The sequence below is a fragment of the Plectropomus leopardus genome, chromosome 9 (assembly GCF_008729295.1).
Source record: "Plectropomus leopardus isolate mb chromosome 9, YSFRI_Pleo_2.0, whole genome shotgun sequence".
Lineage (NCBI taxonomy): Eukaryota > Metazoa > Chordata > Actinopteri > Perciformes > Serranidae > Plectropomus > Plectropomus leopardus.
Window position 1 is genome coordinate 17,426,004 of NC_056471.1, and position 576,716 is coordinate 18,002,719.

Below are 576,716 nucleotides of genomic sequence, written 5' to 3' on the forward strand. Positions count from 1 at the left end.
GTGAGAGGAGAACGAGGGAGGAATGACAAAAGAGGGAGAGGATAAGACGGGGCTGGTAGTGTCTGATTTCCCATTCAATCTTATTTTCAGCCAGAATTATTTTTCATTAGCGCTCATCACAGACTTATGACTCGCAGCCGCTCACACCCTGTCCTTCCCTCTTTTCCACACGCACACAGGCGCATGCGCGCACACACACACACACACACACACTCTTGTCATTCTCTCTCTCCTCTTTTCAAGAGCAGCCAATTTTAATTAACTAGTGAAAAAGTACAAACATCCCATGGGAAAATAAACACAAACAGCCCTTTAGAAAGAGACGTGTCAGTTTCTAGCCTGTGTTGGCACTCAAGAACATCACAGGTGAAAATGGACAAGAGTCAAGTGGCTGCAGTGGTTATGTAGCACCATCACTCTGAGAGAGAGTCGTTGGGAAACCATCTAAATAAGTGAGACAGGAAACACATCAGAGGCCAAGAATCCTGGAACCCCATCACAGCCTTCCACGCTGATAAATGGCACTATATATAAGTGCAATAATCGAGTTGCACAACCCTTGCACCTTATCATTAAAAAACCATCCCATTTTTCTATTTCTGACACTCTTTCTGACACTTTAATGGCAAATACAATGCACTCCAAAGAAACAAAGGTATCAAAAGGAGGAAAAAAAATGTCTCTAAATGATTCTACCTTTTTCATGTGTTTGTGTTTTGGGGAAAAAAGACTAAAGTGGTGCGAGGTAACAAACATAATGGCAAGTAAATTGTCCCTGAAAGCAGTCTTGCCTGTATTTCACCTCACAGACAACAAAACACCGCTTTTACAGAACCGCACTGCACCTCAGTTTCTATATACATCTTCACCTCACAGCATTCAGTGGATCAAATCCATTAGTAAATTTCAAATAAACAAAAAACTTTCAATGTTACTACCTGCAGAGGACAAACACGTGAGTACAGTGGTGGAAAGTACCTAAGTACATTTACTTATTCACTGTATTTAGGTAATTCAAGGTACTTATAATATAGTTGAGTCTGTTTTATACAATTTTTATTTTATACTCTACTACATCTCAGAGATATATACTTTTTACTCCACTAAATGCGTCTGACAGCTCTAGTTACTTTTCAGAATACTTTTTTTTTTTTTACTATTTTCTTATACAGTGAAAACCATGCAGACAACTTGTTCTCATCCCAATTCTTCAAATATGGCCACTTTGTCACTGGACCTACACATCAGGTACCCTCCTGTATCAGTTTGGGAGGTTGAGGGACACAATGTAAAATTACACTTGTTACATGCATTGTGTCTTTTCAAAATACAATTACATTTTTACAGGAAATGTAAACGTTCTGCTCCTCGTATGCAAATAGTCTTTTTCAAAATATTCTCATGCCTGTAAAACACGGTTCCAGGTTTATTTCTTTAGGTTTAGGCAACAAAAGTCAATAGTAGAGTTTATTAAAAGAACATCATTGTTTGGTTTAGAAAAAGTACAGTTGGTAAAAAAAAAAAAAAAATGGTTCTCACAGGAAAGTGATGCTACAAACATCTGATGATCTTATAGAATATGACACATTACTGTAGATTAAACTACCTAATAAAGGAGAAAACTAAGCCAACCTTCAACATCTATGTAAAATGCAACAAATTCACTAATGACACAACAAAAACATTATGTAAAATACTAAAACACTGCCAGGGAATATTTTACTGCAGTGTGTGTACATTTACCTTTTATACTTTACATACTTAAAACTGATAATACTGACACACTTTTATATAAGGTTTTGAATGCAGGACTTTTACTTGTTGTTGAGTATATTAACAGTGCTGTAATTGTAAGTTTACTTTAGTAAAGGATCTGAATACTTCTTCCATCACTCTTTAGGTCAGCATAAATCAGATTTGTTCCAACCACAGAGCTCAAGGTGAATATTGATCGTGAAAAGCACTCAGGCTCTTCTTGGCGTAAGACTCGATCATACATGTTTTCATTGGTAACTGATTATCTGCTTGAGTTTCCTAATGATACAGTGAGCATGTAATGATAAAATCTTTAGTGAATCTTTGTGTGCCAATTACACTTGATCCTTGATTTCTTTTTAATTTAGTCCAGCAAAGAGAAAAAGAATTAAGCCAGTATGTTTTATTCATTATTGTATTTTAATATCTCTTTATATAGCTCACATCATCTATTTAAGCTTAATCAAAATTATAAGTGCATGGCATTCATTGACATTAAAGACATTCTTTTTGATTTGCTTTAATTCAGAGTGTGAGCTTTTTTAACAATTTTTCAAATCAAACATCAAACCATGCTAAATTATACAAATGAAAAGCATACATCAACATGGATAGATATGAAATGCCATTAAAGAAAATGCATTAATAGACTAATGTGAGCAGATTCTAATAAATTAAGACCTATCATTTTAACACATTTTACTGTATTCCACCCTGTTGAATCCACAACCCCATGTGGATACACTGATGCATGCAAACATGACCAGCACACACGGTAACATAGCAACATTGGGAGCAACTGCGACTGCCTGTCTGCTACCCTTTTTATAATCAGCGAGCATATACAGGGATGTACAGTACAGTAGGCCTTGAACTACATCCTGAAGAGACCTTGATATCTGGGGAATTTGTAAGAAATGCGCATATGAACATATTTCCCTGAGAATTTCATTTTCTACAAACATAATATGATGAGGCAAACTTCAAAAGCCAACAGAGCAAAAATGACCCAGCAACAATGGGAAGAACATGCTTTAAATCACATTTCTGATTGGTCGAGAAGTGTTTACCACAGGCAGCTCTAGTTGTGCTGCTGAACCGCAGCCAAAGATAGCTGGCAGCCACAATTACCTTTATCATTTAAGCATGAAGAGTGATCAAATATGGATGGGAAATTGGGTAGGGGTGTATAAACAAAGCAAGAGTGTGCTCATATTGAAAACATGTTTATAGATGGTGAGGCAGCCCGATGAGAGCGAGCGAGAGAGAGTGAGATTAACAAGGGGGGGAAATCACCATGTGCAGTAAAACTGGTGGCCATAGTTACTCTATGTGCTTTATTATGCATGTGGGATTCTCATGAACTTGATAATAGATGAGAAAGCCTGCCAGACCATTAAAACACATGTCTGCACCAAATTAAATATGTTGCCCAAATCTCCATGGGTACCCTGTGAGCCAAACGCACGCTTCCTTTGAGACAGTGCCTCCATAGACAGACATGGATAACCAAAACATGATTAAAACTTCACTCACAAATACATTATTTCATTTTTTTCCAACCCTTTCTCATTAAAAAGACTCAACATTTTCTTCAACATCCAGAAGGAGTAACTGAAAAAACACCAACTATGAAACTGACAACAGTTAGATATTTAGTGTCCTCACTGCTTTGCAAAAGAAAGCACATATAGAGTACATCCACTCCTGACCACAATAATCCTCACCGTGTAACCTAAAGGCAGGACTGAAGCACTTTGGGAAAAAAGGTCATTAATTCACCCGCTACTATAGAATTGGAATAGTTTAACTATTTTGAAATACACATCCACTCTAATTTCACTCTAAAGCAAGGAATCTCTGTATGTATGTTTGCATGTAAACAGTATGTGTGTCCTTTGCATATGTCGAGAACTGTTCATCCAATCTGCTTCACACTTGGCGGGTGTATTCCTGGGGACCGACAGATATGCAGTATTGTATTTGGTGCAATTTAAAAATGCAATACATTTAAAAAAAAAACTTTGAATAAACAAGCAATCAGCAAACTGTGTAGCAGTAGGAGCGGGGCTGAGGTAACTGGATGATGGATGTACTAACATTGCATCCAAACTCTTCTTCAGTTCCCTAAAGTCCACGAGCCTGAGTGGATAGCCCGAGGGAACAGCACCACTCTACCATTGCAACTCAAATTGTGTAAGGGCCCCCATCCACGTATGTTTTTTTCCTTAGTACCAGGTTCTTTTTTTTTTTTTTTTTTTTTAGCTTTTCTGAATGAGCAAAGAGCGTTTGTGGCCACCCAGAGAAAAGGCGCCTTGGCTGATGTCCTTTTTCAGAGCGCTCCGGCGTTTTTGTGCTCCTGCTCTAAGTAGTTCAAGTTGAAAATACCTGGACTTTTCAGAAATATGCCGGTGTTGTCACTGCTGCTCTTTTAGTGAGCAGTGAGTGTTGAAACTGTTTTGGGAACCGGAAGTTATTACACTCAGCAGAAAAGAAATAGTCTAACATGTTAAAAAGTTAACTTTAGGGGTGCTAGTAAGCAGTTTTATTTTATGTTTGGACAGAGCTGGCGAGCTGTTTTCGTGTTTGTGACACAGTTGGCATACTAATATGAGTATCATATATCATATGGATCTTCTCATATCACTCTCTGCAAGAAAGCAAAGAACTATACATAAAGTGTAAAAACACAAGTGTGTGCGTGTAGTTATTTATGTTCATTTGAGAGAGATCTATCAGCTGAGGCTGCAGACAGGCTGCATATTATCCACAGCAATCAGCCCCGAAACTGATGCGCCAAACTTCCTGTAATCCACCTGATTCTAACCTCACCGGTATCATTAACAGCTGTAATGAGCAGCAATGTAAAGAAACATACTGATTTCAGTTTTAGCTGTCTGCAGTACATCAGCATAAGATGCAACAGGAAGCGTTTTCCTGAGATGAATGGGCCTCACCGAACTCTAACAGTGAAACTCAGAGCCCTGGTCTGTCTGATGTAATGTCAGCTGGGTTTAATGTGATTTTAGTATTACTTAGACATGAGACACAAGCAGCAGACACAGTTTAGCAGAGAAGATGAAAGGGCCATCTTGCCTGATTTGAAAGAGACAAAGTGAAATACATCAGAGAGAAGCATCAGCATAACCAATAACACCCCCAGGTCTCTTTTCCTAATCACAGCTCTAATGAAGATTAACATGTAGCCTGTGTGTGTGTGTGTGTGCGTGTGTGTGTGTGTGTGTGTGTGTCACATACTTTTTTGTTTAATGAGTGGGAGTATTTGCAAGTGCTCACTCCTATAAATGATATCTATATACACACAAATATGAATGTGTTTGCATGTGTCAGTGTCTTTGCATGTCATTATCATTTTGTGACATATTTACCTGCACATTCCATCTGCAGTATGTCTCTGTGTGTGTATAATATTTAATAATTTCAGTGTGCATACTGATGTAACTGTTCTGCATTAGAAAGCAGCATTCATCATAAACTACAAGTTGCATTTCCAACTGGTAACATGCCTTAATGAGTTATTACCCCTAAGGGAGAAATATGAAAGCTAAGTACTGGTACGCTATCAACTGATTAAAAAACAAAAACAACAAAATGTCAGCTCAGCTCTGCAGTCAGAGTGCTGTGGCGGCTGCGTGTTGACTGCTCATTAGTGTACACACAAAACCTGCTGTGGCTCTGTGACTCAGTGCGCACACTGAAAATATGTGAAATTTAGAAATTCAAACTCCTGCATATTGAATAAATAATTAGAACTACTGAATGTATTTGTAACCATCTCAGCTACTTTCTCTTTCTCTGTTTAGATATTGCCCCATAACACTCTTTTCAAAACTCACTTGTTTATTTTTGTTCTCTCCCTGTATTTATATTTCCCACAGGTATGCTGGCAGTCGCTGGCAGTGTGCCGCTGAGGTAGTTTGGAGCTTGTGCATAACAGTGAATTGTCTTGATTGCTACCATATAATTGTTATGGGACGGGCGTCTATGGGGGCGTCCTTTTGTACATTTTTTTTTCCTGGCTAAGAAAAGATTGGAAACAACATCAAATTGTTTATACACATACGTAAGTATCAGGGCTTGCGAATAACATATTACTAACAAATCATTCATTAGATCAAATTTTGAGACACTGCATCTGAACCAACCTCGGGCACTGAGAAGGAGCGACTTCACAAGACAGTTTTCACAACTTAGATTAATTTCCATGAAAAAATGTTTCAATTCTTTTGATCGTGGACCCTGCGGACAAAAGGGAACAAAACAAACTGAGAAATGGACAAATTTCACGTTAGGGAGTCACCACTTTTTTTTTCTATCTCTCTTGTTTACCTTGCCGATAAATATTAATTAATTATTCTTGGGTGCTCATGATTTCCGTAAAATGACCTGAACGATTAAACTGAAGAATGTAACTGAGCTAAGATGTGTAGCATGTCTATATTGATAAAAGTTTGAACACTTATATTTTTCTGTGCGTTCTAAGTAGAAAGTAGCTCAAGCAAGTAGCCACTGACGCGATGAGCTTAAACAGGTCCTCTTTTAATGTATAATATATCTGTATTTACATATGTTTTGTGATAGGTTGGTTGTCCTTTTCCTTAAAAAGACAAATATTCAGCTTTAATTTAAATTTGGAATTTATTAATTGGGGAAAAAAAGCCTAATAATGTTTAAAAACACCATACAAAAGCCTCTGATTATTTGCGATTATTTTCACATGGGGGAGCAGCGATTGTGGCTATGGCCCCATCTTGCCACCCCTTGGTGGTGCCACTGCATTCACGAGGTGCAAATGGCAAGAAAAAGGAGATAAACACACAAATGATGGGGAGAGGGAGGACTGCATAGAGTGCACACAGATAATATAAACATGTATTTTCTAACAGGAGTACACTAAACCTACAGGCATACAATAACAATAGGCTCGGCAAGAGAAGAGAAGACAAAGGTGTGATTATGATCATACAAAATGATGTTATATACATGCATGTACATATACTAACAGGAAGAGACAAGTGGATCAATGAGCACAGCAAATTAGATTTCATTGCTTACTGGATGTGGAGAATGGACCTTGATTACACAATACCTAACATCAAATACTGAACCCTTCTGGCTCACTGATGTGTTATATTATATTTACATACTGCAGATGGCTCGTCTTAAATAAGTAACGTAAAAACAGCCTCAAGTGATTGAATTAATAACTCTGTCATTCACTTGCAGGAAAATGGAAGGAACATAGCCGAATGTAAGGAAATGCATCCAAAGTTAATTAACAGGACATTAAGAAACTGAGACATGATATAAACTGCAGGACATAAAGGTTAACAGGTAGTGCGCACTTATTTAGAAACATATCGCAGTCATTAGCATGCATTATAAAAAGTTACCCAGGCTGTGCATACACACATACACACACACACACACACACACACACACAGAGTAAAAACAATTTGCAAGTGCTCATAACCCCCCTGGGGGTTGATATAACAGCTGATTAAACAGCTATCAGATCCTATGAAGACCTACCGGTAAATTATGACAGCCATTATCACAGTCAGGTAGCCAACACCGACACAGACACACACAGACACACACAGACACACACTTGTGCCCTCACTCTGTCCTACTAATATTAGTTTAATAAAGCAAACACAAACATAAACTACAACTACAGTATATTAGTGTCAGCTTTTTAACAAATAGGAAGTAGAAGTAGTACAAATTCACTCTCAAAGATTTGAGGTGATTTATGCTGTTTATTAACCTGCAGAGTGATTTCAAAGCATAGAGCAATAAATACTGTTGACCTTATCATTGCTGCAGCTTTGAAAAACATGTACACTTTTGTACATAATTCCACGCAGCTAAAATACAAAGGCAGTCTCAATACTGTTGATCTCATTCGTAGCTGATCTTGTGTGACACTGAAAAAACTGCATTATCAAAATTAGGGTTAGGTATCTTACAAAATCTTTGAAAACTATTGCAAACATGATGCCTGGGTTTGAATAACGATACCAACATAATACTATTTTTGGAAATTGCATCAAGGAATATGAATTCTTTTTTTTTCTATAAAACCTTATTCTACTCTCAATAAAGAAAGCCAACCTTCTCATAAGCTTAACTACTAGTGCGGCATTTTGAGAAATACATAAATATGCTCTCTTGCCGCGAGTTAGATTACAGCAGTGATACCAGTTTCATGCTTGTTTGGTGGTGTAGCTGCCACTATGTTAATTTAACATTGCATAATTAGCATAAAGACTAGAAGTTGGACTAGAAAGAGAACCTGGCTCTGTGCAAACAATAAGAGGACAAATTATGAATCTGGCTGCACTTTCAATGCCAATAATCAGTTTCCAAAGTTATTCTGTGTTACAGAAACATTTTGATAAGTGCCAAAAAACGTATTGCAGTAATGCAGCCCTGATCAAAGCAGGAATTGGAAACAACTGCTGCAGTCATGATGCAAAACAACAGTAATGATTTAACAGAGGGAGGATGTGTGTAGGTGAGCATGTTATTTGGATGTTCTTATTCTGTGATCCAACAAATAATTATAATCTGAAATAAATCTGCAAAAAATCTTCACTTCTGAGCTACTTTATCTTTCTGACCTATACAGAAACACAAACACCGCTTCAGGACACACTGTACGGCGCATGCATTTGTGGGGATTAATAAGATATTGCAAAGGGGATTGTTACTCTGTTAACAACCTGACAGTGAGAAACAGAAACGTTCTCATCTGTTGTAAGCTGAATCATGGCTGACAAGCCTTCGGCATCAGCAGGACTAAAGCAGTTTGAGGTAAACGCGGTCCCCAAGTGCACACATCTTTAATACACACACACATACAAACACTTTCAATTCGACTTGGCAGCTGCAGTGCAGTTCCACTGTTGTTTTACTTTATTTTTGCTTCCCTTTGTAAAACACAAAGGATTCATTTAATTTGCATCACCAACAGGGATGTTGTGCTCCTCTGTTAACACTCTCACATACACGCAGTTTCACACAAACATGCACAAACTTAACTTTAGCTTACTTGGTACTTTTCTCAGTACCCGGGTATTAACATGCATCCTGGGATATCCAATTTCACATAGACAACACCAAGTCTTTGTGTTTACACCTTGCGTTATGCCTTGACGTGCATCTTAAGTGACCACTCGCGATTAGATCAGATCTCACTTGCCTGTTCTGTATGTAAATAAACATGTACGTACATCATTTCTGTTTGACCAAATGCGTTGCTGCAGCAGGGTTGTTGTGCTGTGTGCACCGTTAATATTTAAAATGGATAAAATCGTATTTCTTGCCGAGCTGTGCACACTCTCCACACTCTCTGCTTATCATGAGACAAGCGCACCCCGTCGACCTCCGAAGCACGAGGAGAATACTGCGGTGGCAGTATGAGCTCCGCTTGGGGACGGTTGGTGAGAGTTCACACACACACAGTGACAAGGCTAACTATTAGCAGCAAACAGCTAATTTCTACATAATGGTTATTAACAAGTCTGGCATTTTGGTGACGGTGTGAGTTTGTAAGGACAGTTAAACAGCTGCCACTGTGGTAACCCCTGCCAACTGGGCAGACGCTGAACCAGGATTGGAAATTAGCACCAGTCACCAGCCAAGTGCAGTTAAAATATGCAAGAGGCTGCTAAATTTGCTTCACGAACAAGCCAAAAAAAAAGTTCTCTGTTGAGTGGCTGGTAGATTTTGGAATCCTCCAGCCACAGAGGCAGGTAGACAAAACAATTCATTTCTAACCCTGACTGTTCGCAGGCCCAGAATCCCTCAGCGCTGCGTCTAACCTGTCACAGCAGCAACAGACAGAAATCAGCTGATTTGCAAGTGCTAATCAATCAACCTCGCCGACTGTCCCCCACAGATTCACCCCCCAACCACACGTTGTCTCCATGGATACAGCCTTGTCTAAGCCTCAGACTCTTTGTTTAAGATTTGTTATACGTGTGCTTTCAATGACTTTCTTCTAGATGGGCTAATGGACTATTGAGGGAACATGTAAAGAACAAAGGTGAACGCAAGGGCACGGGGTCATGACCCCCTAAGGCACATTTGCAATTATGCTGGTGGGATTTTCAGTATGTCCCCCTTTTGTCTCCAAGGTACTTCACAGAAATGCTATTGTTGGCGCTGACAAACTGACAATACAGTCAATTCCTGGAGAATAGTATCCTGCATGTGCTTTATTTGTAGTAACAATGGTTTACTGTATTCTCTCCCACCGTCAGCACTTAATCCCTGATTCATGACTTTGGCTCGAAACTTTTATCTTTTCAGCTCTTGTAGTTTTCTTTTTCTGCATTTCCAGTCATTTGTCTCCCTTCCTGCCGCTCACTCAGGCTTCTAATAACATCATTGCACTGGGAGTAGATAAGTGTGGCTGTTGTGATAAGGAGCTGGGAGAGGGAACGATGCAATCTGTCTCCATCTCCTCCCACTGTCGCAGCAGTTCTGATCTACTATTGGATATGAACGTCAGCTCTATTGATGTGCGGTACAGCATGGCGCGTATCTCTGATCTACAGAGGATGCAGCCTCTCATCTACAGAGGCTGATAATATTCTCTTGCTTATTTCTAATAATGAAAGATGAAATATTTGGTGAAGATGGTCATGGTAGTCAGGAGACCTTCTTTTAAGGGTTTAACAGGTTAAATGTTCCAGGTATGGTTGATCTTTTAATTTAGATTAAATGTATGAACTAATTCATTTTGAGGTTGTTTTATACCCTCAGGGTGCATGAAACCTAATCAAAATACATTTAATGGTTTTCCACTTACGTGTTATTCCTATGGGCATGTTAAGGACACACTGCTTGCATATAAAGGCTGGGATGTGCTGCTCCATACCTAATTAGTTATTGATCTTATAACACTGATATATTCAACCACTTTTCAACTATTGATCCTATCTATCTCCTAAGAAGCACACCGTTTTGTGTGGAACAGCTTACAAGATGCATTTTGCAAGAAAAACGCACAAAATCAAAATCTTCTATGAAAACGCATTCATTCGTATTATTTTCATTTCTGTAGGCTGCACAACTAACCCATATGCTTGATATTAATTGACTTCATTCTGCCATTACAGGATCTGAACTGAATGTTTTCAAAAATTAGAAACTTAATGGTGAAATATTTAACAAAGTTCAAAAACTTATAACAACAACTCACTCTCATTACCAACTTGTCAAATACTGCTGCTGCTTGGTCAGTGATTTCAGCATCGGGCATGAGCACAAAAAGCCACCTTTCAACAAGCCAACTTTCAACTTTTTGCGGCGGTATAACACGCCGCCGGCCCGATGGACAGCACCTGTTGCAGAGCGGTATGATATGAAAGGCTGCAGGTAACAAAGTAATATAAGGAGCTGGAAAGTGCCTATATGGTGGGCTGGTCCGAGAAACTCGCTGTTCGCTTCCAATATGAACGTTGAGCCAAACCATGATGGTTTTTCTTTTTATTCTTTTTTCAAATCTAACCACGTGATTGCGTTGATGCAGTAAATAAATATAAATAAGAGGTGTTTTACCAACACTAAAAGTTTATTTTGAAATATCTGACAGGCAGAAACTGCACATTTCCTGTGAAAATGGAAATGCATTTTGAAGAGACACAATGCATGGAGATGCAGGAGAAAACTGACATGCCCTCCCAAAACGTCAACAACAGACAACAAACAACAGGACGATAACTAGCACAGATGTGAAAGGCGCTGGCCAAGCAGCGATATTTGACCAGTTGGCATGAGAAAGTGTTGGACTTTACAAAAGTGACTGACTATGAAACATAAATACAGCCTACTCTAGATATTATTTAAGTTTCCCTCATCACCCCCACCTTTTAAAAAGCATTGCAACATTTTGGATAAAGACTGAACTTATGAAACACTTGAATAATGTGATATCATGTGAGGCTATGAGCAACATTTGAATATAAACAGAGTTGCTTAAAACTAAATCACCACCAGAAATTATCACATTAAATAAATAAATAAAAAAAAGTTAATAGCCTCTGTTTCCCAATGTCCCTGAAGTTAATGTTCTTCTTTTTGGTGGTGTTTTTTGTTTGTTAGTTTTTCTTTTGTCTTGCCTATTTTCTTTAATTTTTTTCTTTTCCTTTTTAAACTAATTATTTTCAAATGCACAAATGGTAATCTGATATGAAACTGTAATTGTACTATAATTTGAACATCTGTTAATAAAAAATAAATTGTTGCAAAAAAAGTCGTTTTTATTTTCATTTTACAGTTTTAAAAACCGTCTCTCGCTATGTGAAAGTAAATTCAGCTGTGATGTTACAGCAAAAAAAAGAAAGAAAGGAAAAACACTAAACAACGCTTAAGAAAAAGCCCTGTCTGTTATGAATTCATGTAGCCTGCTTATCTTCCAGTTAAAGTTTCTGTGTTTTGGACTCACCATCATCTGACAGTCTGTGACGCCATGTTTGTTTTCCTCGTGAAGATTCCCTCGCGTCCATGTCACGTTTCAGTCGCCACTTCACCTTCACTGCTGCAGAAAAACCAGTGACACCAGCCAGGTTAAACACTGGGCTAGCTAAACACTTCCTGCACAGACCAGCTCCAGCAGACACACTGCAGATGGAAAGCAAACTTGCTTGACTAAAGCAACGTTAGCAAAGCTTCAAACAACCCGAAAACTAAAAAAAAAAAAAAATCTCTTAAAGCAACAGTCACACTTTTAGGGAATACCTGCACAGGTGATTTGATGTGGGCTGATTCGGCCTCTGTTCTGGAGCATGCTGGTGTGTACCACAGACTGAATATAAAGATATACAGATATATAAGATATATTCTTTATATACAGGCTATAGTATATACAGACTGAGCCTACTGGGACTGTTTTGAAGTGATGTTGTATGAGGTGCTCTGCCATGGTCCGTGTGCATGCAGCAGGTGGCAGTCTGCACGCACCCTGTTTGGAGAAGCATGCAGGAGTACCACCAAAGAAGCTAAGCAATGTCCTGCTGTGGAGAGGGCAGTGGCCAGTCAATTGTTTTTAATACCTAAAAAAAAGACCAACTGGTAAATCAGTTTAAGTGTATGCTGGCCTATATTAAGAATATTTTAAACACTTTACCTTGAGGTCACACAGCCATTTCAGAAAGTGAAGTGGAGCCATTATCTATGGCTTGGTCTTTTAAAGGATTAATTCAGATTAATGCCTATTTAACTTATCTTTTATTTAATTTATTTACATAAGACACAAGCTGGATTTCACTGTGACACTGTAGGCTACTGTACAAAATTCATGAATACTTGATAAAATGTGTAAATATATTTGTTTAAACAAGTGCAACTGAACTTAATCATAAAAAAGTAGCGTTAACATTGAACTTATTGTACCCACGTTATTTTTGTTATTTATTTGGTATGGTGTGAATTGGTGTGTTGACTACTGTTGCAAACCAACAGTAGGGACAATAAAGACTTTCTGGTCTTATCTAATGTAACATGTAACAGCATGCTAACTATATAAATATACCCTGCAAATCAGTTTTTGTTGACAACAGCATAGTTTTTGTTGCTACACAAACAAATATCTTTGGTAGGAACTTTTTTTCCTAATTGCTGCTCAGTGACATAATGTTAGTTCTTCATGGTTGTTTTGAAACTTAATTAAGGTGCTGTCAAATTGGTTCAAAGTGGATCGAGGAAACTAGGTGTCAACTTCCTGAGAATAAATAGTGTTAATTATAGATGACTGAGGAAGTGTTGGGGAATTAACTGATTCATGGCACACATGACTTTTAATCTTTGGGTTTAGGGGAAAGAATCAAGTATTTTCAAATCACAAGGCTTAAGTTCAAGTGTAGTCACAACTCACCGGTGTTAAAGTGCAAGTCAAGTTGCAAGTCTTTTTTGATTTTGTCAAGTTGATTCTTAACTCATCAAATTTGCAAATTTGCATCAAATCTCAAGTCTGATTTTAGTCCAAGTCATTTTCCTTGCATCCACACCTCTGCCCTGAACTGTTTAATAAACTACTTGCTCCATTCAAAAGAAATATCTACCATTACAGTCTAGTCCCACAATTCAAAATTACTGAACTTTTTTAAACATCTCATAGAAAATACATGCAGGCTATATATTGTAGCCTATGGTATATGTCTGTGCTATCACCAGTCTCTTTTTTTTTAGACTTGGAGAGTTATAAATCTTAACATGACTTCCCTTTAACAAGGCCTACTCTACAGATTCACGGTTCATTCACTGTGGGGTTTCCATCTTTCACCTTGTCTTGACTGCTGCTTGGAAAGCTTTCTGCTCTCCTGCTTTCCTTCTGGATGACCGGAGGGCACTTCACCACCTGCTCCTATTTCTCCTGATACTGGCCGCCTTATTCATATTTTGTGGTAGTAGTATTATTTTATTTATTGGGGCCTGAAATTGAAGTGTATTGCCAGATCACAGATTTGATCCCCTGTTCCTGAGATGTGCTGGCAGGGGCTGGCAAATCTTGTCACCAATCTGACGACACCTGCTCCAAGGATAATTGCTTTCAAAGAAGTCGATGTCCTGCCACGCTGTTACTCTTCTTTTTACCGCACACACACACACGCACACACACACTCATTGTCTTTATCTCTCTGTCTGGTTGTGGCTCCACTTCAGCCAGGACACACATTTTCTCTCTGAAACTTCATGTATTTTGTTCACAGTTTCTCTCTCTGTCTCACACAGACTTTGCCACCTGCCTTTCACATTTTCTGTTCACCCCAATGTCATTCTTTGATCCCCTCCCGACACATCGTCTAACTCTCAGGCACTCAGACACACTTTAGTCTGTCTCTCTCCCCCTCCCTGCCACCTTCTTTCCACCTTTTAAAACCAGTGACTTACTCTGACACATGCAGACTTTTCTATGTCGCCTTTCCATCTCCAGGGGCTGGTGAAGAATTGTATTCACTGCAGCTTTATGTCCCAGGGATTTTCCATAGCAGACATGTTGACTCATTGCAAAAAAAGCACAGGTGTAACTAATAAAATCAAAGGTTATTTAAGGTTATTGATTACACCTGTGCTTTTCATGCTATGAGCTGTCTGCTGTGCTGGTGCTTTCAATCTCTCTTTTTTTCCTATTTTTTGACTAGTTGTAAGCAATCCTTATCCCAGTTTCGGTTGCATACTACACAAACTAAATAATTGCTGCCATGCTAAAGTGGCAGAAGTGTGGGAGGAGGCTAAAATATAACTCCAGAGGTTAACTTGTTCTATCATCCTCCCCTTTGCATTAGTGCAGAAACAGCCCTCTGCTCCAGTATTACCACCTCCGCTCAGCAGGAATTTTCAGATAACTTCACCTCAGGCAAGAGACTTAAAAACAGACAAAGTCTCTAGGGAAGTCCCCTGCTGATCCCAAAATTTAAGCTCCCTCTGATGCTTCCTTTTATTCCTCTTTGTTCCTGTTATAACCAGCCATTTGCTTTATTTTTTGAAGCATTAATATTAATTTTCACACAAAAGAGCATTTGTTCTCAGTAGCAGACTTGGTCAAAGAATGTATTATTTTGACAGTGTGAGCAGATAATTACATGTTTTTTCATCCCGTAGCTGCCGAGGGAGTTGCTTCCCTCAAAGTATAATCATTTTTATATAAGTTCTCACAAAATATCGTGAAATAATTAGAACCAAAGGGTATAGATCCAAGCCTAAACACAACCTAACATAAAACACTTTAGTTGGCAGGCAAAACAAACAGACTATTATCTTTATACTGGATGATATGAAAGTGCAGTAACCATATCAAGCAAAGTCTATTTAACATGCTTTACCTTGATTAACCCTGTAGTAGTGGACTCGGGTAGCACATACTGACTGTGAAACAACTTGCAGAATTTGTCTGATGCAGCCATTGGATCAATCAATAGTGACTGACTCACAGATCTGCATCCAAAGCCTTTTGCATTACAGAAAATACCTTACATGGGCGACACTCTCATAAAAGACAGAACAGATCAATTTGCCACTGACTTCCAAAACTACATATATGACTGTGCCAAAAATGACATGAGCCTATATTACCTTATGGTCAGAGATTTAAAAACACTCTTCTCTTTATGGAACGGTTGATAAAAGCTTTAAAACTTTGTGGTTAGTTTAAGCCAAAACATTATGGTTTGGTAATTCATTTTACTTCTTTTGTTACAAGCATAACATCATATACGTCACGTCACATACATCACTGGCGTAGTAATGCTACACATACTAGCAAACTATGTTACATTGTTTTTAAAAGAAGTCAATTTTGACTTCAGTCCATGAACACTGGTCTTCGAGTGAAAGTCCTGTGCTTGTTTGACTCGCGTGAACCACTCCCACCAACTCAAAAAGCAGGCCCCCAGGAAGTGTGCTAGGCTTTGAAGACAATTTTCGTAGTGGCAGTGGTGGCCAAACCTTCAGGTGGTGCCATTCATCATAAAAAGACTGTTCCCCATAGACTTATTTTGCAAGAGACATCTGTACATCAGAGGTTACAATTTTTTGAGCATCACAACCCCAAAAAAAATGATTCATGTTACTATCAGATTTGATCCATTTGATCAGATAACATATGGAAAGTCAAGTAAAGCTGCATGATTGAATAATTTTATCCCCACTCAGGTTGGCGGAATGCTAAACAGGAAGTGTCTTGCCTGCTTGTTCTGTGGGCCCAATGATGCAGAAGCTGTGCCGATCATACAGATAATCATAGCAGTTGACCGTATGTGCTACTCAGCAACATTCATAGGATGAACAGGGCCCGGCTTCCAACATCGTGTCCAGTTCTCTTTTTACATCTATGACCTGTAGGGACAACTTCCATCTTTAAACATTTTACTTTATATTCAACAACACCTCTGCTCCTGTAATAATTACTGCAGCTATTAGAGGGTGCCCCCTTACAATAAACGTAAGTATGGGACATAAACAACCTGCTTGCACAACCTGATAACCTGATAACCTGTCAACCTCGAGAGAGAGCTGGATTCTTTATTTGTTTTGGGTGGGAGTCGCCTGTCGAGGACAAAAAGTTTGTTATTTCTCTTGGTGCTGTGAACACATCTTAGTTTTAAGGTTAAAAAATGTTTGATGTGTTTATGGAAATCTTATAGCAATTACTGTCTACCAGAGACTTTATGGTACAAATTTCACTAAATTTAAAAGTTTTTTCTTGTTTTCAGTCTCTGTGTATTTCCTTGCAACCTCTGAGACTATGACTCAGCAAGTGTTTTCTGGTTACGCTGAAGATTGAATCTCTCCTTTGTTCTTTTTTGTTCTGCGTCATCCTTCTTATTATTTGTTTTGGCCGAACATCAGTCTGGGAGATGAGGGCTGTGCACTGATCTACGAAAACAGGGAATGTTGAGTGCACTTTTGAGATACACACTTAACATCAAAGTGGCACACAATCATACTGACTTATGGGAAGATGCAGGAGCGAACCGTCTGACTAGAGTACAAAGCCTTCAGTCTCTCATTACTAATAATGCCAACAGACCGTCAATGCTAAAGTTCCATGCATGTTTGTATGTTCTTACACTGGATGACATTGTGACGGTGCATGCTGATCCTGAAACTCTAGAGTAATTAATGATCCCACTGTGCATCACAGGGACGTAGGAGAGAGGAGAGGAGGAAAGAGGGAGGAGAAAAGGGAGGGGTGCCAGAGAGAAAGCTGTGTTTAATTAGACTCATACAGTGGTCCGGCCGTCCTGCAGGACCTGCATGTCCTCCATAAACTCTTACACCAATTACCATTGTGCTGAGAGCAGAACACACAAATGGACAGAGAGATTATCAATAAAGGGTGCTGAGAAGCAAAAAAGTGTTTGGTAGTCCTTGGATGTCCTTGCGGATAAGTCAGAGCAGATACTGAACTTTTCATTCATGACTCAAATTTTAAATTATTTTTCCTTTATTTCCTGTTCTTGTCACATTTGCAAACTAATAGTGCAAGCCCTAGAAATCGTCTTAATATGATGAAAACCTAAGTGAACAATAGTGAGAATACAAGAATGAAAAGTGAAAAGGAACAGCAGCCTGTGGGACAACAGAGGGAAGGAATATATTCTGCGCTGCACCGGGTTCCAGGTGGGTAGCTGTGAGTTTAGGTCTGTATTGCGCTGATATGAGCCGGGCACAGCTCAGCATCCATCTGGCAGCCAAGCACACACAGATGGAGAGGGGTGTCTCCGAGCCTCAGGGACCATCACTCCTGGATCTGAATGTCCTGGACCTTTTTTTTTTTTTTTTTTTTTAAAAAAATGAGCTACTTTGACCTCAAACCATGACTTCTTCTTCCTCTCTCTCTATTGCCAATCTCTTGCCAGGTTACAATTTCTCTCAGCAGTATTTCTCACTTTCCCAAAAGCAATCTCATTCTCATCTGCAAATACGCAGGTCAGATATCTTTCAGTGCCCTAGTCCTCAATTCTTTTTTTCTGTTTCTCTGGCACAATTTGGCTCTGAATATAAGGTATGTATGGGGCACTTTGCTGTGACTAAACTCAACAGTCTGTTATTGTCGCTCTCTGACACACAGCCCATATGCAGCTCCTTACTCCACAGACAAACTTCTCTAAAATCAGTAACCACGGACACATACCGCAGTCTCGCATACAAACATCAAAACATACACAGACAAAAAAATTACCCACACATACTCTACTTAATTAAATCAAATCTATAATATCTACTCCTCAATTTCATCCTATATCATAACTGCATCGTATCATTGCCTGTACAAATGTATGTATGTATGTATTCTGTATGTTACTGTTGGTGCTTTAGTTTCTTGAGAATATCTTACAACCTCATCTTCTATAAGCCTTATATGCAAAACACACACACACACACACACACACACACACGCACACACACACAGAGCCATTTTCCTCCTCTGTTACAGGAATGGTGTCTTGGTATTATCCCTGGTGTCTTTCCAGGTATTGTTAGGGCTGGTGCATCCATCAGGCTGCACCATCTTATCTTCAACACAATTCTTATTCATTCGTACCATACCTCTGCAACTCCCCGCAACAATTTCCTCCCGTTTTCTCCCTACAGATGAGGCAAAAAAAAGAAGAGTGATAAAGACAAGCGTATAGGGAAGAGGAAAAGGAAGAAAAGCAAATAGGAAGGAGATGGAAGGAAGGAAATGTGGAAGATAATAGTAGATTATGGACATGAAACCAGGTTGGACTCACTTAGCAAGGACGGAAAGATGGATGCGAAGACATAAAGCAGACAAAGACGATAAAAATGGAAATGTAGTGACAACACATGGATGGATGAAAAGGTTAATTGAAAGAGGAGATCAGCAAAGGATGCAAGGCAAAGGGGGGATTTCAAAAACAGTTTGGGGTGGAAAGAAGAAAATGAAGGTGGGGAAAGGAAAGGTTAAATAAATAACAATTTCTTTCTGTCTGTCTTTCCAGCTCAGTACTGACAGACTTGTTGTGAGCTTCTGCAACAGATTGGCATCACAGTCCATCACCAGGGGAGACAGTGGCCACTCTGCGTGACTGATAACACAAACATGCTGTTACCAACACACACACACACACACACACACACCACACACAGAGGCATACAGTTATACACACCCAGAGACTTTTACAGACATGAGGATACACACACACAGATGCATGTGTCAGAAGTTTGCTAGCATTTGCCCTTTGAAAAGAGAAGGAAAAAGGAGAGCGCAGCAGAGAGTGGAGAGCAGCAGGAAGCGAATGAGAATGGAAGGTGACAGAGGGCAGTTACCTTGGCAACCAGGCCTCTGGTGACAACTGCCTAATCAGTGGGCGGACAGTCAGATACCCAGGGTGATTCCCCAGAGATGTATGTTCATTTCCCCCGTGGATCACTGGAACTTTTTTACATTAATGACCAAGATGTGACGTTTCACATAATCCCGTTAAATCCTGACAAAGCCTGCTGCTGTTCTGTGTGTACACTTTGTTTAACAGGAACGAACGTCCAACTTAAGCTATTACCATGGTTGAATGCACTTATTGTAAGTCTCTTTGGATGAAATATCAGCTTAATCAATATGATGTAATGAAACTGGAAATTAGAATAAAAGGGGCACGCAAGACTTTAGATTCTTTGAACATGCTGTGAAAAAACACATTCACAGTAACAAGATGTGTTTGTACTTGATTTACAAACTATACCGAGGAGCTTCACCCAATGAACTCCTCAAAACACAGACATGTCCCTAGAAAAAAAGGTTGGCTTTGTGTGTTTCAGCAAACAATGAACACGTTACATTTGCAAGTTTCATACATATCGTAAAAACACCTGTAAGACTTTGAAATCTGGACTTCAAACTTGTTTTTAATTTTACAAGCATTCACTTGTGATGCACTATTGTGTGTAGCTTTATATTGTGTCTTTTATGTGTGGTGTGCTTTTTTGTGTGATTTTATGTTGCATTGTCTCCCATGACTTTTTTTTGTATCACTTTATATAATGTACTACTGTGTGTTTTGTTTGTCTGGTATGTTTTTATATGATTATGTTATAGTGCTGTGTCTTTCTTTTGACCTGCCAGGGGTCTGCAGATGCAAATTAGTGCTAAGCTATAATTTGGTGTGGTGCATCAAATGGTAACATTTATGTTTTAAACTGTACATGGTCCCTTTGAAATGAATAAATAAATACATACAGAAACGTAGTATATGACCTGACTTTGTCATCAGGAGGTGGAGGGGTTGGTGGATGGCATTTCACCCGCCAAGCTGCAGACCACGGTTCCAGACCAACAAAGCCATGTGTGAATTTGTGGTGTCGTTGTTTCCTGTTGCTTCTCAGGCACCAAAAGTGGGTGTTTTGTGGCAAATGTGGTTGTCTGTAGTGACCCATGGCTGTTTTTCCAGCAGCCTTTAGGCACCAAAAATCAGTCTTTTTTTACAGGGATATCACTGCTTTTCCTGCCAGTGCCCCACAAACCACTTGTTTTAAGCCAAAACATGATCTTTTCCAAACCATAACCAAGTAGCTTTTGTGTCTAATGCTAACCTCAAGTTAACCAGAGCATTGTTGAAATGTATCCACTACAAAGTAATGTGCAAATGTAAGGTATCCTTGGTTTTCAGTAAATGTTCAATATTTTTTCTGCCAAAGTGGGTTGCAGCCAGTACCTCAAAACTTTTAGCGTTTGCCAAAATATTATTTGCTTTGCTTTGTTGTTTGTTTGTTATTAGTATATTAATATTTGTTTTCTCATTAATATGATTTGGACACCCCATGGAAGTCCGTAATATAAAGGGAGAGGAGCCCCTCCCCCCCAAAAAAAATATTAGTTACAATTTGGCTGAACAATTAGATTAGTCAAGTGGCATCCTTAATGTAGTGCAATCCTGTTTACCATTTGTCCTCGTGGTGTAAAACTCCCACAGTTCGAAGGATACAGTCCACTCAGAATCACACTCTCTGTGTATCTGTTGAACACGAGGGTCAATAGCAGCCTGTGTGAAGTGTGCCTGCTCTGAGGAGAAAAACACGTAAGGATTGTGATTAGCCGACTGTGTGGACAAATTAAGAGAAGTGTTAAATACGATATGCTCAAACTCGAGAATGCAGACTCTAAATAAGTCGGGTTTCCCAAAGGTATGACACTAATGAGACTGACTGCCCCCCGAGGCCATCAGCTTTACCACCACTCAGGCCCTTGAGGGATTTTCATTTGATAAATTGAGGTGCTAATCAAAATTGCAGGCTACCAGTCTTCTCTGACAGAGACGAGGTCAGAAGTCACCGCACTGAGTGACAGACAATTTACCAAATAAATATCCACCAGAGGGGTTACTGGGGTCAACACTGCATTACGCAACATCTATCATGGGAAAACATTCAATTTTAAATGTGAGTGTGTAGGGGTGTGTGCATAAAACAAGGGCATATGCCTCTTAAAGAAAAAAGACCTGAGAAGCTGTTTCAACTGTAAAAGAGAAAAGCATACAGTAAGACAAGTAAACATTTATGTTTCTCAAAACAATGCAAAGTCAAAACTTCTCAACACACATCACCCTGCTTGCGATTTCCTCCTTCTACCGACAGATAATATCCTTTCTTTTCAGTCTCCTTCCATCTTCCTCTTTCTCCATTTCCTCTCTTCTGCAGCTGTTGGGTCTCAGACATGCACAGACTGTCATTAGGCCAAGGAGACATCTGATAGCACATGTAGTGCCACGGGGCACACATTCAGACACACAGTACACACACAGCTCATGTGGCACCGCATAACGCTTCCTCCGTGCTCATATACTGTATGGCTATCACCAATTAGGTGGTTGATTTGGGATGTCAGCCTCACTCATCATTCTCTCCCACTGTCTGTCCTGCTGCTACCTGTGAATGTCATGCTTGTTAGTTTCCCTTCTGCAAAGCATGTTGCAGGATGACGTGGATCCTGCTTACTAAAACTTTAATTCCAGCCACTGATGATCCATCTGATCACGCCGGCAGACCTGCTGCCCTCCATGCTCCTGTCTGGTAGAAATCAAATGTCTGCCTGCTGGGTCACAGACCTGCTCCAATTTGTGTGGTCTTACTCATGGATACTGTATATGTCTTAATGGAGCTCTGCACTTTTTTTAACAAGGCATTGAGCCGCTTGTGAATAGCATCATTACTTTACTTCTGAGTGAGAGAGAAAGTTGATTTTCTTGTTGTCCACTCTGTCCCTCTGCAGCGTTTCACAGGAGTTTAGCATTAATGTTAAATGAATTCATTCTGCTCAGCTTGATTTGTCGTAAATGTGAACCAAACAATGGTTCAGCTGCAGTTCCATCATGTACGGTATCATCTTGTATTTGTTCATAAACCAAATTAAGTAGGTATTGGACAAAATACAATCTGGTCAGATGATGGTGCCAGATGAAAACTGAGAAGGATTTAATGGATTTTAATTCATCCTCTTGGTACCATGATTACGTGTGTCAAATTTCACAGCTATTTATTTCATAATTGTGAAGATATTTCTATAAGTGACAACAAAAAATGCATCTCCTCGAGATGCAGGAGGAAAGGTCCAGGGATGACTGAAGTCGGTAAGAAAGCATGTCAGGTCTTCCTGAATATCTGTACTAAATTTTGTCTAAATCCATCTAGTTGATTTAGAAATACTTCAGGTTGGATCAAAGTCTGACTGACCTACTGTCAGTGCCATCCCTCGAGTCATGCTGTTAGCATAGCTGAAAATCTGAATGCCAGCACCTTTAAAGCTCTATGATTACTACTTTAGATAGTGTTGTGTCCCTGAGGTTGCCAGGAAACCAGCGGGAAGACTCCAGGGGTCGTATTCATAAAGCGCCCAAACACAAGAAAGGAAAAGAAATTCTGAGAAAATTCTTTGAATCATGATGCTTTCTAAGAATTTACCCTCACAGCTAAGAACAGATCATAGAAGAGATAGATGTGATTCACAAAGCAGCTTAGCCCTTAAGAGAGCTGCTAACATCGAAAAACTATTTCAAGTAAGCAGGAGGACTTTTAAGAGCCAAAAGAGTTTCTTCAGCAGAGGAGAAAGTTGCAGAAACGCAAAGAGGATAAATATTCTCCACACCCTGAATGACAGTACATTAATGATTAGGTTGTGCAGGGAACCTGTTTGAGAGATGTGCTCATATCTCCCACCAACACAACGGCGATATAATGCCAGAAATAAAGTGATCACAACACTGAGATCTTTGGCAACTGGAAAAATGTAATCGCGCAGCAGGGAAAACTTTGGTCAGTCTCAACTTTCCATCAGCAGTGATCACACCAACAATTAAAGCACATTCATAGTCTCACATTCTGACACAGTGTATTTAAATTCCACTGGCTGTCCGCACCGTGCAGGCTCACAACAGGGCAAATATCATACCTCACAACAAAGACAACCACAAATTCACATTGGGGTAAAAGTTTCTGTTTGTTCCTAACTAAAAGATGCTCTAAGAATTTCCTAGATCAGTCCTAAATTAGGACTTATTGATGGCATTTTTTAGCTGTTAGTTATAAGCTCCCTGAGAGCATTCTCAAAATGTTTGTGAATACTTCTCCGGCAAGTAACTCTGTGGCCAAGAAATAGTCCCCTAACACCACCACTTCCACCATTCATTCTTTTTTGATCTGTTTGTCCAAGGCTAGGCCAAGGGGGCCGTAAGTAGAGCTTGGATTTCTGGAAAATATTACAGACGTCCATCTCACCAGCAATGCTTTGCAGCTTCTCGTGGGGGAACCTGAGACGTTCCCAGGACAGATGAGATATATAATTCCTCCAGCGCGTTCTGGGTGCCCAGGGGGGATCCTGAGTAGATGCCCAAACCACCTCAACTGGCCTGCTTCAATGCAAAGAAGCAGCTGCTCTATTCTGAGGTCCCTCTACATCTCTGAGCTGAACCACTCTATGAAGGAAACCCATAACTTGTAGTAGGAAATATTATGCTCTTTACTCCACACACATATCTAGCCCAGTAGTTGTAGTTATATGTTACTTTCATGCAAAACATACCATTATCTTATGACATATGATCCTCCAAGTCCAGTCAAGACATAGCCTTGCAAATACACCACTAAAACCACAACAGAACCAGAACAACTATTTCCTCCCCCTGTTTCCATTCTTTATGCTGAACTAAGCCAACCGGCTGCCGGCTATCGCTTCGTATTTAGCAAACATACACGAGTACTATGGATCATCTCAGCTAACTGTCAACAAGAAAGTGAATCAGCCTTTTTTTTTTTCAAGGTTGATTCACTTTTATCCATTTTTCATTTCTTTCTTTTAAATGTTGAACTATTCCTTTTAGTTTCAGATGCAAAAAACCCAAACAAAACAGTTCAAGTTTATTTGCTTGGAATGCTCTTCCATTAAACAGCATGTAGTCTGCTACAAATCCTGATTACTCACAAATGAATGGGCTGTCGGGCTGTTTATGGCTGACTTAAGGTGCTGAATCATGATGATTACAATTTGCCGCAATTCTGCAAAACAGGTGGAATTCATGCTGGGATGCACATCAGGACAGAAGACCTTAAAATATGCTGCTGTTGCTGTATATCAGGTTTTCCATTATAATGATTTTTCATGAAAGTAGTGGGTTTCCCTTCTACATATGTCTTGGCTTTTCTGCTAAAGTTGAAAGGATGGTTGCAGGCAAACACATTGAAAAGTGTCCCACAAAGACCACATCACATCCAGAAGTTGGTAATGTTGCATTTTTGTCACGTCTCAATACCCACACAGCATGTGAGCTATACTGGGGTCATGTAGTGAATGTGCCTCCAGCACACATGCTGCACTGTAGTTGGCATCTGTCTCTGTGCGTCATGCAGTTTTGGTAGTTTGCATCGATCTCTTCCTCCTCTCACTTTTGCTGGTGTGAAATTGAAACTTTGCAGGGATCCTTATGAAACAGCTTTGCACCAAATAATTCAATAATTCTGCTTCTTCTCAATAAATTGTCTTACTCTGCATGTAAGGTGTGAGACTGACCTATATTAATGTGACAAAGTGAAAAACTCCTCTCCTAATGCCACAAAAACAAGAGAGATTTAAGTTATAATATTACATGAAGGCAAGTTGCAATTTACTGAGAATACAGTCATACTATTTCAAGAAAAAAAGTTGTAATATTGTAAGAAGAAATTCACAATTTTACAGGAAAAAGCTGTAGTATTCTGTGATTACATCTGTAAATTTACAAGGTTATTCTTATATTACCCTTTTTTTTTTATAATAGTACAATTTATTTCTCATAATACACCTTTATTCTTTTAATATTAAGACCTCTTACTTGTAAAATTATGACTTTATTCATGTTTTGACTAATTTTCTTGTAAAATTACAGATTTTTTCTCATGTTATTTTTTTCCCCTATAATACAACTTTATTGTTGTAATAATTGGACTTTTCTTCTTGTACAAATTTGTACAAACCATCTCCCTGTAAAATTAAAACTTAATTCTCATAGTATTTTGACTTAAAAATAGTATGTTTTTATCCCAAATGTTAAATTCTGACTTAATTATCATGATATTATGACTTTTTATTACAATTTTACTATCATAATATTATGATTTTTTGTCCTAAAAATCTTAGGCTCTTTTGCAAAATAAAGCCCTAATTCTCCTTCATGGTACACCTACAAAAAAAAAGTTATCAGCAGGAAAGCGGGCAGATGTGTATGGTCTTATCAAGTGTGATTACAGTAATTCTGAAATTAAACAGTGCATTGAAATCTGTCATTAGTTCTGCAACTACTGTAAAACCTTTCATCTCTTTCCAGTACATTATCCAATGACACACTCCAGCACTCTGTCATCTGCAATTTTAGGCCACACCTCTAAGTATATTAAACAGTATATGTGCTGGAGTACATCATGCATAAACATATGCCATACTCACGAGCCTGCAGGCACAGATTACATGTGGTGCATCACACTCACATGCATCCTGGTGAACGATCACAGAAAGAGTGAACGTGAGCAGCACGGTCTGCTTTGATGAGCTGTCAGATTAAGGATTACCATGAAGCCCCATCAAAACTCACAGCAGCACTGTTCCACTTTCTGCTCCCCCATCAGCTGTTTCCGAGACCTGTCAGAGAGACGGAGACAGTTTTTCAAGAGTCTTAGAGGGAGGGCACAAAGGGCCAGAGAGAGTGAGGAGAGGGATGAAGTGTTGGCAAAGTAAGAACAAGACAATTATGTGGAGGCAGGGAGAGGAAAGTGAACTGACAGCAGAAGAGGGGAGGGTGGGAGGAAGAGGAGGATGGCTGATAATGGCACGTTATTAGACTTGATATACGGAGCTGTGTAAGATATTCAACAGCTTTCACTCCCAACACATCAGCTTCCTCAATCCAACAACTGTGGAAGAGCTCACTGCTGACACATTTCAACACTGCACTCTACAGGCTGGAGTGTGAACTTCACAAGAAAAAAGGGACTTTGCATAGAAATTGTAAACACCAGATTTTAGGGGATCTTGAGAATTCATTATTTTAAACATTTGAGACATTTTTTTCATTCAGCAAAGCCAAGGTGAAACTGAAAGTAATTAGATGCAGCTCTGGTTACCAGTGTCTACTGTTTCTACTAACTGACACTTTTGTCAACATGTAACATAACTAACTGTTGTGTTATCGAACAGCTTAGAAGTGAAATTTGGAAATTCATTTTTTACAACACTATACCCATCAGACAGCAGTAAATGCTCGGGGCATAAATCACAAGTTTCATCTGAAATACAATACTATAATGTTTTCTTTAGAAAACGACTTACAACTTTGTTTTGATTAAATTCAGGGGCCAGTGACTGATCTAACACGATATCATGTAGCAATTCGTTATTGTCTATTCCTTGGCTGCTTACCATTATTCGCCAAGCGCTGGGCTGCTGGCACTGTTTAAATGTTTAGGGAGGAGGTTTGTCTAGACAGAAATGGTGACACAGATTAGCATGGGAATTTTAAAATAAAGACGTCTTAAATTTGACAATATGTAGTATCAATGTTTTTCCTAGCTTTTCCACGTCCATGTTTTTTAGTCCTTTTTGGTAAATAAGAATCTCTCCAAGACTGTTTAAGACCAACTAGCTAGTTATAAATAAAACAATAGATATGAAGATCAATGATGTGTTCATTTAAATATGGATAAAGCCAGAGGACACAGAGGAAGGCCTCACAAAACTGTTATGTCTTCTACTCCAACAGCTGTTTCTTGTGCACTTTTCCCGCTCTCTTTTATTAATACCAAACACCAAGGACACACTTACTGATTTGACAAATATTCATAGTGTCCCCTAACCCCAACTATCCTTTCCTTGCACAAACACAATCTGAGGACTGCTGGATTAAATTTTAAGACCTTGGCTGAAAAAAGGGGGAGCATAGATCAAAACATTGCTGACCAAAGGCAAACACGGAGCTGAGGGAATGAGAAAACTGTCCTTGTGCATACGTTTAACTTTCGAGGGAGAAAATCCAATATCTCAGCGCTACTTTCAAACATTGAATTTAAGATATTAGACCAAAGTGAGCTCTCCAGAACTTTAAGAACAATGCAGGTTTTGTGTTTTGACATGACAGCACCTGATCCATTAGAGCAGCAAAACTTTTCATTATGAACTAATCCGATTATTTTTACAATTAATCAATTGTTTATTCTATGAAATGTTAAAAAATTGTGAGAAACATTAATTACAAACAGAGCACAGCGTGACATCTTCAGTTTGCTTCTTTTGTTTAACCTCTAAATAGCAAAGACTTTTCATGTACTATCATAAATGACAAAGAAAAGTAGCAAATTCTCACATCTGAGATGCTAACACCAGCAAATGTTTGACATTTTTGCTTGAAAAATGATGGAAACAATAAATGGATTATCAAAAAAGCTGGCAATAAATTTTCTGTTGACTGACTAATCGATTACTTGACTTATCGTTGCAGCTCTATTATCCAGAACTCTCTTCTGGAGTTTAACAAAGAAGAAGTCTGTGACCGGCTGGCTGCCATCTCAGTGAAAAGGATGCTTGCTGGGAGTGGGGATGATCAGAAAGTCCCTGCGGCTGTGACATGATGTTGCAGCTGACACGTCCTTGTGGCTAAATTCACCAGCAGGTGTGAGAAGCCAAAATTCACTGAAGCATGTATTCCCACAGGGACGGTTCACCTCTCTAATGTGAGAAAACACTCAAACTGTCTGCACAGAAAAAAACAACTACTACACCTCTGCTCCCCTCACAAAAGACCAGAACATTATTCATTCAGTCACGTTGATCAGATTATTTTTAAACGTTACTTTGCTGTGTTTTCTCCTGGGGAATCACTACATGCATGCTGGTTGTCTGTGCAATCATCCTTCCTTCTTCTTTTAGGCTTTACATCAATGCTTTACTGCCCCCCAGTGGACAAAGATTAGAACTGTGCCTCTCATTTTGATGCTGCAGCTCACATGAGCCTGCCATCCTCAGATCCACAGCCTCAATGATACAATGTTCGCACTGCCACAATTTCAAACAACAACAAAGACAAATCTTATGAGGAGGCTTCCAATGCTAATCTATAATTTGCTTGAAATTAGCTGCAAATGAGCTGGCTTCCGCTGCGCTGCACATTAGTATCACTGTTTTCACATTACCACCTTTATTACTTTGCCATCGACTGCTCATTATGAAATTCATTATGATTTGTGACAGAGTGGAGCTGTTTAGTCAAATCTGTCATCCTCCAGTCGGGCTGACGCAGAACAGAGCTGCGACAGCACCGAGCAGCTGTGAGCTCAGCTTAGACAGATATTGAAAAGACCACGGTGAGCGCATCTATAATTTACTGACCACTTCACTGCATCCTAAATAAATTAAGGATCTTTTTATGTTCAACTGTGCTTTAATCATATCTCCTGACAGTAACATTGGAGGGAACAAGCCACTGTTTTGTTATATATTGATAGATAGGACTTTTTAAATATACATCCAAACTGTCTCTCTGTCCGTCTCCCTCCATCATTTCGTCAACGTTTGTTCAAGTTTGTGTAGGCTTTTACTTTCAGGTTCTTCTTATAAATAGTAATCCAGCTCAGTTCAAGACAGCACTTTTTTATATACATACCAGGACCGGGTGTCCAAACTCTTTTAAATGGGGACCACGTTACATAATGTAAAAAACAAAACAAAAAAAAAACAAAAACTGGGGGCCAGTTGCTTCTCACATCCTATTGGTTATTTAAGAAAACATACATGCTGATTAGACAAATGTAACTGTTTCATCTTCTACTGAAAAAAGTATTCAACTTTCCGTTGCCCCTGGAAGCAGCAGCCTTCGCTGTTGGCGTTGTTACGCATCTTTCTTCTTTTGTTTGCTTGTTATCGTCTCTTTACAAAAACACACCAGCTCAGCCTGCATAGCTCCTACTTGGTGCATGTAATAGTAATCTTGTTTGATTAACCCATATTTTATGGCAGGACACATATTTTGAAAGACTAGCCATGGGATGTTTAAAATCTGTCCGAGAGACATGATTGGCCCTTGATGGCAGACTTTGACATGTCTTCCCTAGACTGTATAAAAGAAGTAGACGTGACCTTTGGGTCTGAAGAGCGAAGCCAATGCAATAGTGTGTTAAACCTGCATTCTTTCACATGGAAAGCAGAAGGCGACTCAACTGGTTACAAAATAAATCAGTTTACATCTCAGTCTATAAATGAACCTACTTCTCACTAGATTTATGGCCTCAGTAAAGACGCTCAATTGCTCATTTAAGCCCTTTTCAATACTTTCATCTTGTTAAGATGAACATCATTATGGCACCATTTTTGGTAAATAGAAAAACCACTTCGACCTCTCAATCAGGAGAGTATGGGATAGAGGCGGACATACGGATATATACTGATCAATGGATTTGCGCACACACACAAGTAGACTGAAAAACAGCTTTTTCCCAAAAGCTGTGGCATTCCTGAACAGGACGTCTTCTTCTGACAGGACTGAGGTGCTGCCATCATTGGGCACATGCAATATTCACTTCATGTCAGTCCACATCCGTCCCACTGCACCTTCACTGGATATGCTGCTGCTGTTTGTACACTTTTTAGTTGTACTTCCATCTATTTTTAACCTAATTATTTCTTATATTTTTAACTTATATTAATTAGATTGTATCATTGAATATTTATTATTTCTTACATTCATGCTTTATTCTATATGTAAATATGTGTGAGGGTTTTTTAATAGTAACTACAATTTGAGGATGACACATTTGCAGCTGTTATACTAGCATGATGACAGCAGAGTTCTTCAATCTTGCGTGTTATTTAACTTGGGAATCACAGAACAACGTTAAACTTTCTGTTGAACAAATTTAACATTTAACATTTCTATAAAACAGGTGTACTCACTGAAGTTTTGCAGAAGCAAGACGGTTCTCTACATGCAAAAATACACTGCAGACGTATCAACTCATGTCGTCTGTTTTTTATCCTGAAAATACAACATCCTGTGTATGATACAATAAAATAGAGTTCTTAATGGGTGTGCATTTCCATCCTTCTCAATATTTTCCAAATCCTATCAAGCTAAATGTGCTTATTAACTGTGACTTGTCAATGATTGCTGATGAATTCCTCATACGAAAGCCTGCATGATGCTCTGAGGATTCAGGATATTAATATGCTTTTTAGTACAGTCATTAAATGGATATATTGAGGCAGAGGTTGTGCAGGGACACATTACGCACTTTCAGCAGTCATAACACTGGCTGTTGCACCTGCAAGCCTCCAAATGTAACAGCTTCTCTGACCACTTGACCCACAGATCTGAGCTGAACAGAACAGATGCAGTGATGTCGGACACCATAACAAATCTTCAAAATGGAGCAGACGAGACGCAATCTGAGCACACAACTTATACCAATTAATATGATATGTAAGTAATAGCACAGAACAAAAAGACAACTCCAATAAAAGCTTCAAACTAAATCACAAAAATCGGACATGCCTTCAGAGACTGAAAGTAATACTTATACTAATTGCAGGAGTTGTGTGTTGAGTTTTTGACAGGTTTTCCATCTGGAAACCAAACAAGCCACCGAGCAGGATCATTAACTTTGATATGAATATAATGAATATAGCCACAAGCCATTAATGACTCATATCTGAACAAGTTTCCTAAACAAATCTTTGATAGCTTTCTGCGTTTCTTCTACTTCTGTATTTTTAAAACCAATATTTCACACATTTCTCCCTCTACGCACCAGAGATTTTATCGATTATTTTGGTAAATTTACAGTCTTTCCAGGACACTCTTGGTATTTTAGACGGGAATGAATCTGTTGGTTGGTGATGCAATGCAATGCTTCCATTCCCTGTGAGAATATACAGCATATCATTTAATTTAGCCACTAACCCAATCCATCCTTTTTTTTTTGCAGAAGTGATATGGATGTCTGTGGACTGAAATCTCTCTGTGGTCACGGAGCAACGGTTTAATCAGAAGATCCAAACTCCAGACTGAAGTATTGCAGTACAGGACTTTGCACCAGTTTTGCAAAACTAGTCTGCAACTTTAAATTGGGCTGTGGAGAAACCTGGTGGTCAGTGTGGCACCAGATAATAGCAGTATTAATAAAGGAAAAGAAAAGTGTCTCCATTGTTCTTAATCACCATCTGACTGTCTGCACTCCCACGGGGCAGAGCACAGAGGCACCGGGAGGACATAAAACCACCACTGGGCAAATGTGAGATATTCATCCACATCTATGAATCATTAAAACAGCCTAATTTAAAATTATATTTTCTAACATAATGACCTTTTACCAATGTAGGTGATACATTATCTCCCTCATTGACTGCACAGGCTGCTAATTCATATTCATCACATGACACAGCATGTCTGCTCTTTTTACAATTGATCTTAATACCTTCATTAAAATGTCACTAAAGTCAATGAAGAAAGTGAGACTTAAGCTAATTTCCTGCCCACCTCACTCCTCACTGTCTGTCAGGACTCTGAAGGGTTTAGCTGCATGGATTCACCATCATTCAGGATGGAGCTGCAGGATGACTGGACCTGCAGGAGACACAAACAAACTGAGCAAAGGAAAGTAACACAAGTCAAAGGCTGTGCCATTGACATTTGAATTCTACATCAACAACAGGATTCTCCACAGCTTTGTTTTTTTTTTCCTTATCTAAATGTTCAGTTTAAACAAGCCATTTCTGCACAGTCTTGCAGACAAAGATTAGGCTGCACTAATATTATTAGTATTATACTATTTCCAAAAATGTATGTGACATGTAAATGTAACATGTTTGTATCTAATGAAATAACCATCACAGTCCATATTTGTTGGTGTTTCACTTTCCAAATACAGTTTTTCACCGCAGTTAGGAAGTCGTTTGCTCTCTGCAAAGCAACAGCTGAAACTGAAGCTAACCTGTAAACACTGATAATGCAGGCTACAATCTTTGATTAATACAAACACATATGCACGCATGTGCATTAAGCACAATGCATTGACATGTGTGAGCATGCCCACATACACATACCCATGCACGCACACCTCATATTTGAACAGCATAGTCATTGTTAAATGTTTGCGTCTCTGTTTTTATTGTGGTCTCCACTTTTACTGTCTTTGCCAGTATTTCATTGTAAATGCTGTATTGTTTTATTGTATTGTATTATTCCAAACTCAATATCCCTACACTTCCTGTTTTAATTCTAAAAGCCTAAAAGGACAGGGGCTGCAAATCAGCCTTGGCTATAAACTTATATTCATCACATCTACTTGTATTTTATATATAAAGCAGTGTTTTATGCATTTGTCCTTGTCGAATAAACAAGTGAATAAATAAATGTTTAAAGTTGTTGTTTTTTATATATGTATTTTAACAGTTCATTCCTGAACAAATCTCTACAAATGTTCCTTCTTCTATTTTTGCCTCATATGTCAGCAGCACAAGAAACTGTCTGTAGAAGAGCAGGAACTTGCTGTACCACGCCTACAGAGGGACACTGTCATGTTGTAGCACAGCTCCCATGATAACGTGGACCATTAAATAAAGTTGATTTCATTCAAAAAGACTAGATGAATCGCTTTATTCAAAATGAGGATTGCTTTTTTGATTGTTTGTTTGATTTAGAGTTGTAATGTCATAAAATAAGTTACCCCCTCCTTCAGGGATACTCTGCCTATTTTAAATCTGCGTTGGAACTACAGGCTACTTCTGTATTTTTATTTTACCCACCACCCCTGCTGCCACCATGGACATAAAGAGTGTGTATAAGTGGATCAAGAGACAGGCCCACCTCTCTCTCTCAAACAAACCAGGCAGTGCTGATCAAACATAAGTAAGGATTGTTACTGTATTGTCTATCTCTCACCTAAAATGTTTTCAAAAACATGTTTTAGCTTACCATGTAACTGCAATAAGACATTGTTTGTTACCAGCTGGCTGCCATTGTGTCAAACAGATGAGTTCGCAAAAAAAAAAAAAAAAAACAAGTGGGAGCATTCACTGGTTCAATGCAGCACAGTACATTCTGGTAGTGGAAGTTTTTTTTTCCGTAGGTTTTCTACCTCTTGAGCAAAAGCAAATGCTAACAGTTCCTGTATTCTCTGGTCATGTAGCACCAAAGTCAAAAGTATTTAAGTCTTTTTGCTGCATACACAGCCTAGTTTCATGACAAGACTATCATTCCAGCAGTGAAATACTTCTTTTAACATCAAATTCAAGGACTTTTCCTAGACTTTCCAGGCCTACTTCCCTTAAATTCACGGATCCTGTTAACACTGAGATTTCTTATGAAAACTAGCAGGCTTTACAGATGCTCAAAGATGACAATTCAAAAGAGACAGGCTTTAATGTGTGAACATTTCTCAGTTGTGCTGTGAAGGTGTTGGCAGATGGTGCTGGAAACAATGATGCAACTACAGGAGACACATGCAGACAGCAGAATGTAGCCTATTTACTAACGTCAAAGTTAAAAAAAAAAGAAAAGAATTGTATTCTTGCACAGAATATATAAACTAAAGCACTCACAATGACCCATATCCATGTCTATTTTTCAAAAAACCTTTAAAGACTTTGGTGACCCATGGGAACCCTGTCAATAGGGGCTCTGGATGTAAAAAAAAATTGACATTCATTGCAGCTCTACGCAACCCAAAAAATGTTCCACACTGGCCTGAAGGCTTAAGTGTTTCTCCTACTCACAGTCTTTCCTCTGCTGAGGGAGAAAAGTGGAAATCAGTTCACCAGCTGAGGAGTTTGTTTTCCCCCTCTGGCCTACAGGAGCCGATCAGATCCAGGGAGCCATACAGACACTGTCCTAACAGACCTGTCCACCCTGAGTTGTTATTTCATTATTTACACTCCCTCTTACTCAGCGATCAGATTCTTTGGTGAACCAGCGGGCCTGTAGCAACAACAACAGAGTACAAATCACACAGTATTCTATAACTTAGGGAACCACCTCACAGCACAGGTTACAAGCACATGTGCGCATATGTGCATGTTAAGAAAAATTGTGGTTGTTATGGACCAAGTTTAAAGGAACAGTTTTGCTGTCTTTTCAAGAGCACAGAAAGTTACATTTTTGAGTACATTTTACTTGTTGGAGTACTTGTGATTCAGCACACTCTTCACTCTCATTTAAGTCAATTTTGGAAGAATAATCAATATCTCTACTCTGTTACATTTGCATAGCCTACAGTATTTGCAGTAAATTTAGGCAAATTTATCAATTATTAACAGATACAGCCTCTCTACTGGAGATTTTGTGATCACACATAACAGACTCTTACTCTCTACAATGATGTGAGACTTCACCACAAAATGTCAACTCACAGGTGTAACTTGAACCTATTTACTCTTTTTTTAACAGATGAATTCACTCACTCCTCAAGTTGCTTTATCAGTAGAGACCTTTGTGGGCTACTCTTTCGGAGTTGTATGAGTTAATTAGTGAGCTTTAGAAATGCTGGTAGGTGGATTTTATTAATTGTTAATTTCAGACAGGGTCAGGAATACCTGCTTCCCCTTGCTTCCAGTCTTAATATTAATCTAAGCTAACTGGCTTTCGGCTGTAGCATCATATTTCCAATATGCATGAAAGCATAGCATCAATTTTTTCATGACTCTCAGCAAAACCTGAAAAGTCAGTCTATTCCTTTAAGCTTTAAGTCTTTCATTGTTAAAAAAAAAAAAAAAAGCATTGGCCATACTCATGCACAATATAAAATTTGATTTAGATAAAAAAAACACAACTAAATAACTAAACACTTTTGTAAGCTCTGTATGCATACAACAAGTTCAGTATTAGTACAGTAAGCTGCACAGCCTCTTATTATTTTTGAATGTATCAGACTCTTTGGTTTGTTGTATCAGCGCCAAAGCCTTTTGGCAGTGTTTCCTGTTCAAAGTCCTTTGGGAGGACTGGGTAACCTTTGTGTTTTATCAAATGATTATTTTCCCATTAACTTCAGTCAGTCACAACAATGCTGAAAACCGTATAATAAGAAGCTTTTTAATCAAGCATGTCGGCGGGATGGTTTGTGTTTGCTCGTTCTTGTAGAAGCAGAATTGATTGAAAAGCTGTAAGATGGCATTTAGCTTCACTGGAAATCATTTGAATTACCAGGAAAAGGTCACGCCACAAAAATAGTCTTTATTGACAGGTAAAATCAATTATATTAAGGCAACAGCAATGCTGAGACTGGCAGGCAGACTGGCTGAGTGAGTCGGGGCATAATTTGGTTTTGCTTGCAGGTTTATGTGAACTTCTTTGTAAAACAAATGCATAAAGATAACTGAAGGAGACGGGAAATTAAATGAAGGACTTCAGAAATGATTGTCACTGCCTTTGGCTGAATCACTGGGCTTCACGTCGTCTGATTTGGAGCTCTGTTGACACAAACAAAAAGACATAATGTAAACACAAGGCTTACTGGGTAAAAATGATTGAAAACATGTCCACAATATTTGTCTGGAAGATTGTGTTTATGTAAATCAGATATTTTACATTTTCACATTGGTTGGCAAAATCTAGATAAGACTAATGTTGGTGAAAAATGTGCAGTACTAACCCTGGTAAAGGAATACTTCAGAATTTTTTTGAAGTACACTTATTAACTTTATTGCTGAGTGAAACAATTAATACTACTCTCATGTTTTTACTATAAATATAAAACCAGCCAGTAGCTACTTATCTTAGCTTATCACAGACACCTTTAGCATTGTATTTTTTTAAACATTATGTTTATCAGAATTTTTCCTTGTACATATATATGTGTGCATACATGTGCAACAAAAAACAAGGGTGCCTTGTCAGCTAAAGCATATATTGAGCCACGAACGAAGGCAAAACACAAAGAAACAACCTCTCAGACATAAGCTATTGTGTATGCATGAATATTGAAAGTCTGTTAAAGTTAATTCATCATCTTCACAAAACCTTTGCTCAAATTAACTACATTGTGGGGTTTCTATTGCAGATTACTCATTCTTACTCTCACAAAAGCAGTAAATGATCTTGACACCTTTTCAAACATACCCTGTTTCCCTTTTCATATGTACATTATTCTTTCTACAGGAAAATTATTTGTCTAATCCATTATGAAATACTTGGTCTATTAGTCTTTTTCCAAAACACTGTACTCATTTTTTTTGGCATGAAGGAATATTGGAGTATCTTTTGAAATAATCTTTTCTGCTGCTTTTTTAAATTATTTAATGCATTGCCAAAAACAATGAAATAGTGTCCCCTTCATCTCAGTACACTTTATGCATGAATCAGGGTATTACCATTGTATTGATTAAATTTAGCTGGAACTGATAAATGTTCTCATTAGCCATTTATGCTGTAACAATCTAAGTGCTGTATTTCTTTTCACTGTTGGACAGAGAGAGGCTACTTGTTCCCCCTTTTTGCAGCCTTTATGCTCAGCTAATCTTTCTCTGGCTGTAGCTTCATATTTAGCATACATAAATCGGAGTGGTATCAATCTTCGCTTGGCAGTCTCAGCAAGAAAATAGAAATGCGTATTACCCAAAATGTAACCAATCCATACCCAAACTGTAGTTCTTTTTCTTGAATATCAACCTGTTGTTTCTTTATGGTAGTCCATTAAACCTTCTGGTCTCACCTTGGACTTGAAGAGGAGGTTAATGACGCCCTTTGAGCGTCTGTCCGCTGTTCGGTCAGAGGTCAAACAGGCAGACATGCTCTTACTGTCCCTTCTGGCTCTGACGGAGTCCACCTCCTCTGCTCCCCCCACCACGACCAAGGACAGACCTACAGATAAGCAAGTGAGGACTGATAACCAGCTCACAATGAAACCTCCTGCAGCCAGATGATTCAGAGTGACTAACTGTGCTTTCGCAGCTGTTCTGCTGATGAACTGTGTGCTTTGGCAACACTGGTAGTACTGTGTGTGTGTTCAGTGAGGCATTGTGTGTGTGTGTGTGTGTGTTCAGTGAGGCTGGACAGCTTGTAGTCAGAGGTGTTCAACAGAGGCGGTGTATTAACACCACAGTCAGTGTTGGCTTAGCTGGTGTGGTCCAACATGGCAGGACGCCAAACAAACATCAGTGATTTGCAGTCTGATGCACTATTGTAAGGTGCCAGGTTATGTAACTGAAACAATGAAATATGAACCAGATGAAACTGCTGCCCAGTTCTGACCAAAATTACAGCCGACATGACTGATTCACTAATTTGTCACCTCACAGCAGAGTTCTTGTTAGGTCAGACTATTACAGCTACATTGCTCAGCTGCCTATTTGTTTGAACACTACTTTAAAGCTCCTGTTCAGTGTATTTTGGCATTTTTATGATATTTCATAGTTTTCTAAGTCATGTCCTGACAATGTTGTTTAGCCACACTGTACGCCAAATATATATATTTTTTAAATAAATTAGTTTTGCTCAGTGTTAAAAAAAAAGGAAGGATGTTATTAAAACAAAAACATGACGCATGACTATAGTAGAATCTGCAAGTCATACATCATCCTCTATGCTTACACAGGTGTACTGTTTTAAACTTACTAATGTAAGAAAGTAAGTCAGTGTATCTCGTATTTTTATTATTGTAGCATGATAGCTTTAGTTATATCTCTCCATGTAGTTGTGGCCTTCATCTTTGATTCGTGTGTGTGTGTTTATTCACAGTGGCATTTGTAGCCTGTGTTTGAAGTGAATGGCAGCAATCAACACAGTGAAATAAACAAAATCTCACCAGCAGAAAGAGCACAACACACTGACTTGCTCTCGGCCACAGTGCACCACAGGATAGACACACGTTATCAACGTCCACTGGCTGGAATGTGGTTTCGGGATGCGATGAAAGTTTACACTGTCCACCAGCACTGATCTCTAAAAGGTACGGATGCTGGGACGTGCACAACTTTTTGTCAAAAAGTCACTTTAAAGAACAAAAATTAATTAATTAGTGCTAATTGGGGCAGTGTCGGTACTGCAAGCTGAGGGCGGCCAGCATTGACGTACAGTGCATCTCAAAGACATCCCATAACTCTATTTCAAACAAGGGACCTCTGCAACATGTCGTCCTTACAGTGGACTGTGGCCGATGTGTGAGCGCAAGAGAGAGTTTCTGTATTGTGCTAATTGTTGTCTCATTTGTGCCCTGATAAACAATAACTGTTGCTGTTTTCCAAACTACTGCAGCTGCAGTCTCGTTGCTATTGCAATGGATTACAACTACTACAAACCCCCTCTGTCCGTTTAGTAAAAACTCGGAGGGGGTCTTTAAAAAGAGACATATTACTGCCATGACCTGGTGTGTGTTTTTCCCTTTAGTCAGGAGAAAATGCAATGCTTGCTCTCAGGTGATGACTTTTTGTTTTGACTTTGAGGGCCCTTCATTCACAGGCAAAATTCAATTACAGTACACTACGCAGCACAGTGTGCATTTGTGTATGTTTCTTCACCTGTGATGGCAGGCAGGGATCTGGAGTTGGCATTTGTCAGCAACACATTTTCATCATTCGGCTCAGACAAGTTGGTGTCACTGCGGAACTCCTGCTTCTTGGACAGCTAGAGGGAGACAGAGATCAGCCAAACTCAGCAACAACACTTCCACAGATACTTACCTCCATGACTTAAGCATCCCTGAACCTGCTGTCTTTTTATTTCTTCCTTTTCTTTTATTCTCTCTGCTTTTCACCAAATATTCTCCTCTCTCATCTCGTGATCTTCCTTCCACTAAAGCTCATTCTCACCCGTTTGCAGTCGAGCGTATTCGTCCTTTCTCTTTCCTCTGTGATGAAGATCATGCTGCTCCTCTTCTTCTTCTTCTTGCTCTTCCTCAGTTTGACCTCTGCGTCCCCCACCGTCACCACCGCCTCCACTGTACTCGCACTCACGCTGCCACTGGAGCGCGGCAGTGTGGAGTTCCAGGAGGTGGGCGACTCAGGGGGGAAGTCCCTGCGAAGAGGCAGGAAGAGTGTGAGGAATTAGTATTCAGTTAGTATTTTTTAACTTGCACCCTATTTTCACATTTTTGCGTTAAAGTTTCCGGCAATTGTGAAACATGTTGCAGTGTAACCACGTGGGGCAATATTCATCTACTAAAAATGCTTGTTTTTGCCACTGACAGACTCAGATAATAGTTAAAAGGGTCTGAACAAGATGGAAAGGATGGTGACAGATATAGAGATGTTTGTTACAGAGTAAGATCCTTTCTGTGAAGCCAGAAACATCCCAGAAAAAGAAACTGTCTCCAAATCCACCAAACTCAGTTTACATAAACAGTGTTTAATCATTGTAAAACACACTTCATGTAAAGTGGACAGAAAAAAAATAAAACTCACAAAAGCTGTCTTGGTTCGTCTTTGCACTGTTCAAACAACAACCAACTTTGGTTTGGATGAAAGAAACCTTTAATTCTCCTAGTTAGATGTGAAAATATGATGGCTCTATACAAAGTAAAATTATGTTTTATTTATATGGAGCCTGGCCGGTGTGGTATTTTGCTTTAACAAAAAGGATTTTATTTAAAAAAAAAAATAAAATCTATCTCTGCCGTTATCCTCTCCATAATGTTGTCAGACACTTAAAGTAACAACCACAGTCTGTGGTAACAACCATAGCTTATCTTGTGGCAAAAACAAGCACTTTTAGTGGACATACACTGACGGTGCATAAGTGCCGTGAGTGATTATATTGCAGCTGATTTTGGGCTGTTGCAGTCTCACTTAATGCTGGATCATTTAAAAAACTGTTGTTCCCATTAGTCACTTAGACACAAAACAAAGGAAAACAGGGTCGAGGTTGAAAAATACAGCAGTTTCCTTTTAAAGGGGTTAAATGTTAATTTTTCAAATCTGCATTGGTCTGGGGTGAATCATTTATAAAGAGGACATCTTTACAGTCAGAGATGAGATGTATGCGTGACCATATGACATTAATTAGGGCACATGGATGGCCATTTTACTGCAGTTTAGAAAATGAGATGTGCCTTTCTTGCAGTTAATGCAGAGGTTCTCTTTGCACTCTGAGATCATTAGATAAAATTCATATCTCAACACGTATGTGTGTACGCTACCTGTCTGCATGGGCCTTGGTTGGCGTCCCACACTCAGATCCCTGCAACGAGGAGATCGAGATGATGGACTGACGAATGGAGCGCAGCATAGAGCGAGGACGAGTGGACTTCCTCTCATCCAAATCCGGCTGGAAATAAGAGTTCAACAATATTATATCCAGACAGAAAGACAATGCTTCTTGGAAAGTGCTGTTCATAGATTGTGACAGTGAAACGAAGCAGAAGTACATCATTAGAAAATGCAAGAAAAGCAAAAGCAAGCAAAGTTACTCTTAAAAGCAGCACATCACTCCTACTCATCATTAGTTTAATCTCTCCTGAAGGGTAGAGCCAATTTTCAAGTTAATGACCATATTTAGCCCCAGTCGTAACCATGTTCTGGTTGTAGAGAAATTTAAAGGTACAAATCCCATATCAACACTCTACTCAGAGGCGCTTGTGAGTACTTTGATCTTTAAAATCCGCCTGGGTCAGCTCATTTGCAGCTTAATTAGCACAGCAGTAACTGCGTCCAGCCTTACAGAGAGGAACATGTTTTGGATTATACAGAAACACCATGATATAGTAGAAAAACTCTCCCTACTTTTTGTTTCTTCTTTCTTTCCCTTCCTCTTTTTTCCCAGTTCTTACCAACTCTTTCACTCCATACTCCTTCTCCACTTTCTTCTTCAGCTGTTTGAAACACTCCTCCATGCGCTCGTGGAAAGGACGCAGGTCATCCGTCACTCTCTTCCCGTGAAGAGAGATTCCTCCACCCAGTAATGGGATCTATAAATACAAATATTATGGTGTCAACAGAACGTCCGCATAAAAGCAACACAACTTTACGGTGTGTGTACATGATGTATTTAAGAGTGTGTGTTAGTGTGTTCAGTACCTGCCATGCAATGAGGTCTTTGAGGCGCGCCAGTTTATCTCTGTCCTCTGGGTGCTGCAGAGTGTACTCTTCGGTAAAGAATGCCTGATACCGGGGAAACATTAAAAACTCATTTAAAGAATCATGGCGATATGTTTCACCTGCTCAGGCGGTTTGTAAATTAATAACAGAATTTTCTGCCCACACGGGGAGTCTCAAAGCCCACTGAATTCCTCGGGTATTATAACACTGAATGGTGTTTGAGGATGCTAATAATATTTCTAGTTCTGAATACACCATACTCTAATAATATCCCTGCATTTAAAGCATGTTGTAATTTTAATGTAATTCAGCCTCTGAATGTGATACTGATTTTTGGCTGTTGAGCTCAGAAAGTCTCCATATAAAAATATAAAAAAATCAAACAAAAAACAAAAACAAAGCTGAGATGGTGATGTTTGTTACAATTCTACACACACAGTCACAATGAATCAATGCTTGTTTAGTTAAAAATTAAAGCCACTGTGAGAAAAACTAGACAAAATCAATGATAACTTGTGATAGGCATAATAAACAGAATACATTTCTATCTTCACTGTTCCTGTACTGTGTAAAAAATACTGCATATGACCATGGCCATTAACTATGGAAGCTGAGAAAGGCCATGTTTGCATTTTTTTTAATGCTGTTATCTCCAAGTAGTAATTGATTTCAATCGTTGTTAACTATTCTCCAAAAGGACTGGGCTTGAAGGAGAATCAATAACAAAAATGCATCAAATCAAATCAAAAAGAAAACAAACAAACAAAAAAAACAGACCAAAAAGGTGTGGGTAGAAAATAATAATAATTATACACTCCCTTTTTACTCTGCATATTTTCATAGTAACTAATTCACTATAAATAAATAAAGTGGACACACAACAAAAACCATAAAAATTAAAAAAAAATATATTTTTTTTCCTGTGAAACGGATCAATTCATGTGGATTGTCAAGAAAACAAAAGGTTGATCTCTTGAGATCACCGGATAATAACGGAGAATTGGAAAGTGAGTTGTTTGATTTACCTGATCACACCTGACTTTGTCTGAAGTAAAGCCTGCTGTGTTGATTAATGAAGAGCAGCTCCTCCTTCATCTGACATTTTTAATCTAAAATCAGTGTCCACAGTTGTCAGCATCTTAATCATGATCATAACTGCAGCGACCTCTAGCTCACCTGGTAGAGTGTGTTTCCTGTAGCAGCTAAGCCCTCCGTAGTGGCCCAGGTTCAATTTCGGCCCATAGCCCTTTGCTGCATGTAAAACCCTCCTCTCTCTACTACTTTTGTCTATCCACAGCTGTCCTATCAATTTAGGCAAATACACCCCCAAAATAATTTTAGAACAAAATGAAATATGTGTTTCCTCATAATGATGGGTTGATTATCTCATTTTCTCAAGATCATAATAAACTTGTGATCTCAAAATAATAGCATTAAAAAATTTGCATTCCCCGCTGTTCTTGACTTCCATAATTAACTGAACTAGAAAAGTGTATTTGCAAGGGTTTGTAAATTGGGGAGGATTTTTGGGCTGACTCATGACAGTTTACCTTTTCATATTTGGCAAAGCCGCCCATGACGGCTGGGTCCACAATGCCGTTGAGCAGCATGGAGAGGGGGTTGATGGGAAGGGTCCAATCTGCCTGGTATTGGTTAATCATGGTCAGGATCTTCTCATTGGTGGACTCCATGGTCTCTATGGCGTTCTCCAAAGGAGACAAGGTGGTCTGGACAGAGAGGTAGCACAGGGAAGGAGGAAGAAGGAATGAGGGGAAAGGACGGATAAGGTAAGGGAGAAAGGTGGGGTTTCAGGGTGGGATGTGAGAGATGTCAAATAAAAAATTCAGTAAAAAAAATTAAAGAAAAGGAATGTAATCGGTGCCGGTGAGAGGAGAAACACTGGATGCAACAGCTTGCAGCAAACACACAGGTCAAACATGACCACACACGAGTAAAATACCCTGAACAGTCTTACATGTTTCATGTCAGTCGCCTCAAACCAGCGCAGGATCCCAGGCAGCTTGTACACAGTGGTGAAGGTTGTACGTTCAATCCACATGGACTAAAACACAGAAATAGAAAAGGGAACAAAACAAGAGAGTAATTAGATGAGCCACTTTCAATGGCCATTTCTTTTCCTTCTTTTCTTCATCACTACACCATCTGATATCTAATCTCACTCTACAGTAATACCTGACTCTGATGTTGCATCTCAAGTGCTCATCTGACATCTTATCCTATTATTAAACCACACTCTGCTGTTGAAAAAAAATCCTATTATTTTATAAAACAGGAACTCATCTGTGCAGACCGATAACAATGCAGGTACACAATAGCCTCTGAAATACTTCCAAGGTCCTAGTGGTCATAAATCTTTTAATTTAAAAAAATAACTCACAGCAAACTCATTGTTTGGGTCCACAGGTCCTTTCCTCACAGGTCTGGAATAGTGAAAACGCTGCACGTAGTTGGACTTGTAGAAGCTGCACATTATTTTAAAAGAGGGAGACAGAGGTTAAAATAAAAAAAAAAAGGATTATTAGGACATTATCAGAAGTGCCTATTCTTTTGCAGTGCATGCCATTTAAGAATATTTGTTTTCTTTTTATGGAAATCTAAAGGGTTAAACGTGCTGTTCAACTGACTTGATAATCTGGTCAGGGACGGGTTTGTTCTTCAGGCGCGGAGGAATCTCGAGGACTGGCTGCACTGTGAAACACTGGATGTCTGGTTCACATCAATCAGGAATACAAACATCACAGCATGATGGTGTCTCTACTTTACCGCTGATAGCTAAAGAATGTGTCTGACCTCCAGAGGCTGAGTTTTATTATACAGACGTACAGCAGAAGCGATAACAAAAGCAAACAAAAAATTGTAATTTAGATCCAGATCAGAGCTGACTGGATGAATAACTCAAAAAACACATAAATGTCTGGGTGTGTTTTATGGTGCTTCTGGGTAAAAGGTCCCCTGATATTTTCTTTTTGGGAAAAACAGACTTCTTCAGTGACCTAAATACTTGATAATCCCAAAGGTGCTGCATACAAATTAAAGTGTACTTCTATACACACACACACACACACACACACATATATATACACTATTGTGCATTACTTCACTAGATTGTCAGACCATGTATGCCATGTACATTTTCTGCCTTCTGAGTCCATCTCTATATGACTGTGCATATGTGTGTTTTTGTGTGTGTTACTTTAACAGAAGGATACACTGCAGCGGAGAGTTCCTGATGTCGTCTCCTGGCATGGTGGTGATGTTGAGGCGCACAGCGCTGGGGAACTGGCTCATCAGCTGGTTCTGAAAGTCCTCTCTGCGCTCATACTCTTTGCCACGGTGGATGAACACCTTGTTCTGAAGCCACAAAAGATGTACTGGGGTTAATAATGATCAGGCCCTTATTCGATCAATATTTTCTTTTTAATTTGACTTCCTTTGACAGGACAGTCCAAACAGAGCTGGTAAATGCTGTATTTCTCAGAGTGGGCCTGGTTTCCTTTCTCTGCCATGGCCCCTTAAAAACTGAGTCACCGACTTTACCATATTCCTTACCACAGCAGATAAATGCATCTAATGAATATAGGAGCTATAAACAGTAGAATATTTTATTTCTGCACTTTGCTGAAATCCACAGATCCACAGTGTTCCCACAAGGTACTTTATGTCCAATTCTGTTAACAATCTCGCTGGTGTGTATAGAAACTTGTCCACTGCTGCAATTTTAAACAGCTTACTGTAGCATCAGTGCTGATAATGGAGAAAAAAGTTTTTTTGACTCCATTGTTGAAGGGAGGGAGTCAGTCAGACATTTGTGTCCCTTTCACAAAGTGTAAATCTGTGCACTTCTATGAAAAGTGAAAATATCTACGGTAACACTCTCTGACAGCCGTGTCTATCTTGCATTTTAAACGTAATGTGTTACAATATGCTTATAGCAGTGTTTTATTATAGTTAGAAGCACTAATACATAGTCATAATGTTTTATAACAATAATCACATTAAAAAGCATTTTATAAGGTCAAATATGTAGTGATTTCAGTGTATCATAATTTGCAGTCATTATTCATACAGTATAAATCGTTTCCGCTTTCTATAATTTGACTGGATTGAATCATCAAAACACTTAGTCAAGTTGGAGTACTCGGCTTGGGTTATGAGCCATTAAACAAGTATGTTAATTTTACATCAGATTTTCTTTTCACTTTACTTAAAGCAAACTATGACTACTAAGGTTGGATTTTAACCAGCTTGTAATGTATTATATTTATTATATACCTCAGGAATTCCATGACTTCACCTAAAGCTCCCAATGGCCACTTAGTAACTTATAATTACACTGCAAAGTATTCTAAAATGATTATATATATATATTGTATTATTACCATGAGAATTATGATACACTAGAGCCCTTGCAAAAAAGTCTCAGTGAGTTACCAGCATATATAAAATAATATGATAATTTACCTTAGATTGTTGTTATACAGCATTATGAATATTTGAGTTTTTTAAGAATAATTATTAAGTGTTATAAGGAGATTGTAAAGCATTATGAGTATGTTTATAATGCATCATAAACATTCGAATGCATTATAAACATGGGATCATAGAAAGTGTGACCATATTTACACGCTGTTCATTTTTGTTCCCTTCAAACACTGTCAAACACAAACCCTGAGGAACGGAGGGTAGCCCTGTCCGTAGTAGCCCACTGCAAAGTAGTCCGGCTTTGGCCTCAAGATCTTCATAATGTTTTCATAGAACTTGGCCTGTTTCTCCTGCAGAGAGAGTGAGAGAGACAAAGAGAGAGGGGGAGAGTTTCAAATGTGCACTGAGTGCAGCTGTAGCAGTTTTATCAGCTTGTGCCAATGACAAAGCTACCCTCAGCAGAATGCTGGGCCTTTGAGGGTGATAGATGTAGAAAAAATAAAGTGCATGCCATCCAAGGGCAATGTCTATCATTTATATAACCACATAAATTCAGCATTAGCTGAGAGAGCCACTGCTGCAGTCATATAAAGAGAAAGAGATTTTTTTCCATTGTTGGGAGACGTATAATTCTCTGTTGGGAGGGGAAGAGAAGCATTGCGTGAAGGGGACAGAGAGGAGAAGGTGGTGCTGAATTTCGGGCATGGAGGGAATCATTTCTGCCGCGGTGTCAAGGAAAAAGAAGAAAGTAACAGAAAAGTGATTGAGAGGACAAAGTAGGAAGCGTGAGGAGGGGTTTGAAGGTGATGCAGAATCACTCTTTTTTGGGTCATATGGGAATTGTGGAAGTTCAAACCAGAGTTCTTCAGAAAAAAAGATCGATTTAGAAGGATTTGAAGTGTCACGTAAGTATGCATTTTTATACATGGATGAATGATTGTGCTGAGTTGCTGGTAAAATTTAAAAGTGCAGATGACTAATTTAGTGTGGAAACTGCTGATTGGGAACTAAAGGCCTCAGTCACCAACAGATCTTAAGGAGAAATTTCCTCCACTTATACTGTTTTCACAAAGATTCTGACATTCATCAATGTTTTATAGTTTGGGATTTGTTCTTAGGTGAAAACAGAGTCTACGTGCACTCAAGAGCACACCTTGGCACATTCAAGTGCTGACATGTTTGTGCGAAATAATGGAGTACTGTACTTTTTTCAATTCAACAGCTGAATAACATTACAAGGTTTAAATATTTCTGTCAAGTATAATATTTTCTAATAATTGTTTTTCATATTTTACATAAACCATAATGCTCTTTAAAATAAACACTTTAATTCACAAAAATTATGTTAACTGGAACCATGCCATCCAATAGTTAGTGACTGATCACACTATTTAAAAGTTGCTTATTTCTGCACCCTAAATCTATTCACACAATCGCATATCGCATACTGCAGCTACAAAAGTTCACAGACCGTGCCCTGAGGGGGGAACGTATCTTCCAGCACAATGTCGATTTCTTTGCATAGTGATGAAGACATCTCGAGACACTTTACTTATTTGGTTGTCCGCCCTTTTCCAGATACAGCGTTTACCGAACAAGTAATAGCAGCCCATGCATTAGAGCTGAACCCGACTGACTTTTGTCAGTCAAATCATAGTTGGCTGTTCAAAACTTAAATATCTGTTCCTTTTTCCATATAGATTTTGAAGAGAGTTATGTAGTACGTTCGGGGTGACAGTGACATTCGCGTAATATGTTAAAAAAGCTAAGTTAGCCTTTCGTGCTAAATCATGCTAACTATAATAACAACACGCAGAAATGTACATTTTTTGCAGACACTAGATTTAAAATAAAAGCCAATATTAAATAAATAAATGTGAATAATATGAAGTTGCTGTAAGTTGTAAATTCACCACTTCTGAGCAGAAGGCTGAAGATAATGTTATCTTAGAGCCACATTGGGCAAAACCACTCCACCTCTGGGCAGCTGCCTTTGTTTGACTCACTCACCCATGTCTGGGTCTGAAGCTGCCTGTACCCATTGCAGACGTCTTCACCAAGCAAAAGGGACGACTTCAGATAGCATTATGATTTTACCTCAGAGAGCACTGTGAAATCGAGCAGCACTGGATTTGCAGCTACCTCTGGGGACCAGAATATCACTGCAGAACCGGCTCGACGTGAAGAATCTCTATTAATATAGAGTTGTCCGCCGAATAAATCATATCTTTGACTTTCCATGGGCAGCTCTTCTATGCATTGTTTAATTATGTTATTTGATATCATTACAAAATATGACAGCTCATTTGCAGTTCGATTGCGGTACAAGTACCTCCACTTCAGAACTATTTCATTTTTTTTAAACTTATGGTGTCTGGTAATCCACCCTCTTCAAACTGTCATTTGGGCATTTTTGACATAAGTCTCTTCTTTTCAGTTTCATGCAGTCTCTTGTCCTTTTATGGGGATTTGCACAACCTTTACCAATGCTAATTAGGATCAACTAGTGCACGCTTTCATGTTACAAGGACATGGGATTCATCATTGTAAGAGCACAGGTGTGAACAATTATGCAGTTTAAGAACATGCGCCAAATGAATCTGATGTAGACCTTTCCTAGGATTTTTAGAATAAATAAATTAACAAAAAAACCCATAAGATATGGAGATAAGATATTGGTGAATGAGGCCCAATATGTTTTGGTTTGCAGCAAAATGTGTATTTAGTTTTACTGGGTTAAGGCCCAGGACACAACCAAACTCTGATCAAGGGCAATATTTGATTTTACATTACACATGTATTTAAGTTAAAAAGGGTTGACCCAGTAGGTGCATTGAAGTTGGCAATTTTACTGTTGCTGTCAAAAACATGAGTAAATTGCCTTCAAACACCCCCTTTACACCCGAGAACACCCATAACATCTATAAAGGGAATTTAAAAGGAGAATGAAATACAGAAAAAATGGGACATTGTGATCATTGTGCAGAGGAAAGAGCATTAAGGTTCAAGATAGTCATGTATTACCAGTCTCTTGCTGAGTAACTCGTAGTCAAAGATCTCGTTTTCGTACTGATCAGCTAGTTCCTTACACAGAGTGATGGCCTCTTCCCACATCTACACACACACAGACACACACAGAGAGAAAGAAGCGTCCTTCATTACACCATCTGCTAATAAATCGGCAGCAGCTGTCATGGAGGGAATTCATCTTGTGAAAATCTCTGTTTGGAGGTCTCTGGAGAGCAAGGGGAAACGTCTCTTTCACGGCTTCAGAGAACATAAAGCACTCATAGAGAATACAAAATGAATGTGACACCAACATACTGCACAGAGACTATGACTGCATGATTGCATGTGCTGACTAATCCTTAAAAGATACTTAAAGTTTGATACAGGAGAGGAACATTCCCGAAAATAAACGCCTGTGCATTGAATTCTGATTTTAAGGGCTTTAGCTTTTTCCAAAGTAAACACACGTTTGCCTAGTAGTATATTGTTTTGTAAAAGGAATTCATAAAGTTATGGTCAATCAAACCTAACTGCGCTGCTAGAAACTTTCTTCAGAATTAGAAACTCTACTATAACAAATTTTGGAGCATTAATCAGCACTTGTCAAATCATAATATTACTCCATGAAGGCGTAATTAATAGATTACTCTACTTGTAAAATTACCATTTGTTCATCAATTAGTCACCATGTACACTTTATTTTTCCAGAATGCCTTCACAGTGAACGAAGAATTCAAAAAGGCAAACATTCTTTGTAAATTGAAGCAAACCGGGACTGTCTTTAACAACAGCAAAACATTATAATATAAAACAATTCTGCTAACAACATATGGGAAAAGTTCAAATGTATACATGTGTCCAGTCAGTACAGGCCCTGTTTGTACTGACATGTTTTAAATCGTAATGTTTTAGTGAAAATGTTTGGGAAGTCCTGAGCACATAACTGAATAAACGACCTGGATCATCCTACAAGAGTTGTGTGAGAGTTCAACAGATGTTTTGATATAGTTTTGCTTTTTTTTTTTTTTTTTTTAACATTCGCTTGCCTTTTACTTCAGTACATAAACAAGGTTTTTTTTGGATTCTGCGTTCACTAAAATAAATCAAAGTTTTCCTCATGAATTCAAGGTAACAGGCAGTGAATGATGATATACAAACAATCATTTTGCAGGTAAAGTATTCTTTTAAGAAAGGGAAACACACTGTAGTCTAAAACAATGCTGACCTTGCCCTTGTCAAAGTAGTCAATGATGGTGTCGTAGAGCGTTTCTTTGAGCTGCCGCTGGGTTTGGGAGCCATGGGACTCAAACTGGGGGCTGCATGTCTCGTCTAACCACTGCAATGGAGAAAGGATTGAAGACAAGAACAAAGAGAACAGGACAGAAACAAAAAGTGAGATGCAGTATGTGTAATTAATTTACTGCTAAACTACAGAAAAAAATACACACACCAACGAGACCAACTTTGTTTTTTTACTGTCCCATTAATCATGATGTTGAAACAAGAGGGGAGAAGAACTTAAAGCTTACAGTTTCTTTGTTGTAATAAATCAATATTAGTCACGAGCAGAGCATGCACAAAAACAAGAGCACAAAGCTCATTTATTATATAAATGAGACAATAGTTAATCTTCCATTACATAAATTACACAGAAATTCATTTAGTAACCAAACAAAAAGAACACAATGATCTACAAAAACTGTCTTATAGTACTGGATCTGTCCTATCTGCTTAGGACTGTGGGGGAAAAGAGGATTAGAGTGCGTTACAGCCCGCTCTGTCCAATAATGTGAAACGGGCATGACAGCACTGACACTGGAGATGAATGGAGATTATAAAAAATGTTATAGAGTTCAACTGCTTTGATGTAACGATACAAGACAGAGAGGAGGAGAGAGGGAGTGATGCCCCTATTCCTCTGTCCCTCTCTGTGAGCCTCTAAGTGTCCCATAAAAGAGATGAAGAGACAAAAGAGGTCAAACACACTCAGACACATGCGAGTGCTGACGCTCACACAAAATCACACACATACACACGCTCAGGGAATCAATCACCATAGTGATACAACCACAGTGGCCAATGCTATGCCATAAACTAACCTCAGAGCTTAATCATTTGGAGGCCAGCGACGTAGCAACCATTTATCAGCTAATAAAAAACGATCACATTTGTGGCAGACAGACAAAGTGATTAGACATTGGTTCAAAGCAATAAAATGACAAAATATCTCTTTATATATGTGTGTGTGTCCTACCTTGAGGAGGCGAGAATGGAGCAGCAGTGTGTACGCCGCCTCGGTGTAGTTCTCACCCTCCAGATGAAGGTCCCTCAACTTGTAAAGGTACCTGAGCTCACACGTGAACAAACACACACAAAGTCACAGAGGTCAAATTTAATGTAATATGCAACTTACACATCACTCCACTAGATGCCACTGTTGGGCAACTTGAAGCAAATGAAGCAGCATTAATCACAAGTGTGTCATGGTCTCACTAAGTTTTTCTCACATACACACACACATACACACTCAGAGCACACACAAATAGCAAAGACCTCCCTCATACTGTCGTATACACCTGCAACGATTCGTCAGATCAGGTTATATTACAAGACAAAGATAGAGAGTGTTTTAAATAGGTTGGATGACCCACATGAAACAATAAGGTCACGACACAGATCACTACTGAATAGAATATTGCACATAATAATTACAGAATGGCACCACATGCCTACAATATAAATGGACAGAAAACATCCTATAGAAAATTAACATTATACCTGGCTTGACATGCACATTGTATTTATGAAGACAAGCTATACACAGGTAAATACTTGTACAATATCTGATAAAAGTCTTATTGGAGCTTGAAAAAAAAAGAGAAGATGGGATTAGTGAAAAAATAATTGATCGTATAAAAACATAGATAAATAAGGATCAAAAAACATTTTTAAAAAAACAGCTCTCTCCAAGGAACAATTTTATTATTCGATGTTTCTTCTTTGCTGATTTTCATCTTTATTTGCTACTTAACATTTAAATAATTATTATTTTTCTCTAATCCCTGCTCTTCTCTTTCTCCTTAAGGGACAGATTCTAGGAGAAAGTTGTTTTGTTTTCAAGGTGCAACCTGAACATAACAAAACAAGAAAAAAAATATTTTTTAAAATTCTTCATATTTTATTTAAAAGTTTATATTTCAAAACTTACATCAGACAGACGCAGATCAATTGTCCCCTGCTGTTCATGTTTTTCAAAATTTAAGAACTTTGTACAATTTGGGATTAAGTGTGCACATAAGAGCAAAGAAAAATCTGTGAAAATAGAATTGTAAAAATAGAGTAGCAGTCAATGTTTGCTAGAATAAAACAACAATATAGGGTCATTCATATGATACTTTAACAAAATCTGACCGTTAGGGTTTTATGTATTTCACCTATTTGGTCCACAATTCAATGCAATTCACATTTTTCTGAAGATGAAAATACTGTAAAAATGTTCAGCTTATCGTCATTATTACTGTGTACATTAATGTATACATTAAAATTGCATTTTGAAAATGATATTTTCTGTCTATGTATATTTTGGGCCAATGGTGTCATGACGGGATTCTTAATTTAATGAGTGACGTCAGTCTGTACTGTGACCTGATTGGTCCATCATTGGATGGCTCGCTCCGTCTATTTATGATCGTCGCTCCATTTGTCTTGTAAAATAACGATAACAGTCTCTGGGCCAAAACATTGTTCCCCCACTGTTTAGAGGACAGTATGTGGTAGTTCTTTGCTCCTTTGGTCACCTCCTTGGCACCTGGTGACCTACAGCTTTTTGAGCGCTAGACACCCAGAAACATGTGCATAATGTAGAAAGGCCATTAGAAAGAACACACACATGCAAACACACGTAAGCAAACTGAGCAAATTATCTATATAACAGTCTGACGGATGTTTTGTAGACCAATAATGTTTTATAGGCCCAACAAGAAGGAACATGGGAACACTGGGCTGCTAGTGAACCAAGGTACTCATTTACAGCATTTCATCCTTTTCTGTATCTATCTCCCTCTGTCTGGAGAAAACATTTTGCCACATGGCCAGAGGCTGGACTTTCAGGCATTGATGACAAAGCAAGAAAATAGTGGCTTCTTCAGCAGATGCTCTTTAATGAACAATCCTCTGTGCTTGTGCAGTGTGACTGCAGTCTGAGGTCAATAGTTCATTCTGTCTGGCTAAATGTTTAAGGATCTGGATTTCTTTGTTTTGTACCCTCATCTCATCTCTCCGTTCTCTTTACTTTCTTTTGAAGCTACAGTCAGTAACTTTTATAAAAACAACTTTTGTTGCTGAAACTGCCAGTACATTCACAGCAGTATGAGATTTAATGAAAACAAAACATTTCCCTCATCCTCAGAGTGTTTCTAGTGGAATTCGGCTGCAGCTGAATGAAAACAGCCAATCAGAGCAGAGGAGTCTTTAACACAGATGTCAATCATGTCAATTGCTGCTTATGAACTGCGGTCAAACTGTCAAACTAGGCAGCGCTGATCAAATATGAATCAAGAATCTGTTACTACATTGCCTATTTTCTCTTGTAAAATGTTTTCAGAAACATATTATAGTGACTGTTTAGTTGTAAAATCAGAAAGTTTGCTCCAGCTGGTGGGCCGCACTAAGTTTTAGGTGTTTTCAACATGGTGGCAGGGTCAAAAACCTTCTCTCAGCTTTAACCAACTAATTTTCTGGCTGGGGAGTCCGCATGTTCTATTGGCTCGGACAATCCAGTTTCTGTTGACAGTGTGCAGCAGCATTCAATCCTTCTCGTGCTTCCCCCAAGTCAATCTGCACCTTCTTCTGCTTACTGAGCCTGTTTGTTCGACTGAACCTTTACTATTCTCTATTTGTCACTTTCGCTCTTCATTCTGTCTCACCTTCTCTGTCTCCACCCTTCCTTCTGTACTGCCCTCTGTAATTCAGCATCTTTTTACCACGTATTAAAAGTCAAATTTCATAAGAGGGTTTTTGTTTATTCTTCTGTACCTGGGTGTTAGGACGACTATTACACAGGAAAAAGGAAGTTCTAAGTCTTTTAATTTAAGATCGATCTAATGTCGCCCTCTAATTAATTAAGTAAAATAAAGGTTACGTCATCACTGAATGGAAACACTGCCCATTGAGCTTAAATTGTTCGCCAGAAACATACCTGATATACAATCCATAAATGTAGACAACTACATTCTCTAAGTGTGACATAAGCTTTCACTTAATTTCACACTACATCCAGATTTTAAGAGGGTTTTGAATCAAGTATGAAGGGTGTTTCAATTTGTGTAAAAAAAAAAAAAAAAGTCAGTATACATACTAAAAAAGTTTTTGCGTGCTACAATGTATGCACACAGGGAATGGAGGTGGTACTCAGAGCTACAAAATTGCAAAATGGTGTTTATTCAAGTTCCTTTAGTTGAATGTTGGTACACTAACCAAAACAACTGTAAACGATAAAGATCAATGTTTAGTAAATATGGCATTATATGCTGCTGAATATTCAGTAGTCATGTTTGGTTAAGTATAATTTTCAATACAGATGTACGCAATTAAGATGCAAATTTCATGGTCCATAAATCACACACTGGGGCATTACATAATTAGTTTGGGGTTTTATCATCTGTGCATGGCCTGCAGTCATATAGCTCGATCTGCGTAATGTAACATTCTGGCTTATTATATAACACTTGCAGTAAGTGGTGCTTTAATGTGCATTTCCATTAAACTGTATTTGTTTGCTAATGTTATAGCGAGTCTGCCGAATGTTACAGTACTCTCCACAGGACAGACGGAGGCAGCTGATCAGCCACAGAGCTGAGCTCACATTCACATGTACAGATAACTAATTATGTCCATAAGCCATCGCCAGAAATGCACCGTGGGACTTGATAGGATCTGTATTCTTTCGCTCTCTCTTTCTCTCTCTCTCTCCATCATCTCGTCTCCCTCAGTCTCTCCATCTCTCCCTCCCTGGCACCCATCATGTCTCTCTTTCTCCCTTCTCTCCCTCCAGTCAGACCAAGAGCTGATCCTGTGGATTCTGACATTAATTCAGTGGGAGTCATATAATCCCTTGTCAGATTATGGAACCACACATGCTCACACACACACACACACACACACACACACACACACACTCAGACACACATATGCATGCATTTACAAGACACAAATATGCATCACTTGAATGTATTTTATGTCAAATTCAGCCCATAAATACCTGATATACATCCCTTCACGATTGATGTCCTTGTAAAAGTTCTGCAAAATCAAAGAGAGAAGTCGGGTTAGTGCCAGTCAACGTGTGTGCGTCTATGTATGTGTGTGTGTGTGTGTGACGGAGAGATTTTAAAAATCGTTCTGAAGTGCTGCACTGACTGTAAGTTTGCTGTTGTGTGTTTGTCTAAATGATTGTGTGTGTGTGTGTGTGTGTGTGTGTGTGTGTCTGTGTCTGTGTTTGTCTGTGTGTGTGTGTTATGTGGGTTAGGCTGCATGCTTCTGATTGCCTGTGTGTATGTGTAAATGTGTGGGATCGTGTGCATGCGCACTTGTTAGTTAAGCAGCACAAACTCCCAGTTTAATGAAGTTTAATGACATCTACAGAGAACAGAGGAGTGGAACGAACTGATGTAACCCCACCTCCCATCAACAGCACAAGCCAAAAGACACAATCACACACACACACACACACACACACACACACACACACACACACACACACACACACACACACACACAAAACAAGCTCATTACTGTGCAATTCACTGTGAAGCCAAACCATACTGTTTGCATATTTATATCTTTTTGCTTTATTTTTGCAAAGGTCAGATACATCATTGGTTGCATCATTGCAACTCCAATAGCCAATTTCCTGCTGGAGGCCGTTCATCTACATGAAGGTCAGGTGTTTTTATTTGTAGCAGACACCCTCTGCATGTCTTTTGAACATACATCACAATCAATAGTAGAGCTGCAATAAATTACTGTCCATTATCTTCCTCATAAGTGTGAGAAAAAAGCAGAAAAATGACACATGGAAATTCCAAGAAGCGCAAGGTAACCTCTTTAAATGGTATTTTTTATCAAACCAAAAGTTTAAAAAGAAAATCCTTGACAAAGAAAATAATCAAATTCTCACAACTAAACTAGTCCTTCAATTAATAATGACTTTATTGATGTAGGTGTGTGTGTTGACATGTGTGTGTGAGAAGCATGGCACCAGCACATTTTTGGCATTCTTAAATTCTCAACGATTATTCGATTATCAAAATATTGGCCTTTTAATTTCCTGTCGATCAACTAATATTTGATTGACTTATTCCTGCACCTGTACAGCCAAGCATACACTGTAGGATTTGAGCCTGTCTAGAAATATTGTTTAATTCCAACTCCCACTGTAAGAGTTAATCATCTTCAGTGTTAAGCCAAAGCTCAAGTGTGGTCTAAATGTCAAACCACGAAAATAGTGCTCACGCTGTATGTTCAAAATAGATAATCAATAAGTCAGTCTTTCCCCACAGATTGCTCTGGCTATTGACAGCTGTCAATACAGACTTGTTTAAAAGCTCCGGGTCTGTGGCAGGTGGAGAATTGTTTGTTAGCTGAGGTACAGCTCACAATAACAAGACAGACGTCACCAAAAGAGCTTAGAAAACAGGTCAGTCCAACTCTCTCAGTCTTTCTCTCTGTATCTGTTCTCTATCACACACACACACACACACACACACGCACATGTACACGCACACACTCGCACATGTACACGCACACACTCGCACAAGTTCACAGCACCAACAAACTGGGTATCGGCGACACTGTACAATTGATTGATTTTAGTCAACCAAAATGTTTATTTTCTATTTATCTGCCAGTGGGGGGCAGCTGATTGGGCTATGATCAGTCCTCCATCTCCACTTGTACACTGCAAGGCAAATGACACCCGACAAATCTGAAACGCACTCCGACTCTAAAATGAGTCGTGCAGCTCAAGAATCGGATCAGAAATTTGCTCGATATGTACAATGAATGCCCAGCTTTAGCCGCAGTAGAACTACAGTATCACCTCATATGCATCTTTGGTGTCTCTATTTAAGTTTCTGTATATAATATCTTACATGGTGACGGTGATATCTGCAACATACTTTTGTCAGCACCTGAAATTGTCCATGGAAATACAAAGTTACTCTGAAAACATTTAGCTTGAGGTTACCAGAGGTTATTTTAACCTGAGCTCTGTGTGTGTGTATGTTTGTGAGCGTGTACAAGCATATTTGTGTTCCTTTGAAAGTGCATCTGCATGAGGAAGCATAACAAATACCTGTGATAGTGAGCGTATGTGTGTGTAGTTCCTGAGTGAAGTTAGCCTGAGGGGGGGAGCAGGGTTTGGAGAGAACACCGGTGCCTGCTAGCCTGCAGAGGGGATTTTATAGCTTGGAAGAGAATAGCTAATGGGCAGCTGCCACAGGCTACAAGCTAAACACCTCTGCCATGTGCCAACAGCCTCAACTCCTCATGGAGAAATAACACGTTAGAGATACCGGCACAAACACAACCATTCATCATTAACTGATCTCCCTGAATGTTAGCGTCTCAGAAATGTCTTCAAAAATGAAAATTTCTAGGAAAGAATCCAAATAAGAACTGTAGATATGAAGGAAGGAAAATGGATTATGAAGGAGAAATTATTTGATATAATCTGCTGTGGAGACGATGGCACGGTGGGTAGAAGGATCCGTTACTGAACTTGAGTATACCGTGGGGGGGAATCTGATTAGGAGATCACATAAGAGAAAAGACGTGGAGCAGACAGGAGCTGATGCAACCCTCTGCAAAAAACAGTCGGAGACCAGACACAGAGATGAATCTTTTCCTTTAGATCAATCAGCATACAAATCAAATGTGGAAAAAAGGATACAAAGACCTTGACGTGAAAGATGGGACATAAAATCAGTGATGCATAATGATCGCTTCATCAGTGTGGCTCTTTTGGTACGAATGAGATTATTGACTGAGGTCCCTGTGGAACTAATTCGCTTACTAGTCTCTTCTTATGTCAGTCCTTCAATTAATAATGACTTTATTGATGTCGGTGTGTGCGTTGACATGTGTGTGTGAGATCAGCACCTTGGCTGGCAAGTTCAATATTACAGCTACAAAGTACAGTGCATGAAACACGAGGTTAGTGTCAATAAATGCAAATCCACGGTCATGTGTGCAAGATTCACAACATATGGGAGATTTTGAAAGATTCGCAGAGCATCAATGAAACATAAAGAAAACAAAAATATGATGAAATTATTTAGGAGGAAAGCTTCACAGCAATATGGTAAAAATCAAGAACCATACTTCCTATGTGGTCCTGTACATAGATTAGTTACTAAAACTTTGCCATAACTTTTCAAGGACCAATAATAAAAATTATTTTTTGGAAAAGTATGCACTTCGCTGTGTCTGCAGCACTTGCCAGCCTGGTTATGGTACTTTTACACACACACACACACACACACACACACACACACACACACACACACAGTCACAGAGGAGAGTCTCCCTTCCCGTAACAAATGCCGCCACACTACAGCACATATATAATTAATTCTTAAAGGGGAAGGCTCGGTCAGTGTCAGACATGGAAAGTGAGAACTGCAATTTTCCATTTGTATCAAACAGCAAATTAAATTTGTTTGAGTCGATTTGCCTTAACATTCGATGCGGAATCGCAATGTTGAATCAGGGCAGCACAAAATACCAGGCTGCACCGAGTCAACACAGGGTTCCTAAAGCTTGAGGAAGGTGGGATTTTAGTCTTTTTAAGCCTTTTCAGAGCCACTCATATTGAAATTTAAGACCAATTTTATAATAACCACAATTGAAGAAAAAAAAGAATGTGAACTAACACCAATTACTAAAAGTTTGGAAGAATTTTGCCCAAATGATTACCCTGAAACAGCTAACTTAAGTTATCCAGGTTAAGGTTATCCCCAGAGGATTATTGTAATAATCAATTTCATTCCACACAACAAAAATCCATGACTTTATAAATCTTTCCATGATTTTTTACTAATTCCATGACTCTTCCAGGCCTGGAAAATGAGATTTTGAAATTCCATTTCAAAGTTTTCCATGACTGTGGGAACTCTGCCTTTAAGATAGCAAACCTGAACACCTTAGTTTGGAGAAGGAACTTGTAATGCAGATCAAGCACAAAACCATTTTCGTCGAGGCAAAGAGAACCGATGGATTTGAAAGATGTTAGGACTTACCAGAAGGTTGACAGTGCAGCTCATGCGGTTGTTGCGGCTGTCATCGCTCATCACGGTGCGGTAGTCAAGGAGACGAATGAGGAGTCCCTTCACCAAGGCGACAAAGTGCTGCACCTGCAGCCTCAGCGTGGATTTCTCTGCAGCACAGTCCAGTAGGCTGGCAGACGGACAACAGCAAGTTATTCATCAGAGGAATTTGGCCATGATTTTAAGTGTTTGAGTACTGCAAGTTTTGTGAATGTATTTCAGTAAAACCATGAGTCCAAAGTTCCTAAGGGTGAAAAAGACCATAGCAAAGCCAGGCCAATCAAGATGTAAAACATTATTGTATCATGCTATACCATATGTTAGTGCACTATCACTTAAATCATGACTTGTTTGTTTATATACAGTAGGAAAAGGGTGACCAGATAAGAATGGATGAAATTCAGGACAGGGTAGCTTCGGGATAGGGATGGTTTACACACAAATCTGCATAACTTCCACACAATTTTATCTAAATTATATAGATGTTAGTGACAGAGATTTTCCTTTGTCAGTGCAATTTATTTATTTATTTTTATTGTGTATTTATTAAAATTTAAGCTGTTTTTATCAGGACAGTTAAGTCAGGGCAGCTTAATTTCACTGTAATGTTTGCTGCATGTAATAATAAATCCTCCTTGAACCCCTGAATATTTTTATCACGCATACTGCTTTTAGCGGCGACTGCATTCTCCATCATCTGGTTTAAAACAGGTCAAATTATATTAGTAATCTGTTATTTGTGACAACCTAATTAGTGCAATAGATAAGTTAAAACAAATCAATAATATTTTTGTATAACAACAAGCAGGCCATTTAATACCAAAAAGAAGGATTTATAGCCTACATAAGTGATTTGATATTCTCACGGATTCAGAGAGTAAAGCTATTGACCTACTGAGTCATGGAGACTAATTTATAATTTAATGAAAGGGTATCCTCATTTGGATTGAGTCTCCTTTATTCTGGTGACAGCAGTAGCTTGTTGCGTGTATCTCTGCTATGCTATTAATTATTCATGACAATTTGGCAGCGTTCCAAAATACACAATACATTTAATACAGCATTTTTTTAATATAACCTTGCCACCAAGTCAGGTCTCCTCAGTGATTTTGCCTTCAAGGCTCAAGTCAAATTGAGTCTCACAGCACACAGACAGACGATTTAGACTATTGTTTTATCTTGTTGATATTCTATTGCTATAGTGGTTGATTTTCAGAACAAACAGCACAGGATTTAGGATTCTGGACAACTGCTCGTACTTAGGGAATGTACCAAACTTTTCTGGATGTCTGGTCACCGCTCATTTGTCAACCTGTAAAGCAATTAAGAGATATTTTGCTGATTTTTAACCAGGTCTGTGTTTTGCGCAGTGTATGCAGAGGAACAGTGTTTGACTCCCTGCCCTTGCCGTTAGCAACAATCTGCCTGATTACGAAACCAAACACATTCATCTGCACATGCTTCCCACACTGCAGTGACACAGGCCTGGTTAAATATCGGCAGAGTATCCCTTTAATGATTGCTGTAATTGTGGTATATTCTAAAACTCAGGCCTACGTGGTCTCCAGCAGCTGCATGTAGCGCTCGTCTCCTCCTCCACCCTCCACCTCATGGTCCAACTTCAGAATGATCTCATTCTCAAACTACAGAAGGGGAGAAAGAGAGAGCAACAAGGGAGAAAAAGAGGAGAGGATAAAACAACAGAGAGGAAAGATAGAAGAAGAAATCAATTATGCAAGCATAATTAAGGTGTCTCTTTTAATTACATGCAGTGACACAGGGAATCGATAACGTGCACAATATGCATGCGCCAGCGCGTCTGTGTGTGTTTTGTGCATGCAAAAGGGAATTTTTGCTTTTATGTCTACAGATGTTTCGTGTGTGACCAATTCTGCACACCTGCATCTAAAAACACAAAGCACATGTGTGTATGTGTGCGTTTCTACCTTGTGGAAGTTTCCAGAGTGTGCATGCTCGCAGCTGATCATGTCGAAGAAGATAGGGATGGTGGCCCTTCTCAGCTCTTCTTCTGGGATCAAAGTCATCTCCAGGATGGGACCCACCATGCCAGGGATGAAACAGATCTTATGACTGCCTAAAACACACACACACACACACACACACACACACACACACACACACACACACACACACACAGACACACAAACATAATGAAACAGGCTGGTAACACCACATCTGACCCATTTTCGCTTGCTCACCACCTGTTCCAACTTTCGCCCTCAGGAAGTTTCCACGGGTCTCTGTCTACCCACACTTTCGAGTTCAAGCTGCATTTCCCTCTAAAATGTGAACTTCCTGTCTCTAGAATATAACCTTGCATGTCTTTATAACCCTGCAGCTTCCTATGACTGCCAAGAAAACACTGTGGATTTTATTTATAGTGATATGTTATATTGATGCCTGTCTGTGAAATGGTACTGACATCGTGAACCCTTACTGCCATTCTGTGCCGCAAACAAATTACAGACACTTGGTTGTGTTTTACACCCACCTACACCCACAGGTATGTCTTGATATGAGCATAAACACGTATGTTTTCAGACCCAGATGCAGCAAGGCAACTACACTTACATCAGGGTGTTTACAGGTATAAACATGTTAGACTTTTTAATACTTTTTTAATACCGATTTAAATGAAATCTAAGACCAAACTGGCAATGGAAATACATACACAAACAAAAAACATTTACTCTTTGCAAGATCAAGTAAACACGCTGATGTCAGTTCAAAATGAACATAAGGTAAAATGACACTGATGACGGTCTCTGTGCTCTACGCTCTGCACAGAAAAAATAAACTAACTAAAGGTCTGGCCAGCAAGGCGTAAATGCAACACTTTTCACTGGGTGATCTAAATGCATAGAGGGGCCAAAAATAGGGGCACTGCATGCAAACAGATGGTTTGTCAAAGTCTGTTCCTCCCTTGAATAGTGTTTCCCTCCTGTAAAACTGCTGATTCCTGTAGTGCCAACACTTGAAATTCCCAGTGAAGTGAGTAAAAAACATCTAAGACCCTTCCATTATGAATTTAAGACAATTTAATACCTTTTAGGGCCTTTGATCAGTAAATATGTATTTAAGACATTCCTGTGTGGAAGATTTAGGGGGATTTAGTGGCATCTAGTGGTGCAGATTGCAGATTACAACAAGCTGAAACTTCTGGTTAGAATTATTTTAACGTTTATTGTGCAGGAGGTTTTTAGCAGGAGCCAATTTATCTGCAGAGGTCTCTTCCTCTCTGAAACGGACTCAGTGATTAAAACCAGTAAAAACACTGAATAAAGCAGTCTGACTTTGAAAAAAATCTGTTTTTTTCTGATGCTGCTTGTTGTAAAGGGGCTGCTAACTATGGTGGCACAGAGTAAAAAATGAAAACGTGAATGGCCCTTGCTAGAGCCAGAGTTTGGTTTGCCCGTTTAGGGCTTATGTTATGTAGTGCAACATGGCAATGTCTGTAAACAAGGACTTGCTCCCTCTGTAGATATAAACACCTCCTTCTACAGTGACGAAAATACAATAACTCTTATTTTCTGGTAATTATACATTAAAGAAAACATACTTCTAAAATTACATTTCTACCCATTTATTCCCCTAAATCCTACACACTGAACCTTAAAGGACCTGTGGCCATCCTGATATATACACCTGACTGTCTTACCTAGTTTGTACCAGATGTCACGTATAGCAAAGCCAATGAGTCTTCTCATATCTCCGTATCTGAAATTAAGAGAAAAAACACACACAGAAACAGAAAAAGAAATCAGTCTATTAGTTTAGAAACGATGTCTTGATCAATACTGTTATTTTCTCCTTCAGAAACTGAACAGCCCAGTGGGAAAGATAATGCTGCACTAATCTGTGCCAAACATGGACTAAATGGAATGTCTATCTACAGGCATCACACGGTTTTAATAAGCTGTGGGAGTGTAAACAGTAAATGCAGACTCCAAAATAGATCACAGATCACTGAGTGTTTCATTAGAGCAGGGAGTGTAGGTGAGGTAAATAAGGAAATTATACGGCCCGTCTCTCACTTGGCCAGAATCTTGTTCCTCTTGGTTGGGGAGAAATGCTGAAGCTGCAGAGACTCCTGGGTAATAAATGCCACCGCCAAGTGGAAGTAGTTATTCCACAACTAAATGAGAAAGAAGAAAGGGGATGTAGAGAGAGATAATATAGATCCATGTGTAAAGCTGTACAGGAAAAATACACAAGATGCTGTCAATATGAGCCAAAGCCTGTGAGCACACACAAACACATGTACCTGCACTTCAAAGTCGTCGTTATTGAGGAACTTTTGGTTCATCGTGTCTGCGTAGGTATTGATGGCTCTCAGGAACACTCTGATTGACACAAACACACAAACAAAATATACCAATAAAGTAGCATTATGCTATAAAAATAACTTCCTCATGCAGCAGTTTGATTGTTGTTGAATGATTAATAAATAAAAAAATAACATTAAAGAAAAAAAGTCAAGTCTAAGAATAAACAGATGATCTAAAATGTAACTTATTTGTTGTTTATCAAAGAATTTCAGCTCTGACAGCAGCTCTAGCCCGCAGCTTTATACTGCTATTTCAGACAAGACTGTAACATTGCTTCAGATTCAAATCCTCTGTCACGATGATAGAGCATGATAGCAGCTTCACACAGTGTGCAGGTGTATCAGTGAGTTGTGACTTCATGCATTTCTAAAGTTAAGTCTTTCTGCCCCGACACCATCTATCTGTCAATCATCCTTATTCACAGCCAGCTGACTTTCCCTCTCCGTCCCTTCTTCTCCTTAGTGGGACTTCCTCTCTCTACCTGCACACCTCTTCCCTAACCCCAGTCTCCACACACTCCTTATCAACCCGTCTCTTCCTCTGCCTCAATCTCACTTTTACCTATTTGCCTTTTCTCTTCCTCTCACACAGCTGTAGCCTCCCCTCCAGCTCACATCACAAAAAGATACCCCACAGCAGCTCACACACATATTTTGTCACATCAGCCTGTTTCATCATCGCAGCACTGATCCCCAGCTTTGCTATCTCAAACTTATCCCTCTGTGGGTTTGTGTGGATGCAGTGTGGATGTCAACAATCTTTTATAATTCACATACACTGAGCCTCAAAATCCCAATAGCTGGTCGAACTGTGGCAGTTGTGGCCTCCTCAGTTAGAGAAGCAGACATGCAGGGTGCAAACTACAGGGGAGCCAGAGAGAGCTTAGCGCCTTTAAATAAGACATGAGCTGCTGAAATTTTCGGGGTCTCTAAAGCCCCTTTCCAACTGCGCAAAAAAACCCACTAACACCCTCTGACATCTGGCTGTTTTATTTATTGGGAAAGATTACAACTCTCGGGACAAATGACACTGCTGTAGTCATGAGTATTTATTGGCTCCACCTTTGATTGGCTTTAATGGCAGCGACAGAAATGCAACATCCAGGTGGTCGCGTTACTTTAACTTTCCGAATTAGTCTGCATCAAGTTTGACAGACAAAAAAAACAAGTACAAGATGCTAGAAAAGAAATCACAGTGACATTTACACTGGCCTCCACTCCAAGTTTACTAACCTTTTAACCAGCTCTTCTGTGACGTTCAACATAATACACCAATAAATAAAAATAATGATTAAAAAAATCAATAAATAAATAAACACATACACAGAAAGGCATACTCATCTGCTGCAGAGCTGTGTAGACAGCTCTGGGGATGGTATAGGAATTTATTGCCTTTTTTTTTTTTTTTTAGCATTTCAGGTGTTTACAAAACTTGTGTGCACATGCTAATTTTGGTGGAAAAAGGTTATAAAATATTAGCAATATTCTATTTTTGCCACCCATTGCTATTTTTCTGTATTTTCATTTTCATAGATCATGTGTAAAATTTGGCTGTTACTGTATGCTGCTCTTTGATACATGACCCTAAAATTGTCTGCCCGAATTGTACAAAAAGAGAACACTGTGCTCATCTGAATGTGATGGGTAACTTAGATCCCTTGTAGGCAGCTTGTTGTACTTTGCTTTGGATTTCATGCTCATACATAAGTGTGTTTATAGGCTGTTTTGCAATCTGACCTATCTGTGTCTTATTTGTGTTGATAAAGTGTAGAATTTGGTGCATCACTCTGCAGAGTGTGCTGAGTATACTGTGCCAAGCTCTAGATGGCTGTATTATATCTGTTACAGAGATGGTATCTTTGGGATGCTGGCTTTATAGTCCCTCTAAGGACAGGGACTCCAATTAGAGAGCAGGGCATGCAGAGTTCATTCCAAAATACACTTTTGTGATCACTTGAATGCTTGGGTGTGCGTGGTTCTCCATGTAGCCCTTTTTGCACTAAGCACACACTCCAGAGGCATGTGAAGGACAACAGCCAGAACAATAAAAACACTCTAGACACCGTCGAGAGGGCTTTCTATGTTGACAATTGCTTGCACAGCCTTACATCTGCCAAAAACTTGCTTTCTCCTAGAGGTAGCCAACATGGTGTTGATACTCATGTGGAGGTCCTCTCTTTGTGGCATGCAAGCTCATACAAGTCAAAGACCAGCATGAGAAATTAAATGCAAAGCAGAGGATGCTGCAAGATCAAACTGTACTGACCACGCATATTTCTTAAAATTGCCACCTCCCCCATGTTAAAGATGTTAAATGATCTTATACAACGTTTGCATCCAGCTTTCTTTTCTGAGTAGGAATCCTTTGCCAAGCAGGCCATTCAGTCTACACCACTGTCAAACATCTCTGCCCAGAGGAAGTAAATAAAACAGTGCTATCTATACTCATATATATTTTTTTCTCATACCATACTGAATACATATATTATATTACTGTCCCTTCACACTTATTAGTCTCTTTTATAAAAAAAGAACAGAAAATGAGTTGAAAGAGTTAGTTAATTCAATTTTCATGCCATCGGTGCAATCTTGTAATAACTGTGTCCATGGAAACGATGATGAACACAGCCATAAAAGTTTTCGTATGCAGAAAAGTTCTTTTCACTTTAATGATAATGGCCCCACTGTATAACTCATTATTTTTCAGACAAGCCTAATATTTGGTTATTTGTGATGATTTGTGCTAAGTTATAAGGCACTCGGGGCAGGGCTGCTCTATGAAGGATTGTGCATTAAGTTGCACACTTTACTTGCTTTGCACGCCATCAAGCTTGCTCTGGCCTGCACTCTCTCAGACAGTGGTAAACACTATGGCTGTGCTTGCTGCCTGCTCCAAATGCCATTATAAATACTGCTTGTATCATCAATATATTTTTAGAAATTCTGATTTTTATATTACAGAAAACTGATTATGGGCTATAGACTGGAAACATACTTGTTCATAATCTTCCTTTTTTCCCATACTTATCCAGACAAGGAAATTATAAAAATAAAATTTTACAGACTTTTAAAAAAAACAAAACTTTTCCATATTGCATGTAGGAACCCTGGGTATCAGTGTGTCTGTGTGTGCTTGTAGTACCTGTTCTGTACCATGATCATGGCCATCCAGTCAGAGGGGTATACATGTTTCCCAATCAGGTCCTTGAAAAGCAGGAAGGACTCCATCAGAAAGTCCTGCAGTGAAATGGACAAGAGAAGGCGAGTGTGTGTAACGGTTTGACAGCTTGTATTTGTCTGAAAGTTTGTGTTGGTGTGTGTGTTCTTACCACTAGATCAGAGGTTCCGCTGAAGGTTTCTATGTACGTTTCATAGTGTCGATCATCCATCTGACTCAGGATAGCTGTCATGCAGGCGACCACTCTGGACTAAAAGTGTGAGTGTGAGAGAGAAAAGATGCATCATTACTTTTTGGACACTGTGCTGTACTTACTCTGAGTGCTATACGTCTACAGCCAAAGACATTTAAATCTCTTAAGGTAATTTGTTGCTGCATCATGTCTATGACTGCTTGAAGCGAATTTCAAAGAAAACCTCACACCAGTTCTGTCACTTGCTTGAGCCACAATCTAAGATTAAGTCCAAACAGCACCAACATCATCACAAACACAACCTGGAACAAAAGGGCAGGACTGTGAACGAGACCCTGTGATGTTATTTTTAAAAATGCTCTTTGCATCCACAACGCAATATTCAAAAATTACCATAATTACTATAAACAAACATAACTATAGCCAGAAACACTGGCAACCTCTCCAGATTCTAAATTGTATTTATAAATTGTGGCCGTCTGCAACAAGGTAAGATTTCAAATATATTTTTTGCATTGCTATAACACACCACACACACACACACACACACACACACACAAATTAAACTAAACAGAAACAAGTGTAAGAGTTCCTTTCGACAGCAAACAGTGAAAGATGCAAACACTTAAAGGAAAAATCTTTTTGCCAAACTTAATTGCTGAACATTTTTATCTATAAAAATGTGCCACAGGAAAAAACAATCCCTTTTAACGTGTGTTATTTGAGATTGTTTTTGTGAAGGTAGACAGAAGACAACTTTACAGATATAAAACAGAGCAACAGCAAAGATGAGAATTCGTTTTTGAGAAACACTAGGTGTTGCAGTTAGGTCCAACTGCTTACAAGATGACAAGATTAGACTGATTAAAAACCAGAGATTCTCTTAAGTGAATGAAAAAAGGTATGCATGTTAGCCGGTGATAAAGAAGGGTACAATTTGGCTGCTAACAACAGTAACTAGCTGACGTGTAAAAGGAGCATTATAGTCTTTGTAATATTATGCAACTCATCTCACCTCTACGTTATCTTTGTACGTATCAATGTTTTATATGATTGTATGTCTGAGTTGCATTCACAGTTTACATACATGTCTGTGAAAACATGGATGCTTCACACACAACTTTAACCTAGCAGCACAGAAGATCTATACAACCAACCCAGTTTCAACATGGCAACACAAGATTAGTCACCAACTGACCAGAGTAATGACCAGCAAAGTGTTTTTGCAGAACATTATATCACCGTGAAGTTGACAGTTGAACTTCTGAATATATGATGTCATCAGTTCATCATTATATCTTATTACACATTTGGGTAAATTTTTCATAATTTACGAGTTGTGGCCAAAACCATGTTTTGTGAGGTCAGAGTGACCTTTGCCCTGTTCATTCAAGTCCAAGTGGAAAATTCCCTGAAGGTGCTTTATGAGAATTAGACAGACGAGGTCACAGTGACCTTGACCTTTGACCTATGACCACCAAAACCTACTCAGTTCATTGTTTAGTCCAAGTGGACATATTTGAAGAAATTCCCTCAAGGTGTTCATGAGACATTGCTGTCATGAGAACAGATGGACAAGTGTATGTCCATGTGGGACGGATGGACAACCCAAAAACATAATGCCTCCTGCCACGGCTATCACTGGCACAAAGGCATAAAACTCAAAAAATATAAAATCATGTCAAAACAAAACTTGCTCCTGGTTTCACAAAGCCATTTTCATTTTTGTTGGCAAATTTACATACTGATTTACATACTGCAGGTTTTTTTAGTGTCAGTGATTTTAATGAGGTTTAACTCCTCAGAACGAGCACTTAACTCTGAATATGGCCCAAGGTGAGAACACAAAAACACACAGAGAGCCTGGTAATAAGGAGAATAGGATATAGAAGATGAAAGTAAAGAGACAGAAGAGGAGGGAGAAGGAGCAAGCGTCACTGTGAAAATGAGACAGACATGAAAGATGAGGAAAGGAGAAAAAAAAAGTTTTAAACAAGTTTAAAGTTTGTGTGAAAACTACTTATGCTAAGGAAAAAATCCTTGAGCTGGATTAAAGCACAAAATTTATGGAAAATTTAGCTCAAACCTTTCCACAACCAGAAGCTGAGAGGAGGGAGACACAGTGTGTGTGTATGTGGGCAACAAGGGAGAGAAAAAACACAGAAGAAATGGACAAAAACAGACTAGAAGACCACTGACCAGAGGAGAACAGAAATAACCTATGGCATGAATGTGAAATAGTTTGCATACATAACAGAAATATCACAACAAAATACGGTAAAGCTAAATCTGAAAATGTTACCGGAGAACAGATGAATTTAAAATGACAAATGACCTGCAGAAAATAGCATTTCCCTGTTACTTTTGTTACTTTCTGCTTTCATATTTCCATCTGCCATCTTTGTTTTGATCCACTGAACTGCCTGTAAACACGCATGCGTGACCCTTACACCAGTGAGAGCTTACCAAGTGAGCCTGAAAGAGGTCGGGGCACCTCGAGGAGGGCACCAGGAGGAGTCTGACTCATAAAGGGCACAAACTGGGATAGGCAGTTTTTGATTACGCTTCTACTTCTTAGCTCTGTTTGCAGGCTTTGGAATATCTAGGTAATGATGACAGACAGTGGCCAATTACAGGTCATTTTAGAGAGAGTGCGTTCCTATTACAAGTCCAGATGTGTGTGCATGTTAATTCAGATGGTGAAAGCCTGATTTAATGGCCAAAATCCTGCAGAAAAAGTTGCCTACACTGCAAAGCAACTAATAAAAGGAAGACATACTTATCAAAGAGTTTATAAAAGAGTCTGACAATAAATGTAATTAGACACGTGTCAATATCAGGGAAATGTTTCAGAGATGGAGAGAACATTTACCCAGTAGTTTAGACTTATGCTAACTGGAGCTAAAGACTCACAGCAGCAGCTAATTTAAGTTCATGTTTATGTAGCTAGAGCTTCAGATCTCAGTGTGTCATCTCAAAGGGCTTTACAGGTCCACAAGTTTGCAAAGAAAACAGAATGGTTTGGATGGATTCACGTAGAACTGCCATAATTTAACGGCATCAGGATCACAATCATGACAGGGATGGATCTCAGCGACAGGCTACAATGTATTTTCAATGGACGCTAGAGACATAAAGCTACAAACTGACGCCCAACACTTGAGCTGATCTCAACTTTTTTCAGCTCTCTCATGACACAGTGAAGGGTCAAACAATCTAATGGTTTGTTTTTAGCTGTGGCACTGTGTTATTTAGCTTAGTAAGCTGACACTACGCTATCTTTACGTAAATTGCAAAACACATAAAGATGCAGTGGGGAAGAAAAGTAATATTAAAATGGGGTTCAGACATTGTTTATAAGCACAGACATTTTGCTTACCAAAAATTTCGAGTCGGGGTTATTTGTGGCAAGTAGAAGACATAAACAGAATGTGACAATGTAAGTACGTTAACAAATGTTTGTGCAACACTTCAACAGCGACTCAGCGATAATGTAGCAGGGCACGCTGTTGCTTTATTGCTTGTATATGCATATGACCAAGGCAGGGGAGGGCTGCAGGAGGAGGGCTGTATTTTTATATTCTGGCTTCTTCTTCTTTTCTTTTTTTCTTCCCAGAAAAGTGCTTACCCCAGCTGCTGGTCTGGTGTGGACCTGGGTGTCTTGGCTTAGGCCCTACTCACAGTCACTGTCAATTTGTTTTGTCTTACTTCTACATTAACGTTTTCTGATCCATCCCTTCTGCTACACTTAATTGCTGGAATGAAGTTCACAAACCTTTTTTCAGAAACATGGCAGATGTGCAGGTATTTCTGCAGCCAGGGTTTGGGTGAAATTATCCTCCTGAATTGTTGGCACAAAAGGCAAACACGAGACAGCGATGAAAGATGATGGATGGCTAATTGAAGATGAAAGATGAACGGCATCTAATGTGGTGACAGCTTTCATCTTATCAAAATGTGCAGCGTGTGTCTGTGTGTGTTTGTGCTTGACTGAATTCTAATACAAAACTTTTCAGTCGTGCATGCAAACAAAAACAGCATTTTGTCGTGTTTCAGAGCAAATCTAAAGGCAGACACACATACAGATTGACAAAGGAAATGTTTTCAGTTGGACTTAAAACTGTCTATGATGTCTAACTAGGGAAGAGTACTGTGTGTTATTAAATGTTGTGACCACCCCCATCTTGTACTTAACTATGTTCCTGCAGTGACACCAGAGACCCTGTCAGCACACTCTTTCCCTTAATCTCTCTTCCTTTCTTTCCTACTCCTCTTTTCCTCCTAATGTTCCTATCGCACCATTAAAAGTGCCTGGAGATCAATTCAGTGTGACACTAAAGAAAGCATTGCAAGTAACCATTACTAAAATGGGGCAGCAAGGTGTGAAATGTCTACATTAGATTGTGTGCTTTGATTTTAGATTAAAATGAAGTCTTTTTTTTATTTTTTTATCTGAAACTTTATTTGCATGGGACTAGTAATGTTTTACCTGAGGACCTCAGATATAAATCAGCCATTACTGTAATCTGTCAGGTGAGAGCTCCACCACGATTTACCATTTGTTGTGTAGAGTGGAGTTACAGATGACTGTGTTCATCATATTTGGGAAATGATGTCAGAAAATGTATATTAAGTAGAATATAGACTTTGCTTATCCCATGTGAATGTGCTGCATGAAACACAGACATATGGAGGCATTTGTAAGTCCACATGGTCCCCTGTTAATACTAGTCTTTTATGAATTGGGTTTTTGAGTCAATAGAATCAACTCATGTTATTGAAAGTAAAACTCAATATGGAAAAACACTGCTATTAACAGTTTTTTTCTGACATGATAGCAAGTATTTAAATTATGTAATTATACTCTAGTAAATTGGCAGAAGGTGCCAACAGAGAAGAGAAGGTAGCAAAACTAACTTCTCCTTCTCCCTCACACTCTCTCTCTCTCTTCCTTCTTAGTGTGTGATGGCTGATCAGTAATAGGATTAAGAACACACACACACACACACACACACACACACACACACATACACACACACAGGCACACGCAAACACAGTCAAAATAGAACCAGAAAGTACTGAACTGAAGAGTAGTTTTGGTGAGAGTGTGTGTGTGTGTGTGTGTGTGTGTGTGTGTGTGTGTGTGTGTGTGTGTGTGTGTTTGTGTAGGTCACGTGTCGTATTGCCCTACTTCAGCGTAATTGGTCTTCTCTGAGGACTCGTGCTCTCAATCTCCTTCACACCATCAAAAAAATAAATTTTAAAAAACCCAAACAAACACACATGCTGAAAGGGCCAAATATCTGACTATCAACTGTTTGTGTCCTCATACATGAATGTGTTTCATCAACACATTACATGACATGTGCAGACATATGGGAGGTGTATGAACTCTGTGTATATTAATAAAACTACTGACAGTATTTGTGTGACAGTGAGAGGGGGGAGGGAGCTCAGGGCTTGTTTAGGCGAAGGCCTTACGCAACAGTGAAGAGATTACTGACAAAACAGGACACAGATGCCAGCGAGGTCTGGGATTTCTTTCTACCTCCTCCTCATTTATCTATCCATTTTCTCACTCTGGACACTCAACAATAATGAATAAACAGCTGTAATTTTTGAGGTGAATCAAGAAGACAGCTACCTGAAAGTGCACCTGCATTACTAAATTAAGCACTGCTAAAAATCCCGAGACACTTTTGCACTGTTCATTTCACCCCACAGTGCAAAAGTGTTGAACTAAACAACTACTAAACTACCTCACCTGGGCCTTATAGGCTATTAAAGCTAACCCATGAGCTTACTCTGTCGCTCCCCGACATCCATCCTGCATCACCTTCTTTTGCGCCTTCAGCACCTCACAGCACACCTGCCACACACCCATGAATTGCTGATATGGCTGATTTCCACACCCTACTGCTTAATTGCGCTTTAGCCTTAAACATTGATGAATTCAATACTTAAATCTTAATGATAATAAGATTGAGACTGATGTTTGGAAGACTCAACCTATTGGCTGATTCTGGTAGTATTCTTGGCCTGACGCTCTTTTCAATTTGTCAAGAATCTTGGTGTGATTTTTGACAGCTCCTTCAAATTTGAAAAACACATTAGATTGACTGTCAAAATTAGCTTTTTACAAATAAGACTTTTTAGCTAGGCAGAGTCCTAGCTCTCTCCTAAAGATATCAAGAGAATTATTCATGCTTTTATTACCTCTCGGCTTGATTACTGTAATTCTTTGTATGTGGGTGTAGAACAGTTGTCTCTCACTGGATCACAAAGCTGTCCCTCCACTGGCTTTTTGACCATTTTAGGATTGTTTTTCAGATTTTATTTCTTGTTTTTAAGGTTAGGGTTTTCATTAAAACAATTAATACAAGCAGACAAATACGACTGTCACATGTTAGGAATAAGCAAGCAAAAACTCCAGTCAAAATCAAACACAAGAACTAGTCGACTACATTAATGTGTGGGATTGTCTAAAACAATTTCAGTGATTATCTGAATAGCAATCACATTGACAAAGTGCTCTTTTCTCAATCCTTTCAAATGTTCTTAATTCCTTGATAGTTAGAAGCACAGACCATCTCAGGTCGTTTTGAAAATTATCTTTTAAAAAAGGAGGTGGCATATTCTAGAGCTTTTTTGGCTAAGTTCTGTTAGAACATTGGGTGAGCACAGGCCATATTGGTTTTGGTTTTTACACATGCATGTATACAAACAACAAGGCATCAGCCCAGGCAGAGATTTATAGACAAAAAACAACAAATGCAAGAGTTTTTGGACGGATAGAGAAAACCATTTAGGAATAATGAACAGATCACTATTGTCCAAAATGAAAAAAGTTGCGGAAATCAAGTGTTTCCTTGCCTGGAGCAAGAAACAGGATTTATTAATGCAAAAGAAACTTAAGTTAAGTTTCAGTTTGGAAACAAACTGGCAATGCCTTATCCACAAGAACTTTTGCATCTTCATATTTTAGTTAGAGCACTGAAGTCAACAGATGAGATGCTCCTGAATGTTATCATAATACAAAAACAGTGGTGACTGAGCCTTTGTGGCAGCTGCCACTAAAGTCTGAAACAGCTTATCTATTCATATAAAAACTGCTCAGACTAAAGAAACCTTTAAATCTCTGCTGAAGACCCACCACTTTGGTTGAGCTGACCTTTATGGACCTTGTGCCTCATCCTCTGTTGTCCTGCAGTTTATTCTGTTACTATGTTTATTGTTTTCCTCTGTTCTTACTGTTGTTTGCTTCTGCAGTCATATGTTTTGGTATTTTGTGTCTGTTCAGCACTTTGGTTAACTGTGGATGTTTTTAAATGTGCTCTACAAATAAAAATTAACTGGATTTGACATTATAAATTGTTTGTTTTAAACAAATCTCTTGCATCGACTCCCTCCTTGTCACGTTCCCTGAGCCAGCTGGTGACATATATCACATTTTAGCATATTTAAACACTCCAGTACTCCAATACAGCTGCAGCTGCAGCTACAGCTGCAGCTACGGCTTATTTACTTTTTTCTGAAGCTGGATCCATCTGCAGGTATGCAGACAGCATCCTTGGTGAGCAACAAAACCAAAACTGTTGAACTATCACAGCACAGCCATGGACATGGTGACAAAACCATAGAAATGTTTATCTGTGACTTCAACATACTGTAAAGCCCCTTTCCCACAGCACAAAAAAACATTAACACCCTCTAACACCTGGCCGTAATGGGAAAAGTTACAATCAGCATTCACTCCTGAGTCAAATGACTGCAGTAGCCACGGGTTTTGATGGTATTACAACACGTGTGTGGACGCTTTCATTTTAGCCCTTTTGCCAGCGTGACGCAATAACGCCTGCTGCAAAATACTGTGCGTCTCCGCCCAAGCAGCACTCACACAAGTAACCACCACAACATTTTCACTGGCCACCATGCTGCTTTCTGCTGTTTACTAACCTGTTTTCTGGACTGTCTTTAAAAAAAAAAAAAGACACACAAAAAAGGCATACTTCTGCTGCAGAGCTGTGTACACAGCTCTTGTCTACTGGGAATGGAAAAGAGACTACTGTCTACTTATTGCAGGTTTTCTCTTGTTTGAAAAACCTGCATATATGCTCTCATTTTGGTGAGAAAAGGGTAAAACAGTATCAAAAATAGTGAAAAGTCAGAAAGTCAGAATTCATCTGAAGTTTTCCAATTTTTGAAACCATAATACAGTACAAAGTCAGGCTGTGTTGTGTGTGAGTGCTGTGAGAGAAAGATATTTCCCCTTTAAAAACGTACACAGTCTGACTTTATGCCACCAAGTTTGAGTTCCCTGTTTAAAGTTCATTATCCCCACAAGATGCCCGGTGGGATAAACAGTGAAACGTGATTAATGCAATTAAACATAATTAACATATCATTCATTTTCAATTAAGACAGAGCATTAAAGCATTAACTTAGACAACCCCGGATTTAAGAGGAACATAAGAAATTGTTTCTGGCATGTTAGGCACAACTGTCAGTCAACAGTGTGAAACTGTGGCGCAAGTAATCCACCAGAGGCACATTTATGATTTGGGTGTTTTTTGTGGTCACTTATGAAACTTCAGTATCTAAATCACGGAGCCTATATGAGGATTACATACTACATGCATGCATGACTACAGTAAGTCATGCATGCAGCAAAATAGACACCAAACATAAAAACATGAGAAAATGAGTTTCAATTTAAAGCTCAGAGGGACATGATAACCACCATCCTTTCATGTAATTCTACATCAGGTCTATTGATGCCTCTCACAGCACTTCATTTAGGTCCATATCCTGCCTGTGCTCTCTCTTTACCACCCTCTCCTTTCTCTCTTCTCCTCTTCTCTGTCGCTTCTTTTTGTGGTGTGTGTGCCCCCCCCCCCCCAGGTGGCAAGTCATTACGCTGCTCTCAACTGTGATTTTTCATCATTTTTTAAAATAGAACATCTACAAAACACAGGCTCACTGTGAGCCTGCAGCGTTCCTCACTGTACCCTCGCAGACACATGCTCATCCCTGACCCTCTCCCCCTCCCTCTATTATACACACACACACACACACACACACACACACACGTTTTCCCAGACACCTGAGGGCTGAGGTGGGAAGAAGAGGGGGTTGAATGAGAGAGATGGATTGTGCCGAGGTGTAATTAGAGTTGTTGTGTGCGTCAGGGTGATGTGGCAGAGTGTTTGTCTGAGGCAGAGACAGAGAAAGAGGTATTATGGGTGTCTATGTGTGTGCATGGGTGTTTGCATTTCAGTGTGAACATGAACGCCTCTTCACTGCCTCAGAAAACAGATCAATGTGTCCTAAGACTCCTATTTACCAGACAAGTACAAAGAGACACTATCAGTTGATACAAATAAGGAAGATAGCAAAGAGAGAGGGAGAGAGGTCAAGGGGAAGGGAATAACGAGAGGAGAAGAGAAACTTAGTCTACAGCTCACACACTGTACTCCTCCTCCTCCTCCTCCTCTCTCCTGACAATGACATGCTTCTCCTCTCATCCTCCACCCCAAAAATCAAATTAGAGACTTCACAGCTTCAGCACAACTGTCTCATGCTCTGTCAACCATGTATGTTTTTGTGCACACGTTTATTATTTTGGGAGCCCGCATGTGTTGCACTGCACCCTCACTGCTTATATAAAATGCACAAACACATTCACACGGTCACACACAAGTACACATACTTGCATGCACTCACGCACGCACACACACACACACACACCTTTGCTTGCCTCATCAGAGGTCAATTGAAACACAACGCAAGGTGAGTCAACCACTTTGCAGTGGCGCATACATCACCAGTTATTTTCCGGTGGGGGAGGGCTCAGGAGGGACATTTATGTGGACGCTGCATCAAGGGACCACTCAGGGAACACACACACACCTACAACAATTCATTGTCCATACACACACAAACACATTACCGACAGTCATAACTCAAAAGACAGTTACATAAGCCCTAGCGCACAAAAGGAGCAGAGTAGCTTTCCTATATTTGTGAGAACTTTTGCTTCATTACTGTGCATACAGTAAGCTGAAAACATTCCTATTTAGCAGCACTTTTCAGTAGTCTGCCTTGCTGGTCTTAACTTTTATTATTTCCTCTTCAGTCTTACTTCTTTTAATGGTTTCAACTCACATCTTATTTGTTAAAGGTAAGCTGTTTGTGTTTATTGCTATTTTATTTAATCAAATTCTTACTTTTTCAATGGTTTAAATGTCTTATTAATTCTTTCTGGTCAGTTGCTGATCTTAATTTAGGGCTGCAACTAATGATTTCTTTCATTATCGACAAATCTGCTAATTATTTTTCATGTATAAATCCATTATTCACTTAGTTTATAAAATATTAAAAATTATGCCCATCACAATTTCCTGGAGCCCAAAGTGACATCCTCAAATTGCTTTTTCGTGACCAATTAATAGTCCAACCCCAAAGATCCTTTAAGTGGAAAAGAAAAGCAGTCATTTCTCCCCTTTACGAAACTAGAACCTGCCAATGTGACATTTTTTTTGCTTGAAAAGCAACTCAACAATTCTGGATTTAAAAAAAGTTGGCAATTAACTTTCCTTCTAATTTTCTATCTAATGTATTATGTGTCTGTTTTTAACTATTCACTTATGTCTAACGTTTTATCTTTACAATATCTGCACTGTGTTTGTGGCTGCAACTTCTGTGGTAGCTCATGCATTGTGCCTCCAACTGGAATAAAATGTGTTATATAAATAAACTTTTGCTTGGTTGCTTATGTGTTTTTCTCTTATTTTCAGCGAATTTGCCAAACCTACTCTGACTTGTAGCTTAACACTCTTATACTTGCCTGTAAAAGAAGAGAGAAATACTCCTGTGTTCCCTGTTGCATGACGAATGAGGAAATTAATTTGCAAATGCACAACTCCTGCAGTGCACAAAAAAACAAGACACTCATAATTAAGCATAATTAGAACCTGATATCATATGGCGTTTAATCTCACTTCCTATTCAATTAATGTCATTTTTTTGTCCTATCTTGCCTTGAGAAAGAAAGCAACATCATGCTCAGCTGGTATGAAAAGGAGCAGAGAAATAAAGAGAATGAATTAAATAGAAGGAAAGAGAGGGTGGGATGTGGGACAGTCAGAGGATGAGGCGAGGGTGATGAGAAAAGATGAGGGAAGAATGGTGTGAGGAGGCTAAAGTGGGGCAAAGAGGAGGGAGGACAGCGACGAAACAACTCAAAGGGGAGAGCAAGGTGAAGCTACCAGGGGAGGGAAAGCGACAGACCAAAACAGAGAGAGAAAGAAAGAGGCAATAGTGAACGGCATTCAAACGGCAAAGCAAAGATATAAATAAAGTGACTGATAGAAGCAGGAGTGTGTGCTTCTGTGTGTGCGAGTGTGCATGTTTGTTTGTGTCCTGGCTCAATTCCCGGGAGCAGACACTTCTGCGCTGCCAAAGTTTCACTGGGTCTACCTCCATGCCAGGGTCAATGCAAGCACACAGACACAGACACACACACAAACAGACACAAAAAGCAGGGCATGGCATGGGATTAGCCACCGGTAAAGAGACGGAAATGGGGGAATCGACAGAGAGAAAGAGAGAAAGGGTGGAGGAATTAATAACAGCGTGACAGCATTTGATAAACAGGTAAACATAAAAGAGAGAAGATGAGAGTGAGAATAGCAGCAGGTATTGAAAAAATGTGAGAGAGATCAATCAGAGGAACGCAGAAAAGCAGAAAGAGAGAGAGAGAGAGAGTGAGCGAGAGAGGGAGAGAGAGAGGAGGGAGGATCACTGGGCTCCATGAGCCAGTGAGGATCAGCAGCAACAGAATGAGACGGAGAGAGAGATAGAGAGCGGTAAAGAGTCGGAGGAGAGCGCTACTGAGGACTAAAGGACTATCAGAGATGAGAGAGAGACACCGAGATCAAGCATGCGGACCAAAGGGGAGCATAAGAAAAGGTAAGTGACTGAGAAAGCAATGACAGACAATAGTTAGGAAAGATTAGTGTCCACAGAAAGTGTGTGTACCGTGTCTGAGCCTGAAATGTTTCCTTTTTGGTAAAGATGCTCTATTAGGAACCCCTGAGGAATCTCTCAGTCTCGCAGCCTGCAGCGAGTACTTTATTTTCAAAGCAGCTCATTCAAGATTTAAGACACTGGGCAGGATCTGAATGTTGGTACTGGTGATTGTATGGAAGCAAGCGACAGCAAGCCAGCTGGACAGCATCCTTAGGTTTAACCTCTGGACCCCAAAAACAAAACAAAAAAAACACAGTATCTGTTTTTTTGGCCGTCTACACACTTATTTCCTAAAGTGTGTACATCTCTACTTCAGGAAAGCTGTTTAAAGCAACTACGCTTATTTCTGTTTGCAGAAGTAGTGTGATAACAATATCACAGTGTGGATATATGTCTGTGTGAGAGTGTGTGTGGCAGGTGAGTAATCCTATCCATCTGTCACAGTAGGATTTGCTGCATATGATTATGTGTGCGTGCATTTGTGTACAGTATGTGTGTATTTTGTGTGTTTTGCCATGCAGCATTAATTACAACTTTTGCTTTTAACGAGGACTCCAAATGCTTCTGTCAATATGTGCGTGTGTGTGAGTGTGTGTTGCCCGATTGCTATTAAAAGCCTCTGAACCAATCGTCAGAACAGCTAGTGTCGCTTTAATATGGGATTATGTTGCAATAACCCTTCTCTTATACACTAATGCTGCCCCTGTGCATCTGTGTATGTTTTCGTGTGTGTGTGTGTGTGTTTGTGTGTGTGTGAGAGAGAGAGAAAGAGAAAGAGAGAGAGAGAGAGAGGGAGAGAACAAACAAATGTGTGCGGGGATCTACAGTTTTGTGGATGTATGTGATCTGTGCACTTAACTATTATATAACCTCATCAGTCAGTAACATACATGAGTAAAGATGACAGTTTGTGCATTTGCATTTTTGTGTTATCAAACAGTCTTTCATTTGTACAGATACACAAGTCAAAAAATGAGTAATGAAATAACCTTAGTTGCTCTATCATTTGGTATTTAGTTGGATTTTGTATGCTCTCAATCTTCAGGATAAGAAATGTTGAGGAAGGTCACACTCAGGCAAGAAATATAAAAAAACACTGACAATATAAGACCTGCAGTTTAGCTTATTGGGAGCAGGTTTGCTGATAAAATGTCATAATGCTTGAATATATAGAGACCTTGCTGTGGGTTATTTGGCTATTAGTGATGCATCAGAACATTACTGAGTGCATTTATCTGTTTTCATCCCTGGATGAAAGAATGATGCATCGCCAACATATGCTGGCAGGAATTTGATTCATTGGTTCAGAGCTAATCAAATCTCTAAAGATTTCAATGTTGTTTTGAATTTGCTTTATTAATTTCGATTTTGTTGTTTATTTTCTTTTTCAATATTGAGCAGCATTTTTTTTTATTTGTTTTAAGTCAGAGTGAGAGAAACAAACTTGAATTCTTTTGGCAACATTTCAAAACTTTGTGTAAAATTGGATGTCTGGTAATAACCTCATGCAGGCAGAGATAACACTGCATATATTGGAAACATCTGCAGCACAGACAGACATAATTTGAAGGGGTATAATGCAAATGACAGACTAGGGAAACCTAATCAATAGGTTACGACATTATACAGTACTGACTTTAATTACATCCCTTTTCTCCTGGGAGATGCAGACAATGGAGAGAAAGAGAAGTAAAGGTTAAAGAAGACTGACAGCAAGAGGGATTCAAAAGAAATGTGTGTATTTTCATATACATCCTTGTGTGTGTGTGTCACTGCTAACCAGACAAACTGTGAACAGGTGATGAGATGCAGTGAAACAGAAGAGGACTTAAAAGTCAGAGGGGCAGGAAGATGGATGAGGGAGAGGGAGGGAGGGCAGCAGGGGCAACAGGATAGAGAGATAGGAGGAGGAGAGAGAGAGATTGGGGGTTAATGTTGGAGAGATTGGATGGGACGTGAGGACAGGATGAGCGATATGGCAGGGACGAGAAAGATGAGATGATAGAAGAGAGTAATGAGAGAATGGGGACAGGTGAAAATAAGGGATTAAAAAAATGAGGTGACAGGAAGAGAAGGGTAAAAAAAAAGACAGGTATGCAGTTTGAGCAAAAATGCAAAGCAGACTGTATCACACTCTATTAGCCTCGCTGATAAGATGTGTGTGTGTTTGTGTGGTCGTGCATCTGCAGCTCCTCCTCTAACTTAGACACTTTGTTTTCCCTTGCTGGCGTGCAGGATCTAGTTTTCCACTTTATCGTGTTTATCTCTGATTAGCAAATATTTGTTGGCAAGCATCTCATAAATATTCAGCTTTATATCGGTTTCTCTGCTCTGCTGCTCAGCTCACACACATTCCTCTAGCCAAAGCAAGTGAATTAAGCTGGCAGATGGATTTGTCACGCCCTTTGTCTATATTTCACCCCTTTTCTTGTTACAGGTACCTAACTGGTTGTAAATAATCTAACACCATAAAACCAAACAGAATTCATTTTTTTCCCCTCTGAGGGCCCTTTGACTGGAACAGGACATTACACTGAATGATGTCCTATTTTTTTCCCTCGTAAACAAGTAAAAAGAGCTAAAAAGGGTTCGAACTCCCAAGAAAATTCAATGTAATGATGTATTTGCAGACAAGGAGCCTCAAACATGATTAAATAAGTTCTCAGTTAACAAATTCTTGTGTGTTGAAGTACAAATTAATATTAAAGTTGATTTACATTTTGATCTAAAACAGTCAATGATCCTTGATGGGAGACAAATAATAGAGATAAAAGATAAGTTGCGTGTACAATTTAGTATTTCATCAACTGATGTTCATGTATGACAAGCGCAACTGAAAAGTCTCAAACTTTTACAAATGACTTTAAATTAGTAGAAATTTTATCATTATCTGAGAGGAAATGCTGACAAGTTCAGGCTCGTCTGCCTCACGGGTCTCATGAAGAATTAAGCTATTTGCAAAATTCTTTTTTCTGCCATAATCTAATTCACACATCACTGATTAAAACATGCCCACACACACTTGGCACAGTACATTTACTCAGAGGAGTTTGTCCAGAGGCAAGGACTGACAGTACTGGATCACAACCTAAGGCTCTGAGGGTCTCTCGACACATGAGAGCAAAAACCTGATCCTTATGCATGTCTGGAGCAAAGTTAAATTCTAACAGGCATAACAAAGATGGTGGGCCAGATTGGAGCGTAAATCTATCCTGAACACACAGTACACAGCGTGCGGTGGAGCAGTGGCTCCCAAAGTGGGTGCCTTGAGGGTGCTACAAGATTAATCATAACAGCGACTATGTTAACATTGACAACATATTCTGGTTTTTGCCCTTATTCCAAAAATGTTCCTACTTAGCTGTTTACATAGCTGATAAAAATTCTTATAATATCCCAGTTTAAATTCCATGCATACTGCCACTGTAAAGCGGCCCCATGTCATGTGTCCTACGGCTATGCCCTTCAAATAAATTAATTGTAATAATTAATAATACTTGATCTTTTCTACCAGTGGTGGACTTATTCAACCATGCGAGTACAGCCTCCTTATTTCCAACCATCTGTGCCGTGATATTTGTGTATATCCAAAAACCTGTTGCTATCAGTCTTTCATAATGTTTAAAAGTAGGTGTGTTTCACTCTCTGACCAGAAATGTGGGCTTTTCTTTTGAGCACGCATCTCTATGCCAGCCTTGTAAACTGCTGGTGATTTGCTTTCTAGACAACGCACGGAGCTGACTGTAAACAGCCATGTGTCACAAACTGTGGTAAGACCCTCAACTTAGCCAAATATTGTGACTGTGCTATATACATGTACAAACAATGCTATAAAAATGCAACTATTTTTGGCATAACACACATCTTATTCAAAAAATGCTGCTTTTGGATTATTCAAAGGGAATATGCTGTTAAAATGACCAGCATCAAATTACAATCTAAGCTCTGTCATATTTTGAATAATATTGGAATATTAGTGAGCATGTAAAAAGTAGTCATTGTTAGTTTACACTGTGTTTTTAATCATGTTTAAAAACTTTAAAAACAGCTTATGGCTTGATAACGCCATACTTTCCGGCTCAAGGTTTTCAGTTTCTCAGCAGATCAGAAAAATAGAAACCGTCAGGGCAAGCGATGGGAGGATTTGACACAGTGAACAGAGCTCAAAGATATGCTGACACATCTCAGTCCTCCACAGTGCGAGACGACCGAAACCACTAAAATCAGACTGAACAATACTAGACTTGACACACGGGTTCTGGCATTTAAAGTGGAAAATGGATATTCATCATTGTCCAATTCACTGTTTGATATTCACATCCCAACATCTCGTAAGAGTGTGGCATGGCTATTTCATCTCTGGTACACATGAAAACAGAAACAGTCAGTGGAGTCAGACCTGTGGGATGTGTTCTTTTCTCCATCAACAGCAGGCTCAAAAGTCCTCGATAATTAAAATGCCTGCAACACTTTTTTTGTTCATATGTCTTTGTACACCTCAAATATAAGCCATTTTTACTTTTAAAGAAAATAATCACATTTAACATGATCAAAGTTCCGAAACTGAAAAAGAATTCATGTTATATTGAAGGTTGGGTGGCCATGCCACAAAATGTGCTGTGGTTTAAAAAAAAAGTTTGGGAACCACTGCTGTAAAAAAGCCATTTTCTATTTTTCTATTTCTCATAAAATTGATTGTGTGTGTGTGTGTGTGTGATTGCAAGAAACCCGCATTAAGTTCTCATAGTACAAGTTTCTTGTTTCCATTGTTTGCTCAGGCTGCCTTGAAGAGACACTTGAGTCTCCTACTATCAGCGAGACACACACAATACGCCTCAAACAATGCTTCGGTGAAAACCAAACTTGGATTATGCAGGGTCGGCTGAGATACTTGGCTTTTGTGAGATGAACATTAGCCTTTGTGGCCTCTGGCTTTTCAGTTGAAATGCTGATTAAAGTGCACTGTCCCTGAAAAATATGCCTGAATCCAATTAAAATGCACAACAAAACAGAAAACTGCAGGAAGCTGAGCAAGTTTTCTGGTTGTTGTGATGGTCATTACTGGATGCTTCCTTCTGTCTGAGGTTCAGGGACAAAATGTACCATGACACAAAAGGTGAATTATATTATTGAAAATAAAAGAAAATGGATTAAAGGTGCATACAAACTGTGCATCTGCAATGCAGCATGTAAATATTGGGCATCTGCAGACATACAATATTAATTTACAAGCAGTATTTATGACTGATAGTAATACTGACAAAAACTGGCTCTTTTCTCTCTTCTCTGTGCTTATTACACACACACACACACACACACACACACACACACACACACACACACACACATTTTAATTTCACATTACACTCAATCTTCCTTATATCTCTAAAGAGCTGGGGAAGGATTCCCAGTGATTCTGCTGAGTTTCTTTTTTGGTATCATGTTCGTTCAGGTGAAGCAGAGAAGTCGTACCTGTAATGAGCTGTTCAGTCCAACTGACCTGTCTGACAGCCTGTCTGCTGATCACACTGGCAGTCTTTTTCAGCCATCAATCACATTAAAACAAGTCAGAGAGGAGATCTTAATAATCTAACAGCTCACACTCTTACTTAGCAGATTATTACGGCTACCTGTGCCGGCATCTCTCCATATGCCTGTGCAAGCTGTCTTTAAATCAAGTCTGATTTTGCGCTGTGATTCATATTTATGGTAATATAAAATATGTATTTTAATTGTGCAACACTGCAAGAACTCATGCATATTTATTCAGATTGACTTGGAGAGTACCCTTTAAGAGCAGCGCCTTCTCCTGCAGAAATAAATTGTCCAGAATTCTTTGACATCAGCACCCCTGATGGAATAAAATGCACAATATGTCATTTCTGCCGGTAATAGTCTCTCAATCAAATCAAGGACAAAAGATTAATTTTAAAGACTTTGTGAAGTAGCGTGGGATCATGGGAATTGCTGTCATATTAAACAATAAAAATCTATGACATAAGTCAGGCAGAAGTCGTGTTCACAGGACAGAAAAATGTAGGCCCTTTTAAAGTTCAATTCCCTTTATATTTATTCATGTTTATTCATGTTATTTCATTTCATTCAAATTAAATAGCTGTAACTAAATGTTAACTTGCTAACTCAGCCTTAGCATTAGTTGAGTCGACTAAGCTCCTGTAGCTAATATGACAAATTAAAATTTTAAATGGCTCAGTGCTGTTATTCTTGTTCAAAATAATCAGACTAAAATGAGTGTGTTGAACATACGGTCCAGCAGCTAGCACCCTACAGAAACTTGAGCCAATCAGTGCACTTTATGCAGCTCTACAATTAAATAAGATTGTAGCCATTTTGCACAGGAAATTTAAAAAAATCTGGTATATCAGTATGTTACAGTCCATACTCATAAGCTTATCGTATGCAGTATTACTTTTTGTATTGTAGTGAGCTCGATCGATCTTGAAATATATTCTTAAAAAAATTGTTTCTAGTGGATTAGTGTGTTCCACGATGACATACAGTTAAAGAAAAAAAAAGTGCTATGTGGCAGAAAAAAAGGCTGTAGTATTGTTACTGAGTATAATACTTTTACATTGTGTGATTTACATATCACCTGGTGTTTGCTACATTTCCACAGAATTTACATAGATAAACTGGAGGGGGTGAAGCGGATATAACGGCATTGAAAGGCGTCCAAATAACCCATGAATGAACTACAGATTTGTCAGGGTTTGAAAATAATTTAAAACATTTGTGAAGATGCAAGTACTCAACTTTAACAAATACATAATTTAGGTTTATTTATTTTTAGACCATTGAATGCATAAATGTTTCATAGTGTCATTTTTGTGTTAAATTTACCATTACAGTTAGAAAGGCTTGTATAACCAGAGAAAGATATAACATAAAATTCACCAATACTGTATAGAAAAATCAAATGCTTCTTTTGCTGTTTTGAGCCCAGACAGCAGAGGGGAGAAAAAACAACTACACCACCCAAAATGCAGTGTGTGCCCTATCTCAAAGGGCCAATAAAGTTCTGCGATTGTTCTGTGATGGCAGTGAGTGGGCGAGAGATGGAGAGCAAGAAAACCAGTGTGATTACAGAGCAGTAAAGCGAGTCTCAGTCTCTCTAAAACACACACGCGGCCCGTCAATCGGCAGTTGAAAAATGAGGCTCACCTTGAAACGTCAGGGGACTCGATTCGCTGGAGCATTCAGTGCTCTGTTACCACTGCAAAGGCGTGGGTGCGCACTCATTCGCACACACACATGTGCATACACACTCATTCTCGAACAGTCCAAATCCGCCAACTGGTAAATTAAACTCGTTGCATGTATAAACAGATTTCATAAAAAGCTGCACCCTGTCAAGAAACTCCCTGTAGTGTTTAAAGGCTCTGTGTGTTTGTGTATGTGCTGTAACAGATGCTCAAGCACTCTTGCAGTGCTTATTGATTACTGGCAAGCCGTGTGTGCGGCTTTCCAGATCTTCCTCCCTTTTAAAGTCTTTCTCTTCACGAATCTCTTTCTGCCCTGCTTGTTTCTTTATTCTTTAACCAACTCTACCAAACTCTATCAAACCAACTCTATGGAGATTCCAACTTTGGAGAATGGGCCTTTACATCTTTTCCTCACACATACACACTCTCACACATCACTTTCATCTGGTCCGTGATCCTTCTCCTTCATCTGTTCTCTCCCCTTTATCCCTCCACCACCTTTCTGCACCTCCCTTTGCTTCTGTCTCCTCCTGCTCCCCTCTTAAGTCACCTCCCCTTCATCCCCCAGCCAACAAGTCGAGTCGACTCCCCTTCTCCTCCCCGCTTATTTAGCACAGCCAGAGGTGTGATGTGGGCGAGAGAGTAAGATTAAATATCGAGACAGAGAGAGGGGAAAGAGAGAGACACAGACAATCAAAAACAAGATGACAGAGATGGAAAAGGGGGCGGTGAGTGGAAAAGTGCGACAACAAACACAGGTAATGACTAAAGACGCAGCGACGAGAGGAGAGTGGTATCCAATAGGATTTATAGAGAGAGAGAGCAAGAGAGTGGCAGACAGATGAAGACAGACAGGCGTGTAAATCAGAGAAGCTGACTTCTGAGGACATGGTGTCAGTTTCTGCCCGACAGCCTGCAGGTCAGGGGTGAAGAGCAGGAATGGACAAAATGTACTTTTTTCGGCTGCTACCGATAATTTCTGTCCTCTCATGGCCAATACTGACAACATGACAGATTACTTCACATGATGGTATTTAAAATGAGGTGCATAATCTATAGTTCATGCACACCTGAAGCTAAAAAGATATAGTGATAAAAAAATGACCTGAACTGACCAAATCTTACTGTCATCTCTATTGCTAACAAAACAAATACGAACATTTCTGACTCTTCAAATGTTCATTTATATTTTTTAGTAAACTATTTCAAACACTTCCCAAACTGGAATTGAAATAAATGCTTCAGAATATGCCATAGGGTTACATGCCATTGGGTTAGTAACAAGGAATTTAAATTGAAAGCCTGTCACAGAGTGACAGGGCTAAATGTAACACCACACGGCTAGCATTACCTAATGGTTATTAAAGATTAAAGAGTTAACCCCTTAACACCTGGGTCAACTTCAGTTTCCCTGTGCTGAGTTCAGATGACTTTCACTAGCATCAAAACCCCTGAAAACAGTGAGAACTGGTTTGATTTCTTCTGAAAACAAGGGGGGGAAACCAATAATTAGTAACTTGGCAAAAAATATCCCACAAATTGTAAAATCTGTAAAAGGTGGAGGAAATAACCTCTTACGGTTGTTTTTTTTCTTTCTATATGTCTTATTTTCAGGATTTTCCACTTTCAGGAAATGTTCTTGTACATTTTTACTTACTTATTTCTTTGCTCATTTTCAGGCCATTTCTTGTTAAGTTGCTCGTTGCCTTTTTCCCATGTTTTTGAAGGAAATCAAGCCAATTTGCACAGGTTTAAAAGGGTTAACTAACAGAGTCTAGCCTTTAAGGTGTGAGTTTGATGGGACTGTTTAAAGGCGTGGTGCTGGATGTGAGATGCTGCTACTATGTCAGCTCGTGCTAACTAGGCGTTGAACTGACCATTTGCTGGTAGGACAGGGGCCCCAAAGCGCTGTGTCTAACTTATTTAACAGCAGCAGGAAGTTTGCTGACCTGGTGGGGAGTAGGTGGTCAGGACATGACCCCTTAGTCAAATGTGTCCGCACTGATACGCTTGGCTGTTTAGTCAGCGTGCTGTGCTGTTTGTTGGCCGCTCGCAGACCAACTCCAAAGGTGAATATCGCCACCTATTGTATCGGGGTGTGTAGATGCTGCCCTCATAAAGTCAATATATGCCGTATGACTTTGTATCATCTGTGCTATTTATCCGCTATAATTTCACGATTGGAAAAAAACACAATAACAGAAATTTCCGATATATATGTCATGCATCCCTAGAGAAGAGTGAGACGTGAGATGGTAGGCACACACACACATAGATAGGTGCTGACTGCAGAGCGAGAGAGAAACTTTGTTGCAGCAGGTGCTCTGGTGTGGCTGCCGGTGGAAAGACAAACGCTTGGAAATGAGCTGCAGTGAAATTACCTTCAATTGACTTAGTCTGAATCCCAAGGCAAACTGCTTGACAACACATACACACATTCAAATACACACACACTTGTACATATGCACGCACATCTGCAGTCTTCACTCACTCCGTCGCACACAAAACACCGGCTCGCTTTCTCATTCTCGCATTCCCTCTCTCTCTTTCTCTCAGGAAAAATATCATCATCATATGCAATTTCTTTTTGCAAACAACACATCTCAGTCCATTTCTCATCCACCTGGTGGGTGATACCTGATTTGCAAATAGATTTCACATGCAGATGCCCAGACACCCGAAAACACTCACACACAAGCCCAAATGGATGTGTGAACTCTGGGTCAAGACCTTTGTGGTCCGCTCCAGGACCATTTTCCATGGTTACCATGGTAACGGCTCAAAAACAGCCTGGACTGTCAATTATCTGCGACCCACTGCTCGCTCCCAGGCAAAGTAGCAGTCCTTGAACCAAGCCGCTGTCAAGATTTTCATATAAATAGCAGCAACGTGTCATTAAAGTAGAGATCCTTTGATCTATAGTGCCTTACGTAAAGACTTACATTTCGAGGCTGCGCCGCTGTCAGTGAAGCTCTCCAGCACAACTGTTTGCCAGGAACTTTTTCTTGAGCACAAACTGCACAGTTTTGTGTGTGACACGGACTGTTGTCCCAGCTAAACGTGTAGAAAGTTTCCAAAAATGGGGATACAGACCGAAAACATACAAAATCTGAAGTGTTCCCAATTCTATACTGTGGCTCATTGGCAGGCCCACCAGCATAATAAACTGTATTCACTCAGTTTTAATATTTAATGATGTTAAATGAAAACTGAAATTCCAGAGAGACTGACAATATTAATTACACATGCCGTCAGGAGGGGAAAAAGGAATAAAAGGGCTAAAAACGCTCATTTCTATTCTGCTCATGCTGTCAAAACATCACGTGACATCAGGCTTCAAACTGAGTCGATATAGGTCATACAGAGCGAATGTGTGCATGACTCAGATCCTGAATACATATGAACTGTAAGTGCAGCGGTCAGGCTCATCACAGTCAGGATGAGTTAGTACCTGTCCTCTAGCAGAAACATATTTTTAACTGCTACAGGGCAGGTTTCCAAAACCTCTGGAAACCTTGGACATGATTCTGCTTTCACTTTTGAGACAAGCCTCCTAATGAAACTTTTTTTGTCAGTAATCTCATAGGCTCTTAAATTAATAGGTGAACAAGGCCATATTTCTTTTATTCTGAAAAATATTGCACTGTTCCAACCTTGACCCTACAGCAAGGATATGTGCTGTGATGTTGCACCAGATGGCATAAAATAAGCTCTTTCTCTTTTTTTTTTTTGTGTGTGTGTGTGTGTGTGTGTGTGTGTGTGTGTTTGCCAGCTGGTTTAACATCACACACTGACTGGAATGAGAAGACAACACTGTGGATATATAGGAGGAAAAATAAACCAAATATTGATGCAGATTTACGGTTGATTTTAGGATGCTGACTGATGCCTTGCACTCGCCTAATTTCATGCACAAATTATCTCTTGTGACCAGGTCTTTTGCCATTTGCCGAAACAGAAGTCTGTTGGAAAGCAGCAATAAAATATTGTCTGAATATTATTCTCTGGAATCAATAGCAATCTGGCTCCCCGGTCGGGCAGGGGTCTGATTTAAATGTAGGTGGAAAGAAATCGCTGGAATGTCTGACCTGAATCTACAACATGTCTAAAATGTATTGATGTTCGTATTTTTCTGCAGAAACACTTTGAAGTCACACAACAATCGCACAGGATTATAAACCACAGCTGCCAATTACCCTCAAAAACTCGATTTGTGCGGTTAGTTGATTCCATTTGTTTAGATGACTGCTCATTGCTAACCGGATACCAGCCTTTTTTCCTGCTTTTCAATACAATATAAATTGCACTTGTATGTTTAAACAACCTCCATTTACTCTCCCATCTGTCTTCTTTCTTTGATGTATCTGGCCAATATGTGCTGCTGCAATGGCCCAGTTTCCTCCGCAGGATTTATTGCCCCAATTTTTATCAGCTAATCATAGTGTCATAGTGCAACATTAAAGGAGTCTGAGTCAGTTCTCAGTGATTTGCAGTGATTGGGGTCAAATGGTTAATTTTGTGTGACAAGTAAAAGTCCTGCATTGAAAATGTTGCTTACGTTAAAAACTGCCCATATGATCAGGTAAAATGTATTTAAAGTTTTAAAAGTAAAAGTACTCAATGCAGAAAAATACTCACATTTGAGAAGCAGTAAACATTGAAAAGTTTACATGAAAAATTACATAGTCTGTAGATTAACTGATTAATCAGCTAATCATTTCGGCTGTATGACATAAACTCTCCCTTTGTTTTGTGTGCAAAAAATGTTGATTTGTAAAGTAACAAGTAACTACAATCAGATAAATGTAGTGATGTAAACATCCAATGTGGTTTAAAAAAACAAGAAAGAATAATTCTCAGGCTGACCACTGAAAAGTTAGAGATTTGAATTATCAGTCAGAGACCCCTGAACTGACTGAGATACTTCACTTTTGCAAGTGAGCGCACAGTGTATCCTGGTGACGTTTTCGGTCCCCAGATTTAGCTGCAGAGTGAGTGCTCCTTGCTTTTACACTGGTCTCAGGTACAGACAGCAGCAGACCCAAACTCAGGGTGAGTGTGAAAAATGGAGGCACCTCCTCGCAGAAAGAAAGGCTTTGCGCAGTCAGGCTCTGAGATATCATTATTTTCTGCCTTCTGTGTTGAAGTGGTGAATTTACAGCTCACAGCATCATAAAGTGATACAGTTGCTGGCTTTTGTTGTACATCTAGTGTTTATTATTTATGATCCGCCATTAGTTAGCACACATTGAAGGGCTAACTCGGCTTGGCTAACCTGAATGTCCTGCCCCTAAAACTCCAACACTCAATATGACAAAAAGGGAACAGCTATTGTAATATTTTTAATGTACAGCCAAATCTGATTCAACTGACAGAATTCTGAGTCAGGTGGAGCCCTTATTTGTTCCTCTGATAGGTAGTGGAATAGAAGTAAAAAGTGGCATGAAAAGAAACGACCTGAGAAAAGTACAAGTACCTTGCATAAGAATATAAATAAAACAATAAAAAAAAAAAAAACTTTGCTGTCTAACAAACAAACAAAATGTAAACAATATTAACACTTACTTTGGCAAACACACCTTTCAACCTCAATGAAAAACAGACGATAGTGTTGCAAACCTTAACGGTACACTGAATTCGTTAGACAGATTTCCAAACTGCCTTCATGAGAGATGTCGAGGCATGATGCATCATCGGTTTTACATACTGCTGCGGGAGGCAAACATAACCTCATTTGAAATGTGTCACGCTGTGTCATCACGTAATAAAAGACTACAACAACATCTGCAGTCCTAAATTTGTAAGATTTATTGACATAGCTTGTGGGGTTTGTGTGCAACTTGCAGCTCCATAGACATACAGTATAAGCTATTACCGTTAAAATATCCCGTGTTTTTTTCTGTACCCTCAAGAAGAGCTTGATGAGATTTGGTTTTGCCTCCCGCCCACCTGCTGGTCTAATAAGAGGCTGATAGAGTTCTATCGATCTGGTCAGTGTGCGCATTCAGTCGAGGTCGAAGCTTTTATATGGTGCTTTACGTGCCTAATGTCTGTGTCTTCTTGCCAATCTGACCATTTTTTTCCTGTCTCCCTCCTATCTTCGGACGTTTCTCTCATTTATTGCCTCTCTCTTTTTTTCTCTTTCTGCAGAACAAACCCGCGACGCCCAGAGAATCCATCCAACTCATCATCTGCGGGCCATTGGTTAGAGACTGAGAAAAGCACCGACAGTGACGTCCAATCAGAAGTAGCGAAGCTAGTAAGGAGGTCATTAATGGAAGGACATTGAGGGTTTAAAGCCTTATTGGATATTGAATTCCTGTCCCCAGTTTTCACACACTAACTCCCTCACAAACAAAGTAATTAATTTGGGTAAACAAAAGCTGGAAACATTCTCGCTTTTTATTGGATATAATCCTGCTGACGTTGGCTGATGTCACCGCTCACTTTCATCCCGTTCAGCTCCTCAGGGGGCTGAGCCAACCTGAAGAGGAATATGGGCAGGAGGGTGGCTGACCCAACCAATCCGGTGCCTGCGCTGGGGGTTCCCCTGGCAGGGGGGCGATGGGGCCCGCTGTGCAGTGTGGGGGTGCAAACATCTCCCGGACTGCGGACTCTCCCCTCCATCAAACGACACAGCAGCCAACCAACCAACACACATCGGCCACTCGCCATGGCAACAGGCAAAGCAACGACAGCGGAGACAGGGACAGTTATCAGAAGTGACAGCAACAGTCTGCCAGTGTCCAAGGAGACGTCTCAGAACGAGATCAACAGCCTGACACAGGACGACATGGGGTCACAAGGGTCAGGCAGCGGAGTTTACTGCCAGATTAAAACTATACGGACAAACTCAAAGGACACAAGGGAAAAAAGGACAGCTCGGTATACAAACGGCAGTGTGGTGGCCTCTGATGTGGTGGGAGGGGTTTGCATGGAGGCCACAGAAGGTAAGGAGCCAGCGCGAGAGAAGAGGAGGGTGCAGTCTCTGCGAGGGGACGGCCATCGCTCGGTGCTGAAGACAGGGAGTGTTTGTACGACCGTGCACGCTACCCCACCACGGCCCTGCCGAGTCATGGCGACATCCCCACCCAGCCTGTGTGGGACATGTGGGAGGAGACGATCGCAGATTACACCGTGCACAGGCGCATGTCGCAGGAGGGCTGTCAATCAAATAACAGCCAGCCAGACTTTACCTAATCCACCACGGAAACCGTCTGTGGTTCATTCAAGAAAAGAATCTTCTCTGGACTCTCAGTCTCACCCTAAAAACACAGACAACGCAAACACCTCCACACACACATCAGTGAAGACTTCTCAAATCCCACAGCTTTCGCACACTATACCAAAAACTCACAGCTCACATTCCAACCACACGTCACACGCTCAGAACAAAACAAAAGAGTCAAAGCAGCAGACAAGGCCACATTCTGCAGAATTTTCTCATTACAAAGACTCATCCACACAAACAACAGAAACACACATGCACAACACCACAGAAAGAGCCACAGCTAACACACACAAACAACCACACACACCATCTGCAGAGGCAGCAGAGCCACAATTGACTGACAAACACAAGTACGACTTGGCTAAAATCCAGCACAATGATGAACACACATCAGTCCGTACAACTTCCAAACATCCAGCTCCTTCCGTTCACAGTGACACTGTCGACACCCCACCTCCACCACCAAAAGACTCTCCTAAATCCACTTGTATCAAACCAGCCACACCAGTAGCGCAAACCAAAAACACCCAGGAGACCACAACAAACGCTCCCAAACAAACAAGACGGATCAAACTCAAGGACTACGCAAAACAGAAGAGCAGATCATTTGACGACCACACTCTGCCTTGCAAGACGCACATGAAAGCACAATGTAATGGGGCCCCAGGAGGGTTACTGGGTGGACCCGTGGGAAACGCACCACGTGGGCTGGAGAGGCAGCTGCAGAGTGTGGAGGAGAACCTCCAGTCCAATCAGGAGAAGATCAAGGTGCTTCTCAACGTCATTCAAGACCTGGAGAAGAGCAAGGCCCTCAGCGAAGGGTGAGAGAAGGGGGTTAACTGTGGGGGGAAACTGGGAAAGAAGGGGAGATAGAGACGATAGAAGGATATACTGTAAGAAGAGGAAAAGAAATGGAGGCTGTTGTGTAAAATGAGACAAAACAAGAAGGTTAGACACTAAGAAAGAGAGGAAAAAGAGGCTGGGATGAAGAAAAAGATGAGAACATAGATAAGAGATGGAGAAAAAAAGATGGAGAGGTTGAGATACAGCTGTCATTGCAGAGGCAAGTGCTCAATTTTATAGATTTTTTGAAGAGGGGTTGTATAAGGTACTCATCCATGATCAGTCTATTACCTACAGTAGATTGTGATCAGCATGCCCCAAGTTTGGAGAAAAGCTTGAGAACTACTACATAAGCAAGGCAAAATACTCCTGTGGAAGGGGGCAGCAGCAAAACTAATTTTAGCCACCTAAAAAACTCAGACCCCAAAAAATCAGTATCAGTTTAAGTGGACGGTATATGAAGAATATTTTCACCACTTCACCTTGCTGTCTGACAGCCTTTTTCCTTTGGCACTACATTTTCACAATCATATGTATTCATACGCATGGTCTCCAACACAGCCATTTATTTGTGACAACCCACCTGGCACCACATATTTATTGTTGTTTAATATGAATGCTGTTGGAGTTTGGTTATTCATTGCACTACACTCTTGGGGGGAAGAGCGTACTCTGGGCACAGATGGAGCAGCTGAACACCAGGCGGACCAAAAGTAAAACTTAACCCTTCATTGAGCTGGGTCTCTTGCATTCAGTCACCCTGCCGGAGCTGCTCCTCTCGTCCATCGTCCTGATCAGCACCCATCGGACTGACCGTCCATTCATTAACCCCACAAACTGCTGCTGAGAAAAACATAACTCATAAAGAGTACTGCTGCACTCATAGCCTCGGAAAACCTCCAAATTTAGAGAGGGGAAACAATGATACCAGAGTAAAACAAAGGGATACACACACACACACACACACACACAAAAAAAAAAAATCCTGTAAAGACTGACGATTTCTCCGCAGTGTCAGCTAATGCCACACACAGATTCTGATTCTGCGGTAAACACTGCTGGTATAACTATCTTTCCACCTGTTCAGTCTCCCTCTGCAAAAGTTCTTATGTATACTCTGGTTGGTAAAGGTTTGTTGGTTTTTTCTTCTTCACTTTTCATGTATTTGTTGTCTACATTTTAAACCAAAAAAGGTCTGACCTGCGCAGCTGATCTGCAGCACGATACAATCACGATAAAGCAGTGAAAATATTTTGCATACACGTAATCTGATTTCAGTTGTTTAGTTGGGATTTTTTTAGGTGGCTAAAATATATTTTGCTGCTGCCCCCATCAACAGCGGCACATTGCTTTTGTGTCAGTACTCCTGCTGGCCTCTCCAAACTCTGCACTGTTGTTTATACACTGACTATGGATAAGTATCTCATACAACCCCAATTCAAAAAATCCAAACTATCACTGTAAGTAAGAGAGCAAGAGAGTGAAATAGAGTGATAAAGAGAAGAAAGAGAAGAGGAAGAGAGGGTGTCAAGGGAGTGCACAAGACTGAGAGGAGAGTATATTTGAGTTTTTACAGCAATATATACCGACAGGCTTTCAAGTCCGTGTAATAGATTTTAAATGTCAGGCCAGTGGAGAATTGCTGCAGTTTATGTGTGTGTGTGTGTGTGTGTGTGTGTGTGTGTGTTCGAGTGCTGTAGGGATGTACGATACTTGTCAGCTTGCCATCAATGCCAGTAGATCCTCCCTCTGGCCCTTCATCTTATATGTACCTGTCCCCACAGTAACAGTGTCCCTAAGAGACGTTGTGTTCCCCACCAAAGCAAACTAAGTCCTTCTTTCTTTTTCTCTTCAGCTAATTCTTTTATTCTTAAATCCTCCTCTCCCGATCCACATCGTTTGCTTCTCTCCTCCTCATAAATCCAAGTTGGCTTTCCACACTCACTTCATTTTAATCAATCCCCCTCCTTCTTTCTCCGAGGCTCTTTAACCTGCTTCAAGCAATTCAACCCTTTCTCCGCCTTCACCTTTGCACTTCTCTTCCCTCCATTCCTAATTAATGCCTTTTCCTCTCACCTCCACTGTCTTTCTCTCTACGCCTCCAAATCATGCCTGCAACTAACAACTGTGAATCGCTCCATTGCCCTCTCACCATTTTGTGATCTTCCCCTTCTCTCTGCCCCGACAAGCTGTCCATCACTCTCTCCTGCTGTCATGTGTCAGCTGTCACTCTGTTTTGTTTCTCTTTTGCTCCCCTATTCTTTACCTCCTCATCCTCCTCACCCACTTCACCTTTACTGTCAGTAATTCCTCTGCTGTAGTTTATATTATATGTTTTTCTCCCATCCTAACTTTCAACCTCTTTCAACCACTCCTCTCTAATCCCCCATGCCCTCTGGTTCTTCCTCTCCTCCCAAACAACCAATTTCTTACCCTTTTTGCCTCATCTTCTCTAAAATAGTCTTTCTTCCTCCACTGAAACGTCCTCCTCACATGTTTTTACTCTGTTTTTTCCCTCTGCATTACTGCTCAGGGTTAACAGATGTCTCTCGCTTCAGACTAATCCCTATCAGATTACCTTTGAGAAATGCAATTAATGTTTAAGCTGCCCATACGCCTCCTAAACTCAGAGCACGCGCTGTCCTGTCCTGAGTGTGACTGTATGAGTATGTATTCATATGCTTCAGCTTGTATGTGTGTGTGCGTGTTGTGAGGATGCTCACGCTAAGTGTGTGAGGAATAGGGTAAAGAGGCAGTCAGAAGAGAAAGGTTGAGACAAAAAACAGAGAGCAATTGAGAGAGGAAAAAGACATAAAGAGAGAGAGAGAGAAGCGAGAGAACCAGCAAGTGAGAGCGTCCACATGTATCAGATGCTGTGCCAGAAATGAAAGCACTTTAAGTGGGCCGCGGTGATAAAAGTGTCGGCTGTGCTAAGAGGTTGTCGCTGCGCTCAGCTCCTTGTTTTCTTTTCCTCCTGAAGCAAATACTTGTCTTCTCTTGCTGTTGTTTGTCTTTGATAAAGACTGGTCGGGGAGGAAAAATGATGCCAGTCAAACAGTCTCTCTCCATGTAATTAAAATGTCTATTTTATCAACATTAATCAGCTACTCTCTCATCTACACAGTTCAGTAAAGGGGCAGCCAAAATATCTTGGCAAAATAAAGCGTTTTAATTAAATGGCAGTCAGCATGAGCTTGTCAGATCTTTTCATCTGACTTTATTTCCCAACAAGTCCTTTGCTCTGTAGGGTTATTCAACCTTGATAACACTGTTTGCATGTGTAATCATGTTTTTTTTTTGGCAACACACACTTCTATTCAATGCAGCTATTTTTTATAGAATGAAAGAGAGAAACGAGATGATTTTCACTCAACACTGTGCTCATGATATCGGTGTCATGTAATGTCTGGCTCCAAACTGAGCCTACCTACACAGTCACTGCACACAACGCTTGGTGGTTATTTTCACCTGCCTGGAATTCCAAACAGGCAACTCACCAGGAGGATTCAGGTGATGCGCTGAATCCTTCTGGTGGGTACATCGAATGCACTAAACATCACAAGCTATTTTGTGCCCTTTGACAGCCCCCAGAGAATACACCTGATGCTGCTGCACTGCAGCCAAGGCAGCACAAGAAAATGTTCGCATTGTAATTTCCACAAACCACAAATACGTTACAATTACATTTGCATGTTTCATACACATCATACTAACGTGTAAAGTGATTAAACATACAAGCTGACTTTATCATTAGGAGATGCAGGGGATTGTGCATGGCATGGCAAAACGCCTGCAAAGCTGCAGACCACTGTTACAAAAACAAAAAACAACAATGGTTGTCTTTTGGCGACCACCTCTGTGTTTTTCGTTGACACATGGCAATATTTCCCATTGGCCTTTGAGCCACCAAATGAGAGTCTTTTAAGCCAAAAATGTTCTTTTTCTAACCATAACCAAGTGGTTTTAGTGTATAAACCTATCTACATCTTCAAAACAGGGTTGTTGTCTGCTTCAATGCAAACATTTTTTTTCTGGCAACTTGTTTGTGCCTTGATTATACGCAGGAAGAGAGACCAATAAAAACTGTGACACCGGCAGTCAAGAGAATGAGAGTCTTTATGGAAAAGAAAAGAAAAACAAGGCCATTTCTTTCTCTGCTGCTGAATAGTGTACAATGTTAAGTCTACAAAGACTTTAAGTTTCAGTGGGCTGAAATTCATACTATACATTATATTTATATATAATAACTTTAGAAAGGGCAATCATTTTTCAAAGGCATCAAGGATATGATTGAAATATTAACAAGGTATTAATATTAAGTCTGTTCAATCAAAACCCTTCTGCCAGTGTGTGTAAATGTTTTGCATCTGTTGTTTCTGCAGTCGCAGCTCATACAGAACTGGTCAGGACATTAACAACTGCCCCACCTGCCAAAAGACAGCATGCATCATCTACAGGTAACCTGATCAACATAATGAGCTTACTGCATTACATAACCCAACAATGACAACTCATTCTTTCCTGCAGCGGTATAAACAGCCCTGAAACTTCTCTGAGAAAACTGCATGCCTTTTGTAGCCTTGAAAATGTTCCATTTCATGTTGTTTTTCCTCTCAGCTTTTCCACGTTTTATCATATCTTTCTTTTTTTGTTTATTTTTCATTATTCCTTTCTTCCTGGTATCCTGCTGTCTCTGCCCTTTTCTCCCACTCTGATAATTGCACTACTCATACAATATATCCCTATTATATGAGAAATGCAAGACTATGAGTGATCCCCCTCATCAATATTTAAATTAATACATGCTGTATTCTAGAGATTAGACAAGGACGCTCTCTTCAGGAATGATATTTACACATAAAAGAATGTTCTGTGCAAACAAGCAAATTAAATCAGCACCTAAATGATGCGTCTTTCCTGTTCTGTCGTCCCTTGTGTGCGTGACCTAAATAAGTAATTGCATTCTTAGATCCTCTGCAAGTTACAGAGCGGCACCCCCCAATCTGATACCACATATTGTAGTTTAATTCTCCTATCACCTCCACCCCATCCCTCTCTCATTCTCATCCTTTTATTATGTGAATCATCCCATCTTTTTCACCCTATGCCTGCTCAAGCTCTCTTTCTTTCATCTCCAAATTTCAATCAAACTGGTTTCTTCTATACAGCCTCGTACTTAATTCCATCTGTCACATGCCAACGCTGTAATCACCTGTGCCCCGCTCTTAACCAACCTGCAAGACTCAAGAAGTCAAGCTTGAAATGTGGGTTTCCAGTCCACATATACAGTGGCATCATGGAAAACTCAAACACAAACAGAAAAGAACAAATATTTACTTGCTGTAACTAGAATAATGTGGCCTCTTTTTAGTCCAAAACTTTTTTTCTGTGCAGACCAAATCTGTGCTTGAAGCTAATTGTGCTTGTATACAATCATATGTATATAAATCTTCCTTGCTGGCCACAAGGGACAAAGACACATTTTACAGGCCTTTATCTCTCTAGTCCTCCATAACTTACAAAGACATTTGCCTCCCAGCGGCCCCACATCTGCATCCCTCCTGCATTTTCACTTTCTACAACTCTGTTGTAGTCTCTCCTTCTCTTTTCCAACTCGCTCTTTCTTTTCATCCTATTCTCTCCTCCCCTTGATCTTAATTAACACACCAAGAGTCTTAGCTCAGTAAGTAGTAATGAACACCAAGGGGAAAGGACTGCCACATGGTAACGCACTCACCCACCCATATATCCATATGGATGTAAACAGATGTAAATAAAGACACATATCTTCCTCATACTGTACACAGGGTCATATGCCAGCACACACAGATGGAGATAAAAGCCCAACAACTTGCAATATACAACCAGTCACTAAAAGGAATACTTTGCCAAATTTCATTCAGCTTTGTTTCATAACAATGTGGGTAGTGGTACGTGTAAACAGACTGTGGTAAACTTCCCTCCATCTTGCCAGCGCACATATTTGCCAGCAGAAATCCACCGTGTGGCACAATTTTGCTGGTTCTCAGGCTGTTACTTGAACTAGATTGTATCTCCTTGTTTTTCTATGCCCTTTGCCGCCATGAACACAAAGACTATATGAGCTGATAGAGAGCGCGCCTCCCCTCTCTGTCTCAAACACAGACCAAACTCTGATTAAATGGAAAAACAAAGCAGTGGCGATCAAATATAAAGCAAGTTTCTGTTACTGTATTGCCTATTTCCGCCTAAAATGTTTTCAGAAACATTTTTCGTGCACTGTTTAGCTGTAAAACAAGAGTTTGTGAACAGGGATAGGTGTTAAACTCTTTCCTGTATCATGTAAACAGAGTCTAAAAAAACAGAGATAAAATTATAAAACTAAGCAGTGCTGATCAAATACAAACCAAGATTCTTTAACTTTTTTTGCCTGTTTATTGCCTAAAATGTTTTCAGTAATACATTTTAGTGTGCTGTTTTACTGTAATCCAATATCAAGATTACATCACCCAACAGTGGGAGCATTTATTGGTTTAGTGCGGCACAGTAAAAAGAAAAAAAGTTCACAGGAGAGAGAACACCAATATTTTCAATGTACTGCTATTTTTTTCATTTCACAAATAAACCTCTGTAATTTAAGAGTGAACACACAGTGCAAAGAAACATGTCATTAGTGACACAAAAGACCATTTAATAATAGTTAAGACATTACAATAATACAAGGCCCTGAATGTTCAGACGTTTCTGGAGGACTTTTTAAGGGCCCGAGGCTACGCTGATCTCAAGAGTGTGTTGCTAGTTCTCACATCATAATTTTACCTCTTTTCTCTCTCCTCAGTTTCATAATTTTCTTTCCTGCTCCACTTTTCCTTTGTTTTTCCCGCACACATGCAAATATAATCATGTATACACACATGCTAATTAATCCAACAAAAAAGGGAATCCGCTTTTGTTGGATACGTCTGTGCAACACATTTCATATGCATACTTGCATGCACTCATGGGAAGAACAAAGAAACAGACACACTTCTTGAAAATGTTAATGAAATATGTAAATGACTTGGACAGTTTGGCAGAATCTGCTTTGTAATCATTTTTCTTCTCGTATATCAGTATAAGTTTCTTCCAAAAAATTACACACATTATATATGCAGAAAAAAATTCAGTGGCCGATTGTGACAAACAGTAAGAAGCTCCATTTGTTTGATTGGACTTATCAAACCCTCAGAGAGGATTCTGGGTAAAGTGGATGGGTGATAGGGAAAGAGACACATAAGCAGAGGATGAATAACGCGTGGGACTGAAACTTTCATCCTAATGAATTGAAAAAAAAGTGCTGTTGATGTGGGCTGGCAGCCTGAAGATGTTTTGCCATTGTCAGTCCTAATTAATCTGTATGATGAGAGACAAGGGGGAGAGGAACTTTTGACGGCCCCTCTGTATTTCTCTCAAAGCTTTAACAGCTCAAACACAAATACACACACCGACGTTACACCTGAAAGGTATTCAGTGACTTTCATCTACTCAAACATAATGAGCAAGAAATATGACATATAACATGTTACACATCCATACAGCCATAGCCCCGTCCACTGTATAACTAACCATCATCCTCCTTACCAGAGCAGTGTGTAAGATTTAAGGAGATTTAATGGCATCTAGCAGAGAAGACTGAAGATTACAACCAGGTGAACTTTCTCCCGGTTAGAATTCCTTCAGTGTAACCCTGCTTTCTTGTGGGTAGCGCTCTTTTGTCCATCTGGCGTGGACATCCAACTTCTCTGTTATTCAACTCTTGCACATTAAGTCTGTTACACTCTCACCTGTCCCCCACAAACAATAGAAGGTAGGAACTAATGTTACTCTTTCTCTCACTTAAGGCTAAAGGGACATAAAATAGCAACCTAAATTTACATATGAAATTACATAAATAATATATTAGTTTGCGTGCTGTTGCAGAGAAAGGCATTATTACTGTATGTAATAATACAAATTAACAGTGTAAGTCCAAAATAATAATGTGGCATTATTCCTGCTAAAATATTCATCTTTTAACAGTATCCTGTAAAACATAAATATGTACAGTGACTTAACTACCTGAAATAACCCAAAAATGTTATGTGTGCAGTAACTATGGTTACAAAACACAACACTTCTTATTTTCAGGTGATTATGCGCTAAATAATACATATACTTATTACATCTAACATCTGAAAAGGACATTTGCAAGCACCCATAGCACTTATTTGATTCATTTGTAATGCATTTCACTTTGTAAATACAAACCTTTTGTACATTTTAATCAACTTTGTTTTGCAGCTTAGTCTGAAATCTTAATTGTTTTTATCTTTTTCTTTTTATGAATGATTATAGTTGTTTAATAGGGGAGGTTTTTCCATAACCCATCTTTGGCTTCTAGCCTCTTCTGCACAGTGTTTAAACTATTCAGTTTTCTTTTTCCATCTTTTCTATACATATACTGTAAATGTGAAAATAAAACTAATTATACTAATTATTTATATTATCTTGCACACTGGACCTTTAAATAGAAAAGTAAAAGTTTAAAAATATATCTCACAAAGATAAAAGTAACAAGACCACACAGTCACGCACACAGTTGCAAAGACGCTGAAGATGACAGCTTGCAGACCGAATTAAGAGCAGCAGCTTTTCCCACTGTGCCATAATCCCATGAACAATAGTGTGAGAGGTACAGTAGATATGGGCAGAAAAAGGTAGTTAGAGAGGATTGAAAGAGGGGGATATTGAAACCTAGTGAAGTGTGTGGGTAAAGACAGATCTTTAAAAAAGTCTTCCACTCTAAAACAAGATAGACTTTAAATTGAGCGAATGCGGGACAGGTGCACCACTTTATCTTATATATATGTTGTGTGTGTGTGTCTGTGTGTGTGTGAGAGCAATATCTAGCTGTGTGTGTGTGTGTGTAGTAAAAGTACATCTCCTTTATCATTTATTCATGTCAGCCATCTCCCTTCCTCTGTGCCCACCAGAGCTTTTACATCCTCCTCTATTCACTCCCCTCCATCCCTGCGCTCTTTTTCAGGGAGCTGAGACCTTTCTGCCCTCCTCCTCCCCTCATCTCTGATGGCACTCATCCACTCCTCCTTTACCTCCCTCCGTCTTTCTGTTTCCCTCCTTTATGACCTCTCTGCCCCGTTTTATTAAAGCTTGCTCTTCTTTCATTTATCCATCCCTCCATCTCCCAGAGGAGAGTCAGCTCCTCTCCTCTCTCCCTCCATATGTCTCCGTGTGTTCCCTCCCTCGCTCAGCCGTAGGCTTGTTGTGGAAGATGCACGCACTGGGTGTCAGGGGAGCACATATGTGTTTGTACAGTATGTGTGTGTGAGAAGGGGAGTTGTCTCTGCTCTCCTCGCCTCATCATGTGGCTCATTAACTCCAGATGCCGCGCTCTATGCAGCTCCACCCCTATACTCCTGCACATACACAAAAACACCAAAAAAGAGAGAAACTCAAAGTCTACTACACTATGACCCGCAGCAGTGGACACTTCAGAGAGATGTGGAGAAAGAGAGCGTGAGGGAGATGCGGAAGGGAAACGACAGAAGCATAGAAAAAGAAAGCCAAGAGGGTCTGCTTTGAACCCATCAGAAGAGCGGAAAAAAAAGTTCCTCCCTTGCTCCTTCCTTTAACTCCTCCATTTTTGCAAATGCCCCTCTCCTTTCCTTTCCTCTCTTCTCTTTTTCATTCTCCTCCCACTCCTCTCGTCTCACCAGCCTGTGATCTATCGGTGCATGAAGTGCAGAAGAATACCATGGACGTGAAATGAGTGCTGAGTTGAGGCCTGTGTGAAAGTGTGCGTGTGTGCTGAAAGTGCATATACTGTATCCAAGTAAAAAACACAACATGATTTTACATCACCATATAAAACTGCATTATGCGCGAGGACAACCTCTCTTTAAGGTGTTGTCAGCATTTTGCGACACACTTTCCATTTAAATGTCACTGAAAGCTCCTTCCCTCACCTTTCTCTCAATCCCTCTTTCTAATCTCTCTTTCTGCACAGTAGACCTCCACCTGTCGCCACATCACTCTGCTCATCCTCTCCCGCTATCTCGCTACCCCCACATCTAATCTCTTTTGGTGAAAAATGAGCTTTATAAATAAATTTGACTTGATTTGACACAACTCTGACCTCTAAATTGTGCTACCGCTGCTTTCTTTTTCTCCTCTCCAGCGTGGAGCATGATTTCCGACAGCAGGAGGGACGCTTCCAGGGGGTCATGGAGGCCCTGGAGGGAGAATATGATGTGCCTGCGCCCACTCTGACCAAGCCCACGCCAGCTCCTTCCTCCTCCAGCCGCCCCAGCACCAAGGCCCGTGTCAAGAAACTGCGCAAGAAGTGTTTCTGGTGGCTGTAAGCTTTGGAAAAACTACAACCACCTTTGTGGCCATATGGGTGATGAGTGTTTCAGGAGATCACATGCCCAAAAGATTTGGAATCATCTTTCTCATGGTCCTATTGGTTTTTAAGTGTCATTAAAATTAGTGGTGGTGCTTTCCATCCCTGTAAATGGCACTTTTTTCCACAGCAATGCATTCAGCTCTGAAAATATACAGCACGGGGACCATGTAGAGAAGGAGGAAATGCACTAAAAGATAAGAGGACCAAAGGCGCCGCTGAACTTTTCCTCTCTGATATACTTAACAGGAATACATAGAACGACATCACAGTGACCTTCTCTCTGTGGGAACCAGACCTCAGCGGCTAATATCTGATGAACTTTTGACTCAAAGGGAGGATACCGTTTACCCATTATAATTCTGTAACAGAGAAATTTGAAACTTTGTGCGACAATACAGACGTATTGTTCGTCACTTGGCTGGGTGGTAGTCTAGACAGATGGACGGATGTATGAGTGGATTTAAACAAGGATGGATTCACACTGACAGCTGGAAATGAATCTTTTGGCTGAATCGTAGCTATAAGCAGGGGAATCGGAGTGGTTTTGAAAATCCAAGCAATTTCACAGCTAATCGGAATACTGTGTCTTTGGTCGGCTTGACAGCCAATATTTGAATGTAGCAACAACTTAGGAGCTATAAGAGGATGTGAGTGGAAAAGAAGCTGATGAGCTTTCTGGAAACAAAGACGGCTCGCTGGATGGATATCCGGGTTTGGGAGAGCACAGTGGAGTTGTGTTAAGAATACATTAAGAGACAAAGTGATAGGCAGCTGATCACAGACTGACAGGCCATGTCAGATGATTAAAAATTCTGTCATTCTGTCTGACAGAGTGATTGATTCTCTCCTTTATTACCATCCAAAATGAAAGTGTTTTGATGTAAGCTCAATCTTGTTTCAAGGATTTACAGACACGCACACACACACACACACACAGACACACATGCACAAAAAGGCGCACACAAGTAGTCGACTCATTGTAACACAAGCAAGTACTCAAAACACATACATTTGTAAACCACTGCAAATTAGGGGTAGACCAGTTATCACTTCACAGGTAGTTATTGGCCTGTATTCATGTTTCAAAGATGTATCAGTATTTGCAAAGTCTGACTTAATAAGATGAATTCTGTATGAATTACTGTGAAACTAGCTGTGTATGCCTGGAGTTTTTCTTGAGTTCACATTGCACAAATTGTGCAGAGGAATGCTCTGTTGTTGTGCAACATATGGAGTGCCCAACAATATCAGTTTCATCACCCACCAACTGTGACTGCAGTTTCACAGTGAGCACATACAGTAAGTATCTAGTATATTAAAGCGAAAACCCACAACATGTTCAATCTTTTTGAGATTCACCAATAACAAACATCACCTTGCTCACATTAAGTATGGTTATCATTTCCACATCTATAAAATTCTTCAGAGGCACTCAGGCCACACTGACAATGCTAACTTAAACTACAAAAGAGCAACAAAAATCAATGTTCAAAACATACGCAACCCATGTTTTTGAAATGTACAAAAAAAATCTGCATATTTTATCAAGTCAAGGTATCCCATTTAAAAGAAAAACATTAACCAATAAACAAAGTCTTTGTAAACAATTAGTAGATGAACAGAGTATCTCTTAACGAACAAATATTGGCAGACATGTCTTAAAAATTCAAATTGAGTCTATCCCTGTTGCAAACAGACACTCTCACCCTTCATTTGCACACACATAAACACACACCATTTGCACAACGCTTAGTTCACAGCAGCTCAGAGGTTAACCACTAATCTCACAAGGACCCCCTTCAGCTGCTTCTGGCTGACAAGTTGCTGCCAATTAGAACCCTGGACGACACCACACGTACTAATTAACCATAACAGTGTGTGAGCTCCACGATGCCCCTCTCTTCCTGATTTTTCTCTTGTATGTACAATAAAAGTGTGTATTTTAAACAAAACATGCTGGTGTTGAAGTATTTTGTGTGTCAGAGTGAAATTGCAAAGCAGACACGAGTGGATGGGGAGGCTCGGCTTTTTAATGAATCAACCTTAAGGGCAGAGTGAGAAAAAGACATGCAAGAAGATTTTGTGATGCTTGACTCATGGCGAGTCAGACATACAGTATATGGCACTTATTAGGAATGCCATACGCGTAACATCGGCATCAGCAGATATACGAATAGTTGACTGCAGTCTGCCTATCTGCTATTAAGATAACAGTCATTGATGCAATGGTCGTTTTTTTTGTTATGTGGCATTAATTTTGCACAGGATAAAAAGCAGAGCTCAAGACTAAAGGCATCCATTCGTCCTGGGGACAATAGCAGACATTTTTTGGACAAACAGAAATCCTCCCTAGGACACCTTTGTGATGACGCCTTAAGGTCACAATTGACACATCATGGAACCTACCTTATTGTTTCCATGACAACGCTACATTGTGTCAAACAAATGCATGTTGACATCAGCAGGAGGAGAGCTATTTAATGCAATCTGTTAGCAGCCAGTGGCTAACAGAGGTTACACTGATTTTTATTATGACGAATTCCGGCTCTATTCAGTATAAATGAGTAATGAAGGTAAATTACAACATTCTCATGATGTGTTAAATAAAATCTATTTTTTTTTGTGAGAAACTTGAATAAATACAATTTAAATATTTAAATATGTTTTTACAGCGACAGCTATATAAAATAGATATTCAAATAGGAATATTTTTAAAGGTTATTTTGATTCAAACAAAATGTTTTCATGTGAAAGGTTACATTAAATTTGTGCTCAATCAAAGATAGTGTAATGAAGGGCTGAATGACTTTTGAATGAATAAATAAAGATTTCTCTGTTTCCCTGCAACCAAAAGGGGATCTGTCAGCCAAATTCTTGTTTTAAACATCTGTATCAGTCAAGAATTTCAAAATCACACTCTAGCACTCATACAAAACTGTGTGTACTTACAATAAGGGCATGCTCTCGACCCATCGTGATGACCGTCTGGTTGATGATCCTCAGAAGAGAAACCACGATGTCCTGGATATGTTGAAATGTCTTTCCCTGAAATAAAAAAAAGAAAGAGAAGAGAGAAAGTGTTAGAGGATGTCAAAGAGAGATGGAGAGGGAAATTAGACAAAGAAACAGATTCCCTCAGGTGTCAACACACAAAAACAGACTTAGTTGCAGAACAGGATTGAATCTTGTTGAAGTGGCGTCCACTTAGGTATAACTTTGGCGTTGCTCCAAGAAACATCCTAGAACTTTTTTTTCTCTACAAAACTTCTGAGACTCGTCAGCTTTTGTTTGTGCAGCTGTTTTCCCCTCTCATGAACTCTCCTTGCTGCGAAAACAACTACGTTTGCACACAGTCCAAAGCTTCGCTCAGGCTTTGAATGGATGATTGGCAGATCAAATGAAACAAGAAAGAGAATCAAGTTTTACTGAATCTGAAATTTAAAGTCTGCTCACTTTTCAGAAATTGAGTCTCACCAGAAAATTCAGTTAATCATCCTCAGTGTGGACATTTGAACCTCAAAGGCACGTGGATGTGGATTTTTTTTTTTTTTTGGTGCAGACCTGCTTTCCTATTCCTATCTTTCCCCTTGCTTTGAAGCCACTTCTCTGTCATCTTTCTTTTCCTCCATCTGCCCAGAGGCAAACAAGCAGGATTAGATGTATCTAACAGTCTTTGCCCAGTCCAGTCCCAAGGCAAGTTACTGTTTCCTAGTTAAAAAAAATCACAATTATTTATCAACTGCACGGCAAGTGTTGTTAGATATTAAGATTGGCACATGGAGTTTGGTTGGACCTGCTGTCTGGAGCTTTCACACGGAAAGTGATGCATTTTTCATCTACTGAAAGCAAAAGTAAAATACAAACTGTGGATAATATTAACAACTTTTGCAATGTCCAAATCATATAAGCAACAGGCTTTGACAACAAATTCTCTTTAAGATAGAGAACAGTAGGGCTGCCCCTTGAAAGTCAGAGAACCATCAGTCAGACAAAAATGTTGTTGCGCATTTGCGATCCATCACTTGCACCATCAGCTTGTTTATTATATGAAGTGAATGCAACTGTCAAACTGAATATTTAATGGAGCCCATTCAGAATTAAAACCTAAACATTCATCAAATATTTGTATTAAACTGCCGAATTCGATTCAACAGATTCGACTCATCCTGAGTCAGGTACAGTCCTAGAGAACAGTTACAGATTAAAGGGAAACTCCACACATTTTCAAATTTCATAGATGTTATTCCTATGGTCTAAGACAGTCCAAAAATATTCCTAAACATAAACAACTCTCTCCCACATACAAAAACTAGAGTTCTGAAACTTTGTGATATCAAGTATAAGTCTGGGGCTGCTTTTTAGACAATGAATTGGGAAAGATCTACATGACAACGACAGTACCCAGGGAAATTTTCTGAGTATACAGGTACATTTTCTGTTCCGCAACGAAGAACACTACAATAGAATAAAAATAAATAAATAATCCTGTGGGTCCACTCCACTGAGTTCGAGTTGACCGATTCATCTGACATTGTGACATGAAACAGTGGTTTCTTGACTAAAATAAAAAACTATTAATGAGCACCGTGGTGGGACATAATTAGCCAATCAGCGTCACAGGCGGGACTGGAAGCAATGAGGAATAAAAACAAAAATGGCAAGCGCTATGAACAATACAGAGGCTGCTATTAAGGCTGTTTGAAATCAGCATGCCGTCTTGGTACCGCCTGACATTGTAGTTTGTTTCTACTTCATTCTGCTCCACTCTTACAACCCCCACAAAACAGGTGTGTTTGCATGGGTAAGCATCAGTGTACACTTAAAATAACGTCACATTCACACAGTATGTTTGTCTCTGGTGATTAGTTAGATAAAATAAAATCTTCCTCCCCTACAGAAATTAGTTAGAGTGGTCGTATTGTCCGATTGAAGATGGAAACGGAGTGTAACGAGTTGACAATTCAGAAAAAGTTAGCAGTGGCAATACTCAAAATGATGATCCCCACTATTGCTGCTTTACATAGACTGTACATAGAGATGGACAACACGCCCCAACTTACCCCCACTATGCTGAAGTGAGGTTAAAATAACATGGATACGAGCGCTGCCATCTTGCGAGGGTGATATCATTGAGAGCCCGCATTTGTGCAACAGTGATATCCGCGGTGGGAGAGTTCCTGCCAAAACACCCGTCCGACCAATTGTGAGCAGGTCAACTGAATGCGAGTGCATAGATTGGCTGTCACGGCTGTCCATCATGACAGAAAAGACCCCTTTTTTTATAATTTAATAAATTAATAAAACCGAACATATCATGAAAACAAACACTTGAACAAACATCATGGTGAAGTACCTCCAGTGACAGAAAACATCTTTGGGAAAAATGTATTAAGCGGGTACTTTGAGTTTTTAGTTTGGCCTATGTCCATGCACTAACACGGAGGGGCGGGCCTTAAGACCTGTACTGCAGTCAGACACCAGGGGGCGAATGAGATTGAATGACTTCACATTGGGGGAGCTGTCTTGATGTCCATCTTTATATACAGTCTATGGTGCTTTAGGAAACAAAATCTTTTTTGAATGATATGCTCTTACTTTTTTTTTTTTTTAACTAGAACACTAAAATAGTGTAAGCTCAGAAAATGTTATCACTTAACCATAATAATTGTAATATTATGATAACCAAATTGCAGATGTTACTTAATATCACAGCATCAATATTTTTTAGATTTACATCCCTGCTGAACTTGAAGCTTTTTATCAGTCCCGATTCGTATTAATTTAACATTGAATATGCAGGGACCTGATGAGGGAAAAGCCACTGATAAGGCAAAATTACACTGTTTGATGACCTAAAAAGACTGGGAGTTAGGAAAAAGTAGGTTGGACTGATGACAAAAAGTGACTCAAATCCCTGTCACAAAAGTAAGCATGCTCCTTTATGCACCTTTACAGAGGCATGACTCCATGTGGACACAAACAGACACACACACACAATGCTACAGTGAATCTGTCAATGGAAGCTGACTCAGCTTTGCCTGGGGGTAGTAACTCACTAGTGAAGCATCTGCTGCATTCAAATACACCTGAGCAATAATGCTGCGAGGTGCATCTGTGTGTGTGTGTGTGTGCGCGCACAACCTTGTTAGCATAATATGACCCAATTTTGTATGTGTGAGTGTGTGTGTGTGTGTGTGTGTGTGTGTGTGTGTGTGTACTTCAAGCGTGCATGTCCTTGTATGAGCTAATCAGCAAAACATAACGCAAAGAGTAAAGGTCCAAAATTAACAGAAGTAGGAAAAAAAAACTCTCCTCTCTCTTTCTCTGTTTCTCTCTGTGTCTGTGTGACTGTGTGCATGCATGTGTACGGCTCTGTGTGCATGTGTGTGCTGGGCTGATGGCAGAAGATTTGAAGGGCAGGATGAGAATCAGGTAGCAAAGATTAAACCACATTAAATGCACTGACTAAGAGCCACAGGGCACAGAAAAGATGAACGTGTGTCATCTTGCATACAATTTCTGTCTCAGACTACCTTAAACACACGTACACACACCTACACACTCAAACACAGTTAGGTTGAGGCACAGCTGTTGATCCTAAATAAGCTTAAATCTTTTCGCCTCACTGTAGGTATTTTGGTCTCCTGGAAAGAGTTTCTCAGACAGTCTCAACGCAGGCAGACGAGAGTTGAGGCACAATGCTTTCTCTCTCTCTCTCTCCTGCACAACACAAACATGCGGAAAGTCGATATTCTGTTCATTTATTCCGAACGGTAGCCAGTCTGGTTTATCATCTCTACTGGCAACATGATATGAAAAAGAAAAACTGAAAACATTGTTTTGGGGATAGGGGAAAGAAAAAAGGCAAGAGAGCCTTGGCGAGCCATGTCTTTCTGTCTCTTTCTGTTAGCCTCCTCTTTTTATCTCACTCACACACACACACACTCACACACACACACACACACACACACACACACACACACACTAGTTACTTATAAATTCAACACAAACTCTCCCACAGATATGAGCATCTGTCTTCTCTTCCATCTCTGTGTCTCTTTCTGCATTTCTCTCTTCAGTTTAGAGACATCTGTGGCGTGACAAGTTAATCAGGTACCACCCGGTGCGACGAAGAGAGAGATGAAGAGATGGGTGAAAAACAAAAGAGAGGAAAATAAGAGGTGGAGGGCGAAGAGGTGAGACTGTCTGCCATCACCTCCTCTCCCTCTGTTGTTTTTTTTCCATTTGTTTTCACGCTCCCCTGTTGCAATTTCAGACAGTAATCTTCCAGCTCCTTGCATTGGTTTCTTGTAAAGTCCCTTCACCTTATTGTCTATGAAATAAACACTTTAACCTCCGTCTGTTTGGCTGTTAACTCTCTTGTCTTGCTCCTCCATTCACCATTTCTCATCCTCCCTGCATGGCCATGAGCGGTTTTCATTTCTCTGGCCTTTACTGCTCTTGTTCATTTTTCCCTTGACAATTTTTGAACAAATGAAACGTGTGTGCGTGTGTGTGAGAGAGAGGGGGGCTTTTCATTGGTGAACAACTGTGTCTGGGTTTTACAAAAAGAATGTGCAACAAAAAGAACAGAGATGTTGTGGTCAAGGTTCTTCTTACACTATACTATGTGCAGTCCAGCAACACAAATATTATGTAGATACGTGTGTGTGTGTGTGTGTGCGTGTGTGTGTGTGTTTCATTTGACTGCATTTGTGTGTGTACTTGAATCAGGACATTCAGAATTTAATATCAGAGCCAGCGCTCACTCTGAGACTATCTTTATGTTTAGATAGCAAGGTGAAACAAGAGTGTGTGTTCACATAGATTACTTTAATGTAATAAAGTCTGACTCTTTTGCCCTCATGTAATTTTGATATGAAACCTGAAAGAGACTGCATCACTGGCAATGCAGTCTGCACATGATTGTATTTGTACCTGTACATGTCCCTTTAACACCTCAACCGACGCAAATTCATCTCATCATATTCACTCCACTCCATTCATTACTCTTCTCGCTCTCCTCTCGCTGACTCTCCTCTCTTGGCTCATGCTTCATTAGTGATATCCAAAAAAATTATGTTGGAAAATAAAAAGCCACACCTTCACTTCAAAACCTCAGCAGGTTGTCAACAACTTGCAGGAGCAATTAAAAAGTCCTCAGCTGGATACCGGTGATATATCTTGTATATGTGTGTGTGTGTTAAATGTGTTTAGTTCAGGAGCTAACGGGATTTTGTTTCAACAGACTAACACGCCGCAACACGCGTGAAACAAAATCAATTAGAGTCTAATTGGTCAAGGCTTGGTCCATTGCTTGACTGGAGGACTGAAGACGAAACAGCTTAAGGCTATTTATTTTACTCTTTAGGAGACACGTTCCATTGGGGTGGCACAGAGCTCAGGGGTAGTTCAAATTCATCCAATGATGCTGAAAAAGGAAGCATTTTGTAATTCATGGGCTGCAACATTTTTAGTCTTTCTTTTTTCCAATGATAATGTCTGGTAAGAAGGTGTATTGTATTGTTTCAGAGCAAATAATGCTTGACAATTCAGTCAGTCATGTTCCTGCTGATCCTTCTGCTTCTGCGGTAAAGACAGTGTTTATTAACTCTTTATCTGGCGATTTTATTTTTACTAGATCTGTTTATGTTTTCATATATGCAGATTGTGTCTCCATAATGTTCAGACTGATGTTGCTGCTGCTTGCTCATGGCACCTGAGTGCCTGATTGCATGTGTAGGAACTGCATCTGTAGAGCCATACAGTTACTGCGCTAAGCTACAGATGATCGGGATTATTGATTGCATACTGGTCAAACTACATAAAAAACCTAAAGATGAAAGAAGTTGCAGAAATACAACAAATGAGATTACAATGTAGAGAGAAAAACAAATAAGATTTTTCCTCAAATAGAGGCTGTGAAAGGCAATTTGTCATGCTCAAGACAACAAGTCGCAAACTCTGGGCCAACAAATGCAGCCAGCACAGAAAAACTGTAGATTTTCTAATGGCCACTTGATGCTGGCAAAAATTAGCATGTTTACAGTCAAGCACAAAACACGGTTTTGGTCTCTAAAGCTTAATTCCCCTGTCAAGACAACATTTCAGTTATTGTATTTGGGCTCAAAGTTACCCCTAATAAATTGCGGGGCTGCTCTGATTGACAGGCTGTCTGCAAGGCGTCGCCACAGTCTGTGAGTCAGATCCACCCCTCGCTCTTCCACGACTCCACACTCTCATCGAAACACTCACTTCAGGCTTAAAATATCCAAGATTGCAGCAGCCAAATTACCAAACTCAAGGTATTAAACTGGGAGTCCAGAAACCAATGGGTGACGTCACGGTGGCTACGTCTTTATACAGTCTATGACATACATAACAGTATGGACAAATTTGTCAAAAACATTTTTATGTTGCCCCGACACGTAAAGCTAAAGTTTGTAACTTTTTAAAAAAAATACAATTTTGTCATATTTGCTGAAACTTTCACTATGTTCTGGAAGAAGTACATGAGACAGACAGTCTGAAAAAAAACCATGTGTCTCCTCCTCATAGTGTTTTTATGGCATTTACAAGAATCTATCATAGCTGTTGAAAAACAATCAATCAGAGCCGAATAGTCCCTAACACACCTGTCAATCTTGTCTCATGTACCACTATAAGAATGTAGTGACAGTTTTAGCAGATAAGACACAATCTATTTTTATAAAAGTAACCATTTGTAACTTCCATTTAGCCTAACCATGTCGAAATGTTGACAAAGCATTCAGATCTCCATATGTTCTCAGTGCATACTGGATGTATTTGCTGTCTTATTACCTAATATACCCAGAATACAGTTAAATGTCCAGTGTGAGCATTGGCATTATGAGTTCTTTACTCTAAAATGGCTGTTTGTCTCACCACATTATCCCTGCTGAGGACCTCGAGAATGTTGTTCAGTAGCTCCAGACTATTCCTCCTCTCATCATGAGGCCCATCAGCCATACTGGCCAGCGCCCCGCTCAGCTCCCGCAGCATCATGGGCAACAACACATCACGGCACTCTGTGAAGAAACAAAAACACAGTTGGTTAAAGTCTGTCAGAAAAATCAGATAGTGTGAGACGGCGTTTGCTAGAGTGATCTTTTATTTACTTCTTTTAGGCAAGGCCTTAAAAGATGAAAATGCTTCAAGATGTTTAAACACACACATCAGCAGTCACAACATCAAGATGTACTTTAATGTGACTCCTCTTTGAAAAACACTTCAAAACGGAAACCCTGGACCCTTACATCAATTGGTGCGGCACCTGTGGAGACAGCTGCGCCCACACAGCTATGAGTAATGATGCCACAGCATCCTGAAGATATTCAACCCTAACCCCAGACTGCACAATGGAGTGATATCAATCAAGTGCCTATTTACAGTTCCAGGCATGTCTGCTACTCTGTCAGCCACACAGACAACTCATCAATCACCACTGCCTAACATTTGCATCCTCCCATCTCTCTGATTGATCATGATCTTTTGTCAATCCACGTGTTAATTTGGTCACACGTGCAATGCATCATCAGTGATTACATCAGTAAAAGATTATTTCAAAGTCAAGAGCACTTAAGTGGAAAAACAATTTCATTAATGGTAAGATTTCCCATGATTAGACCTACTGTACATGGAGGGATCTATTATTTTTACACTGCTTACACCTGGTGCTTAACCGCTCTATAAACCCTTAATGGATGTTATATGGTCACAGTCTTCTCTGGGGATTTTTCAAACACATTTTAGGAATTACAGGTAATCACTTAAGGACAGAAGTAGTGAAAGTACTGCAGTGTAGAGAGTGAAGTTAAAGGATGACACTTTAGCAATTTCCTAAAGTAGTGAACATAAACTGAAACTTTTTTGAATATCTTCACCTTCTCAAAAGCCACTGCCTATTTAATAGTAAGGTTAAAGAAGTATTTCACTGCTGGAAGGACAATCTCCTGATAAAATAAAGGCCGTCTATGCAGTAGAAAGACACAAATACTTTTGAAATGATCAGAGAAAATAGTGAAAAATATTACATAATGGTACATTTGAATGTGTTACTGAAAACATTTTAGGGGGCAGACATGCAGTGAAGTCACATAATCTCTCTCTCTCTCTCTCTCTCTATATATATATATATACATACACACACACGTTTTTTTAAAGATATTTTTGGGGCTTTTTTCACCTTTAGTTGAGGGAGAGAGAGAGAGAGAGAGGACGACATGCAGCAAAGGGCTGAGGCTGGAATCGAACCCGCGACCACTGCGGTGAGGACTCAGCCTCTTTACGTAGGGCGCCTGCTATCCAATGAGCCGCCAATGCCCCATCTTGGTTTATATTCGATCAGCGCTGCCTAATTTCACAGTTTGATCAGAGTTTGAGAGAGAGAGAGAGAAGGGCTGGTCTCTCTCTCAACCACTTCTATATATATGTAACATATATATATATATATATACATATAAAAATGGTGGAAGTACAATCTGTGGTTTGAGTGACAGCCCTGGAGGCTGTGAAAATCTGAGCAGAGAAATGAGCAGGGAGATCTGAATGCTGGTAAGATGGAGGGAAGTTTAACAGTTACTTTACACCTACCCACTGTGTAATGATACCAATCTGAAATTCAGTAAAGTATTCCTTTAGGAATGATAGCCTGACAATCAGATTAGGCAAAGATACGATGACACAAATGTGCCTCATGCAAATGTCCGAGCGTGTGAGCGGAGAGTGAGTGAGGATGGAGCACAGAGTGGATTTTTCAAAAAGTTAGAGCGTCCTCTTATCTCCAGCTCCATCCTGCTACAATTACACTTCGGCATCGGTTGTACTATGAGTTTGAAGCAGGCCCAAACCAGAAAGGATCTGTTAAATGACCACAGACTATTTTCTGTCAAAAATCGGCTGCTGGAGTTGGTGCTTATAAAGTAACATACTTTTTTTTTTTTTTTTAAACTGAGCAAGATGTGAGTCTTTTGAGTGGAGTGGCTTTGCGCTGGAGAGCAAAGGGAACAAATATGTAACAAATAACTATAACTGATGCAACCTCATCTGCTGTTTGGAGAATTGACTATCTATACATACAAATTTAAAATTTAAGAAATCAAGTGTGAGTCTGTAGTTGCTCTCCTAAGCTCTTAGGAGGGCCACACCTGCTTTTTTTCTGTGATCAATGACTGATTTACTGTCCAACAATATCCTTAATGCATCACAGTCCTTGCTCTTGGCTGCAAACAGACATAATGTTACTTAAAACCTAATGAAAAGTTTCTGAAAGTTTCTTTTCATGCCAAACTAATAAAGCTATCTGCTTAGGACTTTTTCATACTAGATGCAAACCATGAGTATGATTAACCCCTCCCTCCCCACTCCCTGGTCACTAAGCTTTCACATTAGTTATGTTGTCCCTTATTACAGTGCACTTGTGCATCTTCTTCACAATATTTGTTTATTTGGTTATCACTGTAGGGTAGAAAAGAATGCCAAATACAAGGAGTTGACTTCTGCTTTATGCTAAAGTGTTTTGTACAATTGGTTTTCACAAGTGATGCGAACTGTATGGCAGCACACATGAACCTTGAGACCACCTTTTCAAGATGACTACAGTGCAGTGTTCACTCTAATCAGACAAACTGGACTTTATGGTCAAGCGTAGTTGGATCCGGGCCCGGGTTCCTGATGTGAAAGCCTCCTTAGTATAATGACTGATCTTTCCTTTAAGTTGCCTCTCTAAACTTTTTTCTTTATAGAGACACTGACACTAAAATAGAGTTTGAAAACTACACAATGTTTTGTAAACGATAACACAGCCATTCCATGATTTAATGACACTTACATTTTGACTAGGCATGCTCTTACAGAATTCGAATTATTGATTTTCATCCCACTAAAATTCTCATCTGATATTGTTTAGAAGTCAGCAGAGCCTTGGCCAAATTACAAAGACAGTCACAGTCCAAGGCTACAGTGAATTGATTAAAAGAGATGTTGATCCAGAAGCCATAAACATCACATTTATCTCCTCACAAATTAATTTTTTTTTTATATAGGCATGCCTTCAAATACTTTTGACCTTCGCAGATTTAACTCCATAAAAAGCATGTAATGCTAACGTTAACTGGCAGACAGCACAAACAGCTTGATTGTAAAATGGGTCCCACTTACACAGTTTGGCTGAGGTGGCGTTCAAGCATGGAGCTTTACAGGCCAAACCATTCACCTCAACATCTGATGCGAATGTTTCACTGTCAATATGAGCAATGTAGTTACGAAAATGTATTACCATAAAACTTCAATTAATTGCCTTGGCTACAATTTGCTTAAATCACTGAACTCAACAGGCTTATATTTGGGACAGGCATCTGTATTGGACAGGTTTTTCAATCCTTTCACATGAAACTGCGAAAGGTTGGGAAATAGAATCAAATCGCTTATTTAAACCTCTTTTCTGCAACTTTCTTGTTTACTATGCTGGGATTACTATCTTCTTTGGTGCTCATGGTTTAAGTAAAATAAACTGAATGGTTGAATTGTAGAGAACCTTAGCAAGCCAACCATGTGTGTAGCATGTCCATATTGGCAAATGTTTAAAGATTTATATCTGTATGCATGATCTAAGCAGCCAACTAAGGTCCAGCAGGTAGCTAACAACACGGATTTATATATTCAAAGAAATTCTATATAAATGCATTTCATGGCAACCAGACCAGGCCTCTAGACAGATTTTTATTTGTCAAGATGTGTAGCTACACCAGGCTAGTAAAAGGGACTGGACGTGTAATTGGGACTACGCTTATATTTGAGGTTTTACGGTATATAAAAAAAACTGCACACTGATCTTTTTTATTTATTGTACTTGTCTACCTTGATCTCTCCTTTTATCATCTTCCTCCTTCTCTCTGCCCCCCTCCAGCACCTCCTCCTCCACCCCATCCCTCTCTTGTAGCCGCAGGTAGACAGAGCCCATTAAAAGCTCATTTGGACTGATGCTCGTTAGTTCCATTATTAACTGAGCCAAGCCTATACGCCTGCTGAGTGGACCCTCATCACAACAGTCACTCCATCACACAAAACATGCACAGAGGAGAGGGGGGATAAGAGAGACAGAGGGGGAAATGCATGAGTCACTGAATGTCCTCAATGACTCAGAGAAATGGAGGGAGGAGACGGAGGAGGAGACAGAGGAGGAGCTAGGACAGGTGGATGAAATTTGACAGGAGGAGGGGATGTTTAAGTGAAATACTGGGAGAGGGGGTGACAAACAAAAGTCATATCTCAGTGTCATGCAATTTGAATGTGTTAAACATAATTTAAAATGTGAAACTTTAAATAAAATGTACCCTTGTCATAAAAATAAAACATTAAACACAGAGGACTCCTGGTCTGTGGCCTCAAGAGGATGGTGTTTTAGATGCTGCCGGCTTTGTATTTGAGTAGAAACCCTGCTAAATCTGTTTAATCCATCAAACCAGGAACTCATCATCTTTTGTCCTTTCAGATAGAGAAAACAATGGGTTGTGTTTTATAGCAGTATTGTTGTGTGTGCGGGAATTAATCCATCTGCCTTCCGGTGGCTGGATGTACCATTAAACCTGAGGAGAACTCCATTCCCTGCTGAAATGACCCCAAAGCCACCTGCTTCTTTATTTCTATTGATCTAAGACACAAACCCAGCTGGTATTTCGAGGCGCAACATGTTCAGGGGGGAGAATGTGAAATAGAGAGCAGGTGGAGGGGGTTGAAAGTGTATCCTGTTGTGTGATACATTGCATGTTTTTTTGTTTTTACTGTGTCAGGAGCCAGGCATAATCAGAAGATAAACACGATAGTTTCAAGGACTACGCCTACCCTGACCCGATGAAAATGTAAAGTAGGGTGGAATAACACATTTACTGAAGCTCCATGCATATCATTACTGCAAATCAAGTAAAAAAACTAACAATAATACATACAAATATAGGCTAGAAAGGCTTATGGCATTTTTATAAATTGTTTTATATTTAAAGATCCAGTGTGTAGGATTCTGGAAGATATTTTGACAGAAATGTAATATAGTATTCATCATCACCTGAAACTAAATATTGTTGCATTTTCATTACCTTTGCATGAGACCAGAGTCCGACCGATATATACGTCAGCCAATTTTATCAGCCAATATTGGCCCATCACAGATATGTATCTGACTCAGAATTATGTATATGTCGAATCAGATTTGGCTGTTCCATACAAATATTCCACGATCCAGGGTTTTTTTCATACAAAGTTTCAAACTTCGAACAAGGCTCAGCAGGATGTTCAAAGGAACAGCAGCATTCATATTATACAGTAAACAAGCTAACAGCGAGTCAGCAGTGTGCAACAACATTTTTTGCGGACACTAGACATCAAACAAAAACCAGACAGCATACCTTTTTAAGTTGCTGTGATCTGTAAATTCGCCACTTCTTAGCAGAAGATAAGCCATCAGGTTTCGGGTATACTCAGATTTTACATACTGCACAACAGACTTCTGCCATGTCATTGTCTACCCACAGTTCCCCAACCTGCTGGCAACTTTCTACAGAGCGTGCTGACACAAGAACATTGTTTATTTTCACCAATTTGGATTGTGATGGAAAAACAACCAGTCTTATGCTTTTTGAACACTCTCTACCTGAGCTCTCCTGGGAGCTTTTGTATGCAGAGCGAAACACCTTCAGTCCAGTCAGCTGCTGCTTCTTATCCTCAAATTCTGAGAACTTACAGGAAACCATGAGTACCCTAATAGCTTGCTCCTCTCCAGCTTCCTACTTTGACAGATATGTCGGGGTGTGAATTGGCTTTTTTTTATTTTACCTAAGTTCCCTTTCCCTTCAAAAAACCTCTGGAGCTCCTGAAAATGAGCATCAAAAATGGTGGAGTACAGGCCGCCTTGGTAACGCTCCTCCAGACTCTGTGGCTGATAGTCTTCAGTCACCGATGCGGAACAGTGGCTTTAACTTCTTAGGTACTTTTCTGCACCTCACCTGGCCTGGAATAACATCAAGAATGTTAATATCTGCTGCTTCAGCCTGAATGGAAGCTTTCTCACAGACTTCTTTGAACTGCGCTGTGGTCCTCAGGGCTTTCAGTCTTGTAAGAACAGCAGCTACAATGCTGTGCAGCTCCATGGTCTAGGTCATTCTTTAAGGGGGCATTTGAAATGATTGCTATTTCAAGACACACTTGCTCAAGGGAACTGCACTGTGGCTGACCATACACTCTGACCTCTGTGAAGTAATATGTGTGTTTGTACCAGCTAAGGGGCATGCAAAAAATACTAATGAGTAGGTTCTCTTCTTTTAAAAACAAATTACGCCTCCTCGCAGCAGATCACATCAGTGGTCAAATCAAACATGATGGACGCCTCCTGCATTTCTTCTTAGACTTATTTTAAAAACAGATTATGCAAAAGCACATACTGTGAGTGGGGCCACCCGAGGTTCTTTCAATGATTTGATTTCTTGCCTGAGTCAAAATAAACCTTGAGAGTATAATTATTTTGGCTGAGCAGTTTAACTATCTTAAAAAATGTCCTTATGCGAGTTAGAGGAACTTCAATTGTCACTGTGAAAAGCATCTGCTTGCTGACAACATGCAATTAATACCTTGGCAGATCTTTATGGTCCTTGAATACAAAAGTCTTGCAAATGTAATTGCCTTAGAGTCTGCAGCTTCTGGCAACATATCCCCCCTCATGCCTCCTGGTCTTTCCCTCTTGCGTGTGTCTCACTTTTGTCATCTGTTATTTCTTTCTTTGCTTCACCTGGTTGTCTATGATTATGCAATGTCTGTCTCCTACGTCTCAGTCTCTTGCTTGTCACCTTCCATCCTGTTTTTGTCTTTTTGCTGACCCCTCTACATGTCCTTTCACACCTTTCCTCTTGATTCCCATTTCTTGTCTTGCTGCTCTGTCCGTCATAATTCTGCTTTTCCAACTCAGCGTTCAGGTAAAATTCTTCTCACTGCAAACTGTCAATAATGTGTCAGGAATTTGAAACCCATTAACTGATCGAATAAATCACCAGGTTTGTGTTGTCACAAGCTTCTCAGTGAGTAGAACTGTACTCCGTGTGCTTCACAACTGTGCTGACTTGAGCCTCCCAGACAAAACTTCCTTTTGGACTTCATACAAATCCGGCATCCTTCCCTGGGATTGGCACTGTCTAACCCCAGTCATGACCTTAATCCTATAACCTTAAACCATTTTTGCAGAGGTCTGTTTGGTGGAGCTTGCCAGCGGCTGCTTTGTAATGAAGCAGCATAAAAAGAGACTCTGCCTGAGAGGCTCAACTAAGGATGAGGGGAGGGGTGTCAGGGGAGATGAAGAAGTGGAGGAACTGTGCAAAAGGCACAGGAGAAAAAGAAAAAGAGGTCATTGAACTAATGTAACATTCTTTAGTTTGTTGCCTTTTACATACATTTAAAGAGGTTTGCTGAACAACTTCACACTTTAATAAGCGATATATTTTTATGTCTTCTTATATTTTTTTCAATTCTATTGCAATTTTCTTATTTCATTTTATACTATGTTTATATACTTTTGCACTTTTGGTTAATTGCAATGCACAAAATCACCAAGTCAAAGTCTTGTTTGTGCAAACCTAATTGATATGATATATGAAAAAAAACACCAATTTACAATTGGTTCGGTTAAGGATAAACTGCAATTTTAAACCCTGTTGTGACTTAAATAAACACTGGTGAATGCACCAATGGTTGTGCTTTCCTATGCACACCTGTGTTCCTATGTTCCACATGCCTGTGCGACTTAGAGGCATGTTATGTGTTTCATCCTGGGGTGCAACAATGCAGTAAATCCATTCAGCCATGCCGAGGAAAAAAAGCTTCGCTGACAGGCAAATGGAAATCAATGTCTCGGGGCAAACATCGGGATGCATTTTAACTTTTTCTCATCTAGCCTTAGCTGTGTGCAGATATACACACTTGTTCAAAGAAACACAAATACACACAGGTGCTGATGCACAGCCCACACCATTTTCAGACGCCACACCAACAGAGCTTCAAGTACTCATCTATATTCAGTTGGAAATGTCTATTTATTCTAGCTGTAATCTCAGCCTTTGATTGTTAATACCAATGTGTGCCTGTGTGCCCAACTGTGAATCGTCCCTTTTTGTGTCTGATTTGGTGCTTCGCTGCTATTTGAAGTGTAAGAGTTGGAATCTCTTTGGGCCTGTGTCAGCGTGTGGTTATGTGTTTGGGTTACCAAGTTTGTGAGAGCAGACAGCCACCAGCGCTGGCGGGCCACCACACAGAGAGCAGCTTTGATGGCTCAGCAGCTAGCTCATCCCTTCTCAGCTCCATTTTTTCGTATGACAGCCAAACACAATAAACTATAGCACATGATAATGAAATGCAATCGCAGTTTCTAAGAGGCATGTAAATCACAGTTGTCTCACTCTTTCTCTCCATCCTTCCCTCCCCCTGGTTGTCATCCCTTGCTTTTGGGAAGACAGAGTGATAGAAAAGATGATAATGAGGAGGTCTGAAGGCGCAACAACAACTAAATCTTTCGCACTGAGAAGGGGTTGGGATCGAGCCAACTGTCTTCCCTCTTGGTGATGACTAAATGTCTCTCTCAGCAGGTTTTTCATCTCTCCGTGTCACTGTGGGTGTCTTCTCTCATCCACTCTCTCTCCATCCCTCATTTGTCTTCCTCCCTCCTTCCTCACTTTTTTCTCTTGCTCCATCTTTAAACCCCTTTTGAAATTTAAAGCCCTACATTTTATTCCAGTTTAAGTTGTGAGTATCTGTCTACACTTCTTTTTTTTCTTTTTTTTTTTAAAACCACTGGTTCGATATGGTGTGGTGGTAAAATATAGTTGAAGTATGATTTTTAAAGCAAGTTAGCTGTCTCAAAATGGTTTAGTGGGATGATATTTTTTTCATGGAAATGCATAAAATTGTCTTGCCTGCGTGAATGAGTGCTCTCCCCTGAAAGTATGGGGCGATAAGTTACAGATGATTGAGTGCACCAGTGAATGATGCTGATCTGCAATGATGCCTGAAAGTGCATTTTCCACTGTGATTTTCACTATGATGCTGATGAGACCTGGCACTGAGCAAATACTGTCAGCAAAGTAAACACGATACACAGTAACACAGTAAAGGGCGCTGTCTTGAGTATAATTTCCGTAAAGTCACACACACACCCACACACACACACACACACACACACACACACACACACACACACAGAGTAAAAAAGACCAGAACTTACTATAACAACAACAACATAGTCATATAACACCATGTATATGTTGACATTTGCTCATTAGTCCAGACAGAAGCGGGCATGTTTGTCAAGCCGCACAAGGATAACAAGTACTTGATACTGTTGGTAGTGATCAGATAATCCCTTGAGCACTGCTTCTAGATGCCTCTTTTATTTATTTACCCTGCGTGCAAATTCTCTCCCTCTTTCTATCCACCTGTCTTAGTCAGTGTCTGTGAGTCACCCACTAATTGCCACCCCTCATCTCTGCCGTCGTCCCCTGCTCTGTCTTCCATATGACTATTAAATTGATTGACCAATTAGTCTGTTGGTAGCATTAGTTGCTACAGCGTTTTTGATCAGTTTAACCAAGGCAGATCGATGGTGGATGAATGCCTTGCGGTGAACTGTGTCACTGCTTTGACTGATGGGCAGGCTAATTCTCAGTGTCCTCTAATGGGAGAGTAATATATCATGAAACCGCTGGCTCTGGTTAAGCCTATATCTCAATTCAGTTTTTAAATCCTACTTTTTATTTGTTGGGTTGTATAATAGGGTGAGCACAAATAGGAAACCAATGCTGTGCCCGCCAATCTTTATTTTTTACTCTCTTCTTTTATTAGACTATTATTTTTTCTGTAACCTGAGAAACATTACAGAAAGCTTAGCCATGCAGTGGACTCTCAGCTGCTGACAGCAACACACCAAGCTGTTCTGTCAGGTGGCTCCTGTCTCTGCTTATCATTAAACCGCTCTTACATGTGGGCAAGGGATTATTGATTTTATGATAAACTGCGGTAAAATTTCAAACAGTTAATATTAACGTTTCAAGTTTTAATCATTATTAAAGATAAACTATGCATGATTTTCCTCAAAAAAAAAAACAAAAAAAAAAAAAAACAATGTACAGACTTAGTAAGCCAAGTAAGCCATCCGAATCATCACTTGTGACCAATGTGTGTGACTTAGGGTTATAGCGTTATACTGTGAAACAGAATACCATAGTATGAAATACTGACACTAAACATACCGTTTACATTTGCGTAGCTACTGTGTGGAAAAGAAAATTAAACTTGAAGGAGAACATTACTTCCTGTACCCATCTCCTCTGCCTGTCAGACTTTTTACATATCCACCAATGAAAACATGGTCCCAATTTTCAATTATATTAAAGCGTTTGTTCAACCAAAAAATTGCTTTCTTTCCTTTACGGGTGACTGTAAGTGATATCAATAAAAATAATGATAACAATTATCTAATACCCTACACTACAGTATGATGCAGCAAAATTGTGATACTTTGTGAGAGGGTTACTGCACTGTGGAAATCTCCTACTGTTGTAACCCTAGTGTGGCTGTGTTTTTCTTCAGAGACTCTGCCCACTACCTGTACTGTCTTATTTTCTGTGTTCAGGACATTTGTTGGTGTGGACCCCCTCAGTGCTCAGGTGAGGTCAGGGCTTTCTTAAAAGGTCACGACTAGGTTCCAGACCGCAAGAGACACAGCCCAGAAAAAAATGCAAATAACAGCGAGGCAAAACACCACACGAGTGAATCTGGGGATGAACTATGTTTTCACTTTTGTGACAAGTGTGTTTTCAAAGAATAAACGATAATCCCTTATAGATTACCTTTAAAACCATGTTTGAATATTGTGATTTGAAAAACTCTCGGTAAATACTGTCAAGCATCAACAAAAGTTAGCAATAGTCTCCCAAATGGAGGCGCAGTGTGCAACGTGGGTTTATTGTGCACTTGTTTACGGAGTGGCCGTGCAGGTGTGATGCTAATGGTCCCTTGTACTTATCTGAGTATAGTGACACAGACAACAGCATTTCAAAGACTATATTTAATGTCAATGCACATCTGTTGTGGTTTTCATATGTTTACATTAGCTATTTAATCATTTTAATGTTTGTGGAAAAAAGCACAGCTAATTTTATATGTAGTTTCCAATATAAAACTTGCTGAAATTAAATGAGATTGTCTGTCAGTACTTTCTCAGCACATTAAAAATTTAGTTATAATACTGATAACACTGATAATTTTGGTCACTTCAGTATAATCTGGAATGAAATTTTCATATTATTTCATGTATTATTTGTGCCGAATGCATTAATGGATAAGTGTGCTAATATGCCGACTAAGTCCCTCTACTGTCCTTGTCTGTGCTCGGTTTCCATTGAGATCAACCCACAGAAAGAGCATGGATCAGAATATAAACGAGACGGAGGGAGAGTGTGGGACAGAGGCATTTCCCAAAATGATTTAACTCCATTCACTTTGCTCCATTAGTCTCATCCATCCCTCCTTTCTGCCAGTGTTTCATTCTCAATCTCCCAAACTGCAGTCTCTGCAGAGTCTGTATGAATGACAGAAACTACCTCTATCTCTCTCATTAACCCTCTGGAACCATCAACCCACGACTCAACAGTAAGCACAGCTATTTTGGGTCAGCATGAACAACAACAGTCATACAGTCATTTGTGGCAGATGGTGCTTCTACTGTCAAACACCCAAACACACACAGACACAGACACACACACACAAACACACACCACTTCTTGTACCCAATTTACATTTATAATCCTCTGACAGGTAAGGCAGGCAGTCTTTGCTGGGTGTTAGTGAGCATGATCTCAAAGCGGTTACAGTAAGGCGTGACAAGAACCTTAATGTGATGCAACAAGAGCTAATGTAATGTAACACAGCATAAAATAATATATTAGAGCAAGACACAGTGGGAGGTAAGTGAGGAGAACAGAGAAGAGGAGAGGTATGCAGTAAACAAAGATACTTTAGCTCATACGCAGCTTAGTGGAGGAGAACAGAGGGAAGCACTTTGGAGACAGCCTGAGGGGACACAGCATCCCTTATGTTTTTTATGATTCACATATCTGTCTCTTAATATGTCTATATAACTAAGGACACAGCCGCATATGGGCATATGGGTGCTTACTGGACCACCAAGCAACCTGTTACACACTCACACATCCTGCGCGGCAGTAAAGCTGACAGCTTTGAAATTAGAGCTCAGCCAGCTGCTTTGAGAAAGGCTAAGAGAAATACACAACAATAAATGCACGTCCCCTGTGGTGCATGCAAACACTTACCCTGAGGGTAACCCTCGGACACATATAACATATTTTTACTATTAAAAGCACCAGTTTTAAAAGAAGATTTAGTTGAAGATATTAGCACAGAGTAATCTTACTTTGGACCACATAATTCTAGATTCATAGCCAAATCCTTCTCGATTACATGGTAATATCTTTGTCATCCAAAGCTCTCTTACACACCAGATGTAGAAAAACACATTCAGTATCATTATAACTGGGGCCTAAAGTGACCTGTCACTAATGCTGATTGGTAGAGAAAGCAGGAACAACTGAGATCACTCAACACTGATTAAATCCTGACGATAATAACTGTACAGTACATTACTCATCCATATTCATCAAGCACTGACATGCATCTGTTAAGTAATCACAGCGGGGGAAATATAGACATGGGTGTGAACAATGTCAACAATACTGTATAATGTGCTGCAGTAAAGCACAAGCAATTTAAGTAATGGGATTGCTGCTGTTTATAGGGATCAATATGAATGATGAATAAAAAAAAAACTTTTACACTAGAGATAGCACAGGCGGCTTGTCTGAGTTTCTGTTTTATGGGTTATTATTACATCATGCTGCAGAGATACCTAGTGTAACAATTCATCTTACAAGAGTATTACAGTAAAACAAAGGGGGTTTCCTTTAATCTGTTTAATATGTACTACAAGACGAATGACATGACTGCAGTGTTTTCTCCAGCTGTACAGATGGACGGGGGGAAATGGCGGCCTGGCTGAGAAAATACAGAGGGTTAGTGGACTGAATCAGGGACTTTGGCCAGCTTTGGGAAATGAGTGGGCAAACAAAATGACAGACTCAGCCCTCTGTCCCTTTTGCTCTCCCTGATCTCTTGTTCTCTTTTCCCCTCTTTATCAGTGTTGATGCTCTCAATCTGTCACAGTGATTGCCTGACGGCATTATAATTTGCCTAAAATGAGCCATAATGCGACTCGTAAATTTAATTTTGTCTCAAAACCAGATTAACCCATATGACAGGATGCACATGTGTATCTGCGCATCTGTGCCAGCGTGTGTATGTGTGTAGTGTGTGTTTGTGTGTGTATGTATACAGTATGTGCTTGCCAAGAGCCTTAATCCGGGAGCGTATTTTTGAGAACGAGAAAAAAAAAATTCAATCCCTTCAAACACTGCCCATGGATGCAACCAGTCGTGAGAAAGCCAAGCACATGGACAGGCAAAATCAGCAAGTTGGAAACACACACACACACACGCACGCACGCACGCACGCACGCACGCACGCACGCACGTACGCACGCACGCACACACACGTCAAACCAGGATTGGAGAAAAATGAATACATGTGACCATGTGACAGGTCCTCATTACAAAAATAGCAGCTGCTCTCTTGCAAAAAAACACAACGTTGCATACAAGCAAGAACATACTGTACATACATACTAGTAAAAGATTCATAATTTCCTGGCGCTTGTTGATTTTCACCAAAATATATTCAATTTTTTTCAGAAAGGAGCCGATTCGTTTAAACCAATTTTCATCCAGATTATACTGCACACAAAAACCCAAAAATTCTGCTGAAAGGAGATGCTGACCAATGATCCCTTGCAATGAGGACACTTCAGAAAATCTTCCAGTAACAGTATGTGAGGCGAAAACTGTGGAGCAACCGCAAAAATGCTGCTCATTATGCACTTCCAGGTGAGTAAATAAATAAAGAAACAAGGAAGGGTAAAAATGCAGGGTGGTTGCATTGCAGTTTGTACTTTTATAATCCAATTACCACCCAGATGTTTGGGATTATTGGTTTTCTAATCAGTTTTTTTCATATCTGAATTAAAGGGTAATGAATTTTGACATACAGTCGAAAATAAAAATAATGATCCTATGATCATTCATTCTCCCTCTCAGTTAAACATGAGCAAGCAGGTGATCTCATCGCACGCACTTTCACACACACACACACACACACACACCTTCCATCATCTAAACTCTCCTATTGCTGTCAGTGGCTTGACATTTTTCCCTGGAGAGCGAGCGGCAGGCCTGCTCAGACAGACAGTCAGACAGACAGGTAAGGTTATTAAATATGTATTGCAGAGCAGTGATAGGACACCGGGGGCCATTAGCCATTATAAATATATAATCTAACTCTGCTGCATATTTCAGCCTCCTGGACGAATGGCACCCGAGCATACAAGCCCTCTGATTAGCATCCCAATGCTAAAATGCATCTCAATTAGACTGAGTGTCAGCCCTCATTTGGTGAGGCAGGGATCGAGATGGAATGGACCAATACATAAAAGAGCGAATAAATAAATAAGCACGGTGCAAGGGGATGGAGGGAGTGGGTTGGGGGGGATTGGCAGGACTCTTGTCGTGCTCACGGTTAACACGACTCTATTTGAATGCAGCATTAGCGCCAGGTGGCAACCCTCCAGGGCTTTAAAATGAAGCGGAAAAGTGCATTTCCTCAAATGGCCACTTGAAGCTGGCTCCAGAGGCGTGTCAATCCCCATATTAAATGCCCAACTCAACAGCAGAAATAAACTGTTTACCACATGGACGAAAAGAAAAAAATGCTTTGTCTAAGTAGCTAATTCAGACATTTGTGTAAATGTTCGCAGATGAATTTTTGTAAAACTAACCACTGTTACATTTTATTTGGCCCAAAGTTACGCATATTTAAGGGTGGGGAGGCTTAATTGCCGGGCTGTCAGGGAGGCATCACTACAGTATATGATTCGGATCCACCCCTCACTTCTCCACATCTCCACGCTCCTGCCCAAATATGGTCACCTCAAAAAACAGCCAAAATGACGAACTTGAGACTTCACAACAGCAGTCCGCAAACCAAAAGGTGATGTCACACTATGTCCATTGTTTTATACAGTCTATAGTTGGTGAGGCGTAATCAGCGCTAAGTGCTATATGAGCACTGCTAGCATTTGGCCTTTGAGGTCATCCATCTTTCCCATCTTTGTACTTATCCCTACTATGCTACTGCCGCACCCATTCTAATCATCATGTTATTCTTCACTCTTTCCTTCTTCGTCTAAATTCCCTGTTTTTTCTAAAGATTCTTCCCTTTCTATCCTTTCCTCCTATGTTAAGACAAATCTCCTCTGTCTCTCCGCTACCTCTGGCTGACTCCATCTCCATCATTTGTGCATCTGAAGCATTTTACTCCAAAAGGAGACCTCCACCATTTAAAAAATGACAAACGCTCAAAATGACTCTTGGCATAAATTCAAAACACTCCAGGCTATGACTAGAGTTAGAAGTAATTTTCAAATCTTTTGCTTCCAAAATGGTTATAGGACAGTCATCTGTTTCTCACACATTGACTGATAACTCAGAGGACCTATTTTGCCAAAATTGATAGGTCATGTTTTGGCATGATACCCTGCATTCCTTTGCTTGGTTTCTCTTTATCCTGCTCTCTCCTTTCTCCCTGTCGTCCCCATTGCTCCCTCTCCTGTTACTTTCATCGCTTCTTCCCTCTCCCCTTCCTCTCATGGTGACAGAGTGTGACTCTGAGCGTGTTGACAGCTAGCCAGAGGGCCTGAGCCCATCGTAGCGGCCCCTGGGGAATCAATCATCTCAGCCAGGATCAATACTAAAGGACCGTATCCTGGACCGGCCACTGACTTGGCTGGCAGCGACTGACTGATGAGGGAACCCACTGCTACACTGGGCAAAAACAACATTCAAGGCAGTGCACACACACATTTAGCATGCACTACTGCACAAACACTGAAATGCACAAATACACTCCCACCCAGATATAGTGCCATCAGTCACTCTGAAACAAATACATACAAATGTGTTTGCTCCATGTGGGCATGAATGCATTCTCATATACACAATCTGCAATATCCATGATAGGACCTACTCTGTCTAGGACAGCCCAGCATGTATCCTATCTCAATCCCACCCAGAGCAATTTCTGTCTGAAACAAAATTTGGTCAACCACAATCACTCTCAGACTACTTCCAAATCTTCAGTTTATACTGCAGAGGCCTGATTATGGGACACCTTATCGAGTCTGTATTATACAGCAGCACAACATCAGCCAGCTCTATCCATCACCATGTGGTCCTCTGTAGGCAAAACCACCACTTGTCACTACAAGCAAATTAGACAGACATAACAGGGCTGAAAAGAGGTAGGGGGTGGACTCAGATTGGTGTGCAGGATGTGTGATCATTTTTGTGGATTGCACTTTCAAGGGAGCCTATTATCTGTATTTTCTTTATAATATATATGAATATATGTGTGTGTATATTTATATATATATTTTAATTTAATGCAGCCTTGTTAAAGGCTGCATTAATTAATCAATTAAAATTATGTAATTTTGTGTTCTGTTTATGAATATTTATCAAAAATGTTTCCTAAAAGCACTACTAGTCACCTCTACAATATTGTCACAATATCAGTTGAGGTGTTTGGTCAAAAATATGATATTTTAAGATTAGTTTTGGCTTTTTGCCTTTATTTGATATGACAGCTTCAAAACGAAAGGGGCAGAGAGAAGCAAATTACATGCAGCAAAGGACCAAAGGTAGAAATCAAACCTGCGGCTGCTGTGGCAAAGACATACACTACATACACTATAAGTATTGGGCCACTTACACATTATACCTACAGGAGCTTTTATGACATCCCATTCTAAATCCACAGGCATTAATATGGAGTTGGACCCCCCTTTGCAGCTATAACAGCATCCACTCTTCTGGGAAGGCTCTCTACAAGATTTTGGAGTGTGACTGTGGGAATTTTTGCCCATTCACCCTGATTTTTAGACACCTGTGGCAATGGGACTGAATGAAACACCTGAATTCAATGATTAAGAGCTGTGGCCCAATACTTCTGTCCATATAGTGTACATAGGGCACCCGCTCCATCAGGTGAGCTACTGGGTATCCCATATGATATTTGATTATATACATATCACCAGGCGCTATGTAGCCTAAACTGCTACATGTAGCTACATGCTAACATATTGAAAAGATGTAATTTTGGCTGCTAAATTTATTAATTTCTCCCCAACTGCAGACCATTCCGACTGGAACATGGCCGTTTGTGAAGAATTCCACATCAAAATTAATATGTAAAAGCTGACAGCCCTAGTTTAGAAACTTTTACTGGTAATTTTTTATGGTATAAAGTGACCTGGAAACAATGTCCAATCAGCAGACTTGCTTTTTTCTGCAAAGGGACTTAAAGAGACAGGTGCTAAAACAGAGTGTCTCAGACAGAGGAAAAATGTAGGTGTTCCAGCGCAGACAGCATGAGGTAAATAAAGTGTTTTAAATATTAAAACATGTAAACATGTTCAAGTAGACACCCAAATTACAACCTGAAAATTATTGTAATAGGTCCCCTTTAAAGACACAAGACAGACAAAATCATGCGTCTCTGGCAATTATGCTAGATCCAGTGCACATCACTTAAAAATAAAGTGGGCCTGGTGTGAAAAGTGACACACCGATGACAGTGAGACTGCAGAATTCTAAAAACACTTCCTGTCTTATCTGCCTAAAACATTAGGTGATATTACCTCTGCTTCTCCACTGGCAGACGGCAGGCATCATCTGTCACATTAATATGGATAACACTTATCTTTCTCTATATTCACCACCAACACCTACTGAGTCGTGAACGGTGTACTCATTTTCTGCTTGCAATAAGGTTCATGGACGTTCTCAGTCTGGGCGGATAGGGACTGTCAGTACCACAAGGACAAAAGACAACCAACACATACTGCCAATGACTACAAATATGTGTTTAGATCAATTATATTTTGCCTCATGACTGTTTAATCTTGGCAAGTGTGTCTTAAAGTGACCTTTAGAACTAAATTCATTGCTGCCACTTTTGCTGATTGTAATAAGATGGTATCTGACCGGGGTTCATTGCACTGATTGTAATGTCAGTGGAGGTGAACATAGCAGCACTGAAATTGTGTTTCACAGCATCATCATTAAATATCCTTATTGTTTCCTTTATCTCAGTAGAAAATAGCCTCCCAAGGGAAAAGATTGCTCAGAATAGTAGACACAAATATCCATGCTGTCTCTGAATGTAAGCTAAAGGAGCATATAATCTTAAAGTAAGATGATTCTTTATTCTTTAAATCTAACAACCAAAAAATGAATAAGATAGATCAGGCAAATATTCACAGTTTTGATATCAATTTTGTAATATGTCAAATCAAGTCATTTTTCAGGGTGTCAGACACTTATATGTAATGCTTTTTACGACCTTCTGAAGATCATTTTTAAACAAATGCAATTGTGATTTTTGGACAATTTTTTTTTTTCAAATTCAAGTACAGCACGTAAGGTTAGTAGTAAATGTGGAATTCCATGCAGAAGAGCTTGACTCATCTTGACAAAAAGAAATTAAAAAGGGGATAAATTAAACTAAATAAAAAGTTTGCGCCAAGTAAGATTTAATAAATTTAAAAAAAGTTTAATGATTTTTTTATGGCCTACTATTTATCATATTGAATTTAGGGCATTGATCTGCCCACCCCATGTTTCTATATAAATCAATGAGACTTGACTTGAATGTCTATGTATGCTGCAGTTAAGCAAATAAAGCTTAAATGCATGAGCACCAGTATATCCTTTCACCATTTGGTTAATGCTTTTATCTGGAGTGCTTTACTGGATTGCCTTACAGGGAAGGGAACATTACCCTTGCAGTATAAGCGCCGCACTTTTATCCACTGTACTGTATCAAGATAAAACCTTTGAAGCAAAGGACATCCTTGCTGGTCATAAAGTACAGTTGGAACAGCTGCCCGGTCTTGTTGCTGGGCTGGAATTACTCACTGTATAACAGACCTTTTAATGTGATCCCAACCTTTAAGTGAGAAGCAACTAATGCTCTGTAGGATTTCACACAGAATGAGTTGGCAGTTGTTTGGTGCTGTGCACATCCCTGATTAGTTCTTCACACAACTGTTAAGCCCCATATTGGTTAGCAGCTCAGTGCTGAGGCCTGTAACTGGAAACAAGACTAGCTCAAAACCTAGTATATGGCTAAACCATGTATGACAGCTTTAGAGGGCATTTCGTTTGAATAGAGGAATTTAAATTTGAAACAGAAAGTGACAGGCATGTACTCAGTAACAGATTTTTGTTTGGCTTGACTTTTGCTAGTCATGGTCCAGACCAAAATTGAAGTACATACATGTTAAAATAAAACACAGGACAAAAAGGGAACTGTTTTTTTTTGGCGCTGTACCCACTGATCATTTTCCTATGGATGCATGCGCTTGTAATATTTCTCAGCTACGGTTTGGCTCCGCGCTCCGTCACCCGTCCACTCCCAATCGGTTGCAGTTTGAGTGCGGCATGGCACAGCACTGCCAGATCAGCCGGAATGGCGAGACCGAGGACTTCCCAAGGTAATTACAGAATCACATCACGTATCAATACAGAAGGAGTAGAAGTAATAACTCCATTCACTCCGGTAACTGCCAATTTGGTGTTCCACGCTATTTCCCGTCTATGGTTGTCCTTATAAAAAAGATCATTTTGTGGTTTTCCACCTCCATAATTAGCTTCTCCTTGTCCATGTTGTCAGTAGTGACCTCTGAAAACCTCTGACCTGTTGACTCCAGGCCTGGAGCCGCTCATTGTGACGTTCTGTTGATGTAGTGAAGTGAAATACGATCAGACGATCGCTCCCCTCTTAAGCTCTGGTTGGAGAGGTACATTCTTGCTTGACAAGTGGAGGCTGTGCAGCCAACGGCCACTATTGGAGCCAAGTTCTGTCGATAATGACAGCTTATGAAACTTTCCATCAGCAACAATTACCCAAAGGAGAATTCTGTCACCATTTCAATCAGTGTCTTATTTACATCTTTTCCTCATAATGCTGGTGGTGTCCATTCTGACACTGTAACACGTAATTATGAAACTTTTAAATAAATTTAAGGCTTGTGTTATACAGACATAGCTGTTTCTGAAACAAACCTATGAGGTGATCATCTCTTTCCTCCATCCAAAATTGCCATTTCAACTGCGGCTGGCTAGTTAGCTAGCTAGCATGCTAATTTCACCTTGGTTTCATCCTGACATGCCAGTAGTTACAGAAAATAAGCCAAACAAAGTTGTCCCTCATCTGATGATAGATATGTAAATTTTCATGCTGTGACAAGAATCTATGGTTGAAGCATTAAGTTGTTGCCCATGCAGTGGCTGGTTAGTTAGCCATCTTGCTAGTTCCACCATGCTATAATGCCAAACTGGTTGGCGCTGTCAGCACCAATGTATTTTGAAAGAGCAGCAGACAATTAGAAAACACCAAAGCTCATGTCATCACTCATTCTGAACAGTGGTGTAACTCCATCACTCACTCACTCACAGACAGGCCCCTGCATCTATAGGGCTGGCCTTGCCTCTATGGTCCAGCCAAAAAAACAAACACACCTTGTCTCTGGAAGAGTTGGCTGCTGACGATTTCCGTCATGGAGGCAACCTTCTGTTTCTGGAGTTTCTCAGGGGGGATACAGGAGTAAAAGTCATGCAGCAACTCACTGGAAGGAGAAAACAATAGGCGGTGGAATAAATAAACAGCAAGATACAAGCAGAGCAACAGGTTTGTTTTCCTGAGAGTAAGCACAATAAATATTCAGGAATAACTTTCCACGGAATATTACATGTTTTGAATTTTAAAAAAAATCTCCTTGCTGTGATTATTCCCATAATGACATTGATTCAAAGATCAAAACACAGCCACTCCTTCGTACATCGAGCATCTCACCTTTAAGGTCATGAAATATGCAACCACTAAAAGCAGTGTGCAGCATAGACATGAGCAAAGCCGTGTATGCTGCATGAAAACAAATGAGCCGAAGCCTAAACACGCTTTAATGAAGACACAGGTTTGAGTCGTCCTCCGCCCCAAATTCAATTTTAGAATAATTAAACAGGCTGGTTGCGCACCCTGATGCCACTTAGAAAGATTGAATGCTCAGAGCAGGGCAAACCCTTTGTCTCCATGTTTTTTCTGACTCTCGCTTTGTCTCTGTCTCTTTAAATTATGACTCACAGGTTACAGAAGCACTTTCGGTAATGGCATAAAAGAATTAAATGCACCACCTCCGCTCTCCAACACAACAAGAAGGTTTGTATGACTTTTGGTGTGCATAAGCTGTCAGGAGGACACTCCAGGGCACAGAGGTTCAGTGCGGACTGATCAGGCCCACTAATCATCTGAGCTGAATTTAATTAAAACCCAAAATGTCAACCCATTACCCAATGGACATACAAAGGACACTTAGAGCAAACAAAGCACATGCATAGCTGACAACGTCTGTGCTTGTACCAGTCGGTGGATCACACTACAGGTGAGTTTACAAAGAGCAAGAGTGTGACTACACAGAGACAAAGCTTTGATGTCCACCTCTTGCGCAGTGATTGTAATTCACACAGCTTGCCTTTGGAAACTGTGCCCGAGGCAATTCTGATCAGAATGCAATGGGGACCTTACTTTTAAGTTTAGATGGCTCGGGTATATTTGTGAGTGTGAAGAACTGCAGAGGACAGACAGTACGGATAAGTGAATGTGTGTGTGAGAGAGAGAAAGAGGAAATGAATGACACAAAGTGAGACTATGTGAGCAGATTTTTAAACTCTCTGCCTTGTGTCACCTTTCTACCTGTGTATGTGTGTATTTGAATGTGTGTGTCTGTGTCGCGGGTGTTAAAGGTAGCACCTGTGTGACACTGTGTTGACATCAAGCCACTCCAGGGACGGAGCTGGCAGATGTGGATAATCCACAAACCCACAAAAGCACACACAGGTTACAGAAAGGTGAGAAGAGAAATTATGAGGACGAGGGCGTTTGAAATGGAATGTGGCCAGTCAAGAACATCGATTAACATCCTCTTTTGGTAAAGAAACAAGGTCATACCAAGTCATACCAAGACAATGGATCCATGTGAGGTTGCTGCATTGCTAGAGGACGAATAAAGTGCCTAAAATCTCTACTTTGAAAAGGGTGTTCCAGCTGGTGAAGTTTATACACTGGGGTCATTTCCTGGGCTAAACTGTATATTGTAAGCTTGATTCGGGGTCAAAGAGAGGTTAAACAAGCCATTCCCAGTCGTTTTACTCTTCAGGAAGCTGAGGATAAACCTGAGAGAAGAGGTTAAAATAGGTTTTGTTTGATGGTTTCACTGAAATTGTCAATTCACTCAGGGGCGCACGGAGGAGGCACAGACTGCGTTTGAGTGTGTGTCCTTGTGTATATGTCAGTTTGATGGGATTTTTATCACCTGATAAAGAAGGTAAGGATCAACTAAGATGGAATGTGTGGGAGACAGAAGGATGGGGGTCATTGAACAAAGCCAGGAGGAAAACTTCAGCTCAGTTGAAAGCTCCCATATATCCCCTCTGTGTCCCTGAATGAGACCCAAAATAAGGTGCATGTGTGTGTATGTCTGTGTGTTAAAGGAAGGCTTACCTGAGGAGTTTGGCATCAAACACTTTCTCAACATCATGCAGGACTGTTGGCAGGTACTTCAGCGCAGCAACCTGGTGACACACACAAACACCACAAGTAAACACTGTTAAAATCCTGTCTTAAAGGGCGCCCCAGTGGCTCACCTGTTGGAGCAGACCCCCCATGTGTCGGTTCGGTTCCATCCTTGGCCCTTTGCCTCATGTTGTGCCCTCTCTCTCCCCCTTTCACATTATCTCTCCTATCAAATAAAGCGAAAATCCCCCTAAAAATATTTAAAAAAATAATTTTACTGTCTTTTTAAAAATAATTTGTGGGTGTTGGTGAATAGAAGGTAAGTTTCCCGTCACATAGTGTCCAATCACTGTGTGAGAAAATACCTGCTCTATGTTTTGCGGGACGACCTGTGTGTCTGCCTGACTTTTAGTGACTCAATCTGTTTAAATGTCTGTGTTGGTGTCAGTAGTGACAATGTGAGAGACATGAAGCAGCAGAGTGGTGATGTAGTCCGGATCAGAATGAGAGGTAACATTAAAGAAGCTCGAGGAGGAGCAGGAAGTTGAGATCTGCATTGTGTTTCATTAATAGTTCCACTTCCCTTCATTCACTTCCCCTCAGTCCTTACTATTACCTAACAGATTACGTGGCATCTAGGCCAACTGGAGAGCAGAGTTAAATCAGGGGAGCCGTGAAGGATTTAAATGAAACGCACCTGCCCTTGTAACTATCATGATCAACTGCCAGCTGTGAGCTCAATGCTATACTGCTTTTTACCAGTCATCAGAAATACTTGCAGACTCATTTAAAGAGGCAAAGGCATCGTCTGCAGACAACTGCAAAACATATGGAAATGCTTGTTTGTGATCTGTATCATGATGTATCAAGTATTGTTGCAATGGGTTTATGATATGCTGCAAAACAGCAAATGTGTGGAAATAAACTGATCACACGATCTAAACAGTGCAAAAACTCTTAGTGAATATTACCGGGACTTAGCCATATGACATTTTTCAGTAAAATATCAAGCTATCAATGAGACTTCCTTGCAGCTGCTGACTTGTAGGTCTGTAAAGGTCTGTAAAGGTAGACCTACACACACACACACACACACACACACACACACACACACACACACACACAACACACGACCTATAAGATATATTAAAAAAGTAAAACTGAAAGGAAGTCAGATAATTAATTTATTACATTTTTTTTTAAGTATTTAAGTTTTAAGTTCATTACTGCTTTCTAACAGTGCAAGTATTTATTTGCATCAATTCTACTGAAGTGCAATGTATTGTGGGTGATATGCACATCTGGAGTGATCTTCGTTGTTGACTTGCTCCTTCAGCCCTTCAAGAGACGATCTCCCTAAGTTCACTTCAGTTTTTCAGACAAATAAAACGACCTTTGCTAAGGCAGCATGGTATCTCCCGAGGACAAGCTTAAAGGGAAAGTCAACGAGGGCATGTTAAACGAAGAAAAACGCAGCCAGGGTCAGACAGGAAAATGTAAAAAATAAAATAAAAAAAGGAGAAGAGGGGTGAGAATAAAGACAAGAAGAATGAAAAGAGTGCTAGGTGTTGAAGTACTGTGTGCAGGGTGAGCATGCATGATTACCCTGAGAGCAGCAGAGTGGTGGTGTAGTCTGTTCTCATCAGGCTGTTGATGGACTCAAACAGCCTCCTCAGTGACTCCTCAAACTCCGCCTGCTCTTTTCCCCCTCGTACAACCTAGGAGGGCAGAAGGAAAATTAATGGAAATGCAACAGGAAAAACAGAAAAGGGGAGAAAGACAGACGCAGAGCGTGATATGATTGGCAAGGGGGGTGGGGGGAGGAATCGAGGAACGAATTGAAAGATGAGAGAAAACAACAAGGGGGCTGAATAATCAGTAAAGGTGGAGCGAGGAGAGACAAAATGTCAAAACAAGGGTAGCTGACAAGAAGCTTAAATTGTATGTAAATGTTGACAGGAAGAGCCTTATTTATATTTTTCAGTGCAACAAAAATATGGTAAGATTATTGAGAGTTATTTTAAAAAGTAAGATTATTAAGTTAAATACAATAAAACAATGTAGAAATGTGTCAGATGAACATACATTAATGGACAACTCATTAAAGGTTTTGTTCTGTACTTTCTTCCTTCACTCCATCACTAGAGCCAGAAGTACATTAATGACATATTTATATCTTATAAATCATAACCCAAAAGATCATGATGCTTAATGATCTGATGCTCTTACAAAGAGTGACAAAGAGGGCAGCTTAAAACATTGTTACAATAATAAATACAAGCAGACAAATACAACTATCACACATTATAAAGAGCGAGCACAACCTCCAGTTAGAATGCAATACAAAACAATTAAATACATTAATATCTGCAATGATCAAATTCAGCGAACAGCCACATAGACCAAGAGTGCTATTTTCTCAATCTTTTAAAAGTGACTTAAATTTCCCCATAGTGATCAGTAATAAACAGGATAGGTTATGATTAGCCGCCTCACATCCATACTTTCATATAAAACCCTTCCTGATGATGAAATATGGTAATTTGGTATATAATTAGTAACATCTTTCCCTAGAAATCTGCTTATTGTGACTTCACATAACAAACCTACCATTTTTTATCCTCCCTTGACAGATTAGATTTTTAGCTTTTCAGCATTTTCTTATGTATAAAAACAGCCAGTGACTCCACAGGGATGTGAATTATTCTGCTGTAGTTGTATTTCATCATAGTTTAAATTGATTCCAATTTAGTAATGATCGTGTTTTTTAAGTTATCTTCATCCAGCCAGTGCTGGCTTTCTCTATGCTAACTCAGAGGGATCCAGCAACAAGTGAAATTACTCTCTCTCTCTTGTGTTTTTATGGAAATGAAGCATCAACTGAACTGGCTGCAGTTCCCTATTACTTCTTTCAATAATATAGTTGAAAATGCACTGAGCATGAAAGTGTTATAGACTTAAACTCTTAGAGGTACAATGTGCAAGATTTTCCTGTAAAACAATGTATAGACTCATAAAAAAGCAATCCCTCTCAGTCATTAATTTTGACCCACTAATCTCTGTAAAAAGATTCTGCATTTGTATACATAATCTGAAGGTTACGGGAGAAGATTTTGGTGTCAGAAGTATTGTGGTTTCCATTTCGATTTCGAGTATATAGACAATCATGTTTGAATTTCTCTGGTAAAAAGCCCATGTAGAGAGGCCATACACATGGCCAAAATGCAATCTTGGAACACATCAGCTATGTCTGACAATGCACTAGCTTTATATTAGTTTTTCATGATTTATCTGCAATCATATTTAAATATCTGTTCATAGAAATAAGCTGAAAAGTACCGGTGCATGAAAGAGGAAGTCCTGGGTCAGATATCCGCTGGCTAGATCGTATCAGCCCTAATATTGGCCTTCATCCCCAGAGTCTTAATGTCTTCAGACCGAAGGCCGTTATAGGTTTGGAGATTGATGACCCACTAGTGTGTTATCTGCAGAGATCCTGCCGCTTGCCTTTATTTTCTTCTTATTTGCTATGTTCAAGATGTTTCTAAGCATATACCCACCAGCCACAGCACCCAGCTGAGGTTGGGACCTTATAAAAAGGTAGCAACCAGGTGCCAGACCTTAAGCAGCACCAATACAATAAGAAGCTACAAAAATCGCGAACACAGTTAAAAATAAAAAAATGCAAATAAAGCCAATCTGGGCTTAGCTATTACTTTTACTGACACACTGATTACAAAGAGTAGCCGTCAATTTTTGCATAGTATTGACTACCTTTAAGTCAATAATGCACACAAATGAACTACATTTTATTGAAGTGATGTGGCAAACCAACACAGTATTATTATGACAAGATAAAACTAAACATTGATAAGTGCTGTCTGCTGTGATTATAACAATCCTCCCCTGACTTAACAAAAAAAGGGCTATCTTTGTAATGCTATTCATATCACATTCAAACACCCACACATCCCTCTACCATCCCTTCAGTCTAACTTCCTCCAACCCTAGTAAACTTGTCTCATCCATCTCTCCGCCCCTTCTTTCCCTCGTCTCCTCACTATCGCTGTGTGATTCAGCAGAGCTGTACAGCTGTTAATTACAATAGAAGTTATAAGTGCTGGAGGGAAGGATTAGCATGTGGCACACAGCAAATTTAGCATGTGGGGGAGGGATTAGGCGGTAACACACAGAGGTATTATCACTGGGCTCTTTGCAGAGTACAGTTATGATTACAGACGCATTGTCCTGCTTAATCCACCAGACCTGTCTGTGCCTGAATGTGTGCGTGTGTGTGTGTGTGTGTGTGTCTGTGTGTCTGTGTGTCTGTGTGCGCGTGTGTGTGTGTGTGTGTTGAGAGATGATGTTTGGATGTGTCAGGGTCAGTGTTGTCAGGTTTTGCACTCACACATCACGTATACGCTTTACTAAATTAGTAATACTCAGTGCAGTATAGCATGTTACAGCCTGTAGGGAACCACTTTAATGCAACTCAAAAGATGTGTGGGACCATAGGCTGTTGCTAAAACTTCTCGATACACACACACACACACACACACACACACATGCACGCACGCACACACGCGCGCACACACACACACACAGACACAGGCACTCAATAGCCACACATGAGCATAACAACATGAATACTTTAAGCTAGCTCAGCAAACTAATACTGGAGACAGATGGAGAGGAGAGATAGAGAGATGAAGGGCAGTGAATCAACAGGGGGGAGGGAAATGTGTGAGGGACACTGAGGAAGAGTCTGAAGAAGGGAGGGAGGGGGAGGAAAAGTACAGAAGGAGGACGGCTCAATCGCAAGTAGTAGTGGATAAGAGGAGGAAAAGGAAAAAGGGACAACAAGGGAAACATGTCCCTGGAATATGAAATCCCTGTTTCATCAAATCAGTCACAAATGTCACCTTGTTATGATTTATAATGACGGTATCATCCCCCACTGGACCAATAACTGGAAATGTTCAATGCTGCAATAAAGTAGTAGTCAATGAGCCAGACCCCCAAATGTTTGACTGTCGTGCCAGTTTGAAGGGACCGTGTCTCATGGTGATTTTTTTAAAAGGTTTATGTCCCGCATTGCAGCAACAGTAGCTATTTATGTACTGTCACTCCTTTTTTCATCCATCTGTCATTACATTTTTTTTTTTACCATTTTACACAAGGAGCTAATATCAAAGGAGGTAACCTACACAGAATATTATGAAGTAATATATCACTGTAAAGCTTAGAGTTGGATGAAAATATTTTTATATTTTACTTGTTATGCATGTTCTTTAAATTAACTGTGTTATTCTTTAGTTAACATCACTGCACACCACCCAGATCTGGTGGGATACAGACAGACAGCCATGTTAACACGTAAAAACATAGCGTCAATTTTTTAGCTGCAAGCCTCTTTTAGCTTTGTTAACTGTGTTATCACTGTTAGCTCTGTTAGCACCGTAAGCAATGTCAGCTTGGCCAGTGGTGCTAAGACAGTTAACAATGATAACAATAATCATAAATGACTGGCATCTTAAAAAGTAACCTGTTACCCGTTAATGGGTGTCAAGCTATTGAAAGCATCATTTTGAAAATGACATTTCTACTTTGACTATAATTTATCTACCAGTCATGTTTTAATGATGCTGAGGACCACAATTTGACTACTGACCTATAACCCTGCAATATAGCACATTATGAATGCCTCTGCAAATGCTCTTATAACTAATTTCATGATGATCTAACATACCTATGGATAGTTCCATCATAAAGAGTACGAAAGAGCTTTCTATGATATATTAAACCATTTCCAACAATAGCAGAATTTCTTAGCAGAATAGACGTAACTCTCAGAGCAGCTGGTTTCCAAGAGAATGTTAAGATCTTTGCACTGGACCCTGTTATTGGTACAGCTGTGAATGGCTTTCACAGCAAAAACAAAATTATACAAAAACTCAAATCCTGTCCGGATAAATTATTCTCTACCAGGTTGAGCCATTGATTTATATAGTCCCACTTGCACCCTGCTGTCAATATAAACATAATGGCTGTTGTTGCATTTAATGAAGTATAAAGAGATCTGTTGGAGTTTGAAATGCAGGTATTTTGCATTTTGAGCATGGACAAGTGGTGCAGGGACCAACATAGCTGCGATGCATCAATAAAATATAATAAAAATGTCATTGCTCCTCTGAGACTGATGGCTAGGACTTTTATAAATGCCGGCGCAATGACTCACACAGTTACCTTGAGTATTGTTCAATCCTATTTGTGTTGAAGAGTTTATTCATGCAGACAGAATAAACGCTGCAGACCCCTTGGGCCAATCAGTATAACTCTGGTCAGTAAAGTTTGGGATTTCTGTATCCAATGGATGGAATAAATGCTGTACTATGATTACAGCTTTCCATATAATGAATGATTTGTTATTATAAACTATTTCTCATTATTCTAAGACATGGTTTATCATTACCAGATAGTATGTCTTCCTATCACAAGATAACAAAATTAGAAAGCCTAGATATAGTGATAACTAGAAAAGATTACACAATCATAATATAAGATCTCATAAGAGACAAAAGCGATCTCCTAAAATTAAGACCTTATCACATTAATGAGAAAAGATCTTATTAGATAACATTCTTATTTTTTTCTGACAGTATGAATGCAACATGCGCTTATAGGAAAAGCGTGGGAAAGAATTAAAGAGGAGGAATGAAGAAAAAAGAGAAGGTGGGAGGAGGGATGGAGAGTAAGAGGACGAGCAGAGGATAAGACAGCATAGAAATATAGAACATAGCAGGTGCTCCAGGGAGAGAAAAAGAAACAGATACAAGTGATAAACTAGACTACAGGGAAGTAATGTGAACGCTTTGGGGTGTGAAGGACAGGAAGAAGGTGAAGGAAAGAGCGAAATCTGGTACAGCAGCGTGCTTTACATATTTTTGAAGCAAACATTACATGCTCCTAATAGACTTTGCATGAACACGAAGCCGATTTGACAAGCTAATAAATCTTCAGTGCCGCCTGTTTAACTATTAATGACTGCTAGTCTTGATGGTGATGATGATGGAGCCTTACAGATGCACCTACAGCACAAGTGGCTCCCTGGAATATCCAATTCTCTTTTGGCATGGCAAGGCCTTACAGGAGGAGAAATTTCTGAAATCTCTAGATGCAGAGTAAGTTGAAGTCGTTGGCTGGGAGACGACAAATAGAGTTACAGAGAAAGAGAAAGGAAAAGGGAGACTTATCGGTTCTGAGATACCCAGGGGAGTCTGGAGACCGGAGCTCAGTCAGTCCAGGAGCAATGGAGATATAATGTGGTGCAAACACACAAAGACATGCATTTAGAAGTGCGCTTAAATGTATAAGTTTTGTATAAACACATGCCCACACATGCACATAAAAAGCACACACAAAAACACTCTCTCACTCACCCATTTGGGAATCCACACGAATACATCCACACAAATCCGCAAACTAAATAAATAAACACATCCACTACATCGATAAAAAAACAAACCAGTTTCGACAAACAAAGACCTTGATGCCCTCTACAAGATTAAAAAGACAGACCTTCATTGACCAGTGGACTCCAAAAGACAAACACACACACATACACAGACATAGAAAGAGATGCTGCTGCAATTCAGTTATAGAATGGGGGTGTAATGATCCATCATTATAGATGTACAGTATCATGATCGACAATATCAGTGATTCAAAGGTGAAAACAATCAGCAGCAGTCAGATAATGGCAAGCGGCCAAGAGAAAGACGATAAGATAACGCTATTTACTCTGGAATAAATCAGCAGTGTGGAAATAATTTGGATTACTGATAAAATACAAGTCAACAGACAAAGCACATCCTATGTGTAAACAACACCGTTATGAGATAAAATATTCAGGAAACACGACCTGCCTGGCCAGACATCGGGCATCTCACTCAGCTAACCTGCAACATAAGCAGCTCTATTTCAACAATTCCAGGCTAAAAAAAATTGCATGTTTGTTGAAATTCAACCATAACGTTCTGTCAGCAGACTCAGTGAATGGTAATTAAAAGTAGAAATGACACATGTAAATTGTCAAGCTATGAGTAGAGGAAATGCCTGCTGGGCGCTAAGCGAAATTATGCAATTTTTAAGTGCTTAAGATAATAATGGATGACTAGCAAAAATCAATAATTTCGTCTCATAACAATCACTGGCCCCTACACTGAATCCAATCAAAATAGTTTCATGGCAGACTTTGTGATATCGTCCAATACTCTACTGTTGTCATAAGAATCAATATATCATACTGTGATAAAATAGGTGAGATACACCCCCGCGTCTGACAGAGGCACAAAACTTATAACAACTGCTACATAAACCTTCCGTTCTTACGTGAGCGAGCACTCATTTATGCACACAATTTTGATTTATATACTAAACATCCACACACATAGGTACTCAAGTCATCCATAGGGAAAGCACATAATACTTGTCGTGGATCATGGATCTGATCTGTCAGCATCAATTTTTGTGCTGCAGTAATAAATGGTGTTTACACTTATCGTACCACGCAGCTCCCGGCTCAGCACAGAGGGTGTCATAAGTCTCTCCTGCAGGAACTTTTTTCGCCTGGTTTTTCGTTGTCTGCTCATTCAGCAGCCCTAACCCTGCCCTGTCATTAGCTCTCATTTGGACACTGCACTTCATCATCAATGCTTATTAACAACGTTAGTGCTGTAATCAGCAGCCTTTTTCTCATTTAGCTGTCAAAAATGATTACTCCTGCTGTGTCACTGGTCTCTGTGTATGTGTTCAAGAATTTGCATTTTTGTTAGTCAAAAAAGAAATTAGTTGTCATTATCATAATGATCAGTCCACAAACACTCACTGGGAGTAGAGCATGCGCGAGCGGACGATGAACTTGAAGATGTACTCGAGGGCTTTGAGGGTTCGGAGGATGGGCTCACACTGTTCCCCTCGGCTGGACACATCCAGATACCTCTTTAACACTGACATCAGCTTTCTGGAAGAGATGATATGAGACAGACATAAGAGAGAGAGAGAGAAAGATAGAGAGAGAGAGAGAGATAGTGGATAGAAAGGAAGAAAAGGAAACAGAATCAGGACAGACAGAAAAGAGGAAAGAGGAAACAATCAAAAGAGGAAAGAAGAAAAAAATCTAAATCATTCAGTCAGAATTGTCATTCCTTTTCTGACAATCCACAGGTTGGAAAATTAATCACCAACTCCATTTTTCACTTCCATAGAGCAGAAAGACAGAGTGCAACAGAGTGAGAGTGAAAGAGCGAGACAGAGAAGGACTGGCAGCGAGGTGGAGATGGAAAAATGGCAAAATAGTATTTCACACCTCAACAGATGTACCTTTCACACAGCTCACAGACATTTCTATTTGCCCTCAGATGCATGGTGAAAAAATCATCCTCCAACACATGCACACCCCACAGGCGTCTTTAGACACAGATAAATATTCTGGTGTGTCAAAGCAGTTGGAGAGAGGTGTGGGTGGCGCAGAGTTCAGTATGAGTTTATGACCTACCAACATTTCTCTGCCCAATCTCCCACTGCATCAGCGTGATGGCAAGCAATAATAGCATATTTATGACACTTAAACAATACTGTGGGCATAAGGACGACTGAGACTTTTGGCTTTGTGATGGCTCTATCTCCATGAAAGGGCAACAGAGATCACCCACTAACTGGTTTAAAACTATCCAATCCTCTTAAACAATAAAAGTCCCCTTAAAAAATGAACTTTAATCTGGCCTCACTGCCGTCAGGGTGGCCTTGAAAATATTACCAACGTTATTACCATTCAGTCTCCGCTGGTTTTGTTTTGGTGCATGGCTTAAAGGCAAGCACAGGAGGATTTATTCTTTTTTAAGAGCAAGAGATAGGGAGTTTAAAATGTAGTGAGAGGGAGTTAGAGAGTTTTACATAACAGCCTCTGGGCTGACAGGCGTTAAGCTACAGTGACCCTCTTAAAGAGGGTGAACACCAACACACTGGCGGGGGGGTGGGGGGGGGGGGGGGTGGAGTGATGGTAGAGAGACAGATGAGTAGATGTAGTGAGGAACAGACAGGCAGGGAGACAAGCAGTTAACAGAGGAGGAGAGTCGCAGGGATAATTGGGCAAAGACAGCTGAGAGGAGGAGAAGTGGTTGGGGGAAACCAAGAAAAGATTCAAGAGGGAAAGAGAGCAGGAAGAGTCAGAAATTCTTTTAATTTCCTAACTGGAGCTTTGGCAATGCAAACAAATGTTGTCTCCAGCGTCCACTGAATCAATTGAAGTGAATTAGCAGCGAGTAAGAAGCAGACTGAAGTGTTTGGGGTGCATGCCTGAGTGCTTTAGCTGCTGCTCCACAGAGAGGCAGAGTTAAAACTCTAATCCTGTTCATTCAAGTGCTCCAAAGGCCAACACACACACTGACCTCCAGTGGCAGCTGGATACAGTGCACTGCTCAGTCACTTAACATTAGATCTTCAGGTGACATTTTATTTACCACAACAGGATTAACACTTGTATACCTTTGGCATGAAGTATGGCATACCTGACAGGATTATGCATGTGATTCAGAATAGGACAACCCACATTAATGCTGTCTATGAATTTCTGTCGATGTACTTTAAGCTGCTCTGTTCAACTTTCTAGGAACAACAAAACAGTCTGTTTTTTGGCTTCGTGACAGAGCATTATTGACATTATCTAATGGGATTTAAAAGATTTCATAATTCCCAAGAGAGGTGGGAGAACTGCATTATAAAAGAGCATGTAATCCATTTGAAATGCAAATAAGAACATTGCTGATACACTGCTTATGTTTTCACACAAATATGTTGTTTTTTGTATGTTTTTCGACATGAAGAACACTGCACACTCGTAACTGTCATTACATGTCCTTGAGGTCATACCTAAATTATGTACTCAGCTGGCATTTTATGGAGCCAACAGTAAAATTATTTAAACCTTAGATTGCCAGTAGCACTCTGTGAGTTTAATTGATAATAAAGTCTGCTGCGGCAGATTCAAAAAGGAGATGACTTAGCTTCTTTCTTAAGATATTAATTTGGATCTTGCATAAGCATACTGATTTGCGTCTGAACTTTTTGCTTTTTGGAGCATTTATAAATTACTGTTTTATGCTATTCTTATCATTAACTTCTTAACTTTTATTCAAATATGCTCCTTTTCTACAATGTTTGTATTTGCTTCCCTCTCAGTCAGAATGCTCAAAATATAAATTTAAATGTACCTAACCTGTCTCATTCACAATAAAAGATAACTTGGTATATGTTAACTTGTTCCCTATTTCTTCCTGTTTTATGTCTCTTATGGGATCAACATTTTTTAAACTGGTACAGAGAGCACTGCAGATGGCAACTGAGAAACAGGCTGCAATGTAACCGCTTAAGGCATTTATGCATCATCAATATTTGGCCATTAAAAGTGCTTTTTTGTCACTAACAGGCTCAGCTTGTTATTGCGTGTTCGACAACATTATGGAAATAATGCCTACAGAGATAGACATTTTTGGTAAAGGGTAAGACCCTTTTTTTTCTCCAGAAAAAGCCCTAAAATCATTATCGCACCACAAGAATCTATTTAGATAAACAGTAATTTTATTCAATTTCATTCAATCTTGACACAAACAAAATAAAACTCACAAAGCTCTCTTACTTCTATTTTTTTTTACTGTTTCAACAATCCCCAACACTAGATTGGCTGAAAAACACTCTTAATTCACGCAGTTAGATGTGAAAATATGCTGGCTCTATACATGCTAAAATGACTGTTTATGGTGAAACAAAAAGGATCTTAGTCTTTGACAAAAGGTTTATCACTGTAGGGCTCCTTTCCATAATGTTGTCAACACTTTGAATGATAATCCGAGCCCGTGAATATCAAAAACAAGCACTGTAAGTGGATGTAAATTGGCGATGCTCAAACGCCCTGAGTGCTTAAATTACGGCCTGTTACATTGCTGCTGGCACAAGTCACTTAGACACAACAACATGGGAAATTACAGGCCAGGTAAAAAAAAAAAAAAAAATCAAAGGTAGCTTTTATGTGTGATAAGTGGCGTACAAACTTTGTATGTCGTATATTAATTCAAATCAGACGCAACACATACATGGTGATGATAATAGTGCCTTCTGTCATTCAGGATACACACACAAATCTTATCAGAGTGAGATGAAAGGGAGTTGGTTGTGATGCAGAAAGTAACCTACTTGTAGGCCAGTGTAGCGCTGAAATGCTGCTTGATGTAGGCCTCCAGTACTGTGTTGAAGTGCTGGAACTTTCTGTCAGCAATCAGACCTATGATGTATATCTGGCAGACAGAGGAGAAACAGAGAGACAACGAGGTTACATGTTTACACAGCAAGAGGCATTTACTGGGCAGATAAGAAGTTATGTACAATCATCTGATAGACATGTTTATTTGGAGAAAGATGGATGAGCAGACACAAAGATGTCAGAGTCGATACACAAAGAGACAGCCTGTCACGAAATCAGCTGCATCTGTTGACAAGCCGCACACACACAGTTACTCACACAACATTATCTGTGTAAACACACCACACACTCACCAAGGCATCAAACACGAGGATGTCGTAGTCGTCTGTCTGAGAGTGTTCCATCATGATGTTGAACAAGGCATCCAGAGTGTCCTGCAGAAACTACACAAATGCAGACAAAGGAGAGGTCCGGTGAGAGCGCACACATGCCCGTCTGCACACTTATGAAAGGACACATTTGTATTCACACCACTGACCTTGACCACCTCCTCTCCATCAATGATTTTAAGCTTTTCCAGGTTTTCTTTGAGGAGTTCAGGTCGAGTCCTCCACTTGAGCAGCCCCAGCAGGCCCACTGCAGAGGAGAGACACACAGAGCACATTTTCTGTTCAGCTGTCTAAAACCCAGCTGTCTTACTTTAAAGTGGATGCTGATCAAAGCTTAATGGAAATGTATTCTTAGTTGAAGAACGTCATTTTATAAATTGTAATTTTTCACTTTCTGTCCTTGAGCATTTGACAATGCGTGTCTCCCTCTGTGCTGCACAGACTACATATAAACTGTTACACTTTATTTAACTTTCAGTGACTTGGCACTTTTTAATAGAACGCAAAAGAAGATAAGAAGTTGGAGTTGATGAGCTGTTACACTGTACTGAAATGAGAGCTGAGACAATTAGTCAATTTATCGTTTACTCGACACATAATAAATTAGCAACAAAATGTTAATCAGAGGGTCCTGATTATCTCAGTTTTATATCATTGAAAATGTAGTACTTTGGGGTTTTGGATTTATAGTATACAACTTTTCCCATAGAATTAAAATCTGTGTGTTCTGGTAGCTGACGATGGGTTGGGGGAATTTGAAGCTTTGAGTTCATGTGCAAAATTGATTAGCTAATGCCAGTGTGGTTGGAACAGTAAGAGCAGATCAGACTGGTAGATTACAGAGACATAGCCGGTTTGATCTGAAGGAGGTGGGAACAAATGCGACTTCTGTTGTTTTAAAAAACAGAGCCTTCTATTATTTGTGCTCCAAATGAATATATATATATATATATATATATATATATATACACACACACACACACACACACACACATATATATATACATATATTTATTTTTGGTTATTCTCTGAAGAAATGATCAATTTATGGAAATGAAAATATCAATATCAATAGATAAATCAGTAAATCAGTAATTAAAGTTACTGCTGGCTGCAGTCAAAATAAAAACACTATACAAATTCTGTTTTTTTTCTAAATTTATTTCTGATTGATAAGGAAAAACAAAATAGCAATTTGTCAACTGATAATTTGTCATGCAGACAGTTCTCATTCCTCTGCTTAGTGAGACTTTCAGCTGAACATTCAAATCCACAGTTGCTGTCATTAATTCTGCTACAATTTGACATGGGGCAGATTCATATGTCTCTGTAGGGCTGCCCCACTGAAGCTCACTGCTTTTCCTGTCCAATAATTTCTGACTCACCAAGCCAAGCCGCACATCTGGTGGGTGGCCCCAAACAACACTGTGTGCATGCATGCCTGAAACTCTGTGTATGTGTGTGTATGTGTGTCTGTGGTGCAGGTGATTAATACTGCAGGATAATGTTCATTATAGTGATGGACTGGCTTCCTCAGTAACAGCTGTTGCACTGCACCTGTGCCTGATGCACCTTACTGTCTGGAATGTACGTGCACCTATGCACTTCTCTGCCTTTGTGTGAGTTTGTGTGTGTGTGTGTGTCTGTCTGCGTGTGTGTGTGTATATGTATGTGTGTCTGTGTGCCTGCCTGAGTGTGCAGGAGAAAATGACGACACTCTTTACTAATCACATCCATGTACAGTTCCCCCTATCCTGTGCTTACTATCCAATGACCATTACACAGACACACACTGGTTGTTCTAGCACCATTAAACAAATTAATATGCTGCTAACTCACCGTTAATTAGCTGAACGTCTCCTTTACTCTAGCCTCACCTCACCCTTCAGCTAGTCATCCTGACTCAGCTTTTAGCCCTAACCCTAAAATAATACATGGCCTAATGAGGTCGGACAGAGTTGCGGGTTAACTGCATTTCACTACCAATTTGTGGGTTTTCTAAGGAGAATCTGAATTTCCCAACCGATTAGCCCAAAACAAGATGGTATGCACACTGGACCAGTAGTCTTTTAGGACTTAAAGATATAATATAAGAAATTTCAGCATTAAATGTCTAAAAATTATTAGGCCAATGATGTTTTTTTTCGTTGAGTTGTTAACTTAAAGTGACCCAAATGTTTGCAACTATGTTGAAACCTAGCAAAATCTGTAATTTCAATCACCTATGAAAATGCATCAGGGTTGTGGTTGTCTGCCAGAAGCTTACATAAAATAACTTTTTATACAAGCCATATTTTTATACACAATTTTTAGACCTTAGTTTTTTTTATAATATTTCATTTTAATAGAAAAAAGGATTTTCATCATCATACATCTGGATCTTGAGTTATCAGAAAACCAAGATGAGCAAATATTGGCAGGAGCTCAGCTCCAGCCCCTGCTGTGCCAAACAGCATAAGAGAAACACAAATTTTTAATGTGCAACTGCTTAAGTCAGTGTTTTTACTGCTTTAAATAACTGGGAGGAGACCTCTGCTTCTGATGAAAACCTCTTGGATGTCTGGATCTTAAGATATCAAATAAAAAAGGTAAGCACACATTCGCAGGTGCTGAGCTAACAGCTACAACAAGCCAAACAGCCATCGAAGAAATGTGTTTTTACTGGTTTCAATTACCTGGTCACTTTATTTTTTAGAGAGGAAGAGATAATTCATCTTCCTGTAAAAACCTCCTGAGCGATGAACACTGAAGAAATCGTAATCGGGAGAAATTGACTGCAATGACTAAACTGCTCCGCCTTTTGTTTTGTTTTGACTGAGAGACCCGTAGTGGCAGTAAAATCATATATTGTAGATTTTTTTAAAAAAATCTTCCACGGAGTGGATTTGTCCTCTACAAATTTCACTGTCAACAGAAGATTCATTGTCTTGGCCTGTCCTTATTACTCTGCTGAAAGAAGATGTTAATCAATGTTTTTTGACGTGTCAGGTTTAATTTCAAACACCCTGCTCCTCATAATTTTTGCCCTTAACCTTTCTTCAACTTTAGTGTGTATCAGGGTGTGTGTATGCTTCTAAATGAAAATGTTTTACCCTGCCAAGTCTCTGGAGTGGCTGATAATGTCAACACAATGTCACAAAAGGGATATTTGAACATTACAACACCTACCTCACACACACAAAGACACACATACACCTACCATTCTGGGTGAGTTTGGTGGAGCAGACCAGGGTGGAGATGCTGAAGCTGTCTCTGGAGCTGACTGACAGGCCTCCACTCCCTGACACGTTGCTGGAGCTGCGACTCAGTGATGTCCCCTTATGGAGCTCGCCGTGGTGGTGGCGGGTCGAGGGCAACGACAAGTAGCAGTTCACATCTTCCATACGCTTGCTGTCACCCTGAAAAGACAATGCGAGGGAGTCATTTCAAACCCAGTAATGCTGAATCACCAGTAAGGCTACAACTTGTTAATGATGGCACAGCTGTTTGGTGGCTGTCCCAGCAGTATTGAGACGGGAATTATTTTTCCAGTATTTAGTCAAAATGTCTTGATGCAAATACAGAGGTAGAAGACACTTGGGTTTCCTACACTTGCAGTAATTTATCAGGCCAGCCCTGAAGGAATAAACGACAAACAATGATTGAAGTCACCAATTCAACAGCAGCAATCCCCCGTGATAACTATGCCTTATCTACTGCTATCTAACTCAACTTCGGCTTGTAAACTCATATCTTTGGATACACCGGAGCCAGGACAGGGTAGAAAAATAAGAGCACAAACAAAAATACCAACTATTGGTGAGAATTCTCATCACTAGAAGTGCTGAAAAGTTGGAGTGAACACATAAGAAAGAGGGGAAAGAGATATATGTGAAAGAGACAGAATATCTTAGTAAGGATACACCAATAAACTGGCCAAACATCAGTATCTGCTCATATTCGCCTTGTTGACTGTTACTAGCCTATCAGCAAATAAAATGGCATTCAATGATGGCAGTGGCTGATGTTTTAGTGTTGTGTCACATCCTTTTTTTTGCAGAGGCTAAAAAAAAAAATCAGGGCTCAAGACTTTAGTCATCCCAAGGACCATATAAAAAGTCTTTGTGATGAAACGAGATCTTCCCCAGGACACTGTTGAGACAAAAGGACGCAGTGAACTCACTACATGTCAGGGGACGCACACTATGTTTTCCCCATTAATGCTTCATTGTGAACAAGTCAGTGTTAAAATCGGTAGGAGAGGATACGAGTGAAGTAACTTTAGCTGTTTGCATCTGGGGCAGCAGAGTCCTGCTTGGCTAAATAACAGAGCTAACAAAGGTTTCATTAAGTTAAATAAAGACACATTCACGTTCTATTTAGTAAAAATGAGCATTCAGTGAAGGTAAAATATAATGTTATCATAATATGTTGAGTATAATCTTGTAAAACATAGTTTCTGGTCAGAAACGTGAATAAATACAGTTGTGTGACAGAAATTTGTGAATGTTTTGTTCACAACACAAAACAGTAAGAGGGAGCTACTGCTTTAAAAATAAAATATGTTTTCCATGTGAAAGGTTATATCAAATGTTGTTTCATAAATTTGTATGATTGAATTTGTGCTCGTTAAGAGACAGCACAACGAAGGGCTAAATGAACTTTAAACATTTTGATTATTATTTAACAATGAAGATTTCTTTGTTACCTTTCATCACCAAAAAAGTGGTAATAAATGACAACAAAAAAAAACCTATCTGTATCAGCTGTTGGCCAAATAGTTTTTTTCAACAGCACTATCGGCCCAGAATTTCATAATCAATGACAGGTACTGATTTTATCTTTAAATCTGTTTTGTAACATGATAATATATTCCCTACTGTACATTTTTCAATATTTGAATTTAACATCTTCAAGTAATTCAGGCTTTGAACCTCAACTCTGCCCTCTTTAATGCCAAACCAATAAGTAATAATGAGTGAGTGGGTAGAAAAGAAAAAGAGATTGAAGCCATGAGTGGCACAGAGATCGAGAGGAATGCAGGGATAACGAGAGATAATCGAGAAAGAGGGCACATGGGGACCATCCATTTGGTCTTTGAGTAATTCACGAGTAATTAATCTTCATTGCGTTTGGCATTTAATCAATAGGGGGATTCAATCTTAGCTTTCGCTCATTTGGCAGGAAATCTATTTGGGCTTCACTCAACCTGGGCAGCCATAATCTCCTGTCCAGGCTCTCTTTATGTTTAGGTCTGCTTTGATAGCGGCTGCAACTGAACACAGCTGTTAGAGTATATAGCAAATGTCAGACAAACTTTATAGCTGCCCTTTTCTACCATGTTTTAGGCAAATAACCCAGTATGCTTCAGTGACTTGTAAAGTCTGCAATTTCTTTTTCAGTATTATACATTTCCCAAAACTTCTAGAATTACATGGGGAATGGCACTGAGCCTTGATACAGGATATTCCTCCCGATTCTTTCATGTCTTGATGAATGATGTATCAAAATAATTCTATCAACTGGTTGTGTTATGAAAGCTGTGCTTGGTAACATTTGGACAAAGTAATTTTTTGTCACATTTTCTGAAACATTCTTTACATCCACAAAATATTACACAATACAGATAATCCAGGGTTTGTTAGCCATTCATTTATCTGTGGCAGGCCCCCACAGATAGATTTTCTATTTTTGGAGCTGGTCCATTCATTAGGAGCACTACTGGAATATATATATCGCTGCTCTCTTATTTGCTGCTGTAACGAAACAATTTCCCTCATGGGATTAATAAAGTATTTCTATTCTATTTATTTATATATAAAATATGAATTGCACCACACGTTCAGGGTGCAGGGCAAACTGTTGTCACAGATGGAGCAGTGGAACAACAGGAGCAGTTCAAGGGAAAGTTAACCATTAACTGTTCTCAGTCTAAAAGTATATTTTCACTCACTCTGCAGCAGCATCAACTCTAAACCATCGATCTTATAAGCTCTGACTAGATCAATTGATCAATTATCCATGCTGCCATGCCGAACTGCTGCTGATGGATAAAAATAACTCATGGTGAGTTTCGGCTGTGCTGCATTCATGGACCCAGAAAAAAGTCAAAATTTAGAGAGGAGGCACAAAATAATTTCAAACAAAAAAAACAGAGAGTTTGCATTTATAGCATCACGAGGAGGCAGAGGAACATGATTTGTTTTCACATTGTCTGTCTCATGTACTACTGTGTGAGTGTGCTGACAGTCTCAGAAAATATGCTAAAATGTATTTTTAGAAAAGTCACCAACTGCAGCTTTAATCACCAGATGTTGAGTTGGCACTTTAATCTGACTTACAACTGAAAAATGACTGGACATTTATTGTAGTCTATTCATTCCAAAACTGGTTGGTCCGACAAAAGAGATGAGCTGTGATCCTTTTTCTTCATAAAAGGTTAACTGTCATTTATACTCTCAGGGGAGCTTTAGCATCTGTATAGATTTAAATTAGTCAAAGATGACAAAATAGGGGTGACAATAATAAGATGCATGTCCGCTTTTAAATGAATCAGGTTTTTAGTGAGTTGAAATTTGTTTCATTTACTCTTTGATTTGTTTTTCTATGGAGGAGACACTGAACCTGTTGATGAGTTCATCTGTTTTGGATCTGCAAAAGTTCTGTTCGTAGTTCTGACCTTGAAGACAACAAGGTCATGCAGTCCGTCTTGAAGAACTGTCCCGTCGTCCTTCATCAGACGCACAAAGGCCATGGCAAAGTTCTTCTCACTCTTGTCCTTGGCTGGAGACGACGGAGACGGATTTGTAAACAGAAAGAGGGAGGGTCAAGGGAGACACACACAGGGAAATAGAAAGGGAGAGAGACAGGGAGGGAATGCAGGCATGGGAGGAAGAAAGACTACTGATTTGTATAATCAAGTGTGTGTAATGATGCCTCGGGTCATTTTCCAAATTGCTTCCAATCATTCGGTCCCTTCAGCGTCCCATAATGCTCAGGGGATAAGAGTAGTGGAGAGTGCAGATGTATGAAGAGAACAGATAGGCAGAAGAAGAGAGGCTGATACTCACACTCCTGGGAAGAGCGGTGTCTGAACATGAAGCGTAAATGAATTCTGTGCATTTCCTCCAGAGGGACCGCCACCTGGAGGGCATATTATCACAGAATATAAAATCACACATTTTAAAATTTTAGAGGTATACATTCTGGAGCTTAGTTTCTGGAAAGTTATGTTTGTGGAGAGGAATGCAAATGCTATATACACACCAGACACCTTCGAGGAATCTGAAACTATCACTACACTATATGCAACTACCTCTACAACACACAAGGGAAGTACCTGAATCCGAATACATGCTTTGAGAAAGCACAAATATATCGGTGGAAACAAATATTTATTCCACCAAAAGTTGCTTGTTATTATTCGGTGGGGGGGGGCACTTCTTTAAAATGTTGTATTGTCCTAAATTTTTAGCTGTATTTTTATTAATATCATCTCAATGGGTTTTATTTTCCATCTTATGTTGTGCATTCTGTGCATAATATTTTCATGCCTATTTTTATCTTACTTTTACTAGTATTATCAAGTGCGCATTCTATGTATTCTATTCTGATCTGATCTTATTTTTACATGTGGATTTTATTATGTCTTTATGTCTTGTATGTCTTTTCATGTGAAGCACTTGGTGCATGGAATTTCTTTGTTGTAAAGCACAGTGGGGTGCATTTCTTGTATGAAAGGTGCTTTACAAATAAAGTTTATTAATATTATTATCATTATCATTATTATTATTATTATTTCTGTACATCAGTCTTTATGTTTCTTCATATTACTTTGTATCATTGTGGATGACCACTTAAAAATGACCACTTGTTTGCAACATAGGAACTTCAATTTCACCAACTAGTCATATAATTAATAGACATTATTGAAAAGTTATATTCTCTAGTCGCCCGCACAGAGTCAGCACACATTAGGCAACAGGCAAAGGGCTGACAGTTCACGGCTATCACTCTTGAATCGAGGAAGGGTTGTCAGAGTAGCAAGATAAAAACCTGGTTCAAACCCCCATAAATTATACATCATACTGAAGCTTAGACCTTGTAATTTTTAACTGAATGTGTTAATGTCCTCCATTACGATAACCCCTATTAAACATTTCCCTCTATTTCAATCAATATCTATCCATTTACAGTGTCACATGTTGTATGTATCAGCCACAGGTTTGATAGAATTATGACTTAGTGTCCACAGTATTTCATGGTTATTTAAACAGATGGAAAAAAGAGCTGGGAAATAAATCTGGATTTATAAAATAAAAGTCTCCTGAAATTAATAAAAGTATTCCACTGAAAAAAAGTCCTAAAATATTTAATTAACTATACTAAATCATTTATATAATTGTGTTTTTTGTTCTACCCTTAGTAAGAAAGTTACCTATTTAGTTAAATGTTTTTGTCTGTTTTGTTTGTATTGTTGTGATTTATTGTGTTGTTGTGCTGTAGCCTACAGACAAGGTTAGTACCATTCAAAAATGGTGTGTATTGGCTGTGTTTTAGTTATTAAAATACATTTATCCACATGTACAGATACAGAGAGAGATCATTTTGTTGGTTGAACAGATACAGGTAATGATATCTCTGTATTCCTTTAAAACACGCTCACCTTAATTGTCTCCATCCAGCGTGGTTGTTTGATTTGGTAGTAGATGACAGATCTGTACTCACTGACCGCCTTATCCCCTGCTCCCAGACAGATGGAGTTCTGGGAAAGAGACAGAGAGAAAAATGTGTGTCATATTGAGCTGAGGGATTTTATTCTTGTGTGTGTATGTGTGCGTGCATCCTGTATGCCTAAAATGGATTTTCATTCTGGGATAAAGCCACGTCTATATGCCCCTGACTATGAGAGGGTGAACAAGAGCTTGATCAGTTCTGTGCTTGCTCACCAGCCCTGACAACCTCCATCACTTAAACACTGCACAAACATTACACACCTCACATCAAATCCCCATTTTCACAAATCCTACTCAAAAACACGGACGTGTGCCTTCTCGACCTCATCTGCTCACCTGTATGACCTTGCCCTCTTCATCACAGACCCACATGATAACCTCCACGTTCTTCTGTGTCGTCTTGTTGTATTTATCAAAGTCGCCGCCCTGTAAGGTGAGGTAGATGTCATTGCGAACATCTCCGGGCATGATGATCTCGGGGAAGCCCAGCTTACGGGCCACCACGGTGCTTCGGTCCACAAGGTGAGGGTATTCCTTCCGGATCTGAACTATGTCTCCCACCAGAGCCTTCATGGTCACCCACAGACCTGGAGTGAGGAGGGAGTAGAGGAAGAGGGAAAGCTATGTTGTAATGTTTAATTATTAGACATTGTCAAAATTGACAGCAGGATCTCTTCAGTGAGGCTGCTAATTATTTTCCCTTTTTTCTTAAGGGGACCTATTGTTTTCTTTATTTTATGCTTTATATACAATCTCACATTGTCAAATGCTCATATAATCTACTGTTGCTGCAAGCTTGACATCAGCTCATGACAAGTGAGTTCTATTTAGGTTATTAATAGTGTGTTATGTACACACTGTGTCGTGCACTGTGAGGGAAACTCTATTTACTGTTACACTGCCAAACAGCATGCTTGGCATAGCGGGATCTGCAGCGCTCACTACAGATCTGCATACCATAACCGGGGTAATGCCTATTCACTCCAATGAGAACTGCTCCCCTGTGGCACATACAAACAAGTTTCTTTCTTCCTGGGTTACTCCTGGGTGTATGCGGCCCAATGAATATGTGTAGTAGTGTTTCTCCCGCTGGCCACACCCACAAGTGACTGCTCGGCCCATACACTTTGAACTGTGACATCACAAATTTAATTTGCTTGTCTCAGCTACAGAAAAGTTTCACAAATATAAAACCTCCATTAATCAAAAATTATCAGAATATAAAGACTCATAATTGAGCTTGTTTGCAGTTTAAGGTGTCCTGTCAACAGTTTTACAGACATCTCTTTTATAATGATGGTCTGGTGGGTAAGATGTTTTATAGGCCACAGGAATTTTTTTCCTGCAATACTGCACGTAGTTGCTGGGGAAAAAAAGGAAGCAAGACCCATATCCCATTCTCTGATACATCCATGGCTACAGTACATTCAATAAAAGATAAATAAAGAGAGGCAGAGATGTTACATATGCCTAGAATTACCAGGGGACGCAACTATGTGATGTCATGTGTATTGCTCAGGACCCAAGGAGCAGCAGTTCATGTGTGAAGTTGTTTGGATGAGTGGTTCTCGAGAGCTGCAAGCAGCAAGACCAGGGGCCAAGCAATCAGCCTGCTCCAAAAAGGCTCGTTTTAAATGGGGACTGCACTAGTATCAATAAATTTATTTTGCCAAATAGATGCCACTCCAAGCTATTTTAAATGAGATATACAGAGAGGAGTTTTCATTTCTCTCTGCAGGTAAGTAAATTCAAATCAAAGCCAAATGAATGAATAATGAATTTCAGGGCCCCGTACTATTAAAACCAAATTTAAAATATTTTAAGATGTTTTCAGGACCCACAGAAACCCTAAAATATTCAGCCTGAGAGCTTAATCTTAAAGTGAGATCCACTTTGTGTAAAATGTTAGTATTTATCTAGGGAGGCATAACGTTTAAGTGTTCCAAGGTGAAGCAGGGATGTGAAAATGTCTGTTGTTACAGATGAGACTGTAATCAATAACACTATAAAATGCTTGTCTCCTGTGTGTGGAGGAGTTGTAAAACAGGGGGGCGAGGGAGACAAAGAAAGGGTGAAGGTGTTTTCATAATAGGCAGAAATTTGTTCCTAAAGAATATGGGCTCTCAAAGCTTTCAAAGGAATTATGTGAGAAAGCGCAGACAAAAAAAAAAGAAAGAACTTGGAAAAAGGGGTGAGCTATTTTAGGGGAATACAAAGCTGGTGAAATCTAGACTATGTCACAAACCCACATTTTCAAGGCTAACCACATATCTACAGGGAATACTCTGTATTTGTGTGACAGTGTCTGTGTCAGTGTGTGTGTGTGTACTGTGGCAAAAGCATCTCAAAGTGAGAGGAAGGAGAGATTAGAGGTGAGTAATGTTAAGAACAGACATCTGGTGGCCTCAGGTGCTCCTTCCATATCTGTTCTTCCGGGTGCTCCTTTCATATCTAGGTTACGCCCAGGACTATCAGGAGAGAGGAAGGAAGGAAAGATAAAAGACGAGCAGTATGACAGTGCAGTCCAACATGCGAGGTTACTCTATGTGGAACAAGACAGTGTCACCCATCAGGTCTGTCAAAGTCAGCCATAAACATGAGGCAGCAGGCAGCAGGACTGGAGGCTGGCGAGGGAGAAATAAAGGGTAAGTAATATGAAAACATCAGCTCGAGGGCGCATGCCATCCATCAGGATAATGCCCTTCATTCTCACCCACGTAGCAGAGAGAAGAGGAGAGGAGGTGATGAGAAAGGGCCATTTTGTCTGACCACAAATGACTGCAGCATTCACAGTCCAGTGGGAACCTTTTGTGCGTACAGAGCCAATCAATCAATCAATTTATTTATAGTGCAGAATCACCACAAAGGATGATCCTGATATACTTTGCACTTAAAAAGAATATATAAGACACAACATACACCAAGATAACAAAACAATAAAGTATTCAAAGGCAATCAAATGATGTAATAACACTTAAATAACCACACCGAATACATCATGGTTTAAGGGATGTCAAAAAAGTGATGGACCCGACTAAGCACTAAAGTTGGCAATAACGAAGTGAATACAGGTAGGTTATTAGTCTCTATTTAAAGATTTCAACTGAACATTAGGGATGTACCCGACTCAGAATTATGTATTAGCTATGTACATAACATTTTTTTGCCAACACTAAATACCAAGAAAAAGCCAGGGACGGTATCATATTAAGTTGCAGAGGGCTGTAAATTCACCACTTCTAAGCAGAAGGCAGAAGATAACGTTATCTCAGAGCCTGACCAAGCAGAGCCTCTCTTCCTCCGGGCAGCTGTCGGCGTCTCACTCAGATTCACACTGGGTCTGCGTCCACAGCTGGAGAGCAGCGTGAAAGTGAGGAGCAAGACTGAGGACCAAAATGTCCCCAGAGGTACACTGCACAGTAAATTACGAAAAAACAATACAACATGGGTGTCTCTGACTGATGATTTGAATCTTTTGCTTTCAGGCCATTCCAGAGATATGGTGCACGGTAGGCGAATGCTCTGAAGCAAACTTTTTTTTTGTCCTCTGAAAGACTGACTGGCAGACCAGCATGGAGAGATCAAAGAAGACGTGCTGGTGTATATGGTGTATATGGTGTATATGGTGTACATAGTATAGCTAAGAAAGGTAAAGTGGTGCAAAACTATGCAAGGCCTGACAATTTTAAAAGAATTGTAAAATCAGCTCTAGCTTGCACTGGTGGCCATTGAAGAGGAGCCATAATGGGGGTTATATGGTTAATTTTTCAAGTTTTTGCAGGGACACCAACTTTGGCAGAAGAGTCATATGGTTTACAAATTGAGAAACAGAGAGAGAAAGCTGTAAGTGCACAACAGTACCTTGTCCACCGCTGTCTCCTCGCAATGCTGTCACTTTGTTCAGCAAGGAGTGGAGAAAGTCATTCTCAGCAACTACCCTGGAGCCAAAAAAACACACACAAGCACACTTGAAAGCACAGAAAAACTGTTTAATCTTAAAACCGTGCAGGTGCTGAAACCTTCACACACAAAACTGCAATATTGCTTTTTAATTAAAGGGAGGATTCGTGAGTAACCGAGTAGGAGGAAAAGAGGACATACGGGAAGAAGGGGATGAAAAACTGCTTCTCCTCATCACATTCGATCTTCCCTTTGATGAGATCACTGATGTCCATCACTGCCAAGGAAAGGAAAACAAATGCGTCTGTGATGACAAATCAAAGAAACTGCTATAGAAGAATTTATGATGTGGATTCACATCAGTCAGCGGTGACAGCCTCTGTGAAGATTTTGTATATAAATCTCTATCACACACCCTAGTCTAGCAAAACAGGCCCCACTACACAGCCTGATAGCTGTTTTATGAGGTTAGTTGAGGATATAGGCAACTATTTTGAGCCAGTGGGAGAAACAAAAGCCTCAAGGGTAGTAAAAAAGTAGTGGACGGTCATCATCAATATTTTACTTTTGTTTGTGCAAAAGATGACTGTTGTATTGGTCAGCTCCCAGGAGTAAACATGGGTGATAATACCTGCAGCAGCAGCCGCTGCTGACAAATCAGAGAAAATTACTCTGACCTTTAGGGAACAAAAGACTGAAGGACTACTAAAGGCCATTATTGTTGCCTAAACTGGTGACATTTGGCAATGAAATGGGAAATGTATTGCAGCTTTAAGAAAGAGGCTGCTAAAAGCAATACTTTTAAGTCTAATAACTACAAATAATACTTCACACATTGCCTGAACACTTGGATTAGCAATTTAGCAGCACCTTTGACCAGAGAAAGAATTGCGTTGGCTGATCTTAAAGTACCTGCAACCCCAAACGGTCGCCTCAGGCCTTGAGTACACTTCTTGTTGTTTGTCTCTTTCAGGTCCATCCTGCCCACTCTCACTATCTGACAGATCAGATATATCTTCTCTCTGCATAGATCCTTGTTCCCCAGGTCCTGGTAGAGACAAATAGGCAAAAGGAGAACAGAGAGAAAATGAAACAAAAGAAGAATATAGAATGAAGTGGGATTAAGAGAAACAAACATGAAAAGATAGAAGAAAGACAAGTCGCGGAGCAGCAGGTCATGTGGGAAAGAGGGTGAGAGAGAAACAAAAAAACAATGTAATTTTCTAGAGGGGAATAAATCCACTTATTCATATGCAGTGCTGTGTCTGTAATAATAAGAACCAGTGTGGTAGCGCCCTCCTGTGGTCACTTACTGTAAAGACAACCTTCAGGTTGTTGAGCATGTCTATCTCCTTGGGAAATCCTTTGCTGCCCCAGCGTACCAAGTAGTTCTCACTGCACAATACATGGAAAAGAGTTGTTGTTAATGTCCTGCAAAACTATGCAACACAATATTTTAATATAAAGCCACACACAGCATCAAAATTGCAGCTGCAAAAAAAGCTAATCTCACCCCCCTTGACTGAAACATTGCAGATGTTCTCAACTTGAGAATAAAAAATTGTTCTTTGGGGTATGTACATTTCCACCTACAGGAAGTGATGAATCAAACAGATAGAAACACTATCTGTCCAGTCCAGGACTGAGTGCGTGCTTGGTCCAGATAAAACTTAACTGTGTGTCTCCCTCATCTGTTAGCATTTTTTGGGAGACAATCACAGTGCAGCCCGTCGGATGTACATAAGCAATACTATATGCAGTATACTGATGTGGCATTAAATTGTTTCTGTGAAAATTATGTTCAAATGTTTCAATCATGATCAGACACTGGCAGAGGGATTATTAAAAAGATAGTCAACAAGCCTGACACACAGATAAATGACTATGGGTACATCAGGGTCAATCAAAACAGAGAAAAAGTTCCTAAAACATTCCTGTCAAGATGCCCCCCCCATCTGCCATTTTTTCAAGGGCAGTCAGACAGACAGACAGACAAAGTGAGGGGCTGGGTTGAACAAAAAGAAAAAGCCAAGCATTTAACCGATCAACACACATAAAAAGAGCCAATTAAGTGATCAAATCCTATATAGACAAAATAATGATCAGTGATTGATTTTAACTATCAGAAATAAGGAGTAAAAAAAAAAATCATCTCTAGAATCTGCACCCTACTGCGCATTTCAAGATGTTTCTGGTGGAGCATCACGTCTGCCCGCTGAGCCCTGTTAATCAGAAGGAGTGATGAGTGGATTTTAAATCCTTAATTACAAACCAGTTTGCTGTCTCTTTTCTGTGGATCTGATCCCTCGCATCTCCCTTCTCCATATGCCTGCTCACCAAAACAAATGCTCAGCGCTCCTTTAGAGTAGTTAACTTCATGGATGGAATTTGGATTGCGATATTCACAATAATAATGTTCAACTGAAAATGAAGCTGTGATAATGTCGCACCAAGCACAGACACACAGGCTGCATTGTTTGCAGAAAGCATTTAAGGTTTGATTATTTTAAAGCTCTGTCAGACGCTAAACAACCATGCCTGATGTGACATAATCCCCTTCACTCCCTCATACTCCCACTGTCCACTAATAAACACATCGCCTGTTGCCTAAACATGATTGGACAATATGAAAAAAGACACTATCACCCAACCCTAAATTATGACAGAAAAAATAGAGATCAGGGCACATGCCAACAAAGTAATGGATGATCAAACAGTGGTGGATATATATTGAGAAAAACATGATCGATCCTCAATACTCCCACCTGCTGTGCCAGCGAGACTGAGATATACCCAGTATGACAGTGAGTGACAGGACTTATCATCAGCACTGTCAGGCACCACATAGCACTGCCAGTCAATATCTGCTGCCCTATAATTTGTGTTTTCTTTATTCGCATTTTTGACATCCTATTGTTCAAATTTAGTGGGGTTCAACAATGAGGTATATAGACACAAGAAGAGATAAAGGAGAGTCTGTGTGGGCTTGAGTGTGTATGTGTGTGTGCACCCTTATTTTAGACAGCTGAGGGAAAAAAAATCTCACTAAATGGGTAGTAAGAGGCATATGGAGGCTAAACCCACTTTATTCTTATTTTTCCAGTTTTGATGGACGGTGTTTCCTGATTTTATGTTCTAAAATCCTTGACATATTTAATTCAGACTTATACACAAAAACACATTAATATAAGCTATACGGAGACAGCTATTCATGGTCACGCACCTTGTTGTCTATCTCAAAGAAATTCAACGCCGCACCTCTACAGTAAATCAATTGCATGGAGGGGGAGTTCAATCAAATCTGCCAGACTGCCAGACCATTGACATCAGTTCATTATTTGAAGCCTAAACAGACACATTTAAACTTGCATATGAACCTGGTGCTTCAAATCCTCAAATCAATGTAAAAAGAACACATTGATCAGCATATACTAAAACACCTTTTGAAGCTCACTGTATACAGCTAGGGATTAAAGCTCAGGGAGAACAAGTGGCACCTGATGATGGTCTGCTTGATGGGGTCATAGAGGGACATGAAGAGCTCTGAGTCCTCTCCGATGCGACAGACAAAGTTCCTGACGAAGACGTAGAGGCTGTGGGTTGGGGAAGACTGGATCCGTGCCGAGATCCCGCTGTGGTCTGTCTGGATGTTGGACTGCAGGAGAGGACATTAGTTGTGGGAGGTTAACTTGGGACAACGGCTTACCAGGAAAAAGGCCAGCCAAAAGCCCTCATTTCAAAGTCCTGACAAATCTGGTTGGCTTGTAGCACAATTAATAATAGCTGGTTTACTAAATTCTGGGATGTGACAGCTGCAGCGTGCAGATTGTGGGTTTATAAAGGAGAAGAAAATGATGGAATAAGAAATTCATAATAGAGTACATTCTTTTCTAATTAATAAGCAAATTAATAACAGGCCGTATAAAGAGGAAATGCAGTCAAGCCAATTAGGAAGGAAGTGATTTCTTAATAAGGCTTTGCTGGCAGACATAACTGGCAAGCAAAATTTATTGTCTAGACCTTGTCAACATATTTTTTAACCAAATTTAAGAATTTTGGACAAATCATCTTTTTCTTATTCAGGTAAAGCAGATACATGTAAAGTAAGTAGTATATGGTCCCATGCAAAGGTAGGTTTTATATAGGTATATATAGTTATTAGGAGTTAAGTTAATCTACATTTTGACAACAGGTAAATGCAAGTAGAAAATAAAAAAAAGCAGCATTAGATTCAGTGGTGGGTTTCAAGATTTGTAACATCAGAAATGTAGACTTTCAAGCAGTCTGATACATTAAATCAGATAAAAATGTTTGTGGCAATTAGGACCTCAGAAATTCTATTTCAAGACTTTTGAGGCCTCATATGTAAAAAAAAATCAAGACTTTTAAAGACTTTTAAAGAGCCCGCAGACACCCAGTAATACCTTTTAACATAAAAAATGAAATAAAATTACAAACTGTGATTTAACCTATATCTGCTTCACAAGAGCCTTTATATTTCCCACTGACGGGTTTCCTGGGAAATCCCGTCGTACACGTTCTTCTTTTTTCTGTAAACTACTGCACTGCATTATCTCTTTCCTTACCTGTTCCTCTTTGATGCGCTCATTGATCTTGGCTGTGGCCTCCTCATGGGCCCGAAACAGACTGATGACACTAGCCCGTTCTGGGTCCAAGATGTTCCCATTCTCGTCCCGAACCACCTGGTCCAGCTCCAGGATCCTGTCAAAGGAGCATTGTTCAGGTGGGGATTGGGGAGATTGATGGAAGGTGTTAAAATGAGTACATTTTATACAAATAAAGGCAACAAGTGGAGATTGGAATGCATGGAAGGAAGCAGACAGAGGACTAACAGAATGGATCAGAAAGGAAAGAAAATGTTACTGAATATTTTGCAGTTAAAGTATGTAAAACAGTTGGATAAGGGAGAAGAATTAGCTTGTATACAAAGTTCTGCTTTGGACAGTGTGACCATATAAAAGTGTGAGCAAGCGATTTTGTTTTTGAGCAGACATACTTGTTGCCATAGTCAATCTTAGAGGTGACTTTCTGCTTGAGCTCTTTGAATTCATCACTGGGCAGAGTGCCAGACAGGAGCTGGGAACGCCACTCCATCAGCTCCCACATCAGCCTCTGGACCTGCTTCACACGCACCTCTTTATTGGCCTGGACAGGCAGATGTAAGCGGTTACACTCAGATATACACACATTCACACACGCAAAGTGTTTTTCCTCATCTCTCTGCTTTTTTTTTACCACAAAGAGCTGCTTCCATATGCTTCCCCACTCCCTCAATGTGGTGGTCACCTCCTTCACCAAGGGCATCTCTGCAGACATCACTACCTCCTCCCCTCTGTAGTCACACATACACATACAAACATACATACATACATACACAGGAAAACGTAACATTTAAAAAAAAAAAAAAAAACAAAGAAAAACACAACTTTTGGAGTCAGATGTAGACTTTTTTACTCCACTCACCCTCGTTTTTCAATGACAACCTCCTTAAGATGGACAAAACTGGCAGGGAACACTCCCTGGAGAAGAATATATGTGGGGGATATGAATAAGAAAAAATAGTCAGTGCTAGATCTCAACTTACCAATACACAAAACTAGAAAAGAAGATCTCCCAGTTGAATGGCATACCATATGTGTTATGATCACCGTTCTGTTAAAATGAATGATACACAATGTGGTGTGAAAAAAAATATTATTGTGTGTGAGATCTTACCCTCTGGGCTTTGTTCCTAACCAAGTAGCCTCTGTACCATCCTGAAAGGAAAACTGACTGTCACCTTACTGACATCTCAAAAGGACATGGGCAGCGTTTTGGTGTTCACAGTGAAATGGAAGTTTCTAGACTGCATGAGATAAAACTAGGATGCATTCAACCTTTTAAGTGGTAAAATAACTTAACATGGATTCACTATTATGAAGTAGTATTTTGTCATGCAAGTTATATTTAATTATTAATATGCTAACATATTGTGTGAAATAACATCACATAAAATATGAATGACATGCACACAGCCATCTTAATCAACACTAACATAACTTTAACTGAGAAAAAAATGGTTATCAGCACTGTAAGCAGGCCTACTAACGTTTTATCATTTTGACAATATTTCTACTTTTGGTTTGGTAAAATTATGACTTTGTGCAAAAATATTAGCATATCCTAAAAAGATCACTGATGTTGAACATGTTAAAACAGTTATCTAGGAGCAGCATACACCAGAAGTAATAATAATAATCTAATTTTTGTGTTTTGAGGTGTTCTTACCATCACAGACCTCCATGATCTGGACCGCATCTCCTACCTCGAGGGAAAGCTGCTTTTCTCCTTTGCCGACAAAATTCCACTTAACTGAAACAGTTAGACAGTTGTTTAATGGTGACACAAAGAAAAAAACACCCCAAGCAAACAAACAGCAACCGTGCAGAGGAAAAACTGTTATTAATTGTAGCACAAAAGACTTTATGGTTGGCTAGCACTAGTTAGCACGCAGTAAGCTAGCTTGATTGGTGAAGTGCGGAAGTTCTTTGGTAACCTTGGCAACCATCGTTCTTGTCAATTTGCCACCAGTTTAAATGAAGCTAAACCATTATGACCGCTCACAGAGAAAATGAATTACTTTAGTATATCAACGGATTAAAGCCACTAAAGAGCCAAAGATGAACAAAGTTGAAAAAAGTTCAGCTCATGTCGACATATTGTTTGGATCAACTGTCAAACCGTCAGAGCTGCCACAGTAACAAGCATGAGCGTTTCTTTACGCCTACATCTTGTCAACGCCACCTCTCCCTTTTCTCCATCAATGACATGATTCATATTAGGCCTACATGAACAGCTAAATGATTATGTTGGTCAATTATGAGAAAATCCCCTTGAGAGTGCTTTGTTAAAAAATAAACAATCATTTAAGTAAAATGCAAAATGCCAAACACTGGCTGTTTCCAGCTGCTTGTGATAGCGAGGCAGCTTTATAATTGCTCACATTTTTCCACAGGTTTAAGTTAAAGATGTAGGTTTAGACTTTTTATGCAATAAATGGCTAAGCTTTATTTCTGTTAAATTTTGCTTGCAGTGAAAGGCCACTCTAAGTTGTGTAGTTTGGTCACACAGCACAATGCAACAGGTATCCAGGATTCCCACACATTTCATGGACAAAGTTTCAAAACAAAACTTTATCTTAACTTTTCAAGGACCCAAAATATTTTTTCCTTGCCCCACTTACCCAGCATTTTTCAAAAATATAAGACTGACAGTCCAACAGTAATAATTTCTATTTTTATAGTTTCTGGCTATAATAAATGGTGTATATATATATATATATATATATATACATATACACACATACACACACACACACACACACACACACACACACACACACACACATATACATATATATGAATTTTTAAGAGAAAAGCAAAAATTAAAAAAAAAAAAATTGAAAAAGAAAAGAAAAATATCACCAATTGAAAAACAAAACAAAACAAAACAAAAAACATAGCCTCCAAACCCTTTAAAATTGGTGGTAAAATTAAAAAAAAAAAAGTTGTATACCTGTCCCCTAAAACCAAAATTATTTAAAATATTATTTGACGTTCCTAGTGGGCTGACATGAAGAGAGAGACAGAACAAAGGGAGAAAATGAAGAAATTTTTGTGATGATCAAATAAAAAAAAAAAAAATTTCCATGGCGACACATATTAAAGATATGTTACATCATTGGCTAGTTCCATGACTTTTCCAGGTCTGTGAATTCACTGTTATGTCACACTAATGTCATTTAATTTATTACACACAAAGAATCCATGATTTTTCCAAAACTTTTAATGAATTTTCACTAGTTCCGTGACTTTTCCAGGTATGTGAAATTCCATGACTTTTCCAGGTTTCCCAAGACTGTGGGAACCTGGGTATTGCAAGTTTTGAGCGAGCATGCCATTGGTATGCTGACTGCAGGAATGTCCACCAGAGCGGTTACCCATGAGCTGAATGTTCATTTCACTGCCATAACTGATGTCCAATTTTGTTTCCATAAATTTGGCAGGACATCCAACCGGGCAGCAGCTGTGGCAGACAGCCCTGCTGCAGTCAGCATGCTAATGGCATGCTCCTTCAAAACATGTGACATCTGTGACATTGTGTAGTGTGATAAAACTGCACATTTTAGAGTGTGCTTTTAATGTGACCATCCCAAGGTACACCTGTGTAGTTATGATGATCTTTAATGAGTATCTTGATGTGTCACACCTGTCAGGTGGATGGCTTATCCTGGAGATGGAGTAGTGCTCACTAACATGGATTTTGACACATTTAACACAGCCAGTATCTATCCACCTATCCATCTATCTATGTCTGTCTATTTAGTGCACAGAAAGTCTTACATCTTTAACTTAAACCTGTGAAAAATGGTAACAAAAACAAAAAAATGGTGCATTAAATTTTTTGATTAGTAAACTTAGCAACATTTGAAATCAACAAGCAATAAAAAAAAACTGAACACGATCATTTAAGATAAAATAAAATTACATTTTAAAAAATAGATCAACTGAAAAAATAAAAACACAAAATGAAATAAAATATTACAGATATTTTCAAATTTTCATTAACTAAATGAAAATAAACTAGCAGTTTTAATAATCATGAGCAGGCTATAATTGTCAGTTTCAGCCTTAGATTTACTGTATGTGAGTATAAGCAGCAGGGGTAATGGTTGCAGCAGGAATACGAATTGCATCAGCAGCATGGCACAACAAAAGAGTAGGAAGAGCTTTGGCAGCAGCTACTCAGCACTGGGTGTCAGTTTGTTATAGAAAGTGAGCATAGTACTGAAACTGGCGTTAACTGTCTGCAGTAGCAAACAGGCTTGCTTCGCTCCCTCCTATACTTAATGTTTCGGCAGTAAACAGTCAGACAGCTACAAAATGACTGCTGATTAGCATACTTCTTGCAACTGTATGTGGTATACTAATTTTAGACCAATACTTGTGTACAATACTTGTACAGTTCATAGCATGAGGTGGTTTCTACAGTAGCCTATTTAGATGCACAGCTTCAAGGTAAAAAAAATGTCCCTCCTTCTTCCTCCACTTCCTGTGTTGTAGTCTTACTAGTCTTACACAGCACAGGAAGATATTCAGTCTAGATAAAGTAGATAACACTTCATTTGGTAATCTTATTAGTATTTGATTCAAGATGGGTTTTTTTTTTATAAATTCACTGCCTTATTCACCATTTACCTATTAAGCCATAGAACTTAAAATTTTAAATTTTCAACTCACTTTCTACAAAACAAACTTTATGCCTAACTTATTGCAAGTAACTGATAAATCAATGCATCTTCTGCAACAGGCCAGTGAACCTTTGCTATTACATTCTGTAGTAGATGTCCAAAATCTGTATTCCTTCTAAGTCTGTGTCTGTCTCGCATATCTGACGGCAACATATGCTGATCAGCTCGGCCATATTCAGCCCACACACTACAGATAAACTCCAGATTGTACTTAGAAGTTTAAGCATCTAGGATTTGTTCCTGGAGCCGAAATCAGTCATTCCACACCTAACGCTGTCATTTTCAGGAATAATTTATCTTCTTGAGTCTGTATTTTTGCACTGTGTAATGCATAAAGATTGCCTACTGACTGCCTCTCATTTCTCCATCAGCTTAGGGTGGATGGTGATTTATGATTTTAGCACACACACAATCCCCTACACTGCAGCAGTTATAGGTTCTGTTGATTTTAGCATTTAAGTTCTGTGATAGAGTTAAATCTGATGTGTATATCCTGATGTTCTGTGAGGCCGTCTGCACCTGCTCACATCCTGTTTAGTAGGAAGTGATGGGCATCTATTTTTTCTTATTGACAGCTTGGAGAGTTTACAGTCACATCTAAAAACGAGAAACACGACAGCAACATGTAGCAACACAAAGACACACACTGGTGAGCACACACTGACTTACCTACACCATACCGCTCCGTGGTGGTCCTCGTCCAAGGAGCCATCACTGCATGTAATCCTTTACCTACTTTCTATTCTGAGTCTTTCTAAATAATTCCTACCTCTGTGTTTTTTGAGGGTGTCTACTAAATTTTTCACTTCTGTATTTTTTCTTTTTACTTTAAATGAAAGCAACAAGCCCATCCCCCTTTGCCTTTTCTTCCTCTTCTGCCTCTCCTCTCTTCCTGTCTTTAGGCCGTGAAGGGGAAGTGGGTGAGTACAACAAGGTGGAGTCCTGTAGAGCTCACAGGCCTGCGCAGTGTGAACAGGCTCCATTTTGCAAAACTTCAACAACTTAGTTTCCTGTTACAGAGCGGTTAAATAGTAATAATGTATAGAATGCACATTCATTCTCAAATCTGAACAGAATAAACACTCACAGTGTTTAAAGACATTGGACCCTGGATGACTTCAATCGCCAGTCTGCCGGCTCCTGCTGTGTGCCCTCACCTCTTCTCTTTGTGCATCATTTATCAAGCTTTTGAAATTCAAAGTGACGACGCGGCATCACAGGCAATAGCTTGATGTGCGTCCCTGTACAGAGAATCTCACCTCACCATCACTTACTGTCTCCTCCCTTCACAACAAGAAAGACTAAATGTCACCATGATCAGACTTGATGCTTTTATCGCTAATAGAGTGCCACAGGGGCGACGTTTTTCTGTAGGCTGACACGGAATTTAGCCTCACCCTGGTTCCCTCCTCAAAAAGCCTATGGGATTTTTCCGTTGGATTTTGGGTCATTGCAGAAAATAAGCTGTGCAGTGAACAAACCTTTATGATAAGCTTCACATATGAAAACCACTTTCAGAACTTTTGAAGCCAAAATGCAATCCCCGGAGGTAAAAAGCTGCACAATGAGGCTTTAAAGTTGTATTCAGCAGGGCTCAGCCTCTCACTTCACCACTTGTTAGCAACTACCTTATTTAATACACATAAAAGCTTCAGCGTTCATAGTTGGAGTATTTCGTGATGTATTTTATGTCATAGAGCAAAACTTGAAAGTCTCTTATACTTGTGTTCAACACAGACTTTATTCAAGGCATCTAACCAAAAACCCACATTCAAAAAACCTGCTGACTTGGGGACCAGGGAACCAAAGGTGCTGTTATACTGATTTCCTGGTTTTAGGACTCTTTCCTAGGGTACTCCATAATTTTATATTAAATGTATCACTTATTACAAATGCACATATTCTTGCAACTTCACTCTAATTCTGGTTCGGTAAAAGAGAATTGAGTGTCTCTGTGGGCTGGTCAACAGCAAGACAACTAAACTCCTGAATTTCTAATTGGGAGTGTCCCAATATACTGCTATTGACAATAACTGTAATGTTTGAATGATATTGATATCATGCTGATAATACACATATGTATATACAATAAGATGTAATATTGTTTAAATAATCACATTATAATTCACTTCTTTTTTTTTTTGCAGTTCTAGTTTTGTCTTCCTCCCCTCTTACCACCTGGTTCACTATCCATTAAGTGTAATTACTTTGTGCAATTTCTACATTTATGGTTGTAGACTCTATCCATGTCCCTACACTCGTATTTTGAGTATACTTAATTTGCCAGAAAAGAGACAATATACTGACAGATGAATCTGACTGATGGCATTATTATTATTATTATTATTATTATTATTATTATTATTATTATTATTTCAGATTTGTTATGGATATTGCGATAATATCGTTATCCTGACCTCTTCTGGCCACAGTAATCTATCTCTAACTTTATAAAAAGCTTTGTCTCTGAAACATTGAACATTTCTGGAGAGATGATAATGAGAATCTGTCTCACTGTTCTTGCTAAAGCTGTCACACAACAGGTGTGCAGTATTCATATTTTTCACATTTTGTTTTGCATTCAAAAAGAATACTAACTCATATAGCTGATAAACAACATGAAGGACTGCAGCTCTGATCCTGCATGCATCAGTTTGGGAGTACCTCATATCCATGTGTCCTCAGAAAGCAGAAACACACCAGCGGCTCCAACAGCTTCTGGACTCCTGGGTATTTGAAGGAGGCTGGCATCAGCTGAGCGAAGGAATCGGAAGGGGGTGCGCTGGTGGAGAGGATCAGAGAGATAAGGGGAGAGGCATGTTGTTAAGGGCCTTAGGTGGTGAGTAGATTCTTGAATTTTATGCTGTGTTTAACTGGGAGCCTGTGGAGGTCTTGGAGGACTGGGATGACGTGGTCACGTGAGCGGGTTGTGGTAAGCAGGCGGGTGGTAGAGCTCTGTACATTATTAAGTACATTGTCTGTGGTTCCATAGAGGATGCTGTTAAAGCAGTAAAGCGTGAATGTTACAAGTGCATAGATGAGTGTTTCTGCAGCAGGAGGTGACAGTGAGGGTTTGAGAACAGTTACGGATATGAAAGAGGGCTGTTTTGATGATGTTGTTGACATGGAGCAGGAAGGACAGGGTGGGATCAAAGATAACACCGAGATTGCTAACTTGGGCGGAGGGAGTGAGGATGGAGCAATAAATATTGGAAAGCATTGGTGGGTCTGATAAGGGAGTCTGCTATTGTTGCATTTCATTAAAGTTCTGGTAAGTTTTAAGTTATTTTACCTTTAGAGTTCATTTTATATTTGTTTCTCTGAACACAAATATTACTTCATCGAGCATGTTGCTTTGAAATTCTTGCTGCCCGGTTTTATTTAAGAAACTATGACCATTTTTTTTCTCTCCATCATCATTTGCAACAACAGAAAGGGATTTTTTGGCTGAATTTGCTTTGCGGTTTGCCTGTGACTAAAACAAATGACCTGTTTTCTTAGCAATTATGTCATTACTCTGCAGAGCCAAAAGAGGGTGGTAGAGTTCTGAATCATTTTTCACTTTTTTGTCATATTCCCTTGGTATTACCTCAACTTATCTTATCATGATATGCATATTTTAAACTGTTGACCTAGACTGGGAGCTGTGGTTTAATTCTGTAATAAAGATTTATATTACACAGCTAATGGAATCAGAGGTACCACTGCCAACTGCCTTTTTCACACTACCAGTTTAAATACAGGGTCCCTTTTCCTTACTCTGCCTTGCATGGGAACACATGGGGCCCTAAGACGTCACAACCAAGGAACACCCAACTATGGTGTTAATTACAAAAGATATCACTTAAAGGACTGGTGTCACCATCAACCCAGGTGGGTGTGCGACTCAGGTATCAGAAATATCAGATGATATGTTGTTATGGAAACACAGAACTTGTTGGCTGCAGAAAGGTGAGAAACATTAACAAGTATGTGTATAAAAGAGGTGACGCTAGAAATGAGTGACAGAATTTGTGTGTTTTAGAGAGGGAGAGTGAGAGAAAGACAGGCAGGTTCAGGAGAGGAGAAAGAAAGAATGATAAAGAAAGATATCTTATCGCATAGTTTTGTGTAGTGGAACAAAAGTGGAACCTTGTTGCTGTGACACAAGGAGAAATAAAGGTGGAGCTTAAGAGGTGTGTGGAAAAAAAAAGTGAAAAATGTAACAGGCAAAGATGAAGCGATACACAGATGAAAGAATAAAAAGAGACAGTGGGCAGAGGGACAGTCTATAACAGAATGAAAAAGACACAAAAAGAGACAAAGAAAGATTAAATTAAGCAGCAGCTAAGATATGAAGGCCAGAAACAGAGCCAAAGACAGACAGAGAAGAGACCGATAAGGAAAATGGAGACAAAAAACGGACAAAAGTTATGAAAAGAGTTATGAATGTTCAGCACAGAAGATGAATTGACATTGGAAAGGAAGAGAGGCCACACTGGGAGCCAAAGCACATGAAAAATAGATACAAGGACTGAGTAAAAGGCTGCACCAGAAATAGAAAGATTGATTTAGAAATCTTTGTGACCTATTGGGTCATTGACATCACACCAGAGCAACTGGTGCCAGTTCTCATAGAGTTACCCAAAAGCAACCCATCCATGAAGCTCCGAAGAATTACTAAACTGTTTAAAGTTTAGACAGTAGTGGTATTTGTGTCAGCATGAGACACGGAAGGAAAAAAAAAATCTTGAAAGACAAGAAATGATGCATGCATGCATGAAAACCTTCCAGTGTTTTTACCCACTACAAACTGGACTTAATTGCCAGCGATTCCATTAGGGCTGAATGCAACAGGTTGCTTGGATTATTCAGGTAATACAGCCCAGTCTCCAAAGGCAACAGTTTTGCTTTATCGCAGCGGCTGGCACATGCAAGTAAGAAGGCGTGATAAGAGAATGGAGGGGCTATTAAAATAATTTCAAAAGCAAATTACCCCGAAGAGACAGAGGAATAATAGGAGGAGATGCAGAAAGAGTGAAAGAGAAAGAGAGAGAGCGAGCTGTGTGTGATGTGCTCCCTCGCTTTCTCTCTCTCTCTCTCCTCACTTTCCCACACACTTACACACTCATTACGCACACACTTCACGACAGAGACTGTTGTTCTTTCGTCTCTCAGGGAGGAGAGCAGAGTAGCAGGGGCAGTCGTCTCACAAAAGGAAAAGCAGCACTGAGGTGAGTTGATGAATTCCTACTTTATATAATAATATATTTAATATGTAAACAAATGTGAATTTGAATAAGTTATGCGTGTGTGTGTGTGTTCGTAAAAACATAGTCCATCCAGCTGTGTTTGTGGTATAACAGAAAAATTAAGTTTGACTCAATATCTGCTCTGTGTTGTTCACTGGTCTACATTTCAGCAGCCAAACAAGAATATTATGGGACAAGAAATCATGGATAGACTAAATTAACTCAATATTTGTCAAATATTTGATAAATCCTTTATGTAATTAGCAGCACAATGAATTAAAATGTGGTTTAATTCCCTTTTATTACTCATTGATATTAGATTTTGGAGTATTTCTACTTTTTAGAGTTAAAAATGTTAGTATTTTCATGCAAAAACATGAAAAGGAAAAGTCAAAAGTAGAGATATAGATATAGCTTAAGATGCTAGTGTGTGGTTTCTGACATGCGACCTCTGTCTTGAGCAGACTCAGATCATCAGTTCCTGTCCTGAACATTTGTCAGCTGATTTGCTGGGAAACAGTTTCTGTCTTTTTCTATAATTGTGTAGTTAAGATTCTAATTTATAGGTCTGTGGTTTTGGAGAGCTTAACTGCGTTGGTCCTGACCCTGGTGTGAGAATGGGAACTCTGCACAATGACAAATATACAAAGGGGTCATTTAATCAGCCCTGGAATTGAGGAAGTAAGATTATGCTGTGTGCGTGTGTAATTTATCTTATACTCGTTGCTACATGTCATATAGTGTTCTACATTTGAACTTCACCCTTCTAGTTTCGTACACCAAAAGTGTGTTTCCATAGTAACACATCATTAAAGAGAAATATAGAAAGAAAGAATGAGAGTGCAAAGGAGCTGGTGCGTACTATTTTTTGTTCATTTCCTCGTACTTAAGCTTAATGGGTATAAGAGTTGCAGGGTGCCCTGTGGCTCAGTGGATAGAGCGGCGCCCCATGTGCAGAGGCTGTGTCCTCGCCGCAGCAGCAGTGGGTTCAAATCCGGCCTCAGCCCATTGCTGCATGTCTCCCCCTCTCTATCCCCCATCACGCTCACATTGTCCTGTCAATTAAAGGCAATAAAAGCCCCAAAAAAATCATCTTAAAGGGTATAAGAGTTGCAAATGAGCAGATATGAATGGCTAATTATGATAAGACTTCTCTGACTTGCTCACAGTCTGAATAGAATGATAATATTCAACACTCTACTGGACTGAAAATCTGATTAAAATGTAAAAGAGAATTTTATCCTTATTTCAAGTATTAATTCACAAGATTCTTGATTTTGTTATTAATTTATGCATCATATTAGCCATGTCTGAAAAGATAAGAAACTGTTCATTATGATGGTTTTCCTGGTCTGCACTCCTGAGAGATTACTCAAATAATACAACCAGTGCTGTGACATCTTATTCTCTGGCTTGTTGATAAAGTTTGAGTCTCTGTAACTGGCGCTCTTTTTAATATTTTTAGTATTTGTGGTTTTCACGGCTAACTAATGCTCATCACCATTAAGCAGTATGGTCACATATTAACAATCCTGTGTAATGTCTAACTTTTGACTCCATGCCATTATATATCCACCCCTTTGGATAATGAATGAATGAATGAATGAATGAATGAATGAACCTATATTAATATATGGATTTATAAAAAAAACATTTTTTAAACACTCTCTATTTGGATTTGAGTGGATATATTTGCTCAAAAGATACTCTGTCTCATAACTGCAAATTACATTGCTGGTTTTAATAATTGGTCTTAACATGTTCACTGTCACTGAAAATTGGAAGAATAAGCATGCAAGAGTCTGTCCATCCTGATTAAAAGATCTGTTTTTGTTGTCAAATTTTCTCTCTTTAGAACATGCCACAACAAATTATTTTTCTCTTAACTCATTTCTCTGTTGTCTTTTGTTCCGTCTCTCTTGTGTGTGTAACTTACTTGAGTCACAATACCTATTGGAAAGCACAGATTTGATTGGCCTAGTAGCTCTATAAGATGATTTAACACATGCAACTAGTCTGTAATGCACTGGTTTAATTACAAAGGCTCCATCAAAATTTACGAATTCTCAGTTATTTATCAGTTATACATCCGGGTCTGGATGGGATGGTGTCTGTGTCTGAACTTGGGGATGGAGAGGGATAACAGGTCAACAAGGGGGATGCATTTTGGTTATTTTGCTAAAAGGTGGATGGCGTCCCCTCATAATAATTACTGGGTGGCAGGGTGGTGCAAAGGTTAGCACTGTCGCCTGACAGCAAGAGGGCTCCTTGTTGGGTTTTGACCCACCGGCCGGCTGGGGCTGTTCTGTGTACAGCCTGTGTGTTTTGCTAACATTTTTTTGGTTTGTTTGTTTTTCTTGGGTTTTCCTGCCTCATCCAGAAGTCTAAAGATCTTCAGGTCAGGTTAATTGGTAACCTAAAATTGCCCATAGGTGTATGCTCACATTAACCCTAAAAGGATAAGTGGTTAAAGAAATGAATGAATGAATGAATGGATGAATGATCAACTAGTTTTTCCTCTATTGCTTGAGCAAGTTAGAAAGATTTACCTGCTGGAGAAGGACTATGTGACATTTGATATTTACCACAAAAAAAAGTAAAATCTTTTATAAAACTGCACTAAGCTAAATCACTATAATGACAGCTGACTAAAGAATAGCAAAATGTATTGCAGCAAAAATGATGCACATCATTACTTGTAGAACTTAAACTGGAAGGGTTAACCAAAGTGAGCAAGTCAATCTGCAATGTCTGTATGAGCTTAAACAGCCGACAGCAGAGAGAGAGGATGTGGTTAAGTGTCATGATTAGGCCAGGCCACTGTATTTGGTGCTAAGCAGTTAGAGAGTTCCCTGTTTAAATAGCAACTAGGAAGTGCAACTGGATAGCATGACAGGAAATTGGATTCTGAACCTTTGTGTGCATCTGTTTTACAATAGAAATGTCTCAGTGTGTGTCTACTTGAAGCACGTTATACGGAAGCTGCAATGTTTAACAGAGGCGTGGTGAAGAGAAGACTGACTCACAGAGGGCAACCCATTACACCCATGTGACCTCAACTTGTTTGTGTATGTATGTCACCGACAGAGCAATGCATGCTGTTAGTCTTCATGCATATTTTATGCGTCTGCCCCAACCCCCTGTCTGTGTACCTGTCTGCAATCACATCTGTAGCTCTGTGTGTTTCGTTTTCACGCTTCGGCAAGATTCCACAGCTTCCCTCCGCTGATCTCGACACACAACTGTTACCAAGCAACCCACCATCCCAGACCACTTCCCTCTCTCACTGGGTCTTTCTGTCAAGGATAAAAACAAAGACAAACAGGAAGACAGACACACACGCATGGAGACCCAGTCACACACACACATACACACACGGGCGTCAGCAAGATCACAAAAATGCAGGCAGCTATAGATTTCTTTGTAAAAGTAGAGGAAGTCAGTGAGCCAAGTATTTTTGCTCAATTGAATTATATTAGGATAAACAAAGCATTGAGATGTCTGATTGCATTATGTTGCTCTGACCGACCCTGCATGCAGGGACAAAAGTTGCTTTTAACGTCTGCAGGCCTTTTCAGTACGACAGTCCTCGCTAATTGCATGTTTATTGACCTACAAACAGCTACATTTCCTTCCCTTTCTTTAATGTAGAGATCTTTTCAAACTTGATGACATAACTACTGTAAATAGCCCCCTTTGTTTTTCCTGTTGAAATATTTGTTAATGCAGTAGCTGACAAGGAAACTATAAAATATAAAATATTCATAGTTTCCACGGTAGTTGACAGGAAGTAAACAGGGACCAAAATAGCTAAAAACTGGCGTTGCACTAATGCTTGACAACTGACAGGTATTTTGAATAGCTGATATATGTGGAACCAGAGAACTTGTTTGTTTCTGTTGTGGTTAAATTCTGCTACTTTCAAGATAAGGTGGGCATTCTGACGAAAGCCAATTCAAAGTTTTATAGCACTGTCAAATTCAGCCCAGAAAGACGGCTCAGCCTTGCTTCCTATTTTCCCAGTGGCCACTCGCAGTATTGCAGCAAAAAAATTCCCCTGAGACCCAAATTATTTTCCCCATCGACCACTATTACAAAAGAAACGTATGTAAAACTGTTCAGGACAACTGAAACTACAAAGAAGGTCACCTATGAGCCTTTGTATTATGACTTTTGGTTTATGGGGATTTTTATTTGTAAAACTTTCCTTGAGCTATGAAACGTGATTTAAAAAACTGTGACATCATCACAATGTCGGGAGAGAACTCGCAGGCAGGGCCAGCTGGAGAAACACAATTGCGTGTATCTATAGGGCCGCAGCCACATTGTTTGAAGCCTTTACGAAACGCCTCCTACAGACCTTGCCCAGCACCGGTACAAAACAAACCCACTAATGCCACAGATAGTTGAACTCTGCTACAAAGCAGACTACATACAAGGCTAAATGTAGCAATAATCCATTTATCCATTTACGTTTTCCACTATGCATGAAGATGTGATTTACCTTCTGAGTAATGACATGTAATCCGGACCATAATCCTGCGTTTTTACCCAAACCTAACCTTTACCGACTCTTTTAACACTTCATAGTTAGCTAAATGCTAAATTAGGGCTTCCACCGCTAGACCAAGGAGCGAAGGGGACTTATTGTGGACTGATGGTAGAAGAGTCAGGTAGCCGTTACATCCGCAGCTATAATTGCACGGCACATCCTGACGTAATCCCAGAAACTTCTTTGGGCGAATGTCCCAGGAGAGCAACTCCTGGACTGAAAAGGCACCATCTTAGGGTCAAATTTCTGGTTATAATTATAGATCTATGAAACGAACATTGTGATTTGGTCTAAAGTAAATACAAAATAAACAATCTACAGCTCTGCTAAAAAGTTCAGAACAATGCAGAATAAATACCAGCTACTGCCAATTTCACTCACATTTTTTAGTATCTTTTGACCACTCTGCAGTTGGCCAACCACTACCAAAACATCTTGTGAATGATGGTTGCACTATATGTACTTGTGCAGTGACACAGTGCTGACACAAAGCCCTCCACACATTTCAGCAGCATTGCAGAGACAAAGCAAGCGATTTCATTTAGTGAGTCATCTGAAGACACTGCCACATCCCCCTCCAACCATTAGGTGGCGAATAGGCTGACTGATTAAATTTAATAGTCTGAATGAATGAATGCATTGATGAATTAATAAGTTATTTCCTGTATCTGTGACTAGCTTTTAGCAATTGCATAGAAAAAGTCAATTTCACGCCCTGCTGACAGTTCAGAGCTAATCCCGATACTGCAGTGAGAGGGCAGAATTAATCAATTTCCTAAGTCTGTGTAAATATATTCAAACACATCACTTTGCATTTGTGACATGATTACTTTGCTTTATGATTGGGCTGAAGAAGAACAGATATTCCTTATCTGTTTATTTCTACCACAACACATCTGGTCAGTGAAAAAAAGTTTACAAAATGAACACTATTTCGGAGAATTTCACAAATCAGGAAGCAAGGCCCAGCTGAGAGGTAAATAACCTCATTACTCATCTCTGAGCTCAGACCGTGTCTGGTAAAGAGCCACTGTTTCAACTTTTCTGCTTTTCCTTTCATCTCAATACCCAAATTGGACTCTTTTCACCAGACCACTTACTGAGTAATGGAAGGTCTAGATGAGACAGAGAGAAGCCTCTCCAGCTCATTTGCATTGTTCTTGTGCTCGAGGAAACGGGACAAGGAGAGGAGCCTATCTGGGAACTCCTTCATGTAATGTTTCATTTCCGTTATGTCCACACAGATCGGCCTATCCCGAGATGACCCCTTCATGATCAAGCTTTCGTTGTCTCTTGAAAACATGAAACAACATTCTCCCTGCAGACAACCTTTCCTAGCCTTTACATCCTGGGGAAAATACAGCACTCAGTAGTCATTACAATCCATTACAGTCCTCAAAATCCATTACTAAGGCATATGTTTCGGGTTGTGTGTGTTAGTGTGTGAGTGCACGCCTACATGCAAGTGTGTCTGTGATTATATACACAGATGTAGTAACACTCACACTTGTTTTCCATTAGGGACAACTAATGAGAAGTTTGTGAGAGAAAACAGATGGTCAGTAATAAAGTAGCAGACTGTCTAAATGACTGATGCTTTATTTACTATAGGGGGATATCATGCTTCAACATTAAGGCAAATGACTTTGACTGTGACTTTTTCCTGTAACTGTAGACCAGGGATACTCAACTTGCTTTGCCAAGACCTCTGTCAGGGGGTCGACTCCCCTGGCACTTTCTTTTTTTTTTCTTTTTTTTTTTTTTTTAAAGCAAGCTTTATTGCTATAATGCACCCTGGCGCCATATTTACATTGAAAGTAAAAAATGAAAAACTTCCAGTGGGTTATCAGGCACCCCAACTGGTTCTCATCCGAACTTGTTAAATACTGCCATTTTATCATTGGATATGCATATCAAAACATGATGCACTGGGTACCCTTCTGAGCCAGTTTTGGATGTTTGTGTCAACTCACGCTTGTTACTGTTTTCATAGGAAACATGCAGTTTCTAATTGTTACCTTGCATACAGTCTTTTCTCAAAAAAAATTGGTGGTAAAACACTTCATTTGAGGTTAATTTTGTCTGTAGCATGATACACTATGTTTTTGTTAAACTCCACTGACTTATGGTTTCAGTCAGGAAACAAACAGCAGGCTCCCGGGTGAAAATCCAGCATTTGTTTGACATATCCACCGGCCCTTCAACCTGCCCTGTAAAGACTTGCTTGCGGTAGTTGCTGCCAGCATCACAAACTACTGCCACCCAGTGCGTAACATACCACTGTAAAGGTTGCATTTGTGCATCAGTGATGCTGAGATCTATTGACAAAATGGTGGTATTTGACAAGTTGCGTTGTGGTCCACCGCACCAGAAATAGCCGTTGCCCGGTGCATATCATACTACCACAAAAGGTGTCTCCACACATCTGTTTCTGGCACCGGCATTACTGAAAAAGCTGCAGTATTTGACAAGTTGGGAGTGAGAACAGGTTGGGCCTCCTATCATGGGCCAATTTTGGCCCATAGGCCGTAAGTTGAGTATCACTGCTGTAGACCAACAGACAAACAGTGACTTGATAACATAAAAATGCATGTAAGTCATTTGCATCTTACTTGCACTAAATAAGTCTTGCACTTTCTTGCGGTTCTTGATAAGTGAGTAGGCAGGATTGTGTATTAATATAGTTTTTATTAAAACACAAATGTTTATGCAAAAATAAACAGGAAACGAATATGGTTATGCTCTCACACACATGCAATGAAACATGGGAAAAGAAACTAATGCATCTGGCTGAGGGCAGATAACAAGTATGCCTGTGTGAACACACACACACACACACACACACACACACACACACACACACTCTCATATAGACTACAGTATGTACCAGGGTTGACACAAGGACACTGAAAAACTTCTAATGACTGTAACACATGTCCATATGTGGACAGTCCTCCATGTTGGATCCAAGCCAAAACTCATTCCAACTGTGAGCAAGTGTGTGTGTGTGTGTGCGTGTGCAGAAGGAAAAGCATAAAGTGACCGTCACTGTGAGAGACAGATTTTGCTGATGAAAACGGTTGAAACATGTAGCCTCGTTGAGTCAGTCTGTGGTTCTGTCAAATATAAAGGCTGAGATGTCATGTGCAGTTGAGAGCTGCACTTCATATGTTAGTGGCTTTGTTATCAGTGTTTGCTTTGGATGAAGTTCAAAGCAACGAGTCGGTGACAGAAATGTGTCCACAGAGGGAAAAAAATGAAGATTAGGGGAGTTCCAAGATTAGACATGGTGTCGAGGTTTTAGCAGATCCAGGTTTAATTAAAATCTTTTTTTTTCCTGTGTCCTTTTTTTAATTATATAGTTTCATGCTTTCTCGTCTCATCCTCATGTGAAGCCAGCAGCATTCACCTCTCTGCTTCTCTGCCTCTCTGCCTCTCTCCCTCTCTTTGAGGTGATAAGTGAGCAGCTCTGGAGCAAGTCTGGCAAGTGTCCCAATATCCATTACAGTGTTAGAAAATAGACGAGCAAACATTACCCACCACCCACTGACGCAAATGCATATACTACACACACACACACACACACACACACACACACACACATCCTCACTTATCAAGTAGTTATCCTCATTCCACCAAGCACACATTAAAAACTTGTGCCTGCATGCCATTAATGAGTGGGTTTACAAAGGACAAATAAAACTTGACAAGGTCTATGGGAAAAAAAAAAACTTTAAAGGGACAGCTCACCCAAAAATAAAAAATACAATTTTCCATTTACCAATAGCGCCATTGGAGAGTAGACAGACATCTCTACGGCCGATATCTCTGACATTCGGCAACTCACAACAAAACAATCTAAATTGATGAACAGCACTACAAGTAAGAGGAAAAATATGTATTTTTGATTTTGGGGTGAACTGTCCCTTTAATATTTGAGAAAGCGATTGTCAAAAAGTACTTCCTGAGATTTTTTTATTGCACAAACAAGTAGATATTATGTTAACATGCCATTTGATTATGAAAAAAAATCATTATTTATGGTTTTGTGGTTTTTGTGGTAACTGCATCTATTATCATATTATTATCAATTCACTCTAATCATATTTAACAAAGCTTCTCTCATCAGTCAGACTAAAGCTTCCATCAGAGCAGAGCTGTGTTAAAATGTTAATCATATGCAACAATACTGAAACTGAAACTGAAACAAAACCTAACATCGCCCCCGCTGCGACAGATTGCTCAGAGACACTAAGCCATGCAGGCTGTTTACACAGTTACACATCTTGTCTGAAGCCAAACAAACTACTGTCGTGGTTTTATTATGGACAGATTGGAATTCCTATTACCTGACTTCTTAAAGGGCAGATTCATTTTTCCTTGTTCCATTTAGAAAATGACAAACATGCCTTTTTTTAATGGTATAACATTGTGACTGAACTAATTATTACTCTGGCCTTCCAATACTGAATTCTTTACCATAAGACATACATGCAAGGCTTGAGGCTTCAAGTTTAGAATCAGACATCAGCTGTGTAGAAGTGCTGTTTCACAGCTCAGCAGTCACGCAAGACAGAACTAAATGTAGTCCTTGTGAGAACCGATTTTAGTTTCAAACCATTTTTAGTGAGGCAAGGGCGTACGTTTTGTTTCAACACAGGGTGGGGGTGGGGGGGGCACCTGTAAAGTGCTGGGTTTGGAGACTGCCAAATGTCACCTAATTTCTTGCATTCTGGTGAATTTTTATGTACCACTTCATGCGTCAACCACTTATCTGCATCAGTTTATGGTGTAAATGTCTTTAATTCCATCAAATAAAAGTCTTCCGCTACTTTAATTTTTTTATGACAAATGCATGTTCTAAATATTGAGGGGGAAATGTCCCCTCCCCAAAATCTACACCTATGATGTAATTTCCCTTCCCAAGGTCCCCGCAGGTATAGAAAGACAATTTGTGTGTGAGTGTGTGGCTGTGTGTGTGAGTACAATAGCAGCGCCTTTACTGCTGCTACAAATGAAACCACAGTGTCCACTGATTGGCAAAAGTTAGAAAGTCTTGTTTAGTCTCAGGATAAAACTTTCAGATTAATCACACAGTTCACTGGAAACTTATCAGAGAATAAAAACTGTGTTGAAACAGTCTTTAGAGTTTAATTTTTCCAACAAACTGTGAGTCATTCTGACAGAGGGTATTAATTCATTATTTTTTATCAGCTACTAAAAACCTGCCAAAACAGCCAAAGCAGTGCTTTATGTTTTTAGTTTAGTTTTACTTCATTTATATTAATTATACATCCTCATGATAGTTTGTTACTCAATATGTCCAATAAAATTTTCAATACTCATTCGTGTATTTCATCATTTTGTGTACTGCATCGATCTATCGATGAAAAAACAAGGCTCAGATACCCTGTATCCTGGAGATATACTACCGACACAAACACACACACACACACACACACACACACACACACACACAAAAATGTGAATGAGTGACAAGAATGTATCCGTTAGTGTTTTTTAAAATACTCATCCAGTTATGGTTGTTGTACTTGAACAGTTTAATTGCTATAAATTAGGCTAACATAATCAGGGAATGCAGAGATTGTAAAAATAAACTCTAAATAGTCAATAAATTATATATCAAATTACAGTTATAACCAGACCAAAATGACATAACAGCTCTTTGCTGTGTGATCACAGCTTTTCAATATCTAAAAGACCTCAGGAAACACTGTCCATTACTAACTGTGTTTCTTGTGTCTGTCCACTAGATGTCACTACAGCCATAAAAGATGGGGCTGAGGCCAAAGTGAAGCCATGGACCACTACGAGTCAGACACACAAACAGAGAGCTGTTTGCCAGCCAGCACAGACATCTCAGCAGCCGGGCAGAGAGCTACTTTTGTCATTCTTGGGAGCACCATTCACAAGAAAAAACTGTTCAGTCAACTTCTTGCAAGAATTTTTTTGACGAATAATGACATGAGTGTGAATGGGAATGCTGGTGTGGTCGAGTCATGGGAAAGATGAAAGCTATGGTTTAGCCAAGCAAGAACAGCAAACAGTCAAGTAAATTAATAATTCAAACAGAAGAATATTGTGAGATAGAGAGACGCAAAGGGATCACACGTTGCAAAGATCTTAAGTCACATTTGACCATGGAGACCTTGAGATGAGATTGTATGCACCTTAATAAATGGAAGCACTTAAACACTCTGCGTGAACATATTTAATAATATTACATGTGAGCCGAAGGCTCATGATGTGAAAGTCGTCTTTGCAAAAAAGTGTGACCTCCCGTCTAGTTTCAAAGTGAAAGGAAAAAGTAATGTTTCACACAAGGCTCCAGAGATGATGTCATCCGATTGTCTACAGTGAAGTACCAGCGATAATGTTGTCACAAGTGATGCTGGGTGTCGTCCTGTCCCTCATCATCCTTCTGACTGTCGGTGGTAATGTGCTGGTGTGTTTGGCTGTCTGCGCTTCTCGACGCCTCCGCTGCCTCACCAACTGCTTCATCGTGTCGCTGGCTGTTACAGACTTGCTGCTCGGCCTCTTGGTCCTCCCCTTCTCCGCCCTTCTCCAGCTCAACAAAGTGTGGCCGCTCGGCCCGGCCTTCTGCAACTTCTACATCTCCATGGATGTCATGCTGTGCACTGCCTCCATCCTAACGCTCCTGGCCATCAGTGTGGACCGCTACCTGGCAGTGACCATGCCTCTGAGATACGCCTCACTGGTGTTGCCATGGAGAGTTGCCGTGGCCATGGCCAGTGTTTGGACAGTGTCTGTGGCCGTGTCTTTCTTGCCCATCCAAATGGGGTGGAACACTGTTAATGGCACTGTGCAGAACCAGGGGCCTTGGGCTGAAGAGGGGAAATGTCGTTTTGAGCTGAACAGACCCTACGCACTGACTGATTCTCTTCTCACTTTCTACCTGCCTCTGGTAGCCATGTGCTGGACCTACCTCCGAATACTCCGCATTGCACGTACACAAGCCAAACGCATTATCAGTGCCCGGCCTACTTGTGTCACAAGCTACAACTGTAGGAACAATACTTCCAGCAGTTTCACTGTGGTTTCCAGTATTACAGCAGTAGCTCTGCGGGAGCACAAAGCCACAATGACACTGGCCGCAGTGATAGGAGCTTTTGTGGTGTGCTGGCTGCCATATTTTATCCTGTTCACAGTGTTGGGCATCCAGGAGCATCCAGACCCAAGCGAGGTAGAGGAATTCCCCATTGTGTTGTGGCTGGGTTACGCCAATTCAGCCCTTAACCCTATCCTCTATGGAGCCCTCAACAGAGACTTCAGGTCAGCTTACACCCATCTACTGAGATGTCGATGCCCTACCTACAGCGGGTGGAGGAGCCGACAGCCGTCTCCCACAATGACAGCAGGTAAATCTGAAGGAAGCTAAAAGTGACCTTACCCGTCAATAAAAAAAGAAATATATATATATTTTATATATATTATTTAGATCCTCTTCCCTGTGGTGATATTCAGCAGAGAGAGTTGGAGATATTGGCTATTGAGATGTCTGCCTTTTCATGAATATAATAGACCTAGATAACATTTGACTTGTGGTGCCTAAAGTACAAAAAACAACCAAAAAATACATTTGAAAAACTCAACAGCAATGTTTCTTTCCAGAATTCATCACCCAGATACTCAAGATAATCCAGGGACGTTGTTGCAAGCAGTTTTATATAGGAACTACATACTTTCTACTGAACTAAACCCACCGACCATATCTCCACACACAAGGAAGCATGCATCTACTCATGGAGGAAAGATGCGTGCTCATGACAGCACAAGATGTTAACAGTAATGGCGTTCTCCTCAACTGAGCTGTATGTTAGCTTAGCTCAGTGATGGTACATGAGCTATCTGTAGATGCATGTATTCCTCTGTGCGGTGATACATTTGACAGGTGTAATTGGAGCCCATTCTCATCCCCTGGTCCTCAAAAGCCGACACTTTGGCACCTTTCCTTGTGATATCAATGCCAAAGGTACCATTTGGTGTGTATGTATCAATTGTACTTATTTTAGCCCAATACCTAAAACATGATCTTTTTTCTATACCTAACTAAGCTGTTTTGCTGCCAAAACCATCACAACATTAACCACGTTACAATATGTTGCAGCTGTTAATCTCTATCAGATCAGGTGACAAAAGGTTAGTATTTGACAACCTATGCAAACAAAAAAACAGAGAAAATATTTCCCCACATGAAATCACTCACAACAAGGTCCGTGGATTATCTTGAGTAGCTGGGTCATTACTTCTAGAACGAGAAATTGCGGGTGAGTTTTTAAATGTAAATTTTGGCGCTCTTACCACCACAAGCACAAGTGCCATCTAGTTCTATTATACTGGAGAGAAGGCAGATATCTCAACAGCCAACAACTCCAACACGGCAACTTATGACAAAACAAACTAGATTAAGAAATACTACTAGGGGTAAGAGGAAAAACATGTAATTCTTTTTAGATTTAAGGGCATATTGTCACTTAAAAGTGTGCAGGCAAATCTGGGGTTTCAAGCTCTTCAGTTTCAGAATCAGTTTAATTAAGGAGCAGGCGTTTATTTTGACCAACAAAATGCTGCCACCAGTGTGAACTCATCATCTTCCCCAGTTTCTCTGTTTATTCTTCTTTTCCTCCTCCCCCTCTCAGCCAGAGAGCAGCTAACAGAGGTGACACTGCTGTGTGGACACACCCCCGCCACCTGCAGGGCAGGTCTAGCAGAGCAAAACTTTATCCTTCAGGAAATAACCAGCGGGACACCCACAGCAACTATCCAATTTGCAAATGGCACTGCTGCCACTGATGTCAACGGCAACGAAAGGTAAATTATTATACTGCATACTGCATATATCCTTTGCACCATGATCACAAAACGGCATGACCTGATAACATGCAGAGACATTAATATCAGCAATTGAGCTCTTGCATGCAGAACCACAATTTAAGACTCATTAAATTCTAATATTTTAAAAAAAAGTTCAACTTCACATCCAAGAATAATGAGACAAACACTGTGCCATAAAAATTAACCTGTATCACCAACAAAGTACCTTTATCAGTGCTAAACACTGGCTGTGTGTGAGATCCTGCTCTCAGTGTATAATTATGGTTTGTTTATTCTGTCTCTTTCTTACTTTCAAACACAAAATCTAAATCAGTAAGACAAATGTTTCAGATTTCTCTTATCTTTCATTCCTATCTATGAGCACAGGTCATGCTGAGCCTGTGCTGGTGAGGCGGGTGCTGTGTTCACTATACTGCTGCTGCAACCAAGAACCAGAATCCATCAGCCTAAGAAGAAAGAGCAGCGGACAGACAAAAACATGGACAGAGATTTCCAGCCCCTCCACTTGGAAGCCTTCAGTGCCACAGTAGGAGCACCCATAATACACCACATAAGTAGATATACACACTGACAATCCCTCTCGCCCCCACAGACCATGTCAGGCTCAGAACAAATGAACTGTGACACACAGATCCTCGCGGTGTCATCCACAGTGCATAGGGCCATATGGCAGTACGCTTATTAGGCCAAGAAATTTGCTTTCAGCAAAGAGGAGATACATTATCCAGTTTCACATCCTGCTCTCATTTCTTTGTATCGTCTAAGTGGTTTGCTCTTTGACTGCACTGCTTTGTGTGTTTATTAGTTAAAGCTACAAAACAACAAAAGTGTTTTTTCTTATATATTGTAAAGGCTCCCTAGTAATAACGACATTCAATCTTAAGATCAGTAAATGCACTTTAAAGTGGAAACAGACAACTTTTCAACTTTTTTCAACAGTTACTTTTGTTGTTCCACCATCCGCCAATTTTGCCACTGAGGACAGAAACAGTAAAAAATAACTTGCATTGATACTCTTTTGTAACTGGAGACAGCTAACGATGAAAACATAAGTGCTATTCTCCTCCTGGTTTGGTTGAGCATTGGTTGACGCACCTCCTTTGTGCCGTAAATTGAGCCTTTATTTATAGTGAAAGCACAGCTTATAGGGAACTAATGTAAACTCAGATGATGTCATTATTCTACAGCTATTACTTTGTGTAATCAACACTTTCTTCATAATAATGAGTTAAAGCAAAATGTGTATATGTCCTCTTTAAATACGGTAACAATTTGCAACATCAAATAACACTTCACCATGTGAGCCAACATGAACACAGACTCATGTTAATATCATACCAGTATTTGATTTTGGGACCCTCACAGTAATTAAAGTTGGTGGACAATATATTGTCCCAGAGACAATTGCGATAAACTGTATTATTGTTATTTCAAACCAAATATATATTGATAATAAAAAAGCTTAATTGTGCAATTGCAACCTCTCAAAGAGCAATGAACTTTTAATTATTTAACTTTAACTTTTATTCAGACACTGGAATTGTATTTTGTGATAATCTTTTACAATTATTTGTATGAGTACCATTGCAGACATTAAAATTAAATTATTTAAATTTTCTTTATTTACCATTAAATTAAATTACAATTATTTTTCTACTCATTCAACCTTGGTGCTGCTAATTTTCTGGTATCATATTAGCTAGAATTTTGGTGTCACCCTTATGTAAATACACATGCATGTAAACACAACAGACAATATCGTACCATTTATGAACATGACCTCGATCATTTTTTTCTGATCTCAATGAGTTAATAACATAATTATTTTGACACGCCTATTTGATATAGCCAAATACAGTTAAAGAAACAAACTACTGAATTCTAGCCTGCCTTACTTTCAGAGGAAAAATCAGCACTCACTGACAAAGCTAACATTACATCTCACAACTACTGTCATGAACTGGGCAAGGATTTCTCTACAGATAATACCATAATCAGAGGATGATCTCTTCAAAAAAGAAGTCACCGAGGCTTAATTATAACCAGGAGAGTTTATTGTCAATCATCTTCTATTGTGAATTTCTCTATTTTTATGAACTATTTGTTTTAGTCTTTTACTTACTAACAAAACTGACAAAAAAACTATTAAAACTTGTATTTTATTGAGGGGTTGTTTTTGTTTGTTTATATACCATTAATTTAAAAAATCTTAAGAAAAGTATTATTGCAGTAGTTTCTGAGTGCTACAATATTCCCGTATAGTATTTGCACCCAACCTTTAACATCTCTATCATCCATCCAACCAATTAAAGCGTCAATGTGCAGCCATGTATTGTTTGTGATTGTTGATAAAACAAACACACCGAGAGTAGGAGCTGGTCGACACTCACCACAGTGGTTATTATGCGAGTTATTTTTTCCTCTCTGCATATTGTTCATCCAAAGAATCCTTTTGATTTGTGTCTCTCTTCCGCCTGTTAGAAACAACTCTATCCGTAAGTCACCAAACAACAATGAAAGAAAAAGGGAGCTCAGCAGCTCCACACCTCATCAGCAAGAACAAAGTGTACGCAAACAGCTGGCCTCTACCCAGCAAGGACCGAACACATGATGATGCTTCTACGTGGATGGAGCTAAGTCGTCTAATGAAATCACTGCATCCAACCATCACACAGTGCATGTCCCTGATATGCTCTTGACCTAACTATGGATAGTACCGAATCTCTGGAGGACTGAATGAGACCAGCCGATTAACTTGTTGGTCATCACTTTCCTGAACTATATTTTTTATGCTGACTCGAGAGTGCACTCCAGTGGAAACACAAAGTATCACAATTTCAACCCGGACAATGGAATTCGATGATTCACAAAATCAGAGAGCTGAAGGGGGAAAAAAAAGATAAACTGACTTTTATTACACTTATTGCTTCATGGTGAATGTGTTGAAACATGTAGCGTGAAAACTATTGTTCTGTGCCTGTTTTGAAGGATGCAGATCGTGTCTTTACTGTTGCTCATTCAGTGACGTGCAGCTGCCAAATCTATGTGTTGTATCATGGTGTAAAAGTAACTGAAGACTGTTCCTCCAAAGTGGAAAATAACAACCATGTACCAATAAAGAGCAGCTTGAATAAAGAATATAATGTTACAATTTTCTGAGGTAATATATGTGGGCTGTAGTTAAGTATGGATGGGGATTATCATGTGGGATGATGCAGAAAACACAGTACGAGTGGTAATACAAGTACATTGGAAACAATTCATCACAGCTGTCAGCACACATTGCCTCAAACTATTGCCACATTAACATTTAACCTTCTCTGTACTTCAAGCTATTTCCTTTGAGGACTGACACAGAAGTGTTCATAATATCCATCTGCATGTCAGGTCCTAGCTGAAAAAAAGTGATGGAGGGTTTTAGGGCCCATTCAACCACATGGAAACACTTATTTGGTATGTATAACAACTAATCATTCCTTCAGTTCAGCTCTACAAATTTGACTCTAACTATCCCTCCTGTCTGCCAGGAAGTGGTTCCTTTCTCAAGTGAGTAAAGTGTAAAATATGAGGGACAAAATATACAGTTCTCAGTGAGTCAGAGACACTTATGTCAATCACTTAATCATTTATAGTTAACAGTTTTACAGTTAGATTAAGCTGAAAAGGCTCTGCTCTCTGTGGGAGCTTTTAAAGGATCTGAGCAGGCAGAGTATTAGAAAATAAAGATAGATGCAAACATGTATTAACATTAAAGCCTAACAAAAAGATTTATAAACACCCAACCCTAAATCATATAAAGCAAGAGTATTCATGGTGAAGGGAGTAAGTATTAATGGCACGAAGAATCAGTAGGGTGAAAGCAAGAATTTGCAGTTTATAAAAAGGTACACTCATATGAATGTGATTCAATGTTACTAATTCAATTATGTGTTTCCTGTTATAGCGTAATTTCCGGCTTGCTCACCTTTGTTTAACTCTGACAGAGATCAGTAAACACAAACCCAGATGCACCATGTTTGAAAATTCATTACAATACTTCTATTTAAAAAAAAAAAAAAGAGACTAAAGACATCTAAATAAAATACCACCTATGATATGATAAGAATAAAGTCCTAGGAACAGAAATGGGATTTTTTTTTTAACTTAGAAACTGTGCACAGTGCTGGTACAGAAAAAGTCAGTGAACACACAACTCTAGTCACATGGTGATTTTGTTGCTGAAGAGAAAGCCGTAACAGCCACAGGCAGGGGTGTAGAGCTGCCGCGGCGCACCAGAATGACACTTCACCACTTTTTTTTCTGTGTGAGTATACAGAATATTCGCTGTTTGTAGAATCTGGTTGAAATTTCTACACTTTTTTAAAGCTCTTCAAGATCCAATCATCACTAAAGCGTTATGCAACAGAGACAATAAAAACAAAAGGAGTGGTTTAGATCGCCATATCGGTATTTAAGGTGTATCGATTGATTCATAACGTCCACTCATGCAGTGAGTAACATGCAAGAAAATATTTTATATGAAAACAGATCATTTTATCGGTTTTGATCTAACAATTGGCCATGTTAACTAGTGACTCTACCAGTGTGAGTTAATTGTTTACACCAACCTTTTATGTAAGTTACTACGAGCAACCACATACATGTTCTGCTTAAAGTCACCAGTCATCACTCTTTAAACGGAAACACCTTTGAGCAGCCCAGTGGATTCATTTTTTTCCTCAGTCTACAGAGCATGTGAAGTTCAAGCCATGTTAAATTTTTTGAACAGGGGCGCCATCTTGTGAGGATCGCGCTTTGTTACCTGTGCCTGTTAAGCCCGGTACACACTGTGCAATTTTGGGCTGTCCCAGGTGAAAGATGACCAACGTCAAAGAAATGTGGGGATATCTTTGGTTGCAGCTTTAAAACGGTGGTTATATGTCGCACAGTGAGAGAGGCTCCAGGATGGCTGCTGTCACAGTCTTGAGATCAAAGACAGCCTGGGATAAAGCTCTGAAAGTGTCAGAAATTTGGGACGAGTGTGACTGCTGTTATGACCTACGTTTACTATTCAACCCACAACAATGCAGCATGAAATGACACACTGTGTGACATTGCTAAATGCAAGCAGTTGCTAATAGAGACTTATTTCGAGCTCTAGTTTGGAAATTAGCATGCCAAATTGGCCTCTTTTCCCCAGCCAAGACCACATCCTCATTCTCCTCCTCCTCCTCTTCTTCTGACTTTTTACAGACACACATTTATGCAACTATAGCAAAGGGCTCAGTTCACGTTTGTTCACATTTTCTCTCACCACTAGATGGATGACGCATGCCGACAACGTTTTGCTCTTGCGTATTGACATCGATGGACATCATGATGGACGTACATCGCATCCTGCAATTCAGTAGGTGTTGTCATCATACAGTCTGCATACATCAAACTTGATGTCATACCAACGTTTATTAGGTCCATATCGCACAGCGCAGCTGAACTAAACTTAAAAGACTGCTAAAATCTCACAGTCTGTAGGAGGGTTTCAGCAACAGTATTTAGACAAACTAATCATGATAAACAACATAGATCCACATGACTGAGCAGCCCAGGGCTGGATTACAGACCTCACTACCTCGACTCGCATACCTGGACATTGCAAACAATCTTGTTTTTGGACTTTGTGCATAGGCTACACTTTTGTAATAGAGAAAAAGGAGCACATACTCATACAAGAAGGTGCCCCTGTACATTACAATGTGACATACACTCACATTCTCTGTAGTTAGCTACATGTTAAGTCGTAGGCTAAAGATGAAAAGGAAGCTAAACATCCTTTTATTTGATAGTTAAAGCTGACCAACATATGTAAACTCACACCTGTAGGAAAAGTCTTTATATAGCCTTCAATAACAAGAGCCACAACTTAACCAAAAGGCAATACATCCCAGGCCACAGGCTGAGAACAAGCTGATTTTCTTCTCTGCTGTTTCGTTGATTCAACCTTGGGTTGTCAAATGTATAATTAACTGAGACTGTGTTGTTTTACACAAGTGGTATAAAAAAAGTATCGCAGTATAGATATTTCCAAAACTTAATATATACACACATTAAACTATACATTATCACAGAGCCAGACAACAAATTGTAGAGCTGCTCTCCACGCTGTTCACAGTTTACGCTCACTCTGAGCAATGTTTATTTATCACCCTCATCAGAATTTAAACATACTTCGTTTGTCGTGCTGTGTGCAGAGCAATCTCATTTGTACAATACAGACATGCAACTGTGAGGACGCATCTCTCCAGCGTGGCTCAGCAAGGAAGCACAAGGAAGAATTTAACATTAAGAGACTGTAACTTTGAAAGATACCCACTTAACTTTGGCTCCACAAACTGCTGAAGCCTCTTATTAGGCTCGGCTGAACGTTAGACGGCATTTCTGCACAGAACAAGGACTGAATTTAGTTCCCAATCACTTACAGTGTAGCGGCGCTAGAAGGGATTACTTCTTGAGGAGGAATGATTACAGTGAACAACTCTTTCCATGCACGGAGTAGTGCGTATTTTATTATGATAATAACAAACAACATATAATTTAAGTGCCTTTAAAAGAGGCTTTTTAAAAAAAAATCTAACTGTAAATGACAAACAGATGCGGTAAATGTTTCATTTAAGGTTTTCATGGCTGAAAACCAAAGTAGTTACTAACTCAGAGAGTCGGTCTTATCGGTGCTCCGTCCACTCGAACTGAAAGACATTTATTATGCTTTCATCTCCTTGAGTGCCTCCGCTCCTGCATAAACATACACATGTGTCTCTTGGTAATTCTGGTCACTTGCTACCCGTCTCATCTCTTGACCATTGACAGCTCAAACTACATGAAAACCATTCATCATCGCTTCTTTAACATCAGATTAATGTGGGGGGGAACAAAACATATGGACTCTCTTTCCATCTCACACACACACAAATACAGTACACACACCCGACTAGCTCTATAAGCTATCAATCATAGATATTGTCATTATTCAACTGTGTCATCGACAAGCCTCTCTCCTTCTCTCTCTCTCCTCAGTCTCTGTCTTTGTCTCTCTTTCTCCCCTTTTTCCATCCTTCTTTCTTTCTCTGTTACAAACACACACACACACACACACACACACACACTCATAGAAGACAGGGCATCATGAATCATAAATCTTATGAATGCCATCTAAAGAGTGTTCAGCGCTATGAGAAAGAGAGATGATTGATAGATATGAGCGACTGAGGCAAAAGCAAAGAAGATGGCCAGAAGGTTGCAACCGGCAACACCGAGGTCAGAAAACGTATGTCAAGGGTCAAACGTATCGGAGGAGGCACAATATGGCCAAGAAGGGAGGAGAAAAAGTAGAGGGGGGTTGAGGGGGAGTGAGTAAATGGTTGAAGGGGAAGGGAGAGAGGAGGGAGGAGGGAGGTACGGGGGGATGCTGCCACAGTGAGGCTAAAGCCATAACTCATCTTTTATTAAAAATAATGAAAAAAACTTAATGAGTTAATAATATCATGGAGAAAGAGATAGGGAGTGAGACAGAGATGGAGGAAGGGACGGGAGGACGGAGGAAAGGAAGGAAAAGAAAGAAAGGAAATGAGGGGAGGGGAAAACGACGGAGGTATAAAACAGAACAGGGTCAACGCGTGTCTCCTGGTCATTTATTCCAGTTTTCAAAGTTCACACAAGATCCATTACAGCGGCAGGGACGATCATAGCAGTCCCCCTCTTTCTGCCGACCTAAATCCCAAAGCCTGCTTGGTAATTAAAGGCACTTAACAACCAATTAACAGTGATGAGCTAAATTAGCAGGATATTGTCTCCTTTGACTAGGCTACTGCATTATCAGTGTATTGAAACAGCGATGAACAAACCTCAGTGGCCCGTGTTTGCATGTAGGCAAATGACGGATTAATTACTATTAAAACATCAGCATCTTAATGAGCTTGGAAACAATTAGAGAGGTCGTTAGCATGTGGAGAGCGGCTGAGAACAGAGGAAGGGGGGAGCGAGCGCAAAACAAGAGAGAAATCTTCATTGGGAAGCAATACTGATTAAATGGACGTACGGTCGCACTCATCGCCCAATATCCGCGGACCTATTAAATACGTGACATCACCATTTGTCTTTTCCACCATCAAGCTACTTTTCTCCTGCCATTATCTTTCCCCCTTCTTCCCCAGCTTCCCCAACTCTCTGCCTTCGTCTCGCCTCTCATAAAAAGCCTTTTTCTTGCTCTTCCACTCCTTTCTCTACTTTCTGCTTTTTCACTCCCATTTCTTCCTTCCCTCCTTCATGCTTGGGGGGCACAGTCCTGTGAAGGAATTTAATATGCAACTTTTATATGAGAAACCAATCGCATACGTCTGGGTCTATTGGGCTCGCAATCTATCGGCCCGGACGGCTAATGCAATAGAGAGAGCCGGGGCTATTTATCACACAGGGAGCTATCTTTTCCTCTCTCTCTCTCTCTCCCACTCTGCCCTCGCTCTCTCTGTCTTTATTCAAGCCCAGATTCCTGGCTGCCACTAAATCAGGCCAACTATGAGCTATGGCTGCCCAGAGGGCATCTCCTCTTTTATAGGGGGATTTGGATTTTGTATCTACTGGTTCCTCAGTGGTCGTTGAGACTGTGCTAACGGAAGCTATAAACATTCAGCAAACAAAAGGCAACCACTTAAATGTCCCTCCATCCCCACTGTAATGATCATGAACGTGTGGAGATATATAGAGGGATGCATAAACCTGATGAATAAGATATCAATGGCATTTACAGTGATGCTGCAAAGATTTGTTCCTGCGCCTCAGACAGAAACACATGCAAAGACTACACATGAACAGACATGTATGCACATGCTTTACTGTTATAGTAATGTGCTATAGGACCGAGCGATATGGATCAAATATCGCAATATTTTTTAACTAATTGATATTGTGACGATATTGTAGGGTTAAGTATTTGCGCTTTCACAATATATTTAGACAATGAGATTTTTGATACATAATCATCAGTAAGACAGATAAATTACTGAAAGGGCCAATTGGGCATAAGCCCAGGGGCCCAAAGTGCCAGAGGGCCCCTGGCATTACCTGAAAAAAAGTTACTTAAATTAACAAGTGCCGACCAGCCGTACAAAAAGACAATACAACAACAAGAGACACAAAACAACCACAAGGAGACACTAAATAACTACGAAAATTGACAAAAATAGACAAAACTTCTACAAATATACACAATAAAATAACAAGTAAACACAAAAAAAAACCACAAACACAAAACTAATAAAAACTGGCAAAACAGCCACAATGAGACACAAAATGACAACAAAGTGACACAAAAAAAAGGCAAATTACCACAAGGAGACACAAAATGACTTCAAAAGAAAACAATAATTATTTTTAAGAAGTTGCATAACGACTATGAAGAGATGCAAAACCACAGTAAAGTCCGTGTCCTCCTATGTAGAAGAGGTGGTGGAGCCTTTTGCATATCTGTGCCAAGGGGCCCATTGTCTTATAATCCCATGATCAGTAATGTGGATATAATGACTGAGTGGGTAAAGGAGAATAATAGGACAGCTACTGGTAGGTTCTGTTACAGTAATGCAGCCTCTAAAACCAGGAAAACATGTACAATACTGCAATATCCAAAATCAGAGACAATATCTAGTCTCATTTCACGATATTGATATAATATCGATATATATTACCCAACTCTAATGTGCTATAATTCACACAATATTACTAAAACCAGTTACACAGAAGCGGCACAACTTCAAAAGTTTCCTGCTGAAAAACAAAAGCGACAGCGTGCAGGGGATGCTGCCCACCTGCAGCAATTAAAATGCCTCAGAAAACCCAAATTCATTTCAACAAATTAGCCACATTACTGGCCACTGTGTAATCGCTGATGGCAATTAATAAGAAATTAGTCACAATCAGCCCTATATTAACATCTCACCCAGGGGCCGCGGCTGGAAATTAATAACCGGAGATTCATCTCTCTTACTGTCTTTCTGGCTCTCCTTCTCTATCACACACACACATACGTGCACACACACACGCACACACACACACACACACACATACACACCTATGCCCACCTATATTGTTCATGAATCTCCTCTAAGACACTGATTTTGTCTGTGTGGATCGTCTCATATGATCCGCAATCTGCTCATGTCAGCGAGCCAGCTTCCTCTTTACTGGGGTGTGAAAACCCCCTGAAAGACATGTGTGTCTGAGCGTTTGGTGTGTGTGTTTGTGTTTTTTCTCACCAGTGCATGTACAATCAACACATGTGCAACAAACAGTCTGTGGACATATATAGAGAGATATACAATACACTGTATACCTCTGTGTGTCTGTGTATGCATGGGGGTGTGTGTGTGTGTGTGTGTGTGTGTGTGTGTGTGTGTGTGTGAGAGAGAGAGAGAGAGGTGCTACAGAAATGGGGAGGGGGTATCGGAGGAGACTGGGCCCGCCTCTAGGGGTCCTCACACCAATCAGCAAAGCGCACCAAGAATCAATTAACACCAGTGGGAGGGGGCAGAGGGTACGGCACCACACACACTCAGACACACACACGCTGTCCGCACGCACACTGCCCACACACATGGTACTGTCTGAGGAGATATCCATCAGATCACACGTTGTGCCAATGTGTGTGTGTGAATGTGTTTTTGAGCGTGTGTGTCCCTATCCCGGTGTGCCCCGGTCTCTCATGGTGTGAGGTTGGGGAACAGATTGGGGGTCAGCAGGGGGGTCAGGCCAGGGTCACCCCCGTCTGAGCCGTGTGTGTGTGTGTGTGTCTGTCTCTACGTGTGTGTGTGTGTGTGTGTGTGTGTGTGTGTGTGTCTGTGTGTAGCCTGACCACCACGTCCAGGGCTCACTGGCAGGCAGAAGTGAATAAGATGGATGGTGTTGATTCATACTCTGAATTCATTGCTCCCGCTGAATCCATAGAGAATAAATACATCCACAGAAATTATGAAGCAAGGGACCAAAATGAGTATCTCACTTTTCATATTCCTCCCTCACTTTTTCCTCTCTCTTTTGTTTGGGGACAGCTGCTGGCTACATGAAAACCATTCATCATTGCATCTTTACCATAAAATTATTGACAGAGAGGAGGACCAGGAGCTTTATTGGCTACATTTTACAAGGTCAGACAAAAAGAAAAGTCGCCCGTCTGTGAAAAAACATGAAAACTTGAATTAAGGAATAACAAAAGGTAACCGTGTTTTGGGGGGACGGTGTGGACGCCTTGCTGAAAAGGAGAAGAGAGACATTTCCGCTACAACAGACAAAACAAAACAGCCAAATAAAGTGATCAAAGAGCATCTCCCATTTAAACGTTCCACTGCAAAACCCCACCTCTTCCTCTCTCTCTCTACATATTGCCGTCTCCATCTGTTAGCCCGTTGCACTCGTCCGTCCACTAAATCCCCCCCCTTCCTCGTTTCCTCTCCTCCTCTGCTCCTCTCTGGCCTTCCTACCCTCAGGGAGGTAAGGTGATCTCCCTGTGCTGGTGTAAGTGACTGGTATTAGTCTCCTTCTCTGTCTGTCTGTTTGATCCCGGCACTAATGACTCCACAGGGACTGGGGTCTGATAATGGGAAATCAATATAGAGAATAGCGCTCTGGAGTGGCCTCACTTAGCTCTCGCTCTTTCACGCCTCACAGCAAAGTGCCTCTGTGTATTTGTGTGTGTGTGAGGAGGGGCGGACTGTACTGTGTGTGTGTTTGTGTGTGTGTATGCATATGTATAAGGGAAATCCATGTGTGTGTGTGTGTGTGTGAAGCTGAATTTAAATAAAGGCCTTTTTCCTGGTGCATAAGTGTGCAAAATACATAACTTTTTACAGATAAAAAACAATGATTGTCAACTTACTTAATGCAGAAGTCCATTGTTGAGGTTGACAGTCTGAAAAGCATCCAAGGCACTCTGATTTCAAGAAAAAAAAATCCTTTGTTAGTAAATGTATAATGCAATTCGACTGGGGATGTCAGTTTTGGTTAATTTTGCTTTCAATCGTCCAACACCCATTAACTAATCAATTCATCTTATTTTTTAAGAAATAAAGCAAAATGGCATAAAATACATAAGGCCTTTTGTTTTACTCTGGTGCACCGCTGACTCACAGTCTCTTTCGACATGCGTTTTAGTGATCTGGACACAAGTGGAGAGCCAAGACACATCGCTGTTCACACCAGTGCCAGTCATGCGTGACCAGCTGACCTCGATTTCAGATTTTGTTACTGCCCCACGCACAGTCATTAAGTCCACACTTTTGCTAACTGCTCTGCAGCATGCTCGCTAGTCATATTTGTGTTCATGTCAGTTCAGTTGGAGATATCGCCGTTACCAGAATTCATTCAACACTTTCCCCATCGTATTTAGTGCTGTCCACTTGCAATCTGATCACTCAAAATGAATATTAACAGGTGTAAACAAGAACTCAGTGAGCTTTAGCATCACATTTGTTGTAACGCTTTGCTTTATATTTATTTATATTTCCTGTTCCTGACTAGCAGTGTTGACATGTGTAAACATAGCACCCACGGTCCACCTTCCAGTCTCCTGTCAAAAATATTCCCATCATGCGTAGTTTTGACTTAAACAGTCTTCACTGGGGTATAAAATGCAAAGTTGGTCATCCATGTATTACTAAAGGACTTTTACTTACAATCAGATGGCTGTGGATGCTTTTCAGACTGTCCACCTATACCATGGACTTGAAAAGCACCTGATATTTTACATTTTTTATCACCATAACATAGTTTTTTGACCCAGCGCACCTAGCCCGTTCTAACTCCCACATCATCAAAGTCCCTCAAACACACTCCGGACTTTCACACGGGAGCCCGCTGTTTGTTTCCAATGTGAAACCAAGAGTCAACTGAATTATTTTAACAACAACATAGTGTGCTAATATGCTACAGTAGTGACGTAGGTCACATGACAAATGTCATTTGACGTTACATGACGTGAGTAACAACTGTACATATTTTAAGCCAAACCTTGATGGGTTTTTTTCTACAACTCACCATGGGCTTTTGTCCCACTAAACTTAAGGAAACAAACCGAATCATAAAGTGTTTTACCTATGCTGCAAATTTCTTTGAAAAAGAATTTATTTATGTAACAAGTAGAAACTACACATTTCCTGTGAAAACAGACGTGTATTTTGAAAAGGCACAATGCATGTAACAAACACACAGTGCCTGAACATATAAAAGTAACAGTACCTAACTTGTGATATTTTGAGGCATATGTCTACTGATAAAGCACCATTATTTGATGAGGTGGGATCAAAATGCACGGGTGCAGCACTTCCTCATTTTTCTGCATTATTTAACTTTTTATTTTCATCTGTTGTAATTCAAATGGATAACTTGCAGTTTTATTGGCTGAAAGAGACTCATTGGAAGTTACTGGAGAGTTGACATTTTTGGGGTCATCCCGCAGTAATATGCATAGTGGCTGTGTATATCTGAGCGAGTGTGTCTAATCGGTCACACTCCTGCGCCTGGGGCCAGACAGGTGGGGCTGGTGGCATGATGCTGGTGCCCCCCCTTCACCCTGAGGGGCCAGAAGGCCCAGCGAAGCAGGGGGCTGGAGTAGCTCCCTTTGCCAGGCACCAGAGCACTATGGCTGGTGGCAGCTGGTCCTCTGTCCCTCCCTCCCCCTCCTCCCCTGCATGAGCACCCTGCAGGCAGGCAACAGGAGGGGTGAGGAGGTCAAGAGGCAGGAGAGAATTGGTGGAACGACGGCCACATGCGGGATAATCAGCTTTTATGAAGCGGAGAAGACACAGACAGAGAGAGAGACGGGAAACACAGCTCTGACACAATGCAACTGACTACAAGCAGTAATGAATTAACACATTAGCGCCACGACCAGGGGCGTTCAGGAGCACTCAGCTGCTCTTAAACACAAACCCGCACTGGCAAGCTCGCTAACACACACATAAATCAGTCATAAGTCATTAAAGCAATAGCAAACACACGCACTTATTAATTACATCAGTCATTTTGTGGATGGCAGATCCCCCTGAAAGCCATCGAGTGTGATGAGAGACTAAAAATGTCTCCACAAGAACAGCAGTGAAACTTTAACTCAGCACTCAGAATAAAGACAGAGATTAACTCTTAAAAGTGCAGCCGCACACACAAAAACCAGACAATTCTATGGGAATCGTCTCGTCCAAACTCAAACCATGTGTTCCATTATCATCAGCCCCAAATGATCCCCATTAATGCTTTAACTCTTTCTCTCACATCTCAGTCTTAGCCATCCATCCATCCTCTTTTTGCTCTCTGCTCTCCGTCCATCCCTATAATTCACGTCTGTGCGGTTTACTTACTTCCCTTTCTCACTCTCTTCCTCTCCATCCTCCTCTCCCTCCCTCCCCGACTTTTAACCAGCGTGAAGAGGCAGCCATGCATTCAACCATCAGACAGGCTTACATGGTCTACCCTGACACACACACACACACACACACACACACACACACACACACACACACACAGTCAAGGCACATTGTTCCTCAAGTGTAACAAGAATGCAATGTTCACTGAAACAAATATCTACCATATCAGAGCATCTTTATGTGGTTAGATGTGCATCCTGATACTCACTTAAAAAAAACGACTGATTTGTGTACAAGAAAATCACACTGAATGCCCGTCTATTGGTTGCTGTTTGACTCCATGTGAAGAAATAATCCACCGCAAAGTTTGTATAATCAGCTGCTGCAAGATTTAAAAAGCAACATATTTGCTGTCAGACATCATTTAGGGAAATATAACTTATCTTTTGGTCAAATGTGTATCCTGATACTTGCAAAAATAAAGTCTTACATGACTGATTTGTATACAAGAAAATTATACTGAAAGCCCGTCTATTGGTTTGCCGTTTGCCTCCATGCTGAATATATATCAAATAAGCTGCCAAAAAGTTTTCATAATCAGCTGCTACAACATTTAAAAAGCTTCTTTTTTGCTGTCATCCATCATTGAGGGAAATATGACTTATTTTTTGCTCGAATGTGCATCCTGATACTTGCTGAAAAAATGTTTACATGACTGATCTGTATAGACCCAGGGATAGAAGATTATCATAATACTTTAGTCTCAGTGCGAAATCACTTTAAACATGCTGCGATATGCTGTGTATTGCAATAACATATACTGCAAAATATTGCAACCTATTACCTTTTTTTAACTGTATATTATATCCCCAAAGGAAAAATTCATCAACATCTATTTTATCTAACAAGAAAAGTTTTTTTCACTTTATTTGGACTGATAAAGGTTTTGCATAAATTATATACATATATTGCCATATAATCGATGTAGTATCCTTAGTGATTTATATCCCAAAAGGAAAAAATGTCAATATCTGTTTAATCTAACAATACAAAGTTTTGAGGATTAAGTTGTTTTTTTTTTATTTCAATCATTTTTTATTGCAGCAATATTTATCTATTGGACTGAAAAAGCAATTAATTTTACTGTTCCAGTAGGCCATCAAAAAATTACTTGTATTTGCGATATCAATAAGTTATATGAGGGAAAAAAGGCTATTTGTCATCTGTGCATTGATACAGCATTGCCACACAAAATATTGCAACTGTAGTGTTCTGTAGTGATTTTTCTCCCATCTTTAGTGATTTGTACACGAGAAATTCACAATGAAAGCCTGTCTATTGATTGCCATCTGACTCCATGTTGAGAATATATTTAGAAATGCACCACAAAAGTGTTTATAATCAGCTGCTACATCATTTAAAGAGCTACATTTTTGCTGTCATACATCATTTAGGGAAATATAACTTATCTCTCATCCAATAAAGAGAACCTTTTGGGCTTTCATATTTGGTGATTAAGATCCCTTTAATATCTACCAAGCCATATATTTGACATTTACAGTGACATTTACATCAAGGACGTAGGTTTTGTTTCAATATTGGAAGGGGGAACAGTGTTGGGAAGGTTAGTTTTGAAATGTAATAGATTACAGACTACTAGTTACCCTCTTAAAACTGTATTAGGTAATACAATTGTTTTAATGACTTCTTCAAATAATAAAACTTATAGTATTTAGTTACTTTTTAATTACCTTTCTGAGATTTATTTTAAACCGGGTAATAAAGCTGAAAAATATTCAGAAATATGCTATGCCAAAATAAAGGTATTCCTATAGGGCGAAAAGATGAAAGCAACAGAATGCATTTTATATTCTACATATAAACCTTTCACTGAAAAGAATATATTCAGATGTAATAAGCAGGTGTATTTAGCTTAATAACTCAATAACTTAAACTGATTACAATTAAAAAAAAATATTTAAACACATGTAGCTAGTTACATGCACATATGAAAGGGGGAAGGGTTTCCTGCAAGAAAGTTTTAAGCATCAAACACTTATTTTCCTGTATTCTGTTGAGTTTTCTGCACCAATGTGTGCCTTTTCTGTATTAATCTGTAGTGTAATTGTCTAATTTTGTCAAAATGAAAGTCATCTGCCACTTAAACGCTTTTATGGGTGGAGACATGTTCTAAAAATTGAGGGGGCCATGAAGCCTTCACCCCCACCCCACCCCCCCAAATCTACGCCTATGTTTTACATCTGCTTTTTAAGGATCTGGCAGATAAATTGTGTCCACAGTTTCTAGAGCAGAGGTCCAGTGACAGCCCAGCGACGATGACGGCCCTGACAGTCCCTGATGGGGGATCCCATTCCTCTCTTCTCATCCAACAATCCCACTGAGCATGTCAATATGAAACACTATCCCCCCACACTGGGGCCACGCTGGTCTATCCCTCCCATTACAGACAAGACGGGCTCATATTGATAGGATGAGCCTGTAAACTGCTGTGTGAGAAGATGCATGGCGTGGTATGGAGAAAAGTGTAAATTAGACTAAATCAAGTCTCCCCAACAGTAAAACACATTTTCTCTATATTGCACTCAATGTGAGCGTGATTTACTACACGCCTTTTGTTGTATGTGGGCTGAGGGAGAGCGGGCCGTAAAGCTTTGTTTACCCAACTTTAAAAAATCCACAGCCTTGTAAATGTTGTCAGATGGCCCATGCCAGTGTCTTTCAGCTTAATACTACCTATATTAAATAGTTTAAATATTTCATAAGGGCGGTTTTTAGAGCGAGGGAGGGGAAATCGTTAGCTGCGGTAAAGTTTCATTAACTGGTCCCCATTTCGCTGCGAGGCAAACTCATCTCCTCTTATTGTAATAAAACAATCTCTCTCTCTCTCTCTGGGTGCTGCTATCCACTCATCTCCCTCTCTCCACCGCCTCTCTCTTTCTCTTTTACATCATAATAATACACTACATCCCCTTTAAATGCACTATTACTTACCGCTGCCTTTTCATATTGTAACATCACGGGCACTTTAGCGACAATATAAAAGCGTGTCATTCATTATTCAGAAGCAGCCGGCCTCGTCCCCCTTTTAAAAAGTCAGGCGCGCTGCTGAAATTGATAACGGCGAAGAGACGCGCAATAAAAACGCAGCCCCCGGGTACTGAGCTGCAGCCCAGACCCCCGATTATGCAGATCAAGTGGTAATTTCTCAAACAAATCGCACTCTTTCACTCTTTTGTTGTCGTTTCTTTTTGGACTTTTGGAATCAGGGTGTCAGCTTTTATATTGCCTGTGGAAAAAAAACGAGGATTGATGCGCATCTTAATTGCTGGTGTGGGCTGCAGGCTTTCCAGAAACACTATCTAAATATTTTGGCCTAAACGAGATAACCTCAAGGCTGCTGCGCAAAAAGGGGGTTGTGAGTTTTTTTTAAGTGGGCTCTACCTTTTCTGCTGTAATCATGAAGCAATGAAATGATTCGACACTGTCTTCAACATCAGAGCATCAATAAATCCAGAAAAGGCTGGCTGGAGGCGGGCTGGGGCTTCTCCTGGAGGGTTTAGGATAACCGGTGTCACGGTGGTGTCCCGGTAGGTCAGAGCTAATGTGTCATAATCACTCATAATCATTGGATTACACCGGATTACTAACACCCAACATCTGCAACCAGTGGGACCCCGTCTGCTGTTTGCGCAGGCTGCCTTCACTCTGCAGAGGAGTCACCATAAACGCAATAATTATTCATTTACATGAAGCAGTTGTGATATGCGTCGTCCTATAAGTGGTCGTGTAATTGTTATAAATAAATTAAATCAATTTAAATGTGTGTCTTCTACTCACAAACTGCGCCACAATTACTGTCGGGGAATTATTTTTGCAAATGTCATTAAGAGGAACATAAAAATGTCCACAAAGATGACAGCTATAACAGACCAATTCTCCCCCATCAAAAGCCACCGGTGAGCTCACATATGGCAGGGTGAACCAGCCAACACTCAGAGTCTGTCCATATTGCCAAACAAACACCTCGGGCCTTGTCCCATCTCATATTGCTTCATAAGGGTTTATTGTGAAGGGCGAGATGCGGATCTGGTTTTAAATATATATTACACACTACAGCGTCTTTGCATTTTAGTGTGGTTTTGTATAGCATATAACCTCACAAATTACAGTTTAACCAATTTTATCTTACTTTATTTTAAGATTTTCATGCACATTAACTCAGGTGATTTCAGACTCCATTTTAAATTATGGCTTTTGAGATTTTCGCCTTATGATAACTGTCTCAGAAAATATCGCGGTTTAACGGTATCAAGATATTACGGAATTATTTTTATTATTATTATTAATAGTTACATGACCCTAATAGTAATAATAAAAACAACCTTTTTTTATTTGGTTGTACAAAGTTTTATCACTAATTGAAACTTTTAACCATTTTTAATGGCAGCATCTGTAAAAAGTCTCCCTTTTAAAAATAACTATAATAAAGGTGAGACTGTCCATTCAGTAGCATTTTTTTTTCAATATAAGCAAATGAACAAAGTGATAACTGTTCATTTTCATATGAATTGAAACTGGTGCTGCAATCGTAATTGTGATAGTAAAAACACACTATAACTACACATATGAAACGGGGGAGTTGCTGGCTGTGGGTGTGTTCGTGGGGGGGGGGGCGGTCGTCCATCAAAAAAATCGCATCAAACACTCAACTTCCTGCATTCTAGTAAATATTATCGCGCCACTTTGTGCCTTTTCTGCACTCATTAATGGTATAAATGTTTTTAATTTTGTCAAATTAAAAATCCTCCTATGACTAGTTTCCTGTTTTTACTGGAGGACAAATGCACATGTTCTGAATGCTGAGGAGGATGTGTCTCCTGCATCCATCCTGAAATCTACACCTATGATGCTAGCTTCTACTCCACATAAAATTTGCCAAGAATACAAGAAAACTCAAATACAATCTAATTACTTCTGACATTAAAACACACGCCTACAAAACGATGATTAATGAAAATGTTGAGCAGATCCTTTAAAAGCCTTTACAAACCCCCACTGTCACTAAATGAATATGTTGGACATTCGTTTAAGTACTGTAATGTGATATGTGTGTGCCTAAAAAGCCACCTGCCGCATGCGAACCCCGCGCGCATTTGTCTGTTCCTGAGACAAGTTAGTGAAAATGAGATTATCCGGTCACTTTGGGCGCCTGTTACATTGAATCTGAGCGGTTAGCAGCTTCCACAGCCCGGACACTTTATCTGAAGTAGCCCATGGCCTTCCCTTGTCAGGTCATTTAATGTGGCACACTGGCTTCCAGGAACAAATAAGGCCACGTAATGCTTTCCCTTGTTCGATAGGTGCTGGTGATTCACTGACAATCGTCAATTAGGCTGCTGTCCTGTTATTTTAAAGAGAGACTCGATGGGTTTCCTGTGCGTAATTACGCACCGGGAAAATGACAATCCAGGCTTTATCTTTATTATTCTTAATTTATAAAAATGAAAGCTATTGTAATGATTATTGAGTTCGTGTTTTTCAGTGTTTTTTACATTATTTTGTCTATAACTCGAAAGTAAAGCATCATGAATTAACGTGAATGTGACTGCTCTACATTTGGTTATGATCCTTTAAGGCTTTAAATTCGACGCATTTGGGAATGCTATAAAAACACTGAATCATTTTTGGTTTCATCTTAAAAATCTAACATTTAGAAACAGTGAGATTTAATGCAAAGGTGCAGGCGTATGTCAAAGACGGAAAAAAATAACTCTCCAGGTTTGATTATAAGGCGTAGACAACGTCAAGGATTTTAATTAAAAGGAAGAGAAATTCAGATCGAGATTTCTCCCTTTTCGTCTCCTCTTTGTAAAACATCCATGATGAATAGTCTTCAGGTTATGACGCACTTCCTAATAGCTTTCAACCAGCTTTCGTGTAAACGTACTATTCATGTACATTTCACATGTGTCAAACGACACAGATTGAAGAGGAGACACGGGCAGCAAGAGGATAAATGATGCACGCTTTGTTTCTCGCCTGAAAAGTGAGCAGAGGCATCAATTCATCAGACCCTAAGGTGTGTAAGAAAGTTTTTCCATCTGATATTATCTGTAACCAAAACTTATAAAGTACTTCAAAGTGAAAATATGTATGAGGAGGAGCGGAACACTGACAGATGACTGACAAAACACCAGTCGGTTTAAACGATGAAATATCACATATTCATCACCAAAGAGAGCTGATCTTCGGTGATTTCTGGCGCGATGCTTTTTACAGAGGCCATATAAATTTCCATGAAGTTGTCGCTTGCTTCTTACTCTCAATAATAATGACAAAAACGACATCAAACAGTGACTCACTCAGAAGGCATGAATATGCCATATCTTGCCATATATATATAACAAGCTGACGCCCGTGGTTATGGGGAATCTTGTGCCAAATTGTGGGCCTACCCCCATTAACATTCAATCAGTCACTGTGGTGCCAGCCAATGAATGGTGGAGAGGGATGGAGGAGGACGGAGCTGCTAGACTGAGCGTTTTGACGCGCTGAGAGGAGGACAGAGCGTCACATCTCTCCAAACGCCCATCAAACTTTCACCACAGCCTGTAGAGAGGACCCAGTCCTCTGAAAGAGGCCTGTCTGTCAGAGACAACGAGGACACGCTGGATTCTGCTCAGCGATGGAGACACTACTGGCGATTACTTTTGGTTCAGTTTGACCCCGCTGAGATCCTCCTGAAAACATCTTGTTCAGTTCATTCGTCCTTTTAGCGACAAAGCGGCGGGGATGGAGCAAGCACCCAGCGCGCCGAGCCCTCCTCCAAAACCGGCCCATCACGAGCCCATCAGCTTCGGCATCGACCAGATCCTGGGAGCCGGTACGGAGCCAGAGAGCGGGCGCACGGCTGGAAGACAAAGTGGATCCGATTTAAGCAACGGGGACGGTTATTACAGTTTAGGAAGCCCGACCGGGGCCAGCGCGCCCTCATACACCGCGCTGTCCATCTCCCTCTCCGGTATAATACCTCCGGTGGAGGCTTCAGGTTCTTATGGGGAGAGCAGGAGTCTGGGCAGCCGGGGAGTGATCCGAGTCCCGGCACACAGACCCATGACAGCCCCGGGACCCCCGGCCCCCGTCCAGAGCGCTGTCCCCGGGTTTGGGGGACTGTGTTTCCCTTGGATAGGAAACAGATTCGCCAAGGACAGAATATCAGGTAGGCCAGCTGTTACACTAACGGGTTCCCTCATTCATATTTTATTATGTTTGTTGAAACATAAAATAACGTCTGTGCCAAACATTAGTAAAGGCTTCAATACAGCCAACTGAAATATTTTAACTTCAAATATTTAAATGGCTTAAACATGAAAACAACAACAGAACACAAGTTTAAAGTGTTTTTTTAAATAATGGAGTAAACTACATTTGCAGGTTATTATTAATCACATTGTGTCTGTGTTATTTACTTCTTTTTAGGAGTAAAATATTTCATTTAAAAGAAAGAGAAATGTACAATCACACAGCTACTTTTGTCTTTTCAGCTATTTTTTGTTTGTTTTTAAATAACCAAACAGCAACATCAGAGTCTGTCATAATTTACTGTTGTAGTAAAAAAAAAAAAAGAAGAAGAAGAAAAACTAAAAACGTTTTTTATAGGCTAAACTGGAGATAAATAAGAACAAGCCTACTGTCAAATGATTCACTTCCTAAATTATACAGAAAAGTAGTGTAATATAAAATGCATTATAGAACATAATAATTAAAGGTATTATGGGTTTTCTGTATTTAACACAAATAAAAGTAAGGATAAATTAACAGATGCCTTTTTATTAAAGGCCTATAATATAGTAGACTATGTAAAGACAAAATAGGCCAATAGGCCCACAGTCCTCTCTGTAATTAGCAGTGCGGATATTATCTGTTAAAGCTAAAACAACTTTAAAATGAGTATTCATTTATTTCTTTTATAATTGCATTGTTTCAAATTCTCGGCCAGACTCATCTCTCACAATAAATTTCATCTCTCATATTTCACACATGGCTTACACAGTCTAAATAGGGAATTGTTGTCAAACAGGGCAGATATCTGTGATATATGGCCTTGAATTTCCATACAGAGTGGGGAGTGAATTAGTCTGTTTGGTGCTGTAGAAAATCTCCTCATGCACTCACCGGTGTGTCTGTCTGCTCCCCGCCTGCAGCGGCTCTGGTGCCGTTCGCCGTTACGCGGCGGATAGGACACCCGTACCAGAACCGGACACCGCCCAAACGGAAAAAGCCCCGCACTTCCTTCTCCAGAGTTCAGATCTGCGAGCTGGAGAAACGTTTCCACCGGCAGAAATACCTGGCCAGCGCTGAGCGGGCCGCGCTGGCCAAGAGTCTGAAGATGACAGACGCACAGGTCAAAACGTGGTTCCAGAACCGCAGGACCAAGTGGAGGTTGGTATGAAATTTCGTGTTCAAGTCTGAGTACACGCATTTGTTAACGCGTTGCATCACACTTCACCAACCAGAAACTCACAATATCTCCTTTTTTTTCCGCGAAGAGTTGCATTTGTTTCGGGCTTCAAAACTTTCCTCGTCTTGCAGATGACCCCAAGCTCCATTTCCTGTGACATGACCCCGTCGACACGGAACAAAAAGCTACAGGCTACATATATAAAGCAATAAATACTATTTTTTTAATTTGGAAAAAATGCTGTAGTTTTAATAAAATCTTTTCTTTAAAAAAAAATAATCTTATTTTTCTCCTCCTGCAATTAAGTAGTAATATTAAATAATACGATTTTTTTAAATCTCCAAAATGTCGTTTTTAGCAATTAATAGGTTAGTCAATTAATGTGTTTTTTTTAATGATGCCAATAATTCATGCTTTAGACAAACATCCTTGTATCACTCATAGACATGGTTTTATTTTTTATTAAAAAACACTGCTGTTTTAAGGTTTTTTTATTAGTTCTCCAGGAAAATTTGTTATACGGACAGGAAATTCAGCAATCCAAAACTAGACGCCACAACAATACAGATTTAAAAGTGATTAAAACAAAATACATAAAAACAAGTATCATATAATATTAATATAGTATCAAAGTATTAGAGCTCCTATGTTTTATGCATCCAACGGGGATTTCCAGACTTGTAGCGTCTTTCTTGCTGTCCTTAAATTTCACATAACTTCACTCTTTGTTTATATATTCATGTTTTTATTAATGATTAATATATTTGTGTCTCCTGTCTTTTTCCAGGAGACAGACAGCCGAGGAGAGGGAGGCGGAGCGTCAGCAGGCCAATCGCCTCATCCTGCAGCTGCAGCAGTCCGCCCTCCAGAAGTCCCTCAGCGAATCAGCGGTGTCGGATCCACTGTGCGCCCATAACTCCTCCCTGTATGCCCTGCAGAACCTCCAGCCCTGGGCCGAGGAGAGGGAATAGAGACCATGCTGTCACCAACAAGCATCAGCTATTATCCCTGGGGGGATAAATCAATTAAATTAGGCCTACATGAGGACAGTGGGACTTACTTTGATCCATCCAATGGATAAAAAGAAAAAAGTTGGACCAGAAAAACTGAAGAATGGGTCACAGCCAGTTGAGTGGATGGTTGAGAAAATGGATGATGGTGAGTGATGAAAGAAAAACAGAACTTTCTTGGGATAAATCTTGCAACTCTATACTTGGGACTTTTTCAAATCCACAAAAAGGAAACAGAACTTGTCATAAAAATACTTGAGGGAGAAATGCACCCCGAACACTTGAAGCAGGCATTAATTCTCCACAGTGAGACATGATTTAGTGTTTTCTGAACCAACTCCTTACTCTGAAACACACTCTGAAACACTATGAAAGGGACAAACTCCGGCCATGTGAAGGCAAGGCATACAACCCAACAACTATACAACAGACTACTTGCAAAAACAATGTCTGTTTTATCAACATATACAAAAATATTTGTGCAAAAAAATTCAAATTGTTCTGGTGCTTAAATTATCTTCCAATCTCATTTATAAACGTACCCACACCAGCTACACTGCACCACCACGGCCACCTACTCATACACAGGTGTGGTGCACCACCTTAGCCCAAGAAAATGATGCCTAAGATGCTACATTGTGGGGAAGACATTCTTTTTTGTGCAGTAATAAAAGGAAATAGATGTCAGGATTAGAGGGGTGAGAAGGAAATATGGAAGAGGCTGTAAGGAGGGTAATAAAGGGAGTGATGCATGTTCAGTGATGGTGGTGACGTTTTTTTTCATATGCACATTATCATGCTTTATTTGTGTGTCCTTTGGGGCACAAATGTACAACTCCTTTTGTACTTCCATTGTATATGTGTAAATAACAATATAAACTGTTCTCGTGACTCTTTTTGCTCGTACTCTTCATGTTGCACCATAAAAATGATGAAGGTTTTAAAACACAATAATTATAAGCTATAAAAAAAGAAAGAAAAGCTATGGGGCAACAAGGTAAAAAGAAATAGCAGACGTGATTTAATTTTGTTTCTTGAAAAGTTTATTGATAAATATAATGATTTTATACAATATCTCAATACACACGTTATTTCATTCTGACAGTCTGTTTGTCTTCCTGTCTGTCAGTCGATCTGGAAGTATGTTTGGGTACGTTTGAGATGAGCTGCAACACATTTCTGCTTTTTTTTATTACACTATTGGTAGCACAGTGAGTGGGTGTGACAGTAAAGCATTTATTCATCTGTATTTATTCTTTTTTTGTCCTGCCTTTGTCTTGCCCTCAACACGATGGCTCTTGTTCGAAACATGGCTTCCATTCCTTCAGAATCAGTGAAAGGGTCTCTCTTGCCTTCCTTAATTTTCTCTCCACTTCTTCTAGCTCTCCTCTCCCGCCTCTCCTTCACAGTGAAAGGTTGGTCGCTCTGAGTCGACTTTTTTTTAACAGACAGAACTGACGACGACACTCTCCTCTCTGTTCAGCTGGACTGATTAGTGTCCGCAAGATTAATGCTTGTACATGCAAGAAAAATGACACTAATATTCTGGCAAACTTTACATCAGGACACCACACACACACACACACACACACACACACACACACACACACAGAAACACATGCACATCCCCTGTGTCACTCTGCATCTGTGTGCAACTCTTTATTTAACAATAAGCATCAGGTAGAATAATTAGATCCAATTTGACAGAAAGACAGACAGACAGTCAGAATCAGAAACACACAGACAAGACACGGATGATTCCACAGAAGAGGCCACAACAGTTAAATATCTACAGTCGAGTCGTTACGACACTAAAACACTGACTGACACCACTTGAACACACACAGTAGGTGTAAAGAGGACTGTTGCAAACTGTCACCGAATTCAGCTCTGCAAACCTTTACAGTCTGAAAACATGAGGCGGCTCTGTGAGATGCTAAGCCCAGGCATTCCCAAATGTATGCACATGTAGCTGAGTATATTGCCACCGAGTTCTTCACGGCACATATATGTTAAATATGCCGTATGGGCCTCTGTCTTGCATGCTTTACGATATTGCTCACGTTTGTTGTGTTGACATAGAAATTCATGATGAAAACAGCTATTTTTTTATCTCACTGCTGAGCTGCTTTTAGGATTTCCGGTCCTGCTTTGTAATGTTGTGCAATTAACACATTTCAGAAAAGCATCGTGAGTGAATCAGTATTTACACAATGCCATGAAACACACACTGTCCAAGGCGACGACAGCAACAAACGAAAGAGATGGAGACGAGGTAAATGGTTAAACGAGAGGTTTTAAGTCCATTTTCCAAAATAGGGGATGGTTTGTCGCCATGAATTTGTTACAACAAGACAGCTTCCATGAGGTTTTGTGGCAGCCGTCCCACACAAAGCGACAAGACCCATGTTTTGTTTCAGTCACAAGCCATCCATTTCTCTTGCATGTTGATCTCTTCTCCCGTGTTCTTTCTTCTCCTCTTTGTGCTTTCGGTCTTTTGCACCGTCTCCCTGTTCTTTCTTGTCTAGATGACATTTTCAAAGAGCTGTAGAGACCTCATGATGTTTTCATCCTGTAAAAAAGGAAAGATGGAAAATTAAAAAGCTGACTGCGAGGAGAAAGTCATCCAACAATCACCATTTAATTCAGTTTACTGGCCACTAGGGGGCAGTCAAAGCCTATAAAACGCTGGTCAGTGATCTCTCTGCAGACAAACAAACACATCCATGTAAAAGGTTGCAAAGACCATAATTAATAGCCAGTGTAGTGAGACCTGCAGCACAGGAAGACAAAATAATCTGAGGAAACAAGGCACTTTGAAAACAGTGAGTAAAACAGTGTGACTTTTGTTATAAAAAGGCACAATAGCGGTGTGCTCCAATACCCACACTAACATATTTTAGTATGCCCAAAAAAGACGTAGTATGCTTCAATACATGTATGTCAAATGCAGTATGCCAAAAATACCAGGGCATTCTCCTGCATCCAGCCACATTTTGCAGTACACAGGCCAGCATGCTTTTCTGACCCACAATGCTTTGCACCTCAGAAGATGCATCACATCAGTTAAGACAGATAACAGAGGCTGCAATGATGGATAAAAGTGCATTCATGTGTAAGTAAGTATTACATAGTTTTTTTAATTTGTGTGTATAGTATGTTGTGCATCAGACACTTAATTTCAGGCATTCTGGTGAATTTCTGTGCACCACTTTGTGCCTTTCTGTGTCAGTTTATGGTGTAGGAGGCCGGGGAGAAAAATGCACGCCTTCTAAATATTGAAAATGGCGTGTCCCCTGCATCCCCCTGGAATCTACAGCATGAATTTACATAAATTTTGCACTCGTGACTGTGACCGATACATAATCAAGAGGGTCAACGTACAAGGTGAAATGTTATGACTAAGTAGTATGTCCCAATTATATTCATACTCCATGCAACAATACATTTGTTGCACATTTAAGGGCAGCAGTAGTGCTAAATAAAAGCAGAAAGAAAAAGTATGTAGGTCTTTTTCTTTTTCACAGGAGACATTTTGTCACAGTAGAAAAAGCACAGGTGTTACTAATAACATTTACAGCGTCTCTGTTCTATAAATTGAATTCAGCCATCTTTAATTTTTATATTTACACATGCTTTTCTTCTGTGATATGTCAAAATGTTGAATGGATCCTCAGGATTACGCCAGAGAGAAAAGTAAACTTCAAGAAAAAAAAAAAGAGTACCTCTTGACAGGAGAGGATGAATTCATCCAAAGTGACCACACCGTCTCTGTTTTTGTCCATTTTCTGTTGAGCAAAACACACACTGTCAATTCATTTGTCAAAAATTTGTAAGACATCGATCAAAAACACAAATGTTTGCGTAAATAAATCAAGGCCCTACTAAAAAAATGTCACCTACTCTGTAAGATCACTGTCATCATGTCAACTTGATAACTGCTTTCTTACTCAGCGCTCTACTGCAGAAACACCACAGCACTTCTCATTATTACAGATTATCATCTACTAGTCAATGAGTCCAGCACCACGACATTGTTTTCTTTAATTTTTTTGTACTGTACATTTCATTAATTTGCTCTTAAGCCATGATGGATGTCACTGCTCATGCTAAATGCCTGTGTCTTTCCCTTGCTGTTCCTGCTTTCCCAAAATCTAAAGCAAGCGTTTGACTGATGCATCCTTGTTTGGTCAATCATCAATAGTTGTTGTGTTTTTTTTTCCTTCAATAAAGGACTAAGGTGCTGTTACCTGAAAGAAGGCATCCACATGCTGTTTGGGTGCGTCATTTTTCAAAACGGGGTAGGTGTACTTCCCCATCATGTCGTATATCGCTCTGACGATGTCGGTCATCTCCTACGAAATAGGCACAAAAAATATGACACGAAGTACGAAACTAACATAAAAATACAAACACAGCGTGCACATAACGACAAAAGCTTGTTTGCAATTGCGTGGCTATTATGACATGAGAGATTTAGATTGAGGGCAGGAAGTGATACAAATAAATAAAGTGCTGCATATACTGGGCAAACGGGAAATAGAGCAATGTGTCAACACAAAAGGTTAGTTGTCACAACACATTGTAATTGCAATAACATCTCAGGACATGTTTAACGCAACACTTTACTTTAGTTGACGCTGCTCCTTCAGACATAATAAGGGGGTTCTTGATCAAATTTTGGTGTCATTTTAAGTCTCTTTTTTACTTTCCCCTTTAATGTTCTACAATTTTTGGAACTCAAGAGTAGTTTTTTCCTGACTTGATTGATTGGAACAGCCGAAAACAGCACAAGTCGTAGGCATTTATGCAGTGTTGGTCGTCGTGGCCTTCACACGACGACCTCAACACGCTGATGTTTCATATCATATGTAAAAAAGCTACTGGAAAATAATGAGGTTTAGGCATACACACATTCACAAACACACACCTCTTTGTTGATGTATCCGTCTCTGTTGATATCGTAAAGGTTGAAGGTCCACTGCAGCTTCTCAGTGATGGAGCCGCGCAGCAGGATGGACAGAGCTGTTACAAAGTCCTGATGGAGATGAAGAGGACAAAGTGAAATAGTGACAAAGGAGAACTTATTTGGAAATAAATAAACAAGAATATTATAATTTTAACATTAAATTGAGTAAACCTCAAACTTTATGGAGCCGCTATGTGCTGTGTCAAATGCGTTGAACAGGTAGTGTGCGTAGGTGCTGGCATCTGCAGGAAGAAGAAGAAAACGCTTGTTGGTGGTGATTCGTATCATTAGGATTATATTGATACTGATATTGATAGTGATACTGCTTATCGATAACAATAGTTATTGTTACTGTAATTGATACTGTTTTCTTAATTTGAAAAAACAAACATGACTTGAAAAGATGCAGAACAGTTTTAACACTTAATTTAATAATTACTTCTTTTTTTTCAGGTATAACCATTTAAATTGTTTCCTGAGTTTCCTGTAGATATAATGATGAAGAGCAATTTCCACAAATTTCTGGATGTGATGTGCCTTAAAGCTGCTTCATAACCAGAAGCTAAACTTAAACAATATTATAAAATTACCAAAGTACTATAGTCCTCCAGCTTCTCTGAACTTTACAGAAATAGATAACAGATAAAATAACTTTAAAAAATATGTTCATGAAGCAAGATCATAGCAATGCACAACATACTTTATTAATATCTAATAAATACAAGCCACTGTTACAAATAAATGCATAAATTACACATGCAATTTACGCATTTAAGCATATTTACATATATATTACCGTCCTTTTTGGTGCACACTGATATTTTTGTGCTGACCAGTCATGAACCACCACTTTCAATAAATCCCTACGTGTCAGTGCAGTGGCTGGAAACAATACAGATGCAGGTTCAGACTCAAACAGCTCAACACTTAATTTCTCTTTACCTCCATGTGGGAAGAACTGGGAGTATATTTGCTTGAAAGTTTCCTCATTTACAACGCCACTTGGACACTCCTAAAACAGAGAGGCAGAAAAAGAGAGTGAGGAGGAGGAGAAGAGACATGAACTGCAGATATCAACCTGATTGAGGGATGGGTCACATAGAGACTGATTGAGAGTTGATTGAGAAGCAGAAAGTGTTGGAAGAAGAATTAAAGGGTAACACAAAGTTGATGAGAGACTGGTTCTTGATTGAACTTCTTAATGATAGTTTTAAATTTTATCAGTGTGTACTTTATTGTTGTCTAAAATCACCAAAAGTAGACTGCAGTTGCAAATTCTGACTGTCTGTCCAAGGTGTCACTAATGAGTCCAGCTTTTACAAACATCTTTGATTTAGTTGTAAATTGGCAGACAAACATTAAACCGTCTTTCCAGTCCTGGATGACATCTGTGTGTGTGTGTCTGTGTGTGTGCATGCGTGCTTGCGTGCGTGCACGTGCAGGCCGGGGAAAATCAGTCAAAATGGTTGCTTTGATAAGATATCTCAATGTTTTAAAATTTTCATACATCATGGTTTTTTTATGTTCACTAAAAGGAATATCAGTCAAAGTGGTGGTTTATTAATTCTAATTCTGGCTCATTTTATCTTGTAAAAGTGAAAAAGAAAGAGCTATTTCAAACAAGATCCACATAGAATTAACATTAACAGTTAAACAGACAAAAAAAAATGAAGACAACCAAAAATACACAAGTATAGTGGTAGCTAAGCCTCAACCCAATGTATTTGTTCTTGTAATGAAATCTGATTATATTTGGCAATATATTTACATCACAACTTTACAGAATGTTCTATCATCTATTGCTACAGTGAAACAATATGAATATCTATGAGGAGGTTATTTTGGATGAAAGTTAATTTATTCTCTAATAACTTACATTGGAGAGATACACAAAATGACACTGCGGACAGCTCCTGTTGCTGAAATCAAGTTACTTAAATCATTCACAAGAGAAAAATTACATTGAACAAAATCGTATGTCTTGTACTTCAAACTTAAGTGTTCATCAAAGCATCATTTAACCAAAAAATAGATCTAGATTTTGTTTTAGAAGCACCAGTTGCAGTTTTTGTTTTGCAGTGCTTATTGACTGACAGCTGACAGTTTAGAGAGAGCCATGATACCTAATGAATCTATCATCGTGTCTGATCCCTCCATGTCTGTCCAAACTTTTAACCCGTACAGTATAATGGGGTTGTTGTAGATCTAAGATGCATTACTACAAAAGCCACTGAGGGATTCAAGTTGCTTAAAAAATATTGTTTTATTCAAAAATGAATAAATTAATATTCAAATACAATTCAGAATTATTGGGTGAAGTGTTATTTATTCTTTGAACTTAATCTCCAGTTTTTCTTGCTCATTAGAAATTCTTTTTTCTAATTTAGTTTTTATTTTTCACACACATTATTACAAATCTATGAAATAATATGTGAGGATGTGGTAAGAACATGTAATGGCTTAGACACAAACACCACACCCAAAGGACATACAAAAGGTCAAATGTAAACATACAAAATCACCAGTGCATTTGAGAGACTAGTGTCCAAATAAAATAAAACTATGTAAAAATAAAAATATATTTCAATTCCCTTGAAGTGAATGTGTACAGTCACTTACATTCTTGAAGCCCCTGTAAAGCACTTGGAGCTCTCGTTTGCTGAAGTTGGTTTGAGCTTCTAGCTGGTCGAGGCCCTCCGGTCGATGGCACACCATGGTCATCTCCAAGTCATCATCAGCTTTATCTGAAAAAAACAAAGAAATATTCCTCAACATGAACAACATACAACGAAAAAATGAGAAAGCAAAAGAAAGGATGGGTAGTAATATACAAAAGAACCAAGAGGGGATACAGCGTTGCAGTGACGTCAAGTTTGAAATATTTGAAATATCTGTTTCACCAGGAAAGGCAGAAATAATAAGACTCTTATTTTCAAAAGGGAAGGAGGGGAGAGAATGAGAGGTAGAGGTCAGTCTAACAGCTCCATGTTCCTCCTCTCACTGGCCCCGTCATTAACAACTCATTGCTCTCCTCGCCGGAGGGGAGGGGAGAGAGGACAAACCACTGACTCTGAGAAAAATACACACACACACACACACACACACAGAGAGGTTTATAGTGCCTTAAGTTCAACATGACAGTATATCAGCACATTTGTCTACACCTTTGTATGAGCATCTACATACTCCCTGAAGCCATCTACAATGAAATAATTATGTATAATATTATTACTGTGCATAATTTAATAGAAATAGTCATAAAAATTCTGAATATGATGAAGTGGCCATAATGTGCAGCAGTAAAATGCCAGACAAAAAAAAGGGTGATTAAGTAATAAGACGGTGCATTTTATGAACGCCGTTTCAGAATAATGTCTGTCTGATGGTCCGTCACTGACCTGCCCGAACCTGTCCAGCTGTGTTTGCTTGATTGTGGATTATATGAGAAGTTATCATCTTCCCCTGCTTCATTATAGTTTGTTAAAACTCATAAAACAATATGAATGTATTGGACATTTAGACATTAGTGTTTCCATCTACACAGCTGCCTATACAGAATTCCCATTCAAAGTACTGAACAGTGATCAAGACAATTTTCTCTTTACTTTTTGCATTAACATGTAAATTAGGGTCATCAGTAAACTGATTATTACCGTAATATAAGAGGATTTAAACAGACAGTTGTTTGAATAGGAGCTGGTACAGTCATAGTGTCTGCTGCAGATACAATGACTGAGCTAAAGCATTTTTAAGGTCTCCTGTTCTGCTTTAATGAAGTGTCACAGAGTGCAGTGTTCACACTGTCCTTGGCACTCCAGATTTTGAAACATCAACACTCTTGAAATAGAAACATTTTTATCTGTGTGGCAAGGCCATTAGTGCTTTGTAAAGCTTCATTACACCAATACTTCTTCAGCTCTGTTCTCTCAGAGAATCATGGGCAGCAGGTCGGCATTTTTACTGTGCCAGGCCAAGAAGATTTCATCTCACTGCAGAATGAAACCTCAGTCAACAGTCCAGTGTTCCCATTTCAGCAGACTTTTCCTGTAAATAATAATGTGGAGGAACCGCAACTGTGATTTAAGAGCAAAAATGGTTTAAATTTATTACTTGTACATGTTGATATGATTAAATTGCAAAACAACATGCAACTTTTTAAACTGTTACAGCCTCATAAAAAACAATAATATTTTATGTTATCCAGCAAGAGCTTATTACACCATGCCCATTAATTTTCGACATTATGGGTGCATCATGACTTTGTATAACTTCTGCTGAGTTGCTGTGCAGACTCTCTTTATATAGCTCCTTTCCTCTACCATGCACACACACACACACACACACACACACACACACACACACACACACACACACACGTATGCACGCACACTCTCTCACACCCCCTGAAGGCCACTCGTTTCATCACTCAGGCAGTTCAGTGTTTCTCAGTGTCACATTAGGATGGAGGTTCACACTCATGACTCAAGGTGAGATTATTCACATCTAATTCCCACCCAGTGGTGTTCAGGTATAGCCCACTGTATACTGCATAATCACACTAACACACACACAGACTCATACCAAAAAAAGTGTATACACACACATTCTCATAAATGCATTCAAAATACAGATCCTGGTTTGGTTCTCTTACATACTGCACACTGTGGAATAAACATCACAACTACAGTAACCTCACACAGTATATGAGGCATGCATGTATAGAGTTAAAGAATATGCACTCCTCTGATAAACTTTACTGCAACTCGATTGTGCATGTTAACGTCTAGTTGATGGCACCTGCATAGTCACTGTCACACTTCATGCTCAGACAGTCCAGTCTCAAAGTACAATGTATAGTTACACCAATCACTTGAACGTTTTTTGAATGAGCTTTGTGTTTTTTAATAGCATTCGTAGGGCTGCAGTACTAAGCTCCTTTGATTTACACAGCATGTATAATCATGTAGAGCAAATACAGCATATTACAGGTCTGAGGCGAGAGCGCTGCACGTTATTCAGAATTAATTACACAGCTTGGTGGAATACTTGATTCTGATTGATCAATCACGGCATCCAACAGTCTGTTCTTTCTGAATAGTAGACTGCTGCTGTATGCAGTTATGAATTTAATGGTCTTTTTTCTGTGAGGTGGGGTATTGTTGTAAAATCAATATTTTGTGACAAATTAGTGACTTCTTTAGTAATTACCCACGTAATAAGTCGGATCATATACAACATGCAGATCAATATCGCAAAATAAACTCAAACTCAAACTGGATGATGCAGGACCCAGACTGTAGATGTTCCTGACATACTAACTTAAAGACCTTTGCAGCAAATGTGTTATTTTGGTGCCATTTCAATAAAACTGACTTGACCTTTCAGGTTCAGTGAGCATTTGGATTTAATAGAGTTTTCATTCAGTCAAGTTTTCTAGATAGTAAACGACGCGGTCGTCATCACAGCAGGACAAGGACATTTCAGTGTGTACAAAAATAAGACATATGTGCATGTAGTGCTTAATATCACGCCAATTTTGAGCAAATACCATGAAAATGAAATTGTGGCGATAATGATAGGGTAGAACACTGAGTTTTGATGAATAATCATCAGTAAAGTAAACAACAAAGTTGGTTAAGGCAAATAATAACAGCTAGGACAGACTGGTAAAAAAAAGACACCACTTTACTGTATTGCAGCCTATAAAACCAGGAAAAGACAATGCGATACGACAATACACAAAATCTGAGACGATATCTAGTCCCTTATCATTTTATCAATATCCTATCAATATATTGCCAAGCTCTATGTAGATACATTTAAAAAAGCATGTGAAATTATGTAATAAATACAACACTATCAAATGAATATGAAGAATACAAATAGCTGTGTTTCCATACATTAAATCAATATCACTGCAGAAAGTATCTAAACATGTTGACATACAAGATTTGTTAATTAAAAGCTGTGGAAAACATCCCTGCAAGTTGTGATAAGCACACAAGTGATAAAAAATGGTTTGTATTGATATTTTCTTTCCTCTTTTATCTTTGATATCAATTCGTTGTAGCTGTGTTAAGCTCGGTTTTTGCATATTGGATGATATAAAACATTGCTGTAAAAGCAATGTTTACAGAGAATTGCAGCAGAATTATTATCAGTACTAAAAAAAATTAAGAGACAGCCGGCCATAGGAGATTTAGGATATCAAAAGCAGCAGAGAAAAGAAATATAAAAGCCCTCTACAGTAAGCAGGCATTAAAGGCAATAGTTAAGAATTCATTAAAGTGCACGCAGTTAAGAGTGTAAACTGTGTGCAGCTTCTAATATTTACATCTGAGTGATCTAAATCCCACATATCCAACATTCACATATAAATAATACAAATATTTTCTTTAATTATTACTGAAATAACTTGCTCACAGGCAGACTGTGAAAACACAACCTCCTTCACACTTTGCTGGCTGTGTGCGTGTTGGATCACAGTGATAGCAGTGGTAGTACTGACTCACCCTCGACAGTGATGACTCCCAGTAGATGCAGCATTTTGACGGCCCCACAGCACAACAGAATGATGGCTATAGTGTGCAAACTATTCTCACTCTGCTCCTCTTTTTCCATTTTAATTTACTTCTTTCTGTCTCCAACTCAACTTATTACTTACGTTTAAATTCTTGGACTTTTATCATGCAGAAATATACCGCATTAAATTGCAACTAAACTTTTAAACTTGCCACAGCTTTTCTACCAACTCTGACTACAGTTGCAGACTGTTCCTCTTCCTCTCTCTCATTGAACTTTCTATCCATCCTGCCTTCTCCTACTGTGAGATCAGCACTCATTCGCCTCTCTCTATCTCTGTCTTTTTATCCCCCTGTCTCTCCACTCCCTGGGGCATCTCCCTCTCTTTTACTGACCTTCACTCCATCCCACTAACTCTCTCCCTCCCCCTCCTCCGTCCCCCCACAGTCACTGTGTCCTTCACTCTTGGGGAGCGAGGCTCTAACTTGAGGGTCCGACCTGAGAGCACTGTAACAATGATAAACTCACCTTCTGCTGTACGCACGCATGTGTTTGTTTAGTGACTGTGCACGTGTGTGTGTGTGTGTGTGTTTGTGTGGGAGCAGATCAGCACTTGATTAATCAGCCCCATTAAGACACACGGTCCTCCCCAAACAACAGAAGGCTTAATTTACTGCAAAGTGACTTTTCTACCTGAACATGCCTGAGTCCCTTTAAATGACTTACTGTACAAAGTAAACAACACTTTATCTAAATCTGTAATTATGAAGATGCCCAGCGAGACGACACGAGCCATCCCTGTTTCACTGAGATGTTTTATGTGTTTACATCATAAATTCAAAAAAGTTCAAACAGCCGTTTTTAAAAATGGTCCAAAATATAGGCTGTACAGTAAGCCAAAAAATAAATAGCAATTATTTTTGACAGATATTGCAACGAGTCAAGATTTTAGTGGGTAATGGTATTTTTTTGCTGTTAGTTTTCACTAAAAATATAAAAATGATCCTGATGTGATTTTATTCGGGTCTCTCTCAAACAAACATGTTTCCATACATCTGGAATATGATTTAAAGGCCGGGGGATGTCTGCAGCACTATAATATTTCATTTCTAATAGTTTGTTGTGACACATTTTACCTTTATCAAAAATTGCAGCTCCTGGTTTTTGGATATTGCACTTGGTCGTATTAAGATTTTGATTTAAAAAAATGGATTAATTATGCAGCCAGAATTAAAAGTGTAATAAATAAGATGTTAAAACGATAATACTGAATCTAGAGTTTCGTCAAGGGGCATAACCATAGTATTATGGGTAACAGCCAACATAGATGCAGAGGAAAAAAGAAGTGCCCCAAAATAACCTCATTCTGTACAAGGTCCAAGAGGCACAGATGGTAGTTGTCTTTCATTTGTTTCATATTTGTGTTTGGTTGTTGTTTATTACAAAAATATGTTCGAGCTTGAATACCTTGAATAAATGGTTGGGGACTTCTAAACTAGTTTCTCAAATATATTTTAATTGTACTATTATTTCCACTTGCCATTTGTCTCATATTACTTCAGTGTATCTTACCTATTTGAACAATGTTTGGACTGATAGATTAAATGACTTGGGACCATTTAGTAGTTAGGCTAATTTTATTTTAAGGGTCTTTGGGTAGTTTTGGGTTTAAAATCTTACTGTGAAATACATGTGCTTTCTTTCTTTTCCTAAAATCTAGACAACATTTTAGTTAACACATTCTTAAATGTGCTTAGTGTCCCTAGTCTCAACCTTCAGATAGCTTATCAAAGTATCACATTTTACATCTCCATTGTGTCTTATGAATCGTACTTGTATTTTAACTATGTTTTAAGAATAAACTAAACTGAGATCAATGTGCCTTTACGTGGAGAATGTGATGAGTTTTTGGTGATTTTATTACATTTCTGTTGTGCTACATGTTTGGGCTTATTTATTAAGAGACGCTTGAGAGAATTAGTATGAATAAAGATGCATATTTAAAACACTGTATGTCTTTTATCTTCCTGTGGTCGTCACAGTAGCTGCTGCAAAAGAGAGAGAAAGACTAAATACATCTTCAAAAGACATCTTAATGATGCATGGCCGTTATTTAATTGGACCCGTGTAGCTATTATCCTATTTGTATTGTGATATTTCTGATTGAGACGAGTATACATCCTGCTATAACCTGAGAGTACCAGCAGGGGACAGCAGTAACTAACAGAGGACACCAGTGTGCACCAACGCTTCTCACAAGGATGTGTTGTACATGTCATTACATGTGTTACTTCACATTTAGCTGACATGTTCAGTCAAATCATGATAAACGTTTAGAAGATCAGTGCAAAATGTCTTCTTTGTTGAATAAAATGCGCTATGATGTTAAAATATAAAGCATGATGTGATGAAATAAACATGGAGTATTCTCTGAAGCATCTCTGCACTGCGACCAGCTGGCACTCATTCATAGTCTTAATGTGAATGTAAAATAAGGAGCTGTGATTGCCCAACGAGCTGAAGTGTAGCCGCTGACTCGCAGGCTGCAGGGGGCTCGGCTGTACCAAGAGGTTTCCCACAGAGTTGCCGATTGAAGGTTTGCTTTATTTACTGTTCTGGGATTAAAGCAGCAGTGCTGGGTAAAATTAAATTTATTGGCAAGAGTAGCGTTTAATTTAATTTGCTCGACATTTAAAAGATGCTCAGTAGTGTAAAACATCACTTGTTAAGGATGATTAAGTGTATATTGTGTTCATTCACATAATCAGCCCTCAGCTGTCTCTCACTGTGACCAATCAGCAACGTTTCTGTCATGGTGTAACACACAGACACAGTGAAGGAGAAAGCCTCTTGACACAGTTTATCACGCTTACACTTTTCCCCTGTGCTGTAGGATGCTACAACAAATATTAAAGGAAACGTGATGTTACATTTACCTCCGCTATTCGGCTCCATTGATACATTTCTCTGCTTGTCAACAGGATGATGGCAAAACTACTGGCCTGATTTACATAAAACTTGGTGGAAGGGTGTAGCATGGACCAAGTAAGGTACCCATGAACTTTGAGAGTGGATCCTAAACCTGGTGCAGATACACAAATTATTTTTCACTTTGCAATATACTAGAGCCTGACCGATAATGGCCTCTCATAGATATATTGGTGTACATGTTGTCCAGTACATACCAATATATAAGGGTTTTTTAGAGAACAAAAATTAATGCTCTAATTAATTAATGTCCTATATCGCATCTTCTATAACAAGACAAGGCATCTGGCCATGGCAGAGGTCTGCGCTCTCTGAGTGCCCTTCTAGTTCCTGAAAGCACCTTTCAGACATAGCAAAACTGTTTGATGTGGCCTGAGTAGTTACAAACAAAGCCCCTGTCAAAAAAACATGTGAATTTATCACATAATAATAGTGATAAAACTTCATCAATATCATATGTTTCATACAAAAAGATTCACCACAATGTGCAGTCATTACAGTTATTAAATATTCAAATATAGGCCTACACATAAAAAGACAGACGATAGAAATAGTAGCATTCAAGACAAAGCAGAGGTGACACGTGAAAACCACTTCACGTGACTAGTTCACACATTCTGTAGGCAGGTGCCGGTTTCGAAAAAATGACATGAAAAAGGTATAAATCATATGTGAAAATTTAAATTTCACATAACATGTTAAAGACATTTTATCGGTGACAAATTCAAATATACAAAATCTTATGTGATAACATGAATTTCACATGTATTTTCTTTTTAGAATCAAAGTGTGAGTGGCAGTGAGGGATCAGCTGAAAAATAAATGTGATCAGGTCGTTGCTGCTCTGGACAGAGCAGTTTGACTTTCAAACAAAACTGTTAATAACAGTCACTTCAAAGTGAGGCTCCAGCTTAGGGGCCCCCGGACCCACTGGGCCTGAGCCAGTTCAGTAATCCATTCATGGATATTAGGGAGTGGATGATTCGCTCCTGCTGCCAGTCCAAGTGCACATAAAGTGCTCTGTTTTTCTAGTTTTAAATAGTGAATAATTTTACCCTGACTGCAGCGTTAGACACTTCTGTAAGCAAAGGTCTGACTGCAAGGAAACATCTTTAAAAGGGTGACATTAACATTTATAAGTGGCAGTGTATAATTAAGTTCTTGTAGGGTATAATCAACAGTGGTGCAAAGTGCACATTTACTCAAGTACTGTATTCAAGTACAAACTTTAGGTACTTCCATTTTAAGACACTTAACTCTTCTACTCCACTACAATTCAGAGAGAAATACTGTATTTTTCATTCCACTACATTTGTCTATCAGCTTTAGTTAGTTTGCAGGGTTAGATTATCAACACAAAATATGAAAAAACGTATAAATGATGATGGATTATTATGGGTTAGGAGTATTAAAAATATTTGAAATTAGCCAAACATTAACCAGCTGCAATACCAAAACAAGTGTACACATGAATGAAATAAATCTGTACTTTTACTTAAGGACGGGGCTCCTACATATTGGGGCAAGTGGGATTTAATCCCTTTCAGACTTTTTAAATGACATTTGGAAAGAAATTTAAGACCAGTTTTTCAGTAGCCAATACTGAAGGGAGAAAAACATGTATCGACATTAATTACTTAAGATTAGGGGGGATTTTATTTTTCAATTATTTATTGTAACAGAAAACATGACTCTTTGGTGATGTTAATGTAAGAGGCCTTCTGTAAATTAGTTTTTAATGTTACACAATTATTTTGGGCTTTTTCAATGCAATGTCAGAAAAAATACTATTAAAATCCCACCTCTAATGTCTAAGCATTTTTGTGACATTTGAAAGATAGAGACATTTTAATGCAAATGAAGGCCTTATTTTTAGATGAATGAATTCAATGCCTTTCTAAGACTTTTTAAGGATCTGCTGGAACCCTGTAAGTAACATTTTGAACAAGTAAAAGATCTGAGTGCTTCTTTCTCCACTGATTAAAATACCTAAAGCTGTTAACTTCGTAGGTTAGGAAAACCGCTATAAAATCAACCTTCACAGCAGCCTCTAGAGCCTCACTTCAATCTGTTACTCGAGTTAGTCTAAGACATGGAGTTTGACAAAACCCTGAACCCATTTCTTTCAGAGCTTGTTTGGAGTATTAAGCGGTGACCTGAACTGTCAGCAACGAAAAGACTGCCTGTCACTCTCCCCAGCCAGCACCCTGTCACACAAAAATACCTCTTACATCAGCACACACACACACACACACACTTCCCCCAGCCCAGGAACAGGATTTAACTCCTTGCTGTCCTCCAAATACTGCTGGCTCTTATATACAGTGTTAGCTCTCATTTCTCCTCCCTCTCCTACTTTCTTCTGTTGCCCACTGAATCCTCCTTTCTTTCTCCTGCCAAACTCTGGTCTGACTCTGCCACTCTATCTCTGCAACGCTCTCTCTTTCTTTCTCGTACAGAGTTCTGTAATCCTTGCCAGAGAGTGTGTCATTTACATAATCTGAATTAGCCTAATCTGCCGTCCTGGCGGCGATGGAGAGGGCTCGCTCTCACTGGCCTCTTTAACGGGGAAGAGTGCTCTCCAAGAAAGTAGCAGCTCTACTGGCTGTGGGCTTGCTGGTGGTACGCAAGAAGTAACTTAAAAATAGATCTGCGCTGCAACAGTGCAATTTACGCCGTGCAAAATCGGCACAACATAATCATGTTCCTCGGCGTGAATTTAAGCTCCCATTCTGAGACGCATTGTTTTTCACAGTAAAGTCAGTGGACACGGGGGCCAGTCCCTGAGTGGCCTTGCAGTGGTTCACTGAAAGTGCAACGGCTCACTCTGCGCACACAAACACTTGGACGTGTAGCGCGCCAATGCATCCAGCCGCACACTCTCAAACAAGACAAGCATGAGCATATTATTTCAGGGGTTGCAGATAAAATAATAAGCACCCGTGTGCAGAAAATAATATACACTCCTATGCTTGCATGCCCACACAAACACACATCTGTTTGCTTACTAACCCTCAGCCTGTGACTAAAGTGCTGGAGGGTGTTTGCAGTGTTGTGTTTGAATGTAAAGCTACACACACGCACGCACGCACGCAGGCACGCAGGCACGCAGGCACGCACGCACGCACGCACACACACACACACACACACACACACACACACACACACACACAGAGAAATCCACCTGATGTCACTTCTTAAAATGTGAGTATTTCACTGCTGATTATTGTTTGGGAACAGTGAGTCAAATACAGCCCATTTACACATACACACACACACCTAGCAGCATGCCAATATTGATCTTTGAGTAAATACATGTCTAGACTCAAACACTGCACAAATACACAGAGGCACACACACACACACACACACACACACACACTCTGCTGAATGCCAAGAGAGGAAAATGACGAGATGACTTAATAAGCACTCACACCAGCTAATGGGAGCGTGGGTGATGGAGAAAGGGAGCAAATGAGAGAAAGAATGGAGGCATAAAGGAGAGAGCAAAAAAGGTATGGAGATGAGGGTGCCAGGAGCAGATTGTGGTGGCAGCATTTGAGAGGGTGTTGGGGGAAAATTAGAAGTAAAGATAAAGAGAAACAAGCGTGCAGGAGGTGTGGGAGAGAGAAGAGTGGGGGAACAACAGGGAGAGGAGAAAGCAGCAGGGTAAAACAGAAAGATGTGAAAAAACAAATGGAGGAGAAGGTTGCAGGGTGGTGAGGGAGGAAGCAGAAAGCACAAAGAAAGCAAGATAAGAGAGGGAAGCAGAGGAGTGACGGAAAGGAGACAGGGAGAAGATTGAGACAACATAGCTGCAGGGGAGTAAGTGAGGAAGATGGAGATACAGGGGCTGAAGAAAAAGGACTGAAAAATTCACCAGGGAGGGGTAAATAATGCCAGATGAGAATGTCACTGCTGAGATGAGTTGTCAGGGGCCACCACGGCAGATGTGAGGGGAAATAACACAGACAACAGGTGGTAGAAAAGTACAGACAAAGAGAGGCTGTCAGGAAACACTTGACAGAAAATAAAGCAAGTTGAGAGAACAACAAGCAGCCTTGATGAAAACAGACAGAACAGACATGAAAAAATTCAAGAAGGCGCAGGATGCAAACACGGCGAGGTGTTTTTTTCCCTCTTCAGAGCTCAGTGATGAGCCCGCGCTCAGAGGATCAATCATGTAGGAATCTAATCTCGCAATATTACAGCCGTGCACCGTCTTCCCCTCTCAGTGTCACTGTCAGTGTCACGATCCCGGATAACAAGTTATCTGCAGCGCCACAGAATAGGCGGCTGCACACGTACAAGCCCCCGCTGCACTAATCCTGCATACAGCCAACGTGTTCGAGCGGCAGAGGGAGAGAGCACTACAACACAACACCAGAATTACAAACAACCTCCAAATAGCTCCGGCTCCCATTCTTTCATGTGTTTCGCAGGGAAACTGTGGAGGCAAATAGGCTTGTTTTTCATTTGCAGGTCGAGTCACACGTTTCCAGTGAATCTACAATCACCTCATTATTCAAAATAGCAACAAATTTACGCCTTGCCTTTTTAACACCCATGGGGGAAGGTGTTTGTTTGAGCCTGTGGAGTGAGAAAAAAAAAGGAAGGCTTATTCAAAGGATGAAATGAGCCATATGCACTCACTTGGAAAATGTCCTGTATGGTCTAATTTGCACTGAAACACCGATAATAGTCTGCCTCGACAAATAAAGTTGAAATGACTGCACACAAGTAATAGTGGATATTTTCACTCTGGCACTGGTCTCCTGCTCAGCTTGCCCATTCATGGAGCAGCCAGTTCGGATTTGTTAGATTTATAAAAATGAGGTTTACAGGCTTTTATTAGAATGAGTAATGAGGGAGTCCAACATTTCACACAGGCAACAGGTCTCCATTAAAAAAAGATCATCTGCATATTTGCATCTCTCACTTCTCTTTCACATGGCCTTGACTTACTTAGGAATACCCCAATCTCATCAACCCCCCCCACCGCCATCAACCACCCTCCCACCCCAAAACTGACATCTATTGTTGCCATGGCTACCGTGCTTCCAAGGTAACAGCAAGACGAAAAAGCAGTGTGTGAGCAGAGTGACAAATACCTTCGACATGTGTGTGTTTACCAGCGTCCATGCCCACATCTGCGCACACAGACAGACAGACAGAGTGACGCACGCACACGCACACACACACACACACACACACACACACACACAGAGAGAGAGAGTCAAAGAAGCCATCTCTCACTCTCCGTTGTCAGAAAAGGTAAGCTCAGCAACAATCACATGGCTGCACACCGTCACACTCAAACTTTGTTGTAGAATAAAAAGATGCTCCTTTTCCTCTGGGAACACCTGTTGGTCTCTCTCTCTCTCTCTCTCTCTCTCTCTCACACACACACACACACACACACACACACACACACACACACTTCAAACCACATACCCTCTTTCTTTCACTGCATCTTCACTGAAACACCAGCAGTTATTAATCTCTGGTCTGCAGCTTGTGTGCGTGCGCTGTATAATTGTGCTGGAGTGTGTGTGTGTGTGTGTGTCTTTAAGACAGACAAACTGTTAAAAGTTTCCCTCTCCATATTGTGTTCATATATGTGTTTATGCACATGCATGTGTATGTGTGTCTGTGTGTGTGTTCCCTCACCCCTGGATGGCCTCCTCGGTTTGGTCTGCATGGTCAGCGTACCCACCACAGCCCCCATGTTTGCCGTCGTCGTCGTGGAAACAGGCGCGTCTCTATGCTGGAGTCTGTATCTCTTTTTGTCACGTGTCTGGACGGCTCGAACGCACGCACGCACACTTCTTCGCCCTCGTTCCTCTCTCTCATCCTCCTCTCCCTCCCTCCCTCTCTCCTCCTCCTCTATCAATGGCTGCTGTTGGCAGAAACCCCTCTCTATCATCCCTCCTTTCACGCTTTCTCACTCCATCTCGATGGCGCTCCTCCTCTCTCTCTCTCTCCCTTTTTTCCTCCCAACACTCTCCCACTTTCTCTCCCTTCCTCTAATATTCTTGTTTTTCATTAGGGGCTTTAGCCTCAATCCCTCCCTCTATCTCACTCTATCTCCCTCCCACCTACACCCGCAAGCCAAGAGCCAAGCGGAGCATCAGTGATTCAGTTTGAAATCGCCAGGATGTTGATTCACGAAATCATAAATTAATATGAGTGTACCCATTGATTTGTAAATGATAACACTCGGTGAATCACTCGGAGGAGAGAAAAACAACAAACATGCCCTGTTACATTTCACACCTAAACGCATCTGCTTCCTCCTGTGATGTCGGACAAATATGCAAAGAGATACAGCCTGAAATATTGATTTGAGAGGTAAATATGAATTATGGAGTGGAGGGAAAACATGTGCATGTGACAAAAATTATGAAGAGCCCCGTACATCACCTCTGTTTTCCCTCAACATCACGGTTTGTTCATGAAAAGGCCACTTCAATCCATCAACACCTCCGCTCACTCCATCCATCATTCCTGTTCGTCCATCCATAATGCCCCCAACAAACACACACACACGTGAACAGGGGATGGATAAAGGGATGGAGAGAGTGTGTGTGAGTGGTGGCAGATTGGCTTCCAGGGCAGGAAGCAAGTAAAGAAGGAGCGACGGGCAGGAGTGCGGAACAGAGGGAAAAGGCTTAAAGTCAAGGATGTGAGAGGAGAGAGAGATTAAAAGCAGGAAAAGGCAGGGGATGAGAAGAATGAGATATTTAATAGCGTAGAAATAGAGGGATCAAGACAAGTGTCAGATAATACTGCAGGAGTGTGTGCTCCTGCCTGTGAGAGCTGCACACACGCCAGATGAAATCACATTTTAATTAAAGCCCGATCAATACAAACGAGGTATAGGGTCTTACTTGATGAAAGTACAAAGACACAAATTCAAAGACAGTTACAGATGAGTAACAATGCACAACGGGCAAACACAGCACGCACAAAACTCGGGGATGCAGTGGTAGAAGGATTAAAAGTTTCAACATCGCACTTATCTTACTAATCCAATATAGTTGGTTATAAAGTCCTCTACAGTCTACGCCTAAAGTCATGAAAACATAGTTTTCAATCACACGTGTGAACACTGATGTTACAGTTAGTTTTGTGACAGATGTGTGTCCTGATGTTTCAACCATTTTTCCCCTGTTAAAGGTTTTGGGGAGTTATTCCCTGTCCACTGTGAGCGTCCAGGGACAGACGGATGTCATATGTTGTAAAGCCCTCCAAGATTAATTGTGATTTAAGATATTGGACTTTGTAGATCGAACTGAAACTGAATGAATTGAAATGAGTATTTCTACAGCCCTTTGGAGCGTGCCTTGTGATTAGCCTACAACAAACTTTGACTTGACTAATCTGTAAAGCACTTTGGGTTTCCTTCGGTTATTAAATGTGCTATATAAACAAGTTTGTCTTGCTTTGCTTACAATTCTACCCCCTCATGTAAAATTAAAAAAGCATCTCTTAACATAATGTAGTCCAGCACTGCAGTGCCTTAACTATGATCTCGATAATGAATAGATGACTAAATTTACCAAAAATGAAAACAAATACTGAACTTTATAAACTCTCTAAAGGGTTAATGTCAAAACTGTTGTACTGAATTTTAAGCTAATTTTTGTAGTATATGTGTACTTAATAAAGGTGCCAGTGACATAATCATATAACGGGATTCTAATAAACTAATGCATGACTCAGAGAGAAGCAGAGCATCATCACACTGAGCCGCAGTAAACACGACTTTAGTCTCATGGCGGAGACGTTTAGTTGTGCGACTGTGGTGTAATTTGTCTATAGTCTAACATTAGCTTTTTACCTCTGCCGATTACATTTAGGCTTCAAACATCATAAAAGTGGTGTTCATTTGTAAAGATTATCTCACTGAAAAATACTACTGCATCAAAAACATTTGTTTATCAAAAAGCTCATTTTTTCTGCAATAATCTAAAATTCAATGAAAAAAATCTCATTGGCTCTTTGACCTGAGAGCCAGGGTGAAGCTAACTTCCTCGTCAGCCCCAGGGCAGTCTATGACTTTAATGCATCAAGAATTTTCTCAGTTTTGGGATTTTGGGAAAAAAGTTTTCTTTGTGAATTCACCGTAAAACAGGTAAGTAATTGATATACAAATAATAATTTGGAGGTTGTCCTTTGTTGTTGCTGGTTGAGGTAGAACAAATTTAACCCCCCTTATATACTGTTTGGTCGTATTTTACAAACTGATGTTTGCGTGTTTGATTCTAAATGAATAAATGTAATGGAGAGAGCTTTAAAAACTGCATTCAGATAGTAATGTCGACACTCAACAGGAACTTGCTGGATGCATAGATCGAATCATCGCTGGCTGATGGCCCGAGCTTTCACATATAAAAGCCACTAGCCTCAGGATACAACATGTGAAAATGTCACTGCCAACTATGAGCAAAGTGACAGTTTTGCTTCAAGGCTGAAAACATTTCAAATCTTCTTTTTGCCACTGAATGAACATAATGTCTAATAGAGTTGCAGTTGCTCCTGCAGATGATGCATATGTCGATTTTACAGCCAAGTTTTCAGGAGTCGATTTGGAGAATAGACACGCTGTCTTTTTAAATGAAGCCAGCCATCCGTAATAATGCTTCTGCAAATGTGGCAACTGCTTCGAAAATGGGCGACTTTTTGTGTGCTGATAGTGAATAATGAACAAGAAGTGATTGTTAGGAAGCCATATGGGAAGATTTAGCTGGAAAGATTTAGTTTTGGCAAGTGAAAAGAATCTGCTATTTGCTTCCATGAAAATCTGCTCATGGATGCTCAAATACGTGGTGGTTTTTCTTTTTTTTTTTTTTGCACGACAGTGAGAGAGACAGAATGGACAGCAGTGGGGAGTAGCGCTTTCACCCTGCCTACACACACACAAGGAAGCACACATATGTACGCACATACTCTCTGCACATGCACCAACTGTGGGCAGAAAGAATGGCTGATGATAGGATGAGGTCTCTATGGACTCTAGTGGCATCCAAACAGCGTGCAGCACCACGGAGCATGACTATTTCCTGCTACACACTCACAACTCTTCCTCTCAGCCACTCCCTGTATCGTGCCTATAGAAATTTACAGGCTATCAAAGTCATTTCTCCCTATCTTCACTGCACCCTGCTTCATCTTTAGCCTTAAACCATATCTATCCATCTCTCTCCCCCTCTGATCTATAAATTTGTCTCTAGGCATACGGCCCTCGCCAGTACACATTTATCTACCCATCTCTCCCTATAAATCTCTGCAAACGCATCAGCCTAGTGTTCTTGTCGTTTCTAATGCTGTTCGCAGCTTGTTCCGATCTCAAATCTCCATCCCTCTCTATCTCCCTCCGGTCTCTGACAGTCCCGTTTCCACATGCTGACAGAAATGTTTCTCCTTCAAGTAATCATTTCAAAGTCTGTCTGTAGAGCAGAGGAAAAAAAAGCCAGAGGTTGGAGTGTGTGCGAGTGTGTTGATTTCTGTGTTTGTGTGTACAAAGTTGCTGCCGAATTGCCTGGTGTTTCCCTGCAGGCATTTGAGGGAATGGCTGCAGACTGTTTTACAAGGCCCCTGTCACACTTTTGAGGAAAGAGAGGATAAGAGGCAGAAGAGATGGAGAAGAGCTGCAAGAGTAGGAGAAGGTAGGACGGCATGAGGAGCGAGGGAAAGACAAAAGGCAGCAAACGCAGAGATGGAAACATATTTGGCAATGAAAGATAAAGAAGAAGATGGAAGAAACACACCAGGAAAGCTTCCAGCTGGAGATTAGTGTGTGATGCAGAAAGTGAAAGAAAGGGAAAGAGTGGGTAACAAGAGCCAGAAGAGTGGGCGAGTGGCATTGCAAGACAGAAAAGGCAGAGGAGAGAGCAAGTGGGACACGCAAACACTAAATTTCCAGAGAAGGGGATGGGAGAACAAAGAGAATGAGGGAGAAAAACGGGGAAGCAAGCATGAGAGAAAACAACTCTAAAGATCTTTATTAAGATTAAACCTCCGGGTGGAAGCTTCTGAGAGTCAGCTCAGAAAGCTGCACATTCAGACCAACCTCAGTGCTAACCTGCAGGCCTGCAGCATAAAACCTCAGCCTTTTACTCAAACGTTACCCTGTAAGGCTCACACTAACAGCTACAGATTACAAATCTATCATGCAGCTGTGTGACACTGTCTTGTCAGCACACAAGGATTTGGCAATTACTCCTCAGAGGCAGCGTGGCTTTGGACAGAGAAGAACATGTCTATTAGAAGAATCAATACTAATATCTGCTGCTGTCTAAATGATTTCTCTCTCACACACATACATACACACTGGTTTGTATCTTTGTTAGTGTATGCAACCCGTGCTTCATGCTGGCTCCCATCACATTACCAGAAAGAGAATAATTAAAGGATCGTCCGCTATTGATCTGTCATCATCTTGCGGGAGAGGGAAAAGAAAAAAAGAGGGGTGGAGAGGCGGAGTAGGGACGTAGACAAATGGAGAGAGTGAGAAATAGTGATGCAAGAGAGCTAGGATGGACGGGTGAGGAGGGAAATGAGGAGAGAGAGAAAGCAGGGGATAAAGTTTGAATGGGAAATGGTGATTAAAGAGGGAATGGATGGGAGAGGCTGAAGAGACACACAGATCGAATGACTGGGTAAAGGGAATAAAGTCGTCTTCATCTACGACAAGGTTTATGCTCTGCACTTATTTTCATAGCTAACTATATGACATGAGGAACTTTAGCTAAACCGCTACCAACTGCATTTTTTCGTGCTCTCTCTCTGTTATGCCCCAATCAAAAATAGTATCAAATATCAGTATTTTTCAAGGTACTCTACTGAGTTAGAAATCCCAGTACCATGACAACGCTATAATGATATTAAAATGGGATTTTTTCAACTGTGCCCTCTAGAAAAAAACAGCCACGATACAACTACAAGCACAAAGAAAAACTAAAATGCCCACAAAGACTGAATACACGATCGGTAAACCGTCACACATACAGTGAACTTGCAAATGTTGTATTTCTTTGCTGCTTCCTTTTCACACATGCAGAGCTGAATATGATATCTATCATGTGGATGACACAACTGTGAACCATGAGTCACTGACCTGATGCTTATAAGGGCACAGGGACACATCATCATTATTTACAGCAAAACCACAAACACCCCCCCCCCACACACACACACACACACACACACACACACACAGTCGATGACGTCCTTTTTTCAGCCACTGTGGTATTTCCAGTGTCACATTGTTGTTTAACACAAACACACAAACAGCGGCGCAGTGAAGTTTCACAAACACACAAACAGTTTGAATGTCAGCGATGATAAATGACGCCGGTTTCTTATTTTTTTCTTACACATTCACTTGAGTTTTTTATCTCGTGGATAATTGAAGCTGTTCATCTTCGCTCTGTCCTTGCCTCCTTCACACTGCAACAGATTTTTTGTTTTTCAGAGGTCTCAAACTCTCAAACTTAGAGGTGCTTAGCAAATTTGGTCCCCTAAGTAATAGCTTGATAAAATAAAACAATAAAACAATGGAGATTTACATGATGGAAAAGGTAAAAATGTTTCTTTGCACCTAAGCATGGACATGTTTGTACGGCTCTGGGAGAAATGGGTACGATATGTCGATCCTGACTGAACACTCAACTTTTTGTTACCTGATTTTACTGGACTGCTACAAGCATTTTATTCTATTTTACTTTATTTTGGTTCATCTCTACCTCTCTGGGATGTATTTAAAAAAATGTTAGAGAGACAGATGTTAGCTAAGTCAAAGATGAAGGCGAGCCCTTTCAGAGGTCATGGGACTTTTTTTGCTCGCAGCGTTGCTGGGACACTGGAACTGCTGTTTGTTTTTGCTGTTAAATTAATGTGCATTTGTCACAGCCCTCTTGATGTTGTAAAACTACAGATAATAATACTGTCAGTCTGTTTACACTGAAATAAATAAAAACCTTAATTAGAAAAGAAAGAAAATAAAAACTGACTGTGTGACATTAGTGGATTATTTATTTTCTGTTCCTCTGCTGCTCCACTTAAAAGTTAGAAATAGATTTTTTTCATCAGGCATGAAAGAGCTCCTGTAGGGCTTAATTAGTGTAATGAACATGTAGATAGAAATGACTAAGTTGTTGTGTTTACATAACCGCCCCCGTGTTTATATTAAACAGACACTGTACAGGTTGATATGGGGACGTAAGCTAAATAAAATAAAATAAATAGATGAATTTGGACTAAAACAAATGTGAGTCTGAAGAAGTGTTTGGAGTGTTTCTATTTTTGTTGCACTTTGTTTTACTTAACTAGAACTATACAAAGTGCTCAGTGGACAGCATACTCTCAATGTCCAGTAACCTCTGAAAGAAGAAGACTTCGGATTTCACTCTGTTGTCATGCATGTTGTGTAAAACGCTACTTGGGCAACATCCACAGTTTACTCTAGCCGAGTCTCATTTCAACTGTCGCATTAATTTATTTCAAGTGATGTGCGTCACTGCTGTCACAACTGTGTGCACAGGCCGGACCATATAGTCACAGCTAAGTAGCTATCTATATTCATCATCTGCATTTCTCTCATTGGCCCCAGTATTACAAAGGCCTGAAGGCAAGCACAGGGCTGAGCTGTCTACGGAGATAAATTGCATGGAAAATGTTGTTTATCTTTGAAGAAGTGAGCAGAACATTTGCCTGAAAATATTATGCAAATAAAGCATCTTAATTTATACAGTATATTGATTTTTTTTTTTTTTTAATAAAATGCTCCGACGTGGGTTTAATTTGCAACACTGAGAGATCAAACGCTGACAGAGGATCTTAAACGATGGGCAGATTTTTATTTTTTATTTTCAAAATGGAAATAATGCTTCCTGTGAAGATCCAGTATAGATCTGAGTGTAGAGAAATATGAGATATGAGGGTGTAATATCACGATTCAATCATTACACACTACATGCTTCGGGCATGGGATTATCCAGAAACCAGTTTTCACGATGCCATGTGTCTAATAAAGCTCTTTTGCTGTCCTAATTGGCCCTTTTGGTGCACTTCTTTTGATGTGCAGGGATGAGAGAGAGGGGTGGAAACTGTAAAGCCTATTAAAGAAACAGGGCTTCTCTCCTCTCAGCTCCTTGGCCCTGAAGCAGATGGAAACATTGAACCAAACACACTTGCTTTCCACAAGACCCGCATACACTCACACATGCACAAACACACTGATATTTACATATATTGTGTCGGCCCCCAAACTAAAACTCCACATGAAAGCAGTTGGAGTGATCTTAGAGTGGGACAAGGCTATCTGCAAAAACTCAGAACACAAAGAGATGTGAGGGTTCAAGCGAGAGAGACAGTGGAAGAGAGAGAGATAGAAACCCTGAGATAAACAGCAAAGCCAGACGAATAGCCATACATCAAGAAGAGAGCGGCTCCGGGAATAGAGGAGGAAAAAACTTGAAGGGAGGAACACATAAAAGACAAAATGAGGAGGTGAAATGAGGTGAAAGCGAGCAAGACAAAGAGAGAGAGGCTGAAAATTCACTTGACAGAGCGAGAGAGTACGGAAAAATGAAAGTGGAGGCAAAAACAAATGGAGCGAACGGACAGGGAGATGAATGTGTCGGCAAGGTGCAGGTTTTGTAGTTTATAACACACCCACTGGGAAATATTTCACAGGAGCAGAGTAGTTTGTGCACAGTGACAGTGGATATATTCCCATATTTTGTTCCAGGTGACAACAGAAACATATAGATAAATTCTTTAATACCAACCTATGGCCATGAGCTGAAAAGGACACCAGCTAATGTCTCTAGTGGGGGAGCTATGACTTTATGTAGGCCACAGCATCAGTTTAGCTTCTTTTAGTAAGCCACATGAAAAACAAAAACACCTGCTTTAGTTTGTACAGCATCCCTCTTGAATTTATTTCAATCACTTCATCACTATAAAAGGCTCTGAATAGGCTTGTAAATGGACTGTATTTGTTTAGAGCTTTTATACCAAAGCCCTGCGCAGGGTGTCTCTCATTCCCCATGCAGAGCACAAGCTGGGATATGGAGAGAAATTGGTTTCGTGTCTTGCTCAAGGACACATCAAACTGTAGAGGGGAGGCGCTGGGGATCAAACCACCAACCTTGCCATTAACAGCTGACCTGCTCGACCTCCAGCACCACTGGAGGATTAAATCAAAGGTGTACACTGCACACCTGTCAGTCTGGAACAAATGTTCCCTCAGAATGCAGCATCATCTAGTTATGACCCCTCATCACAGCTTTAATACAGCGCTTCAACCCACAAGTGATTTTGCCCTCTTAGAATTTCAATCATTTTTAAAAGGCTGAAGAGCTACAATTATACACTACTTAACAAGAAAAGCAACGATTACAAGGAGTCCTGATAGTCTAGTGATTAATATGCATATAATCCAACAAGTCCTCAACCCACACGACCACAAAGGTTGCTTTTTCCTACCCTCTAATACCACCCAACAACTTGTTCTCATCCCAACTCATCAAATACCGCCACTTTGTCAGTGGACTAACATGTCAAAATATGATGCGGTAGGCACACTTCTGCTTCAGTTTTGGAAATTCAGGAATGGTGTGCCAATCTCTATTTTTTCTTTTCTTTTTTCTTCTCAAAATCTGCTTCTGTTTTCACAGGATGTGTTTCTACATCGCATGCTTACAGTCATTATCAAAAAATATATATATAACGTAGGTAAAAACACTTCATTTTTAAGTTATTTCCTTAAGTTTATGCAACCAAAGTCTGTGGTTAGGTTCAGAAAAAAATATCATGGCTTGCTTAAATAACTACAGTTGTTACTAATGACATATAATGTCATGCAACATACATACATGACATACATCACCAGCACACTACATTAAAAAAAAAAAAAAACACAGACTTTTAGCTTTACATGGGAAATGAATACTTGGCTCCAGGCTGAAAGTCCTGATTTTGTTTGGCCCATCCCACCACCACCACCTTCTCCATCCACTCTATATAGACTTTTAGGCTCTTTATATAACACCATAAAGGCTGCCTGAGTGTGTAGATGTCTGACACCCATGTCCACTGACAAAGCAGTGGTATTTAATGAGTTGGTTTGTTGCCCACTGTGTCAACAACTGCCCCCACTCAGTGTGTATCATACTGCTGTAACAGGTGCTTCTGTGCGTAGCTGTGGTATTTGACGTAAGAGGGCTGGACCCACAGAAACATTTTCTAAATTAGTGCCGAGGATCAAGACAAAAACAACATATATGATTGTTAACAGTGGCAATTTTAAACATATGCTTAACTGAAATGGTCACAGTTTGGTTAGGTTTAGGCATCAATGTATTGGGTTAGGTTGAGGAAAAGATCATTGTTTGGGTGTACAAACTTATGTACGTAACCTAAAATAACTAAAGATGCCCTTATGGTTTCACACGGTACACAGACGGTTGTCTCCTGGGTGAAAGTCCTGTGTTTTAAAGTGTCCATCCAACCTGACCTCATTCTACGAGGACTCTATCGCTCTTTATACAAAATCAGCTGACTTCCCCCTTTGCTCCCGTCATTATTACTGCAGCCACTAGAGGACACAGCCTGTCAATAAGCAGACAAGAGAACGGTCTCATATGATCTCAACTTCCCTGTTGGGATACTTGGTTGCATGACATCACAGTCTGTCTTTCCACGTCTCTTATATCACTTTCTATCCTTTTGATTATTTTATATCGTTCTTTTATATCTATAAAATATTATATGATAAACTGCACACTTTTTGTATCATTTATTAATGTCTGCACTCGTGGGAGGATTCTGTATCCCTTCAAGTCAGGAGTCGTACAGGTTAAGCCCAGGTGAATTCATGTCATGATGAAAGTCTTTTTTATTCTGTCTTGTCACTTAAAAAGTCATCAGATTGATGAGTTTGATGAGAGTCTGTCACGCCTCTGTGCTTCACAAAGTTGACTGTGTCATAGAAAATATTTTTTCATCCTGACAAAGTTCTGTATTCTCAGCAAGTTAACTTTTGGCTCAGCTGGTTGCTGCCTCATGTTGGGTGGTGATCAAGGATGGGCCAACCTTCCATGCAAAATGAATCCTGCCCTGCTTTCATTAGGACACTTTTTATAAACACGGCAGCAGATGGTGAAACACACACACATTCACTGACACTCACACTGCAGCCCCCTGAGGAGCAACCTCGCCTCCTCTCAACTTTTCTCAATTTTTCACTCCCACTTTTACTCATCTATCGGCCTCTTCCTCACACCCTAACAGTAAAAACTTCAAAGTGGCTGCTGTTTAGAGGTTATCCTAACTAGAGTAGAGCTTTTCCCGCGTAAAACTTAGCTAAAAATACATTGCAGCTGCTTCATAAGCATTGTCGCCTTCCCCAAGTAGTAAATGGGTTAGAGGACAACACGTGTTTTCTCTGTGGATCTTTCCATAGGTTTCATATTTTAGGCTCCACCTTGAAAATGTGCCTGGTGTATCTGTTCAGCACGGATCTGAAATATCTGAGCTGTTGCCATGCAATGAAATGAGGCGTAGGTTGGGAATTAAAATAAACAACCCACGCAGGATGCTATATATGCCTGTATTTGACAAAACCATTTATAGGGTCTCTGAAGTGTTTACAGCTATTTCAAATCCCGTGTGGTCTGACTGCTGTGTTTGACAGGTATAACACTGAAAATACAAACAGCTGAGAGGCATTCTCCTTACACAACATTCACATCCCATAATTTACATCACTTACATCGCCTCCGCGGTTTTTGTCACAGCATATTTAACACACAGCCTGCTTGATCTCACAGAGGGTTAGGGATTTTTTTCCCTCCTCTTTTCTGCATGTGACAATGTGGGGACACATGATCTGATTCCTGTTTTCTGTCTGCTTAGTCTGAGGGATGCAGCTATGTGTCTGCTGTTGATAGCCATCAGGTTTGAGGTCAACAGACAGGACAGACCATGGCCAAAGGCTGATGGATTACACCACACTGATTTACTGCGCACAAACACACACACACACATACTGCCGCCACAGCCGCCCCACACAACATACACAAAACGCACGCCTACATTTTAGGAGTGAATTATGTGCATAAATATTTTCATGGACAAAACTGCACACATGTATTTATGTATGTGGGCACACGCACACATTAGCATGCATGCGTCAAGTGTCAGTGCCAGTTTCCTCCTGTCAAACAAGCAAGGCAGACAGGAAGCAGGTTGGTCTGGACGGGGGTAAATACCATCACCTTTTATAGACATTCCCAATGGCACGGCCGCACACACATACACACACACACACACACACACACACACATGTGTTCCTAAATCCACAGGGCACATGGCCTGGAGACTGCATCATAAACCAATAATGAATTACATTTTTTTTGCCAGCTTTACATTGTTGCTCACCGTACATTCAGCTCATTCCCATAATGCACTTCTTGTGCAATATTCATGACTTTGAGAGCAAACATACGCAACTCCATCACTGAAGCTCAAACAACATGACAGGTGCTCCTCTAATATGACAGCCACATGCATGTGAACACACACATGGATATTTTTATCACTTCACGAAAAACAAATTCTTACCTTTGTGGTAGTTCACCTGCTTGGTTTGCATGGAAAAGGTTCCCATCACAAGACCCATGTTGACTTCTGGCTGCAGACAGGTTGTGTGTGCTTGCGTATGTGTCTGGCCGCCTATAATCAAGGTGTGCTAGTGTGTGCGCACAGTACAGTAAGTGTGTGTGTGTGTGTGCTGTAATTAAGTTAGTCCATCAGCCAGCTGTATGTGTAGAAGTACAGATATCACTTCTCATGCTGCCTCACACCCACACTGCTCTGCTGCTTCTGCTCCAGGGTGTGTGCGTGTGTCTGTGTGAGTGAGTGAGTGAGTGAGTGAGAAGAGAGAGAGGATGTGTGTGTGTGAGAGAGAAAGAGAGTGTGTGTGAATGAAATAGAGGGCGCACATGCACTCTGAAGCTACCTTTGTCTACACTGTCACTAAAACTGCCTCTTTTACATCATTTCTGTCTCTCTCTCTCCACCGTGCAGACCCTCCCTCTTCCTCTCTCTGTCTTCCTCTCTCTCACTCAGCGTGTCCCCCGCCACCGGACTGTCATTCCATCAATTCCTCTGTGCCTCTTTATGTATCTGCCTCTCTCTGTCTCTGCTTCTCTCTGCTCCCTCTTCCCCTCCTATTCGTCTCAGTCGCTCTCTTTGTCTGTCTGGCGGGGAAAGAGGGATTGCACACTGTTGCACAGGAAGAGACAGAGACCGAGAGCAGGGTGTGTGAGAGGAGTCGAGGGGGAAGGCAAAACTCAAGGGAGAGCGCGGGAGAGAATGAAAAAGGAATGAGAGTATTGTGGGGAGGAGGAGAAGGAAAGGGGGAGGTGAGGAGAAGGACAAGACAGAGACAAATTAGGGGGATTCACAAACAACCAGTGAGGCAAAGTGAGGGGGTGAGGTGGGAAGGAAGGGGGTGAAAAAGAGAGATAGAGTGGGATGAAGAGTGCAAGAGGTGAGGAGAGATAAGGGAGGGCTAGACTGCTCCATCCCGCTTTGCTATTCAGCAGGCAAACGGTCTGACTGTGGAGAGTGCATTTGCTGCTTTATCTACATGCACAAGTCTGACAGGTGGTGTGTGTCTGCTTGTGTGTGTGTGTGTGTAATTATTCCACTAGCGGGTGGGACACGGACAAAGCCCTGTTCATCTGACACCACTACATTTGCTGAAACACCGCCTCGCATATGTCAGTGCCAGCATCAGCGTGCTGGATCAGACAGTTTTTGCTCTCGAGCCCGCTGATGAATCCATCACACGGATTCACAACAAGGCCACACATCCTCTACAACAATACAAACAGGGGAATGACGCCAACACATTCCCCCTTACACATGAACTCCCCTGTCAGTCATGCTTAACCCCTTGCTGCCCTCCATGTAGCACCCAGCTGTTGAGATTGGCGGGCTGCACTGACGCCAATCGACTGCAGCCCCTATTAAAATTCCTCACGTGGCTTTAGTTAAGAAAACAATTTACAGCTGAGCTATTGGCGTGGCTGAGCTGAGGCCATCAAGGCCAATGATAAAGCCATTAGGCCATGGCATTCATTAAAAGCTCGTGGGTGCAGCAGCTTGCACGCTGACGATCAATGCAGAGTAAAAACAAGAGCGAAGGAGGAGGTGCAGAGTGGATGCGAGGATAAAATTTTAGAAGAGAAGAAAGGCAGGCAGAGGTAGATAGACAAAGAAAGTGAGGAAAAGGGGGCAATGCAGGGTAAAGGTAATGATGAGAGACATTTTTTGGGTATGCAAGTGCTCACCCCACTCTTCCTCTTTCTCCTTTTCTGCAGACAGAAGCAGATCTGGCAGCAGCCTCTAATCAAAATCAAACAATAACAACCACATTTCACACACAACCACACAGGCCCACATGCAAACACCCACAAGTAAGAGTGGCAAAGTATCAACAGAGAGAAACAGGTTTTTAAATACACACCACGGCAGTGACACACAGCAGACACGCTGATTAAATTCTGAAAGCTCGGCTGAACAGACAAGATAAGGGAGCGTGATTTGCTGTCGTGATGATGTTTAACTTCAGTGGAGGGGTTACGTACACATCTAACAGTGGGCAGAGAGCCTTTGGTTGATCAAACATGTTGAAAATCCACTGGATAAGCTGAAAAGGCACTGCAGTGGAAAAACTGGAAAAAGAGGTTTTTTTGATCAGTCATTTTCTAAATTCCAATTTTTCAAATGGCACTGAATGAACGTATCTGAAGAGAATGCAATCAGCAAGTAAATACAATGTAACAGCTTGTAAATGGACCATGTGGTGAGATTGGTTTGTCAACTAGAACAGGCCTCTTAAGTTGCTCAAAATCCAGGAACCCCAAAACCCAGCAGGCACTGAAAGAAAACAAACCTCCTAAAATGCTGAATTGGTCTCAAGGTGACACACTAAAAGACATTAATTCATATTACTTTCATTTTAGGATAAATAGACCTTTTTGGATCTGTACTAAGTCCTTCTTTCAAGGCTGTAGCAAAAAAATGGAGGAAAACTTCCTAAAAGCAAAAAGACATACTGTTTAAACAAGGAGATCGATGCTTGACTTTGGGATCTCGAATTGTATCACACAAGCTTCTTTAGCAAATGGAGAGGATCACATTACAGAACTTTGGACAGTGGTAATAATTTGGATCGGTGCATAGTAAACCCAAGAGAAGGAGACTTGGTGATACACTCGTATTTCCCAATGAAACCTATGAATACAGCCTTTACTTTTTCAATAATGCAGAGGGGTTGGATGACAAGGGTTCTTAATGGAACCCTTAGTCCTACAAAGAACCCTTGAAAAACCCTTTCTTAAAAAAGGGTTCTTCAGCAGCAAATGCTTCTGGGTAGAACCTCAACCCTTCAGGAAAAGCCCCTTTGGAAACCTTATTTCTAAGAGAGTAGCATCACTTGCAGTAACTGTTGTAGTTACTACAACGGGGAAATGGCAAAGACCCTGGGATTGAAAGGGCAAAGACGACATCAGCTGTCTGTGAAGATCGGCCCAAAAGAGGTCACAACATCAATCGCAAAGAGGTCAGTCATCGACCGGGAGTCAGTGGACGGGTGGAGAAAGATCAAGGAGGATAGTCAAAGGCAAAGTCAGAGAGCGTCAGTCAGTGACAGTGTTTATATTCCATGCAACCACCCTGATCTCCAATGCAACTTCCTTCTTTGCTCCCAATTAACAAGAGTCAAAACAGTGCCAACAGTTTGACTGTTTGACCCATAAGTCCAAACAAATGTCATTTAAGGGCATTTTCTGAAACAACTAATGCTGCCAATTTTCTTCAGGTCTTTAGGGCTATCACAATGCCATTTCTTGGAACTTAATCAACAACGAATATTCAAAGCTTCGGCTGATGCAAAAAAAACCACAAAAACATGATGGTTTGGCTTAAAATTCACATTGAAAATGAACAGCTGACTCTGAAAGTCCTGAGTTTGTTTGACCCATCCACCACCCCTCCCACCCTTGCTACATGGATTTTCTCACTCTTTATATTATAGTAATTGCCTGATGCGTATCATACCACAGCAAAGGATGCCTCTGTGCATCCGTGTATGATGCTGACATCCACTGACAAAGCGACAGTACTCAACGAGTTGGTTAGCTGCCCGCGCCCTCTAATGCTGACGCACTCAGTGTGTATCATACCACTACAAAAGATGTTTCTGTGCGTCCTGGTGACAACGAACGAGCTGACCTCCCCTCCCTCATACTCTAAGCAAATTTTTACACTTTTAATACTAGCTCCGTTGCTATGAACATTGTTCTGAACATTGTTTGTTGCCACGAATGAGTTTGTTTATTTTATCTTATATAGTTATATATATAATTATATAGAGGCAATGCAAATTAACATAGTACAACTTCAGCCTGTTACAAACAAGCTGTAGTAACTAATGTTTCACGTATAGAGATTATAGCTATTGCTAGTTTCCAACTCCTGTCCCTATTTAGGATTTTAGTAAAGAAAAAGAAGGAAAAAAGAGAAGATATCAAGGTTACATACAATATCCTGCATACAATAAGGGTAATGGTAAAAAAAATACAAAAAGGTTAATATTTACATCAAAATTACATAGAACTTCAACATACAGTTACAGTAAAAAAGACACAAATATCAATGTTACATAAAGGTACAACACTCAACTAATAGACATTATAAAATAGTTAAAAATGCTCACATCTCTGGTTTTGCTTCAGTCAACCTTCAACACTTTTATTAAAAAATCCATGCCATGTGTCTCAAACAGATGTTACAGGGTGCACTGGGCGTCCATATCTGACACCATGGGCCACTGCCAAACCAGCATTTTTTGGGCCCTGGGAGTGAGACCAGGCTGTGACATTTCATCACATATATCCAAGTCTGCTGTAAATCATCACCAGTATCTAATCATTTTCAGGGAGCCTAATTCATAAGTCTTTGAGATGTCCTGCTGACGAACACAAAGTAAAGACAGACAAAGTAATTGAGGCATTAACGTCTGAGTGCTTTAAAGAAGGAAACCAAAATAGCTTTGCAGACCCGCAGTAACACTGAGTAGCAACAGGTTCATCACATTAGGCCGAGCGCCAAACTCTTCCAAGACATTAAGCCTGACATCGTCTGTGCTGCAACACAGTCCTGTCCAGGGTGCTGTGGATCATTCTGAGTGCCAGCCTACCTCCCTCTCATCATTTATTAACCATTACACAACAGACCTTTTACTAGATTGAGATTGCTGCCAGGATGAATGGATGGAGGGTAAGGACAGAAAAGGATGGGGTTAGACAGTGGGGTTGGGGTAAAGGTAGAAAGCGTTTGACAGCAGACAATGAAGGTGTTGACAAGCAGAGAAAATACAGCGAGCAGGCAGTGAATTATAAATTTGCTGGTAAGTTGCTGCCCGCTCTTATCAGGCGAAGGCTGGATGGAATCTGCTACAGTGATGACCACAGAGAGAGGAGGAGACGAGCGCAGCGAGAGCAGAGGATTGGGAGGGCAGCATGGAGGGAAGGAAAGACAGAAGGTAATGAGACAGGGGAGCAATAAGTGTAGAAAGGGAGGAGAAGAGAGTGAAGTGATGAGAGAGGGTTTGAAAGATGGGAGGAGGTTAGGGAGGGAAAAGGGGAGAAGCGAATTAGAGCAGAGAATTGGGATGACAAAGTTGATGCAGGGGAGATAGGTGAGGACGGAGGGGGTAGATGGAATAAGGGAGCGAGGGAGCAGAAAATGACAGAAACAAGATGGCGGGACGGAGCAGAGTGAGAGAGAGGAAAAGAGTCAGGTAGGCAGAACAGATAGGAGCACCGCACGAGGAGGGAAACTGCACCTGGCCACCAACAGGCTCAGTGTCGTCTGAGTCATCAGAACAAACAGACTGATTTACTGGAGTGAGGAGGAGTGGAGGAGAGGAGCTCAACCACCCTGACAGACACGGGAATGAGGTGTAACGGCGCTGAGATCAGCTGCTCCCACATAGACGACAAACCGCAGGATCCAAGCTGTGCAACAAGGCCTGACTGCAATCAATGTGCAGAGTCAGTTAACACTGCCAAAGTCATTTTGTCTCTGGAATGGCACGGTGCGACAAATGCTGATACATAATCATCACTAAAAGGATCATTGCATCCAAAATATGAAAAATAAATGACCTCTACTCACAGTAAAAAGGAATTCAGGAGTACGTATAACCACCACCTCATTAAATGCGTTGTGGCAGGCTAAAAATTTGAATCTATTGATTTAGATAAACATTTTCATTTGCAAACATATTTTTGATGAGTCGAGTTGAAATAATAATGTTGATAATTGCCTCGTTTCATTTTTGTGGGCAATTTAAACTCAAATTTCAGTTTTCATTGATTTTAAACAAAATTCAAGTTTAGTACCGTAGTGAAACTGGCATAATAATTTGACTTTTCTCTACTCTCAGTTCAGGATTTTGAGTCCCTTCCCCTGGCCACTTAACATTCAGACAGTTAATACTGTGTTAGCGGCCTGCAGGCAAAACAACTAGGACATTAAGACATTTTCTTGCTTAAAAGTGTTGATTTTGGAACAAAGCTACTTCCCCTCACTCAGTGTAGTGTTTGAAGCATGTGAATTCATTAGAAGTTGTCATGACTCTAAAATAGCTGATGCAAACTGTTGCATTAATTTTGTGTCATTTTTTTAAAAGTTCAAATTTGTGCAGATTGTCTTGGTTTCGTTTGAGACGTCTACTTGTAAGATTTCTCCTGCAAAACCGATACAATGTGGATGAATGAAATATGGTGCTAAAATACTGGACAGAAAAAAGGAATCAGGGTCACTATTGGGACAATTACTTCAGTATAAAGGTGAAATGATTAGTTGATTAATTGTCAATTTGAGGCAGATCCACCTATCGCTCGTCCACCAATGCAACCTCTCGTCCAAATATGGTCACTTTCGGCTCCAGAAAACAAACACGGCACAAGCCGAAATGCTGAACTCAAGACTTCAAAGCAGCTGCCCACAAACCAATGGGTGATGTCACGGTATCTACATCCATTATTTATACAGTCAATGGCTGTGTCCAAGGACAGCTTCACCGAGTTTACAGCCAACTACTGGCATGGTTGTAAATTCACGAGTCCTTTGTTGAATGTAAATTTTAAGTAAGCTTAAAAAAAACAAAATGCCTTTCACTTCCACCATAATGGGTTTTTCAGCAACAGATATTGCAAAACTTGGTCAAATGAAACCAAAAGCACAGACAAAATCTGCTTTTTCACACAGTAATTTGACCCTCCAACTGACTGAAAACAAGGTGGCTGGTGACCTTTCTGTACTGGTGCCAAGTCTTAACAGACTGATCAGAGCTAACAATGTTATATAATAAAGAGCAGGGATCTGTTTGAGTCTGTACTGTTTTGAGTTTTCTCTCCATGACAACAGACTATTTCTCATTTCAAGGCCACGGCTGCTATTATTCGGTCCCACAGTGAATCTCTCAGGAAGATGCAGTGCTGTTCACCGCCCACATACTTTATGTCACCTGTCAAGATGTGAAAAACTCCACTTTGCCGTGACCATCTAACCTACTCCCTCTGGTCGATACACAGATGGCACATTTTGCAGAGCTCTTTAAAAACCCGGCCAGCTCGAGGTGAAATTACACAGGACAAAAACCAGTGAGAAACACACTCACACTGAGCTGTTAAACATTCGTTTTTCAGCCTGCTTTAAATATTTACTGTTTTTTTTTGTCATAAATGTTTAACAGACAGCATCACCTTGCCCGTGGGTGCTACTGTACTCGAGCTCTGTCACTACTATTCCTGGATGACACACCAGGGTGTTGGCTTCTTCAAAAGTGCAAATGAAAAACACATTGTGTTTACTGCTGCTTATTTCTTTACCTAAAGTACCCAATTGGTTTCTGTGAACTGAATACAAACACCTCTATTGACTCTCCCCCTCCGTGTCTCTCGTTTCCTTCCTCCTCAGCACATCAGAGTGATGGAAGTGTTAATTGTATGCAGCTTGGGGATTGATTACAGCGTTTCAGGGGAGGAACGGTGTCCCCTCCCCTGAGAGCTTCTTCCATATGAATTATTATGCATTATATTTTATATTAAACATGCACTGTGTCCCCTATGGCACATTAAAAGTGATATGACAGCATTTTGGAGGCGTAGTACACACACTCAAAGGTGCGGAGCACACACACAGGGAAAAGCACACACACTCATATCCACATCAAAGCTTGTGTGCACAAAGATACACACATGTGCTCACTCACGTATGTGCAAAGCGTGCAATCATGTACATACACACACACTCTTCTTCCCTGCTTTGTTCTCATTTACTCATACATCCTACTTTCACTTCTTCTTCGCCTCTCTGAATACAAAAGTGCAGCCAAGTCCCCCCGACTCACAGAGGAGGGACCTGAAGCGAATATCTAATGAAAAAAGGAGCCGCTGAATGTTTCATTAAGCACTTATGACGAACACTTTGGATCTGAGTCTGGTGAACCCTCAGCTTGAAAATCCACCTCAGTGTCCGTCATCATTCATCAACCATCAGAGGAAGAGCTGCTTCATCAGCAAGCACTTTAAGACCCTGAATATTTAATGCTTCATTTGGTTAGGACTCAACATCATTTTTTGTTTCGGATCTGCCCTGACAATATGGGATTACAGGAGAGGGAAAGATATAAGGAGGAGGAATCAGACGCCCTCTGCTGTGCAGCCTGAGAAACTCACAAATGGAAAGAAAAGAAGCATTTAATACTAAAATTTGTTTAAAAAAATGTAAAAACAAAATGACATAATAAATCATTACTGAATAATAAATACTGATGTTCATACCCAGATATTAAGCCACAGTAAAGGAATACTTCAACCCTGGAATGATCATTTGTATATCAATTATTCACAACTTGCGTTAAATTTGCTAAGAGAACTGTGTTTTTCTTGGATGAACCATGCTGAACAAAGAATCCAAAAACTGAGAAAACTTATTGATGAATTGAAGTCATAGGAGACCACGCTTAACAACTGCAAAACTGTTTCAAAACATCCATTTACAAACAAAATCAGATTTGGCTGTTCAATATGAATGTTCAACTATTTGTTCCTTTTTTAGAGTTTGAACAGTTTGAACAGGGTTCAGCAGGACGCTCAGCTGTAATTCAGTTGTAAGCTAATTACGCTAATGATGCATCAGATACGTGCAACGACATTTTTTTCAACACTAGATATCAAACAAAAGCCGGAGATTGTATCGTATTGAATTGCTGTGAGCTTTAAATTCACCACTTCTCAGCAGAAGATAAGATTATCTCAGAGTTTGATGAGGCAAAGACTCTCCTCCTCCGGGCAGCTGCCTCAGCGTGCTCAGCTGTCTGTACCAAAGAGCATCGTCACAGCGAGGAGCACTCACTCTGCAGCTAAATCTGGGGACTAAAATTTCCGCTGAGTGCACACTGACTTACAAATGTGTGTATTCCTGTGATGCGTGATGAAGTGTTTCAAATTGTAAGTTTTAGTGAAAATTCATGTATGTGGGAATAACTGTGCATATGGATGCATGGACATATGGCCCTGTGCACTGGATAAACAAAGAAACTTCATTCACAATAGAGGCACGAAAAAAAAATTCTAAGTTTTTCACAGAAATTCATTATAACACAGGCTGAGTAACTGATATACAAATAATCATTTGGGGGACGTATTTCTTTAAAATATAGGACAGTAGAGTCATATTTTGTTGTAAGTTGTCAATGAATAAAAGCCTGTTTGTTTTTCCCTTCTGGAAACAAGCCCTTCCAGTCGAGCCGCTAAACAGACAGGAAGAGGAAGATTAAGATTGCATGATACTGTCATTCCCAACACAAGAACGCTTTGAAGCCTGAGAGGAGTCAGGACATTGTTTGTTTTTTGTTTTTCCCTCTAGCAAAGATTCCTCAGCAGGGGGATTGTTTTAGATTACCAAAGAACATCTAGGGGCAAAAATGGAAAAGTTTAAGTATATTTCAGTTATTTTCAAGACATTTTTGGCTTCATGGAATAGGAGAAACAAAACTGGATGCAGTTCAGGTTAGGAGTTAAACTAATGTCAGATAGCTGAAGGCTTTCTGGTCTTACCCTGGCTGAAGAAAAAAGGGGATTCATTTGTGTTTTCTGTGTTTTGCTGTGGATTTTCAGCCAAAGACATTTTTCTTTGCTGATAGAAGCTGCCAGGTGCCACCACATTTGCCCAGACCACCTCAGAGCACATTGCTCTGCATCCAGGCAGGTTGGATTTGTACGCCAGTCAGAGGCACCTGAGGGCAGGCTGCATGGATGGGATAAGTGAAATCATGCAGGCTTTTTAAGGCCTGGCCTGGCTTGACAGTATGTTTACAGGGTTTTCAGAGACGACAGGAGGCTGAGAAGGCAGAGCAGAAAGTGACAAACAGTCAGAGATGAACTGAGAAGAACACCAAAGTGACGAAAAGGATTCGGTCTAATCAGCCTGCAGCTAGAGGAAGTGAACAGAGCTAAAAAGACTCAGGAAACTCCAGATTTCTGTGAAATAAAAGCAAAAAAATCCGAGCGTCAACAAGTGCGGTTGTCCTCTGAGATCAATTACTGATATTTTTAGCTTTAACACAAAGTTTGTACGAGAGATTAGCAGGAAACACAGAAATATGGCTCTGGCTACAATGAAGCTCGAAGGATCCCTGTATTATTTTAGTGCCTCAGACTAAGCAGAAAAGCCTTATTTAAATATTTTTAACATGAAAAGTAAAACAAAAATGATGATTTCTCCCACCAAAACAGTACAATAAAAAACAACGTAAAATAGCCTCAAAGTTGTAGTTGGCTTGCCAGGGTCCAGACCTTTGAATCTGCCCACACCACTGACTTAAGAGCTGACTCATTTCCTGACATCATGACATGAAACAGCGGTTTTACGGTTAAAAAAACAAACAAAAAACAACAACAATCAATGAGCACCATGGGGAGACTAATGATTAACCATTCAGCGCCACAGGCGACTAATGCCAATGACTAGCTGTTACAGAGCAGAGCACTGGATCACAAGAGTGATAACAACAACGGCAAGCCCCGTGGACAAAATAAAAAACTGCCATCGAATATCGCCCAACTTTGTAATTCATTTTACTTTGCTACGCTCCACTCTTAAAACCCCATCAAATCACGTCTGTTGGCATAATTGCGATGCATCAGTGAGCCCACTTTAAACTCTGATTTGGCCCTTAACTTGTAACTGTGAGGGGCCAGGAGAGCTGGCATCAGTGTCATCTGTCAGCAAACGGCACAAGCAACAAAATCGCCAGCTGACAAAACAAACAATGTCATCTTACACGGCAAAAGTCATGGCAGCTTTCCCACTTGACATTAATTGCCTGCATCGACAGTAATGTTCACAATTTAAATTTATATAATCCTAAATGACAACATCAGTTCTCTTTTTAACGATCTCCCTTGACCTGTTTGTGTTTGTATCGGCCATACAGTCGTAGTGTTGTAAACGCCGCTCCCGTCGCTGAAATTTAGCAGCACATCCGGCACATCTGCTGGCCATGATAACAGTGAAATGACTCCACAGTGTGCTAATGGTGCAGACCCACAGCAGCTTAAATTTACTTTAGACTCAGGCAGATATTTGGGTTTCTAGTGATTGGTTAGGGAAAATCAAATCTCCCTCCACCACAGAAATCAGTTAGAGCAGGCGCAGTGTCAGTCTGAGATGGAAACGGAGGATGATGATGTGATGAATTGACATTTGTGTTTAATATGAGGTAATCCTCTAAAGGCATTCACAGGAATCCACTGCAGCTGACCAGAAACCAGTCAGAGCCAAGCATATTTTAGTGAACTGCTTAGCTGTAAAATGGGATAGTTTGTGACCCGGCCGCCATGTTGGAAACAGCTGAGCTGAAACGAAGCACCTCCCACCGGCCGAAGCAGTAGTAACTATTTACATGTAGCTAGTTACAGTTATTAATCTACAAAATAAACATAACTGTAATCAGTTACAGTTACTTAGGAAAAATCTGATTAAATTACAGTTACTAATGAAACTGGTGATCACAAAAGGGGTTACATATGAAAAACCATTTTTCAGTAAAATGTTTATATGTTAATAAAACATTCATGCTGTTCCTTAACATCTTCACTGTGCAGGACTACCTTCTTTTGGTATATTTTGGGACAATGCAGGTCAGCAAAGCCTTTGAGACAAATTTGAGAGAGACATTATGCACGTATATGGTTTTTTTTTTTTTTAGGTCTTTTCAGCTTTATGTCCCGTTTAAAACCTTTGTTAGAAAAGGGATCAAAAAGTAATCAAATTTATTGAGTTACATTACTTTGATAAATTAATTAAAATAGTTACTTATTACATTTTTAACAGGGTAACTAGTAATCTCTTACCTATTCAGAAGTAAACTTCCTTACACTGGTGGCGACAGTAGAAAAAGGTACCGCCTGTAGATTTAAATTGAGGCCACAGTTTATTGCACCTAAACTTTTTACAATACACAGGTCCAAAAGTTACATTAGACTTTCAGACCTGTCTCTACCATAACAATGCCATCAAGCAATGTCTTATGTATTTTTATATTCTAAGTTAAATAATTTATAAACATTAAATTTACATAAATGTTACACATTTTCAGTTCCTCATTATAGTAAAATGTCCCATAATTCACCCCTAAAATGAAATACACTGTTTGTTTCATTAGACCTGACGCCTTGCTTTTCCAGCTTGCATAGCTCTTTCAAATCATGTTGACTTCATTTTGTTGTAGATATTTGGATACTTTCGGGCAGTCATTTGTTTTTGACCTCATACATGATTTATACTTTTTTAAAATCTACCGTGTCTCTGAGCTTCAGTGACTTTAATTAACTGTGCACAGTGATACGCATCATGTTTGTACTATGAACTTCAGAAAGTAAACACGATAAGTAAGATCAGGATCAAGAACAAATCCTTGACTTTTTGTGAGCCAATGCTTGATAGTTAATTAAGAAGGCTGATGTGAATTTCTGTCTGTTAACCTGTATTTTCTCAAAGCTGCCAGCAGAGGTCGATGCTGCTCTGAAAGTGACTCCACACGGCGCTTAATCCTGTGAGTGTACCTGTATTTGTACTGCCTTTCAGTACACTTAATACACAAAAACTCTGTATTCTCTGAGTATTTTTCAAGCTGCTCTGGTGAAAAGCTCTTGTTGCTACAGAGAGAAGAGAAGGAAAACTACTTCTTTCCACAGAATTTATTACTGTGGCTCTTAAACTGTCCCAAAACGCTGACTGTTAAAGGTCATCTGAAAAAGAGTCTGTAAAGTAACAGTGAAGGTTAGAAAAGGCAGCAAGGCCTGGCGACTACAGAAAAGTACTGGAACCTGATTTGGCCTTTAAAGTCAGCAGCATCTGACTGAAGAAAAAGATTAGTATGGAGCGTGACGGATAAATGGAAGCCTGAATGGGTGGTTGAACTGATGTCTTAAAATTTATAACTTACAATGAATCATACGCGATTCTGAGAGGAAGGTTCACATTTGATATTTGGGGTGAAACTGTTGTACAAACTAGCAACGGCAGTAGTTTTGCAGAAGTAGTTGTAGCGTTTCAAAGAAAATGTGAGGGAATGATAAAGGGTTAAAGGGGCACTCCACAAATTTTATACAAGAGGATCACTTTACTCATTAAGAACTTTAAAACGTGGGTGTTTAAAGGCTGGTTCAGACAAAAAATTCACAACAAGTCAAGCTGAAACTTGCAACTACTCAAAATGTCAGTCAGTCAGTCTGCAAAGTTATGAAACCTGCCGGTTTACACCAGTGTGATCAACGGCCCTCTGTCCTTACATTGCAACATACATATATAATTTGTAGCTTCTTAAATTATGAATGAGGATAGTGACAGTGAGATACTTTACACAGTTGCATTTCTAGTAGGAACAATCTGAGCCTCAGATGGACCATTTTCATAATAAAAGAGCCACAATAGTTTAAACACTCAGCGCCAAATAAATAGTCACTGAGTATGAGAGGGACACACACAGTGAGCAGCAGCAGAGAATGAAGACAGACAGATGTGTCAGCAGAGGTGGGAATGAAAACAGTATGGACACGGGCTCAGCTGGGACAGAGGGCTAATGTCAGAGAATGCCGCAGCAAGCAGAGATGGCGTCTGCGGACCGTTTGCAACTGACTTGGTCAGTGGCTGGCTGTTGAAGCAGATGATGTGCCTTATATCCTAAAACAAGCCGATGGTGACTGAGTCTGAGGTGACTCCATCAGATAGCTTTGGTCAAGCAGAGATCGCTCACAACACTGTAACTTTTCACTGCAGTGCTCTGAAAAGGGTTAATTTTGACATGGATCTTTGAAATGAGGTCAAGTGGGTCAAGTGTGTAAGATTTAGACACAGAAGTGTCTTTTTCTCAAAAACAAACAGCCTGTGATTAAAGAAAGCACTTTCACGTTACAAATCAGTGTTTCTCCAGCGCTATTTGTCGGAGACAGCCGTTTTCCCAGCTCCTGCTAATGTGTGCTCACCTTTTTTCTGTGATAACTTTACATCAAGAAGGATGTTTTTACGGAGGTATCTTCCTCTTCATAACAAACAGACCTGATGATTTAAACAGGCTAAGACACTGAATAAAGTAGTTTCATGTTTAAAATGTAGTGTTTTTCCCGATGCTCCTCGTCACAGTGGGGCTTCTAACTGCAGTGGCGGCCCGATAAAGAGCCAGCGTTTGGTTTGCTTTTTCTAAGATAACAAAAACACGATTCTTATTTTCAGGTGATTAGATACTAAAGAAAACACACTTTTTATATAATATTCCACTTCTGCCAGTACATCCCCTTTAAACGCTACACATGGATCTTTAAAAAGAGTCCAAAAGATGTTAACACATTGCATCTTGGGAAGTGCAGGATGTAGGAAAAGTCAGAATATGTCGGCCTGCTTCAGTTTTGACCATTTTTAATGGAATGGTCTAAACTCCATGAAACTGCAATACAAAATCAACAGAGTATCTCTTCAAGGGGACTGTGTTCAGGCTGGATTACCCAGAGTCCTTCAGTAAGCTCCTGCACTTTCACCTCACTTTCATAGACACATCATCATAGACACGTCATCTTCATCATCTATCTGGAAAATTGATCCTCAGAACAACTAAATATTCAAACACTAACGCTGTTAGACATCATTAGGCACCATTAGAAAAATACGAAACCAAGAAAAACTGAATTAGATTAAACTCCTGTCCTATGTTCTCCAAATGGCTCCATAACTAACCATTTTATAGCGGTCTGGTTTCTGGTGCAGACAGTATCTGAAAGTCATTGAAAGTGGACCACAGCACTCCATGAAAACTTAGGTAAAAGTGGAATTTCAGAAAAAACAGTTCAATTTTATGCACTCACTATTTGCTATTAAATTACAACAGCAGAACTATGTGGAATTAGTGTTCGGCCCCTCAGTGTTCATCGGTTTGCAGAAAGACAGCACAGGGCAGCTTCTCTTCATGCCCAATTAAAGCACCAATGTCCCAAATTGAAAAGCAATGGGCAGTAAACACAAGCCATAAAACAACAAAATTGGAATGGCCCTTTAAGGAGCTGGAATTTGTTCTTGTGTGTGTGTGTGTGTATGTGTGTGTATGTGTGTGTGTGTGTGTGTGTGTGTGTGTGTGTGTGTGTGTGTGTGTGTGTGTGTGTGTGTGTGTGTGTGTGTAGGCCATTTTCCTTTATGGCCGTTGTCTAATCTGATGTTGCTGCAGATGTAGCTCTCGCTCCCACCGGAGCTCTGAAAAAGAGCAGATGTAGACCTGTGTGTGTGCATGTGTATGTTTCTAGATAAGTGTGTTTGTGTGTGCATGTGTGTGCATGTGTGCGCACGTGTGTGAGTGTGTAGGTGGGTGTGTTGGATATTTTGCAGACCCGGATCTCTTCTTCCTGCAGCTCATTTCCTCATTGTCTGTGTGGGTGTTTTAATGGGGGTGTATTACTTCCATGTGTGTCTTTTACATGTGTGCACGTGTGTTCTTGCATGTGCGTGTGTGTGTGTGTGTGTTTTCAAGTGCTTTTGGACAAGTGTGTACTTCTTAGTGTAGACATATTAGGCTCATCTATACAGCTGTTTCCTTTTTTGACCATCTATGAATTTTTCTTCTAAGGAGTAATTTGTTACGCAACCAAACCTCAGCAGCAGCTCCTTCATGATGCTGTGTTTGTGTGTGTGTGTGTGTGTGTGTGTGTGTGTATGCGCGTGTGTGTGAGACCTTGAGGGCAATTGTACCCACTGTGACTGAATGCTTTAACCATCCTCAAACACGTGCACGAGTGTGTGAGTATGTCTTTGTGCATCTACTGTATGTGTGTGACTGACTTCTAAGATGTTTCTCATCCCTCCAGACAAAATGTCAATAGGCTCAAAGAGCATTATACTGTACTTGTGCATGTGTGTGTTTGTGTTTGTGTACCTCCAGGCTGCTGCTGTGTTGCACACAATTTTCTGGAACTCTGTGCGTATTCCCCTGCACTGCTTCCACAATAAAAGCACTACTCTGATGGTGCATGCACGCACAAAAACACTGAACTCGTACTTAGAGGCACCAAACCACGGATGCACACACACTAAATAACAGCTAATGAATCACAATAGTAAAACCCTCCCCTTCCTCTCAGCATCGTGCATGTACAGCCCCTCTTCCCTGTTGCCACACCGACACGTTTTATTACTCACATTCATCACAAACGCACACACACTCTGCCCTATATCAACTTTATCTCTCTTCTCTATTAGCTGCTTACTCCCTTCTTCTCTGTCTCCTTCGGTCGTCTCTCTGGAGAACATATACTGAACAGAACGAGGTCAACTGCAGACATGAGCGGAGATGGAGGAGAGTAAAGGAAAGAGTTGTATGAGCTGAAGATGAAAGACAAAGTGGATAGGACTTTTACTTCTGCTTTTGTGTGACACTGATGAAAATGTGCGGCGTTGACTGCTCCAGTGTAACTGTTGAGACTCACTTTCACTGCTTGCAACTTACACACATAAACATAAACTTGTACATGTACAAGACAAGAGAGACATAATCAAACACTTACCTTTAATGAGAGTCCCAGTCACCAGTTTGTGCAGGGACACAGCAAACTTGACAAGCCCCTGTTTGCAGCGCTTGGCACACCCCGCCATCCTGACAGCGACCGGCAGGCTGAGCAGGGCCAGAGCAGGACAGGTCCAAATCAGCACTCTCGGGTCGAAGTGGAAATCAATACAACTTGTTCTGGTGAAGTGTATGAATCCAGCAGAGTGAAAGAGGCAGCAGAGAGCACGCTCCTCTCACTTGTGTCGCCTTTCGTCCTGCGGAGCTGGAAGAAGAGAAAAAAAAAAAGAAATGGTGATCTCCCCCTGCTTTCCCTCCCCCACTCCTCCCCCTCCCCCTCCCTCATCCCACCTCTGAATAAGTCCAAATTAGTGACTGCTTGAGAGCGAGGTGAGCGATGAAAAAAGAGTAAGAGAGAGAAGAAGTGTGTTAAAGAAATAAACTCTCAGTTTCCTCGTAAGACAACCACAGCTCGTTAGAGGTGATCTTACAATCCAAGTTTCCGAGAAACTTCCCTCCAATCTGCAGGCAGCCTCTGGGATTGCAGTAATGAAGCAAGCTCCTCTTGGTTTTCTATCTCTTCTTCTTCTTCGTTGTTGTCGCTTCTTCCCTTCTGCTTATCAAATGTATCCCCCCTTTTAAGTGGGGAAGCCGTAATCCATTTTCAGCACCAGTGACAATGGACAGCTCCCCATAACGCTGAGCAAACACACTGAGCTCGATGTGTTTCTCTCTCTCGAGGCACACACACATACACACTCCTCCTTCAACCCCTCCCACAGCCCTTATAACACATACATACTCACCATCAGGTGATAAAATAAGCTGTGTGTCTATTTTTGACTTTATTTCTGCTGGAATACAATACATTCAGGAATGCTTTCTTTTTAATATGGGATAAACATATATAACATATATGTATCTTCTGTTTGTCATTTGCGCTCCCTTATTTATTTAAGTTTCATCTGAAATTTACTGTACCTTTTTCAGGGTAAACAATTAATATCTGACTGCCGACCACCGATTGCTGCATAAATAAAATGACGAATAAAGAAATGTTAAAGTGAAAGTTCTCATTTCAAACATGTATTATAAGATCAAAGGTATTATATAATTCATATAAATAAAATATACAAGTAGAGGTACCCATTAAGGCAGACTGGCATTCAGATCGTTCCATTCAAAATTACACTACTGGATTGATATTATTGTTGCACTAATAGAGTCTGTCTATTCATCAGTAAATACACAGAGCACGTTTTATTTATAGTAACACGTTATTTATATATCATGTAGATTCAAGCTGAGAAAACCAGATGAAAGAGCTTCTGACTGTAGATCATCAAAATAAATAAATGAAATGTTTAAAACTTTAAATTATTCACAATTTCAGTGATTTACATGCATAAATCGTTTAACATGTAAATAGACTGTATTATAGCTTTATTTCTGACATTCTTTTCTGCTGTATTTGTGTAGGCTAGTGAAATTGTACGTTTTACAACCTAGATCTATATGAATATTCTGTGTGATTATAACTGAGGATTTGTACATTTTTAAAAGGAGACAATATTTTATACTTTGGACTAAATTATTTTAGCAATGTAATGGACTCAAAGCTGAGTTCTGATGAAAATGGATACCATGCATGTTGGATAAGGACAGTTTTGATATTTAGTTTTAATATATATTATCTAAAATAATATCAGTTTATTTTGTTTTATAGCTCATTACTAGGGCTGTAACGATTAATGAATAAATTGATGAATCAATTAGTTTTTCACTATTAACTTAATCGCCAACTAGTTTGATCATTAAATCGATTTGAGTTTTTTGTTTTTTGGATTTTTGGTTGTTGTTTTTTAGATGAAAGTCTAAAGTTCCTGATTCCGTCTTCTTAAATGTGAAAATTTTCAAGTTTATTTACTCCTATGCCATTAAAGTGAATATCTTTGAGTTATGGACAAAAAAAAACATTTGAGGAAGTCATCTCGGGCTTTGGGAAACACCGCTGCAAATCTGCGACGTATCCTCAAACAGCAGATTGTGTGATATGCTTTAGCGCACCATCAATGGTGTTACGTAACGTTACGCAGGTTAGATGTATGAAAAGAAACATGGTAAGGACGTACCTTAAAACAACTCTCTCAAAGTTTGCACTGTTTCAATCACCTGTTTCTGGGGAAATTCCGGCGTTTTCCTGACTCGTAAGTGCAGCTCGGGGCCGCTTCCTTCTTCCGTCGGCGCATTGGTCACGTGATTGCAGACTTCCAAAATGCGTGGGTTTTGCGCGCTACGCCTGCATGAGATATATGCGAATTTTGGTGCTTTACTAATTTATGGAAAGCCGCACATTTTTATTTTTTTTTTTACAACTAATCGCTTAATCAATAAAATAATTGTAACATTAGCCGACAATGATAATAATTGTTGGTTGCACCAACTTATCACATATTTTGTGTGAAAACTCCTTATCTGATAGATGTGGCTGTAGAGGATGAATGGGGTACAGCGTTGCACAAAATGGAAATACAGGGTAGGCTACCCCAGAACTGCACAGTACTCAAGTAAATTTACTTACTACTCTGTGCAAATAAAAGTAATTACCACAAGGGGTGTTGTAATGGGAGGAAAAGTATGGCCCCCTGGAAAGATGCTCAGCCTTGCAAAAATTTCTCCCAGTTGCCACTGGCGGTATTACACCGCAAAAATCCCCTGAAACCCAAAAAGCATTTCCCCTATAGGCCACGATTTTAAAAGAGACTTCTGTAAAACTGTTGACAGGACACCATGAACTGCAATCAAGGTTAATTATGAACCTTTCTATTATGAATTTTTGACCCATGGTGATTTTATATTTTCAAAAGTCTCCTGCAGCTGAGAAAAGCATTTTGAATATCTGTGATGTCATCACAATGTAAAGTCTACAAGTCGAGCAGGAATTCATGGGTGCCAGCAGGAGAGAAACATGCATAGTCAGTGGGCCGCATACCGCAAAGGTCAGTGTGAAAGCTAGAGAACCAGGCAAGCAACCCCACTGAGATGAATAAGCACCATCTCTGTTCCTCTGTCTAGGTATTATTAAAGTCTATGGGAAAAGTGGAGCTGATTACCCAGGACCCCAAACAGAGGGGGGCCCTCAAAAAGCCTGAAGTAGTTTGTTTTTGCTTGTAATTTTTGTTAGATAATTAGTGCCACAAATAAATTAAAACTGACTTAGTAAATTGGTTGAAAGACTGCACTTTGTTTAAAGAAACTGGAAGCTTTCTAAGTCTCCTCTCACACCTTAAAGGCTCAAAACAGTTTAGTCCACCTCTGCACTAGGAATCATTGCTAAACACAGCTAAAGCAGTCTGTTCTTATTACAAAGTCATGAGGCTACATATGGCCACTTTGTCAGTGCTTTTGGTGTAAGATCCCAATGCCAAAATCCACCTTTCACATGTGCATGATACGCCACCGGATGGAGTCAGGTGGGAACGCATCCGGATAGAACCGGTCGCGGTGCTAGCATCAGTAGAGAATGCAGCCAGTGCGAGGATGCCTATAGGGTATCAGCAGCATCTTGATTTGTAAATAGCAGACGGAGAAGGATACCATGAGTGGAGGTCCACTGCAAAGTGGCAATATGTGATGACTTGAGATGAGACCATGCTTATGCTGCTGGAGCACCAACTTAAAAGGGAATGTCTTCCCCCAAGAACAGGAAATTGGGGGGAGGGGGTTCCTAAAAAACAAAAGAAAAAAGGAAGGGGAAAGAAAGAAAACTGAGGTTATGTGTCAAAAGGTGCATGACAAAGACATGGATCAAGACAGGAAGGACGTGGGGCCCACAGAATTTGGTACCACACCCCTGATTAATACAATACTACACTAAATGTTAATATATCGCAAAGTCCTCTTGTTCATTGATTCCTTTGACCCCAATCCCAATTCATCAATAAACCTTCAGCCAGGAAGCAGGACTGCCAATGACTTGAGCGAGTTGTATTTGACCAGTCTTGTAATGCACCACATGCTGTTGACCTTTACCTGGCTGCTAATCCATCCTGACTGGGCTTTACACAACACTATCATCATCATCTGAAACCTGCACATAACTCAAGAAAAATGCTGAGACTAAGAGAGAGAAAAGGATGGAAAAGAAAGAGAAGCACAGGAGGGAGAAAAAAGGAGAAAGAGGATACAGAGACATAATCTTATAATGTCCTTCTGGGCTATATTTAGTCTTGCATCCCATATAGCTACTGGACTGAGGGCTAGCACACAAAATACAGGGGAAAAAAAGCAATAACGGTAAAGTTAAGAGGAGGAGAAATGAAGAAATAGATGTAAACAGACACAATGGGGGGGAGAGAGGCAAGCAATGAAACAATAAAAATGCAAATGAAAGGCATAAAAACTGAAGAAATGGAGAGAATTGATGGAGAAGAATGAGCTGTGGGTTCTGCCAAAAGTTATTTGCTATTAAACTGTTTGCAGGGGCCAGGATCAATACTTCTCCTCTGACTCTGAGGGTTCACACTTCAGGAAAGCAGAGGAAGGTGTGATAAAGAAAACAACATGAGAGCAGAGTGTATGAAAGAAAGGACGAGGAGAGAGGTAGAAGGAATAAAAGCAAGTCAAACGGTTGAGCGGAGCAAAAAGAAGGGGGATGATTGTTTTCTGAGGCGCCACCGCTGCTTTAGCTATTAAGCATGAAGAAGATTACTGTGTGGGGGAATTTGCATAAACATGCTCCTCTATTACCGCCCCCATTGTTCATGATTAATGAGATTAGGGTTGCCTTTGCGCACAGATTCAAGGATGTAATAGCGGCTAATTGCTTGTCTCTTCCCAAATTAGAAGTTGCACTGTTTGATGTTTGTTTCAGCTTGGATTTGCTCAAATTGATGAAGCTCTCCACATGGTAGGAGAGAGCGTACCTGATGGGCACTGTGGATGATAAAGATGTGGAGAAAATTCAAAGGGGAGAGAAGACACAAGAGGAGCTGGAGGAGAGATACTGTTTCACGATGCACAACAGCAATAAAGCATTTCAAATTGAGCTGAAAAAAGGAGGCAAAGAAGATGCTAAAAGAGAAAAAAGGCAATAATATAAACTACTTGTGGGTGATGAAATGGTAAAGATCAAAGAAAGTGAGGATTGTATGAGAGAGACAGCTGAAATAGAGAGATTAAGGTGTATAAAGACACAATGCAAATAAAGAAGAAAGGGAAGAAAAAAGAGAACCGAGACTGGCTCAAAGTATGAAGGTGAAAGTAATAGAGGAAGAAGAGTTGAGTGCAGAGAAAGGAGAAGACAGTGGGAGAAAAATGGAGAGGGGGTGGAGACAGGCAGAAAAACGAGCGAGACAAAAAGAGAGGAGATTGCTTTGAACGCTGTAGATCTGTCAGAATTGAATCACAGGCGGCCAGCTGTAAGCTCTGATAGTGCTCTGCCTCTAAATATAACAGGCACTGAGATGGACTGATACGGCCACAACACACACACACACACACACACACACACACACACACACACACACACGTACACACAAAGAGATGGTGAGAACAGACGGGGCACATCTCAACACTGAGGAGAGAGAGAGAGGGATAAAAAAATGGCAAATCTGTACCATACACTCAAAAAAGGTGCTAACTAGAGCCATATTGGGTTCTTAAGCTTGGCTCCATAGAAGAACCTTTTCTGAAGGTTTCAGCTGGAACCCTTTAGAGGTTTCAGAGGTCGGCTTCAGAAGAGCTGTCTGTTACATGTGCGCTATGCAGCAGCAGCCTGTGAAAAACTTTCCTGACTGTTGTGCCTGCAGACAGGCGAAACGAAAATCATCTGTTATCAACCATCATCCGCTGTTTGAAAGTATTTCGGATATGGGAGAAAACAAATCATGGTAAAATGGTAAATGCACTTGCACTTGTACAGCTCTTTTCTACTCATTCGACCACTCAAACACTCACATACATTCATACACTGGTGGCCAGGGCTACCTTACACCTGCTACTCAGTTTTAACCATTCATACACGTTCACACATCAGTGGAACAGCCATTAGGAGCAATCTCGGTTCAGTATCTTGCCCAAGGATACTTTGATGTGTTGACTGTAAGAGCCGGGGATCAAATCGGGTATGAAATTTGGACGATATCAAGTCTTGTCCTCTTATCTTCCGACCCACTCTACTGAGCCAGATATGCAAAGATTGCATGATACTTTGAATGCATGAAGGCCACAAACACTTATTTTAAGTCTTATTTTGACACATTACGCAGCAGGAATGTAGCATAACATGGAAGTGAAGCAGTGCTGTATTTATTTACATGCGACAGTGAAATAAACATTTTGTGCCTAAACAATGAATAATTGTGATCTCAAAATGTATCAAATTGGTCATAATTATCATTACAAAATACCAAGTATTGGGTGCCTGTAAAAAAATTCATGTCTGCAGACCATGTGTTATTGTATGAGGTGAAAATATCAACTATGGCAGAACATAAGTGAAGTGAATTGACTGGGGGATTCCAGATACATCTACATGGATAAATATTTGAATATTTGGGTAAGGATCTTGTGATCTTTCAACAAGAACACTTCCCTCTGAAAAGGCTTATTAATAGAACCCTTAGTCTTCTAAAAAGGCCTTGAAGAACCCTTTCTTATAAATAACCATTTTAGAACCCATTCCTCTTTTTTTAAACAAAAAAGGGGCTCTTTTTGGGGGACAAAAATGGAACCCTGAGTCTATTAAATAACACTCTTAAAAAAGGTTCTTCGGATGGCAAGGGTTCTATGAAACCCACAGTCGTACAAAGAATCCTTGAAGAACCTTTTCTTCAAAAAAGGTTCTTCAGATGACGGTTCATAGTTCATAATGGAAATATTAGTATTTCGAAGAACCCTTTGAGAATCCTCTCTACATAAACCAAACTGGTTCTTATTGGAACTCTTAGTCTTTAATAAAAAGCCTTTAAGAACCCTTTTTTCAAAGAAATGTTATTTTGATGAAAACATTTAGTCTAACCAAAAAGCCTTGAGGAACCCTTCTCCAAGAAAAGGTTCTTTGGGTGACAAGGTTTCTTAATGGAAACATAGGTCTTACAAAATAATCCTTGAACAACCCACTCAATAAAAATTCTTTGGATAGCGAGGGTCCTTAGTCTTACAAAAAAAAAATCCCTTTCTTCAAAAAGGGTCCTTTGGATGGGTTCTGAGGAACTTGTAGTCTTATAAAAAAACAGCCTTGAATTAAGAACCCTCTCTTCAAAGAAATGTACCTTTGATGGAAATGTTTTTTTAATGAAACCCTTGGTTTTACCAAAAAGGTCTTGAAAAACTTTTTCTGAAAAAAAAAGTTCTCTGGATGACAAGGGTTCTTAATGAAACCCTTAGTCTTAGAAAATAAGACTTGAAGAACCCTTTCCTCAAAAAGGTTCTTAGAATGACAAAGATTCTTAATGGAACCATTACTCTTAGAACAGAGCTTTGGTTTCTGTTTTTTGTTGTTGTTGTTGTTGTTTGTTTGTTTTTTGAAGGGTTCTTCATAAGGAAATGGTTCTAGGTATAACTTCAGCCCTTTGGACAGCACCCTTATTTCTTTCAGTGTACAAAAAGAACAAGTATTCCGTAGTTGGAAACTGAACATGTGAAGGCATTTTTAGTGTCATAATGTTTGCATAATATGAAAATATCCATCCAGTATTTACTACACACAGTATTACAACCACAACACTCCTGTGTGACAGCTCAACACATAAAAAAAACCTTCCAGCATCAAGACCCATCTGCTCAGACACAGCAGCAGGAGAAACCCACTTTTAGAGCTCCTCTCTGGGTGTGAGCAGCAAGCGTCGCCCTGGAGGTCTGGAAGTCGATTCCAGACCGGCACCCCACTTGAGCCTTGGACACTTAGGGTGTCAATGATGGAGTGACAACGTCCCCTCTGGGTGAAATTAAAACCGCAACACACCAGCGCTCCCTCCTCTCTCTCTCATCTGCCAACCTTCCTCCAGCAACCTCCCCCCAAGACACCCTGCTGATGACAACACACACTCCTGCAGGAAGGAGATATCCCCTGCAGCTGAGACACACTCTCACACACATATGCAGAGCACACGCTCATATAGAGGAAGCTCCAGAAGTGTCTTTAAATGTCATAACAGAATGCTCTCTCAGGACGCTTGAGCCCAACTGTCATTGACACCCCCATGACAAGTCATGCACGCACACTTCCTTTTAACTACAGCTCCTGTTTTCCTTCATCACACACTACTGTAACTCCCATGTTGGCCTACATGGAAAGAGTCAGAGCTGAACTTGGCTTCATTAACATCCAGCCCGGAAAATTAATTAACATAGAGGTCATTAACTAATGTAAACAAGACCTTAAGCCAGCACACGCATATATGTTACTGCAGCAGCATATATGTTGAAGTGTGTGTTAATATAGAAGGTGAGTGTAATGAGAGTCCTCTGGGTCCAGCTAAGCTGCTTTGAGACTGACTCACTGAACTGCAGTTTTTATTGCAGCTTCTTTATTTGATGCAGAGCAGGACTTCAAAAGACCATCAGTTCATCGAAAACTTATTGAGTCTAAGGAGAAAACATGCAATGCAGAAAAAATGCAACCCATTCTTTTGCAATAATGAAATGTCATTTATGGGTCATTTTGATGTTTACAAATTAAACCTGTTTAGTCTGCAAAACCTGTACTGTACATACACATATTGAGCAATCTTAGTTTACGTAGAGTTTAGACCAGTGGCTCCCAACTTATGGGTCGTGGTCCAAAAGTGGGTCGTGGGTTCATTCTGTGTGGACCACAAGTGACTCATGAATGTGTCAAGTTTGTAAAAAACACACTTTATTTTGAAGTACACACCTACAGTCTTTGTAAATTTAACATGCCAACCTGTTTTTACTTGTACAGTAACAAATTTATTGCCCTATTGTTGATATCATTTGCCTATTAACATGCTGTCTTTGCAGCGTCACTCGTCTTGAAGCAATAATAAGCACTTTTTTGGTTGCAGACCTATTTATTTACTAAGTTTTAAGTGATTGCATTTGATTCTTGCATTCTGTTTTATTTCATTGAGCTCTGAGCCCACATGTTGTTTGCGTTTTGTTAAATAAAACTGAATATGTGGTATCTTCGGAGTAGACCTTGAACAAATGACTAAGGAGAAATCCAGAACCTGTGGCTTGACCAGCTGGAAACCACAGGTTTTAAACTATTGTTGGGTGGAATTTCAACCACAGAATAAAATAGTAATCGAATAATCAACCAGAGCTTTCACCTGTGAGCTGAATGTTCACTGCACTACCATAAGAAGGCTGCAATGTAATTTCTCAGAAATTGGCAAAACATCCAACCAGCCTCACAACTGCAGTGTAACCATCTCAGGACTTCCACATCTTTATCATCACCTGCAAGATCCTTTCAGACCAGCCTCCCAAACAGCTGATGCAACAGCTGCATAACCAAAGAATTTCTGCACAAATCATCAGATCTCAGGAAGCTCATCTGCACACTTATTGTCCTCACCAGGGTCTTGACCTGACACAAACTCGTTGTCCAGACAAACTGCTCCCCTTTGATGGCATCTGACACTATGGAGAAGGGTTCACTTTCCAAATTAATCCTGCATTACAAGGTAAATGGACAACTTGTATAGTGCCTTTCAAGTCTTGCAACCACTCAAAGCACTTTTTAACACTGGTGGACGTGCTACCGTACAAGAAACATCTACTCCTCAACTTAAGCTGAGGAGTAAGTGTAGTAGGTGAGTAGTATTGATGGCATAAGATAGGGACAACGAACACAGCTGCATTTTATTGATGGTATTTGAGTACGAAGAGACATCGCAACAAGATCCTGAGACCCATTGTTACAACAATCATTCGCTGCCATGACCTTATGTTGCAGCATGATATTGCACGGACCGAATTTGCAAAGATCTGTACACAAGCAAAAACATCCACATTCTTTGATGGCCTGCATACTCACCAGACATGACACCCACTAAGCATGTTTGGGATGCTCTGGATCGGCATGTTCAACAGCGTGTTACAATTCCTGCCAACATCAAGCAACTTCACACAGCCACTGAGGAGTCGTCAGTCAACCTTTCACAGGAAATAACCTGATCAACTCTATGTGAAGGAGATATGTCGGACTGTAGGAGACACATGGTGTCACACCAGATACTGAGTCTTTGGGGTTATCTCTGATAGAAAGAACGCCTACTGCAGCACTAGTGGCACGTTATTGCACACCTGTGTGGCAAATCATGCTGTTTAATCAGTATCTTCATTGGCCACACCTGACAGGTGGATTGATTGTCTTAGGAAAGGAAAAATTCTCACTTAAGGACAGTTTTTAACGAATTTGCAACTGAATTTGAGAAAAAAAAACATCTTTTGTGTGCATTAAAAAATGTTCTGGATCTTTGTCTTAAATCTGTGAAAAATAAGAGCAAAAACAAAAGCACTGCCCATTTGGTTCAGTGTATAATGTAAGATCAGATGGAAATGTTCAGGTAAGTTGCAAGTATATCAAATTTGTACTCAAGTACAGTACTTGAGTAACTACTACGTGAAAGAAAAAGATAGCAGGAGTACTATGGGTGTCCCAAAAACCAAAAGTGCTCATGGAAGGGAATGTTTTTTTTCTTAAAAAAAGAGAGGGAAGGTCAAGGCACTCAAGATAGTTTAAAAAATATAAAAGGCCTTCATAAGATAATATTTATTGCCTTTTTTGTCAATTATTAAACTACTTTATTACTTTAGTTAGTTCGCTAGTTATTTTCCATCACTATATGATTAAAGGGTTAAAATGTCGAACTTTTACTACTTTTGGTTTATCTGTGGTATAAGAATTTTTTTTTGCTGTGCGTGTTGTTTATATACAGCATAGTGTTAGTAACTGAGACAGAAAAGAGGAGAAGGGGCAGAATAAAAGGTTAAAAGACTGGGAATGTTTTTATGTTCGCACCTTAACACACACACACACACACATACACACACACTCACACACTCACACACACCCTCATCCACCTGGTATTCTTTCTGCTGAGCATGAAGTTCTCAGAGGAGTTCCCAAAGCTGCTGAGAACAGCAGGTGATTATTAAGCTCCTTTTTTAAGCTGCTGATGCTTCTTCTTCTTGTCTCACTTCAGGTTTTGGTATTGTGCCTGCTTTGTATTGAATGAAAGAGGAGACACTAAGATGTTTTAGGCTACTTGAGTTTGTCTTTGTATGCACATCAGCATCATAAATCACTGCACTAAACCTCCGTTGAAAGCACCTGTCTCTCTCACACACACACACACACACACACACACACACACACACACACACACACACACACACACACACACACACACACAGTATTTTCAACATAGTCATCCAAGAATGGTTGCCATCTAGTGTTCATTAATGGTAAGAGTTTGAGTTGAACAAACAGAAATAAAAGAGGAGTTTCATAGTATCTACACAGCAAGTTTAAACAGACACATTTATTGTCACTGTCATATGGAAACCATGTATCTCCAAAACATCAACTTTTCATGAGCTGAGAAAAATTTTCAGCTTTGGAACAATAATTTCTTTTTCACATATTCGAATTCTTTATTTAGCCTGTAGAGAAACACTTACTTCTAAATCACCAAGTATGGAGATACACGTTTTCCTGGACAGTAACATATCATCAAAGCATCAAAAATCTGGATCAGTTTGAACTAAAACCGTTTATGTTTCCACCTCTGATATCAGTTCACACCCCAGTTATTATCATTAACCATTAAAAAAAACCAACAAAACTAAAAGTGGGTGTAAAAATACTGAAAAAAACTCGACTTGAGAAAAAAAAAAACCTGAAATGATACTGCGTACTTACAAAACTAACTAAAATATACAGATATACTTATACCTATTCTGAACTTCTTAAATGTTGCCCCTGACAAATAGATGGCTTTTTTAAAAAATCATGTTAGAATTTAAAAAAAACCAAACAGCTAAAACATTTTTAACAATAACAATTACACTGAAATGAGCCAACCCACTCTAAAAACTAAGTGAAACTAAACTAAATTAAAAATAAAGAAATAATAAATAAAAGTTAAAAATGTATGAAAAATACAAAAATATATAATAAATGGTCCACACACTCACACAGAAATACTGGAATGAGAGTTAATATTATATAAACATTTATTCTCTGTACAGGCTTAAGGAATCAACAGGAATCAATATTTCCAATTACTGATAAAAAAATACCTTTGCTGCACCATGATCACTCCACACCCGCACATACAACAGGAAGTAGCAAAAGAACATTATACAATATGTGTGTGTTGTGAACAGTGTATAAAACAATATGCGCGTGCAAACGTAACATCTATTAGTTATGAAAAACTCATAGTGTGTCACTCATACAAAAAGAAGTACAGTTTGTGGTACATTGGCATATTTTTTTATAATATTCTCTACAAAAAATATCAGTGATAATCTCTTTTTTTTAATTTTATCTAGATAGCAATAATGACTGTGTGCAAATTTCAGAACCTAAATTACTTCAGTGTTTGAAGTAATCCCGTAGACCTGTGAGGAGACAGATAAAGTCTTTGGAGTGAATCTTTTTTTTTTGGCTTCATGTGTAAAAATCAAGTAAGATGACCCACGGGTACAATGTTGCATCAGCTCATTGTACAGTTTATGTGTTGCTTAAAAAAAAGGCTTTTGATACAGTGAGTGTCCCTCCAGCTGTTCATGTCACAGAGTCCAGAGAGGCAGCAGCATGGATCTGATGAAGCAGTATGACACATGATCTCTCTGTGTTTCACACAGTGTTAAAATGTGCAGCAGACGTCCCTCAAACAGGCAGCTTTGACAGTTTGATTGATCTTGGCTTCATATAGTTTATAGTGAAGTAACACTTTTTATCAGTTTGATTGGCAGCCAATCTGTCCTTTTAGATCAATTTAAGAGGTGAATCCAGCTCTGAAAGTTCCTCCAACAAAGATCAAGTGATTCTTCACCTGCTTTCACGTGCTGATTATCTCTCGGCGCAGAAACGGGAGTCTTATTTTGTTTGACATCAGTTAATCGTTTTGAGGTTTAGCGGCCGTCCACGGGTCACTACGTGTTCATAGGCTGGTAAAGTGAGACAACGTGAGACGAGTTTTTTCTGATAGGTTGACCTGAGCCTGATGGTATCCCAGCAGCGTGACGACGTCTCCCTCGCTGTCTGCCGAGGTGGAGGTTAGGACGGCCCCTCAGAGGGCTGCAGCTATAGATGGCTGTGCACTGAAGGACGGACACACAGGACAAAGAGAAAAATAGATGATCACACAGAACACAGGAGAGGAGAATAAGAGGTGTTGGTATGAAAAAGTAACAATTTACCAACTTTAATGTGAATGTCCAATCAGTGTTGATGGTAAATGTAGTCAATTCAAGCAAAAAAAAAGTCCTCAGTGTGTGCTTTTTTAACCGTGAAAGCGGTGCACACAGCTGCAAAATCTGTTTATATTAGGGTCCCCACACAATTACATGGACAAAATCTCCAAACTTTTCCATGAGTTTTTAAGGACCCATAATGAGGACTTATTTTTGTTTCTTTTCCGGTGTTTTTGTAACCCTTCAAAACCTGAGCAAAGTGGCTTAACTTTTTTCAAAAACATGGGGAGAAGGCAACAAGCAACTTAACAAGAAATAGCCCCAAAATTAGCAAGAAATTAGTAAAAAGTTTTAAGAAAATTACCTGAAAAAAAAGTGTAACATAATTTTAAATACATCATTAAATATTAGGCTAAAGTATAAATGTAGTTTCTGGACATTTCCCTTGTCCTCTTTGTGAAACAAATTGCTCATTATGTATTTCCTGTGTCTTAAAGAAATCAAACAGGAAACCTTGTTTTTCATGACTGTGGAGACCCTGTATATTGCAAACACTAAGTTTCAACAGTAAAAAATGGTAATCCAAAATAGTGCAGAGGATGTTATGGATGAAGATAAATGTAATAGTGTTTTGGCTGACTGGAATATTGAGCTCTATTAATTCGACTATACAGCCAAAGAAAGTCAGCGGAGAGTGACCGAGGCTGTGGCTGCAAGAGGATAACACTGGCGGGGACCCTTCAGAGCCTGAGCTGATAAAAACAAACACTGACTGGTGGTGCCTTCGCTAAAACTGCCCTCTGATGCCAGCAGAAACTGAATCATTCTGCTGCAATTAATTTCAGCATGAGCAGTTTTGTAGGAGGCTGTCGCAGGAGAGCCCCAAGAGAGCCTGTGTTTGCGTCACTATGCATTCCTCATGGAACATCATCCAAAGCCCTTAATAAACGCAGAACGATGGCATAAGTAGACAGTGCTGAACTGACCATCAGCACTGATTGATTATACACATAAAAGTTGGTGAACTATCCCTTTAAGTCCTTCTTAAATATCAATTGCACCCTACTGTGTGTGTACTGATGCATATAAACACAAGGGTGAAAAATGTACACAGCCTACCACTGAAACTTTGGCCACTTGCAGAGAAGGATTCTACTGAGAAAATGCAGCAATCCTTCAGAGAAAATGACAAAAGAATAAAACACTAATAAATTTGATGCAGTGACAATTAAACTTGTATGAACCAGGGGTGTATAATATTTTAATACTTACATGTTGACCTTTGCCACCATTACGTTTGCTGTGGTTAGGACACTGTGAGTCAGTGGTGGTCTGTTCTGATGGAAGTCCTGTACATGGTGTGGACAAAGTTTGAGCTGAGACCATTGGAGCCCAGTGTTTGGACACTAATGTGGACTGGGACACTCAGATCGACATTCTCCAGAATACACTGTACAAGGAAAAACAAAGTATGCAGTGCACAAACTGCTGTTATTTTAAGGAAGTTTCACTTTAGGAGTGATAACAGGGTACGATAATGCAGAGCTTTTAAGAGACTGATACCTTAGTGCATGCTGAGCTCATGACTGATTTGTGGAAGTCCCCATCAACAAACACCTGAGAGGTGACAGGAAATAATAAGTTTACGAACAAACAAATAATAAAGTGTACACTGTGGTTTGATCTGCCTACCCTGTATCCATACACAAATGTGCCATTACTGCAGCCCAGCTCGTCGAGGGGCGGCCTCTCCCAGCCAATCATGAGGCTGCTCTGGCCCACTGTTTTGATGACCTCAACAGAGCAGACCTCGGCTGGAGCGCCTGCAGGTGATCGGACAAAGACAAATCAAACACAGTGCCCTATTTTGCTTTTATAATGCAAACACAGAGTACAATACAGCATAAATGCACTATTAACTATTTATTCATTTGTTAAATGGCAGGTTACTTTTACAGTGTACCTTTCAAATTTAAATTCCACCACAATAAAGTAATTTAACTTACCAACAACTATTTTTTTCATTAGCGATTAATCTGCCCATTATATTCTTGATTATATCCTTTCAAATGTATTCAGTTTATTATCATGTATGGCAGAGAAAGCATCAATTCCTCACATTTAAGAAGCATAAAACCATCAAATATGTGGTTGTTTTGTTGGGAAAAATTACTTAAATGATTATTCGATCATCAAAATAATTTTTCTATTCCACTGTGTTACATGTGTGTATGAACATAATATATGTTCATATCCTTTCTGCTGTGTAACATTCCTGGGCAATATTTTACCACTAAGTGTGTAATTATATATATTATATATATATATATATACTTATTTTACTTATAAAGTACTACACACCACATGCGCTTGAGTTATCTTATCAATCTTGGACATACTGTATCTTTTAAAGTGACAGATGTATATAGTGTATAAACATTTTTTAAATTAAATTTTTATTTTATTAAAATTGTATTTAAAAAGATCTATTTAGCACTTGCTTCTGACTCTCAAACTGCTGTTATGTGTGAATTTCCCCTGTGTGAGATAAATAAAGTCGTATCTATCTGTTGCTGTATTTTGGTAATAAAAAGGGCAACATCAAACTGCTAGGATTTGTGCTGGAATTTCAGCGGCATTATTTCTAATTCAAGAGACAAAAACAGAGCATGGTCCATATTTTAAGTGAATATAATCACACTGACATGCAGAACAAAATTTTCTACAACTGTAAACTGCAAAGTTATGCAACGGTGCTGTAACATGAACTATACTGCACATGTAAAGTTTGAGCAAATGCTTTATTGTATCAATAAAGGCTTCAGATATTGAATATGTGTATTACCTGGTTTGGGTCTTCCTGTCTTGGTCTTTTCTGGAGCCGCAGCAGACTTTCTGGCAGACTTGTTGGATCTCTCAGGAGAGCTATGAGCAGGTCGAGTGCACGATGCGGCAAATTCATGATCTGCAGCGGCAGCACTATCCATTTTAGAGGGTGTGTTGAAATGTTTTGACTCGGGGGCAGTTGATAAGCTCGGGGCAGTAGTGTGTGAGGCAGTGGTGTTTGGATTAGTGTCAGAATATATTAAGACATAAGAGTCGGCGGTAATGGTCCTCTGAGTTGACGGAGTAGAGGCTGTGTGTTTAGCATCCGATATGTCAGGGACAGCAGTGATTTTCTGTACCAGTTCTGGAGATGTTGCTATTTTAGTGCCACTGCTTAAGTTGGATTTGCAAGGTGCCAAAGCAGTAAAAGTAAAGTTAGAAGAGCTAGAAAGAGCAGACATAGTTTTAGATGTGTCTGCTTTAAAGTGACGGTTAGTAAACATGCTGGGGCTGAGCGTAACATTAGCAGATCGAGAAGCCACTGCATTAAAAAGTGTTGTTGGCTTATATGCTGGAGTGTGCTTAGCTCGACTTGCAGCAGCGGTGACTGGGAGAGAGTTGGTTTGTTGTTTATCGGAACTGAGGCTCTGCTGCTGTGTCTGAGAGGCTGGTCTCAGGTCTGCAGGAGCTGAAAATGAGAGACATTTCCTGGGCTGCTGTCCTCTTCCTCTACTCTCTGGAGCCTTAAATGAAGAGAAACACATTTATTGGACATATACTCAGAATATTTGGCTAGTGTGTGTGCATACATCTTTATGTCTGGTGAGACATTTGAGCAGTGTTATTTGCAATGCATCTGTGTAATGCTGCATGAACGCTGCAGCGTACCTGATAGCTGCTCATTAGAGTCTTCTGCAGTTGCTCATGTAGGTTGAGGATCTTCTCAGGACTACTAAGCCTCCTGCTCGGACTGACACATGGGCTGCAGCAGGGAGGAGTCAGACTCAGTGACGATCCAATCGAACTGGTCGCCTCAGAGGACTTTCCTTTCATATCTTGGTAATAAAATCTAAATTTCTCAGGTCCATTGGCAGAGGGAGAGAGCTGTGGTGGGATTGAGAAAAGGCATATTGTAGTGCTTGACAAGAATTTCATCATAAATACAAACAGTTAAATGTGTTTTTCTGAAACTAACGGACTAGGTTCAAAATTTTTCAAATCTGTCTTAAAACAATAACATGGCAGTAACAATAACCAGACAGGCAACTGATCATTGTTTTAAAGCTGGAGTGTTAAACTTTTGTCTTCCCTCTCTTGTAGTGGGATTATTTACATTAACGCTGTTGACGTATGCCTGCAGGTGAGCTCCATCTCCCTCACTCCCAGGAACACTCTATTCAAGTCTTTTTATTTTTTTTGTACTGTAATCCTTCCTCTGAACTCAGTTTCTGTTTCATCTGGAGCATCAACATCGGACATGTTTATTTGACAATTTTTATTGGATTTTCTGTTATAGCTTCCACCATAGTCCTAGCTGCTGCTCTCCCTGTTTTTTTAAAAACAGGGAGACGTTATTTTAAACTGTTAACATATATAGTATCAGATGAGAAACATCAGATTCATGCTCATACAGATAATGCCTACACTTTTTTTTAAAAAGCAGCGCCAAAAAAAAACCAAAACAAAACAGAAAAACAACTATGAAACAAATCTAGCATATGACAAATAATCTTCCCTTCCTGCCTACTTTCACTTAAAAAGTATAACTTCTGGTGTGCCAGTGTGGGAAAGTTCTCACAGACGTCAAACACTAAAACTAAGAAAGACAGAGAGCGGCCCTCGTGGCAATAGGCTCAGTCAGCATTATGTGAACTCGTTTGACATGGGCTTGAATGTCTCAGACTCCCATTCCCACATCCAAGCTTTGAGACACACTTGAAAAATAGTGAACCTTTTCCCTTAATACTAGTATTCTGATTAGAACCACATTCTCTATAAACCCAGTCATAAACGGGATCTTGGCCACTTGGGTCAAAGATGTTTGCTGTACTGAATAAAATAAAAATGTTGGTGTGTTCGTCTTGATTTTTTCGCATATGTTAAGTCATACAGGCATGGCAGCGCAAAAGAAAACAACTCTTGAAGCCGTGAAGTGCTGCCTATCCTGTTTAACTATGACAATTATATCCCATAACTACTGCAGTAATGGTTTAGCGCTGTTAAAATGCTAAATCTACAACCATTAAGCCTAAGGCTGCTTCTGAAATTGCATACTATGCACTGCATACCGAAAATGTGAACTATTGTTGATAAAACTTAATTGTGATTAAACAGTATTTTTCAGGCGCACAGGGCTATAATTACAACGTTACATCCTGAGAGCCTCCTTGCTGGCTGGAGACACATAACCACGGTAACCCATGCCAACCTCAGCTCTCTCATTGTGTATCACGCAGGCATCTTCATCGCCAGATAATGCTTAATTACTGAAAAATTTAAGCAACTAATCTAACAGTCAGAGATGTAGAATCTAGCTTATCTAGCTTATGTGACAATATTAACGTCACCTCGGTTGCTTTCTGCCAAAGACTGTTATGAATGTTGTCGTCACTGCCACATTGCATACTTTAATATTTCTCTGGAATTAGTATGCAAATTATGTACTATTGGTTTCATACGGAAATTTGGGACTTACTAAAAAAATCTCACATTCTGTTTATACTAAATGGCATGTTAATATGGAATTCGTGATGCAGCTTCAGCAATCTGAAGAGAAAAAAGAGCTTTTTTAATGAATAGATGTCTTATCTCACCTGAGCTGTATTGGTGATAAAGCTCTCCTTCAGAGCTGAAACATCAGGTGATGGTGTCGCTTTGACACGGTCAGGCTCTTGCACTGGTGAGGTTGGCACAGGTGAGTTGGCATCTGTCTTTAGTCTTGGTGCAGGTGTGACTTCAATACTGCAGTCTTGAAGATTTCTAGTGGATTCAGTGGTGACTAAAGGTGTGTGTTTTTCACTTTGTAGTTCTTGACATTTTTCTCCAGATTTTGTTGCGAATCCATTTTGCTGATTTCCAGGTGGGGATGTAGTCGAGTGGGTCTGATCAGGTGTGAATACACTGTTGTAGTCTTGAAATTTGGAAATGAATCCTGTTGTGAACCGAGTGGTGTGATCTCGGGTGGTTACATTGCTGCCTGGTGTGAATGCTGCAGCATAGTCCTGCAGAGCAACGTCACTGAGCAGCTGCTCGACCTGCTGTGTCAGTGTGGAGTCCACACAGCCTTGTTTATGCATGGCCTTCTTCATCTGAACCAATAAGCTGTTCCTCTCCTGACACTTTAACACCAGGCAAGACAGCTTGGCCTGTTATTGGACAAAACACGTGTCAGTCAAACAGCTGTTCAGAAGTTTTGCAATATGACAGATCAACTGAAAAGCTCATTTTGCCAGGTTGTTAATAAAAATGTTCAAGGTATACATACAGTAAATCAGTAGTACAATGTGTAATAATAATAATCTGAAGAAATTAAAGAAGAGAAGAAAAAATAAAGATAAAAATGACCTTTCCTCACCTTTAAAGGAGCTATATCCAAATCATTCTGGCTCCTCTTTTTCAGGAGTGCATCATACTACAGTACAAAAAGCACAAACAAACAACTGTTTATATGACACAGATAAAAAATGATCAGCTCATAACATACAACAAAGTGCTTTAATCATCATGGACTGCCAAGCCACAGCTGACTGGTTAACCACCTTAGCTCTGACGTCATCGTAACGTGTCCTGAGTGAGACGAGAACAGCGCTCACATCATCCTTGCTGCCCTGTCCTCGTTTTAGAGCGATGTACTCCGAGTTTAGTTCCTCTAGAGCCACCGTCTGTGGGGTTTTACACACACATTGACACACACACGCAGGAACAGATTTGTAATGAGGACTCTCATTTTTTATGTATGATCAATTTCAGCTAAATATTTAAATGACAAAATGATCAAAAGTCAAACAACTGAAGAACAGCAACACACTTAAGACCCTGAATTTAGTCACAAATGTGTGGTAAAGAACATGTTACAAACTGGTCTGCCAGTACTAGAGTGGACTTCCATGGGTGTAAACATCTGATTATTAAAAAAGCAGGTTGATTTTTGGGAAGAAATTTAGGTTTGGAGACAATGGAGACTTATTTCTCTGCATTTTTTATCAGGAAATAGGAACCACATTTTGTGCTAGATTCAAGACTCAAATAGTTGACATCAATATGTTATAGTTCTGTTAACAGGCTCTTGGATCTAATCAGTATGTTTTATAACAAATGAAAAAAGAAAGCCATTCTTGCCTTAGCTTTGAGCTGTGCTGAAAGGATGTTGTATTGCTCCTCTGTTTGTGCCTTCAGTGACAGAGCATCAGTCTTCTCTCTGACTAGGCCGGACAGTTTGCTCTGCAACTCCTTCACCTGCAGCAGATGCAAATATCGGTTATGTCTAACAGATAAATAAGTATTTTTAGGGGTTTGCACCTGAAGGGAAAGTTAGTGTAAAGCAAAACCAAAAATAACAGAGAGCCTAAACTACAGGACATATTTAGAGCTGAAACTCTGTGTGTATGTTTATGAGGTGTACATGTTGAGTTTTGTTTGCTTAAAGCATTTTTGTATGTATGATTGGGTAAATACCTGGGCTGTGAGGCTCTCATTTTCCCTTCTGGTTTCTTCCATCTGATGGGCTACATCCGTCAGCCTTGTCACCTTGTCAGCTGCTTGTGCCGCCTTTCTCTCCGCCTCCTCCCTCCTGTCTTCTGACTGGGACAATTCACTGTGCAGCCTCTTGTTCTGAAGATACCACAAACACGCACATGAACACATTAAGTTTGTCAAATATCCAACAATGGATTATTATTGTCCTGCAAGTATAAACTACTGAGTTTTCTGTTACCTAGAGCTAGTAAATAGAGTTGGGATCGTTTTTTTCAACAGCTATTATTTGTTAAATTAACAGAATGTCCAAAGCATATTCTGTCTTGAATCACAACAAATCTCCACAAAGGTTATTAGTAATAACAATCATAATTATCAATAGTAATTACTAATAATAGTAAATAACAGCAACAAAAAATATAAAGTTTATAAAGATATTTTTTTGTATTTATTATTTTTATTGTTGTCATTGTTGTTCCTGTTTTCTCCTTTTAATGTATTTTTACCTAGTACTGCAATCTAGTGTTTATTGTCTCAAAGGCACTCAAAATGTTACACTGTTTTTGTCTTTCTTGTTGTTTTTACAGTTTACACTTGTTCTGTTTTATTATTGCCCTGTCAGTCATCTGTGAACCACACTGAACTTCACAGTATGAACATTGCTATGCAAATAAAATTTGATAATAAAGATTAATCTGTGAACTCACATCTTCATGGCTCTTTTCTAGATCATCTCGTGACCTCTTCAGTTCTGCTCCCAAAGCCTCGATCTCCCTCATCAGATCACTTTGCTCCTGTTTTCCATCATTGGATAAGAACACAATAATCAGACATAATATAAATGACACAAGATGAACCATGGCGCTTAATGGATATTAAAGTGACACTAACATAATGCACAAAGGTATTATTTACACTACTCTTAATACCTGTACAGAGTTTCCTGTGTGGTCATGAGTCTGACATCTTTGCATAGCTCCTGTCCCAACAAGAGTTTCAGACTTCTGTGTCGTAATGTCGCAGGTCTGATTCCTCCCCTCTGTTTGTGTTTGGATGGGCAGAGTAGCATCGAGGCTGTTTCTTTCCTGTCTTAGGCCCTGAAGAAATAACTTTATCTGCTTTTCTTCCTGTTTCAAACAAATGATTGAATGCTCAATTCTCTCTTTTTCTTCTCTCAAACTGCTGACTGATATTACTAACTTTTCGCAGGCTTCTTGTGAAGTGTTAGATGATTGTTCCCCGTCTCTCTGTTCTTTCAGACACTTCAGGGAATCAGTTAGTTCGTCTCTCTCCTGTTTCAGATAGAGCACCGCCTGGCTTAACTGCCCACTCTCTGTCTGTAAACTTTGTAGTGACTGCATGATTCGATCTCTCTCTTCTTTCCCACTTGAGAGAGCTGCTAACAGTTTCTCTTTTTCTCTCTGGAGACCAGATAAAGACTCTCTCTCCTCTTTCAGGCCACTCATAGACTTTATAATCTGACCTCGCTCCTCCTTCAGCCCACAGACTGTCCTAGTAAGCTGCTCTCGCTCTTGTTTGAGAGCAGCCAGTGATTGAGAGATAATGTCTTTCTCCTCTTTCAGTCCCCAAACTGTCCGAGTTAACTGCTGTTTCACCTCTGTCTGTGTTTGGACAGACAGAGCTACTTCTCTCTGCTGCTCTCTGAGAGAATTCACACAGCCTGACAGCTCCTCTTCCTCTGTCTTAAGGCTCTGGATGGACAGGCTCAGTTGGCCCACTTGATCAGTCGATGAAGTAACAAGCAGACTGTTCTGCAGCCTGTCCTGTGATGGATCATAGTGATTATCAAGTTGAGAACCAGGTGTTGAAGCAGCTATCAAATCATCTGGTTGTTGACTAGACATCAGCTGTGGTTCTTCTCCTTTCAGCATGCTTTCCACCAAACCATCCACACATTCTTCCAAATTGTTTTGTTGAAAGCTTCCTGATATTGCAGCTGTACATTCACTTTGCAATTGAGATCCAAACAGTTCCTTGTCACCCTGCGATTCTTCCACACGCTGTTCACTGTCCACTAACCTTTGCTGCAGCTCCATGATGGTATTGAGATCATCCTCTGTCTTCTTGGTGAGTTCTGTAATCAAACACTCTTGTTCGTGGTTCTCCTGCTCCAACCTAACTCTATCCGCCTCCAGCTTGGAGACATGCTCCCTCTGCTGTGTCTTCTCCCTCTTGATCTCCTCTTCCCTGAGCTCAACGTGAGCCAGGAGCTCCTGGATGCGGTCCGCCAAGGCTCGGTTCTCTTGATTCAGACCTTGGACAAGATCATCATGAGCGAGAGCGAGAATGGTTTCATCTTCAGCTCCATCGCTAATGGGCATCGTGCCAATCTGAGTGTACAAAAAGGTAGAATTTTATCACTGACCTACTAGAAAGGTTTATTATTCAATCTTGGTAAATCCAGCTGTACTGCAACCCCTGTGACATACCTTTTCTCTTGGAGACACTTGCTCCGCCTCTTTCTCTTTCCTGAGTTGTGTTTTCAGTCGAGCATTTTCTTGAGCCATCACCTGCATTTTCTCCTGTGTGTGCTCCAGGGCGCCCTCCATGCGGTCACGCTGCTCTCGAAGTGCTTCGAGATCCTCCCCCAACCTTAAGCTCCTGTAGGCTTCCCTCAGGGCATCACATTCCTCACTGGGGCTTTCCTCCAGATTCAGGATCCCTCTGCAGCACCAGGTCCCCAGTTTGAACTCATCTAATGTCTCTGTAGTCAAGGAGAGAGACTGGAGGCTGGGGTTGTTTGTGGAGCTGAAGTGGTGAGACATTTTCGTTTCTGATTTAGCAGCTGAGGGATGATCTTGCGTGTTGTTCTGTGCGCTCTCTGCTGTAACCTGGTGGTGAACAGGTGGAACTGCAGATGATTGAGGCTGGCCTGTTCCCTCATCTGACTTTAGAGTTACCTACACGGAGATCACAGTTGTGAATAAATTGTGTAAACATGAAAATTACAAAACACTTAATAATAGAACATAATCCAAAGTAAGTCAGTCAGCTACGCTGAAATATTATTATTTAGATACAACTGTATAAGCAGTTACAAAAGGGAAGGTGGTTATGTAATACTCTAAATCCTCACAACAGAGCTCCCACTCTTCAGGAGCATTCATTCTTTTCAAGCTGTTATGCCTTCTCATGAAATAACAAGAAGGAATTTACAACATTAAGCCAATAATAACACCGGATTGAATATTCATTGATCCCTTAGATATTTTTATCAACTCTATTTGGTCTGTTAAACATGGATAACTGGTAGAAATGGATAATAGAAAACAACTGAATACATTCAAGTAATAATTTATGTACACACACATCCTTTGACCAATTGGCATAAAAACAAACACCTCACACAACCAACCAAGTGGCCAGCCAACCAACAAAGCAAGCTATGGGGGCTAACTAAATGCTAATAATGTGTTTCTAATATCATAACAGAGCATGTGTTTCTCTTAAAGACAGGAAACCCACTGTGCAGTGGGCCGTCTTGCCTGTTATTGACTTGTGCTTTTGAGATATCCTTTTATGTACTCTCACGCTGGTCATTATGCCTTAAAACAGTTTATGCTGCACACCTCTGTGCCTTGTGTTTTATTATAGGAGATAAATATTGTACTGATTACTGTGTGCTGTGTGAAAAAGTTGGCTGGTCCAAGAGAAGAGCTACACACTAGCATTTTTGTTTGTAAATCTCTCCATATACTTATATTCCAGTACTTTGCACCGTGTAAATCAAATGAGGTACTGCACAAATGACATTAAAACTAGGAAAGTGGCATCACATTGGACCCATTCGAGCTTTAATTTTGTGTTGTCTTGTTCGTATTTTCTGCTGTATTCAGTGCTTGATCATATCAGACTACCTGCTTAAATTAAGATTATAGTAACAGTCATGTCTCACTCACCTCTCCAGGACTTCCCACTAAGGTGTGTCCCATGGCAGTGATATATGATAGTGTTTTGGTACCAGAACTCGAGTATGTGGACTCAGGGACTGCGGCTGACTGACTGGGTGTTTGGTTAGCTGGAAGGATCTGCTGGAGTCTGTGGTTCTCCTCTCTCAGATCTTCAACCTCCTCCAACAAGGAGCTTTCAGACAGCTTCAGCTGGTGCACCACTGCTTTCATCTCCTCCACCCTGCAGCCCAGGAAGTGGGTGTTCTCCTGGGCCTCCTGAAGCTGCTCCATCAGCCCCCTCCGCTCTGTCACCCCATCCTCCTCTCTCTCCAGCAGCACCCTGAGATCCTCCTGCAGGCTCAGGATGAAGCCTTGCAGCCTGGCTTCATTTGAGCTCTCTTTTGTGTCTTTGACTCTTCCACCTTGTGTCTCTTTCTCAGCTTCTCGCCCTCCGTCTCTATCAGTTCTCACACTTGGCTGCCATTGCCTCCTCCTCTCTTCCTTTCTCTCCTCCTCTCCTTCACCCTCTCCTCTCATGGGAGGCAGCCTTTCTTGTTCTCCCCAGTGTGTTACTGTCCCGGCAGTAATTCTGATTGCACCAATCGCTGTCGTGCCAGTGGCAGCACTCACAGTCATGTCCAGTAGCTGCTTCTCTAAAGTGTAGATCCGGTTCTGTAGACTGTGCTCTCTGTCCCGGGCCAAGCTGAGCTTGTGTTGGAGTTGGGTTTTAAAGTTCTCAAAGTACTGTGACTGGCGGCTCATCTCATCCTCTTTGGCCTTCAGCTGCCTCTGACAACGTTGCAGTCGATCTCTCCAAGCCCGCTCCCCTCGCTCCTTCTCCTGGGTCTGGGCAGGAGGTAAGAGAGAAGGGTGGACACGGAGAGAAAATATCAATCTAAGAAATACCACTGTGGAGTCTGAAAACCAACTCCTAATAATCCCACTTACTGAAAGCTTTCTTTACAACATGCCTTAACTTTGGTGGCTAAAAGGTCTTCTGCGGTACACTAACGTCCTCTTAGAATATGTATTTGTTTTTTTTTGTGTTAGTAAACTAATTCTAGTCTTTACTGTAGATTTTATCTGTCAAACTTTTGATTTTTTACTGTGCATGACCTAGCAAACCAACTTTATTGTACATTTACATACAGTTTGTACATCCATGTCTATTGTATTTAGAGACTTCGAGCACTCACCATGTTTCTGACCTCCTCTCTAAGCATGTGGAGTCTCTGGTCCAGCCTCTGGGAGTGTTGCATGCTGGGGAGGTGGGAGGCAGAGGCTAGCTGACAGAGCTGCACCAGCAGGCTCCTCTCTGACCTCTCTAACTCTTTGATCCTAATACAACACAAACAAGCTCACATTACATCTTCTCAATTTCACACAAATTTGCACAATGACATAAAGTGTCCCATCCTTAATAATAGTAATTAATGTAATAATTTCTTTCAATCTGATCTAAAAATCTACAAATTTGATTCAGTTTTACCTCCCAGTGCGAGTAAAGAAAAAAAAAATCTTCCAAAGTGAGTAATTCCAGGGGAGATGTTGGCAGTAGCTTCCTTGCATGCAAGTGTGCAGTGCAGTCAGGTCTGTGTGATATGTGATATCACCTTAGCTAAAAGTGAGTATGTAGTGGCAGGTGTGTGTGTGTGTGTGTGTGTGTGTGTGTGTGTGTATGTGTCACTGGATCGCCTCTCCCCCTGTCTCTCACCTGTTCCTCAGGTGGCCGTCAGACTGGAGGGTTGAACCTGCACTCTGCTGCGGGTCAGTTCCCATTAAGTCTGTTACCATGGCAACAGAACTGCTTCCGGTACCCGTAGTTAATGATGAGGTCATGCGATCCTCCATTGGTCAGCCTGTGCCCAGTAGGAGAGTTTTACCTGTGGCACAGGAACTGATGGAGTCAGACTTACTTAACAAAATGCAAACTGTTACAAATCTAAATTTTCTGCAGGGCTTGTTTTTTCTTTTTCTACACCTCCATCATAATCACAAAGACACTGGCAAAGATTAACATAGACATAGAAAAGATACACCTAATAAAGTACAGTCATCTATTATTCACCATCTCAACAGCTTGGTAGCAAGTTGTCGGGCAGAGTGAGGCTTTCTCTCATGTTACCCCGCCTCCCCTCTCCTCCTGCACCCTAAACCACATCTCAGAAATCCTCCAATCCTGCAAACTTAAAGGATAGGTTCACATTTTTTACTTGTGTATCCATTTCATACAGTTTTTCACAGCTGTAATGATTCCCCATTTAGATCAGCTGTTAAGAGAAATGGGAAATGAGAAATTCCTATTGTTTTTAAGAGGTATTTTATTGCTGCAAAGACGGACTTTTAAAAAAGTGGGTCTATCTATTCAATAGAGAGACGTAAACAGTGAAAAAGGGCTGTGGCATTTGCTTTCGCTCAAGAGACATAAAATATACAACTACGAGAACAAAGAAGAGATAGAAAATCTACAACTATCAGTGTGCCGCACAGGACCATTGCTGTTGGGTGTCACGTAATAGGAGTCTCCTGTCCAACTGGCAGCTGGCTGGTGACAAATGATCACATTTTACAGTTAAAAACAGTACACTAAAATCTGTTTTTGGAAACAATTGAGGAAGGCAATGAGATAGGCAGAAATAGGCAGTGCAATATCAGAATCTTGGTTTATATTTGATGGCCGCTGTCAAGTTTTATCAGTTGATCTTAGTTTTTATGCCTTTGTTTAAACAATACAGGAAACAGTATAGCACCCACGCTCTGCTCAAAAACTTACAACAAAACAGTGCACTAAACATCAGTGCCCAGTTTTTAGAATTTAGACATTTACAAAATTGTTTGTTCTGCTGCAAGCTATTTTTTTCATTCAACAAAAAAAGTCTGAAGACAGTCAAGAACTTTTTCTTACATAAAAACTATTTTAAAAAGTGTTTCAAAGCTAAATTTGTCTGCTCAAGGCCTGATACACAAGGCAATTCAAAGTTCATTTTACTGTACACATTTTTAACATTAAAAATGAAATGCAGCATACAATGCAAATGCATAGTAAAATTTTAGAAACCATTTTAAAAGAAATAAAAAAATATAACTGAAGAAGCAAATCCTAGGGCAATGATGCGTTAAGGTGGATTTTACTGCTGAAAAGATGGTCTTTTCAGAAAACCGGGCTGTTGATGCAGTAGATAGAGGCAAATACTTTTGAAGTTGCTAGTGCTACAAGACCAGAGAAAACAGAGAAAAATGGCTGTGGCATTTGCTTTTGCTCAAGAGGTAGAAAACATATGACCAGAATGCACTCTGTCACACCAGAACAATAAAGGAATCTTGATTTGTATTCGATCAGCACCGTCTATTTTATAACTTGATCAGAGTTTGGGTGGCCGGTGGCAAGATGAAGGGAAGTTTGCATTAACACATATCATTCACACTGTTATGATACAAAGCTGGCTGGAAATCAGTGAAGTATCCCTTAAAGCAGACATTAAAAAATGTGAAACTATCCTTTCTCAGCCTAACAAGTCAGCTAGAAAGCAAATTAGGCTAATTCATAACTATATACAGGCAAGGTATTGGTAAATCAATAGATAGCCATTTCAAATTTGTATAATTGGAGAATCATTAATCTTGCAAAATGTGTATTCTAAAAGCGGTAAAAGTAGTAATACATACAGTAATACATGTACAAATGAGTGAATTGTCATAGGTAAACTTAAATGGTAACCTGGTTTTAGCGTTCCACTGATTGTAGTAGTCGTCTCAATGCAGCAACGAGCTTCCACTAAGTTCAGCTTCTGCTCTGTGAACTTTGTTGCGCTCGTTTCCTTAGAAACGCCACAGACGTTGGACTTTGCCAGAATCCTCCAAATCCAGTTGGCACTAAGCTTGTTAACCCCCTCAATCGACACTGTGCTCTCACTCTTCTTCCTCTCCTTCTCCCTCCATCTCTCCTTTTCTATTGTCCGACTGGGCATTCTTACAACTGAGGCTGTGGCTCTTCTCCCTTTAATAAATCCTCTGATTCAGAGTTTTCTCTCAATAAATCCATGTTTGCTTCTCACAGAGGAGTTGTTATGTTCCAGGTCCAAAAACCACTATAGTAAATGTTATTCATAAATAAATCTCAATTTAATCTCATGTATATCTGGTTACTTATAGTTGCACAAATATGTTTGCATTCCAGGTAAGGGTCAAAAGTGCACATTTATCAAAAAGGCCATGGGGTTTTTCGTGAGCGGTCTACATATGCATAAAAAACAATTAGGTTTTGTTTTGTCCTTGCTTGCCTCCACAGCACCTTAACACCTAAGAGAAAGGAAAAATTTATAAATTATTTCCTTATCATTATTGTTGTCACTATCAACACTGAGACTGTATTATATACTGATGTGATGCAGTAAATTAAGGTGCTACCTGATGTGGGTCCATGATCACTTTCATTAAGGCCAAAGAATAAATGCTAAAGAGAAAAACAAAAAGAGGAACAAAAACTAAAGGAACACAAGGAGTTTAATCAACAGGTGAAAAAAAGAGAGAGAAGAAAAAAAGTGTCAAGAAGTTAATAAAATTACACATAGCATCAGTACAGCAGATGTAAAGTCCTACGCATTCTCTCTTGCTAATCTTTGTCTCATCAATGTCACAGTCCACACAACAGAAAGCTGTCTTAGAAAGAAACTAATAAAATGTACCTTTTCCTCTATCTCCTTTATTTGTCTCTTTTGCAAGTCAAGCCTGTCCTCCAGCTCTCTAATTCTCTGCAAGGCAAAAACAGACGTGGTTAGCTCATCATAATATGTTTAAACTAAGACCATTTGGCCAGATCTCATACAGTCTAACAAAGGAAACAGTTGTTAACTCTCTGAAACCTGGATTAACATCACTATTCTTGTGCTGCATCTTTGGACCCTAAGCAAAATTTTTTGATTTCTTTTGAAAACATTGGGAAATAGGCAATAAAAATTTGGTAAGAAATGTCCTGCAAATTGCAAGAAATTAGTAGATTTAGAAAATTATATTTTTTGACAAAAGCTAAGGGAAAACTTTCAAAAAAACTATATTCATAATTATCAGAATTATTTATCGAAAATTATCTTCCAATTATTTTTTTTAACTCTTTTTCCAGATCTTGTCCTTGTTAGTTTTTGTTTTTTTTCCTTTTCCTTTTATCTGTTTTTCAGTCAATTTTCTTGTACTTTTTACTAATTTATTGCTAATTTTGGGGTAATTTCTTCTTCAGTTGCCTATTGCCTTCTTCCTATATTTTTTTAAGAAATAATTTGCTCAGATTTTAAAGGGTTAAACAGTTTATAAGACCGTGATCCAGCTATTCCGGAATATGCTCAAAATACTCTGCCTCTTTCCCATCATGCCTTTTGTCTCCATGGTAGCTCTGTTGGGTAAGAATGAGCTGCCATGGCAACCAAAGAGCAGATCTAAGAGTGAACAGTGGAAATGGCTCTTTGATCAGATCATTCATTGACTGTGGAGCAACATATCAGTGTTCAAAGAAAAATGTTTTATCTAGCTACAGTATCTGTGAGTGTATTAAGGATTTTAAGAAAAAGGAGGATACCAATTCATTGGCAAAGGACAGACATGGAATTATAAAACTAAAACATGAGCTTTTTAATTTAATATCATCTGTTCTAAATGAATCTTGGAAGGGGAAAAAACAAGCTCACGCTAAGTCTTAATTACTAGACCACTGAGTCAGCCAAGAGACTGAAAACGTGTGTTAATTAAAGCCCAACTGTGGGGAAAAGGAAACAGTTTTACTTAATGTTTTGATCTACAGTGTCTATAAACTATTACTAGTTTGTTAGTATATTTCATGAGTAGCAGATTAGAAATGTGATTTAAAGGAATGCTTCACCCACAAAATGACCATTTGTGTGTCAGTTATTCCTGCCTTGTTACTTTGAATTTGTGAGGAAAACTTTTTTTTCTCACTTGATTTGGCAAAATTATTGTATTGATTTATTGATTGATTGGGGACCATGTTTAACCTTAGAAAACTATATCAAAACATCTGTTAATGAACTCAAACACAACCCCTGCAGTATAATCCAAGTCTCATTTATTCAGTCGTATGCTCAGTACTTCCAAAACATATGCATTTTCTCTAAAATGGCTTTTCAGAGAGCATAAATAAGTTTCACTTTCAGTTCAGTTTTAAAAAGTATTTGCTTTTATTGTGAAAATGCATGTGCTTGGGAAGTATTCAGCATACCACTAGATAAATGAGACTTAGATTAAACCACACAAATTGTGTGAGGGTTTGTAAACAAATGTTTTGATAAAGTTTTGCTGTTGTTACACATCCAATACTGTACCCAATTAATCAATAAATCAAAATGTTTACCATTTTCCATTGAGGCATGCAAGCTAAAATAAAGTTTTCCTCAAGAATTAAAAGTAACAGGCTGTATAAAAAAGATGCGACAATATGACGGCTTCCCAAAAGTGAACCCAAAACATCTTGATTGCCCTCTGGTGGTTGGCTGCAGGACAGGTCGTAAAGCCTTCCCACGTTGAGTCAGTGGCGAGGACATGGGCCAAACTAAAAACTCAAAGTACACATCAAATAATTTTTTCCCAAACATGATTTCTTTCATTTCAGGTCGTTCTTATCAAACATATGTTTGTTCAAGTGTTTGTTTTTCTAATACGTTTGGTTTTAATTAGTTATTTGATGCTATAAAAAGGAGATTTGACATCATGATTGACAGCTTTGTGTGGCAATCGGTGTTGCTCGTGATAAATGGCACTGGTCTGACAGGTGTTTGGACAGGAACTCAACACTGCCAAGATCACTACTGTGCAAACTCTGGCTCCAAATGACATCACTGGTGCAAGATGGTGGTGGCTGTAGCTGGTATATTTTGGCTTCATCTTTATATACAGTCTTTGTGCATGACTCATTGATCCACAAAAAGTCATTTTGTGGGTGAAATATTCCTTTAAGTGTTCTGTAGTTAGAGATTAGGAAACTCATGTTAGTATGTTGTAGTACAACTGATCCAAGTGAAGTTTAAGGTGCAGTGGTTTTTGATGTATTCAATGCATCACATATACTGTACGAGCCATGGGTGTAAAACTATGTGAGGGCTGCAGAGTGGAGGGATACTTGAGGAGTGGGGGGGGATATTCAGATCACAATGACATACACACACTCACACACAAAGTCCTTCTGTCTCATCTTTTCACTCTTCCACTTCTACATCTGCACTTACAAAGGGTTACAGGTTGCACACACAGGGATACTGCATCTTTTTCATAGCACCAGAGGTCTGGTGGGGTCAGACGTTTCAGACAGGAACCAGGGGTCAGATTGAGGGAGGGCAGGACTCAGTAACCTGTCTTGATTTGTTTTAAGCCTTACCTGCTGGGCCTGCTGAAGGAGCTCCATGCGCTCCTGTAAGATCTGACTGTCAAACTGCCGGCTCTGCCGGAGAATCTGACGCCGCAGCTTGTCCACGGCTAGCCTCAGCTCCTCCCTCTGCCTGTCTGTCAGCGACTCGGCCACCGCCTGGCATGCCGGCTGCTCCTGCTGCAGAGCGCTATACAGCGTGGCCTCCAGCTCCTCGATCCTCTGCACAGCCAGCCACATACACACACATACAGGTACACACACACATGGACGTGCACATGCGCATGCAGAAACAGACACACAGGCATGCACAAGCACACACGGAGGCACGCACACAAACAGATACAAACAAACACACACACACACACACCACTGTGACCATGGCAGATATGGGGAACACTGTTCCACTTTATATTGTGGGTTATTTAGGCTCGACTTTCACATGGTAACCTCATTTTATCAACAACACAAACCGTGTTTTAATTCACATTCTCGTACAGATATATTTCACGGTTCCCTGACTCATCCTGCAAAGTTACCATGTAAAAACCAAGCTTTCACCAACACAATATGAAGTGGGACCATAAACACAAACCAACACCAAAACTGACCAAATCAAATGGTTAGAATTACATGGAGAGTGACCTAAATGTTAACTTCTGTTTCCTGGGAACAGCCTATTTAAGTCAGTGGAAGGGGAGAACGTTTTAAAATCATACACGCTAACAAAATCTAACATTAAAATCTTATTAAACTCGTTCTGTCTAGATTTTTTCTTTAACTTCACAAGTTGTCCTCTTGAACCAAGTTGCACGGGGTATTCATAAAGGCATTAATCTTCATATCAAAAAAAATAATTAAGAGACAATATATCAGTGTCAATAAACATAAGCCAAATACCCTGGCCAATTAGTGGCTTCCACTTTTAAGAGAATTTAGACTTCAGTGGTAAAAGATGCAGTATCCCAACACAATGCAACAAATTTTACCTTTATGGAGGATGTTGCATTCATGATGTTTAATGGGGTTCCAAATGTTTATGTGTCATGCTGGAATGACAATGTTGCGCCCCTGCATTCCTCATTCACTTTGTCATCACCATTAGTGCTTGTACACAACCTTAGTTAATGTTGTAATTATATTAGTATTGTATAAATGAGTGCATTTTGACTATTTAAGAGGCTTTGGCCAACTATTATATAAAAGGGACAACGTCATACTGTTCCAGGCTCCATACCATGTAGGCCTGGTCCAAGGCCTGTTTCCTGTAGTCCAACTCTTCTTCAAGGAATCCCTTCTGCTTACTGAACAGCTCCTGCAGGAAGATGTGATAATAAATAATACAGGATGTGGTCTCACAACTGAACGGTAGAATACAGTATATACTGTAGAACCAGGAAAAACATGAGTAATGCATTTTACATCTGGATGAACTTCCTGACATTAGAACAGCAGAAAAAAAACAAGCAAATAAATAGTTTGTTTTGTATATTCAGTACTGTGCAAAAGTCTTAGGCCCCCCAAAAAAATTTGTTATTTTAGCAGGGTTATAATGATCAGACATATTTATTTCTCAGTAGTCTCTACACTAAAATACAACCGCAGCATACAGGAAATATGTGTACAGTAATAAAAACATAAATCAGAATAAAAGAAAACTTCAACAGGCTAAAGTTGAAAGTATTTATTGTGACCTCCCTTTCTACTTAACATGTCTCGAGCTCTCTTGCACAGACAAAATGAGATTTACAGTACTAATCTCATGGTGTATTTACACCAGATTGCATTCAAGACATGTCCAAAGCTCAATATTGATCTTTTGAGCTATCTTTTGTTATGGTTGTACAATTCCATGATTCACACTAAATATTGACTTCAGTCTGAAGAAGCCATTTTGTTTAGACTTTTTTGCTGTTTTAATGCATATATATATATATATATAATTACAACTATGCTAAAATAACAAATCTAGGATGGCCTATGAATTTTGCAGCATTGTATAATAACGAAAGATATAGTTGCATTTCACTTAGACAGTCAGTACATTACAATACAGTTTGCTCTTAATGGTAAATAGATTTTTCACCTTGTCATTTTCCAGGTCGATCATCTTCTGTGTAAGAGCGGCCTCTGTGCTATCTATCTGCTTCAACCACTGTACACAAAGGATACAGACGGAAGAGGAAAGGTGATTAATGCTTCCACAGAAGCTAAAGTAATGTTATTATTTCTATCAAATGTTTAACTTTTTCAAAAAATGAATCAATTTTAGTGGCTTTATTGGGAATAAAGTAAGTGTTATGGCGTTGTATGTCCACTATGTGTCAGTAAAAACACATCTGAGAGGCCATTCACTCACCTTTTCACACAATGAGATCACTGTCCCTGCTTGGATCACCGCTACCTGCTCCTCATTTCTGAGATTCTAAAAAAAACACAATAGGAGTTATCAGAAATTATAAGAATACCAGATATTAAAAAATCTTATTTTAATCCAGTGTGCTTTAACTAACCCCATTATCCCCCAGGATATCCAGTTTCTTCATCAGCTCAGGAATGATTACATCCTGCAGGTAAAAGCCACACATATTGACTGTGTGCAAAAGGAAAGTAAATAAAATAGTCTGTGTTTGTGTGCGTTACTACCTTGACTCCCTCCTGGTGGCAGTAGATCTGCAGGGCGCTGCTGCTGTTCTCAGGGAACGCAGACATGTGCAAATTGAGGGCAGGAGATCTGCGCTCCCTCTCCTACAGACAAAACTCACCATGTTAATACTAATATACACACACCTAAAAAAACATCATGACGTCACCAAAACAAACATTTCTACAAGTCTGACAGTCGTGCTACAGTTCATTATGACAGAGAATGCACTGTGAATGACCAAATGAGTGTGAAAAGGGAGTGAATGAGGGATTTACTTACATGACACTGAAAACATGGTCAGGATCTGCCAAAATGAAGGAGGTGCAAACCCATAGATTTAAATGGGAAACCAAACCAAACCAGTGGGGAGTTTGAAAACACATGCTGAAACTCAAAACTGAAATTGTGATCTCGAACAGATACTACTCTGCCTACATTCAGACACACCTGCTGCATAAACAGATGCAATATCAACTGATATGAGTGAAGCTACCTACTGTAATCCTTTAGATCGGCATTTTTCCTCATTTCTGACTTTAATATTAAGGAAAAAAATACTTAGAAAAAAAATGCTTCATGATCCTCATTTATCCATAAAAATAAGCGTTTTTCTTGTGGACAATGTAAAAAAACCCAAAAAAAAACATAAGATCACACCAAAAAATTAGAGACAAAATGAACAAAGATGGGACTAAAAATTGAACTTAAATACATTTTTCATTCCATTCAAATTATATTCATCTTAACACAACATTCTTTCACAAAAAAAATCCAGTTCAGTGGAGGGGGTGTGCACACAGCTGCCATGCAAAACAATGAAAAACACAGATGCATACAGAGGAGGACTCAAGTTTGTATACATGAACAGTCTGTCTGTCCGTCCGTCTGAGTGGTGAGTCATTGTATGTAGGTCTTGCGTCTGGAACTGAGATTGTTGTTGTCACATTCTGGTGACAGTTTAACGTTGGTACAGTCTCTTACTTCCAGTTCAAGCACTCTGAATTCCAGCAGTTCGTTCTGATCGCGAGCGTCCTGGACCTCGGCCTGCAGCCGCGACTCCGCCTGCTGCGATGCACACACCTGCGGACACACATCTTTGTCAAAATGGTTTGACATGGTTTACAATGCATTGTGAATACTGTGAATTGCCAATATTATCGTTTTTTTAGATGTTTTTGAGATAGCTAAGAATCAACACAAATCTCATAATAGCACTGAATCTGTTCAAATTTAATTTGACTTGTATCTATGAATTATAACCAACACATACTGGTTGTGCTTTGCCACACTTGTATCATATAAGAAGGTCATAGATAACCAAAAGGTCACCACTCAGGGTGGGTGTCAAACCTTTTTGGTATCAGCTTAACCAAAGTTAACAGGAAATTATGAATAGCTCAAATTTTTGTTCCTTTTCTTTTTTTTCTTTGATCATTATGCTCCCCATCTTTGACTACTTCTGAATCCACTATTAAAATGTTTGTTTAATTCTGTTATGCTCCTGATTTAACCATGGGCACTCAATTATCTCCCTTGGACTTGCGTCTCTAACTTCTGTTTATATCTTTTAATTTATCTTAAATTGTCCTCTCACATTTTATTTTGAAGTTTTATTTCCGTTTTAATGTTTCATGACTATGTAAAGCACTTTAAATAGCCTATCAGGCAATAATCAGGCAGTTTCTGCTTTAAACCAATTATTTTCTAGTTTCACACTGTATTTTATTATGGGAAAGTTCTTGACTGCTTGTGTTTAGTCTTTTTTTTTTGTTAAATAAAAAAAGGTCTGCAACAGAACAAAAAAAATATTTTTTTTTTTTGAATTATTGGCATTGGTACAAAGAATATGCAATACTACAATATTTTACCAGCAACAGTACTGAAAGACAATACAAACCTCTAGTTGGCATTAACTCTGCAAGGATACAGTACTTTGACACATTATCTTTGTTTCCTATAAAATAATGCAGTAAAATCGAGTCTAGGCTAATGCGATCTACCTTCTCGTGCAGTTCCTGATTGGTCCTGAGCAAGTACTGTTTCTCCTCCACCCACTTTGAATCCTGCCATAACAACCAAACACAACATCAGCAAGAAATGACACTGACAAGAACAGAAAAGGAAGGAAAGCATCCGTGATGACAGGAGATAATGAACAAAGCTGTCAGAGACACAATCAGCCCAGCTAAAACCAATACAGTGAACATGTACTGCGCTTCCAGATGACACATGCAGATGTACCATAGACACAAACAGACAGGAACAGAGTGGCAGTGGCACAAGTTTATTGATCCAGAGAAATAAATATCTCTCCTGAGATAACAAGCCAAGGAGATGCATTCACAGCCATCCAGAGTTCACAGTAACAGAAGAACAGGAGGCGAACTGAGTTGAAAAACAGCAGAGCAGCAAACGAAATAAACAGAGCTGGATCAAGCCACATTAGAACAGCCAACATGCAGTGACAAAGGGAAAACCTCACAACAAATGAAAAAAGGAATAGTCATGATATGAATTTATCATAATCATTTCAGTGTTCCTCCTGATATTAGGTATTAATTAAGGTGCCAATAGTTATTCAATCTACTAGTTTTGACAAAATAGCCGAGGCTTTTTCTGCAACACATGCAAACATTTGGCTTAGTTTTTTAGTTTTGTTCATATCAAATAAACTAAAATCAATGTAAACTGTATTTTCATGTTCAGAAAAGGCAAAACGTTACTGGATTAAGATTTTTTAAACCGATCTATTCACAGCTGACAGGAATCAAAGTGGTTCAAGCCTCTTCTCTGGCTTCGACATCACTGAAAGGCCCAATAAGAAACAGAACCAACAAGGAAGGATAGAGGGTGGGGAAGAGCATGCAGGAAGTGACATCACAGGAGTCTGCGGCAGACCTGGTCAGCAAAGCGCCAGCCCAGGAGCAGAGCAGCCAGAAATACATGCAGGAGGGCCAGTGAGAGCAGGACCACTGAGCTCCTGTCACCATCCCTCGTCTTTGTTACCTGCCCCCTCTCAGCCAGGGCCTTCTCCAGGTCCACTATCTTAGCCTGGCAGCTGCTGAGCTCCGCCTGCATCTGCTCTCGCGTCTGTGGGAAGGAAGATCGGCCATCAGGGACCACTGTGAAAATTAGCTTGACAGTCGAGGAAAACTTAACATGGTATTACTAAAAATTTGCATTTCAATAACTTACTAGATTTGGAAGTTACAGTATATTTACTTCTTATGTCTTAAGTGTGTATGACTTGGGTAAGCTTTTGCAGAGTTGTAAAGAAAAACGTTTTAGACGTGTTGGATCATGGTAAACAGGGCAGAAAGGTGAAAAATGATACAAACCCTGGCCTCCCTCTCAGCATCCAGAGAGCCCCCCGTCTGCTCCTGCAGGAGGGCGTAGGCCCGCTGGAGAGCCTGGTACTCTCTGGTCAGCTGACGGAAGCGAAGCTCTGATTCTTCACGGGTAATACTCTTTATTTAAGAAAAAGAGAAATGAAGGATATACTCAAAAGAGACAAGTTGAATATGCACACAAAGCTATAACTTTCATTATTTTAGTTTATTCTGTATATTATCTTTATAGAATTAACTGTTCTGTCTTGTTTTGTACTGTTAATTATCTCAATATTTTTAGCACATCATGCAGCTGTTAGAACCATATAATAAAGTTTAAGGCTGAGTGTCCATACTGTATTTTTATGAGCGCCATCATCATTTTTCAATTGCTCCCAATGAGAGAAAAGCATTTTTTATCAGAGCGCTATGACTTTTTTAAGTAGGGTTAGGGTTAGGGTTTCTAGTTGGAAATCTCTGAACTTTTCATAGAGGCACTAGTGTCATAACTGGCCCTCTTCAGGCAACCAATTGTATATTAGATAGGGCAGAAGACAGAAAAACCCATTTGTAGGATGTACCTCTTCCAAATCCTCCTCTGGAGTTGCAGGCGTGCGGTCTGTGAGGTCTGTGTTGTAGGAAGTCAGAGAGGAGGTCTCAGAGTCTACAGACTCCTCATCAAATCCAAAATATGTCTCCACAACATGCCTCTGCAGAACGGAAGAGAGGAGAACAGAGGACATACACATTGTTAAATAAAACCCAAAACTTAACATATATCTACATTTTACTGCTCAGAAATCTATAAAAAGTCAGTCTGCATGTTTGTAAAGTCCAACCTTTGTCCAGGTCCTATCACACCTGAATTTAGAGTTAAGAATTTCTATTTTTATTTAATAAAGCGTCTAAATTCACCTTATCTGCTTATGTTTCAGAAAATGCTTCCTTTGTACAGTAATAGTTTATTCACCAGTTTTTTGTCTAAACTAAACTGTCAAAGGCAGGTGCTGTCATTCTGATGTTTATCTCAAGCAAAGTAAATCAGATCATATCCGATTAAATATTTGAGTGTTTGCTTTTTGCCATCAACTTTTCCAAACCCCTCAGAGTCCTTACCATCATGTTTATAAGTCATCTCCTGGCAACCAGAGAAATAGAGGCAGACAAGGGCACAAAGGCAAATGAACGATGAGAAGTAGAGGATAAGGAGGATGTACTCCGTCATGTTGCTAATAGGCCAAAAACACCGAGACAAAACTATAAAGAATTTTCCCAAAATATGTCTATCATATCTTGGACTACACTAGCTGCTTTATACAGACTGCACAGGTTTTCAGTAATGTCCAAAAAGCCCAACTGCTTTCCGCTGAACTCCCACACAAAATGAAAAAAGCAGACAATAACGCTTCTGGTTACAATCAAACTACTCCCACAGCAAAAAATAAAAGGCCAGCTTCTGGTTTTTGTCTCCAAGCTCAAGTGTATAGCTTATGCATTTAAGTCCTAAAAATGACAAATTTTCCAGGTGCGAGTCCGAGAGTCAAGCCGCTGTGCCCAGTCCTGTATCTACCTTGCCAGGGTGATAAACTGGATCCAGCAAGAGAGGTGGGAGAAAATATCTGACGTGCATCTACAAACTCCTCCTCCTAGCAACATCATCAACTCTAATGTCCCCTGATGTATAAGCCCAAACATGCACACATTACAGCAATTATTATGTCTAACACAATCACCTCACCCAATTAAAATTATCATTCATCATCTTTTTCATCATCATCCCTTTTGCCTCTTTATTCACACATAGGCAAGCTCAGATAAAAAGACGCAAACTGTTGTGCACAAAGTAGCTCACAAGTTTTACACTAAATGTATTCATAAAAAACACAAAATAAAATAATACCACAGAACCCCCCTTCAAATAATTTTCCACTAGCTGTTGTGAAAGGTTCATGCGGCAGTTGCGTGTGTGCTCAGCGTGATGCTCCCAGCTGTGAGAATACTGTCATCATTGTCTCCTGAGCCCAATTAAACACAAAACACACACACACACACAGACACACAATTAAAATCAGTACTTAAGGACCAGTCAACCACAGATAAGGTAGTTGCTTAGTTACGCACCAATGGATTTTATAACACGCATGGACACTTACTTTAGACAGTTTGAGAGGTTTCCTCCTGTTCTTTTTGCTCATCACTAATCGGTCACGTTCCTAAAGACAAACACAGTAGATCGAGATCAGAGCCTGACACTGAAGATTTAGACGAGACTCAGCGAGGCTTTACACAGCTCAACCAACTGTGAAATGGTCATCAGATATATTGTTTCATGCAGCAGTGTCAAATTTTGTCCTTTTCTACAAAATTAAAGGTCAACTGAGAACAAAAAAAATGAAAAACTGTACTGATAAACAGTGGTGGACAACTGTACTAAAGTACTTAACTTAAGTACAATTTTTGAGTATCTGTTCTTAAGGTTTTTTTTTGGGGGGGGCATATTACTTACTTTACTTTACATACTTTACTTTTGACTCAACTACATTTCTAAGAAAGCTTCTGCTGAAAGATTCTGCTGAGTCCTGTTGTTGTCAATGTTTGTTTCAATTTCTAGTTTTAAATCTCTTTAGATTAAATAAAACAAAATGATGAGAAAATAATAATAATAATAATATGATTTCACAGAGTCTACGAATTGTGACTTGTTTACTTGCTTTACATGCTTCTACAAGCAAGTCAGCAGTGCATTCAGTGGGCTGTTTGGGCATCATTAGGTTCAGTAAAGGTATTGTGACAATATACAACAATGCGTTGAGATTACAAAAGGAAAAATACTTTGAATACTAAAGTATTTCATATTCTAGTACTTCAATTCAAGTAATAATTTGACTCAACAACTTTCATTTGAGTTGGAGTAATATTTGACTAGGAGTATCTGGTATACTTTGTATACTTTGTCCACCACTGCTGGTGAATTAGAGGCAATGGTGGACAAAAAACAATAAATGGAATAATAAATGAACTAAGCATGTGGAAAAAAGCACTTGTGATGTGATGGGAAGCTAAAGAAAATAGTGTGGGAGGGGAAAGACAGAATTAGAGATTGTGATATATATTCTTTAACCAATAATATATTCCAGCACACACAACCACTGCCCCATCAGAAGAGTATAACTTGTTCTCCTAATCTACAGGGATCCAAATGAGAGAGAGGAGCAGGAATTAGGGGCTGGTGGTGTCAGTGTTATGGCAAAAAAAGTGTTGCGGGAGACAAATTCCTATTGTCTGATCAGATAGACAGACCAACAAAAACATTAAAACCACTTGCACAAACCACTAATGCAACACCATTACAGATCAAATACATGCCCTCATAGCAACGGCACTCCTTACTGGCAGTGGCACTCCCAGAAAAACAATGCCCCACACCTCACACCGAAAACTGCGCAGGAATGGCCCCTACGGCGTGACAAAGAGCTCAAGGCATCAATCTGACGTCTGAATCCCCCAGATACAAATCTGATTGAGCATCCACAGGAGACGCTGGTACCCTTCCATGCAACCTACCGGACTGAAAGCATGTGCCTCCAACGCCCAGGTGCCAGACACCACAGGACACCCCCAGAGGTCTGTGTCCATAACTCAACCAGTCAGAAGCCTCACCGTGGATCAGACTTGGCTCTGATCTGTCAATGTACATCTTGGGAACAGACACCTCCTATGGATGCTCGATCAGATTGGTATGTGGGGGGTTAGGAGGTCAGGTGGACACCTTGAGCTCTTTGTCAAGTTCCTCTGGCCATTCATGAGCAATTTATGTAGTGTGGCATGGTGCACTATCCTGCTTGGGGGGACCCTACCATCAGGGAGTGCTGCTGCCATGATGGGTGTACTTGGTCTGTAATGATGTGTAGGTGGGTGGTGTGTGTCACATAAATGCAAGGACCCAAGGTTTCCTTGCAGGAAATTGCACTTTAAGTAGATATTTGATGTCATTTACTTCACTGTCAGTGGTTTTAATGTTTTGGCTAGTGTATATTGTTATATCACCCAGTCCTACTCCATTTTTGGACAATATTTGATTATTTTGGGGCAAAAGTGTGAGATACCAACGCTCTTTAATATCACTCATGTTGAAAACAGTGATACTTGCACTTCCATTTAAACTTCTTCACAAAATATATGGTTTTAGTAAAATTCTGACCTGCATGAGCTCGTCAATGATACCACGTTGCTCAGAAACCTGCAGTTTGAGGAACTCCACTTCCTGTTCCTCATGGGCATGGCTCAAGTCTGTCAGGGAGCTTGGCCGCTTCAGCTGGGGCTGGATGGATTGCTGCTGTGAGGGGGGGCGAGAGGAGACCGCTTTTTCCTTCTGAGGGAGGGAGAAAGAGAGAGATGTCAAATTGTGGTTGTAAAACAGATTAAATCATGCTCTTCCTCAAATGGCCAGTAGAGGCCCCACTTCCTTTTTGATGAAATTCTCAGTGATGCCCAAAGTGCAATAACACAATCCCTCTTCCTCTTCAGATTAAAACTAAAATATCTGTTTTTTTCTACAAGTAACTGCACTTTAGATTAATGTTTTAACAAGTGAGAGGAGTAGTAGAAAATGATACACAAGTGTGCGTCTTACCATCTCAGCGTTCTCTCGGCTCAGGTTCTTCAGTTTCTCCTCCATGCGTTGCAGCGTTTGCAGGAGGTCATCATTCTTTTTGGACAGCCGCTTGTTCTTCTCAAACATGGGCTTCATCTGGCTCTCGGCCTCTCGCACCCGCTTCAACTGCACAGAGGAAGGAAACAGGGAGGGGAAACAATGTAATCTTAAATCTTCAAGTGACACAGAATTTCCAGTTCGAGAAGAAGGAAGCAAGATCAAGGCTGGAGGGCTTAGACAAGAATATGTTTTAGTACAGGTATGTTTTACAGGTATGTATGTTTATTTGTGTGTGAATATCTGTGAGTGTAATAATATGTGTGTCTGTATTTTCATGTCTGTAATCACAACATGTATGTATTTCTGTGTGTGTTTCTCACTAGTTCATTCCTCTCGTCAGCCAGCAGCGCATTTCTGTCCTCCAGTTTCCTGATGACCGAGTGGAGCTCCGCAATCTTCAGCTGGAACCTCCTCATGTCACGCTCATCCGCCTCCTGTGGAGCCGGGGGGAGAGGAGAGGAGGAAGATACAAACTAAAAAAAGGGAGCACATGCAGGCAGGCAGGCAGGTAATTGAGGTGGACGAGAAAGAGGAGGTGGGATGAAATACCATTTCACTGTGAACCTGTATGTGAAGTATAAGTATACATTATTCACATACTTCTTATGAATGTATGAGCTGTACGTGCAGGTGGGAACTGAGCGCAAATATACAATGTTGTTGTCAATCTCCATATGACTAATGTTTTTCCTTTTTATTAGGGGAAAATGAATTGTGCACTCAAAGTCGGGTGTCCCTGAGTTTCCTTTAAAACTAAAATGGTGCGGTGGATCAGCCTGTCATAAAGACCTTTTGGTTAAGGTTTTAGAGTCCTATAAAAGTTTCATTTGGGGATTGAACACTTTCTCTGTGATACCTAAAGCCAGGGTACCGGCAGCTAATGCCAAGAACCGATCTTAAATCACTGTTCTTACTTGAATGTTTACATTTTGGAGGTTTCTTCACCCTTCAAAAAACACCTACAATGTAATGTTTTGCATTATTTGTATAAAAAGTTACACATCTTATACATGCTGCCTACATCACCAGTAAAAGAAAAACAATCAGTCTTCAAAAATGTAAGTTATTTAAATTATGTGACTATGTGAGCATTATAGCAGCAAACCAGCATTGTGGTGGAACACAAAGGAAAGTTAGTGATTAAAAAATATTTTTTTACTACAAAACATGCCCAGATAATGGCTGAAATGCATGACAGAGGCTTTTGCATCAACATCTATTGCACATGTTGAGAGAATCAAGGTCAGTTAGAGTTATTAGTTTTTTTAATGAATTGTACAAAACAAAAAAATTGCAACTATTTATGCAATTTTCATTTGCTCCAGCAATTTCATTGCAGAAAAAGCCTGAAAACAGCAAAGTGTATCACAATTGATTTGGGATTTGTTTTTTTTTTTAAATGCAGTGAAATCAGGCATTTTAGTCCTCAACATTACCCCAGAAAGCTGCAAAATCCTTAAGAGGCTGCTAGCTGCCAGCTCAACTACCAACCTCCATGAAAATGAGTTGTCTTGTGACAACTCATGGGCGCTGAATTTTACAAAGAGCCCTTTTAATGCCTGAATTCTGGTCTCATGCATGTAGAGCATGTGCACATTTCAAAGTGACGTGATCTTAATGCATTCATGCACACGTACAGACGTATATACCTGGTTGTTGAGCAGGTCTGAGTTGTCCCCCAGCCCAGGCATCACCTCTCTCTTGGGACTGCCGTGGTTGTGTCTCTCAGCCTCTCGTACCTGACCCAGCTGCTCATCCAGAGCTTCCTTCTGAAGCTGAAGCTTTTGAGCAAAGCCGGCCTGCACCCCCAGCTCCCTCTCCAGGGCACACATCACCCGGTCCTTCGCCTTCAACTCATCCATCTATATGCAAGATGGGTAGGAACAACATTATGGTGGGTGGTGAAAAGAGTGAATGAGTCAGACAGACAGATAGAGCATTGAATCCCAGTTACAATCCTTATTATTATCAGTGAAAATGTTCACATTAAATGATATGTAGTGCTGATATTTCTGAGCTCATGTAGCAGAAAATACATCAAATTCAGAAATTAAATTAAGCCAAAATAATGTATCGTTATTGTTTACATCATGTACATTGTTCTTCTGTTATTTTGTTTGTTTTTTAATTATAAGTAAACAATCTTCTCTGTGATGAAACTTTTAACCTCAAGTCCTGCTCTATCTACACCTTCAGTCCAACAAGCTGTTTACACCAATGGCTGAGAACAGAACAAGGGAGCACCAGTGTTTTAACATTTAAAATGCAGTGCTTCAGCTGTGATTAATTTATAAAGTACTGTTCTTGCTCTGCACTCACACAACTTCTTCTGACAAACATTTCCACTTCTGCTTCCCTCCATATTTTGTTCTTTAACACTGGCATTCCCTGCATTGCCTGTTCTCCATAAATAAGCCCAGTTTTACTCTTTAATCATTCAAAACCTCCTTGCTCAAACATTCCTTTACTAACAATAACGTCTGTTGTAGCCCTGCTGTATGTAAAACTGATTAATGAATAACTTCAGCAGGTATACAGACTTTTATTTTGGCAGATAAGCACCACATGGTGAGGTATGCCAAGACAGACAGTCCGGTAATTAGCCTCTAACCTTCAAACAATGTCAGTGAGCTAAACTTCAGAAGCAGGAAAACAGATGTCGCTGTGTGAGGGTATCCTGGTGATATTCAAATGTGGTTGAGACAGTCAAGGACTATAAAAATAGCAGCTGTGGGGTTTGTCAGCTCACCTATCACAGGAATGATAATATAAGGTTTACTGGACACTGTTACATCTGTCCTTTTGTTATTTGTCGATGCACATTTTGTAATTTACTTAAGGTTAGCCTGTTGTGATGGACATAACAGAACACTCTACCCCAGAGGCCCAAAACAAAAGTGATCATATATAGTATCAGATTTACAAGCAGGGTGCAAAGGAAGTCTGCACACTGTAGACTCAAAATAAATCATTTATTTCTCTTTTTCTCTTTTTAAGGCAAGATTTTGATCCTCAGGAATATCTTGTAGATCGAAATTTTGCCTTAAAAAGAGAAAAAGAGAAATAATAGATAATAGAGAATTTATTTTGAGCCTACAGTGTGCAGACTTGTGCGTATTTTTGCCTGTATTTTTGGTGTGTGCACACTTGGTCCCTCCACTTAATTTTGAAGGCCCTGAGAACCATTTTTTGTCAATCAGCTTTTTACTCACAGAGCATTACAGAGAACACTTTCTGACCAAGCTTAAACAGTTTTGGTAATTTCAATCCAGAGAGTGTGTTTTGCAACAACAGTTTTACTACATTTTAGTTTAAATGTGTTGACAGCTGTGGGAGTTTGCTAGGTTTCCTTTCTTTGCCAGATTACTGGCAATAAGATATGATCCCACCACACCCACACGTGGTCTTAATGATGCATATTAGCTCAGTTTTTTAGTGTTAAACATTGAGGGAGTGATTGTTGCTTATTCAGTCATGAATATTTCAAGTTACTAAGACATATTAGCAAGTTTGGGCAAGACAATACTGTAAATACAAACGTGCAAAGGTGTACCAAGGTGAATCAAGGTTAAATAAAGGTCAAATAATCTGTTGTGTTGCATACATAATATTATAGAGTCACCTGCAAGGACACAAACAGTGTCTTCAGACAACATTTGAATTTATTAGCCTTTATCTACAGACTTAGCTAATGGCCATGTCGTTTTAGATAATGTAGTATCTCCAGTGTGTGTGTCTTCCCAGCAGCATGTGGTCTCACCAGTCGACGGATGTCTCTCTCACAGTCCCGTTTGATGCGGTGCACTTCATCCTGGTGCTGCTGGTAGGCCGTGCGGAGATCTGCTGCTTTGGCTTTATCTGCCTGCAGAGCGTTTGCATGTGCCTCCTCAGCCTGCTTCCTGGCATTTTTCTGCTCCTGGATCTAAAAGACCACATACACATGATAATATTAATACACACAGCAACAAAGAGAGTGACAGTCACGCATTCATGAACACATGTACTATCCTAATAGACAGCTGTAATGATAGATGCCCCTTTTGTCTGGAAAGTCTAAGACAAAACAATAGCTTGGCAACAGGCTTTTCCACCCTGCTTCCTGTTTTTCAGCAGTATATTTACAAAGGTTTACACAGTCCCACATAAACAACACTTGACATGGACATGGACACACACACAAACCCACAAACACATGTGCACTCATATAATGGTTTCAAAATGCCACCTTCCAACAAAATACTGTTATGAGGTCGCAGCCTAAATATAAGAGAAACATCCATACAGTCATCATGATTGACAGCTGATGCCAAGTGCTTTCATTATGGTTTAAATAGGGCATTTTGCTGCACTGACAAACAGCAGAATTTTGAGCTCTCTTTTGGGAGATGCAGAGCATACCAGATGTGGTGTGAAAGCTAAATTAGGATAAATGCATGAAGTATTGGTTTTTGTCAGAGTTACTGCATCCATATTTTTCACAATATTTTATGAAAAAATATATTTTTTACAATATTACTGTCACCGCAATACATGCTCCAACCTACCTCCTGCTGTAGCTTTATCCTCTCTCCATCAAAAGCTTTCCTGGCCTCCTCCCGAGCCTCTGCGAGAAGAGCATTTTTGAGTTTGTCAGCGGCTCCATCTCTCAGTGCATTCACAAGCCCCTGGAGCCTCTGCACCTCAGCATCCCGGATCTTGATGGTGCGGGCCAGCTCCACTTCATGCTGTCGCGCCAGGGTCTCACGTGCAGCTGCTATCTCACGTAGCTTTTCTTCGTGGAGTTTGGCGCGCAGGTCAGTGAGTGCCACAGCATGTTTGTGCTGCTCAAGCTCCCGAGCCTGCCGCTGCTCCTGCAGCCGCTCACGGAGCTTACACGCCTGGGAGAGCCACACATTTTGCCATTAGAGTTGCATAAAAATCCGATCAGCCAGTCATTATCATACAAATCACAGACCACCTTCCATTTGCCCCCAGACTGTGTGCAGCACTGTGACGACTTCATTTGCAAGTTTGTGCTTTAAGTCCTGTTAGTCTGAAACAAAATGGATGCACAGCCATCAAGTGGTGATTTATTCCCCAACAGGGAGCAGTAGACACTCAGATGGAGAACAGTTATGGCTCCTGTGCTTGCTTAAATGAAGGCTGAATCAAAAAGAAATTTTCTTGCATGTACCTCCTCATATCACAGAGTGCTCAGATAATTTCAGCATAATAAATTATTCCATTTGATGTATCAGTATAGTTGTCCCACCCTACCTGTCAGTATTACACTTAATGCACTGCTGTTGACATTCTTAAACCCGTTGCTCCAAATGCCATGTTGCAGATGTTTTTTAAGCAAGGGTCATACATTTCGAGTGTAGCCTGCCCCTGTAAGAACTAAATCCTGATACTGTTACTGCCATTCTCCAAGTACAACCATGACGGATGCAGAGAAGGGCAAAGAGAGGCAGTGTGTGTGTGTCAGCGAGAAGATAGAAGGAGAGGTAAACCACCCCGACAGCTTGACCACGTGCAGTGTTAGAAGGGCAAGCTTTACAGCCACTGAATAAATACAATATTGGTTGGCCATGTATTGTCCTAGAAATGATTGAGATAAATATTATTGTCATTTTATGATGTTCAAGTGCAAGTTCAAAAGAGCAAAGAACTCTTAATTTTTAGGAAAATTCAGACATTGGAATATAATATGATAAAGTTTTTAACCTGTTAATATATACAAGAAAGTATATATAGAGTGTCCCAAAATTACTCAGCTTGAGACCTAATACAAAAGTTTGCCAGACTTTCAGGTTTGTTGCCATGAGCTAGCAAACTAACAACTATCAGGCCTGTGCCTTTTCTGCTCCAAAAGTGCAGCTACTGGGAAGTTACACCGTGTCATCTTTGAAGCGTTTTATTTTTCAGACTCACTGACATAGGAAGAGGTTGACAGAATTACTAAAGAATCGCTGCACCGAAGTCTTATGATGCTCGGGAAAACTGTGCTGTTTATTCTGGCATTATGGTGGCTAAAATGTTGGTGACATTCTTATGTAAATAAACACACGTGAAAACAACAGGCAATATCAAGGTCAGCAAAACGATCAAAGTCATTTCCGTATTTCATATGATGAGTTGACAATGTAATTATCATGACAGACCTAGGTGTGCACTGATGAAGATGTGTGCATCATTAACACCTTGTTCATGAGACACTAAAAAAAACATTAATATTTAGTGAAAATCAAACTTGTGGAACTAAGTATAGGTGTAAGCTCATACTGAGTGCAATCACAATTGTTACAGCTCCTACTATACATATTACTTCCTAATAAGTGTACTTGTACTGAATATTAGCTGCATTTTTAAAGTTCGTGACAATTAGCCTGCAAAAATCAGTGAATCATTTATAAATAATTCTCCTCCCTCTCCTCCTATTGCGGTGGTGATTTAAAGGGTACTTTCTGTCACTGTCCTTTTTTTAACCCCCCCCCCTCACCCCCCCGTCACCTTGCCCCGCTCCTGCTGCAGCTCAATCTGGGTGTCCATGAGTTTGCTCCTCAATTCCTCACTGGTGGCCTGCACCTGGTCAGCCATCACCTCCGTTTTCTCTGGCTTCCTTCCCTTCTTAACGGGTGGGGCCGCAAGAGGTGTGGTTGAGGACATAGCACTCTGGCCGCCCTATCAGGACGGACATAGAGTGGCGGTCGTGGCGAAAAGGAGGAGAGAATCAGTCGCTGCTCCTCCTTTGTGCAAGGCCCTGCATCATTGTTGTCAAGTCTACATCATTGCTGGAGGTTGCTGGGAGTTTCTATTGGAGAGACAAACAGAGCGAAAAGGAAAATAAGGTGAGTCAGTGTTAAAAACTGGGTTATGCCAAACTACTCTGCACAATGCACTGGACCCAAGCCACATGACGCACTCCTGCCTGGGGAAAACTGACTATTTTTGGGACTAACATTTACACTCTCCACTGACACCCTCCTCTCTCCAACATATACAAGTGGGCAATTTATCATCATCCTATTCCTCTCCCTAGGCTGTATTTATAAGCACCATAGTGCATGAAAATATGTCTGACCACCATAGTTATGGCCTCTGTCCTGCCACATCTCCTCAACACTTCTCTCTTTAAGTAGACTAATGAATGAATTCTTTACTTTGTTGACTCCTTCGTCCAGAGATCCTATATTCTGTTTCGGACCTGTATACATACTGTGCAGGATAAAGAGATGTCCGGTGGCCCACCCCTGCACAGCAAACTAATCATCACACATTCACACTCCTTCATCACTTTACTGCAAGCTACCTGAACACTGATAGCCTTTGAAAGTACCCTTTGAAAGTGTGATCTAGAAATCTTTGCTTCATTTGTCTACTTTTTCTCTTTCTGCCCTATGCTTTTTATTCACACCTTCTAAAAAGTTAATTTCAAATAGATCTGATTGATTTAATGTTGACTCTTTGGACTAGGTGAATGTAGACGGCAGCTTCCTCAATTGCTGCCATTCGATCCTTTCTCTTTTTCCAGTAGTACAGTGCAATTGTTAGATTTGCCTCTCCCTTTGCTTTTCTAACATATTGAATAAACCGTAAAGAGTGGTCACCAGTCATTTTATAGCCATCAGCAGAAGCAAATCAGAACAATTTGAGAAGCTGAAATAAGTGAATGTTTGGTGTTTTTGCTTGTAAATACAAGAGGGAAAAATATGTATTTTTGATTTGGGATGAACTGTCCTTTTAATATAAAACAAAAAATGCAATGCATCAGCAAAGGTGTTAAAAGAGGTGACATCCAATTGAACCATATAAACAATTCAATTTTAAAATGGTTTCAGTGGATGATTAGTATATTCCTCCTTTTCCCCACTGAAGGCATGTGACAATTGTGTTAGCTGGTGTATTTTTGGCATATTTTGTTATGGATTTGCTGCTACAATGACACACATTCACAGAGCTGAAAGTGGACTCCTCTCATCTCTTCCTGGAATGAATTGTAACCCAGTAACCTTCTAGTTCTTTCTGCTGACTATTAAATAAATAATGCAACGATGAGGGAGCTAAAGCATTAAGACCGTAGGCACCTCCATTTCTTTCTACACTCACATCACCAAACATTGATACAACATACACAGATGGCAGCAATAGTTACCAAGGCAACCCTTGCTCTCAAAAACTCTATTCCTCTCACATCAAAGGATGATGGGAAGGAGAAGTCTCGCAGTGGATTTGAAACAAACACACAGACATAATGCACACACAGATGCATCGTATAGAGGCTGCACTTTTGAAAAAACACACGTACGCACATGATTTTGTTATCTGGTGCAATCTGGGAGCCGAGGTTGACTGAGAGACAGAAATGCATTGACGCTGGAGGGCAGGGAAGCTTTCTTCCACATGGATTTTTACACAGCACGCACAGTCAGACGTTGGGAAACAGTGGTGATGGGAGAGGGGAAGAATAAGAGAGGATGAAGAAGAATTAAGCCTACAAGAGAGAGGCGGAGAAAGGAAAGAGTGAGGGGAAAAAAAACATGCAGAACTCTACCACAGAATCCAACCTCCAACCATCTCCCCCCTCTCCTCTGACATCCCTCCACCCCCACTTGCTGGCATGGTGATGTTAGTGAGCTGAGGCAATCACTGATCTCACTCTCATTCACAGAGACAGAAAGGGGGGGTGGGGGGGGGGTCATTCACACACAGAGAGCACTGACACAAGCACACACTCTCTAAGTCTCAAACAGAACTATAGGGACAGGGACACAGCTGATATCTATTCACACAAAAGCTCCGTACACATATTCACACACTATTTATTTACATTAGGTCTACAGACATGACTCAAAATCGTGTGCACTATAATTTCCTGCCCTCTTTCCAGCCTGCAACTGGTTTATTTAAGCAGGTTTATGCATGCGTGGTCCATTATCAGAGACCAGGTGTACCCATGCTGAAGCAGCTGAGAGGTATGGCGGATGATTTCACTGGTTTTCATCATAGGGGGAGGGAGGCGTGGATGTTCATCATACCAACATCTGGATATAACGCTCTCCCTCAGTGGAAACAGAAAGTTATACTTTAAAGTCAGAGGTGTCCACAGTCTGGCCAGTCATGGGGCCAACTGGTTAATATAGCCAGATCACAATGCATTTTTCTGTTTACCTCACAATGGCAGGACTATCACGCAGTTTGTAGACATGTACCAAGTAGGAACTATGCAGGTGGAACAAATGTGCTTTCATGAACAAACCAAAAACAAACAAACGAACGATAATCTAACAGCAGACATTTCCTGCTAGTTAGCAGACATATCCACAAAAGAATAGGGGTGTAAGAAAATATTGATACACTTCAGTATTTGATTTCATGTTTTGTGATGCAGTGTTTTTTCAAAACTCAATACAGCTTAAATCCTTCACTACTAGATAGTAGTGCTGTAATCTGTCTTCAATCTCATGACTCTGCCATTACAACATAACAACATATTCCTAGGGGCTGTGATAAATACAAACCCTACCGTTCTGATTGCATCAAAATGTAAACATATCAAATTTCATGCATATGGTGGAATTGTCTTTATGACATTTTGCCTTAAAATTATATTTAAAAAATACCACATTATATCACCTTGCCTACAGTATTGCAATATATCTCGATATACTGAATCATTACCTTTGTAGTGGTATTTATTGTATCGACATGATTCTACTTTGCACCTTGTACTGATAGCGTTTTCTTGCATCACGACCGAACTCTTTGTAAATTTTGTATGTATAAATGTGTATATGTGTAACAGAGTATATTACATATTTCACTTGACATAAGTCCAGATTTTCCCATGTGTACAGGCACAAACATAAACTGCATAAATATGCCATCAACCACACAAAGTTCCCGCAAAGCCCCCTGGAGCCACATGTTCCCAAGCTGGCAGCCAGAACCAAACTCTAAGAGTTAATAGGGGAAACTAAAACATTTTATAGGGGCACCAAGAAGCTAACAAGCACCTTTAATGTTCACAGAAGCAAACAAAGCCAGCACAGGTCACAGACCTTAAATTACCTCATCCACTTCAATATATAAACAGTTACCCAGCTTATGTTGCAGTAGAAAGCTTCAATTTTTAAACAAAAACCTTTCAACACATAAAACTGATGGCAAAGATGAAAGAGTGATCATCAAAAATTACTATGACTTGTTAAATAAATCAGAAGTCATATTTGCAAAAAGTGAAAGAAAATTTTAATAAACCAGCAACAAAAAATGCACTTTCAGGGCCTATTTTAAAGCAGTGAATGTAGCACTGAAACAATCACCTTAAACAAACAATAGGGCTAAATCACTCGATGGTGACTGCAATAAGTGATGAAGAAATCCTGCAGCTGCTGAGAGTTTCGCAATTAAGCCTATTGCTGCTTGAGAATGAGCAAAAACAAAATGTGTCCATTAGCAACAACAGTAATACATAAGACTTAAGTTTATAGCAATGTTAAGGCCTTATGCAGGTACCAACAAAGTGTGACAAACATATATAGGTAGTTTCATAACGGTCTCAGGAAATGCCTGTTCTCTCTGTGAAATAACGGGCCTGTACGGTTACAAAAGTACACTGGGTTGTGGGTGTTCCCAGGTTTTGCCTATTAGGTGGAATATTCAAATGTAAGATGTGAAAACATTAGTTTTTCTTTGAATTAGGAAGTTTTGTCACTAACATCAGAAGTGAAGGCAGTAAGGCAGTATTAAAACAGCTGCCAAAAGTAACCGACTTTAACAGCTGGAGACTGTTTTGATGATTTGAAACAAGAAGCCCTTGTAAAAAAACAAAAAAAAGAACATGTCCGCCTACCAGTTGGCATTAAAACCATTAAAGTTTTCTTTCTCTTTGTATGTACACATGGTGTACCTTAGTGGCACAATCAAATGTAAATAGATAAAACCAAAACATTTTCCACTTTGTCTAATGATTCTGGGCCTAGGACTGCCACTAACACTTAGTTTTATTATTGAGTAATCTGTTGGTCAAGGTCCAGATTAATCGATTTATCATCTGCTCTATAAAACATTGGAAAATAGTGAGAATGCTTTTTTTCAGCCAATAGTTCTGAACCCCAAATTATTTAGTTTCAGCTGAAAATCTAAAATAGAAAAAGCAGCAAATCCTCATGTGAAGAAGTTGCAACCATACATTTTTTGGCAATTTTTCTTAAAAACAAAGTGGAAAAAAATTCAGGTTCAGTTAGTTGCTTCTTTTGAGGAAAACCAAGGCTGATTTATAACGCCTCAAAATTTCTATTAAGTCTAACGTAATGATGTCATTTATCTAAAACAAGTTAAAGTGTGCTGGAATAAGTGCTGGCATCCTTGATGGACATCAGACAAATTAAGCCTGCAGAGAGATGTGCAATTGTTTCAAATTACTGACTGCTCAGGGATGTCACTACAGTGATTAACATACAGATTATGATTTCGACTTCACAAAAAGTCATGATGTGTAATGAGACAATTATCCCTAACTGGCTACTTAAACAATTGATTAAAAATGTATTACATGTCTGTGATATTAAATAACTATGTAATAATGCACTGTGTTGTTTAACAGAGGTTATTTCTATATGCATATAAGTGTTACAAATGAAGTACAAATTGTTTAGTTGATAGACATCTCTGTAATAGGCACAAGCTTATTACTACACACTCACAGATGGACCTCCTCGAAGCTAGACAGACCACACACACACGCACTCACATAGTGTCAAACATTAACTAGACTTCAGTGAGACATGCAGCCCCAATAAATTCATAAAGGAGCTGCAAATGGGAGCTCAAACAAAGACACTGCTTCTCCGTTTAAGTTAAAAATCAACAGTGAGGATGCAGACAAACTGAGATATACCTCCGTTTATACTGCACATTTGTTACAAAACCTCATAAACTGACACAACACACATACATTCTCATTGTGGGCATATCAGCATCAGCAGACTGTTGGACAGGGTCTGGCCACGCTCCAGACATCCCTCCACAGTCCACACATACACACAAGCACACACAGACACTCAACAGTCTAGCAATACTCCTAAGACGCCGTAAGATCCCACTGAGCGGCTGAGTAATGCCGCCAAGTGCAGCACTAGTGGAGCATATGACCTACAAACTACTACGCCAGCAGAGTGACTACAGCAAGTTACTGACCCCAATGACTAGTCAACCTAAACAGATAAACAAGAAGTCTTTTTCTCTCTCTCTCTTGCTTTGTATCGCTGTCACACACATGAATCCCAACAACTGAGGTTATGGTTTAGATGTATAGCGCCTACTCATGTCAATTTTGTCACTGTCTTTCATTTCTGGTGGTGTGTTTTTGGCCGGTGCTGTACATGTATGCTTTTGCATGCATGGCTGCATCTATGGCAGCAGTGAACAGTGAGTGATCGCCTCTCCTCCCTCCAAAAGACATGATTGTGTAGTCAGTAATATGATTAACCTTGCCTCTTTCTCTCTCTCTGACTACACAGCACATTCATCAGTACTGGCTGGTTACTATTTACCCCCTGGCTCACAAATAAATATTACTGTACAGTACAGACATTTACTCATCCATCCCAGACTCCTATCATTGAGAGTTTGGGATGAACTACCCTCGTATTGCTTCAAGAAAGGGTTGTAAGGAAAGCAAAAAAGCATGAGAGAGGGCGGTACGCACTAGTGGGTATAGTCCACAGGGATTATCCTGGAAGCAGCCCGTTGCTCAAATTGTTGAAGGCAGGGGTTTGGAGGGAGAGATTATGAATGAAGAATAAATGGGATGAATTAAGTTAGGGAGCTGAGTGTGGATAAGAGCAGGATGTGAGGGGAATAAAAGAGGGGAGACTATGACGTACAGAGGAGTCCCAGTGAATGTCAGCATTCACTCATGTTATTAGGGATGTCCCGATCAGATCAGAAGGATCGGTATCTGGCCTAATCAATGCATTTTTTAACTGATCTGGATCAGTTATTTTGAGCATGCGTCCCACCCAATCCTTTGCTTACATATGCTGTCACAAAGGTGTCATAAACTGAGGGCTTAATTTGCAGCAGATACTCGAGTTTTATTGTATGCTGTGACTCCATTAAGTAAGTCATTTTTTTCTTGTTCAACTGAAGCTGCTAAACCACTGCAAATTTTTGTTAACATTTAGTGAACACGATTTACTACAATGCTGTAACAAGCAGAACTGTAACCGATTTTTATTTGTTGTGACTGGGTTCAGCTAAAACAATACTTTGATGTGGTGGTGAATTGAGGTGAAATTGTGATTATATTACTCTTTTACAGTGTTCTGTACTTTTATTACAAAGCTACACTAAGTGGATCTGGCAGCAATTTTTGAAGAAACATTTTAGTTTGTTTACTTTGTTATTTTGTTGAAAAAAACAATTTTTTCAACAAAAAGTGGAATTGTAATAAGAGCCATATAACAATATTTTTAGTTTGTTTGTTATTTTGTAAAAATTAAACAAAAACCTTTAAGGAATTGTTTGGATGCAGACTTTTTTTGTATTGCATTGCAGAGCTATTAAACTTTCAAGGATATACACTGGATTGATTTTAATCACTTTAAAGCTCCTGCACTGTGCAACTGTATTATCCAAGTAAATACAAGTGTGGGATTGGGGCTCGGTATTGGCAGATACTCAATATCAAATGACTCAGATCGGGATTGGGGGCAAAAAACTTGATCGGGATAAGATGTTGTATCTGTCTGAGAAGGCTGCAGGTTGGAGTCAGGGTGAAAATAACCATGAATGGACAGCTGGGTGGGAAACTTAATTCTTAAGATGTGAACATCTAGTCCCCACTTTCACATTTTAGCAGCATTTGGGTTTGTTGCTGGTGCTAAGTCCCCACCCTGATAGACACTGAGCCTATCTTCCTGTCACAAAACTAATAACAGTTTCGTGTCAGTGCCTGCATGAGACAGCTATTGCTTACTTAGTATGAGTTTATACAGCACATACTATGAGAACAGCATGCATCATAGTTTTTGCAGTATGCCCTGAGCAGGCTGATCAAACAGAAGTGAGTGTGCAACACATGTTGACTGTCCGCTGGGGCAGATTTACGAGCCTCTGGAGCCGCCTGCTACAGCAGCAGAGCTGTTATGACAGACCCCGCCGGTAAACACAGCCAGAGTGCAGGCATGGCAGAGGGATGATTTGGTACAAGGGACATGGTGGAGATGTTGGGGATGGCTTAACGCGATGTGGCCAGCTCTCTAATGAGCTGTCAAACGGGAGATTAAAGGGTCGAGTGCTGCTGGAGGGAGCGCTCTGCTGACTACTGCCTGTCCGGCGTGCCAACCACACCCCACGGCGACATGCATGGGGGCTGCTGCAGCATCCTCCGGCCACCGAGGTCGGCTGTCCTTGCACTCAGGCTGTAATGTTTTTGATGTTTGTGTGTGCACACACTGTCATGTAGCATTTCCACCGTGCTCCTGGTGTGACCACAGACTAATGTGGTTTATACTCCACCAGGAGCCGTCTTTATACCGGGCAAGACACGGGAAGACGTAGCTTAGTGTAATGGCTTAGATAAGGTATCAGGAGGATAGTAAAAGCAGTTGAATATTAATAACTCGTGTCGAGTATCATCACGCTTCATACTTCCTCTTTAGCTAGCTGGCAGAGTCGGATAGAGACCATACAGGTTAACGATGCAGACAAAATTCACATCCCAGTCTGGGTCGATACGAGGCTTGGCAGTTACTGTTGGCAGCCCAGAACTCCCACTGAAAGACGACGCTGAAGTTAGCTTTCGATTCGTAGCTTCCTCTTCAGCAGTTAAGGGGCGAGTTAAGGGAAACAATATGCAAAGCTCAACGACACACTCTCAGTTTGTTGCACCTCTTACTGTGGCGAAAGCGTGTTTAATGTTGTAAGTAAGGCCTCGACGTTCTCTGAAACCCACAAACTCATGAAACCTTCATTTTATTTGTGAAAATGCAAAAAAAAAGAGGAGATTTCAGTGCATTTTTCACATGTAGACCACATTGGACCAGGTCTCTCTCCAAAACTACAATACATAGTCTTGTCAAATCTGGACTAAATTATCCCAGAGAGGCTAACGATTATTTATTAGGTAGAAGAAGGTAGAAGATAGATTTACTTGTCTTTTTTTCCTAAATGTAGTTTAATGTAATCTAATCCAGATTTGACCTGTGTACCGTGGATTTCAATCTGGACCCGGTCTAATGCGATCAACATGTGACAAAAGCAGTGAAATCTCCTTATTCTTGCATTTTCACAAATAAAATAAAGGTTTAACAAATCTGAATTGTGTTTTATCAATCCTTAGTCTCTCTGAGGTAATACAGTTCAGGTTTGAGCTGTCTAAGTATAGTGGTTTTTGGTCTGGACCTGGTCTAATGCGGTCTACTTTTGAAAAACACAGTGAAATCTTCCTATTTTAGAATGCTCACAAAGTGAATTAAAGTTTAAACGAGTCTGAAACTGTGTTTTAAATCATATTTAGCCTCTCTGAGATAATCTAGTCCAGATTTGACTTGTGTAGGTATAATTTGATCTGGACCTGGCATAATGTGGCCAACATGTGAAGAAGCATTGAGATTTCCCTTATTTTCATTTTCACAAATAATAGTTTTACAAATGTGCCATTGTGTGTTTTAGACTGCGTCGGGGCTTCATTACATGTCACAATAGTAAGAGGTGCAAAAAAATACGAGGATCGGTTTAAATTAAGTTACTTTCCCCTACCTCTTCCCTTTAAGTGCTGAATCGGAAGCTAACTTCACCGTCGTCACTGAGAGCCAGATATGATGTCGGTGTCCGTTAATGCTGTTAGCTGATGAAACACGGATGTCGGCTAAATGTCACAGCAGCTAACCGCCTGTCAGAGTCCACAAGAAGTTGTCTATCATTACAGACCGAGCAAACTTACCTGAAATGGAGGTCCCGGTGGTCACAAGTGGCCTGATGTTGAAACGTAGCTGCCTAATTTGCTTCACATCCAGGAAGGGAGGCTGGGCTTCGGCGTGTGGAGAGCTGAATTAACTCACCTCCAGCCCTGAAAAGATGCCGAGCTCGGCTAACTGCAAGCAGCGACCGTTTACAACTTTATTCCTCGGATATTACACACATTTTCCAGCAGTCAACACAGCGGCTGAAGTTGTATTTCCACCACTGATATCATCCTCTAGCTACAGACTGGATTCAGCTTCAGGCTTCTCCTCCTCTCGCGCGCCGCACGTTGACATTTTCCTCCACGCCCACACACAGACACACACACGAGAGCACGCGCGACGTCATACGTTCCTATGGATTTCACACACATGAGTAAAAAAAATAGATAAATAAATAAAGCAGTGTCGATGCCCGTGTCGATGGGAACATGGGAAAAAAAACGCCGGGCGGGCGTCGCCGGTAGCGTGATAGAAGCGCGACACCTGACTGCGTGTTCAAGAATGACACCGCGCGCGGTTAATGCGTGGACACGCCGCCGGTGCGGGAGAAACGTGCGTCGTCAGGGCGTACGGTGGCACAGACTATACCAACACAAAAAAGAGAAGATAATAAAAAATATAATGTAGTGAAAATATATTGCTTTATTTGTCATTATGGAGCAAGAGGGTAGATAGTGGGATGGAAGAATATTTTATTTTATTTTATTTCTAGCTGGCAACCAAGACCATTTGTCTGTGAAATAAGCTTTTACTATTATTTTTTAGGTTATTAAGATTTTTTAAATTGTAAAATAAGAAACTAGAAAAAAATATTCTAGAGATGGGTTAAAGTATTTCTTTATACAGCTAAAATTGTAACAGACATCACCATTTTGTCTATCCCTTTAACTGCATGTCTGTTTGTTTTTATTTATGTATTTATTTATTCACTTATTAATAATATTTATCAGTGTGTCATTTCACTGTCATTTTTTTATCTTATATTTTATTTTGTCTTTTTGCCAGTATGTTGTATTTTGCACTTGTTTTGTATCTGACATGCATGGGTGGATTATGAGACAATGGGCCCCTGGACATGGACATGCAAACGGTCCCACTGCCTCTCCTACAGGAGCAAGACACGCAGACCTTGTGGTGGTTTTGCCTTTTTTTGTTGTTGTTGTTGTTTTGCGTCTGTTTTCAGTTATTGTGCACCTTTTGTGGGTTTTGTGTCTCTCTGAGGTAATGTTGTGTCTTTTTTCTGTGTTTTGTGACTCTTTGTAGTCATTTAGTGTCTCTTTGTGGTTGTTTTGCCTGTGTTTGGAGTTATTTCGTGTCTCTTTGCAGTTACTTTGCAACTTTTTGTGGTCTTTTTGTGTCTTTTTCTGGTAATTTTGAGTGTTGCCCTGGTCTGTAATTTGAGTGACATTCTGCAAGAGAAGTCCTGACACTTCGGGCCCCTGAGCCTGTGACCAGTGTGCTCTTTCAGTAATCCATCCATGCTGGCATGGTGCATAGACTACACTTTGAACATTAGATAAACAACATATTTTATAAAACAGCCACTGTGCTTCTTGTCAGGCATCCATGTACAAAGAATGAATTCTTTATAAATAAAGGTTATTAAAGGCAAACCATTGCTGTCATCATCATTATCATGCAAACTCATCTTCTTCTATAACAGTGATGCACTACAAATGAAAAGCTTCAATTACAGATACCGTAGGCCTCCTGATTCGGTATATTTATCTAGGACAATATGACTCGTCAAATCATAAAACTGGGTGAAAAAAATCTGACAATATGAAAGTGGTGTGAGTGTGACCCAGATTCTGGAGGATGCATTACTTACGCGCAGCTGCCTGTCTCTGCCCCTCCACACTGTGCCTGCCTGTCTGCCATTCACAAGCAGCACGGCACACATCATCACAGCTCTCTGTGGCTGCAGCATATGCAGCCCGTTGCTGCAGGGCAACGTAGGCCACAGGAAGTGGAAGAGAAAGAGCAAACATGCAGGGATGAGTTTCTATTGTCTACACACATATACAAATATATAAATATAGGCTTGTGCTCTTCATAGAACATTTCTGATGAAGCAGACAAGCAAAGGGGGCGAGTTTGGAGTTGTAAGCTTCACTCCATTCAGGTTCCTGCTGAGGCCAGCAAACAGACACCCAGATGGAGAGATAAAGTGAAAAAAACACAGTGTTTGCAGGCAAAGAGAGCGCGAGATGTGGAGAGGGAGGTATGTGTGTTCTTTTCTGTTTTGGTGAAGGATTGACTCAGAGAGCGAATGTGTGTCAGAGAGCGGTAATGAGTGTTTCTGTTAATTGTTTTGCCTGAGGTATTTTTACTGTTTTCTGCAGCATGGTTGGTTTTGTGGGTCTGCTTTTGTACCACGCTCGCCCTGAACCGGAGAGCAGAAGATTTCACAGAAAAAGGATAAAGGAAACTTTATTGAATTTGACGTCACAATAATCTTGTGATGAGGCCTTGTGATAGCTCATACGTGGTTACAAGAGCAACCCGAGGTGGTATTGGATTCAGGTGATAATTGAAGTGTAAAAGTGATGGTTGTTACAGGCAAAAGACACCACAAGCCTGTGATATGCTTATTAGAGAAAGTGTACTGGCTGAACAGTTAACCCCTTGAAATCTGGAGCAACATTACTCTCTTGCGCTGCTTTCAAACGTCTTTTACAAGTATTTTAACTTTTGAACCCTGAGCAAATTGGTGTGATTTATTTCCGAAACATGAAGGGAAAGGCAATGAACAACTTGGTGAGAAATATTCTACAAATTGCGAGAAATAATTAGATTTATATTTTATTTTAAAAGCTAGGGAAAAATATATTGTAATCATCATAATTACATATTTAAAATGATGTTATAGAATTATTACAATTTTTTTAATGCTTTGTCCAGTTCATCTACGTGTTTGATTTTTTAAAATGTTATTTATTTTGCATAATTTTTCAGGTAATTGTCTATACCTGTTATTTCTTCTTTTGTTGCTCATTGCCTGCTTCAAATATTTTTGACAGAAATCAAGGCAAATTGCTCAAGTTTCAAAGAGTTGAGTAATACACGCATATCACAGATTTCTTCATGGGGAAAAAGAAACAATTGGGGAGTCCAGTAGCTCACCTGGTAGGGTGGGCACTCCATGTACAAAGGCCATGTCCATAGCAGCTGCAGGTTCAATTTCCAACCTCTGCCCTTTGCTGCATGTCTCCTCTCTCTCCCCCTTTCACGCTGTATCTGTCAAAATAAAGGCAAAAAGCCACTCCAAAAAAATCTTTAAGCAAGAAACAATCAACAGTCAGCCTATTTCCATCTCTTCAGCCCAGTTATGAGTAACACAGTAATGTGAGGAGTCACTGTTTTTATTAACTTAACATAATCATCTTAGGTTTTCTGCATATCCATGCAAGCTGTCCATAATAAGCTTAACATATTCATGACTGCTGGCAGATTAAACTTATTATAGCTTTTAGAGATGGCCTTTGCTTTTCAGAGGGGACCAGAGGATCAAATGAGGAATATATCTAGCTATCATTCTGTCTATACAGCATTTATTTTAAGCAGAAACACAGAAAACATTGGACGCTTTTGAATTCATTTCTAAAGCCAGTCACTTAACTGACCTATTTTCCACAATGTAACCCCGAGCCCCCAGTCTGGAGTGCTTGCGGTGACGTAAAACTTTCACATGAAGGTAATTAGGCTTCCCGGGCATGAGTCACCACTGTTAGTCACAAAAAATCTGAGCCTAATGTTCCATGGTGCATCCCCAAAAAACTTAATTCATAACATGAACATAACAAAACGACAACCTTGTGTGTAATGTGAAGCTTCTTTGGTTTGTGGAAATCGTTTCTAACAAAGTAACAAGGATTTTTCTCTGTTTCTGACATCCTGAGTAAAACATGAGGTGTTTAATGGAAACGCTGTTGTTAAATGTTCCATTAGACTGTCCAAATGCTTTGCTCTAAAATACGCTATTACTGCCCACACACCCATAATACAGTGTGTTTAATGTAGCCACGGTACGAGCAGTATCACTCAGCAAGGAGAGTTACAGAGCTGTATAAGCATTACAGTGCAGTTTCAAAGGCCCAAATTTAAATAAATAATGTATTGTGTAAGTTTCGATTTGTTACCATAAAGTCACAATAATATTGTGAACCACATTCCACATAAAATGTTATGATTTCTATCCGTTTTTTGTGCCATTTTCAGGATATTAACTGACAAGATTTTTGTCCTTTGTTCTGATATTTTATTGAAGGACTTGATGCACTCATTCTGAAGCTCAGCTTACTCCTAAGTGGCGTGCTGTCATCCAGAGATGTGGACTTCAGTCACATGACTTAGACTTGCTTCAGACTCAAGTCACAAAATTGTGACAAATTTGACCTGACTTGACAAAAAAAAAAAAAAAAAAAGACTTGCACGTCCATTTGGACTTTAACACCAATGACTTCACTTGAGTATTTTAACTTGAAAAATCTTGATACCTTCTCTCAGACAATTTTTGGAAGAAAAAGTTCTGGGAATTTCTCACAATATGAGATGAGTTAAATGCATCAAGGCAAAAAAAACCACACAAAATTCGTGCTGTATGAAATTGCAACATCAGCACTACTTTTTTTACTGATTAAGTTCTGTCGCACTTCTTTTAACAAGCATGTTTTAACAAATATATACACATTTTAAAAAAGCATCCAGGATTTTTGTAAAGTTAACATATTAGTCCACTTTTAGCTTTTTAGGACTATTGAGTCCTATTGACGATTTAGTCGCATTATGAGAGATGTGGGATCAGGTCGTTCGGAGCTTGAACCACAGTAGTAGAGTTTCTTTTGAGCTTTCCGCTTCATGGAAGTGCAATAGTAAATCACTAGTGAACCTTCACTAAGACTCGACACAGCACATTTAAAAAAAACATGAGCCCAGACCAAAGGGTTGTGATTAAAAGCCACTTTGCATATAGTCCCTTTTCTGAAGAGCTTCAGTTACAGGTAACTAAGGCCTCATAGTTCAATATATTTACCTCAGACAATGTAACTGGTGAAATCATAAAACTGAGTAACTTATTATTATATTCCTATTCTCCATCTTTTCTTTTGATTAATTTTCCCTTTTCTCTGCTTCATTTTTTCCACACTGGCCTCAAAATAGCTACAGATCAATACACCGAGGGCTGGCAGCTGAAGAGAGGACAAAAGCCACAGGAAGGAGTTGAGTTTTCCCCACTTAAAAAGTGTGTAGGAAGTGCCGATGATTTAAGCATTTCATAAAAGTTTATAATAACAGGCTCATATAAAAGATGGTTCATGTTCAAAGACGATCAGTCAGTGGCACCAACATTATGACAGCTGGATTAACTTCCTGTCTGAGAATTTCCCTAAAGCGAAATCTGCAGACGATTGTTTGACAGCATGTTGTCTCCTTATTTCAGGCTTAAAGACTGAGTGACAGCTTTGAAATCACTTTTTAAATTGATCTGTTATTAAATTTAGCACACTGTTTATTTTAAACATTCTGTAACTATTAATGTTATCATCTTATACTGTCAATTGTATGATTTTATATTCCTAAGTGTCATCTTTTGGACAACTTTGCTTACCTGCTTAATTGATGGTATTATGGTATTGTTGGAATTGCTGTTTCTTTTTATTTCTTGAAATTGCTTTGTTTTGCATTGTTTTAAATTTTGAATCGACCTTGTAAAGCACTTTTTAATTTTGTTTTAAAAATTGCTTCATTAATAACGTTTATTTTTGTGTTTATTATAACATAAATAAGCTGATATGATATCTGTAGAGTTCGAAGTGAAATGTGACCAGCTGGCTGACGTCTTCCATCTATTTTCCCTGCAGAGAGAAACTTCAAAGGTCAGAATAGCTGCTGGGCTGCGTTTGTGATAGAAATACTCATCTTCACTGCAGTCAATGTCCGTTCTCATGTAACCCCTCTAAGTTGCTATGGTTACTGACCATACCTCCTCTCCTCCTCCTCAGGTCTCTCCTCTTGTGAGAGTCATTGGTAATACCAGGGGAGACCGTGGGTGGGGCCTGCTGCCTGTGCTGTATATGCAGGGACCTGTTACCTAGAAGGAGACGCAGAGCAGGCTCAGTGCATTTTGGACTACCAGTTGTGCAATGCAGCAGCTTTTAATAAGTGCAATTGACACAGAAGGCCTGCCAGATATCAGATTAGAAAAGATGACGGAGAAGTCTCCATCCCTTGAGCCCTGGAATAAATCATGACTTCACTGAGAGCACACAGAGGAAGAAAACAAGTAAATAGAATAAAAGAGAGCAGCTTGTTTCAATTTCCAAGTAATGACCAAATAAAAACCTGGAAGTGCCGACTGTGAGCATTTGAGGCAGGGGAAGTGCTGCCCCAAACAAATCTGCTTGGAGATTTGCATAATCAAAAGATTTGGACACATGACAAGCTCATTATGACAAATATGTTGTTTGAGCTACTTTGCCTAATATATTGCATCTGTGAGTGTATGTGTGTCTAAGCCTGTTTAAAAGACAGATTGCCTAATATAGATTGAAGGTGAGCATGTGAAAGACCAAAACCAGTAATAAGGGTCATGCTTATCCTCTCAACTGGATTGCGTTAATCTACTAATCGGGAGCCATTTACATAACTGCTTCAACGCAGCTGCACTTCAGCAATTACTGCCCCCATTTCCTTCTTTTCCCACAGTGTGGCATCTACTTTTATCCCAGACAAGAACTTTAATCTCACTATTTCCCCTGAGTCCTGTTGCTTATTCTCTTTGTAAGTCTTTTAATTGTCTGATCTCCTTCCTTTTTCACCTCCCCCTCTTCTGAACATTTATGTTTTCCTTTCCTTGTCTGTTATCCTGTGCACCTTATAGTTGCATTGTACACTATGCAAGAAAAAAACTATACTTCCCAGCATCTTACAAACCTTTATGTTTGGGAACAATCAGCATTACGTTGTCATAGAGTAAAACTGGCTGAAAATAATACACAAAAATTACAGATTTAGAGGCAGGATGGTATCTGGATGTATTTGCTTGCATTCTATTAAGCAGATCACACAGTGAAGATTGGACAGTAGTGGAGGAAGTATTCAGAGCCTTTACTTAAGAAAGAGTACTTATACCAAACTGTGAAATACTCTGTTACAAGTGAAAGTCCATCCAAAATGTTACATGAGTAAAAAATGAGTAAGCATGACCAGGAGAATGTATGAGGTAGTCAAAGTACCCAATAAAAAAATAAATAAAAACATGAAAAACACACAAAAACTACATATTATTCAAAATACATTCTAAAACAACTTTTTATCAAGAATAGTTGCCAATTTATCCACAGTCAATCTGACAATTGATTATTGGCTGAACATTTCAGCTGTTATAAACTGTTATATTGAACATCATATTATGTACATTCTTCTTATGTATTTTATTAGTAACTAGTGACTAAATCTTTCAGATAAATGTAGTTAAGTAAAAAGTATAATATTTTCATTTTAAATGTAGTTCAAGTATAAAGTGGTATAATAATAGACTCAAATACCTCAAATTCATACAGTTCTTGAGTACGCATACTTAGTGACTTTCTGAGACTGCATCATTTGATTAAACAGAGTTGTTGGACAAACACCGAAGCCTAAAGATAACTACATTACATGGCTGTTAGGTTCCAGCACCTAAAACTTTTAAAACTAGGTTCAATTCTTTAGTGACACTTAAATGTGCTAATATAATATTCCCACAGTCACGTTACTGCTTTTTTTTACTCCAAACTCATTGCCTATAGTACTGTATCACTCTCTGTTGCATTGATCATAACAATATCAATACACAATGGAGATGGAAAGCACAATCAGTCTCACTTGCAAAGGTCAATTTTCAATAAGATTTAGGGGAGTCACATTGTGAAACGACTTTTCCTACCTGGCAAAAAAACTGTTTAAAAGATGTTTATAAAAGCATTTAACTGCTGTTTTGTAAGTGCTCCTCTGTTCATATATCCATGTTTATTTGTATAAACCAATATCTTCCTCATAAAGACTAATGCAAATACACATACATGCACACAGACACATATTGTGAAATGTACATGCACACACAGACATACACTTTTATGCACATTATTCACTCACATTTTTCTGCTTTAGTGACTTTTCATTATTGTTATTTGTTATATCTAAGTCTTGTTTTATCTTATTGTATCTTGCTAGTTTGTTATATTGTCATATTATTTTCTGTATTTTTGTGTGTCTCAACAACTTTATTTAGGTGGAGGCTTCAAATAAGCCATTTTGTTCTCTCTCTGCACTGTCTCCTCTTTTTTGGGTAATTTTGTGTATTTTGAATTGTGCAAAAAATATAAAAATACTTTTAATGACTTTAATTATTGTTAGTTATTTGTTATATATAAGTCTTGTTTTATCTTGTTGTATCTTACTAGTTTGTTATGCTGTCATATTATTTTCTGTAGGCTCTGTTATTTTTTGTGTTCTTTTCAACTTTTTTCAGGTGGAGGCTTTTCTCAGCTCTCTGCCTCTCCTACACTGTATACAATTTCTTATTTTTTGTCATTTTGTGTATTTTAGATTAAAAACATAAGCTTATATATGAAAGTAAACTGGAAAAGGACATGCAAATATACAAATAAACAACACACATACAGTTTTAATGAGATTTTAGCTTCTATGTATTTTGATGATTGTGGAATATTATATTCTATATGTCTTATAATAATTAAATAATTAAATAATTAAATAAATATAGGCTTTTTTTAAGCCACATTTGTAAATGAAAACAACATGTGACATACTGCCATCTCCTGGCAGCAAACTTTTATTACGTTCTTTCAAACAGAAAATAAAAATAGAATAACGATTGGTGACAAGTGGACATTATAGTCAATTATAGAAACACATTTTAGAAAACCAGTGTTTTATGTTCAGTTAGCTGTAAAACCGTACTTTATATCACCTTAAAGATTCAACAACTTATCTGACTTTCGACCATTGATTGCTCTTGACTTAGAAGAAATATTCGCACAGCCTATCTTCGAAGCCAATCAAATTCCGTGTCGCTAAAGCGTCGTCCAATCAGAACACGCAGAATACGAAGTGGGCGTGGACGGTGTGTGGGGCAGCTGGCAGACTTTCCTGTACATTGTGTGTGTTTTGAGTTTGACCACCGAGAGACAGCGGACAGGCTGATTTACGCAAAAGCGAAAGGGGAGATGAGTTGGGATACGGAATAACAAAGCAGCTGAGATATTTCTCGAGGCATTTTCACGTGGAGGATTTGCTATAAGCTCGTGTGTTCGTGGTAAAGGTGAGCGGACAGTAGAGATGTGTTAGCATTAGCAACAAAAGCACTGGTTATTTTAGCTCCCTGCTCTGCTACATATATCACTGACAGCTGTATGTGGCTTACATAAAGCCTGTGGCGTTATATTTACACTGCATTGAATTGGTGGAAAACGAAAATAAAGGGAGGGTAAATTAGGATCAGTTTAAGGAGTAATAGCACTGGTTAGTGTGTGGTATGCAAGAAGTATCCTCTTCTTGCAGGCTAAAGGGGGGATTCCCTAAAATGCATCACATTTCCAGTCAGGACACTTTAAGGATGTCACTTTCTCAATATAGCTGCTCTGGGCTTACTCAATAATTTCTAAAATAGACTGCAGATCATGTGACAGTAAGGGTTTGCAGTAAGAATATGAACTAACTGTTAACTATAAGGGCTGTTATGTATCAACACAGGTCATTACTCAGGCATGTGGAGACAAGCAGGTCTGCAGGTTACTGATCAACCAAACATCAGCCTGATGACTCATGATTGTTGTAGGGTTTGATGAAAATCTGCTGTCACATGTATGAGAACCACAGCTGTCTGTGTATGTTAAAGCTGAAGTGGTAAAACGTAAATCGCAGTTAATTAACTTTACAGTAAGTCATGTGTCCTCGTAGCTTATATTTAATGTTATAGACTCTTATTTTCTCATGTGGACCTTCTTTTTTTTTTGCTGTAAATTTCAGCTTACACACTAGTTGTGGAAATCACAAGAGGCCCCACGATACGCTGGTGTCATGATACAAATGCAATACTGTCATGATACAATATTATCATGAGACAAATACAATATTATCAAGATACGATATTATCACAATATGAATATGATATTATCAAAAGACAACATATATCACAATGGTCACAATATAATACTTTTGCAATCTTTAACATGTTGCAATATGCTGAGCACTGGGATAGCAGATATTGTGACAACATATATTGCGATATATTGCAGTTAATTACTTTTTCAGTCTGAGACGAAAACATCTGATTTATGTAATAAGATAAAGTTATCAGAGTGCTCATCTCACTTCATTTTTATTGCAGCGAAATGCATCTAGTGGTCTGAAAAAGCAGTTGTTTATTTTTTCCTAGTTGGCTACCAAAAGTTTAACTGAAATTGTAAAATTAATAACTTGCATAATTAAAAAAATACTTGGCGTCCATGTATTGATATGATATTGTCATGCAAAAATGTATAATACATCCATAAAATTCAACAAATTATGTAGTTTTTCACATAACTATTTTGAAGCTGTGTATCAATACGGGCTCATACAAAATATTATTGTATGCTGATTTATCACTTCTGTGATTTGTTTGTGTACTTAGTGAGAGTGTAGCGGGCACATTGACATGAAAATAGTTAGTGTCCTTTTACAACAGCTGTTACTCCACCACAAGTGTCAGGGCAGAAACCGTCCCTTCCTTCTCCTTCATGCGCTCTCTGTCTGTCAGCTGTTTAGCCTTAAACATGTGCTTCCTCTGCCGCAATACACACACACAACCATATCACTTAGATTTTACCCTAACTGTTTTTCTGTCGACCATCACTGTGATTGTGATTAAACCCTGGAGTTTTTTTCTCGACTAATTTGTTGTCTGATGTGATTTGCAGCCATGGAACCGTCACTGACTGGCAGCGCAGCCGCCCCAAAACCCGGCCCCTCATCTCCTACCACGCTGAGGGCAGGCCTTTCCTCTTCCAGCTCATCTTCTACCACAACAACACCAACCTCAGACCGCGCAAAACCTAAACTCACCATGCCGACACCTCCAAACACACCCTCATCTTCCCCCTCCACTGCCTCCCCTCGGACTCTTATCTCCCGTTCTTCCTCCCTGTCCACGCCGCCAGCCTCCCCTCTCCGCCAACCCATCAGGAGCCCCTCTCTGGGGGGTAGATCTCAGCTTAATGCAGCGTCTACGGGGATTTCCCTGTCTGGATCCACAGGAGCTGCTCCCATTTCTCCACAGCCTCTTGTCACACCTGAACCAGGTCAGAATAACTCTGAGCTTTGACCTTTTTATACTTTTAATCACAAAATCTTTACGGTTTCATTTTCCTCTTCTCCACCAATCAGTGCAGCCAACACTCCCAGTTTACTGTGTGTGCTGCAGTGTCTCCATGACAACCATAGTCATTTACCACAACATGTAAAGCAGCCTCTCCCACTCTGCTGACTTGAGAAAACCTCGGCTCATGCATTTCTTTTCAGCTCCCTCCAACCAAATCCCACATGGAAAGTTCACATAGTGGGAGATCTGTCAGCTGCACGGGGAGTATCACATGCTAATGTGTTGCATGGCTTTGCAGTGACATCTCGATTTGTAAATACGGAGTATTACTGGAACAGGTGAAATCTAACACCATAGTCGTAAAGTTTGGAGTCACACTCAGTCCCTGAAAAAAAATACACACCCTTTAGTGTGCGCTGCTGTTTAAATAATCATTATGTAGCAAAAGAAAAAAATGGGAGAAAGACTGCATCACTCATAGTTTCAGGTAAGCAAGCAGCTGCTGTTATTTTAGGGCTCTGGTGGTTTTTTGGGGTACGAGCAGCAGCGTCGATGGGCATCTGATAGAGGTTACTGGATCCCATTGCATTTTACTTTTGCTTCCAGAGACAGACCGCCACTTCACTCATCAGCATCACTTACAAGCCGTGGGCGTTTTGAATCTTGGAACGTGTTTCTACATTTGTTGCCACCTCCTTTTTTTTTTCCTATGAGTATACGTGACACAACAAATGTGGCACCTTGCTTTACGGGAAGTAGACACATTTTCCATGTGCGCTCTAGCTAGAGTGAGACAGCAGCAGAACTCATCAGCCAAAACAAGATGATAATTAAAGCTGCGGGGTTCAGAGGGATATTCTTATCAGGACAGGAGCTGTTTCTGGAAGGATCTGACTCATGCCGACGCTCTGGGATCAGTCACGCCACCGACTGGCACATGAGACTGGACTGTTTCCATCAGAGTATTTTTCAAGATTAGATTCTAAGATGAGCAAAACAACAAAAAACTACTCACCTGAAGGAAACTTCATTTATTCTCAGTGGAAACTCAGTTTTTCCTTAAACGTCAAGCTAAGGGGAAGAAAAATAAAGGGTTCAGTTAAGTTAAAGCTTTCCCATATTCAAATAATTTCTGTCAGTTGTAGACATGAACTTGAAATGGAAACAGCTTGGTCAGCAGTTTCAGTTACCAGGATGCTCTGGTTTCACTGCTCTGTGTTATGATTAGCCAGCTGGGGCAGAAAGACATGATTGTGATTGTGTGTGTGTGTGTGTGTGTGTGTGTGTGCGTGTGCATGCTTGTTTCTCTCATATCCTCTTAATGTTGCTGTTGAAAGGTGCATTACAAACACACTTTACTGTCAAAAATAGTTGCAGCTGGGGCTAAGGACAAAGCTGTTCAAAAAAAAATATGTTCAGTTTAAATCTTCATGCCTCACATGAAGAAATAATAATTGAATTAAAAGGGAGAGTTCACACCACAATTTCAAAATGCATATTTTTCCTCTTACCTGTCGTGATATTTATCACTGTAGAGTGTTTTGGTGTGAGTTGCCGAACATTGGAGATATCAGCTACAGAAATGTCTGCCTTCTCTCCAATATAATGAAACTAGATGGCACTTGGCTTGAATTAAAAAAAAAAAAAAAATCATGATCTGGTTACTCAAGGTACAACTTTCCAAACTTCTCCAGCCAATCACATCACTGCATACCAGGAAGCATGCGTCCTTTGTTAGCTCACCTAGCACCACTGAGCTAGCTAATGTTAACGCTCTCTGCGCTGTCATAAGCATGAACTCCTTGTCCGTGAGTAGATGCACACATCCTTCTACACAATAATACAGGTGGCGGGTGTTGTGCCATCTAGTTAAGTTTGATTTCTAGAGAAGGCCGACATCTCTACAGCCGATATCTCAAACACTTTGGCAACTCACAACAAAACAGTCTAGACTGATAAACAGAAAACTATGTTTTTGACTTTGGGGGGATTCTGTTCCTTTAAATTTCCCTTTCTGTTATCCACTTAAAAACAAATAACAAACTTTACTAAATCAATAAAAGCCACAGATTTTACACAAGCAGGAATTTTAGTGGACACTGTTTTATTAAAAATTCATAGTACATTGAGCACTTGTTTAAGATCCATGACATCTACTGAAATAAATCAATAATTCTCTGTTTCCTTCAGAAGAGCCAGAGGAGGAGGTCAGTCTTGAGGATTTGGAGGAGAGAGCAAAGTCAGGAGATGCTAAAGCACAGACCAAGGTCAGTGTCGACGAACATATTGCCAACACTATCGACTTTCATGACCATATGGTGGGTACAGAACAGACCAGCCAAGTTATGATAAATGTTTGCGTCTGTCCAGATGGGGCGGTACTTCCTGGCGCTGGCAGAAGAAAGAGACGAGGAGCTGAACAATTGTACAGCGGTCACTTGGCTGCTCCAGGCTGCTAAACAAGGCCGCAAGGACGCCGTCAAAACGCTGCAGCAGTGCTTAGCGTCCAGGAAAGGTACCAGAAACCTCCACAAAGTAGCATCACTGGATGTAATGAGTTGGTTGAACCACAGTTCAGCTGATGAAGACAGTTGACAGTTGAAGACAGTTGTCCATCAGCGGCGTGTGTGTGTTTGTGTATTTCAGGCATCACTCTGGAGAACTTTGAGGAGGTGAAGAAGCTGTGCACAGAGACACGTTTTGAGAGAGGGGTCAGGAAAGCAGCTCTGATGATGTACTGGAAGTTGAATCCAGAGAGGAAGAAGTCGGTGGCTGTTTCTGAGATGCTGGAGAACGTTGAACACGTCCACACAGAGCCAGGTACGAGAGGGGATATATCGTAATTTAACACCGTTTTTTGTTGCTTATTACATACAATACAAATGTATGGCAACTGTAGTACACTCAACAAGCTGCAAGTTGCTCTTAAGAGAATAAAAAAACAGATTAGCTGCATGTTGCTGTATTAAGTTTTCTTTTATTTTCAGGTAAACCAGTGGCGCGGGGCCCGCTAAACAGCTCTGCCAAGAAACAGAGGAGAGTCCTGGAGAATATGGTCACCAATGAGGGTATGTTTGGATCGACACTTTTTTTTTTTTTTTTGCGCTGCATTGGGACGCCTCTCACAAAGTACTTTTGAACCTTGAACCTTGTCAAAGTGGTTTGATTTATTTCAAAAACATGGGGAAAAAAAAGAGCGACGTTGCATGCAAATTGCAAGAAATTAGTAGATTTAGAATTTTTTTGTTAAAGCTATGGAAATCAGATTTTACCAGGTTTTAAAGAGTTAAACATGGACCCATTTTTTGTGGAAAAAAAGGGTTTACCAATAAAATTGCCAATGTGCAAAATGTAATTTATTCCTCTTGCCTAAGATGATTTAAGGGGACTAGATACATCCTCTTAATTTGAGTTGTAAGAGATAAAATCACAGTTGCAAAATGAAAAATTAACTTCTAGATTGAAATGTAACTGTAAGTTATCCCTCGTGTGTTGTCTGTACGTCTTTGTAGCCACATGCCAAGTGGGTCTTGACGACTTTGTTGAGATGACTAAGAAGTACGCTCAGGGTGTTGCACCTTCACCGGTCATGGCTGCAGCAGCAGGTGATGACGATGACGATGATGATGACGTAGTGGTGAAGAGTCCAGATGAATTGCCTTTACATCAAAAGGTAGGAAGCGCTCAGTCTTTGTGAGCATGTGAGGAAAAAAAGGTTTTTTACTCATTGTGACTTCATTATTTTACAGTTATTCTAACAGAGAACTGCAGGGATGATTTTTTTCTGTAGGCCAAACCCCAAAGTGAGCATCTCCTTAAACTGTTTAAAAAAAAAAATAAACTAGTTGCTGACTAATATTTCAGCTCTCTGAGTTACGCTAAAGTTCTTTGTAGAAGTAAATCAGATTTTGGGACCTTGCGCATGTTCTCAAGGCTCCTACAGTTTAAAGACAGTAAATTTAAGACTTTTTAAGACTTTCTTTAATGCCACTCTGAAGTAAATTTAAGACCAATTTTAAAATAACTACAATTAAACTAATAAAACTACAACAATGATCTCCTTCAAATGTTGAAAATTGTTTACTGTCCTTAGTTGAACATGTGAAAAATAATAAACAAATTTTGTTGTCAAAGAAGTTTTCATTTTGTTTGGCTTAAAAAAGGGGGTTTATTTTTCCTTTGACTGGATGTGGTAAATGTACATGGGTGTTGTTATTTTGGGTTCATCTATTCGGAGCTGTGTGAAGTTAAATTTGGTAAAAAAAAAACAGATTATACACAAAAAACGATTCATAATATACTTTTTCCGATGTCTTAGCATTTTTAAGTCTCAGAATAGATTTTATACTTTTTAATACCAATGAAGGCCTCATTTAAAAGCTTTGTAAGGATCCCCGGGAACCCTGCATGTACTGACCCGACTCCTCTCGTGTGTTTTTGTCCCCAGATGCTGAAGTTCCCTCTGTATGCTCTGCTGGAGATCAAGGAGCACCTCATCGACTGGGCGTCGCGCGCCGGCATGCAGTGGCTCAGCGCCCTGATCCCCACGCACCACGTCAACGCACTCATCTTCTTCTTCATCATCTCCAACCTCACGATCGAGTTCTTCATCTTCGTCATCCCTCTGCTGGTTTTCTACCTCTCGTTCTTCTCCATGGTCATCTGCACGCTGCGGGTGTTTCAGGTCAGTGAGCGCTTTGGATAGAGCGTAGATGTGTTGTTTTCAGACTGTTAATGTGAATGGAAGCTTGTTTTTTCTTTAGATTTGTGTACTCGAGTATAGAGGCCTTCCTCGGGGAGGTTCAGATGTTAACTGGCGTCTTTTTTGACAGAATTCAAAAGCATGGGAAAACTTTCGGGCCCTGACAGACCTGCTGGCTCACTTTGAACCCGGTCTTGATCTGGAGCAGGCGGAGACCAACTTTGGATGGACACATTTGGAGCCTTATCTGTAAGAGTCTCACTATTTATTTACATAAATACACGTGAAGAATGTCTTGGGTTCATATTTATTCTCTTCCTTTTAATTTTTTATTCTGGTTTGTTTGCAGATGTCAAGTTTGATTTTGTTCAGGTTTTACTAGTCTGACTGCAAAATGTCCATTTAACTTTGTCTTGTAGATAGAAGTTGTTGCCTTAAAGATTTTCAATGTCACGGCTGAATATTTGTAGCCGATTTTGACGATGTGTAAAGTCTGGGAGATTTGAGAGAATTTTTTATATAACCTTTTAAATCTGACAATAATAAAATAAAATGGTGATAACATACGCATAAAGAAGTAGAAAAGCAGTAAAGGTGAAATATTATCTTAAACACTTTCTTATCATCTTAATATTACTCCATAAAACTAAAGAAAAAGAATGAACTGAGGACAAAGCATTTCATGCAAAATGAACTAAAAAAAAAAAACGCTTGCGGCCGAATGAACGACGTCCCGTCTCTCTGTGTGTTTTAGGTACTTCCTGCTCTCGGTGATCTTCGTGGTTTTCTCTTTCCCTGTCGCTGATAAATCCTGGATCCCCTGCTCGGAGCTGGCTGCTGTCGCTCTCTTCTTCACCGTCACCGCCTTCCTCAGCCTTCACGCCTCCGCTCAGCTCTTCGCACGTAAAGCCCTCCTCACAGAGGTCCTCTCCGGAGCGTGCTCCCTCACTCACCTCCTGCCAGACTCCCTCCCCTGGTTCCTCAGGGCCTTTGGGATGACGATCGTCTCGGTGCCTCTCGGGGACATAGTTGTGTTTAACCTGGGGGTGCCGTGTCTTCTGTACGGACACCTTTTCTATTTGCTCTTCCGTATGGCCCAGCTGAAAGGCTTCAAGGGCACCTACCTGTGCCTGGTGCCGTACCTGGTGTGCTTCACCTGGTGTGAGCTCTGCTTGGTGTTCCTTAATAACGCCTCCGCAATAGGACTCATCCGCACCTGCGTTGGCTACTTCCTCTTCCTGTTCGCCCTCCCCATACTCTCGCTCGGCATGGCTGCGATGCTCATCATCCAGTTGTTGCAGTGGTTTCTCGCCCTGGAGGTGACCAAGATGATCGTCACGCTGACGATTTGCTTCGTGCCGGTAGTGTTGAGGCTTTGGACTCGCTTCAGCCTCAACCCCATCGTGGTTTTGCGGTCTTTGTCGCGGAGCAGCATGGTGAAGCTCATCCTGGTGTGGCTCAGCGCGGTGGTGCTCTTCTGCTGGATGTACGTCTACAGGTCCGAAGGCATGAAGGTTTACAACTCCACCCTGACGTGGCCCGAGTACAGCAGCCTCTGCGGCCCTCTGGCCTGGAAAGAAGCCAACATGGCTCAAACTCAGATCCTCTGCTCTCATCTCGAAGGACATCGTGTCACCTGGACCGGACGCTTCAAATACGTCCGTGTGACCGACATTGAGAACGGACCGCAGTCGGTTATCAACCTGCTGCCTGTGACCGTGGGGAACTGGATGCGGTGCCTGTACGGTGAGCCGTATCCTCCGTGTGAGGAGGCGCAAAACGTCACAGCCGAGCCGCAGCCCCTGCCCGCTCCGGCTCCTCCTCCCGTAGATCCTCTCTGTAAACTTAAAAAAATGGCCAAACACGAATGTCACATCAAACGGTTTGATCGATACAAATTTGAAGTCACAATGGGCATGCCGCTGGAGAGGAAGACCAAGAACGGGACGATCGTAGAGGATGAAGACGCGACTAAGGACATAGTCCTGCGAGCCAGCAACGAGTTCAAGTCTGTGCTTTTATACTTGCAGACAGGAAGCCTGGTGGAGTTCAGCACCATCCTGGAGGGCCGTTTAGGCTCCAAATGGCCTGTGTTTGAGCTGAAGGCCATTCACTGCTTGTCATGCGGTGATGCGCGCCTGCCCAGCCGCAGGCAGTACAAGATTGAACACGACTGGAGGCGCACGGCTCGGAGCGCCCTGCAGTTTGGTTTTGACTTCTTCTTCAACCCCTTCCTGACCGCTCAGTTAGAGCAACACTCAGAGACCGAAACTGAGACTGTGACACCGGAGGGAGGATAGAGATCTGCCAAACACACGTCTGGGAGAAATAAGATGTATGATAATGATAATACTAGCGGAGCAACATTAATGATTGTACAACACTGTAGAGAGAGGGTGGACACAAAGTCAGACGTTTGTGGTTTCAGCCCTAATGTAAATCTGAACTTGAGCGCGTGTGTGTGTTTGCATTTTTTTTTTTTTTTTAATTTTTGAGCCAAAATATTAAACATACAGAGGGGAAAAACACAAACTAATGAGGTTTTTACCGCCTAACACTAAAGTAATCACAATATAAACCTCCTCAGCTGTGGTCAGTTGTGCATTTCATCCAATTTAAGCTGCTCTTGTGCTCAACAGTCGTGTCAGTTACTCACCCTGTTATGTTGAATTTGTGAAAAAAGTGTTGTTTTCGTCAAATGCTTCCTTGGGGAACAAAGGAGCTGAAAAATTGAGAAAATTCTTGATGAATTGAAGTCATATGGATTCATTACATTTTCACTAAAACTTTACTGTTAAACATTTCCACATTAACAGTCTCACACACAGATAAGTAGCGTGTCTGGGCAGGGTGTGTGTTTGAACGCTCATTAGTTCTCATTACTTGTTGGCAGAAGTGTTTTAAATATTATGTTTTTTTCTGAATATGCATGTGTTTGAAAGTACTGAGCATACAGCTGGATAAATGAGACTCAGATTACTCTGCACGAGTTGTGTGAGAGTTTGTAAACAGATGTTTTGATGCAGTTTTGCTGTTAAACGCAGCCCCATGTGACTTCGATTGATCAATAATGCTTGCCATTTTTGGATTATACGTTCACGGTGGAGGCATGCGAGAAAAACATAGTTTTATTCACAAATTTAAAGTAACCGGGAGTGAGTAACTGATACCAAAAGATCATTTTGTGGGTGAAGAATTCCTTTAATTAAGTCATTTTGATTTAGTTTTATTCGTCATACAAACAAAATGTGTGCAGAGAACCCATTTTCATGTTCGTTTCATGTTTTGTGGCCAAAATCAGCAGTATTTACATTTTTCAGCTGTTTAATTGAACTCTACAACACTACAAATGACAAAAGGGTCCTTTTTTTTCTTCTTTTTTTACACAAAAGGGGATAATTATGATGATAACGTAAGGGTTTCCTTTGCAGGTTGCTAGTGGAAATTAGTTTTAAGTGCCTTAATCCAAAAATAACCTAAAGCAAATGATGTCTTTAATCCAGAAACTTTAAAAAGCTCCGCTGCATCTGCGTGTGTATTTATTACAGAGCAGTTATACGACTTTATCTCTGCCTTCTCCTCCCTCGTTTGTCTCCGTCTCTGCTGTGCAGAGATTTAATATATTGAATATTTGCAGTCCCTGCGTGATGATGTGTTTTAAATTGGGATGTCACTGTTTTCTACACTGTGACCCATAAACATGATGCAAAACGTGCTTGTTGCTGTTTTCATTCAACATTAACTACAATATTTCCACACAACATTTTAAGGTGTGAATCATGCTCTTAGTTATGAGACCTCTTTACAAGCGAGTGCTAATTATCTATTTTGCTCATGCTGTTTGAGATCAGTATTTAAGTAAAAAAAGAGGCTTTTTCATGAAAGACATTTTGACTTGAATACAGGAAACCCAAATAATTAAATAAATGATTAAATTCCATTTAGCTGCTTCAGGCGCCCGATATTGAACACCCTCCCTCACTGTCACGGCTTAATGACATTTAATTACAACAGATTAACATCTATATAAAACACCTGTATTTTTCCTGCTATGATAAGTCTGTGAGAAAGGCAGCATTCATGCAAATGTTTTAGATGTCTTAAAGGCATTTAATTCATTACTCTAAAAACATATTAATTTGTATTAAAATGCCTTAAGTAAATCTTTCATTAGTCTAAAAAATGCTCAGACACAGGAAGTAGGATTTTAACATTGTAAAATCTCAAATTAAGTAACAACTTTTTCAAAATAATTTAATTCTCTTACATCATCGTTGCGTACCTCAGGATAGTGAAACCAACAAAGCTAATGTTTTGTTTACAGCCAGGATGCTCAGATTTGGTGGCATGGCTGAAACCGGCTTGCAGGGCAATGCTGACCAGGCTCCGTGTTTTTTCAAACTCGCGCTGATGGAAATTGAGACAATGTTTTTCCACATGCAGAGCGTGAAACACAAAAGTTACGTCTCGTGTTTTTTGGCAAATTTTTCACCAACTCTGAGTCATTGATGTCGGTTCCCATTTTCTGTTTTTTATGGTTATTGTAAAATGAATCATACATTTTGTTGCAAATGGCATTTTAAAGTCTTAAAAAGTCTTATAATGCCTTTAAAATTTCCAAACTTAGTGTCACAGAGACATTGTGATAAACTGATTAGTTGTCAGCTATTAAATTAATCACTAACTAATTTGATAATTGATTAATCTTCTAAACTGAATATCTTTGGGTTATAGACAAAACAAGACATTTGAGGATGTCATCTGGGACTTTATGAAAACTTTGGGGTTTTTTTTTTTTCAATTTTTGACATTTTATAGACCAAGCAACACATTGATTAATCTGGGAAAATAATCAGAGGATTAATCAACAATGACAATCATTATTAGTTGCAGTCCTAAACTGAACATTAACATTTAAACACAGGTGTAACCAATGCAATGACTAATTTCTGCACTGCACTGCATCAAGAGTTGAAACAGAGTAATCATTAAAACAGCTATAATCAATCATTCTGAAAAAAAAATGTAACGTGATGAAATATGATGAAAGTGTTCACTCATAGTGATGCACCTACAGACAATTATCACCTGAATCTGAGGCTCCCCTGAGTTTTACTGAGCTTTATAATAACTTATAATAAACTGCTCATTTTGCACCGAACACACAGACACAGTTACCAGTTAAGCTACTCAATAAACATAATGAAGCATTTAGCATTAAAGAGTCAGATATTTCCTTATGGAGACCAAAAACAGCTAAAGAAAGTAAATTTCAGCAACAAAGCAATTCAGTGTGCTTTGCATAAAACATCAATATGAGGACAAGGTGCAAAAGAAACACATTACAAAAGGACATTTAAATTTAAAATATTTAAATATTTAAAAATATAGATAGATAGATAGACAGATGATATATAAAGTAACAATGCAAAGCAAGAAATTAATTAATATCTGCTAAACATTAACGTGATCAACTTTGATGTATTTTAGCGTTGCAGCAAACCTGCAGTTTTCAGGCAGTTTGTCGCAAATATGTCGCAAAAACCTGAAGCTCATACGACCTGGATGCTTCACATTGTTGCAAAAGATCAGAAATGTATTGAGGCCAGGCAATTTTGAGGCCAAATCTCGGACAGACAGGAAGGACCTCAGGACTGGGTTGATATGATCCACTTTTTTTGTCTTAGCGAGGGTTTGGGATGAAAAGAAAGTTAAAATTGGACTTACATTCACCACGTGGTCAGAAACACAACTCCACATGAACCTTCATGTTGCTCCGACGTGTAAACGCGTTCATTTTATCGCGATATTTCACTGCCGCGCTCACCTTGTCTCTGATTGGTTCCACCTGTGTGTTTCCTTCTATGAGTCAAAAAGTCTGCTGTAACTAATCCCAGGAGCGCTCAGACGATCACAAAGATTTATTCATATGGCATAGAGCAGATCATTGTGTCTACGGGTGTCAGACACGTAAATGTAATGCTGTAACATTTTTAACCAAATTTAAGATTGATCTTGGGACAAATATTCTTTTGCTTATTTGATCACTGCAGGTAAATATGAGGCTAAGGAGTATACACGTGGTCCTGTCTGGGTTTTATGTAGAAATATAATTACAAGGATGAGATGAGTTAATGTACAAAGTTAAAGGTAACAGGTTCTAAAAATTTGTAACATCAAACCTTCTTTCAGAAGAGCTTGAGTCATTTTGACTAAATGAATAAATAAAAAGATGGATGAATGAAATGAACATCAATCAAGACCTGTAAATGTAAGACTATTAAATGACGTTTAAGACCTAATATTTTTATACAATCGAATTAATTAAAAGGACCTACAGACACCCAAATGATGGATGGACGTTAGACACTGATAAAAAGAGATGCTCATCAAACACATCTGCAAAATCGTAAATAAATAAATTTAAAAAATAAAAAAATGAATATACATATATATATATAAATTCTGACTCACGTATTTTCTTTTAATGGTTTATTCTTCATTTTAATTATTATTTGCAACTTGTACCTCACACTTTGTGCTGCACATTGTAGTTCCACCTGGAGGGAAATGTGCCACATTAAAAACATTAAATAAAGTTTTGCTTGCTTGTTTCTGGAAACTGGCACAGTGAGTGCAGTAAGTGTGCGATGACACTAGATGGAGCCTCATGACTTCATCAGTATTACAGACAGCAATGATGTGCTCAATAAGGTCCACATAAATCGAGGCTATAAAGTGTGCACATTTCCATAATGGCACTGGCAATTACTATCAGTCTCATATAATTAAATGGCAATAAAAATCACAGCTGTACTCTCATTGGATGCAATTTCGTTGAAATCTTTATTCAGAAAAAAAAACCATATTAACATTATTTATAACTGTCCATTTGACATTTTTGTCATCAACATACATTAACACAAAAATATGTGAATCAACATTAGTTTGGTCAGGACGTGGTGGAGTAAAATTGAGGACAAATAAAAGAATAGACTGTTCTTTAAAAAATAAAAGCTTCTGCACGTCAGCAAAGTAATCAGTGAGGAAGGCTGAGGAGATTTGAGTACCATCTCTCTGCTGTAGCTTGAGAGGCGATCATCGAGGCGGATGATCGCGTCCGCAGTCCTTTTAAGGATGTTAAAAAAACAAAACCTCATACATGTCAAAAACAGAGTTGATATATACAGACACCATTTAGGCCCTTTGATTTTTTTTTTTTTTGTTTTTCTTTTAGAGAACGACATTAATGAAAACATTCCTCAATCTTCTTGGTTCTCAGTTTCAGTCGAGGAGAAACTGATTCTTGGACGGCTTCATTCAAAACGTACATGTAAGTGTATGAACCGAACACTGGTAAACATGCTTCAGTGTCCAAAGACACAAATAAAAGTAGGAGAGCTCAGTCGTCTATGGTTACTCGTGCTGCATGGGGCCCCAGGGCCCCTGAAGCCTTTGTACAGCTGGGTCTAAATGGTTAAGAAGGCAGCCAAGTCAGTCAGTCAATTTATAAACACCTAGGCTAAATTGGTTTTACATGCAGCATCTTTTTGCTTGATTGTTGAAATTAGTTTCTTTATTTTTTTGCTTGGTTTGAGTTGTATTTAACGGCAAAGTAGCACACGATGTATCTCCAGACCAGAAGCAGAATCCACAATCAGAGAAGTTGACGGGCCAGAGACGACATTAATGACTGAAACACACTGTGTGGAGCAGAGATGAGTGTGTGTCCTCATGTTAGGCCACGGTGTTAACTTCTGCTTCTATCTGCAGGACTGTCACTGACTGAACGCGCTCCGGCTGAGCTCAGAGGCGTCTGGGTGCACTTGGGTTAAGGGGAAGGGGGTCTCGAATTCTTCCTTGCATATCACACGTTACCACTTTAATTCGTCATCATTAATTACCATCATTTACATCATTTAACAAGAAGATACAAAAACAGAAGTGGAGGAAGGAGCTGATCAGAAAAATCAAACAGTCAGTTACGTAAATGCCCCATTTTCATCAGTGCCGCTGGTTGACAACCACGAAGGGTTTTCGTTACACAAAACAGTGGGCAAGGGATAAGAATAGGCTTTGTTCGAGCACACAAATACAGAAGAGAGAGGAGGAGGAGGAGGTGGAGAAAGCAAAAGAGCCTGAAGAACAACAACAAAAAAAAAAAAAAGACAAATATGTAAACGTCTCTCCAGTCTGGGAGGTTTTATCCCCCTCAGAAGCTGAGCTGTAGCAATAAACACACCATCAAGCACAATCCAGAGCTTAACAATCAAGAAATCCACAGTTCGGACAATTTTGCAATCCATAATCCATTGCGTAATCCAGCCTGTTCCCTCTCTAGGTCCTTTCAGTTCTGGGAGGCTGGGAGGAGGTGAGGGAGTGTGTCAAAGAGTAGACCTGTGTGTGTGTTTTCTGACTGTGTGTGTTAGGCATATTCCCGTGTGTGTATGTCCGTAAATGTGTACATTCTGGCATAGCTGTGTGTTCAGGTGTAAACTCGGTTTGTATCCGCCGTTGACATCCCTTCATTAATGCATCTCAGAGTTGAGTTTGTCCTGGAAGATGTACAGGTTGTTGGTGGCGGCGATGGCGATGATGTTCTCGTTTGGGTGCCAGGCCGTGTGGAGGATCTTCTTGGTGAAGTCCAAGCTGTCCACGCTGATGTCGTCCTTCCGGCGCTTCCCCCCGGCGGCGCAGACCCTCCGCGGCTTGAGGACGGCTCGGGGTTTGCTGCTCTCTCTCGACGCCTCCAGGGTCACGTCGCGTTTGGTGTTGCGGTCGAACATGCGGAAGAAGTTGTTATAGGCTCCGGTCATGATTACACTGAGGGGAGGAGAGAAATGGTTACTACGGTCTGAAAGCTTTTCATTCTCTTTTCTCTCGAAACGGCATCACTTTTTTTTGTGCTGTGTTCAGGCGCCTTTCATACGCATTTAAACCTTTGAAATCTGAGCAAATCAGGAAAAGCTGACAAGAATATCTACTGAAACAGGTTTAAAGAAAAGACAGAGATTAATATTGCATAAATCTTGCAGATTTATATTACTGAAGCAAAACATTACATCCATTATTTTTTAAAAATGACTTTGCATAATGAGTACTTTTACTTTTGCTATAAAAGTATATTTTTAAGCTAATACTACTACTACTAATTTTAATGATATAAGATTTCTAATGCAGGACTTTAACTTAGGTTGGGATACTTTATCTGTATCCGTAGGTAGACTTGTTTTGCAGTAGACGGCATCCATACATGCAATAGACAGACATGATGAAAGTACTTGCAAAAGAGTATTTGGTGGTATTGCTTCATGTACTTGAGCAAAAGATCTGAGTACTTCTTCCCACAGTGAATACTGACACACAAAAACACTTCAGGTACCTGTCCGAGCCGTTCCAGGCACACTCAAACTTGTCAAAGATGCAGTCGTTTTCGTAAAGGGAACACAACTTGCTGCGGAGGTAATCGTGAACCTGGAAGAAAACACACACACACACACACACACACACACACACACACACACACACACACACAGATATGATGATTAAAAAAATCCCGCACACAACTGTTTCACTGCTAGGTATTGACTATCTGTGTAAACTATAAATAGAGGAGTGAGCAAAAAGACGCACACACATACAAAGCTCAGTACAGACAAAACACATTAAATGTGTAACACAAACCTCCCTGAAGGCAACTCTGATGAGACACAACACCGGCCCTGAGCAATATGAGGGCCAAGAGAACATTTTAATCTAAACTCCTTTTCCATATCAGTAAACCCATTAACATCCAAACCCACCAAGGGCATGATAACAGACACACATGTGAACGTACACACACACACACACACACACGTGGGCGCACACACACACACAAACACAGACACACACACACACTCACTGACTAATAACTCTTCTCCCCTGTGCGTTCATTGCACCTGCCTGTGTCAGCACTGTGATGCAAGGGGCTGAAATCTACACCTTCCTGTAGCCGCTGCGCTCTGCATTAAGCCCTCTATTTTCACATTCTGCATAAAGTCAGCAGTCAACAGTCATCTCGCGATCAATAAATGGTCAAGCTGAGGTCGGCTCACGGTTGTACATCAAACCAGGTGACATTTTTGTTTTCCCCTATGGCTCTCTGCTCGGGTGAAATGATACAGTGTCAGCTGAAGCTGAATATATATGGCCTTTTTTTCTAGTCCGCATGATGTCTGATTTAGAGCACAGTGCCTGATCTATCATGGATTTGAGCATATTTTTCATGCTCCAGGAGGAGTAAAACCAAAGTAAGAGCTCTGAAATCCTTTTTCTCCCCTCAGTTTACTCCACTAAACCCCTGCCATCCCTCTTTCTCCTCCTCTCATTTACAAACTCTCCTCCTCTCATCACACTCCATCTGAAACCCTCACCCCTCTTCTCCCTCCCTCCCCCTCTCTTCCTCCCTCTCGGTGCTGCATTGCAGATCTAGGTGTCGGGCGCTGTGTAAGGTATCCCTTCTTCCCGTTTCACTTTATGAGTGGAGGCTCGGCGAACTATAAATAGCCCCAGTGCATCTTGGCCTCCCACTCCTGGCGGCCTCACAGGCCCTCACACGTCAGACAGACACACACACATGTTCACCCACACGCCCGCGGCAGGAAAACTAAACACACGGTCACAAACGTAGCTGACAGAGAGTTCTCCTGCACATTAATGCATGAACAGAAGCTGGCGAGGCTGATTGTAAACACTTAGAAGTGACACTGGAGATAAATGGAGTGCTGATTGATTTGAAATTTGGAAAAATGCTCTTTTACCAGCCTTTTACTTAGTTTTGCATTTTTTCAACCGCATGTCAATCCCATTTCATCACATACACAGCATAATGACAACTCACTGTTTTATGTTTGTCTGACACATGTATCAATCTGCCAAATATAATCTGATGAATCTACAGATAATAGTTCAGGGTTTCTGGTGATTCTGCACCCACGAGGAGAAGAAGTGCATTCTCTGGCTTGTAATCAATCCAATTATTCATAAGAGGTTTGGGAAAAGTCTAATCAGCAAGAACTGTATATTCTGAAAGACAAGCATCTTCCCATGATTCATTTCTGTCTCGTATTAATCATATCTCCATGATGACAATGCCCCCTTCAATAAAGGGACAGTGAGTCACCTAGTAGGGATTTCAGTCACACACTTGTGTGTAAAGTGAAAATTCAATATAAACAGCTTTCATTTAATTCGGTAAAAGATGCTTTGCTGAAAGAATCTGAGCAGCAGTGCTGGACTGGACTATACTGGAGGACTATATCCTGCACATAAACATGAACATAAACACTGGAACTTCGTGTGGGATGTAGAGAGGACACTGGGCGACAAATTAAAGAAAAGGTGAGCACAGACACGCAGGTTCATAAAAGAAATGTACAGTTTATGAGGCAGCTTGAAGTAATTTCAAAGCACCTGCAAAGGGTAAAATGAACCTCCAACTGTGCTGCAAAGTAAATAGCTATGCTGAGCTCCTGTGCTTTTTGAACAAGGTAACATGCAAACATTTGGTGCAAAACTGGCCCCTTTCTATGCAGATGAGCCTCACTGCAAAACAGTCCAATTTACAACAACCACACACTGTTAGAGGGGAAGTATCTGTGTCTTCAGAGATTTGGTGGCAACTGAAGCGCATTAACAGACTAGGATATTAAATCTCAACTAAGGCTTCTCTCTGTCACGTTTAAGTTCCTTGTCTGAGGATTGCCTCGTCAGTCAGGACCTGTAACTTGCGCTGTGGAAATTTCAGTTTTCCTTTTGTTCTGCTTCGTGTGTTCTTGGTGCAAGGGCAACATTAATCCTTTACCACACAGAAAACTACGATCAGACGGAAAAAACGGCAAACTGCAATCAGCTACAAAATTTTATTTTAAACTTTTAAATTTGGGCATTTGTGCTGTGATATCATTGGCGCAATATCTTTTTTGTGGATCAGCTCTTGACACAGAGCAGACATTAGTTGCAAGTGATGCTCAAATAAAATTTCTTACAATAAAAAATATACTATTTTAAAGTTATTCTGTCCCTCATTACACTACCTTTAAAAGAAAAAAACAAATACGGAAGACTTTGTGGCAACAGCATGTAGTGTTGGCACAACAGAGTACTGTAGCAAATTGTGGGGTTATAAAGTTTAGGACTGAATGTTATCAGTCAGCTGATGAAGCAAGAATAAAACAGTGGACTGACTCAACAGACGACTGGATTCAATGAATTCAAATGAAGTTTTAATACGCCCTCCCCAACTGATCAGTTCACCTTTCCCAGACAGCTGAGCCTGACAGAGAAGATATTCATTCTCATGTTTTTTGTATTTTAAATTAAAATTCATGATTTAACATGTGGTGGGTGACATACCTGGTATGTCTCCAGGGGCTTGCTCTCCATGTTGAGGTCCCAGACCTTGGCAGTCAGGTAGTCTCTGGTGAGCAGGTAGCGACCGCTGTGGCTGAACTTGACGTCAGACACAGAAGAGATGATCTCAGAGAAGAAGGAGCGGGCGCTGGGGTCCTCGGGTTCCTCGAACACTAGAGATGGTGGGAGAGGAGGCCGAGGGCTGTTAAACCAGATGTCTTTATCTCATGTGCACCAATAAAGAAATCTATATGTTGAAAGTAGTCAATGAGGCAGACAGACCACACAGGTGACCTCTGTATGTTTACTATGTTGCTGTCTGCATCCTGCTGTGTATAAACACCAGCACATTTCAAAGGAAACAATCAGAAGTCTTTTCCAGAGGAAAAAACTGGTAAATACAGGCATTTCTCACTGAATGTAACAAACAAATATTAAATCCCTTGCCGCTTGTTGGGGTGCTCCACTGAACACGATTTGCAGTATTCACTGCAGTAGTGACTCATACTGGTCAGAGCTGTAAAACACATGGGACACTGGCCATTTCAACTTGGAAGTACAAATCAAAAAAAGAAAAGAAAGTTCGAAAACAATAAATCTGAAGCATGAGAGAAAATGTGAATTGAATAGCTGTCCCTTCAGGACAGGACAGGTTTATGTCTCAACTAACTCTGCTCTATATTAATGGACCTGCAGTGGAAAGAAATATGATTAAATGTTAAAAAATGTTTCAAATGTACTTTCAAATAAATGACATAAAGCATACCTGAAGTTTGTCAGGTTTCAGTTTACTAACATTACCAATTAAATACGCAGACTTTATTGTCAAATTACCCCCGCAGAAGATAGTCCCCCCTCTAATCTACATAACCACATATACATAAAGCAAACTAATGATGATTATCCACTGTGATGGATTAGGTATCTTAAGAGAGTCTCTGCAAGTTGATTTTCATTAGCTAAATGAAAAAGTCGCCTAAAATGATTCCAGTTCATGTTAAAGGGGCCATAAATATGTGTAGCGAATTTCATGTCATTCCATTCATTAGTTGTCCAAAGATTTCGCTCAAAACCACAAATATAGAATATATATATATTCAATAGGTTTTGTGATATTTGAGGCCAGGCAAAATTGACAGACTGACTGACCAACCAACATTGCCATCATGAAGCCGTGCGGCTAGCACAGCTAAAAACATAATCTCTGAAATCAGTTACATGCATATGTGTGTAGAATCTATAGGTACAAGATTTGGTATTGGAAGTGTTCTTATTACCTTCTGTAGTCTGAATATCATTGACCAATCAAGCATTGGCCAAAATACAAACTCAGAACCCATCCTCTATTGTTTCATGCCAATTTGGCTTCTTCTTCTTCTTTTTAAATTTTTTTTATTTGCATTCATATGCAGATATCTGTTTATAAAGATTAGCTGAAACGACCAGCACATGGAAGAGTATGTCTTAGTCTGAATATTGTCTCTGCCTAACTGTATATTTTAAGTCTGATGTCTGCCTGAAAGGTCATTCATCTAAAAATGTGCAAAACTACCAGTATCAGATATTTTGGCCTTTGAAGGATCCTGCAGGAATATAGACTATAGTAAAAAAACAACAAAAAAAACATAATGTTTATGTCTCCATCCCAGTTCTCAGCAGGTTTACTCACATTTGGAGTGTTTGTCGCACAACGCTGCTTCTCTCATGTCACAGAGGCGCAGGGTGCCTTTGCTGCTGCTATAGACAAACAGGTTACAGTGGTGGGGGTGAAACTCAGCCGCTGTGATCACCTCTGTTAGATCCTCCATGTTGGCTGGCTTGATGTCCACGATGTCTGAGAGGAAAAGTCGCTCAGAAAAACAACAAAGAGGTTCCACTTCTCACCCGAAGCCTGCAGTTTGTTTCAGCCTGAACTGTTTTTACCATATTAAAGATGGACCACATGACAGCTAAAAAAAGCCAAAACATCTTGATCGCCCCCCAGCAGCTGGCTGCAGTATAGATTATAAACCCCAACATGGAGGGGCCTTGGGCCAAACTAAAAGATCAAAGTGTATACATTTCATCATATACATTATTCCCAAAGATGGTTTCTCTGATTTAGTTAGCTTGAATCACACTGATGTTTGTTCAAGTGTTAATTGTTCTTTCAGGTTTGGTTTTAATTTGTTATTTGATGACTCACAGCTGTGTGTGTCAATTAGTTTACTCGGAATCAATGGAGCTGCTCGCAATGGAGTCAGACAAGGGGAAGTCGATACCACGAGATCCCTACAACGCAGATTCTGATTTCAATTGATATCACCAGCACAGGCTGGCAGCGTCCATATCTGCAATATTTTGCAGACCGCCTGGAATAGTGCTGGGTTTCCAACCAGTTTTCATAGTGGAAAAACAATGGAATTACAATTCCAAAGTTCATTATGTGATTCCATTGGGTGGAAAAAAAATTTTTCCAATAGACTTACATTTGGAAAAAGATGTTTTTTTAGTGGTACGACCCTCCTGAAAAACTCGTTTTACAATCAGGATTTGATCCATTTGGTCTGACAGCATTTAGAGAAGAAGAAGATGACGAGAAGAGCCTCAAGGTTAAATCATTTTATCCCCACTCAAATAAGCTGGTAAACGAATGAGGAAGCAGTGCCAATCATCTGGTTAATTTTTTTAAGCGCCAGTAGAACGGTTTTGGCATGTACATATTCAATCATTCATCCTTTTATCAATTCTATTCACTAACTAACCACATGAGAAGCTAATAATATTGTGTTTGAATTCATACGAAAAGCTCCGCAATCTACATACAAAAATAAAAACATAAGTGTATGTAAATGTATACATGACCCTCACAATGTAAATAATTTACAGAAGAAATAAAGCAAACCAATTTAAATGTATCTTGGGGGGATTGTCGGAAGAAAAGTATTTCCATATTCAGATAAATTGTAATATCATAAATCCTGTCTGGGTCATGGATGTGACTGTACTGTGTCCTATTGAGCTGGATTAGAACTCAGAGAGAGCTGAAATATTTATGCAGTCTTTGAATTATTCATTAAGCTACATTTTCACTCCTCAAGAATAATATTCCCCTCCCCCAACACTGTGCGTCTTTGTGCATTTCTTTATGCAACAAAGTAGGATTTGCAGTGTGGGAGTTGTGCAAGTGTGTGTGTGGGCGGAAATTGATTATTGAGCATGTACACGCATCTATGTGTTAACGTATGCATTAATTATCTGTGTCCTTGTGCTTTAATAATTCTAGTCCTGCTCTAATATGCTCGCGCATGTAATGATGATATCTGTGAGTCTTCTCTTGTCCTCACCATGAACACACACTACAACCCACAAAGGATACTGAAGCTGCGGTCGGTGATGTCCAGATGCCAGAGGTTGATCCTCAGGTCATCAGCTGACATGTAAGTCTCATAGTCAGAGTTGACGGAGATGGAGTTGACATGGTAAGTGTGGGCGTTGGCAAAAACTCGCCGCGGGCTCACCTCCACCATTAGGTCCATCGGCATCAACACCGGCACCTTGAAAGAGAGAAAGAGACAGAGAGCAGTTTAATACCGCACATAACTGATTAAGAGAAGAAAGATGATACAGACAGCGGATTGAATTTAAATAATGTCATTGTAGTATGAATGAATATTTAATGCATAACTTCCTTTGACATCAATAATACATGATTGCAGGAAACCTCAACTTGCTTGATAGAAGGATTAAGAGTCAATTCAGTGCATGAGTTAAAGCTCATTTGAGTGCGTTTTCATGTCTTGACATTTGCATTAAAACAATTTCTTTGTCAATACATGATTCATACACAGCTTAAATGTGTGTCCTTATTTGCATAAAGCACAGCGGGAACCCCCCCTCCTAATGGCGGACAGGCTATCTCTGCATAGTACAGATGTTACTGTTCTGTACAGCTGGAAAAAGAGGATTTCTCCGCCCTCACACACTCACACACACACACATGTATCATTGTGCCAGTGACCCATTTTTGCACATGCAAACACATCTGTACCCACTGACCCAGTTATGTTGCACAAGCGACCGCATTTATGACGGTTTCAGCATGTGCAAGAGACGTACAGATAGATGTTACCTGTAGGGAGGTGACGGTGGAGATGTCCTTGATGCGACCCTCCTCATCCTTCAGGTTGTATCCCTCCGGCCGTTTGTCTCTTTCACTCACCTTCCACAACTTGATGGTCTTATCTGGGAATCGGACAGAACCATGAAGCAAACAGATAAGCACAGATTTAATCTGAAAGTGTTACAAATGATGAAAAAGGTGCTTGTAGATATGCTTTAAGGTGAGAAAGCTATCTGGAGATCTTAGATTAGATGTGATCAAACACATAAGAGTAGGCTAAATGTGAAATTTCATCTCAAATTGGTACAGCTAAGGATTTTAGCATAAAGACACAATCAACTCAGGCACTTGAACTCAAAAGACATTACTTAATAGACAAGATAATCCACCCTTCTTCAAACTGTCAGCTCCGAAAAGACAGCTTTGACTCTGAAGCTCTAAATGAGCAAACAGTGAGGTTTATTTTATCAACACTGACAGACACAGAGAGTCTCTGTAATATATTGAAAAAATGACAGCAAGCTTTCCAGCAGCAGCAGCAGCATTACCCAACTGCTGAGGCAGGTCTTACATTTTTCATACCCTTAATCATAAATAATATAGTACTTAAATAAATCAATAACAGGGCGCTCAGGGAAAATCTATACATCTTCCAATATAGCCATAAACTCTGAATGTAATCTTATGATGGGACCTCTTATCCAAGGCAGACATACTCCTAATGCACTACAAACATGTGATGCAACACAAGCAGCAACTCTTGTCACCTTAAGCGAGGGAAAACCTGCTTTCTAACAGAATAAACTCAAATAACTGTCCTAATTTCAACTGCTCTGTTCACTCTGTCAAACACCTGTTAGTTATAATGTTTTGAGTGGGGTTGTCTGAGGTACTTATCTATAGTCAGAGTATTACCTACAGTAAATGAAAGGTGGTACTTTCCTAGTTTGGAGAATAAGGCTTGAGTGCCACTATGAGAGCTAAGCAGCAATGTACTGCTGTGTATGGAAGCAGCAGCAAAACAGATTTTAGCAACCAGAAAAAAATCAATATTAGTTGAAATGTACGCTATATTTAGAATCTTTTCACTGCTTTAGCTGCACCTGCCAACATCAGGCTGTGAAACAGAGGGAGATTTACTGAGATATCTACAAATGCCTTCGCCCCCATTTAAACCTTAAAGCCCTTTTTATAGCGAGATTGTATGAAAGGACTGCTAAGAAGTCCCTTCTTCATGCCTTTGCATTTTTACAAAGAACCAAACAACGGCTACATCATGCTGCTCCAGTAGGTGATTTCAAATAGCAAACCAGCATCCTGGAAGCAAAAAAGGCATGACAGTTGTGACGTTCAACACAACAGCGTTGGCTTCTAGCGTGACACGTATACGCACATCTTCTCTGAGTGAGCTACTAACAGCGGCTAGCTTTATTTCAAATCTTGTATGCATAAGATGTTGTCAAAGTGTCACACTTGTCCCAGCCATGGTCTCATCCTGGCAGCTGTCCCTTTTACACAGACGGTGATTTGTCAGTTATTAAGTTGCTGGCTTAAAGGCAAGACAACTCCACCTTACAACTGGTGTATGAAAATGACTAAATCATCACTGGGCTGCAATTTTACAAACATCCACTGGCCGTCGCACAATAGACTACAACTACCAAATAGAACAGTGATGCTGCAGTACTATGCCATTGCATATGGGACTGCCCAAGTATTCAGGCTTTATGGAAAGAGGTTTTGAATATCCTGTCACATGTCACAGGCTTGAAGTAATTTGTATGCCCCAAACTATGTTTTTTTGGTATTTTCCTGTAAACTATGCAAGTCAGATAAGAAAATGACTGTTTATGGATTATTACAAGGAAAACACACCACAGCCAAATCCTGGAAATCTCCGACTAGACCAAGCTTACAAGCCCGGCTTGCTGGTCTGTCACACTCTGTTGCCCTTAAAAAAACTACCATTTATGATTAAAGGTAAATACTCCACCTATGTTTAGGCTACAGAAGTCTACCTGCCTTAATCTCTTGATGAAGACAAAATAACATTTCATTTTCATTTCAAAATAGCATTTCCATTTGCTGTCTTGTTGTTTTTTTTTTCGTTTGGACCATCAATAATTGTATAGGCAGCATTTTCACTCCCTGATTATTTATTTTGGACCTTTGAAAGCACTCAATGTGATGTTCTATCTTAGTAATTTCATTGAGATGATACCTTACTATGAATGTTCTGTATTGTACCTTACTCGTTTTGTGTTTGTTTTCGCTGTAATATGCAGCATATAAAAAAAATCCAATAAACACACTTATTAAAAAAAAAAAGAAAAAAGAATAGTGATGCTCTTACAGACTCACCTCTCACACAAACATAAAAACCCTCAGCTCACACAAACAAGTGTCTCACACACACAGACAGTGAGGGAGACAGATAGAGATCAGTGTCTGGCGGCGGCAGAGGCTGTATGAGCACAGTGAGGCAGGGTCGAATATACATGATCCAGACTGGGTTGCCACGTACCATAACACAAATTAAGTGTGATATTTGAAAGAGATTATACTGTCGTCCAATCTAATCGGCAACACACATTCCACACAGAAACACATGAGAAAAACTAATTTGATTTGTATATCACTATAAAATTAAGGGACTGGCAAGAGGAAGAGGGCACAGCAGAAGAAGGGGTAAAAAAAAAAATGAGATCCTGAGAAAATCCAGAGAGTTGGCAGGTATGTTTACCTTGCTTTTAGAGAGCCCTTTCCAATGGGGAACAGAGGTCATTATTGATGATATCTTCAAAGCCACCAGACTCCTTTGACTAAAGCAGTAACATTAGCTCGCAGACCACAAGAATTGCTGGTTTGCGGCAGCCTTGAACAGTTAGTTTGTTTGACTATGGCATTCAAAAAGGTAAGATCAGATCATCAAAGTCACACAACATCACTCACTGACCGATCAAGGCAACTGTGAACCAACTCCCATTTTCCTGTAAGGTAAAATTGCCATTTTTGTCAAAGGGGTATGGTGGCATTGAGGAGAGCATAGACGGATACTACGGCTTCAGTCACCTGTCAGAAATCATTGTCTGACCAGAAGGTGAAGTGTTGAAAATATTCTAAATATAGCGTACTTAAACAAAATAGAAAACTAAAACTTTTTTTTGGCACTTTTTGTTCATTTTAACTTTTTTTTAACTTTTATATTTCTGTGAGCTGTGAATTTGAGGACTAGTATTTTTGCTTTCACATCCTTTCAGTTTATTCTATTTATCTGTAGTGTAGCGTTATATCGGGGTGGGTTATATGGTGTTGAGGGCAGACTATTTGTTGAAAAATCTTCCATTTTCACTATTTTGTGAAAATGCAAAGGCATAAAGAAGGGACTTCTTAGCTGTCCTTTTATACAATCTCAGTGTAAAAAAGGCTGTAAGCTTTAAATGGGGTTGGAGGCCTTGAGGGTAGGCCATTTGTAGATATCTCAGTAAATCTCCCTGTTTCACAGCCTGATGTTGACAGGTATGGGTACAGGGGCAAAAATATTCTAAATATAGTGTTCACTTAAAACTGATATTGATTTTTTAGGTTTTTTTTTAGGTTTAGGTTTTTGCTCAAATGTTTATGGTAACATAAGATATGGCATTTGTTGTCTTTTGAGAATGTTAGATTATCTATACAAAAAAAAAGTCCCTTTTTAGAGTGGAACACATGGAAGAAAATTAACATATTATCTTATAAAAATCTAGTTGGTTTACAAACCAAAGTGGGGAATATCTGAAATTTGCTGGTGATTTTTTGTCACCCTGCTTGTGAGAATCCACAGCCTGGACTTCATCATGATGAGTTTTAGAGGAGTAATTTATTAAATTATTTGACAAAAAAAACAATTATTTTGAGATTTTATAGTGTACAAAAAATATTTCAAAATCCTTCTTTTCAAGTCCTTAAAATTTTTAAGACCTTTAAAAGATTTAAGACAATTTAATAACAATTAAGGCCTCATTTTTAGATTAATGAATTCAGTGCCTTTTGAAAATTTTAAAGGATACATAGAAACCCTGAAAAATACGCGTGTGTGTGTGCGTGTGTATGTGTGTGGCCTCTCTCACCATTGGTGGAGAGAAGGAAGTGTGCGGCGTTCTGCTGAGGCAGCCATCGGATCTTATTGATCTTCTCCTCAATCTCCAGACTCTTAAGGTAGTCGAACTCAGGCTCATGGCTCTGGAAGGTGCTGTAGACATTGTACTCTCCCTGTGAGAACGGCTCAGTCTTGCTCTGTGGACGGAGAAGGAGCTATGAGGACATGTGGGGGGAGGAATGTGTACTTGCTCACATATACAATCACAGTGGTGTAATGTAACACCCCAGACTGAAGCCCCCCATCACCTTGATCGTGTGAAGAAATAGTATAGCACGGCTCTGCACAGCTGTAATGATCCACTCTCTGACACAGCAGGAGTATCAACTATTTATTAATCAATCAAGACTGTAGCTGGAGGGGAACAGTGTGTGTTCATCGCTGCTCTAACAGCTGGAACGAAAAATGGTATATTTGTGTGTATGACCAACAGTGTGTGTGTGTCTGTGTGTGTGTGTCTACCTCAGGTTCCCTCTGAAAGATGACCACTCGGCCCCCCTTGTCCCCTGTGGCCAGGAGCTCTCCAGTGTGGTTGAACTCAACAGTGGAGATGATATCAGCTGCAGAGAGAGAGAGACAGACACAGAGAAAAAGACAGAAGAAGAAAGAGCATGAGAGAAGAGAACGGTGGGGAAAGAGGAAGAGAGGAGTAGCCATTAGCTAATTGACCACACATCATCATTCATCTGTATAACCTGTTTAACTGGCTCTAAATTATTAAACCAAGTCAACAGTCAATGCATTAACATGTAAGTGGATTAAAATATATAAATTAATGTGTAGAATAAAACAATATTTGATTACTAACACAAATCTTCTCCAGTCGTGCGTAAGCTTTCAGAGAAAATTCAGTTTATACAGCACATATCAAAACACGCAAAAAATCAAACACACACACACACAGCTGTTTCACATTAGTCCCAGGTGTTATCACTATTCCAGTGTGACACATACACAATGACGCACACTATGACACATCCAGTACACGAGATTACAGTGTCACTTAAGTTCACTGTGTGTGTGTGTGTGTGTCTAATAATAATTATGCACTCTATCATCTCTGTAGTGTCATTAAGTGTAAACACATTTCAGACTGTATTAACATTAGTGACTAAATATCATTCAAAGATAATTTTTCAAGACACCCATATGCATATTTGCAACAATGCCCCTTTCACCAGCTCTGTGTCCCAAAACACCAACACAGAGTGACTCAGCGGCAGCACTTTGATATGAAGAGCAAGCACGTTATTAAGCACTTTGCATTTACTGACTCAGTGCTTTCGGCGGACCTTTCTTCATCAAATAACACGCAGAATGAGGAATACAAAGCACATGGTTATGCCGTCTAATGAAGGACATGCCAGTATGGGATCTGAAACCTGAATCTCTTTCAGTGGTGCATGCAATCTACTGCCTGCCCCTCTGTCTGCTTATCCTCTTTTCACCGCCCCACTGTACATCAGATTAAGTTTGATTTATTATTATTATCTATTTGCAGTCAGTTGGAGAAATATCTTGGTGGTTAAATCTCTTTCAAAGTAATAAGAAACTTAGTTTCAATGAAAAAATGCCGCTAAGCTGGCATGAACCCATGTAAGTTATCTGCAGGTTATCTTAGAGCCTGTTTACATCTGGTGATAATATGTGTGGACAGCATTACATACAACAACCAACACGACTCACTGTGATCCGATCACTCAAACCACATGGTGAGGTGGCCTGCAATGTTGTAGTCAAGACCATCTTAACTGTGATTAGGTCATGACTGAAACCAGAGTATATTGAGCCTGAGACAAGACCGAGACTTTGAGGGGTTGAGCCTTTGTCAGGACCAAGACCCAAACTACACAGCACACTTAACAATAAAATGTGGAACATGTAAACCATGGGCACTCTTCAAATTGAACTGAAAGATCCATATTCCTATAGAAAATACAAAAAAAAACAAATTAGGATTTGTCTTTATCCATCTTTTTCATTGCCATACTTATATATATATTATAATATATACAAACATACAAATATTTATATATACATAAATATTTGTATGTTTGTATAAGAATACCATCAAAAATGTGTTGATAAAAAAAATCAAAAGACATTACAACTGTGATTTTTTAAGGTGGGAATGTGAGCAAAAAAATACAAACACTATAGGAGCCGAAATCAACCTAACCATCTTTATTGAACACTTCTTTTTTGCAAAAGCAATTAAGCAATATCCCTGTAGTTATTGTCTTGACTAGTCTTGAAATTAAATCCCAAATCCTCTTTATCTGAGAACGAGCAAAGGCCGACTCTAAATTGATCAGGGCGGTCAAAAAATCATCCTGAAACCAATCTCAAGATCATCAAGACCAAGACCCATCTCGGGCATTACAACACTGGAGGTCTGGGACGCATTACACCACATATCTTTTTTCGTGCAAATGCTAAAGCGCCCCTGACAAGAACTACGTCATTATTGCAGGACATGATGGTTGTTTTGGTGACAGCGCACTAACACTCTAACTTAACCATTTTACAATGAGCGGTCGACTTGTCGTGTGACTGTCCATCATTTTGCCCTATGGAAGGAGACTCGCTGGATTCTGCTGACAGCAATATCTCCAGCTGTATTGACTCAAACACTAACGTGACATGTGAGGAGCTAGCAAGAATGTGGAGTTAATAACTATACACAGTGGCTTTTGACCTCCTGCCAAAAGCTATGTACATAGTAATGAAATTTTGACATGAAGTGGTCAGCCAGATATGCATGATAGACCGGTGTGAACAACGATGTATCTCGGTTGTTAATTTTTGTTCCGATGACCAAAACACATTTTAATACCAGGTATAAACAGGCTCTTAGCTTACCTAAACACGCTAGGTAAGCTCATTTGCTTCTCTGCTGACCCTTTAAAATCACAAATGCAATAGTCATGATCTAAAGATCTAAAAATCCACCATCAAGTAAATATTTGACGTAGGCCCACATTTTGACCTGCTTTGTCGTCTTCGTCACCCTAACCCTGATTTATTCGAACAAAACAAGTAAACAACTTCGGTCTGTTTACCAGCTGCAGTGGAGTGAATGTTCAGCTCAGTTGTGAAGTATCACATTTGTGGTTGGACTTCACACTTGTGAATACAAAGGCCGCGTTAAGGACAGACAGTTGCTGATGATGCTGATCACCGTAACCATAATTGATTGTATAATTTTTAAATCATTTTCAATCTTTTTTCATCAAGTTGTTTCCATATATCATTGTCCTCACATGACACCTGGCAATTCATAATTCTTTGACTTAACACTACTCATTGCTGACCATGAAATCTATAATTCTTTGCCAGCAAAAACAGAAAACCTACAATTAACTTCAAATTTTTACAACAAAAGCACAAATCTGCTACACCAATACCAAATAATATTTTCAAAGAGGGCACAGATTAGATTTAAAATAATTTAATGTCAGATGCTGTATCCCTCTAAGCTTTCAACAAAGGGGTCCACTAAGCTCAGTTTTGATAGAAAAGAACACAGTCCTCAAGCATTGACTGTAATAAAAATGGAGCAGGGAGAGTGTATTTATTGAGAGTCAGAGTGATTCAAAGCTGTAGCCTTGCCTGTTTTGTGGTGGCCTTGAGAGAGAGAGATTTTATGATGAGGGGAGGCAGGGACTGCTCCTCAATCTCCACACTAACACAACCTAATTCACCCCACTCCTCACACACCTCATGTGTTACTGGTTTCTATCATTCTTCCATTCGTCATTGCACTGATTCTTGATCTCCCAGTCACTGCAGTGCTTCTTTATTCCTCACTTTCAATTTCTTTTTCTGTAATTCAGGCTTTCTCTCAATCCCTCTCCCTCCTCAGATTCCTTTGTCATCTAGTTTCTCTCTTTTGCCCAATTTCACTCTCTCATTTTCTTGCTGGTTGTCTATCCACATTCATCTCTCTCTCTCTCTCATCCCTCCCCCACGGCACTCTGCCGCCTGGCTGTATGTTAGCGTGTACGTAGCGGTGGTGCTGCTGGTGGTTGTGGTGGAAGAATGGATGGAAAGGATGGAAAGGGAGGTGGAGGGAAGAGGCGCTGGGGCGGAGGGTGGAGGGGGGTCCTTCGGTGAGCAGGGGGGTTGCCATGGTAACAGGCTGAGCCAACCAGTAGCAGGGGTACTTGTAACGGTTAGCCGTATATGGCAGTCTGGTGAAGGAGGAAGTGGGATTCATCAATCCAATCCTCGCAGGAGAAGGAGCGCGGTAAAATAATTATGGCACTGCAGTTTTGTCCACCAACAAACATTGCCAAATTAATACCAGGAGATGGAGCTGACACTACGGTCCAAATTGAGGATATGCAGATAATTACTGCTCACACACACGCGCACGATGGCGCTCATTCAAAAACTCGAAAAATTCAAAAACACACATACACACACACAGATTTGAATGCACACAGTCACGTCATGAGGCACAACAAATGTGTGTGCTTGATGCTCTGTGTGTGTGTGAGTGTGTGAGTGTGAGTGTGTGTGTGTGTGTGTGTGTGCGCGCGTGCACCCAACACATTTACAGATAACTATGTCTCTACTCAAGTCACACAGAGAAAGAGCTAAGGTAAGCAAAACCCACAGGAGCGGCACACAATATAGCTGAATAAAATATGGAGCACACACTCTCCTCTCCCATCCTATTTATCTTTCTGTACTCCTCTCTCTTTCTCTTGCGCACACACTCACACACCTCACACACCTCACATCCATCTGTCTTTCTCTGATGCTCTCTAATAGAAGAGAAAAATAAACCTTTAAGAACACAACTGATGAGAAACGCTCGTGAGCGCTGTGGTTCTCCTCCAAGAGACATAACTGGTCAATTTCCTGATGTAATACTGTGTGTGTGTGTGTGTGTGTGTGTGTGTGTGTGTGTGTGTTTGTTTAACTGTCTTTTAGGCTGTCAAGCTGCAAGTCAATATAGTGTGGATGTGTGTGTGCTACAGTATAGCAAGTTAGCTGTGTCTGTCTCCCACAGACAGTCCATTAGCATCAGCAGGCCTGTCTGACTCATCGCCACACTGCAGGAGCTGGGGGAACACACTGTGACTGCAAGTGCACGCGCCCACACATACAGTTCATTTCAGCACAATACAACACACAAACATGAATGAACTCAATGACACAAAGAAGCATAAAACACAAGCACAAGTGATAAACACACAAACACTCAATGCGCTGTGAGGTGATTATAAGGACAGCAGCTCCTCAACAATCAAAGCATGATGTTGTAAGGAGAGTTGGAATGATTAGCTGATCTACAGAAAATAAATCAACAGCACTTTTTGTTATTCATTAATGGTTAAAGTCACTTTTGAAGCAAAAATGTCAAAATGTTTCAGCTTCTAAAGTTTGAGGATTTCTGTTTTTTCTCAGTTATATATCATTGCAAATGGAATGTCTTTGAAAATCTAGGGACGAAAACATTATCTGTAAAATAATTGACGGATTTGGACACAGAAAATAACATGCCAGCTGGCTGATAACAAATGATTTTCTAATTACAGTTAAACTGTTTAAATTTGATTAGCACTGCTTAGTTTTACTGTTTGTTCCGATTTTCTTAGCCTTTGCTTTTACAATAAAGGAAACAATGTGGCACCCACGTCCTATTCTCAAATTCTTTTATAACCGCTAAACAGTGGACTAAAATATGTTTCTAAAGACATTTTAGGTAAGAAATAGGCAATGTAGTTACAGAATCTTAATTTACTTTTGATCAGCATCGACTTGTTTTGCTGTTTGATCAGAGTCTGGTCTAAAAGATAGATACAGCTTTCTCTCTCCCAATTCGCATCTTAACTCTTTGTCCATGGTAGAGGGCACACAAAAATGCGGGAGTACAATCGGCAGTTCGAACAACAGCCCAAGAACCAGTAAAATGCGTCATAAGAGCAGATTTTAGTTGAAAGATGAGCAGGGAGATCTATGTGCTGGAAATACAGAGGGAAGTTTACTACAGTTTATTTACACATACTAACCACATTGTTTAAATACAAAGCTGGTTGAAAATCACCAAAGTAACCTTTTAAGTCATAGTAAACTGAACACTTTGAGATTCTGGTTGATTGATTTAACAAAACAAACCATCTGAAGACATCGTCAGAGCCCTTCAGAAAAATGAGATCAGCAGCTCTTTACTACTGTCTGACATTTCATGAATTTCATGAAGGATAAAATAATAGATGGATGAATTGATATTGAAAATAAGTGTTAGTTTGAACCGTAGTCTGTATTATATGCATTAAGATCAGTGCTCATCTGTGGCACATCTGAGAGCAGAGGATGTTTATGGGATAGATAAGGGTGGTGGCATGGGTAGAAGGAGGTGGATTTCCTTATTTCTTTTTGTTAAGGCTACTGCAGGGACAGAGAGGGGAGCAGACGCCCTACAGTCCCAATTATAGATATCTTAGGACTGGGTAAGCACAGACCATTAAAGCTGAGCCAAAAACACACACTCCTTAAAAGAGCGGACAAGCCACCACTCAGCAGGAGATGTGTGTGTGTGTGTGTGTGTGTGTGTATGCACATGCTACAGCTCAAGCACCCCGCATTTCCTGTGTGCGTGTGCACAAGTGTGTGTACTCAATTATGCTGTAGAGAAATAAACTGGTTGGAGGGAGAGGAGGGAGTGAAGGAGACGAGGGGAGAGACTGCCGGAGGGAGACGTTAAATTGATCCCTGTCTTACAGTTTCGGAGTTATCTGGAAAAAAACGGGTGCATGTGTTTGTGTTAGAGGTGCACATGTGTGGAGAGGAGTGATTTTAAGCCCAGCACAGCAGGGGATCTGCCATTTCTCCAAACACACATCGGCACAATGAGCAGAGCTGGTGTGAGCCTAATGGTTATAGACACAAACAATTAGAATCACAGACCACGCCAGCTTCAGCGTGTGTGAAATACACCTGTAATCCTGCTTTGCCTTGCTGCAAAGACATCCTCTGGCTGCATGAATTCTCAGAGCGGCAATGTGTGATTCATTTTTGATATAAATCAATTTGTTTTTCCAACAGATTTATGAGACTGTAAAATAGAAAAAAAGATTAGGAGCTTAGCTGGTTTACACCCATCGTAACCCCAGCAATACTGAAAACTGAGATTATGTGTTGACACCACATAAATACTGTAATGTAATCCCATATTCATAAGACTCTCGCCCATTTTTATGCTGCCACTCATCTGTGATTAGGGCTGAAATGATTAGTCAATTGATGGAAAAAATATTCTGCAGCATTTCTGATATTTTATTAATTGTTGTCTTTTTTGGCAAAAAAATTCACTGGTTCCAGCTGAGAAGATGTTAATCTTTGCTGCTGTCTTCAGTCTTTAATGATAGAAAATGAAATACCTTTGTACCACTTGTCAGAAAAAGTAAGCAGTTTGGAGGGTATGAGCAATTGTGGCAGACATTTTTCACTTTTTTCAGGTGTTTTATAGACCACACAATTAATCAATAAGCTAAGAAAATATCTGGCTAATGAATTCATGAGAGAAGTTCAGAGAAGCTTTGAGCTATGTCTCTCTGTGTGTGTGTGTGTGTGTGTGTGTGTGTGTGTGTGTGTGTGTGTGTGTGTGTGTGTGAGTGTTTTTGTTCATAAGGCTCAGAGAGTGTGTGCATGTGTGTGTGTGTGTGTGTGTGTGTCTTCCTCTGTATTAGATAGAGGTAGAAGTATTATAAATGCTTTGAAGGAGATGAGCTGTCTGGTCAAACTATTTAAAGAAATCAAATCGCATACTCCCTCACACACAGATACACACACACACACACACACACACACACACACGCACGCACGCACGCACACGCACACACACACACACACACACACACACACACACACTCTCCACACTGAAGCAAGCAGACTGAGACAAAAATAAAAAGGCAGGTACAAAAATAGAGACACACAAAAAGGATGAGGCAGGCAGACAGAGACAAAGTGATGTTTAAGATATTTATAACACTCAGACTCACGTGAGAATTCACCTGACTCAAAGGACACACACGCTATCCGAACACATGCACACACTATCACATTCAACCACCCCCGCACACAAACTCTCAAATCTAACACTGGGGTCGTGTGGACGCAACTGTGCGACACAGATATGACCTTCGGGATAGAAGAGGATAGAGCACACACCTTCAGTGTAAGAGGCAAACGGCTCGGGCTCCAGAGAAAGGGTAGTGATGTCGGAGCACAGGACCTGGATGGGGCTCAACATCCTGGGGGAGGACTCCAGGGTGGAGAGGGGTGGACAGGATGGGCGGAGCTCTTCAGGCTATAGCCAGGAGCAGCCCTGCAAGAGGAGTAAGGATGGAGGGGAGGGAGGGAGGAGGGCAACAGGGAGGAGCAGAGGGTAAGGAGGGAAGGACCAGGGAGGTGGATGGGGTTAAGGAAGGGACTGAGTTACTGCATCACCACATCTGGCCATGAGTACTCACCAGAGAAAAAAAAATACTGATGCTGTATTTATGATCACTCTGTGTCTGTACATCATGACGTGTTCACATGTTGGGTTTGGCTTGGAAGACATGCAGGATGGACAGAGATAGACAGCTCGTGGGACAGAGTCTTAATGTGTTTCAACTTTTGCAGGTGAGCGTTACAAGAAGCGTAGATAGAGCTCACATTTCCCTTGAGTCGACTGACAAAAGCCCCTCTTACACTGCCTGGTCAAGGCGGGACATGCCATGCTGTTATTCCGGCACGTGTTCTGTATAAAAAGGCATGAACACTGAATGGGGTGACAGTGTTGTTACGCCTTTAAGCCGGCATCAGCGGTAGTAACAGAGCCAAATCGCTGTCTGTGTAAAAAGTGTGAGCAGGCAGGGTGGGCCAGGTGTGATGTTTGGACGACGTGTTATGTGTGCGACCCACCACTGGGAGATTTAAAAAGCAGCTAGCAGCATTTAGCAGCTAACTAGAAAAAGAAAAACAACAACTGAAAACGTCTGCAAATTGAGAAGACACTGAGGTCCAGGAGCTCCTGACACTCGAAGCAGAGGACGAGATCAACCACCAGAAAGCTCTGGTGTTAAATGAGTGTTAGTGACATGTTATGCAATTGATATTGTTTAAAAAAAGCTGCCCGACGCTTGTGTAATGGGTAACACGAAACACTCACACTTTTTTATGTTACACGTATGCCTTTCACTGGGGCTGCATTATGCCAGTTTTTTTTAGGTTCTGTGTAAAAAACTTAAGCTGGCATAATCAAGAGTTTTTGTTGGGGACAGTATTGCAGGATCTCTGTGAAAAGGGGGTTATTGACTGACAATTAAAATAGGGCAGAGAGAGAGCTGGTGAAAGCTCAATATTAACATACAGGTATTCTGACTAATAATTATTTGATATTGATTAATCTTTCTATGAAATTTTCAAACATAATGACATCTGCTCAAGCCCAAAGCAATTCTAATAACTGCTCAATTTATGTAATCAACAGTCAAAAAACCCCAAAGAAATGTTTGGTATTTTTGCTTTAAGAGTTCAGATACATTTATATTTACACACAATTTTGTTTTTTACTTAGCATCAGTGATACTTTTGTATGTGGTGCACCTTAGTAATCAGGGTTAGTGTGGTTGAATTATTTATTAAATGGAATCAATCATAAATAATTTACTTACAAAACTGTCAAAAATGTCAAAATACAGAATATTGATGCAATATATAATTGTCGTCATTATTTCCATCCTTCCTCCTTGAACCCTCTCCAGCTGGAGGTGAGGGTGTAGCAAAGGGAGATTTTGAGGAGGGCAAAGGAGTGAGAAGAAAGGAGTAAGAGTTGTAGGGAGGAGGGAAGGGGAGGGGGTTAAGGTAGAGGGAGGTTAAGCATCCCTCCCCTGTAGGAGTGAAAGGGCAGGGGAATCCCCACGGGAAGATCTACAGACACACTGATACGTATGCACGCACACACATATAAACACACACACAAAACCCTTTCAGACAGACACACACATTCACAGACCTGACACACAAAAAGACACATAGTATGCACTTAAAGACACAGGTGTAAATGTGAATGCAAGACAAGGCAAAGGCAAAGGCAAGGCAAAAAAAGAAAGAAAGATGGAGACACACAAATGAAATACACCCAAGCATAAAATCACATTCAGTGCTGCTCAGTCTTTCTCTTTAACACACACACACACACACACACACACACACATACAGGGACACATTGTGTTTGAGCAGCCTTTAGAGCACTGTTGGATAATTGTTTGGCAGACGCGCCACTTCAGCACTGGGCAATGCTGCGAGTTGCATTAGAGGACCGATGGGGAAAGGGAGAGAGAGGGAGGCAGTGGGGGATGGAAATGGGGAAGAGGACGGGGGGATGGGGTGAATATTGAGGAAAGGTGGAGGGGGTTGGAGTGGATGTAGAAGAGGAGGCAGGTAATGAATCATTTTGTTTATTTGTGACATAGAATTATCTGGTTTTGGTCATTAGGGGAATTGTGAGATTAATTTTTAGAGCACAGTTTGTACTCGTTCCTCTGCAACTATTTATTTCCAGGATGTCCATGTGTTGCACAGTCCTATCAGACAGACAGTGTTCAGTGGCGTGTCCACCTCGCTGCGTGCTCATCAGCAATTCATCCTGAATAATGTCTGTGTCTGCCTGAGATGTGCAGGATAATTAATACTGCCATTATTGGTGGGTGGAGACAACCTGTCAATCATATTGGCCAAGCATGAAAAGCAGCATGTTTATCATCACGGACAGTTGCTATGGCAATAATGGATGGCTGGTGATGGACGTTAAGACTGATTTTCTGCCTCTAACTCATCAAAAATCCCTTTCTGAAATGGACAAAGACATGTATTGCTCATGGATATACTACACGTATAAAAGCGGATGGACTCGCACACATATAGAGACAAAACAAAGATGCACACAAACAGAGAGGTATGATTCAATCTCCTCAGCAATACAATGCGCTGAATGCACACACAAGCATTTACACAATCAACAGGCAGCACTACAGGTCTCCCCTGACAACAGTATGTGCTTCTGTGTGAAGGATATTTTATTACAGCACAGACACAGGAAGCATAATTCCTTTCTGTAGCGACACAAGAATCACAAATGAGCTCGCAACACGTTCGTGACCCCCAAATGATAATCCGCTGTTCTGGTTTAAGAGGTGTGGCGAACAATGAGCTGAGTGTAAGAAAAACGTATTGGGGACAGACAGACAGGCAGGAGGGCAGACAAGGAAGCTTGTGTGCAGGTGAGATTAGTGGTGTAATTGAGATTAGCAGAAGGGGGTTATCCAAGGTTATAATCCACCTGTTTTTATGAAACAAACCAAAAGAGGTCATTGGTTTGCTCTGCATTGTGTGCTGCTTAACTTTTTGAACATTCCCCTGCTTGAGAGGTGATACTCTATAATTAGACACAATGCAATGTGTGTGTGACTCTCATAATGTGAGAGATGGCATGCAGTGCAATAAGTAAGAGAATGTGGTGGAAATTTCTGGCTTGTTTTTCTGGAAATGCCTGCTATTACAGGCAAACAAAATGACTCTCCCACACAGACATACATACAAACATTCGGACACAGGCCAGATCAATTCTTCCCTGCAGTGTGACAAAATATCTGTTACACAATGTAAGAAGAAGGTTACAAAAGCATAAATAAACAAAAACACAGAAATGAAGGTGCAGGACACAAAAAATTGAACAGAGAAGGAGAGGAGGGAAAGAGTGAGGGGAAAACTTGCCTAAGATGGCTTAATTTTGCAGACAGAGGAGTGTTTTGTTTCCTAGTTCTTGTTGCTCTGACTGCAACTCTATCTGAGCAACACAAAGCTTACAGAAGATTAAGAAGCTCTCCTGAGCTTGTTTTTGCATTGACACACTTTGTCACACACACACACACACACACACACACACTCGCTCTCTCTCTCTCTCTCCAGAAGTCCGACACACAGAAGCACACTCACACTGGGGCACACTGAAACACACACTTTGTGACATTTAGGCTCATGCAGCTTCCTCTGTCATGGTCTTACCTTCAGTCACATAGTTGTGGTCAGGGAGGAAGCCGCGGTGGTTGAGCGTCGGGGTGGCGTCAGTGTCTTCGCCCATCAGCGGGGCTGGGGGAAGCGCCCGTCTCGGTGGGGCAGCGTGGTGGTGGCAGATCGGTGGTGGAGGGGGTTGTGGGGATGCCAGCCAGCACAGCGCCCATACTGTTGCCCGCAGACGCCTCCTCAGCACAAGGGCGCAGAGCCGAGCATCCTATCCATAAATGAGGAGGCAGTGGGCCTGTCCCAAAGGAGGGATGGGTGCGTGTAAGAGTCCACACAACTGCTTCTGTGAGCCAGATGCAAACCTGCAGGGGGAGAATTATTTGAAAACATTTCAAAAACTACCACAGTTGAGTTTGATTTGTGCCTCAGAAGAGTAAACAGCACTTGTGAGGCAAGAAAAATCCAGCGCACCCCGTAGCCACTCTGCAGCAGCTGAGTCCAGGTGTGGCCAGACCATTTGTACTCTCACGAAACACACACAACATACACAGCCCTGTGCTCGCAGAAATGGGTAAAGTCCTGACTTGTTAATGGATGCTCTAAAAGAAGAGACGAGATGAAGAGGAAGAGGAGGAGTAGGAGGAGAGTGGGGGGAGGGGAGAGAGGGATGAGCAGAGCCCCTAGTCGGTGTATCTGCAGTGCTGCTGCTTCTGCAGTAAACTCACACTCATGGACACACATATACACACACACATACAGTGGGATAAACAATTACTCACCTACACACTCAGCAGCTTGTGGGTCAGGTTCTCCTCAGTGGATCCTCCATGAATAACGTCTCTCTCCTCCTCAGCGGGTAACTGTCTCTCTGGTTTCTCGGCTGTTCCAGTACGAGGAGGAAAATCCTACTGGCCCTGCGTTCTGCTGCAGTCTGCGCTCTTGCGTATGTATGAAAGGCAGAGTGAGAGGTAGAGAGAGGGGGAGGGAGAGAGAGAGAGAGAGAGAGAGAGAGAGAGAGAGAGAGAGAGAGAGGAGAGAGAGAGAGAGAGAGGGGAGAGAGAGAGAGAGGATCCGTCCTGCTGCGCTGGTACGTGTGTGATGCATCGGAGCAGGTCCCGCCCACTCCTCATTGCAAGCCAATCATCACAGAGCTGATATCTGCCTGACCACTGACTGCAGGTGATTAAATATGATAAAGAAACAGAGAAGGATGGAGTGGGTGGCAGAGCCGAAGTGTCAGAGCATCTTATAAGGTTGTGACTAATGGGAGAGAAAGCAGATGAGAGAGCAGGAGAGAGGATGACTGTTTCACTTGACTGAGTGCTGAGTATGAAGCACAGAACAGTGACTACTAGAGGATTCACCTGAAGACATAATTCAATTAGCACAGAGATGATGAACACACACACACACACACACACACACACACACACACAGATTTAATACACACCACAGGTCTGCATAGATATGACCTTATCAAGTTATTGTTTCCATCAATTTCTATTAAACGTTTAGAAAAATGTAGACATTTGGTCAAAGAGGATTAATACCCCTCTCTGTCTGTCAAATATATGGATGTCAAATAGTCGCTTTTCTTATCTTAGCATAAAATCGTAACTTGAAATTTGAGCAGATTAAACAACCAAGATACTACATGGTAAAGAAGCAGTGTATAGGATTTAGTGGCGAGAGGACTGCAAATCGCAAGCAGCTGAAACTTCTGCCATGTGCTAACTCCCAGTTAAGATGTCTTCAGTGTTTATTGGTCAGGAGGTTTTACCCGGAGAAAAATTATCACAGAGGTCTCCTCCTCTCCAAAACAAACTGAACTGGTGATTTAAACTGGTGAAAGCACTGAATAAAGCAGTTTTATAGTACAAGTTGGTATTTCTCAGCTGCTTTTTGGCTCACTGCAGATGGGCCGCTAGCCCTGCACCTGCTAATTTGTGCTCATCTATTTTCTCTGATAACTTAAGATACAGATGTTCAGGAGATTTTAAGTGGGAGACAGTTTATCGACAAAGGCCTCCTCTCTGAAACAAAGAGAACTGAAAAAAACTGAAAAAGTCTATCAATATTAGAAAACATACCTGTTAATATTAAGGTAAATATTTCAACCATATCGCCCAGCCCTAATAGAAAGGATGAGAAATGACTACTGACTGTAAGAGCAATACTTAAATTCACACACACTCACACACACACACACACACTCAGAGGCTTCAGTCAATGTAGCAGCGGAGAGTGAGGGGCTGCCAGTGACAGTTGGTGCCATCACTGGTGCTGGCTGTCTGCCATCAGGCTTTAAACCCCCCCCACAGCAGGGAACAAGAAGAGCTGTTTATCTGACTTACTCCAAGACTGCCAGCATCGTCCTCCCCCCACCCATTACTTACCAACGATGGGCAATGCTCCACTGCCATATCTGCCCTTCTAACTGCCCCCCACCAGCCTAACATCCACCACAAAGCTCCCCTAAGCCCACCCACTGTTTCCCTTATATAGCCACTGTTCTACCTGCACATCTCTACCTATTCACCCCAACCATATGCCACCAAAATCTCCCTCTGGTTAAATCTATAAACCCATAAGGTTTGGTGTTTAGCTCTTACTGAGGGTCCCGTCCCAGTAAGATCGAGATCGCACCCATTTGCCAAATCCAAAGCAGGGGGGGAGAAGTGTGAGACAGTGCTTATGTTTTCAGTATTCTTTGACATGCTTTTATATCTATGTAGACTGGCTCTAGGTATAAATACAAATTGGGATATTGCATATTTGTAATCATCATTCTAGTACTGCAGAAAGTACATACAATTTAAAGTTGTTACTTGTGCAATTGACCCTGTTAAATTTGTTGTTCACTCAATTAGGAATGGAGTTGTCATGGTAAAGAGGTTAGTCATTATAGAAAATAAAAATTAAAAAATCAGTCATTTGTCCATCTGTTGATTTAGCATCAGGCACAAATACCAAATATTAGCTGATTCCACCTCGTCAAATAAGACGTTTCTTTTTTTATATTACATCATTTTATCTTTATATCAATGTACTAGGGCTCCACAATGAATTGAAATATTATCAAAATTGCACCATGACAAAGTGCAATATCCAAACTGCAGGAGCTGCAGTTTTTCATAAAGGTAAAATGTGTCACAACATTTAATCAGAAATAAAGGATTGTGGTGATACAGAGATGCCCATATATATATAATATATAGATAGATATAGACACAGACATAAAAAAGTTCCCGCTTACAATCAGGAAAATGTAGGCCTATTTAAGTATCAAGAGCAAAAACAGTCCATGCAGGAAAATTAAATCAATTTCATAAATCAAAAAAATAAGAATTACAAGGAAGAGCAGCAAGATTTTCAAAAATTTCTTACAGGGCCTACATTTGTCCTTTTTTCTTTTACTTGAAACGCCTACAAAAATAGTAGATTAATACCTAGCTACACACAGTATCATTACCTAGTATAAAAATGTAGAGACAAGTAAACAAAAAGCCTATTCAACCATTAAAAATTTTAGGTACAGCTCCCACTAGATTTCTCACATTATCGCTTGGTTGCTTGACTGCAGTGGGAACAAGATAATAAATGTCCTTGAACTGTTTACCTTTCTTCAGGTCTACTCACCTTCATCAGTCTTTCCTTTTTGACGATTGATGGAAAACACCTGCTGTGTCATCGCTGATTAGCATTTAAGCTAGCGGAAGTAAGACGGTTGGAAAAATTCAAGCCATGGAGAACTACACAGCGGCAGTGTGTAACACATAAACCACGATAAATAACTGATAAGTACACTTAAACCTGCGTTAAATAATTTTGGGGCAGGAAAAAATTTGGAAACACGCTCCAAGCACACCTTTTGGCATTGCTATGGCTAACATAGTAGCTAACAGTTGCTAGGTTACTCGCCATCGTTCGGCCACAGAACTTCCGGCAGTTTCATGTTAACTCCCAGTACTCACTGACCTCTTAACTCTGCGGTCCTCCACCAAGTCAAAAAACAGACAAATATCCCCTTTAACTCGCTAAATGTTCAACTTTCCACCAGACGTCTCTCTGTATTTTGTGCTGACAGTTAGCCTGTCAAAAAGTACGTGAAAACAGCTGCCTGCTGCTGGTGATAATGGGAGGAAATAAGGGTTCATGGGGTAAAGTGACACAAACAAACAGTACATTTTCGGGCTGACAAGAAATAATCAATGAAAAAGTTACTCTCTTACACAAGCAAAAATGTACTCCATTATATTTGGCAATATTTTGACAATTCCTATTAGTTTGGATGACACAACCCTGTGCATGGTGGTGGAAGTATCCAAACCCTTTAGTTAAATAAAGGTACTAGTACCATACTATAAAAATGCTTTGTTACTGTTAAAAGTTGTGCATTTAAAATGTCACTTTATCAAAAAATACCTACATACAATCAGGAAAATGTACAGCGGTTTAAGTATTAGCCTAAAAGTCAAAAGTTAAAAGTAATTTTAAGGATAAGCAGCAAGTTTGACAAACTGAAACCATGATTTTGCATGAAAATGACTCAACAGATTATCAGAATAGTTGCCAATTAATTTTCTAATCACTAACTTATTGTTCAGCAGCACTTATGGCCAATATGTTTGTATGGTAAAATCTAAAAGCTATGAAATAATTGTGGATAAAAGTGGAGTAGAAGCAGAAAGTGGCATCAGATTAAAATATTAGGTAGGATATAATAGGTAAAAGTACCTTAAATTTGTACTTAAGTACAGTAGGCCTACTCAAGTAAATGTACTTAGTTACATCCCACTACTGCCCTTTGAAAATGCCCAAGTTCCTAATTTCATTATAAACATTAAAAAAAAAATCTCCAAGAAGAGTTTCCCCTAACAAATTACATTAAAAGAATACACCACCCACAAACCGACCATTTGCAAATCAATTTGTCATGCTGTCATGCTTTGACCAAAGCATGAGAAGCTTTGGGAAAAAAAAAAACTTTGTTTTTCTTGCATGCCTCTGCAGAAAACACTGCACATATTGATTTATCGATTGATTGGAGAACCCCTCTATCTACAGCAAAATTATTACCATTCAAAACATCCAATGGCAAACTGCAGTATAATTAAAGTCTCATTTATCCAGTTGCATGCTCAGTACTTCCCAAACACATATATTTTTGCTAAATGAGACTTGGATTACTGCACGAGTTGTGTTTGAGTTTGTAAATATATGTTTTTATGAAGTTTTGCTGCTGTTAAACGTGGTGCCCCAGTCAATCACTTTAATACAGTAATCACCATCATCATCCCTGCATGTGGCACATTTTTCCAGGTACGGTAAATCCACTTCAGCTTGTCCTTGTTAACCTGTCATGCCTGACCCTGGGTCTGTGTGACAGCAGTCTGCTGTCTGTCTCCAGTTGCGACCATTCAGCCGTGAAGGCTTGGCCTCCGGACCAGTCCTGTTACCTTGGTGACAGTGGAGCGTTACCACCCACCGTCACCGACGTCACTTGGACCCTTTGGCCTGGCTGGGGTGAATCTGGGCTGTATTGTGTCCTCATATCACATGGACATGGTGGGGACACTAGAGGGGAATCATTTGGTCTAATATTAAACCACAGCACCCAAGTTTGTATAACCTATGTTATATTTTAACACACAACTCTCTTAGATAAGGACATGATGTACTGTCAGGATTGCCAGGGTCTTGGTTTTCTGGTGAAAATGTGAGAAGTTACAGAGAAAATGGCAAATAATACAACAAAAAAAAGACAAAAAAGTAGAGATTTACAGCTGATCTCTTGAATCACGGATGTTTAGTTCGCAGATCAGTTAACTATGACCCAACACATGAACAAAAAAATGCAGCAAACGATTCCTCATGACTGTTTTCCCCAGAACTTAAGATATTAAATATTTATTCGTGCACAGGAAGAACTATAAATAATATGTTTTTAAATGACTCCCTTTGTTAATAGTGACAAACAAAAGCAGGTCATCTCAGGCAGGTATCAAATTGCCAACCTACAATCATTTTCACAAGATAAAACACACAAGGTACCCAAGATTGTCAAATTTAGAGTTTTAACAATATAGCTTTTAAAATAAATGACAGAAATTCTTTTGACCATCCTTGGAGAGAGGTGCAGGGGCGTCATAGTGGGGGGACAAGTGGGACTTATTACCCAGAGCTCAAATTGGACAGAGCCATGCAAAAGCCTGGAATCACAAGTACCCCTTGCTCGGTCACCTCACGTCACTGTATCTCGACCAAAAAGTTGCAAATGAAGACACCAAACCAACGACTAACCAGCACATATTTTCTGCCCTTATTTTGAGAGGAAATACCTGTTCATACCAGCAGTCAGCAGCAGTTAGCACATTAACAACGCAATCCAATGTTGAAAGAACAGAGCATATTTACAGTGTGCCACTGAACAACAACACAAACCACCTGGAAACGCCTCTGCTAAACATCTCGAAGGCTAAGGAAAAATAATACTACCTTGTATATGAATGTGTTTCACAATGTCTTGACGTAGTTCGTTAACTTTTCTCACTTCTGTTTCTCTTCTTCTGTCCCAAGTTGAACTGCCAAATCAGAGTGATTTTGTTCAACGACAGGCTCTACCGATTCAGCATGCTGAAACAGTGGGAAAAAGCCGAGGGTCAACGGTGCGGGACACACATCAGCGACAAGCATTAGACGCTCACCGTCGGCCCAGCATTGACCAAAAGCCTACCATCAGTTTGGTGTGTCAGACAAAATGGTTTAGTCCATCCGCTCATTCGTCCCTAAACACAGCTAAAGCCAACATACAATGTCATGTATTTCCATAAGCAAGGGACATCTAATAAAAGAAAGGGAAGAAAAAGAAAGCAAACTGACTTTGAAGGCAACTAAAAATTCAAAAAGTGAGAAAGACATGGATCAAGAGAGGAAGGGCAGGGGGACTGCAGAGAAAGTGTATGCATAGGGCCCAGGATTTGGTGCTACACCCCTGACAATGTGTCCCCCAGACTTTGATAATCTGATTTTTTAGCTATTACTGTTGCTGCCATCATAGCTGATTGTAAATGAGGGGGAAGTGATAGGAAAGTATAGTATAATTCTCTTATATATATCGCAAAACAGGTCAAAAATACACTTAAGACTGGACACTCCTGAAATTCCCCGTCTCTCACTTAACGAATAAAAAGTAGAATCTCAGGCACAGCATGTGATACAGATAAATGGACGTCTGCAGAGGGAGGGAGTGGACTTTGAGTCGCCAACACAGTTCAGACCTACAGCTGGTCAACATGGTAATGATCAACATCATTCATCAGGAGCACCGATGTGTCCAATCAGACGCAGCGATGCTTGTGAGTGTCTGTCTCTGTTGACCTGGTGCTTCTCTCCCACCCCCACTCCAGTGTGCAGACACAGGGTTGCTTAGCAACCCAAGATCAGTCTATGGAGAACACACACTCATTCGTGCAGACACACACACACACACACACACACACACACACTTGGAAATCCCAGGAACTCTGAGAGAGGAAGATAATGTACTCCCACTCCACCCCTCCATCATGCTCTGTGACCCCCAAAATGTGAAGAGAAACAGCCAACCCCACTGCCAAGAGGAGATTCAACCCAGTGACCATGGCCCACTGACTTTTCCTCAGTGCCTAACACACACACACACACACACACACACACACACACATAAAGTCCACTGCCTGAGAAGAACGCTGTCCCTGCACTCAACTGTATGCATCACATACCAACTCAGTCACCAAAATAAATGTCAGCATCGTACGTTTCTGCAAACTATAGATAACTGTAAACTCAAATCTGGCAGATACATTTGTATGTAGCTGATATGTTGAAACGTAACATTTCCTTGCGTTTCAATTTTATGTTGTGACAATGCTGTGGTTAAGGGCTGGTTACGCTTGGGCACAAAAACCACTTGGTTAAGGTAAAGAAAAGATCATGTTTTGGCGTTAAATGCTCGGTTTGGTCACTACAAACCCAGCTGGAAATGTCCAGACCTTTTATTGAAAACATAGAATGAATATATAACAGATGTAGCTACGATGACGTCAACCACTGATTTGTGGACTCCTGTTCTGAGGCCTTAAATTTGTCGTTTCAGCCATCGCAATATTTTCTGGAGCCACAAGTTACTATATTTGGCCGAGAAGGTGGAGCTGTGGAGGAGAAAGGGGTGGAGCTCTGACTCTCTGCCTCAGCCCCATTGGGTCCAGCTTGGCCCGCATGGTTTTGGGCCGGTCTGTGCTAGGCCTTGCTGTAATTTGTCATTATTGCTCCTGGGTTTGAATCAGGGGATTCTAACAATTGTAGCAGTGTTTTCTGTTTTTGTTGTTGTTTTGTTTTAATTAACTGACATACGCACAAGACACTCAGAGGAGCGCAGTCTGTTCCGCCAAACATGTCATGCACGAGACAGCGGACAACTTAAATAATGAAAAGAAGGAGGAGAAGTGGTGCGAGGAAACACATCAGTCCCTAGCTTTTTTAATATCAAAAAATAAAATAGATATTTCTTTCACAGTCGCATTTCAGGTTTTTAATTGGGGTTGGGCCCAAAACTGCGGTCGTTGGTCGGGCACTGGCTTGGGCAGAAACTGCGTGGGTTCATGCAGGGTGTGGCCTGAGTTTTTGGGCCCAATCAGAGCTCCAGCGAGGGGTGGGTCTTACTCACAGACTGAAGCGACGCCTTGCAGACAGCCTGGCACTCAAAGTTGCCGCGCTCTTAAACATGCCTAACTTTGGGCCTCTATAAACTGTAAATTGGTGAGTTTATGACCCTTTTTTTTTTACCAGGCTTTATGTTTATTTTGTGCTATAAAGTTGGGAATTTTAACATGGAGGTCTGTGGGGACTGACTCTGATTTCGAGCCAGTCTAAAGTGGACATTAGAGGAACTGCAATTTTTGACACATCCACCTTGGCTTCACTTCTCAGCCTCAGAGGTTGGTTAAAAAATGACCTGCTTTTGTTCTTTTGTTTTGCATTGGTTTTTAAATGTAATTGTTAGGGAGGTTGTTGTTTTTTTTTTTACTTTAATGATAGAATAGCTGAGGACTGACAGAAAAGGTAGGACAGAGAGGGGGGATGAGACACAGCAAAGGGCCACAGGTTGGAATCAAACAGCTGCATAGGACTCAGCCTGTATGGGGCGCACACTCTACCAGGTGAGCTAGAGGTTGCCCCTGCTCTTGGTGTTTGTTGGTCCTAACACTGTTACGGCGCTGAGCAGGTATTGTCTGTGGTTTTTCCTTGTCACACAATCCACCATCCCCTCCGTCTCCTGGTATGAACTTGAGCACATATACATATTATCTGAACTGCATCTCAAATGTTGATATGATACGGATGAAGTGAGCAACTGTAACATATCTGTGCAGAAATGTACAATGCAACAATCTCTTATGGCCACCGGGCTGCACATCCAACATAATAGTGAAACAATACCATTAGCGTCTTTGACAGAAAGCCCTTGTCATCACATCATATCATCATCCAGAAACTCATTTAATATTTTGTGATTGTGACTGATCACCGATAGATTTAAGCCGGCGGCCATGAAATCAGCATTTCCAACAGACAAAGAGCTTGAGAAGATGAAAGTTAAAAGCTCAGCAGTGTCTCCCCACTCTAACACTATTAGCACATTAAGCGAGTGCTTAAATACAGCCAGCAGACGATGGATCAACGCAGTGCCTTGAGGGGTAGACAGCACTGTAATCCCTAAAGAGGGGTTTCACTACAGTAATGGCAACCCGTATGTAACCACAGCCCCTGGGGAGTGGTGTTGGGACTGGGTAGATTATGAGCAGCCTTGGGGCTATGCTAAGGCCCTACTAGACCCAACACTCTCTCTCTCACACTCACACACACACACACAGAGAGAGAGAGAGAGAGAGAGAGAGAGAGAGAGAGAGAGAGCGAGAGAGAGAGAGAGAGAGAAAGGAGCAGGTAAGTGTGCACACATAAATACAACCATAAAAAAATGTCCATAAAAGAAAATGGACATGCAGACACAAAATATCCAGGTGTAATTTGAATGTTTCCTCACATACATCTTCAGCTGAGCAGGGATAAATATTTCTTCTCTTTTTTTTTAACATTTGTATGACATGTTTGGGGAGGAAGGTGCAGCAAGGTGTCAGGGGGGTAATTTCAGTCCTGAGGGATTATGGGACAGTAATGGAATGACTCTTTGGGCTGAGGGCAAGGCAATGGCAGGAGGTTGAAAGTGTGTTTTTCTTTCTGGCAAATTAAAGTAGCAGCCTCAGGGGCAAGCAAAATCAACTGAAACATGGCGACATAAATGGAAAGAGCACATTACTGCCTAATCCCTGCTGGAAAACAGAACGATAACAGTGTGGCCTGGTGATAAACACAGACTCAGACGTGGTTACCAGACAGGGGTATCGTTATTATTAGAAAAAAACCCAGAAAGGTCAAATTTATATCAAATCAAATCACTGTGGGGCCATTAGACTTCAGTCAAATGATTTCATTTGGTTTTATGCAGTGCCAGAGAACTGAACATAGGTAAATCATCGGTTTAATCATAAAATATCTCAATACAACGTACCTATTATCTCATAAATTCAAAGCACTGGTGGTGTGTAGTCCTTTCAGCCCGGTCAACTGTTCATTTGTTGCCTCTCCCCCCCAGGAGAAAAGCTGCTTAGAGCAAAAGGAGATTACACATAACCAAATATACAAACAGCAACATAACACAGCAAAGCCTGCCTGACCCCTGCCTATGAATACACACACACACACCTATTTTGAGACCAAAATCTGTATATAGATTTGGGTTTTCATCCGACACTACGCTTTCATCCACACATAAATACAGTACTTACACAGCACATTTATTTAAATGGTCTGTAAGAGGCTGCAGCTTTACGCAGTGGGGATTCAATCCTCTCACATTAACAGAAGTTCACTCACTCACTCACTCACACTCACACTCACACACACACACACACACACACACACACACACACACACACACACACACACACACACACACACACACACACACTGCCGTGATCTGACCCATAAATCCATAAATGCAAAACTCCATAAGCAAGACACGTACCCATTTCCAGAGCAAACATAGGGTTGGCCTTTGGTTGCGCAGTCTTAAAACTGTTCCATTTTTATAACTGTGTGCATAAAACCCAGAGGGGGAGACAGACACAGGTGACCTTTGGGGGAAGGGAGGTCACCCGAGAGAGGTCACTGAATGTAATCTTTCAATGAGCAAAGCAAGGACTCAGCAGTCTGGGGAATACAGCTCAGCCAAGCCTCCATCAGCAGTCGAGAGCATGTGTGAAAGGGAGAGTGAGTGAGAGACAGGGACAAATGTCTCATCAACCTTCACACATCCCACGTGCTCAACATATTTCTATGTAGGCCTTTGCGTGAGTGAGTGGGCACAAAAAAAAAAAAAAAACAGTCTTCGTTCTGTGTAGAAATACAACTGAAGCTTACATGAGTCATCAGATGTCAATCAACGTGAGTGTTTTCCAAAGTTACGATCTAATTTGTACAAAATTCCCTCTTTGTGGTGTGTTTCAATGCCGATCTGCAGCAAAGGGATAGAAACATTACGGTGAAATTTGGTTCTATAACCTAGATCTGCTCTGATAAATAAACACCTTTTTTAACTCTTTTTAACTCGGTTTGCTTGTGTAGCACTGAGATGCCTTTTAACTGCATTTAAACCTCTTAAACTCAGATAAAATTGGTTTTATTGAGCTTTTTGAGTTTTTAACATATTGAGCACCTTGGAGAGAAATGTCCCAAAAAGTGAGTTAGTAAAAGGTAACAAGAAAATAATATGAAATTTAACAGAAATGGATTATTAGATATGATCTAAACACAAGAGGAATGTCCTTAAATTGTACTTCTAATTATCTTAATTATAGACATAAAATTATGTTACAGAAAATATATAAATATATATGTGTATGTTCTTTAAGGCTTGCTTGAGGCCCTTTTCTTTTTTTCCTTATTTTCAGGTATCTGTAACTTTTCATTAATTTCTTGTGATTTTTGGACCATTTCGTGTTAAGTTGCTCATTGCCCTCTTCCCATATTTTTCAAAGAGATGAAGCCATTTTGCTCAGGTTTCAGAGGGATACGTTAAAGCCTTAGCATAACTTTATCAGTTTTTTTTCTCCACTCAGAACAGAGATTGTAGAGTTTATCTCCCATCAGTTAGGTATATCATGTAGGATTCACCTAAAAAAAACATTATATATGAAGATTCATAAAAAAGTTATCCCCCTGAATCATCACTTATGACCCAGGACAAGTGTGACCCAGCATATTTGTCCCCATTCTCTGCCTTTATTGTCTTATCTTCTACTTATTTTGCTGTGTTCGGGGCATTCATCGACACAACACACAAATGAGGGTGGGAATTTGTAAAATGGTAGCGACCAGGTGCCAGACTGTAAACTGCACACACCTAGGAAGCTATAAATATCGCAGACACAGTGCCAATAAACGCACATAGCTAATGTTTATTAACAGTAAGTGACAATTCCTGAATAGTATAGCTTTAAATTGAAATCATATTAGAAAGAAATGTTTTCAGGGTCAATTTGGAGCGGAGGAGGAACAGAGTTCTGCAATAATGAGTCAGAAAACCCGCAATGTGTTTACATTTTAGCACTCCCTCTTCCATCGTCTTGAAGTCAATGCGTTCTTTTAATGGGATTTTCGTTAGAAACCTGAAATAAGGTCTGTGGTTATCACAAGCTTAAGAGACTTTCACGTTCCATTCTACGACATAAAATATGTCAGTAAATACCCCACTCATGATTATATAAAAACCTTTAGGTGTCTTGAAAAGGCAGTTACAAATAAGTGGCTGAAAGAGACTAGAGAGAGACAGTCATCGCGCTGAACATGGTTTTACAGCCTCGTTGCAGACGGGATGCTTAGTTATGTGCTGTAATTTGTTTATAGTCTAGCGTTAGCTTTTTACTTCTGCAGATTGCATTTAGGCTTCAAAAATCATGAAAGTAGAGTTTACTTGTTAAGATTATATTGCTGAACAACACATGTAAGTATCATAAACATTTGTTATCTCATTTTCTACAGTAATGCAATATCCAATGGAAAAATTTCATAGGCTTTTTGATGGTGGAACCCGGGGAATGCTTACTTCTGCATTGGCCTATAGAAAAACGTGATCCTTTTGCACTGTACTGCAGGAACTGTTAACTAAACGCACATGAGAGCATGCCAATGTTAATTTATGAAAAAAAAAGGTGGATAGTGACTCTAACCTTTAAATAGAAGGGAGTGAGGTTGAACTGTCTTCAACTGTTAAAGGTGATTGCTATAAAAGGAATAAAACTGCTCACGCTTTTACATTCAAGCCAAACAATTGAAGAGAAATTGGGTTTTGTGCAGGGTGAGACAGTAACCAAAAGACTCAAATACTCACGTTTTGATTCTGCCTTATAAGCACATGTTTGTATGACCAGGACAGACATGACATGATGACACAAGTGCATACATCAGGGGATCTGCAAAAATAGGGCACATTGTAAAACATGCTGACTTGCAACACTTTTATCAAAAATCTATTTGTGATGATGTCCAAAAACATTTCTACATATCTTTCACATGTTGACACTGCCCTCTGGTGTCTGACAAAGAACGGTGCAACGATATTAGATTGCACTGAACAGTGCATGACATTTTCAGGCTGAGGAGGAGAAATACATTGTACATGAGTATATTATTTAATTTTACTTTGCAAAAACAGGATGAAAAATTAAAGCACAGTTCTTCTTCAACAACACAGTAATGTACTCGCTGCAATAACACATTTCCATTTTAACAACACTTTCAAATTAAAAGCTTGAAGAGATGGGCAGTACATAAGAACAATTTTGAAGGAAGAGACGTGCTATCCTACCTCTGCATGCCACATGTCTAAATCTAAAACCAACCAGACTTCCTTTATTGGCTTTATGAAAAACATGAATTTGTGGTACTTTCACTTCAAGTACTAAAAAGGTGCTCAGATTGTTCGTGGTGTCATCCTGGAGAAAAGTTACGTTACAACAACAGCCAATATTTTTTATCCAATGATGATTATATCCAGTAACTTACAGCACAGTTAAATACAAAGCTCTCCCTGTTAGTGCAACCCATAATTCTGACATTAAATCATAACTGAAAATTAAGACACACAAAATGTACCTTCATCCTGTATATCATTGAATACAAATGATAAAATTTGGTGGTTAATCTTATGGTTACCCCACATCAACAAAAAAACTTAAATACTTTCCAAGGGTTTTAAGTGTTCAGTCATAACTTTAGGTGGGCTATCCCAGGCTATCCCAAAATTCTTAAAATCTGTTTTGTGAACAAAATTAAAGTGCAGCGCCATCTTTTTCAAAATCTTTTTAAATGGGATTTGGGCCTATGTCCGGCTCCTGCTGATCATCCATGTAGTAGGGATCTCCTTGGTGGACCCTGTGATTGTGCACCCTCAGGTTCCCCCTGTGGGCAAATCTCTTCCCACACTCTGTGCAAGCAAAGGGCCTCTTCCCCATGTGAACGTCCCGCTGGTGGGCTCTCAAGTTCCCGCTGCGAGCAAAACGTTTACCACACTGAGCGCAGCCAAAAGGCCGCTCCCCTGTGTGTGTGCGAGTGTGCACAGTAAGCTCAGAGGGAGTAAGGAAACTCTTGTCACAAAACTGGCAGGGGTGCAGTCTGACTCCTGTGTGGCGTAACAGGTGTCTGCGCTGGTGGGAGGGGTAGGTAAAACACTTGGTACAGTACGGGCAGGTGTAAGGTCGTCCGTTCCCTCCGCCAGGAGCTGGAGGGTGGCTGAGAGTGTTTGTGTGTCGTAGCGTGAGTGACTGTGAATTGGACTGTGGTCGCAGAGGGTCTCTGTTGCCGAATGTTGTGACACGCCGTGTGTGATTGACGGGGCCTCTCCCAACCCTGTCGTCTCTGGGTCTCCATGGTGATTCACCAGAGGAGGCTTGAGGTTGAACCTGTCGAGCCGCCCTCTGCCCCACGCTCTGGCCCTGCACCGAGTTCTGATTGGAGTTGTGGTTCTCAGGCTCCTGGTCCAGGAAAGGGAAAGAGCTATCATCATCTTCGTTGCTGGTCTCGTCAGAACCAAAACCCGGTCGGAAGCAGGGTGCGTCTGTGCCAGTGCCGCTGCTAGCTGGACCAGAGCAGCTGGTGCCATCTGCCTGCAGGTTCTCCAGACCGGACACCCCACCTCGGGTGGCATCCAGCCCCGGTAACCACTCACCTGGTTGAGCTAAGCTGGGGTCAGGCCTGGGGGAGCAACGTCCGCTCTGGGAGATGGAGAGAAAAGGGGCAGATGCTTGATCCGGAAGGGATCTGTGGTCTGCACTGCGACTGCTCTGATCCCAATGAGATACTGCAGAGAAATTGAGGGAAAAAGACAATTTATTTTTACACACTCAAATGAATTACAAGTTCATTTTGCTCCAGCAATGGAAAGGTTAAATAGTTGTTGAAGGAAATCGTGGCTTCTTACATTTGGCCTTGGCTTGTGTGGCAGACAGAGGGTTATCTATCTGCCTCTGGTCCCCTGCTGTAAGGCTTCCCTCTGGGACTTGGACAGCCACTGACCCCAGGGTAGGTCGTGATCCAGCACGCTGTGGAGAAAAAATAAAAACGGTCTGTAAGATCCAGAGGAGCTTACAGGAAGGCATGGTGCAAATTTTACTTTGTGCTGGCAGTACAGAAATTAAAAAGGCTTCTTTACTTCAGTTTATTTACACAGACAACTTTTGAATCATTGAGTCAGACCTCATGTTTTACTAAAGCTCCATCCTGGCCTGTGACCTCTTCTTTCAGCGCGCTGATGCTCTGGCTAAGTCTTTCTGCTGGGTCTGAATGAGAAGACACATTCTTTCCCACATTCAGTCCTGTGCAAAGAAAGTGTAGGTGGTCAGTGCATCCATGAAGCCTCTGGTGTGACGTCAGTCGTGACTAAACATCTTAATACAAAGATGACAGTGATAAGGACAAGTAGGTGTAATAAAGAGATCGATTAGTTTGAGATACAGTTTAGGATACAAGATTATCCTTAACCAGTGATACTCAACTTACGACCGGCAGGCCCTGGATAGGGTGCCTCCTCAAACCATTTCCTAATTAACAATAAAAATAAAGGGATTAACGCTGGGAATTGTTTTAGTACTTTTAGGTGCCAGAGTGCATAAAACAGCGTCAAAATAGAACTTGTTTATCAAAAGAGCGCCAGTAGAGGATCCCCTGCTGCCCCCCCCCGACAGAGATCTTGGCTAAACTCCTAGTGTCCTAAAATCCTAGAAACATCCTGAAATCCTATAACCGTCCCAATATCCAGGAAATGCTCTACAATCCTAGAAATATTCTAAAATCCTAAAAATGTGCTGAAATCTAGAAACATCCTAAAATCCTAGAAATGTGCTAAAAATCCCATAGATGTCCTAAAATCCTAGAACTGTTTTAATATCCAAGAAATGCTATAAAATCCTAGAAATGTCCTGAAATCCTATAAACGTCCTAAAATCCAAGAAATGTGCTAAAATCCTAAAATCTTAGAAATGTCCTAAAATCCTTGAAACGTCCTAACGTCCTAGAAATGTCCTAAAAACTTTGAAAACTGCAAAATTCCCAGAAATGTCACAAACTCCTAGAAACATGTATGGGGCTGCTGTGAATGTCCCCTGGCCTCCTGTCATTTTGCAAAAAGTGGCCCCCAAGCAAGTCAAGTTGAGTATCCCTGTTCTAGACTATGAGCATACTGTATATCCAGTTTTATCGTGATTATTTTACTCTTCTGACCAGAGTCAGTCATCGATGAACTGAGTAAGACCAAGTGAGCTGTATTACCTGGTCCTGCCAGGGTCTGCTGCCTCATGCTCCCCTCTCTGTCTCCTGATGACATGTCTCCTTCCTCGCTCCCTCCACCCTTTGCCTTCTGCCTCCTCTCCACTTTCTCCAGCTTGCCCCGGAGGACGGAGATCTCCTCGGTTTTCTGCGCTAGCTCCGCCTGCTGCTCACACAGGCTGCTCTCAAAGATCTTGGCGATCTCGCACACGGCGGCTGCCAGCAGTGAGTCCATGACGGTGGCCAGTTGCGTGTGGAAAGCACTCCTCACAGACTCCATTCTCCTTTGTTTCAGTGATGATGTTTTAATGTCGACGACTGACACTGCTGTTTTATTCTGTGGTTTCTCCTCCAGAGACAGCTGAGAGACAATGTGGCTATCACAGTGCACTCCTCTGCCCTGGCATCTATGAACTGCCATCAGATGCTGCCATGCTAATAAGGCAATCACAATAGCCAACTGTCGCAGCAATTTGGTATCATAGCGCCATCTCCTTGTGATTAAATACCGTCTCTGCACAGTTTCTGCATATCTAAATAAAGCTGCGGTATCAACACTATCTTGTAAGCTAACGCTAAACAGACATACTGTGATGATGACAAGCAATGCGGTGCAATGCAAAGAGCCAGTCTGCGCACTATGAGAACACAAACACAGGCAACTTTTAGCTTGCAAAATGAAAACAAGTTATAAACAGTCAGTGTTTTACTGTAACGATGTTAGCTAACATTAGCTCGAGCTATGGTAAACAAGGGAGCCAACGAAGCGTAGCCAGTCCTAGCTCGTACTAGCTGGCACTCAAGCTAACTGTGTATATGCAACGGAAACAACCAAAGACGAAGGTCGACATCTACATCTTTTTTTACAGTCGGTGGACAAATATCTTCTTTGGCTGTAAAGAAATCCATGAAAACACTTAAGTTACACTCAAAGATGCGGCAATTCGTCGTTCAGTTAGCAGGTTGCTAGAGATGTGATCATTGCTGCAAATCTCGCGATAAGACGGCAGGGGGATTTAGATACCGCAGACTGAAAATCAAAGAGACAAAATCAGGGATACCACACATTATGGGCAAAATTTTAAAACATTTCTATGACTTTTTTGTGAAACAAAATGGTTTTTTTTCTTGCCCCACTTGCCAGGCGTTTTTTTTTAATACACGATTCAAACTCTGTTGCGTTCAAGAGCTTCGGAAATGTGAAAGTCCAAAAATAATTTAAGTTGTTAAGGTGTCTGGTTTTTAAAAAAAACATGTCTTTCAAAATTGTATTTCCAAATATACTAGAAAAATCGCCACAAAAATAAAGAAAAAATTACTTTTTAAAGAAAACATGCCTTCCAAACCTGTTTTCTGAAAATAAATAAGGCACATTTCCTTTAAAAATTGTTCGCATTTGTTTTATAAATATAAATGTACTGTTGTGTTACATTAATATAATTTAAGTTATTACACACAACAAATTTCCATAATTTTCCCAAAACTTTCAGTGATCTTTACTAGTTCCATGTCCATTGCAGGCACGGAAAATGAGATGGTGAAATTCCCTGACATTTCCAGGTTTTCCATGACGATATGGTACTATGAGTTTTTTAGTGCAGAATGCACATTACTCAAATTAAAAATAAAACTCCCTTATTCATATTACTCAAAAAGTGTGCAAGACAAGGTATAAATTATGATTTTATTTGGGGAAGCTGGCAATATCTAGGTTGAGCAACACCATAACAATACTTTTATTAAAGTAAATAAAGAAAAGTAGGATTGTAAGACCATCTATTCCATAATGTCCATGTGGATCAATGAATACAACCCATACAAACTAAAACAAACTTTGGAATAATTTAAACCGTAAACTATGTTGAGTTTTGCTCTTTCTTGTTTCAAGACTCATCAGATGAAATAACATTACTTTGAATGCCAGTAGTTGTGACCAGTGGAATATTTTCAGATATCTCAAATAACAAGACAAAAATAATCCAGGATAAATCAACTGTGTTTTGTCAGGAAAACAGTCCAAGATTCAAACTCCACAAACAAGAATGATTCAGTTTCAAATTCCGCAAAAACTTGTAAGCCTTAATATCCTGGCTCGACCTTTGAATCCACCCACTTTTGAAGATGGTGTGTTGTGAGACGACAGATTTCTTTAACAGCTCGATATTTTGTTATGCAGCTCTACCCAAGGCCATACTTTTAGTGTTTTATCAATAATACTGAGGCCAATACATCAGTCGAGGGGTAGGTCTGCTTTCAAGCATTATTGCATTTAAATGGCCTTAATTTGTCAGGTACTCACTGAGTTTGCCAAACAACAAACAGTTTCTCTATGAGTGGTTTCTTAATTTGGATTTCCTGAAAGAATTTACCAAAGTCGTGATGTTTTACATCTGGGCTCTCACTTTAAGACTGAAGTGTCTTGATGAATTACACCAAACAGTTTTACAGTTGTGTTTTCATACTTAAAGGAGATTGGGAATACTGATGTGATTCATATAATTGTTATTTGAATTTAAAAAAACAAATAAAAAAAAAAAAAAACAGAACCTTGAAATGTAGGAAAACGCCATTAATCTGTCGCAGCATTAATGACAACATCCAGTGTTTGAGTGTCCACAGACAGGCGCTGACTGTATGCTGACTTACAGATGATTAGTCTTCATGTGGGTTTTGAGACGTCCTTTAGTGAAGAAGGCTTTTCCACAAACCTTGCATAACTTGGGCTTGTCTCTGTTACAGTGAGCCATATGCCTCTTGCACCTTATTGGTGAGGAGAATTTCTCCTGACACTTTGCACACTGGGTCAAACCCGTCTTCAGACACCTTTTCTTGTGCATGCTTAGCTGTCCTCGAAAACGAAACTTTGCAGGACACATGTCACACTTGATGGGCTTCTCTCCCGTGTGGATGCGATAGTGTTCTATCAGCCCGTACTTAGAGCTCGTGACCTTCTTACACAGCAAGCACATGAAACCGTCAGCGCAGGCCGTGCCCATCGTCTCCCATGCTGAACTCGGCTTTGTGTCGGGACTGCCATCTCCCTGAGCATTGTTATGGTTGACCGCTCGAGTCCTGTCTTTCTTCTTCTCTTGATCATCTTCTGTCTCCTCCGAAGGCTTGGTCCGGGCAACGGTTTTAGTAGTCTCACTGGGCTGAGTTTGGTCTTTGTGCACTCTCAATATGTGTTTTTTACGTGCCTGATTAACGCGGAATCTCTTAGGACACATGCTGCACGGGAACGGCCTCTCACCAGTGTGAACACGAAAGTGCTGTGTAAGCGCCCAACGTTTAACAAACGACTTGTTACAGCGTACACAAACGTGCTTTTTGGTGGGCCCAGCTTTCTGGATAGACGATTCACTGTGGTTGCTTGAGGAAGGTTCGCTTTCCTTTGCGCTTTCCTTTGCGCTTTCCTTTACGCTTTCCTTTACGCTTTCCTTTACACTTTCCTTTACGACCACCTGTTTTTTGCTGGGTGCAGTGGGCTTTTCTTCAGAGGACTCAGGTTTTGGGGGATTACTTGATTCAGCTTCTTTTTCCAACAACAGCTTGAGTTTTTTGCAATGCGACTTATGTAACTTAAGAGCACTTGGAAAAGGGAAGTCTCTTTTGCAACCACGGCACCTTTTGTGTGATCGCACATGCACACTTAGGCCAAACTCTGTATTAAATACCTTATTACAAAACTTGCAAGAGTACTTTTTCTCATCATCATCTGTCACTGTCTCCTTTTCAGTAGACTCTGCTGCTTCAAGTTTTTGTTCATCTCTTTTGAGCTTTGTTGTATTTTCTTGCTCTTTTCCTGTTGACTTTTTCCCTTTTCTTCTAAGGCCGGTAGCACCTGTTAGGTCAGCATATCCCTGCTTGATGTCTTGGAGCAATTTTTTCATGTCGTTTCTCATTCTCATACGGTGAGTTCCTTGACTGTCCACCGGTAAGGTTTTGTCCTTAGTCTGTTTGTGCTTCTTTTTTAATGAGGAACCTGTGAAAGAGAAAGATTGCAAAACAATTAAAAACTGACCCATTAAAAAAAGCACAGGTGATATGAATATACCAAACCAGTCTATTATTTGAAGCAGTTTTGTTTTAGCTTCTTGTAGCAAAAACCCATCATAAACTTTTTGGAGATTTTACAATGCAACATCTGAAAAACTGACTCATAACAGACATAATGAAAGACTGATTTAAGACATTTTAATTGTCAATTAATTAATTTCACACTTATTTTTATTTATTTATTTTAATGCCTTTTAAGACTTTTTAAGGATCTACAGGAACCCTGGATTTGACATGAACACATTTCCATGGAGGAGATAGTTCATACAAAAACACTTCACAGTGTTCTGTGGATTTTTGAGAGTAACAGGGACACTTTCTGGAAAACAGATGCTGCTTCTTAAGATTTTAAAACATTTTTTTTTACTGCTCTGAGCACCACAAAATAAATTCTGCTCCACTGAGAGTAGAGGCAGTAATCCCAGAGACAGACATCCTACAACCAAAACTATCTGCGTGGATCAACAACCACTAAAGGTTCGTTTGAACGCCCTGTGTAACTTTGGTGAACCAGCCCCTTATATTATGGGTGGCAGTTCATGCTGCTGTAGACTTTACCTGACAAGTTGCCAAAAACAGTGTTCTTTATTACACAGGGAGCCTTGAAAACTTGAAAATGGTCAAATAGCTATCTGTGAATCCAAAAATGTGTAAATGAGTAAATGTAAACCTGGACATAGACGGCAAACACAATCCCTATTCTGACACCAATTAATATAATTTACAGCACAAAATAAGGGACGAATGAAACTCACCTCTACTGGATTTCCCAAGATCCTTTGCTTGCTGGTTGGACTCACAGTTAACCACCTAAAATACAGGTGTTATTGGTTATATCTCCAAAGAAAACCGTTACTTGTAAAGCTTTGTCTGCATATGCAGCAATTAATGACTTTAATGAAAACTTTAATGAAAAAAAATTGCACTTTTAAGTCACAAGGTTAAGTACTTTCTGTTTATTCTCTAAGATTTTAAATCATTTTGTGAACTTATAAAAGAAGCAGGTATAAGTATAACAGTAGGGCTAAGGGTAAGTAAAACTAACAAAAAAACACCTCTATCAAGCATTGGCATATTTAATTTTTCACTAAAAAGGATGTTCACTTAAAAAAAAAAGATGTGCATCCTATTAATGATGCAATAAAAATAACAGATTCTTATTAAACTAAAGCAATTCCAGTATGTTTTGATGATATTAGTTTTAAGCATATCCTGATGATTATCAGGATGTCGTGAACCGTAATTTAAATGAAATTCTTATATAGTCACATGCCTGGTGAATATATTGGATAAAACGTTAAAGGGCTTCAAGCAGTAAACACAGGGCAAATCAGCTCTTCAGCCTTTTTTTGTAAACTTTTTTACCAGAGAATCTGCTCATCAGCCATAAACCTCCACATGCTTCAGAAAAATATGTTTTCTTTCATTGAAAAAAAAATTCCCCGAAAGAAACATGTTGTTCAGGGCTTGTTGACTGGCTGTGTTGGTCGGTAAGATTCAGAAACACATATCACAGCCAACTAATCTCAGTGACGTGTTGGGTTGCATCTGCTTGCAGGATGTTCCCAAGAAGATCTACACACTTCTTTGTGAAAATATTGGCGTTGGAGTTTAGAAAAAAAAGAAAATCTCCCTAGTTTTTGTCAAAATCTGACACAAGCATTTCTGATCAACGTCATACCACAGGCTGCACTGATGCCTCCATTGTGCTATTTAATATGTAACAATCAAGGATGTGCTGTATTTGATCCATCCATATTAAATGATGCATGTGCCTTCAATAGTGGGTTACAAAATGTGCAAACATCGATGTTATTAATTATCCTGTCTTATGTACACCACTGTTTACCCCTCACTCTAAACTTCATGTATTCTGTGTGTTATTACTACTACTGTGCCTTAACACCTTAACACGGCACAGCGACACAGCGACAGTGTGTGCTGATTTTTTTTTTAGCCTGCCTCTTCAATTTAAATATATTATCAGGTTGTCTAACATTTTTTTAATTGTAATATCACCACAACACACATTTGTTCTTCAGTTACACACCTCCTGCTTGACTGGAATGGGCCACAGAGGAATGGACAGCTGGCGCAGTCTTACGCTGGGACACGCGCTGTTTTGAGGCTTGGTCACGGTCTCACAGCCCAGGGGAGCACACCAGTCATCAGGTACTGCAAAAACCCAGACACAAAGACACAAACATAGTCACAAATAGGGCAGCAGTAGCTCAGTATGTAGAGACTTGACTTAAAAACCTGACCAAACATAGAGTGTGGACTGGTAGCTTTCTGTGTTTAATTTCAAAATAATAATAATAAAAATAATAGAGTAGAGTTTTCCACATAAAGTGGAAATACTTAATTTCCCCATGAGGGACTAATAAAGGAATGCTCTCTTTCTTTCAGTTAGCCTTGTATTCGTGATGCATTTGACTGAATGTTGTATGTAAAAATAAGTTTCCATGCACACACCTAAAAAGCCTTCTTTTCACTACCCGCATATGAGCTGGTGACAGAGCTGGTGACTGTACTTTAAGCGATATTAAGTGTTTTTCTCTATATATTGGTAGCTTTTAATTTTACTCATAGCATGTCTATCGCAACAGAAAGCAACATATTGTGTGAGGTGAGATTATTCATCTCATTTGAGCACAATACCTTCAAAATCAATCTCAGGAACATCTGAAGGTTGTCCAGGGGCATCCAAAGGCTCTTTTTGCGTTTCATTCATCAGAATTTCAATCATCTCTGCTTCTTGGTCTCCACGCTGCTCGCTTTCGGTCAGCTTGAGCTCAGCTCTCTGTAACTTTATTTTAAGTTGAGCAATTTCATGTCCTTTCTGTGCCATCTCCAGTTTATGGTCATGTAGGCTGTTTTCAAAGATCATCATTATTTCAAATACAGCTCTCCTCAGGATTGAGTCCATGCTTGTGGTCAGCTGGGCCCTGAACCCTCTCATCAGATAGTCAGACATCTTTGAAGATGGCTGGCGGCAGCTTAAAGATGTGCTGGATCTTAAAGTCCTGTATGATGCTGTACTGGTCCTCTTGCTTCCCACAATGACTTAGCCCCTAAACAGAGAGATAACAAATCAGGTTAGCCATTCTTTAATTTACGTTTGCTGACACATGACTCTTCCTTATCCTTCTGATGTCCTCTTCTTACTATCTCTCCACGTTTTAAATTCATTATTTGATCGTCTTTCTCCTTTTCATCTGTTTCAATGCTCTTATCTTTGTTTATCCCCACTGATATGATGCCTTATTCTTTAATACTTAAACTTCCTTTCGAGATCTCCCTGCTTTATCACTTTTATTTGCTTTGTTCTTGTTAACTTTCTGTATACGCATTTTGCTCTTTCCATTTCGTTTAATTTTTATAGACCTTTCTCTTTTTGGCATGTTTGTTAATGTTTATTTTATTATTCTTCTGGCCTTTGCATTGTCTGTTAAAGCACTTTGTAAACAACTGTTATTTAAAGGTGCTTCACATGTCAGATTGTTATTATTATTATTACAAATAAGGAGAAACCATCAGACAAACAGACAGAGAACAATTAACCATCCACAACACACAACGTTACTGTAAGACTGTTTGTGTATAAAATAAAAATCAAATCTTAGCTTTAGAAATGTTAAGGAACTATCGCCTAAAGTACAGCTAGCAAAACCAGAAACATGCGGAAATGCTGGCTCACTTACTGAGAATGAAACCCAGATGACTGGTTATCATTTATTTGTGTCTTTATCTTTGTGAACCGCAGTACAGGTAGCATTAGCTGTTTTGACTAACGTTTCCGATTTATACATCGCTTTCGACGAAAGAATTCGGTTTAACTGCGCACAAATGACGTTATTTTAGACATTACTTGGCAATGTTATGAAAAAAACTGCAAAAGGGCGATACAAACTAAACATTTATATGAAGTAGCTTCACATGGCGGGTAACTGGCCGCCATACTATGCTAAATACTCACCGCTCGACACAAGGACAACTCCAGTATTTTGTCTACAATGATTAACTTCGTCTGGACCACAATAACTTCACTGCATAAACAGGAAACTTATCCACACTTGATATCTGAATGCGAGTTATTTCTGGTCAGTTAGTTAGCGTGTAGCGGCCACACAGTAGAAGGGCCACTCCATCTTTACTAAACATCCTCAAGAGGGAGATGTAGCAGAGGTGGAATCAAGAGGTTTTCCTATGACGGCGGAGGCACGACCCGCCCTATTCTGCCATACTCTGCCTCTGATTGGCTTGCCGTGATGTGACGCTCCAATAAGAACCAATCACATTCTTCACAGCTTGCACTAACCAATCCAACCGCCGAAGGCAATTAGTACTACCAATCAGAGGGAGAGTAGGGCGGGTCATGCCTTTGCTAGCCTATGAGAGAATATATGCATCAGAGCCCTTTAAGAGATTTCTTCTTCTTCTACTTGTTCTTATTATTATATATATATATATATGTATATATATGTGTGTGTGTGTGTGTGTGTGTGTGTGTGTGTATATATATATATATATATATATATATATATATATATATATATATATGTGTGTGTGTGTGTGTGTGTGTGTATGTATGTATGTATGTATGTATGTATGTATATGTGTATATATGTGTGTATATATATGTGTGTGTATATGTATATGTGTGTGTGTGTGTGTGTATATATATATATATATATATATATATATATATATATATATATATATAAAATCTATTAAAAATTATTATTATTATTAAGATGTTTATTCTCGTGCACTAATATGCATGAGCGAGGGAAGGGTTACGTCAGCAGGACGTCACTAACGCTGTTACCGTTAGTTACACCGCGAAAAAGTGTTGTGTGGATCAATATTTAAAAACAATAAACATGTAAAAATAACATTGGCTTTTCGTATTGAAATACATTTTCAACTCTGTAGCAACCAATACAGTTCTGTATGAAACTGTCAATGTAGGCCTCTATTGGCAATATTTTTGCATAATGTCACAAAATCTGATATACAGTAATACACACTGCACCCAATGATGCTGCTGTTATTTTGAAAGCAATGCTAATTCATTGAGTTTTATAACAGACCTCAAGTTAATTTTATATTGCCCTCCAAAAATCTAGGCCACTGTACATCACAGCTGTTATATTGGTTGTTTTTGTGACTGCTTATAACCTACTGTACTTAAAGACATGCAACAGCTGTTTAAACAACCTGTACAATACAAGATAACAAGATATGAGATAACTATCCCAAAAGAAAGAAGGGTGAAACCTCTTTTTTATATGCATAGACTACTTAGTGTAGTTATAACTGTATTTGCACAGTTCACTGAGGCTTAGATAACAGTAATGGGAATAAATTTGAGTATTAAAATTGACATCTCCCACTATGTCAACAAACACCAGAAAAACAATAGTTTCACAATGTTAGCACACACTTGACTCATTGTGGCTGAGCAAAGGTCAATAGGCCTTCAGCTAAGACCTGATATTGTGCTTGTCTACAGAAAAAGGTCTATAATTTATTACTAGGTGTTTGCCAAGGTTAAATATTTTCTTAAAAACTGAGAATATATAATGAAGTGTGTGTTTTGACAGGCAATAAAATTAAGCAAAACAGGTTCATTTATGCTTTGCAGATTTTGCTTTATTGCATTTTAATAGAAAAGGGATCCGTGAAAAAGCTAAAAGGTCCAGCTAAGTGCTTTCAGTCATGCACAATAATTGGTATTTAATTACCAGGTGTCCTAACTATGCTTGAAAATAATTAATAATTTATAGCAATGGATAATACTGTACTGCTGCTGTATACTATAATGTATTATACTGGATAATACTGGAATGTTCTTCTTTTTATGGAGGTTGATCTCCATTTCAGCCAAAGGTGCTGTTGTTCCAGCCCACACAGTTGCCAGTGGCCAAGTGGAAAAAGTCAGCCCGCACTTGGATGTTCAACAGGCTGACGTAGTACATACCAGACACTACAAAGAGTCGTTCAAAAAGATTTTATGGTTCAATTTTGCCCTTTGCAAATTGAGGGGTTTGCTGGAATTTCCTGTTTATTAGGTTTTTTAAAAATGCATATCTTATGGTTTGTCTTGACACAAACAATGTATTGTGTTACCATGTGGCATATCTGGGCTGCTGAACATTCAGTAGAGGAAGACGCTTGTGATAGATCATCCAACAAATGTTTGCAACCCCACTGAAAATATACTTTTGTTGACTTTCATTTGTAATAAATGTTTTAATATTGAAAAATAATAATTGTTTTTAACAGAGTAAACTGTTTTTTTTTTTTTTTAATGGCCTCAGACCCAACAGTTGCTGTGGTAGGGGACTGGACAGAAACAATGCTGGTTCATGTAAGGTCGGGCCTGATATTTTGGTCTCTTCCCACAGATGAAAGACAAAACGGCCTTCCTTGTTTTTCTTATAGTGACCAAACTGAAACTGAACGAACACATCTTTTTGAACCACTCTTTTTGGGACAAATATGTTTAAGGCCAGCTAGTTGAAAGAGTGCTTATGAATCCCTGACTTTTCACACTCACATTTATAATAGGGTACTGCAGCTGCAACTGCTACACTGAATCAGACCAAATAAACTGTTCTCTCTCAAAGGACATCTGCTGCTTACCCAGGAAGAACAACAAATTGATGGAGTCAAATCGCATTACTCTAACATCTGTTGGGTTTACATAGCCTTCCTAGATGCAAGTTGGATGCTGACTCAATGTGGTGGAATTTGCATTTATTGTTGTAATTCCAACATCCTGGAGGGGCTGCACAATAAACAGTACTACATCACTGTCTAAGGCATTTTCTGCAAAAATATAGCTAAGCTAACATTAGCTAGTTCGCTTGTTGACTTTAATACATAATAAACAAGTTAATTTAGCAGTTAGGCGTCAATAGCTTTAATACTTTGCCTATGAATGAAGCAAGCTGTGGATGGTTCTCTAAACTTCTCCCAATACTGATGGAAGCAGAGCGGGAGTTGTGGGGCCTGTTCAATCTAAAAACAGTATGCACAGTTTTTCTATGGTCTCGAGGTTGAACACCAGGTTTAATCAAAATGGTGCGAAATGTTGCGCACAGGCTTCTAAGATACGTTTTCTCTCATTTGGTGGGTGTATCAGAGGTGTTACCTAAACCAGCAACATGTATTTGACTGCAATGAGGAGTCATTTGTCCAGCACAAGTAGAAAACGTCCCACTTTGAGAGAACAGTTAATTCTGTCTGGTTCAGTGAACGTAAATGTCAAGCTGTCAGGACTCAAGTCTGATACAATAAATTCCTGTTTACTAACAATAGCAGGCAATGTAAACTTTACCCCATGATAAAAGACAGTGGGCAAGAGGAAAAAGTCAGGGACTCATGAGCACTTGGAGGTTTAACAGACTGACCTGGAACACTTGGAACACTAAAAAGAGTCATTCAAAAAGTTTGCTATTTCAATTTTGCCCTTTGCTTATTAAGTTGGGTTTGCTGTAATTTTTTTTTAATGCAGATCTTATAGTCTGTGTTGTGACACAAATGATATATGGGGTGTGTTGCCATCCACCACCATCATTAGTGAGAAATGTCATACAGTTATTATTCGTTGCATATCTGGGCTGCTGAACATTCAGTAGAGGAAAGTGCATGTCAGAGATCCTCTCACAAATGTCTGTTATTGCACTGAAAAATGACTTTTGTCGACTTTAGCTTGTAATAAATGTGTTTTAATGTAAAAAGTGATCAATATAATTTTTTAAAAATTTATTTAAAGTGGAATCTCTATTTTTTAAATAGGGCCTAAAACTGCTGCTGTGGTTGGGGCTCGGGATTGAATTGGACAGACACAATGTGGATTCATGCAAGGTTGGGCCTGATATTTTGGGCCCTGCCCACAGACAAAAGGGAAGACCTCCTCCCTTGTAGAGCGAGCAACATGGCATGCAGATGCAGTTTTTCTTTGTAGTGATGGGCGAAATTGAACGAATAAATCTTTCTGAACTATTCTTTTTATTGTCTGGCATGTCTTAGGTTTGCCAGCTAAATGTCCAAGTGCTTTTGAATTCCCAACTTTGATCACTGGCTTTTTGCTTACGGTACTACTCATGTTGCCTGCAGTGGGGGGAGAATAGGAAAGGACAGCCTGGAATTTACATTCTCTGAACCAGACTGAACGAATCATTCTCTTGCAGTTGAATGTCTTCTAGTTTCCTAGGAAGAACAAATTGATGCTTTCCGCTGGCAATGCAAGTCAAAAAAGACGATCACTGACTGGAGTAATGCTGGACTGAAAGGCCTGGAGGCTTTGGCTTACACATTTCTAGCAACTTTATGCTACAAATTTAACAGCAGATCGCAAACTGTGTATAAATGCATACTGCCACCAACTATGCTGAAGTGTGTAACTTCAGGTTCTATGAAGTAAATACAGTACCAAAAAATCCATTCCTGTATCTTTAGGAAAATAAAGACAAATATATACCTTAAGCCTATTTTAGATAGTCCACATGGTTCAGAAGCTCACAGAGGCCTAGGTGGTCCTTTTTTTACGACACATTAGAGGAAAGCACAGGTCTAAGTTATAAAATAAATGATAGCTGAAATCCATTTAGCTGCTTCAGTTTTGGGATCCCTGGTATTGTGATTGTCTGCATTGAAATTATATCTATTATTTTTCACTTGGTGTTTCCTGGGGTTGCATCTCATAAATGGTTTAAAACAAAGCTAGTAAAATGTAATGCATATTTTTTAGGGTAGACAATTAAGTAAAAGAGAGCTTCATTTATGATCTGCAGGTTTTGCTTTATTGGATTTTAATGGAAAGGGATCAGTGCAAGCTACAGGGTCCAGCTAAGTGCTTTTAAGATAGACGTACAGTATATTAGCCATTGAACCACCTGGTGTCTTCGCATCTTAATTTTTACAGTTTTAACTACACTTGTCCATAAAGGAAAACACTGGAATGATCTTCTATCTCAGCCAAAGGTGGTGTTGTTCCAGCCCACATTTGCTGCTTCCATGTCTACAAAGTTAATGTAGATCCTGAAATAGACACAAGGAGAAATAGGTTAATGAGATTGGAGCACTGTAGCTGAGATACAGAGGTATTTCAGTCTGTGTGTCTCTGTTACCATGTTATCGTCACTTATCAAATTATGTCTGGTTGCTCTGTGTGTGTATTTGTTACCTGTCAGGAGAGATGCCAAGGTGTTTGTTGAGCAGTCCACACAGGAGTTTGGAGTACTGCTTGTTGTGAGCACCGCTGATCTTGCCAATACTGTGCAGGGAGCAGAGAGCGCAGGGGTCCCCCTTTCCTCCAAACATCATCATTTGGTCAGAGTTGATATGCACAGCAATGTACTGGTATGTACAAAAACAGAGACACAAAATGTGACTATGAACTTTCAGCATCATGAAAGGCAGACTATTAAATATTGGACAGTTTGAAGGTTGTAGTGATCCCCCCACTGCAAACAAACCCTGAAGACATTTCAGACAAGTCACCAACATACCTTTGAAATTGTTGAATTACTTAAACACTTGGGTCTACAACACGTGGTCCGTGACCCCAAGGGAATTCTGAGAGTTAATGCAGGGGGGTCACCAAATAGTTGTTTGATAAAATTTTGGAATATTTTTTTCGCTTTTCAAAAATTAAAATGTCTAAAAACACACACTTCTGAATCCAACATATTTTGTCTTTTGCATCAACTTATCCTTGTGAAATTTAAGTGTCTCCCTAAACTGTCTTAAATAGGGTTAAGACTGCTGATATGGCCCTCTGCCTGACAACCTAAATATTATTCTAGTCGAGGAAAACTAGCTGCCTTTAGCATTTATCTTAACATTTTCTTGCCTAAAGAGATCAAAATTAAAATTTATTTAGCTTAAAAATATTAAACTCAGTCTTCAAAACCCACCATTTTATAAAACTGCTTGTTAAAGTCCCCAAATTCCCAGAAACACTGCCCTCAGTAGGAGCTACGCCTGACTGCAATGGAAATCCACATTTTAAATATTTAAAGGTGTGCAAGCTAGTTCAGTTATTATTGAGTATCTGGTGGAGCTTTGACCCATCAGTGTGAAGACGTGACAAATAACTTGTGTTATTGTATATTGTAGATATTTTATACATTGGTTGCACATATTTACACCTTACTGTGAGCTAGTTTTTATATTTGCAACTTACTGTTAGATAGGTCTATGTTCTCTGTCCAGTGTTAGCTAGTCTTTATATTTATTACTTTGAAACCTTACTGAGTCATTTCTTAAATTGTGCCTTACTTGAATCTAATTTATATTTAGTTTTAATTGTTATATATATTGTATTCTATAGTTACTATACATTGCCTTTCTACTTTGTTGTGGAAGTCCTTATTTATGCACTCCTCTAACTTTGTAGTGCAACTGCTGCTGAATAAAAAAAGTTATATCTTATCTTAAATCTGTTTAGCAAATACTTTAGATTTTAAACTTTTTAGAAAGATGTTGCTCCGATTCCTGTATAAAAAAGTATTCAGCATGCATGACATAAGATTGAACATTTACCTGTGGGTTTCATAAACTGACACCAGGGATCAATCATCTACCCAGTCTGCAAATATCAATCATAACTATGTTTGCATAGTTGCACAATGAGCTCGCCTTATTCATTCAATAGAGAGGCAAGTGATCTGCAGATGACTTTTAACTGGAGTTAACCGTTTAAAACCTAAGCAAATTCGCTTGATTTCTTTCAAAAATATATGGCAATGAGCCAAATTATTAGAAATGACCCAAAAAAAATAGCTAGAAATTATTAAAAAGTTATATAAAAAAAACTTAAAAAGTACAAAAGAAACAATCAAATTACCTTTAAAAGTGCTATGAATCAATAAAACGATTAAAGATTAATAATAAAAGTTAGTTTTGAGGACATTTTCCCGATTTTTTTCTAGAATATTCCACAATCTTCCCACAGCTACTTTTCAAGTCATGTTCATGTCACCTTTTACCTTTTATTCCCCCAGTTTGCTGGACATTTCATTAGAAATTAAAACAATTTTCACAGATTCATGAGGTTTCAATCCTTATGAAAGGCATCTAAACGCAGCACAACAAAACGGATTTCGGTCTCGGATCTAAAGGGTTAAACTGAAGTGTCAGTTCTTCAATAGGTAAATCAAATCTATCCGTCTCATTCAGATAGGAAACAATTAAGGCAGGAAAGCCGTTTCATTGTGAACACCAGGAGGGTCTGCTGGAGTTAGCACGCCCCCGGCCTACCTGTGCAGGTTTGCCCATCGCTTTGGCCAGCTCCTCGGTGGCCTCGGACAACAGAGCCGCCGGGACATCGCTTTTGTCCACGTTGGTGTTGACCACAAACATAGGCATGATTACTCCTTTTTTGACTTGTCTCTCTCCTCCTCTCGAGAGCACTCCGCAGATGCTCTACCTGTTCATGCACTAGGAAGAAATGACTTCCTCTATCTTTCTGTTGAGGTGCTATTATGAGAAAAATGAGCACAGCGACTCCATCCGTCCTGGAAGACACCTCTGTTGACATACGCTAAACAAAAGCCAAGTGTATTTTGGTCTATACACACTTAGTGGTCGACAAAAAAATTTACAAATGAAAATAATGACTCCAGTAGGCTAGGTACAAACCAGACAGATTAATATGAAATAAAATGAAATAAAATAAAACAGACACAAGTAGGAGCATACACAAGGGTTGACCTAACAAGTAGGGATGCATGGTAATTAAATTTTCCAATATCCGATATGCCGATATATAAAAACTCATTTGGCCAATAACCGATATCGATATATTCACTTTTCCCCCCACACATAATTTTAGTGGTCTCTTCTGTAGTGGAATGAACATCATATGATGCAAAATCTTACTGTAATATATATATATATATATATATATATATATATATATATATATATAATATAACACACACACACACACACACACACACACACACACACACACACACACAAATATATATATATACACACCCATATATATGTTTATGTATTTCTGTATATGTATATATATACATAGAGAGAGAGAGAGAGAGAGAGAGAGAGAAATAGCAAAAATCAGCATGTTGGCCGATTCCAGTATTTCATTTTAACATATTAGCTATTTTTAATATCAGCTGATACCGATGAGGCGCTGATATGTTCCTACACCCCTACTAATTAGTTATATAATAAAGAGTTTTGGTTAATTTCTCTCTCTCTCTCTCTGAATTTGCAATATATATATATACTGTATATATAACTTTGCTAAAACATCAAATCTATGGTGGCCTAAGACTTTTGCACAGTACTGTATCTACAGTATGCATAATTTAAAAAAGCGACTAATTTTGTGTTGCAGCGCATATTAGTAAGGAAGAGTAAATACAGTTTTCCATGTCTCACCATCATCGTCTTGTCTGCCCATGTTTAGCAGGTGTAGGAATAAATGAATTTCCAAGAATTGTTAAATGCGGGTGCGGCTGTTCTTATGTGTAGGGTAATTACGGTACCGGGCATGCGCGGTGGTGTCCAGCATCATTAAGCAGTGCCGAAGGAGGAGGCGAGGGAGAAAGCAGTGGCAGCAGGAGAGAGAGGGCAGAAGTTGGATGGTGCCTTCCTTTGTCACCGTGTCTCTGTGCTTATGAACATCGAGCGAGCCTATCTGCGATCCGTGAAATCACACCGTCTGTCGCCGTTTCACGTCCAAGTTACTCCTCCGGATTTCGCCTAAGAAACGGTGCGTATACAACGCTAAATTAGCCAGGCTGCTAGCACGAGCACTTTCCAGAAGGAGCCGTAGCTGCTCCTCTTCTCCTTAACATTATTTTGTGGTCATTACAAGTTTACTAACAAGCTGACCTGACACTGGTTGTGTTATTGGTGTTAAATTAACTCAATAAAGCTGCAATATAGCTGTTAAATAATATAGGTGGAACGGCTATTATGTTTTGGATTAACTGTCACTTTTGACGTGATAAAGGTTGTGTAGCTGCTAGCTAACCGATAAAGTTGACGTTTGTAACTGACACCGACGATATAGATAATGTGTAAATAATGTAGCTATAGCTACGTGTCAGACTAGACACTGGTCAACTTTTGTGACCACAGTGGGAACGAGGGTTGAAGCGATATACCAGGTTAAAGGTGTACCTGGATATGTAAGTTGATGGTTGTCATACAGTGTACATTTGCTTAGCTATGATGTTGATAAGAATATCACCTTTATTTTAGTGATTTTCAAAAGGGAGACTCATTACACAATTTAAAAAAAAAAATGGTTTCAAGTTTCAGTTGTATTGATTAAACCATTATTAAACCAAAATTAACCCTTCTGTTTACATTCCTTTGACAGTCATTGTGACTGATAATAATAATAATGACTCTGTAATACCGTGAGACCGCGATATTTCCTGAGACGGTAATCATACCGGGAAAATCTCATACCGTTGAGACCCTAGTGAGTACTAATGACATGCAGGCTTTATAACACAAACTGTTATTGACTCATTATCAGATCTGAACCTGTCGCCACGATGATGGAGGAATCGGTGTCTACGTTTGAGACGCATCTGACGGCTGTCATGGACAGCCTGATCCGCGCCTCGGTGTGTGAGATCACCAAACTCTTCCAGGACATGGTGAACGACTACCTGGTGGAGCTGTCCCTCAACAGGAAGGAGAACGATGCTCTCAAGCAGCGGCTTAGGCTCACTGAGAACAAGCTAAGAACCGAACGCAAGTACGGAATGGGCTGGGCTGCCAACCGCCGCAATGCTGGCCTGGCAGCGGCGGCGGAGGAGGGAGCCGGAGGGCGACAGAAACGAAAAGTTGAGGTGGCCCGTAAGTATTGCTTGAGGAAGGCTTTTCCTCCCAAACAACAGGCTTGCATCACCTTAAGTTTTTGTCACAGATTAAACATATATATTAAGCTTTTACGTCTAAATAACATTTTGCGACATAATCACATATTTCAGTATCTCTGTGTGTCTGAATGAGAGAAACAGAGTTCTTGCTATGCAGCTTATGTGAAGACGCACTTGTTTTGTTGGAAACCATCTGGCAAGAGCTGATCTCTCCCTCCCTCCTTCCTCTCTCCCTCCTCCCTTCCTCCTCCGCCTCCTCTTCATGTTCGCTCCCTCTGTCCTTCACCTCCCCCTCTCCTCTCTCTCTCTCCGCTGCATTCTGTCCCTCCCACTCCTCTGTGCTTTTGCACACTCTCTCCCTCCCTCCCTTCCTGCCTTGCTCCTCTCTCTCCCTCCCCCCACCTCCTTCACTTCTGTCTCTCTCCCACTCCTCCTCCTCCCCTTCCCGCTCCTCTCTCCCTCACGCCCTCGCCCCCTTCCTCTCTCCCTGCCCCCACCTCCTCCTGCTCTGCTCTCTCCTTCATCACGTTGCACACACACACTCCCCCTCCTTCCCTCCTCCACCTCCTCCACTCCACTCCTCTCCCGCTCCTCTCTGCCGCCACCATAATTACACACTCCCTCTCCACTTCCACTTCTCCTCTCTCTGCTCTGTCGCTCTCTCTCTCTTCTTTTCACCTTCTTATCCTCACCCCTCCTCGTTCTCCTTCAACATGTCCTCGCTCTCCTCTTCCTCCTCCTCTCCCCCTTGCCCCCCGCCACTTCTCCCTCTTCTCTGCCTCCCTTGCTCTACTCCTCCCTTTCACGTGTTTCTCTCTCCTTCCCACTCTCTTGTCTGTCCTTCTACGCCCCCTCTCTCCTCACTCGTCCATCATAACCCACACCTCCTCCCCCTGCTCCCTCTCCTCTCTCCCTTCCCCCAAACCTCCTCTCTACTCCTGTTCCTTTCTGTCTCTCCAACCCCTCCTCCTCCTCATCTCCCACTTCTCCACCCTCTTCTCTCCTTCATCTCTCTCTCCTGGATTTCCAATCATCTCCTCCCACTTATCTCTCTCCCCCTCATATTTCATTCTCTCTCCTTCCTGTCTCCCCATGCTCTCCCTCTCTCCTGCCCCCCTCCTCACTTTCTCCTCCCTCTCTCACCTCCCTCCCACCTTTACTTTGTCTTCCCCTCTACTCCACAGGAGGCAAGTCAAAGAAGCGCCCAGCAGCAGCCTATGGCAAAGGCTGGCCTGGAAGTGTGTGGGAGGAAGGTGGAGGTGGCAGCACTGGCGTTGGTGGTGGTGGAGGAGGAGGCGGAGGAGGAGGAGGAGGAGGGGGCGGAGGAGGAAGTGCAGGAGCTGTGGGGATGGTAGCAGGAGCAGGAGGAAGAGCAGGGAAGGAGGCCAGGGAGATGTACCTCATCCAGTTCCCCGGGGATGAAGAGGATGAGGGAGGGATGGTGGAGGACGAGGAAGGGGAGGGCAGCCTCAGCGGTGAGGGGGAGGAGACGGCCAACATCAAAGAGGAGGTGAGGGAGACAGGCTTTCTCAGAGGAGGAGGAGTAGGAGGAGAAAGTGGCACAGCATCTCTGCACTGCTCAGCAGCTTCATATAGAGTGAAAAAGAACACAGAGATAATACGGAGAGAGTTGTGCTCGTGTTTGTCGGCCATCAAATCACTGCAGAGATGTAGAGGATGAAGGGAACACTATTGATTTGATATTTAGCTTCAAGAGGAGCCCGTTGAGGAGGGCTCTCTACATCTCGAGAGCGGCAGGCTTTTAGGTAGAAATACAACTGGCAGAGGTGAAAAGCTATTTGCTATTCCACCAAACGACCAAGTGGCAGAGCACAGATCCGCTCCTCACTTGTCGTCTGCATTTGAATATTCAAATCATGCAGAATGTGTTATTAGCCTCCCCATGAAGTCATCACAAGGTGTTTTTGATTGCTGATAAAAATGGCTTTAAATAAATGTAACCAATCATAAACTTTTACAGCCCTTTTCACTGGAACTGCATCGCTAGGCAACAGCTTGGGTCCATGTTTACTTCCTGTCAGCTGATGTCATTCACACACGTACACTGCAGAGCATTTGATTTTTTTAACATGTTCAAAAGAAAATACAACAGTGAGTCAGAAAAGGACCCATCTAAGGCGACACGGTGTTTTTCTTTTTAGTGCTTATTGTCGTGGAGGATGTTTATCTTGAGCCCAATTATGATCTTAGGTTTCTTCCTTTCAAAAAGAGAGCAGGCGATTTAAAAAAAAAAAAAAAACACGATAAAAACACTGAATAAAGCAATTTCATGTTACAATCAGTGTTTCTCAGATACAGTCTGGCATCTCGGAGAAGGGTGGTTCTCCCACTCAATGCTAGTGTGTGCTAACCCCTTTGTGCTCACCTTTTTCTGATCCAGACATTCAGGAGGTTTTTACTGAGAATCGAGTTATCCGTAGAGGTCACTTTGTCTCCAAAAAAAAAAAAAAAAAACAGACCTGTAGATTTAAACTGGGAAAAACGGATAATAAATCAGTTTCACATTAGAAATCATGCACTCCAGACACTGTTGGGCATGCCGCTGCAGGCAGCTCATCCAACACATGCTAATGTGTGGTCATCTTTTTCTCCGATAACTTTCAGACGTTCAGGAGGTTTTTACTGGGAGCGGAATGATCCTTAGAGGTCGCCTCCTCTCCAAACAAAACAGAAGAACAGAACCTGTAATTTCAACTGCTAGAAACCCTGAATAAAGCAATTTTATTTTACATATAAGTCCAACTGTGGTGCTGCTCACTGCAGATGGGCTTCTTATGAAACCGTAAAAGGCTGTATCTGGAGCCAGCGTTTGGTTTGTCCATTCTGGGCTACTGTAGAAACACTGCGGTGTCCCACTGCAATCTCCATAAACGATAACCCTCTCCCTGTGCAGATATAAATAGCACGTTGTAAGGTGACGAAAACACAATTCTTATTTACAGGTGGTTATAACCTAAAGAAAATATACTTATTATATAATATTCTTTTGTTTTGCCAGTATGTTCCCCTGAATCCTACACACCGGACATTTAAATGAGGATATAACCATATCAGAAGTGAGCTTTTCTGTCTCTTTTATAGTAGTTTTTGTCAGACATATCATATATTTAGGACAGACACAGCCAGAACAAATTTCCAGGGAAACAAACCATGCCCTGTATGTCAAACGATCCTGGGTGCAGCACCTTTTCTGGAGGCAGCTGCATGCATACCCTCCTCATAAGTACGATTAAAAAAAACAATGCTGGCGCTCGTAAAAAAACAAAACAAAAGTGGGGACACGCCTTCAGAATTTTTACATTGTTAAGTTTGAAACGGTCGATTCTCAGGTGCGTTGTAACCATATGACTTGGCAGGGACAGAACGTATGGCCGGGATGAATGTCGCTTGTAACTTAAACCCTTTTGAGAAAAACATTTACAAATTTAGCAAAAGGTATATACTCTTCTGGAATTACTCACTCAAGTTACTATACTCTCTGTGCTTCTCAAGCAGTTTGCACAAACAGAGGGCTATCAGCCCGCCTCTCTGCGGCTAATCAAGGAGGCTTTGAAGATGGACCCGCCCAACCAGAACCTCCATATCGGCTCCAGAGCCCAAAGCGAAGGTAATGAGCCCAGCACACACTGACTGAAGGAGGGGAAGTTAGTGAAGTGTTCAGAGAGGAATAGTTTGAAAGAAAATGATTACTCATGCCAGCTCTTTCCTTCCTCCTCCTTTTGTCCACGCAGGAGACATGTCAGATCATCCCCCAACCCTTCATCCAGGAGAGAGAGAAGAGGACTGGGAGGTGGGTTCAGCAGAGCCATCGCAGGGGGGCATGACCATGGATGAGCTGAGGGGCCTGGAGTCTGCACTGAGGGCTGAGAGAGGCCGTGAAAAGGCTGCCATGGCGACCCCGCAGCCTATCAGTCCTGGCCCAGCTGTAGCGCGAGGCAGCGAGAGCAGCTTGGCCCCAAAGTACATCGGTCTGGATGGAATGGAGCAGGATGAAGAGCTGGAGCCTCCCACCCTGCAGAGGGAGGAGCAGATCGGACAAGCTAGGTTGAAGGACGCAGTGAGGGCAGCCTCGGAGCTGAGGTTTGGCTGGTCGAAGAAGTTGAGAGAGAGCGACTCGGCTGTGGCCATGACTGAGGAGGATGCGGTGGATCAGGGAGAGTCAGAGCACCTGCCTCACCTGTCCGCTCCAGGAAGTGTCGGGGAGAGCGGAGGGGAAGAGGAGGGTGGCGGGGACCTGCTCCATTTCTGCCCACAGTGTGGAGGAGGCTTCACCTCCGAGGCTGAGCTGGAGGAACACCCATGTCCACTCGGAGGTTCTCATTTACAGGGTGAAGGAGAGGAGGGTCTTTTCCCATGTGCGCACTGTGGCAACACGTTCAGCCATGCCTGGGCTCTTAAGAACCATGAGTGCGCCTGTGCCGCCGAGCGGCCACACTGCTGCGAGATCTGCGGGAAACGCTTCACGCACTCGCGCTCACTGGAACGACATCATCTGGTGCATACAGGCGAGAGGCCGCACCGGTGCCCTCAGTGTGGACGCAGCTTCAGTCGTCTCGGCAATTTGGAGCGGCACCAGCGGATTCACACAGGTGAACGTCCGTACGGGTGCGACGCCTGCGGAAAGCGTTTCAGTCGCGTGGAGTACTTAAAGAGACACCAACTCATACACAACAGTGAAAAGGTGACACTGCAGTGCTCCAACTGTGGCAGCAGCTTCAGCGATGTGGAGCAGCTGAAAAACCACCAGTGTTTTTAGAGCCTCTCCTTTAACTCTCTGACAAAACTGGAAATAAAAAGCAGGTTTTTATTGAATGTGGTAGAATCAGGTGATGAATGTGACCGGTGGATGCTAATATTGTTCTCAGTGATTTGGGAAATGCCTTTCTTACACATTCTGACAGGATCAACATGTTAAATTAACATCAAGATAAAGAAGCACATACATGTGTGGATGATTTTTGTTGATTAAAATGTCCAAAGTTGACAGGAAGTCAGTTGTACATGGTGTTTGGATCTCAGACGTTCTTCAGCCATATTCATTGGAGGTGTTCTCATTTTTATGTACAAAGCTTGTACTTATTTATGATGATCAAGAAATTGTACATTTTGTGTTTTTATTAATAAGTCAATCCTGTTGCAGCCGATGTTTTTTGCCGATACAATATAATTGACAGCTTGGTATTTTGTATGTTTGTGTTTTGGTCATAAAGAAATAAATATTACAATTCACCGCAAGGCTCTTCACCCATTTCATTGTTTTATTGGAAAATCACATTGTAACTGAATATGTTATTAGATGACATTGATGAAATAAGGTACATATTTATCAGAAATACTCATTTCCAGCCATCATGAACAATTTCATGAAAAATGTATTCAGTAATTTCAGAGTGAGGTAGTCTGTCTACAGGGACAGTTCATCCCAAAGTCAAAATATCTATTTTTCCTCTTACCTGCAGTGCTATTTTTCAGTCTGAATTGTATTGGTGTGAGGTGCCAAATGTTTGGGATATCGACCAAATCTCAACAGCGATGTCTCTTTCCAAAAATCATGACCCAGTTACTCAAGATAATTCACAGACAAGGTACAAGGTAGATTTATTAGTCATTTTTAAAGATAGTTTAAAAAATGAAATTAAAATTTGTCCTTAAATCCTGTTTTTGGAGTCAAAGGAGGAGTTCGATTTTCTTTGTACAAAGGACGAAGAAATTTGCAATAAATGTGTAATATATATATAACTGTGCTTAAAATTTATATTAATTTTGTAACAGCTTTATATATGAAGTTAGAATTATAAACATTTTTTTCCCTAGCTTTTTTCTTTTTTTCCCTAGACATCTAAACCTTACTTTTTAAAAATATTTTTTTTCCCAAAATCTACTTTTTTTCTTGCAATTTATGGAACAATTTTTACCAAGTTGTTTGTCTTTTCTAATGTTTTGGAAAAAAATCACACCAATATAGGGATCCAAAGGTTTAAATACTTGTGAAAGGCATATGAAAGCAGCGCAAGAGAATCAATGCTGCTCCAAGTTTCAAAGGGTTAATCAAACACTCACTGATTACAGATGAAATAATGTGCTGTATGCTGTGATTACTGCAGTGCACACTCACAACAGTTAACATCTAACTTAAAGAAGAGAGACACTCTCTGTGAAACAGACTGATGGGCATGGCCAGCCTCTGTGTCAGGATGTCCTCCAGAGTCTCCAAAGACATCCGCCTCACGTCGTAACCCCTCACTGAGGCCCTCGCCTTGAAATTCACTGGCACAATCTCCTCTCCACTGTTGCGGTCATTTCTTCCCACCGCAGCGTGTGTGGGGAACAGAGGCCTCACAGACTCAGGAAGGTCAGATCTGTAGGACGGGCAGCAGTAGGCGGACCACATGTACTCAGGAACAGACACCCTGTTATTGATCCAGCGCGGTTCAGACTCGTACGGCATGGCTCCGGTGATCACATACATCGACCCGTTGCAGAAGGCCTTGAATTTTCTTAACATGTCGTTCTCAAGTCTGTTCCAGGGGCCCGAGTTGGACCCTGCACGCTGAGGGACAATGTTTGTTAGGGTGAAGGTGGCCTCACGGTCCTCTCTTGTCTTCTGGTGCATGCTGGGATTGAGATGACCCTTGGTGTAGTTGGAGTTTCTGTAGTCTTGAACCACGGCCTGGCTCTCAATCACATTCTGGTCCACGGGGTATTGGAAGTGTTTCATCTCTGAGCCGGCACGTGAAAACACCAGCTTAATGACGAATAAAGAAGGACATGTTAATCTTCAGAAGCTACAAAAAAGGCAGTTTTCCTGCTGATTGATCCTTAATACAGTTTGACCTGAATAGTCATGTACGTCTGTGTGTATTTGAATGTGTGACGGATTCATTCATGTAATTTGAAAAAGAAAAATCAAAACAGAACTCACAAAATTCTGCATTCCTCTCTTTGTTATCTCACAAGAGGAAGAAAATATGCAAGACAACATTTTTGTATTTACGCTTGGAGATAGCCTGCTCCTACTTCTTTTCAAAGATAATGGTAAAAGCTTTATTACAGGGAACAGGGAGTAGTTACACACATAACTTAGGTGCCAGGCGATCAGAAAACAACGTAAATGAAGTTAAAGTAACACCTACATGCTAACTTCATTAGAGCCCTTTAATGTCTACATTAAGAAAAACAAAAACAATGGTAAGAAACGGGTGAGATGTCACAGAAAAACGAACAAACAAATAAAAATCAAAATGACCAAAAACTGTACTGCTATAATGCTTGTAATATATATTTATACCAACATATATGGACAATATATGTATTTGCTACTATGGTATTAGTAGTACTACTAGTGATAATATTATTTCCATGTATTTATTCTAGATATTTTACCATTGCAACACTGCTTTGAAAACATCTCAGAAACTGTAAAAAATCAAATCAAGTATTATATATAATACTCAAATATATAATTGATAACATTAATTATATGGTATTAACAACAGTATATGTTGTTTTTTTCATTAAAATATTTTTTTTTTAGCTTAGCATCACCACCTTTACCATAAACTAATTGTTTAACCATTTGGTTGAGCATAGCTTTAGACAGTTTAAAAAAAAAAACATTATTGAAGTTATTTCAGCATTTTTGCCTCATGGACGCTGTTGACAGCTTTGTGCACCTACATGATGTGCATAGAATTAATCTCTCAACTTGATCCATTGAAACTAAGATTGGATGACATGATCCAATCTGATTTCATAATCCTTTGTTACTTTTAAACAACCTATTTACAAGATTTAATCCTATCCGATATCTGATCAGATTACATCTGATCTTTGGGTCCTTTTTCTTACTAATCTATATAATCACAGTGTGCAGTCAGTTACTTAGGAACAGCTATCCAAAACTAATGTCTTTTTATGAAGGTTATAATAATGAAGTTAAAACTTTTTATCAAGAGGTGTTGATTAAACATTTTGGAAGTTGGGTGTGTAATATCAGCATAGCTAAACACACCTAACTTAACTTGGCTTGATTTCTGTTGAAACATGAGAAAAAAAGAAATGTTTTGCAAATTGAAGAAATTGGTGGATTTGGATTTTGGTTTTTATTATAGAAAAAATGTCCAAAAAACTATATTTATAATCATATATTTAAAATTATAGTATTTCTTCAATATAAAAAATATATTATTTTAATAATTTTTCTTTTAAAAAAAGACTTTCTCTTTTTTTTTTCTCCAAATTTTAGGTAATTTTCTTGTACGTTTTGCTCATTTTTGGGTCATTTCCTCTGAAGTTGCTCCTTTCTTTTTACCCATATTTTAGAAAAAACTCTTTTTTTTCAATTTGCCCAGGTTTCAAAGGGTTAACAAAGTAATGCTCTTGAACACCACACACTGTTTTACTCACCTGTGGTTCATACATCCAAGTGGAATTGGGACGTTTGCCTTCTGCTGGACTGAGTATGTACGCAGAGTACAGTGGTGCACGATGCTGTCGGTGATACAAACTGGCAAAGCGGTACTGGTTTTTGTAGCGCTGGCATATTGGCTGGTATCCTGCTGCACTGATACCCTTTGGTGGAGTTTTATTGTAGAAGAAATATAGGCACTGGGAGAAGTCGGCACTGATCTCCCCAAAGACCAGACCACCGTACCAGGGTAGGAGAAGAAGGAGAGCTCCCGCAGACAATTGCAGCATCTTCTTTTTGGGGCAGCAGGTCAGCTGTCAGCCAGCAAACACAGACTTTGTTTCCTCTTAGACAAAGAAATAAACGTGTGTTTCCCTTGTGTCCACTCAGCGTCTGGAGTAAAAGCGTTTGAGGGCTGTCACTGAGGGTTCCTCTTCTATATACTGACAGCAGAAACCCTGTGGGTGAGAGTAAACCACCCCCTACCCCTGTCAAACTTCCCCAGTTAACCAGCAGTCAGGTGGTCATCTGGGAAACAGTGGCTCTGCATGTCCTTTTCTTGTCAGTCAGCTGAGGTGGAGGCCATCTTATTTCAAGGCTTAAATCATTTCACGGTTGCATCAAGGTGAGGAAAAAGACGTGCTCCAAAACTTGAGCTGAGCATCAAGACTGAGCTTATTTAATCTTGATTAGAGGATATCTGAAAAAGTGCTGTAAATGCTTCAGAAACTGACTGTAGTTTCTGGTTGTTGACTTGTATCCATCTCTTTCACGAGCAGGTTTTCAGAGCTGCAGGGACTACAAACCTCTTGAGGTGTTGCAGCATTTCCCTGCAGAACGTCTGTCCCCAGCTTTCTCACATTTTGTCTAAAACGATGAAGCATCGTGAGAGGTGTGGAAAAAACCACGAGTACCTTGCCTGATGCGGAGCTCTGTGTGGATCGCAGTGAGATACTTGTGATGCAAACAGTCATTTTTATTCTTGCATTTTCACTGTTTCATCCTGAACTGTATCTGAGATTTTTTTTTGATGCAGATGTTCATTGGCATTAATTTGTTAATATCTATCGTTTCACAAACGCAAACCTCTGGGCAAGTCATCAAGTTTCATTTTCTGTCTCTCTCCAGTTTCTGTGTAGTCTGGTGTTTATTCTGTCATCAAAACTCTCCTAACTGTGGGAACCAGAAATATTTACCAGAATACAAGCACTCCATGCATCACTTCCATTATTACTCAACTTTATTTATCAAAAGTCTGTAGCTTCTTTATCTCGTTTTATTTCAGGAAAATCCTGAGTTTCAGTTGTTCTGCTCCAATTTGTCAAAACTTTTTTTTAAAGATTATCTTTTGGGCTTTTTTTAAATTGCCTTATATGTTATATATTTAACATTTAAAAAAAAAATTAAAAAAAAATAATATTTTTATATATTTTTAAAATTATTTCTACTTTTTAAATATAATTAATTTCATTCTGTGTCTCACTGACTATTGTTGTGACATCAATTTGTTGCCTGTAATTATTTGTTTGTGTGGTTGATTCTGTTTGCTGAATTGTACATTGATCCGATCCAAATCCATATCGCATTTTTCCAATTGTATCTGTGATAAACTGTATTTGCACAACTTTAAACACTAATAAAAATACCTTGTGCACACTATAGATAAAGATCTACAGATGAAGTAAAATGAAACTGTTAAAGGGAAAAAACAAAAAGTTGTTTAAATGTTACAGTTAAGCAATATCACACGAGACAGAGTGATGTGCTCGTAAGGATATACGAGTGCAACCTAGATCATAATTAGTTTTCGTGAGCTGAGTTCAGATGCCTTTCACAAGCATTAAACCTTTAAAACCTGAGTTAATTGGTTCTTTCAAAAACATGACATAAAAGAGCAGTCAGCAATTTGGCATGAAATATCTTGCAAATTCCAGTGAAACTGGTTAGACTGAGTAATTAAGGCTGCCTTCAGAGTCACTGGTGATGAGTCATGACCTGTTGATGACCTGGAATCACCATCGTTTTAGTTTCCACACGCAGAATAGATGCTGAGTAAACGGAAATCTAAAAAGAAGGAGGCTGAATCTCATATTTCATGATGTATTTTGTATGAAATTGTCTGTCATTTAACAGACATCAGCGAAATGATTGATAGAGAAGAGGAAAATAAAGCCCTCATACAGAGACAGGTTGATCATCTACATGTAAAACACACCTTTATGACCCCATGCGTACATAAAGACATTTTTTATGTAGCTTTCTTTATACAATCTTGAAAGAGCAGTCTGAATACTCTCCTCTCTGTTTCAACCTCCTCCCATAAATAATCGTATGTCCCTCCCCTCGCTGACTGACTCTGTGTCAGCTAGTTTTCGTTCTTCTTCTACTTTGTTCTGTGTTACTGACTCAGCAGCTGCAGGGTGTGTTTTGGCTCACTGACATGTTGTAATAAATTTGTACAAAGAGATTCAAAAAGATTTTAAAAAAAGACACGCACATCCCATAGAGGGTGCTGGATCCAAGATAAACCAAAATGTGATAAAATAGAGGTCCGTACGACGGGCAGGAAAAAAGGATTTTTTTCTGCCAAAATAAGTGACGTTTTGAGCCAAAACGCTCTTATTTTGTAATAAATTTGTACACCACAGTTTCACACTGAAGTGGAGTTAGCTCAGGAACAGTTACCTTTAACCTGACTGTAAGTAGTTGGGAGTAAATATTAAGCCAGAAATAATTTGAATGTTTTTTGTATTTGTTTTTGTTAATAACTTGCTTGTGCAATATGCTTTAGTTCAGTAAAGCCTGAAAAACCACTTGGACAACTTCTGTCATTATATAACAGCTGTTGTAACGAGCTTTTGAATTTTAACCCCGTTTTCCTCTTTTAAACACTGTTGAAGCAAAAAAAAAAAAAAACCTGTGACAGTGACAAATAAAAAGCTATAATAAATGTTTTTCACCCATATCCATTTAATGACCTCACTAACAGAAAAGCAATGGAATTTTTTTTTCTTCCCACAGCACCTCCCATCTGGAGTGATTATTTTTGTAACTTCCTGTAAGAGGCAAACTGAAAAGGCAAACTATTTAAAGACACAGCAACATCTAGTGGATCTTTGTAAGCACGTCATATAACTGAATGGTAGGAACAACTCAGTCAGGTGGAGTTAAAAACATATTTTTCATACAGATATCGTGACGCAAAACGTGCTCTACAAAACGTGCTCTACAAAACGCTGAGCAGGATGTTAAAGGGTTATTATTAATTCCCCTTTAAAATGTGTTGAGCTATTTGAAAAAGCTCCAATCCAACAATGTCCCCAATGTGAGGACTAAATTCATCCTCCACACATGTAGGCCCATAACTTCCAATTCGCTTACTAATGGTGGTAGATCATTTAAAAGGCATTAAAGGGGCAGTTTGGATTTTTTTAAGTGGGGTAGTTAGTGTTTACTTACAGTAGATGGCAGTCAGCACACCTTCAGTTTGGAGAAGCAGGTAGGAGAACCACCACAGAAGCTAAACAATATACTGCACACCTAGAAAAAAAAAGGAACAATGACCAACTGCAAGAAATGTCCCACAAATTGGGTTATGATAAAATTACCCAAAACCAGCGGAGGATTATTAGAAAATCATCAATAATAAGAAAAAATCCCCAGAAAATTATATGTGTAATTATAATTATAACATATAATTAACACATAATTAACACACACACATCAGGTCATGCCTTGTTAAGTTAGAGCTTATTTGTGATAAATGAGTAGGTTAAATAGAAAATTCCCAGGAGAGTAACCCCTCCAGGTTGAGCCCCCAATTCCCTCAAATCCTAGCAACGCCCCTGGATAAGAGAGAAAATATGCATTTGTTGCCTACAATTGTTTTCTAAAGCAGAAGTGAGCAACTTTATCAAATCCACTATAGTCTTTGCAAGGACGACCACTATTTCTTCAGTCACTAAAGATGAGATAATAAACCTTAGTCAGGTCATATTTTAGTGGTTTTTCTGTCTTTCTAATAAAAATCTTTTGTCTGGGGGCTGATGGAGACGCCCTGTCATGGAGCAGCTTCATGTGCACGGAGCCTGTTGCTGCACGCCCTTCGTCTGTCTCTTCCGTGAAAACATTTCTCTGCTGTCCGCTTCAGACCCCTCCCTCCCTCTCTCCTCCTCTCCCTCCCTCTGTGTGTGTGTGTGTGTGAAACCGCAGTCTAGTTTTTACTGTGCTGCCATCAGACTTATCTTAACTTCAGAACTATGTGTGCAGCCGAGAATGGCGGACGCCAACGCTATTGAGGAGCTGCAGTCGGAGCTCACCTGCCCGGTGTGTTTGGAGCTCTTCCAGGAGCCGGTGATCCTGGAGTGCGGACACCACTTCTGCCAGGTGTGCATCATCCAGTGCTGGGAGGCCAAGGCGGACGAGCTGCCGAGTTGCCCAAAGTGCAGAAAGTCGTGCGGACGTAAACTGCGACCCAACTCGCTGCTGTGCAACGTGGTGGACAGTGTGCGCAGAGCCCGGGCCATGGACACAGCCGCGGGGACGCACGGCTGGGACTCGGAGGGTGCTCTGGAGGAGCCGGAGGAGCGCGAGCCCGGGTCCAGCATGAGCAGCGTGGCCTCGTCCATCGGGCTCTGGCCGCGCCTGTGGATGGATATGTGCGAGGAGCATGAGGAGAAGCTGAAGCTGTACTGTGAGGACGACCAGCTGCCCATCTGTCTGGTGTGCGGCATGTCCCGGGACCACAAGACCCACAATGTCATCCCCATTACCGAGGCCTTTGAGAACTACAGGGTACTGTCTGATTGGCTGACTTTAGACACGTTTGCTTCTGATCCTAGGCCCAATGTGTGGCACATCTCACCTTAAACCCGAGTTAACACAGAGAGAAAGTACTTGGTGATGAATGTGTTGACAGCATTTTTTGATAGAAGTTAATATGGATCTCTAAACTTTAAGTTTTAGGGAGTGCCATCTCATCCGTGCTCATTTGACAGTTCTCCCCTTGTTGGAAGGACATCAAGTTATACAAACACTAATAAATGTCAAATAAAGATCAGTTGATTTATGGCACTGAAAATGCCATCAGCACTGTAAAATAACAAAAACTCCACTGAAAAAATATTTTAGGCATTAACAAAGATTTTTGAATCTTTCTTTTTTCAGTGTCAGATACATTTATTTTATATTTCCTCTGTTTCAACTTTCTGTCACTGCTTTGGCTACAACAGTAAAATTGAGCACTGAAAAAAATAAATTAAACAAGCATTAAAAATTATAGATTTTATGATACTTTTTTTTTCTCATGTCCTTTTTCCAGGGTCAGTTTTGTTTTCCCATGAGATGTTTTTTTTTGTCAGTTTCAACTTTTTGTACCAGATATATTTTATTCTGGTGTTTTATTCTTTCTGATGTGATTTCCGATAACAATCATTTGATGTTTTTTTCTTCATGTCATTCTTTTTTCAGTGTCAAGGTTTTGTTGTTTTTTGTCTCATTTTTTTCCACTGTGTAACTTTGTGTCACTGTTTTGCTTGGAAAAAAACTGAGTGAAGCTGTTGAATCTGAAGGGAAAAAAACCTGCTGTCGTAAAACAAAAACAAAAAAAACCTAACGCTAACAAAAGAGTGACATGAAGGAAAAAAATCAGAGGTTTGTCATGAAAAAACACATCAGAATGCAAAAAATATTTTTAAAAAAATCATTTTTGATGCTTGCGTTTTATTTTTTAGTTTATTTTTTCAGTTTTTTTTTTTTAATTTTAATGTCAAATTTAGTTTTTGTTGTACCTCTATATTAATTAAGATTTAATTTATTAAATAAACAAAATTAAGTCAAAGATTTTTTTTATGGCAGTTATTTTTTAAAGCAGACTCTCTGGCAGCCCATGGGTGTTTTACAGGAATTCAACAGAACAGTGTGAGCTCTTATTACTCCTCCGCACTTTTGACCCTGCAGCTGACCACCATCAGTCTGTTTGAAGATGCTCTGAGAGGCCTCTCATGTTTTACTGGCGCTGAATTTTCCGTTTTGTTTGAGTTTGTTGGAGAGAGCGGTCAGCTGAGGAAAGGAATCATATGACTCCCATTAGAGATGTTGTTTTTGAAAGCAGACGCATCAATGAAATGAACTTAAACAAAATCTTGTTAAGCGTCATCACTTCTTAATGATATTTAACATGTGACTGTGTGTTTCTGCTGCAGGATAAGCAGGCTGTCGCTCTGGAGAGGGTTCTGCTGCAGACTGAGGAGGCCACACTTTTCCAAAGACAGACCAATGAAAAGATCCTCCTCATAAAGGTAGCAACATGAGTGTGTTTATGTTTGTTTGAAGCATTGTTAAAGACAAGAACCAGAAATTCTGGTCACTAAGCAGCATTCAAATGCATACCTCCACCTTTACCGGTCTGACAGACGCATGAGTCGCCCTGGTTATGACTGGTGGTGACATAACAGGTTGTTACTCAGCTTTGTTTGTGTAAACGTGATGGTTCTCATGTTTTTGCAGACGGTCTTCCTGAAATTAAGCAGGTGGTCAATAAACATTCATGCACGTCATGTCATGTTTGTCTTTCCCACAATCTCTATAACTCTATAACTCACACGCATGCATGCATGCACGCGCGCACACACACACACACACAGAGTACAATAATTATGTCACACACCCTCACAGATAGAGATAACAGCTCACTGAATTTCAGCTTGGTTTCTTTTCCGCCACAGCAGTGCTCACCTCAAACAGAGGTCTCTCAGTTTATTCGTGTGTTGAACAGAGATATGTGTATCGTGTTTGCTGAGTGTTTCTGCTGCAGCAGATAACGACACGTCTCTGCTCTGTGTCACTACAGACTCTACCCCGTCTGTCTGTCTGAACGTCTTGCCCGTGTGTCTTGCTGTCTGTCAGTTTGACCTAGTTTATGTGCACATTCACAGATTTTCACTTCTCTGTTTCTCTGTCGGTATGACAGGATGTGGGTCAACAAGTTTGAGAGGAAGTTCGACAATTCGTCTTTTCATGCAAATTTCTCTTCCTCTGCGTGTGTTTGTGACTGTTATTGTGCCCGTCTATCTGGCTATGTTTGTCTGTTTACCTGTCTTAGGAATAAATTAAGTATTCCTTTCTTTTATTTAAGTTAGCTAAAGTTGCCAATACTGCAACATAAAAAAGAAAGCCCTCTGTTTCAAGTAAAGGCCTGCATTGATTACATTACTGGAAGGGGAACTCCACTGACACGCCAAAGTCTGTTTACAGGTCTTGGGGATTATGACAGCATCTGATACAAGTTTTTTTTGTGGCTCCAGAAGAAACAAAGTCTGATAATGTCCTCAAAAAGACAAGTTTGAAAATGTATAAAACTGCTGCGTTAGAAGAAATGGGAATAGTAGACCTCTGTAGCTCGCTCCTTATCTCCGCTCGAGGCTGCATTAACTAGCATAACAAACCTGAATCCTCTTCTAAATTAGGGCTGCACGCTCCCGACACTGGGTTTCAGTCGGTACTGATTACAGATACCAGTGACTGGGGTCATTCTCTTATGTGTAATGCAAAATAAGGCTCCACTTAAAAACAGATTTCTTAATTTTGTGAAACAAAATGTAACAAATAAATAACTTCCTTAAAAAAATCTTCAAAATTAACAGGAAGTAGAATTCATGTGCAATTTCTTAAAACAAAGCAACAAATTGGTCAAAACCCCAACAGCAAAAAAACCCAATAAAACAGTTGAATTGAATAAAGCAGCTTATTTGTCACTGGATGTCAGTATTGGGATTGTGCATCCATTTACCTAACTGTTAGTGGTCAAATTGCATTGTGGGTATTGTGTCATGTTTTGACAAAGCAGAGAAATGTGTGGAATTAAAAAAAAGCACACCTCTGATTAGGCTTGCATTAATTTTGATCCTTAAAAAAAAAAATCATGAGTCAGTGTGAAGAGTGAACAGTGTGACAGGATTGCAATGCTTAATCAGTGAAATTCTCTTTTAAGAAAAAGAACATAAGTATTAAGCACAAAATTAACTTAAAACAAATCAAAAGTAAAAGTCCTAAACACAGAAAAATTACCCCAGTGAGTTATAAATCATATTATTATTGCTAATGCATTTATGTGAAAGTTGAATTTGATTTTTGGACTTGATTGAGATAATTTTCACTTAATTCATAGATTATTTAGAATTTTTGTAATTTCACCCGTAACAATCCATCATATATTCTACGATCAATCATAATAATAAAATATTAGTAATATTTTCTGTTACTTTTTTAAAATTTGATTTGTAAAGTAACTAAAGCTGTCGGATAAATGTGGTGCAGTAAAAGTATAGTAAAAGTGAAGTGGATTAAAAGTATAAAGGGTCATGGCAGTAAAGCACACATCCTGCCACTATGTGCTTTCCATTAAGCCTAGTAGTGTTAGAAAGTGAAACTGTCAAAATGTATAAAACAAAAGCAAAATGCAGGGTGTTTCCTAACACAAAACAAAACAGTAAAAAAAAAAAAACAGTAAAAAGTATCTGTAGGTTTGGTTTCAGTCCCTCATGGTCAAACAACATGGCCTCTTTTCTGCATATTTGCACAAGGAGTCAACAGTCTTCATTCTTCTGGTTCCCAGAAGTGCAACATATTTGAAAGAACAGCCCCTGTGTGCCAGTGAAGATTGGGCCTGCAGTGAAATAAGAGTAGTGGCGTTTTTTCCTTTAAAACCAAGGCTATAAGAGTCATACATTTAGTCTCTTCTTAGTATCTATAGGTGATGGGATCAGTATTGGTTTGGTTGGTCAGACAAATGGAAACAACGTTAAGGTTGGACTTTGTTGACTGACACATTTGCAGTAAATGTCTCGCTTCACAGAAACTCATAGGAAAAGAAAAAAATGATTATACAGCAACATTCATGTTCAAAAATGAGATTATTTAGGCCTAGTTTTGAAACATCACAGAATGTCTTTTATGTTCTTACTGATGGGAGTCGTTCTTGTGTCTCAGGAGCGAGCTGGAGATCTGGAGGAGATGGTCACTGCAGAGTTTGGCCGTCTGAGGGAGTTCCTCCTGGAGGAGGAGGAGCGCATCAGGGAGAAACTGCAGAAGCAGAAAGAGGAGAAGCTGAACCAGCTGGAGGAGGCACTGACTCACACCACAGAGCAAATCAGCCAAATGGAAAGCATGGCGGACGAGCTTCGCCTCAAACTCAGAGAAGACGAAAACCCAGAGCAGCTCAAGGTATGAGAGAGAATGGATAAAAGATGAGCTCACGTCTCTGTATCTAGAGAGCCCGAAAAAGCAGTCAGCTGCATGAAAATAACAGAAAGGACAAAAACAGAAGGATATTGTTGTCATGTAGAAGTGCAGCAACATTATCCGCATGTTACAGCAGAGACTGGCGTGTTTTTTTAATCACAGACTTGTTGTGATCTGCTCTCTTTCAGGGAATCAAAGATTTCATTGGAGGGTGAGTTTCTTCTTGATCATCAGACGACACTGATTTCTTATTGAGTTACTCACTCATTTCTCGGTCATTTCCCCCCTTATCTCTTTGTGACTGTTATTGCAAATCAAATGACTGAAGTCACAAGGTAATGGCATATGGTTTTGTAAGTAAGTGTTGCAGAAACAGGATGTTTGGGTATGATTGTGGCTAAGCGTGGCATCTGTGTCACATAGTCATGCCAACTGCTGGCCACGAGGAAGGCTGTTACTTGAAGTTTTACTGTAAATCACAGGGTCTGTTTTTCAGAGAGATTTCCTCTGCAGATAATGTGTCTCATGATAAAAACCTCCTGAACAATAAACAATGAAGGAATTCTAACAGGGAGAAGTTTTAGCTGGTTGTCATCTGCAATCCTCACTGCTAGAAGACACTAAATTCTCCTAAATGTTACACACTGGACCACTTTTTCTACACAAAAACAGAAGAAGAGCGCTGTAGCATTTTTTTTCTTTTACAAAGAGTTTGATATTTAATAATAATAAGAAACCTCACAACTTCACAGTTGTGTAAAAAAACTGTAGGCAAGTTTCCCTTCACTCTCTGGCTTCCTCTTGCTTTTAATGACTTTATCTTTCATTGTCACTCTCTTTCTCTCTGTTAGGGCTGACAGCTTCTTTGAGCGCCCCCCAGAGGTGAGTGTGGACCTGCAGTCTGGAGAGTTCCTGGGACCTCTGCAGTACAGGACCTGGAGGAAAATGAGCTCAATTTTCCAGCCAGGTATACTGACTCACACATGCACAGACACACAGACGCACACAGACACACACAGACACACACACACACACACGAACACCCTTACAACAGCAGGGTTGGAAATTAGCACCATCAGCCACCAGTCAATGGCTGGTAAAATGTGCAAGTGGCTGCTAAATGTGCTTCACTCACCAGCCACAGAAACATTGATAATCTATTGAGTGACTGGCAGATTTTGGAGTTCACCAGCCACAGTGGCAGAAGGCCAAAAAAGTTAGTTTCCAACCCCGTACAAGAGCAGTTTATGCAGCAGAGGCTTAAAAAATACCAGATCGCACTGCAACACTGTTTCTGTCAAAAATTTGCAGTCACCAAAACCATGAGTAAATATGTCCGTCAGAAACCTCTTTTTCCACAAGACGAGACGCAGACAGCACGCAACCAACGTCACTTTACACTAACTTTTACTTAATCAACATGCAGTACTGCTCTCTCAGCTATCAGCGGTGACCCTCCACCCAAACACAGCCTACCCCTGCCTCTGGGTGTCTCTGGAAAAATTCAGCCCAACCTGCCCAACAACCCCGAACGCTTCACCCTCTACAGCACTGTTGACATTGTTGTTTCTTTAAAAACTACGATGAAATATTTGTCAACAACCTTCTTTTTTCCATGAATAGGAGGAGACGACGACAGGATGAAACCAAAGTCATCAAACACTAACTGTGACTTTATCAACATGCAGTATTGTTTACGAAAAAAGACTAAAAAAGACTAAAATGTAGTTTTAATTTCATTGACAAAAAATAGTGGACCACTCCAAGCCAAAGTCCAGATCCCACTTGAATCAGCGGCTACGTTTGCATGCCCACTAATATTCCTAAAGAAAATTTGTTCTTATATTTCTTGCATGAGGCCCATTGTCTCAGGCTAAGAAGACTTTAAACAACTGCTGCTTTAAGACAACATGGATTTATCTACAAAAGACATTTTTGTGTTTTGCATTTTATGTTCAGTCTCGTATCAGCCTGCTCGTTCTGGAGGAGTCAGACGACAGTTTCAAACATGACTATTCTTGCTCTCTGAACTTCTGCCACAGAGTCAAAGTCAAGAGCGTAAAGACTCATTTTGGGTCATTTGCCAACAACATGTCAGACGTTGTTGATTGTGTAACACAAGACTGCAACACTGGATTTAATGAATCTATGGAGTTACATGTTGACGCAGCATCATTTATATTTCATCTGTATCCATGTAGCTGATGCTCTTATCAAGCTCGTCTTACACTCGTTGAGGCGTTCAGTATCTTGTTGAAGGTCACAGCCGAGGAGTCTTTCTCGGGTCATTCTCTGTAAGAACGTTTGTTGTTGCATTTATAACTCTTTTTTTTCCCCTCTCAGCTGTCACAGCAGTGACCCTCGACCCGAACACAGCATACCCCTGCCTGTGGGTGTCCCAATGTCGCACCAGCGTCCAGGTGGGAAAAATCCAGCCCAACCTGCCCAACAACCCTGAGCGCTTCACCCTCTACAACATCGTCCTGGGCTCTGAAGCCTTCTCCTCTGGCAGACACTACTGGGAGGTGGAGGTGGGCTCTAAGACAGCGTGGGGTCTGGGTGTAGCCGCAGCCTCCGTCAACAGGAAGGAGGAGATCAGTCTCTGCCCAGATGATGGTTTCTGGACCCTGGTGCTAAGGGACAACGGAGATGGCACCAGTGAGTACGAAGCGTGCACCGACTCAGACGAGAGCTTGATATATCCGTCCAAACCCCCCAGGAGGGTGGGGGTCTACCTGGACTACAGTCGTGGTGACGTGGGGTTTTACGATGCGGGGAACATGAGTCACCTCTTTACCTTCTATAACGCAAAATTCAAAGAGCCAGTTTTCCCATACTTCAACCCCTGGCCGATTATCAACGGATGCAACCGGGAGCCGCTCACTATAGTAACACCACACTGGGGATAGACGTCTTTTCTTTTTCATCAGAAAACACATTCAGAATAAAACTGCAGAAAAAGACTCAGCAGCTGATGGACTCATGTCACGACCACACGCATTTGCCTTCTCATAAAGACTTTGCTGTAATGATGATGTGGTAATGATAAACATGCAGGTAACTCTGAAATGTAAGACTGGAAATAAGAAAACAAAACTACTAATGCACAAGAGGGGTTAAACTTGTCAGCACAACAACCTGCAATCGCCGATACAGTCACGCAGAACTGTGTGCATCAGCTTGGAGATGTGTACGAGTGGCATGTTCGTGTTTTTTTTCACAAAATGTCTAGAAAAGATATATTCTGAGACATATTTTCCTTATTTAATGGAAAAATACAACCTTTTGTATTCACATTTCTCTTGCTGAGTTCAAATGTTACTAGTGTTTACGACATGGGAAGTCATGTACACAAAGTTATGAACTCAGAGCTCACAAAATTTACAAGGTCATGAATACCACATCAGGGAGGCCTTCATGTGGTCACTTCTCGTGAACATCGAAACACGGCCCCATTTGAACGCAGCATCTCTTTCACAGAAATAAGGTGAGCTTAATTGAAATGTTAGCTAATCAGAAAACACACTAAATTAAACTGGACAGTCAGAAAATAAAATTTTCTAAAACTGTCTTGGTTAAAGGATTGATCCAACAATTAGTAACTTTAGTTCGGTCGAAATAAACCCTTAATTTACCAAGTTATATGTGAAAATATGCCGGCTGCACACGCTGTTTTCCCTGCCGTCTTCCATTTTAACGCTGGGCAGCTGCTCTTATTATTCTCTCAAGGCACACCATTAAGTATGTGAAATAAAATGACAGAAAAAAGCAGTGTACTCAGCTAGTTGCAGATAGCTGATATATTTGTCCAAATTGCCCAATACTAATAAATGAAAAATGACACTTTAAAGGTCAGGGCCGTTGATATTCTTCACTTTTTTCTCACTGTCAACAAATCTCATGAAAATATCAAAAACCTATAATGAATTCATCAGACTGACACATATGGGGCGTCCGGTGGCTCAGTGGCGAGAGCAGGCGCCACATGTACAGAGGTTGTGTCCTCGCTGCAGCAGCAGCGGGTTCGATTCTGGCCTCGGCTGTTTGCTGCATGTCGCCCCCTCTCTCTCTCTCTCCCTCTTTGACTTTAAGTTGATATATTTAAGGCATAAAAGCCAAAAAAAAATTTTTTTGAAAGGAAAAAAAAAACCAACAAAAAAACCCAAACACATTTTTTTTCTGTGTAATCAAAGAATGAATCTTACTTCTTACCTCCGTTTTAATGCAAAAAACACAGTGCGCTCAGGAAGCTTGGTGGTTTGGTTTTTGCTCTGAGAGCACGGTGCAGTTTAAGGACTGGAAAAAGACATAGAATTTTTAAAATCACTAGAAGCAGTAACGGCATATGCACATGTAGAACGACATTTCCAACCTGTGTATCGTCAGCTGTATGACCGTTTACAGACAGGCGTGTGCTTTTCCAGATCATGTCCAGTCACTTGGATTCACAGCAGGTGCACCCCAATCAGGGTGCAGAAACAAGGATTATCTCCCGGATGATCAGGAGAAATGGGAAGCACCTGAGCTCAATTTTAAGTGCCCTTTTTGTCCTGCTTTTTTTTGTTTTAATTTCAAAAAATGGGATATTATGTGTAGATTGATGAGGGGAAATTAAATCATTTGAGCTTAAACCTGCAAGATAACAAAATAAAATCATAGTGAAGGGGTCTGATTGCTTTCTGAATGCACTGTATTAAAAATACATACATGAGCCACACTGTTACGCTGGATTACATGTGCCTTTATCACGATGAACATGGGCACTGTGGCTTATTTTGAGTCAATCCCACAAACACTGTGCTGCTGTTGTAAGCCCTCAACCGAGCACCAAATGTGCATTAATCCATGCCTGAAAGTCTTACACAAACACACCATTTCCTCCTGTTGAAGGTGAGATTATATTTTTTGTTACCTAAAAAAATTAAATAAAAAAATACATGTTAAATAAAAAAACAAAAAAAGAATGGGCTTGAGACTGAGAAACAAGGATTAAGAGACAGACAAATCCTATGAAATTTTGTATTAGTTCTGAAATCATTAGAAAGGGGGTGAGGAATATTGCTTGCTAATGTCGCCAAAGACTTTAAGATTTCCTTTGGAGTTTCGGATCTCCAGTAGCTGTGTGAATTATCATGTGACTGCTTGCTAGTAAACATTGTTGTAAACAAAGCAGGATTAAAAGAAAATCGGCTTTGCAAATGTTTTATGAGGAAGAAAATGCATTACACACGTTTGTTAGAGCTCTAGGATAAACACGGTGTGTTTTGTTGAGTAACACTGAATGCAAACTGACCTCACTTGTTTACATAAAAACATAAAAACTCCACAGGGTGAATTTAACTTGTTTTTTTTTCAGAATGGTTTTAAAAATGTATCAGCTCATTTTGCTGCAATATCTTATTGCAATATAATATACCCTTATATCTTTGTGTGCAGAATAATAATAAATATTTTTCAGTGTTTATAGTTGTTTTGTATCCAATCATGATATGTGCATCTGACGAAATGATGTCCACAGTATATTGAAGATAAGTAATAAAGACTGATATGTGCCAATTTCCAAATCAGTAGATGTGTCTGATTCAACTCTGTGAAAATGTGATTTTAAAATACTCTTTTGAAAGTCTCCGAAAGTTTTGACCAGAGACAAACACTGTTTGTCTCTGGTCACACTGTAGATATTTGACATTAGATTTTAATTATATGAGTAAATTTCCTGCTGAGGTTGTGGTTGGTACATTTTATTCCACCAGAGGGCGTCCAAAACTCACTGTGAATGCATAATCTGTGGTCTTTATTGTACAGCTTTGAATTTATGAACGTATGGCAGCAAACTGCAACCCACTCAGAACTGTTTTACTGTTTTAGGAAACAGTTCATCTCAAAAAGTGATGCAGAATTATTTTACAGATGAGTCGATTTTATTAATGTCGCCCAGTATCATAAAATACAAATTTGTGTCAAGGGAGGTTTTCAATTCTGTTCATGTCTGATGATAAAGAAACCTCCCAAAATAAACTTAACTAAGAAAAATATGTAAGAAATCTCCGTACGAGCAACAGAAAAGGAATCTCTCTTTTTAAGACATTTTGTGTGCAGAATAGAGTAACGCAGCAAAATCATAATATGGAAAATGAGGATGAAAATTACGTGGATTCATTTTTAACATAAGATTAGAATCCAAAAGGGGCATCGAGTTTCAAGGTGCTGCTAAACATTAAGTTTGTCTTAAAGTTTGTGTCATATTAAGGGCTCCTATGATCATGGAAAAAACATGGAATTTCAAAATGACATTTTCCAGGCCTGGAAAAGTCATATTATTTGTAAAAAAAACGATACAAAAAACATTAAAAGTTAAGATAACCTTCCAAGTAATGTAACCTCAAGGATAATGTATATTGTTGATGTAACTTAGCTTTATATGCGTCCATGTGTGACGTTCATGTTTGCAGGTTGGCTAAAACCATCTTTGAATAGAGTGTGAATTTGTTATGTTTGAAAAACTTTGGGCTAGTAGGGCAAAAACAATGTTTTCTTAAAACTGGGTCCTTGAAAGTCATGGAAAGGTTTGAAAGTTTGTCCATGAAAATGTGGGAACAATGGAGACACTGAGTGATAAAGAAGAGCGTGCAGTGGTCTCATTAATAGTTGGCTCATGCTTCAAATCTGTAATAAAGGAACAAAAGTGTACAGGGGATCAACATGATGTGCAATGCCCTTAGTTGATGACACATCCTTGATTACAATGGATCAATTCAAAATTTTTGGCTTCAGAACTGAAACTAATTTGGTGGAAAATGGGAATAAAAAGAAACCAGAATGTCACTGAGCACCTGAGGACCCTGACTTTGAGTTTAAAACCCTGATTAATGTTATCATATGTTACATCTGTAAATACGTATTTGTCAACATTTGATTACCTGTCACCTGCCAGTGTTTGAGTTTTGTGTCACAGATACGCAAAGTGTTTCTTTCACTTCGACATTCATTTAACCAAGGTTAATGAGCTCTCTTATTCCAAATGAGCAGTAATCTGTGACTACCCTTACAAACAAATAAATAATGAGAATTAGTCTGACCCAAATATCTGTTCTCCCTGTCAGCTTTATCTCTGTGCGTCATCTGCCTATACATTAACCATAGACTGCTAGTGTGCTGACTATACCTGACAGGGTTATGTCTGCTCTAACTGTCCTGATCTGTAATTAGATATTATTGCAAGCCGATCAACATGCAGTAACACAAGCCTTCACTTCTACATTACTGCTCTGCTGCCACTCCCTTTGTTATTCACCCGTCTTTGATCGCTTCAGAGAGGGTCAAGGTAAAAGAGAAGTCTGAGATAAAAGTTCTCCATTAAAGTTTTCTGTTTAATCTTTTTTTTAATGTTCTCCTTTAAAATTCAGAGTTTTGTTCCAGCCCTCATCTGTCTTTTCATCTTGTTCATCCATCCTTCACATTTCCTTTCTCACATGACTGATTTGTTCCCAAAATAAAACCCTTATATTTAACCCACAGCGTTGTGTAACTTAGCTTTTTTTCTGTAATGGATCTCTTTTCAGCTTCCCACTTAACAATTTGCCCCTTCGCTCCATCAATAATCAATGAGGAGAGGGACGGCGAGAGGGGCTGAGGGAAGACAAAGAGACTGAAAGACAGGGTTCAAGCTATTAATGGAAGCCTCATTAGAAACTGGAGAGAAGTCAAACTATACTTTATCCCCAAGTCTGAAGAAAAACACTATCAGGGTTTCAGGTTGAAATGTTAACAGGAGAGAAACAGGAGAGATTTTAGGTGTGGGGAAAAGAGAGATGCTTTAACAGCAGCCTACATCCTCACCTTTGACTAGAGGGAGGAAAAACAAAATGACGGGTTTTATTTATATGAGGCTTAAAGGTGTAGCTCAGATTTTTTGAATTGAGGTTGTATGGGGCACTTTGCCATGGACAATATATTACATTCAGTCAGTCGGCATGCCCCCAGTTTGGAGAAGCAGGCTGGAGTCCAGCAGCTAAGCAATCTACTGCTGTGTGTGTGTGTGTGTGTGTGTGTGTGTGTGTGTGTGTGTGTGTGTGTGTGTGTGTGTGTGTTGGGGGGTCAGCAACAAAAACTACTGACTTATTTTTAGCCACCTGAAAAAATACAACCTAAAAAAAATCAATATCATTTTCAGTTAGGTCATATCTGTAGACATTGATTTAAATCGGGGCTGCCACAAAAGTATCACGACAGATTCACATTTTAAACTCAACAGTTGTATTCGTTGCTAGAGGATGGAGCACAATTGCGATACATTGATAAAAAACGGCGGAACATGAACAACAATCAGCAACATTAAGTAAGGACGCACGCCGCGCGTAAATACGCACAAATAAACAACTGAACAGCATGACCAATAACACCGCGTGGAGTAGAACAATTAAACAGCAGCATCGCCCAAACCACTGCGTAAAAGCACATCAATGCGCACCAAAAACCACCGCAACAACAGCTTCGTTTAGGCCCTACACTAGCCCAACCAGCTGACCAAACAAATACAGGCAATACACAGAAACAACATTATAATCTACAGTGATGTGCGCTTTTTCCCTGAAAACAATCGCACTGGAAACGTATCCAGTCTCAACAGGTTGGGCTTATTCACCCCGAGGTTAATTAACATTTCTGTAAATGTGCCAGTGTTAGCTTTGGGCTTAATTTCATCTGCAGTCCTTTGGCAAGATGTTTTGAAACCTGTAAAATGATAAATTTCACACAACAATGGCAAAGGCACAATGAGGGCAGCAACAGCTACAACAAACAGGAACTCCCAAGACAGAACACAAGACATGCAGAGTAACAGGAAACAGCAGAGCAACAGCCAAACAACTGCACAGCAACAACAAAGCGTTTGAGCACAAACTGTTATGCACACAGCATGAAAGAACCACACACACTAAGCTTAACATGCAGAGCAGCAACAGAAACAAGGAACAGCAATAGACAGACGCAGATATAAAATACAAACAACATGTTCGTACGCACCAAAACACAGACAGGGACTGCAACACAAAGTTAGGCAGGTTATCCATAAAATAGATAGTAGTATGCTATATTTGGAATATTTCCACTGATTAACCTCTATGTCAGATAGTTTTTTTCAATAGGAAAATGAAGCCAATATATAACTCAAAGAAATTAAAGTTCTAGTGAATATCAGGATGCCCATGTTGACATTTACTAATAGCTTAAATTAAAAACAAAAGTCTGGGGTCTGAACTACACATTTTGCATATTGCTTAATCAGATTTACTCTGTTTAATCACTGTTACATTTAAATCATTACAAGTTCATTAGCAAAAGGTGAGACAGGTGTGCTTCAACAATAATAGTTATATCAACTGTGGTGCTACGATGTAGAATGAATTTCCAAAATAAATATACATTTTATAAGGTACAAAGATGCAATTATTGTAAAGATACGGAAAACAACATTTCATAACTATACCATAAATTTAAAAGTACAAATAACATACGTTATATCCCTCTCTTCATTGAGAAACAGTGATTTAACTGGTGAACACAGGAGCTGCTGGTCTACTGCTGCATTCAGCAGATTTTGTTTGTGTTAGATAGATTTATATTTAAATTATTTGCTAATCATAAAATACACATCAAACTGCTTCACCTGAGGACAGTTACCACATACATAATGTTGAGGATTAAATCACACAATAAAGCCACAGGCTTATTTATGCTGTGATCCTCTAATGGGGTCAAGATGCCAAGTCTGACATGACCGTCGGGTGCAAATACAATATTCATAAAATTACATACAGAAATAAACATACATACAAAACAACACTGTATTAGTTTTTTCATGGTACCTTTTATGAGAGACTATTTGCCATTTCTTCAAAGCTTGTTTAAATGTCTCTCCACTTCAAGCAGTTTGAGAGACACTGGAAGTTTATTTCATAGCAGCCGAATGTAAAAAAGGTGTTTTTGTATTGTTATTGTGTGACTACAGTGTGTAAAAAGCTCAGTTTTCACAGCAAAGTCACACAATAACACTAACTACCTGATGGAAGCAACAGTAGACCAGCAGCTCCTGCGTTCAGTGAGCTAAAATTACCCTTTTTGTCAATGGAGACTGGTGGCTTTGACAAGAGCATAGATGGGAAACTGAAACCGTTAATGGCTTTCTTGTCAGAATGGGCTGTCTGATGAAAAGGTAAAGCAGTTAAAATACTCTCAAGCGTACACTTAAACCAATATTGATTTTTTTTAGGTAGATTAAATACGTTTTGCTGCTGACCTCAAATCCACAGCAGTACATCAGTATCTTCTGTCACACTCCTGCCTGCTTCTCCAAACTGGGGACGTGTTGACTGACATCTTCTGTATGTAACAAACTGAACATAAATAAATAACCCATACAGCCCCACTTCAAAAAAATCCAAACTATCCCTTGAAGCTTTCAGTGGAATCAGCTGCGTTAGACCAAAGCTACAAACCACAGTAATAAGTTCACATGCTTGTGTGAACATTCATGTCTAAAAATAGAGGTCAGTGGTGACATGTTCACCTGTGTGTGTGCATGTGTGTGTGTGTGTGTGTGTTCAGCCAGGCTTGTCGGATGAGATTATGCATGCAGGACAACACTGAGGTGATGTGTTATAGGCCAAACATCATCACATATACAGTAGCAGCTCCCGGCTTTGTTGCATCCCTCCCTCTCTTTCTATCTCTCTCTGCCACTTAATGAATAGCTGACCTGGGCACCTCCAAAAGAATCCAATTTGTGTTACAACAAAGGCTCCAAATATGACAGAGGGGATTGAGGGCGGATAGATTGAGAGGAAAAAAGCATGTAGAGCATCGAGGATTACTGTTTGGGGGAAATAAAGACAGAGACAAGGATGAGAGGAGAAAAAAATAAAAGACAAGACACAAAAAGATGAGCTAAAGAGTCCAGACATACGTAACAGAAAAACACAAGATTTTGACTCATGAACGATATTTATACACACGGCTGACGGGAAGAGTGGCTGTGACAAAGCGCCCAGGCAACAGGGGGAGTGTTTACCTGTGATGAACGGGAAAAGGTGGAAGAAGGGGAGGAAGAGAGGGAGAGAGAGAGGTCGTTGTGTTACAGGTAGATAACGTGAGAGAGAGGTAAAGTTCAGGAGGTATAGAGTGTCACCTAAAGCACCGAGAGATAGCGAGCGAGGGCAGAGGTGCAGGAACTCAATCCCAGAGCCAAGACGACAGCTGAAGATAAAAACCTCCTCACCTGAACGCACCACGAGAGAGAGATATGGACAGCAGCTCGGGGAAACACTGAAGGCAGAACAACTGGAGGAAGAAGAACAACATTTGAGTTTTTGTTTTTTTCTTCATGTGCTTTATTCATTCTCTCATTTTTTTATTTATTCATACCTGAAACAAAGACAAAAACTCCACTTTATCAACAGAGTTAATCTTTGAGCAATTTTTCAAATTTTTAAATCTTTTATAGCTGACTTTGTGGGGATTTTTTTTAGCAAACAAAATCGAACAAGAGCCACTGCAGAAGCGAGGCGAGCAGGGAAGAGGCAAGAGAGAGGGTGAGGGAGGGGGAGGGAGAGCAAGGGAAGGGGAGAGAGTGTGTGTATGTGAGCCTGTGACACCGAGATGTTCATGATCATTCGAGAGCCGACCGCCGCAGGAGGCGGTGCTGGAGCCATGAGCGCGCCAACGGAGAGGAGTGCAAAACAGGTGCGTGAAAATGGGTGTCTATATATATGTACATGTGCGCGTGTTTATATATATCTATGTATATAGATATATATATTGTGTATATGTGTGTATTTAAAGTATTTAATCTTTTCTGTCAAGGTTCCCCCTTCAAAGACATGTTCTGATGCTTTTCTGTGTGAAAGTGTGCAACTTAATACCCCAAAATACATTTACAATCATTTAAATGTGCATGGATTGATGCTTCTGTTCCACTTAACTCAATTTTAAGACATTATAACTTAAAGATGTTAAAGTGAAACTGCTGTAACTGATGAATGATGGCTGTCCAGTGAAAAACACGAGCCTCCATATTTGGTATAATGTTTTCAGGTAAACTAAATCACTGTAAATCTCCAATGTTTAACCCTCGAAAGAGCCATGCATTTAATTATATATGTTTTTTTTATGCAAAGCTCATAACAATATTTTATTTCTGTAACAATGTATTTCATGAAAAGTTGAGACGTTGGTGAAATAACAGTGTGATTTTTTTTTTTTTTTTTTTTTGCATTTTCATGGGTAAATTAAGTAATTTAGGTTTATTTAAAATCATCTTTCTGGGGCAGATATAACAATGTCCTTCACAATAAAAGACAACAGGACAACATGTGCTAGTGTCAAGACATAGAAACTATTTGTCTTCATGAATATGTCAAAAATTAGGCGTGTGAATCTGTCTTGAGATCTGTAACTAAGGATTATGTTTGACCACTATCTTAATTAACTGATTAATAGTTTGGCTAGAAAACAATGAGGAAAGCCTGTACAATATCCTTGAGCCTAGTATGAACAGATCAAACTGTCATTTTGTCTCACCAACGTTTCAAACCCCAAAAACATTCAATTTATTATGATGTCAGACCAAGTAAAAGTAATTAATCCTCACATTTAAGAACCAGGAAATATCAGATTTTTGCTTGAGAAATGACGAGAAAGGCTCAAAATAGGTGCCAATTCATTTTCTGTTGATTGAATATTAATATAATTGCAGCTCTTTTGATGTTGACTTGCTGTGTGTGAGTTTGAACGCACGTTTAATTAGTCTGCCCCCTCTCCCCCCCCCCCGTCCCTCAGGTGCAGGCCGCCATCAAGAAGAAGCTTGAGAAGCAGAAGAAGCGAACCGGCGATGGCGGTGTTGCAGACATTCAAACTGCTGCACCTCTTCGCCAGCTGAAATCCACTCAGTTTCCCCAGATGACAGCGGCGGCCGCTGAGGACAGAGAGATGCTGGACGAGGAGCTGGAGGAGCTGATGGAGGGACGACATGGGAGAGAGAAGGAGAAAGAGGAGGAGGGGGAGCCTGTCGACCTGCTGCCCATCGTGGACTCTGTGTTCGGACAGGTAAGAGCCATCTGCTGCTCTGTGTGTGTGTGTGTGCCTCGTCGGTTCATCTGCGACACTCTCGCCACTGTTTGTGTGTTCATGTGTGTGTGTTTCATGCATCAAGTTCTCTGCCTGATTGAATGTCTCGCCACCGGCTCGATTGTAACTCTAAGCCCTCTAATTCAAATTTAAATCCTGGCTGTGCTCCATTTATTTTTTTGTAAATAGCTTTCTCTCTCAACCTCCTGATCTCTTTGATCTCACAAGACAAGGGGACATAAAGCCACACAGGGCTGGTCCTTGACTTTTGGGGACCCTGAGCAGGATCTGGATCTGAGGGCCTTCCTCATTTGAACATGTTGCCAGGGAGACCGCGTTTAGACAAAAGGAGAACCGTTTGAATGAAATCTCAACATTCATTTCCTTAAGAAAAGGGCAAAGTTTCTTTTAACAGGTATAATGTCAACAATCTAATAAACTAAGAAACAAAAGTTGGTTTGAAAACTACAAGCGACAAGGTTCATCTTACTTTAGCCAAATATATGTTTGTTTTTTCTTTAATTACTACCACATTATTACAGTGACCTTTCTGGAGTTTAAGTACATTGTGCTCTTCCTTATGAGGAACGTCTACATATAATTATTTGTAGTGACGCAGTAAACTGGCTTGTGAAAGTGAAAGCAGTTTAGGATGAGTTTTGTACTTGCATTTTTCATTAAAACATGATTTATTTGATTTATTTTTTATTTTACCAGAAAATTTTGAAAGTGTTATTATTGCAGGGTTTGGCTACTTAATTATTTAGCCTTCCCAAACTATCCATTTCCCCTGTCTCTGAGCTTTTTGTTTTGTTTTGTCAGATTTTATTTGCAAAAATAGCACAAAATGTTGACAGGAAATTTCTAGAAGTTCAATTTTTATTTCCTCATTGTCTCGTGTTCATTAAAATATATTTCTAAGGGTCTCCCACAGATCAGGACGCCTTACACAGCTGCTTATATTTCTTAATGGTTAGGTTGGACTCTAAAGCTGCGGCACAAACATTAACCATTCTGCCTTCTCATTTAACCTCAAATCCTTCTGGAAATGGAGGGGGCAGCGGAGATAGCGTGTGTTTGAGAGGATTTAAACTCCTTTACTTTGGGAAACATTACGAATGAGTAATCCGTAACAGATACGGCCATAGTCAGCCAGATATCTGATGAACACCCTATCTCGGTATCACATCCCATCCCTCACATGTTAAGCAGTGACACACGACACGGCACGGTAGAATATACACCGTTACAGCATCTGTCACCCCGCGGTCAGACATGTGGGATCATGGTGTGAGAAAGTTGTGTGTTTGTGTGTGTGTATGAAAATAAAAGCAAAAGAGATTAAACTGAACTCAAAGCCCCTTTTGCTTCCTGTGTCTGACCTCAGCTTGTGAGTCACTCTGGGTTGTTTTTTTTTTTTTTTTTTCCCCTGACATGAAGAAGTCGTGAGTCCACCTGTGATCACGTCAGCAAACTCTGAAGGGGGTGATGATGAGTGTGGCTGAGGTTAGAAACAGGAAATCAATATCAGAAATAAAAAATATGTGATGTCAGTGGTGATGCAAGTGAACCAAAATTAGAGTAACCGGCTGAGTGAGTGGGAGAGAGCAGCGTGTTGGCAAAGTCTGAGGAGAAGAGGAGATTTATCTTCCGCTGTGGGGTACCTCAGGGTCCCTGAACCTTACACGGACAGCCCCGTGCATCACGAGATGAAACTTTGTGTGTAACAGGCATCAGGTCACAGACAGTGAGACCCTGAGCCCACACACACTTGGACTGAAACCAAACAGACGGAGCTTGAAGAGGCTCATCATCTCCTTAAAGTGATGCCTCATAAAACACAAATTACATCATAACCACACCAGGAACACTTTTTGGGTACCAATGCTGGCTTCACCAAGACGACAGTTTTAAAATGGACTCGATTCAAACAAATACAATCACTGAGACATTGTCACGATACCTAAATTACCTAAAACTTTTATGCAATAGTAGTTAGGGTTGGGAAATAAATATATAGTATATTAATACTGTGATATGAGATATTGTTTTTTTGATATTGTTTATCCTAAATGGTCCTAAGTATATTTTGGTAAACACGTGTCCATTCTTAACTCAAATATTTATTTGGTACCAGCTATAGTGAGTATAGTTTTATAGTATATATATATAGATTAGTTATGTGTTATATGTTAACTGTGGTTAGTTGAAGTATTGTTGATTTCCAGATTACAGCTTTATACACACCCTATTATATAATCAAGTCAATATTCATTATTGATTGCAGACTATAGATACAGTGTTGAGAAGTAGTACACTTCCTCAAGTACTGCAATTTAGTACAATTTTGAGATCCTTGATACTTTTAACTACATTTATTTTTTATTACTTTAAAGATTAATATTTCAAATCTAACATGATCAACAGATAACATATGTGATTGACTGAATTACTCAGTTTTATATAAAGTTATTAAAATGCACTCCACCCTGATCACCACCAACATCAAAATGCTTCTTACATATTCATGCGTCAGTAATGATTATCTAATAATCTAATATAATTTGCTAAATACCTCTCATTATATGTCAGTAAGAGGTTAAATTCAGCACTTTGACTTGTACTGGAGTATTTATACATAGCTCTGAGTATTTCTTCCATGCTCCGTTTGTTCTGTCTCTTCTACTCTTTCGCTGATCGGCAGCTCTCGTTACTGGACACCAACTGATGCACATCAGACACCTGATCGGTACATGATATGTCTACCTGCTCGCTGTCTCTCTCTCTCTCTCTCTCACACACACACACACACACACACACACACAGAGAGAGTTCATGACAAAGTTCACCGAGTCCAAAAGAAAGAACAGAGTCACATTACCCGAGTACTGTCCACCATACACACACCCCGACACACAGAGTACACAAACACAAAGCATGGTTTTAGTGTCACGAGTGTCTAAAATTAACTACAACTGCTACTGTGACCGACATTCAATGCTGATACCAGCGATTGAAAAGTAATCAAAACAGAAACCTAATAACATAAATAAGCCTGACAACACACACACACACACACGGACCAGCAGCATCTCTTTGGCGTGACTAACTGGAACCATCAGTAATGGTGGATCAGCAGGTAATTAATCAGGCTTAGTGGTTTTGGTTGTGTCTTGGGTTATTCATGCAGCCACCGGTGTCAGTTTTGCTGAGTCATGCAGGAACTCGATGAAGGATGACACTAAATTGGTTGATAAAGATGTATAGGGAATGTTAAGCTGACATCATGCAGTGTTCATTTTTTTCGGATAGGGTTGCAATCTTGTGACAATTGCACTGTGTTGCCAGCTATGGTGGTCAAGCAACGGGTTTTGGACAAACTTATCACAATTAACAACATGGATCCTGAGGACTTGGCAGCCCAAAGCTGGATTACACACTGTGCTACCTCCACTCACACACCCAAACAGTGTCAACTATCTCGCTTTTGGACTGAGTGCATACACTTTGCGTGAGTTAAAAAGTTACAAATCCCTGGAAGCTAATGAACGGCTGCTTCGCAAAGCTGGAAAACTGCGAGTCCACAGTCACACTCACAAAGGCAAGGTTTTCTTTTTGGACCACTTGGCCTTTTAAAAGAAACAAACTACTAAAGGTAAGCAGGTAGCCTAATGCTGCTTTATGTAAGTCTGACATCGGAGCGAGGAATGATGTCACATCCCAGTTAAACGCATCCCAGTACAAGTTAGAAAACCAAGATGTTGTTAACAATACAATCTCTACCCAGGTTAGCCATTATTAGCAATACCAGTAAATAACAACTCCTATTTTGCATACAAACACAGAAGGAACATGTCCTCTGACAGACGTTGGGCAGGACTCGTTTGAAATTCCAGTTGAAATTTCTGGCCTCAGAACACAAAAATTCCTACTTTCTGGTGCAAAAGTAATGCACCATAACCACAGTAGCAGGAATAACTAACAGGGCGCGAACCTCATGAGATGACGCTCTTGTCCCACACAGAGTGGCATACCTTCACATTCTCTATTGTGCTGTTTCGAGTTAGAATTTAACTGATTCGAGTCAGAGGGAATGCGAGGGGTTTTTAAAAGGCGGTGTAGTTTGTGATGGATATGATCAGACAGACTGATTTATTGTAGGAGTAGTTTTGTTTGTAGTTAGATGAAAACTTTAACTAAATATGACATTAAAAGCACCAGTGCAGATTTTGAAATATGTACTTTTTTTGTTTGGCTTGTTTCTTAATATTTCAGAATTAAAACAGAATTCAGATGCAGGGACCTGCATTACATAGACATGATTTATGTTTCATACACAGTAAATAATTGGTCTTGCTCGTGCAGACACAGCTTTACGTAAAATTTATTGAAGCAACTTTTGCTGTGAATTTGCGTTGTCAGACTTTTCTGGAGGAGTCTGAAGGAGTGCAAATTGATTTATTTGATGCTAAAATATGTGAACATGCCTCGATATGTTTGCATTAGTCTGCTCTTTACATTCTTCAATCTTTTATTTTATTATGCAAAACTACATTCATAAAATCAAAATTGGTTGTGGCAATCCTTTCTGTATCTGCTTTACTGACATAAAACTGACTTAGCAGCTTGTCAGTGTCTCAAGCAGCAAAACTTATTGTAGCAGACTAGACCCAAGTATCATTTTGATCTCTTCCATGAGGATCAGATTATTTCTAAAGATACAGTTTTCTTATTATACTAACTGACGGCACTCATATCTGTATCTGCGTGTCAACCAGATCACCCACAATTAGATTTTTAAAGTCCAAACGGTCTGTTTCTACTTAAGAACCTTTTCCGGGTAAAGTTTTCATTTACAGTGGGCATTACTGTTAAGCTGCACAATCTGCCAGGAAGTTCTGCTAAAAGTAGAGGTTGTGTTATTACTGTCTGAAGTCTCCACTGCAGCAGCTGGCAGATAACGCTCAGCCGTTAGAGCGGACCGGCCTGAAGCGGCCTCTAGTGGTGACTGCTGAAGACTGCAACAGTATAATGACAACGTCTCATTTTATAAAGGTACTTTGATATTATGATCCACAAGGACTGATGAACAAATCAGTGCAGACCACAAATCCTGAAAGTTTTACAGAATCACACCATCACATTATTCTTTTTAAATGCACTGCATGCTCTTGCTGCACCCGCCTGATTGGAGCTCCTCTCAGGACTGTCTGGCTGTGATTGATTGACATTTTCATCACCCTGCTTTTAGTTGTTGCACCTGCAATGAGCTCTAATCAGCCAGAGTGGGTGAAAACACCCGTATGAGTGCATGGGGTGTTTATTTGCAGCGATAAAAATGTTGCCTTTGTGCATTTAGAAAGAAGAGTAGATGTTTTTTACTGCTTAACTGATTGATTGTGAACAAAAACAACAAATTTCTGGAGTGACTGAAAATTTTTTTTTATAGAAACACTTTTTACACACTATTTTACCAGCAATAAGACTTTTTAATACAGACTGTGTCGTGAAGTTGCATTTTGACCTTATCATTTTGTAACACATCAAACCAGCAACAATAACCAGAAAATATACATTTTACTTGTCTCATTGTTTCTATTGTGTTTTTATACTGTAGTATATTGTATTATACTGCATTTTAATGCAAGAGCGTGTTTCAGTTTTGGAGAAAGAACATGCAAAGCTAAAATTTGATATCTAAATGGTAAAACTGACACACACACACACACACTGTACTCTCCATACGGGTTCACTGTAGTAAACAGCGCATCAAATCTGCTTTGGGAGAGATTTGGTGACAGATGCTTTGTACAAGCTCAGCTGACCACTTAGTACTGCACTCCTAACCTCATCTTGTGATATATTATGGCCGTCATCATTTTAGACAATTTGGCCAGACTCGTTCTGGGAAGTAGGAAGGTCAAACGAGAGGCGAGCTCAAAGCATCTCCAGCCGTTACTTCCTGCCAAGTGTGTCTGATCCTGTGGCTCTCATAAGCCGTCATCTGCTGACGCATCACAGCTCATTTGGTTTTAAAGTTTAGTGTAAATTGAACTTCTAATTCTTCACAGAAAGCACTTAAAAATCACAGCTCAGAGGTGAACTCTGCATTGCCGAAACTCATCAGGAATTATGAAACTTGTTTATACTTTGACAGCCTTGCTTGTGACAGTTGATTTATCCATTTTAGAATTACATTTCTCATTCAGTGGAGCATGTCCCAATTGATCATAATAATTCACAGAGAAAATCGATTCCCTCTGTTCTAGCTTTTAAAGATATACATGTATTATGATTGATTTTTCCTAAACTTTCCACTATGGACTGCATGCACATGACTTGCACGCATATCAGCTCATGTTAGCCTATTTAGAATCGACCACCACTTTTATAAGGCTTGTGATTTAGAAAAGTACAGATTTAATTATTAATGTTTGCTGTATAATATGAATACAAGAGCTGTGTGCTTGTTGATTTACAGTCTTGTACTGTGCACTAGTCCATTCTAATGTTTAACAAAGAGGCAGACAAAAGGCAAAAATATAGTTATTTAAGCTGCATCAAATAAAAAGGAAATCATTGTTTTGATATTGAATGTTATAGATGCTAGGTTTTCTTTTTATTAAGATGACAGACAAGACAAGACAAGACAAGACAAGACAAGACAAGACAAGACAAGACAAGACATTACTGTGAGTTAACATGGAAATTTGTTTTGCATCACACACTTCAACATTCATCAAAAAGACAAGAGATTATATTCACTTTTGCAATTCTTTCTATTTTGGAAATAAATCCTTGATAATAGGTTCATTTGCACTTAAAGTTTGAAGCTGCAGCAGGAACTTCATTTCAATCAATTAAAAAGTATGGCTTCAGTTTGGGTTCAGATTTCACCCACACCCAAATATTCACTCTTTAATGCTTGTTCTTTTCCATCTTTTCAGTCTTTCCCTTTCTCTTTTCATCACCCCATCTTCCCCCTCTAATCTCAAATGGAAGGGATTAATCTCTCTCTCTGACTCTGTTTATGTCCTCTTAATTCTCCCTCTAAAACTCCTCATACTGTAGATGAAGTCATTTGAAAGCTGGTGCAACATGTGAACGAGGGAGCGAGGGAGAGGGAGGAGAGAGAGCAGCTGAAAAGGAAAGAGAGTGAGAGAGAGGGGGATTAAAAGCGTTGATCAGCGTGAGGAGAAAGAGACAGGGGTGTTGCTGCTGCAAAGAGACACACGAGTGAGCTGCTTCCAGTAGAGAGCTCAGTTCAGTTTGGTTTTTGTTTGTGACATCATTTAACTTTGGATCGTATAGAGATGGGTGGAGTCATTCAGGATTTCTCATGTATGGATTACCAGATGTGACGACTGGTAAGCAGCATGGGACATGCAGAGAGGTCAGAGCTTGAGCCTGAGCTGGACCTCTGAGAAGTCCAACGAGCGAAGAGGTAAAAACAGACTAAAGATCAGAGATAGTGTCAGAGAGAGAGACAGAGACAGGAAGGGAAACATTCGGGCAGCTGTTGACCAGGACAGGTCTGGTAATGGGCAACTGCACCAAACCGAAAGACAAAATGAAGAAGGTAAGAGCACTTTGTCTCTTGCACTTGCTACATGCTTTTACTATTTGTGTTACTCTCCAATTATTTAATCCCAAGATAATAGCTTTAAAAACTGCATTTTTTTTTAAATACAGGAAACAGCACAAGATATTTGTTAAAATTGCAGCACTGACTGTAAACCACCAAATACGAAATGTTTGATGGCATATTATTACTTATTTTTGTAACAGTAGCCCCTTTAACACTACCTGTTTAAGGTGGGAATATCGTACTGTTATCCCGCCCTGCCATTTTGTATAAAAGGTACGATCACAGGAAAACGGAGGGGAAGGTGTGACGTTTTAACTCAGTGTTTTGCATGCAACCCACCACAGGAGATTTAAAAAGCAGCTAGCAGCAGTGAGCGGTAAACTCAAAGAAGAACAGCAGCTGTAAATGTCCGCAAATTTGGAAAACACTTTGGTCCAGGAGTTCCTTACACTCTGGGCAGAGGACAAGATTAGATGGCATACAACAGTGATGATAAATGATTGTTATTGCCATGCTTTGCCATTGTTATTATTATTATTTAGAGAGCGCTGCCGACGCATATGTTTTATGTCATATCGGCCGTCATGCCCATCACGCCTCTTTTGCATCTGCAGTGCCGGCATACTATCTAAAATCACACACTGGAGCAGCATGATGCCAGTAATGTTTGGTTCTGTGTAAAAATGCAAAGGCGCTGTAAAGAACAGACTTTGTCACGGCACTACAGCGCAATGTCTGCGTAAAAAGGGCCCGTGTCACATATGTGATATAAGATGAGAGTTATTAGAGCAGACAGTAAGCAGTATTACCTCATTACCTCTAAGTGTCATCAATACAGATCCAGAGGGAGAATATTAAGATCACGATGATTTTTCACCATCAGGATAATAGCTGATGTGAGTGGATTGCCTTTAAATAATAAGCAGCTTATGTAATCCAGGCTTACTGTGCGTGACTAGAAAGCAGTGGGTCTTAACCTTGTTTCTTGAAATGCATCATTATGTTTTGTGTTTGAAGAAGTCGGTCATGCAGAGAGAGTGTGTGACCGACAGTTGGAGTGGTGCAATAACAGCCTGGTCTGCCTCTAATAAAGGGGGCAAAGGAGGGTCCCCTCGGGGGTAAGGTGAGGGCAGTGGGCCAGGAGGGAGAGGAGGAAGAGGACGTGGAGGAAACGCCATACAATGACCCCTTCTGTACGCTGGTGAAGAACTGCAACATGCTGCACAACATCGTGGGCCCAGCCTGCATCTTCCTTAAACAGGGCTTTTCACAGACGCTCGTATGTAACAGAACACACTGTGGTAGTCACGCAACCCCGGTGAAGCTTTTTCCGCTCGTGTCGATTCATTTTCATCCCCGTTTCATTGTGGCTCTCTGAACCCTCCTGCTCTCCACCACACCAGCTGTGTCATGCCATCTCTGGTCCAGGTCAGACAATCAAATCTGCTGGCAGCACGTGCTCGCAGGGGTCGATCATTCAGTTCCATGGAAAATTATTGACGGGCTTTGTGGAGCTTATTCTCAAATGTGATGAGGAACAAGAGAGAGGTGGAGGTCAAGGCTGAATCTCCATACAGGTCAATGTAGCGACAGCAGGAGAGCTTACTGAAGACTCCGTTGGATGGCAGTTAGCTTCTTCTGATATAAATAATGATTCGGGGAAGGATTTAGGGGTATATATTGGTAGAAATGGTATATAATATTCATAACCATGTTTTCATTGGTTTAAAATACGAATCATTGTGGTTTTGTTGTCTTAGAATGAGCCAAGTCATGTCGGCCACCACCTTTCCCCTAAACACTTGGCTCGCTGGAGGAGTTTCAGTTGGTTAACATCTGCAGCCTCACCACTATATGCCACTAAATCCCATAAACTAGACTTTTAATCAGATTTCTTTAGTAATACTGTGTGCCTCCATAAAGCAGAACTTAAACTGAAATAATGACGATCTTTAAGTACTTGTGAAATGAAAAAAAATAAGAGCGTCTTGACACAGGTATTTCCCAGTGAAAGTGAATATTTGAGCAGTGTGTAGTTACAATAGAGATTTAAATCCAACACTATCAATTTGATTGGATCACTTGGAAGTCTGTGAGCGTAGAGTTTTAGCATGATGCGGAGCTCTAGCAGACTGTTGGCTACACACACACACACACACACATACACACACACACACACACACACACACACACTTCACTTGCCATTAAATCAGGAGATGGGCGAGGGAGAGGTAGTCTTTTTGTCTCTGGACTCTGAAAATCTGCAGGTCCACAACACCTAAAGTTAGGCTGCTACTACCCAGAATGCAATGCACCACGATATTTTTGCCTATTCTCTGTTGATTCAACCTACAAACCGGGGATGTGCACTTTTATATGAAAACGATGGATGTTGATGAATGAATACTTTGATACTAATTTTTTTTGTAATGTATCTGACATATACAGAAAGATAGATGATCATTTACCACAGGGACACAGGATTACAACTGTAAACATTTATTTTTCACTTCATAAGGACATTAAGGTGGCTCTTGATTTTTTTGCCCTTTGTCATCATCTAGTTTGAATACTTTTACTGTTTATTTTTATATTACTTCTGCAGTACTTGCTGATAATACTTGTTTTATACACTTGTGTGTCCCACTGTAAAGTCTCTTGTCTGCTCATATTGTAATTTGGTTTGAACTGGAGGAAATGTGCATTTAGTGATGAAACGAGGCCGAGGGCAACCATAAAATGATGTTTGAGGATTTGACCCACATCGTTCTCTCTCTAAAGCTTTTAGTGTAACGTCCTCTATATTGAACCACAACTTCCATCGTGTACTTTTTGTTTGTACGGCCGGGCTTGCATGCGAGCTTGAGTGCTATGTAAAAGATGGTAGATGCATATGTGTGCTTAACAGTGGACATGTGTCCAAGGTACAAACTAAACCTCCCAAATCTCATAATCTCCAGGCAACCTCCCACAAAGGATGTGGTCAACCCTTGCAATTTATGGTGCATGAACTGTTATATATATCGTATAACATAACGCAGTGTACAATTTAATCCATGTAGATTTAGACCCTGTTTTTCATTTGGAGATGCATACAGCTTACTGAACAACTAAAGTGCATAAAACTGAACCACTATGACTACATTTACAAATGATATTGGAGTATAATATCCTGACTATAATGAATACTCAGATTTGAAGCCGTGTAAATGGACATTACATTTCATATCATCACCACAGTGGAACTACATCAAGTCCATTTATCATTTCTCTCATTCTCGTTTGTAAATCATTTCTTCCCCGTCCAGTCGTTCTCTTGGTGTTTCTGTATTGATGTTGAAATCCAACTGAGTTTATATCTTTGCAGTAGGCCAAACAAGCTCTCTAAATATTTTCAGCATGAGAGGTATGAAGTGAGAAGCTAAAATGTGTCTCTATTTCCTCCAACAGGACAGAGAGCTGAGACCAGAGGAGATTGACGGTGAGCTGAGTTCTCTGCAGCAAACCTCACTGTGTTTCTGCCCTGCAGCTTTTTATTAAAACAGCTGACTGATCAGCATTAACGTGTTTTCTGTGTGTTTTTATCAGAGCTCCGTGAGGCATTTGTGGAGTTTGATAGAAACAAAAAGGGCTACATCAGTCACAAGGACCTGGGGGAGTGTATGAGGACGATGGGATACATGCCGACAGAGATGGAGCTCATCGAACTGAGCCAGCAGATCTGTGAGTGAAACAACAGCCTGAAACATCGCAGCGAACAGAACAGAGCAGAACACAACAGAACCCAAAAGATCTGAACAGGAATGGCAAAATAACAGAATAAAAACAGGAAAAAACAAAAAAAAAAGACGTCCACAGTTTGGCCGTTGTTGCTTGTTATACTCCCCTTTCTCTGTTTCCTTCTTATATCGACAGTGACCATCAAATAAATACGAAGAAAAATGAATATGTAACATATAAAAAACAATGAAATAAAACACAGCAGAAGAACGAGGACAGGAAAAGTCAGATCACAGCTGTCCAGATGTTAACAGAAACCTATTGAAACTTGTTCACACAGATCATTTTTCTTAAAATAAAATTGAGCAGTTTTTGTTTACTGTTAATGCAAATGATTCATTTTTTTTGTGTTTTTTGCTGTCACGATTGAATAGAGACATGTGGACACCAGAGGAAACAATGCAGAGTTGATGCTTATATGCAAGAGCGGTGTCTGATGTGGCAGTTTTTCTATGACTTGTGTGTTGCAGGTGGAGGTAAAGTGGACTTTGAGGACTTTGTGGAGCTGATGGGACCCAAGATGTTGGCTGAGACCGCAGACATGATCGGAGTCAAAGAACTACGAGATGCATTTAAAGAGGTCAGCACACACACACACACACACACACACACACACAAAGCCAGCTGTTAGGGCACAGGGCCTTTTTTAACTGATCAAAGACAAACATAGGTGTAACTTAATTGCTGGGATGAGGTCATCGTAGGTGCTTTCCCTGCAGTGACAAGCCTAAATGTGTGCTACGGAAAAAAGGTTCTATAAACTCAAAACTTTTTTTGAAACAATAAAAAAACTCAAGTTCAAAAACACAGTGGTGTTTGAAATCTCTAAAGTGCCAAAAAAGAAAACTTCAAGAAGACTATGTGAAATTTTAATGAAAAGCCTCTATTTTCTTTTTTTTTTTTTTTAATCTTTTTCCCATAAGCACAAGCCCAAACGTCTCTTGTAAAAAATAGGCATTTCGCAAACCAAAAAAAACAATAAACAATTAATCAAACACATTTTGCGTGTGTCTAAAGACACTGTAGTATTCTGATGCCAGCAACATATCAACATTATCAGGAATCATTTGAAGTTTGCCTTTCAATTTTAAGTTGTACAGGAAATAATGAGAAAAACTGCAGTTTTTGCTTGATATTGTTATTTTGATCAACTGTAGCACTGTAGTTTGTTGTATGCCCATAAACTGCATAAAAGAAGAAGACGTAGCCGCAGAGTCTGAAGAGCCTTCAACCTGCATTCTTGCTAATGGCCAGCAGGGAGCGACTCCACTGGCAAAAAGAAGCCCTGCTGTTTAAAGTCTATGAGAAAATGACTCTACTTCTCGCTTGATTTACATTAGCAAACATTTTCCTAATGAGTTCATAGTCTCAACCACTAGTTTCAAGTCCTCTTCAAATCTTCATTTTGTAAATTATGGTCCCATTAAGAGTAAAATGGACAATGAAGCAGGGTGAGCTTCAGAGCTATGACACCTTGTGATTAAGAAGTTGCTACCACGGCAGATCCAAATCAACCCCTCGCTCCTCTGAAGCTACACAAACCACTGACTGACGTGACAGTAACTACGTCCACTTTTTTTACACGGCCTATGGTCATACCACAAAAGAATTGTGAAACAGGGCACAACGTGATGGATTTTGAAATGTCGCATTTCATGTCTCATGTCATTGAAAAATGACACTGTGAGAGGTTGTAACGCAGACTTGATAAGCAAACTGGTGTGTTCCTAAAATGTAATTAAGTTTGATACAATAAAAACTTGATGAATTTAAATGTGATGTGATCCTTAGCATGTTTTTCTGTCTGTGTCCAGTTTGACGCTAACGGTGACGGCCAGATCAGTTTAACAGAGCTGCGTGAGGCCATGAAGAAGCTGATGGGAGAACAGGTCACCAACAGAGAGATCAATGAGATCCTCCGAGATGTCGACCTCAACGGAGACGGCCTGGTGGACTTTGAGGGTGAGTGAAATACTGTTTAATCTTATTTTTTGTGAACTACGCTCATCCTCATCTTCCTCACTCGCCTCTCTCGTCTTTTCAGAGTTTGTGCGAATGATGTCCCGCTGACCAGCCCAGCTGTCCACGTGTCAGATGGACAGACAGACATTATGCAACAGCTGGATTAGAGGACACACTACATTGTAGTGAACATCCTTCATCTGCTTGTAAAAGCACAACATCGAATATTATATTTTTCTACTGAATCAAGAAAAAAATTATTTGGATTGGCAAAGATGACTATCCACATCTGAACTCCAATATGAAGCACTTACACAGCTGTAAAACATATCAAAAGCTTTATAGACAACATTTATGACTTTGTGTTTTTAGATGTATTTTTATATATCAATGTTTGAGCTTTGAGTGTAAAATCTTGTTTGTAAAACTGTAAAAATCTTCTTTTTTTATTATTAAAGAAATGTACAAAAAAAATATGGATGGGCAAATTATTTTGACCAGGTAAACATGTTGGAAACATGGAGTTTGTTACATGATGATGGTCAAAAGGTTTGTTGAATTGGGAATGGAGTAAAGAGAGGCTGCATGGCTTTAAAGGAGATTCAACAAGAACACGCAGTGTTTGAGCGGAGGTAAACACAGCCTGTAGGAAAATATTAATAGGGAACAACTGATCCAAACAAGCCAGGAGGCACGCATAAACACCATATTCTCCTAAAGGTTTCCTAAAGATAAACAAGGGGTTGCGTTACTGAAGTCAAATGTAAACTTTGAAGCCATGATTTAATAGAAATTTTTCTTTCTCCAAACATTAATGAATATTAAGCATCAGTGTAAGGATCTGCTTATTAAAAACCAGTTTGTGATAAAAGAGTTCTCCAGTGATCCAGCATTGCACTCCTATAACACGGTCAGACTCATAATGGACAATTAAAAAGGATAAAATGGATACATCAGAAGACTGGTAGAATATTGGAGTGCATGTAAAACCAATCAAATCGAAGTTACCAACAACAAATAAACACAGCTGTGGACACAGTTACATCAGTTAAATAAGCGGACGCTTCCTACAGAGTCTAAATGAAATGAAACTTCACAAAAGCGGACAACAGAGACACAAACACACAATTCACAGCAGCTGCAGCCACTGTTGTGCCGCATTGTTCCCGCTGAGATTTGCATGAGCGCACACAGCGTAAAGCAGAAACTAGGGGACATTTTAACTATTTCTTCAGCAAAAACATGGGTTTATCAGTGGGGATATATGATCTGAAGTCTACAGTTTATAAAAGTTTGGAGTCCTTCTAAATAATAAAAACAAACGTCTCTTTGACATTAAACAATATATGGGGGAAGTGGTTATGTTGGATTTCAGTGAAATAAACCAATCATCCAACAATCCAAAAAAAATAAATAGCAACTGCCTCCAGCTGTTCCACTTTGCTATATTTTGTAGTAATATGTCATGTTAGAGCAGTGGTTCCCAACTGCTGGGTCGCGGTCCAAAAGTGGGTCATGGGTCCATTCTGAATGGAACGCAAGAGACTGGTGAATGAGTCAAGTTTGTAAAATACACTTTATTTTGAAGCACAATCCATTTTTAGCACAGAGCTTTTATTTTGAAGTGCTGTTTCTATTTTTTTCTTGGAGTGTGTTTTATTTTTTCATGTTTAAGCAAACATTTTGTTTACAATTTATGAAATAAAATTGAATATTTTGGTTATTTATAATTTGTGGACCTTGAACTAATGACTAGGAGAAATCTCGACTGTGACTGGACTAGTTGGGAACCACTATGTTAGAACAGGTTAAATTAATTATGCACGGCTGCATGTAAACAGGAATTTTAGTGGAATATTTATTTTCATTAGCTGTGTAAACAGCTACGTAGGGATATTGTACTTTTCAAAATAAGGGCTAAACATTGAATATTTTGTGTATGTAAACATTTGCACTGAAAGTTCAGTTGTAAAAGTCACCATTTAGGATCCACCCTGAGCATTTTAGCATGACACAGCATTCATCTATGGTCAACATCACACACACACACAGCCAGCCCCGATGTCGCCATACATTCACCTGCATCTAAACAGGATTTACATGACTCAAAGCCTCCATCACAGTAGACAGAGTTAAAATCACCTGTATCTCATCAACACAGGGTTTACAAAACAAGATCCAGGAACACTAAATTAACAGCAATGCAGCACAGACGTACATCTATATTCTCCTGCAACAGGACGGTACAGGAACAGTCAAAGCTATCAGCACAGTAACCACGGGATAATGTGTTCACGTTGATTTAAGAAAGATTTATAGCTCACTGTAAGAGCTGAATCCATAGCAACAGCCTGTTGTTCATAGCAACGGTTTGTTTTCCATAGCAACAGTCTGCTATTCGGAAATTACAGGTCTTACAATGTATTTAAAGTAGAATATACAGCGAAAATTCACTGAAAAGAGATATGTTTCAGTCATCTCAGTGTACAACATTGGTAATTATAATACTGCTGCTAACTGGCTATCTCCATTAACTACTACATTAGCTTGCTTAAGCCTTTAAAACCTAACTCCATATCTGTTTTTTGCACTGTTTAGTTGCCTCTCACAAGCTATTTAAAACCTGGGCAAACTGGTTTGATTTCTTTCAAAAACATAGGAAATAGGGCAATTACCAACGTGGCAAGAAATGTTTCTCAAGTTGCAAAAACATAGTAAAAGGTGATGATGAAAATGACCTAAAAATTTGTTTTAAAAAGAAAACTGTCCAGAAAAATTCTATTTATACTCATTATATATATATATATTTTTTTTTGGAAATCATACACTGACATAGCAAATAAACCAAATATGAATGAATGAATTACATATCTGAAATTCTATTACAGAAAAAATATATATTTCATAATTTTCTGCACTTTGTTTATCTTTTGGGCCATACGTAATTAAGCTGCTCACTGCCTTTTCCATGTTTTGAAAGAAATTAAATAAATTTGCTCAGGTTTCAAAGGGTTAGACACTGTTCTCACCTGTTGAGAAGTTGTCGTGTGTCTTGTTGTCCTTCTCTTGTCCCTGGCCTGTGAAGTCAGTCCGCTGGTCTCAGTCTGGTCCTGTCCTTTCTGTCCACACTCTTTGCTTGTCTTCGTTTGATGTTAGCTTTCCCAGCTCCGTTAGCAATGTCACATCATGCACCACCTGCTGGAAAAGTCCTTGTCCATCCTCAGCTTTCTGTCCTCTGGTTGTCTCAGATCGTTGTCATTACCACAGCTAACAAACATTTTAGACGCTCAACGTTATTTTTAAATAAGTCCCAACTTTTGAAACATCCTGCAGCATCAGCCTCAAGTATTTTTTTCCTGTTGTTTTCTAACCTTCTCTGCTCCATCTTTTCGCTTTTGAACCCCTTTTTCCATTTCATTTGTTTTTTTCCATTTATGCCATTCTGTCTGCCGTTTTTTACAGGTTTTTTACATTTACTTCCTGCTTGACCTCTGACATTTCATAATGGACCGATCCACGTGAAGCTGTGGGGGTAGGTGACAACGGCCAGTACCACTGCACCTGTCCTAAATAGGTAGAGTATTTATATATTTGGGGCCGTGTAACAACCCCTTATCAAATGGGCTGTCCCAGCATCATATATATATATATATATATATATATATATATATATATATATATATGTGTGTGTGTGTGTGTGTGTGTGTGTGTGTGTGTGTATATATGTATATATATATATATATATATATATATATATATATATATATATATATATATATATATATATATATTTATTTATTTATTTTATTGGAGGTTTTTTTTTAAGCTGGCTGTGAGCAGAAATTTAGGTGTGTCCTGTTGTTTTCCTGCAAAGCCCATTGTTACAAAATCCAGCAGGCTCCACACCACATATATATGTGTGTAATTTTTTTTCTCTGACATGCTAAGTTTTTCTAAGTTTTAATGCTAACGTTGACCCATAATGAGGTAATTATTCACCATAATACATGGACTGTTCACAAACTGCAATGCTGAATGGAGCCATTCACTGTATTAAACCACTTGTGTCTCATTTTTAATTGAATACAGAAATGAGGCTGATTATCAGCAGAAATTTAGGTGTGTCCTGTTGTTTTCCTGCAAAGCCCATTGTTACAAAATCCAGCAGGCTCCACACCAAAGTGTCATTATATCACATAATCAGCATTACACAAATGAAACTGTCCTATTGGACAGCTTTCTTTTTTCCAGACACTGCATTTTTTAAAGCATTGTATGACTTGGAGGTTTTTTTTTAAGCTGACTGTGAAAAGCTTTCCAAACACCATTCAGCATGATCACAATAGTGTTTGTTCAGAACCATGTTTTCACAAAGGAAACTATAAACACGTGTGTCTAACAAAAAGTCCAGCATGGACACACATTTGGTGTCCAACCAGCATCCAAAACAAAGAGCTCCAGAAAAGCAGTAATTGATAAATCAGAATGCATTCATCTCCGTTTTTTTTTCATCCTATTATTTTATTAATTCATTGACATTTTCATTCGGGGTATTTTTCAATAATAAGTAACAACAACAACATCTTTGAAATCAAGATTTTCCTTTTTATTGAAAACTTGGCCAGGATTCTGTACAGCAGAGAGGGTGTGCAATGCACAGGGGCAAGAAGACGGGGGGCAGGGGGCTCTAGGGACTCAGTTTCCCATGGTGCATCATACCCTGAGCCGAGAATCGAGTGTGTAAAACAGCAAGAGGTGTCGTCTTCCCTCTTTGGTGTCTCAGAAGACTGTGGAGGGGAATGAAGTGAGGGACTAAAAAAAAGGAGAAAAGGGGGGGAAGCAATGCTCAGCCCATAGGGGAGAAAGAGAAAAGTAGAGACAGAGAGAAATGGAGGGTGGTCCAGCTGGTCCTTCCACTGAGGTGTTGTCTCCTATCAGGGACAGGTCTAGATTCTCACCCTTCCCCTCACTGCCTTAGATCAAAGACCGTTAAAGGTACTGAGGTAAGGCCTCAGACATCTCTCCCCCTTTCCCTCTTCCTCCGCCCCTCTCCCTCACTTCCGCTCTTTCTCTTTCTCTCCTTTCCTGAGCCTCACTTGCTGGCCATGGTGTAGCAGCCCTGTTGGTGCCACTGCATGTCACGGATACGCCTCACGGACTGGAACTGGGGACTGCGGGCGCCGTACTCATTGAAGTGCCTGAAGTCGCCCTTCTCCAGCAGGTACTGGCTTCCACGGTATCCAGGGAACTGGTATCCCACCCAGCTGGAGAGAAAAGAGGACACATGTCAGAACAGGGTTGACCTCTTTTTTAAAACTCTATCAGTGACACCTTTAACTACTCTGCACTCACGTTCCGCAGCTGACGATGATGCTGCCCACTCTGTCAGTGAAGCCGTAGGAGAACAGGCTGGGAACGTCGTCGTCCATGATCTCCATCTTGCGGCCCTTGAACTCTCCGACCTCGTACAGGCAGATCTTGTGCTTCTCAGGGTCCTGGAAGAGAGAAAAAACAGAAGAGCTTAGGGGAAAGTCGAAAGAAAAACAGAAAAGGAAACTTTGAGGGGATGAAACTGAATTTCTTTGTACCATTCTGACGGGCCTGAAGGACAGCAGGTAGTCGTTCTTCTGGCAGTTGCTCCAGGAGTCCCAGCGAGGATACTCTCCCTTCTCCAGGATGTACATCTCACCGCAGAAGTTCATCTGCTCGAAGCCAACGAAGCTGCACACAGGACAATATTATTAAGTATCAGTGCAAAGTGCAAAAATGAGTGTTTTTAAATGTTTAGGTAAATCTGTTTTTGAGACTTACGGTCCACACTCAACGCGCAGGGAGCGCACGCGGTCCATGCCCAGCTCACACACATTCATGCACTCGTTGCTGATCTCGATCATGCGACCCTGGAAGTTCTCCTGGTCGAACACATACATCTGCAGGCGACAGATGAGTCAGTACAACAACAGCATATGTATATATATGATAAACTGAACATATCTCTATGTGCCGTGTGAGAGCAACCCACCTTGTAGGACATCATTCCCATCTCAGACTTCTTGCTCTGAGCAGCCTTCCCGTCGGTCTGGGAAGAAGTCTTGGACTTATCTCCACTGGACATGATTGCTGGGTAAAAAAAAGAGAGAAAAAATAACACTGAGAGAGGATATGTGACAAATCTATCCTGTTTTCACTTATCTAAGGGTATCAAGATAGAGGTAAAATTGTAAAGGCAGCAATTTGGAAAAAGTACATTTTAGACTAATCTATGTCTCTTCTCTCTGATTTTTCTCTCTACACACCTGTAAGTGCACAGTATGTGTGTGTGTCTTACCTGTCTGTGTGTGCGATGCCTATGACGAGACTCACTCAGAGTGTGTGCGGCTTGGAGTGCGCCCCTCCCTTTTATACGCTGGCGCCCATAGGAGAGGGATTATGGGGAGAGAAACAAACCTGCTGAGGTCAGAGACGCGAGACAAAAGAAACCCCACATCATCAGAGAGGGACGGACAGAGGGGGTGGGCGGAGGCAGAGGACGACTGACAGAGGCTGGACCGAAGACCAGTTACTAACAGGACTAATGAAATGAAAGATAATGATCAATTTTTAGAGTTAAATTATGTCCCCTAAATCATAGTAATTTAGTTTCACATTTCAGATCATTATTCTCCGTCAATATACCAATCCACTAATTTAAATCCAAACTACAAACTAGTATGATTGGACAGATTTTATTACACACAGTGACACGAATTATTTAATTGTGGCTTCATAAATGTGTGATTTCGAACCTCTCGCTTTCATATAATGTCAATAAAGTTTTAATGTAATTACATAGAAACATTTCAAGCTGCATGTTTCCAGAAAACATCTGTGGGTAACATTCATGTGAGACATAAATCTGAATGAAACGCTTTTTCACTTGATGTTTGAGGTCCCGTTGAGGCATAAGATCACACACAGACACACACTTCATAGGTCTTATTCATTATCTGATGTGATATATTTTGGGAGATGTTTGATATCATTTAGATAAATAGGGCTGACACTATAGGGAAAGTTTCACCAGAAACAGCTGAATTCATTAGGCATATAGTTTTTTATTACTTCTCTGTATCTGTTACTCTCTTTGTCATAATAGTAGGACTGTATCACATGATGCATATATTTATTATAGGAATGTCAAATATGTATTTATTTTGTTATTATGGAGTGTTTTTTTTAAAATGTACCTGTCTTTTATTAGTCCTGATATTTATGTGTTGTGATATTATTGGTTGATATAAATTGTGTCAAAAATAAATAAAAACAATTGTTTAAAAAAAAGCAAAAGAAACTGTTGAATTTCATGTTATGGGAGCTCCCGAGGACTTCAGTTTGGATACCACTGGGCTGCAGCTAAACCACACATCTGTGTGCATTTAGGTTTTGTATCAGCATTGAGGGTTACATATATGAAATGGGGTATTTGGGAGTTCTCAACAAGAACATTTTGAGCATGAAATACTTAATTTCTTGCATTCTCGGGAATATTTGGCTGAATCCAAATGTTCACCCTCTGGCCTTGTGAACTGAGCCCTCACGGACTCCAGTCATACATGCTGTGATGTGTTTTCTCTCATCACATTAGGGAGGTGAGAGACTGCAAGCAGCTGACAGACAGGCCTTGAGCCTGTTTCACTTGTTGCCGTGGAAACGTTTTAGTGACAACTACAGTCATGTACTTGGTGATTGCTGCTGTCATACTCTGTCTGCTCATCTGTTCCTCACCTGTCGTAAGATATAAATCCCAGGATAGGTGACAGATCAAAATTATATTCACACATGTCTATACAACATAAAGGCTACACATGTTTTTCGTGATGCGGTTAAATTATATTGCTGGCCTAAAGGCTACATGTCTCATGTCACATTTTAACACTGTAAGTTATCATAAGTTTGTTGAGTTGTTTTAAGTCAGAAATGGGAAAAGTCCCATGTCTATAAATTGTGGGTAATTAAACCTGCAAAGTCCAGTGAAGTCTGCACCCCGCCTGGACTCTCTGGAAGTCTGCAGAAAGTCCACTTGAGGACCCTGGATGATTTGTGGAACTGGACAGCCCTCAACACTCACAGACTTCCCTAGAACCAGCTCGCAAAGTCTGTGAGTCTGCAAGTGTGGTGGAGTCTGGAGATTTGACTTTTTTGAGATTCAGACTTTATGCACAAATTGGTGCCATTTCGGCATCAATTTAAGGTTAAAATGTCTTGAATGTTATGAAAAATAAAAGTCCTCTGCTACTTTTATGTTATTTTTGAGAGGGACAAATGTCAGGACGTGTACTCTGAGGCAAACCTGAAATCTACATCTTTGGATACACCCTACCTGCACCCTCGATGGAGCGCGTGCAAGGGCATTTGATATGTTAACTGTGTGAACAGCAATGAAATTAAATTTAGAGCTCTTTAACTTTTCTGTGCATGACCACAGACCCACCCAGTTATCTCCTTCTGTGTCCCCCAGCGGTGCCTCTCTGCTCCGCCGTTAATCCCCACATTCTCCACCCCGATCCCGGCCCTTTGTGCCTGGGCACGCGCTGGACTGCTGACCGGGGTCCGAACATACCGGAGCGCCTTTGTTCGGGAGCACCAGCGGCACTATGGGATCTGCTGAGCTGGCCCTGCAGCCGGACAACAGCGCGCAGCGGCCGCGCAGAGAGCCCGGGAGCGCGCACCGCTGCCGACGATAACGGACGGTGCGCATGGGCCGAGTCAGAGCCGTGGACGCGCATCGGCAGGCGCGCTCCCCGACCGTCCATATAAAACTGGAGCGCCAGGTTCTCTCAAAGCTCTACGCGAGGCAGGCGGTAGGCGCGTATCACTCTCAAGCTCTTCCAATAAAGTGCCAATCTAGGTAAGGATGCATATCTCTGCTCTCAACACAGCTCAGGGTCAGACACACAGGTGCACACACACTCATCACCAAAAGCACTCTCTGAAACACTTGTTCAACACATGAACTGTTATCACAGTCTATGTCATATTTAATTTTTAACTGTGTTTGGCCTCCAGGTGTTTCAGTTCAATGCTTTAATTATGCTTTAATGATTCACTGTGGTGTTTCTGTAAGTGTAAATTAAACACCATCATGTTTTACACTAAGAAAAAATGGTACTCCAGAATATGACATTGTTGATGCTCTTAGGTACTTTTTCCCCCCATGCTGTTTACCCCCATATTTTACCTTTTGCTTCACTTTTCTCTGTCCTCATCTGAATCTCAGGTGTAAAGATGTACAGAACTACAAGGTCCCCAATGATGCAGCCTCTGGTCAACTCAGGAATGGGCATGGCTCCTTTCTTCAAGGTAAACACACACACATTTGTGCTCAAATTATATGATTCTGAATATAGAAAGTTAAAGGATACACAACCCTTTTTTTCCCCTCCAAACTCATTTCTTGTTCTTTAATGCTTCGTCATCTCCATCTGTCCCTCAGGTGACTGTGTTCGAGCAGGAGCATTTCCAGGGCAAGTGCCTGGAGTTCACCTCCGAGTGCTGCAACATCCAGGATTGCGGACTGGACAACATCCGCTCCATCAGGGTGGAGAGCGGAGCGTAAGTGTCTCACACTTTTCCTCTGGTAACAAGAAGACACAAATTAGATGAGAATGAATGCACTGACTAGGTGAATCAAAGAAAATGATTAAACCATTTTGTTTTCTCTTGATACATCCACCCCAAACGACAATAAAGAGGAGTGGTGAAAGCTTTGAGCACTTAAAACAATTGAATTATTGACTGTGCAAAGTGAGCTTTTGTACTAAAGCTCTTGCGCCTGGTAGAAAAAGGGAGTCTCATTTTTAAAAACCAGATTTTGAAACAAAATCATTACTTGTGTTTCATGATTTATTGGCCTTATGGGGACCTTTTCTAACATCATTACTATGTGATATTTATTTTATATGTTTCATACTTGTCTTAATGTATTTTTATATCTAAAAATGTTTTTCATCATTATTTATTACTAGTGTTATTTTTTTTAAACCATTGGTTTTATTATTCTCCCTCCATGTTTCTCCTGATTTGAATACTTTTGTTATTGAATAGTTTTTCTTGTGAAGAATTACCAAGTGCTATATAAAAAAAGTTTATTACTATAATCGTTCATCATGTAACAGACCTATACTATGTAACAGTTAAGATTGTATTAAACAAGAATCTAAGGTAAATGACAGAATCAAGCCTCTTTAGATGGACATAAAGTAAACTCGTGTTAACATCTCACTCACTCTCTTTCCTTGAAAAGCTGGGTGGGTTTTGAGCACCACGACTTCCAGGGCCAGCAGTTCATCCTGGAGAGAGGAGAGTACCCCCACTGGGATGCTTACAGTGGATCCCTCTCCTACCACGTGGAGCGCCTCATGTCTCTGCGCCCCATCTACTGCGCCGTGAGTACATCCCCACTCTCAGTGTTCAGCCAACACACAACAGATTACCTCAGGAGTCCAAAATCCAACAGTTTCTTTCTCCCCTTGCAGTCCCACCAGAGCAGCCGCATGGTCATCTTTGAGAGGGAGAACTTCATGGGCCGCAGCGTGGAGATCTGTGACGATTACCCCTCTCTGCAGGCCATGGGCTGGATGATGCCTGAAGTTGGCTCCATGCACGTGCAGTGCGGCGCGTAAGTTACTGTGTGAACAGCACCGAATGATCAGGACACACCTGTAAACAAACACAGCTGGTTTACATGAGCAACTATTTGAAATCAGACTTTCTGTTCTATAAAAATATCACTCAGATAAACAGTCATCACAGCCCTTCTTTATGTTGTATTTTATGTAATAGACAGCAGCTCCTGAAATAGTCCCACTAACCCTTGTTTCCTCTCGATGCAGCTTTGTGTGCTACCAGCACCCTGGCTACAGAGGCCAGCAGTACATCATGGAGTGTGAGAGACACAGTGGAGACTACCAGCACTGGAGGAACTGGGGCTCCCACTGTCAGACCCCTCAGATCCAGTCCATCAGGCGCATCCAGCACTGAGAGGAGGACAGGCTGAGACTGAGACAGCAGCTCCCCTCCACCCTCCTCCCTTCACCCACAACCCCTTCCCCTTTCTTTCTTTCTTCCTCTCTTCAAACCTTTCCTTCCTCTTGACTTGAGCCGCAACAGCCGCCCCAACACCACTACTGATTCACAGCCGCTGCCAGAGTGTGATAAGAGACAATATCGCACTGTTAAAGCACAGGGAAACACACGCTCCACCACACACACACGCTGACATAACTGACACGCACACAGTGTCTTTTTATTTGGTTTAGAGGTCGCTACACACTCACACACAAGCACACACCTGCACTGCACTCCTCACCTGAGCTGGGCGATGAGCAGAGAAACTCTTCAGCGAGCTGGAACCAAACAGAGGGGAGATGAAGCTCCAACGAGAAGCCGTGACCGGGAGAACCTCCTCAGTGCAGCAGACTGCGCTGTGGTGCAGCTCAGATGTGTTTTGTTGTTGTGTGTAGGAGGTTGATCCACAGGTTGATAACTAATAAACTCATTTTCACTTCACGAGTTCTTGTTGTATTGCATTAGTGTGTACGCGATGAATAAAGTGGGCAGCATGAAAGAAACCACCTGCAGGCTTAAAAGGTGTCTGCAAACTTTGTAGTTTTTCTCTCAACAGAGAATGGTGGTTGTGGCTGCAATGGGTTTCAATTGAAAAACTTGAGTTAAAAGCATAACAAGTATGAAAAAAAGTCTAAAGACACTTCTCAAACTGAAAGTTGCAGGAGTAGTTTGATAAGTTTCTATTGATCTATGGTCTGATTATTTTAACAAAGCCATTTAAACTTAACAACCGCCTTTCGACTCTGGGGTTAAATGGTGCTTGTAAAATGTGTCTAAGACTAAAAAATGTAGCCACACATCATTGGCGCTTCAAAGTGTACCTGCCAAACTAATTAAAGGTGCTACATGAGGCAGACAGCGTACTGTAAAGGAAGGTGAAGACTAATGGAAAAAAAGGACGGGATAGGGGAGGAAAAAGAGGGAACATTTTAAGTTAATTATCTCAAAGATACAAAGTATTTTACCATCACTGTTGAATAAAGTGGTTAAGAGAGCTGAACGCAGTGCAACTGAAGAAAAAAGCATATGAAGCACAGAAAATGAAAAAAATACCTTCACCATTCTGACAAAAATATTCAGTAAAAATAAGGGAAATAAATAAAACATAAGCAAATTAAAAACGTATCTGCTATTTTGACAATAAGCAGCATAAAGAAACACAGCAGCAGAAAATATATCACCTAAATATGAGCTAACAATGTGTATTTTTGTTGCAACACCGACTATGTGGTTCCAATATTATTGGACATAATGACTTAGAAATGTTGTCTTGAGTTCTTTATGAAACCGGTAATGGTTTGTTCTGTCTAACTATCACACTGCTGTTCAGTGTTGCCAAATCAATCTGAACTGAAATCTTCAAACTTGCCGCATTAAATTCTTTGAGCATCTTATAATTAAATCTGCACTGTGATGATAAGCCTCATTTCCAGAGACGTGCGTGCGGAGTCACAGAGAAGAGCTTCTGCAGGAACTAAAGAGGAATTTTTATTGTAGAAATCTGAGTCGTAGACTCAAAAGTGCCACGAGGAACATTATTAAACATAACTTGAGTGTGAAACAAGTCTTCCTGGAACATTTTCAAACTGTGGCAGAACAGAGGCCGTCATTATCAATCATACTTACAACTTACACAGTCATGGTCGTATTTACAACTAACAAAATGCTCTTAATTCTTTTGTTATCACATAAACTTGATTTTACTTTTAAATTGTTTTTTGTATTAATTTTAATGTTTTTCTGAACAGTTTGATTAGTGCTGTTTTCAACACCAGTTAAACAGTTAAAACAAATTTTGTCTGAACAATTACAAATTACTGAACTCAGTAAGAACTTTTTCCATAAAATCAATAGATAAATATCTTCAAATTGCTAAAAAAAAAAAGACAAAAAAACAATGCCAGTAGTCATCTTTGACAGTTTGACATTGGTGAAGTGTGTATACTCAACTCAAGAGCTGAAACTCAATAGCATATTAACCACTCTGCCCTGTTTTTTTGCTTCTGATTAAAACATCTTTATGCATTATGATGCACATATTTTCTTTTCCGTCTTTCAATCCAAACAAAGCTTACACGTTGCTCACAGCTCTTCTTATCCGAAACTTTGTTGGAATAGGAAAACAAAAAATCCCTCGTGTGATTGTCAGTGTGTTTCACATGGAGGTGAAAACAATAAAAACAGAAGACATTTATGATTAAACAACATTTCTCTTGATCTCTGCCGCTGTTATTTTCTTTACCCACAGCTGAATGAAACAAATTCAGGAACGTTTTCTGAGAAATGTAGGAAATAAACAAATTAAAGACAACAAGAAGAAAAGGAAAGCGGACATAGATGCTAATGTGAGAGCACCTCAGTCTGATGTTTCCTGTTAACAAGCTCACCTTTATTCACAGTAATGACGACCGCCGACGACTCCATCTCCATCTTTTCACCGACAACATCAACGTCCTCGTCTCCCTCCTCTCCCTCACCTTCTGAAGACTCTGTCCAGTTGATGATCACCGGATTAGGGGCGGGGCTGGAACCGCCAATCACGTCAATGTTGTCTTCCTCTTCCCAGCTCGACTCGCAGCCGACCTCCTTCTCTGAATGCGATGAGGGTGAAACAAAAGCATTCGCGACGACAAAACGTGACACAGTGGGTCCGTCCACATCGATTATCTCATCACCGCTGCTCTCCATATTTTCATCCATCAAACCTTCTTCTTTGAGTTTGATTTCACTCCTCACTGATTCCTCCTCTCCTTGCTCTCTTTGTAAACAATCTCCTGCGCTGGACACCTCATTTAACTCTCTGCTTGCTGGTTCAGAGACGAAGTCTGCGGTTTCAGAGCTCAGGGAGCATGTTTCAAAGGTTGGCTGTGCCGTTTGCTCAATGCAAACCCTCTTGGTCACAGTGGATTTATCATTTGTCTCCTCCTCTGCTCTCCTCTTCTCTCCCCTCCTCGTGGGTCTCTCTGCCTGCTCCTGCGGCTGGACACTCAGTTCTCCTTCATGTCTCTCTTGATTTCTCTCTAGTTCGTCGCTGATAGTGGGCTCCTGAGGTTGCAGCTGAACTGGTGCTGCTGAACTCTCATTATTAGATAAACTGAGAAGTTGTCCACTTTGCTTGCACTTTCTTCTGCGGTGACCTGGTGGGCCCTTTGAGGGTGTCTGCTTCTCAAGAAAGGGCATGCTGTCCTGCAAAGCAAATGAACCTTTTAAAATGATACAAATACAAAAATAGACTTTCACAACTTCACAAAAGCATTGTGCAGCTCTTGACAATGCTAAAGTAAGTAAGAAAATAAGAAACTGTAATACTCATAGCATCCACAAAAGGTAAAATGCACCCATATTTACATATTTAAATTATGAGATAACCTCCAGAGCTCTCGGTCAAGCTGTTAATGTTCTGTTAATGTAGCCCATTATTCTGAAACTGCCTTCTTCATAATCTTTCCTTCTCTCTCTCATCATCAATATTACTATACTACTCCAGAGAGAGAGGTCCTATTATTAATACTCCGGCCGTTATTTGGGGGTTAGTGAAATGGGGAGGATTGTCATTTGTTTTCATGCTGTGTCCCGTCTTGTATATGCTCTGTAAGCATGCTTTATACCTGTTGTATACAGTGTTTAAACTGTTTAAACTGTAATAAAGATATTCTTGATATAAAAAAGTATGCAGAGGCTACATTTGATGCAAAACTGTCCCCTTTCAATATAAATGATCTTCACTGCAAAAACAGTCCAATTCTCAAATATCACAAGTGGTAGCCACTCACAATGAAATCATTAGTGTCTTCAGTGACTTTTGGTAACTAAAGTGCATAGTTTTTTCTTTTTCCGTCTACTTCAAGTGATGCCATCCTCAGGGTCTCCAACATATTCATTTATTTATGGCAGACCACCACGATCAAAACATCTGCCGCCAAAAACAGATTTTGTTTGTGGCGGCATGAGTGTGAGTGTTGTGCATTGCACCACTGTTGGAGCACAGAGCGCACTCTGTGAGAGTCTGCAGAGTTTACAGAAATGCTAGCAGCTCTGCAAAGCAGTGCCCAGCAGTGATTTAAGTTAGACGCTAATATCATCGTGCTAACATGCTCATGTTTAGCGGGTGTAATGTATCACATGTTCACCGTCTTAGCTTATCGTATTAGCATGCTACATTTATTAATTAGCAGAAAACACAAAATACAGCTGAGGTTGATGGGAATGACATTAGTTTTGTTGGTAATTGTTTATAAATCAAAGTACTTTATGAAGCTAAAGATTGAACTAACGATAAAAAAATAAAGAATCAAAAAGGTAACATGGTCTGGGAGACGTGAATGTCTGTATCAAGGATTGCTGTAGACGGTTAGGGAATCACCAAAGTCCGTAGGACACATTCTCTAGGTACGACCAACGTCTTACAAAATTTCATCCAACAGTTGTTGGCATATTTTAGCCAATGCCATCCCCACAATCTCACTGCTAATGTGAGGACAACATAAATGCAGTGTGCCTCTTTCTTTGAAGAAGAGATGCTCCAAAGACATTTTCGCACACAGACGTCTCGTGAAAAAAGGTCAGTGCTCACCATGATATGTGCTTCTCTAAACCGACTCCTGATTGGGTAAATCTTTGCGCTCCATGACACTTGCTGAGCCTTTTTAGACACGCTGTCACGTGGCGCTGTTGATGAGTTGCACTTTGTTTTTGCAGGAATCTGAAAAACAAATACACACAGACAAACCACTTGAGACATTTTCTTCCTGATTCTGTGTGTGTTACACAATCCAGATTCACCCTCAAATTTACATCAGCTGTCAGACTTTGACTCGACTGATGGTGACGGCTGACATCGGCAGAAGCACGAGCGGAGAGTAGTTAGAAAAGTTTGTTACCTTGATTTTCAAACAGCTGCGTTCTCGCAGTATAGCTTTGTCTGGCAGCAGGCTGCTCCTCTCCAGTTTCACCACAGGTATCTGCTGCAGCTGCTTGTCTTCTCGGTCATCAACGGTTTTCATATTTGTGACACCCAGTGGCTTTGGCTTCTTCATCCTCAGCCCAAAGTTGTACTCATTTCTTCTCCTCCGTCGTTTGGCCGGTGCTTTGGCTTTCACTGGTGATCCCTCAGTATTTTTGGGGGTAACGGCACGGCGAGCAGAAGCCTTACGTGGCTGTGATGACTGTCTATTAGCTTGCGGTTGCAGTTCAGGTGTTTGAGAGTGTTTGACTGGACATGGTGTCTGTGGATGCTGTAGCTGACATGTCTGAGGCCTCTTTGTGGTCCGGGTCTTGGTTTTTCTGTCTGTCTTCCGTCTCAGAACAGTGTGAGGCTGGCTAGCCTCTGTGCTTCTCCGACCACCCGTCTCCGCCGCTTCCCTGGCAGTACTTTCAACGTGCTGCTCAAAGGACTGGAGGAAGTGATCCAGTATCTCACTCAGCTCTCCCTCGCCCTGCTGCTGCAGTACGGGCACCTCACTGTTTGCAGCGGTATGGCCTTGTTCTTTGTTTTGGGCCAAAGTGTTGCCACAGGAGGCATGGGCACAACTGCTGCTACTGGTTGGAAGAGGCTGTGGTGCGTTGCTGTTGTTGCTGTTTGGTAAAATATCAAGACCCTTCATCACTTCCTCCAGTAGCTGCTCAAAGTGTTCAGGCTGCTCCTCATGAGGGGGAGGAGCAGGAGGAGGGAGGGGTGTGCTGTGGAGCAGGGACGATGCAGGAGCCGCGTAAGAGGCTGCAGGTGATGGAGAAGACTGGAGAATGGGGCCGAGGGCAGATACAGTTTGAGCGTTGTGGAATCCCAAATGAGGGGAAGAAAAGGACACTGATGCTGGTTTGGCCCTCGCCCTCCGAGCCCTGCCGGCAGGAGGAGCATCCTATACCCACAGAGAAAAGTGTATTAATTACAGTAAAACAGAGAGAGCAGATGGAAATAAAAGTGTTTGCAATGGCGGATTCTTAGTTTCCTGCAGTGAGCATGCACTAAGTTTAGAAATGAAGTCAATTCACAAATCATTATGAAGAGCTGTTAGGCTCTGGATCGGTTGCAGAGGCACCAACTTCTTAAATTTGCCACCTAAAAGAATACCTCAATCCCCAAAAGATCATTTGTGTACTCACCCTGTCTTACGTTAAATTTGTAAAGAGAGTTTGTCTTTCATACATGCCTTCATGGCGAATGAAGAATCCAAAAACAGAGGCAACTCTTGATGAACTTAAGTCATAGACGACCACATTTAACAAAAGCAAAACATCATCAAAATATCCGTTAACATAATCTCACACATCTCTTGCAGTGTAATCCAATTCGTATTTATCATGTTGTTTGCTAAGTACTTCTGAAACACATTTATTTTGGCTTAAACCCTTATTTTATATATAAACAGCACAGGTACGTCCCGTGTTAAGTTTGGGGAAATTTGCCAACTTTATGCATCTTTTGAAATTATAATAAATACACAGAAATTCAAACAATGCAAGAAAGGTATATTTTTACACCCATTTTCCTTTTCCAGAGATATACAACTGTACACCTTTTGATTTAGACTTTCCCTTTTTTACCAAACTACAACCAGCTTAATGACTTTGTTAACTCATGGTAAAACACAACACAACCCCCTGCTTTTGCTGTTATTAAAAGTGTCCCCCGATGACTTCAATTTATGAAGAATTCTCTGCTTTTTGGATTCTTCCTTCGACTTTCGAGAAAAATTTACATTTTTAACAAATTTGACGTAATCCGGGGTGAGTAATGGAAATACAAAGGATCACTGAGGTGGTCAAGTACAAGTACATCAGGTCAAATTACTACAAGTTAAAATCACAAAGACAAAACCTCTATATTGTTTTATGTTGGCCAATGATATACTGCTATTAAGTAGAAACTTTTTATACAATGAAAAAGTTTTGAAGGGCGTCTTGTTAAAACAAAGTTTTAGTTTTTATATTTTCTATCAATATATTAAAATGCATACGTTGTGAAAGCTATGGTTTAGGCTGTTGAGTTCATAGACTGAACTTTATTTCACATTTATGTTTATTTTTGTTTTCATTATAACAAACAGGACAGCGTTTTGTCGACAGCCTCACCTGCTTTAACTGTTGCCTTGCACTCCTACGCTGCGTACTGCCTCCTCCCTCACTGTATAGTGGCACGTCTCCACTCTGGCTGCTCTCCCACACATTGCCGCGCCCTCCTCTCCTCCTGGCGGGCTTCATAAGCGCTCTGGTCTTCAGGTACAACTTCCTGCCTGCAGCTCCTCCGCCCTGACCCGTCTTGGACGCCCTCAGCCCAAACCTCTGCAGGAACAACTTCTGCAGCCTGCTCACCCCCACCTCCTGCACATCCACCGTCTGCGTTAACCCTCCCCTCCCCCTCCCTCCTGTTCTTGCTCGTGGTCTCCTGGCTCTTCTCTCACCTGTCCCAGCTCTCCTTGCACCTCCCACCCTTGCTCCTTGCCTCCTCCGTGCTCGCCCCCTGTGGAAGCGCTCCTCCTTGTTCGGATGCAGGAAGTAGTTGATGTATCCAGGGATGTTGCCTTCAAACTGCTGTAACTGCTCCTCCTCCCATCTTTCAGCCGCTGTGGCGTCTGTGGTTGCGCCTTGAGGGTCAGTCCACCAGCTCTGAGGGTCAGCAGCACACAGGGTCCCTTGAATGGAAAAAGGGAGGGGTGGGGGGGCGAAGGCGTGTGGCGGTGCCACTGCAGCAGCAGATGTGTGTCCAGCTGCTGCAGACTCTCGCAAAGAGTCTGAGAGAGCAGAAGGATGTTGGTGCATTTGGTTTTCATCTGGTGGGTAGACGAGGGATATCGGGATGTACGGAATTTGAGGAGGGACAATCTGTGTGGTTCCAAAGCTCTGGAGAGCAGACATATCAATGGTCTCGAAGGAGGCTGCTGGGTGAGAAGGGGGAGCCGAGTTTACCTGAAGCTCCTCTGTCTGAGTCCATGTGTCTCTTTCACCCTCTGATGTTGTCTCTCTCCACAGAAAGGTGCTCCCATCCCTCACTTCTCTCTTCCACCTGCCCCGCCTCCCTTCATTCTCCCCAGGCATCAGTGGCTCCGTCTGCACTCCCACCTCTGCACACTGGCCTTCTCCTCCCTCATTTCTGCTCTGAAGGTCTCTTTTTGTGACCTCCACCAGCCCTTGGATGCCCAGTTTGGCTGCAGCAGTAACAGCCTCCTGCTTCTCCTTCTCCCCCTCCCCTGTCATCTCCCCACAGTACAGCAGTCTGACCAGGCGGAGCAGGGTGCAGGTGCCAAGAGCATGAAACTCCAGGAGGCGGCTCTGGCCTGCAGGGGGCGGCGGTGTGGAGGAAAGAGCGGAGGAAATGTTGGGGCTGATGGCTGAGAGAATACAGCTGTGTGCTGGCACTGATACACCTGGAGGAGTAAAACAGCATCAGGAATGATGATGGCTTTCACAAATACTCAAAACTAGAATACTGATTGTCTGTGTGCAAAGCTTCTATATGATGAACAGCAGCAAGATTATTTATCATCATTATTATTTATTGATTTACGCGAAAAAATGTTTTGATTGCACCTTAATTTTAAATGAACAGGGCCCTCTCACATGGTGAGAAGACAATGAGCAACTTAACAAGATATGGCCCAAAAATGAGCAAGAATTTCACAGGAAAACTACCTGAAAAAAAAACAGACAGAAAAGTATGTATGAAAAAAAAAAAAGTAAAAACAACAACAAAAAAGTTACCTGATTTTTTTAGTAACTAAAATATGGTTTTCTGAAATGTTTTAAAACCAATTTTCTAATAACCTTCCTCTTTTTTAAAACTAATTTTCAGGCCATTTTCTTGTTACCTTTTACTTATTTCTTGCATTTTGTGGGGCATTTCTTATCAAGTTGGTCATTGCCCTTTTCCCCCCGTGTTGTTTTTTTGTCCAAAAAAATCAAATCTATTTGTTAAGGTTTCAAAGGGTTAAATAGCTTGTAAAAGGTGTCTGAGGTTTCAAAGGATTACCATGTTAGCTGTGTTGCTTTGTGGCGTTAATGATGAATTGTGAAGCTTTAACATAGTGTGCTTATTAAAAAAAACACAAACAACAAAAGAAATGACCTGAAAAGGCGACAGTGTGATGTGTGTGTATTTGTGGTTGTTTTTGTTTTTTTGTACCTTCTGTCTTGAGCAGAGTGTCACAGAACTGGCTGCGCTGCTGCTGTCTCTGCAGCTCAGCGACGAGGAGGGCTTCATACCCCGGTTTCTGGTAGCACCACATCTCACCATCCACTTTAGAGGAGAAACAAAAGCAAGAAATAATGAAACGCATGTTTTTGCAGTAGTGACCGCACATGCAGCCCATAAAAAAACACAATCAAAGAGCTTTCATTAACATTGATTGGCATGAGCAACACATTTTGCTTGGTGTTCATCAGGCTCATGAAGGTAAAACAAACCAAAGGCTTAAATAAGAAATTTAATAAGATACCATAAAAAATATATACTGGTACCAATACCAACATATAATACAAACATATAATATATAAAAAACATTTCAACTGGCACATTTCTGACTCCTGATCTGTATTATATTGATCAGATCTATTATAACCCAATCAATTATTTGATCAGCAACACTAATATGGGTAGGATCTTGTCTGTTTTGTACATTTTTTGCCAAAAAAATACAGAATAGTGTAAAATCGCTGTTACATGAACACATCTTTGCTGTATCTGCACATTGCACATAAAAGTGGTGCCAGTTCTTTATAAAAACATGTTAAAAAAGGCAATGTGCCTTCAACAAATTGCAAGAAATTAGTACATTAAAAAAATATATTTTTGAAAAGCTAGGGAAAATATCTAGAGAAAACAAGAAAAAAGCTAGTAAAAAGCAATATGTTTAATAATCATATTAACATTACATATTTTAAATTATGTAACATAATTATTACAATTTTTAAGCACTTTTTCAAGTCTTATTTGCCTTGTTTGTTTGTTGTTTTTACTTTCTTTTTCTTTTTAAGGTAATTTTCTTGTTCTTTATACTAATCTAGCGATAATTGCAAACAACACTGTAACAACAACATTTCTTTCATTGCTTGCTGCTTTCCTCCCAATTTTTTAAAAAAGAAATCAAGCCGATATGCTCAGGTTTCAAAGGGTTAAAACCATCAATACCTGCATTAGAAGTTGATGCTAATCCACACACCTGCAGGTTAGCATCACGGCTGACAGCTAGCAGTCAGCTAGCTGTGCACACCAAAACACACAGAGTAACAACATGTGAACTGGCCACAACAGACCACCTGTGAGTTATCATGTCATCAGCATTACATTTCTGACTCCTAAATCTCTGACAACAACCTCAACACTTGGAACTACTTTTTCCTGGCCAAGTGTTACAGAAAAACGCGGTCAGGTAATAGATATCGATATCACTCACCCTCAGTGCTCCCTGTAAATCCGGTCCCACGTCAAAAAAAATAACACGAGTTCACTTTAAAAAATATTAATATAAAAACGAAAAAAACAGACAGTATATTGCTCTATTTTCTGGTTGTGTTTTCTGTCTGTTTACGGAGGTCATCCACGGGTCAGCGCATGGATGTGTTATGGGGTCAGCGTGGTGGTAGTTAACTGGCCTGTGTCGCGCGGTGTCGCTCCGCCACCAGGGCGCGCAAGACTCGCTACAGTCAAAGAGTACAGACGCAGCGAAACACGAGATAGTTCACTGACAATACTTCCTTTATCGCCTAACAAAGATAAGCCTCAAGGTGTGTTCTACCTTTTCGATGGTCTTGGAGACAACTCTCCTGCCATGATATTTTGGAGCCCCGAATATTAAATGTTTTTCTGGATTTTTAATAAGAAATAATGTCAACAAAATAAGAGGTCTTATTTAAAATTAGACTGATTTATCCTGTAAACCAAGTGCTCTCTAGATTCAGAGATGCTGAAAATTTCATTCATTTATAAAATTTCAACTGTTTGTCTCTTATTATTTAAATGCCTATACAATTATTACAATTATGAATTTTGGATGGATTAAAAATACTTTTTAAGATGTTGACTTCTGTCATTCATTTAGAAAGAATGGACATTATTGCCTTTTTTTGTGATAAAAATGATATTGTTTGCAAAAAGCTGTTTGTTTTGAACCTCTTTCTTTTATATGAGAAATTTTACATTCACAAATCCAAATGTAAGAAAATGATGCCACACTACAACAACTGTATATAGAAATCAAACACTACACCAAGGCATTACATGAATTAAAGAATAGTAAAGCAAAGAAAAACACTGAATTTGTAAAGCCTTAAATATATTTTCCTTTAATGTCTTTATTGCTTGTTGAATGATACCCCTGTGAATATAATCATTGTCTTGTCCTTTTTTGGATTGTTTTCTTGCCAAATTGTATGAAAAACCTTTGTTTGAAAATTATTGTATGGGTTGAGCATGATACAATAGTAATATAAAATAAAAACCTTTTTTTGAGATTCAGTGACTATTTGTTGTGTGTTCAGTGGGGCAAGCAACCAACTAAGTACATTTACTCCTGAGCTGTACTAAGCATAGTTTTGAGGTACTTGCACTATACTTAAATACTTCCAGTTTATGCTAGTTTATACTTCTACTCAACTACAATTCAGAGGCAAACATTGTAATTTATATTTCACTACATTGAACTTGAAGCATAAGTTACTAGTTACTTTGCATATTTATTTAAAAAAAATGAATAAATTAACAAATACATTTTGATATATTATTACAGGTTTAGCTACCCATGAGTACATAAAGTCTTTCAAATTAGGCCCACATTTATTATCTGCAACACTGAGAATATTTACTTTTGGTACTCTAGTGCTACTTTTACTTCAGTGAAAGATAAAAATATTTCTTTGACCACATCCTCACTGAATCTAATTCAGTTGGTTCTTCAGCCTAGATAATAATACTATCTTCAGGAGTTAGTATTGCATTATATTTTGCGGGTTTTTTTTTCAAAATATTCAAAAGTACACCTCTCAGTATATCAGCAGCATAAACTAAAGCCTCCAAAGTAACTATTAAGTTAAACTATCACATCTTTAAAGACATTAAATGCAGTTTAAATAAAATTGAATATTATAACCCTACTGAAGGTAGGGTTAATTGTAGGGCTGCACTGCATAAGGAGAATCTGGGTGGCTATTAAGTGAAACATTAAACATCTGAGGAAAGAAAAACACTCTTATTTTTTTCTTTTTAAAGAAAAGTTTAATTCTAAAGCCATTAAACACACCCTCTGCTTAGCCCACTTATTCTACAGTTTTGGTATTGGCCTTTATTTCCCTGTGACAGTTAGGTGGTTTGGTGACTTTTCTCCTCGTGCTGCTGTTAAACTACATTTAATAGTTATCATTCACTAATAATTGTCAATAGTTGGTATAGCAGATGCAGCAGCAAAATGTTAAAATTATAAAAACATGAAACCTCTGAGTGGCAAAACCCTGTAAATGGCACATTGCTGTGACTGAAGAGACTCTGTGACACAATAAAACATCGGTGTTAATTGTTCCCACTCTGCTGTGCCACAGTCCGGCTGTCATCTTATTCAGGGTAAACAATTTTAATGACTGACCTTGGATACCCTGTCCCTGTGTAACACGAATAAACAAATTAACAAGGTGTTATTTTTACCCACATATATGTTGTCTTGTACACAGCTACCAGTCTGTCTGTCTGTCTGTCAACCCCTGTCTCCATGTTTGACATACATACAGGATGATCCAGTGTCTCAGGTGTCTTAAGGACTTTCATGATATGTTCTCTGCCTGAGGAGCTGTGAGAGATGATGAATAGTTTCTGCTGTGGGCTGACATCAAATTAATTCTGTCATTACAGTAGCTTATAGTGGACAAAGTCCACAGTTCTTGCTCTGTGAAATATGACTTTTAAAGTTCATCTGAAGCTAAAATGAGTCCAGCAATTCTCTCTTTTTGATTGCTGAGCCATGGTGGAGGGATTGTAACACAAAGTGGGAACTTTATTATTAAAAAGACCATAACTTTGGAAGATTCCTGCTTGATTTGTCAAACTTTTGAAACTGAACATTATCCTCAGGAAAATAGTGTTTCCTCAGGCATTAACACCCACTGCCACAGACATTAACACAGAAAGTGATTTGTGCTTTACTGTACATGTCAGGCAGCCAAATAATCCTAATAAAACAATATTATTACACATTATTACAACTTTTAAGGATAATTTTAAAGCCTGTAATGTTTACAAAATCCCTGTCCCAAAAAATTACCACATAGACAAACAAAGCTGATAAATTTCAGCACTGTCAAATAGAAAGGTTGTCATAAAATTGTGACCCAATCCTGCACGTTTCACAAGGAGACTGGAGCAACACGGACTGATTAAAGGTTATTGTCCTGGGTTTTGAGAGGCACCTGCAGCTGCATATTGCTGGAATTTTTCACTTTACTTGGTCTTGTTTTTTTCAAACCCGTAATCAGTGTTTGTATTTGTACTAGCTACTTGGAGTTAAACAACATATTAACTACTCTCAAAAATGTTAGCTTGACAAAGTAAAAGTAGTTTAAAAAGTAGTTTATATATGTAGAAACTACATCACAGGAAATTAGCACAATCTGCGGCTTGAATCTCACATTGTTTCACAGAGCTATAGCTGAACTGACACTGATTAAAGTGTAGGTGTGTTTGATTTGTCTTTGTTTGGTTTGTTTGACGTCTCAAAGTCAGTGGGTTTTTAAAATGGATTTTTGGTAGGAAGTCTTAAATAAGGTCTGTGGTAAACACAGGCTGAAGAGACTTTGACGTTTTGTTCTACAACATAAAATATGTCAGTAAATACCCCACCCACGAGGTGTGTCCTAAAAACGGTGGTCGCTAACAAGTGGCTAAATGAGCCTAAAGAGCGTCATCACGCCAAACGCGGCTTTACAGCCATGTTGAAGTCATGTGACCATGGTGTAGTACATTTATAACCAAGTGTTAGGCTCCAAAAATTATTAAAGTGGCGTTAATTTGGGAAGATTATCTTACTCAACAAAACATGTCACTGTCATACACGTGTATTCACCACAGAGCTTTTTCCGCAAGGATCCAGAATCCAAAGGAAAAATCCCATAAGCTTTTTGACAAGGGAACCAGGATGACATAAACTTCTGCGTCAGACTACAGAAACATATCATGTCTGGAGCACTCTAAAGGGAATTTCATGGTACTCATCCATAGATTTCTTGATTGTAAATCAGAGGTGATTTTACTCAAATAGCAGGTACTTGTTATAAAGTGACAACTGTGGCCAATGAGCTGATGCATTTTATGGCAAAAAAAGGCATGAGAATACTAGAAAAATGTGACCCAAAGTAGGTAACTACCAAAAAAAGCAAATGAGTCTTAAATATCTGCCACACAATGATTGCAAATCTTAGTTAAACTAATAACTACAAATAGTCAAAAGCACAAGTAAGTTCACATATATATAACAACTCAAACATACCCAGTAATTAAATTATTCATTAACAGTCACAGTATCAGTCTGTGTGCTTTTAATAGCATTGAGACCTTCTGAAATCCTCTGAGTCCTTGCTGCTCAAATCCACACAGAAAAGAAGCATTTTCTCCAGTTTTTGTAATCACATAGTTCACATTGTTGGAGAGCATTGGTAACTGAGTGGGTACAGAGCGTGCCACATTACTGCAACATCCCGGGATCTAATCAAGCCTTGGGGTCGTTGTCCATGCCATACCCTCTTCTCTGCTTGTCTCTACTCGGTCTCTACTTTGTAAAAGCAAAACATGGCCCCAAAAACCAGCTCACATAGTCTCGTTTTCTCCGTGCAGTTCAACAAGAAACTGCTCAAAGGACGATGAGGGGACCGGACTGAAAAACTTGGTGGGTGTCGGAGAGTCCTGTCGGCCTTGAGTTGGCCGAGGCCACCGCTCGTTGAACTTGACAAAAAAGTGCGGGTCTTTGAAGGGCCCCCCGAAGATGATGGCTTGCATCAGATAGACGAGCGCCACGACCATAAAGCTGATGAGGAAGAAGGGGATGAAGGGCCTGAGGTGGTGCCAGGCCACAATGACCCCGTAGCCCAAACTGCCGAGCCCGCTCTGCTTCCCCGTGTGGGAGGTGTGGCGGGAGGAATCCGGGGCCGGAGTGCGATCGGGGGACTCGTCATCTGAGTTTGAAGAGGACGGACTGGGGACACCGAGTGAACCCATGAGTTACAAGTAAAAAGAGTGAGCAGTTTGCTCTCAAACGGATCTATTGTTGCTCACTTCCCTCAACAAATTAGCTCCAGGGATCAAGACGAAGGAAGCATTAGGCCTCACATAATCTCTCAGTGGTGTGGTTTCCCACTGGCGTCCTGAAAGTGGACTCTGGCTCGCTGTGATGAAGCCGGTGCTAAATTCCTCCCAACAATAATACCTCTTTGAACATGTGTTATATTCCTTTGGTCTGTGCCTGACAGCAGTTTTCTCCCCGAGATCTCGTGTGCTGGAGTTAAGTGTTGCTGCTTCTATTTGAGCTTGAGCGAGAAATCGAGAGGAAATGAAGAGCAGCGGGGAGCCCTAAATAGATATGACACCGAATGACAGGACGCAGGGAGGGAGGGAGAATCTGCTGCGTTTGGTGGTCTCAAATTTAAGGAAGGGTGTGTGTGTGTGTGTTACAAACATTACACACATTCAGTGACTAACAGACTTACGCACACACTTGTCACTCAGATAGATATATGGATGTAGCAGATAGAGGACAAAACCATTTATGTTTCCGTACGGCTCTAATAATACGACGCTGTGGCAGGTGCAGCTATAGGAACTTTATTATCCTCGTATATATAGTATGTGCTGTGTATATATTTCCCAACATGAAGGTTGAAATGCTATTTCAAACTGGTCTCTGCACTGCAAGGAACGTTTATAAAGACACTTTAAACATTATAGGGCCTAGTATTAAACCTTAAAGGGACATGTCACTCCAAAATCAAAAATACATACTTTTCCTCTTACGTGTAGTGCTTTTGATTAATCTAGATTATTTCAGTGTGAACTGCAGAGTGTTGGAGATGTTGGATGTAGAGATGGCACTCAGCTTGTGGTGCTCAAAGCACCTAAAAAACAATTTTTTTTTGAGAAACTCAGCAGCAAGCCCTCTTTCCAGAAATCACGACCCAGCTACTCAAGATAATCTACAGACATTGTTGTGAACAGTTTCATGTAGGAACTATTTTCTTTCTACCAAACTAAACCCACCAACTGTATCACTGTGCAGAAAGTGATGTGATACAGTATAGTTATAAAACTGGTAAGAGGAAAAAAATGTGATTTAAATTTTGGGCTAAACTGTCTCTTTAAAGGGTAGTTTCATATAGGTTTCTTTTTAAAACTTAGAATAATACTCACATGCCCACATGTACATTTCAGGAGGTATTTGTCGTTGTAATTATTCCTCCTTTCCATACCAGAGGTGAAGACATTCCTCATCCACAGCTCAGCAAAGAACGTCATCTAGAGAAACAAAAAGGGAAAATTTGTACTAAACATACTTAAATACATTTTGAGTATCAACCAAAATGTGTCCAGTGTCCATCACATTTAGTTCTGAAAGTGTCGTCTGAATAACAGATATGATAAAATAAATATATATATACACATACATATATATGTGTGTGTGTAGTCTATACACTGGAGATGTGAAACCTCATTGCAAGAAAAAAAGTAATATTTTGTCACAATTTATTGACATTTCATAGACTAAAAAAACATTGATTACTTAGGAAAATGATCAGCTGGATAATTATAATAAAATACAGGTTTTTCTAGTCAGACTCTAAAATACCTACCGTGTGAAAGCCCATATCTGCAGAGCACAAACCGAAAGCCTAGGATTTATCATTTTACAGGCACTAAGTAGGATTGTGTGACTGTGTGTGGGTCACAGGCCAACACATACGCACCATGAATCTGACTAATATAAAACTTTCACACACTGACACTGACATGCACTTACAGTCCTCGTGATCCAGCAGCTGCTTCTCCATCTGTGTGGGATGAAATTCAGACGTGTTGCATACTGGAAACACAGACACTTTCACGTCCTCGTACAACCTTCATGTGTTCCTTGGATATGTCTGAAGCCTGAGTAACACACACACACACACACACACTCAGACTCAGACACTCATGCAGCAGCTATTCCCTGTCAGCATGTGTAACTTGAGAAAACAGCAAAGCTGAGAACGTCAACACTTACCAGTCTTTATGTGTACTGACATGTACGTCGTGTTTGAAAGTTAACTGGCTTTACGCAAACACGAGTGCAAGACTTCACCAGAGTTTGGAGTCTTAAGTTGGGAGATGAATGTGTTTTGAAAGAGACCTGGTGGCACAAGTGACTCCACAGATGATGGGCCTTAACAATTAAGAGCATCTAAAATAGAGCACATTGATGTTAGAGAGTGAATTCCTGACATAGTGATGAGTTTGTGTGTTTGCCATTTGCCTTAACAAGAGCGAGGAGATGAAATTACCGGGGCGGACAGACTGCCTCTCTTTAATTAGACATGTTTATCTACATGATACAGCAGTCCTTCCTCACCTCACCACACTGCTACATCAATCACACGTCGCAAAATCTTGTCTAAGAAAAGGTCTTTATTTATAAAAACAACAGTATTACCAGTTACATACTTTACTGAAAAAAGCAACTTCTCAGAGCCAAGGCAGGTATGAATGGTACATCATAATTTTACATGGATAGGCAACATTACAAATATACTGTGTGGAGAGTTAAAAAAACAAAAACAAAGATGATTGGTCTCTTTTGCCTTAAAATAACTCAGGGGTAAAACTGAGGACTAAAAAGTTGAACAAATTGCATAATGATCTCACCCACCGCTCCCATACATACAAACCCGAAATAAAATACAAACAAACCTGACACAAAATGGAAAAAATACAACAAAAAAATGGTAAAAACAGATGGAAAACGGACCAAAATGTGCTTTTTGTCCACCTAGAAAATTTAAAATGTCAGCATCTCTCCCAAATCTGTTGAGTTTCCTCTGAGTGAAGGAGCCACAAATATTAAAGTGTTTTTTGGTAAATCTACAAGACGACAATATGAGTGATTATATTGCAAAAACAAACAGCAAGTAGTAATTTTTTTAAGATTAAAAGAGGAGATAATTATGTCAAAGAGACCCTCCTAAAGTGTTTGTTACTTTCTAAATGAAGAACAGTTTCTATAGAGTTAATCTTTTACTGTGGAGTCAGGAGTGGTTTCTGAAGCAGGAAATATTTTAGTGGTTTAGTGTTGTATGATACTCCTGGCTTCATAAATATATTTCACTGCCAAGTTTTAGTAGTTGTACTAGTGTTGTTGGCTTATTCCAGACAGAGTAAAAACACAGCAGCTAAAATTTACTAAAAAAAAAATTAAGATTAAAGTCAGTATTTCAAGAATTAAGCTGTAATTGAATAAGAATAAAGTCATACTATTTCAAGAAAAAAAGTTGTCATATTATGACAATAAAGCTGTAAATTTATGAGAAAAAAGCAATTTAAGGCTGGAAAGTCAGCTGACGTGGTATAAAAAGCAACAAAGTGGTGCCTAAGAATAAAAAATAAAACAAAAACTTAGACTGACATGAGACTCAACCCCCACTATCCAGCGTTAAGTTGCGTGCATTAACCAATCATCTTCTAAAATTGACATTTATCTTGGAATTTGTTGCTATTCATACCATTTTACCTGATTTTTTTGGGCCCTAATATGCAAGTTTCTCTTCTCATAATTTTTAAAAATTTAAATTATGTTGTATTCCTCGTAAAATTATGACTTTATTCTGATAATATTACGACTTCTTTTCAATATTATTGTTTTTCTCATTATTTTACAACTTTTCCTCTAAAAAGTATATCTTTTTAAAATTAAATTATGCATTTATTCTCGTAATCAAAAGGTGTTTTTTTTTTTTTTTTTTTCAATGCAGCACTAATACTCTGTCGTAATTTGTCACTCGGGAGGACGAAAAAGAAAAGTTTGTAAATTAAGGTGTAAAACTTAAAAAGAGGCGGTTGGTCCGTAAAAGCTAACAAAACAAAACAAAAATTTGTCACAGGAGGCGGAGCACACTATAAAAACAGAGAACTAGAACTGATGAAATAATCAACGTGTGGTCTTATGATCTGATCCGTGCACACACACACTCAAAGCTCACTCACTCCAAGGTCCATTTTCCACGCACACGCGCGCGCGCACACACACACACACACACACAGCCACACACACACGGCCACAGGCTTATTGTATGACAAATATACACACACCTGCCCTTTGCTTGTCTACACCCGCGCTCGTCCCAACCGAGAGAAAATAACTCTAGACAGGAAAATAACTCCTATATAAACAACATTCTCAATCTACATGGCGGCCGTCGGTGTGTCGGCCCCGTCCCAAACCTCCCAGCAATCCCAGTAAAGGGACGATTTAAATTAATGAGCCAAAACTAATGCAGTCATCCCCATTTTCTTTTTATATACAGTATATACCCTACATAGAAGTCTACATACAAATTCATCATCAGGATGCGAGCGTTGGCATGACAAAATTTACCGAAACGTTGACAATAGCAAGAAAAAACAAACAAACCAAAAAAAAAAACAAGCAGAATGACAACACCAGAATTAAATGATTGTCAACAAAGGTGATTGCCTTTACAGAAAAGTTATAATTTAGAAACTGAATTTATTTTTATGCTGCTACAATTGAATGAACTTGTAAAAAGTAGGTGTGTATGTATCTGTACGTGTGTGTGTGTTGCATGTTTTGCCTGCAACACGGCCACTTTCTTTGGATGCCAACCCTCATCTTGTAATCCCATCGGTGTGGTGATAGAGAGGGAGAGAGAAAGGAGAAAAGGGAAGGAGAGACGAGAGGGAGAGAGAGTCTGTGCATCGGGATCTTCTCTCCTCAGTAGCAGTGGTAGGGCAGGGACGGCCCAGTCTGGGTGATGCACACTATCAGTTTTTCTGGGGGAACAGAGCAAAAATGTGTTGATTAAAACCGAGTCAACGTGTGAACACAAGAAATAAAACACGATAAACACGGAGGCAACACAAAGACTCACTACGTGGTATAAGTATGGCACACTGCACAGCAGTGCCGTCACAATAACCAGATGTTAAATTAACTAAAATTTATCTGAATATATTTTGAACTTAGTTTTGATTTTTTTGTGACCTTTAAATAAATATTTCAGAAAGCTAATTAAAGGAGTGAATGTTTTATGTGTTACTTTACTCACGTGAGTTTACCTGTAACACATCAGTAAATCACAATGACTTTGATTGTCACTTATTACTGTTACTGGCAGGACTTCTATTACAGCTTTGCAAGATTAAAAGCTGTGCTACACATTGAATTAAAACACATCTTATGAAACACGCACGCAAACACACACAGTCGATATAGCACTGACTATACATAGTCGATATAAACTTTTTGTAGCCTACTAGAATAAAACAATCAATTGCTTTTAAGTGCACTAGATACATGTTTGCTGTCAAAAATCGGCAGACAAACTATGACAAGAAAACTTAAAAGCAAAACACAGAGATACAACACAACAAAAGGGGGAATATACAACAACAAAAACAATCAAATGTAAGTACTGGCCAAGAATTTCATAATTGGTGCATCTCTACAATTCATCATTCTTCTCACAAATGTATTTTCTTGTTTCATATAAAATAACTCAATGGCAAGCAAACAATAAAAAAATCTGAATCATTAAATCTGTAACATATTGTGGCACATATGTTGCTGTAATACTCTGCAGAGCCACGTGAGTGCACTGAAACGCAAATTCCAGACTACTGGCAGCAGGTGACAAAAGACTGAGCAGGCAGCTGGGTATTTGGATCCTGGACCGCAGTGCAAAATTCAGTCAAATATTTCACAACATGTCAATAGTATCAAACACTACAACACATTCCTAAAGGGAGTGCGAGTCCACTCTGCCAGTTGCCACTATACAAATATATAAAAACTATTTTGAGAGGACAAAGATCATGCCGAGTGGCATGTTAGGATCGCCTTTGCAAAAGTCACAAAGCTGTTCTTTTTTTGGGAGACTAGTTTTCCTCTTTAACATTGTGTTAAAGTAAATGTGATGGTTTCTTTTATGCTGAAATTAGGATGAAAGTCTGTATTGTGACGACACTGCTGCACAAATTAGAAACTAAACAGTTATTATTCTGAGGATTTACATCTTTATTATTAGCTTTGGGTTAATCTCTACACTGACAGACTACATGGACCACAATGCACAAGGAGCACCTTGCAGCATACTATACCAGCATGTACACAGCATATCAGGGTATCATAAGAGTTAAATATCAGTACAGTGGAACTCAAGTGTCTTAGTTCACCACCAGGGTGTTAAGTTATAAGAGGCAAAGGAACAGAGCTCATAGAGTCCATGCAGGACGAGAGGCGAGTTGGACATACCATGCTGTTACATGCAGAGGGGGGTAGAGGGGAGGGGGGAGGGGGGGCTAACCATCGTAGGAGTCCAACAGGGGCAAGGAGCCCTTTCTGCCCCCATACACCCCTCGCTGAGAGACAACCAGAGAAAGAGAGAGAGAGATGTGAGTGTGAGAGAAGAAAAGTGTCAGTAATTGTGAAGTTTTAAAGGCTGCCAAAGGAAAAGGTTAAAGTCAGGAAGTATTCTCAGTGGTGCAGGAGATTAGGGGTTAGTGTCGTTATGTGAGCAGCCCAACAAGACAGGACATGTGAAGGTGCGTGAGAAAGATTTAAATACCGGTAAAGTGTCTATGGTTTCATCCAGAGTGTGTCTCCTCTCCCTCTGATCCAGTGTAGAGTAGGCCTCTGGGGAGATAACACCACGAGAATGAGGAGAAAAATCAGACTACGTGTCATCACGTTGGTGAATTTGTTTTGATAAAAAGCGAGGATGATAAATGTACTAACCAGGGCCAAGGTCGTTTAGTGGAATCATGTCCCTCTTTTCCCCTAAGACGAAGCAAATCAGAGTTACAAGTTAAACCAAACTTTTTGAACTTTTTATAGCTTTCTAATTGTAGGGTTTAAAGGAATAGCTGAAAGATTTTGACATGGGGTTGTACTGTTGTTGTATTTTAGCCACCTCATTAAAAAAAAAACCCAAAAAAACAACCTAACATCGGTGTAATTGTACGCTATATTTTGAATATTTTCACCTCTTTGCAGTTAGACAGCCCTTTCAGATGGGAAACTTAAGCTGTTATCTATGCTCTCTACAAAGCTGCCAGACTCCTTTGACAGAAACAGTGATTTTACCTCACTGAAGGTGTGAGTTGATGGTCTGCTGCTGCCTCGAGTGGTTAAATTGTGTTATTGTGTGACTTTGGTGAAGAGTGACAGAGTTTTAAAACACTAAAGTCACACAGTAAAACAAACTGACAGAGGCAGCGATAGACCAGCAGCTCCTGTGCTCTGAGAGGCAAAATCACCTTTGTAGCCAAAGAAGTCCGGAGGCCATAGATAGCAGCTTCAGTTCTCCCCAAAGAAGGGGCTTTTAAGGTGTCTAAAATAATTTTGCTGCTGGCTCGTTCAGAGCAGTACATTACCAAGCTTCCATGTTGGTACTGCTGCTGTTTCTCTAAACTGGGGCACTGTGCCAGCTGCCACCTACTTAAGGTCAGACACTGCCTATGTATTAGTTCCTTATACATCCCCGCTTAAAAAAATCCAAACTATCCCTTTAAACACTCCCAAAATGTTTTCAGTGCTAAACTGTTTCTTGCACACTGACCTCTGTCTAGCAGTGGCGTGGTGCTGTCTTCGTGGGTGCCGTTGGCTCGGGTGCTCGGGCCGTTGGTGTTGTTCAGGTTGACCATGAAATCTGTCTTCTTCCAGCCGTCTTTCTCAAGAGGCTTGCGCAGCTCTTTGTGGGCCCAGACCAGCTGCAGCACCTGGCCCGCCCCCCGCACCTCACGCTCTGAGCGCTTGCTGTAGGATACACAGACACTGTATATTCAGACATTTACAAAATATAATATATACCCTCAGAAACATGTGCTCCACAAATCATTTAATGCAAACCAAGCTAATTTCTTAATGACTAGTATCTACATATGCAACAGGAGTTGGATAGCTGAAAAAAGAGATAGTACCTGTTTCAATTTTAGCTTTGATTTTTCATAAAACTTCAGTAATCCTTGACAGAATAATGTGTTTTGACAAATATTACATGCATGTATGTGTTTGCAAGGTTGGTTCCATAGCAGTAAGGTATGGGGATATTTATTATAAACCGCCAAAGTATCTGTTTGATCCGTTACAATCGGAAAAACATTGCTGTATGTCAAACACTTTAATGTTGGTTTGCACCCGGCTGCATTCATAGTTATCAGGTATGAAAGCACCAGAAAAAACACTGAAGGCAGCATTTTCTTTCCTAATAAATTCTTAGCCCACTTCACAGAACACTCTTACCCGTCCTTGTTGATGAGCACCAGCCTCTCGATGCCCTGCGAGGCTCTTAGAGTCTTTGCTGCCTCCACGCTGTTGCCTAGCACCTCAGCAAGCGTGCTCAGTACAGACACCACCGTCTCCTCTGATAGAGCGCGCCCAGATTGACTCTGGCCTCCAGGCAGGTTGGCCACAAGGTGAGGCACTGCATGCAAACCTGCAGGACACACGCAGTAAGGTAAGAAAACTGATCTCGAGTACAAACATCCAAAATTCATGTCCAAATACTTGCACACACTTGCTAAGATGTATTACATATTGCATTAAGAAAAAATGTAAATTTGTAACAAAAGAGACAAGTACCATGTTTTTTAGAAAGTCGAATAAGAGAGCATTTTGCAGCTCATTTTGTTACGCAACACAACACCCTTACCGAGCAGTTGGCAGTTACGGTTGTCAATAGAGAGGTTCCTCAAGGCTCCGGACATTGCCCGAACCACACGGTCATTGCCATGAGCCAGCAGCTCTGCCATCATGGGGAGACCCTTCTCCAGACGCACTGTGGCCCGGATATACCGTCCATACTGAACGACAAGCAGAAAGAGAGGGAGCGATGGATATCGATTTACAATGACAGTAATTTAATTCCAGTGACTTCAAAAGACAGAATCAAAGAATTTATCACAACTGACTGATCAGATTACTTCAACAGCCCCAAAATACTCATTCAGACTTCACCTGAAAACATTAATTATATTTCTCTTTCATTCAACAGCAGAGATTTATTTAAAGAAATGGTACTAACAGTCCATCGGCCGGCACACAGGTTCTGGATTGCACCAGCAGCAGCCTCCAGCACTGAGGGGTTCTTGCTCTCTCTGAGCAGCGATGTGTAAACACGAACCACCTCTGGTTGGAACAACAGCTCGTAACCTGAAGCAGACAGAGAGAGAGAGTAGGGTTAGTTTAGATCATTTTAGTTCTCACCCACACAACGTTCTGACCCAACTGAGCATCATCATTGAGCGCAGGCGCACCAACTGACACACACTGCTGTCAATCATGATGTCACAACCCCTTTTTAAGGCATCAAATAACTTAAAACAAAACCTATCAGAAAGTATTTGAAGACACATCAGCGTGTTAAGAACTACTTATACTGACAGAAACCATCTTTGGGAGACATTTATTTGATGATGTCTTTGATATTTTCTTTTGGACCATGTCCCATCCACAAACATGTAGCGGGTGAAGTGTATGAATTATGCTGCAGAGAGACACCATGGGGCTTTTTGAAAGATGCCATGCCCTCCATCTTCATTTTCACTCACTGGTCTAGATTTACAGACAAACTTCAGCTTTTATGTGGGACACAGATAAAGCAGATAGCAAAAACTACCAGCTGGACCTGGTACTTTGAAAACATTCAAACTAAGCCTGAAGCGTTTATCTGTGTAACTGCTGCACATTTTCTACATTTTGTAACCTTATTTAGAGACAACTTTAAAGCTTTAAAAGAATAAAATCATAAAAAAAAACTTTGTCTCCTACTTTGGAACCCAGATGAAATTTTGAGCACAAAAATTCAGCAATGAGTGAAATTATGTATCAAAATTGTTAGCTGGTTTCCCAGAAAGCCATTTCCGAAAGTGATACCAAACTTAATTCAGATATGTGGTGGCAAAAGTCCACAACGACTCATCTTTCTTATCTTATTTTGTGTTAAGCAATAGATATAAAATTTTTATAATAGCACAGATCATGCTAAATGGGACACGGGAAGATTTGTGTGCTACTTTTAACACTGATCAGTTATTCATCCAATCAATTATAAATGATCTGAAGGGAAATGAGACATGTGTACCTTTAGCAGGTGTTGTCCTCTTTGGAATGTCGACCTGATCTGCACTCCCGTCATCTCCATCTCTCTTTCCTGCAGCAAGAAATCAAATAAAAAGAAGGGAGAGCATGAAAGACTGAGCTGAAGAAATAACACAGATCATGTGAGGCTAGCTGAGATGAGCAGTCAGACATCTGCAGACATCCTACTCTAGCACACTGTTATGTGAAATGCAACCATGCAACCAGTGGAACAGGCACTGTGAACATGCAATGTCGTTTGCGTGACATCAGGTGACCATGCTCATGAGCTGGGTGTAAATTGAAAATTATTGGACATTCTCGTTTCTTTAGCAAAATATTAATCTGCATTAGTAGAATGAGAGATGACAGAGTGGTCATAGGCTTCAAAAGTTCACCGACACTAAAGAGAAGAATCTTACCTTTTGAAAACCACTCATCTAAACACAGCAGAGAGAAAGGAGGACGTGAAGGAGGGTGGGAAGAAAGATGGGGGGAATGGTAAGAGGAAGGAGAGAGGAGACAGTGGTAGAGCGTGAAAAACAGCGACAGGTGCCTCCGCCACCAACAAGCTCAAAGCCACCAGCAGCTACCCATCTTTTAACAGCACCTCTTGTGGACACAGAAGCTTTCAACTGTAACAGTTGTCTGACACTCACCTTTGCCCTTTCGAGAGCCGAAGCAGCCACCTTTGTTAGAGGGGGGCGGGCCCTGGTTGATGGGTGTGGTCTCTATGTATCGCTCGCAGCCGGGGACTTCGCGGTGAACGTGATAAGACAGATTCCTCAGGAGGCAGACACAGTTCTCAACCAACTGCAGGAGGAGAAAAGGGGTCGAGATGATCAGAGACTGAGACAGGGGAAGAGAGGTTCTTTAGTTTCATTAGATGTAAAATCTGTGAAGTGAACAGGCACCTTGTTGTCCACATCTTTGCGGTTGATCTGTGACTGCACAATGTACATGAGTGAATCCACCAGTCCTGTGCATTCTCTCAGCTTTCGCCTGGCCTCGCTGCGTTCTGAACTCACATTCCTGTAGGACAGAGGGAGACGTTTGAGCACATAATTGCATGTTTTCTTCTCAAAATAGTCTAGTTCTCGTTCTTCCACTTTCTCCGCTTTCAATCCATCAATCCCCTGGCGTACCTAAGGCAGCCAGCAGTGTTGGTCAAGGCGGTCTCCCACTCCAGATGGCGTGGTTTGCAGCTCTCCTCTCCTCCATTGCTCCCTCGCTCCCAGCCGGAGCGAGGAACAACCACCTCGTCAGCGAGGGCATGCAGGGCGTGGTCCACAATCTCCATCTTTACAGAGTCGTGGGATGAGAGGTTCCACAAGGTGCCTAGGGAAATACAATAAATACTGGTATTACTGCTGCAAAAAAAGACATTTAATAATCAATGACAACCACTGACCTCATCCATGTTAGATTGAATTTGTTTTATAGTTTTTGTTTTCTTCTTTTATTTTATAAATATTTGGACATACAAGCATGTTTTGTGTAGGTCGCTACGACCAAAACGATACTGTGTGTGTCTGAATGCTTATGTGATGAGTGAGAACAAAGGTTTACAGCTTTTAACAAAGTTACACATAACAGGGTTCATGCAAACATTACAAAATGAAATTTAAGGACTTTCCAGTGCTTTTTCAAGCACTACTTTTTTCTTTTTCAATGACTTGACCCAAAGCAAATAATTCACTTAATTTTTAACAAACATAAATAAATGATGTAACCAATATCTCTCTTTTCAGTGAAGGATAACTTATCACGCTTTTTTGGCACAACTATAAATTCTCCAACAAATCACTGGAATGACTGAGCTACGGGCTATGGTGCTGATACTATAATCCATTTTCTTGTGCTTCAAAAAAGTTTCAATTCAGAGAAAGTTTGAAAGCGAGAGCACCAACGTAACCACAGAAAATCACTACTATTGAACTCCAATGAAGTGAGCAATACCTCCAGCCTGAGCCACACTACTGACTGCCTGCACACGGCAAGAGGAGAGGGAGACACCCCGCAGCGCTGCCTGACATCAGACAGAATTGTCGACTCATTATAAAAAGGAGGACACATTGTGAAGAAAGGGAAAATCATCTTTTACGGTTATTACATTGGCCAAACGCTGTGAAAAGCTGGCTCATAAGTCATGTTACGTTTAGCCATACAAACATAGGCCTACTGGTTTTGCTAGGATTTTAAGAGTGGAGCAAAGTAAAAATAAACTATGATGTCGGGCAGGACATCATCACGGCGAGGAAGAAAGGAGAAGCAGAGCGAGCCGTGGTAAAATAAGACTGTGAGGCATCCGAAAAAAAAAAGTTGAGCTATTTCTATATAAACTTGATTATTGATATATGACAGTGTTACGTAGATCATTTAAATTTTGTTTAAAAGAGGCTATTTTCAAGGCATTCCAGGACTTGATGTCCTCCCTCAAAGTTTATGCTCTTCAAGCACCTTATGTTATCCCAGATAAAAAACATAACAAAAAACAACACAAATGATTGACACATGCACAACATGAAGCTGATACCTGTGATAGTGTCGGTGAGGTCCTGGTCGTGGGTTTTTCTCAGTAACCTGATAAGAGCAGGCACTCCGTCACAGTTCTTGATGGCGATCTTGTTGTCTTGGTCTTTCCCGTATGAAATGTTCTTCAGCGCTCCACAGGCTGAGTGGTGCACCTCCTTGCTGGGGTGGTCCAGCATTGACACCAAGGCTGGGATGCCTTTCAGGCGACGCACCTCCGACTTAACCTAAACACAAATAACCAAGCTCACACGAAGGACTCGCCGGATAGCAATGATACAAAAACATACATATTTTCTTCTGCATTTAAATATGACAACTATTTCACCTTGTCATTTTTGAATGTGAGATGCTGGAGAAAAGCGGCGGCGTTTGTCTTGACAGGGTCCAGACGGTAGTTCAACATGGCGATGACCTCTGGCAGCTCCGGCTGTCTCCATGAAGTGGGAGGAGCCTTCCTCAGTGTACTGTCCAGGGAAGCCATGCTCCCCCTCTCCATCATGGGAACGCCCCAGGCATAAGGGTCAACTCCTCCCACATCACCATCCAAAGTGTCCTCACAGCTCCTGCAAGTCGCAGAAGGACATAATATGTCAGTGACAGATCAAATGTCTCACATTAGCGCAGCAGAGAATGCGGCGGTATATTGCTCACATACATGATCAATCTTCTGCTTTACCTGAGTCTCCGTCTGTCCATACCCGCAGGGCCGGGGCCCAGGCGTGGCATGGTACCGTAGCCACCAGGGTGCATGGGTGGAGGCCCCATGCCGTAGTCATCATATCCCACACTGCGCTGGTCATCCTCCAGACCGTAGGCGGCGTGACCATACCGCATTTCCAAGGCTGAGCCCAAGGCCCTCATTCCTCGACTCACCTGAGGCTGTGCTGCGTACGGGTCAAGCTGCTGACGGCTTGGGGCCCGGTAGCCAGAGTCCAGGGTCCTGTAGCCATCGACTGGCCTGGGGGGAGAAGGGAATGAGGGAAGTGAACAAGACTGTTGTAGTGAGGTGCCGCCCCGAGTGATCCCCCTTACAAAATTTATAACTGAGGTTAATCGAACACCTTATCTGGACTTCACAGTCCTGATTCTGAACAGGCTTAATAAGCAGGTGTGACACCTCTTGACTCTGCTGTGAATGCAGGAACATGTGTCTACAGTAACTACATGTTAGAGTGTTTTTATGGTGTTCATTTCTACCTTTCTAGCTCTTGTCAATCAAAGACGTAGTTAATGATTAATTCTCTATAAAATTACAATATCTAGACAGACATGAAAGTTAAACCACTTTGTCCACGATGAGTTATGGAGGAAATATTATTGTTACCACATTAAAAGGAAGTGAAACAACAAGGCTGTTTAGCAAATACACAGTGCTTAGCTTAGTCTTATTTTGTGCTGTGTAAGAATTACAGATGCAGTTACAGATCTTGTTTCAACAACATTGATCAGGGATTTAACTGTAAATGTCAAAATTCTGGTTTCAATAGTTCAAACATCTATAGAGCATGTACTCAATTGCTCTGGAAAACACACCGTTTGTAACAGATGTACAAATGTGACATGTAATGCTTTTGTGTCTCCTGAAAACCATAAATTAGTTACAGTCCTGCTTACAGGGATGTCACGAGAACCTATACTTCTGCACCACATTGATGCTAAAATTGTGAAAATGTGAAGATAATCACTTTGCTCCAGTACCATAGGTACCAAGGATGCAATTGTTCAGGGCCTGACAGGGCAGCATATATGCCTGAAAGTGTTCTAGTCGAAGTTCAATGCCGAAGGAAGACCAACAACATATGGAGGACGGTAACGAGTGCAGCTGCAGTAATGGTTCTGCCTTTTTTCCTGAGCATCTATTCTGTGCAGAGCACTGCACTTTTTTTTCTGATCGCTGAGAGTTGAAATGTGTCCAAATTTGGATTAAACACTGCCACTTTTCACCCAGCCAGGCCATGTATTAATATGTGCTTCCTCAGCCACAAAATATCATCAGCCTACACAGATTAGTACTTTGTGCTACTATAAGGGACTGTGTGTTGAAGAACATGAAATGTATTGCTTTCCTTTTTTTTTTTTTTTTTTACCATGGTATTAAACTGGGTATTGAGAATATCACTGGTACTAGTATCACCTACTACAGTGCATGCCCAGTGGCTTCAAGACTTGTATTAACAATCACAAGAAAACATTCACTGCTGTCCTTTGTGCAGGAGTCTTGTACCTGTAGCGGTCATCCATGTGCGAGCCCCTGCTCAGGCTGGTGTACGCCTCTGACGGCGGGCCTGCCCGGTACTCATCATAACCCCCTACGGGGCCATAGTGGTAGTTTCTTGGCACTGTGGCGGTGGGGTAATCTGCTGGTACAGCCTGTCTGTACGGACGGTCCAGTGTGGCACTGTAGCCGCCCATACCGGACACTGACAAGCCACCGTCAATGGACATGGAGTCAGAGGGCAGGACTGTGCGTGAGACTGGTTTCTTCATCTAAAGGAGGAGCGAAATGGGCGGGATGCATCAAAATATGTTTACAGTAACGGGAGAATCAAGTGGTGTAAGATCCTTTGGATGTATTATGTGTCAGAATCACTTACGCCATTGTCTGCCCTTCGTGTGGTTCCCTCTTCAGAGAAGACTGAGTGCACTTCCTGGGAGTCATCCTCTGGTGTGTAGCTCTCATCTAGAGCGCCGTGTGCTGGGTCCACCATTCTGTACTGTAGCGCAGACACACAACACATTCATATTTTAAAATCACTGACACTTAAATCTACAGACACAGAAAAAACAATCAAATCTACACTAAATCTAAAACACATACCTGTGTGCCGTTTATGTATGAGTCAGTTAGTTTCAGCCGTTCTATGTCTGCATCCCCTAATCGCCCGTTCTGACATGAAAGAGAAAGACACAACTGTCAAATATATATTGTAAAAAATTTTAAATATCATTCTCTTTTTGTGAAACAGAAACTAAAAGTGCATCCAAGCATGATTCCTAGTAACTAGTGCTGTCTACTTTCTTAGAGCCTCCCAGATGATATTACTGCTGCTGAAGCACATTCACTGCTGACCAAACTGTCCCTGCATGTTTATGGTCTGTGAATCATTGCCAGACATGAGGGAGGACATTTTGGAGTGCAGCCACTCATCCTCACACCCTGCTTCCTCCTGCTGTATTCTCTTACGTAAACCAATGACTGTCACACTGTATAACTTGGACACTCAACCTAACCCAGAGTAACACTCAGTTATGTGCAATATAACCACTTCAATTGTCAGCAGCAGTCGCAAGCTGAATCACTGCTTAACTGGGGAAGTTTCAGTGTTGCTCTGACACTACTAACACAAAAGACAGCAATGTTATGAACCATATCAAGCAATGACACCCTTTTCATTTGCAGTAGTATGTCATACTGCACTTGATATAATGTCCACAAGGAGGCAGAGCCATTATTAAAAAAAACAATGGGAAATGGAAGTGGACCTTTACAATAAGGACAGCACACTTCCTCCACAGCTGGTCCTTCCTATAATGCCACCTCATTTACCAACAACTCTGTCAGGGTCTTAGAAAAATGCTGTGAAGCTGGCAGAGCACGAGTAACTTCATCAGCACGAATATTTTTAGAAATAAAACATGCAGCGTTAGCACAAGGCCAGAAACAAAGATTCCTGCCTTCATCCTTTAGCTGCCACATGCACAATCAAATAAGTCACTTCCAAGGACTCAAAGAGACAAAACAATCTCTAATCTATGTCAGCAAGCCCTTAATGGAATGAAATACTTATACTACTTATGATTAGATTTTAAATGTGGTCAGTGTACAATGTGCTTAAATGTCAACCTGTTACTGTGGCACAGAACACAACCTTTTATGTTAATGATAATGAGTCCAGGCACCTAAGCAAAGTTTACCAAAGTCTTTAACTGTCAAGCCCTTTCGTAGAGACTACAAAATGGTAAAAAAAATAAATAAATAATGCAACAGTAGGACCACATCCAAGCAAATAACTCAGCTATAAACAAAAAAAGCAAAGTAAGCCTCTCACCCTCAGAGACAGCAACCTGCAAAAAGCGTTCGTTTAATCGGAATCTGAGAGCCTTAAAACTCCCAAGAGAGGAAAGCTGACCTTCAAATGCAAAACAGATCTATATCATGATACAGTGAATTTAATAGAAAATCAATTGAGAAATTGTTGAAAATTTAATTAGATAACAATGCCTGTCTTAAGTTTATGCAGCAAATGAAATACCTTAGATCAAAGTACTTTATCACAATGATGTGAATGCCACAGAAAAATCCATATTTTGCAAACAGCAATGGTGCTAAATTATTTACAGCATTGCAAACAATGGTCAAATACTATGAAGAGATATTAAAGTGACAGCTGGTGTGGTTTTATCTGGTATTAGAGTTGAAATACTCTGCAACTGTTCTGACAATCGATTGATAATTAAGGACATTGCTAAAGCAAAAGTGCCAACAATATTCCAGTTCTGACTGCACAAATGTCAATATTTACTGTTTTTTTTTTTTTTTTTTTTTAAATCCCTTGGAGGTAGTAATTTGAAAATTTTGGGTTCTGGACTGTTGGTTACGCAACAAGCTATTTAAAGATGTCAACTTGGACTCTGAGAAATACTAATTTTATAGGCAAAAAAAAAAAAATCAGCACGTTAATGAATAATTTAAATTAATTTGATGCAGCTCTGAAGGGCGTGCCAAGCCCACAGGTGTATATTACTATCCAACCCAAACATAAGCTGCAAGGCTGATATAACAAAGCACAAAAGATAAAAATTCCAGTGACTTTTACACAACTTCATCAAGGAGCATACAATACCACAAGTTTTCAACATAAAAAAAACATAATTGCATGCAAAAAGGAGCTAAGTGAATGATTTAAATGAAAACACAGACAAAACCCATCATGGTGAATGAGAAAACACACTAGATGCAGGAGTGTGCGACACATGCATGACAGACGACCACACTCCGTAACACGACATGCTGGAACAGGGAGGAAAATAACTGAGATTCCACAGCAGGGGCTGACGAAAGCTGTATATGTGTGTGTCAGTGTGTATCCGGTGAGTGACAGAGGCATGCAGACGATGTGTGATGGCCATCTCAGGCATGTTTAAAGTCTTGGAACTACATGCAGGCGCGAACTGACGTCTTTGCAGATGAGGGCTAAAATATGGAGGGACTTCAGAGACGCAGAGTTAATTCTGAAAGATGTTTAATGATGCACACAAACAAACACGGAGATAAACTGGCCGAGCGCTGGTGGAGAGGAGGCGGGTGGCGGCAGAGGGATGAATGATGGATGGAGAAAATCATGATCCATGGACTGGACGTCAAGTGAAAGATGGGGGCTGTAAACGCCTAAGAGAGACTCTGGATGAGGTGGTTTTTGTCAGGGGGTGTTACCTGTGTGTGAGGGAGGGGGCGACCCAGGGCCGAAGGGCTCGTGGCGGGGAGGCCCACTCTCCTCCTCTCCTCCTCCAGCGCCCGGGTCAGCTGTTCAAACTGCACCTCCTGCTCCCTGACCGACTCCAGCAGAGCCGCTGCGCTCTCACACTGCTCCATACACACTACACGGCCCCAAGGGGAGAGAGGGGGCGTTACACACATCCATATAGCCTCTTACATGCATGAAAGAGGGTGTCTAACAAAAACACGGACACGCCTCCCCATACAAAGTAAAGCAAGATCCGGCAGATTTTTTGGGCTTATATGAAGAAGGAAGCAGGGATCGCACAGACAAGGGCGAGTCAAATTCAAGGATTTTCAAGTACTTTTTCAAGCACTCAATTTTATTTTCAAGGATGAAATTCCTTCCTTCACAACCATCTGTTGGAAGAAAAATGTGCAAATTTGTAAAGCAAATTTGGAGCAATCATGCTACCAGGGTCTAAAAATTATTCATTATTATTAACTGCTACTTTTCCATTTTTTTCCCCCGTTTCAGGGCTTCTTTTTGGGGAGTTTTTCCTTAGGCTATGTGAGGGTCTAAGGGCAGAGGGATGCATGCTGTAAAGCCCTGTGAGGCAAACCATGTGTTGTGATAATGGGATTTATATATAAAATAGACTTGACTTAGTTTTTCAAGGACCAAGCTAAAAAATGTCAGATTTTCAAGGTTTTTGAGGACTTAAATTTCTCTTCAAATTCAAGTACTGCAAGCCCCTCAAGCACCTTGTATGAATCCAGAGGAAGGGTTATTTCATCTGATTTAGCTGCCTTGGTTGGTGATTGACGGTGAGATGCCCTCTTGAAATCAACACCATATGGATTGCACAACTCTTCCTTTGAGCTCAATAATGAATATCCAGCGGTGGCTGTAGAGACATGTCTTTGACTGAAACTCAGACAAGAAAATTTCCCAGACTTACACTGGCTTCTTCTGTTTAACGTCTATTCCTTTGAAAATCTGTCACGGTTTAATGACTCACTCATTCAAGTTTTTTCCCGCACAGAGACTGTAAGGGTGGCCAACTTGCTCAAATTTCATACTTCCTTTAATAATACCTGACCACGTTGGCACTGAAGAAACCTACATTACAAGAGGTGTGTTTAATGGATCACGTCCAACTGTACGCTTCAAATCATTCTAGGGTGGCGCTATGTGAAAAGAAAATACAGCAGAATAATTAACTACTTTATCAGTGCCATTATAAGCATAATTAACATGGAACATGATACTGTAAATCTCAGGTGGTAAATAAACACAAGACGAGACACGAGCTGAAGGAGGAGGGTAATGACAATGGTGGGGAGAGTCTTCAAAAAACTGTTTTTTTTTCCATTGACCATTAATATTGCAACATATTGATCATGATGTGGTGATAGTTATTACAGTGTTTCACTGGTCAATATTACCATCCCCTGCTTGCAAATCAATACAGTTATTACCACTTAGAGCATGCATGGAGAAGTCCTCTGGGCTTTCCACTCTCTCAGACACCGCCCCAGAAAATACACACTTGCATAGAAAAGGCAAACAAAGACATTTCTGAGATAAATCCTTTGCAGTGTGAAGACTTTGCAAAGCAAAACTGCACTGATGCATTGCCAGAACGCAACAAGCAACCTTCCCTTTAAGGGAAACACTGCATTGTTTTCACCTTTTAGAAGAATATGGGGTGCCTCGCTTGCATATATAAGAGATGTTTACTTTGTGGATATCAAATTCAAGTGCTTACAAATTCATGGGGGAATGTTAAGATGGATTTTCCATACTTACACACCACAAATTGTACATTAAAAGAACAATTTTAAATCCCAAAAGCCTGGGGGAAAGCCCGGGATTTAAAATTGGGCAAAATTGGGCATTTTTTTAACTATTTTATCGGTGCATGGTGCAAAAAAAAGTGGGTGAGGTAGGGCTACATGCTTATTGTAATTTTATTTTCAGTTTTGATTTTTGTTCCCAAAGATTATGTCAACAAGATAAGAGATGCGACGATTATTTTGCCACATTCCGTTTTGCAATGACGCTCTTGTTTTGTCTTGTGTTATAAATCCAGCATACCTCTTACTTTCACTGCAGGGCGTTGGTGTTTCCAACTTGTACTGAAAATTTGTCTTTGTTTTTGATATGGTTTAATAAAAGCATTGTTTCCAAAGTAAATGAATAATCATGTTAAATAATCTCAATCTCAATATTAACCAAAATAGAAATAATAAGTATGATTTTTCCCACAGTTAAGCTGCCCTCGGATGCAGCCTGTTTCACATAAAAAGCAGCAGCTTTTGTACTCTTTAGAGAAACCTTTACACCGTGACACACTATACTCATTGCAAACAAAGCTGCATTGTCTTCATAATTTCAGCACAAACACACTCTAAAAGCTTACTTCAGAGAAAATCAGAAATACACACCTTCACCTGTGGGCGTGCTTTGGTAGTAGAGGTGAGAGATCACGCCAAGGTCAGAGGTTGAGCTCTAGTTGCTCATGGGGAGAAGGTCACCAAACCACCAAGCCCAGAAAACAGGGAGGAATGGACTACAGAAAGAGAGAGACAGAGAGAAGCAGAGGGGGAAAAATAATAAGCAGAAGGAAGGAGACATGTTTTAGCAAAGAATGAAAGCACCTCGGTTTGAAAAACAGCAACATAGTGAGAATACCGTACAAATGTGTCAACGGAGCTGTTTGCATTGTGAGCAGAAAAAACACAGCAAGAGACAGAGACATACAGTAGCTTCGGACTTTTGACACACCCTGTATTTACACAATATTTGGCCTGCGTGCGGCAGCAAGCTGTGGGAAGCTGACCAACCTGCAGCTCTTTCTAGGCCAGAGAACACTGACCGTCAGCAAAAAGAGAGAGAAAGAGATAGTAACATCCTTCAAGAACCATATGTTCTCTTATCAGCCGGTTGTTTTCTTCTCCTTCTTAACCCGGCATTTGTTTATTTTTTTTTGAGTTTTTCTTCAAGCCTTTCGTCTCTAATCAGTCTTCATCTACCTCTGGCCCAACTCCTGTCAGCTTGCTACTCATGTTCTTTCAACTTAACTGCCTTTTTATCCCTCCCCCTACGTCTCTTTGTTATCTTGGCTGTGCTTTGAGAGTGAGACATTGTTATAGCAGAGCCAAACAAGTGAAGACTCAGATCCTCTTATCTGTTGATACACCCTCTGCTGCAGCAACCCGGCTCCTCATAGGCCCCGGTTTGAAAGGTGAATAAACACAGGCATTACCACACACACACACATACACACACAAACACACACACACACACCTGCATAACTGGTTGGACAAGGTAGAGGAGGGGCAACTCTCCAACATGCACAGACATACTCTTCTGATAATCTGCAGTTTAAAGCCACAGCAATTTGAGCAACAAACAACACCTGCATTTACATCTCTGGCAGTAGGTTTTTGTGTGCACGACAGCTAGAGTGCTAACAAGCGCAAGAGTTCAAGTGGAGAGATGGTGACTAATGACTCACAGTTTCACCTATGTTAGAGTGTGCAAACAAAAAACGAAAGACAGACACAGTGATATCAGCCTGTGATCGACAGACTATTACGACAGCCTTTAGGTGGTAAAATGAAGCCTGCAGAGGCTGCGTCTGTTCCTGTATGTCTATCAATGACTAACACATTCACACGAATATGACCTGTGGCTTATTTAAAAAAAAACAGTGGGGTGTGCCCAGTGTGGGAAAAAGGGGAGGAAAGTGGGATGTCCTGATCAGAAAACAAGGAGTGGCTCAAGTTTATTTCACAAGACAAAGGGAATTTTTTTTCAAAACCAAACCAGGATTTGCATGCGGGATAAGGCTGGCTGAAAGGAAGACATGATGTCACATCGACACTCACTCACTCTATCCTTTGCTTAGCGGCTGTGGCGCCCCAGAGCTATAACCTCCCACCTGAGCAAATCACACACTGCTGTCCTGTACCACACATGCCTATATATGGTCACAGCCAGGACACGGCTGATATTACCCACTACAGACAGACGGACAGCGATGAACAGAGTAAGAGCTGCAAACAAATAAAACAAGGCGAAAGACAGGCAGGGCAAAACGCAGAGGGAGAACGAGAGAGTAGAGCATAAGAGAGGGGGTTAGAGATAAGAAAAGGAGTGCTGAATAAAAGATAAAAGCCAGTCTTGCATTCCTAGCATTGTCTCCTGCCAATTCAGCACAGCAGCCCACCCACTCATCCACTGTAAAACGACCTGAACAGGACACTGCCTAATAATCTTTTAGATAACTGTGTTTACTGTACTAATGCAGCATTTCAAGGCAAGTTCACCAGTTGCAATTACCCAAACTTGTTAATTTTAATCTCTTCTCATCTGGCATCTTTCCATAATTTTACATGTAAACATTGCCTCGCTCCTCATGTTATCTCCAATGCAGCAAATTCACATCACTGACATACTACACACTATCGCATTTCACTAATGAGTGCAACTGTCATTCACACAAGATGAATTATAAACTGTGATTGATAATTCTTGGCAAGTGTACTTGGGAATGTGATTCTTAGAGTTGGGGGGGGGGTGTGTGTTTGTGTTTTAACCGCAGTCAGAGGAGGGAATTTGCAGCTGTCAGTCCGGGAGGTTGGTGGAACAATAAGAAGTTTGTGCAACTGAGAGCATGGGCGCAAGTGTGAGAAGAGCTGGAGAGCGAGGAGGACATTACTGGACACGATTGAGTGCTAGTACATCTGCGTTTGTCCAGGGGGGGGTCGAGTTAATGTCGCTCTTAACCCACTCACTGCTTCTGTTCTCCACTCGTCTTTCCCTTTTACAGCTGTTAGTTTTGGCCTTGGAAGTCAGCGGTGAGCTTCGTTGAACAATGAAAACAATCACTGCTGTCCAATTGCCACTCCCCTTTCCCCTCTTACCCGCATCCTGAGAAACAGGATGTTATGGATTCGACATCAGAGATGAGTAAGGGGACGCGGCGGCCAGTTAAGCTCAGCAAAAACCATTTTCCTCAACAGAAGTGCTCGTACACAAAACCACGAGAGCCAGTAGGATGCTCACTTTAATAAACCACCTGATGGCTGGTGGAAGTTTCTGTGGTGAAAATCCCCCATGGTCAATATGTTGATCACACGACCACAACTACTTCCCACTTTGCTAATACTGTTCTCCATCGACTGTTTTCTGTTCTGCTTTTGTGACCTTTCCGAAGCAATCTTTGTCAACCTGTGCAGCCAAATCATCACATTTTCACATCTTTTTAAAAATGAATTACCGTACTTTGAGTCGTTTCTGTGGTTCAAACAGTGAATATTATGCTCCCTGGGTTTTTAAGGCATTCAAACAAGCAAGTTGATTGATAGGTTTACTCAAATGGCAAAAATATTAAATATTTACTGGTTCCAGTGTTTCAAATGTTGTTTTTCTTACTCCTCTACAATAGTTTATTGATTATCTTTGGGTTTGGGGCTGTTTACTGAAACAAAAAAGCAAGACATCACCTTGAGCTCTGGGAGATTGTGATTTTTCAATATTTTCTGACATTTAATCAAAAATGTAATCTGTCCAGCAATTGACACTGAAAATAATCCTTAGTTGCGGCTCCAGCTTTTCCCCTAAAATGACAAATTATGTCCAGGTATACTACTTTGGGTTGTAGCAATATGCCGCTTTTAAGGTGTACCATGAGATGAAAGTTGACGATTGTCATACCCTCTACATTTGCTTATCTACAATATACAAAAAAAAAAAAAAAAAAAATCAACTAAATGGAGAATCTCACTTTTATTTTAATTATTTTCAACAGGAAGACATACATTTTTTTTTTTACACATACTTCCAAATAAAAGATGGTTTTAAAACTAAACTATAGTGATAAAATGGTTTCTTAAAAAAAAAACAACTAACCCATCGATATTATTCCTTTGAGGGTCATTCTGACTGATAATAATAAAAATTCTGTAATACCGTGATACAATGAAACCACAATATTTTCTGAGACGATTATCGCACCATGAAAATCTCGTGCTGTCGCAACCCTAATACTACTTCAAGAAAAGAAGAAGAAAAGCAGCAAAATACGAGCAGTAAAAGATCAGTAATCATGAAAAAAAAAGAATGGATTTAACCATGCTGATCCTTAGCCCTTATTCCCTACAGATGTACACGAAGACATGCAAAAATTACTATCAGCACCACAGCGCACAGTGCATGTATAATGGGTTAAGAGGACAAGAGCGCAGAGAAAAAATGGTTATGTTCTGCTGTCCCAGACATGAGGTCAACAAATGGTCAAAAAGTCCAACCCAGTGCCTTAAAGTCAACAACGTACACACACCCCTCAAACATCTGATCAGCCCTGACACACCACGAGTCACACATCTCCATCTGATTCTGCAGCCGTCAGTCAGCATGACTCACCCAACCCCATCAGAAGACATCTGTGATCATACAATACCATACCATGTAACCAACAATACAGCCTTTTGTCAACTTAATGAAACTTTCTAGTAAATGCAATAAGCGCCGACACCTGCTGTCAGCAGCAATAACTCCCACTGAAACAACACATTCACTGTTAAATGGCACATCTGTTAACGCATCTAGAGGTAAGGCACACTGCAATTAACTGATAAATCAGCTTGATGCCCCCGTGCTGGTTTAAAGCTGAGCGTGGCTTGTAATGGGATTGAAGCTTTAGCCCGCTAATCCACTTACCTCCTAACACATACACACATGATGTTAACAGGCACGCAAATGCGTAGACACACAAACACAGGTTAGGCCCTTTGTGGATTAACCTGCACACCTTGAGAGGGCAGACACAATTGCAGTCGCTGTTGGGAGCATGCATCAACAATCAAACAATGACTGGGAGACGAGCAGACAGGAAGGGCGCTGATACCTGGGTGTTCACAGTCGCACACGGTGTTATTAGAGGGAGCACTTGCAGCACATTTACCTTAGTGATTTCTACACACATATAGTATAAACATAAACCAGAGAGTCTTAAAACCCACAGAGTAGGCACAAACCTTCAAAGCAATTAATGGCCATGCAACAACCAATGTTTACAAGCGGAAAAGCTAACTGGTTTATTTTTTCACTGTCAGGCTGACAGTTGTCCCCACCCAGGCATTTTCCTACCACAAGTTAAAACAAGACCCACCCAACAGGTTCGCAACTTTAAATCCAAGCCCATGTGACAGACTGGAGGACCACCACTCCATGGACAGACTTAAATACACAAAACTGCCTCAACGTTGCTCGGTTTACAATTACCGCATTATCTCCCGGGGCTTTTTGCAAAGAACTGTCATAGCATGGAAATCTACTTATATGCTTAATAAAACAGTCTGCTACCGACATGTTACTCCCAAAACCTTTCCTCCTGGAGCAGTTTTTTTTTAAAGTATATCACAAGACAAAAAAAAGTCAATACAAAATTTACATAGACATTCTCTCGTCTGTACAGTTCAATTTCCTTTCAAAAGAAATGGGTTTCACCACCTAAACATGGACAGGCTTCCATTTAAGACACTGAGAATTACATTTTGTAACTACTTCAAGAAAAACAAAAGAAAGGAGAAACAAAACAGAAGATAAAAAGATATATATATCACAGGTAGACATCAGACAGGAGGATGGATTAAATCATATTCTGACATAAGTTCCACAAGTTTCATGGCATCAGTAAATTTGATCTTTTTTATACATTTGATTAGTGAAGAAAAATCCTTTTTAAATGGATTCTGTCATGGCACTTATATATATAGAGAGCTTTGATACAAGGATCACGTCGTTGACCAGAAATTCAATGTTTTTGTCCTTTAGAATAAGTACGGACCATGGTTGCACATTTTCAAGCCATTTGAAAAAAATAAACCATAAAAACTTTGCTGACTTCAAACATACCAAATTATTTTTTTACTCACAGAAGAATACTGCATATACTTTAACAGCACTGCAAAGCTTATCTTCTGGTTGGTTAAATTTTACATGTTCGACCTAGTAAGAAGTGTATGTTTTCAGAGGTGAAAAAGTCTATGTTTAAGGATTTAAATAGCAGCCGGTTGTGTACTGACTTCCATAATGTTTGAGCTTTGTCGCAGATAAAGAATAGGTGTTTCTTTGTTTGTACTGCACATATGACAGCTGTCTACCTCAAATTAGAGTCCCATTAAATAATTTGATGGGTGTATTACATTACCAGGTTTAAAGCCATTATGTTTCAGAGGAACAACTTTATCCCAATATTAAGTATTTCTCTTTTTTCCCCATACTTATGCCAGTTACCGCACTCGTAAGACAGGATACATAGTTTTTTTTTTACCCAGATGTTACCGTAGCAATTTATTATTGCAGCTTTTTTCCTCCTGGAGCAGCTAACAGCTAGCTTATCAAGCAAACCCCCACAGACAGTCGTGAATTGATTTGCTAACGTCATATAGCAATCTGGGGCAGCGAGCAGAGCAGGCAGCCAAAACACAATAAGACGTCGGTATAAAATGACTCTCACGAACAAAGACTCGCACATTTGAGCGTCGAGTTACTCGGTGCTTGTGCTAACGTTTTTGCCCAGATAAGTGACAATGCTGGAGATCAAATCAGCCCAGTTGGCCAGAGTGCTCGCTCAGCACCCGCATGACCTGGTTTGGCTGTCTTGCTACGTTAGCATCACAATAACCCACATAGCCGACCGAAAGCCGTGCCAACAGCCAGCCAGGCTAGCGTTAGCATAGCAAACAGATTAGCCGCAAGTTAGCTTCTGTTTAGCTAAACGGCAAACGGAGCTAATTTAGACGGTTTGTCTCACTTTTCACCGTTTGTATCAACGTCTCGTTTGCGCCAGTTTTAACGGTGTAAACGGTAGACAGCGAAACCAGTGGTCACGGTGTTAACTTTTAACGTTAGCATCGTGAGCTAACATTAGCCTAAAGGAGTCGTGTTTCTGATCTGTCGATGATGTGACCACTCCTTGCCAACGCTGCAGTGCACCCACTATCTGTGAAAAAAAAACGCGCCCCCCGCTTTATCAACCATATGGTAACATGTATGAATTAACTCACCTTGCTCGTGGAAAGCGTGTCCCGACCACCTTTCAGACTATTCCGTTTTTTTTAGTGTTTTCTCTCCTCTTTTCCCCTCCTTCCCTGGTTCTGGGTCAAGCTCGTTAAAGACGAAGCAACATCACCGAGTTTTCTACCACACAGAGGGCGGGCTCAACGGACCGCTTTACCGTAAAGACGGCGCACGCTGAATTCCGATTCTCATACAGGTGTTTGTCAACGACGATGAAGTTAGATTTAGATTCGTCACTTCCGAGTCAGCAGTTAAGGGAAAATAACTTACATTGCCTAACGACCGATTCTCGGCCTTTCAGTGGTGTGAAAGCATGTTTAAGCACTTAAGGTTAATCCCTGATGCTGTCTGAAATCACATTTCACTTCTGTAAAACATTTATTTTATTTGTGAAAATGCAAAAAAAGGAGATTTCACTGCTCTTTTCACTTGTAGACCATATTGGACCAGGTCTCTCTTGAAAACCACTGTAACTACACAGGTCAGACCTTGACTAGATTATCCCAGAGAGACTAAAGGTTGATTAAAAAAAGTTTCAGATGTGTCTGTCTAACTATAGTGGTTTTTGTACCTGGTGTAATGTGGACCACATTGAAACCACAGTGAAATCTCCCTCTTTTTTTTTTTTTGCATTTTCACAAATAGAATATAGATTTCACAATTCTGCTGAAACTGTGTTTTAAGTAATCTTTAGCTTTCCTGAGATCATCTAGTCCAGGTTTGATCTGCCTAAGTATAGTGTTTTGGTTTTTTTTATTTTTATTTTTTTTATCTGGACCTGGTCTAATGTGGTCCACATATGACAAAGGCAGCAGACTCTCCATTTTATGCAAATAGAATCTATCTTACACAAATCTAAAACTGTGGTTCAAATAAGCTTTAGCCTCTCTGGGATAATCTAGTTTGGATTTGACCTGTCTAAGTATAATGGTTTCCGAGAAAGACCTGGTCCAATATGGTCTACATGTGGGGAAAAACGCAGTGAAATCTCACTATTTGCATTTTCACAATGATAACAGGTTCACAAAAATGATAATGTATTTTAATTAATATTTAGCCTCTCTGGGATTATCTAGTTAAGATTTGACCAATCTAAGTATAGTTTTTGATCTGGATCTGCTCAATGTGATCTAAATGTGGAAATAACCTATGAAATCTTTTTTTTTTTTTTTTTTTTTTTTTGCATTTTAACAAACAGAATAAAGGTTTCATAAATTTGATTTGGGTTTCACACAATGCTGAGGCTTTACTTAAAACGTTTAACACGCTTTAGCCACAGTGGGAGGTGCAAAAAGCTAAGTTAAACATTGCAAACTACATTCCCCTTAACTCTCCCTTTAACTACTGAGTCGGAAGCTACGAATGGTAAGCTAACTTCAGCGTCGTTGTTTGTCAAAAGTTTCGGGACAGGCGCAGTTTAATCAGCAGCCACTAACCGAACTGGGGATAACAATAAAGCACACCCGGACTAATTTAAGCAAGCCCATGATTTTAAAAGAGGGATTTAAACTCTGCTGCAGAATACAGAAGTTACCACCCACCGCCTCCTCTCTCCTCCCATTTATTTCCGTGTGTCGCTCCCTCTCCCTCACATATACACACACTGATGTCATTTCATTGATTGCCCAAGAACAATGGCCCGAGAGGAAGCTGCATGTCTTGGGGAAGTACAGCATTCCACACCGACACGACGAAACTATTGGCACATAGTCCCCACAAACAGTGACCATCACATCCTGCACATGTCAACAGACTGATGGTAAATAGCCTCTGCAATTAGTAGATTTATGAATCATGCTGGACTATCTTTGGATTACTGTGTGACTGTAACCCAACAGCACCACCACAGTGTCAACGTTTTCTCTTGACATCACAGTGATTGATGTACTTTAAGTATTTTTTTTGTTTGTATGTATCGTTGTTGGTTCCACCAAGGACGACTTTTGAAATACGTTTTTATCAATGCTTTTAAGTGCTATCCATTTTTTATGTCATGATACTCGTGTGAATTGCTGTGCTGGAAAAAGTAAACAGTAGTGTTTTAAATATATGTATCTCTGGCTTTACAAATCTATGGGTGAAACCAGCGACGAAGCAGTAGGATCCCGATTAATGTTTCTTTGGTGTGGGCAGGGTGGAAAGAGGAACAATGTGAGGAATTTCCCCCAGTTTCCTTTTGAGTCCCCCCATGGTGATACAGTATGAGTAAACCTGAGTCACAATAATGACGGGAACACAAACAATGCTGCACCCTAGAGGTGTGAAATGATAAGAGACTTCTCTGAAGGTGAAAGCTGTTAAAAACTCTGTATTTATTCAGAATTGCATATCCAGATTATAAATCCACAGACAGAATCCACACTAAAATGATTATTGCCCAGTCTGAAACTATTGGAGAGTACAAAAGAGAATAAAAGAGAGCTGCAACAGACACCAGAGGTAGTTTGCTCTTTAAGTGAAACACGTACGTGAAAATGTAAGACATGTAAATCCCAGGTATGCAGCTCATATGTACTATTTTTAGTTTCTCATGAGTTTTAATGTGAAGTTTGGTCAGTGTATCTGGGATTTTGTGTAAACTGTGTGATGCGAGAAACTTTCACAACAGTTTAAAACACTTTAAATTAGCACTTATGAAACATTTTTAAATTGTAACTAGAGTTGAGCACTACGGAAACGTACCAGAAAAAGTATGTGAACCATATTATGACTAGATTTGCCAGACCAGTAACAAAATGCTATCCCTTTAATATTCGCATTTGAAAAACAAACAGCGCACAGGCGCACACACATAACTTTACTCCTTTAATGTGGCTAAAACAAACAGAAACAGTGCTGATGTTGGCTTTGTAGCTGAAATGTTTGTTTTGTCCGCATTAAATACATAATTTTATCTGAGTGCCCGTGTTTGTTTTTTGGATCCCCGCCACAACCCCGCTCTTTATATTTTTAGAGTTGTACACGCTGCTATTATTCATGAAATAAACAGCTGCATCAGGACAATGTGAACGAATCAGTTAGCAGGACTACTTTATGGCAATATTGGACTGAAGAGGCTGTTGCGTCAATATGATACTTCGACTGAATAATTCTCTTTAAGTATTTCCTGTATCTCAATACTAATATTGTGATATAACACAATAGATTTTATCAGTATCGCTCATTAATAGCTGTATGTTTCTTCTTTATTCCAATGTCACTGCCTGTGTTTCTGTCCGTTTTGGCATCAAAATCTGTATCTGTTGGATCCACGTCCCTCTCTGATCTGCACATGGTTTCCTCTTCCTCCTCCTGTTACAGTTCCCGGTGTTTACAACAGTTCATGCTGTCACACGGGTCAACAAAGCAGCTGTGAGGGTCTCTAGTAATGAGCAAAATTTACACATCAAATGATTACGTATCCATCACTGAGCGACAGCTGTATAATATGCAGAGTTGGTCATGTCTGGGTAAAGATTTGAGCATTTATCAAATTTGAATTAAAGCTGGGATAGGCAGATGAATGCTGGCGTCATTAGGCAAAAATCCCATAATTACCTTTGAGCTGATTGTAATTCAAGTGGTCTAAGAAAAAAAAGTAGACTTCTGCATCTGCTCTCTGCTTTGTTTTATAATTTTAGAAAATCTAGCCTGTGAAAAGGGAGACTTTGGCCAATCACATGCCATTTCAGAAAAAGGTCTTTCCTATTGGCTGTTCTACAAATGCAGATACACCAGCATGTTTTTTTAGTGAAAACCCAATTCAATGGTGGAAAGTCCTGCAGAAAAAGTTGCTATTCCAAGATTGGCAACAACTGCATATATATGGCAAAGCAACCCAAAAGAGAAAGACAGACTTATCAAAATAGTTTAAAACAAAGTCTGACAATAAACGAAATGAAACATGTTAATATTATCGTTTTTGAAATGGAGAGAAAATAGAGCTAATAGTTTAGCCTTCTGCTGATAGGACACTAAACACTAACAGCTCAATGCTAGCCAACTTTAGCCTTGGATCAAAGATTGCCCTCCATCTCGCTCCCTGCTGCTACAGACCACCTTCTCAGTAGGAGAGCTGGTAACAAAAATCCACAGCTCTGCAGCACCAGACAGCCCGGACTCCTCGCCAGATCAGCAAACTTTCTGTTGCTGCCGTTACACAGATTAGCCCCGCCGCTGCCTCTGGCCACCTGCCCGCTGTGACGCTCGGTGCAGCGGCAGAGAGTGAGGTGAAAGGAAAGGGTGGCCGGATTTTTGTCCCATTTGTGGTCTTAAAATCACCAAAAGAGAGAGCAGGAAGAGCAAACACAGTGCATGCAATTTATGATATAAGATCTGATTAAACACCGGATTACTGTATGAAGCATGTTCCCGTGATCGTCTGGTGAGAGCCGCTTAGGACGCAGATAGTAGAGCTGCAGGTAGAGACTACATTTTCCAATTCTGCATTTTTTTTTTGCCTTTTCCAGATTTCTGCCTGCCCCAGCTTTAAATTAAGGTACCATATATTTTCTTTGAGTGATGAATAAGGCATCTGTTTGTCTGCATTTCAGAAAGTATAAAAAGTTTCACTAGCCAGGAAGGATAAATAAAAAAAGGCATTTTAGTTTTGGAGGATGTTTTTCCTATTGCTGGTTTTAGAAATAAAATGAACGCAAGCGTCTTCATACTGAACAGAGATGATGCTTGTTTGTGTCCTTATTTTGAACCACAGCAGTCCGTTGATTTTCCTAGGAAATGGCGAAGTACACACTCACAATCTCAGTAAAAGTAACATGCTACACACAAAGAAAGTTGAATGTTGAGTCTTTAAATCTTTGTATCTTTCATGGTCAGAGCGCTCCGTTAGTGTGTGTGATCATGTGCCTGCGCAGGTTGCTGGGGTTGTTGAAGCTGGCGGTGCAATGATTGCAGGTGTACGGTTTCTCTCCAGAGTGAGTCCTCAGGTGGATCTTCAGGCTGCCGTTCTGCGTGAAGCGTTTCCCGCACTGCGTACAAGCATACGGCTTCTCCCCAGTGTGAATGCGCATGTGGATGCTCAGCGTGGTCTTGTTGACGAACGACTTGCCGCAAAAGGTGCAAAGAACGGGCGGCTCCCCGGTGTGACTTGCTCTGTGCACGATCAGGTCTTCACGGCTGAGGAAGCGCTCGCCACAGAAGCTGCAGTCCAGAGATTTGTTGATGCCGTGAGGGAAGACGTTCTGCGGCTGGGTGAACTGGCTGACGTGACTGGGGTGCCCAACCTGACCATCAGCTCCTACGACTGGTGTTTTTATTGCAGGATTCAACACTGCTGAAGCCATTTGGGTGGAATGATTCCTCTCCAGCTGGCTGTTTCTGTTGTCCTGCATCCCTCTCATCGCCGCTCTGTCACCGCCACCAGTGGTGAAATTCAGGAGACTGTCATGGCTGACGTTGTGGTCAGGAGTCAGGGAGCTAAAAGCCTGGAGCTCAGAGGCAGTGAAGAGGGTGTCGCTCTCCTCCTGCAGAGGTCCTTCCCCCCGACCATGAACGCTCACGATTCTCAGCTCCTCGTTATCACCTGTCAGGCAGGACGAGTCTAAATTCGGAGTCCCTGTAGAAACACCACTCTGGGTACTGTGATTTCCAAAGTCATCCTGACCTAAAACACAAAACACAAAATGACATTTTCAATCAGTTTTTGCGTATGAAACTTTAAGGCCGGGACTTACGAGTCACAAAATCACTGCAAGGACATCATTTGAATCAAGAAGCTATAAGTAACCTCAGCAAAGTCTACGTGCGATTGTAAAGTGCTGACTACAAGTTTGACTTGATTTAATATATTTGATATATTAAAAATAAATAACAGACAATACACTGCAAAAAATACAGATTGATTGGAAATGCTAAGGATAACAAAATAAAGTTAAATAAAAAGATTTCTATGGTGAGCCTTTTTTTCAGGAAGACAAAAACAATACAACTGCAGAGCGAGGCAGAGAAAGAAAGAAAGAAAGAAAAAAGAAAGAAAGAAAGAGAGTATATATCTCTTAATCAAGGCTTGTCCCAAGTCCAGTCCAAAGGTTATTAACAGCCCACAACTTGTCTTTCAAAATATACTTTATGTTGCCCATCACACAATATAGGTAAATTGAGCAAGATCACTTTGCCTTTTTTTCTTTTACCTTTTTTTGTACAGTTTGTAGACATGCACCCAGGGGTGTAGTGTAACAAAGTTACAATACTTTTGGCAGTATCTGTACGTAACTTTAGTTTTATATTTTCAGATGAATGAGATGGGGAGGGATGAAAAAACCGGATCTTGTTCTTTAAATCCTTTAAGTTGTAAAAAAAAAAAAAGACCTTGTTTTTCTTCAAGTGTAATATTGGCTCCATTTTTAAATTGGTGCATTTAAAAAGTAACAAACCTCATTATTCTCAAAATTCAAATTACCTTTGATACTTAAGTACATAAATATCAGATACTTTCAGCAAGCTTACCATGAATATCCACACACTAACATAAATGGTTAAAAAAACTGAGTATACCAACTTCTACCCAAAATGCCCTCCCCACTTTTCACAGTTAGTGTCATGGCTGACTCACGCCATTCATCATGTTTTACTGCACACCGTAGCGTGCTGTAATAAATCACCCTGTGAGCCGACTCACTGCATCCAACCCAACATATGTTTCAACATACTGAAGCGTGCATGAAAAAAGGTTTTAATAAGACACTTGACAACAAAAACACAAACACCAGACATGCAGTTTGGGATATTCTGTACGTCACTCTGGAGAGAGACAGCTGATTGCTTAGTTTCATTCCCAGGTCATCGAATACCGACATTTTGGCTCGTTAGTTGGACTGAAGCACAAATCCACAGTGTTGGTATTTGACGACCTTCAAATAAAACTCAATAATGAACTATCTTTCTCCAGAATTACATACTAGGGGTCTACTGATTATCAGCCCAGCCTGTGAGTCAGACTGCAACCGATGTTGATGCTCACCCACAACTGACCCACATCCTCCCACGTCGTCCTCATCTTTGATCAGGATGACATCTGGGCTCTCCATATCTTCATTCTGACAAAGAATAATACATATGCATGATAAGAAAACACAGTTTCAAACAAAACCATTGACACGTGGAAGTACTCTCACAGCATTTACCTCCACTTGTGTCGTAGCAGAGGAAGTCTTGTTCTCTGGTTGAAGAGAAATTGAAGCAGCTTCCCCAACAGTCTTTTGGGCCACTGGTGGTTTAATGACGACTGGAGGAAAGAAAAACACAGAATGAATGTAAAAATGTGATAGTGGTAATACAGACATTAGGCTGGTCTACTCATTTAAAAAAAACCTGCGTGTGCCTTCTAATTGCGGTGGGAATGAGGTATTACAGTAGCACTAATTTTGAGACACGAGTAAGAGCGGTGAGTGGATGAGAGGAATGAATGCAAAATAAACAACAAGTGACAAATTTCACATTTTCCATAACAGCTCATTACCAGTCTGAATTCAAAATCTGTTGCACCGACGGAAACACAATGCTTTGCGATGGATACTGGGCCGATAAACTTGAGTTGATCGTTGTAGATTTAATTTCTGGGAATCACTGTTTTTTTTTTTATAGACCTCAGATCCGCCCTTAGACAACTACAATAACAACAGCTTTATTTGGGCCGCTCACAACTGAGACAAGGCTTTTTTTTTTTAAACAAGTCAAACTAGTTTTAATCAAAAAGGGAAATACAGAAAAGACCTATACATACACTTTATACAGTCCTGCAAGTGTGAATATAATTCTTAGAGGTTTTGATAGTCAATATACTGCTCGTAGTGTTTGTCTTTATTTTAGTACCTGTCTGTCAGTGGGGTTCATAGCTGGTTATCCATTACTAATAATTTCAATTTTGGGGCAATGCTGTTTTTCACAGACCTCAGATCCTCCTTTTGATAACTCAGATAACTGCAGCTTTATTTGTGCTACTCACAACTGAGTAAAGGTTTAATTTAAAAAAAACAAACTACAGTAGTTTCAGGGCACAAGGGCAAACCCTGGTGACGAATGTGTGACATGAGATAAAGAGCAGCCATGATTCATTAACAGTTCATAGCTTTTTTTTTTTGCAAAAGGACCATTAAAACAATTGTCAAAGCATGTTTACATAAAAACACACATTTTTGTGCATTAACCCTTTGAAACCTGGATTGTGCTGTGTTTAGACACCTTTCACGAGTACTTGACTCTTTGCAAATTAGTTCAATTACTTTGGAAAACAAGGGAAAAAAGGCAATGACCAAGTTGGCAAGAAATGTACCACAAATTACAAGAAACTAGTAAAAGTTGACAAGAAAATTACTTAAAAATAGGTTTAAAAAAGAGGGGAGGATTGTTGACAAATTGGGTGACGTCTTCCGACTATGTTACAAAAAATATATGCAATAAATACATGTATATTTTTTCAGCACTTTTCCCCCAGTCATTTTATTGTTTGATTTTGTCTTACTTTTCAGGTAATTTTCTTTTAACTTCTTTTATAATTTCTTTGCAAATTTTTGGGCCATGTCTTTTTAAATTCTCATTCAATCATTTTCTTGTTTGTTTGGGTGTTCTTCAGCATAATCTTCCTGTAACTTTTTTGAAATAATGTCTTTGCAAATTTTTGGTACATGTCTTGTTAAATTCTCTCCATGTTTTTGAATGAAATCAACCCAATTTGCTCAGGTTGAAAAATTATCAAAAAAAAAACAAAAAAAAACAAAACAAAAAAACAGGGACTATTTCCAGAAAACAATATTTATAATTATAATATTTTAATACCCAGAACTGTTACAAAAAGTTATACAATGAACACATAGCCTATATATATATATATATTCAGCACTTTTTTTCTCATTTTCTTGTTTGTTTGTTTTTTATGGCATAATTTTCTTGTAACTTCTTTTTTATAATGTCTGTGCTAATTTTTGTGCCATGTCTTGTTAAATTCTCCCCCATGTTTTTGAAAGAAATCAAATCAATTTGCTCTGATTGAAAAAAATATCAAAAACACTGGGAAAAATTCAAGAAAACAATATTTATAATTGTTGTATTTCAATATTTAGAATTGTTACAAAAATATGCACAATAAATACACAGGCTTTATATTTTTCAGCACTTTTCTTGGGGCCATTTTCTTGCTTGTTTTTTTTTTTTTTTTTTGCATAATTTTCTTGTAACTTATCTTTGCAAATTTTTGGCCAATGTCTTGCCAAATTCTCTCCATGTTTTTGAAAAGGGAATCAAACCAATTTGCTCAGGTTTCAAATAGTTAAACAAACGTTACTTGTTACACGAGCAGGACGTATTTTGGAAGTGAAAGTACTTCGTTACCTTGTGATTTAGCCCGTGGTTTGGGGATGTTTCCTCTGATGGGGGAGAAGCGGCTGGCCGGCCGGTTGTTCCTGGTCTGCAGCCGGAGGGAGAAGAGCTCGCTCCTCATCACCTTCATCCTCATCCTCAGGGCTTCGTTTTCCTTCAGGCTCTGGGTCAGATGCAGCCGGAGTGACGACGAGCTCTCCGAGAACAGCTGACTGATTTCCGTCACCGCCGCTTTCACCAGCACGTCCATTATGGACAAAAGCTGCGACTCCAGGTTCAGATTGCCCGGCGGCATGTTTGTAGACATGTTTAACTTTGCTGCCGCCGAGGATTATGTTAGAAAACAGCGCTACACCACCGCTGAGTTAGCTCACAAAAGATCCCACACAATGGCCTTTCCGGTAGCATGACGCCCGTTACCGTAATCCGTAGAAAGCAGGGGCAGTGTAAATTCACGTTTGCCTCCATGTTACTGTGAATATAAACTCTATAAACTTGTATAGTTTACTTGCTTCACATTTTCTCGGTATGGTCAGTGTTTATGTTTATTTGATATATAATTCGTCTATTTGAATTAATGTAGTTTAATTTATGTTTTAATTTATTCGTTTAATCTGATTCGATCGTGTTTAATGCTATTATTAGGGCTATTATTTGTTTGCTGATAATATTCTTTGAATTGTATTTACTGCTATTGGTATGGACTGATGTTATTTTTGTCTTTTAAACGTTCTACTTTTTTTGGCCTAATTTTACCAATTTTGTCTGGCCTTAGTTTAGCATTATTGTTTGGCTCTTATAGTTATGTTGCCTCTACAAGAAACCCTTCTTGCGTATGCTTTGCCTTGTTTGTCACAGCACTTTGAAAACTTTGTTTTTAAAGGTGCTATATAAATAAAGGTATTATTATTATTATTATTATTATTATTATTTTTATTATTATTATTTTTATTATTATTATTATCATTATTATTATTATTATTTTAACATTATTATATAATCTAGCCCCTTTTTGGTGTTAATCTTTATTTTTAAACACCTTTCTGTCATTGGGGTCTCTAGCTGGTTACCTAGTGCTATTCATTTTAATGTTGGGGCAACCCCTTTTTATGACTTCAGCTCCTCCCTTAAACAACTACAACAATATTAGCTTTATCAATTAAAAATAAAAATAGAAGCCAGATTTGGCTTAAACTCAAAAAGTCATATTCTTCAGTTTTTATAAATAGTTTCAGGCAAAGTGGAGTTTACAGTAAATTATGATCTTATCAGATTGATTTCTTCATGACTGATTGATTTGTATCCTACTTTAATAAATGTGCTTTCCCAGGCTTTGTAGCCTGAACTGGCTTCTGTAAGTCACTTCTTAAAACTTATTTATATACAAACTTTAACTTTTTAAAATTTTTAATTTTACTTATTTTACTCTTTCTCATGTAGCTCCTTTTGCCCAGTGTTGTAAAATGTTTAAACTGTGTTTAAATGGTTTTCCTTATTGTCTATCTTTTTTTTTTTTTTTTTTTTTTTGTAAATCACATTAAAGTCTATTATCATTATTATAATGATTATTAATATTGCTATTATTATTATTGTCGTTGTTGTTATCTGTCTCTCTGGCAAAAAAGATAACCCATTGTTGTTGCCCTTGAATACACCATCTGTCATACTGTCATAATTCATTCCTAGTTTTCTGGCTTAACATTATTATTTCAAAACAAAGATTTACTTGTTGCACAAACAACTTTTTTAATCTCGCAAGTCCATCATTTAATTCATTTTTTTCTATAAATACACAGCAAATGGAAGAAGATTTAAGTTTTATGTGATCAAAACAAACATATACAAAAGCACACAAACATACAGCTAAATAACATCACATTGCCACTAGTCAATCCAACACCAAACTAAGACTTCGGCTACTCATTGAAGTACAGAACATTTCTTTTGGTCTTTTCAGTCTTTGTGTTTGCTGTCAGTATTTTTAGGACTCTGCCTTGACTGACACTTCTCCATCTCCCTCCATCTCACAGCTGCCTGGTGCATGTTCCTCCTCTCCAGCTGCCTCTGTCTCTGTATCTTCTCCCTGCTTCTCCTCTTGGCTCTCCATCGTCCCGTCCTCAGCAGACTCTCCCTCTTCTTTCTCCAGTGACACCTCTCCTGCTGCTCCTTCTCCCTTCTCTTCTTTCTCATCACCGGCCTTTTTGTCCTTCTCCTCCTTTTCTTTGTCTTTCCTCTCTTTCTCGATTTTGGAGAGGCTATGGCAGAGGGACTGGACATATGTGAACACACACATGGGGTCTGGGTTCTTGCCCATCATGAGCATGTCTTCCACTTCCAGCAGAGGGCAGCAGTCAGCCAGGGACCTGAGAGTGGGAAGTAAAGTAAAGTAAAGTAAAGTAAAGTAAAGTAAAGTAAAGTAAAGTAAAGTAAAGTAAAGTAAAGTAAAGTAAAGAAGAGAAAAGAAAAGAAAAGGAGTGAAGTGACATGATAAATACTTACATAGAGATAGTCCTGACTTTCTTATTCATTTGTTGGCATAGTCATTTTAAATGTGCAAAACAAGAATAAACGAAATAAATAAATCATTGTCAAGAAAGAGAGTCAATTTTTGTCTTCTTTGACAAAAAACTTTTATCCAGCAAATTGCACCCAAAGTTAATTCCTGTTCTCTCAGATGAATTTGACATCCTGACCTTCAGTCAGATACAGGATTTGAAAATATTAGGTGTAAGAGGTTCAATTTGTTATTTATGTGCAATGTGCACTCTTAAACCTACAATAACTTGTTTTTTGGAGGGTGAATCAGAGAAAAGTTATGAACCCTGACATCATCTTTTACATTAAAATGGCAAACATGAGGAAGCAGTTTCTTATTTACACATCCAGCAGTTACGAGCAACATTATTTTTTATTTGGAGTCCTGTTTCTGGCCACCGGGTGAATGTAAGTCCAAATTTAAATCTTTTAGTTAGTTTTGGTTTCTTCCAACTTCTGAGAGAAATATTTGACTCTTTTCCTGCTAAATACTTGACTGTCTTTGCCAGCTGGTGTCTGTTTGATGTTTGGTGCTGAGCAGACTGTACAGCCCAAACTTTTCCTTAAAAAAAAGATATGATAAGAGCAGTGACAATAAAATAATTGCGGGCCAGACAGCTACAACTTCCAATAAGCTGGCATCTAGCAGTGAGGATTGCACTTTGGAACCAGCTAAAACTTCTCCCATGTACAAAGTGTGCATTCCCGGTTAGGATTCCTTCAGAGTTCATTGTTCAGGAGGTTTTTTTTAACGGTTTGTGCACTGATTTATCTGCACTAGTTTCTTCATCTCAAAAACAAACACACCCAGAGATTTAAGGTAGTAAAAACACTGAATAAAGTGGTTTCACATTGAAAATCAGTGTTTTTCCAATGCTGACCTGTCTTGATGGGACTGTTAAATAGGGTGGCTGACGTGAAAATGCAAAAATGTGAATGACTCTTTCCTGAGTCAGTGTTTGGTTTGTCTCTTCTGGGCTGCTGTAGAAACATGGTGGTCCAACATAGCAGACTCTGCAGATGAGAACCAGTTTCCTATGTAGATATAAATGGCTCATTCTGAGTCAACAAAAACATTACGATTATTTTTTTCAAGTGCTTTTACACTAAAGAAACATACTTATTACATCATATTCCATTTTTGCCAATATATCCTCCAAAATCATGAACACTAATCCTTGAATTCTAGCTCTCTAAAAACTGCTGCTTTGTTCCCTGTAGAGCTCAGTAGCCTTCTTGTCTTATTGTTGTTATTGTATTATGTATTGTTATGGAGAGAGGTACTGTACTCTGCAGTCTGGAAGGCCAGGGTGAAGTTTTTCTCTCTCTCCTTTGGATTCAGGGTGCTGAAGTCAAAAGCATCAGGGAAGAAGCGATGGATCAGAGCACAGAACGCCAGCCCATCGCTCCAGGAGGATGAGAAGTTTTCTATGTCGACACCCTAAAAGGTCAAAGGTCACATACATCAATGTCAAATGAAAAGACTGACAGAGCAAAGCATATCTACACGGACGCTCAGTTACATTATTTTTAAGTTCTCTGGTCCCAAATCTAAATGACAAATCTGGATATCTGGTGATGAAGATGGTATGTTGAACGCACCTCATAACGGCGAGTCTTGTTGCGACACCACTGAAGCATCTTCTGTTTGATTGAAGCTCCCATAGCTCCAGCTGTAGCTGACTTCTGAATTTTGAAGTTGCGGGGTATTGGTGTCCTAAAACATCACAATGTTGCACAATTTCTGATGAAAACTCAATCAGACCATATAAACTGTCAGTTATTTTGAGTGACTGGGTATCACACTGACTTACTCTGGTGCACCTTGTTGGAACTTGGCAATGATGTCGTTTTTTGCAGCTGCTCTGATCGAGCGTGCAGATGGTCTCGGTCGTGTGAGAGCAGAGGAGGGAGGAGCACTCTTTCTTTTTGGCTTTGCTTGCTTTTCTGCCTCCTTCATTTTTCCTTTGTCTTTTGTTTCTAGTTTTTCTTCCTCGGCTTGATTTTTCTTCTCTGCCCCTTTTGCTGCTTTTTCATTCATATCTTTTTCTGCTTCTTTTGGCTTTTCTTCTGTTTCACTCTTCTTTTTCTCTTTGTTCTTGTCTGTCTTTTCCTCTCCATCTTTCCCAGTCTCGCAGCTCTTCACCTCATCCACACGCTCACTTTTTTTGTCTTCCTTCCCCTCTCCCTCCCCGTCTTTTTCTCCACTTGTTGCTTCAGGATCTTTCACCTCGACATCAGTGGAGGCTTTGTTTTTATCGTGTCCATCTTCTTCGGCTTCACCTTCAAGATGCTCTGATGGAGTAGTTTGGGCCTTGTTTGTATCTCCAGTGCTGGTCTCCTCTTCTCCTTCCTGTTCTGGAACTGGATGCTCCTCCCCCTTCTCCCCCACCTCCATTACCCCCTGACCCTCGAGTGTCTTCCTTGTTGGAAGCTCTCTCTCTGGGTCTTTACTCTCCTCCAGCTCTGGCTCATCTATCTGGAGGACAAGCAACATGAAATAAAGTTATTATGCATGAAATTCATCTGCAAATGATATCTGATAAAGACGTTACCATGCATTTTATTCTGGTGACTGGGCTGTACCCAGCACAGTAGCCTAACCATTACATGTACATTAGCTGAGCTTTTAATCAGGAGGACAAGGGGGATAGTGCATGTCATGACACCTCTGTGAGACAGCTGCCAAGCAGCAGACAGCAGAGGACCACTGTTCACGATCGACAAACAGCAAAAGCGGATATTTTTCACACTTTGTTCGGACCTTTCCTGCCATGTTTGTGGCATCAAAACCGGGTATCTAAACCCTAAACACAGTGTATTCCTAACCCTAAAGAAGTGGTTTTGTGTTTAAGCACTCAGTAATTGTCACCAAAAAAAAAATAATTTTTTTAAAAACATATCAGCTACATATTCAGATATTCTACAGATATTTGCAATTCACACCTGCTTTTATCTGTTGACAAATATGCCTTGATATTTTGAAATAAATACAAAGTGATGCAAAGCAACCAGAAAGAGACAAAAGCAACCACAGAGATGCAAAATGTCCTTAAAAAGATGCAAAACAATTACAAAACATTTAAAAACCCCACAAAGAAACAAAAAGAGTTACAAAATGGACATAAAAAGACTCAAAACAAGTACAAAGAGATACCAAATGACAACCATCAAGAGGCTCTGAGTTTTTTCTGTCTCCTCAGAACTGTACTGAGTTTTTTAAAATCATGTTTGAGATATTTGCTATGACCCACACAACACTGACAATAAATGATCTCAAACAGTATTTATCAATATCAGCTGAAGGACAAACACAAGCAGAGGCCCGATGCGTTCTTGTCATCCTGCTTCTGTCCTGTTCCAGTTTCACAAAACAGATAAATATGTTTGATTAGAAAAGAAAACAAAGACTGATTTCAGTTAATCTGATATCAGTCTTGTGTGAATTATGAACAGCATGACTTGTGATTGTATGGTAACATTATGTAAGATGTACTAAAATTAGTGTCCACACTTTACTCCACATGCTCCTCAAACCAAAGAGCATAATGTAATGTGAGACTGAAGCTCTGGGATTTGTTGAGTATCTCACTTATTTAAATACAGCTGAGAGGTTGAACATTCAGTTGGAAAATTTACCTAAAATACAGACCATTTTAATCCAAACGACAACTTTAACGACTCCCCTTTGGCTCTCTACATTTAGATATGATTCATTTAAGGAAGAAAACTGCAATTAGTCACTTCTTTCTTTGAATCCTCACTGAATTCTTCAGTGATATCAGACCTCATTGAGACAAAATGTTGTTTGCAGCATTTAAATTTTGAAATATGAATGTAATAACATCTGAAATACTGTATATCGGATAAAATGTCATTGTAGGTAGAGTCACACCAGGTCAGGCAGTGCACCGGTGACTCATCAGATGGAATAGGAAACTCCATGTTGTGTGTGCATTACTTTACATAACTTGTGTGCCTCAGAGTATTACGTCCTGCAGGAGTACAAACAGGTGGCTGCAGCAAATTCAGCCACTTTAACTGTCCTGCTGTCCAAACACAACACCTGCCACGGCTACAAATACACTGCCTACCATTTCCAGGAACATAATGTGACACCGGTCATTGTATAAACTTTTACGTTTCAATTTAATGTAACGAGCAAACAAACAAACAGACCTGGTTGTTGTTGTTGGTGTCAGTCTGACTGGTTGTCTCTGTGGACTCAGATGTCTCCTGGCTGGGTGATTCCTCATCCATGATGTCCAGAAATGTCTCTTTATCCACCAAATCAAAGGTCAAATCAGACTTTCTTTTAAACTTATGTCCCAGAACTCCTAAATGATCACTTCTATCGTCCCTAGAAAGTTTTCATTCAGTCAGAGGTGAATCCTCCTCAGTGTCTCTGCCTCTCACTACTCTACTCTGCTTCCCTGTCTCCCCCTCTCTGTCAGCACTGCCCCCGTGTTTGTGATGCATGTGTTGGATTTTGGATATCCGCCTTCACCCCTCTTCACCCGACACCTCCGCCCTCTGCTTTGTGAGGATGCCTATGCTTCTTTATCTGACCTTTCAAACAACATGAGGTCCCGAAATAGAGGCAGAGTGATATAGGCGCAGTCCAATGGGCCAGACAGCTGCATCTGCTGTGGAAACCGTGGCTGTACACACTAATGCACACGTGGGTGCATGCATGGAGTTCATTAAACATGTTGACAGACAAACAAACAAACTCCAACTTCCTTTTTGCTCTTAATATATAATGTTAATTATAATTGCTATTGAGATAATTTGCTTAGCTTAGCATAAAGACTGGAAACCGGGGGTTAGCAGCGGGTCAAGCTCTGTCAACAGCTCTAATGTTCACTAACTGCTATTATTGTTATTGTATATTAAGTTATATCTAGCTTGTTGGATCTATGCAGAATATTTCTTGTACAGCACATAATTCCCTACATCTAAAGATGTCTATTCTATTCTTTTATCCAAATAAACAAACAAGATATAAAGTGTTTGTGAGCTTTAGATCTGCTGGCAGGCAAATTGTGTTACTTTTAAACTAGGGAGCTGTATTATTCAATACAATTTTATGTTTACTGATTCAGTTCATATAATAATGTTATATTTTAATTTAAAGTCCCATTTGCATTAAACATCTACAAAGATTTTTGATTATTTTATTGATATGTTCCTGTTATTTATGTTTGTATTTATAGGTTTTAGATTAGTGTTAGGTATCAACTGATGACCAAGCCAAAATTATTAGAAAGTACACACATCAACAAAGGAGAGACTCAAAAGCACAACTCAAAAAACCCCAATGCAGAGTTAATGTCTTAGAGGAATCCGAATGTCGTACAAAGACGTCAATCCATTTAAAAAACAAAACTGGCCAAAAAAAAATTGCACTTGCGAGAAAACAGTGATGATAAACTCTCACAGACAAAAAGGGATGCACATAAACTAAAAATGCAAGAGAGGGAGGATAATGAGGGACAGATGAAACTAATCAGGGAAGGGAAAAGAATCACAAAGGTGGGACATAGGGCAGGAAGTGAGGTATCCAAAACTAGAGACACAGGTGAGAGCCAAAATAAAACAGGAAATAACTGCAAAAATCCCTGAAAACAAGAACAGGAATGGGAACTTCACTAACAAGACCATGCCTGATGTATGGTAGAAAAGCAGTCTACTGGAGCATCAGGGATCGTAAGGAGAAGGTTGAGTTTGATGGGATGAGAATGATAAGAGAGTCTTAGGCCAGGGAATGAATTTGACCCTAAGATCATCAGGGTCATGTATGAGATGGGGGTGTGGGCAAGGTGTGGGGATGAAGGGGCGATTGAGTTTGTGGTGATGGATGTTTCAAACAGAGTCGTGGAGAGGCTGGAGCATGTATGCACCTGGGGGTCTACTGGTATAGTACATTTGCTAGCCTATAAAGCCCCATTGTGAACCTGGAAACATTGAGTACCCCAAAGTTCTACGTTATGAATGCATGGTATAGGTCCAACATTAACTGCCAGATGCTTACTTGTTGAGCAATTTGCATTATATACCCAATTTGCATAAAGGTGGATAATAGCATGTATTAACAGTATTTCAGCCACTGCTTAAACAGTTGGAGGGGGCTGATTTTTTTTTTTCTTCCATTTTTTAATCTTTTCGAAATTCAAATGTTATGTTTAAAACCAGGTGTCTGCCTATTTTAACTGCATTTGGGCTGACTTAAGTCCCATTTTTATTCAGACGACATTAGTCATCTACATTTAATGTATTTGGAATTATTTAAATAACTTAGTTAAAAATAGTACGATATTTGTAAACACATGAACAGAGCAATGCTTGAAGTTTACATTTGAATTCATAGATCACACTGAGTTGATACAGTTGGTAAATGTAAGAGACAGGTAGCATTGCAAATGAAATATAAAGTCAGTCTCTTTTTTTGAATGATATCCCAAGTTATCAGGGCATTTACACCAGTTACAACTGATCAGAAATTAATTCATCATCCAAAAGGCACCCCAACACCAGATAATCTCAGAAATGGCCAAGCAGTGGCTGAAATAATGTCAGTATATGCAATTATGCACATTTATAAAACTAGGTTAATTATGCAAAATGCTCAACTTTCCTAATGTTGGGGACCCATACTTCGCATTTATAATTTTGGAGGACTCCATTCCAGGATGACTTTGCTGGCAAGGAGACCATGACACAAGATGCAGCTACTGATGTGGAAGGAAACTTACTAACTTTAGGAGATGACATGAGTACATAATTGTCAAACACTCATAGGATTAGACAAATTATTTAATCAGAAATCTGTTCACACTGTAGGGATCCACATTTTAGTATCCACCCTGAAAAGACAGGAAAAGAGCAACATCAGTGCAAGTTACAAGACCTAGGCAGCAATTTGGGCAAACGCACCATTACACAAACATACCTTCACGCTGTGACCAACAGCTTGGCTGTGGCCTGGCTGCCCAAAAGCCTCCATAGGAGCCACCTTGTCCGTAACCAGCCATCACAGGTGTGTTGGGATCCTCATAGCTCTCAAGGGCTGCAGAGTCACCAGTGGGGATCACCATCTGCTGTGCAGGACCGGAGTAGGGATCGTGGTATCTCACATAGTGATCGTCTTGCCAGTGGTCTCTGCCCTGCTCGTAGCTGCTGCTGGAGTGAGTGTATGTGCCTGGAGGATACTGGCCAGTCAGGAACATCATGTCGTAAGGATAAGGGAGCCAATAACCTGCACCCATGTTGGGGTCTGGCCGAGGTTCACTGGTGTAGCCTTCTGGAGTAGGCTCTTCATCCATGGCATAAGGTGGTGGAGGAGGAGGAGGAAGTGAGCCAAGTTCCTCAGTCTCGCCCTCATAGTTGCCATGCTCAAAGTTGTGCTCATAGTGGGACAACTCTCCAGCCTGGTACACTGGTCGTGGTGGACTCACATGCTGAGGTTTACTGGAAGCAACGGCGCGTACTGCAGTGGGCATTTCCTCACGCTCAGAAGGGAAACTGGGAGGTGCAACAAACCACTTGAAATCTGGGAATAGGGATGTAGACAACACAAGAATTTCATGCATGATGAATTTCTGTTCAAGTTTAGATATCAGTTGCCCAATATTAAACCAGGTCACCAACAAGTAAAGAACACTGAGCATTGATTGTTACTGTGTGGAGCAGGTTGAAGAGCAGCAGTAGAGACAGCAGGGTTTGGTCCCACTGAAGCATCCCTGTATCCTGAGAAAGAAGGTCCAGAAGCAGAACCAGACCCAACAGACGGTGCCGGTCCGCTGTGTGCTGCAGGCTGAGGGACACTGGCCCCCGGCTGTGGTGCAGCCGGATGAGATGGCTGTGCTACGCCTTTAGTGGGACCACTGTTTGACCCAGCACCAGGATTGAAGCCTGGACACAAGAGAAGACAAGATCAGATGTGAATTTAACTGAAGCACAAAGTTTTACTGGATGGGAGATGAGTCACCTTTCTTATTAACAGGAAGGCAGCAGATGTCCACAATCAGCAGAGCAAAGAGGGAGGCCCTGAAACAATTTAAAACAAGACAACAGCATCAACAAGTGTTACCCAGTAACCAATCAACTCACAGAAAACCCGCAACTCACCCTGAGAAGAAACGTGCAGTCATCATGGTGAATGCTGACACTGAAGAGCCTTTCAGATGTGGAGAGTTTTAACTGCTGCAAGAGATCAGCTCTGACCAATCAGAGCTTAACAAGTTAAGGATGGACAGCTGCTGCTGAGCAACTCTCAGCAGGTGGATCAAAACTCTGCAATTATCCAACAGGAGCCAGGTACAAACTGTTGCTGGCTTCCTATAGCTGACGCTTAATGTAGTGCATTACTTATTTTCTCGCTATTTAAACAGATTTATGTCACTATGTAGAAATGAGTTTGATTCATTTGATTTGGTGTTGCAGCCATTAATCCATTCAACTTCAAGTTCTTTATTGTTCGTGCAACAATAACAGAGAACCAGTCGTTTGCAATGAAAATTTTAGATCACAGACTCACAGCAAGGTGCATAATCAAACTTAAATCTCAAAGAATCAGCTCTCCTGATCGTTAGACACAGAGCTGTTTGACCTTGGTGTGATTTGAACACACAGCCTTCTGATCTGGAGTCAGACGCGCTACCGTTGCGCCACAAGGTCTGTCTACAGTCATTATGGCACTTTAAAAGGGATGGCACATTAATGCAAAAACTATCACTGTGTTTGGCTTTATAGATTGGTAATCAATGTAAACAGTTTAGCCAGTGGTGGATCACAGATTCCTTAATGTAAATGCTCTTAAATAGCCATGAGCTCGAGTGGTGCTATGACATGCAACTTTTCCTCAACACATATTTGGTGGCAGATTCTTTGACTCTTGGTGGGGGTATAGCTCAGTGGTAGAGCATTTGACTGCAGATCAAGAGGTCCCCAGTTCAAATCTGGGTGCCCCCTCTATTAATGTGGCCTCTGACCTTTAGTCTCCATCCTCAACTGGAGTTCCGTCATGCATCAACAGTGATTAGGCTACACACCCTGGGTCATCCAGTTACAAAGCTAAGTATCCCATAACTGAGGGCAGACATCACCATTATCACATGTTCCTCAGGTCCAGGGAAAGAAGACAGTGTGGAGGTCCACGGTGTCATCAGTACATGTATTTGGTCTGCTTGCAAATCAAAGTGCCACTATATATAGATTAACTGGGCCTACTGAGCACTTTTCAAATGTCATGCAGAGATGGATAAACATCTTAACCCTCCATTTGTCACACAGGCATTAAGCAAGGTTCATAATCAAACTTAAACCTCAAAAAATCAGCTCTCCTGATTGTTAGACAGAGAGCTGTTTGACCTTGATGTGATTTGAACACACAGCCTTCTGATCTGGAGTCAGACGCACTACCATTGCGCCACAAGGTCTGTCCATAGTTATTACGGCACTTTAAAAGGGATGGCACATTAATGCAAAAACTATCACTGTGTTTGGCTTTATAGGTTGGTAATCAATGTAAACAGTTTAGCCAGTGGTGGATCACAGATTCCTTTATGTAAATGCTCTTAAATAGCCATGAGCTCGAATGGAGCTATGACATGCGATAACAAAAGCTCTCGAGTTTCAGTTAACTGTAACTTTTCCTCAACACATATTTGGTGGCAGATTCTCTTACTGCTGGTGGGGGTATAGCTCAGTGATAGAGCATTTGACTGCAGATTAAGAGGTCCCCAGTTCAAATCTGGGTGCCCCCTGTGGTGCTGCTCCTGTCAAAACACACTCTGTCATTTCTGTTGTTCATACATACAATCAAAACCCCCTCTCGCCCTGTGTGGTGGATGCCAAATCAATGCCTTCATTATCACTAAGCATATTTAGTGCAGACTGTGGGGGTATAGCTCAGTGGTAGAGCATTTGACTGCAGATCAAGAGGTCCCCAGTTCAAATCTGGGTGCCCCCTGTATTGATGTGGCCTCAAATCTTTAGTCTCCATCCACAACTGGAGTGCAGTCATGCATCAACAGTGATTAGGCTACACACCCTGGGTCATCCAGCTACAAAGCTAAGTATCCCATAATTTAGGGCAGACATCACCATCATCACATGTCCCTCAGGTCCAGGGAAAGAAGACAGTGTGGCGGTCCACAGTGTCATCGGTACATCTATTCGGTCTGCTTGCAAATTGAAGTGCCACTATATACAGTATAGGTTAACTGGGTCTACTGAGCACTTTCCAAATGTCATGCAGAGATGGATAAACATTTCAAACTTCCATTTGTCACACAGGCATTAAGCAAGGTGCATACTCAAGCTTAAACCTCAAAGAATCAGCTCTCCTGATTGTTAGACAGAGAGCTGTTTGACCTTGACGTGATTTGAACACGCAGCCTTCTGATCTGGAGTCAGACGCGCTACCGTTGCGCCACAAGGTCTGCTTTCAGTTCCCATGGACTTTAAAAGGGATGGCACATTAATACAAAAATTATCTGTGTTTGGCTTTATAGGTTGGTAATCAATGTAAATAGTTTAGCCAGTGATGGATGAACTACTCAGGTCTTAATTTATTCAGTAGCACCAATATAAAATGGTAGAAATACTAACAAGTAACAATCATGTATTGAAAATGTAACTTAAGTAATTGTTCAAACATTTTAACATCAAAATATACTTAAAGCATCCTACAAAAGGTAATATAAAACTAATAAAATAATACATGAATATAATATATGAATACAATAATTGATTGAAAGATGAGTAAAACCCTAAATAAACATAGTCAAAATATTTTTGAAACAGACAACTACAGACAGACTTGAACCTTAAACTCCAGCATGAGAGTCTTGCACACAAACCATTCATCCACCACATCTGTTTTGCTTTTTTTTGCATTTATAAAATGTTACCCAACTGCCCATACACACATGCAAACAAATGTTGATTAAGCATCAACAATGATTATGTGAATATAGTGCCTCGGGATTGAGTCAAAAGTCATTAAAGAGTCAATATTTCTGCATTTGAAGTAAAAAGTGCCTGACAATCAGAGGTCACTGCCTGGATTTGAGCCAGCAAAATTGGGATAATGAGCTATGCACTATAACCTTTTAGCCACAAAGACACTCTAAAAAAAAAAAATCATCATTTATATGTTATGTCCATAATTCAAGAAATTTAAAAACCCCTCAAAGATATTTTTTTGTCTTCAAATCAAATCTGATCTCACCTTTCTCAGAAGGTTTTTATTGGATTATCTTTGTATTTAAAGGTTTATTTACTTAAGTCCAAAAACTTCTTTGAATGTACTAAATAGAATTTAATCCCTTTAAAAAGTTTCACCTTCATTAACAATTAACTAAATCAGACATGAGTATGTCTGATCAGCTCTGAGTGTCGTTTTGAAACAGTCTTTTCACAATATGAGACGCCTTTATGGAGGTCGAAGGAAGAAACCCAGAAACAGTTCGGGTGGGATTTTAAACTCACAACCTTCCATCAATAAAGCACTGTCTGTCAGAAGACTCTATGAGCTCAAATAAGTTTTGGACACAACAATTAGATGTTCTCATGTTGTCAGAGTGAGTGAATGGGAGAGAACCACTTGAATCTCTAGCACATCTTAAAGAACACCGCAACATCTTTCAATGTGTAGGAAACTCTGTGTCTCTGCAGGATGATGAATGTGAACTTTCTGCAACTTCAGTCTCATCCTCTTTCTCTCTTTGCTGTCCATGTCCATTGGCGCCAAAGACGGCCATTAATCCATTCAGCTTCAAGTTCTTCATTATTCATACAACAATAACAGATATGCAGTCGTTTGCAATGAAAATTTTAGATCACAGACTGCTTAATGTATATGCTCTTAAATAGCAATGAGCTCAAGTGGTGCTATGACATGCAACAACAAAAGCTCTTGAGTTTCAGTTAACTGCAACTTTTCACACAACACATTTTTGGTGGGTTATTCTGGGAAACTTTTGGACTTTTACTTAAGTTACATTTTCAATGCAGGACTTCTACTTGTAAGTATTTCTACCATTTCATATTAGTACTATTAAATAAGTTAAACACATGAGTTGTTCATTGACCACTGGCTAAACTGTCTGTGTCTATTACCTTCTAGATTATCCTCTGTGGAAGAGAAAACATTAGCTCAATGTTAAATCGTACACTGATAGTTTTTGCATTAATGTGCCATCCCTTTTGAGGTACCATGACAAGTTCAAATCATGTCAATGTCAAACAGCTTTGTGTGTCTGAAGAACTGATTGTTTGAGCTCTAGGTTTCATTAGGCACATTGCTGGCTGTTTGTGAGACAAATGGAATGTTAAGATATTCTTTCCATCTCTGTATAACATTTGAAAAGTGCTCAGTAGGCCCAGTTAACCTTTATACAGTAGCACTTAGATTTGCATGCTGACCAAACAGATGTGCTGCTGTCGTCACCCTCTCGACCAGAGCAACACATGTGGTAATAGTGTTCATTTCTCTTAGTGATTGAATCCTGAGCTTCTTAATGGGCTGACCCAGTGTGTGTACTCCACGTTAAGACATGATTGACTTCCAGTTGAAGGTAGAAGGGAGATTTATTTGTCATTTTCAAGTTCCCGCAGTTTGGGAAAAGAAGCTGCCCTTGCTGGTTTGGCAGTGGATACTTCTGTATTTTTAACCACATGGTAGTGGGTGAACAGGCTGTGGCTGATTATTGAGACTAAAGGTTTGAGAACATGTTAGTACAGGGGGCACCCAGATTTGAACTGGGGACCTCTTGATCTGCAGTCAAATGCTCTACCACTGAGCTATACCCCCACAGTCTGCACTAAATATGCTTAGTGATAATGAAGGCATTGATTTGGCATCCACCACAGCAAGAGGGGTTTGATTGTATGTATGAACAATAGAAAAGACAGAGTGTGTTTTTGACAGGAGCAACACCACAGGGGGAGCACCCAGATTTGAACTGGGGACCTCTTAATCTGCAGTCAAATGCTCTATCACTGAGCTATACCCCCACCAGCATTAAGAGAATCTGCCACCAAATATGTGTTGAGGAAAAATTACAGTTAACTGAAACTCAAGAGCTTTTGTTGTTGCATGTCATAGCTCCACTCGAGCTTGTCGCTATTTAAGAGCATTTACATTAAGGAATCTGTGATCCACCACTGGCTAAACTGTTTACATTGATTACCAACCTATAAAGCCAAACACAGTGATAGTTTTTGTTCTCTCATGCTGGAGTTTAAGGTTCAAGTCTGTCTGTAGTTGTCTGTTTCAAAAATATTTTGACTATGTTTATTTAGGGTTTTACTCATCTTTCAATCAATTATTGTATTCATATATTATATTCATGTATTATTTTATTAGTTTTATATTACGTTTTGTAGGATACTTTAAGTATATTTTGATGTTAAAATGTTTGAACAATTACTTAAGTTTCAATACATGATTGTTACTTGTTAGTATTTCTACCATTTTATATTGGTGCTACTGAATAAATTAAGACCTGAGTAGTTCATCCATCACTGGCTAAACTATTTACATTGATTACCAACCTATAAAGCCAAACACAGATAATTTTTGTATTAATGTGCCATCCCTTTTAAAGTCCCATGAGAACTGAAAGCAGACCTTGTGGCGCAACGGCAGCGCGTCTGACTCCAGATCAGAAGGCTGCGTGTTCAAATCACGTCAAGGTCAAACAGCTCTCTGTCTAACAATCAGGAGAGCTGATTCTTTGAGGTTTAAGCTTGAGTATGCACCTTGCTTAATGCCTGTGTGACAAATGGAAGTTTGAAATGTTTATCCATCTCTGCATGACATTTGGAAAGTGCTCAGTAGGCCCAGTTAACCTATACTGTATATAGTGGCACTTCAATTTGCAAGCAGACCAAATAGATGTACCGATGACACTGTGGACCGCCACACTGTCTTCTTTTCCCTGGACCTGAGGGACATGTGATGATGGTGATGTCTGCCCTAAGTTATGGGATACTTAGCTTTGTAGCTAGATGACCCAGGGTGTGTAGCCTAATCACTGTTGATGCATGACTGCACTCCAGTTGTGGATGGAGACTAAAGATTTGAGGCCACATCAATACAGGGGCACCCAGATTTGAACTGGGGACCTCTTGATCTGCAGTCAAATGCTCTACCACTGAGCTATACCCCCACAGTCTGCACTAAATATGCTTAGTGATAATGAAGGCATTGATTTGGCATCCACCACACAGGGCGAGAGGGGGTTTGATTGTATGTATGAACAACAGAAATGACAGAGTGTGTTTTGACAGGAGCAGCACCACAGGGGGCACCCAGATTTGAACTGGGGGACCTCTTAATATGCAGTCAAATGCTCTATCACTGAGCTATACCCCCACCAGCAGTAAGAGAATCTGCCACCAAATATGTGTTGAGGAAAAGTTACAGTTAACTGAAACTCGAGAGCTTTTGTTATCGCATGTCATAGCTCCACTCGAGCTCATGGCTATTTAAGAGCATTTACATTAAGGAATCTGTGATCCACCACTGGCTAAACTGTTTACATTGATTACCAACCTATAAAGCCAAACACAGTGATAGTTTTTGCATTAATGTGCCATCCCTTTTAAAGTGCCGTAATAACTATGGACAGACCTTGTGGCGCAATGGTAGCGCGTCTGACTCCAGATCAGAAGGCTGTGTGTTCAAATCACATCAAGGTCAAACAGCTCTCTGTCTAACAATCAGGAGAGCTGATTTTTTGAGGTTTAAGTTTGATTATGCACCTTGCTTAATGCCTGTGTGACAAATGGAGGGTTAAGATGTTTATCCATCTCTGCATGACATTTGAAAAGTGCTCAGTAGGCCCAGTTAATCTATATATAGTGGCACTTTGATTTGCAAGCAGACCAAATACATGTACTGATGACACCGGGACCTCCACACTGTCTTCTTTCCCTGGACCTGAGGAACATGTGATAATGGTGATGTCTGCCCTCAGTTATGGGATACTTAGCTTTGTAACTGGATGACCCAGGGTGTGTAGCCTAATCACTGTTGATGCATGACGGAACTCCAGTTGAGGATGGAGACTAAAGGTCAGAGGCCACATTAATAGAGGGGGCACCCAGATTTGAACTGGGGACCTCTTGATCTGCAGTCAAATGCTCTACCACTGAGCTATACCCCCACCAGAGTCAAAGAATCTGCCACCAAATATGTGTTGAGGAAAAGTTGCATGTCATAGCACCACTCGAGCTCATGGCTATTTAAGAGCATTTACATTAAGGAATCTGTGATCCACCACTGGCTAAACTGTTTACATTGATTACCAATCTATAAAGCCAAACACAGTGATAGTTTTTGCATTAATGTGCCATCCCTTTTAAAGTGCCATAATGACTGTAGACAGACCTTGTGGCGCAACGGTAGCGCGTCTGACTCCAGATCAGAAGGCTGTGTGTTCAAATCACACCAAGGTCAAACAGCTCTGTGTCTAACGATCAGGAGAGCTGATTCTTTGAGATTTAAGTTTGATTATGCACCTTGCTGTGAGTCTGTGATCTAAAATTTTCATTGCAAACGACTGGTTCTCTGTTATTGTTGCACGAACAATAAAGAACTTGAAGTTGAATGGATTAATGGCTGCAACACCAAATCAAATGAATCAAACTCATTTCTACATAGTGACATAAATCTGTTTAAATAGCGAGAAAATAAGTAATGCACTACATTAAGCGTCAGCTATAGGAAGCCAGCAACAGTTTGTACCTGGCTCCTGTTGGATAATTGCAGAGTTTTGATCCACCTGCTGAGAGTTGCTCAGCAGCAGCTGTCCATCCTTAACTTGTTAAGCTCTGATTGGTCAGAGCTGATCTCTTGCAGCAGTTAAAACTCTCCACATCTGAAAGGCTCTTCAGTGTCAGCATTCACCATGATGACTGCACGTTTCTTCTCAGGGTGAGTTGCGGGTTTTCTGTGAGTTGATTGGTTACTGGGTAACACTTGTTGATGCTGTTGTCTTGTTTTAAATTGTTTCAGGGCCTCCCTCTTTGCTCTGCTGATTGTGGACATCTGCTGCCTTCCTGTTAATAAGAAAGGTGACTCATCTCCCATTCCAGTAAAACTTTGTGCTTCAGTTAAATTCACATCTGATCTTGTCTTCTCTTGTGTCCAGGCTTCAATCCTGGTGCTGGGTCAAACAGTGGTCCCACTAAAGGCGTAGCACAGCCATCTCATCCGGCTGCACCACAGCCGGGGGCCAGTGTCCCTCAGCCTGCAGCACACAGCGGACCGGCACCGTCTGTTGGGTCTGGTTCTGCTTCTGGACCTTCTTTCTCAGGATACAGGGATGCTTCAGTGGGACCAAACCCTGCTGTCTCTACTGCTCTCTTCAACCTGCTCCACACAGTAACAATCAATGCTCAGTGTTCTTTACTTGTTGGTGACCTGGTTTAATATTGGGCAACTGATATCTAAACTTGAACAGAAATTCATCATGCATGAAATTCTTGTGTTGTCTACATCCCTATTCCCAGATTTCAAGTGGTTTGTTGCACCTCCCAGTTTCCCTTCTGAGCGTGAGGAAATGCCCACTGCAGTACGCGCCGTTGCTTCCAGTAAACCTCAGCATGTGAGTCCACCACGACCAGTGTACCAGGCTGGAGAGTTGTCCCACTATGAGCACAACTTTGAGCATGGCAACTATGAGGGCGCGAGACTGAGGAACTTGGCTCACTTCCTCCTCCTCCTCCACCACCTTATGCCATGGATGAAGAGCCTACTCCAGAAGGCTACACCAGTGAACCTCGGCCAGACCCCAACATGGGTGCAGGTTATTGGCTCCCTTATCCTTACGACATGATGTTCCTGACTGGCCAGTATCCTCCAGGCACATACACTCACTCCAGCAGCAGCTACGAGCAGGGCAGAGACCACTGGCAAGACGATCACTATGTGAGATACCACGATCCCTACTCCGGTCCTGCACAGCAGATGGTGATCCCCACTGGTGACTCTGCAGCCCTTGAGAGCTATGAGGATCCCAACACACCTGTGATGGCTGGTTACGGACAAGGTGGCTCCTATGGAGGCTTCGGGCAGCCAGGCCACAGCCAAGCTGTTGGTCACAGCGTGAAGGTATGTTTGTGTAATAGCGCGTTTGCCCAAATTGCTGCCTAGGTCTTGTAACTTGCACTGATGTTGCTCTTTTCCTGTCTTTTCAGGGTGGATACTAAAATGTGGATCCCTATGTGTAATTTAAATTTCTAAATGCAATAAAACTGTGCATAAAATCCTTCATACCATATTTTTCTTTAAGGAGCTCTTGTGTAAAGTGAGCTGGTTATTACGGCACTCCTGTGGGAAACATTGTTGATAGTGGCTTGGATGAGTAATTACTGACACTACTAGTTTTAAGTTCAACATGCATCCTTATGGCACATTACCAGCTTGTTTCAATGATAACTTTGAAGATGCCACACTTGTAACAAATGGACAACTTTGTCTACTGAGCTGCACAGTGAAACTCTTCTAATGTGTTAGTATGCTGAAACCTGGTGCAGTTTTCCTGCCTCACTCTAGCATGTCATTACACTAGCAAACACTAATCAGCAAAGTGACTGTGTTGTAGACAGGTGTTACGGACAACAATTTAACCTTTGGTCCAAGCAACATTTATTCCAGCATTGACAAATTACTTTTTTTTTTTTTTTTTTTTTCTTTTTCTTTTTGCTAAAACCTCTAGAACTAACTTTTGCTGCTCACACTGGAAAATTGATTTTAGACCAGGAAACTGCCCCTCATATGCATCTAAGAACACCAAAGGGAGGAGTGGCTTATCACAATGCATTTGTAAAGTGAGGTATTCAAGGTAGCCACACACACACACCTCTACCCCTACACCTACACCTCTTGGCAAATATTGAAAAATTTCACTGAGCCCTTAACACACAATTTTGATTAGAGCATGACCAAGTGGGGACCTCAATGTCCCTTTTGGTAGTTCCCTGTTGTATGTGTAATGACACCTAGGTTCTCTGTGCGCGCACACACATGTAGAAAGAGGCTAATGGGCATCAAAGTAAAGACAATAATTTGAGATCCCTGAGCGAAGGCAAATAACCATGGTATTCACGCAGAAGCTTTAACACTAACATCTGACTCCACCCATGGACACAGATACAGCTACAAAAGTCACTTTTTCTTTACAATTTATCAAGATGTGCCTTTGTCAAATTCAATATTTTGTGTTTTCCCTGTTAACAGTATTAACCACACTAAGTGCAACATTATTGTGCTTTAGTGATTGGGCCATGAGCAGGAGGGAGTGGGACAGATACACAAGGAGGTGTTGACATATTTATAGCCCCCCAGGAGTAAGACAGAGGAGGAAAAGGATGTGGGGGGCAGGAGAAGATAATGACAGAGGGAATAAAGATAGACACTTATTTTTAAAACCATCTGCTTTGTGGTGATTGAGTAGATCCACTGTTCAGCCAAGATGCCAAGTTGAAAAGCCTGACTATATGTGTTTACCAGTGAAGCTTTATCTACTTAATATGTATATGACATTTGAATATTTTATGATATAATTTGCAAGACTGTAAAGAGAGAGGATAAAAGAAAGCAATTTGTGAAGTCTGAAAATGGTAAGCACATGGAGTCAATGGGAGATCGGATAGGACAAACATAAGAGATATATGTGAATTTATTTATTTTTTTTCATTAAAGACAAATGCAAAAGAGAAAATGGGTAAAAAAAAAAGTGGACTGGAAAAGATTATAATTATAGATTACTGGGTTATTTCTTTTAACACATTGCACAATGGTGAATGACTTGTTTCATTGATAAACTTCATAAACTTAATCGACATTTGGGAAATATGCAGTCTTTTTTTCTTTCTGTGAGAAACAAGAGATTGATACATGTTGGCATCCCTAGGTGGCAGCATAGGTTTCCTGTAGGAAGGTCTTCCATTAATGTAGTTACTATAAATGAGGTTCAGGAACAAGACCATGCTTTTCTCTCCCACTGATTCAAATCACCTTCACCTCATTTAGTTAAGCACCTGAGCCTCATCAATCACCTGCTGTGACATATGCAGGTGTGACTCACCTTTCTCCTCTGTTTGTCTTGGTTCTCGAGACACCTCCCTCTCGAACCCTGTCCTTCTCCTCTTTTCCTCCTCAGCAGGACTGCACATGGACCACCAGTGCCATTGCGTCACATCAGATGAACCCCTGGGAACTACACAGCACAGAGCTGATCTAGATGTGCCCCCACTCTGATAGTCTACTTGCCAGCAAAGTCAACATGGAAATGTTGAGTACCCCAAAGTTTTATGTCGTAAATGCATAGTATGGGTCCCCAACATTAGGAAACTATCGGATGCTAACTTGCACATGTTGGGCATTATGCATAATTAACCTTGTTTGTATAAATGTGCATTATCACATACTTACAGTATTTTAGCCACTGCTTGGTTAGTTTGGAGAGTAAAAGTATCTGGTTGGTTTTGGGGTTTCTTTGAGGATGTTGAATCCATTTCTGATCAGCTGTAACATGTGGAAGCAGTGTACATAAAATTCTCTGTTAAAAAACTGTTTTTAGGACTTGTATGTTCCACCTGTAAAGCATGACTTTATTTTACTTCCTTTGTACCACTCTGATGCAAATTCAAAATATGCACTGCAGGAATTGAATGATGCCATCAGCAGAAACATGCCCGAACGAGCAAATGGAGTCTTCAAATTAGCTTCTGATTTTAATCAACTCATCCTTCAACACCAAATATGTAGCAGGATCAAGGACAAATGTAACTCAGTGTGATGAAATATAGTACTATTTATAAATAATTTGAAGTTATTTCGATTATTGCGAATACATTAAATTCAATGTCCTTTAAAACATCTAAATTGAATACAAATTAATTAAAAATCAGCCCAGATTAAGTTAAAATATGCAGTGATACATGCATTTAACTCTATTTATACAGGTGGTAGACCATTCTGATAGATATTTGTCCCTGGCAAAATGACCAACTCATCATTCAAGTCTTTTAGAGGGGTGGTAGACCATTCTGATACACAATCAATCTTTAAAGTAGGAGGTTCAGAAAGAGGTGTCCTAGCACAGGTCAGAATGCACCAATCTTGAAACTTTTTTCCCCATAAAAGTTTTATTTTCTAAAACTCAAATTACAACATAAAGAAGGGAGCAAACACATGGGTTATATGTTAGCAAAATGTGTGCAGGTGACCTTAATCAGGTTTAAAAGGAGTAAAGAAGGAGGAGCCAATCAGAGCTGAGAAAAGGAAGCAGGTTAAAGGAAATGAGATGAGTGAGGAAAAAAGTGTCAAAATAAAGGAAAAAAGACTAATAAAAGCTTAATTTAATTTATTAGAAGCAACAGAGTGGTGAAGGGATGACATTTTTGTAGGCCAACCCGGAAGTTAGCATTGCACTGGTTCCCTCATCAAAAACCTTATTTTCAAATATTGTCTAAAATAAGATCTGTGACAAACACAAGTTTATGAGACTTACACGTTTTGTTAAGCATGATAATCCTCACAGATTAACACCACTTTTGTGTGTTTTGAAGTGAAAATGAAATCGCCAGAGGCAAAAAGCTATTGATAGGCTATACACAACATTGTGGTTGCGCAATTTAAACGTCACAACTAGGCTACAAAAATTGTAAAACAAAACCACATTAAAACACAATTGAAAAATTCCATAAACATAAATCTACAAGTTTGAGCATGACTCTGTAAAGCTGTAAAGGGGGGCAATTGAGTTTTAATGAGTTTCTGTGTTTGGTGTGATGACATCCACAACCCTAACAAAGACTGTTGTCCCGTTTAGCCACTTGTTAACTGCTTTTTTTTTTTTAAAGACATGCAAAACCTTAAAAGTTAAAAAAAAAAAAAGATGTATTTTATGTTGCAGAACAAACCTTTAAATATCTTTAGCCTGTTACCCACAGACCTAATTTAAGGCATTTTTGTGAAAACCCATTAAAAAAGCACATAGACTTTAAGATGAGGGACCCGGAAGTGCAAAAAGGTTAACGGAGTTCCGCTTTTAGGATTCATAACTTCACCACTCTCTATGCTGTCACTCTATTAAAACAATACAATGCAATGTTATTAAGTAGGCACACGGGGGCGCCAAAACACCAAATTGCCCGATTGTGCGGAATTCAACTATGATTTTTACCTAAATTATTTTAAATGAATTTTATTTATTGTTGCTATTTTTAATGCCTATCAAAATGTGGAAATTGTGAGGTGGCACATCTAAAACCTTCAAATTAATTTGTTATACTCTTAAGACAATGAGATATTAGACTATTTTTTTAGCTCCAAATGAATATACATAATTTAACTTTAATTCATGGTAAGAGGACTCAGAATTTACACAGATCAGATTTACAACATACATTAATGTTTTCAGCAGCAGTGGGACTGAAGGGGCATTTGGACCTGGAGGTCGCACACAGAGAGCAGAGATACGGGCTCTCTGTACCCCACCCACCCTGTCAGTAGCGGCCGCAGCATGTGGATCCTCCCTGCCGGCTCCTCGCATCTTACGGAGCGAACAATATGTGGACGGTATGGACAATGCGATCACTGTAGGAGGGCATAGCAACACGTAAGTGAACATCCTGCCATTAAAGACATCACACAGCTATAGACTGAAAATAGATCAGAAGCTCCCTTCTTCTTTGGGCCCATGCACGACTGTTAAATCACTTAGAGCGGATTACAGTAATACAGTAATACATGCTGCTCACAGCATGGCCACAGGGATATATTACGCAGCAATGGCAATATTCTCTGCTGTATAAAGTCAGGAAGAGGGAGTGGTAGCTGTGAGTTTTTGATTCTTGCCCAACCAGGTTCAATTTAGACACTTTAAATCATGCAGTTTTTGTATTGCTCACCATTTTACAAAATGCATTGGTCACCCTTTATATGATCTGCAGCTAAACTGTGCACAGTATTTCTATTTTTTTTCTTCAAATTGGCACGATTTCTTCCAAAAACATAGGAGGAGGGCAACGACCAATTTAAAAAAAAAAAAAAAAAAAAGTAAAAAAATAAGAATAAGAAATAATAAGAAAATTACATGAAAATAATAACACAACACGAGAAGTAAAAAAAATACAAAAAGATAATGACCAAGAAAATGTTTGGTCACAAAATGTTTTTTGTTTGTTTTCCTTTTTCATATAACATCTACCCAATAACCCTCCCAGATAATTTTCAGAAAATTTCCTTGTAATCTTCTTACTATTTTTTTATTCACTTTGCAGTGCATTTTTGCTCATTATGTTTTTTTCCCATGGTTTGAAAGGAAATCAAATCAATTTTTTCAAGTTTCAGAAGTTTAAGTACTTGTGAAAGGTGTCTAAACACAGCTAGAGAAAACTGACGTTGATCCAGGTGTTAAAGGGTTAATACAAAATTGCCTGCATTTGACTGCTTTTCACTGGTTGCATGTATGTAAATTGTGAGCAGCTCAATCAAAGCATGATTTTCTCTTCTGAGATCATTTCATTTGAATAATTCTCAGAGACCTCGGGAAATAAAACCTGACAAATTATGCATATTCCTAAAAAACAGAATAGAAATAAAACACAATGTTCATATTTGCTGAACAACATGTCAAATGATGCAAGAATGAAAATACAGCGGAATAAAAAATTATACAAAACAAGAAGCACACAAAAGATTCTCAAACACAATTTACATTATTTGGTTTACATGTCTGAAAGGAATGGGAGAAAGTATGCACTTATTTAATCCCCAACCCTTCTCCATAAATCCCTAATGATTAGTCATCCAGCTTCAAATTAACAATAATAAATAATGTAAACTGATCAAATTATATATTTCTCCATTTCGATAGTCTTACAATATATCATAATTACAAATTTATGGTTTATGCATGCAGTTTTTTTACTGTTTAGGATCTCTGTGCTTCAGCATTGTTGTTGGGATTGTGTATAAAGTGATTTTGTGTATTAAATATGTTGGCTGAGGAGTCACACATGGAGTTATAAAAAAAAGTTCTCTTTTAATCCAAGGACATATGAGACCAAACAGGGAGAGAGGTCAGACTTTTACTTTACTTTGTAATCAATAAGTTATAATGGATGAATACAAAGGCACACTGCTTTGCAAAAATTAAAAAGCCTTTAATAAATGGGCTTAGTGCCTACGTGTTTCAGCCCACCTCTTCACGAGGGCTTTAAAAAAAACGTCAGTGTGTCAGCTCACAGATATACCAATTCTGGTGTCAGGTTCAATCAGAGTAGCTCTGGATAATTATCACAGGTGCAAACAATGAAGTGAGTGTGAGTCAGGTCGACTCCAACAAAGAACCAACGTGTTCAGCAATTTCATCACAAACAATCAGTAACATCAAATTTTCACATAATTTCACAGAAAAACGACTGCGTGGAATAAATATACATATTTACAACTTTGTCATGCCTCAGTATGGATTTACCTATCACAACGAGTTAATATTTTATGTATTGTTCACAAAAATATGGATGTAAAATCAGCACTTTTACGTTACAGTCCTTGTTTCACTCAAAACCCAACAGACTGGAGTACAGAAAATGAGTCCCTGGCTGACAATGCGATGCATGATTGACACACACTGTGAGTAATGTCAATGAACTGGCTGTCATTGACAGTCTTTTAGTATTCTGGGGTTGTCATTATTGAATTGATTCAGATGAATTTTATTCACTGCCCGGTGGATAAAACTAATCCACTCTTTTCTTCAGCAACATTCATCGTCATCCAGGTGTGTGTTCAACCCTGTCAGAGTAAGATTTTGTCACCAGATGATCTTATATAAGTCACATGTGGCATTTCATCTTTACTCTACTGCAATTTTTTTTTTTTTTTTTTTTACAAAGAGGAAGTAGTGAAAAAGATGGAGAAAGAGAATCTCGTGTTTTTTTTCTATTTTAGCATGATTTTTCTAAAGAAACGAGATCATAGATGATGACATCTGACCATAAGCTTTCCTACAAGTTGCTGATGGTTGCACTTTTCTTGTTTGCATGCATGTGTTTGACTTACAGTTATGCAAACACACACACACACAAACTACATACACACACTGCTGCCCTACCCTTATACTTAACCATTACAGATACATTGCTAACACGTAGCTGTACCCTAACCTTGACCTAAACTTGAGGCTGGATTACCAACTTGCAAATTGAGCAACTGCCTGCGTCCCCCCGTTAGTGTGTCGTAATATGATCAATTGCAATGTTGCTTTAGTATTAAGTTTTCAATACCAGCTGTCATGAAAATGTGAATCCTGCTCTGGAAGAGCAACTTTGACATTTTGTGGGATTACACTTATTGGCTTTCTTGCCTTGAATGTAGGCCCAAACACACTGAAATGGTGTGATACTCATGTTTTGAAGTGCAGCTATTGTTTGAAATGGCTGAACATGCACCAAAAGCATTAGGTGTTTGAAACTGCTTCGACAGACCTCCTGCATGCACCTTGTGGGAGCACGCACAGTGTAAAGCCAAAACTACCAGACATCTGAATGATTCCTACAGCACAGTACTGTTTAAAAATAATATCTTTGTATGGCTGTTTGAGATAAGGTGATTGTGATCAGAAAGAAGTCATGTGTCTCAGGACATTTAAGGGTTAGTATCTCCATGCTTTATCTACACATAAACACATATGGCGTATGCAAGGGGTTGATGACTTTGTAGACACTGGGTCAATGGTTTTAGGAAGTGCGTACAAGCGTTTGCGTGTCACACAGTATATGAGTGTGTGTAAAAATATCTGTCTTGTGATCAGATGATGATACTAGTAAAACATACATTCAGAGGTCTCATGAGTGGTGACTTCCTGCAGTGATTTGCATCTCTGCCCTCAGCTGCCAGCAACCTCTTCCTCGACTTGCTGGATCCCACTTACTGAAAAACAGCATCAAAGTAAATGAGCCTTAAGCACTCTGCAAAGTATCTGGGCCAAATCACAGTATTTGTTCACCATACCTTACAGGTAGTAAACCTTTGAGTCATGTACATAAAATGAAACAGTGGTGAGCAAATGCTGCCTCAATTGTTTTTTTAGACAACTAAAAAAGGTAAAAGGTTTAAGTATACACTATGTTTAGAATATTTTCACTGCTTAACTTGCAGTCAGTTGAGGTGCTGGTTTGCTGCTGCCTCATTCAGTTAGTATGTAAGGTAAAGGGGCGCAAATATCCAATATAGAGAACACTGTAACGGATATTGATTTTTTTAGTCGGCTAAAATACATTTTGATTGCAGCAACCCTCCACAGCAGTACAATGCATAACTTTCATGCCCATTTATCAAAGATGCAAAGGAACACAGTACATTAAATGGGCACAGCAGTAAAATCAGATAGGTCTGATAATTAATTATATATATAAATCTTTATACATTACAGTTATGGCTGAAAATAACAGCAGAAATTGACAAGTTTTTCGCTTTTACAAATCTCCACAACAGGAATCAATTGTCAGTTATCTACCCATAAGTTATATTGTATATAGTGCAATAACATGATGATTCTATTGAGATTATGTAACAGTATGTTAGAAACCCTTAGATCCAGTTATAACCCACAGAGTGAGTTTCCCCTCTGCACTCACATAGTTGTTCGCTTCTGCAAGTCACATGACCTTTTTGCTAACTGGTCCAGCCAGCACTGACAGCAAATCAGCATCCGCATCTGGACTGTGTCTGGCAGCTTTAGGGGCAGCTTCGCAGCTGTTTTGGCTTACAGGGAATGCAGGGAGTGTTTATTTTCTGCGGCCAGTAGCACCACAAGGAGAGAGATTTTTTGTGCTGCACAGCAGAGACATTGACTGAAAAAAGAGAAAACATTGGGGAGAGAGGAGAGGGAGGGAACTGGTGAGGAAGAGGAAGGAAGAGCTGGCCTATATAAAGAAAGAGAGTGGAGCAAGAGCTGAGAGGTGTGGTTTGTGAGGGCATTTGGGGGGACCAACAGAGCCTGAACTGTGAGTATTAGACAGCAGTAAACTGGAGAAAAGTACAGTTGCACAGTTTGTGCAGCTTCACAGGAGATTTCTTTGTTAAATAGTCATGTTTGCACATTTCACTTGAATCCTTTTGTTGTTAAAATTGGAGTTTTATGACCTAGCAGTATCTTGAGTAAGGTAAGTTCTTTCCGTTATCCAGAGTCTAAATTTATGCAGAAGTTCATCTATTTTTGGAAGAAGACTGAACGGTCTGTACACAAACAGCACATTTTGCGCCCAGATGTGTAAGATCTCTGCAACTTTAAGACTTTCCGTTAAAGTGCTATGAATGAGTCATGCAGTTCTGCTCTAAAGTTGCAAAACAGTCAGCATGAAAACCTCTATAATTGTATCAGAATTATTAATTTGTCTTTCCTTGTGTTTGGTAGGTGCAGTGACGGGAACCTGTGTGTGTGTGTGTGTGTGTGTGTCCATGAGGTGACAATATAGTGTTTGTTAATTATCTGCCTGTGTGAGAGTGTGTGTTTGAGAGATCATGTCAGGTCCTGGGAACAGCTCGTCGGTGCGACGCGGCCTCACCTTCGCCACAGGTCTGGTGGAGTGTCTGTGTTTCGCCGGAGCTGTGTTTGGATGGGCTTCACTTGTTTTTGTCCTGAAGACAGAGGGCTACTTCAACTCTCTGTGCATCAACTCCACAGAAGCCAATGGAACGCAGGTCTTAGGTTAGTTTGATATCCTCGTCACTACTTTAAATTCTAAGCACCTGGATTTCTAAAATCATTAAAGATCCATATGCCGCCCTCTCTCCCTGTTTAACCAAATATTTCACTATCTTTGTTCTTTCTTTTTCCATATTTAATGTGTCTACAGATTGTGGTGGACAGGATGAACAGTTCTCTCTTGTTTTCACCATCGCCTCCTTTATGAACAATTTCCTGACGCTGCCCAGTGGTTTCCTCTTTGACCGGTTTGGAACAACAGTAGCTCGTCTTTTTGGAATGTGAGTCCTAATTACTTTCCTTTCCTTAATTTCCTTTTAATTTCTCATCAAAACAGTGACCTTGTATGGGGATAAAAAGCCCACCAGCCGATAAGAAATGGCACATTGAATAGTGAAGGACCATGATAAGAGGTTGTTCATTAGTGTGACTATTGAGCAACAAGTTCAAGGTGCAGTGAGGACCTACCTTAGTTGGTTGAGGTTGTATTGATTAGAGATGTGATGGTTAAATCCAACAACAGTTTGACTGTTTGACCTATAGTGAAGATTATTTCCATCATCTTATTCTGCATATCATAAAGTGGTATTAATGGAAGTATAAGACAATACAAAACAAGGTGTTAAAAGGCAGAAGGGGTAATTAGAAGATAATCACACATATTCACACAGAACAAAACAAAACAACATGAGAAAACAAACCGACAAAATCTAATTTATTTTGATGATCTTTGAAGGTGGTGGTAGTGAAGGGTGAAATCTTCAGTCAGAATCCAGTTTGGAAAAAAAAGTCTAGCATGTTTTATAAAAATGAGCCAATTTTATTATTCTGCATTTTGAGTATAAATGTTTTAACCAGCAGCTGCATGTTACAGGTGGCGTCAGGGGGCTACAGCCAAGAATGTTTTCTCAAAAGCCCTGAATCTCTGCTATTCCCTAAAGAAATCTACTTAAATTGAGTAAATGTTATTCTACTGACCTAATATTCAATTCAGAGTACTGAGGACCACTTTACTCAGCATTGTTGAAGATCCTTAATCTTCAATTAGTTATTATGGGATGGATTTAAATGTAGCAGAATTTTCAGATAAACATTTGTTCTGTAAAATAATGTTATAGTTTTAGAATAATGAAGACAGTTGGAAAACAACGAAATACAAAACAGGATGTAGGCTGCACTGGATGGTATTTTCCTTGGCAAACATCATGTGTTTCCCTAATAATCTCCAGGTTTTTAAGCATTCTTATATCTGAATTGGCATGAAAAATAATGCATATAGCTGCCACACATGAGGAAAAAGAATCTCCCGGCGAGAGCGTGCCCTCAGATGGCCCTGACTTTGGTCTGAGCCCCAAATGATTACAACGTCTGGCTCCACCCCTAGTTTTATCTCGTCTTAACATTCATATTTCTGACTCTTAACATCAACAACCGGATGCTTCTGCTTATAGCTGGATGTACTGTAGCTGTTTGTGTATATGTGTGCACAAAAAACTAATATATGTGCCTGTGGTGCGTGAAGTATTGTCAATTGTTTCTGTAGTGGTACGCCATAATGCATACTACCTCTGCCCAATCATGCGAAACACAAAGAAGTGTGAGCTTGAACCTGCGTTGTTGGATGGCAATATTAGGAAGGGTCAAATTTCCCTCTTTTGTACATTTGTCCCACAGCCCTTTATGGCAATTATTCAGATAGTGAAAATAACAAGGAGTTGCAGGAAGTGTTTGTGATCGGAGCTCCACTGCAGATAATAAGAGGGTGTAGTGGAGGGAGTTTAGGATGGAGCTTCAGCTTGAGATTTCTGACTGTTTTCGGTCCTCAGACCCCTATTTTTAAATTCTTTGAGCATGCTTTATCAGCACCACAGAACAGAGGAATTCACTCGTTTTGTGTTTTAGCCAGGAATACTCATTTATAAATTCAATTGGATCTGATTTTAAGACCAGAAAAATGTCAATGGGCCTGACATTTTCAGCAGAAAGCAGCATATTCAAAACCTTTTTTTAGGCTTCTGGTAATGACACATTTCAAACAAATGCAAATTAATGAATTAAAAAAAAAAGGTCACATATCTGACCCAGGCACATCACATTTATTCAAAAACACACTCTATCTCCCACTAACACACACACACACACACCCACCCACACACACACACACACACACACACACACCTCATCTCACCTCACCTCATGATGTTTGAGGTCATGTGTTCAGGTAAATATAGAGACGCTATTTTTATACAGTCTGTGGTAGTAACAGTTATTTTGCCATAGCCATAAATCTTTACATATCAGAGAGTCTTTGCAGCTTTTAATAAACCTAATAATTAATAATAATAAACCCAGTGAGCCTGATAATAAAAACAACAAACTTAATTTTCACTAAAGACAAATGGGTTTCCATCCTCCTCATTTCCTTGCATGACTGCGACTCTTTTGCCTGTGGTAGCTAAGCTAAATGTTACAGTGTAAAGAGGCAGTTTGCTGTTATTTCAGAAGTCTCTGGTATTTCCCTCTGAGGGATTCCTATGTCTCTTTGCGGCTTAATATTCTCTACAAGCTCCTGTGAAGTAAAGGGGACATGTAGTACAGCTAGAAGCAAGAAGGCACACAGAGAGGTCCCAGTCGCTCCCTTGAGGGATGTTATGTAAAGTGGCTGAAGTCTCCAGACAGCAACAAACACATAAATAGAGATGCAGCGTAAATACCAGAGTGGGACACTTAGCAATGGAGAGTGAAGAGAAAATACTTTATGAGAACAAGGAACAGTAAAGCAAACAAAACATTACTGATACTGGAGGAAAAGCGAGAGAATGATGAAGAAGTAGAAACGTCAGGATCATAATACATAAGAGGATGGAGGAATGTTTGAAGCCCTCCGTAACACCACAGATTCATCTAAATCCACAATAACTCACTGGTACGAGAGACATATGTTACCACTAAAAGAGGGTGGAGGGAAAGAAAAACACCAAGGAATGCAAATAGTTGGACAAGACGCAGTGAGAGGAGATATGGTCCGATTTTTTTACACAGAAAGTGCCAACAAAAACAAACAGCAGCAGTTGTTCCTGATTACTGTGAATCCCATTAAGCCAATAAAATTACTCAAAAACTTTCTTTTTTAACAGATTTCTTTACACCATGGGTTGTTTGCTGGTGGCCTTCTCAAGTGCAGGTGACAAACATTTATCTGTTGTTGTTTTCTGCTTTCTCAAAAACTTCATTGTCTGAAAGAAATAAATGTAGCAGACTTTAAAAACTGTAGATGCTCATTTTCCCTTTTTTTCTTTTCCCTTCAGCTTTATCCAACCTGCTTTTCCCAGCTCTCTCCCTCCTGGCAGTGGGTGGCATCATGTTTCTAATGACCAACATGCAGGTACCGAACCAGTCATTATACACCCCTTTTGCATCAAAATATAAACGCGGTTTTCAAACACGGGTAAAATCAGTTAATAGGCTATAGACTGCTTTCCCATTGGCAGTATCAGATCAGTGTACAGTGTGCTGCAGCAGATGAGTCTGCCTTTCTGTGTGTGTTGGGGGGTTGTTGGTGTGTCTGTGCGATGTCACAAACAGACCGGAGAACAGGTAAACAGTAGAAAGCAGCATGGACAGAGGTCTGTGAAAACTTTATGGTTGTTAATTCTCTTTAAATATCTCTTACTTATTCAGCGTCTTTTTCAAACTCGGTGCAGACTAACTTGAATCGATATTTGAGCGCCGCATAGGAAGAGACAGACGCTAATAAGTGATGATGCATCATTGTAGCTTGCTAGTTGAGGAACTGAATTTAACGCATTTACCGGGATGTTGTGCCTCCATCAATGCCTATTGGAGTTGGAGCTAATAAATACCTGACTACTGCTACTTATTTGAATTATACATATTACCTCTGCTGGTAGAAACTAGGCTATTGTGACAGAATTAACAGACTCTTGTGACAGGTGTTCCAGCACAAATGGTACAGAAAACCAAAATACATGTATGAACCCAAAAAGGAGCACAATAAGTCACTTTTAAGCTTGGTGATTTATCTTTTTTGGAGTTTCTGGAAGCTTCTGTGAGCGCCGTCAGTGGAGTTGAGCAGAAAAGACTCATGATCAAGAACCACTGACTGTAACTTTTCCTATGACCCATTTCTCAGAAGAGCAGAGACCAAGACAAATCATTGTCAGAGCTTTTTTTGGAAGCGCAACAGAGTTTTGATGTTTAAGATTGTAGTTTTCACCAGATAAGAGACAGACTCTGCCCTCAGTGAGGTTTTGTTAGCTGCAGGGCTTTTCTCAGACTGAGCTCATGATCTTGTGTTTGATGGGGGGAAACAAATCCCTCTTAGGGTCCAAAACCACATCCTTAATGCGCCATACAGCATAGCAAGAGCAAATTTTACATTAAAAGACAGAAAAGAATGTGTGTAACCAAAGAGAAAGCCCCACAGACACGCAGACACGTGCAACATCTGTTTTAATTCATTCAAATTCATCTCCTAAAGGTGGGAAACCTGTTCGGCTCACGTCGCTCCACCATCATCACTCTCTACAACGGAGCCTTCGACTCTTCATCTGCACTTTTCCTTGTCATCAAGGTGAGAAACATTCACACACCGCTCCCATAAACTATAAACATTTACCTCATGCTGTAATAATAATCTTGATGTCTTCTCCTGCAGCTGTTATATGAGGCTGGTGTCGCCATTCGCTCCTCCTTCCTTTTCTTGTCCATCTGCAGCTTCATTCACCTGCTCAGGACTTTCTTCCTGCTGCCCAGACGCCACATTCCCTATCCGCTGCCTGATGACTACACATACGGGTACAAATCCCCAACAAACCACATACATCATCAGCGACTAAGACATGATTCAGGGATACATCAAGTGAGAAAAGGGAACTAGAAAAGTGCACTCAGTAGATGGAGGTTAAGAAAAATTCATGAATTTGTGTCTGTTTTGAATATTTAATAGATGATTAAACCTTGAATAATAGTTTTTAAAAAAAAATACTGTAAAAGCACAAGTAAAAAAAAGTATTTAAAAATACCACCTTATTGCAACTACAGACTTGGCTGACTTGAGCTCTTTACTGGAAATTTGCAGTTTACACAGTTTATTGTACTTTTACAGCAAGAAAAACCAGCCTGTTCTCATTCCAAGTGCCTAAAATACCAATGCTTTGTCATTCCCACCACTCAGGCAATACTTGACGCTGAGAGTGACAAACATAGTATATAAAGAGCGAGAAAGTCTGTGGAGTACAGGGGTGAGGGGAATAGGGGATAGGTCAAACAAAACCAGACTTTCATCCAGGCATTCACCACAGTTCGTCTCCTCTGTGATACAAAAACTGCGCAACTTACATACAACATCTTGCACTGACGTCACTCACATAATGTATTTTTGTCATGTTGCGTTATGTAAAAAAATTACTTATTTTAAGCCAAAACATGATCTTTTATCTAAACCTAATCAAGTAATTCTGTTGCCTAAACCTTCCTGTGACAGTCTCACAACATTGCCATGTTTTTCAGCTGTGCGTCAGATAGTATTGCGCCTGTATTTGATTAACTGGGAGTAAGAACAAAAATAGGTTTTATATGTGTATGTCAAAAAAACATTTTAAGGGCAGGTTCATCTGTGGTCTCTCTGAAACTCCCACTCAGCTGCTATCAAGAAGCACTGACACTGACAAGCACCGATGACCTCTCCCTCAACCCCCACACACCGAGTTTACTGACAGTGTGAGGCAAGTGAGGAGAATGTCAGCTTGGAAGATTTAAAGCAGTGGTTCCCAACTGGTCCAGCCACAAGGTCCAGATTTCTCCTTAATCATTAGATCAAGGTCCATCACAAAATGTAACAACACGTTGGCAAACAATTAAAACATGTTGCAAGAATAAACTCCAGACTTTTAAATACAAGCTTTCACTGTGCTTTAAAATAAAGTGTGTTTGACATGCTCACGAGACATCAGAGTGGACCCTTGACCAACTTTTGGACCGCGACCCACCAGTTGGGAACCACTGATTTAAAGGAATACCTCACCTGCTAAATGACCATTGATTGGTGAAGTATTCTTTTAAGCTTGGAGTTGGAAGATGTTGCTTTGTTATTATTATTGAACCTTTTTAACCGGGTGAAAACACATTGAAATTCAGTCTAACGTAAAACTGCATTTGTACTGTTTAAACACATCAATAGATCCATAGTCAGTTGTTACCTAAAGTAGATGGAGGCTGTAATGCTCCCAAAGTTTATTTTCTCACCATCCACCCACATTCCATGGAAAAATCCTTCATATCCTGCTATGTGATTATAGCTGGTAAAGTAAATAATCATCAAAGAGCTCCCACAGTGCTCTCAGTCTGCGGCTGACTCACTGTGACCTTTGACCTTTGTCAGGATAACCTGTGGTAAATCGAAGACCCTGACCTTAGAGCAGACACCATCCAACGGTAATGCACTGAAGGCGACAGAAGAAACGCCCCTAAACAAGGACGAGAAACAAGGTTTGTTCACTTCACTGTGGCATAGATTTACACATACTATAGCTAGGATTAAAGAATCATACATCCTGTTCTTCTTCATCTGTCTTGTGTTCTCTTCATTCATCTGTCTCTGTGGTCTTCTGTCAACTCAGAGAAGAGTTTCCGTGAGTGTTTGATGTCAAGGTTCTTTGTGTGGCACCTGCTTTGGTTGTCGGTGATGCAGCTCAGACATTACCTTTTCATCGGCACCCTCAACCCCATGCTGCAGCGGCTGACGGAGGGAGAGCCCTCACTGGGTAAACACACACAAACAATGACATCATGTCTTAATGTGGCAAAGGTGAAAATTTTTGCAAGAAGCTGCTCTAGAGAAAGGATTTTATGTTATATTCTGGCAGGCTTGTTGAACCACTGTTATAGTTGTTAGTCTCTGACCATCTTGTCTTTGCTTGTGTGTCCCTGCAGTGAGTCAGTACACCAATGCCTTTGCTATAACGCAGCTGTGTGGCGTGCTGTGTGCTCCCTGGAACGGCCTCATCATGGACAGACACAAGGGCAAACCTCGTGCTGAAGGTAACTTACTAATAAGGACTAGTAATGCACCTAACAGGCTGCAGCCATCAGTGTGCCTCTGGAGTCCTCTCAGGGGCCCAGCATGTCCGTGGGCTCTTGCATGTCTAAAAGGTGTGTGTTTTCACTTGTGTGTGTGTTTTTGCAGGAGAGAGTGAACAGGAAGCAGACCTACGGGCCTCGATTCTTTCTCTGGCCTTGACGGCGCTGCAGTGTGTTTTGTTCTCAGTTTGTGCCTCCACTCCGTTCCTGCCGCTTCAGTATCTCACCTTCATCCTGCAAGTTATCAACCGCTCCTTCCTCTACGGCGGCAACGCAGCCTTCATTAGTTTGGCGTCAGTATCAAAAACACATAAATACAAACATGCACACACATCTTTGTTGACTTAACTTAAGGATTCTTATATCTGCTTTTAATAACATATTTTTTTATAAATTATATGTTTTTATACTGGATGGGTATTTTTTAAGGAATGTTTAAAAATGCTGATTTGTCCTTTTCTTTTTCACCACTTTCTTCTCTTTGCTTTGACATCACTTTGTGCGTGTGTGTAGTTTCCCGTCGTGCCACTTTGGGAAGCTGTATGGTCTGGTCATGGCTCTGTCCGCAGTGTTCTCTCTGCTGCAGTATCCCTGCTTCGCCCTGGTGAAAGGACCTCTGGAAGGAGACCCTTTATATGTGAGTGCATATGAGTCATTTACACTGGGGACATCGGGGACATTTGCTTACCACTTTTGAAAAGCATAATTTGTTAAAGATCTTTGCTTTATGGAAGATTTATTTGCACAATCAAACATACAATTCAGTGTATAGTAAAAGTAGAACAAACAAATGCATTGTCCAAAAAAAATGACCCAAAAACATATGTGCATGGATCATTAACGTAAACAAATTCTTCTCAACTTATGATTTTATTTATTTCAGAATTACTGAAATTATATATTCAAAATGATTTTTCATATATTTACATATAATTTTCATTAAAAAAGCAAACAAACAAACAAAAAACTTGTTTTCTGTTAATTTTATTGTAACTTTTTTACCAATTTCTTGCTAAATTCTGGGCTATTTCTTGTTAAGCTGCTCCATACCTCTTCCCATGATTTTGAAAGAAATCAAACCATTTTGCAAAAACCATGTTTCAAAGGGTTAATGTCCAAGGATTAAAATATTAATTAAGATGAATGAATGCGTTACTGATGTGTATAGATGCCATATTCACATATAAAGATGTTACTTCCCAAAGAAATGTGGACTGAAGAGTAAATCATGCCTACGTGTGTTGACTTAGCACTGATTACGTTAAATGATAAAAGCTGAGAATAAACTGAGAATGCTTTCTGCATATAATATTGCATTATATTTTTATATTTTTCACTGACAAAGACCATGCACGATGCATAGTATGAAAGTAGCTTTCTTTGAATAAATGGAGGATTAAGGATGATGGGAGAGGGTTTATTTTGATGGGAAGAAGGGGATCAAGGGGAGGGATTAGAAAGGGGTCGTTCAGGATCAACTTGTTGTGAAGCAACGGTGCTAGCAGCAGACAAGGAGGGTCCAAAAAGGAGAAGTCACAATCTCAAATGATGTTACACCACTGGACTACACATACAAAGGCTCAATAGCTGGTTCACTATAGTGGCTCTAAAAATTCTGTAGTAAAAGACCATAAACAAATATTTTATTCATGCAAACACTCTATTCTATATTTGCCACCATCAGTAGGATTGAACCTAACAGTTTAGTTGGCCTGAGTGCACCTATGGATTACGGAGTCCCAGTAACTTTATTTTTAGCACTCTCTGTTGTAATCCTCCAACATCGCAGCTCCAGTTTCACTGCAAATATTTTGTACACCAAGTTCATGCCCCAGCTTCCATTGAACAGCCTTGGCGGCAGAGCCACTGGCTGCCCTGCTGAGAAGAAGTGGGGCGGGGTCACAGCAGGTGACTGAATTGACTGGCACAGGTAGTTGAATTAATGAGGTGCAGGTGATTTGAATTACCTCAGTTATAGTAACTTAATTTGTTACAAGGAGCAGGAATTTTGTGTTTTACTTTATATAAATAAAGACATTTCTGGCATAAATTGGTAAAATTCATCGGTATTTAGGAAAACAGTGTTTGACTCTCAAAATTACTCCAGATCCCCCTCAACGTTAAAATGAAACACCACTGGCATTGGCTGATGCACCATTTCAAAATGTTATTTTTTTGGTTCCCATGAAATTATCTGAGTTTTTTTCCCCCCAGTTATAATAATAGTAATAAAATAAAGCAAAAGTAAAATAAAATAGTCTTGGCAGCAAATATGGTGAAGCAGAAAAAGAAAAGTCAAGCAAAAAACAAACACAACAACAGTTGCATTAATAACAATGTACAGAAATCTTGAAGATTACATGGGCTGCAACAGTTAATATTCTTATTTCCAATTGATGCCATTCCTATTTTTTTTTTAACTTGTCTTTATCAACATTTCATTTCAACCACTGTAATGATCTGACTGCCACTTGATTAATATTGCACACTTTGAAGACCATTTAAAAAATGTTTTTTTTTTATCTGAGCGCTCATGTTTGCACCACTTTTCAACACAAATTGATGACTGTGTGTGTGAATGCACGACATATAACTGAGTCAGCCATAAATCTTCTGATCCTTTTCTCATTATAACCATCTTTATCTATGAGCTGTCCTCTCACTGTTTCCTCCACTCTCCCATCTGCAGGTGAACGTTGGTCTGACGCTGCTCAGTCTGCTCGCCTTCATTCATCCCCTCTCTGTCTACCTGCACTGTCGAAAACTCACCTCACAGCGAGCAATCAACGCCTCCTCCTAAAGTCTGTAGAGTGAGACTCACACTTAAAATGTCCTTAATATTACCTACTGACACTATTACCTCTTCAGCTTATTTTGATAAATAGTGCTTGTGTGGCTGTGTTGTGTTGTCATATGTATCATCAAGTGCTTGTGAATGCATTTCAGATTGCGGTGAAGTGTGGTTTCGGGCACAATCACAGCACTTTCGCTACTCTCAAATTGGGTCTCGTTCAGAGGCGAACTGAATGTAACAATAATTAAGACCTTCTGGTGTGCAGCCTGCTGCAGTTGCATGACACTTTACTTCTTGTGAGATACATAATTTTCTTTACACTCTTCTACAATTTAAGTGTCACCTGATGGTGCTGATGTGCTTTTTGAAAACCCACCATTAATAACTGTTAGCTTTGTCTGTTTTCGAGGTTAAAATGTCTTCTGCTGGCTGCTTTTGATGATTGAGACATGTTTTATGTTTCTTATTTCATGCAAACTTGTGAAGGAACAAGTATTCTTGCCATTTTTTAAGTATTCTATATAATACTAGCCGTCTGTCCCACCATGTTTACGGTGGTTTCAGAGTAAGGTTAACAAACTTTATTGTTAACACTGAAAACATGGCAGATGATGTTTTATATCAGTATTAACTCTTCAAGTTATCTCTTTCTATGTATTTTTTACTTTAAAAATTGAGTATGGGATCAAGAATATGTGGAAGGAAAAACTTAAGTGTAGTAACAGTAGAAGGGACATTTGGGAGTCATAATCACAAATATCAGTTTGTGTTATTTTAATGTGCACATAGCAAAGAGATAAATCAGGCAGCCCCTCTGTCAGGACAAAGGTCCTGTTTGCTGACCATCATGGCCCTGATGTCTCTGCACTGACAGCTGTAGCATGCCAGTTCCTTCAGATACACCAAACAGAGCAGGCAACACGGCTCTGCCACCTGCTGGCCTCTGAGTTTAGCTGCTAGCCACTGATGTCACTGTTGTGTCCAAGATTAACCAATATTAAAATAATCTCCTTTATGTTTTTGTGAAGTCTCAGGTGTTCAGTGCGAGTTTGGTGTCATAAAGGGTTCTGTTTTTAATGAAGAAAAGGAAATATCTCTATACTTTTTCTTACCAGTAAGTTTATGTTGTAGGTTGACTGTATTTTTTTAAGTGCCAAACCTGAAGTTGTAATAATGTTGTTGAAATGTAACTGTAAATTAGCATATTTTTATTGCTGCAATCAAATGTATACTTGATATGAATTTTAGTAATGTATTAAAGGTAATTCTTTTTTTTATCTTTATTTTTGCCAAAATAAAGATTTTACTTTTCAACTACTGTGAGTAAAATTATGCACTTGCAGTCAGCTGTCTAGTTCAGACAGTAGAGGGAATTTTTTTAAATTTTTTTTTAAAAAAACCATGAATGAAACAAATTGAGCTGTTTGATGTGTACCTTGGCATACAAATATCCCAATGTATTAAAACAAATAATAAACTTTAAAGGTTAAACCCTTAATACGTTTACTGAGTCCATGTTTTTCAGTTGATTAAGGTGATTTTAGCTTTCTAAAATAATAATTTAAAAAAAAGTGGTCAGGTAATATTACCAGCCAACATCACAAACTATGCTTGTTGAAAAAGAAGGACATGGGCATTTAACAGACAAAGAGGCTCTCTCAAAAGATGTTGAGTTGCCTTTTATAAAGTAAAATTCATCTCGGCTTCTGCTGCACAGATTCTTATTAGTCTGTCTCAAAGAATTTCCTAAATGTCCTGGAAATTCAATTCTAAAACAATACTTTGGAAAAACACATTTAAGAAGTTTCAAGTTTGTGCACTAAAAATTGTCCTTTCACTGTGGAGTAATCTTGTATGATGTACTCTCGGAGAGGTGACAACAGTTGGTGGGGCGACAGCAGCGAACTAAAGCTCTAAGTCTGCTGAACTGAATGAAAAGAGATGCATTAGTCCAAAAATAATACAGCCGATCAAGAATTTAACACGGAACTGAGCTGACTTCTTGATAAAAGGAAATTCTAGCAATTTTACTCATCAAAGTACGGAGCCCGGAAGGTGCCACCGAATGAAAAAAATACATATATCAAGGTCTTGTTTTACTAAATCAAGCATAGGAGATGCTATTGTATTGCCTCAAGATATATTTCGTTCCCTCATTTTGCTGAATTCATTCCCTCATTTTGGTTAATTTGTGCGCTCAAAAAAGTGTAATGTTATATAACAGAGAGCCACCACAATAGATCAACCTTTCTTTCTGAATCTTGAAGTGCAGTGCCCCTGCTCCAAGCAAATGATGGCTGCTCTGTTGTGCTGGCTCTCTGTAAAATGATATAACGAAATTAATGAACCAAAACTAAACAGGGAATTAATATTCAAAATGAGGGAATGATATGTATCCTGAGGTCATGCAATAGCTTCTTGTGCTTGCAGCACGATTGAGAAAAAACATGGCCTTAATTATTTTTTTTCTCTCTATATCAAAGTCTGTTTAGAGGGCCTTTGGAAGTACCACTGCATAACACAAAAAGGTTGTATAGTCTTTTGTGTCGTCAGAGGGAGCTACACAAAATCTGATAAAGTGCCTCAACCTGCAGATTCACTGCAACCTCAGGGGACAGTCTATCGTCTCCATTCTATACTGGTCTGGGTAGGAGTCATGATTTTGTTCCTGATTGTGGTGGAGAGGTTTTACATGAGGCAGAATCATCTCTGACAGGGGTCAAACCTAAAATAACAGGAACAACAACTCCTAAAACAGCCTTTCCAAAGTTCTCTGTGCACCTGCTGTGTGACTATGCAGTGAGCTCAAGTGTATTTGTGAGTGAGTGTGTGCGTGTGTGTGTGTGTGTGTGTGTGTGTGTGTCAATGTTTGGCACACTGGTCATATCAGAGGCTGACAGCTAAACTGAGAGGCCAGCAGATGGCAGAGCTGTATCACCTGCCATATCTTTTGTATCTGAATGATCATACTGCCACTGCAGTCATTTAAGGGACATCAGTGTCATGTTACCATAACGACCCTCCTCCCACGCACTAGGCAGTTGTATTGCTGGTTCTGTTTTGCGTTGCAGGAGCTGAGAGGAGGGCGTCAGCTGATTGAGCCACATCTGGGCCCAACTTGGTGCTCTAATAAATTTCCCCGTCTTCCTCAGTCTTAGTCTCTCTCTCAGCCTGGCAGCAGCACCTGGTCTGCTCTTTTGTTTTGCACATACACACTGCCGCACATCCACACATACATTGCATTACTGATGGTACATGTTGTATTGTTGATTTAACTTTTTGTTATTTGTAAATAACTCATATGTTCATGCCATCCATCTCAATTTGTCTCCAGTTTTTGAGCCGGCCTGTGAAATTACCAAGAAAACAGGACCTTTTTCCTGACTGGGTGACTGCCTGAGTTGTCTCTGTTCTGTGCACATTAAAACAACACAAATTGATATTTGTGATTCTGTGGCACAAGTCTCCTTGCTCCTCATATTTGGATTACCTTTAAGATGGAGCACCGAGACTGATCTGGGTCACACACATCACAGTATCGAGGAGGCCCATGAGACGAGGAGGTGCTCCATTGAGAAACAGAAGTAGACCCCTAGTTTCTACACTCTCACTGAGTTGTTTTCTTGTCGAAGTCACATGACCTTTTGGCTAAACCAGTGTAGTCAGAAATCTTTGGATCCTCATCTGGAGTATGTCTCATGGCTTCACTCCTGTTTGGCTTGCTAGGGATGCAAGAAGGTTTATCCCTGAATTCACCAGCATCGCTAGATGAGAGGGATTTTCTCTGCTGCACAGCAGAATGAGACCTACAAAGTGAAGAAAAAAGAGAGGGAGTGAACTGGTGAGGAAGGAAAAGCTGGCCTATATAAGAAAAGAGTGGAGCAAGAGCACAGAGATGTGGTTTTTGAGAACATTTGGGGACACCAACAGAGCCTGTGAGTAAACGTGTGTGTTAATTTTTTGTTGCTTCACAGGAAGCAGCTTTGTTAAAGTCTTTTTTTTTCAAATTTTAATTGGAAGTTGTGCAAAAGTTCATCTTTTCTTGGAAGACGACATAAATATCAACACATTTGTGCCTAGATATTTTAGTTCATGTATTTCCAGAGCATCATTGAGACTGAATTGCACCTGGGGCACCTGGGTGTGGCCAGTCAGATTTCAGGGGTGGCCTTGCCCAGGTCACGCCCCTGATCTAGGTGGACTCCTTGTTGAGAAGAACAGAGAATTAGCAGACGTTCTTTACTTATCAAGGATTACAATAAAAGAACCACACTGACTGTAATCGCTGTGAACTGGAGGAAAGTGAGTACGTGAAGATTGCAGTGTTTGGGAGCCACGTCCCACGAATCTTTTTCACAGCAGACAGTTTGACTGGTCATAGTAGGAAAAGCACAGGTGATACTACTAACACTAATGATGGCTTTGTTGTATCCAAGCGCTCCATTTAGAGTGATAGTGATCCAGCATTTACGATGGAAACAAGCTTAAGTCAAAATAAGTAAATGGAATTTAGCCACCATTTATTTCAGTATAATATGAATATTTTATTTAAGGTTTTTTTCCATTGATAAAAGACAAACAACATTGAGGTGGCAAAAAAAAGAACATTATCCACCTCCTCCCATCACTCCCCACACATGTGGAGAGCAATGTACTCTGCTAAGTATGTTTCTGTGGTCATCCTATGATAAAATCACATTACATTATGAAAAGTACATGAAGACAAATATTCAACTGAAAGTTAAAGTCAGTGAGGTGTCATGAGGGTCCTCGTAGTGCTGTGGTATAATCAAGGAAGGGTTGCCATATCTGTTTAAAACTCCCTGCTTTCCCTGACAGCTCATGTCCAATTTTCTCCATGTATAGAGTATTAGAGAACTCCATGAGCCAGGTTTCAAAACAGGTTGATATCTTTTTGTTCCAGACTGCGTGGATAACTTCCTCTGTGATGACCATTCCATGCTGAATTGACAAAATTTTCCATTGACTTAGAGTTTCTAGTTATTGTGACCAGCCAAGAATAGCTGAATAGGATAAGGAGAGTCTATAAACATCTGAATAACAATGAATAACCCCTGACCAAAATTTCTGGACTCTGGTGCAGAACCAGAACATATGAGCCAGTGATCCATCAAACTGTTTACGTTTGATATGAAGTGGCGATGAGGATGGGTTCAATGAATTTAAGTGGCAATGTGACAATGTCCTCAGTTTAAAAAAAATTGCCAAAGAGTAAGAAGTTGATGTTTTCAAGAAAATAGCACAGTATATATGAACTGAAGAGTGCCACTGCAGATAATTGTAATTACAACAGACAGCCAGAAGAGGATGCCAAAGACCATGGCAAAGGCTGTGGAAGGAAAGGCAAGGCAGCTTTATTTATATAGTACATTTCATACAACAGGGCAATTCAAAGTGCTTTACAGAGCAATTAAATAATATATAATAAAACATACAAATTTGCAATAAAAGATATTACTAAATGATTTAAATATTTTAAAATTAAAATCACAATTTAAAATAGCAAAAGTGCAGACAAAAGGTGTAAAGATAAAAAAAAAAAGATAATTTAAAATGATGTAAAATCAAGTGTAAAATAAGTTGGCAGTCATTAGAGGGTGGGGTGGGCCGTGTAAAAAAGGAACCAATTTAGCTTTGACTTAAAAGTGGTCAGAGTCTGGGCTTGTCTTACATCATCTGGAAGTTTATGTGCTTCACCATGTTTAGTTCTGACTCTTGGGACAGTCAGTAGGCCAGCCCCACATGTCCTCAGGGGTCTAGAAAGTGCATACAGTACGTCACAAATAGCTTGAGGATAAGAGAAAAAAACCCTCCCATGGCAGGAAGAGATGACTGCACTTTAAAAGTGGCATGTGACAGCTTTCTATCCACCAAACACTGCAAAAAGTAAAGAATAGAGCCAACTGCACACAACAGGTAATGTAGCCTCCTTTTACTTTGTCTTGTAAGAAGCAGTGGTGGACCCTGCTTTTGCTGCCAGTATAGTCTGCAAAACATGCACAGACAATCTGGCCCTCCTCAGCTTCTTTCCTCTAGAGCCAAGCCTGGAGAGCTTGATGCAGAATGGACATCAGGCCTGTCAAACCTTGTCACCTGATGTGTTGTCTCGTCAAGTGTCTCCACAGTGAGTGTATCCCTCTGCTGGTGGCTCCATGACATATTTAAAATGGGCATAAAAAGAGTTCATCTAGTCCAGGAATGAAGTGGTGGTGGTAGTGAGTCCACTCAGCTTAGTTTAATGGCTTACAGTCCCTGCCACAAGTGTCTGGAGTCCCTGTTAATGCAATGCTGTTCAAGTTTATCCGGGTGTTGTTTTTTTAGCTGACTTAATGCCTTTTCTCAACTCGTACTGTGCTACCTTATATCATTCGTAGTTGTGATTGTGTCATAGAGCTCCTCTAGAGCTACCGCAGCGTTGGCTTGAGGTGGGATGTAGACAGCAATCCGCGGGACAGAGGGGAATTCTCTGTGTGTGAAAGAGACAACACTTAAAAGAGAGGTGTTCGAGTACTGGCAAACAGGAGTGCAAAATTACCTCCACATCAGTGCCCTATGAGCTGTTCACCAGGAAACACACTCCCCCTCATTTTGACTTGCCGGTCACTTTGCACGAGCCATCAGGGTGATGCACAGAGAAGCCAACTGGTTGTATGACACTGTCCGGGATATCCGATGTTAGTGAGGTTTCAGAAAAACAGAACACACAGCGGCTCCTCATGTCTCGCTGGTGGCTGATACAGCAGTGTAGCTTGTCTAGCTTGTTGCCAATTGATTGCACATTGGCTATCAAAATTCTTGGGATGAACGGACGAGTAGGATGGAGCCATAGTCTTGCCAGTAGCCTGCCACGTCTTCGTTGTTACTGCATGTGTTGGCTCATAACATAAGCACGCAGGTGCTCAGTCACAATTAGACATCAGCTTTAATATTTAATATTTATTTATGATAGTCATTTGGATACCTTTTACAGTTGGTGACCCTTTTCAAGGCAGAGTCCCAACAATGGCAAACTGAACATGCTAGGGTTTCTAAATCTTGGTTGGGAAACAAGTCTGAATATGTCAGCTTCACAATTTTCGGACATTTCATTGAGAAATCAATTTAGAAAATGAGAGTTTAACCTTTAAATCAGATTACTTAAAGGTGACAATAATCTTTTAAAGTTTTGCTAATCTGAACAAGTGCTTGAGTACTGCGCATTGGTCAAGAGACCTGGAAACTGCTACCATCAAAGCCACCATCAAGGTCCCTGTGGTGTAATCTGCAGGAAAAAGAAGTTCCAATGTTATCATGTTGTTTTGTTGGCATGAGAGATGTTTTCAAAAACAAGATTTGACAAAGAAGAATTTGAGATGAAAAAATTGGTCTTAAAATGGATTTAAATCAACATATATATATATCGGAATATTAATTGATAACATTTCTGTTATGATTGGGCTTCTGAGTTATAGTGTGGACTTTGTTTTGGTTTTGTGTTGTTATCCTTGTTTCAAATTACTCATGTTCTGTTTCCTGTTTTATTTTGTATTTATCACTCCTCATGTGTCATGTCTGGTTTGATCCTGGTTTGTTTGTTTGGTTTTTGATTCATGCTTTATATTTACTTTGTTTTTGGATACCTGCTTGTTTTTTGGACTTTACTATCAGCATTAAAGATCACCTTTTGTTTGTACTCCTGCCTGCTTCTTTTTGTTTTCTGCATTTTGGGTCCTCATTCTTTCACACGCCTGACAATTTCAGCAACTCGAAGGAAAATTTGACTTCCGATAAAAAAGAATCACAGTAAACAAATGTTAAAATGCAGGTTCTTCTGCTGCTGTTTGCACCAGACACACAAATACTCACTCTGTGTGACACTCTGGGATAAACTGGATTGTTTAGAGTTGTTAGAGATTATAACTTTTTATGCAGGCCCTTTATTATCGCCACAAATAAACAGCTAAACATTGATCAGTTGGGCCTGTTTTGATCAAATACAACTTGTTATGTAAGCCTCTCTGATGTACACTATCACCTGTCGATGACAGTTGAGGTAACAATGATGGCGACAATGAAGGTCGGAGAGGCCTGCATACTTTTGTGCAAGAAAGCCAATAATGAGAGCGAAAACTATGAACCAAGGTGCCTTCACCTTGGATCACATACACATACTCACAAACTGGCTCTTAACATAAGCACACAGAGAAGGACTTAAAGTTCCCACTTCTTTTTTTGTCTCTGTGAGTTCATTCCATTTGTTTATCTCTCGCATCCATGTTTCCCTCACTCGTGTCTCTTCCTTGCATCTTAGCTCTTCCCTCGTAAGATGTGGGGGAGAGATGCAAGGAAGAGATATGTCTTAAGCCAAATGAGCAGTCTTTTCCTCTGGAGCATCACGTGAAGCGACATCTGTTGTCAAGTTTCTGGCTGCACACGCAGAATGTAGGCTGTTAAAACAGAGCTGTCAGTGGCAGAACAGTCTTCTCTCTCAGAATGAAACTATGCTAAAGCAGTCAGTGCAGTCATCAGTGCCATCAGTTAACAAGCAAACCGGACCTTTACCTGCACCGATGCTAACATGCTAACAGTGCTTTAAGATAAAGGTCAAACAAGAAATGAGACTTTCAAATGAATAGCTTAAAGGAGGTCACTTTAGCTTTAACTTTACCTTATTTAAAGAAATTCTTTACCTTTTGAGGGTAATTTACAAACTGCAACAGAGAATGATGGACACAGAGATGTTGAATTACCAGCTTGAAGATGAAATCTTACATGTTGTCTGACAGTGAGAAGTTAATTTAAAAGTTTTCATAAGTAATTTCTCATCAAAGCGGTGACTCTGAATAAAAACTAAAAGCCTACCAGCCATGTAATTAAAAGGAATGAAATGACCAATAAGAGCTACAGCTGCTGAGTGATGTAATGCAAGCTTGGTTTATATCTTGTCAGCACTTCATAGTTTTTCTGTTTGATCTCAATTTTTTCAACTTCCAATTTTAAAATACAGTAAACAGTATGGTACTCACATCTTGTTCACAAATTCTCATATTACAGCCAAACAGTGCACTAAAATATGTTTCTGAGAAGAATAAATAGATATTACAGTCACAGAACTTTATTTTATAATTGATCCCTCAAAGAGAGGGACAGGCCTCTCTTGATCTGCTTCTATACACTTTGGGTGTGTGTGCAAATCCAATCTGACACTTTTGTCACCTCACACTTAAATGAGAGCACTGTTGTCACAATAAATATGAGTATAATTTTTTATGCAGGCCTCTCTGACTTTTATTGTCATGTTAACTGTCAACCTGCTGATTAAAAAGTTGACAATGACGGTCAAAAAGACTCACATTAAAAGTTACATTTGATCAAAACATGCCTTTATGATCCCTGACCATAATGTTTTGTTTTATTATTTTTTATGGGTGACAATAAATGGCCTCCATAATAAGTTGTAGTCTATTTAACCTATCCGTTTTGTTCCAGAGTGTGCTGCAACACACAGAGTGAGTGTTTGTGTGTTTGGTGCAAATTGAAATTTTATTACTATTTATTTAATATTTATTGATTTAGATCCATTTTAAGACCTTCTTTTTCATCCTCAAAAACATCTCCTTATGCCAGTATAATGGCATGATAACACTGGAATTTCTTTTTTCCTCCAGATCGCTTTACACTACAGGGACCTTGCTGATGGCTTTCTCAACTGCAGGTGAAAAACATTTCTCTGTCCTGATGTTTTTACTTTCTAACAAGCCACTTCAAAAAGAAGTAAAGTGTTAAAGCAGTCTCTAACAGCTGTGAATGCACATTTCCCCATTGTTTTTTTTCTTTTCCCATCAGCTTTGTCCAACCTGCTGTTTCCAGCTCTCTTCCTTATAGCAGCTGGTGGCAAAGTCCTTCAATTGACCAACGTGCAGGTACTGAAGCACATGTTCAGATTAGCAAAGCTTTAAAAAACTAGAAAATGCATTTCCTGTGGAACATGCATGTAGATGCTTAAAGCTGAAACCAGTTTAAAACAATGGCTGAAAATGCAGAAATATATTACAAATTGCTGGAAATATCTGAAAAACTGGCAGAAATGAAAGCTGAAATACTTTAAACTGAAGAAGCTACAAACTGAACTGGAAGAGTGTCAAAGGAAGAAGTTGATGTTAAAGCAGCAGTTAAACTGTTTTATTTTGTAAGCTCAATTTGAGGTTAGGCCCAGATCTGGAAATCACTTTTAATCAAGTGGAGGACAGAGTTATTATTATAGAAATTATTATATATTTTAGGTCTACCTTTTTGTAAAGGTCCTTTGTGTAGGATTTAGAGTCGTATGGTTGCAGAACTTGAACTTCTCCTCTGTGCCAGGTATGTAGAAGGACTTTGGTAACTCAAAAATGCTAATGAGATGTCATTAGTAGCTGGGTCATAGCTCCTGTAAGTCCAATGTAACTTTGTTTTCTTTGCAATTTTTATTGTTATTTTAACTGTTCATGAAGTTTGACATTTTTTTCAAGTTAGATTTTTTCTTTCCTTTTTTGTTTTAATTAATTTTACAGTGGATTCTTTAAAGCCTATTATATTGTGATATGTGATTGGGATTCCAGGTAATGTTGTGTATTATTGTTTGGTGCTTATTTTCCATGTTAAAAATAAAAAGTTGATGACAAACAAACAAACAAAAAATGCTAATGACCCTGTCTAAAACCAGTGTGTGGTTTATTTGTTCTGGACTACTGTAGAAACAACAAGGCTCCCAAGGTAGAGAACCCACTCTGTATGTAGATATAAACAACCTTATTCCAAGGTAACAAAAGCAAATCTGTTCTTATTTTTAGGTCATTGTAAACTAATGAAATCACCCTTAAATACTTCACACTGGACCTTTGAAACAGAAATATTTATTTTGTTCAAATTAAGTTACGAACACTTGACACTCTGGAGTGTGTTGTGAAAATAAGACGCTCTAAAGGACATACATTGACAGATCATCTACAAAAGATGACTAATTACAGGGGCACTCAACAGATTTTACTAATCTATTATTTTATTAAAGTTCAATGCTAAAGTAAGCCTTTGAAAAACATGTTTCACTAATCTCCCATGTTACAGTCTGAGAAAAAATCAGTTTGAGAAAACAGTTGGTGAGAGGACTGCAGCTGAATGATGCTCATTATCAGGGATATTTAATATTTTTCCAAGCCGAGGACCCCTTAACTGAAAGAGATGTAGCAGGGATCCCCTATTACATATACGGTATAAAAATGCATGGTAAGTAAAGACTGTAAGGCATATTAGTCCACAGCCTCAGACTGCAGTGTTTCTTTTCAGGCAGGTGAGTGAGGAAACGTTTTGCAAATATTAAATGTGGCAAAAAACAAATTATGTTTCATCAATGTTAATATTTAGTCTCAGATTTATTTTCATTTCATTATTTTCATCATATTTTCAAGAAAAAAAACTAAAAATTAAAGCTATTGAACAATAATTTGGTGCCCCCCTCATAGTAATTTTGAGGAACCCCTAGGGGTCCTGGACACCCTGTTGAAGTCCCAGGCTCTGTATCACTGGACTAAATGACAAGAGACGCATTAGGAGAATTCCACCAATTTTAAAGATCTGATTTCCAAGTCTGATTTCCAAACTTGCAAGATTTACAACAGCCTCAGAGGACAGTCTCTCAGGTCCGTTACTGAGACTCTTAGCTGTCTGGGTAGGACTTGCCATGTTGTTCCTGATAAGTAGTGTACAAGTTTCACATAAGGTATAATCGTCTCTGGCAGGGTTTAAACCTGAAATAACAGGGACACAACAACCCCCACAACAGCCTCTCTCAAGTTCTCTGTACAAATGCTGTGTGACATTTCAGTGAGCCCAGAAAAACTTGATGCAACTGCACAGTTTGTTTCACTGAGTGTGTGTGTGTGTGTGTGTGTGTGTGTGCGCACGCGGGTGCGTGTGTACATGTAAGTTTGTATGTGTGTGTGCACACGCAGGGAACAAGTGCATGGTAACAGGTTACTCCCTTGCATATGCGTCACCGATGATCAAAACCTCAGTATCTTGGCAATATAAAAATACACTTGCATAAACGAATGTAAGACAGAAACAGGAATGAAGGCGGGAGGAATGAGGATCCAAATAAACCAGTCTGTTAATGAGGTGATCTGTCGCAGGGACCAAGGATGTCTTTATGACAGATATTCGACAGGCTTACACGACATGTGCCAACTACCTCATGTCTGTTCCCTTTGATGGGAGCAACAGAAGAAAACTGTAGCGCCACACTTTATCAGCCTTAATGTGCTGTTTTCCATCTGCTGTGGGGATCTGGTGGGAAAACAAATTAGGCTCTGACACTGAATGAACAGCTACAACACATACAAGGAGCTTGTTGATGGTCTGAGGTCTGTGTTGCATCTAAAAAAATAATAATAAACTGCTCAAGACTGAACATGCAGACTTCTCGGTTTCCTTCCATCCATCAGTCCAATTAATGCCCTGCTTATCTGGGCCCAGGCCACAGTAGCAGCAGGGCCAAGCAAGGTAGTCCAGACATCCCTACCTGCAGCAACACTTTCTCTTCCTGGGGGATCACGAGGCATTCAAAGGCCAGATGTCATAAAATCACTCCAGCCTGTTCTGAGTCTATCCTTGGGTCTCCTACCAGTTGGATGTACCTGGGAAACCTCTAAAGGAATTCGTTCAAGAGGCATCCTAATGAAATGCCCGAACTATCTCAATTGGTCTGTTTCAACATAAATGTGCAATGACTCTCCCAAGATTTCTGTCTGGATTTCTTGCTCCTCACATCCTCACCTTGTCTTAGCCAAAAAGATGCACATAAACACATCTCAAAGACTTTAACCAACAACCAACAAGCATGTAAGTTGTACACCTGTGTGAGAGGAAATACTCTACACCATGGCTGTCTGTAATGTCATTAAAAAAGGAAAACCAGAAGACGTCTTTAGTCTTTAGCTGGCTAGACAGTAAGCATACTAACAACACAATCCAATGTTAATAGAGAAAACTCTTTCTACCATCTGCCAGTGAACAAAAACACAAACCATCCATAAACATTTCTGCTAAAGAGCTCAATTGCCAAAGTAAAAACAATTTGACCTTACAGAAAAAGTTTATATCGATCTTATGCCCTCTTAACTTGAGCACTTTGTTTACTTTCCTCTTCTCGATTTTTCTTCTGATGTGCTGAGCTGAAGTGTCATATGAGCTCTGTGTCTTTGACGCCAATTCAACACACTGAATTGGCTGTACAATGTCGACAAACGTTAAAAAGGTCCAAAGGCGCAGGTCACATTGCAGCAGCTAGATTGACATAAACTCACCAACGGCCCAACACTGACTTAGAGCCGACCATCAACTTGGTGAGTCAGGGCCTTAAGACTGAGCCTCGTCACCCTACAGAGGAAGCTCATTTCAGCCGCTTGAATCAATAATCTCATTCTTTCGGTCACTGCCCAAGCTTACAGCCATAGGTGAGGGTGAGAATACAGATCAACTACTATATCAAGAACTTTAATGCTGGCTCAGCCCCCCTTTGCTACAATGGGCCAGCACAACGCCGGCATAACTGCTGCTGCCACACCAATCAGCCTGTCGGTCTCACGCTTGATTTTAACATTAATCATAAACAGATCCTGAGATACTTGAACTCTTTCCCTTGGAGCAACAGCTCTCTCCCAACCCAATGGCAGTAGTTCACCATTTCTTGGCAGAGACCCATGGCCTAGGACTTGGAAATACGGACTAACATTAACTCTGACTAACCCTAAACTGATCACCTCACACTCAGCTGCAAACTGCTCCAATGCATGCTGAAAGACACGGTCTGATAGAGCCAACAGAATCACATCATCTGCAAAAAGCAGAGACAAAATTCTGAAGTTCCCAAACCAGACAGCCTTCTTCAAGTCCACTAAACACATGTAGACTGCATGGGCAAACTCCCATCACAGATCCAACAGCTTTGGTCTAGTCTATAAGTCTACCAGTGCATTAAGTACTGAAGTGCTGTTTTGTACAGTTTTGAGATAACTATCTGTGATTTATTTTTCTTCAAATTTAATGTTACCTTATACTTTTACTTCACCACATTTCACAGAAAAATATTGTACTCTTTTACTCCATCAATACTTCACCTACCACTTTATGGTATGGAAAACCTAGTTCCATTTATCTAATGTTATTTTAACCTTTTCTGTTGTGGACAATGTATGGAGTTGAATGTTTGGAGCCACTTAGTGGCAGTATTTATTCAGGCAGGATGTTGTATTTATTTAGACAGGATGTGACATGAAGTAGTCAAATGAGGATGTTCCCACAATCCAGTCCAATCCATCATCTGCGGACTTGTCAGACGCATTGTCTGTAAGTAGATTTGTTAAATATCAGTGCCGGATGTTTTAAACAATATATTTGTTGAGAAATGTTTGGTTTTTTTTGTTGTTGAAGGAATTGCATCATGTGGTTGCAGCTAAGCTTACATACCTGATATCTGAAGTTATTTTACACTTACATGTTAGCACACCTTTTTTTGGTTTTATGTTTTATAGTTACTGTTTGAAAAGAAACCCTAGTACTGCAGTGAGTCCTAAAACCTGGAGATTTGTCAGCATTTCAGCACCTCCAGTTCTCTCATCTCAATGTGTTTTCTGAATAGGTTTATGGTTAGATGTCTGAAATAAGGTCTGCGGTTGAAAAGCTTAAGAGACTTCACATTATGTTCTACAACATAAAATATGTAAGTAAATACCCCACTGGCGAACTTTAAAGCTTTTATTTATCTGTTAAAAAGACGATTGCTGACAAGTGGCTAAATGAGATGACATAACGCCATTACACTAAGCTGCACAGAACATGGCTTTACAGTCTTAATGTGGTGGCGACATTAAATCGCGCAACTGTGGTGTTTGTTCAAACCCTAAAATTTAGCTTTTTGCTTCTGATTCCATTTAGGCCTCCGAAATCTAAAAAGTCAAATTCATTTGAGAAGATTAAACTGCTGAACCAAATGTCTAACTATCACAAAGGTTTGTTCGCCACAGTTTATGTTCTTTTTTGATCATGGACTCATAAATATAACTGAGTTAACTTGAATAATATGTTAAACAGTCTCCATTTTTGTCCACATAGTGTATCTTTATCTCACTTTTCTCTCACTTTATGTGGCTGCTAGTCATCAGTGCACGCACACACACACACACACACACACACACACACACACAATCTGGGCTCGATCTCACTTTGCCTCTGTGTTTGTAACACTAGGGTTAAAAGGATAATACGATTTTAAAATAAAATTCTGACTCAGAATAAAGAACAAAAGGCTATACTATTCCACTGAAAGTTAATGATGAATTAATTTCTCACAACCAAGAAACTGAAATTCTGACACCAACATCACAATTAACTGCAACTCTGAGGTTTCTTTACACTTCAACAGGCGTGTATTTTAATTGTTTGCAAATATGAACTTTGCACACAGAAGCTTGTCTTCTGACACTTCAACTAAATATCAAATGATTCATTATCTTGTTAACAAAGTCTTGTCAGACCTTTACTTTCCCAATCGACACCCACATTCTGTGTGATTCATACACATATCAGTGTCACACTGTATTTACTAGCTTGGATTTTTAAGAATGTGGAAAACTTTGGTATTTGGTAGCTGATGTTTAAAATCCAACCTCCTTATACCCAGAAGAAAGAAAAACTTCTTTTTACATAATTTCAGTGACTGGGATGCAAGAAACATATCCCAAACATTTTTTTATCAATGTTTTTTATGATGTTTTATAGCATATTTCTTGTAATGGACATTTGGTCAATCGTTTCACACATTTAATGTGAATGGATTACTGCATGGGCACATTTGTGGTCAATTCACAAGCAGTCAGTTGCCCCTGCTGGCCTTCATCTGCTAAATGTCACTGAAATTAAAACATACCAACCAGAGGAGACTTAAAATGATTACAAAGGGAGATAAAGAGACATTTGAGAGATGCAAAGGAACACAAAAAAAATACAAGGGGCAAAACAACTACCAACAGGCACAAAATTAATCACAGAGACAGGAGTGACCAAATCACTCAAGCAGCCGTGTACCTAAATTTGTATACCTTTAAGCCTTAAAAACTGTTAACATGTGAGTTAATTAAAATTCACCTTACATACAGTTGTCATGAATTATGACATTAACTAGAGACACCACACCAAAACTTTTTTTTTTTGAACCAGGCTGCAAACATATTTATTTCTGCTGTAAAATTGGACATTCATGGGAGTCTTTAGAGATTTCACTTTTGGAGCCAGCCTCAAGTGGCCATTAGAGGAATTGCAGTGTTTGGCACTTGGGCACTGGTGTCACTTTTCAGCCCTGAAGTTGCTTCTTGAAAAACAACAATAACAATAACAATAACAATAACAAAAAGAGGCAAAACCACCATAGAGTGTGTGTCTTGCTCCTGTGCAGAAGAGATGGTGGGGCCTTTTGCATATCTTTGCCCAGGGACCCATTCTCTTATAATCCACCCCTGTTCCTGAGAAGAAGCAAGTCCCACTGTCAAAGGACATGGGTTAAAATGTGTATTTTGAAAAGCTTAAATTAACATCCACTTTAAATACACTTAAAACACGTCAAAGTAGCCTTAATATAATGTAGTGAAAACTCCCAAAATCCATATGAAGAACAGAAACAATATATCTTTATAAATTTTATCACTTATTTCTTTTACTGCCACAAAATGTATGTATATTTTTGCAATTCCCCCCTTTTTGAAAATACAGGTTTTGTCATGTTGATCACACCCCCACTGTGTGTATGTTACATCATTATAAAGTCTAAGATGTCCTTTGTACAGTTCATGAGAACTAAAAACAGGCTGCATGCATGGTGTTCAAAATACAGGCCTCTGATCATGTCCCCCCGAGATGATGAATATGGATTGCCGGGTCTCAGGACACCATGCAGTCATAGTTCAGGTGACATAAAAGTATCATATGGAAATATCTCCACGAGGGGATTCGTGACCCAGCCCAAGCTTCTGGGGTTTTCTTGCCTCTTGACCATGATGTACCCAGTGGGCAGAAACACACACTTTGTCCACACAGAAAGTCTTCAGCACTGTGTGTGACAGTGTGTGTGAGAGAGAGAAAGTGAGTGGGGGTTATAGACGGAGTCAGCGACACATTTTTTTTTAAGGATCAGGACAGATCTTTTGAACATGCGGTGTTTACACCAGTTCAAATGCCAGTGTGCCTATGATTCACTTTGACACAGCGGGCTAGTGTGTGTGTGTGTGTGTGTGTCTTGTTACATACATTTTTTCTAGTCATGTACTTGCAAGAAACTGTGTACACACACACACACACACACACACAGTAAAGGGATTACATAACAAGTGTTTACAAGTCTCAAATCCAAAACAATGCAAACACACACAGGTACGCTCACATGTCCACGGTATCAGTGTGGATGCTTGACAAGTATCATGGAAGGAGCACCAAAAAATCCTCTCTCACACACACACACACACACACACACACTCCCACAGTTTCCCTGAAGATGGAGTCTGGTTGGTGAGCTGGCTGCCTCCCCCAGTTGCCCTGGGGCCAAGAACAGTGTGAATACATTACGTGCACCCACACACACAACTCTCTCTGTCCCACAGACCCCCGTAGAGGCTACCACTGGTGAGCTGTCTCCCCTAATCACCACACCGCAGCCAAGAAACCGTGTGACTCCAGATGCCCTGCGCTGCTCACAGCTTGGAGTTGCAGATGACCTACCATGGAGCAGGTTTTGGTGAGTGTGTCTCCACTCGGGAACAGATGATGTGCATCATGGTGGACCCGGCCTTGACCTGTGTCACGAAGGGAGGATTCAGTTGTGATTAAACACAGCCCACTCCTCCCTTGACACGGTTTATTCCACATGCAGAGGACCTCCATGTCCCGTCCCACGTCCCATCTACATGCTGCACTGTGCCTTTCCAAACCGAAGTAACAGCATCACATCTTTCATCCATGTTCAACTCAATTTCTTGAATAATACACTTCTGCAACTGACAATATGTTACATTTGTATGTTATTATCTAAAGGATGCATTAAAACTTTGCCTTTTTAAAACATTTTTCAACAATGCTGTTATTAGAGATGCACAATAATATTGGCACATCATCGGTATCGGAAGATATTGGCTTTGAAAATGAAATATCAGAACCGGCCAACATGCTGATTCCTGCTGATATCACAAACCAATAGTCTTTTTTATCGACAAAGTGAACATGTGCGAAATATCAACCCAAAGTTAAAATATTTATTTTACTTTGCAGAAAGAATGAATATTACATACAGTGAAAAGCATTGTGTTTTATGTATCCATCTGCTGGTGGGCCGTCACGATAAAGAGTATGCATAATATGATGTTAATTTCACTACAGAAGGAACTTGATGGTGGGGAAAGAAGTGGATATATCGATATTGGTATCAGTTATGGGCCAAATGAGTTGTTATATATTGGTTTATTGGTTATCGGCAAAAAGTAAAATATAGTGCATCCCTAGCTGTGATGTAATGTTATGTTTAGAAACAAAAACAACTTGGTCAGCTTCAGGACAAGGTCACATTTTTGCTTAAAATACCCACTTTTGGTGCCAATATCCCTGCAGAAAATGTTTCAATGTCTTGGTGAAAAAACACATGCTTTTAGTGGTGCAATTTCAGCAGGAAATGCAGCAACATGTGGTCAGAAGACACCAACATTTGGTTTTGGCTACAGAGCTGCTGGAAAAACAGCAACAGGTTGCTAAAACACAACTGGTTTTGTTGTTTGTTGTTCTCGAAAAGTGGTCTTCAGTGGGATGCCGCTTGGATGGCATCTCGCCTGCATGTCACACCACCCACCATCCCTTCCACCTGCTAATGACAATGTGAGCTCATACACTAGATCACTTTAAAAACATTGACATGATCCATATAAATTGCATGGATAAGGGGAAGGTTTCAATTCAATATTTAGGATGGATACATATAAATCGGGTGTATGGGGGGTACTTTGCCAGAAAAAAATTTGCATGAAACAATTTCCTGCATTCTAGTGATTTTTTTTGCACCAATTTGTGCCCAATAAGCCTCAATTTATTGTGTAAAATGTCATCGATTTTGTCAAAATAAAAGTATTACTTCCATGTTTAATTGAGGGGGACAATGCACAGGCTATAAATATTGAGGGGGACATGTTAGCTGCATATATATCTATATATATTCTTTATTTAACCAGGTAAAAGACTCATTGAGATTTAAATCTTTTTCAAGAGTGACCTGGCCAAGAGGGCAGCTTAAAACAAGGTTACAACAATAAATACAGACAGACAAATACAACTATCACACAATACAAAGAGCAAGCACAAACTCCAGTAAAAATGCGAAAAGTGCAATCATCAAATTTCAGTTATCATTGGAGTAGTAGTCACACTGATCAATAGTGCTATTTTCTCGACCTTTTGAAAATGACTTAAATTCCCCCATAGTGATCAGCTCAGACAGTTTTCAGTCCTTCTGTAAGTTATTCCAAGCGAAGGGTGCGGCAAATTTAAAAGCTTTTTTGCCAAGTTCTGTGTGAACCTTGGGGACAGACATTAAAAGAGTACTGTGGGAGCGCAGGCCATATTGATTCTGTTTTTTACACATATATGTACATAAATAAGAGGGAACCAGCCCAAATAGAAAAAAACAACCAGTGTGAGAGCCTGCTGACTGACAGAGAAGGCCAATTAGCAGCAGCGTACAATGTGCAGTGGTGTATGCGGTACCCACAGCCAGTAATGAAACATAAAGCAAAATGCTAAACAGTGTCCAGCGTCTTTAGGCACTGATCAGGTGCATTAAAAAAAAAGCAGATCACTATAATCCAACAGAGGTAAAAATGTTGCCGAAATCAAGTGTTTCCTTGACTGAAGAGAGAAACAGGATTTATTTCTGAAAAAGAAACTTTAAGCTTCAGCTTAGAAACAATCAATCAAGAACAATCAATGTGAGGTTGGAATGACAAAGTTTGGTCAATAGTAATACCAAGATATTTACAGGCGTTAACCATTTCAATTTCAACTCCTTGGGATCTTAGGAAGAGTAGATAGGAACTTTTTTCCATTTGAAAAGAGCATGACTCTAGATTTGTCTGCATTTAAAACAAGGTTGACATGAGTCAGATGGGACTGAACAACATCAAAGGCAGACTGCAGAAATGCCGAGGAAGACGTGCAGTAGATAACGCTGTCATCTGCATTAAAATGAAAAGCAGCATTTGATAAACTGAAACAAAGATAATTCACATATATGGTGAACAACAGTGGACCTAATATGGAGCCCTGGGGCACACCTTTTGATACAGGGAGGAAGGCAGAAGAAGACCCAGCAAACTGGACACACTGTTCTATCAGACAAGTAATTTGTGAACCAACTTACAGCCTGACCAGATAGCCTGATATTACAGAGCCCATCCACCAGGATGACATGATCGACTGTGTCAAAAGCTTTTGACAGGTCAAGAAAAAGAGTAGCACAATATTTTTTATGCTGCTCTTTTTCTTCCTGCCTGAAATCTACACCTATGTGCACAAATGTAATGATATCTGTGGTTTACAGAATATACAATTTCAACTATTACTTCTGGCAACAGAGCCACGTTACTTCAGTCTTTTATAGAGCATTTACAGTAAGATAACCTTGCATTTCACTTATTTAGTAAATGCAGAAAGTAAAAAGTCTTTGATGGTGACACATCAGTGGACGTACAGTATCTGTTGCCCTCAGTGGTTCAGTTTGTCACCAATCCTCCTCACACAAACATAAACAGACCATATGCTGTGTTGGATCATTTCGCTCCACCGCTGGGTTTCCCTTTTATGTTCATCTGTTGTTCTGAATTGTAGGCGGCTCTCGGCGTCTTTCCAAACTGGCCTACACTGAATGAGACAGATGATTTTTTTTGTCTTTAATGCCAAATGAGTTTTCCCACCTCCTTTCCTCCTCCAACCCCCATGTGAGTGCATGTGCATGGTGGAACCAAACAAACACCCTAAATAACCAGTTTTTAGTTATGCCGAAGAAATATTCACATTATCCCAGAAATGCTTCGCTTGTTGTCATCAAAAAGCACCATCCCTCTTCTTCATAAACGGTGTGCTTCCTCCTCACACTGCGAAAGTCACCGTCAATCTCTTTAAAGAATGACAAAATGCAGGCTTCTTTTCATGTTCAGCAATAAACTGTGTATATGGTGCCTTTACTTACCTCATCGTAATGAATAATAATGAAGTAGGCAAACAATGTTACTCACAATGAAGACAGTGACAAGGACCCGTCCTATCACTGCCTTTCATGTCGCTTCCTCCGGTGACTCTCACCCCTCCTCCCGGGCTGACGTAGAGAGGATCCTCCGCTGCCCACGACTGTGGGCAACGACCCGGCCGCGAGTATAAACAGCCTCCCTGGACTCCAGCATGTCACTGCTTCAATCCGCAGCAACTCCTTCGCCAGAGCTGAACCTCAGCAGAGATAGCAGCAAGCAGGCACCTTCACGCCGCGCAGGCTAACTCGCTTTCGGCTTTGGTTCGAGATGGAGACTCGTTGCACCGTGAGGCGATCCAGAGCCCGCAACTTTAAGGGTGAGTAAAACTCTCCATCGTGCACCTGCAGTTTGAATGCACCGAGAGGCTTTTGACTTTGCAAATGCGTTTCTGTGATTCAGGCTGGTTGATTTATTGCAGATTTTACAAATTCGTGTGCATGTGTTAAGATTTACTGATTTCCGTATTGTTCTGGGTCATGGGGGAGACAGCGTTGAAGCTTAATTTGTAGACTTTATGTTGCTTTTACGCACAGTTATTTTGCAGGCAAAGCTATTTTGAATAGTTAATAATGGACAGCAATTTAAATTTAATCATGGTTGTTATCAATGTATGTTAGAAATTTAAAAGAATGAAGCATGTAGAGGTGGCCAGTGCACAGGTTGGGGGCATTTTAGAGCAAATATTGGACAGTAAAATCTCAGCAAGAAATCTAATTTTAACGTGTTAATTCGAGTGACTTCATCAAATGTATGAAAAGTAACTTGCAACGAGTGATCATAGTTAGTTTATATGTCATCCAGTCTCTCCAGAATTCCTTTACGCACGGAGAGATGCAGATATGATTTTTGCGCGCACGGTTCGCTTGAGTAAATAACGTGCAGGAATAGTCTTAAAAGGTGTTATATTCCACGTAAAAGCCCCTTCTCTGGTTCTCCCTGTACCTTCCAGCGCAGCTAATAGTCCAACTTGTTAAGAGGTCAAGAGGTGAGCCGCTGGAAATTCTTGCGCACAACAGATGAATGGGAAGTTCATCATTATTTCATGCATGTACTTTTCCCGCGGTGGCCACCTTTGTGCACCGTTATCCGAGCTGTGCCAAGAAGCTGCTGCATTATTGATAAGAACCGAAACTGATCTGGATCTGGTTGCAGGTTTTACGCGTGCCCTCTGCGTGCAAACTTGCCAGAGGAAATCCTTTTGAAAGCCTGAGAACTTGGAAACCAGGTTAATTTAATGCAGTGAGGCACGCGTGACTTTTTTGTATCTTAAAGTTGTTTAGATTTTTGCTGATTTCCTATTCTAAACAGCTAAAAACTAGTGTGATGTAACAGGTGTCACAACAGCCACAGAGACCTATGTAAAGTGATCTGGTGGATATGTATGGGTGAATGATTTCTGTAATGTAATCTGGTTAAATATAAATGAGCCTCAAAGCCATCAACAAGACATGGCTGAGGGCTCAGCAGTGCTAAAAAGAATCACTGACAACAGCAGCAGGTTTGACAGACAGACAGTGAAGAAAGACAGGTGCCAAAAGCTGAAATCAACCTCTCGTTCTTTGTCTGTCTCTCGATCCAGGACTAAACACAACAACAATAGTCCTTTGCTGCTAACCTGACCTTCAATTTTGTCCTTTCTTCTCATGAGAACTAACCTCCTGTGTCTGTGTCTCTCTCTGCAGGTGGACTGACTTTGTGGCTGATTCTGTGGCTGGTGGTGGTGAAGCCAGGCGGGGTGTCTGCATGCCCCAAGCTGTGTGTGTGTTACCCCACGCCTATGACGGTCAGCTGCCAGTCCCAGAACATTACCATAGTGCCGGCCGGTGTGCCGTATGACTCACAGCGTGTTTTCCTGCAGAACAACCGCATCACAGAGCTGCGCGCAGACTCTTTTGGCTTTGAGACACAGGTAGAAATGGCAGTATGTGTGCATGTGTTGAATACACTAGCCATATTTACATATACTCTTAAAAATCTTTTATTTCTTCTCTTTCATCTCATTATTTTTTCTTTATTCTATTCAGGTCCTTTGGCTGTATGCCAACAACATAACATGGATCGAGGCTGGAGCCTTCAGTAACCTCAGGGTGCTGGAGGAGCTGGATCTGGGCGATAACCCACTGCAACGTTTGGAAGGTGGAGCCTTCAGGGGCTTGGAGAAGCTGCAGAGCCTGCACATGCACCGCTGCAAGCTGGCCGCTCTCCCCCATGACCTCTTCCACAAGCTGTACAGCCTGCAGTTCCTCTACTTGCAGGTAAAATGAGCACACACACGAACAGACACACACATATAGATAGTCATGCATGAGCATGTATACAAAATGTTTTCAAGGACACTTGCTGATTCCTTTATGGTCACATCCGTTGCTAACATGTAGGCTGAACACCCACACACATAGAGACACGTTTCTACTGGGCACATTGCATGATTGCTGTAAAAAAGGTTCAGTGAGTTCCACACACTCAAAAAATGCAAACTGTGACTAATATATAAGTAAATATTAAAACTAATAAGATCTAGAACCAAAGCAAAACATCTCAGCAGGTCCATTTAGCTCCATTCAACAGTGGAAGAACAAAACAGAATTTCTGTTATCATCATATTATTAACTGAATACAACAGATTGCTCTCAGAGTGATTGCAGGGAACTAGTGACGCACAATGATCAGTAATAGCACACTGAGTGACTGCCAAATCCTCCATTCACATACAGTGTATACTAGGGTTGAGTCGAATACTTGAATGAAATGATTATTGGATAATGTACGTTTAAGAGTACAAATCTCATCTGAGAAAAATGTGTTAATATCTGTAGTCATGGTGAAGGAAAAGCCCCATTTACTGTGTTTAATCTCTAACTACTGTGATCAGAGGCTCAATTCTGACGCTGTTCTGTAAATTGTTTTCTAATGAATAATAAATATAGAAACTTCTAATCAAATTAAATCAATTTCAGGTTTAAAATAATTTCTGGTTAGGTAACAACATTTTCAGGTTAAACACCACCCACATTATGTATAAACGTTGTTGGTTTCAGGTGCAAATACTGATATTTAGTTGGTTGAACAGATATAGATAAAGATACAGACAATGATGTACTTGCTCATCCCTAGTATGTACTGTATGTATAATACACAAAGGGAGCGTACGCCTACACTC

At 40.0% G+C, this 576,716-nt stretch overlaps 25 protein-coding genes, 1 long non-coding RNA gene and 14 other non-coding genes across 47 annotated transcripts in view; 16 read left to right on the forward strand and 24 right to left on the reverse strand.

Moving 5' to 3' along the window:
* Positions 1-35,964: 35,964 nt before the first annotated feature.
* On the reverse strand, positions 35,965-173,333 carry LOC121948484 (dedicator of cytokinesis protein 2-like). The gene is made up of 52 exons (XM_042493882.1): positions 173,129-173,333; positions 169,438-169,521; positions 168,886-168,926; positions 168,634-168,689; positions 168,406-168,502; positions 168,167-168,315; positions 167,736-167,871; positions 166,647-166,804; positions 164,463-164,544; positions 164,062-164,197; positions 163,351-163,426; positions 163,111-163,187; positions 159,586-159,836; positions 159,180-159,278; positions 157,585-157,657; positions 157,194-157,297; positions 153,735-153,933; positions 150,685-150,782; positions 150,500-150,589; positions 150,140-150,240; positions 146,778-146,912; positions 145,038-145,089; positions 139,502-139,608; positions 137,879-137,953; positions 135,841-135,947; positions 114,932-115,074; positions 107,975-108,070; positions 67,234-67,332; positions 67,047-67,141; positions 63,842-63,920; positions 63,612-63,712; positions 63,236-63,294; positions 61,503-61,651; positions 61,114-61,199; positions 59,530-59,686; positions 55,491-55,531; positions 51,486-51,576; positions 50,457-50,567; positions 49,247-49,336; positions 46,468-46,572; positions 45,010-45,151; positions 44,425-44,506; positions 44,178-44,262; positions 43,755-43,841; positions 43,330-43,506; positions 41,759-41,842; positions 41,512-41,649; positions 40,882-41,009; positions 39,557-39,761; positions 39,266-39,371; positions 37,462-37,610; positions 35,965-36,220 (listed from the first exon to the last, which is right to left on the reverse strand). The coding sequence occupies exons 1-52, from the start codon at positions 173,169-173,171 to the stop codon at positions 36,158-36,160; spliced, it is 5,574 nt and encodes a 1,857-aa protein (XP_042349816.1). The 5' UTR covers positions 173,172-173,333; the 3' UTR covers positions 35,965-36,157.
* Positions 92,921-105,235, forward strand: LOC121948244. The gene is made up of 3 exons (XM_042493589.1): positions 92,921-94,580; positions 98,985-99,059; positions 104,798-105,235. The coding sequence occupies exons 1-3, from the start codon at positions 93,025-93,027 to the stop codon at positions 104,979-104,981; spliced, it is 1,815 nt and encodes a 604-aa protein (XP_042349523.1). The 5' UTR covers positions 92,921-93,024; the 3' UTR covers positions 104,982-105,235.
* A 4,238-nt stretch (positions 173,334-177,571) lies between the features above and the next one.
* Positions 177,572-194,211, forward strand: hrh2a (histamine receptor H2a). 3 transcript variants are annotated; one of them, XR_006106131.1, is made up of 5 exons: positions 177,572-177,672; positions 188,017-189,642; positions 190,924-191,095; positions 191,486-191,645; positions 193,601-194,211. XR_006106131.1 is itself a non-coding variant. In XM_042493491.1 (4 exons), exons 2-4 carry the CDS (start codon positions 188,637-188,639, stop codon positions 191,493-191,495), a joined length of 1,188 nt encoding a protein of 395 aa, XP_042349425.1. In that variant the 5' UTR covers positions 177,572-177,672; positions 188,017-188,636; the 3' UTR covers positions 191,496-191,698. The 3 variants fall into 3 exon arrangements, 1 of the variants encoding a protein (XP_042349425.1); XR_006106132.1 differs by lacking the exon at positions 177,572-177,672 and adding an exon at positions 180,685-180,758; XM_042493491.1 differs by lacking the exon at positions 193,601-194,211 and having other exon boundaries at positions 191,486-191,698.
* Positions 194,212-212,119: 17,908 nt separating this feature from the next.
* Positions 212,120-215,734, forward strand: LOC121948438 (T-cell leukemia homeobox protein 3-like). The gene is made up of 3 exons (XM_042493834.1): positions 212,120-212,737; positions 213,723-213,960; positions 214,767-215,734. Exons 1-3 carry the CDS (start codon positions 212,311-212,313, stop codon positions 214,948-214,950), a joined length of 849 nt encoding a protein of 282 aa, XP_042349768.1. The 5' UTR covers positions 212,120-212,310; the 3' UTR covers positions 214,951-215,734.
* Positions 215,735-216,076: 342 nt separating this feature from the next.
* Positions 216,077-265,871, reverse strand: LOC121947871 (Kv channel-interacting protein 1-like). Of its 2 annotated transcripts, XM_042493029.1 has the most exons (9): positions 265,805-265,871; positions 263,674-263,937; positions 222,578-222,702; positions 220,901-220,970; positions 220,130-220,200; positions 219,920-220,027; positions 219,240-219,344; positions 218,715-218,777; positions 216,077-217,561 (listed from the first exon to the last, which is right to left on the reverse strand). In XM_042493029.1, the coding sequence occupies exons 2-9, from the start codon at positions 263,759-263,761 to the stop codon at positions 217,514-217,516; spliced, it is 678 nt and encodes a 225-aa protein (XP_042348963.1). In that variant the 5' UTR covers positions 263,762-263,937; positions 265,805-265,871; the 3' UTR covers positions 216,077-217,513. The 2 variants fall into 2 exon arrangements, with proteins under 2 accessions (XP_042348963.1, XP_042348964.1); XM_042493030.1 differs by lacking the exons at positions 263,674-263,937; positions 265,805-265,871 and adding an exon at positions 247,103-247,578.
* Positions 265,872-275,864: 9,993 nt separating this feature from the next.
* Positions 275,865-292,686, reverse strand: LOC121948485 (early endosome antigen 1-like). Its single transcript, XM_042493883.1, has 19 exons — positions 292,221-292,686; positions 290,217-290,385; positions 289,699-289,840; positions 288,512-289,348; positions 287,042-287,512; positions 285,521-286,942; positions 285,299-285,385; positions 284,571-284,726; positions 284,235-284,351; positions 283,655-283,777; positions 283,471-283,527; positions 282,710-283,261; positions 280,785-281,000; positions 279,916-280,639; positions 278,763-278,893; positions 278,634-278,687; positions 278,343-278,520; positions 278,190-278,244; positions 275,865-276,977 (listed from the first exon to the last, which is right to left on the reverse strand). The coding sequence occupies exons 2-17, from the start codon at positions 290,351-290,353 to the stop codon at positions 278,392-278,394; spliced, it is 5,355 nt and encodes a 1,784-aa protein (XP_042349817.1). The 5' UTR covers positions 290,354-290,385; positions 292,221-292,686; the 3' UTR covers positions 275,865-276,977; positions 278,190-278,244; positions 278,343-278,391.
* Positions 292,687-292,719: 33 nt separating this feature from the next.
* jakmip1 (janus kinase and microtubule interacting protein 1) lies at positions 292,720-322,939 on the reverse strand. The gene is made up of 23 exons (XM_042493083.1): positions 322,490-322,939; positions 313,051-313,351; positions 311,103-311,435; positions 310,319-310,480; positions 308,208-308,420; positions 306,879-306,992; positions 306,478-306,624; positions 306,046-306,216; positions 303,998-304,057; positions 302,426-302,554; positions 301,854-301,982; positions 301,522-301,605; positions 300,516-300,578; positions 299,497-299,595; positions 298,515-298,616; positions 298,382-298,435; positions 298,228-298,293; positions 297,955-298,023; positions 297,106-297,183; positions 295,881-296,090; positions 293,188-293,253; positions 292,910-292,986; positions 292,720-292,801 (listed from the first exon to the last, which is right to left on the reverse strand). Exons 2-22 carry the CDS (start codon positions 313,204-313,206, stop codon positions 292,936-292,938), a joined length of 2,556 nt encoding a protein of 851 aa, XP_042349017.1. The 5' UTR covers positions 313,207-313,351; positions 322,490-322,939; the 3' UTR covers positions 292,720-292,801; positions 292,910-292,935.
* Positions 322,940-328,323: 5,384 nt separating this feature from the next.
* On the reverse strand, positions 328,324-344,387 carry LOC121948395. Its single transcript, XR_006106146.1, has 4 exons — positions 344,309-344,387; positions 341,238-341,303; positions 334,895-334,950; positions 328,324-328,605 (listed from the first exon to the last, which is right to left on the reverse strand). It is a non-coding gene; the product is annotated as an uncharacterized LOC121948395 (long non-coding RNA).
* On the forward strand, positions 331,656-341,252 carry wfs1b (Wolfram syndrome 1b (wolframin)). Its single transcript, XM_042493791.1, has 10 exons — positions 331,656-331,839; positions 333,479-333,859; positions 336,070-336,146; positions 336,250-336,394; positions 336,526-336,699; positions 336,867-336,947; positions 337,392-337,552; positions 338,327-338,563; positions 338,712-338,830; positions 339,336-341,252. Exons 2-10 carry the CDS (start codon positions 333,481-333,483, stop codon positions 340,879-340,881), a joined length of 2,919 nt encoding a protein of 972 aa, XP_042349725.1. The 5' UTR covers positions 331,656-331,839; positions 333,479-333,480; the 3' UTR covers positions 340,882-341,252.
* Positions 344,388-345,536: 1,149 nt separating the features above from the next.
* Positions 345,537-372,182, reverse strand: LOC121948161 (serine/threonine-protein phosphatase 2A 55 kDa regulatory subunit B gamma isoform). 3 transcript variants are annotated; one of them, XM_042493450.1, is made up of 10 exons: positions 372,022-372,182; positions 371,281-371,600; positions 359,677-359,774; positions 359,186-359,351; positions 355,086-355,198; positions 354,333-354,510; positions 352,644-352,808; positions 350,978-351,147; positions 347,964-348,055; positions 345,537-347,404 (listed from the first exon to the last, which is right to left on the reverse strand). In XM_042493450.1, the coding sequence occupies exons 2-10, from the start codon at positions 371,354-371,356 to the stop codon at positions 347,110-347,112; spliced, it is 1,353 nt and encodes a 450-aa protein (XP_042349384.1). In that variant the 5' UTR covers positions 371,357-371,600; positions 372,022-372,182; the 3' UTR covers positions 345,537-347,109. The 3 variants fall into 3 exon arrangements, with proteins under 3 accessions (XP_042349384.1, XP_042349383.1, XP_042349382.1); XM_042493449.1 differs by having other exon boundaries at positions 372,018-372,182; XM_042493448.1 differs by lacking the exon at positions 372,022-372,182 and adding an exon at positions 367,399-367,555 and having other exon boundaries at positions 371,281-371,342.
* A 12,533-nt stretch (positions 372,183-384,715) lies between these two features.
* Positions 384,716-389,136, reverse strand: LOC121948036 (zinc finger protein 768-like). Its single transcript, XM_042493278.1, has 4 exons — positions 388,162-389,136; positions 387,091-387,209; positions 386,816-386,936; positions 384,716-386,695 (listed from the first exon to the last, which is right to left on the reverse strand). Exons 1-4 carry the CDS (start codon positions 388,577-388,579, stop codon positions 385,701-385,703), a joined length of 1,653 nt encoding a protein of 550 aa, XP_042349212.1. The 5' UTR covers positions 388,580-389,136; the 3' UTR covers positions 384,716-385,700.
* A 692-nt stretch (positions 389,137-389,828) lies between these two features.
* LOC121948025 (zinc finger protein 540-like) lies at positions 389,829-396,369 on the reverse strand. Of its 2 annotated transcripts, XM_042493262.1 has the most exons (6): positions 396,194-396,369; positions 394,876-395,288; positions 394,265-394,389; positions 392,970-393,024; positions 391,608-392,140; positions 389,829-391,571 (listed from the first exon to the last, which is right to left on the reverse strand). In XM_042493262.1, the coding sequence occupies exons 2-6, from the start codon at positions 395,189-395,191 to the stop codon at positions 390,801-390,803; spliced, it is 1,800 nt and encodes a 599-aa protein (XP_042349196.1). In that variant the 5' UTR covers positions 395,192-395,288; positions 396,194-396,369; the 3' UTR covers positions 389,829-390,800. The 2 variants fall into 2 exon arrangements, with proteins under 2 accessions (XP_042349196.1, XP_042349195.1); XM_042493261.1 differs by having other exon boundaries at positions 389,829-392,140.
* Positions 396,370-401,007: 4,638 nt separating this feature from the next.
* mif (macrophage migration inhibitory factor) lies at positions 401,008-403,684 on the reverse strand. Its single transcript, XM_042493277.1, has 3 exons — positions 403,492-403,684; positions 401,414-401,586; positions 401,008-401,268 (listed from the first exon to the last, which is right to left on the reverse strand). Exons 1-3 carry the CDS (start codon positions 403,597-403,599, stop codon positions 401,202-401,204), a joined length of 348 nt encoding a protein of 115 aa, XP_042349211.1. The 5' UTR covers positions 403,600-403,684; the 3' UTR covers positions 401,008-401,201.
* A 1,115-nt stretch (positions 403,685-404,799) lies between these two features.
* On the forward strand, positions 404,800-411,359 carry si:dkeyp-121d2.7 (zinc finger protein with KRAB and SCAN domains 4). Of its 2 annotated transcripts, none has more exons than XM_042493914.1 (5): positions 404,800-404,977; positions 405,755-406,080; positions 407,288-407,613; positions 409,617-409,731; positions 409,856-411,359. In XM_042493914.1, the coding sequence occupies exons 2-5, from the start codon at positions 405,774-405,776 to the stop codon at positions 410,878-410,880; spliced, it is 1,773 nt and encodes a 590-aa protein (XP_042349848.1). In that variant the 5' UTR covers positions 404,800-404,977; positions 405,755-405,773; the 3' UTR covers positions 410,881-411,359. The 2 variants fall into 2 exon arrangements, with proteins under 2 accessions (XP_042349848.1, XP_042349849.1); XM_042493915.1 differs by having other exon boundaries at positions 409,620-409,731.
* A 735-nt stretch (positions 411,360-412,094) lies between these two features.
* LOC121947878 (endonuclease domain-containing 1 protein-like) lies at positions 412,095-414,959 on the reverse strand. The gene is made up of 2 exons (XM_042493038.1): positions 414,531-414,959; positions 412,095-412,869 (listed from the first exon to the last, which is right to left on the reverse strand). Exons 1-2 carry the CDS (start codon positions 414,819-414,821, stop codon positions 412,252-412,254), a joined length of 909 nt encoding a protein of 302 aa, XP_042348972.1. The 5' UTR covers positions 414,822-414,959; the 3' UTR covers positions 412,095-412,251.
* Positions 414,960-418,755: 3,796 nt separating this feature from the next.
* On the forward strand, positions 418,756-429,338 carry LOC121947877 (zinc-binding protein A33-like). Its single transcript, XM_042493037.1, has 6 exons — positions 418,756-419,325; positions 420,735-420,830; positions 423,520-423,753; positions 423,960-423,982; positions 424,623-424,738; positions 426,115-429,338. Exons 1-6 carry the CDS (start codon positions 418,807-418,809, stop codon positions 426,678-426,680), a joined length of 1,554 nt encoding a protein of 517 aa, XP_042348971.1. The 5' UTR covers positions 418,756-418,806; the 3' UTR covers positions 426,681-429,338.
* A 6,088-nt stretch (positions 429,339-435,426) lies between these two features.
* On the forward strand, positions 435,427-450,331 carry LOC121948357 (calcium-binding protein 2-like). Its single transcript, XM_042493742.1, has 7 exons — positions 435,427-435,510; positions 436,606-436,872; positions 447,932-447,962; positions 448,070-448,204; positions 448,732-448,841; positions 450,076-450,223; positions 450,306-450,331. Exons 1-7 carry the CDS (start codon positions 435,427-435,429, stop codon positions 450,329-450,331), a joined length of 801 nt encoding a protein of 266 aa, XP_042349676.1.
* Positions 450,332-454,779: 4,448 nt separating this feature from the next.
* On the reverse strand, positions 454,780-459,516 carry LOC121948271 (beta-crystallin B1-like). Its single transcript, XM_042493619.1, has 6 exons — positions 459,441-459,516; positions 456,246-456,673; positions 456,035-456,153; positions 455,812-455,944; positions 455,576-455,718; positions 454,780-455,487 (listed from the first exon to the last, which is right to left on the reverse strand). The coding sequence occupies exons 2-6, from the start codon at positions 456,336-456,338 to the stop codon at positions 455,316-455,318; spliced, it is 660 nt and encodes a 219-aa protein (XP_042349553.1). The 5' UTR covers positions 456,339-456,673; positions 459,441-459,516; the 3' UTR covers positions 454,780-455,315.
* Positions 459,488-461,542, forward strand: cryba1l1 (crystallin, beta A1, like 1). Its single transcript, XM_042493620.1, has 4 exons — positions 459,488-459,562; positions 459,696-459,814; positions 460,506-460,880; positions 461,095-461,542. Exons 1-4 carry the CDS (start codon positions 459,488-459,490, stop codon positions 461,240-461,242), a joined length of 717 nt encoding a protein of 238 aa, XP_042349554.1. The 3' UTR covers positions 461,243-461,542.
* Positions 461,543-463,669: 2,127 nt separating this feature from the next.
* Positions 463,670-471,510, reverse strand: LOC121948486 (microtubule-associated protein futsch-like). The gene is made up of 6 exons (XM_042493884.1): positions 471,453-471,510; positions 470,448-470,561; positions 468,401-469,692; positions 466,210-467,187; positions 465,903-466,031; positions 463,670-464,515 (listed from the first exon to the last, which is right to left on the reverse strand). The coding sequence occupies exons 2-6, from the start codon at positions 470,548-470,550 to the stop codon at positions 463,670-463,672; spliced, it is 3,348 nt and encodes a 1,115-aa protein (XP_042349818.1). The 5' UTR covers positions 470,551-470,561; positions 471,453-471,510.
* A 7,424-nt stretch (positions 471,511-478,934) lies between these two features.
* LOC121947699 (catenin delta-1-like) lies at positions 478,935-494,813 on the reverse strand. The gene is given in 21 exon segments (XM_042492786.1): positions 478,935-481,331; positions 482,812-482,918; positions 483,125-483,192; positions 483,295-483,336; positions 484,118-484,314; positions 484,801-484,993; positions 485,210-485,360; positions 485,582-485,709; positions 486,641-486,709; positions 487,059-487,076; positions 487,296-487,449; positions 487,551-487,668; positions 487,782-487,974; positions 489,173-489,395; positions 489,497-489,734; positions 489,848-490,129; positions 491,396-491,658; positions 491,766-491,885; positions 491,990-492,058; positions 494,606-494,798; positions 494,800-494,813. Coding segments are annotated over 20 exon segments (2,793 nt in total). The 3' UTR covers positions 478,935-481,331; positions 482,812-482,858.
* Positions 494,814-505,987: 11,174 nt separating this feature from the next.
* LOC121947979 (transcription factor che-1-like) lies at positions 505,988-513,415 on the reverse strand. Its single transcript, XM_042493195.1, has 4 exons — positions 513,030-513,415; positions 510,827-510,927; positions 510,664-510,739; positions 505,988-509,307 (listed from the first exon to the last, which is right to left on the reverse strand). Exons 1-4 carry the CDS (start codon positions 513,322-513,324, stop codon positions 508,517-508,519), a joined length of 1,263 nt encoding a protein of 420 aa, XP_042349129.1. The 5' UTR covers positions 513,325-513,415; the 3' UTR covers positions 505,988-508,516.
* A 1,339-nt stretch (positions 513,416-514,754) lies between these two features.
* On the reverse strand, positions 514,755-519,984 carry LOC121948345 (smoothelin-like protein 1). Its single transcript, XM_042493723.1, has 5 exons — positions 519,732-519,984; positions 517,367-518,031; positions 517,155-517,269; positions 516,842-516,993; positions 514,755-515,380 (listed from the first exon to the last, which is right to left on the reverse strand). The coding sequence occupies exons 1-5, from the start codon at positions 519,810-519,812 to the stop codon at positions 514,999-515,001; spliced, it is 1,395 nt and encodes a 464-aa protein (XP_042349657.1). The 5' UTR covers positions 519,813-519,984; the 3' UTR covers positions 514,755-514,998.
* Positions 519,985-522,350: 2,366 nt separating this feature from the next.
* LOC121948099 (basic salivary proline-rich protein 3-like) lies at positions 522,351-523,722 on the reverse strand. Its single transcript, XM_042493365.1, has 5 exons — positions 523,683-523,722; positions 523,543-523,601; positions 523,233-523,466; positions 522,505-523,104; positions 522,351-522,418 (listed from the first exon to the last, which is right to left on the reverse strand). The coding sequence occupies exons 1-5, from the start codon at positions 523,706-523,708 to the stop codon at positions 522,369-522,371; spliced, it is 969 nt and encodes a 322-aa protein (XP_042349299.1). The 5' UTR covers positions 523,709-523,722; the 3' UTR covers positions 522,351-522,368.
* Positions 523,723-524,159: 437 nt separating this feature from the next.
* Positions 524,160-524,231, reverse strand: trnaw-cca. Its single transcript has one exon. It is a non-coding gene; the product is annotated as a tRNA-Trp (tRNA).
* Positions 524,232-524,453: 222 nt separating this feature from the next.
* trnac-gca lies at positions 524,454-524,525 on the forward strand. Its single transcript has one exon. It is a non-coding gene; the product is annotated as a tRNA-Cys (tRNA).
* A 395-nt stretch (positions 524,526-524,920) lies between these two features.
* Positions 524,921-524,992, reverse strand: trnaw-cca. The gene has a single exon. It is a non-coding gene; the product is annotated as a tRNA-Trp (tRNA).
* A 255-nt stretch (positions 524,993-525,247) lies between these two features.
* On the forward strand, positions 525,248-525,319 carry trnac-gca. The gene has a single exon. It is a non-coding gene; the product is annotated as a tRNA-Cys (tRNA).
* Positions 525,320-525,453: 134 nt separating this feature from the next.
* trnac-gca lies at positions 525,454-525,525 on the forward strand. The gene has a single exon. It is a non-coding gene; the product is annotated as a tRNA-Cys (tRNA).
* A 400-nt stretch (positions 525,526-525,925) lies between these two features.
* Positions 525,926-525,997, reverse strand: trnaw-cca. Its single transcript has one exon. It is a non-coding gene; the product is annotated as a tRNA-Trp (tRNA).
* A 2,303-nt stretch (positions 525,998-528,300) lies between these two features.
* trnac-gca lies at positions 528,301-528,372 on the reverse strand. The gene has a single exon. It is a non-coding gene; the product is annotated as a tRNA-Cys (tRNA).
* A 131-nt stretch (positions 528,373-528,503) lies between these two features.
* On the reverse strand, positions 528,504-528,575 carry trnac-gca. The gene has a single exon. It is a non-coding gene; the product is annotated as a tRNA-Cys (tRNA).
* A 613-nt stretch (positions 528,576-529,188) lies between these two features.
* trnaw-cca lies at positions 529,189-529,260 on the forward strand. Its single transcript has one exon. It is a non-coding gene; the product is annotated as a tRNA-Trp (tRNA).
* Positions 529,261-529,660: 400 nt separating this feature from the next.
* trnac-gca lies at positions 529,661-529,732 on the reverse strand. The gene has a single exon. It is a non-coding gene; the product is annotated as a tRNA-Cys (tRNA).
* A 133-nt stretch (positions 529,733-529,865) lies between these two features.
* Positions 529,866-529,938, reverse strand: trnac-gca. The gene has a single exon. It is a non-coding gene; the product is annotated as a tRNA-Cys (tRNA).
* A 255-nt stretch (positions 529,939-530,193) lies between these two features.
* trnaw-cca lies at positions 530,194-530,265 on the forward strand. The gene has a single exon. It is a non-coding gene; the product is annotated as a tRNA-Trp (tRNA).
* A 394-nt stretch (positions 530,266-530,659) lies between these two features.
* On the reverse strand, positions 530,660-530,731 carry trnac-gca. The gene has a single exon. It is a non-coding gene; the product is annotated as a tRNA-Cys (tRNA).
* Positions 530,732-530,952: 221 nt separating this feature from the next.
* Positions 530,953-531,024, forward strand: trnaw-cca. The gene has a single exon. It is a non-coding gene; the product is annotated as a tRNA-Trp (tRNA).
* A 10,369-nt stretch (positions 531,025-541,393) lies between these two features.
* On the forward strand, positions 541,394-553,686 carry slc43a3b (solute carrier family 43 member 3b). Its single transcript, XM_042493135.1, has 13 exons — positions 541,394-541,592; positions 542,003-542,296; positions 542,445-542,574; positions 545,431-545,477; positions 545,602-545,678; positions 546,795-546,887; positions 546,972-547,111; positions 548,697-548,803; positions 548,935-549,078; positions 549,248-549,355; positions 549,501-549,687; positions 549,908-550,031; positions 552,084-553,686. Exons 2-13 carry the CDS (start codon positions 542,110-542,112, stop codon positions 552,192-552,194), a joined length of 1,455 nt encoding a protein of 484 aa, XP_042349069.1. The 5' UTR covers positions 541,394-541,592; positions 542,003-542,109; the 3' UTR covers positions 552,195-553,686.
* Positions 553,687-573,737: 20,051 nt separating this feature from the next.
* Positions 573,738-576,716, forward strand: part of LOC121948119 (reticulon-4 receptor-like 2) — a 6,357-nt gene continuing 3,378 nt past the window's right edge. The window contains exons 1-3 of the mRNA XM_042493394.1: positions 573,738-573,872; positions 575,239-575,465; positions 575,581-575,811. Coding sequence (XP_042349328.1) covers positions 573,824-573,872; positions 575,239-575,465; positions 575,581-575,811 — 507 coding nt within the window. The 5' untranslated portion in view covers positions 573,738-573,823. The remainder of the gene's footprint in view (positions 573,873-575,238; positions 575,466-575,580; positions 575,812-576,716) is intronic.

Excerpts from the sequence above, each read along its gene's own strand:
- LOC121948244 (XM_042493589.1), top strand. The coding sequence starts at position 93,025 with ATGGGCAGGAGGGTGGCTGACCCAACCAATCCGGTGCCTGCGCTGGGG. Across the intron at positions 94,581-98,984 it reads AGCAAGGCCCTCAGCGAAGG|TCGCAGCTCATACAGAACTG; the intron begins GTGAGAGAAGGG and ends TTGTTTCTGCAG. Across the intron at positions 99,060-104,797 it reads ACAGCATGCATCATCTACAG|CGTGGAGCATGATTTCCGAC; the intron begins GTAACCTGATCA and ends TCTCCTCTCCAG.
- LOC121948484 (XM_042493882.1), bottom strand. The coding sequence starts at position 173,171 with ATGGCTCCTTGGACGAGGACCACCACGGAGCGGTATGGTGTAG. Across the intron at positions 153,934-157,193 it reads ATGACCTTGTTGTCTTCAAG|GGTGACAGCAAGCGTATGGA; the intron begins GTCAGAACTACG and ends TTGTCTTTTCAG. Across the intron at positions 115,075-135,840 it reads CCAACTCTTCCAGAGACAAG|AGTGCCGTGATGTGTTGTTG; the intron begins GTGTGTTTGTTT and ends GTTTCTTCACAG.
- hrh2a (XM_042493491.1), top strand. The coding sequence starts at position 188,637 with ATGTTGTCACAAGTGATGCTGGGTGTCGTCCTGTCCCTCATCATCCTT. Across the intron at positions 189,643-190,923 it reads GTCTCCCACAATGACAGCAG|CCAGAGAGCAGCTAACAGAG; the intron begins GTAAATCTGAAG and ends TCCCCCTCTCAG.
- LOC121948438 (XM_042493834.1), top strand. The coding sequence starts at position 212,311 with ATGGAGCAAGCACCCAGCGCGCCGAGCCCTCCTCCAAAACCGGCCCAT. Across the intron at positions 212,738-213,722 it reads CGCCAAGGACAGAATATCAG|CGGCTCTGGTGCCGTTCGCC; the intron begins GTAGGCCAGCTG and ends CCCCGCCTGCAG. Across the intron at positions 213,961-214,766 it reads AACCGCAGGACCAAGTGGAG|GAGACAGACAGCCGAGGAGA; the intron begins GTTGGTATGAAA and ends GTCTTTTTCCAG.
- LOC121947871 (XM_042493029.1), bottom strand. The coding sequence starts at position 263,761 with ATGGCGGGGTGTGCCAAGCGCTGCAAACAGGGGCTTGTCAAGTTTGCT. Across the intron at positions 220,971-222,577 it reads TTTACAGGGGCTTCAAGAAT|GAGTGTCCAAGTGGCGTTGT; the intron begins GTAAGTGACTGT and ends TCTCTGTTTTAG. Across the intron at positions 220,201-220,900 it reads CCAGTTCTTCCCACATGGAG|ATGCCAGCACCTACGCACAC; the intron begins GTAAAGAGAAAT and ends TTCTTCCTGCAG.
- LOC121948485 (XM_042493883.1), bottom strand. The coding sequence starts at position 290,353 with ATGGAGGATCGCATGACCTCATCATTAACTACGGGTACCGGAAGCAGT. Across the intron at positions 281,001-282,709 it reads TTATCACCAATACAGCTCAG|CTCTCTCCCTCTGCCAATGG; the intron begins GTGAGATAAGAC and ends ATCCCACCACAG. Across the intron at positions 278,521-278,633 it reads TGAGCTCAGCATGCACTAAG|TGTATTCTGGAGAATGTCGA; the intron begins GTATCAGTCTCT and ends TTCCTTGTACAG.
- jakmip1 (XM_042493083.1), bottom strand. The coding sequence starts at position 313,206 with ATGTCCTCAACCACACCTCTTGCGGCCCCACCCGTTAAGAAGGGAAGG. Across the intron at positions 301,983-302,425 it reads CAGAGGAGGATTTGGAAGAG|AGTATTACCCGTGAAGAATC; the intron begins GTACATCCTACA and ends TCTTAAATAAAG. Across the intron at positions 296,091-297,105 it reads CCTTGGACCAGGCCTACATG|AGGATCGAGGAGCTGGAGGC; the intron begins GTATGGAGCCTG and ends CTGGCTGTGCAG.
- wfs1b (XM_042493791.1), top strand. The coding sequence starts at position 333,481 with ATGGAACCGTCACTGACTGGCAGCGCAGCCGCCCCAAAACCCGGCCCC. Across the intron at positions 333,860-336,069 it reads TCTTGTCACACCTGAACCAG|AAGAGCCAGAGGAGGAGGTC; the intron begins GTCAGAATAACT and ends TGTTTCCTTCAG. Across the intron at positions 336,395-336,525 it reads GTGCTTAGCGTCCAGGAAAG|GCATCACTCTGGAGAACTTT; the intron begins GTACCAGAAACC and ends TGTGTATTTCAG.
- LOC121948161 (XM_042493448.1), bottom strand. The coding sequence starts at position 367,480 with ATGTTGAGCCCCATCCAGGTCCTGTGCTCCGACATCACTACCCTTTCT. Across the intron at positions 359,352-359,676 it reads TCTTTCAGAGGGAACCTGAG|AGCAAGACTGAGCCGTTCTC; the intron begins GTAGACACACAC and ends CTCCGTCCACAG. Across the intron at positions 355,199-359,185 it reads CTTCCTTCTCTCCACCAATG|ATAAGACCATCAAGTTGTGG; the intron begins GTGAGAGAGGCC and ends TCCGATTCCCAG.
- LOC121948036 (XM_042493278.1), bottom strand. The coding sequence starts at position 388,579 with ATGGCAGTTCATAGATGCCAGGGCAGAGGAGTGCACTGTGATAGCCAC. Across the intron at positions 387,210-388,161 it reads GCAGACCCTGGCAGGACCAG|GACTGAATGTGGGAAAGAAT; the intron begins GTAATACAGCTC and ends TTCTTTGCACAG. Across the intron at positions 386,937-387,090 it reads GAGCTTTAGTAAAACATGAG|CGTGCTGGATCACGACCTAC; the intron begins GTCTGACTCAAT and ends TTTTCTCCACAG.
- LOC121948025 (XM_042493261.1), bottom strand. The coding sequence starts at position 395,191 with ATGTCTGACTATCTGATGAGAGGGTTCAGGGCCCAGCTGACCACAAGC. Across the intron at positions 394,390-394,875 it reads TCCTGAGATTGATTTTGAAG|TACCTGATGACTGGTGTGCT; the intron begins GTATTGTGCTCA and ends GGGTTTTTGCAG. Across the intron at positions 393,025-394,264 it reads CCATTCCAGTCAAGCAGGAG|GTGGTTAACTGTGAGTCCAA; the intron begins GTGTGTAACTGA and ends CCTGTATTTTAG.
- mif (XM_042493277.1), bottom strand. The coding sequence starts at position 403,599 with ATGCCTATGTTTGTGGTCAACACCAACGTGGACAAAAGCGATGTCCCG. Across the intron at positions 401,587-403,491 it reads CGATGGGCAAACCTGCACAG|TACATTGCTGTGCATATCAA; the intron begins GTAGGCCGGGGG and ends TGTACATACCAG. Across the intron at positions 401,269-401,413 it reads CTTGGCATCTCTCCTGACAG|GATCTACATTAACTTTGTAG; the intron begins GTAACAAATACA and ends TGTCTATTTCAG.
- si:dkeyp-121d2.7 (XM_042493914.1), top strand. The coding sequence starts at position 405,774 with ATGATGGAGGAATCGGTGTCTACGTTTGAGACGCATCTGACGGCTGTC. Across the intron at positions 407,614-409,616 it reads CGGCCAACATCAAAGAGGAG|CAGTTTGCACAAACAGAGGG; the intron begins GTGAGGGAGACA and ends GTGCTTCTCAAG. Across the intron at positions 409,732-409,855 it reads CTCCAGAGCCCAAAGCGAAG|GAGACATGTCAGATCATCCC; the intron begins GTAATGAGCCCA and ends TTGTCCACGCAG.
- LOC121947878 (XM_042493038.1), bottom strand. The coding sequence starts at position 414,821 with ATGCTGCAATTGTCTGCGGGAGCTCTCCTTCTTCTCCTACCCTGGTAC. Across the intron at positions 412,870-414,530 it reads CTTGGATGTATGAACCACAG|CTGGTGTTTTCACGTGCCGG; the intron begins GTGAGTAAAACA and ends TTCGTCATTAAG.
- LOC121947877 (XM_042493037.1), top strand. The coding sequence starts at position 418,807 with ATGGCGGACGCCAACGCTATTGAGGAGCTGCAGTCGGAGCTCACCTGC. Across the intron at positions 423,983-424,622 it reads ATCAAAGATTTCATTGGAGG|GGCTGACAGCTTCTTTGAGC; the intron begins GTGAGTTTCTTC and ends TCTCTCTGTTAG. Across the intron at positions 424,739-426,114 it reads GAGCTCAATTTTCCAGCCAG|CTGTCACAGCAGTGACCCTC; the intron begins GTATACTGACTC and ends TTCCCCTCTCAG.
- LOC121948357 (XM_042493742.1), top strand. The coding sequence starts at position 435,427 with ATGTTCATGATCATTCGAGAGCCGACCGCCGCAGGAGGCGGTGCTGGA. Across the intron at positions 448,205-448,731 it reads CGAACTGAGCCAGCAGATCT|GTGGAGGTAAAGTGGACTTT; the intron begins GTGAGTGAAACA and ends TGTGTGTTGCAG. Across the intron at positions 448,842-450,075 it reads TACGAGATGCATTTAAAGAG|TTTGACGCTAACGGTGACGG; the intron begins GTCAGCACACAC and ends GTCTGTGTCCAG.
- LOC121948271 (XM_042493619.1), bottom strand. The coding sequence starts at position 456,338 with ATGTCCAGTGGAGATAAGTCCAAGACTTCTTCCCAGACCGACGGGAAG. Across the intron at positions 456,154-456,245 it reads TGGGAATGATGTCCTACAAG|ATGTATGTGTTCGACCAGGA; the intron begins GTGGGTTGCTCT and ends TGTCGCCTGCAG. Across the intron at positions 455,945-456,034 it reads CTGCGCGTTGAGTGTGGACC|CTTCGTTGGCTTCGAGCAGA; the intron begins GTAAGTCTCAAA and ends TCCTGTGTGCAG.
- cryba1l1 (XM_042493620.1), top strand. The coding sequence starts at position 459,488 with ATGTACAGAACTACAAGGTCCCCAATGATGCAGCCTCTGGTCAACTCA. Across the intron at positions 459,815-460,505 it reads ATCAGGGTGGAGAGCGGAGC|CTGGGTGGGTTTTGAGCACC; the intron begins GTAAGTGTCTCA and ends TTCCTTGAAAAG. Across the intron at positions 460,881-461,094 it reads ATGCACGTGCAGTGCGGCGC|CTTTGTGTGCTACCAGCACC; the intron begins GTAAGTTACTGT and ends CTCTCGATGCAG.
- LOC121948486 (XM_042493884.1), bottom strand. The coding sequence starts at position 470,550 with ATGTGGTGCTACCAGAAACCGGGGTATGAAGCCCTCCTCGTCGCTGAG. Across the intron at positions 466,032-466,209 it reads GCAGCTGTTTGAAAATCAAG|ATTCCTGCAAAAACAAAGTG; the intron begins GTAACAAACTTT and ends TTTGTTTTTCAG. Across the intron at positions 464,516-465,902 it reads TTAGAGAAGCACATATCATG|GACAGCATGCCCTTTCTTGA; the intron begins GTGAGCACTGAC and ends TTTGCTTTGCAG.
- LOC121947979 (XM_042493195.1), bottom strand. The coding sequence starts at position 513,324 with ATGTCTACAAACATGCCGCCGGGCAATCTGAACCTGGAGTCGCAGCTT. Across the intron at positions 510,928-513,029 it reads ACCACGGGCTAAATCACAAG|TCGTCATTAAACCACCAGTG; the intron begins GTAACGAAGTAC and ends TCTTTCCTCCAG. Across the intron at positions 509,308-510,663 it reads AGGATGTGGGTCAGTTGTGG|GTCAGGATGACTTTGGAAAT; the intron begins GTGAGCATCAAC and ends TTTGTGTTTTAG.
- LOC121948345 (XM_042493723.1), bottom strand. The coding sequence starts at position 519,812 with ATGGATGAGGAATCACCCAGCCAGGAGACATCTGAGTCCACAGAGACA. Across the intron at positions 518,032-519,731 it reads ACACCAACAACAACAACCAG|ATAGATGAGCCAGAGCTGGA; the intron begins GTCTGTTTGTTT and ends CTTGTCCTCCAG. Across the intron at positions 516,994-517,154 it reads ACAAGACTCGCCGTTATGAG|GGTGTCGACATAGAAAACTT; the intron begins GTGCGTTCAACA and ends TTGACCTTTTAG.
- LOC121948099 (XM_042493365.1), bottom strand. The coding sequence starts at position 523,708 with ATGATGACTGCACGTTTCTTCTCAGG. Across the intron at positions 523,467-523,542 it reads CCTTCCTGTTAATAAGAAAG|GCTTCAATCCTGGTGCTGGG; the intron begins GTGACTCATCTC and ends TCTTGTGTCCAG. Across the intron at positions 522,419-522,504 it reads CTGTTGGTCACAGCGTGAAG|GGTGGATACTAAAATGTGGA; the intron begins GTATGTTTGTGT and ends CTGTCTTTTCAG.
- slc43a3b (XM_042493135.1), top strand. The coding sequence starts at position 542,110 with ATGTCAGGTCCTGGGAACAGCTCGTCGGTGCGACGCGGCCTCACCTTC. Across the intron at positions 542,575-545,430 it reads GTAGCTCGTCTTTTTGGAAT|ATTTCTTTACACCATGGGTT; the intron begins GTGAGTCCTAAT and ends CTTTTTTAACAG. Across the intron at positions 546,888-546,971 it reads CACTTTTCCTTGTCATCAAG|CTGTTATATGAGGCTGGTGT; the intron begins GTGAGAAACATT and ends CTTCTCCTGCAG.